The following is a 576,716-nucleotide window of genomic DNA, read 5'->3' as shown; positions in this document are numbered from 1 at the left end:
GTCTGTAGAGTCCACATCAGTCGTTTCAAAGTCCGTAGAAGAAAAATTGACACGAGTAGAATTATTGCGTCTTTTATGATTTTTCAATATGGATCTGGGACCAGCTTGGAAAAATCTCCTGGAATTATGCCAATTGTAGATTTTATTATCCTCATAGTCCCTTAAATCACGAACAAACTTTTTTTCTTTGACTGCAGTGATTGTATCCTCAAGGGCAATGATTTTAGTGTTGATCTGGTCTTTCGTGGTCTTATAAGCATCCAGACCTGAATATTGTGCAAGGGAAACTTCAATTTCTTTAATCTTATTCTCCAACACACCTATTTTATTTCGTTCTTGTTCTATAATTAATTGAATAAGTTTTTTGGAGCATTCAGATAAGATAGTGTCCCATTTTGCAACAAATTCTTGATTAAATTCAACTGTGGGTCTTTTGTTCAGCCGAAGTAGGCACTGTATGTATGGCCTCGCTCAATGAAAATGATTTGAGCGAGGCTGGATACGTCTAGTCAGAATGTGGCCAGAAATATAAAAATCTCATACTTGTGCTCCCATGACCGTCCACTCTCTCCATTTGCACTAGAGAATCCTAAAAGTGTGCAGTGCGAGCACTGAGAATTCAGAAGTGTGCCAGTCACATAGAGTCATTGCAGACTTTCATCTCAATCCTGGACAAGCCCTTTAATTATAAAATTAAGCCCTGTAGCCCAATTCTAAGTAAAGGGGTTGTGCAATTTTACAATTTATGAATTGTTAGTTGTGTACAGGATCAGAACTAATAAGAACACCAGAACCAGCAGAGGTATAGAAATACATAATTAGAACCACCATCAGTACAGAAACACAGCATCACAACCACCAGCCGTACAGAAATTAATCACCAGAACCACCAGCAGTACAGAAATTCATCATCAGAACCACCAGCAGTACAGAAATACATCCATATAAGCCCATCAGTCCAGAAACACAACATCAAAACCCTCATCAGTGCAGAAATACATAATTAGAACCACAAACAGTACATAGTACATCAATTGTAATGTCAGGTCAGTTTCCTATACAATTGTATTACATGAACCTACAACTTAGAGTATCCTTAAAGGGAACCAGTCACCAGGTTTTTAACACCCATCTGAGAGCAGCATAATGTAGGGGTAGAGACTCTGATTCCAGCTACGTGTCACTTACTGGGCTGCTAGTTGTAGTTTTGATAAAATCACTGATTAATCAGCAGGAGATTATCATTACAGACTACTTGGCATTCTGCCAGACAGTCCAGCATATTCATGAGCTCTGTATAATTTCTAGATCTGCAGTGGAGGCCACAACAGACAGCTTAGTAAGTGACACATCGCTGGAATCAGTGTCTCTGTCTCTACATTATGCTGCTCTCAGATGGCGCAGCAAAAACCTAGTGATAGATTCCCTTTAACAATGGTAAGGAGATACTTGGAAGTTATCAGTCGTCATTAGACTGTGTACCTTACAGGAATCCCAGTAAGGCCTCAGTTCACACAGCACTTGTGTTTTAAACGGACGAGTGCAATCCGATAAAACATTGGATTGCACTCTCACCAGTGAAAAACTGTGGAGCAATGTCCATCTGCGATTGAGTGATTGAGTTTCGGCTCACGTGCACCCATACAAGTCTTTTGGTGCATTTGAAACATCGCACTACACTTGGTTCTCATCAGAGCGCAGTGCGATGTACGCAGACAGTCAGTGAAGAAGAGGGAGCAAGTACTCCCTCCCTCTTGTCCGCTGCTGTGATCCGATCACAACATCGAATCACAGTTGGATGACACTCGGCTCACACTCACAGAAGAGCCTAAGCCGAAGGCCATGAGCATATTGCATCCGATGCTCATGACCCTCGGTGGGACTGAGGCCTAATGATGAGAATGTCAGTATCAAAGATAAACATTTATATCCAGGTACCTTATAGATGACGTTGTCTCTAATCAGAATCCTCTTTCTTTTCTTCATCTTTTTATGCCTTTTCACATCCACAGCTCGTCTCTGCAGACTTCCATCCTCTCTGGTCTCCTGCAAAATATCCTAGCACGAAACTCTTAAATATACTCCTATATAAAAATATCTGCCCAACGCCGTGCCCCTGAATAAATAATGGCCCCTCACTGTGTTCTCTGCACAAAACATTACGCACACACAGTCCCTCTTATGGTACATGCCCTCCACACTGCCCTCTCCCTTCCATACTGAGCCCCCTTTTCACACTGTCCTATCACACTGTGTCCCCTTCTCTATACTGTGCCTCCTCATCCCAACCCCCTCCTCTCTATGGCCTCACACTCTCCCGTTATGCTACTGCCTCTCCATACCGCCCCCCACTACCCAATCTCTATTCTGTGCAGCTTCACATTCTTCTCATCTCTCACTGTCTCCTTACTACCTCTGTACTCAGCCCCCCCTCACTCCCATTACTGTGTCAGTTTACATTTCCCCCTCACTCCCCATAATGTGTCCACACCCATCCTGTCCACTTGCTTCTCATATCGTGTCCTGAAATTTGCCTCCACAGTCTTTATTCTGTGTCTTCAAAATTTCTTTCCTGTTTGCTCCCCACACCCCTTACCCTCGCTCTCCATACTCTATCTATATACATCACCCCTCACCCTCTCTCCCAATATTAACTTTATACATCACTCCTCACCCTCTCTCCCCATAATGTCTATATATATTACCCCTCATCCTATCTCCACCTACATCACCCTTCACCCTCGCTCGCCATACTGTCTATATACATCACCTCTCACCATCTATCCCCATACTGTCTATATACATCACCCCTCACCATTTCTCCCCATAAATCACCCTTTCTCCCCATACATCACCCCTCACCTTCTCTCCCCATACTGTCTATATACATTACCCCTCACCCTCTCTTACCAAACTATATACATCACCCCTCACCCTCTCTTCCCAAACTATATACATCACCCCTCACCCTCTCTCCCATACTGTCTATATACATCACCCCTCACCCTCTCTCCCATGCTGTCTATATACATCACCTCTCACCCTCTCTCCCCACACTGTCTATATACATCACCCCTCAACCTCTCTCCCTGTACTGTCTATATAAATCACTCTTCACCCTCTCTCCCCATACATCACCCCTCACCCTCTCTCCCCATACTATCTATATACATCACCCCTCACCCTCTCTCCCCATATTGTCCATTGATAATTCCCCCTCCCCATCCTCTATATCACCATTCTATGGCCATAGTAACTTCCCACTCCCCATCCTCTATCCCTCCATACTGTGTTCACAGAAATTTCCTAGTCCTCACCCTCTCTATCCCCATACTGTGTACATGCTTCCCTCCTTACCCCATACTGTTTCTATTCAATGTCTTCAGCTCCACTGGAGCACTTATCACCAGCGATGTCTGTCACCTATGCGCTACAACGCTGAAGAATGACATCAGCAGTGTGATCAGCTAACCTGATCTCACTACAGCCGTCGCTCTGACCTGGAAGTGACACCGGTCACTGCTCCAATTGTCCACGCGTCAGAACGATATGAGGACAATTGATCAGTGGGAGCCACATGCTGCACTTCTTCTGAGTCTCGGCTGTCAGCTTGACAGCCGGGACTTAGGGGCACTTTGCACACTACAACATCGCAAGCCGATGCTTGCGATGCCGAGCGTGATAGTCCCCGCCCCCGTTGCAGCTGCGATCTCTTGTGATAGCTGCCGTAGCGAACATTATCGCTACGGCAGCTTCACATGGACTTACCTGCCCTGCAACGTCGCTCTGGCCGGCGACCCGCCTTCTTCCTAAGGGGGCGGGTCGTGCGGTGTCACAGCGACGTCACACGGCAGGCAGCCAATAGAAGCGGAGGGGTGGAGATAAGCGGGACGTAAACATCCCGCCCACCTCCGTCTTTCCGCATTGCAGCCGGGACGCAGGTAAGGAGATGTTCCTCGCTCCTGCGGCTTCACACACAGCGATGTGTGCTGCCGCAGGAACGAGGAACAACATCGTAACATCGGTCCTTCCGAAATTATGGAAATGACCGATGCTACACCGATGATATGATTTCGACGCTTTTGCGCTCGTTAATCGTATCAAGAACGATTTACACACTCCGATATTGACAGTGACGCCGGATGTGCGTCACTTTCGATTTGACCGCACCGACATCGCACCTGCGATGTCGTAGTGTGCAAAGTACCCCTTAGAATAAGACAAGACAGCCACTGAGGAGACTCAGACCAATACATCAGGCGGGCCGATAGCGCCCCCCTGTCAGCTGCGCCTGGGGGGCACATGCCCAGCCAGCCACCCCTAGATACGCCTATGCCACACCCATTTATCGTTTCTTTCTGCCTTGGCTGGTAGAGATATCAGAGGGGTGGTGGCAGTGAGGGACATTCAGCAGGCGCCTGAAATTGCAGGATGTAGATCCAAATCCAGGAATGTCCCATTGTAACCAGGATGGTTTAGACTAGAGATGAGCAAATCGATTCACGCCACTCCGGTCCAGGTCAGCAGTACACGGTGGCTGGACTGGAGGCCACGAATATCTTCAGCAGAACTTTCTCATCTTTATGTAGCTTCTCTATACGATATCTGGGTTTTTGGGGGGGTTTTTGTTTTTTTTTTTGCCTGTAAGGCCGTGTTCATATATTGCATAAATTCTGTGTTTTTTGTTTTCTGCAGGTGTCTGCACCAAACTATGTAACAACATTCTCTGATTATTGCATTTTTGATGCATTTTTTTTGCCTTTTCCCACTTATTTGATGTGTTTTTTGGTACAGATTTGAAGCTTCATAGTCCAGATAAGCTTTGATCCTAAGGCGGGCTTTGCACGTTGCGACATCGCAAGCTGATGCTGTGATGTCGCACGCGATAGTCCCCGCCTTCATCGCAGCAGCGATATCTTGTGTTTCCTGGCGTAGCGAACATTATCGCTATGCCAGCTTCACATGCACTCACCTGTCCTGCAACGTCGCTCTGGCCGGCGTCCCGCCTCCTTCCTAAGGGGGCGGGTCACACAACGTCAGAGCGACGTCACACGGCAGGCGGCCAATCAAAGCGGAGGGGCAAAGATGAATAGGATGTAAACATCCCGCCCACATTCTTCCTGCCGTATAGCCGCCGGCGGCAGGTAAGGTGATGTTCCTCGCTCCCACGCCTTCACACACAGCGATGTGTGCTGCTGCAGGAACGAGGAACAACAACGTACCTGTCGCTGCACCGGCATTATGGAAATGTCGGAGAATGCACCGATGATACGATAACGACGCTTTTGCGCTCGTTAATCGTATCATCTAGGATTTACACACTACGATGTCGAAAGTGACGCCGGATGTGCGTCACTTTCGATTTGACCCCACCGACATCGCACGTGCGATGTTGCAATGTGCAAAGCCGCCCTAAACTTAAAAAGAGCAATCTGGTAAGAAAAAAAAAAAAGCACCAAAACCGTACAGTTTGCAGCGTCTTTAGATGCACCGATGGCAGGAAATTTAATGAAAGCACATTCACTATGCTTGGACAGTTAAACAGAAAATTTTCTGCACAGAAAAGCCAGCAGAAAAAAAATGCAGCATTTATGCTACATGTGAACAGTAATTTCTCATTTTTCCATATAAATTTGCAAAACCATTTTTTTAGGGAGCACATCACATTTGAAGTGACTTTGACAGACTTAGGTGACAGAAAATACCCAAAAGTGACACCATTTTAAAAACTGCACCTTTCAAACTGTTCAAAATCACATTCAATAAGTTTATTAACCTCTCAGGTGCTCCACAGCAATGTGAAAGGATAAAAAAGAAAATGTTATTTTTTTCCCACAAAAATGTTACTTTAGCCCCAAATTTTGACAAGAGTAACAGGAGAAATTGCCCTGTATAATTTGTTGTGCAATTTGTTACGAGTATTCTGATACCCCATATGTAATGGAGAACTACTGTTTTGGCACACAGCAGATCTCGTAAGGGAAGGAGCACCATTTGACTTTTTAAACACAAAATTGGCTGGAATCTCTAGTGGACTCCATGTCTCATTTGGAGAGCCCCTGAATTACCTAAACAGTGGAAACCCTCCATAAGTGACCCCATTTTGCAAACTACACCTCTCAAGAAATGTATCTAGATGAGTGGTGAGGACTAGAGATTAGCGATTCCATCGAGGCTCGGTTCGCTGGCATCAAATGAGCCTAGCTCTACAGGCTCGAGCTTGATTGACAGTTTGAGTCTCCACCCACATACAGCCAGCCATAAACAGATTACTTCTGGAGAAGGGCAGGCTTTTTGAAACTTTTTTTGTCGCATACTACATGTGATCACAGCCATTGTTACCCCCAGTGTGCACTGTTCAAACACTGCAAGTGACTCGCATAGGGCTGAGCACCAACCGTACCTGAGCACAGCTTTCCTTGCGCGAGTTTTGTTCGCACATAAAGCATCCAAACCTTGATTTTTAAATTCGATGTTCGGTTTGAAAACCAAACCTTAGGTTCACTCATCTCTAGTGAGGACCTTGACCCTCAGTTGTGCCATGAAAATTAAAAGAAAAATATTTACCACGAAAATGTTGCTTTAACCCCAAATTTTTACAATGGTAACAATAGAAAATGCACCATAAAATTTGTTGTGTAATTTCTGCTGAGTACAGGGATACCCCATATGTGATGGAAAACTACTATTTGGGCACACAACAAGGCTCGGAAGGAAAGGAACGTTATTTTGGCTGGTACAAATTGCAAACGCCATGTCCCATTTGAAGACCCCTGACATGCCAAAACATCAAAAACCAACCCACAAGTGAGCACATTCTGAAAACTACACCTCTCGAGGTGTGTAGTGTGAAATTGTAACCGTCAGGTGATTCACGGAATTATATAAGATTGTGATATGAAAATAGAAAAAAATTATCCTTTTTTGTCCACTAAAGCCTGCTTTACATGTTACGATTCTGCATACGATATCGTATGCGATCGTAACCGCCCCCATCGTATGTGCGGCACGTTCAATTTTGTTGAATGTGCCGCACAAACGATTAACCCCCGTCACACGTACTTACCCGTCCATAGGAACTCGATGTGGCCGGCGAATGTCCACTTCCTGGAGTGGGAGGGACGTTCGGCGTCACATCGACGTCACGCGGCAGCCGGCCAATAGAAGCGGAGGGGCGGAGATGAGCGGGACATAAACATCCTGCCCACCTCCTTCCTTCCGCATTGCTGGCCGAGAGCCGCAGGACGCAGGTAAGATCTGTTCATTGTTCCCGGGGAGTCACACACTGCGATGTGTGCTACCCCGGGTACGATAAACAACCTGACGTTCAATTCATGAGGAATGAACGACGTGCGTGCGATGAACGTTTTACCGTTCATTCACAATCGCATGTAGCTGTTACACACTACAATGTACCTTACGATGCCGGATGTGCGTCACTTACGACGTGACCCCACCGACACATCGTATAATATATTGTTGTGTGTAAAGCGGGCTTAAAACGTTGTTTTGGCCCCAAAGTTTAAATTTCAAAAAGGGTGACAGGAGAAAATGGACAATACAATTTGTTACACAATTTCTCCTGAGTTTGCCAGACCCCATATGTATACCCCATATAACACATTTTGGAAATTACAGTCCTCTGAGAATTCATCTACGGATGTAGTAATAATTTTGTCTCTGGAAAACACCTGTGGGGTCAAACGCAGTTAATGCTGCAGAATTAAAAACTGCAAATAAACCCTTGTAGTGCCCAGTATATTGTAGTGCCTGTACAGTGTGCCCAGCTTATACTTTTGGAGGTATACACCCTATCAATAAGTAGGCTATCCTCCCTACAACAATGCCAAACATGTGAACATTAACTGTGGTTTAGACATGTGGTGCTCAGAAAGGATTTGGATTTGGGAGAGCAGATTTTGCTAGATTCCTTTTATTTTTTGGGGAGGGGGGGTCAGCCATAGGGCCCATATAGCCCTTATGCTGCCAGTAGCGTGGAAGCCCCTTATATTTCCATTCACAGATGACAGACCTGAGTCGTATTTTTGTGGGTAGCGTTGAATGCTATTGGTGGCAATTTGGGGTACAGAACATTTTGGATCAGCTCACATTCATCCTGTGCTCTATGCTAAGCATACATTAGAGTATCCATCTACATCTCCAAAATACATGATTCAGGTGAAATTCCTGACAGATCCATTCACTAGTGAGGCAGCAGAGTTTTGTCAAACTCCAGTTGGCCTCTGTTCAGCAGTGTACTTTTTTCAAAGGTGCACAAAACTGTTGCTGACCACACTTTTGAGAATGACTAAAATGACACATAAAAAGATGGACACTGTTGGACCACAGGCCAGACAGGTGTTCAAAATTACTCCCACTGCCTCATTACAGTGAATTTTCTGTTGGGAATTTTGTCTGACTCACATTTTCAGAGATCTACACCGAATCGCCAGTGTAAACCCCCAGTGTAGAGCGCAGGATAAATATGAGTTGCACCTTACTGTGATCTCTGGGAGGCAAAATAAACAAATAAACAGCAGTTGAAGAATTGGTTTTATTAATTTGTTTTTTACGCCGATCACTAGGGTGGCTTTATTCCTCAGGTCCATACAATAAAGTTTTTTTTGCGTCATTGAATTTGGAAGGTTATAGTTTTTTAATGTTTCTGCTGATAGTCATGTGAGGGCTTCTTTTTAGCGGGATGAGTTTTGAGTATTTATTGACACCACTTTGGGCCACATTATATTTTTTGGTAGCTTTCTATTCTGTTTTTGTGAGGCAGAATCAAGAAGAAACAGCAATTTAGGAATTGTTTTTGTTTTTTTTTGTGTCATTCACCTTGTCGTAAAAGGGATAAGTCAAATTTATTCTTGGGTCAATATGATTACAGTGATACCTCATTTATATTTTTTATATATTTTGTCACTTTTCACCATGAAAACAATTTGATATACTAAACTCTCCCCTCTGCAATCCATTCTGAATTGAGCAGCCAGCATCATTTTCCTCTGCAACTGCTTCACTGATGCCTCTGCTCTTTGCCAGTCATTGCACTGGTTGCCTTTCCGTTACAGAATCCAATATAAACTTATCACTCTCACTCACAAAGCTCTTCACAGTTATACACCACCCTACATCTCCTCCCTCATCTCTGTCTATCACCCCACCCGTGTCCTCTGCTCTGCTAATGACCTAAGACTGACATCCTCAACAATTTGAACCTCCCACTCCCGTCTTCAAGATTTCTCACGAGCTGCGCCTATGCTCTGGAACACACTACCAAGAGCAATCCGATTAATTCCCAACATCCACACCTTTAAGCGGGCCCTAAAAACGCATTTCTTTAGACTAGCCTATCACCTCACAGCCCTGATCTAATCTAGTCCCTTTCTGCCCTTCAAAAAATTTACTTCCAGTTCTCGTCCCCTGTACCTGTATACATTCTCACTGACAGGTTCATGCAGCTGCTTTTGAATACCCTATTAAATCGATGGTTGGACCATATATGACAAGCTTTTCTCCCCCCCATTCACCTTCTGTGCCTCCCCTATTTCCTCACAGAGTGTAAGCTTACGAGCAGGGCCCTCATTCCTCCTGGTATCTTAATTTTGTTTTTTTGTATTGTCTCATATTGTCTGTACATGTCCCCTCTTAATTGTAAAGCGCTGTGGAATATGTTGGCGCTATAGAAATAAAACTTATTATTATTATTATTATTATATAAAAAAAATGTTTTTTTTTATTGCTGTGTCACTAGTGTGACAGTTTTATAGATCGGATTGTTGTGGACATGGAGATATGAAGTATGTGTATTTTTTTGTATATATTTTTGTATTAACATAAATAAACACATTTATTGGTATAATTTTTTTTCATTTTTGTTGTTTATTTATTTTTTATACTTTACTTAGTTCCTTTATGGGATGCTAACTTTTAACTTTTATTAGTCTGATCATTGGTATAATGTATTGAATTGCACTAGCATTGCAATATATACCAGACACTGACTCAAGGCTCTCAGACCATGATTTTAGCTTGGTCTGACAGGCTTGCTGTAGGTAGCTGACCCGGATATTGTCATAACAACCTCAAGTTGCCATGGCAATGATCGGGCCCCCGTGATCATGTCACGGGGGTACCAATCCAGTGGGAGAGGGAGTGCACTCACTCTTCCAGCTCCCTAAATGCTGCAAACGCTATTGATCTCTGAATTTAGGGGGTAAACCGTCAGGGACGGTGCAGGGACCATCCCTGGCTATAACTAATGGAAATCTCCTATAACAGCAGTTGAAGAATTGGTTTTATTTGTTTGGGTTTTTTTTACCTGCAGAAAAAAAATAATAATGAAAAAATGCAGTATCTAAGCTACATGTCAACATGGCCTCATTTTTATTACATTTTTTATGGGTTTAATAGAGAAAAATAAGCAATCATGCCATGTTTTTACACCATTTGCCACTCACTGATAAATAATCTAATTGCTGCATTTTGTGAGTCGTTATGATTACAGGAAGAAGTATGTCTGTTATTTGCTGAATTGTGAGGTTTATTTATTTTTTTAGTGGATTAAAAATGTCATTATTGTAATTGTTTATGTAATTATTTTTTAGTTATTTTATTTATTTTTATTTTATTTTCACTCTAGAATACAGGGACATAGAAACACAGTGCTACATACAATGTATCTGTATGTACCAGTATAATCTGCCCCTGGAGTTAAAGGCTGCACTGCAGATCAAGTATACAAAATTCTCTCAGTGATCTCATTGGAGCCTTTGACTCATAGCTTTAGCTGTGGCTTGCAATGTTAGAGGCGGTGGGTCCAAGTCACAGGGAGCTCACAAAGAAAGAGAAAATATCTTTTTTGCAGTTGTATTTTATTATTTTTTTAGTAATTTCATAGGAAGAAAAAAAAATTAGAATTTGTCTTCACCTGTACAATACAGGGACATAGAAGTATACTGCTATGTACAGATGTATTTCTATGTACCAGTATAATCTGCTTCTGGGTTCACGAACTGCAATTCAAGATAGACTACCAAATTCTCCTAGCTATCTCAATGTGGGTTGTGGCTCATAGCTATTGTTGCTACTTGTGTCATGGAGGTCACGGGTTTGATCAGAGAAGAGAATTGTTTATTTAATTTAGGCAGGTGCAGAGAGATGCCGACCCTGCTCCCTGAGGAGAAGGAGCTACATAGCCAGCAGAAAGAGTAAAAGGATGTTGGAAAAACCCTGGAACAGAGGAAAAAAAGTGCCGGAACAGCAGGACTAAGCCCTCAAAAATTCTGGACAGTTCTGCTAATCTGGGATTGTTGGGAGTTATGGCTTCTCCCCATGTTTGGTCCCATTAAAATAATAACAGCTTATACTTATATCTGGTGTTGTCACCATTCCAGCAGTGTCACAAGTCACACGCGCTCCAAGCCTAATCACTGCCGGCTTCACTATCCCTGCCTTCAGAGGCATAAGTAATTAACATGAAGTGAGCGGCTCCCACATTAACATGGACTGAGCAGCTCTTACTTCCTGATGATTACTCATGCGTCAGAAGGCTCGGATAGTAAAGCCGACGATTATTGGGAGTGGGCTCGTGATATAAAAACTCACATGAGCCCTGGAAATGCAATTGCTGAAACAAATCCGGTACCAGAGGTGAGTATGTTTTTTTTATTTTAATGGGGCTAAACATGGGGAATAAGAAAGAGTTGTCTCGTAGTGGACAAACCCTTTGACTAATGCTGACCTGGTGCTTTACATCTGTTATGCCAAATGTGGCCTCATACAGGAGAGGCCAGTCAGCCCAGCAGGAAAATGCCAGGTAAGGCATCTTGCCAATCCGAGCCTGCTCACAGCACTCATACTCCTTCATTAGACCAGTAAAGAGTACAGTACAGTATGCTGTGTAGGTATAAAAACTCAAAAAAGGCAACATTTCTGAGCTAGGAGGGATTTATGGAAGTGCTGTGCAATTCATTGACCTGTGTCAATCAATTTTTCCAGATTTTCCAAAGTCTGAAGGTGGTTTAATCAGATGAAATAACTTTGCAGGATGTAAAGGGACTGGTTTGCAGAGGATTGGGGTAAAGTTATTTTCTCTGTCGAAGTCCCCATCAGACTATTTGGGACATCTGTAAGAATGATTGTCCAGAGAAGCTTGTCATGCTAGCACTAAAGCATCCTCAGACCATTCATGTTTGGGGTCTTCTCATCAATGCAGGGAGACCACTTACAACTTTACCTAAGAACATGGCCGTGAATAAAGAATGTGATCTAAACCTCCTCTAAAAGCAAGGTCTCCCAACAATACATAAGCAATCTGATGATGAAGAAAGATTTTTCCAGCATGATGGAAACTGTGTCGGAAGGCAAAAGTGTCTCAGTGAACAAAACCTTGAAATTATGGGTTCATGGACAGAAAACTCCTAAGATCTTAATCCTAGTGAGAACCTGTGGTCAGGTCAATCCTCAAAAAGTGGGCAGTCAAGCCAAAGAAAGAAATTGTGATAAACTCTAAGCACTGATTAGATGAAAATAGGTCAGTCAGGATTTGGCCCAGAAGTTGAAGTCCAGGTGCCAAAGATTTCATAATAAGGGACAAGACTAGAACTATTAAGTCCTTCTATAAGGGTACGCTCACACGAGCGTGAAAATCGGATGAGTGCAATACGAGAAAAATCTCGCATTGCACTCTGACCAATGTTAGACAATGAGGGCAAGCAGTTGGGCAGCTTTTATCGCATCCAGATTCTGTATGCAAAAAAAGCGGCAACATGCTGCGACTTTCTGCTACAGCCGTATCACTCGCACCCATTCAAGTGAAAGGAGGCAAGAGATACATCGGACTGCACTCGGATGGCATCCTAGTGCAGTGTGATATACGCACAGGCTGACAATGGAGGAGATGGGGGGGATTAACCCCTCCCTCTCCTCCGCAGCGCCCGTCCTCAGCTTCATAGCTGTGACCCGATCGCAAGATCGGGTTACAGTCGCATGATACTCTGCTCATGCTCGCAGCAGAGCCTGAGCCGGGGGTCATTAGCATATTGCATCCGATGCTCTCGCATCGAATGCCATACGCTCGTGTGAGTCCAGCCTAACCTTGATGAATGTGTCCATTAAAGTGTAAATTCCTATGAAATGCTGATAATTTCTTCAGTAGCCATAGAAATATCCAACTAAAAGATCTAAAAACACTACAGTAACAAACTATGTGCAATCCAAAATTTGTGTCTGTCTCAAAACATTTGGACCGGTACTGATTTGTGAGAAATGAAAGTGGATATGTAAAATTCTCTATAGATGTTAAAAGCCCATTAGTCTGCGGTGTCCTTCTCTGTCTCAGCTTTAATAAATGACCTACTAAGTGATCTTCCTTATAAGTCAGGGACCTTTGTGGGTGGATTGGGATTCCATCTGGTCCTCTTGATATTGATTGCTGATCAATAAATTGTTTTCGAACAACGAGAGTTCCTTATGTAGATAATTACCAGGTCTCCAGAGTCCTTCTGTCCAGTCCACTCCTTAAATAATAAGTGGTAAATGTGGAAGTTGGAAGTTGCATAGAAACAAGTATATCCCCAACTGCAAGCTTATGCAGTTTAAGTTTACTGAGAAAGTTATGTACACAGTGAGAGCAGAATAGTGAGTGCAGCTCTGAAGTATAATACAGGATGTAACTCAGGATCAGTATGGGATAAATAATCTAATGAATGTACACAGTAACTCCACCAGTAATAACAAGAAACATTTGTGTTTCGCTTTTCACACAGTGGACTTAAACCACAGTCGGGGAGAAAATTAAACAGTTTAGTATAATGTTCATAATTAGTGATGTATGAGCACTAAAATGGTGTTCATTAGAATTGTGAAATCTAGCTTTTGCTAATACTGTAAAAATTAGCTTTTCATTTGCATAAAACTCAGCAAAAAAAAACCCACAGCAAAAATGCAACTTGTGAACATAGCCTTGATAGTCGGGCCATCTCTCACCACATTTCACCATATTTATTTTAAGAAGGGATTGCAATACACACTGAAAGACACCTAAAGGAGGGCTTCAGAATAATTTTTCTTTTCAATTTTAAAAAGAGTGGGTCTGCTACAGTGGTAAAGCCTATGCACTATGCATGTGAAAGACCTTGCAAATATTTAAAGGTGGGATTGCAATACACAATCGAAGACATGTAGAGGAGGGTCTTTAAATAAATATTTTTTTACCATTTTAAAAATAGTGGGAATCCTACAGTGGTAAAGCCTTTGCACTAAGTGCAAGTGTTTAATGTTTTCGCCTGAGAGTGGTTGGCTGCCATGACATGGTTGCTGATGGTTCTTGCGAATGTGTAACGATAGGTGCAGGGCGGGAGGCATCTGTACCTGAGTCCTGGGCAATGGATGACACGCACATAACAAAGGGGAAAGTGAAGTCGTGTCACCAGTAGACACTGATTGTGGACCAAGGTGTTTGGCCCACTTAGTTGGGTGCTTTGATGATATGTGCCTGAGCATAATGATGGTGGTCAGGCTAGTAGTGGTTAGGCTCAGGGGAGGATCAGGGTCAGGATTATGTGGTCAAGACTCTTGGCTATTGAGACTGGACCATGTGGAAGACAGGGTGGTGCTTTGAAAAATGATTTGCCATCCAGTTCTTCACCTGTTTGCAATGGTATGGCTTCAACACTAGTGTCCCATGCTCCCATGAAAAGTGGGGCAGAAATCTAAGTCTCGTTGATGAGTGGATTTGTTGTGATCCCACAGCAGGCACAGTTTGCCATGGCCCACGTCCACAGCCGTCTGCATGCACCATCGGCAACGGGACATCCACTTTACTGTTCCTTACCACACACCTTGTGCAGTCTGAACTAGGTGTGCAGTTAAGAGCGGTATTAATAGGGACTAGAATAGACTAGATGTAGGCTTGAAAAGTACTTTCACTTTTATGCTGCAGCATCAAAGACTGTAAGGCTATGTGTGCACGTTGCGTTTTTTTCATGCGTTTCCGCAGCGTTTTGAGCTGCAGCGTTTTAATGCAAAAATGCATGCGTTTTGATTTCCAGGGAAAGTCTATGGAAAATAGACATATTGTGTGCGCACAATGCTTATAAAAATGCTGTGTTTTTGTTGACAAAAATTTGTCACAATCTCTGCGTTTGAAGAAGCAACATGTCAATTGTTTTTGCCATTTCGGCAGCGTTTTGCGAACATTGAAGTCAATGAGAATTATCAAAATGCATGCTAAAAGAAATTTATAGCGTTTTACATGCTTTTTTGATGCTAAACGCAGGCTTTTTTGTCAAAATCTGAGCATGCGTTTTTGGCATTATAGTGAGGTCAAGAGGTTTCCATTGCCCCTCACATCCATTCTGACTTTAAAAAATGAGTCAAACAATACTTTTACTTTATTTTGAACATAATTATTAAATCTCATTAATCATTTTCGGTAAATTATCATTATAGTGTATGATTTAAAGGTTATTATTTTTTCTTTTTTCATTTTTTTCCTACTGTTTGAATGATCAAATTTTATTTAGTTGTGTATTTGTAGTGAAAACGCATCTCAATTTAAGCACCGAAAATGCATATTAAACGCCGACAAAACGCGGCAAAAACGCAATAAAAACATTTGCGTATTTCCTGCGTTTATGTGGTCAAAACCAAATTTGACAATGACAAATTCTGCCAGACGATGCGTTCATTTCTGCAAGTTACTGAACGCAACGTGCGCACATGGCCTAAAGGGTGCTTTACTACACGCTGCGACATCGCTATCGCTAGCGATGTCGTGCGCGATAGCACCCGCCCCCGTTGTTCGTGCGACATTTGGTGATCGCTGCCGTAGCGAACATTATTGCTACGGCAGCGTCACATGCACATACCTTTTCAGCTACGTCGCTGTGACAGTCATAGCGACGTCACTGCGGCGTCACTAAGCGGCCGCCCAATAGCAGAGGAGGGGCAGAGATGAGCAGCCGGAACATTCCGCCCACCTCCTTCCTTCCTCATTGCCGGTGGACGCAGGTAAGGAGATGTTCGTCGTTCCTGCGGTGTTACACATAGCGATGTGACGCCGCAGGAACGACGAACAACTAGCGGCATGCACCACCAACGATATTATGAAAAGGAGCGACGTGTCATCGATCAACGATTTTTGACGTTTTTGCGATCATTGATCGTCGCTCCTTGGTGTCACACGCTGCGATGTTGCTAATGGCGCCGGATGTGCGTCACTAATGACGTGACCCCGACGATATATCGTTAGCGATGTCACAGCGTGTAAAGCACCCTTAAGACAATAACCCCTGCCTTGATACCTCTAATGCTAAACTATCTCTCCTCCAGCAACTCTTCCTACACTAAATGCAGTTAAAAGCAATATTATTAGTAAATAGAATAGATTTTTTACATTGCAGCAGTAAGGACTGTAAGGCATTAATCCCTGCCTATATGGATCTAATACACTTTCCCTTCTCCAGCAGCTCTCTATACACTAAATGCAGCTAACTGAGGTATTATTAGAGAATATAAAAGTTTAGACTTAGCTCTAAAAAGGCTTTTTGGTTTTACATTGCATCAGCAAGGACTGTAAGGGCCGCTTTACACGCTACGACATCGCTAAAGCGATCTCGTTGGGGTCACAGAATTTGTGACGCACATCTGGCCGCTTTAGCGATGTCGTTGCGTGTGACACCTATGAGCGATTTTTCATCATCGCAAAAACGTGCAAAATCGCTAATCGGTGACATGCCCCCCTATTCCCAATTATCGTTGCTGCTGCGTGTACGATGTAGTCCGTCGTTCCTGCGGCAGCACACATCGCTATGTGTAACACCGCAGGAATGAGGAACCTCACCTTACCTGCGGCTGCCGGCAATGCGGAAGGAAGGAGGTGGGCGGGATGTTACGTTCATCTCCGCCCCTTCGCTTCTATTGGGCGGCTGCTTAGTGACGTTTCTGTGACGCCAAACGAACCGCCCCCTTAGAAAGGAGACGGTTCGCAGGAATGTAGCCTAAGGCTATGTGCGCACTTTGCGTTTTTACCTGCGTTTCCAACTGCAGTGTTTTCATGCCAAAATGCATGCGTTTTGATTTTCCAGCAGAGTCAATTGCAAATAGGGATTTCTTGTGCACACCATGCTGTTTAAAAAGCTGCGTTTAATTTGCATATTTTTGGGCAAAAACTCAGCGTTCAATGAAGCAGCATGTCAATTGTTTTTGCCATTTTGGCTGCGTTTTGCTAACATTAGAGTCAATGAGAATTTTCAAAACGCAGTCTGAATCAAAATACCAGCGTTTTAAATGCTTTTTGGATGCAGAATACATGCGTTTTGGACAAAATAAAAGCATGCGTTTATGCCTTTATAATAAGGATATGATATGTCCCTTTATACACACACCTAGTCCAACAATTAAATTAATGAAAATCCATAATTTAACTTTATTTTATGCATAAATATAATAAAATATTTACAGTTTCAATTAAATTATCTATTTTGTGCATGATTTTAAATAAGATATTTGTTATAATTTTTTGGGTTTTTTTCATAGTGTTTGACTGTTTAAACTTTATTTAGCAGTGTCTTTATGTTCAAAACACAATTGTCTTTACGCAATGGAAACGCAGGTAAAAAGCGCTAAAAACAAAGCTAAAACGCGGTAACTACGCATGCGTATTTATCGCGTTTCTGTGGTCAAAAGCAACTTTGGCAAAAACCATTTCTGCCAGAGGATGCGTTTAGAACTGCAACTAGGACGACGCAAAGTGCGCACATAGCCTAAAACGTATAGAAAAAAGCAAATAACACTGTAAAAAACCACATGTGAACATAGCCTAATGGGGGCTTTACACGCTACAACATCGCTAATGCGAACTCGTTGGGGTCACGGAATTGGTGACGCACATCCGGCCGCATTAGCGATGCCGCTGCGTGTGACACCTATGAGCGATTTTGCATCGTTGCAAAAATGTGCAAAATCGCTCATCGGTGACATGGGGGTCCATTCTCAAAAATCGTTACTGCAGCAGTAACGAAGTTGTTCCTCGTTCCTGCGGCAGCCCACATTGCTCCGTGTGACACCGCAGGAATGAGGAACCTCTCCTACCTGCCTCCCGGCCGCTATGCGGAAGGAAGGAGGTGGGCGGGATGTTCGTCCCGCTCATCTCCGCCCCTCCGCTTCTATTTGGCGGCGGTTCAGTGACGCAGCTGTGACGTCGCTGTGACGCTGAACGAACCGCCCCCTTAGAAAGGAGGTGGTTCGCCAGTCACAGCGACGTCGCCGGGCAGGTAAGTAGTGTGACATGTCTGGGCGATGTTGTGCGGCATGGGCAGCGATTTGCCCGTGTCGCACAACAGATGGGGGCGGGTACCCACACTAGCGATATCTGTACCGATATCGCAGCGTGTAAAGCGGCCTTTAGGCTAAGTTCTTACGATGAATAATTGTTGATTTTTTGATGTTGTAGAATGTCTGTATCTATTACATAAATTACGTTGCTTACATTTTTCATTATGTCTTTATGTGTATTTTTATAGCATTTTTGACACTGCGTTTTTTTTTTGTCTAGTCTTGTTTTAAATAAAGCTGCTTAGTTTTTGATACTTCCTGGTATTTGACAAAACTTTATTGATACATTTATATGCGGCTTTCTGGCGTTTTTAAGGGCATTTCCATAAATCCCATCCACTTTGTAGTAACTGTAAGACACTGCGTTTTTAGCAGAGAGAAAATAGGCAGAGTTAAAAACTCACCGAAAAAACTCATCATGGGAACACAGCCTTAAACTGCTGAATGTTTTTTTCATCATTGCATTCAGAAATGTTTTTTTTCCTCCCTTTTTTTTATGTTTGGTTAGTAGAATCTATTTGTCATCTTGAAAAGACTTATGTGGAAGTGCAGACAATTAACAAGTCCGGGACTGAGCTGACATGTGACGAAAAGACATGTTTTATAAGCCGTCTTTTGTCACTTCAAGGAGGAAGCAGTAAATCCCATAATGCTTTGAGAACAGGGGTCACGGCAGAGGTCAAGTTGGTTCATAGACAGACAACCCCAATGATGAGAGCTTTTTATCGCTCTCCTAATGGCTGAGGCTTAAGAGTTTAATGATTGGCAAGTTATTGAAATGGAGATCGCCAAAACCAATGCTAACTTATGGGCGGCAGAGATGGACCCTAATAGATTTAATAATGCATCTTTTTATACAGCGAGTTTCCTCATTTATCCTTAATACAGGAATATTTATACTGAAAATTTACATTTATTCACCAGTTCAAAAAACAATCTTTAGGTCACATACCACATAGCATAAACGCTGTGGGTTTTTTTCGTGCAGAAAATTTGCTGCATTTACACACATGGTCAAAACTGGTAGTAATAATAAATAAAAAAAACTATGAAAATGACCAAATGAAAGTCAGACATTGCTTTTCTGCTTCCACAGAATTTTTAAAAAAATAAAACTCATGAAATAGACCTCTACAATAATGATGGCGCCCTCCTCCTCCTTTGCTTAATATTTTGTTGCGCAACCTTTTGAGGCAATCACTGCAATTAAACGATTCCTGTAACTGTCAATGAGACTTCTGCACCTCTCGACAGGTATTTTGGCCACTCCTCAAGAGCAAACTGCTCCAGTTGTCTCATGTTTGAAGGTTGCCTTTTCCAGATTGCAGGTTTCAGCTCTTTCTAAAGATACTCAATAAGATTTAGGTCAGGGCTCATAGAAGGCCACTTCAGAATAGTCCAATATTTTCCTCTTAGCCATTCTTGAGTCTTTTTAGCTGTGCGTTTTGAGTCTGTGGTGCCCCTGAATACATCAGGGTGCCACAGGGTACTGCATCCTTACTCAGGGTGCAGGGCCCACCCCCCATGGTTCCAGGTACCCAAGAAACTGATGTCACTCCCATCTGCACCACAAAACACAATCACCTCACATCAGTGACTGCCAGACACACCAGGGGAGTGGACAAGCTGGAAATGGGCCGGCCACTGGGGGACTGAGCAGACTGTGAGAGGGAGACAGGTAGTTGAGTAGTAGGCTCCAAAGAGAGAGGAGCTGGGAGAGTAAGCTCCTTGGGAGCTAGGGACACTGGTTGGGTCGCAAGCAGTGATCCGGGTCCAGAGGAGTCGGGGACCGGTAGCAGGGACATTTGACGAGGGTGCGATGGACATAGTCTTGGAGGACTGTCGGCACCAGAAGGCCCAAAAGAACTGACCAGTACCGAGCACAACGGAGTACAGGAACCTAGGTCAGGAGCCGATTCAACGTCGTGGCAATTCACCTGTAAGGGAGAGGACCTCCAAGGACTTCCCTATGAGCTCAGAGGTTGAGGGCATCATCAGGGGGACAAGGGTGTATCCACACACAGTAACCCACTAAAGTCCCGCGTGCCAGCCCTCAAGAGCACAGCTGCACTACAAATAGTGAGCAGGGCCCCCAACAGCTTTAAGCCATGGGGACCACCAACGGACCATAAATTGTGCATGGAGGCAGGCTCTGGATCACTAAGTGACATCGGTGGGACCGGGTACTTGGACGGGCTCCCGGCAGCAGCAGCTGTACACAGAGACTTTGGTTTACCTCAAGGGTGGGATTCAAATTTTTAACAACAGTTTATCTGTAAACCCCGCCCATTTCAAAACCACACCCATTCTGTAACCACACCCACTTTGTTAGCCACACCCATTTTCACACACTTTCCTCAACCAAAAATACATGTAATTTAAAGTATCATCTCTTTCCCCTTCTTCCCCCTCCTCCACCTTCACTCTCCTGTCCAGCACCAGATGTTCCCGTCACTGTCAGTCATATTGTATTAAATGGTTTTTCTACAGTTTTTAAAAATTATTACTAAAAATTATTGCTAAATTGTAACGGACGACCTTCCCCATACAGATCTCATCCCATGTGGTCTCTCCCCCCCTGCAGATCCCATCCCATTATGGGCTCTTTCCCCCTGTAGATCCCATCCCATTATGGCCTCTTTCCCCTGCAGATCCCATCCCATTATGGCCTCTTTCCCCCTGCAGATCCCATCCCATTATGGCCTCTTTCCCTTGCAGATCTCATCCCATCATGGCCTCTTTCCCCTGCAGATCCCATCCTATTATGGCCTCTTTCCCCCTGCAGATCCCATCCCATTATCGCCTCTTTCCCCCTGCAGATCCCATCCCATTATGGCCTCTTTCCCCCTGCAGATCCCATCCCATTATGGCCTCTTTCCCCCTGCAGATCCCATCCCATTATGGCCTCTTTCCCCTGCAGATCCCATCCCATTATGGCCTCTTTCCCCCTGCAGATCCCATCCCATTATGGCCTCTTTCCCCCTGCAGATCCCATCCCATTATGGCCCCTTTCCCCCTGCAGATCCCATCCCATTATGGCCTCTTTCCCCCTGCAGATCCCATCCCATTATGGCCTCTTTCCCCCTGCAGATCCCATCCCATTATGGCCTCTTTCCCCCTGCAGATCCCATCCCATTATGGCCTCTTTCCCCTGCAGATCCCATCCCATTATGGCCCCTTTCCCCTGCAGATCTCATCCCATCATGGCCTCTTTCCCCTGCAGATCCCATCCCATTATGGCCTCTTTCCCCCTGCAGATCCCATCCCATTATGGCCTCTTTCCCCCTGCAGATCCCATCCCATTATGGCCTCTTTCCCCCTGCAGATCCCATCCAATTATGGCCTCTTTCCCCCTGCAGATCCCATCCCATAATGGCCTCTTTCCCCTGCAGATCCCATCCCATTATGGCCTCTTTCCCCCTGCAGATCCCATCCCATTATGGCCTCTTTCCCCCTGCAGATCCCATCCCATTATGGCCTCTTTCCCCCTGCAGATCCCATCCCATTATGGCCTCTTTCCCCCGCAGGTCCCATCCCATTATGGCCCCTTTCCCCCTGCAGGTCCCATCCCATTATGGCCCCTTTCCCCCTGCAGATCCCATCCTATTATGGCCCCTTTCCCCCTGCAGATCCCATCCTATTATGGCCCCTTTCCCCCTGCAGATCCCATCCAATTATGGCCCCTTTCTCCCTGCAGATCCCATCCTATTATGGCCTCCTCTCCCCATATAGCCACATATAGTAACAGTTCCCATCTTATGCGGCCCCTCTCCCTGCATCTTCGGCTCACTGAGCGGCTTACCAGATCCAAGCAGCAGCGGCCTCTCCTGTGTCTCCTGTCCTCCTCCGCGGCTCTCTGCAGTCACAGTGACGCTGACAGACGGCAGGAGGAGGAGCTCCCTCCTCTCACTGCCGTGACCTGTGTCTGCAGCGTCATCGCGTCACTGCACGCCGGGTCAGGGAGCCGACAGGCTGCACAGAACCAGGAAGTGCGGCACGGAGGTATGCAGATTCATTTGTGCTAGAGTCTTAAAGAGACACTAACAAAAATGAATACAGCAGGGAACCGGATCTCCAGAGCTGTTTCTTGCCGGTTCTGGGAACCGGCTGCTATTTTAACAACCGGTTCTCCAGAACCGGACAGAACCGGCTGAATCCCACCCCTGGTTTACCTACAGTGTGTGTGTCTTCTTTCTAAACCTCATCCAGCACCACGACTACCCACAGTGAGTACCCTGGTCCCCTGCACCCTGTCCTCCCAAAGCACCAACACCCTGAGTCCGGGGCCTCCCCTACCTGCGGCGGAACTGACACCTTGCTGCCTAACACCATCTGCCCTGGTACTCCTTCCAGCAGCGGGGGTATTTCCATTACTGCAACCCGCAGGTGGCGTCACAAACTAATCCCCTGTAAATACCCCCTTTCACGGATCAAAGTGTCCGCTGAGCCAGGTCCGGGCCCCTTGAGCCACGATCTATCCCGGATCCGAGCAGATCAACCAACACTTGGGCGGTACAGGTCATTATCCTGTTGCAAGACCCATAACCTGCAACTGAGACCAAGCTTTCTGCCACTTTGCAGCACATTTCTCTCTAGATTCCCTTGATAGTCTTGAGATTTCATTGTACCCTGCACAGATTCAATACACCCTGTGCCAGATGCAGATCAGCAACCCCAGAACATAACAGAACCTCCTCCATATTTCACAGTAGAGATAGTGTTCTTTTCTTGATATGCTTCATTTTTCCATCTGTGAATACTGTATAGAGCTGATGTGCCTTGCCAAAAAGTTCAATTTTTGCCTGATCTGTCCATAGGACATTCTCCCAGAAGGTTTGTGTCTTGTCAACTTGTAGTGTGTCAAGTTCCAGCCAGGCTTTTTTATATATTTTTTTTCAACAATGGTGTCCTCCTTGGTTGTCTCCCATGAAGTCCACTTTGGCTCAAAAAACGATGGATGGTGCGATCTGACACTTATGTTCCTTGAGCTTGAAGTTTACCGTTAATCTCTTTAGAAGTTTTTCTTGGCTCTTTTGTTACTATTCGTATTATCAGTCTTTGATTTGTCATCAATTTTCCTCCTGTGGACACTTTCTGGGAGGTTGGCTACAGTCTCATGGATCTTAAATTTATGAATAATATGTGCAACTGTAGTCACAGGAACATCAAGCTGCTTGGAGATAGTCTTATAACCTTTACTTTAACATGCTTGTCTATGATTTTCTTTCTAATCTCCTGAGACAGCTCTTTCCTTTGCTTCCTCTGGTCCATGTTGAATGTGGTACACACCATGTCACCAAAAAGTTCAGTGAGTATCTGTAGCCCTATATATAGGTCCACTGACTGAATAAAAGATTGTAGACACCTGTGATGCTAATTAGTGGACACATCTTGATTTAACATGTCCCTTTTGTCCCATTATTTTCATATTTGAGGAATACCATAATTTCTGTCCAGGTCTATTTCATGAGTTTTATATTTTAAAAAATTCTGTGTCAGCTTGGTTAAAAAGCGATGTCTGACTTTTATTTGTTCATTTTCATAGATTTTTTTAAATTTATTACTGCTTTTGTCAGATTCAATTTATTTCTGTGACTGTGGCGCCCCAGGACCTGGTCGCCACAACAGCATTGCCCTCCCAAAAGGGTTAATGCTGAGCCTGGAGGTAATTGGGAGATCTATTGGCCAGTAAGTTAACACTCAACACAGTTCTCCCTCCGGCCAGCAGGGGGAGCTCTGAACCTGGAACTTCAGGGAGCATTCCTTAAGTCTGGCTGGAAGGAGGAAGAGTTAGTTAGTCTGGACACAGGAGTGAAGAGTGCAGACGCAGAGTAGTGCTGCCTTGTAAACTGGGGCCTAGAGCTTGGATAGCTTGGCCCAGTGAAGCAAGGGGAGCAGAGAGGCACAGCAGAGACTCGGACATCGGAGTCTGTAGTTGCCAGGGCATAAAATCCATCCCTGGTAGCTGAATCCGGAGGGCAGGAGAGCTGTAAGCCCCCTGCCCCAGAAGCAATCTGAAGGTACAACTGCATCCCAAGGGCCTGGTGTGGGCTCCAGCAGAGAAGCACCAGAGAGGGCCTGCGCAGTCTACCACACAGAAGAGGGGACGAACAACAAGTCCCAGCAGCAAGAGGGCAATTGCGAACCCAAAGTGCAGTGTCCTAAAACAGCAGAGAAAGATTAAGGAGTAGGCCTCATACTCAACTGGCCAAAGATCACCCCAGGCACTTCCAGGCCGGCCGGATCATCTATACCATCTGTGACGGTCTCCCTGGACTAAGTTTCTGCCGAGTAAAAGAGGAGAAGGTAAAGAGACTACTGTTTGTGCCTGTTTCTTTCATTGCTTGTCGGCCCTGCACCGTGTTAGTCACGCAGCACCATAGACTTCCACAAGCACCAACTGTGCCCCGGGCATTGCTCCACCTGTGGAGAGCAGTACCAACATTGCTGCCATAACATCACCCGGTGGCCTCACACAGCAGCGGCGGCTTAATAGCCGCATACCACAGGTGGCGTCACGAACACAAACATTAAAGTCATCAGCCACATATTCAACTGACACCCACCAGGGCCACGGAGCCGGGCCCAGCCACCACTGACTACCACCGGACTAGTCCGGCCCGGCACCGGGTGTCCCATAGCCCTGGGGTGGGCGAGTCAACTTTTGGCGCTGTGAACAGGATTTCGTGCCCGGTCACACCGGGTACTGTGCGCCTGAAGAACTATGTAAAAGACTGTGTACTGGTTGTAAATTGCCGCCGCCATTAGCCGCGCCGAGCGCAGGAAGAAGGGGGGCGTGCCTGACAAAGAGCGCGAAGGAAGCGCGCCATCAGAGCAGAGCGCTGTTAACCCCGCGCGACCCGGAAGAAAATTTGAAAAGTGAACGGAGCCTGGTAAGGTTCACTAAGGGGGAGGAAGATGTCCGACTCCGAGGGAGAGCAGGTGGCTGCCATCGCCCAGGGCGCCGCAGCACCGGCCGAAGTAGTCCCAGTCGCCGTCGCCCCAGCCCCCACTATAGCGCCGGTAATGCCGATCACCATGCCGTACATACCAGGAGCAGAATGGCTGCCGCAGTACTCCGGGGAGTCCCATACCTTGAGTGACTTCAGAGAAAGCCTGCACAGCTTGTTCCGGGTGTATCCTCTGACTGAGAGCCAGAAGGTGGGCATAGTAATGGGACAGCTAGCCGGCGCAGCCCAGCGTGAAGCGAAGTCCTGGCCTGATACAGATAAAGGGACAGCAGCCCAGATACTGGCCAAACTAAAGAGCACTTTTGACACCCGCACCGCAGCAGAGATAAAGATGAGATTCTTTGGGTGCAAGCAACGGGCCACAGACAGCATAAGGGACTATGCCTTAAACTTGCAGGAGGCCCTGAAAGCAGTTAAACAGGTGGACCCAGAGAGTGTACGTGAAGAAGACAAACTCCTAACTGAGCAGTTCATAGAGGGGCTCCTGTCAGACGCCCACAGGACACAGCTGCGTATAATGGTCCTGCAGAACCCTGCTCTGGACTTTGCAAAGTTTAAGGACCAGGCCATCAGGGTACTGAGAGAATCTACACCGAATGACCCAGTACCCCTCCGGCCTCTTGCTATCACGTACCCCGGGGTGGTGCCTGCAACACGAGCCACTGCAGGGGCTGAGGCGCAGTCCCTGGATAAGGATCCCACGGCAGAGCTCAGACAGCAGTTCCAGGAGCTGACCAAGACTGTGGCTGCCCTTGCCAAGACCGTGCAGTCTCTACAAATGACCCCCTCGCCTGCAAAAATCGAGTTGGCCTCCAGCCCAGAAGACGTCCCATGGATGCGACAGAGGAGGATTCCGCCGACCCGAGGCAGAGACACAGACCGGTATGATTCAACAGGACAACCGATCTGCCGCCACTGCAACCAGGCGGGCCACATTGCACGACGCTGTCCTTTAAACGGGCTGAGCCTGGGGCCAGGAGCCAACCCCCAGGTGTGAGGAAGCCCGGCTCAAACCCCAGCCGCAGCAAGTATGTGGGAGGACGACCGGTCCTTCCCATTGTGCTGGATGGGATCCCTTTGAATGCCCTCCTGGATACGGGGTCCCAGGTAACAACCATCCCCCACAAACTGTACAAAAGATATTGGGCTGATTCAGACATTGACCATGGCCCAGATGATGATTTAACGATTGTGGCCAGTAATGGTCAGCCCTTACCTCAAATTGGGTACAAAGAAGTAACCATTAAAGTGGGGCGGGTGGAATTGCCATGTCAGGGGATGATAATTGTAGATATTGATCGCAAAGAATCTGACCCACTGCTAACCCTTGGTACAAATGTGATAGAAAATTGTATTGCCGAAGTGATAATTTTGTTGCAACATGCGTCTGAAACTGCCAGCTCCGGGCAGCAGCGTGTCCTACAGAGGGAGATCAGAGCCCTGATGAGGAGGCAGCAAGTAGAGCTAGCCGGAGGAGAAATTGGCAGTGTGAGGGTAAGTGACCCCCTCCCCATTGTAATACCCCCAAGAAGTGAAATGTTGATATGGTGTCGGGCAGCAATAGGCCTCAAGGGTCAGGATTACCATGCCTTGGTAGAACCAGTGTATTCAGACAGTAGGCCTGGAGTCCTGATAGCCAGAGGGGTAGCGGACGTCCGCAAGGGGAGAGTGCCCGTCTGTGTCCTGAATTGTGGGGAGGAGGAGGCCAAATTGCCCCGGTACGCCACTGTAGCAAAACTGTACACTGTCAGTAACAATACCATTAAAGCAGTGGAACCCTTGATCCCGTCCGACCAGGCGGAAGACAATGGCTCCAAGGGGCAGCCGGAAGACTGGTGCCAAAAATTACATGTAGGCACCGACTCCACCCCCTCGCACCAAAAGCATGGGGTTTACCGGGTGGTACAGGAGTACGAGCGGGTCTTCAGCAAACACCCCCTAGATTTTGGGCAGGTGAAAGGGGTTAAACATCAAATCCCCACGGGTGATCATCATCCCATTAAAGAGAGATACCGCCCTGTACCCCCCGCACAGTATCAGTGTGCCAAGGAAATGTTACGGGAAATGAAGGAGGCTGGGGTTATCAGAGATAGTTGTAGCCCCTGGGCAGCTCCACTAGTGCTCGTAAAGAAAAAAGATGGTACAATGAGAATGTGTGTAGATTACAGGCAAATTAACCGCATTACACATAAAGATGCTTATCCACTGCCCAGAATAGAGGAGTCACTAACAGCCTTAAAGTCAGCTAACTATTTCTCCACCTTGGATCTCACCAGTGGGTATTGGCAGGTTCCCGTGGCAGAGGCGGACAAAGAGAAGACTGCATTCACGACACCAATGGGTCTCTGTGAGTTCAACTGTATGCCATTCGGGCTCTGCAACGCCCCAGGGACATTCCAAAGGTTGATGGAGTGCTGCTTGGGCCATCACAACTTTGAAACCGTGCTGTTGTACCTGGATGACGTAATAGTCTACTCCAAGACTTATGAGGACCACCTGAAGCACTTAGCAGAAGTGTTTGAATCCTTGTCGAAATATGGCCTGAAGATCAAGCCGTCAAAATGTCACCTCTTGAAGCCAAAGGTACAGTACCTGGGTCATGTGGTCAGCGCAGAAGGTGTGGCACCTGATCCGGAGAAAGTCACTGTAATCAAGGACTGGCCAAGACCCACCACAGTGAAGGAGGTGCGGCAGTTCCTTGGACTGGTGGGCTACTACCGAAGGTTCATTGATGGTTTCACCAAGATAGCAGCGCCCCTTCAAGATCTCCTGGTGGGCCAGCCAAAGCAGGCTAAGAAGCAGAGCCCTCCATTTGAATGGAGCAGCCAACTGGAAACATCCTTTGTCCGGCTGAAAGGGGCTCTCACGGGAGAAGAAATTCTGGCCTACCCTGACTACAGCCAACCGTTTGTACTGTATACAGACGCCAGCAACGTGGGACTGGGAGCAGTTCTGTCCCAGGTACAGGGAGGCAGAGAGAGGGTGATAGCGTACGCCAGTAGGAAGCTTCGGCCCACAGAAAGGAATCCAGAAAACTACAGTTCCTTCAAGCTGGAGTTCCTCGCTATTGTTTGGGCAGTGACTGAACGCTTCAAGCACTATCTGGCATCGGCCAAGTTCACCATCTTCACGGACAACAATCCGTTGACACACCTGGCAACAGCCAAGTTAGGTGCGATGGAACAGCGATGGATGGCCCGGCTGTCTAACTTTGACTTTACCATTAAGTATCGGGCTGGCAAGAAGAATAACAATGCTGATGCGCTGTCCAGAATGCCTCACTTGCCCGAGTCTGGAGAAGACATGGATGAACTCGAAGAAATAGAGTTACCGGCTTTCCATCACCAAGGTGTGTCCCAGTGTGAGCATGCTGTAGGAGTGAAGCGCTCAAGCCAGCACGGGGTCTCGGTCAACCCCTTACTCCACCATAATTGGGAAGAAACACAGAACGGTGACCCGGCCGTGCGATTGGTCAAAGAGAAGCTAGCGCAAGCTGAGACCCATCTTGGCCCAGACGCTCCAGAGGAAGCCCAGCAGCTGTGGAAGGAGAGGGGACGACTGTTCACCTACCAAGGCAAGCTCTGCAAGAGATATGTCAACTATCGAACAAATGAACTTGTCTGGCAGATAGTGGTTCCGCAGAGAGATGCTCCAATGGTCCTAGCAGCGTATCATGATAACGCAGGACACTTCGGGTGGAAGAAGTTGGAAGCCCTACTCCGTGATCGGTTCTATTGGGTGCACATGAGAAAGATGATCGAGAAGTGGTGCCGAGACTGTGGCCCGTGTAACCTGAGGCGGAAAGACGATGCCAGCCAAAGGTCTCCCCTACAGCCAATTGTCACAAAGCAGCCCCTGGAGTTGGTGGCCCTGGACCACGTGAAGTTAACACCAAGCCGGTCAGGCTATGTGTACGCCCTCACCATTGTGGACCATTACTCTCGTTTCCTGGTAGTAGTGCCTGTGAAGGACCAGACCGCCAGGACAGCAGCTAGAGCGTTCCAGGCATCCTTTTGTCGACCTCACGGCTATCCGGAAAGGGTACTGACTGATCAGGGTCCTGCATTCGAGGCTGAAGTGTTCCAAGAGTTCTGTAACATGTACGGTTGTAAGAAAATCCGAACCACACCGTACCACCCCCAAACCAATGGACTGTGCGAGAAAATGAACCATGTGGTTATTGATATGCTGAAGACCCTACCGCTGGAGGAAAGGAACCAATGGCCAGAAAAGTTGCCGGATCTGGTAGACCTGTACAACCACATCCCAGTGAATTCGACCAACTGCAGCCCCGCTTACCTGATGCGAGCCAGACCAGGCAAGTTGCCTGTAGACTTTGAGATGGGGACTGTGTCGCCTGAGGCGGTTCAAGAAATAGAGGATTGGGATACAGAACGGCAGCAGCGGTACCGTAAGGTCCAGGAGTGCGTAGAGAGGAGCCTGTCTCAAGCAAGAACGAGGCAAGAACAGCATTACAATCAAACAGCCCCAGCAACTCCCTTAGCACCTGGAGAACAAGTCCTCAAGAAGAAGCGGAAGACGCATAAATTGGATGATCAGTGGGAAAACGAGCCCTACACCATTATCCCCTCCAACTTTGACAATAGTAAGGTATGCCTCATAAGCAAAGATGAAGGCAAGACCTATCAAGCAATTTCCCGAGACCGCCTGAAAGCGTGCCCTGAACGGTGCAGAATCCAAAGAGAAATGGAAGGAGTACAAGGAAGTCCCCAAAGTCAAGAGAAAGGAGGGGAGATGATTCAAACCATCCTTGGAAAGTTCCCCAAAACTTGGACCCGAATAAACAATGCCATAGTGGTACCAGTTTTGACGTTTCCGCAGTTGGTCGAGCCAGAAACAGAAAAGGTTCCGGATCCACCTAAAGAATCGTCCGCTCCGGCACGAGATGACACGCCAGCAGTGGAGCAGGAGGATCAACCCCCTGTCAGTGGTGAACCTGTCATACCCTTGGCGACTCCTAGATCACAAAGGCAACCATCACGCTTACCTATGGGGGTTAGGCCCACCTGTAGTGCTGAGATAGAAGACGCACCACGTAGTCAGGGGCAAACACCAGAGCTACGTAGGTCCCAGCGCAGCACTCGGGGACAACCCCCTCTAAGGTATAGGGAGTCAACTGTATAAGGGAAAGAGTACTTATTAGGATGTAAATAGTTATGCAAAATGTCTGCCATGTTGTGTACAAAATGTTTTCTTTTTCTTTGATTGCGAAAATGGACAATTGGGCCACTGGACTATGGGTGGCCAACACCTAAATTGTTCATAGTTAGCACCAGTGTGCTCAACACCCCTGAAGAAAAACCCGTCCGGCGTGCATAGAGTGGGGTCATCAATGCTCTGACGCACGCCCAGAGCCTACGTTGGGGGTTTGAACGCGGCGGGTCCCCCATGGAGCAGTGTAATGGACACCCGGCAGGGAGCCACACTGGACTCTTATAGTAATGTTTAAGGTTGTAACGTTAAAGTAATTGCGCCTCCCATAATGGGATGAAATGTTCTAACATGTCATGTTTGTCTCTACAGTCCGGGAGTACTGAATTTAACTAAGGGGGAGTGTGGCGCCCCAGGACCTGGTCGCCACAACAGCATTGCCCTCCCAAAAGGGTTAATGCTGAGCCTGGAGGTAATTGGGAGATCTATTGGCCAGTAAGTTAACACTCAACACAGTTCTCCCTCCGGCCAGCAGGGGGAGCTCTGAACCTGGAACTTCAGGGAGCATTCCTTAAGTCTGGCTGGAAGGAGGAAGAGTTAGTTAGTCTGGACACAGGAGTGAAGAGTGCAGACGCAGAGTAGTGCTGCCTTGTAAACTGGGGCCTAGAGCTTGGATAGCTTGGCCCAGTGAAGCAAGGGGAGCAGAGAGGCACAGCAGAGACTCGGACATCGGAGTCTGTAGTTGCCAGGGCATAAAATCCATCCCTGGTAGCTGAATCCGGAGGGCAGGAGAGCTGTAAGCCCCCTGCCCCAGAAGCAATCTGAAGGTACAACTGCATCCCAAGGGCCTGGTGTGGGCTCCAGCAGAGAAGCACCAGAGAGGGCCTGCGCAGTCTACCACACAGAAGAGGGGACGAACAACAAGTCCCAGCAGCAAGAGGGCAATTGCGAACCCAAAGTGCAGTGTCCTAAAACAGCAGAGAAAGATTAAGGAGTAGGCCTCATACTCAACTGGCCAAAGATCACCCCAGGCACTTCCAGGCCGGCCGGATCATCTATACCATCTGTGACGGTCTCCCTGGACTAAGTTTCTGCCGAGTAAAAGAGGAGAAGGTAAAGAGACTACTGTTTGTGCCTGTTTCTTTCATTGCTTGTCGGCCCTGCACCGTGTTAGTCACGCAGCACCATAGACTTCCACAAGCACCAACTGTGCCCCGGGCATTGCTCCACCTGTGGAGAGCAGTACCAACATTGCTGCCATAACATCACCCGGTGGCCTCACACAGCAGCGGCGGCTTAATAGCCGCATACCACAGGTGGCGTCACGAACACAAACATTAAAGTCATCAGCCACATATTCAACTGACACCCACCAGGGCCACGGAGCCGGGCCCAGCCACCACTGACTACCACCGGACTAGTCCGGCCCGGCACCGGGTGTCCCATAGCCCTGGGGTGGGCGAGTCATGACCATTGTGGGTTTTTCTTTCATTAAACAAGGGGTACCAACATAAAGGAGAAATTAGCCATACCTGTATGCCTATTGGAGGATGGGTCGTTTAGCAAAAATCCTATTTTATATTTTCTATCTTCCGGGCTATGGGGTGTGCACTGTCCGGAAGATAAGCCTGTCTCTGGTCTTCATCATACAGGGATGTCTCTTCCCTGGTGTCCCTGTGATGTCAGATACGTGGCCGGAAATCTCACGCCTGCGCATTCTGCCTGCCGTCCCTACCTGCACTGTGCCACCCTTCTGTGGGCAGAGGCAAAATGCAGGGGCACAAGATTTCCAGCCGTGGACCTGATGTCACAGGGACATTGAAGAGAAGGGGAGGAGGAATCCTGTATAATGAAGACTGGAGGCAGGCTTATCTTCTGGGTCATACACACCCCATAGCCCGGTAGAGCGCTGGATTTCCAGACGTTGACCTGACGTCACAGGGACACTGAAAAGAAGGGGAGGAAGAATCGAGTATAATGAAGACTGGAAGCAGGCTTACCTTCCTGGTCGCACACACACTCCATAGCTCGGAAGAATGCAGGATTTCCGTCCGTGGACCTGATGTCACAGGGACACTGAAAAGAAGGGGAGGAGGAATCCTGTATAATGAAGAATGGAGGTAGGTTTATCTTTCAGGCTGCACACGCCCCATAGCCTGGAAGATAAAAAGTTATTACATTTTCTTATGAGTAAAAACAATTTTTTTTCGAGCTTCAACTATCCATTAACAGTATAAACATGATATCTGTTAGCTGCCATTTTTTTCTCCAAGCCATTGTTTTAAATGCAGATCAAAATAATTTGTGAACAGGCACAAGTTCTATTTGTGAATAACGCTGATAGAATATGTGCGTGAAACATGGTGGTCTGAATGATGTCTAAGGCTATGTGTCCACGTTGCTTTTCCCTACTTGCAGTTCTAAATGCACGTTTTGTCCTCAATTGAATTAGCCAAAGTTGCCTTATGCAGAACTTTAGCGCTGAAAACACATGCGTATTTGCCGCGTATTTGATGCGTTTTTAGCGCTTTTTGAATGCTTTTTCAAATGCTTTTTGACACATGCGTTTTGAACATCAAGACACTGATAAATAAAGTTACAACAGTCAAACCAAATGAAAAAAGAGAAAAAAAAGGGGCACATAAATATTTGTATGAAAAAAAAGAAAATAGCAAGATTTAATAGAATTATAGTGGTTATTTAATAAAAAACGGAAATATAGCAATAAATGATAATTTTCTTTAAATAAATTGTCGGACTATGTGTGTGTGTAAAGGGACATATGAAATAATTATTTTGATGTGCAAAAAGCATGCGTTTTAGTAGTCCAAAACGCATGTTTTCTGCACCTAAAAAGCAGGTAAAATGCTGGAATTTTGATGTTTCTTGGTTACTCCGTTTCTCATTGACTTCTATGTTATCTAAACGCACCTCAAATGGCAAAAACAATTGACATGCTGCTTTTTTAAATGCATGGTTTTTGTCAAAAAATCTGCAAATTTGACGCAGCGTTTTCAAATGCATGGTGGGCACAGGAAAACCCTATTTCCCATAGACTTTGCTGGGAAATCAAAACGCAGCCATTTGGGCACTAAAAAGGTGCAGTTGAAAACGCTGCAGAAAAGCATGAAAAAACGCACCGTGGGCACATAGCCTAAGACTGTGCGTATGTAGGGGTTATATGGGTGAAGGTGTAGCGCTACGAGTCCGGGCACAAGTGAAACGTGTTCCTCTGGGTGTGCGGGTATTGTTAGTGCATTCAAATTTTCTTCCTTCAGGCCGCAGACCTTCAGACGATGGAGGAACTCATGGTGTATTACGATCACAAGGAAGAAGCAGTCAATTTTATAAAAATAAAATAGTCTTTACTGATGAAAGAGGTGTATTGTATATACAAGAGATAGTAGACACAAAACTTAGTGTTCACATTCTTCATCTGTTTTACACAGAGGCTACATGTGGCTGCCCTTCACCTGTAAGCACAACATTTCAACAATATAGCCTGCTTGACCTGCATACTCCATTTCATTTATCGGTCCATCACTGAACACAGCCCTCTCCAATGATTCTTGGTCCAGGGTCCAGGATCTAGGGTCCAGGGTCCAGGATGCTCTGACCGTATTACTCTGCCTATAGATCCAGTTACAGAATCTTGCTATCTCTGTTCTTCTCTCCCCCACACACTCCTATATATGAGGCCTAATCTTCTCACTCCCTGTGACCGCTTCACTTCCTTACCAACTGCTGACTCCTGTAACCAGAAAGTAATGGGGCTTTACACACTGCGATATCGCTAATGATTTATCGTCGGGTACACGTCGTTAGTGACGCACATCCGGCATCCTTAGCGACATCGCAGCGTGTGACACATACAAGCGATCTTAAACGATCGCAAAACAGGCAAAAATCGTTGGTTTTGGAGAGGTCGTCCTAAAACCAAATATCGTTGCCTGTTTATTAGCGATGTTGTTCTTCGTTCCTGCGGCATCACACATCGCTGTGTGTGACACCGCAGGAGCGACGAACATCTCCTTACCTCTGTCCACCGGCAATGTGGAAGGAAGGAGGTGGGCGGCCTGTTACGGGTGCTCATCTCCGCCCCTCCTCTGCTATTGGACGGCTGCTGTGTGATGTCGCTGTGACGCCGCATGACACGCCCCCTTAGAAAGGAGGCGGATCGGCGGCCAGAGGGACGTCGCTGACAAGGTATGTGCATTTGACGCTGCCGTAGCGATAATGTTCGTTACGGCAGCGATCACACAATATCGCACGTACGACGGGGCAGGTGCTATCCCGCTCAACAATGCTAGCCGATGCTAGTGATGTTGCAGCGTGTAAAGCCCGCTTAACACTCCTTCCATCTGCAGGACCGACTAACTGTTATCTCTTTCCCAGCTGTATAATCAACTTCAGCTCTAATGGGAGATAATAATGCATTAAATTCACCATAAACAATGCTCAACAATAACACATCTAAGGCCATGTGCACACATTATGTGGTGAGTTTTTTTTACCTCATTATTTCTAAGCCAAACCAGGAGTGGAACCATGAAAGGAAAAGTATAAAAGAAATACAGAAGTGGTGCTTGTGTTTATTACCACTCCTGGTTCTTGCTTATTTCACACATCCGGCTTTTCACCGGTTTGCTGGATTCGACGCATGCCAGTACAGTGTATACAGTACAATGGCAGCGCCGCAACTTCCGGATCACATGCTCCGGTCACAGGACAGCATGTGACCGGCGCTTGTCACGCTGCCATTGTACTGTATACACTGTACTGGTGTGCGCCGAATCTGGCAAACCGGCGAAAAGCCAGATGTGTGAAACTAGCCTTACTCACCAAATACCCAACGTGTGAATGTTGAATGTAGACCTATGATATCACAGAAAGGTTTTCAGGGAAGGTGTCACACATCTTCTCGCTCTTTTACAAATGCAGAGTTTATTGAGGCTTGTTTTAAAAAAGACATTTTTCAAACAGAAACCATTTTACGAAACACTCATTTTTTGGATGAGCTTTTCTTTTCCTAAAAATGTTTTGAAGGTTTTCTAAGTGATATGGACTTTTTTTTTCCACCAGGAGTTTTTCAAAACCTCTTGAAAATATAGTTCAAACAGCTCCTCTTATGAGAAAGAAAGTGTATTTTCCATAGAAAATTTAAGTTTTTTAAGCATTTTTTTAATTTGTTTTTGAGGAGGATTTTGAAGCAGATTCGCTTAAAAAACCCTTTACCCAGGTCCAAACACTGTGGCTGCCGACTGTGTTATACATCCTGTATCTGTCTCTAACAGCAGCGACTGGAGCTAGCTCCATTATTTTGATGGTTGTGCATTGCACTGGGCAGAGTTTCGGTTGCACATGGACAGCCACTGCCTGTGGTCTCACTGTAGGGTAAAATGATAGTGTGCTATGCTGAGTGCAGGATCGGAGAAGAATTAAAGGAGATTAAAATGAGAAATCATGCTCTGCTCCCTCTGTTTTGCATGGATTAATTTTTTAAAGAGGGTGTCTACTGTAACGGGGTGCCAGGGGTGCCTCCGGGCTTGTAGTCGTGGCCCTTGCTGACAGGCTTACCCCTGGACCCGCCGTCACTACCGGGACGGGAGATGTCTTGGTGGGGCAGAGTGTGGTGGTGGTGTAGGTGTTATCCGGCGCACAAACACGCTTCAGGCAGGGTACAGTGCAAGAAACAAGCATTCTTTTATTCTTCACAGATAAAAGTCCCGACAAAGCAATCCGGTCAGCAATAAATCTGGCAGATGACAATTCCTGTGGAGCTGGGGAACACCCTGACCAAACGTCACCTCTGGTGGGGTTATGCCCTCCGTACTCTACTTCCTTCGGGTCACCCACTCTTCAGCCAAGCATACACCGGACCCACACCGGCAGAATAGGCTCTGAGGTTACGTCCACCTCCTTATCTCCGGTGTCCCTTGATGGTTCGCTCACACTCTGCCCGACGTGCACACACTGCTGTCCCGGATGCTACTTCTCACAGAGTCCCAAACAAAGCCATAAGGCGATGGTACACTTTCTTAGCTGGGGGAAGCCTGTCCTTGCGTCTCCTCCAGTGGTAATGTGCCTGACTACTCCACTTCGTCCGGCTCCCACTTCTGGCTACCCACAGCCCGGACCCACACCGGACTGCTTCACACTATGAGGTTACGCTCGCTCCTTTTCTCACCGGCTTCCCTGCTTTCCAGCTCCCTTCTTTCTTTCTTGCTTTCTGCCCACTCAGCTCCACACTCTGCCCCTGGCTGTTGCTTCTCTCCCGTCCCGGACACAACTGCTCTCTCTGGCCCCCACCTTTTCTAGCACCTTGTCTCCTCCCTCCCCTTTCTGCTCTGTTTCTGTGGTGACAGCCGTCCCACCCGGCCACTAGGGGAACCACCTGACACATCACATAAAAACATTAAAACACTTTTAATAATAACATTTCCGGGTTAACTGTGCTCCCTTTGTAGGGGGTCTGCCCACCCACTACATACCTCCCCTCTTAAAGCCTGAGCCTCCCGGCAAGGCTCTTAAACACATAAACACATAAAAACCTTTTGGGTCAGTCCTCAACAGCGGCACCAGTTCAGCGGCGCTCCCGGTCTTTAGGGACGCCTTATGGCGCAACAGCGCTCCCGGTCTCTGGATAGCGCCCGGAGGCTCAACAGCGCTCCCGGTCTTAGATGTGCGCCCGGAGGCTTCAATAGCGCTCCCGGTCTTTGCTGAAGGTGCCCGGAGGCTTCAATAGCGCTCCCGGTCTTTGCTGGAGGGCAACAGGCCCGTAAACCTTAAAGAAACTTCTGCCGGCTAAACGGCGCCGGACTTAAACAACAGATCAGCAGTGGTGACTTACTCTGGGGGCCAGGCCCGCTTCCATTCTTCCGCTTGAGCCTGGATGTATGCCCCCAGCGATTGTCCCGGCTGCCGACGGATCCTCTGGAAGGACACAGGGGCGTAGGGTGGCTCCACGGGCGCAGCTGCTGCAGCTCCTCTCGGTGGTGAAGGTGTCCCTGCCCCTGACAATCTTGCTGGTAACGGCGGCGGTGTCAATGCTGAGGCTGGAGGAAGTGGAGGCGGGTCTTCGTTTCCCGCTTTTAAACGGACTCCACCCCCAGCCCCACGCATCATCTTGACTCCTCCGCTGAGGTACTTCTTTTTCCTTTTCTTCGTCTTCAATGCCCTGGAGCTGGCGCCTCCCCTCTTTGGGCGGAGTACTCTGTCCTTTTTCTTCGGCGCCGGCCAGCCCCAGGCTCTTCTTTTGGCGCCAATTCTGCGCGCGCTTGCTGTATCCTCACAGACAACGGCCATCTTGCCGCCATCTTGTGCCCGGTCCTTCACCTCAGGCACTGTTTCTTCTTCCCACCATGGGACTGTAAATCTTCGCTGGGAATCCGGATCAGGGGCCCTTGGCACCACTTGGTCTCCATCTTCTTGGAGCGGGTCCCCTTGCATACGATCCGGATCCTGCCGACTACGCCACATGTAACGGGGTGCCAGGGGTGCCTCCGGGCTTGTAGTCGTGGCCCTTGCTGACAGGCTTACCCCTGGACCCGCCGTCACTACCGGGACGGGAGATGTCTTGGTGGGGCAGAGTGTGGTGGTGGTGTAGGTGTTATCCGGCGCACAAACACGCTTCAGGCAGGGTACAGTGCAAGAAACAAGCATTCTTTTATTCTTCACAGATAAAAGTCCCGACAAAGCAATCCGGTCAGCAATAAATCTGGCAGATGACAATTCCTGTGGAGCTGGGGAACACCCTGACCAAACGTCACCTCTGGTGGGGTTATGCCCTCCGTACTCTACTTCCTTCGGGTCACCCACTCTTCAGCCAAGCATACACCGGACCCACACCGGCAGAATAGGCTCTGAGGTTACGTCCACCTCCTTATCTCCGGTGTCCCTTGATGGTTCGCTCACACTCTGCCCGACGTGCACACACTGCTGTCCCGGATGCTACTTCTCACAGAGTCCCAAACAAAGCCATAAGGCGATGGTACACTTTCTTAGCTGGGGGAAGCCTGTCCTTGCGTCTCCTCCAGTGGTAATGTGCCTGACTACTCCACTTCGTCCGGCTCCCACTTCTGGCTACCCACAGCCCGGACCCACACCGGACTGCTTCACACTATGAGGTTACGCTCGCTCCTTTTCTCACCGGCTTCCCTGCTTTCCAGCTCCCTTCTTTCTTTCTTGCTTTCTGCCCACTCAGCTCCACACTCTGCCCCTGGCTGTTGCTTCTCTCCCGTCCCGGACACAACTGCTCTCTCTGGCCCCCACCTTTTCTAGCACCTTGTCTCCTCCCTCCCCTTTCTGCTCTGTTTCTGTGGTGACAGCCGTCCCACCCGGCCACTAGGGGAACCACCTGACACATCACATAAAAACATTAAAACACTTTTAATAATAACATTTCCGGGTTAACTGTGCTCCCTTTGTAGGGGGTCTGCCCACCCACTACACTACACAAAATGACTATTCAAACCAAGCAAAGTTGGCCAATTCACCTTCCCATCTACATGTCTTCCATCTATCGCCACCCTTCCCTAACTCCTGTAAAGACACAGCTGTGAATCAAAAAAGAGGGATATAGATACCAAACGACAGGGACAATTAAGTCTCTTTCACACATTCGTGTTTCAGGTACACGTGACATCAGTTTTTTCCATGGATGCCACACATATCCACGTTATTCTATGGGTTAACTCACATGTCTGTGTTTTCACATGGACCTTGTGGCCCCGTATGTACACATGGAGACATGTCCATATTTTCTCCGGCAGCACGGATGTCACACGACCTGCACACTGATGCGATCCATGTGGCATCAATGTAACATGAACCGGAGAAGACACGTGTCTTTGAAATAAAAAGATTATCTATACTGATCTGTCTCCAGAGCTGCTGCCTTCGGTGCTGCTGTCACTTGCTTCTGACCCCCTCTCATTATGTTCATGAATATTCACTGCACCATGGACCTGGAAGCAACAGCATCGCTGGGAGCAGCATCGCTGGAGACAGGTGAGTAGCCAGCAAGCAGTGTATGTGCAGTGATGTCAGGAGGTCATCGGAGTATCCAATGAACTCGGATGACCTCTTGACAACACCCCTGCACTACTGCGGGTTTCGTGACAGTAACTTCATGGGTTCATCAGAGTTCATTGGGAACTCCGATGAACCTGTGACATTACTGTCGCGACACCTACGGTAGCACGAATGTCACGGGGGTGTTGTCAGGAGGTCATCCAAGTTCATTGGAAACTCTGGTGAACCCATGACGTCACTGCGGCAGCCACACATACACTGCTGAGGGCACCCCTGCGGTGACCTGGGCTGACCTTATGAGGTCCAGGTCACTGCAGGAAAGCACACATAGCAGTGTGTGTGTGTGTGTGTGTGTGTGTGTGTGTGTGTGTGCCTGCAGGGGCTGCTCTCACAATCAATGAGGACCGTTCGGTTCTCCATTGAATGTGCAAGTGAGTATGGGATTGACGTGGGCCCCCCTAATTGAATTACGGCGGACCAGTATTAGAGCTTTGACAGGGAAATAAATTGGAAAAGTGGTGTCTTTTGTCTTTATTTATTTATTTAATATTTTTGTCTTTTTATGTCTTTTTAGGTTCACTTTTGGGGAACGTCGTGGATTCCAGTGGACCTTTTGTATTTTTAAAATATATGACGCAGTGGGTCCTGATTGTGGTAATGTACGTTGAATTGTTTGGCAAAACCAAGGGTGCACTGATCACCATTGCTTGGTTTGAGCAGTCATTTTGTCCTAATAGACTCCTTGAATATATATTTTTTATAGCTACTATGACGTTTTTGTAACCAGAAGCTGTGTTCAGCCCCCCAGCTCTATGAAGGGCTTGAATCTATGTAAAACACATGACAGGGTGAGAGAACATCAGCGCTGACATAAAGCCAGGGTCATATTTTATATTACGACCCGGCTATTTATCTTCCAACAGACATGGTGAAAATGTCGTGTAAATCTTCATCATTCTGAACCTAAAACACTATAAATTGTAACACATGTAGTGAACCACATCCAGCCAGTCGGGCCGGGGTCTGCTCAAGGGCATAGCCTTGCAGGAATTCTCCAAAGTACTTTATAATTTCCACATTAAAGGATTTGCTTGTAATCATTTTCTTGTCATGCCCTGAATTTTACATCTTGTACGAGACATAATGACGGTAATAAAAGCGAAGCGCCTTCTATTGTAGCTCCATTTTCATATCATTCATATTGGTAATTTAAAGGACGACTCGACAGTCAACATAAATTAACAACATTCCACAGCTAAAATGACACAAGTCATGTCTGCAGCCACCTTCAGAGCTGCATTCATAATTCTGAGAGAAGTGCATTGTGGGTGCTCAGATAACATAATGTTTTCTTAGTTTATTTTGGCCAGTTTGTATTAGGGTATGTGCATACACGCAGCAGAAAAATCAAATGGCAGGAAAAACGTGCATTAGGTTTTTTTCCTACTTATTTCAATTCCTAAAAATCAAGTTGCACTCTATCTGTAAGATAATCGTTGGGGTTCTGACTGCTGGGACCCACAGTAAACCCAAGCTTTTGCTACCCAAGAGAATGGGGTTATGCTAAACCAGTCTGTATGGAGCTTCATTCATTATTATTGGGGATGCCAGAAAAGACAGAGTGGAGTGGAGGTCAAGCACATGAGCTCCATTCGAGAGAGGGCTATAGCGCACCATTTTGAGGGTTCCAGAGCCCTGAAGCGTTCAGCAAGCTATCAACAATTCTATGTGTGGCGCCCCTGACCTGGTCAGGCACCACTGAGTACTGCACCCATGCTGGGGACAGTACAATACAGGTAATCCAGAAGGCTGACTGGGGTGTGGAACACAGGCGCATAGTGATCAGGTCTCACACATGTACCCATGAGAGGACCCCTGGGGATCCCAGGAGGGGGCAAGCCTTCACCTTCACTGGAATAGTGGAGGGGGTAGAGCCTCCATCTCCTCTCAAGGGGTGTGGTGGAGAGTCTGGTTGCTAGGTGGCGTAGGCAAGAACAGGAGAGGAGGAGCAGTGAGCCAGTTCAGTGTAGAGTCCAGGGAGCTCAAGTGAGGAGCAGATCCCTGGAGCTGTGCAATCTGACAGAGTCCGCGCAGTGGCTACAGACGGGGGAGAACGGTCAACTAGGAGTGCTGCCTGAAAGCCAGCTTCAGCTAGAGAGTGCAACGGAGTGGGAAGTAAGGAGACTGCTAGAGAGCACCAGGCCCAACCGGGCGGCAGATCCCGAAGCGAGGATAGATTCACCTTTCCCTGCTAAACCTGCCGGTGTGGGGCTCTTAAAGCCCACACCACAACACTACAAAAGCCGCAGCCACGTAACCACAAGTTAGGGCCCATAGGTCATAGGAGGCAAGAGGCTGGAGTGGCCTGGTCCGGGGAACAAGCACACGGCAAACAACAAGGGGAGAGAGGCTGCAGCATCTTCCCTGGGTGACCCCCATAGGGACTCAAAGTCGGGGTCACCCCAAACCACCGAGGGCTAAGGAAGGCGAGTCAGTAGTCACCCTCATAAAGTCAGCCTGAAGGATACCTGGTTCCTACCTGGTTTATCTCAGCTACGCCCGGGTTACTCACCCTGCCACCTGAAGTGAGTAAAAACCCTGAAAGACATCCTGCCTGTGTGGTCATTCTGCGACTTGTGGTACTACAAACCTACACAGGGCCCTGGGGCTTGCCTCACTCTCAGGAGGCTCCTACATCTAACTGCACACACCATCAGCCCCAGGCGTCCCCTAACCTGCAGTGGCGGTCCCCACTGACCGCAATACTGAGAGTGGCGTCACGATCAAACAAGAAGATTTCCTACCAGTGACGGAGATCCAGCAACGTGGAGTCCCTGAAGGTAATGCACCGACACCGATACAGCACCGGCGGGGCTTCACATCTGGCGTCACGAACAGGATAAGGACTAGACCTGTTCAGACAGGTGACCATGTGCCTGGGCGGTCCGCTTGAAAAATTGGAAGCGCCGCCATATTGCCACCATGAAAAGCGCGCTGAAAAACAACAGCAGCCCGCGCTGGAAGAAGTTACCGCCCACGAAGAGGTGTGGCTACCCAGAGATCCCCTGCAGAGTTCTGACCTTGCCAGCTATGAGAGTGGAAGCGTCCAGAGACGGCGGGAAGGAAAGAGAGCCACCAGCCTGCTGCTGGGAGAGGAGCTGCTGAAGGAGGCAGAGCAGAAACTGGACAGCTTGTTACAGGAGGCAGCGAAGAGTCCACTGCTGGGAGATCGTGCAGAAGACGGCGCAGAAGAAATGGCGTCTGACCGCAGGAACCCAGAACCAGGCTCCGCTGCCTGGTGGTATCGGGAGCTGGCCCAGTTCTGTGACCGACTGGAGACCCGGGTCATGGAGCAGATCAGGGAAGAACGCACGGAGCTCCTGGAGATGGCTGCGGCGGTACGGACCTACGAGGGGGGAGCCGCGCGACGCCTGCCAGACCGAGCGGCGACGACGCAGACCCCGATGCTGCTACCGGTGGGTGAGTCCAGAGATGCCCCGGCCAGCGCAAGTGCCCCGACCCCTGCTGCCACGCCCGCGGTCCCAGAAGAGGCGCCCGGCGCGGCGACGCTGGACCAGGCCGCAGCCACGCTTGAAGCGGCCCGCCAAATCCAGGCTGCTGCAGCCATGCCCCGCCTGTCCCGCAGGGCTCCGACCACCACGGCAGTGCTCATCCGTGCTGCAGGTGTGACGCTGACCCAGGCTGCCACCCTGCTGAACCCGGTCCGCCAAGACCCCAACGCAGCAGCGACGCTAGTCCGCGCCGCAAGTGATATGCTGAACCAGGCCGCAGCCCCGCCGGGTGCGGCCCGCCAAGCTCCGATCGATGCAGCGACGTCTAGCCCAGCCTGCACAGAGCCCCCTGCAACAGCGACACTGATCCAGGCCGCCGCCATGCCAGGCGCGGCCCGCCAAGACGAGGCCGCCGCCATACAGGGCGCGGCCCGCCAAGAAGAGAAGACTACCTTATCATTTTCCCCGGCCTGCAAGGCCAGAGCAGACACCGCTCCCCGGTCCACGGAGGTCCCTGATCGGCAGCCCACGGTGGGTGAAGACCCTGCATATTGGCAGATGAAGGCTGACCTGGAGGCCAAATTTCCACAATGGTTGGTGAGCCAATACATACCCCCTCCGCATACCCCAAAGAGTCTCCTGCTAACTCCTGCAGCAGCCACGCCAAAGAGTCCCTCACCTGGGCCGGCTGAAGAGCATCCATCCCCGGCACTGCCACAGCTGGAGTGCCAGGAAGAACTAAGGGGGAGAGGAGGCCAGGAAGCAGAAGGGTTGACTCCGACTCCAGTGCCACCCGCGGAAGATGTGTATTCGGAGCCAGAGATGCTGCCATACTCCCGCTGGGATGAGGAAGACCCGACACCGTCAGCAGATGAAGATCAACCCAAAGACCTCACCTGGGAGCCTGCAGGCATGAACCCAGCCCGCAAGACAAGGCGTAGCAGAACAAAGCATCCTCCAACACCACAGTCTCCAGAGCAGAGAGAGGTCACAGCCAGAGACCTGGAGGAGAAAAGGTGCCTAAGAAGGTCCAAAGCCCAGGCTAGAGGACCCCTTTACAGAGGAATAGTAGAGGACTTCAACTTGAAAAGCGGATACGGCTTTATTGTAGTAAAAGGAATAAAAGAGGGCATATTTGTAAATCGGAGAGATGTTCAAGCCCACCTGCCCAGAGGACATTCAGGCAGAAATTTGAAAATTGGGGACTTAGTACAGTTCACCTTGCATCAAGGAGAAAGGGGCTACTATGCCTTAGACGTAGCACCATGTCCCAGACAAGAAAGACAAGAAAGAAAAGACAGAGATAAAGAACCGGATGTAGAAACAGACGAAGACCAAGAAAGGAAAGATAAAGAACCTACAGATGAAACAACCACAGACAAAGATCCTACAGATGAAACAACCACGGACGACGACGGAGAGCAAGAAAGTCACAGGTGCCGGTGCCCTACATGCCCACGCCCTAGTGAAAAAGAGGAGTAGAGTAGAAAGAAAGTAAAGAAATCCAGCAAGTTACCAGTTGAAGTTTTGACAAGTTTTGTTTGCAACGTTTAAGAAATGCGCCCACAAAAACTATTGTGAGAAAACCATAAACCTTAAGGCTATGAACTTGCTATAGCCACAAACTCTCGCAGTGTAAATAGTTACACCAGTGGCACCACCACCAGGGCCAGCCTGTTTAGGGGCTTGGCTCGTCTGCAACCAGGGGGGGCCCGTCCGTAGAAAAGGGCCTTGGCTCACCTGCGACCAGAGAGCACGCCTGTTTATGGGGCCTTGGCTCACCACCACAAAGAGGGTACCTGGTCAGCACCAACTGTGGAGGCCGCCTCTGAATCCTGCCAGAAGAGGTTGACGGCGCGGATCCACTAGGCCAGGTATACCCTGAAACCACCAGCCCATGAAAGCCGCCTCTACATCCTGCCAGAAGTGGCTGAAGTCGCGGCCAACGGGAGAGGAAGATTGGAGGAAAGGTCTGGGGAAACGGATGGCCCAGACCTGGTTACCAAAAAGAAACCGGTGACCTGCCTCCTGAGAGGGTTTTGGGTGGGTTAACGGACTTGTGGGTGGAGGGTGGTGATGTACGATAACTGGTGCTTTTAAATGTTTTTACCATGTTTTAATGTTTTATGCATTTTAAAATGTTGTCTTGCAGCCCGAGGACGTGCTGGTGATAACTAAGGGGGAATGTGGCGCCCCTGACCTGGTCAGGCACCACTGAGTACTGCACCCATGCTGGGGACAGTACAATACAGGTAATCCAGAAGGCTGACTGGGGTGTGGAACACAGGCGCATAGTGATCAGGTCTCACACATGTACCCATGAGAGGACCCCTGGGGATCCCAGGAGGGGGCAAGCCTTCACCTTCACTGGAATAGTGGAGGGGGTAGAGCCTCCATCTCCTCTCAAGGGGTGTGGTGGAGAGTCTGGTTGCTAGGTGGCGTAGGCAAGAACAGGAGAGGAGGAGCAGTGAGCCAGTTCAGTGTAGAGTCCAGGGAGCTCAAGTGAGGAGCAGATCCCTGGAGCTGTGCAATCTGACAGAGTCCGCGCAGTGGCTACAGACGGGGGAGAACGGTCAACTAGGAGTGCTGCCTGAAAGCCAGCTTCAGCTAGAGAGTGCAACGGAGTGGGAAGTAAGGAGACTGCTAGAGAGCACCAGGCCCAACCGGGCGGCAGATCCCGAAGCGAGGATAGATTCACCTTTCCCTGCTAAACCTGCCGGTGTGGGGCTCTTAAAGCCCACACCACAACACTACAAAAGCCGCAGCCACGTAACCACAAGTTAGGGCCCATAGGTCATAGGAGGCAAGAGGCTGGAGTGGCCTGGTCCGGGGAACAAGCACACGGCAAACAACAAGGGGAGAGAGGCTGCAGCATCTTCCCTGGGTGACCCCCATAGGGACTCAAAGTCGGGGTCACCCCAAACCACCGAGGGCTAAGGAAGGCGAGTCAGTAGTCACCCTCATAAAGTCAGCCTGAAGGATACCTGGTTCCTACCTGGTTTATCTCAGCTACGCCCGGGTTACTCACCCTGCCACCTGAAGTGAGTAAAAACCCTGAAAGACATCCTGCCTGTGTGGTCATTCTGCGACTTGTGGTACTACAAACCTACACAGGGCCCTGGGGCTTGCCTCACTCTCAGGAGGCTCCTACATCTAACTGCACACACCATCAGCCCCAGGCGTCCCCTAACCTGCAGTGGCGGTCCCCACTGACCGCAATACTGAGAGTGGCGTCACGATCAAACAAGAAGATTTCCTACCAGTGACGGAGATCCAGCAACGTGGAGTCCCTGAAGGTAATGCACCGACACCGATACAGCACCGGCGGGGCTTCACATATGGATGAGGGATACTTTGATTTTTTGAGAATACCTCTTTAACCCTTTTCGATATTGGATGTACTGGTACGTACTATCTTGTGGTGCGTTCCCGCAAATAGATGTACTAGTACGTCTTGGCGATCATCCGAGCACAGGAGTTGTGCATGTGCGATCACTGCCAGGAGCCAGGGCTTAAGCCTCTGGCAGTATAACCCCCTAAATGCAACTGTCAATGGTGATAGCAGCATTCAGGATGCTGGGAAACAAAGTGCTCTCACCCGATCGAGAACCAACAACATGATCACGGGGTCCCAATCATTGCCACAGCAACCATAGGTCAAATGACAACCTCTGGTTTTCCTGGCTAAAGTGACCTTTTAGACCATGCCAGTAGCATGGACTAACAGGTGATCTATCAGTGGAAAGCTGACAGGTGTAATGCTTTGCCATCAGCAAGTCAATGAAAGGAGGAAGGGGTCAGAGGAAAACGGAATCCAGCACCAAAAATTATTTGATATAAAAAAATCAAACATTTTTTATTGAGGCATATAAGTTAAAAATATGAAAACCGCAAAAGGGGGGAAAGAGGGGTATCATGGTATCCTTACGCATTTCGGACAGGAGGTTAAAAACATGTCCTTATTCATAGGTAAACAAACAGCTCAATGCGGCAAACTTTAATAGCTGATATATATATATATATGTATATATATATGTATATGTGTGTGTGTGTGTGCAGTGTGTACAGCTCTGGCAAAAATGAAGAGACCACTGCAAGATTTTCAGTTTTTCTGATTTTTCTCTTTATGGATATATTTTTGAGTAAAATGTAATTTATTTTTTTTTATTCAATAAACTAATGACATGTCTACAAATTTCCAAGCAATAAATTTTGTATTTATTTTCTAAAAATGAGAAATGGTCAATATAACAAAACAAAAGCATTGCTTTGACACCTCAAATAATGCAAAGAAAACAAGTTGATAATCATTTAGAAACAACAATACTAACTCAGGAAGAGTTCAGAAATCAATATTTTGTGGAATAACCATGATTTTTAATCAAGGCTTTCATGTGTCTTGGCATGCTTTCCACCAGTCTGGATCCAGTGACAGCGGGTAACCTCAGTGACACCTCAGCTGATCGCGCTACTCACCTCAGTTGCTGCTTGGAGGTGACCGGAGCGGCGGTGTCTTCTGCAGCTCCTGTCACCTTCATGCTGGAAGCGACGCTGGAGGTCCATGGAGTACGCCGGATATGGAGGGCTTTTTGGGGCTTATTAAATTGGTAATGAGGGAATGTGTTTGTGTTTTTTATTTCTAATAAAGGATTTTTTCATGTGTGTGTGTTTATTTACTGTAACTTACAGATTAATCATGGAGGGTGTCTCATAGACGCCTGACATGATTAATCTAGGACTTATTGGCAGCTATGGGCTGCCAATAACTCCTTATTACCCCGATTTGCCAATGCACCAGGGTAAATCGGGAAGAGCCGGGTACAGTCCCAGAACTGTCGCATATAATGTATGCGGCAATTCTGGGCGGCTGTTGGCTGATATTGTTAGGGTGGGGGGCTCCCCATAACGTGGAGCTCCCCATCCTGAGAATACCAGCCTTCAGTCGTATGGCTTTATCTGGCTGGTATTAAAATTGGGGGGGGACCGCACGCCATTTTTTTAAATTATTTATTTATTTATTTCAATGCACAGTATAGACACGCCCACCGGCTGCTGTGATTGGGTGCAGTGTGACACCTGTCACTCAGCGTGGGGGCGTGTCTCACTGCAACCAATCATAGGCGCCTGTGGGCGGGGAAAGCAGGGAATACGAGATTGTTTAATAAGCGGCCGGCTTTTTCAAAATAGTAAAAGCCGCCGGAACAGTGTGAATGCCGTGCAGCGCCGGGGATCGGTGAGTATGAGAGAGGGCTGCTAACTTCAGTCACTCAGGGGATTAGCGGTCACCGGTGAGTCCTTCACTGGTGACCGCTAATCAGGACGCGGCACAGACAGACCCGCAGCATGACAATGAAATCGGGTTAAGTTCACCCGAGTTCATTATGACAGTGCGGCTCTGTCTGTGTCTGCTGTCATCTGCCATTCAGCTCTGCTACATGGCTGTCTGTGTCTGCTGTCAGCGGCCATGTAGCAGCGCTGAATGGCAGATGACATAGTAAAAAATACGCATTACACACGCATTACACACGCATTACACACGCTAGTAAAATCTCAGAAATAGCATCGCACTTGCGTTGCACTCGCACCTAACGTGAACTAAAATCAGCCGAGTTTTTTTCAGCCCAGTCGGACCGATTTTACTCGCATAGATGTGTTTCCACCCTTACAGAGGTTTTCAATGGGGTTTAGGTCTGGAGAGTGTGAAGCACCTAAAGGATTAATAAATTCTTGAATGTAGTTTTGAAGGGTGCAGTTTTTAGAATGTTGTCACTTTGGGTATTTTCTGTCACAGTCAGTCAAATGTGATATAGTCCCTAAAAAAATGGTTTTGTAAATTTTGTTGGCAAAATGAGAAATTGATAATCTTTTAACCCTGCTAACTTCCTAACAATTTTTTTTTTCAAAAATGATGCTGATGTAAAGTAGACATGTGGGAAATGTTATTTATTAACTATTTTGTGTGACATAACTCTTTGGTTTAATGGCACAAAAATAAAAAGTTTGAAAATTGCGAAATTTTCAAAATTTTCTCCAAAGTTGCATAAAACATTTCAACTTAAATTTGCCACTAACAAGTACAAAATGTCACAAAAATACATTCTTAGAATCTGTAATCAGTTGAAGCGTTCCAGAGTTATTACCGAATAAAGTGACATGGGTCAGAATTGCAAAATTATAAACTGGCTTCGGCGGTAAGGGGTTAAACTGCTTCAACATTTGGGAAGGTGTTCCGAAAACTGTAAGTACCAGTATGTCATAGTGATTGTGAAGGTGAAGGAGTTATGGTAGCTTGGTTTAACAGACTGCTGAGCTACAGCCATTGTCAGTGCCAGCACCTATCTTGTCTGTTTAAGGCTATGCTCACACAGGGCTCTTTTGGTAATTTTTTTCCTGACCAAAACCTGATCTTGTGGCAGGAAATCTCCTTTGAGTCATCTGCATTTTTGGTGCGTTTTTCATGTGTTTTTAGTGGCGTTTTTGCTGCAGATTTGGTGCTGATTTGCTGCTTTTTCTTCTACAAAATGGGTTGTATCAATGAAAAAAACACAGCAAATCTGCAGCAAAGAACTGACATGCTCATTCTTTAAAAACCTGACCAAAAACGCAGGTATTTGACAAAACAGTCAGGAAAAAAACCTGATGTGTTTTTGTGTGTGCGTGTGTGTGTGTGTGTGTGTGTGTGTGTGTGTGCGCATGAGATTTCAGAAATCTCATAGACTTTGCGGGGACTGTAAAAAGCAGCTTTTTATTAGCATGGATTTGCATAAAACAAAGGCATTTCCTTAGCTAAAAAAGGCAGCAAAAACTTACCAAAAAAGCCCTGTGTGAACATTGCTTAACACAGACAGGTGTTACACTATTGCAGTACATTAGACCAATGAACTAACTATTGAGGCTTAAGTCCTATAGTGAAATTAACTAAAGTAAAGCAGAAATCTCATAGACTTTGCTTTAATACGTTTTTCCTTGTAGCATTGATTAAAATCTACAAGAAAAAAACATGCAGAAATGCGAAAAAAAAAAACACAGCGTGGGCACACAGTCTAATAGTTCCCATTTCTGATCATTTCAAGCTGCCTATCTCAGTATGTAAACTTGTTCTTGTCCATTTTCACTAGTCTTCACTGACACATTTTAGGGATATGTTGGGGATAATCCAGGAGCCACAGCTGAAAATATAGTCAAATCTACGTATTAAAAATGTGTAAGCACATTAGTTTTACCGTTATCACCTTGCTCTTGGAATTGTTAAGGTCCTAGCAAAATCTCTCTAAATTGGATGAGATGTTCAACTTGCACATATTCTTGGCTTCTACGAGGCGAATCTAGGTTTTCCTGCGCCCAGGGCAAAAATTTAGTTTGGCGTTTCCTCTACTACATAGCTTAAGGCTGGTTTCACATCAGCGTTATTCTGCCGCACTGCCGGATCCGGCACAAATGCGGTACAGTTCACTGGCATCGCGGCAAGCTCCGGTCACAAGCTGTCACATGTTCCGATCACATGACCGCATGTGACCGGAGCTTTAAGTGATGCCTGTGAACTGTATTGAACTGTACCGCATTTGTGCCGGATCCGGCAGTGCGGCAGAATACCGCTGACGTGAGAGCAGCCTAAGCGGTTTGAATAGTCTTGATGTGACCACTCATATGTAATTTGCTCTTTCTAATTCTCTCATTGTTCAGTGAATTACTACAGCCCCTGATTCATTGAGAAAAGCAGGGGGAGAAGCTGGATGGTACGTGACTGTAAGGGTACTGTTCCACTTGCGATTTTCATGTGTGAGTGCAATCCAGTAAAACATCGGATTGCACTCACACCAGTGCAAGACTATGGGGCAGTGTCCATCTGCGATTGATTTCTCATGCTACAGCGGCATGTGGAATGAATCACAGCATGCTGCATTTTACAGCAAGTCTCATCTCACGCACCCCCATACAAGTGAATGGGAGCGTGTGAAACGTTGCACTGCACTCGCATGTTATGCAACTGCAGTGCGATATATATGCAGAGACAGGCCAGGGAGGAGATGGGGAGAAAGTGCTCCCTCCCTCTTCTCCACACCTGTGATGTGATCGCAACATTGCATCACGCTCGCATGACCCTCGGCAGACGCTCAAAGTAGAGGGTCATTGGCATATCACTTCCGATGCTCTCGCATCGGAAGCTATACGCTAGTGGAACTGGACCCTAAGTATGAAAATTGCATACGAGTGGTCATCTGATTATTTCGCTGGAACCAGCAAGCAGATTCTAATCATGCTACTAAGTATACAGTTGAAACCACAAGTTTCCCTCCGCTCTCTATAAAGGCACATCTGCATGTTTTTCTCACTATCTCACATGAAATCAGAATAAATCTTTCACGTTTTAGGTCAATTAGGAACCAAAATTATTTATATTTGCCAAATGACAGAATAATAAGAGAGAGAATGTTTTAAGGCATTTTTATTACTTTCTTCAAAACCAAAAGTTTGCATACACTAAAGGGGGCTTTAAATGCAGCGATATCGCTAGCGAAATCTCTAGCGAGTGTACCCGCCCCCGTCGTTTGTGCGTCACGAGCAAATCATTGCCCGTAGAGCACAATATCGTTAGGAGCCGTCACACGGACTTACCTGCCTAGCGACGTCGCTGTGGCCGGCGAACCACCTCCTTTCTAAGAGGGCGGTTCGTGCGGCGTCACAGCGGCGTCACTAAGCGGCCGCCCAATAGAAGTGGAGGGGCGGAGATGAGCGGCCGTAACATCCTGCCCACCTCCTTCCTTTCTCATTGCCAGCGGCCGCAGGTAAGGTCAGGTGTTGTTCATCGTTCCCGAGGTGTCACACGTAGCGATGTGTGCTGCCTCGGGAACGATGAACAACCTGCATCCTCAACAATCAACGATTTTTTGAAAATGAACGACGTGTCAACGATGGACGATTTTGTGAGTATTTTCCATTGTTAACGGCCGCTTGTTGGTGTAACACGCAATGACGTCATTAACGATGCTGGATGTGCGGCACGGAATCCGTGACCCCGGCGATATATCGTTAGATACGTCGTTGTAACGGGGCCTTAAGAGTACTATGCCTTTAAATAATATGGGACAGCACATATGATGATGTTATGTCTTTGGAAGCTTCTGAATTTTTATGTTTGGCTGCTATCATACACTAAAACAATGCTTTAAAAAAGGTTTTGCATCATCATATTTTGAGAGCTATCATTTTTTCCTTTTTCTGCAGTCATATGAGGGCTTGTTTTTTGTTGGATGAGTTGACGTTTTCCTAGTTACCATTTTTAGGCACATAACATTTTGTATCGCTTTTTGTTCCGATTCTTGGGAGGCAGAATGAACAAAAAACAGAAATATAGAAAGAGTTTTTTTTTAATGTCGTTCACTATTTGATAAAAGTAATAACACAGCTTTATTCCTCAGGCCAGTATGATTACAGCAATACCATATTTACTGCTAAAACCAGAAGTTTACATCCACTATCTAAATAGACACATCTGCATGTTTTTCTCACTATTTGATATGAAATCAGAATAAACCTTTCCTGTTTTAGGTCAATTAGGAACCAAAATTATTTGTCAAATGCCAGAATAATGAGAGAGAGAGAATGTTTTAAGACATTTTTATCACTTTCTGCAAAGTCAAAAGTTTACATACACTAAGAGTACTATGCCTTTAAACAATAGGATAATATATAAATAAAGTAATAACCGGTTTAAATGCCGCGCTAAAAACCACAGATGCTGTAGATAAAACGATTTCCTTTTATTTTACAGTTCTACGCGTTTCAGAGACATCTCCGTCTCCTTCCTCAGGAAAAAGAAATCATATGAATGATTATGATTTCTTTTTCCTGAGGAAGGAGACGGAGATGTCTCTGAAACGCGTAGAACTGTAAAATAAAAGGAAATCTTTTTATCTACTGCATCTGTGGTTTTTAGCGCGGCATTTAAACCAGTTCTTACTTTATTTATTTATATATTACAAACATTTCTCCGGGGCCGCTGCTAAACCACCACCACCAACCACCGCCACTGCTAGATCACAGCACTATAGAAGTGAATGGGGTTGTATTGTGATAAGCAAGAAAGCAAAAACCAAGTATAACAGACCTCATATTGATAAAGGTATATATGAACCCCATAGTATATATGTAATCAAAAATGAAAGAAGGTGTGTTGACATGTTTAGAAATTAAAAGCTGGTACCACAATTGTGAAAAAGTGTACACATTTTATTACAAAAATACAAGAATTTTAGTCAAACGTGGTATACCATAAGAATTGTACAGACATAGTTAAAAACCAGATCTATAGGAGACCAGAGGAGGAGAAAAAGGTCCCACGATAGGGAGACGAGCTACCCCGAACGACAATGGGGGAGTGTTGCTTAAATACCAGGAAAACACACTAAATATATCACATTAACCAAAGTATGGTATATATTCCCTGGATCAATAAAACACAAGTAGTGGTTAGGGCCAGTATAGGAACATTAGCACCACCGAGGGTGTATATATGTATAGTAACAGCAATACACATAATAAAACAGTGGTGGTAAAGTGGCACCTGCAGACATCAAAAACAGGGCCAGTATAGGAACATTAGCACCACCAAGAGTGTATATGTGTATAGTAACAGTGTGACGCCCTGGCCGGGCCAGGTAGTCACAAATAGGCCCCTGCACAACACCTTCCCTCACAGGTAACAGCAGCCGACCTTTAAATCCTAGTCACCCCCCTCAGGGCTAGCTTGACACACCAGGGGGCGGAACCAGGCGGTTGGAAGATGCCCACCGAGGAGTCTAGACAGCCCGGGGCGGGAAAGTAAACAGAAAACTGTTAGAGTTCAAGTTGGAGAGGAGTGAGGGCTGGAGCTGTGTCCAGCTCCAGCAGAGGCGAAGACCCCAAATTGAACGGCGCCAGGGTAGGAGACCTGTTGCCTTTGGCTAGGAGACAGATGGCGGTCTCCATCTGCAGGAGTCGGGAAGACGGCTCAGTGGAACCGAGGTGGACCGGGACAGGGTTGTAGCCTGCCGGTATCGACCCGGGGAACCAACTCGGAAACAGGAGCACACAGGGGGGTACTCGGACCCTGAAGCCGGGACCAGAAGCGACTGGAACCGGTTAATTAACCGATTGAGGCCAGGACTAGAGGTCCTGTCCCACCCAAAGTCCCTATTAGAAGACAACAGCCCACCGAGGGGGATAAAAGGCCACCGCCAAGGCTCAGAGATCCCACGGGCCAGCGTCTACGGGCAAGGGCTCCTTAGGCCACAGCCAGCCGGGAGCGGACTCCTGAAGTTGCAAGCGCAGGCAGTCACCAATTCTAAAAAGGTGCAGGAGAAAGACACAGACCACCAGCTGGGTGGGGGATCCCGAACGCAGCCAGCTGCGGGCACCGACCACCATCACCTTGGTTTACCAGAGACTCGTTTGTTTCCTTAATAGTGAGTACACCAGCACCCTGCAGTCACCCATCTCCCTGCATCAAACCCCAAAGGGTCCCGGGGCCACCATCCCTGCTCACGGAGGGGTTAACAACTTGCTGCATAACATCTCCCCCGGGCGCCCCGTAACTGCAGCGGTGGTGTCCAACCTCACCACACACCGTAGGTGGCGTCACGAACTTAATACGGCTCAGCCCGTACATATACGTCCTACATCCACCACCCCACACCCTTTTCATTCGGACTGTCCGTGGGACCCCCCGGGTCCGGAGACCCTCAAGCCACCCACCGGAAGGTCCGGATCCGAGTAGCGGCAGGCTGCTGGCATGGGGCGGCACAACAGCAACGCACATAATAAAACAGTGGTGGTAAAGTGGCACCTGCAGACATACCCGTGGTGAGTGTAACCCCCATATGGGGCAGTTTGTCAGCGTTACACGTGGGACCGATCCCGACATGTGTTTCGCGTGTGCTTCGACGGGAGACCGTGACCAGTGTGCCGGCGGTGGATAAATAGGGAAACTCAAGGGGCGGGGACTTGCTGTAATACTCACCGCTGTGTCCGGATTCAGCTGTGCGCACACATACTCCGGATGCCGGAACTCGATATGGCTTCCGGGTTCTGGGAGAGCCTCCCGGTGACGTCATACCCAGAAGCCATAGTGCCGAGGCCGGGCCAGAGTGCGCACGCTCAGGAATCCATGACAGCGCTGAACAGCGCCATATTTACTCCTGGCAAAGGTAAGGGCAAGAATATTAGTAAGTGTTAGCCTGGCCCTGATAGCCATTTACAATATATAATAACCATAGTGATAATAACAGAAGGGCAAGCGATTCACAATAGTGTGCAGCCCATTTCTTAGCAGACAAGGACACACTCCAGCAAAATTGATTGAGTGTTCAGTCCAACACATCCATCTCCTGCATAGATGATACACTATCCACCGCAAGCATTGACATGAAAAACTAGAAAAAATGAACAAAATACAAAAATACAGAGAATTACGGTAATATAGATCACTGCTAAAATAATATATATACAAGAAGACAGAGAAAAGCCGATGTAGAAACTCACAGCATGAAACACACATGGTTTAGCTAAAAAAGCAGCAACCACATAGCAAAAACATGGTGCAGTTAGCCCGGGGTATTGGAATTAATAGCATTAATGACCATAATTAGAAGGTTTTTTTAAAGAGGATATATGGATGTCCAAGATATTAAAGAAACGGCGCAAAAGAGAGCCTCTCATTTAGACCGTCTGGGGAGGCAGTCCCAAGGCGAAAAATCCATTGGGCGAAAAATCCCCCTGTGTTTCCCTATTTATCCACCGCCGGCACGCTGCTGGTCACAGTCTCCCGTCGAAGCACACGCGAAACACGTGTCTGGACCGGTCCCACGTGTAAGGCTGACAAACTGCCCCTAGGGGGGTTACACTCACCACGGGTATGTCTGCAGGTGCCACTTTACCACCACTGTTTTATTATGTGTGTTGCTGTTACTATACACTCTCGGTGGTGCTAATGTTCCTATACTGGCCCTGTTTTTGATCATACCTTTTGTGGGTTTTGCTAGTGTACCACTACTTGTGTTTTACTAATCCAGGCAATATATACTATACTTTGGTTAATGTGATATATTTAGTGTGTTTTCCTGGTATTTAAGCAACACTCCCCCATTGTCATTCAGGGTAGCTCGTCTCCCTATCGTGGGACCTTTTTCTCCTCCTCTGGTCTCCTATGGATCTGGTTTTTAACTATGTCTGTACAATTCTTATGGTATACCACGTGTGACTAAAATTCTTGTAGTTTTGTAATAACATTTGTACACTTTTTCATAATTGTGGTACCAGCTTTTCATTTCTAAACATGTCAACACACCTTCCTCCATTTTTTATTACATTGTGATAAGCAAGTTGCAACAATTTCACCCGCATCAGATTTTTCCTGATTTGCTTGTCGCAGTATCTTGGAGTTGCAATGTGACCCCATTCATTTTCATTGTGCAGTGACAACTAGTGAACTTTGGTTACGTGGCAGGTGTTGTAGCCAAATTTACCATCTATCTTCAGCCTAATCCATTTTGGATTATATTATAATCTTCACTGTTTTCAAGATTACTTGTAAATTAGCTTGTAAAAAATAGAACACAGTGGTAAATGGTTGCTTCTAAATTCAGCTCCATCTTTGGGGTCCTGATGTATTAGCGGCCCTCCCTGGAGGATCCTGGGGGCCCAGAGAACAGATATTGTAGTCATCCAGCTCCTTTTTGTTATTGGAATGACCTACACTTGGATCCGCCCTACTATTAAATTAGACCATGGTGAAAAACAAGAAATTCACATAAATCTTTACTTCTTTTGCTTCACACAACAAATGTTTTCAACAAACCATTTCAGCTTCATCAATCTTTGGGGGGAAACAACTAACATTTGCTAATAGTTTGAAGTGAAGAGAAATCAGGGAGGAGACCTTGTATTTAACCTCTTAGACACAAGGTCTGAGAGCTTCGGCTCAGCAGGATGTTAATTACCTGGACCATACTACTGTTATTGTAATTTTTAGTTTTATATTTACAAGCAGTATTGGGCGAACATTCTCTCTGCCTTGCAGTAACACAAACCATGGAAAAACAAAGGGTGCACTGTTGTGAAACAAAATTGTGCGTCCATTGGTTCACCATGTTGGAGCACACTTATTGTGTATTCCCATGTGATTCTCTAAAATATTTTTTAGACACCCCCATCCCCTGGCTACAGTTTGTTTTAAGAATACAATCCATGCAAAACACACACGCTTTGCACAGTCCGTGGTGTAGGTGCGTATGTGTGTGCGTGTGTCTATGTGTGTGCTCAGCGTGTGCTGTCAGTGTGACATCCACATAACACACGGACAGCATGAACTTCTAAACTTACCTGTCCATGATGCTGCTGTCTCCAGCACTGCTGTTGCTTCTGCTCCTCGATGCAGTGAATATGCAGGAGCATAATGAGCGGGCATTGGAAGCAAGTGACAGCAGTACTGGAGACAGGTGAGTATAGAAAAGTATTTTATTTCTAAAACACTGGTTTTCTCCGGTACATGTCACACGGAGCGCATCAGTGTGCGGTCCATGTGGTCTGTGTGAAATCCGTGCTGCTGCAGAAAAACGGACATGTCGATGTGTGGAGCATACTGACACACGGGAAAACACGCACGTGTGCGTAAACCCATTGATTTTAATGGGTCTACATGTGCCCGTGTCTCCCGTACATGTGAAAACAGACGTCATACGTACCAGAGACACGGATGTGTGAAGGGGGCCTTACTCACCCTCCCTGGGTCAAGCGCTGAGTCTCCGCAGCTGCTAGTGTGATGCCCTAGCAAAACCAGGTAGTCAAAGATGACTGTACCCTCTCCAGGGTGCAGGAATCACTTTCTCCTTGGAATTCCACCAACACCCCTACACATAGGTAACACCAGCCACAAAAGCCTAGTCACACCCCTGGGACAATAGGGACACACCACTGGACGGGACCAGGCAGATGGGAACGCCCACCTAGGGGTCCTAAGGTGTTCTGGGAGGGAACACGTCAGTAGAGTGGAGGATGCAGAACTGATTAGACAGTGAAAGTGAGAGGAGTGTGGAGTGGTGGTCAGGGGTCGGAGCCCCTGGACTACCGGACTACTGAAGCCGACTAGGTGGTAGAAGGCAGAGCAGGGCCACAGGCGACGGAGATCTGGTCGCAGGAGACCTGAAGTGAACCGGGGCAGGGTTGTAGCCCGCCGGTGCCGACAGCAGGAATCCGGTCCGGAGGCCGTGCACAGTTGGGGAACCTGGACCCCAGGGCAAGGACCGCTTCAAGCACCTTACCAATTAGCCAGCAGTGGACAAGGTTCCAGGTTTTGCTCCATGAGTAGCCCAGAGAGCGAAACGGAAGCCAAACGCGGGGGATAGGGTGTCCGCCAGAACCCACAGAGATCCCAAGGGTCAGATTTTGTGGGCAACGGCTGCCACTGAATACAAAACACAGGGGAGCGGATTTCTCCCGTTTTATACGGGTTAAGTTAACACACAAGAAACTACAATTGCAGGAGGAAGGGCCCCTGCCCTGTCAACCCGTGTGCGGGACCAGCACACTCCTCCAGAGGCTCCCGGCATCCGGTCTTGGTTTACTACATGGACTTTGTGTGATTTATTACCACAGTGAGTACACCGGTATCATCCGGTTTATTTCTAAGGACTGCTCCCTGCAAACCCGCACCATCCTCTGGGCCCCGGAACTACACCTCCCCTACCCGTGGAGGGGATTCCACCTTGCTGTCCAGCTCCATCAGCCCCGGACACCCCATACCAAGGCAGCGGTGGTGTCATCAACCCTCACCGCAATCCACGGGTGGCGTCACTGACAAACTCTTCCCTTGTAATTAACCCCTTTTCTTTATTTGTTGTCAGCGACGGGCCACTACTCGAGCCCCTGATTCGACTGCCACTCACGCCCCAGCCACGATCCCCAATCCGAGCCCTTCGGGCAGCCCTCCCTGACGTGGTCAGTCACTCCCTGCCTTCGACACTCACGTCGACAGCACTGCAACCAGTCACTGAGCTCAGCTGCTCTGAGTTTACAGCATGAGCTGCTCAGAGCTGCTGAGCTCACTGATTGACTGCAGCGCTATCAACTTGACCTTAGCACTAAAGACAATAATTGACACCAGAAGCAGCAGTGGAGATTCAAGGTGGGACTTGGGGAGGGACAGTGAGTTAAGCATAGTTTTAAAAAAATAAACTGCACCCGTGGCACGGGGATTTTCTGAACCAGAAAAACCCTTTAAAGGGCATTGGAATGGTCTGAAAAAAAGCATTCTCACCATATGATCGCCCACCATTTCTTTCCAGGTCTGTGCATCATCTTCTGTTTGTATGAATATACAGTATAACCACTGCAGCTAATCACTAGCCACAGCAGTCATGTGTTGGTCAACACTGTGGCCACTCTTTGGCTACACTAATCACCTTCTTGTGCCAGAGGAACAAATGTTTCTATAATATTTTTCTCTGTGTTGGGCTATGTTCACAGACTGGATTTTTGCTGCTTTTTTCTACAAAAAAAAACCCTGATTTCTTGACAGAAAAACCGCCTACAGTACATGCTTAAATAATGTTAGTTTCATTCACCAAAACTGCAGCAAAAACTAAGCAAAAAATGCAGCAGAAAACTAAGCAAAAAATGTACCAGAAAACTAAGCAAAAAACTAAGCGAAAATGCAGCAGAAAAGTAAGCAAAAAAAACTAAGCACAAAATGATGCAGAAAAACTAAGCAAAAAACTAAGCAAAAAAAAAAACTCAGCAGAAAGCTAAGCAAAAAAACTAAGCAAAAAATGATGCAGAAAAACTAAGCAAAAAACTAAGCAAAAAAAACTCAGCAGAAAACTAAGCAAGAAAACTAAGCAAAAAATGATGCAGAAAAACTAAGCAAAAAACTAAGCAAAAAAATCTGCAAAAAATTTAGCAGAAAACACAGTTGCGCTTTTTCACTCTCATTACTTTCAGTAGTAAAAAAGCACAAAAGCTCTTAAAGAACTGATATGCTGCTTCTTCTTTCAAAAACGCAGCAATTTTCCATTTCAGTCTGGAAAAAAACAGCAAGTGTGTGTGTGTATGAGATTTCTGGAATTTCACATATTTTGAAAAAAACATGCCAAAAAATGCTCCAAAACCATCCTGAGTGAACATAGTCTTACATTCCTCGTGTTAGCTTACAAATATTGATGCAAAAAAAACCCAACTACAAATATTGATACACAATATAAGTGTGAACAGATCCAACAAACCCAATGCTCAGTTTTGCAGTGACAGAGCATTGTTTCCCACTAAAGCCCATAGTGCCTGTTTCCACAGTCCTCCCTTGATGTCTCAATCATAGAGATGGATAGCTCTCCAGGTGACTGGCCCATTATATCGCTACATTTCATACCTCACTAAGTTTTTGTTTCTTTTTTTTACGTATGTTCACTTATAGACTGAAAAATGAAGATCAGGTCGAAAGAGCAAAGTGTTGTCCCTTAGGGGGTAAGGAATAGGCTGAAGGTATACTCAGCACAAACCTCATCTTTACAAGACGCTCACCTCTGACCTAGGACCTTCCACTCATCTTGGAGCTCATACTTCAAGGCTCAGTGCCCCCCCTCACAAAGAATAATATGTGCAAGAAGTTCAGCTCTGATTTATTTTCTAGTCTTTTATGACTAAATTACAAATTGCCCCAACTGTTGCCTCCAGTGCATTCCCAAGTCCTTTGTGGCTGACGCAGACATAAATCAGAGAGTAGTTTCTCTGCCATATAATGAATGATAGTTTAGAGTTGTCACTGCATTTACGTGAAGTTGTCTTTTCTATACACATAAGCAGGCTTTACCCGCTACGATATCGTTAATGAATTATCGTCGGGGTCACGGTGTTTGTGACGCACATCCGGCATCATTAACGATATCGCAGTGTGTGACACTTATGAGCGACCTTAAATGATCGCAAAAGTGGTCAAAATCGTTTGCCGCGGAGAGGTCATCCTGAAACAAAAAATTGTTTTCTGCCTATTAGCGATGTTGTTCCTCGTTCCTGCGGCAGCACACATCGCTATGTGTGACACCGCAGGAGCGACGAACATCTCCTTACCTTCATCCACCGGCAATGCGGAAGGAAGGAGGTGGGCGGGATGTTATGTCCCGCTCATCTCCATCCCTCCGCTTCTATTGGCCGCCTGCTGTGTGACATCGGTGTGACGCCGCACGACCCGCCCCCTTAGAAAGGAGGCGGATCGCCGGCCAGAGCGACGTCGCAGGGCAGGTGTGTGATGGGGTTAAGCGAGGTTGTGCGGCACGGGCAGCGATTTGCCCGTGTTGCACAACTGACGGGGGCGGGTACGATCGCTTGCGAGATCGTAGCGTGTAAAGCCCGCTTTAGACCTTGTGCCCACGTTGCTTTTTTTCATGCTTTTATCCTTGCTTCTTTTAATCATTAAAAGCAAGGGAAAGTGTCGCGGGCGGGGAGGAGGGTGTCGGCACACTATGCTCACCCCTTCTGCTCGGGTCCGGCAGCTGCTCAGTGGTGGCTCGAGCTGTGGGCCGGATCCCGGGGTTTCTCGAGCGACACTCCTCGCCCGTGAGTGAAAAGGGGGTTTGTTGGGTGTGGGGATTGTTATAGTTCGTGACGCCACCCACGGTTGTGGTGATTTCACCACCGCTGCTCTGTACGGGGGCTCCCGGGGATGGTGATGCAGAGCAGCCAGGTGTTGTGTTGCCCCTCCGTGGGTAGGGGTTGGTGATCCCGGGGCCTGGTGATGGAGATGTGTGGTGCAGGGCTTGGTGGGCGCAGGGACGCGGGGGCAGCGCTGTGCCTTGCGGCACTGTGGTACTCACTCAGCCTGAGACGTGGACACAGTTTGTACGGTAAACCAAACGGCTGGTAGGACGGTCCCACAGACGGCTGCACCTGCACTCCCGGTAGGTGACGGTGATGTCCCTCTTCCTTGCACCTATGTTTAACTTGTGGTAGCGGTGGATTCCCTCCGGTTACCCGCTCCCCGGCTGCAATCTGGGCCGGAGGAGCTCTACACTTTGCCCGCAGGCGCTGGCCCTGAGAAACTGGTGCCGTGGCGGTGGCGGTGTCTCTCTGCTTCAGGTTGGGCTGTTGCCTTCAATCGGGACTTGGTTGTTGGGGAATCTGCGTCCCCGTCACTGACGGATTCGGCAAATTTGGCGACTCCTAGCCTTGCCGGGGTCCGAGAGGCCCCTGCCCTGGTGCTGACTGTCCTTCGGAACACTGCTCCAGACCACCGGGCACACAGCCAACGGGGTCCTTCCAGGAACTTCCAAACGGTCCCCTTCCAGACAGTCACCGCCGTTGCTGACCTTGCTGATCTGGCCCTACACAAAGCTGGACCCTTCAGGCTTTCTTTCCTTCTGTCACTTCACTTGCTTTCCTCCTTTTTTTTCCACTTCTCTCCTCCTCAACTCAACTCTGTTGTTTACTCAAGCTCGTCCCTGAGCTGACTGCCTGGTTTCTCCCGCCTCCAGAGCTGTGACCTCCTAGGTGGGCGGAGCCAACCGCCTGGCCCACCCCCTGGTGTGCATCATCAGACTCCTGGAGGAAGGCAACAAGGATTTGTAGTTTAGCTGTGATGTGCCTACCTGGAGTGTGGGGTGTGGTGGTGTGTGACCTGTGTCCCCTGGCTTGCCCAGGGCGACACAAAAGCATCCCAGCAGTCTATGAGAATTGTGACTTGCTGTGCAAACACTGCTTTTTTTTTCCTTGCAGATTTTGTTACTGAAAAAAGAAGCAGCATGTCAATTGTTTCTGCGTTTTTTTTCAGCTTTTTTCATCAATTGACTTCAATGGAATCAGTGAAAAACGCAGGAAAAACTAGTGTAATGCACACGTTGCTTTTTATGTGTGTTTTTATGTGCTATTTCGACGTCACTAGGGTTCCCTGCAGCTTCATCTCGTGGATTTTACCGTGGGACCTTGAAGCAGGGAAGTCCAGTGACGTCACAAGGTGAATCAAGTTCATGCTGTCCGATCACCGGGTTTCCCTGCATCTAGGCCTCGGCGAAAATACATAGCATCAAAAACTCACCTAAAACTCATTATGGGCACACAGTCTTAGGCCTCTTTCACGTGTTTCACGGACGTGTCAGAGGTGCGTTTTGCCTTCCATGACCCGTGTTTATGGGCTACGTGTGTTCTCCGTGTGTTATCTGTGATAACACACGGAGAACAAGAACTTTCTACTCACTTGTGCCCGGCGTCGCTGTCCGTGGTGCTGATCTTCGGTCTCCGGTCCTGCCGACTCCCCGCTGCTGCTGCTTCCGGCCGCAGTGAAGTGAATATTCAATGAGCATAATGAGCGGCGGTCGGCAGCAAGCGACAGCAGCGGCAGAAACTGCAGTGAGTAAAGTTTCTTTTTTTTCTCACAGACACGTCTTCTCTCCGGTGTGTGTCACACGGAACACATCCGTGTGGTCCGTTTGCTTTACGTGTGACACGTTTGCGTTCCGTGTGACACCCGTGATGCCAGAGAGAAAACGGACATATTGGCATGAGAAACACACAGACACACGAAAGTACGGAATGGACACACGTTCCATGCGCAAATACTTACGTGTGTCCAAAACCATAGGAATACATAGGTCTATGTGTGTACGTGTCTCCGGTACGGGAGAAAACTGCCAAACACGTACCGGAGGCACGTGCGTGTGAAAGAGGCCTTAAGGGGTATTCCCATCTCCAAGATCTTATCCCAATATGTAATAATATGCAATTATATAATATTAACAAATACCTCCAATTAGAAAGTTAGAAATGTAGTATAGTTCTCCTGATTATCTATGTCGCTTACCTTATGTGCAGGGCAAATTATTAGCTTAGTTAGGCATGTTTACGATAATAAGCAACAACCAACTGCCACTATAGGAGTGGTCATAACCATAGATACTTAAGCTGCAATGCCCTGCAGATGACGTAAACAACACAGCTAATCAGGAGAACTATACTACATTTCTAATTGAAGGTGTTTGCTAATATTATTATTGTTACATCTACTACATATTGGGATAGGATCATGTAGATGGGAATATCCCTTTAATTTTCTGTTGATGAGCATACCCAATTAATGTATCACCGGTTAAGGTCATGCCTCGAAGATTCCCACCAATTAGCAAAACATAGGTTTCTGAGATCTCACGGATTTTGCTAATACTGTAAAAAGTAGCTTTTAATTTTCATATAAAGCAGCAGAAAAGCCTCACGCACATTTGTGAGAACACTAATAATAATCAGGAAATAAGTAGAAAACAAAAGAGCCTGTCCTGCTCTTCACCAGACGTTTCCATGGTATATACCTTTTCTTCTAGTTCTTCTTTACCTCTTGTACCTCCTCAGGAAAGAAATACTTGTCTACCTCTTTATGTCATGATCTGTAGCTTTCCATTACCAGTATTCCCCAAAGAGTATTGCGTATACGCACATATGTCAAGAAATACAAGGAATACCTCCAGAATAATGTGCAAGAGTGAAGAATAGACACGCCGGTCAGCGCAGAGATGAGACTCCTCCGCAGGAGCTAGATGCACACAATTAGACATCCTACAACAAATTGGCTGAGAAGATAACTGGACTATTACCAGTTAAGATCCATCACTCCTAAGACGAGGCTTTCATTGTGAGGAACATATTGCACTGATCTGTCAATCATCAATAGTGGGAGAAACTGGGAAGAAGGACATTAAGAACTTCATCTCATGAGCCTGGCTGATCGGTGCTGAGTGTATGTAAGGAACACAAACTGAATCTACAGGAAGCATCAGCAATAACGGAAGTAAGCATAAGACAAATAACAAATGTGTATGCTATTGTTACTGTACATACTGTTCCCCTGAAAATAAGGCAGGCTCCAAAAGATGCACTAGGGCTTATTTTCAGGGGATGTCTTATATTTTGTTTTGGCGTCAGTGATTGGAACACTCACTCCCGTCCCATGTCCACCCCTCAGAGCCAGCGTCAGTGATTGGAGCATTCACTACCTTCCCATATTTACCCCTCAGAGCTAGCGTCAGTGATTGGAGCATTCACTACCTTCCCATGTCCACCATTCAGAGCCGGCGTCAGTGATTGGAGCATTCACTCCCTTCATATGTCCACCCCTCAGAACTAGCGTCAGTGATTGGAGCATTCACTCCCTTCATATGTCCACCCCTCAGAACTAGCGTCAGTGATTGGAGCAGTCACTACCTTCCCATGTCCACCCCTCAGACCCGGCGTCAGTGATTAGAGCATTCACTCACTTCCCATGTCCACCACTCAGAGCCGGCGTCAGTGATTCGAGCATTCACTCCCTTCCCATGTCCACCCCTCAGAGCCAGCGTCAGTGATTCGAGCATTCACTCCCTTCCCATGTCCACCCCTCAGAGCCGGCATCAGTGATTGCAGCATTCACTCCCTTCCCATGTCCAACATTCAGAGCCGAAGTCAGTGATTGGAGCATTCACTCCCTTCCCATGTCTACCCCTCAGAGCTAGCGTCAGTGATTGGAGCATTCACTCCCTTCCCATGTCCACCACTCAGATCCGGCGTCAGTGATTGGAACATTCACTCCCTTCCCATGTCCACCACTCAGAACCAGCATCAGTGATTGGAACAGGTATTAATTGCAAATGAATATTCACCCCCTTTCACCACCCATATATTGTCACCCACCCCTCTGTGCCGGCATCAGTGATTGGAATGTGTGTTAATTGCAAATGGATATTCACCCCCTTCCCCCACTCACAATCCCACCCAACCCTCAGTGACTGCTGTTTTACTGCCCAAAGATCATGCAGTGCTTGGACTGACCAGTGGCTCTACTGACCTGAGCAGGTCAACATGTATTTCTATGCAGCTGCCATGATTAGGTGAGGAGAGCAGCCGACCAGTCCAAGCATTGCAACGGGATCCTCAGGCAGTCTGATTGAATCACCAAGGAGTGGGCGGGAATATGAGAGGGGAGGTGGTGAATATTCATTTTCCATTAACTAACCAGCATGTGACTATAATCTTACAGGGCTTACAGCAACACAACAGGGCAACGTACACCAATAAAAGTTCCATATCCAGAAAGGGCAGCTCGAGCCCTATTTCAGGACACCATTATAGTAGGGTACGCTGCCAGGGCTTTTTTTTGGAGTAGGACTTATATTACAATTCCTGCTACAGCTTATTTTAGAGGTAGGTCTTATTTTCAGGGAAACATGGAAGTTAGATATGTAACTATGTATGTTATATACTGAGATAACCAATGCATAATACATGTCAATAGGAACTTTACAGTAGTTGCCGTATTAATGAGTCTCAGCAGTAAAACTGCAAATAATAAGAAGTGAAGACATGAGACCAATTTACTAATACATATGCCCAACAGATTATCACCCCACAATCAGCATAGCATTAGCACCTATACCAGCGATTCCCACCAGGCTGACGAAATAGTGACGCCTTCTACTGGGTTCATTATTTGCTTCAGGCCTCATTAATCCACAGGGAAAGTGTCTGTTTATTTCCTCTAATCTAATCCTCTTACTCCTTGAGGGTTTTAGCACTAATTTGTTGAAATTCCTCTACTGATTAAGAATTTTAGGACAGGAATGCAGTTATTTTGAAAATCGTTACAACTAATTCTGGAAATGTTTTTAAATCATAATATTACTGATATGTAGAAATATTTACCACCAGTATTATCAGCATGAATGCTAATCAATACATATTGCTTGACAAAATCTTTAAAGCAATGTACATATATTAAAGAGAGTCATAGAATCATAGAATGGTAGACTTGGAAGGGACCTCAAGGGACATCGGGTCCAACCCCCTGCGAGTGCAGGTTTTCCTCAATCATCAAAGCTATATGTTTATTCAGCTTCCGCTTGAAGATTTCCATTGATGGAGAGCTCACTACCTCCCATGGCAGCCTGTACCACTCCCTGACTGACCTCACTGTCAGAAAGTTTTTCCTAATGTCTAATCTGAATCTCCTTCCTTTAAGTTTCATCCCATTGCTTCTTGTACTTCCTTGAGCTAATGAGAATAGGATAGTTCCCTCTGCACTGTGACTACCTTTCAGATATTTGTAGACCGCTATTAAGTCTCCTCTCAGCCTTCTCTTTTTCAAACTAAACATCCCAAGTTCTTTTAGCCATTCTTCATATGACATGGTTTGCAGGCTTTCTACCATTTTGGTGGCTCTTCTCTGAACTTGCTCCAATATATCGATGTCTTTCTTAAATTGGGGAGCCCAGAACTGTACAAAGTATTCCAGGTGGGGTCTGACCAGGGCAAAGTATAGGTGAATAATTACCTCTCTTGATTTAGATTCAATGCTTGTCTTGTGACATCCCAGAATTTTGTTGGCCTTTTTAGCTGCAGCTCCGCATTGTTAGCAATTATTGAATTTGGGATCCACTATTATGTCCATCACCACCAAAATGCATTTTAAATGTGCTCTACAGTGGGGTCTTAGCCCCATAACAACCATACTAGCACTGTACCTTTTAATTCGTATAGTGACTGAGCAAATAACTTTTAATTTGTGCAATTGATGTGGCCAAGGATTTGTTGCACCATTATTTATTATTATAGTGCCATTTATTCCATGGCACTTTACATATGAAAAGGGGTATACATAATAGAGACAAGTACAATAATCCTAAACAAAACAAGGCACAGACTGGTACAGGAGGAGAGAGGACCCTGCCCACGAGGGCTCGTAGTCTACAAGGGATGGGTGAGGATACAGTAGGTGAGAGTGGAGATGGTCATACGGCACTTTGGAGGACTGAGGGTCACGGCAGGTTGTAGGCTTGTCAGAAGAGGTGGGTCTTCAGGTTCCTTTTGAAGCTTTTCAAGGCAGGCGAGAGTCTGATATGTTGTGGCAGAGTGTTCTGGAGTATGGGGGATGCACGAGAGAAATCTTGAATGAAATTGTGGGAAGAGGAGATGCGAGGGGAGTAGAGAAGGAGATCTTGTGAGGATTGAAGGTTACATGCAGGTAAGTACCGGGAGACTAGTTCACAGATGTACAGAGGAGACCGTTTGTGGATGGCTTTGTATGTCATGGTTAGGGTTTTGAACTGGAGTTGTTGGGCAATGGGAAGCCAGTGAAGGGATTGACAGAGAGGAGAGGTCGGGGAGTAGCGGGAGGACAGGTGGATTAGCCGGGCAGCATAGTTTATAATAGTTTGTAGGAGTGCAAGACTGTTAGAGGGGAGGCCACAGAGCAGGGGGTTGCAATAGTCCAGGTGGGAGATAATAAAGGCATGCACTATGGTTTTTGCAGCTTCTAGGGAAAAGAATGTACGAATACAGAATATACTTTTGAGGTGAAAAGGGTTTGGATGTGTGGCTTGAAAGAGAGAGCAGAATCGAGAGTTATCCCCAGGCAGTGAGTATGTAGGACTGGGGATAGTGAGCTGCCATTGACTTTGATGGATAGGTCAGTTGAGGGGAGTTGAGTTAGGAGGAGGAAAGCTAATGAATTCTGTTTTGTCCATTATGCCTTCTTATTTGCATATTTCCTCAGCTTCTGATTGGCAGTGCTTGCTTCCCAGAGTGAGCACTGTGTGAATGCTGTCGGCATTCATGCGGTGGTCATGGGTGCTCTCCTCCGTCTCCTTTCTTCTGACACTGCTTGCTGCCTTTCCAGGTGTATTGGTCTAGTAAGTGGGATCAGACGAAAGGATACAGGGAGGATAAAATGCGCAGTCACTGTATTATGCACACTGTTTTCATTTTGAAATTTGACCACTTGAACAGGTTAGATGTGTCCAGTTTTTTTTTTATCTTATTTTATTCCCTCCCCTCTCCTGATTTTTTAATTTCTTTTTAAATCTGCCATGTTGGTTCCAGACAAATGGCCAATTTTAGTTAGTTTATGTAATTTTCCTTGCTAGCAGATCCTGGTTAGTTCACATCAGGTGCAGCTGATTTGTGACCATTCCAATATCTTTTAAATAGTCACATGATCCATCACGTGATGCTGGTAATAGAATTTATTCTATTTCTGACCACCTTGGAAGAAGGAAGTTCTCTAGTAGCTGCTGGTGATCCACTGCTGGAGATTTTGCAGTGCTATTCTTTGTAGCCGTGTTGTCTGCAGCCTTGTCTGGCTGCATGTCACGCTAGGTACAGGGAAGTACCCAGCATAGGAGGAAAGGGAAGGAAAACCCTGTGTCTAGGTAAGAGGGAGATTGTGACCCCTGATCAAACCTATCACTGGGTCCTGAGTTCCCTCAATGCCCTTGAGAGGTTCTGCAACTATGTGCCGAGAAGGATATGTGACCATATACTGACCCTGTATTTGGGCCCTTGGTAGGGAGAAGATAAGATGAGCTCTTCATCAACCCCACTGAGTGCTAAGGGGTACTTCTCACACAGCGAGATCGCTAGCGAGATCGCTGCTGAGTCACGGTTTTTGTGACGCACCAGTGACCTCATTAGTGATCTCGCTGTGTGTGACACTGAGCAGCGATCTGGCCCCTGCTGTGAAATCACTGCTCGTTACAGACAGTGCTGGTTCATTTTTTGGACGTTGCTCTCCCGCTGTGAAGCACACCGCTGTATTTGACAGCGAGAGAGCAATGATCTGAATGTGCAGGAAGCCGGCTTCTGGCATCCTGCAGTAAGCTGTAACCAAGGTAAATATCGGGTAACCAAGCGAAGGGCTTTGCTTGGTTACCCAATATTTACCTTGGTTACTAGCGTCCGCCGCTCTCAGGCTGCCAGTGCTGGTTCCCTGCTTCCTGCACACGTAGCCAGAGTACACATCGGGTAAATAAGCAAAGCGGTTTGCTTATTAACCCGATGTGTACTCTGGCTGGGAGTGCAGGGAGCCAGAGCAATGTGCACTGGTAAGCAAGGTAAATATTGGGTAACCAAGTGCTTGGTTACCCAATATTTACCTTAGTTACCAAGCGTAGCATCGCTTCCACGTGTCGCTGGGGGCTGGTCACTGATCGCTGGTGAGATCTGCCTGATTGACAGCTCACCAGCAACCATGTAGCGACGCACCAGCGATCCTGACCAGGTCAGATCGCTGGTGGGATCGCTGGAGCGTCGCTAAAGTGTGACGGTACCCTTAAGGACACACAGGGATAACAAACAAGGGAAGGAAACAACAACTTATCTCAAGATGCCTCAGGAAGAGGAACTGCAAACAACCAAGTTACACAAGAAGAATGCAAACCGACTGCTTGTGCTGAAGACTGGTAAAGGGTAAAGGACTTATCACCAGCACTGAGTATGGGAAAATGAGGGTATATATAGACACCATGGAAGTACTGGTGAAAAGCAGCTGAAATGGTGAGGAACTCCACAGGGTCCTAAAAGGAAAGGGATGAAAACAAAACAGAGGAGATACATACGATACTGAATACATCAAGCAGGAATGATAGACGGTCCAGGAACAGTTTGCGCAGCCAAATGCTGTGACCTTCTATTGTCAGACACCACATAACTGTCTGTCACCCATGACACTGCAGCTGTGAAGTTCGTTGGTATATCCTTTTGTTTATGTCCCCCTGTCTGCCCCCTTTTCCTGTGTGTTGTTACTGTAGAGGTGAATTCTAGTCTACTCACCGGCCTTGTCACTAGACAGGGTGAGTGGAGGGACAGTAAAGCGGGCTTTACACGCTGCGATCTCGCTAGCGAGATCGCAAGCGATCATACCTGCCCCCATTGGATGTGCGACACGTGCAAATCGCTGCCCGTCGCGCACAACATCGCTTACCCCCGTCACACGCACTTACCTGTCCTGCAACGTCGCTCTGGCCGGCCATCCGCCTCCTTTCTAAGGGGGTGGGTCGTGCGGCGTCACAGTGTCACACGGCAGCCGTCCACTACAAGCGGAGAGGCGGAGATGAGCGGGACGTAAACATCCCGCCCACCTTCTTCCTTCCGCATTGCCGTTGGAGGCAGGTAAGGAGATGTTCGTCGCTTCTGCGGTGTCACACACAGCGATGTGTTCTGCCGCAGGAACGAGGAACAACATCGCTAATTAGAAGAAAACGATTTTTTGTTTTAGGACAACCTCGTTTTAGGTCGCACATAAGTGTCACACGCTGCAATATCGTTAATGACGCCGGATGTGCGTCACAAACAACGTGACCCCGATCATAATTCATGAACGATATCGTAGCGTGTAAAGCCCGCTTAAAGAATTAGGCTCCCTACCGTCAGAGTCCTCCTCTCCTATACCATCCCTATAGAAACCCATGTATTTCACCGTGCGCCGGACAGTTGTTGGTCCTTGTGCATCTGTCACACTGTGTTTCAGACATATATATACAGTGCTTTGAAAAAGTATTCATACCCTGTGAACTTTTCCACATTTTTTCACATTATACCCACAAACTAAAATGTATTTTATTGCTATTTAATATATTAAACTAATAGTACTGAAAAATAAGACAGAATTATAGCTCCATGTCAAAGAATCAAGCCTGGACCAAAAATGTTCAAAATAAAACATAAACAGAAGTAAATAAAAAAGGAGCAGTAAACAAAGTGAGAAAGAGTGCACAAAGAAATTCATGTTTGTGAAGTATAAAGTAGTGACTTCACCATATTTATAATAAAATATTGTAAATAACATAAAAGCAAATGTATAAGATTATACAGGTATGCAAAATTTGGGTTTATAAAAATTGTTTTAAATACAATGACTAAGGGGTACTTTGCACACTACGATATCGCAGCTGCGATGTCGGTGGGGTCAAATCGAATGTGACGCACATCTGGCGTTGTTGTCGACATCGGAGTATGTGAATCCTTTTTACTACGATTAACAAGTGCAAAAGTGTCGAAATTGTATGATCGGTGTAGTGTCGGGCATTTCCATAATGTCGCTGCAGCGACAGGTACGATATTGTTCCTCGTTCCTGTGGCCGCACACATCGCTGTGTGTGAAGCCGCAGGAGCGAGGAACATCTCCTTACCTGCCTCCTGGCTGCAATGAGGAAGGAAGGAGGTGGGCGGGATGTTTACGTCCCGCTCATCTCCGCCCCTCTGCTCCTATTGGTCGCCTGCCGTGTGACGTCGCTGTGACGCCGCACGACCCGCCCCCTTAGGAAGGAGGCGGGTCGCTGGCCAGAGCGATGTCGCAGGGCAGGTAAGTGCATGTGAAGCTGCCGTAGAGATAATGTTCGCTACGGCAGCTATCACAAGATATCGCATGTGCGACGGGGGAGGGGAATATCGCGCTTGGCATCGCTACAATCGGCTTGCGATGTCGTAGTATGCAAAGTACCCCTAAAGGCCCCGTTACACACACAGATAAATCTGCGGCAGATCTGTGGTTGCAGTGAAATTGTGGACAATCAGTGCCAGGTTTATGGCTGTGTACAAATGGAACAATATGTCCATGATTTCACTGCAACCACAGATCTGCCAAAGATTTATCTCTGTGTGTGACAGGGCCTTAATTCTTATGCCCTGATTTAAACAAAAACAAAAAAAATTCTATTTTTAACCGTAATCTATGGATTTTGCACAAAACGACGTGTGTGATATTATGTACAAGTGAGATGAACAAGAAAAATCTTTATTGTAGCCAAAAATATGCACAATATTATATATAATAATTTATTGAACATTCATTTTTTGCTTTTCCTTTTCTCTTCTAAGCTTATTTTGATATCTTTTCTCTTATAGAAGTCCTGCGGAACCTCTCTGTGAAGCATCCAGCAGTCATCCCCCATCATATTCATGTGCTATCTACCTTGGTATCGTTGTTCCATCTCCTTGATATCCTGATGAAATCTTTCTCTTTGGTCTCCGACAACAGCACCGAAATTTTCAGGAAAGTAATCCAAATGGGAATGTAAAACATGTATCTTCAAATCCATCAAACAACCGAAGGTTTTGAATGTTTCATGTTTTCCACAATTTTGGATCTTTATTGTTACTTTGAAATTTCTTCACAACTTCTTTAAAAGAATCTCAAGCTCTTTTCTCAACAGACTTCATTTTTGTTTCGAACTTGTCCTTTATGAGTTTCCGAATATCTGGACCGACAGAAATGCCTTCCTTCAGTTTTGCTTCAGACAGACCCTGAAACTTCATACACAGGTACTTAGTCTCTCCTTCTTTCAGTAGAGCTTTCACAAACTTCTTCATCAGTCCAAGCTTAGTGTGGAGTGGTGGCTGGAAAACTTTAGAGGGACCAACTAAACTTTCCACAACTGTGTTCTTGAGTCCAGGTTGCAAAGATGTTTTTGTTGGCCAACTTTTTTGGCTTCAGTGATGAGTCCTATCCCAGCTGTCCTACCAGATCACCACATATTGACCATCCTTGATCCTCATAGTTAAATTTCTTGAGAATAAAGTCTAAATTTTCATAGCTTTCTTTCAAGTGTACAGGATGCCCTACAGGCTTACTCAATGTTAAATATTTTCTTCAGCCCCGGAACATCACTGAAATACGCGAAAGCGCTGTTTGGAGAAAAGTATGGAAGGAACTCCTTTTGGAATCCTATGGAATTCTATTTTTTTTAAGCCTATGGCTCCAGTGTTTATAAAAAAAAAAGTTGTGAACAATGGAATTTTTTCAATATTTTTTCTGAGTTAATCGATTGGAAGTATATAAAATCACCTCTTACTTTTCAAACAATTTTACCCCTGCAGAAATGTATTATTAATTTAGAAAAAAACACTGAAATTGACATTAATGTGAGTGCAGGTGAGAGAAATTACATTAAGTAAAAACATTATTATATAATAAATAATTTCATAGTAAATATAAAAATAAATGGGAAAGCAAATACCAAATGGGGTGAGACATGGAGATGGGGTGTGCAATTTCTTTGTGAATTCTTTGTTTTTCTTTGCTCCAAAAAATTGTAAATGATCTAATGTAAGAAAAGGTCTGCTGTATAACATATCCATAGGACCAGAATTGTATTGTTTAGTGATGATTACAGATGAGCAAACCCCTGGATATTTAAGTTCACCAAATCCGCATAGACTAAAAAAAAAGTTTGGTTCGGGAACCAAACTTGACCTGACATTAACCCCGGACAACGAACCACTAATAAGTCAATTGGGACGAGAAGTTATGTCCTGTAAAATGGTCATAGTAAGGCTAAGGGGGCTACAAAAGAAAGCTAAATGGGGTAAGAGCCTGACATTTATACATACCATGTTTCCTGGAAGATAACACTGCAGTCATTCTCTTTTCCGAGCCCGCTCATCAAGCTTCATGCATATTCACTGCTTCCCCCGCCCACCCTCTGTGCCAGCATCTGTGATTGGTTGCAAACTGATATACATGCCCCAAGCCTCTGTGTTGGTGTCTTTCATTGGTTGCAGTCAGTTTGCTGTATGGCAGTGTAAAAAAAAAGAAAATATCTTAAAAAATTGCGTGGGCTTCCGCCTTATTTTTAATAACCAGTGTAGGTAAAACAGATGGCTATGGGCTGAAACCCTCAGCTGTCAGCTTTACCATGGCTGATTACCAAAAATAGTAGGGATCCTACTCAGATTTTTCAGTCAGGCCCCCTCAATTTTTTATAACCAGCTATAATATAGCTTACCACTGGGGGTTGGTATTATCAGGGTGTTAAGCACCCCTCCTAAGTGCCCCTTCCAGCCTAAAAATACTGGCCCGCAACCGCCCAAGTATTGGCATACCCATAAGATGCGCCAATTCTGGCACTTTACCCAGCTCATCCTGATTTACCTGGTGCAGTGGCAATTGGGGTAATGTTGTCAGCCATGATTGGTCAAAAATCACAGCTGCCATGAAGCCCTAGGTTAGTAATTGGGAGGGAGTTTATGAAAAACCCCCATTACTAACCATGTAAGTCAAAAGAAATAAGCACAAACACAGAAAAATCCTTTATTTAAAACAAATATACACACACCCTCTTTTACCCCTTTATTAACCCCCAAAACACCCCTGCAGGTCCTATGTAATCCACACAATGATCTTGGCTCTGCTGCACCCGAGACTGCAGTGATGGAAAATGTAACTTCTCACTGCAGATCCTGGGACATGCTGACAGCCACTGGGTGCCCGGCTGTGAGAAACGGTGATGTCAGTGAGTTCACTGGAGGTCACAGTGACCATCGGTGAACCCATTGACGGATTCCGGGGCACGGTGGCACAGCAGTCTGTCAACCCAGCAATAAGGTCACCAGAGTTCACACTCGAGGTCTCCCCGTTGACCTCAGTGAACTCAGTTGAAACTGCTCCCAGATTTCTGGACTGCTGTGCAGTCGTGTTCCGGAATCAAGCAGTCCAGCAATCCAGCAGCGAGTTCAACTTTCACTGAGGGCAACGGGAAGCCCTTGATTGTGAAGTTCAGTGATCTGACCGCTGGAATGCCGGACTGCTGTGCCGCAATCTGGCAATCCAGCAGTCAGGTCACTGTAGATCACAATCGAAGAATCCCCATTGCCCTCAGTGAACCGGGGGGTAAGAATGTCTAGAACTCTAGGCAAGAATCTGCATAACTAATCACATGCTAAATAGTTGCAAGTCAATTTTATGTATAAGATAGCCAAGGTGATTGTCTATAAAATGAAGGTAGTCTCACATTCAAAACTGTACTGGATGTTGAGATATTGAGCCTGAAAGTCAAAAGTTCAAAACATTGTTACCCTTTTGCTCATCAGTGTATGTGGTTTCCATTCCCATCTCTAAATTCTTTCTGCTTTATTGCAGCTCTTTCTGGTGTACACATACATGGTGTAACTATTGGAGCATGTGTGTCGCCCTGGGCAAGCCAGGGGACACGGGTCACAACACCACCACACCCCACACTCCAGGTAGGCACATCAATGCTAACCAGAAATCCTTGTTGCCTTCCTCCAGGAGTTTGATGATGCACACCAGGGGGTGGGCCAGGCGGTTGGCTCCGCCCACCGAGGAGCTCACAACTCTGGAGGCAGGAAGAAACCAGGCAGTCTAGTCAGGGAGGAGGAAGTGGAAGGAGTGGAGGAGTAGTCTAGACAGGGCAAAAGTAAACAGCAAAGTGAGAGTGAAAGTAGAAAAGTGGAAGAAGGAAGGAAGCCCTGGAGGTCCAGCTTTGTGTAGGGCCAGATCAACAAGGTCAGCGACGGCGGTGACTGTCTGGAGGGGGACCGTTTGGAAGTTCCTGGAAGGACCCCGTTGGCTGTGTGCTCGGTGGTCTGGAGCAGTGTTCAGAAGGACAGTCAGCACCAGGGCAGGGGCCTCTCGGACCCCGGCAAGGCTAGGAGGCGCCAAATTTGCCGAATCCGTCAGTGACGGGGACGCAGATCCCCCAACAACCAAGTCCCGATTGAAGGCAACAGCCCAACCCGTATTGGAGAGACACCGCCACCGCCACGGCACCAGTTTCTCAGGGCCAGCGCCTGTGGGCAAAGTGTAGAGCTCCTCCGGCCCAGATTGCAGTCGGGGAGCGGGTAACCGGAGGGAATCCACCGCTACCACAAGTCAAACATAGGTGCAAGGAAGAGGGACATCACCGTCACCTACCGGGAGTGCAGGTGCAGCCGTCTGTGGGACCGTCCTACCAGCCGTTTGGTTTACCGTACAAACTGTGTCCGTGTCTCAGGCTGAGTGAGTACCACAGTGCCGCAAGGCACAGCGCTGCCCCCGCGTCCCTGCGCCCATCAGGCCCCGCACCTACTTCTCCATCACCGGGCCCCGGGATCACCAACCCCTACCCACGGAGGGGCAACACAACAACTGGCTGCTCCGCATCACCATCCCCGGGAGCCCCATATTGAGCAGCGGTGGTGAAATCACCACAACCGTGGGTGGCGTCACGAACTATAACAAACCCCACACCCAACCACCAAACCCCCCCTTTCACTCACGGGCGAGGAGTGTCGCTCGAGAAACCCCGGGATCCGGCCCACAGCTCGAGCCACCACTGAGCAGCTGCCGGACCCGAGCAGAAGGGGTGAGCGCGGTGTGCTGACACCCTCCTCCCCGCCCGCGACAACTTGGCGTCACGAACAGGATCTTACCGCTCTGCCGTCAGGTAGAGGTGCGCCTTGTTACCGCCGGAGGTATCCGGCAGAAAAATTTCAGAAGCCGCCATCTTTGGCGCGAAAAGTTCCCGCTCGAGCGTCTTCTCGAGCAGTAGAGGCGCGAAGGCCAAAACCCCGCCCCGAGAGAGGAGGGGCCGGAAAGAGCTAAGGGGGACGCGATGGCGGCTGGCTGCATGTAACAACGCAGCTAAAAAGACGGGGACCCGAATGGAGAAATGGCAGCGTCCTCGAATTGGAGTGCGGGAATACCCGCCACCGGAGTACCCAAGCTCTGGGGGAAACGAGGCGGAGTAGCTTTTGAGGACTGCGGCCCGGGTGAGCTCCCCGCCGGGACCGCTGCGTGGCTGGAGCGGGAGCTGGGCCGATTCTGCGTGAAGGTGAGGGCGCAGAGCCTGCAGCAGTTGATGGATTGGAAGGCAGAGATGCGAAGAATGGTTGCCGTAGTAGGGGCCCGTGAGCAAGGGGCCGCTGCGGCCGTGCCGCGTCGCGATCAGTCCACCCAAACCCCAGAACCGGCCCTGATTGAGTGGGAGGCAGACATCAGCACCGCGGCTGGAGGTCCGAAGGGGATGTCGTTGATGGAGGAAGAGGTCCCAAGTATGCCGCCTCCGCCGCCATTCCTAACGGCTGTCAGTGGTTCGGGGTTGAACTGCCAGTGGGAGGAAAATCCCATGTACCGCTCGGTCTCGGAGTGGGCCGACCCCCCGCGGTGGTAGCCGCCTCAAGGGCAGCGGATGCCCGCCGCAGCCGTCCCCGTTGGGACCACCACTGAAGTTGTTGTTTGTTTGAAAAGTTTAAAAAGTTTGAAAGAATGATAAAAGTGATGATAACCGAAGATTTACCTGATTTGTTTGTGATTGAACCGGCAGGAGCCGGCACCGTTGTCCCCGTGGGGACCGTTTAAAAGTTTTTGCATGGGAACTATCCATGGACAAGCCCGTGAACTTGCAGGGCACCACAAACGTTAAGTGGCTTGTAAATATGTTGGTTACCGTTACCGTTTCCGCAATACCGTCTCCGGAGAGGCAGGTTGGAGGGAGGGCCCTGAGCAGAGCAGGCTAGGGCCCAGCCACCAAAGGAACCGGTGGCCACCCTCTGGAGGGGAAGGACAGATCCCGCTCGGGTGACTTGTGCTGGACTGTGGGTCAAGGGGTGCTGCCTGGGTTTTAGGGGCAGCATCAGGGCCAGGTTGCTTGGGTGGGAGAGAGCGGAAACCGTGACCGTAAACCGTTGCAACGTTTAAGTAAATGTGCCTCCCGTCTTGGGAAGAGTTTTGATTAAAAATGTTATTTATGTTTGTTTAACCTTGTTACCCCTTTTTACAGAAAAATAAAACCGGTGTAGGACGGCAGCCCGCGGACGGTCTGCATTTTGCTAAGGGGGAATGTGTCGCCCTGGGCAAGCCAGGGGACACGGAGGGGCAACACAACAACTGGCTGCTCCGCATCACCATCCCCGGGAGCCCCATATTGAGCAGCGGTGGTGAAATCACCACAACCGTGGGTGGCGTCACGAACTATAACAAACCCCACACCCAACCACCAAACCCCCCCTTTCACTCACGGGCAAGGAGTGTCGCTCGAGAAACCCCGGGATACGGCCCACAGCTCGAGCCACCACTAAGCAGCTGCCGGACCCGAGCAGAAGGGGTGAGCGCGGTGTGCTGACACCCTCCTCCCCGCCCGCGACACATGTTTGGTGACCCTTAGATGCTGCACTAAGCAGAATACATTGTATAACGCCATATAAGTTTTGTGTTTGATAGAAATTGTTATTAAAAAAAACCCCAACAATTTCAATACATGCAACCATGTAATATATTCTATATAGCCGATAAAGCAACTTTTGTGGGGCCCAACAAGTAATAGCCCCACCTTCAAACATAGATTTGGATGGCTAATAATAGTAGTCTTGGGAAAACTATTCTCCTTTCGGAGACTGACAAACTAATCTGGCTGTCAGTGGTAAGGAGTCTTATAGCTGCAATGCTCCTCTGGGAAATATTCAAATTGTCTCTTCAGGGAGGAAAGAGACAAACTCTAGCGCCACCTATTGGAAGTAGCAATCCTAAAAGTCAAAAGTGACTCTCCAACGAATCTTGTCATATGAGCTAGGATTTATGCCAGATCAGAACCTCAATTTGCAGACATGAAATAATAATAGTAATACGCAGTTTTGTTATGGCACTTCAAGCTTATACAATAAAGTTGAAAGGAAACCTATCAGGTGCAATATGCACCCAGAACCACAAGCAGTTCTGGTTGCATATTGCTAATCCCTGCCTAACAGTCCCAGTGTCTAGTAGCATATGTAGGAGGGGGGCGAATAGCTCCCTCTCCTACTAAGATGGTGTTAGGCCTAGGACACACAACGAGAAAAATGGTGCGAGTGGAATGCGATAAAAAATCGCATTCCACTCTGACCAATAGTACTCTATGGGGCAGCTCCCATGAGCGATTATTTTCTCAGCCCTAATCGGAACCGAGAAAACAGTTGCAGCATGCTGCGGGTGGAATACGATCCTGTTCCACTCGCACCCATGCAAGTCTATGGGGTGAGAGAAACATCGCACTGCTCTCGCGTTACACCAGTGTAACGCGAGAGCAGTGCGATTCTCGCATCAGCCGTCAACAAAGGAGAGAGGGAGATAAACCCCTCCCACTCCTCCGTAGCACGACCCTCCCCCCTCAGCGCCGGCTTCCCCCTCTGCAGCTGTGGTCTGATCGCATGATTGGACCACAGTCGCATGACCCTCGCATAGCACTCGGCTCCCGCTGTGCTGTGAATGTGAGCCGAGTGTCATGCAAGGATCACACATAATCCCATGTGGCCTCAGCCTTAGTGTAAATTGCATGTACCTGAAAGTATATTGTCTATTTCAAGGTAGATATAAGGTATAGCAGAGCCCAGCGGGCATTTCGTTCGGCTTCACCCAGCGGTCACCTCTGGTATTTGCTATGTAGTAGGAAAATGTGTTTATGTACTGTAAATACTATGTAACATGTATAGAGAATACTGACCCCTCGTGCTGTGTTAGACAGGGGTTGTAGTACAGGGCAGGCGTATTATAGATACAGGTTTATGGAAAGGATGTAGGGTTAAGTTGTAACTAAGGAAACAAGCAGCAGGTGGAAGATGAGAGGAGTAGTTAGTTAGCTATAATTAAGGGCACCAGGAACACAGAAAGTATAGCAAGATGGTTACTAGGGAAATGGGGGTAGGAGGTGGAGTAGCAGAGGGTATTAGAATGTGTCTAGGAAGAGTGAGTTACTCAAGTGGCAGGAGCTGAAGCATATAGCAGGACCCAGTGCGAGGGCCTGTTTAGCAAGGTGGGTACCCCCCAGGTGTCAAGATCTCTCCCAGCGAACGGGTGGCAGGGCGACCTTGGAGCAGTGGGACGTTGGGACTTAAGAGACCCCGGCGGAGCCTCAAACTGGTCAGTAACCGCTGCATGCCCGGACGGGGGCACGAGTGAGATACGGTAGCCGCACAGAAGCTATTCCGGGGGAAATAAGACATATTGGGCTTAGCTGCTGGAGGACAGTGCCCAGACAAGTTGATCAGGAACAGTGACTTTTCCCCCCCGAGGTTAGTTGGAAACAGCACAAGTGGTCCTACAGACCTGAACTGAAGTATGGATATGGAGTGTGTCACAATAAAAGAGTTCCAGTTGCTTTTATTTGAGACTGTTGTGTGTTCATTGCCACCTCTACACCACCTACAACGAGGATCCCGCAAGAAGAAATAGGGACGACCCCGAAGGTAACTGTGACGCCCTGGGTAAGCCAGGGGTCACAGGTCATCACACCACCACACCCTACATCCCAGTTAGGAACACCAAAGCTACTAAAATCCTTGTTGCCTTCCTCCAGAGGCTGATGTTCACACCAGGGGGTGGGCCAGGTGGTTGGCTCCGCCCACCGAGGAGTTCACAGCCCTGGAGGCGGGAGAAACCAGGCAGATTAGCTCAGGGAGAGCTTGAGTAAACAGCTAAGATGAGTTAAGGAAGTGAAAGTAGAAGGAAGTGGTAGAGGAGCTAAGTGAAAGTGAAGTAGTAGTGGAGCAAAGAAGAAAAGAGTAAAAGTGAGAGCAGAAAGGCCTGCAGTTGGTCCGGCTAAGTGCAGGACAGGTTCAGCAAGGGCAGCAGCAGTGGTGATCGTCTGGAGGGGGACTGCTCGGAGGTTGCTGGAAGGACCGCGGACGGGTAGAGGCCCGGCGGTCTGGAGCAGTATATGAAGGACAGTCAGCACCAGGGCAGGGGCCTCTCGGACCCCGGCAAGGCTAGGAGTCGCCATAATTTGCCAAATCCGTCAGTGAAGGGAACGTCTGTCTCCAAACAACCAAGTCCCGACTGAAGGCAAAAGTCCAACCATTAAGGAGGAACACCGCCACCGCCAGGGCACCAGTTCCTCGGGGCCAGCGTCTGCGGGCAAAGCAGGGCTCCTCTGGCCCATATCCAAGCCGGGGAGCGGGTTACCGGTGGGAACCCATCGCTACCAACCCAGAAACACTAGGTGCAGGTCAAAGGGACATCACCGTTACCTACTGGGAGAGCAAGTGCAGCCGTCCGTGGGAACCGTCTTTCCAGCCGTGTGGTTTACCGAAAAACTGTGTCAACGTCTCAGGCTGAGTGAGTACCACAGTGCCGCAAGGCACAGCGCTGCCCCCGCGTCCCTGCGCCCACCAGGCCCTGCATCACCCACCTCATCACTGGGCCCCGGGATCACCAACCCCTACCCACGGAGGGGCAACACAACAACTGGCTGCTCCATACCATCCTTCCCGGGATCCCCATACAGAGCAGCGGTGGTGTCAACAAATCACCACAACCGTGGGTGGCGTCACGGACAATAAACAATCCCCACACCCAAAACCCCCTTTCACTCACGGGCGAGGAGCGCCGCTAGAGTCCCCGGGATCCGGCCCACCGCTCGAGCCACCGAGCAGCAGCAGGCCGCAGCAGCCGCGGCAGCCGGACCCGAGCAGCAGTAGGCAGAGCGCGGCGTCCCCTCCTCCGCCCGCGACATAACGACTGGTGCCTATGGTCTTGAAAGGAGCCGCACACAAACATTCATAGTTAAAGAAGTCAGGGGAAGCGCTGTTGGCCATCACCTGGCTCCCCTCTTCACATACATAAAGAGATCTAAAGATCTTTTATCATATGCTAATAAGGCCAGCAACTAGTCACAAGGGCATTAGTTTCCTTGGCTAATCACCCCCCTTAGCATGTTAGTATGCCCCTGTGGGCGTGCCAACATGCTAATGAATGCGCAGCGTCAGAGGATGGTCACGCTCACCTCTCTGCTGCTGATATTGTGTCCGAGTCCTGGATTTCGGCTCAATGCGCAAGATCCTGGACCTTCGGTCATGCGTACTACATGGGTTTTGGAACCAGGAGTCATACGTTTTTTTCTTCAAAACACAGCACAGTTTTGGTATGGAGTAGTCTGGTATATTTCCCATTGGTTTCGCTATAGGACTTGAAAAATAAACGTTACAAATGTAGGAAAACAATAAATGTCTCAAAAATTACATTAAAACTGTTAAAATTCTAAAAAAAATTTACCAAAAAAATACTTGAAGGAGGCCATAAAAATAGGTCTGATGACATTTATCCCTCTGAGCTTATCCCTCTCCTCACCTCCTTGGGTGTTTTTTTTTGTTGGTGATCACCAGTCCAGTCTCAGCTCTTGCAATGATTTACAATTCTCTATTAACCTTTTTTCTGTTTTCTCTCTGGTCCTTTTAATTACGACCTTGTGTGACACTTGACTTAGATCCGCTTGGTTTCACAAAGAACGAGGCTGCTGCTCCAGGAGGTTTTAACCTAAATAATCAAGAAGATTTTTCTTGTCCAAGTCCAGAGATCAAAAACAAAACTGTATAAGTGAAATAACTGACTACGGATGTAAATGGTCTATAAACAGGGCCCTTTAATATGCTGAGCTCCGTATATGTTTACATTGGGCATGATTTCTCTAAAATACTTAATAGCCAACATATTCCGCAGCGCTGTACAATTAAACGGGGACATTTACACATAATAATCACAAAGTAACACAGATTCTGATTAATATTTAGAAAGAAGGAACAGGAAAGAGTTAGATTAGAGAAGTGACGTAATAGTCTTGTCTAAGGATATGTGTTTTTAGAGCACGCATAAAAATGTGGGGGCTAGGTATTAATTGGATTGCCTTGGGTAGATTAATCCAGAAAAGTAGTGCAGCATGAGAGAAATCTTGGAGACAGAATAAGTAGGTTTGGATTATCAAGGATTTTAGTCTTAGATCAGTTGCAGAATAGAGAGTATGGGTAGGTCGATAGACAGTGATGAAGAAGGAGATGTACGGTGGTGCAAAACTGTGGACAGCTTTGTGAGAGAGAGACAAGTTTATATTGTACTCTGCAGCAGAAGGGTAACCAGTCCAATGACTGGCACAGAGGGGACAGAAATATTATCCTAGCTGTGAAGATAGATTGAGGAAGAAAAAGTTTAGTAAACGGAGACCCAGTGGGCCCCGATGCTAAATTTGGAGCTAAGCCCCCTATAGTATTATGTAGCCCCCATATAGTATCATGTAGCCCCCATATAGTATCATGCAGCCACCATATACCAATATGCAGCCCCCATATACCATTATGCAGCCCCCATATTCCTCCATATAGTGCATACAACTCCCATATCGTTTAATGCACCCCCTAGTTGTCGGGCCACCGTTTATAAATACATACTCAATTCCCCTCGCTCCCCTGCTGCTCCGGTCTCTTCAGCGTGTCCACTGTTCTGCACTCTACACATCTCTGCCCAGCGTGCAGTAGTGACGTCATCATGCTCCGCTGTGCTGGCACGTTCGAGTGCAGACACAGTGGGAGAATGATGAGAGAGGGAGCTCGACACTCCCTCAATCATTAATGCTTTCAATTGTATTGCGATCTGCGATGCTGATATAATTAAAAGTGCAGTCCTCATTGGTGGGGGCGGCCCGGTGCCAGCGCTGGCACCAGACTCCATAGAGGTTGCGTGGCCTGCCGCTATTGGATGAGGTCCTCGGCCCCCCTGAACCCCGGGCCCAGAAGTGATGGCAACTCCTGCGACCGCAATCAATCTGCCTCTGGGGAGACTGATGAGGAGAGAGTTGCAGTAGTCTAGACAAGAATGAATAAGAGCAGCAGTAAGAGTTTTTTCTTAGACGGCTTGTCCATCTGTCTGTTTATAAACTGTCATCCTTGCATAATTAAAGTTGTCTCTGCTTGTTTGAGGATGGGAATATTCATGTCTATATGCAGAGGCTGGACATCTACAGCTACCAAAGATTATGTTCACATTACTGCATGTTTGTGTTCGTCTGAAAAAAACAGATACTACCGGAACAGACCAAAGGCAAAGCATCAAAGTGACTGTCTGCCTCATAATGGTGAATAATAATAATAATTTTATTCTATAGCGTTAACATATTTCACAGCACTTTACAAATCAGAGGGCACACGTCCAAACTGTATAAGACATTACACAGAAGTGAGGGCCTTTCTCACAAGCTTGCAAAAATGAGGGGGGGGGGGGTAATATAGGGGGAAAACTTGCTTGTCGTGTATGGTCCAGCCATCATTATACAGTAATAAACAAATAGGGGTATTCAAATAACGGAAAAGGAACCCAGTCATCAATCACTATCTGTATAAGTACAGACACAAAGTGCTACTGAGTGCACAGAGGGAACACATGACAAAAAGTACAAGATTCTTGGGAAGATTTAGGAAGGAAGGACAGGGAATAGTTATATTAGTGAGATCATAAGCCAATCTAATGAACTGCATTTTTAGAGATTGATTAGAATTGTATACTGGGGATTAACTGGATTGTATGGGGAATATATTCCAGAGAACTAGCGCAGCACTACAGAAGTCTTGGAAATGGGAGTGAGAGGCTCGGATTATAGAGGATGTCAGTTTTAAAGGGAACCTCTTTCCCTCTCTTTCCCTGTCTGTCTCATTCCCTGTCTGTCTCTTTCCCTCTTTCCCTCTGTCTCTTTCCCTTTGTCTGTCTCTTTGTCTGTCTCTTTACCTGTCTCTTACCCTGCCTGTCTCTTTCCCTCTCTTTCCCTGTTTGTCTCTGTCTATTTTTCTGTGTCTGTCTCTTTACCTGTCTGTGTCTGTCTCTTAACCTGTCTCTCTCTTTCCCTCTCTTTCCCTGTCTGTCTCTTTCCCTGTCAGTCTGTCTCTTTGTCTGTGTCTGTCTCTTTGTGTATGTCTCTTACCTTGTCTATGTCTGTTTCTTACCCTGTCTGTGTCTGCCTCTTTCCCTGTCTGTGTCTGTCTCTTTCCCTGGCTGCATTGTGACACGCCAACATTCCATATAAGGGCGTGGCTGCGCATTCTTCTGAAGTTCTGGCTGCACTGTGGCTCCCAGCTCCATTCGCTTTAATGGAGGCAGGTTTTTTGGCGAATAACTGTAACGCACGGGGTTAAACTTTCCCCTCAAAACAGCCTATGACGCTCTCGGGGTCCAGATGTGTGAGTGTGCAAAATTTTGTGGCTGTAGCTGCGACGGTGCAGATACCAATCCCAGACATACACACACACACACACACACACACACACACACACACACACACACACACACACACACACACACATTCAGCTTTATATATTAGATTTGTCTTCAGATCCAAGCCCACACTTATCAATGTATTAGCACCTATTTTTGGGCACAATTTACTCCATAATAATGTTTAATCTACTATGTGACACATCTTTAAATAGATCAAAACTAAAGGCCCTGTCACACACAGAGATAAATCTGTGGCAGATCTGTGGTTGCAGTGAAATTGTGGACAATCAGTGCCAGGTTTGTGGATGTGTACAAATGGAACAATATGTCCATGATTTCACTGCAACCACAGATCTGCCATAGATTTATCTCTGTGTGTGTGACAGGGCCTTAAGTTGATTAATTTGTCACAAATTACAGCAAAACTGACTTTGAAAATCCCACACATTATACATTTTTTTCTTTTTATTAAAACGTGTAAAGCAACGTTCCCATTAGTTTCTCATAGGCGAACAAAACAGATGTCCCTTTGCCATGTGTGACCGGTTTCTCTTCAGATACTGATTTTAATTGGTACTGAATAAAACAATTTCTCTACTTTAATCAGTTCAGGACTGGGCCATTTATCCCTTTACCCCTTTATCCCAAGGCACATTTTTTTTCTTTTTTGTGCTCGTGCTTTTAACAGCTCATTCAGATTCTCAAATATATATATCCCTCTCCTGGGCACATTCTGGTATATACGTCCCCATCCTGGTTTGTGTCCCCTTCCTGGTATATTTGTCCTTCCTCTGTTATATATGTCCCCTTCCTGTGCTCCTCCTGGTATATATGTAGCCCTCTCTAGATGTATGCATGCCTTGAGCAGCCGTTCGAGGGTGAATATGTCTGCACTCGATGCAAGCATGTTGCGTATTTGGAAGCCAAGGTAACTGATCTAAATAAGCAGCTTGCAACACTCAGGGACATTGCAAACCTGGAGAGGAGTTTAGAGCTCACTGAGCTTTCTCTGGCTGGGGCCAGTGATATGGAGGAGGGTGGAGGTGGAGAAGATCAGGACCCAGAGGTAGGTAGTTGGGTAACAGTCAGAAGAAGAGGTGGTGGGAAAAGTGTCAGGGAGCCTAGTCCTGACCTGGCACAACCTAGTAAATATGCCTGTTTGGCTGATATTAGGAATGAAGGGCCAGGACTAGGGTCACTACAGCAGGACTTTGCTCCTAGCAACCAGGAAAAGAACTGCTGTAGGACGGTGGGAAATAGGAGTGCAGCAAAGCCCAGACAGATGTTAGTGGTAGGGGACTCTATAATTAGGCGGACAGACAAGGTCATCTGTCGCCAAAACCGTGAATGCCGAACAGTGTGTTGTCTGCCGGGTGCTCAGGTTCAGCATATTGCGGATCGGATAGACAGATTGCTGGGTGGGGCTGGGGAAAACCCAGCGGTCATGGTGCACATTGGTACTAATGACAAAGTTAGAGGCAGGTGGAAGGTCCTTAAAAATGATTACAGGGAACTAGGAGAGAAGCTGAAGTCCAGGACCTCCAAGGTGGTGTTTTCAGAAATACTACCGGTGCCACGAGCGTCACTAGAAAGACAGCGGGAGCTTAGGGAGATAAATACGTGGCTTAGAAATTGGTGCAGGAAGGAAGGGTTCGGGTTCATGGAGAACTGGGCTGACTTCTCAGTCGGCTATAGGCTCTACGGTAGGGACGGGCTGCACCTCAATGGGGAAGGTGCAGCTGTGCTGGGGGAGAAAATGGTCAGACGGATGGAGGAGCTTTTAAACTAGGATCTGGGGGGAGGGAGGGTAGTGGAGCAAAAAAGGGGATATATAGAGCAGATAGAGACAGTGAGATGGTAGGGGTCAATGAAGGATTAGGGGGGGATGGGACATGCAAGGAACGTAGGGAGGCTAGGAGTAATAAAGGTGTTAATAGGATTAAATGTCTACTGGCAAATGCAAGAAGTCTTGCAAACAAAATGAATGAATTGGAGACTCTTATGTTAACCATGGATTATGATGTGGTGGGCATTACGGAAACCTGGCTGGATGAAAGCCATGACTGGGTGACAAACATACAGGGTTATAGTACATTTAGGAGGGACAGGAAAGACAAAAAAGGTGGTGGGGTGTGTATATTTATCAAATCTAACCTAAAACCTGTGTTGAATGATGACATTGGGGGGAACTGCAACAATGTAGAGTCAGTATGGGTAAATGTACATGGGGAGGGGAATAATGGAAAAATGCTAATTGGAGTTTGCTATAAGCCTCCTAACATACATGAACAAATAGGGGGTGAAATGCTGGAACAAATTGAAAAGGCAGCTAATAATAATAATCGGGTTCTTATTATGGGGGATTTCAACTATCCAGACATACAGTGGGACATAGAATCTTCTGGTTGTGCTTAAAGCTGTAAATTCTTATCTACCATTCAAGACCATTTCCTCTCTCAGATGGTAAATGAACCGACGAGGGGAGATAATTTGCTAGATCTGGTCCTGTCAAATAGACCGGATACAATTTCAGATCTACAGGTCCGGGAGCACTTGGGCACCAGCGATCATAATATGGTAAGCTTCAACGTAATATTCAATAGAACATTTCAAAGGGGAAATGCTAAAACCTGGAATTTTAGGAAAGCTGATTTCAACAAATTAAGGGAAGAGCTTAAATGTGTAGATTGGGACAAAGTCATGGTAACTGGGGATACTGAACATAAATGGGGAAAGTTTAAGGATATACTGCTAGAGTCCTGTAAAAAACTTATACCCTCTGGTAATAAAATGTCCCGGAATAAAAAGAAACCACTATGGATAAATAAGACTGTACAAAGTATAATAAAACAAAAACAAAGGGCGTTTAAAATCTTGAAGGCTGAGAATACAGAAATAGCATTTTAGGAGTATAAAGATATCAATAGGCAATGCAAAAAAGAAATCAAACAAGCAAAACTAGCTACTGAAACAAAAATTGCCAATGACATTAAAATAAATCCCAAAATCTTTTATAAATACATTAATGCCAAAAGGAAAACAAAGGATAGTATTGGCCCCTTAAAATATAATAACAAGTTAGTTATAGAGGACAAACAAAAGACTGAGATATTAAATAGGCATTTCTCATCTGTGTTCACCAAGGAACTGACTGTACCATGCATCATTCAACAAGTGAAAAATCAAAGTTCACCACCCGATATAATTAATTTAACACAAGAAGAAGTACGCCTACGTCTGAGTAAATTAAACATTGACAAATCCCCAGGGCCAGATGGCATTCATCTACGAATATTGAGGGAATTGAGCTCCGTAATTGACAGACCGCTGTATCTCATCTTTTTAGACTCGCTTGTAACAGGGTTGGTGCCTCAGGATTAGAGGATTGCTGATGTGGTACCGATATTTAAGAAAGGTAAGAGGGTAGATCCAGGCAACTACCGTCCAGTAAGCCTGACATCAGTAGTATGCAAAGTTTTTGAGGGCATTTTAAGGGATGACATGCAAAAATATGTTGCATAAAATAATATAATAACTGACAGACAGCATGGATTCATGAAAGATAAATCGTGTCTAACCAACCTTTTGGGGTTCTATGAGGGGGTAAGTGCAAACCTGGATATTAGTAATGCAGCTGATGTGATTTATTTGGACTTTGCAAAGGTATTTGATACTGTGCCACATAATAGCCTTATACTAAAGCTCCAGAAGCAAGGACTAGGGGAAACTATATGCAACTGGGTAAGGAATTGGAGTAGTCATAAATGGAACATTCTCTAAATGGGCCATAGTCAGCAGTGGGGTGTCGCAGGGATCTGTGCTAGGACCAATTCTATTTAATCTCTTTATTAATGACCTTGTGGATGGGATTGATAGTAAAGTGTCAGTCTTTGCTGATGACACCAAACTATGTAGGATATTAAAAACTGACCTTGATAGTACAATATTACAAAAAGATCTGGATAAGATGTCAGAATGGGCAGATACTTGGCAAATGAGATTTAATCTTGATAAATGTAAAGTAATGCACCTAGGACGGAGTAATCCTATAGCTGCGTATACATTAAATGGAAGTAAACTCGGGACTACAGAACAGGAGAAGGACTTGGGTATTCTCATTACAAATAAGCTGAGCAGCAGCACTCAATCTCAAGCAGCAGCTGCAAAAGCAAACAAGATTCTAGGGTGTATAAAAAGAGAGATTAGATCCCGTGATCCCAACGTATTGTTACCCCTCTATAAATCACTTGTAAGGCCACATCTGGAATATGGGATTCAGTTTTGAGCTCCACATTTTAAAAAGGACATTCAGAAGTTAGAGTCAGTTCAAAGGCAGGCAACTAGACTACTACAAGGAATGGAAGGCCTCCCATATGATGACAGGTTGAAAAAAGTTAGATATGTTTAGCTTAGAAAAAAGACGTCTCAGAGGAGATCTCATTTATATGTATAAATACATGTGTGGTCAATATAAAGGACTGGCACATGACTTATTTCTTCCGAAGACAATACTAAGGACCAGGGGGCATTCACTGCGAGTGGAAGAAAAGCGATTCCGACAGCTAAATAGGAAAGGGTTCTTTACAGTTAGAGCAGTCAGACTGTGGAATGCCCTATCACAAGAGGTAGTAATGGCAGATACTATAACAGCTTTCAAAAAAGGGCTGGATGATTTCCTCAGTACACAAAACATTGTTGGTTATAAATGACTTTGTGACCAAATGTAGAACTGGTGGAGGAAGGTTGAACTAGATGGACCTAGGTCTTTTTTCAACCTTAGTAACTATGTAACTCTCCTGGGCACATTCTGATATATAGATCCCCATCCTGGTTTCTGTCCCCTTCCTGGTAATTATTTTCTCCTCCAGGTATATATAATGTCCCCATCCTGGGTTCTTCCTGGTATATTTGTATGTTGAAAAAAGAAAAACAAACAAAAACATTTTACTCACCCTCCCCAGCTCCTATGTCTCTGAGCCGCTATGCATTTCTGCTGGATGTGCGCCCTCCGACACACATCCAGCTGAAGCAAGGCAGGGACTGGGGTTGATGGGCCCCCACCACCCTCAGTGATCGTCCTGCCCCTGTCTTCAGCTCACCGAGCACTTACCTTTCATCACTGGCTGCCCCGTCCCCACCAGCTCTGCAGCTCTGTTACTTGCAGAAGTGTTGTGAGGTCCAAGAGTGATGACCTCATCACACTGCTGCACTCTGGGCTGCGGGATGACGCATAGGTGCTCTGCTCTGCCCCCACTGACCTTGCCTTAACCATATGGCAAATTTGCATGCGCTGCCACTAAAATGCTAGTTTGCATATAAATTAGCCAGTGTAGTGGACGAAGTAACATGGCTGGGCCCCTCTGCTGCGGCTGTGACTGGGGCCCAGAAAAGAGGGGTGCCCGGCTAGGCCCGGAAATTAATAAAGCTAAGTACTTAACCTAAGCCCGGCTGGGGCCCCCTCTACACTGGGCCCCATACACCAGTCATGGTTGTCATGCCCTGATGGTGGTCCTGTATGTGATGTCATGAACTAGTTAATTATAGAAGACACTGCTTTATGTTTCTTATTAATAATCTTGTTATTACTATTAGCTGAAGTAGTAGTAGTAATGTGTTGTTATTATTATTGTTTTTATTGTTTTTATTACATTATTCTATTATTCTATTATATACATGTGCTATTTAGGAAGCTAATGTAAATCTGATATATTGTACACAGTTCTTAAACGCACCTGTGCCAATGTGCTATTTCCTAAATTATACAGTCTCTCCCATTCTCAGATAGTTTTCCAACATCTTTGTGTTTTCCAACATTGTGTAAAATATGTAAAACATCTTGGATCGAGTCGTGATCTAGGAGCTTTAACCGGGTTTTTAGGTCTTTTTTTTCATTTCTTGAATAATCACCAAAAGATACAATTTTTGCAGAGGAGGGCCAAACATTAAATAAAACCATCTGCTGCACTCCAAGAGCAATCAGCCAGCGTGATTGCAGGGGAAATATTGTCAGTGCCACTACATATGCTATTAAAATCAAGAAAATTGTACAATCACTAAAGCAAAACACAAATCCTGTGCTTAAAGAAACACATGCCAAGCAAAAAGACCTCACAATGTAGCAGCGGCACACAACTCTGGGTGGGTGGCGGTAACTTTTAGATCTTTATGCAGTATTAGAAATAGCTTGAGAAACTTATTTTATTTGATTTTATAGTATTAGTATTGATACTTTACTATTATTACTATGTACAACTAATATTTTTATATTGTTGCACCACAGTGCAAAATAAAAGTAAAAAAATCACTACTATTCCAACAACGCTGTATAAGACTTCTGCCACACTCACGTGAAATTCACGCACGTGCCGAGAGACACGTATTTTCCCTGCGTGTTGCGTGCAGGTAAGTACGTGTCTCTGGTACGTGCGTGACACGTGTGTTCTACGTGCGCTATCCGCGATAGCACACGTAGAACCGGTAATTATTATACTCACCTGGTCCTTCCTGATGTCCGCGCTGCTGTCCGTGGTGCTGATCCTCGGTCTCCAGCCCTCCCGTCTCCCCGCTGCTGCCAGGCAGTGAAGTGAATATTCAATGAGAATAATGAGCGGCGGTCGGCAGCAAGAGGCAGCAGCGGCAGAGACAGGAGGGCTGGAGAAGGTGAGTTAATGTTTTGGGTTTTTTTTCACTGACATGTGTTTTTTCTCCGGCGCGTGTCACACGGGACCGCATCCACACTACACCCGTGTGGTACGGGTGCGGGCCGTGTGACACCCGTGCTGCCGGTGAAAAAACGGACATGTCAGCGCTTTGAAAATCGCACACACGTACAAACGCACACGGACACACGTTCCGTGTGGTTTTACGTGTGTGTGCCTGCTACCATAGGGTGGCATTGCTGTACGTGTCTCTGTGTCTCCGGTACGTGTAAAAAATGCCAAACACGTACCGGAGGCACGGATGTGTGGCGCTAGCCTAAAAGTGTATGTTTGGTATAGTATATATTTTTTATATTTTTAGGTATTTAGGTTATGGCCATACTAGGTGAGGTTTTTAAATAAAAACCTTTATAAAGCAAAACTGCTCTTTTGTTAAATAGACCCCTATTGGCTGCACAATTGTGTAAGTATGTAGGGAAGTCAGAGCACATTTAATTGGATATAACAATGTCCATGGGAGAACATCGCCATCTGCTGGTTTAAGAAGCCACCCGGAACTGATGAGCAGCACAACTGTTTTCTCTGGGGAATAGATTCAGAGAGGCCCCTGGGGCAAGTAGAACTTGTGGCGCAGCAAGCAATTATAAAAGCTCAGTACATCAGAGAAGGGGTGGAGTTAGTAGCAAAGCAAAGAAGGAAGCAGATGTGCGAGAAGAGGTGCAGAGTGCTCACTGCCCTGCAGAGAAAGCAACTGGGCCCATTGATACCCTAAGTAGGTCTGAAATGTGTTGCCCAAGATAAACATCTCTTGAGCCCAAGCTGAGAAGACCAAACATCACCGATCAAGATCTGAATGCCAAACTACGTGGTCAAGCCGAGAAGACCAGACTGTTGCCCGTCAAAATCCCCAGTTCCAGACTTCATGGTCATGTACCGATAAGAGAAGGGCAATTCCCATGGGCTAGCTGAATGAGCTGGGCCATTGCGATACTTAGTGGTGTGAGTTAACCCCATCACCACCTGACGATTTTCCGAATTTCCCTCCCCTTTGTTCAAGAGCCATAACTTTTTTTTCTCCTTCAATATAGCCGTATGGGGGCTTGTTTTTTACAGAACAAGTTGTACTTTTGAAATAAACCATTAATTTTACCATGTAGTGTACTGGAAAACAGGGAAAAAAAATCAAGTGCAGTAAAATTACAAAAGAAAGTGCGATTCTACAATTTTTTCATTTTTTTTATTTACCATGTTCACTATATGATAAAACTGACCTGGTATTAAGATCGTATATATCAAACATACAGTACAGACCAAACGTTTGGACACACCTTCTCATTCAAAGAGTTTTCTTTATTTTCATGACTCTGAAAATTGTAGATTCACATTCAAGGCATCAAAACTATGAATTAACACATGTGGAATAAAATACTTAACAAAAAAGTGTGAAACAACTGAAAATATGTCTTATATTCTAGGTTCTTCAAAGTAGCCACCTTTTGCTTTGATTACTGCTTTGCACACTCTTGGCTTTCTCTTGACGAGCTTCAAGAGGCAGTCACCGGACATGGTCTTCCAACAGTCTTGAAGGAGTTCCCAAAGATGCTTAGCACTTGTTGGCCCTTTTGCCTTCACTCTGCGGTCCAGCTCACCCCAAACCATCTCGATTAAGTTCAGGTCTGGTGACTGTGGAGGCCAGGTCATCTGGCCTAGCACCCCTTCACTCTCCTACTTAGTCAAATAGCCTTTACACAGCCTGGAGGTGTGTTTAGGGTCATTGTCCTGTTGAAAAATAAATGATGGTCCAACTAAACACAAACTGAATGGAATAGCATGCCGCTGCAAGATGCTGTGGTAGCCATGCCGGCTCAGAATGCCTTCAATTTTGAATAAATCCCCAACAGTGTCACCAGTAAAACACCCCCACACCATCACACCTCCTCCTCCATGCTTCACGGTGGGGACCAGCCATGTAGAGTCCATCCATTCACCTTTTCTGCGTCGCACAAAGACACGGTGGTTGGATCCAAAGATCTCAAATTTGGACTCATCAGACCAAAGCACAGATTTCCACTGGGCTAATGTCCATTCCTTGTGTTCTTTAGCCCAAACAAGTCTCTTCTGCTTGTTGCCTGTCCTTAGCAGTGGTTTCCTAGCAGCTATTTTACCATGAAGGCTTACTGCACAAAGTCTCCTCTTAACAGTTGTTCTAGAGATGTGTCTGCTGCTAGAAGTGTGTGTGGCATTGACCTAGTCTCTAATCTGAGCTGCTGTTAACCTGTGATTTCTGAGGCTGGTGACTCAGATAAACTTATCCTCCGCAGCAGAGGTGACTCTTGGTCTTCCTTTCCAGGGCCGGTCCTCATGTGAGCCAGTTTCTTTGTAGCGTTTGATGGTTTTTGCCACTGCACTTGGGGACACTTTCAAAGTTTTCTCAATTTTTCGGACTCACTGACCTTCATATTTTAAAGTAATGATGGACACTCATTTTTCTTTACTTAGCTGCTTTTTTATTGCCATAATACAAATTCTAATAGTCTATTCAGTAGGACTATCAGCTGTGTATCCACCAAACTTCTGCACAACACAACTGATGGTCCCAATCCCATTTATAAGGCAAGAAATCCCACTTGTTAAACCTGACAGGGCACACCTGTGAAGTGAAAACCATTTCCGGTGACTACCTCTTGAAGCTCATCAAGAGAATGCCAAGAGTGTGCAAAGCAGTAATCAAAGCAAAAGGTGGCTACTTTGAAAAACCCAGAATATAAGACATATTTTCAGTTGTTTCACACTTTTTTGTTAAGAATTTCATTCCACATGTGTTAATTCATAGTTTTGATGCCTTCAATGTGAATCTACCATTTTCAGAGTCATGTAAATAAAAAAAACTTTTTGAATGAGAAGGTGTGTCCAACCTTTTGATCTGTACTGTATATAGTTTTTTTATTATTTAATTGGTGAAAAAAATCAGAAATTCAGATCATCTGACATGAGCATGGAAAGATGTGGGCTCGGTGTGCGAGCCCGTATCAAAGGGAGAGACACGACCAGTACGTCATAGGTCGTGAAGGGGTTAATATAATCATTTGTACTCAATTCTTCTGGGTTATTCATTAGGTTCACTATAGCTAGCTTAACTAAAGTTGAATCGTATATTGAAACTGTCTGTGACTGACTCCGTATAGGTTAAAAAAGTTTGTTTAAAAGAACTGAGAGTCCTCAGTGGTTGATACCTTTTAATGGCTAACTGAAAAGATGGTAATAATATCAAGCTTTAGAGACTACTCAGGTCTCTTCATCATGCTCAGTATAACACAAAATCTGAAGAGTCACTTATTTATATGTGGCGCCCCTGAGGCTTCTGTCGCCACAGGACATTGCACCCCATCCAGCGGTGTGATGCCCCATTCTGGGTGAGGAAAGGAGTGAACACCGGTCCCCTGGTAAATCTACACAACACCCATTGTTAGGTACACACTGGGACCAGGGATAGTGGCAGCAACCCTCCCATGCTGCATGCTGGGAGGGGCCGTAAGACCCATCCCTGCTCCTATAGGGTACAGCTTAGCAACTGGGGAGGTGGGAGGAGCCATCAGAGAGCAGTCAGAGAAAGGAAGGTCAAGTTTGAGTAGTCTGAGAGAGAGTGGGGAAGGAGGAGGAGGTCTGCAGGAGGCAGACGAGAAGGAGAGAAGGAAAGACAGCTCTAGTCAGTCAGGAGCTAAGAAGAAGAAAGAGACGCTTCCTGGTGAAGATCCTGGGACTCAGAGGGTCCAGGTGACACCAAGCAGAGAGAAAAAGGGATTCCAGGGCCATGGATAGCTGTAGAGCTGTGGTGGCCTGTTCCACAGGAACAACGGTGGAGGGATCAAGCTGCAACAGGGGACGGTCCCTAGAAACCGGAGGAGTGCAAAATCATCTCCAAACAGTAAAAACCGAGGCCCAGGGAAAGTTGGAAACTCCCCGGGCCACAGCCCACCGCAGAACCTCTAGAAAGGGGACAATCATCCGACAGGTGACCCCCAGCCTGGAGGCTGTAGTGGAGGCCGAGCAGGTTCATCCTAAAAGAGCTAGGCTTAGGAATACAGCTGAAGACAGAGACACCTTAGAGAGAAGGGTACCGGTTTTCATTCCAGGAATCACCCAGAAACGGCGGAGGTCCCTGACAGTGAGTTCCAGTCGTCTGAGGGCACCAGTGAGCTCCTACCAGGATGTGTGAGTAAAGAACTTGAAACTGCACCCTTGGTGTGGCCTCTGTTATTCCGTCTGCCTAGACTTTCATCTGCATAGACACTCACAAGCACCAACTGTGCCCCGGGGTACCGCTCCACCTGTGGGGAGCAGTACCACCATTGCTGCCGTATCATCACCCCGGAGGCCTCACACAGCAGCGGCGGCTTAATAGCCGCAAACCACAGGTGGCGTCACGAACACAAACCCCAAGTCACCAGCCATATTTAACTGACACCTACCAGGGCCACGGAGTCGGGCCCCGCCACCACTGACTACCCCCGGACTAGTCTGGCCCGGCACCGGGTGTCCCATAGCCCTGGGGTGGGCGAGTCATATACACAACAGGACATAGAATGGAGCAGTAAAGAAGACAAGTTATGTGAAGCAGAACTATCAGTATGGCAAGGGGGCAAACTGTTTTTCTCCATAAATATTATAGCCACAACAGTTTTCCCCCTTGCCATGCTGATAGTTCTGCTTCATATAACGCGTCTTATTTACTGCTCCATTCTATCTCATGTTGTGTATAAATATGTGACTCTTCAGATTTTGTGTTATACTGAACCTGATGAAGAGACCTGAGTAGTCTCGAAAGCTTGATATTATTACCATCTTTTCAGTTAGCCATTAAAAGGTATCAACTACTGAGGACTCTCAGTTCTTTTAAACAAACTTTTTTTGATCTCTACTGGCTAACACGGTACAAAGATATATTTTACCTGTATCCGTATAGGTAGTGATGCATAACGGACATTAGGACTCTGACTATAGTTTAAAAGGTGGGTCCACTACAAAGCATAGTGGCCACATTGATGTAGAGCTGAAACAGAAGGCTTTTTCTAAATACCTTCTATTGTCAATTTTGCCTGTGAGCGGCGCTATCGCCGTACGCTCAGTTGCCATCAAGTGACTCTTGGAATTGGAAGTTGACCCGACATCACTGAGGTTGGACCCAGACTCTGTGAGTGACTTGGCTGTGGGCGGAATGATTGTTCAGTAAACATCTATCTAATATGTTTGAGGCCTTAGTAGAGATGAGTACAAGTAAAATATATCTTTGTACCGTGTTAGCCAGTAGAGATAAAAAAATTGTTTAAAAGAACAGAGAGTCCTCAGTGGTTGATACCTTTTAATGGCTAACTGAAAAGATGGTAATAATTGCAAGCTTTCGAGACTACTCAGGTCTCTTCATCAGGCATGGTATAACACAAAATCTGAAGAGTCACGTATAAGAAAAATATGTCGCTGTCCAGTTGTGCGCGTTTCTTCAGAAGTGTCTTTAGTTCCATTCAGGACAAGGATGAATTCTCACCGCCACACAATTAGAGAAAAAAGGATGGATGGACGCTTCCTGGTGAAGATCCTGGGACTCAGAGGGTCCAGGTGACACCAAGCAGAGAGAAAAAGGGATTCCAGGGCCATGGATAGCTGTAGAGCTGTGGTGGCCTGTTCCACAGGAACAACGGTGGAGGGATCAAGCTGCAACAGGGGACGGTCCCTAGAAACCGGAGGAGTGCAAAATCATCTCCAAACAGTAAAAACCGAGGCCCAGGGAAAGTTGGAAACTCCCCGGGCCACAGCCCACCGCAGAACCTCTAGAAAGGGGACAATCATCCGACAGGTGACCCCCAGCCTGGAGGCTGTAGTGGAGGCCGAGCAGGTTCATCCTAAAAGAGCTAGGCTTAGGAATACAGCTGAAGACAGAGACACCTTAGAGAGAAGGGTACCGGTTTTCATTCCAGGAATCACCCAGAAACGGCGGAGGTCCCTGACAGTGAGTTCCAGTCGTCTGAGGGCACCAGTGAGCTCCTACCAGGATGTGTGAGTAAAGAACTTGAAACTGCACCCTTGGTGTGGCCTCTGTTATTCCGTCTGCCTAGACTTTCATCTGCATAGACACTCACAAGCACCAACTGTGCCCCGGGGTACCGCTCCACCTGTGGGGAGCAGTACCACCATTGCTGCCGTATCATCACCCCGGAGGCCTCACACAGCAGCGGCGGCTTAATAGCCGCAAACCACAGGTGGCGTCACGAACACAAACCCCAAGTCACCAGCCATATTTAACTGACACCTACCAGGGCCACGGAGTCGGGCCCCGCCACCACTGACTACCCCCGGACTAGTCTGGCCCGGCACCGGGTGTCCCATAGCCCTGGGGTGGGCGAGTCATATACACAACAGGACATAGAATGGAGCAGTAAAGAAGACAAGTTATGTGAAGCAGAACTATCAGTATGGCAAGGGGGCAAACTGTTTTTCTCCATAAATATTATAGCCACAACAGTTTTCCCCCTTGCCATGCTGATAGTTCTGCTTCATATAACGCGTCTTATTTACTGCTCCATTCTATCTCATGTTGTGTATAAATATGTGACTCTTCAGATTTTGTGTTATACTGAACCTGATGAAGAGACCTGAGTAGTCTCGAAAGCTTGATATTATTACCATCTTTTCAGTTAGCCATTAAAAGGTATCAACTACTGAGGACTCTCAGTTCTTTTAAACAAACTTTTTTTGATCTCTACTGGCTAACACGGTACAAAGATATATTTTACCTGTATCCGTATAGGTAGTGATGCATAACGGACATTAGGACTCTGACTATAGTTTAAAAGGTGGGTCCACTACAAAGCATAGTGGCCACATTGATGTAGAGCTGAAACAGAAGGCTTTTTCTAAATACCTTCTATTGTCAATTTTGCCTGTGAGCGGCGCTATCGCCGTACGCTCAGTTGCCATCAAGTGACTCTTGGAATTGGAAGTTGACCCGACATCACTGAGGTTGGACCCAGACTCTGTGAGTGACTTGGCTGTGGGCGGAATGATTGTTCAGTAAACATCTATCTAATATGTTTGAGGCCTTAGTAGAGATGAGTACAAGTAAAATATATCTTTGTACCGTGTTAGCCAGTAGAGATAAAAAAATTGTTTAAAAGAACAGAGAGTCCTCAGTGGTTGATACCTTTTAATGGCTAACTGAAAAGATGGTAATAATTGCAAGCTTTCGAGACTACTCAGGTCTCTTCATCAGGCATGGTATAACACAAAATCTGAAGAGTCACGTATAAGAAAAATATGTCGCTGTCCAGTTGTGCGCGTTTCTTCAGAAGTGTCTTTAGTTCCATTCAGGACAAGGATGAATTCTCACCGCCACACAATTAGAGAAAAAAGGATGGATCTACCTGTGGCCAAACATTTTTGTAACCCAGACCACAGCATCATGGACATGAAATTGCTGGTATTGAAAGGAAACTTCAAGTCCCAGAGAGACAGGAGACTATGGGAGTACAAACTTATGATGACCTTTGACACATTCAGAGAAGGAATGAATGTGTCTCATGGATTCATGTCTTTTTACATCAGTTAAAAGATGTGCTCCTCTGACCATCCGAGCGTGTCACAGCCCTGGACCAGACCCTTATCAAAGGACAATAAAACTTTCACACTGAACTGCAGCAGTATTTATGGCTAGAACAGCTTGTCCCCCTGCCATAGAGATAGTTCTGTTTCATATAACTTGTTCTTTTTTTTTTTTTTTTTTTTTTTTACTGCACTATTCTAAGTCCTGTTGTGTATAAATACGTGACTCTTCAGATTTTGTGTTATACCATGCCTGATGAAGAGACCTGAGTAGTCTCGAAAGCTTGCAATTATTACCATCTTTTCAGTTAGCCATTAAAAGGTATCAACCACTGAGGACTCTCTGTTCTTTTAAACAATTTTTTTAGAGATGAGTAGACATTTTAAAGGGAAATTTGATTCAGAGCAACTTTATTGCCCACAAATTGAATGTTCCTTATTGTGCTCTGGAATCTAGATACACCCCAATACACCAATGCATAATAAAACTCCATATGAGGGAGAACACGCAACAGCGGTGGCTATTGAGGTGAGTGACACGCCTGCACCGGGGCCTGGGAGTTACTCGTTACTGAGCCGGCTCTGTTTCTCCTCAGAGGACGTCACGGCGTCAGGGCCCGATTCCGTGACCCTGGCGGTGTTGTTAATAAAGATGACATGGTGATGGGGATTATTTACAAGGGAAGATAGTTCGTGATGCCACCTGTGATATGTGGCAAGATGGGTGCCGCCACTGCTGTTCAGTTCCCCTGGGGTCGGTGGTGACGCAGCAGAGTTGGAATAGCTATCCACAGGTAGAGCTGGGCCCCAGGGCTTTTGGGAGTTGTACCGCCGCTTTTGAAGAAGCGAGGCGAAACGGCGTCAGGGGTGGTGGAGCACATGGCCAGGTGATCCCTCTATCTACAGGTAAAATACCTTTTGTATTTATTTATTGTCTCATAACTACAGCAATAATGGTGAGCTAGTGATTGCATCTCCTGCATAACTGTTATAATTGAATGGTCAAGTTGTGTAATCTAAGGTTATCTAGAGATAAAATTTGGCTCCATTCTTACTGCAGCTGTTTGCCTGCATGGGCGGTCTGTGCCACTGGCCGGTCAGTGGTATTTGTGATACATTTATCTATAATTTGGTTTATTGGTTTACCTGTATCGCTGACGGGCGGGTGGCGCGGCGAACCCTGGGGGCATTTATCTGCAGTTGGCCCTTTTAATATATAAAAATTAACATCTATAATCTGGATTTATTTGTATATTGTATGTTACTTGAGCCATCTTGAATAACAGTAAGACTTTGATATAGGAGGTTATTGCTGTCTGTCCTTCTGAGCATAAGCCTGTGGTATTTTGAACCAATCTATATGTATTAGAAATACAAGGTACAGTTAGGTCCAGAAATATTTGGACAGTGACACAATTTTCGCGAGTTGGGCTCTGCATGCCACCACATTGGATTTGAAATGAAACCTCTACAACAGAATTCAAGTGCAGATTGTAACGTTTAATTTGAAGGTTTGAACAAAAATATCTGATAGAAATTGGAGGAATTGTACACATTTCTTTACAAACACTCCACATTTTAGGAGGTCAAAAGTAATTGGACAAATAAACCAAACCCAAGCAACATATTTTTATTTTCAATATTTTGTTGCGAATCCTTTGGAGGCAATCACTGCCTTAAGTCTGGAACCCATGGACATCACCAAACGCTGGGTTTCCTCCTTCTTAATGCTTTGCCAGGCCTTTACAGCCGCAGCCTTCAGGTCTTGCTTGTTTGTGGGTCTTTCCGTTTTAAGTCTGGATTTGAGCAAGTGAAATGCATGCTCAATTGAGTTAAGATCTGGTGATTGACTTGGCCATTGCAGAATGTTCCACTTTTTTGCACTCATGAACTCCTGGGTAGCTTTGGCTGTATGCTTGGGGTCATTGTCCATCTGTACTATGAAGCGCCGTCCGATCAACTTTGCGGCATTTGGCTGAATCAGGGCTGAAAGTATATCCCGGTACACTTCAGAATTCATCTGGCCACTCTTGTCTGCTTGTATGTCATCAATAAACACAAGTGACCCAGTGCCATTGAAAGCCATGCATGCCCATGCCATCACGTTGCCTCCACCATGTTTTACAGAGGATGTGGTGTGCCTTGGATCATGTGCCGTTCCCTTTCTTCTCCAAACTTTTTTCTTCCCATCATTCTGGTACAGGTTGATCTTTGTCTCATCTGTCCATAGAATACTTTTCCAGAACTGAGCTGGCTTCATGAGGTGTTTTTCAGCAAATTTAACTCTGGCCTGTCTATTTTTGGAATTGATGAATGGTTTGCATCTAGATGTGAACCCTTTGTATTTACTTTCATGGAGTCTTCTCTTTACTGTTGACTTAGAGACAGATACACCTACTTCACTGAGAGTGTTCTGGACTTCAGTTGATGTTGTGAACAGGTTCTTCTTCACCAAAGAAAGTATGCGGCGATCATCCACCACTGTTGTCATCTGTGGACGCCCATGCCTTTTTGAGTTCCCAAGCTCACCAGTCAATTCCTTTTTTCTCAGAATGTACCTGACTGTTAATTTTGCTACTCCAAGCATGTCTGCTATCTCTCTGATGGATTTTTTCTTTTTTTTCAGCCTCAGGATGTTCTGCTTCACCTCAATTGAGAGTTCCTTAGACCGCATGTTGTCTGGTCACTGCAACAGCTTCCAAATGCAAAACCACACACCTGTAATCAACCCCAGACCTTTTAACTACTTCATTGATTACAGGTTAACGAGGGAGACGCCTTCAGAGTTAATTGCAGCCCTTAGAGTCCCTTGTCCAATTACTTTTGGTCCCTTGAAAAAGAGGAGGCTATGCATTACAGAGCTATGATTCCTAAACCCTTTCTCCGATTTGGATGTGAAAACTCTCATATTGCAGCTGGGAGTGTGCACTTTCAGCCCATATTATATATATAATTGTATTTCTGAACATGTTTTTGTAAACAGCTAAAATAACAAAACTTGTGTCACTGTCCAAATATTTCTGGCCCTGACTGTATATGGCTTGTGTTATCGGAGGGCGGGCGACAACTATAAGCTCCATAGGCAATTATATGATATTGGTCTGTTGTAGATGAGTATATGGTTGTGACTTATGCTTATTTTCTAACAAATTGATTGTAAACAACCTGTGACTATTATTGGATAATCACCTGGGATCATCCTGTTTTAGATACTTTTTTCTGAAATTACATTAATAAAGTTTCTAATTTTATAAAAAAACTTTTTGCACTTTCACTTCATACCCAATCATTATTTTGGTTGGGTTGTTGTTTTGGAGAAGTTTGAAGAAGTGTGTGTTTTTGATAAAGGACAATTGATATTTATCTGTTGGGAGTTGTAGTCTGTAATGGTGGGGTGCATGGTCGGAGGTGCAGGGAATAACCGGACAAAACAGGGATGCAGTCATAAGGTTTTACTCATAGTTAAGAGTTCCAGGTTAGAATATCTAGACAAATGCTGCCCTTGGAGTGCTGTGATGGGCTCCAGCCGATCCCGGATAGTTCGGAGACACAACCCAGTACACCCTTCTGTGTTCCTTTCCTGGTCGTCTTCCTGTGCTGACCTCTCCCGCCTGTCCCGCACTTGCACACACAGAGCCCCGAGCCAGTGTCCATGGATCCTGTTGGGTGGTCTTATGTGGTCACCTTTTCGATGGATGTGTGTGGATTTAGCTTCAGCACTTGAAGTAACCTCAGCCTCCAGTTAGCTATCTGAGTCTTAAAGTTCTCCACTAGTTGAGTCACTAGTCCCCTTCTGCGGCCAAGTCCCTCCACTCCGGTATTTAATCTGTGGAACAAGACCACGGGAGTATAGTACACTTCCCGTGGGTGAGCGTGATAGTACCCGCCCCCGTCGCACATGTGATATCTTGTGATAGCTGCCGTAGCCAACATTATCGCTACGGCAGCTTCACACACACTTACCTGCCCTGCGACGTCGCTCTGGCCGGTGACCCGCCTCCTTCCTAAGGGGGCGGTTCGTGCGGCGTCACACAGCAGGCGGCCAATAGAAGCAGAGGGGCGGAGATGAGCGGGACTTAAACATCCCGCCCACCTCCTTCCTTCCGCATTGCCGGTGGAGGCAGGTAAGGAGATGTTCCTCGCTCCTGCGGCTTCACACACAGCGATGTATGCTGCCGCAGGAACGACGAACAACATCGTATCTCCTATTGGTGCGACATTATGAAAATGACCGACGCTACACAGATCACCGATTTTCGGCGCTTTTGCGATCGTTTATCGGCGCATCTAGGCTTTACACGTTGCAACGTCGTTACTGACGCCGGATGTGTGTCACTTTCGATTTGACCCGGACGATATCGCAGTAGCGATATCGCAGCGTGCAAAGTACCCCTAAGGCTATGTTCCCATGATGAGTATGTTTTGGGTTTTTGATGTTGCAAATTTTCTGCTTTTTGCACCCATTAGCTATATTTGCATTATTTTATCACATTCTTGACTCTGCGGTATTTCTTTCTTTTTGTTTTGTCATGTTTTGAATAAAGCTCCGTTGTTTTTGATAGTTCATGTGATTTTTACCTGCAGATTTTCCGCATCTAATGCAATTCTATGGGGAAAATCAGCACCTAAAACTCAGCGTACCCCCGAGAGAAATGGACATAGTGCGATTGTTATAAATGCTCTGCAGGTCATTTTACGCTGCGTAAAACTGCAATGATAGGGTTAGGTAGGTTAGTAAATGACGACAAACCCCATATACAGTAAATTGTCTAGTGTACAGTGACTACAGCCGGTCTACCAATTCTGAGCTTATACAAAGATTCACTCAGCGCACAGGTGCTTGAACATTTCTTCAAGTAAGTGATGACCTCTGCATTTAACCTGAGAATGAGGATTTACATCTCTGGAACATTTAGCTGTCATCAATCAGATTACAAATATTCAATGTGCATTCCTAAAGCCATCCATTACTCCAGTAAAGTACATCAGGCCCTGAAGTGCTTTGATGATGGTTGATCCCGACAAGAAACAGCTTAGAACCTGCACAACTGGGTCGTCTGCGTGGTGGAGGCTTCATGGGAACAGTCATAATAAAAATATCTCTCATATTTTTATGTTTCTTCCAGACAAGCCCTGAATCTTTCATGCACCGCCTGTTATATGCAGTGACGTCTGCAAAGTGCGCTGGAACATTAAATCCATTTATTTCCCCCCCCCGGCAAGGAAGTCGTAGAAGATGACAGCTCATCCCTGGCCTAGAACACAGGCTTAAATTTATGAAGCGCTAAAACAAATTTTACTTCTGATCAGCACCTGATAAAAGGAGCGGCTTCCATCCCTGTCTTGTCGTCTTTAGATCCTGTCCATCAGCAAGAACGATTAGCAAAAGAAGCATCTTTGTCATCATTGTACACCTCAGCTGTATACAGGCCCCAATTTTGAAGGGAAAAAAATACCAAATTCTGGGGTTTAGTTTATAATGTCGCCATAAACATTACTGTGAGATATGACCAAATATTACTGCGAGGCACCTGAACATCAGGCAAAAAGGTGTTTTCTCACGAACAATGTTCATTTTGCAGTTGATTTTAATCAACAGATTTTAGAATAATAATAATTTATACAATTGGATGTATTAAAAAAAAAATGTACCTGTGCTGAGATAATCTTTTACAGTGGGTATGGAAAGTATTCAGACTCCTTTAAATTTTGTTTCATTACAGCTGTGACGCCCTGGGCAAGCCAGGGGTCACAGGTAAAGACACCACCACACCCTACACCCCGGATAGGTACACCAAAGCTACACCAAAAATCCTTGTTGCCTTCCTCCAGGGGCTGATGTCCACACCAGGGGGTGGGCCAGGCGGTTGGCTCCGCCCACCGAGGAGTTCACAGCCCTGGAGGCGGGAAAACCAGGCAGTGAGTTGAAGAGAGTTGAGGGAGAGTGAAGTGGTAGAGGAGCAAGTGAGAGGAGTTGAAGTGAAGGAGAAAGTGACAGTTTGGAAAGCCTGAAGTTAGTCCGGGTGTGTGCCCCGGACTGAGACAGCAAGGTTAGCAGACGGCGGTGACCGTCTGCAGTGGAGGCTGATCGGAGGTTGCCGAAAGGACCGTGGACGGGTGGTGGCCCGGCGGTACCGGACCGGTATACAAAGAGAAGCCAGCACCATTGGCAGGGGCCTTTCGGATCCCGGCAAGGCTAGGAGTCGCCGTGAATTTGCCAAATCCGTCAGTGAAGGGGACCTCCGGGTCTCCAAACAACTAAGTCTCGATTGAAGGCAACAGTCCAACCGTATGGGAGAGACACCGCCACCGCCAAGGCACCAGTTTCTCGGGGCAAGCGCCTGTGGGCAAAGAGGGGCTCCTCCGGCCCAAATCCAAGTCGGGGAGCGGGTAACCGGTGGGAATCCATCGCTACCAACACTGAACTTTGGTGCAGGAAAAGAGACAGTCACCTTTAACTACCGGGGAAAAGCAACAGCAGCCGTCCGTGGGAACCGTCTTTCCAGCCGTGTGTTTTACCGAGAACTGTGTCAACGTCTCAGGCTGAGTGAGTACCACCGTGCCGTGCGGCACAGCGCTGCCCCCGCGACCCTGCACCTCAGCAAGCCCCACACCCGGCCTGCCATCCATCCCTACCCCATCACCGGGCCCCGGGACAACCAACCCCCTACCCACGGAGGGGAGAAATAACAACAAAGCTTCTCCCTTTCACCGCTCCCGGGATCCCTATACAGAGCAGCGGTGGTGTCCACACAATCTCCACAACCGTGGGAGGCGTCACGGACAACAATAAATCCCCAAAACCAATCCCCTTTTCACTCACGGGCGAGGAGCGCCGCTCGAGTTCCTGGGATCCGGCCCATCGCTCGAGCCACCGAGCAGCAGAGGCCGCAGCAGCAGCGGCAGCCGGACCCGAGCAGAGGGAGAGCGCAGAGTCCCCTCCTCCGCCCGTGACAACTTGGCGTCATGAACAGGATCTTACCGCTCTGCCGTCTGGTAGAGGTGCGCCTTGTTACCGCCGGAGGTGTCCGGCCGGAAAATTTCAGAAGCCGCCATCTTTGGCGCAAAGAGTTCCCGCTCGAGCGTCTCCTCGAGTAGTGGAGGCGCGAAGGCCAAAACCCCGCCCCGGTAGAGGAGGGGCCGGAAAGAGGCTAAGGGGGACGGAAACAAGATGTCTGCGCCCGACGGAGCCGCTGGAGGAGCGGTGGTCGCAGCCGCAGTGGCACCCGTGGATGGGAATGGGCCTGCCCAGGTCCCGGCCGCGCTGGCGGGGGGTGCCGCGGTCCCAGCTCTCGCTCAGGTGATGCCGTTCTCCTTGCCCTATGTGCCTGGAGCTACCTGGCTACCGCAGTACGACGGGAGACCTGATGAGTTACAGGTCTTCCGGAAAAAGCTTAACCCGCTCCTGGAATTGAACCCCTTGACTGATAAGTAACGTGCAGCGGTAGTGCTGGGCTAGCTAACCAGCGCGGCTGAGCAGGAGGCGGAGACCTGGGCTGAGAGGGACCGGTTCTCTGTAGCCACCATCTTTGAGAAACTACAGACTGCCTTTGAGACCCGTACCGAGGCTGAGCTGAGGATGCAGTTTTACCAATGTCGGCAACGGTCTGTGTATAGCATTCGGGGCTACGCTTTACGTCTGCAAACCGCCCTCCGCACACTGAAGCGGGTGGACACCATCAATGAGGCGGACAGCAACAAAATGTTAGTAGAGCAATTTGTGCAGGGGATGAGGTCCTCTGAGGATCGCAAACAACTCCGGCTGTGGGCCCTACAACACCCTGATGTGGACTTTGCTGTATTAAAGGAACGGGCCATTAAAGCTCTGCAACCCCCAGCTTCGGAAGTCTTGGAACCAGCCCCGTGGCCAGTTGAGACGGCCCCCGTCGTGGTGGCCCCTGCCCTACCAACCTCTCCAGTACCTACAGTTCCAAGCAGCATGATGGAAGAACTTGCTGCCCAGGTCCGTCGCATGGATGGAGACCTCGCCAAGATTCTCGCCGCACTCCAACCTCTGACCAGATCCCAGCCTCCAACCGGGATACAGCTCGCCGATAGCCCTGAGGATGTTCCCTGGATGCAGCAGAGAAGTGCTAACAACTCGCGGAACAGACCTCCAACCTGCTACAGGTGCAGCAAGCCTGGCCATTACTTCCGACAGTGCCCGTTAAACGAGCAACCCCTGGGGTCACGGGCCAATCCTCAGGAGTAATACCCCGTGGCCCCCCAGACTGGCGGGACCGGTATATCGGGGCCCAGCCCATCATCTCCGTGGCTGTGGACGGCATACCGGTGATGGCTCTCTTGGACACTGGATCACAGGTAACCACCATACCATACACATTGTACCAACGGTATTGGGGGACAGACGAGCTGGCTCCCCCAGATACTAGTATAACACTGATTGCTGCTGATGGACTCCCACTGACCCAAGTGGGGTATAAACAAGTGGCCATGACGGTGGGGCGAGCTGAACTCCAACACCAGGGTATGATTGTGATCATGAATGAACCCAGTGATCATAACCCAAAGATAGTGCTGGGAACCAACGTGATGGAGCACTGTATGAGTGATGTGTTGGCCCTATTTTAGCAGCTGGCCGCCACGGCGGCCGGAAGCCGACAGAGAGCTGTGCAGCGTGAGATCCGAGCCTTGATGTACCGTCAGCATGTAAACTCAACAGGAGGAGAGATTGGTGGAGTGAGAGTGATGGATGCTGCTCCGTTGATTGTGCCCCCTAGGAGTGAGATGATGATTTGGTGTAGGGCAGCAGTAGGGCCTCAGGGGCGTGACTACCCTGCCATAATAGAGCCCATGCCCTCCGAGCACTGGCCCACAGTAATGGCCGCCCGAGGGGTGGTAGATGTAAAAAAGGGGAGAGTGGCCGTGAGGGTGCTGAACTGTGGGGAGGAAGAAGTCAGGCTTCCCCGGTATGCTACCCTTGCCAAGTTGCTCACCCTGGACCCCCACACCATCCACGGGGCAGCTCCTCCAGTTTCCCCACCTGCTACCAGCCCTCACCCGCCCCAAGGGGAGTTAGACGAGTGGCACCAACAGTTACACGTGGGCACTGACGATACCCCTACACATCACAAAGAAGGGGTATACAGGGTGGTCCGGGAGCATGAGCAAGTTTTTAGCAAACATCCACTAGATTTTGGGCATATCAAAGGGCTCCAACATCACATCCCCACCGGTGAGCACCCCCCAATCAAAGAAAGGTACAGGCCTATTCCCCTTGCACACTACCAATGTGCCAAGGATATGTTGAGGAACATGAAAGAGGCAGGGGTTATCAGGGACAGCTGTAGTCCCTGGGCCGCCCCGCTGGTAATGGTCAAGAAGAAGGATGGCAACATGCGGATGTGTGTGGATTACCGGAAGATTAACCAGATAACGCATAAAGATGCTTACCCACTGCCCCGTATTGAAGAGTCTTTGGTCGCACTGAGAACTGCGAATTACTTCTCTACCCTTGACCTCACCAGCGGGTACTGGCAAGTAGCGGTGGCACCGGAGGACCGGGAGAAAACTGCCTTCACCACCCCAATGGGGCTCTGTGAATTCAATAGTATGCCGTTCGGGCTGTGCAATGCCCCTGGAACCTTCCAACGGCTGATGGAGTGCTGTCTGGGGCATCTAAACTTCGAGACCGTCCTGTTATACCTGGATGATGTGATTGTGTACTCTCAGACGTATGAAGCCCATCTGGAGCACCTGGCCGAGGTGTTCGCGTCCCTTGCCAAATACGGGATGAAGTTGAAGCCCTCTAAGTGTCACCTGCTGAAACCCAGAGTGCAGTACCTGGGGCATGTAGTGAGTGTAGAAGGTGTCGCCCCCGACCCCGAGAAGATCACTGCCATCCAAGACTGGCCAAGACCAACCACAGTGAGGGAAGTAAGGCAGTTTCTGGGTCTGGTGGGGTACTACCGACGCTTCATCAAGGAGTACACGAAGATGGCTGCCCCCATGCAAGACCTCCTCGTGGGACAGACCAAAGGTGGTAGGCCCATCGGAGCCCCACTGGTGTGGGAAGAAAGGCATGAGGAATCCTTCCGCCAGCTGAAAGCGGCCTTGACCGGAGAGGAGGTCCTAGCGTACCCTGATTACAGCCACCCATTCATCCTCTACACTAATGCCAGCAATGTGGGTTTGGGGGCAGTCCTATCCCAGGTCCAGGAAGGGAAGGAAAAAGTGATTGCTTATGCTAGCCGAAAGCTCCGGCCGACTGAAAGGAACCCTGAGAACTACAGCTCCTTCAAGCTTGAACTCCTGGCGTTGGTATGGGCTATCACCGAGCGGTTCCGCCATTACTTGGCCGCAGCAAAATTCACCACTTTCACGGATAACAATCCGCTGACTCACCTGGACACGGCCAAGTTGGGTGCGTTGGAGCAGCGGTGGGTGGCCAGGCTAGCCAACTATGACTTTACAATCAAATACAGGGCCGGTCGTGTCAACGTTAATGCTAATGCACTCTCTCGGATGCCCCATTTGTCAGAAGAAGGGTGTGAAGATGACGACCTTGAAGAGATCGAGTTGCCTGCATTTCACCAGCCGCCAACTGAGAAGGTACATGTCCACCAACAACTGGTGAACCTGGACCCGCTGCCAAATCCGGAGTGGCAGGAAGCTCAAAACCAGGCGCCCGCTGTCCACCTAGTCAAGACCCTGGTGGAGCGAGGCGCTGCTGGGATAGACCCTGCCGCCCCAGCTGAAGCCCAACACTTATGGAAGGAATGGACCCGGCTGTATCTACACCAAGGGAAGTTGTACCGTGAGCTGATCAACCCGAAGACTCATGAGAAAATCCGCCAGTTGGTGATTCCCCAAGCTAATGTACCCACCGTTCTGCAAGCATACCATGATGGTGCCGGACACTTCGGATGGAAGAAGCTGGAGATGCTGTTGAGAGAGCGGTTCTATTGGAGTGGGATGCGGGAGTCTGTAGAGGCCTGGTGTTGAGAGTGCGGTCCTCGCACGCTGAGGAGGAAGGACGAGGCTAGCCAGAAGGCACCCCTACACCCGATCATTACACATCAGCCGCTGGAGCTGGTTGCCTTGGACCATGTAAAGCTCACCCCCAGCCGAAGTGGGTACACCTACGCTCTGACCATAGTGGATCATTACTCAAGGTTCATGGTATTGGCCCGGTCAAAGACCTAACCGGCCGTACCACCGCTAGAGCGTTCCAAGCTTACTTCTGCTGACCACATGGATAGCCTGAGAAGGTGCTTACTGACCAAGGCCCAGCCTTTGAAGCGGAGGTGTTCCATGAGTTCTGTCAGCTGTACGGCTGCAAGAAGATCCGGACCACGCCTTACCATGCCCAAACCAACGGTATGTGTGAGAAGATGAACCATTTGGTCCTTGGCCTCCTCAAGACGTTGCCGCTAGAAGAGCGGAACCTGTGGACGGAGAAGCTGCCTGACTTGGTCGATATGTACAACAATATCCCGTCCAGCTCAACGAAGTGCACCCCAGCATATCTGATGAGGGCTCGCCCCGGCCGACTGCCGTGGACCTGGAAATGGGACTGGAAGCCCCAGAAAAACTCCCCTCGACGGCTGAATGGGACACCCGGAGGAGGGTTCAGTACCGACAGATTCAGGAATATGTGGAGAAGAATTTAAGTCGGAGTCGGGAACAACAGGAGCGGCGCTTCAACCAGAAGGCGTCTGCTGGCCCTTTCCAGCCTGGAGATGTGGTGCTGAAGCGGAAAAGGAGAACCCACAAGCTGGATGATCAATGGGAACAAACCCCATACGTCATACAGCCCACTGGATGGGAAGATGGGAAGGCCTACCAGATCAGTCGTGACCAAGGGGGCACTTTGGCCACGGTTTCCCGGGACCATCTGAAAAGGTGCCCACCAGCATTGAGGGCAATGGCTGAAGTTCCGGTTCCTCCACCAGCGGAGAAGGCAAAAGAGGTAATCCACACCGTGATGGGTGACTTCCCAGTGGACTGGCCTACACAGAACGGCGCGGTGATTCTTCCAGTGATACTATTCCCACAACCCGTGGATGAAGAAATGATGGAGGTGGTCAACCGTGAGCCAGAGCCAGTGCCAGTGCCCAGGGATGAACCTGTGCCCAGCTCCCCTATGCCTCCGCCTACCCCACATGATAACAGGGAAGGGGGACTGATTGTTCCCTCTCCCCCGCTGCCTGTCACCACTGACACTGGACCCCGCAGGTCCACTCGCCCCAACCTAGGTAGACCCCCACTTAGGTACAGGGAAACTACTATTTAGAGGGGGGGGGTGAATATGTGTGTTGAAAGCACTGTTTTAAAGTTTTGAAAGTTATGAGAAAATGAAAATGATCACCGAAGTCTCATCTGATTGTCAGCAACCGTGATTGAACCGGCCGTTGCCGGCACCCTTGTCCCCATGGGGACCACTTAAAGTTGCGTAAGGGACACCTTACGGACAAGCCCGTGAACTTGCAGGGCAACCACAAACGTTAGTGGCATGTAAATATGTTTTGTTGCAGCTTACCGTTACCGCCTCCGGAGAGGCAGGTTGGAGGGAGGGCCCGCAGTGGAGCAGGCTGGGGCCCAGCCACCACCGGAATCGGTGGCTACCCTCTGGAGGGGAAGGACAGATCCTGCTCGGGTGACTTGGTTCAGGACTGGGGTCAAGGGGTGCTGCCTGTTTCTTAGGGGCAGCATCAGGGCCAGGTTACTTGGGTGGGAGAGAGCGGCAGCCGCAACCGTTACCGTAACGTTTAAGAAAAGTGCCTCCCGCTGTGGGATGATGTTATTCTATTTGTATTATGTTTTATCTTTTTCAGAAAAATAAAACCGGTGTTGGACGGGCAGCCCGCGGACGGTCTGCATTTTGCTAAGGGGGAATGTGACGCCCTGGGCAAGCCAGGGGTCACAGGTAAAGACACCACCACACCCTACATCCCAGATAGGTACACCAAAGCTACACCAAAAATCCTTGTTGCCTTCCTCCAGGGGCTGATGTCCACACCAGGGGGTGGGCCAGGCGGTTGGCTCCGCCCACCGAGGAGTTCACAGCCCTGGAGGCGGGAAAACCAGGCAGTGAGTTGAAGAGAGTTGAGGGAGAGTGAAGTGGTAGAGGAGCAAGTGAGAGGAGTTGAAGTGAAGGAGAAAGTGACAGTTTGGAAAGCCTGAAGTTAGTCCGGGTGTGTGCCCCGGACTGAGACAGCAAGGTTAGCAGACGGCGGTGACCGTCTGCAGTGGAGGCTGATCGGAGGTTGCCGAAAGGACCGTGGATGGGTGGTGGCCCGGCGGTACCGGACCGGTATACAAAGAGAAGCCAGCACCATTGGCAGGGGCCTTTCGGATCCCGGCAAGGCTAGGAGTCGCCGTGAATTTGCCAAATCCATCAGTGAAGGGGACCTCCGGGTCTCCAAACAACTAAGTCCCGATTGAAGGCAACAGTCCAACCGTATGGGAGAGACACCACCACCGCCAAGGCACCAGTTTCCCAGGGCCAGCGCCTGCGGGCAAAGAGGGGCTCCTCCGGCCCATATCCAAGTCGGGGAGCGGGTAACCGGTGGGAATCCATCGCTACCAACACTGAACTTAGGTGCAAGAAAAGAGACAGTCACCGTTAACTACCGGGGAAAAGCAACAGCAGCCGTCCGTGGGAACCGTCTTTCCAGCCGTGTGTTTTACCGAGAACTGTGTCAACGTCTCAGGCTGAGTGAGTACCACCGTGCCGTCAGGCACAGCGCTGCCCTCGCGACCCTGCACCTCAGCAAGCCCCGCACCCAGCCTGCCATCCATCCCTACCCCATCACCGGGCCCCGGGACAACCAACCCCCTACCCACGGAGGGGGGAAATAACAACAAAGCTGCTCCCTGTCACCGCTCCCGGGATCCCTATACAGAGCAGCGGTGGTGTCCACACAATCACCACAACCGTGGGTGGCGTTACGGACCACAATAAATCCCCAAAACCAATCCCCTTTTCACTCACGGGCGAGGAGCGCCGCTTGAATCCCCGGGATCCGGCCCATCGCTCGAGCCACCGAGCAGCAGAGGCCGCAGCAGCAGCGGCAGCCGGGCCCGAGCAGAGGGAGAGCGCAGCGTCCCCTCCTCCGCCCGCGACACAGCCATTTGGTAAATATAACAAGTCCCCCGCACAGGCTGACCCGTAGCCGGCAACCGACGCTCCGTACTGGGAGCAGCAGCAACGGCAGCTGCGCCACGAGATTGCTGTTTAAAGATGAAGAAAGTGAGGTAGCGGTTTCCGGCTACCATACTGCCCGCCCCGTTGGGACTTTGTTTGATTCCCCGTTACTGCCCGTTTAAATGAACATGGCTGAGAACTTGCAAGCCACCCAAAAACTTTTGGGCTTGTAAATAATCCCGGACCAACCTTTCAGGTCCCATAGTCCCCGTGGAGGCTGGTTGGAGGAAGGGCCTGCAGCAGAGGAGGCTGAGGTCCCGTCACCATTGGAACCGGTGACGACCCTCCAGGTTAGGGGTCCCCTGGACGTGGGGCCTCTGAGAGACTGCCGGGTAAGAAACTTATCTGGCCCGTATGGGCAATACCCAGACCTGAACCCGATTCCTGGACTGGGGAAAGGGGTGCTGACCTGTTTTTAGAGGCAGCATCAAGGTTTAGGTTTGCTTGGGTGGGCAAATGAAAGGACCCGGTCCCGTCCCGTTCCTGTTTAATAAAAATGTTTTTATATATTTGCAACGTTAAAGCATAGTGCTTCCCGTCTTGGGATGAACCAGAAGTAATCATACTTGTAAATATGTTAGTATGCTTGTTAACTGTTTTTTATCTTTTCCAGTTACAAAATAAACGGCGGTGGTTGGACAGCCCGCGGATGGTCTGTAGTTAACCAAGGGGGAGTGTGACGCCCTGGACTAGCCAGGTAGTCACAGATAGACCCCCGCACTACACCTGTCCCCCAATAAGGTGTCATCAGCCAAACATAAAACCCTAGTCACCGCCCTCAGTGCTTGATGGACACACCAGGGGGCGGCACCAGGTGGTTGGCCACACCCACAGAGGGCCTGAGGCAGGAAACACGAGAGAGGAGTTTTAGAGTTGAGGAGTGGAGGAGATCAGGCCTGTGGGACAGGCCTGTGACAGTCTAACAGGTGGCGGTGTTGGAGCCCGGGCACCCTTGACTAGGAGGCAAACCGTGGCCTTAGCCTGCAGGAGCCGGGAAGATGGCTCTGTGGAACCGTGGTGGACCGGGACAGGGTAGTGGCCTGCCGGTACCGACCCGGGGAACCGACTCGGAAACCGGAGCACACAGGGGGGTATTCAGACCCTGAAACGAGGTCCAGAATCCTCTGGATTGAGTTAATTAACTGATTGCGGTCTGGACTATAGGTCCTTTCCCACCCAAGTCCCGACTGAAGACAACAGCCCACCGAGGGGGATAGAAAGCCACCGCACAGGCAGAGAGATCCCACGGGCCAGCGTCTGCGGGGAAAAGGGCTCTCCCGACATTCACAAAGCTGGGGAGCGGACTCCCATCGCTGAAGTGCAGGCAGTCCACAGATACACAACACGGTGCAGGAGAAAGGCCAAGACCACCGAACCAGGTGGGGGACCAGACGCAGCCGGCTGCGGGCACCGACCACCATTAACTTTGTTTACCAGAGACTTGTGTGTATCAATAACTGTGAGTATAACAGTGCCATCCGGCCGCGCACCGCGCTGCACCGCCCAGCTATCCCCAATGGGTCCAGAGGCCATCATCCCTACCCACGGAGGGGTTAACATCTTGCTGCACCACCATCTCCCCCGGGTGCCCAGTAATCGCGGCGGTGGTGTCCAACCTCACCACGACCCGTGGGTGGCGTCACGAACTCAAGCGCGGCTCCGGCCGTGCACCTACCTAACCCCCACCAAAAGCACCAGCACCCCCCTTTCAGAGCGAAGTAACCTCAGGTCCGGAGGCGCTCGAGCCACCCACCAACAAGCCGTGATCCAAGCGGCTCGGCTGCAGCCGAGCGCGGGGCGGTACATGATGTACTGTAAGTAATGTTCTAATATTGCAATTGTAGTGATCATTGTATGGGCGATATACTGTGATGTGGGTGATAATAAATAATATTACCTTGGCTAGTACCCATCATGGAGCATTCATCTTTCTCCAGATCTGTAGATAAATGATGACGTTACAGTTCGGTGCTCCTTGATGTGTTTGGGGGATAAGACCCCTCCATTCACTCAGCAGTTAATACTTTGTAAATTGCATCATCACAGCTTGTTTTAAGGGCTGTGATGTGGAACATACTGTTCTCCAGGGCCCAATGCGACCACATGAGTGTGCACCATTAGCTTTTATTTATGTCGCAGGCCAAACCTTTTGACATCCATGTGTGTGTGAGATATCTAAACACAACTGGGATTTCCTGCTTAAAGGTGTTGATTCACGAGCAAATAGTGGTGTTGTTTCAACAATGCACTCAGCCATGACACAGCCCCCAGCTATCTGCATTCTTTCCTCAGTATACACCTCAATATACTCACTATTGGGAGCAAACAGCTGCTATTTGTGTCTCCTATACTTTATACCGTGTAATGAAAATCCTTCCCAGCAGCATTTTACAACATGCACAGGATGAGCGGCACAATCAGTCTGGTGTTGAGCTTCTTTTCTCAATCTACATAACTAACCTCACTATTCTGCTGGTAGAATCACTGTGTACATACATTACATTACTTATCCTGTATTGATCCTGAGTTACATTTGTAGCGCCCCTGAATACCTCAGGGTGCTAGAGGGAACTGCAGCCTGTCCCCCAGGGTGCAGGGCCTACCCCCCATGGTTCCAGGTTCCCAACAAGGGTGTCACCAACATCCCCACTACAAATCCCAACCACACCTCACACCATGACCTGTACAGACACACCAGTGGGTTGGTCAAGTTGGAGCACGGCCGCCCACCTAGGGGGTCAGGCAGACTGGTGGGAGGGGAGACAAGAGAGTTGAGCGTTAACCCTCAAAGAGAGAGGAGCTAGGGGGTTGTAGCTCCCAGGGAGGCAACAGGTTGGGTCGCAGACGGTGGTCTGGGACCACAGAAGTCGGAGACCGGTATCAGAAACACTGGACAGGGGTGTGACGGACGCAGTTTAGGAGAACTGCTGGCACCAGAAAGCCCAATTACCTTACCAGTACCGAGCACGGCGGGGTACAGGACCCTAGAACAGGGAAGAGCTTCAGGCGCCTTGAATTAACCTGTGGAGGATAGTCTCTTTATGAACTTTTCCCAAGGGCTCAGAGATTGAAGGCATCAGCACAACGCGGGGGATAGGGTTCTCCAAAGCACACAACCCACTAAAATCCCAAGTGCCAGCCATCAAGAGTACAGCTGCCATACACACGGGTAGCGGGCCCCGAAAGCTTCAAGCCGAGGGGCAACAACAGCTAATCAATTTGTGCACGGAGGCAGGGCTCCGGACTTACCAAGTGACACTGGTGGGAACGGGACCGCGGTACCTAGAGACTTTGGTTACCATCTGTGTGAGTGTCTGCTTATTCCACCTAATCCAGCACCAAGACTACCGCAGTGAGTAACCTGACCCCTGCACCCTGCTTTCCCAAGGCTGTGCCATCCGACCACCAACCCTGCTTTCCCACCACCATCCGGGGCCTTCCCTACCTGCGGAGGGACTGACACCTTGCTGCCCCCACACCATCTGCTCAGGTACTCCCTTTGGGAGCGGCGGTACTCCCCTTACCGCAACCCGCAGGTGGTGTCACGAACATTTATTCCCTGTAAATACCCCCTTTACATTTGAGTGGCCGCAAGCCCCCGGGTCCGGAGACCCTCGAGCCACAGCAACCCCGGATCCGAGCAGTTCGACTGCTGCAGGACGGCACCCATCCAGACAGGACGGAGCATTGCCCCCCCTCCCCCCCCCGGGGCATTTGCGGAGGCCTGCATGACCCCTGATTGGTGGGGAGGTCAGGGTGTCATGGGTGGGGGGAGGGGGTGCGAGCCCGTTTTGAAAGGATTGGAGGGGACAGGGGGAGGAGCGGCACTTTCCCGCTCCCCTGGCTGAAGGAAGAGTCGCAGGCATCTTACCTGCGGCAATGGAGTCCGTGGAAATCATCCTGGAGTGGCTGCGAGCGGCGGCTGGCGTCCATCCTCCAGGCTGGCTGCAGGCGTCTGTGCAGGGACTCATCGGAGGGAGTCAGGAGGCGGTGGGGGCTCCCCCCCCACGTGAGCGGCGCCTCCGGAGATCCAGACCGCCGGAGCGGTTATCACCTGAGGTGACTCCCCGGGCCCGGCGACGCATTAGAAGCCCCTCCGGGGACCCTCCAGGCCGGGCGCCAGGTGCTAAAAAGTCCAGCAGGCCCCGGTCTGGGAGGAATTCATCAGTGCGGCCGGGTCCAGCGGTGGTGAGCAGGCCTTGCCTGGAGTTGGGGGCGGGGCCTGCTCCCACTGTGGCAACGATGGATGTCGGGGCTGCGGCGGGGCGCTCTGGTGATGTGCCGGCCGAGCGCCCTGAGCCCTGTCTGCGATGGAGATCGGATGAGGGGGCGGGCCCTAGCGGAGGGGGCGGATCGCGACGGCTGGAATCAGTAGTGCACCGGGCCTGGCGTGCAGGGCCCTCATCAGCAGAGGCCCCGAATGCCGGGGGGGCCCCGTGGAGTGGGATGTGGGAGCTGCGTCGGCAGGATCCAGAGGACCGTAGACAGCCCCCCGTGGCAGCCGGCTGGGGGGGCGGACTTCAGCCACAGGATCAGCTCCGGGAGGGATCTTCCGGCCCTGCAGCAGCAGGGGCCAACGGCGGCGAAGCGGAGGTGCGGAGCCAGGAGTCTACTGAGCAGCCGGAGGGACGTCAGGAGTCTGGTAGTCCGGCTGACGGGGCCGCTACCCTCGTGCAGCCCGGTGAGTATGGTTCTATGTCTTGTTTGTCTGCCCAGTATTGTCCGGTACAGAACGCAAGGGGGGATGTAGGTCACCCAGGGGTTAGGCAGGGGATACCCACGGGGGGTGGAGGATATGTGTCAGGAAGGGGGGATGTGGTGGAGCTTATAGGTTGTGTGCGTACGTTGCTGGAGCGGATTGGGGGGGCACGGGAACACCTAGGGCCAGTGGGGGCTTGGATTAATCCGCCTCCCTTGGGCATCAGTGAAACGCCGGTGGCGGGTATTGCTTCCCCGGTGTCGGTGTCGGTTCAGACGGAAAAGAATAAGGAGGACAGGCTTCATTTGGATGATCGGGCGCGGGGCGAGGTTTTCGTCTGTTTTGAGGGTCCCTTGGGTTCCCATCTTAAGACAGAGGTGAAGGAGAAGATATGGAAGGATGAATACGTAGAGATCTTCTCCCTGCTGCCGTTGGCTAAATTTAATTTGGACAAAGGTAAAAAGGATGAGAGCAAGAAAGAGGAGGAGAAGAAGCGGCGATGGCGCTTGATCCCTCAGACGTTCACTAATTGGTTGCAGGCTTTTGCTATTTTGGCGAGTGTGATAGGCGAGAAGGCGCCGGAGAACTGTTCACATTTGTTTTGTTATATGGACGCTATTGGTGAGGCGTACAGGGTATATGGGGGGCAGACATGGCTTAGGTATGACGAACAGTTTCGTCAGCGGAAGGCCGTTCGACCTTCTATTAGATGGGACCATAAGGACATCGGTTTGTGGTTACGGGTTATGGCGCCGTCGAGATATGGCCAGCCCTTTCAGGGCGGGGCCGGGTCTGCCGGCCAGTCCGGAACGCAGGGTGCCGGTAGTCAGCAAGGTCAAGGGGGTTCGCAAAAGCCCGGCGTGTGTTGGCAATTTAATGAGGGGCAATGCAAGTTCGGGGCCACCTGCCGTTTTAAGCACCTCTGTACCCATTGTAATGGGACCTCACATGGAGCGGCAAAGTGCTTTAAGAAAGGCAAATCCAAGCCCGGCACCACTCATACCCAAGGGTCTGACGCCGGTGAGCTTAGCCGCGATGCTTCCGTACCTAAATAGGTACCCCGATAGGGAGAAAGCTGAAGTTTTGCGGTTGGGTTTTGGGGAGGGTTTCAGAATTCCGGCTCCCAATTTTAATGTGCCGGCGGCGACGAAGAACCTTTTGTCAGCATATCAGCATTCGGTGGTCGTGGCCGAAAAATTAGGCAAGGAAGTGGCTTTAGGGAGGATGGCGGGGCCGTTTCAGGCCCCTCCTTTTCCTGATCTGGTGGTCTCGCCGCTGGGGGTGGTGCCAAAAAAGGAGCCGGGGAAATTCCGGCTGATTCACCATCTGTCTTACCCAAGGGGTAGGTCGGTAAATGACGGGATACCGGCTGAACTGTGTTCGGTGGTATATACGTCATTTGATGAGGCCACAAGGTGGGTGAAAAAATGTGGAAAGGGGGCACTTATGGCTAAGACGGATATTGAATCAGCTTTTCGGCTTTTGCCAGTGCATGCAGATTGTGTCCGGTTGTTGGGTTGCTTCTGGGAGGGGGCGTATTTTGTAGATCGCTGTTTGCCCATGGGGTGCTCAATCTCATGCGCATTTTTCGAAACGTTTAGTTGTTTTTTGGAGTGGGTTGTTCGGGACGTTTCGGGCTTGTCAGCATTGGTACATTACCTCGATGATTTTTTGTGTGTAGGTCCGGCCGATTCGACGCAGTGTGCCGGGATCTTGGCAACTATGGAGTGGGTTGCGGACCGATTTGGGGTCCCTTTGGCGCCTGACAAAACGGTGGGACCGACTACTAGTTTAAGTTTTCTGGGCATTGTAATCGATTCCGTGGCCTGGGAAGTTCGACTTCCTGAGGACAAGGTTGCGGCCATGAGGGACGAGGTGGCAAGGGCACGGCGGGTGAAGAAACTACAATTGAGGGAAGTGCAGTCTCTTCTGGGAAAACTTAACTTTGCTTGTCGGGTGATGCCAATGGGCCGGATTTTTTCGCGTCAACTTGCCAGGGCAACGGCGGGCGTGGTTGCTCCGCACCATTATGTTCGGTTATCAGCTGAACACAAAGCGGACTTAGCAGTGTGGGGACAGTTTTTGGACCACTATAACGGTCGTTCCCTGATCATGGAGGATGCAGTGGACAATTTTGACTTGGAGTTGTTTACGGATGCGGCGGGCAGTTCAGGTTTCGGAGCTTTCTTCCAGGGTCAGTGGTGTGTGGGTCGGTGGCCGGACAACTGGACGGCTGCAGGCTTGACAAAGAATGTGGCGCTATTGGAAATTTTTCCAATAATGGTGGCACTTCACCTTTGGAGAGGCCGGTTGGCAAACAAGAAGATTCGTTTTAACTGTGACAACATGGGGGTTGTGGTGGCGATTAATCAGTTTTCGGCGACCTCTCCTCCGGTCGTTCGGGTGTTACGGGAATTGGTATTGGTTTGTCTGCAAATTAATGCATGTATTACGGCGGCTCATGTGCCAGGTGTTCAGAACCTAATAGCTGATTCCCTCTCTCGTTTTCAGTGGGATCGGTTCCGGGTTTGCGCACCAGAGGCAGAGTCCAGCGGGTTGGAGTGCCCAGCACACCTTTGGAACGTGGTCTTCGGGCAGCGGGACCGCTAATTAGGGCGTCCTTATCGGGTAACACGTGGACAGCATATCAGGCAGCATGGGGGCTTTGGGAGCAATGGTTGCAGGGTGGGGATTTTTCTGAAGAGGATCAGTTGGGAATATTGTTGGAAAAGTTGGGGGAAGCGGCGGTAGCAGGGTGGTCGGTTGCAAAGGCAAATCGTTTCATGGCAGGGTTAGCATTTGGTTTCCGGTTACGGGGGTTACGAGATTTAACTAAGTGTTTTTTGGTTGTTCAGGCGTTGAAGGGTTTTCGCAGAGGACGAAAGCCACTAGATGGTAGACGACCAGTGTCATTTGGATTATTGGAACGGCTGGGTGGGGTGTTGGGGGAGGTTTGTACATCCCCGTTTGAGGGACATTTGTTTAGGTTGGCGTTTTCATTGGCGTTTTTTGGAGCCTTGCGGGTGGGGGAGTTGGTATCTCCCAGTAAGTTGTCCCCTGGGGGTTTGAGTCGTGGTGACGTTATGGCGGTGGACAGGGGAATTGAATTGTGGATAAGTAAATCTAAAACTGATCAACGGGGGGCAGGAAAGCGAGTGTGTTTGGGAGCAGTTAGGGGATCGGATATGTGCCCGTTGAGGTGTTTCAAGAATTTTGCACAGATTCGTAAAAAGGTGGACGGCCCGCTGTTGTGTCATGATGACGGGTCTTTCTTGTCACGATATCAGTTTGTGAGTGTTTTCAGGGCGTGTTTGAAGTTGTTGGGGTTAGATCCTAAGTCTTTTGGATCGCATTCTTTTCGGATAGGGGCGGCGACAGAGGCTTCCATGTGCGGTTTGTCTGAAGACGCGGTTAAACAGATTGGTAGGTGGAAGTCGGGGCGTTTTAAGTTATACGTCCGCCCCCAGGCGGTGGTCGATAACTGAGTGGGGGATTTTTACGGTGAATGGGGGGGGGGGGGCGGCCGGGGTGTGGGTGTTTCGGTTGAGGGTATCAGGCACTAAAATGGTGTTTGTTTGTGCTTTTGTATTGCAGAAACACCCCTTCCCTCCCCCCCGCTGGTCTGGATTTTGGGCCATTCCTACGTGTATTGGGGAGCCCGGCGAGCGGATGCGAGAAGGAACGGGAGACAGTTAGGCTTCGCCAGGGACGTGGCTCTCATAAGGTGGCTCGGGGTTCGGGGGTTAGGGTGGAGCAGGGTGTTAACAGAGGTGAATAAATATGCCCGATTAGACAGGCCTCCTGATGTGTTGGTCTTACACGTTGGGGGGAACGATCTAGGGAAAAGGCCTTTCAGAATCCTAATAAAAGACATCAAGCACGACTTGTTGCGGCTATGGGTGTCTTTTCCAGGGATTACGGTAGTGTGGTCAGAGATGGTGGCGAGAAGGAGTTGGCGGAAAGCACGGTCTGTTGAGAGGCTGAACAAGGCGCGGGCGAAGGTTAATAGGGCGATTTCAAAGTTTGTTAGTCGGAATGGGGGTGTTTGTATCCGGCATGTGGAGTTGGAAAGGACGGAAGAGGAATTTTGGTTGGCGGACGGGGTACACTTGAATGCGGTAGGGATCGATTTGTGGACCCTCGGCCTGCAGGGAGGTATTGAAAGGGCTCTGAGGTTGAGGGGGGTCTCAGGCACTTGAAGGTTATCAAGGTGCCTTCGTTGTGGCGTGTTATTGGTGGGTCCTTGAAGTTGGTTAAAATTGTTCGGGGAATCCATACGGGTGTGGATCCCCTCATTGGCATAATTGCTGGTCACCTGGTGATTTGGAGGGGAATCCCGACGGGGATGTCGGGGCCCCTGTGGGTGTGTTGGGGTTAATGAAGGATTAACCCTTACAGTTGGTGCGCCTGAGCCAGTGTGGGTAACGGCTGGGAGCAAGTTGGTTTTATGGTTCGGTTTATGGGGATCACCAGGGTTGTAGCTTCAAGGACCTTACCATATTGCAATTTTATTGGTTATGTATTTATGTTAATAAAATGGCTGCTATGGCCAGAATTATCCAAAGATATTCGGTGTCTGCGTAGTCATTTTAGATAAGAATGGGAATGGTGGAAGGAGACGGGAGGAAGACCGGAGTCAGCAATTCCAGGGTCAAGACAGGACGGAGCATTGCCCCCCCTCCCCCCCCCGGGGCATTTGCGGAGGCCTGCATGACCCCTGATTGGTGGGGAGGTCAGGGTGTCATGGGTGGGGGGAGGGGGTGCGAGCCCGTTTTGAAAGGATTGGAGGGGACAGGGGGAGGAGCGGCACTTTCCCGCTCCCCTGGCTGAAGGAAGAGTCCCGCCCGCCCTCCCTGATAGTTATGATATGTCTGGGGTGCATTATATGATAGACGGGGGGGGGGGGGGGGTTTATCGGGTCGTAGTGGCTGATTGGCGTGTTATTGGTGGGTCCTTGAAGTTGGTTAAAATTGTTCGGGGAATCCATACGGGTGTGGATCCCCTCATTGGCATAATTGCTGGTCACCTGGTGATTTGGAGGGGAATCCCGACGGGGATGTCGGGGCCCCTGTGGGTGTGTTGGGGTTAATGAAGGATTAACCCTTACAGTTGGTGCGCCTGAGCCAGTGTGGGTAACGGCTGGGAGCAAGTTGGTTTTATGGTTCGGTTTATGGGGATCACCAGGGTTGTAGCTTCAAGGACCTTACCATATTGCAATTTTATTGGTTATGTATTTATGTTAATAAAATGGCTGCTATGGCCAGAATTATCCAAAGATATTCGGTGTCTGCGTAGTCATTTTAGATAAGAATGGGAATGGTGGAAGGAGACGGGAGGAAGACCGGAGTCAGCAATTCCAGGGTCATGTATTATAGCTGCACTCACTATTCTGCTGGTGCAGTCACTGTGTACATATATTACATCTCTTATCCTGTAGTGATCCTGAGCTATATCCTGTATTATACTCCAGAGCTGCACTCATTATTCTGCTGGTGCAGTCATTGTGTACATACATTACATTACATATCCTGAGTTACATCCTGTATTATACTCCAGAGCTGCCCTCACTATTCTGCTGGTGGAGTCACTGTGTACACATATATTACATTAGTTATCCTGTAATGGTCCTGAGTTACATCCTGTATTATACTCCAGAGCTGCCCTCACTATTCTGCTGGTGGAGTCACTGTGTACACATATATTACATTAGTTATCCTGTAATGGTCCTGAGTTACATCCTGTATTATACTCCAGAGCTGCCCTCACTATTCTGCTGGTGGAGTCACTGTGTACACATATATTACATTAGTTATCCTGTAATGGTCCTGAGTTACATCCTGTATTATACTCCAGAGCTGCCCTCACTATTCTGCTGGTGGAGTCACTGTGTACACATATATTACATTAGTTATCCTGTAATGGTCCTGAGTTACATCCTGTATTATACTCCAGAGCTGCACTCATTATTCTGCTGGTGGAGTCACTGTGTACATACATTACATTACTTATACTGTACTGATCCTGAGTTACATCCTGTATTATACTCCAGAGCTGCCCTCACTATTCTGCTGGTGGAGTCACTGTGTACACATATATTACATTAGTTATCCTGTAATGGTCCTGAGTTACATCCTGCATTATACTCCAGAGCTGCACTCATTATTCTGCTGGTGCAGTCACTGTGTACATACATTACATTACTTATCCTGTACGGATATCATCCTCTCTTATACTCTTATAAGTTTAAAGGAGCCCATTCACATTGGACTTCAGTTGATGAAAATTAATTAGATCAATCAGAATAATACATGACAATGTTGAATTATTGAAATTACAAATATGGATTAAAAACTCTATTCCTGCAACTGGTTAGTGATCGTTCACATGACCATCATTTGTTTAATGGTTATTCAACCATAAACCTTCTTCTATTTAATGTTTGGGGCCTCCAATTTCTGTCACAATTCAGCAGACCTAAGATCTGTAAAGCTGGTTTCACATTAGCGGTATTCTGCCGCACTGCTGGGACCGGCACAAGTGCGGTACAGTTCAATACAGTTCACTGGCAAGCTCCGGTCACATGCGGTCATGTGACCGGAGCATGTCACAGCATGTGACCGGAGCATGCCGCGATGCCTGTGAACTGTATTGAACCGTTCTGCACTTGTGCCGGATCCGGCAGTGCAAAATAACTGAAGAATGTATGTCTGGAACACCAATGGTGTGAACAGGGTGCAAGACTCAAAAATATACAGCTAAACAATAGGATAAAGAGTTGCACTCCAGTCACAATGTATAGGGGAAAAATGAAAAGCTACTGCTATAGGAATACTAGACTGAAAAATACAATGGACTAGCTGAAATAAGTGAAAAACATGAAAATGGTATATGCATAACTGCTATGAATAATAGGAATGAGAGATGTTTAGCCATTGTATTGATCAATGCAAAGGAGCCCCAAAACCAAACGCCAAGGTAATCTCTATTTTTGGGGTCCCTAACCTATGTGTAACCTCACCTGCAGTTAAAAAACTTGCTCTGTATGGGAAGCAAGGGACCAAGCTATATATGTGAAATAAGAGACATGGCTATGGGTGGAGCAGTGTTCTCAGACAAAAAGTGCATACTAACTGAAGAATGTATGTCTGGAACACCAATGGTGTGAACAGGGTGCAAGACTCAAAAATATACAACTTTGCATTGATCAATACAATGGCTAAATATCTCATTTCTATTTTTCATAGCAGTTATGCAGATACCATTTGCATGTTTTTCACTTATTTCAGATAGTCCATTGTATTTTTCAGTCTAGTATTCCTATAGCAGTAGCTTTTCATTATTCCCCTATACATTGTGACTGGTGTGCAACTCTTTATCCTATTGTTTGGATCCGGCAGTGCGGCAGAAAAACGCTAATGTGAAACCAGCGTAATATTGATTGTTCGGTGACCGCACACAGCTTGTTCTGGGGATTTGCAGTTTTGAAAGTGTCATGATAACAATTGGCGCTGTACAAGCATTAGAGGTAGGAAAGATGTACTCTCCACCCGGGGGTGATAATGGCTGAGCCAAGCCAGCAAAGTTGTATTGACCTGTCAGCTAAATTTTCAGAATAAGCTGTCAGGTGTGTACTTTAATTTTACTCACTAATAGAGCACTATTAATTTAACAGCGCTTTACAGACATCATCTCTGTCCCCATTGGGGCTCAGAATCTACATTGCTTATTAGTACGGTCTTTGGAGTTTCGGAAGAAACTGGAGAACCCGAAGGAAACCCACACAAACACAGGGAGAACATACAAACTTGGGTTTTGAAACCAGGACTGCAAGATTGCCATGCTAACCACTGAGCCACCAAGCTGCTCATGAAGAAAACACGATTTATGGCCATTATAACTTGTATCCTGCATTTTATACCAGTTTTTCTCTCATTTTCATTTGTTTTTCTTTTAAGCTATTGGATGGAGACTAGCTGCTACAATGTCTCCCATACACCGCACACAGACATGAGGGATTTCTGCTCTTCATTCACTTTGTAGCACACAGACAGAAGATGCAGCACTATAGATAATAATAATAATAATAATAATAATTTTATTCATTTATATAGCACTATTAATTCCACAGTGCTTTACATACATTGGCAACACTGTCCCCATTGGGGCTCACAATCTAGAATCCCTATCTGTATGTCTTTGGAGTGTGGGAGGAAACCGGAGTACCCGGAGGAAGCCCACACAAACACGGGGAGAACATACAAACTCCTTGCAGATGGTGTCCTTGGTGGGATTTGAACCCAGGATAACTTTATACTAAGAGATGAATAGATCTTTTGAAATTAAAATTCTCCAGCTTTTCCAAATTTTTCCAAAAGATTAGATTTGTGGCAAATACATTCAAGCCAATTTCAAAATTGGAAAGCTTGAAAATGCACTGAAAATACCTGGGGGCAAGTGGAGAGCGATAGGGGAGCCTGCTGACCATAAGAGGTTACATAGGAGACCATAAAAGGTCCGTAGGAGAGAGTAAATGCCGCTGTCAAAGTACAGAAGTAAATGCCGCTGTCAAAGTAAAGGAGTAAATGCCGCTGTCCATAAGAGCTTAGACTCTACAATCGATAGAAAGTGAACCCCTATGACCATAAGAGCTTACACTCTACAGGAGAGAGAGGACCCGTGACCATAAGAGCTTACACTCTACAAGCGAGAGATAGTGACTCTCACTGATCAAAAGAGCTTACACTCTACAAGCAAGACAGACAGGACCCCACTGACCATTAGCACTTATACTCTACAAAAGAGGGGGCAAGAGTGAGAGAGTGGTGGGAACCTGCAGGCCATACCAGATTTTACTCTACTGATGAAGACCCCCACTTACCATAGGGATTAACACTCTACTGGAGAGAGAGACTAAGGGCCGCTTTACACGCTACGACATCGCTAGCAATTGCGATAGCACCTGCTCCCGTCGTACGGCCGATATGTGGTGATCGCTGCCGTAGCGAACATTATCGCTACGGCAGCTTCACATGCACATACCTGTTCAGCGATGTCGCTGTGACTGCCGAACAATCCCTCCCTCAAGGGGGAGCTGCATTCGGCGTCACCGCGACGTCACAGCCACGTCAATAAGCGGCCGGCCAATAGAAGCGGAGGGCCGGAGATGAGCGGGACGTAACATCCCGCCCACCTCCTTCTTTCCTCATTGCGGGCGGCCGCAGGTAAGGAGAGGTTCCTCATTTCTGCGGTGTCACACATAGCGATGTATGCTGCCGCAGGAACGACGAACAACATCGTACCTGCACCTGCATCAATAATTGGGAATGGACCCCCATGTCACCGATGAGCGATTTTGAACGTTTTTGCAACGATTCAAAATCGCTCATAGGTGTCACACGCAACGACATCAATAACGTGGCCGGATGTGCATCACAAATTCCGTGACTTCAACGACATCGCTTTAGCTATGTTATAGCGTGTAAAGCGGCCTTTAGGCCTAAGCCACACAGCATGAAAATCGGTGCGATAAAAAAATGCATTCCACCAATATTAGCCTGTGTGTCAGCGCACATGAGCGATAATTTTCTCAGCCCTAATCGGACCGAGAAAACAATCGCAGCATGTTGGGGGTATAATGCGAGACTCTTCCTTTCACGCCCATTCAAGTGTATGGGGGGAGAGAAAAATCGCACTGCACTCGCGGTACACCGGTGTACCGCGAGTGCAGTGTGTGAGTGGCAATAGCTGGCTACGGAGGAGAGAGGTAGATAAATCCCTCCGGCCCCTTCTCAGTGCCGGCCCACCCCTCCTCAGTGCCGGCCCTCCCCTCCTCAGCACTGGCCCGCCCCTCTGCAGCTGAGGTCCGTTTGCACGGTCGGACCTCAGTCGCAGGGACACACGCATGACACTCGGCTCTGCTGTACTGCCAGCGTCAGCCGTGTGTCATGCGAGGGGATCGCAGTAATCCCCATTTGGCCCCAGCCTTACCGAGTGACTCTGAAGATAGAAAATAACGAAAAGAGTGTGCTTAGCTGATCTGTGATGGGGCAAGTACTAACCACCACTGTACAAGGTGTGATAATCTGCTACATGTCATAACTGCATGGCGTTATGGAGTGGACAATGTGGCCATGTAAAATGACCCACTTATTACTGCTTCAGCAGTGTTGGAAATGGTGCTGAGCAAGTTTACTTTTTGTGAACCACGAATTAAATCTCAAAGTGTTCCAATTAGCGTAAAACACAAATTTTTGGAAATCTGACGAGAACTAACTCCATCCACCACGGATCGATCCACTCTTCTCTATTATGGAAAGATACCATAATGAGAATAGTATATCATGTAGTCTCATCTATTCTTAAAATGTGTTCATTTATCACATTGTATGATGCTGCCCAACAGCTTTCCAAAAACAAAGCTTGACTAATGTGGCAGAATTTAGAAGTCGGTCCCATCATTTAAAAGGCCATTTTTTGTAATCGATAACCCTGCTCTACATATTTTCAGAAGTTGTCAGGTTCAGTTATGAAATCAGCCATTTCTTAATGCTTTTGACCTCCTGAATTCAAATCTGACAATGAAAATGTTTAGTTGTCTCTTGTTTCTATGATATCAAAGAGTTTTCCTTTTACTGCTACAGATAATGATGCATAAAAGTTTCAGTACTTTGATACATTATTATTTTGCAAATATAAAGATTCAGCATATTTTCTGATATTTAATTACAGGAAATGTTGCAACAATTCAATTAACTAAAACTTGTCTAAATACTATTGCAAATTATAAACAGTTACAGAAATTGCACTACATAATGTGATCCTCATTCAGTGACAACTCTTTTTTTGCTTGTCTCTTGTCCTCCTGCATCATATCATCTCTAAGGCCTCTGCCACACATCCGTGCCTCCGGCACGTGTTTGGCATTTTTTACACGTACCGGCGGCACGGAGACATGTACAGCAATGCTACCCTATTGTAGCAGGCACACACACGTAAAACCACACGGAACGTGTGTCCGTGTGCGTTTGTACGTGTGTGCGATTTTCAAAGCGCTGACATGTCAGTGTTTTCTCCGGCAGCACGGGTGTTACACGGCCCGCACCCGTACCACACGGGTGTAGTGTGGATGCGGTCCCGTGTGACACGCGCCGGAGTAAACACACATGTCAGGGAAAAAAATAAAAAACATTAACTCACCTTCTCCAGCCCTCCTGTCTCTGCCGCTGCTGCCTCTTGCTGCCGACCGCCGCTCATTAATCTCATAGAATATTCACTTCACTGCCTGGCAGCAGCAGCAGCGGGGAGACGGGAGGGCTGGAGACCGAGGATCAGCACCACGGACAGCAGCGCGGACAGCAGGAAGGACCAGGTGAGTATAATAATTACTGATTCTACGTGTGCTATCGCGGATAGCACACGTAGAACACACGTGTCACGCACGTACCAGAGACACGTACTTACCTGCACGCAACACGCAGGGAAAATACGTGTCTCTCGGCACGTGCGTGAAATTCACGTGAGTGTGGCAGAGGCCTTAGGCTGTGTGCGCACTTTGCGTCAAGGTAGTTGCTTTTCTAACTGCATCCTCTGGCAGAAATTGTCTTTGTCAAATTTGGTGTTGACCACAAAAACGCTATAAGGCTACATGCGCACGCTGCTTTTTTTCCTGCTTTTTTGCTGCTTTTTTGGCTGCAGTTTTGTCAGCAGAACTTTCTGACATCTGACTTCCCAGCAAAGTCTATGAGAAGTCAGATTTGTCATGCGCACACTGCAGTTTATTTGTCAGCGTTTTTTTTGTCAAAAGTTTGTGACAAAAAAAATGCAGCATGTTCATTCTTCCTGCGTTTTTGTCAACATTTGTCACCCATTGAAATCAATGAGGGCATCAAAAACGCAGGAAAAATGCATGCTAATCAAAAGTGGTGCATTTTACCTGCCTTTTACCTGCGTTTTTGCTAGCAAAAACGCAGGTGATTTGTCAGGAAGTGAGGTCAGGCAAGTGGTCCCGTCCCGTCCTCCATGTGTTCCCCGAAGTACCGCTGTCCCCAGTGGAGATGATGTGGAGGACGGGACTATCAGCAGCGGCAGCGAGAGGGGGATGGACATTGGCAGCTGAAAACATTGATTTTTCCCTCTCGCTGCTGCCGCCGCTGATAGTCCCGTCCTCCACGTGTTCCCCGAAGTACCACTGTCCCCAGCGTACACGCACAGGGGAGATGATGTGGAGGACGGGACAATCAGCAGCGGCGGCAGCGAGAGGGAAAAATCAATGTTTTCAGCTGCCAACGTCCATCCCCCTCTCGCTGCGGCCGCCGCTGATAGTCCCGTCCTCCACGTGTTCCCCGAAGTACCGCGGTCCCTAGCGTGCACGCACAGGGGAGATGATGGACCCCTCTCACTGCCACCGCCGCCGCCGCTGAAAGTCCCGGGCTCCACGCTCCTGCCGGCTCCACGCTCCTGCCGGCTCCACGCTCCTGCCGGCTCCACGCTCCTGCCGGCTCCACGCTGTAGCGCGATCAGCTGAGCTGTCACTGAGGTTACTCGCGGCCACCGCTGGATTCAGCGGTGGCCGCGGGTAACCTCGGTGACAGCTCAGCTGATCGCGCGGCTGTCTTCATTAGCTGCGTGGAGGTGACCGGAGCGGCGGTGTCTGCTGCTTCTCCGGTCACCTCCATGCAGCAGAGCTGGATGCGACGCTGGAGCATGCTGGATTACGCCGGACATGGAGGGCTTTGTCAGGGTTAATAAATTGGTAATGAGGGAATGTGTTTGTGTTTTTTATTTCTAATAAAGGATTTTTCGGGTTTGTGTTTATTTACTGTAATTTACAGATTAATCATGGAGGGTGTCTCATAGACGCCTGACATGATTAATCTAGGATTTAGTGGCAGCTATGGGCTGCCAATAACTCCTTATTACCCCGATATGCCAACGCACCAGGGCAAATCGGGAAGAGCCGGGTACAGTCCCAGAACTGTCGCATATAATGTATGCGGCAATTCTGGGCGGCTGCTGACTGATATTGTTAGGCTGGGGGGCTCCCCATAACGTGGGGCTCCCCATCCTGAGAATACCAGCCTTCAGCCGTATGGCTTTATCTGGCTGGCATTAAAATTGGGGGGGACCGCACGCCAGTTTTTTTTAATTATTTATTTATTTCTAATTTTTTTTTTCCAATTCAACAAGCTTTATGGGCTTGTTTGAACTGAAAAATACATGAAACAATTGTTGACAAAACTGCAGCCAAAAACGCACCAAAAAAGCAGCAAAAATGCACCAAAAAAGCACCTACATTTTTTGTGACATTTCCAGGCTCTCTCTGACAAGGTGCAGTTTTGGCTGCAGTTTGTGAACACGAAAAAGAAGCAGCGTGCGCATGTAGCCTAAATACGCTTGCGTTTTTACCGCGTTTTAACCGCGATTTACATGCTTTTTCACTGCTTGAAATCAGATGTATTTTGACTACAAATACACTGCTGAATAAAGTTTAAACATACAAACACTATTAAAAAAAAAGGAAAAAATGATAACAAATATCAATATTAAAATCATATAACAAATGGCTTATTTTATTAAAATTATAACTGTGTGCTAATATTTATGCATAAAATTACATTTATTTAATGATTTTCATACATTTAATTGTTGGACTATGTGTGTGTGTGTGTGTGTGTGTAAAGGGACATATCATGCCATTAATATTTTGTCAAAAACGCATGCATTTAATTGGTCCAAAAAGCATGTTTTCTGCATCAAAAAAGCATGTTAAACGCTAGAATTTTGAAGTAGATTGCGTTTTGCAAATTCTCATTGACTTCAATGTTAGCAAAACGCTGCTGTGGCGCCCTGTACTAGCCAGGTCATCACAGGGACTACAACACAACACCCCCCACCCCGAGATAGGCACATCAGTCACACAAATCCTTGTTGCCTCCCTCCAGGGGCTGATGTCCACATCAGGTGGGGTGGAGCCAGGCGGTTGTCCCCACCCACTGAGGAGTTCACAGTCCTGGAGGCGGGAGAAGGAAATCAGTTAAGCTCGGGCAGAGCTTGAGTGAAGTTGGAGTTGAGTTAGGGAAGTGGTAGTAGAGGAGCAAAACTAACCGTGTCTGGGTACGTAGCCCGGGCACCGAGAGCAAGGTTGGCAGACGGTGGAGGCCGTCTGCAGGAGAGGCAGATCGACGCGGAACCGTAGGACCCGGGACGGGCGGTGGCCCGCCGGTACCGAATCGGGGAGTGAAGTGAAGCCAGCACAAACCGGCAGGGCCTGCGGACCCCGACCAGGCTTGGAATCGCCGTTAAACAGGTCAAATCCGTTAGTGACCAGAACCCCAGGGGTTTCCAAACAGCTAAGACCCGATTGAAGGCAACCGTTCAAACAGCAAAAGGGAAATACAGCTACCGCCACAGCTAGAGTTCCCAGGGCCAGAGCCTGCCGGCAGAAGGGCTCCTCCGGCATATATCCACGCTGGGGAGCGGGTTACCGGTGGGAAGCCATCGGGACCGAACACACACAAAAGGTGCAGGGAAAGGCAGCCACCACCAACCGTCCGGGAGAAGCCACAGCAGCCAGCTGCGGGACCCGTCCATCCAGCCGTTTGTTTTACCAGAGACTGTGCCTCCATTTGTGGCTGAGTGAGTACTACCGTGCCGACTGGCACCGCGCTGCGCAGTCCAAGCGACCCTGCACCTTGCCAGCCCTGCTTCCCCGTCACCTCAACCGGGCCCCGGGACCACCAACCCCCTACCCACGGAGGGGGAAAACATCTCAGCTGCTCCCTAACAACGCTCCCGGGATCCCCGTCACCAGCAGCGGTGGTGCCCACCTTCACCACAAACCGTGGGTGGCGTCATGGACCAAATCTCCAAACCAAACCACCCCTTTCACTCACGGGCGAGGAGCGCCGCTCGAGTACCCGGGTCCGGCCCACCGCTCGAGCCACCGAGCAGCAGCAGCACCGGACCCGAGCACCAGCGAGAGCGCAGCAGCGACGGCTGCCTCCCCGCCCGCGACACTGCCAAAATGGGAAAAACAATTGACATGCTGCTTCTTTAAACGCTGAGTTTTTGCCAAAATTTCTGCAACTAAAACGCTGCGTTTTTAACAGCAAAGTGTGCACACAAAATCCCAAAATCCCATAGACTTTGCATGAAAATCAAAACGCATGCCTGTTGGCATTAAAACGCTACAGTTCAAAACGCTGCGGAAACGCATGAAAAAAATGCTAAGGGCACACATAGCCTTACAATTGTCCAGCAGTAATCTGCGAGCATTGATGGGTTCCATTTTCCTTGCTATCTTTTCTCTTTAGTTACCATTAATGTAAAGGCTACCCTGTTTCCCCGAAAATAATACATTGTCTTATATTTTTTTTGCCCCAAAAAAAGCACTAGGTCTTATTTTCAGGGGGTGTCCTATTTTCAAGGAGACATGGTTTGGGGTAAGTTTACCCCCCACAAAAAGCAGACCCCCCCCCCCTTCCCAGGATCATCATACTGACCAGCCCCGGGCGACTGTATGGCTCCCAGATCTCCCAGCACGTCGCCCTCCCCTGCATCTGGCCGACACACATCCATCATGACCACTGAGGAAGGATTCTCCGGTCGTGATGGTTAGTATACCCAACTTAACCTAATAAATAACACACCGACTGCATGTGACTTGGTTAAACAAATTGGCCACAGCAGCCTTTATTACCTATTATTAACATTCTAACACAAGGGGGCGCCGTCCAACGGGCGACCCCAAACAAATAATAGGTAACACATAAATAATAACAGTACATGTAACCCCATGTAGGCCCGGTCCAGAAACCACTTCCTCCACCAATATCCCTGGCCGCAACACTCCGACCCAGAGATGAGGTATTAATCACCCCGTGGATTAATACCCCCCAAACCTTGCAGAACCCCGTGCCTGCAATTTACCGGAACCCGGAGACACCATACCAAGACAGTGCCTCTCGGTCCAGCCACCAATCCCTTACAACCGCCTCTGGACCAGACCTACCCCCGCTGCTGCGACAGAACATACGACTCTTTTTAACCTGTATTCCCTTTTTTTTTTTTTTTTTTTTAAAAAACTGCATCATTCCATTTTCTCATTTTGTTTTCACTTTTTTTTTTTTTTAAAAAAACAAAACATAGCCAAAACGAACTCGCAAAACACAAGGGCGGGTGGGCGGGAATCCTTTGCTGTCCGGAGTCACAAGGAAGGTAAGACCCCTCCCCTATAGTTTATATACTAGCCCCCTCCCCACCCTACAGTGACCCTATTCCACCAATCCCCTATAAGGGCCCATAATGCCCTTTAATTCACTTTATTAACCCCTCACTCCCTCCCTTCCCACTGGTCATGTCGCCCCTCCCCCCTATGGGGTCCATGGCTTTCTTGACCACTGAGGAAGGATTCTCCGGTCGTGATGGTTAGTATACCCAACTTAACCTAATAAATAACACACCGACTGCATGTGACTTGGTTAAACAAATTGGCCACAGCAGCCTTTATTACCTATTATTAACATTCTAACACAAGGGGGCGCCGTCCAACGGGCGACCCCAAACAAATAATAGGTAACACATAAATAATAACAGTACATGTAACCCCATGTAGGCCCGGTCCAGAAACCACTTCCTCCACCAATATCCCTGGCCGCAACACTCCGACCCAGAGATGAGGTATTAATCACCCCGTGGATTAATACCCCCCAAACCTTGCAGAACCCCGTGCCTGCAATTTACCGGAACCCGGAGACACCATACCAAGACAGTGCCTCTCAGTCCAGCCACCAATCCCTTACAACCGCCTCTGGAGCAGACCTACCCCCGCCACAGGACAGGACACGTGACACCTTACGTGGCCTGGACCCGCCACACACCCAAGGCTTGCTCCACCATCACGCAAACCCAAGGCCCATAGGTCAGAACCAATCACAGTAAGGTGAACCCCATCACCCTTTCGAAACTGCTACTTTGGCGACTCCAGATCCGCACGTCACACTACAATACCGCCGTTTCTCCGCACGAAACACGCAACCACCCTGTTCACATGAGCCCGGGCGCAATTCAGCTTCTCAACGGACCGTGCCCCCCTCCACACCAATGTGGCCACAATCCGACCATACCACTATCAAACCCGGATACCTGGTCCATAAACGCAATAGATCCATCTTGATGTCCCGGATCAAATCACGTGATGCCTGCGCTCCCAAGTCATTTCCCCCCCCACGTGCAAAACCAACACGTTCGGAGGTCTATCCACCCTGCCATAGCATTCAAACTCCGTCACGACCCTGCTCCATTCCATGCCCCGCACACCGAACCACTTGACCAACGCAAGCGATCTGTCCCCACCAAACTGACCATTCAGGCGAGCGTCGGCCCGACGGGCCCCCCAGAACACGAAGGAGTACCCCAGAATCCATATCAGGCAAATTCCTACAACCACAGAAACTTTAACAAACACACCCCACCAACACCAATTTGCAGCAAGGAACCCCGACAAAGCCACAACCAACTACTCCATAAAGCCCTCACTGGGACAACAACTGTGGGCGTACATAACCCCGAAAACGATAAGACTCCCACCAACCGATTCGTCTCACCATGTCATCACCCAGGCCACAACGCGAAGCCTCCGCAGCCGCCCCGATCCTGAAGGAATGAGGCCCGTAAGCTCCCGGGCATTCCCCCGCACAGCGCAAACAACTCCTCAGTACGGCCACAAACTGGTAACGAGACAACCAAGACCCATCCACGTGTCGTAACAGCGGGCCCAGAAGACCGCCTTCCTCACCATCTGCACAGGGCACAACGCATCCATCACAACCAACCTGCCTCGACCCATCTGGTCTGTTTTTGGACCGCTTAAGCCGACACTCTACTCTCCGTCCCACCACTGCCACAACCTCGGACATCAGACCACCCCCCCTGAACCTGGAAGGGCTCACCAACGCCCCAAAAAAAAAGGCTAACACAAAAGCCGTTTCAAAAGCACCCTCTCATAAACTGAGACACAAATTTCCCGCAAACCATCCACCAATCGCCATAACAAAACCAAAGAAACGGGCCGCCTAGTGTCCCGCTCCTTCGCCCCTTTACGAAAACCCTTCAAGGCCTGCCGCACCCAAAATTCCGCGGCACGCCCCACTCACCCCTGACCTTCAACCAAAAAAGGCCACAGCCGCCACCCTAAGTATCACTGCTGATGCTGACTTCCCAGCCCTGAAATCCCCGCTCACCAGTGCCAGTAGCGCCAACAAGTAATTTGCTCGCCCGTCACCAAACATAACTCCCAGCAGCTCCTGCCACTCACCGAATTCCTAATTAAACCCGCAATCAATGCCTCACCAGGCTCCACAAGTCCTCTGGACACGCTGCTCCGATCTCGTCTGCCCCCCGGCATTAACTCCCACAACCTGCGGACTGAAAATGAGATAAAGCGTCCGCCACCCCGTTATCACCCCCACCACATGTTTCGCAACTACATGAACGTTCCACAGTAAACACTTGAGCACCAAATGCCGCAGATAAGCCACTACCGGTCCGGACTTCTGCTGACAAGCTGTTTATCGTATGCACCATCGCCCGATTATCGCAGTGATAGCACACTTTACGTCCTGAAAAATTGCGACCCCCCCACAATTCCACCGTCACCACGATCGGAAATAACCAAAGCAAGGCCAGATTCCTTACCAGACCAACCTGCCGCCATTCCTCAGGCCACCTCCCAACGTACCAATGTCCCTGAAAAAGGGGGTGATGAAACCCGCCGACCCGGCCGCGTCCCTGTACAGTTCGAGCACACCATTGGGCACCACCGTCTTCAACCACAAGGCTCGGCCGTTAAAACATTGCAAGAAAAACATCCCAAACCAGAAAATCCTCCTTGATCTCCCGCGTGACCCGCACAAAGTGCGCCGGGGGGCCGTACGCCTGCCATAGCTGCCGCCAAAATCCTGGCGAACACCCGCCCCATTGGCATAAGCCTGCACGTTAAGTTCAACTTCCCGAGCAAAGACTGCACCACCTTCAGCCGCCCTTTCCGTGCTGCCAGCAGTGCTGCTACCACTCACCACAAGTCCACCATCTTCCCCTCCGGCAGCCTGCATTCCATAGCCAAAGAGGCAATCTCAATCCCCAAAAAACCGCATAACCATCGCCGGCCCCTCCGATTTATCCTGTGCCAAAAGGAATCCCAAAGCTATCCGCCACTCTCTGTAAGGCGAACAACGAGCCAGCGCAAACCCTGGATCCCGCCGGACCGACACCAAGAAAATCATCTAGATAGTGGATAATGGAGGACAAGCCAGACACGTCCCGCACCACCCACTCAGCCAAGGAACTAAACGCCACAAAATACAACAAGAAATTGAAACAGCCCATAGGCAAACAACGATCAACATAAACTCATCACCCCACCAGCAACCCAGAAGGTGCTGGCTCTCCGGATGCACCGGCAGCAAACGAAACGCCGATTCTACATCCACCTTTGCCATCAATGCACCGCGTCCCGCCGCCCGCACCAAGTCCAGCGCCTTGTCAAACGAGACGTAGTACACTGCCGACAATTCTGGAGCGATGCCATCATTCACTGACGACCCCCCCGGAAATGAAAGATGATGGATGAGCCAAAATTTATCCGGCTCCGTCTTTGGCACCACCCCCAACAGGGACACCACCAGATTACTGCACGGCGGGCTCTCAAATGGACCCCCCATCCTGCCCAACTCAACCTCTGTCCCCAACTTCCCACCCACAACCATAGGGTGGTCCCTCGCCGACCGTAAAGTACGACAAAACCGGAGGCAATGCCTCAACCGCTGACGGAATCTGAAAACCGTATAAAACCAAACCGCAAAATTGACGCCGCTGCCCCGTCCGGATACCTATGTAAATGGCGCCATTGCCCCTATGTTCACTGGCGTCCTCCCTTTTACCAAACCCGTCCCCCCGCAGCCGAAGCACTCATGCTCGAACCTGCATGCTGCCCCAAATTTGCACCGGCCGTCGTTAACTTGCCAGCACACTCCCTTTTTCTGGGTACCCGAGGGCCCGGCTCCCGTTCCCCCCGGCGCCGCCATGAAAGGGCTGGCTCGGGGCCGCCATTAAACGCATCCATAAGGAAATGTCCTCATGGTCCCACCGCATGCCGGGCCGCAACGCCTTCCGCTGCCTAAACTGCTCATCATACCGCAGCCATGGCAAGCCCCTGTCCGTGCGATACGCCTCCCCCATTGCATCCAGATAGCCAAACAGAGCCGAGCAGTGCTCCGGCTCCTTTTCCCCTATTACACTTGCCAAAATTGCGAACGCCTGCAGCCAATTGGAAAAGGAACGAGGAATGAGCCTATAACGGCGTTTTTCTTCCTCTTCCCTTTCCTTCTTGGAGTCGTTCGGCTTCACCTTGTCCAGATTAAATTTTTTTTTTTTGTTTTTTTTTGTTTTTTTTAGGGTAGCAGGGAAAATATCTTCACATACTCCCCCCTTCCAAATCTTGTCCCTCACCTCCCTCTTGAGGTGAGCCCCTAACGGTCCCTCAAAGCACACGTAAACTTGGCCCTATCATCCAAACGCACCACCTCATCCCCATTTACCTTTTCTACCGCTGTTTACCCCGCGGGCTCCACTACTCCACCAACCGCACCCGTCCCTATCGGCGCCGCCTCGCTGCTGACCGACGCTGCGCCATCCACCGCCGACCCGTCCATGCCGCTGCTGCCGCCGGCGCGCGCGCGCGCTAAACCCCGCAACCAGCCCAGCAACTGACTAAACAATGCTGACCCCCCCCTCTGGCGCTGCCGTGCCCGCAGCCACCTCCCCAAAACTAGCAACCCGCGCCGCAAGCAATGCCGAATCCACGGCTAGCTCACCCGACCGTGGCGCAGAAATGGAAATTGGTACCGCGACGTCCTCCGCCATCTACTCGTCAGATTCGTCCCCCGACCTGAGGGCTCCCTCTTCTTCCTCGCTGTAGGCATCCTCCACCATTCCAGCTCCAGAGGACGCAGCCGATGCGTCCCCTCCACCACGGCCGCCCTCCTGGGCCGCCGCGTGGGCACTGGTGGTCAACATCCGTCGCTTGCTGTGCGGCGACAGCCCACGAGACCGTCCTGTCCCCTGGGCCGCCGCTGACCGAGGCCTCTTCCTGGAGGAGCCGCTCCCCGGACTCAGGGGGCTCCCCACCGTCGTCCCTCGCCCTCCAGGGCCTCCGACCAGAACCTTCCACTGGTCCTCCCCCGCCCGGGGGAGACCGCGGCCGCCGGGCGCAGTGCAGCTGATATGAGGGACCTGGCAGTCACCGCCGGGCTCCCGCCGTCCCCCCTACTCTCCCCAGCCTTGCAGGTATCCGGGTGGCGCCTGCCCACACCGGTCCCCCTGCTGGCTGCCTGCGCTCGGCTCCCCCACGGTCCTTGGAGGGTACTGCCGGCCTCATTCCTCTGCCGGGCACGCTCCTGTGTGGTAGCTGCCGCCAGGACGTGCCCCACCGCCGGGGGCCTGGCGTCCAGAGCGGGCCCCAGGCTGGACACGCAACCTCCCCGGGCCTCCGTCCCGCGCCGGGCACGCCCCCGATCCCGGGCTGCCGCCGGCCTGGAAAATTGAGCCCGAGGCCTGGGACCGGAAGTAGGCCCCAGGCCGGGCCCGCCCCCATCCAGGCCACCGCTGGCCTCACATCATCGCCGGGCTCGCTCCCGGCCGGGAGACGCCGCAGGGGTTCGGACTCCAGCCCGAGGCCGGAGACCGGAAGAAGGCCCCCGGACTGGCCACGCCCCCTTCTCGGCCACCGCGGCCTCGCCGGAGATTCCTCCCGGCGGCCGGGGCAGACGCAGGGAGCTGCCGCTGCCCGCCCCGCCGCGGAGGGTCCCGAGGGGGGCTCTCGCTGTGCCTCCTTGCCCCTCCTGCGCCTGGGGAATATCGGATGGGGGGGGGGGGCCTGGAACGCCGCCCGCATCTATGGGGGGTGCAAGGGGCAGGTGCCGACGGGGAAGCCCAGGCAGCCCTGACGTGGGACTGCACTGCCTGGGCCCCGTGCACCGCCATCGCCGATCTGAGGAGCCTATCGAGCTCCTGGAGGTCCGCCATGCTGGGTCCGTGGTCCTGGGTCTGAATCCTTTGCTGTCCGGAGTCACAAGGAAGGTAAGACCCCTCCCCTATAGTTTATATACTAGCCCCCTCCCCACCCTACAGTGACCCTATTCCACCAATCCCCTATAAGGGCCCATAATGCCCTTTAATTCACTTTATTAACCCCTCACTCCCTCCCTTCCCACTGGTCATGTCGCCCCTCCCCCTATGGGGTCCATGGCTTTCTGATCACACACTCACACATCAGATAGCATATACTCTTATACACTCACACACACACACACTCACATATCAGATAGCATACATTCATTTACACACACACACACACACAAACACACACACACACTCACACATCAGATAGCATACACTCATACTGTATAGACACACACATCAGATTCCATATCATTCCTCCCTGTGATACAGTCATATGAAAAAGTTTGGGCACCCCTATTAATGTTAACCTTTTTTCTTTATAACAAATTGGGTTTTTGCAACAGCTATTTCAGTTTCATATATCTAATAACTGATGGACTGAGTAATATTTTTGGATTGAAATGAGGTTTATTGTACTAACAGAAAATGTGCAATCCGCATTTAAACAAAATTTGACCGGTGCAAAAGTATGGGCACCTCAACATAAAAGTGACATTAATATTTTGCAGATCCTCCTTTTGCAAAAATAGCAGCCTCTAGTCGCTTCCTGTAGCTTTTAATGAGTTCCTGGATCCTGGATGAAGGTATATTTGACCATTCCTGTTTACAAAACAATTCCAGTTCAGTTAAGTTTGATGGTCGCCGAGCATGGACAGCCGCTTCAAATCATCCCACAGATGTTCAATGATATTCAGGTCTAGGGACTGGGATGGCCATTCCTGAACATTGTAATTGTTCCTCTGCATGAATGCCTGAGTAAATTTGGAGCGGTGTTTTGGATCATTGTCTTGCTGAAATATCCATCCCCTGCGTAACTTCAACTTCGTCACTGATTCTTGCACATTATTGTCAAGAATCTGGTGATACTGAGTTGAATGCATGCGACCCTCAGCTTTAACAAGATTCCCGGTGTCGGCATTGGCCACACAGCCCCAAAGCATGATGGAACCTCCACCAAATTTTACTGTGGGTAGCAAGTGCTTTTCTTGGAATGCCGTGTTTTTTTGCCTCCATGCATAACGCCTTTTTGTATGACCAAACAACTCAATCTTTGTTTCATCAGTCCACAAGACCTTCTTCCAAAAAGTAACTGGCTTGTCCAAATGTGCTTTTGCATACCTCAGATGACTCTGTTTGTGGCGTGCTTGCAGAAACAGCTTCTTTTGCATCACTCTCCCATACAGCTTCTCCTTGTGCAATGTGCGCTGTATTGTTGACCGATGCACATTGACACCATCTGCAGCAAGATGATGCTGCAGGACTTTGGAGGTGGTCTGTGGATTTCCTTCACTGTTCTCACCATTCTTCTTCTCTGCCTTTCTGATATTTTTCTTGGCATGCCACTTCTGGGCTTAACAAGAACTGTACCTGTGTTCTTCCATTTCCTTACTATGTTCCTCACAGTGGAAACTGACAGTTTAAATCTCTGAGACAACTTTTTGTGTCCTTCCCCTGAACAACTATGTTAAATAATCTTTGTTTTCAGATCATTTGAGAGTTGTTTTGAGCAGCCCATGAAGTCACTCTTCATAGGAGATTCAAATAGAACAACTTGCAAGTGGCCACCTTAAATACCTTTTCTCATGATTGGATACATCTGCCTATGAAGTTCAAAGCTCAATGAGGTTACAAAACCAATTTAGTGCTTTAGTAAGTCAGTAAAAAGTAGTTAGGAGTGTTCAAATCAAGAAATTGATAAGGGTGGCCATAGTTTTGTACCGGTCAAATTTTGATTAAATGCGGATTGCACATTTTCTGTTAGTACAATACACCTCATTTCAATTCAGAAATATTACTCAGTCCATCAGTTATTAGCTATATGAAACTGAAAGAGCTGTTGCAAAAACCCAAATTGTTATAAAGAAAAAAGGTTAACATTAATAGGGGTGCCCAAACTTTTTCATATAACTGTATCTGTGCTGCATGCCTCCCCTGCATCTGGCTGACACACATACATCAGATCACACTCACACATCAGATAACATACATACACACACACACACACGCACACACACATCAGATTCCACATCATTCCTCTCTGTGATCTCCGGTGGGCGCTCCAGGCAGATGTGCTGCACGCCGTCCTCCCCTGCGTCTGGCCGACACTCACACATCTGATCGCATACACTCACAAATCAGACAGCATACACTCACACATCCAATCGCATACACTCACACACACACACACACACACACACGATATCGCACATACGGGTACAATCGTGAGCGCACACTCCTCACAACATCCGGAGATACCACATGCTTCTGTGGCACCCCAGGGTTGCCACAGTAACAACACAAAGGGTTAACTCCCCACACACAACACCAAGACCTCCTGGCCAGAAGGGGGAGACCAAGCTGCTTCCCTGTACATTCTGCTGGGAGGGAGGAAATGGTCAGGAGTAGTTTCAGTTTGGAAGTTCAGTGCAGAGCACTGAGGAGAAAGGATCTGCAGGTTGGAGCTGGCTTGAGCTCACCTCAGGATCCACTGACCAATTCCAGGCCTAGCTGAGGGTCTGAGGAAAGGAGAAAGCGTACACAGAGGAACATTCCTGGGAGGCAGAGCATTGCTGAGTTCATCCCAGTGGAGCACACAGAACGGATGCTGGATCCGAGACTGCAGGTTACATACTGCATAGTTACCACCAGAGAAGTGAAGATTCCAGATCTTTCACCTGTACCACAGACACAAGCAACATAGGAGAGTTCAGGAACATACAAGTAAGGACTCGAGTTGCCTGTCAGGTCGGTACCTAGGAGCAGAGCAGAAGCAGAGCCGGCTGCATAGTTCACACATCAGCAGGGCCACAAACACACAGTGCAGGCAAGGAAGCCAAAACGGCCCGGCTGGGTGGGAGAAACCCTGAACCCCTCACAGACTCCGTGGACAGTACTTTGCTGAATACCATCACCAGTAAAAGACAAAGAAACTGCAAAACCGTGAGTCTGCCTGTTTATTGTGCTCGTGTCCTGCACTCCCCCCATAGACTAACATACTGCCCCGGGGAAAAGGCTCTACCCGTGGGGAGCCGTCCCATCTCAAGCTGCCTTCCATCACCCCGGAGGTTCTGCAGCAGCGGTGGTCATCTCTGATCACATTCCACGGGTGGCGTCACGAACATAACCCCCCTTTTTATTGTGGAACCAGGGAGCACAGACCGGGTCACGACACCGTGATCCCCTTTCCAGAAGCGACCCCTTGGCCCGGTTCTGGGTATCCCCTTAACCCCTGGCGACACAACTTTGGCGTCACGAACAGGATGCGGACTGGACCCGGCTGCAACCCGGGTGACGTGCGCCTGTAAAGACTTATTGCATCGCATAAAAGACTTGCACTGTGAATTGTTGCAACAAAGAACGGACTTTAAACTTTGCAAAGATACCTGGAAAAATCCAAAAACATCATTGGTAACATTTTCCAGGCGCCATCTTTAATCACGCCATTACCTGCTACGCGCGGGAAAACATCGCGCCTAAACTAAGACTCCGCCTACCGCTTGCAGAGGAGGTGCGCTCGGTGCTGCGACCCGAACGAAAACGCAGAAAAGTGCCCCAGGCTTGCTGTCAAGAAGACTGGTGAAATTAACTAAGGGGGCGCAAAGATGTCGCAGCAGGGAGACGCTGTTGTACCCGGAGGTGCAGCGGCACCTATCATGCCGTTCCTGATGCCGTACACCCCGGGTGCAGTGTGGCTGCCGCAGTACTCAGGTGAGCCCAACACACTTAATGACTTTATCGGAAAGCTAAAAATCTACTACAGCATGTACCCCCTGACAGAAGCTCAGCGTGTTGGTATGCTTATGGGACAGTTAACTGGCAATGCCCAGCGGGAGGTTACATCCTGGCCGGACGATGCAAAAGACACTGTAGAGCATATAATAGCTGGACTAAAAGCAGCTTTTGAATCCACTGCTGGCAGCCGGGCTAAAATGAGGTTCTTTGGATGCAAGCAAAAACCTAGAGAGAGCGCAAGAGACTTTGCCTTAAACTTGCAGGAGGCGCTCAGAGCACTTAAATTAGCAGAACCTGCCTTAGCCCCTGGAGCAGATAAGCTGCTGATAGACCAATTCCTGGATGGACTCTCATCCCCTTCCCACCGGGGACAACTGAGCATGATGGTGATCCAGGATCCAGGACTAACATTTGCCCAGCTAAAGGATAGAGCCATCCGCCTCCAGCAGGTGGAGGAGCCGCAGGATATAGACTCTGTTCAACACCTTACAGCGGCACCCCAGCAGCCAGTAGTGCCGGTGACATCGGCCATGTCAGCGGCTGCTGCTAACCACCTGGAGCCCATCACTAATGAGGCTCTCCATCAAAAGCTTGAAGCCCTTACAGACACTGTTGCTTCCATGGCTAGAATCGTCCAGGAGCTGCGTGGATCCAAGTCTGCACCCAAGATTGAGCTGGCGACCAGCAAGTAGGATGTCCCATGGATGAGGCCTAGGAGATACCAAGCGACGAGAGGACGACCCAGTGACCGCTACCAGCCGGATGGACAGCCCATTTGCCGCCGTTGCAAAGAGCCAGGTCACTTTGCCCGTGAATGTGCTTTAAATGGGGATCCCCTGGGGAGGCGGGCCGCTCCTCAGGAATGAACTCTCAAGGCCCTTCACCCTGGCACGACAAGTATGTGGGGGGACGTCCAGTCATCCCCATCGTGCTGGATGGCATTCCGCTCAACGCCTTGCTGGACACTGGTTCCCAAATATCATCAATTCCGCATGTCCTTTATAAGAGGTACTGGGCTGATTCAGACTTTAGCAGTGGTCCATCTAATGTTGCATTGAATATATGGGCTAGCAATGGTGAATTAGTACCACAGGTTGGTTTCAGAGAAATGACCATTAAGATTGGGAGAGTAGAATTGCAGAATCAGGGTATTATCATTGTTGATGTTGACCGACGAGAACGTGAACCAACTATGCTGCTAGGAATGAATGTAATTGAAAATTGTTTTGCAGAGGTAATTACTGTCTTGCAGCAGATCGTCGAGACTGCCAAACCTGGGCAACAGAGACTCCTGCAGAAGGAAATTAAAGCCTTGATGCTGAAGCAGCAGGTAGAAATGTCAGGAGGTGAAATTGGCAGTGCAAGGGTAAGTGACCCAATACCTATTGTAATTCCTCCCAAAACAGAAATGCTGGTCTGGTGTAGAGCCGCAATAGGCATCAGAGGGCGAGACTATCAGGCCCTGGTAGAACCTGTGTACTCAGACAGTAGGCCCACTGTATTGACGGCCAGAGGAATAGTTGAGGTACACAGGGGAAGAGTGCCAATACGCCTTCTAAATTGTGGGGAAGATGAGGTCACCCTACCTAAGTATGCTACCATGGCTAAGCTATATACGGTTGATAACAACGCCATCACCATAGTTGAGCCCTTGAAGCCATCAGATCAGGCGGAAGACAATGGCTCAGAGGGAAAGCTGGAGGATTGGTGCCAAAAGCTACATGTAGGCACCGATTCTACACCCTCCCATCAAAAGCATGGAGTATACAGGGTAGTGAAAGAATATGAACAAATATTCAGCAAACACCCATTAGACTTTGGGCAGATCAAAGGGGTAGAGCACACTATACCCACAGGTAACCATCCACCCATAAAGGAGAGGTATAGACCAGTACCACCGGCTCACTACCAATGCGCCAAAGACATGCTCAAAGAAATGAAAGAAGCAGGGGTAATAAGAGACAGTTGTAGCCCCTGGGCAGCCCCACTAGTGCTAGTTAAGAAAAAAGATGGGACCATGAGGATGTGTGTAGACTACAGACGGATCAACCGCATTACACACAAGGATGCATACCCATTACCTAGGATAGAAGAGTCATTGGCTGCATTAAAATCCGCTACTTACTTTTCCACCCTAGATCTGACTAGTGGGTATTGGCAAGTTCCTGTGGCAGAGGCTGACAAGGAGAAGACAGCGTTCACCACGCCGATGGGCCTCTGTGAGTTCAATTGTATGCCGTTTGGACTCTGCAACGCGCCTGGAACCTTCCAGCGACTGATGGAGTGCTGCCTAGGACATAAGAACTTTGAAACTGTCCTCCTGTACCTGGATGACGTCATAGTCTACTCCAAGACCTATGAACAGCATCTACAAGACCTGGCAGAAGTGTTTGAAGCCTTATCCGGATACGGCATGAAAATCAAGCCATCCAAGTGTCACCTTCTAAAGCCAAGGGTACAGTACCTGGGACATGTCGTGAGCTCAGAAGGGGTAGCACCAGATCCTGAAAAAGTTACCGTGATCAGAGATTGGTCAAGACCCACCAGCGTGAAAGAGGTGAGGCAATTCCTGGGACTGGTGGGCTACTATAGAAGATTTATAAAAGGGTTCACGAAGCTAGCAGCTCCCCTCCAAGACATCCTGGTAGGACAGTCAAAGAAGTCTGCAGCCCGAAATCCTCCTTTCCAGTGGAGTGATGAGAGAGAAGAGTCCTTTAAGAAGTTGAAGTGGGCACTGACAGGAGAAGAGATCCTGGCATATCCAGATTACCATCAACCCTTCATTTTGTACACGGATGCCAGCAACGTAGGACTGGGAGCAGTATTGTCTCAAAAGCAGGAAGGCAAGGAGAAAGTTATTGCCTTTGCAAGCAGGAAGCTCCGGCCTACAGAAAGAAACCCAGAGAATTACAGCTCCTTCAAGTTAGAACTACTGGCAGTAGTTTGGGCTGTAACAGAGCGTTTCAAACACTACCTGGCAGCTGCAGAATTTACCATCTTTACTGACAACAATCCGTTGACCCACCTGGACTCTGCAAAACTAGGTGCGCTGGAACAGCGATGGATAGCCCGACTGTCAAACTACAACTTTGTCATCAAGTACAGGGCAGGCCACAAGAATGGGAATGCAGATGCCTTATCCCGGATGCCACACTCGGGGAACGTGGAAGAGGAACCGGAGGGACTGGAAGAAATTGAGCTGCCGGCCTTTCACCGTCCTAAGGTGGGACAGTATCAACCGAGTGTCTACCAAAAACAACAGCAGGCAACTCTCAACCCATTAGCGCACCACGGATGGGCTGACACACAAGACAGCGATCCAGCTGTGAAGCTAGTGAAAGAACTGCTTACACAACAAGGTGCATACCCTAATCAGAATGCCCCAGCTGAGACACAACATCTCTGGAAAGAGAGAGGTAAATTGTTCCTCTACCAAGGGAAGCTCTGTAGAAGGCACACCAATCCAAAAACACATGAGTTGGTCTGGCAGATCATTGTGCCCAAGAGAGACGTCAAGATGGTTCTGGAAGCTTACCACAACGGTGCTGGTCATTTTGGTTGGAAAAAGTTGGAAGTGCTCTTAAGAGAAAGATTCTACTGGGTTGGCATGAGAAAATCAATTGAAGATTGGTGTAGAAAATGCGGACCATGCAACCTCAGAAGAAAGGATCAACAGAACCAGAGAGCTCCACTCCAGTCCATAGTAACCAAGCAACCACTCGAGCTAGTCGCATTAGACCACGTCAAGTTGTCACCAAGCCGGTCCGGCTATGTCTATGCCTTAACCATCGTGGACCATTACTCACGCTTCTTAGTGGTGGTACCCGTGAAAGACCTTACAGCTAGAACAGCAGCTAAAGCATTCCAGACATACTTTTGCAGACCCCATGGTTACCCAGAACAAGTCCTTGCAGATCAAGGTCCAGCTTTTGAATCACAGATTTTCCAAGAATTCTGCAACATGTATGGCTGTAAAAAGATCCGCACAACAGCATACCATCCCCAAACAAATGGCTTATGTGAGAAGATGAACCATATTGTGATTGACCTGTTGAAGACCTTACCAGAGTCAGAAAGAAATCAATGGCCAGAGAAGTTGCCAGACCTAGTGGACTTGTACAATCATGTCCCGGTGAGTTCTACAAACTGCACCCCTGCTTACCTTATGCGTGCAAGGCCCGGTAAACTGCCAATTGATTTAGATATGGGAATTCTGAAGCCAGATGCGGAACTTCAAGAATCCAATTGGGATACCCTACGTCAGCAGCAGTATCGCCAAGTACAAGAGTGCGTAGAGAAAAGTCTCCAACAAGCTAGGGGAAGACAGGAGAGAACCTTCAACCAGCATGCTCTAGCAACCCCATTGCAACCTGGTGACCAAGTTCTCAAGAGGAAACGGCGCACAAACAAATTGGATAATCAGTGGGAAACCACCCCATATACAGTCTTACCATCAAGTATGGATAATCCCAAAGTGTGTCTCATCAGTAAGGATGAAGGAAGGACATCAGCTGTCGTGTCAAGAGATCAACTCAAACCGTGTCCTGAAACCCTGAAGACACCAGAAGTCACCTTACCCATACAGGTACAACCTGTCAAGAAGGAAGAAGATGTATTCCATACAGTCTTAGGAGATTTCCCAAAAACATGGCCAAATTACTATGGAGCAGTAGTAGTCCCAATGATCGCCTTCCCTCAAGTGGTGGAACCAGCATCAGAACTTGTACCACAAGAAGTCCCAAGACATGAAGAACTGGAAGTTGAAACCGTAGAGGAAGAACAGATTCCTGGTCCCAGTGAGCTTGCCAGTCCTACAGTCAGTACACCATCCTCACAAGTACCAGAAACACCAAATAGGTACACTTCCACCCACACCATTATGCTAAGTACACCCAGTACACCAGCAGTACGCAGATCACAGTGTAGTACTCAGGGTCAGATACCAGCAAGATATAAAGACTAATGTGGAATTGCATATAAAATGTACATATGTTATAATGTTTATATGAAAAACCGTAACAGTTTATTGTACAGAAAAGGTGAGAGAAGAGTGGTGTAAGGTGGCAGCACGGAGAGTTACAACTTGATCACATTGTTGGTGGCCCGAGGGCCGTGAGGCCTACTGCACTTATGACCAGAGTAGAGACACCTTTAAGAAGTGTTTGTTGATTGAAATGTTTATTTAATTGCAACGTTAAGACCAAAAGCCCAGTACCTACAGAGACTATACTGTATGAACACTTATATATTTTTGAACATTTTGGACTCTTTTTGAGCTTTAAGGTTTTTGTATTTTTTCCTTTTGAGACTCTGTATATATATAATTGTTGTGATAACTTGTTTGTTTGTTTCACAGTCCCGGAGTACTGTTCTTCACTAAGGGGGAATGTGGCACCCCAGGGTTGCCACAGTAACAACACAAAGGGTTAACTCCCCACACACAACACCAAGACCTCCTGGCCAGAAGGGGGAGACCAAGCTGCTTCCCTGTACATTCTGCTGGGAGGGAGGAAATGGTCAGGAGTAGTTTCAGTTTTGAAGTTCAGTGCAGAGCACTGAGGAGAAAGGATCTGCAGGTTGGAGCTGGCTTGAGCTCACCTCAGGATCCACTGACCAATTCCAGGCCTAGCTGAGGGTCTGAGGAAAGGAGAAAGCGTACACAGAGGAACATTCCTGGGAGGCAGAGCATTGCTGAGTTCATCCCAGTGGAGCACACAGAACGGATGCTGGATCCGAGACTGCAGGTTACATACTGCATAGTTACCACCAGAGAAGTGAAGATTCCAGATCTTTCACCTGTACCACAGACACAAGCAACATAGGAGAGTTCAGGAACATACAAGTAAGGACTCGAGTTGCCTGTCAGGTCGGTACCTAGGAGCAGAGCAGAAGCAGAGCCGGCTGCATAGTTCACACATCAGCAGGGCCACAAACACACAGTGCAGGCAAGGCAGCCAAAACGGCCCGGCTGGGTGGGAGAAACCCTGAACCCCTCACAGACTCCGTGGACAGTACTTTGCTGAATACCATCACCAGTAAAAGACAAAGAAACTGCAAAACCGTGAGTCTGCCTGTTTATTGTGCTCGTGTCCTGCACTCCCCCCATAGACTAACATACTGCCCCGGGGAAAAGGCTCTACCCGTGGGGAGCCGTCCCATCTCAAGCTGCCTTCCATCACCCCGGAGGTTCTGCAGCAGCGGTGGTCATCTCTGATCACATTCCACGGGTGGCGTCACGAACATAACCCCCCTTTTTATTGTGGAACCAGGGAGCACAGACCGGGTCACGACACCGTGATCCCCTTTCCAGAAGCGACCCCTTGGCCCGGTTCTGGGTATCCCCTTAACCCCTGGCGACACACTTCCAGCCATGTGGTCCTCCCGCAGGTCCTGGAAGATCCACTGCACAGCTTCGCAAGTCTTTACACGCCCTGAGAAGCAAGCAATATCGCTGGATGTGGTGAGTGTGTGTGCACACTTTCTCATGTGTGTGTGTATATGTGATCTGATGTGTGTGTTCCGCTGCAGAACCTTGTTACGCTCACCTGCTCCCGATCGGCATCTGGTGAGTATGACTGCTGGGTCTTTTGTCTTCTTTCTTCTGTCTTCTCTCTTCTGGGGGTGTCTGCTGTCTATAATGAAGTATCCTGCAGTAGCTTTTTTACCGCTGCATGGACACTTCATTATTGATCGCGGCTAGGTCTTATTTTCGGGGGATATCTTATATTTAAACCTCCCTGAAAAATTCTGCTAGGTTTTTTTTTCGGGGGAGGTCTTATTTTCGGGGAAACACGGTACTCATGCAGCCTTTTCCTTGCCCTGCAACATACAGAGAACCTCATCTTGATGAAGCTTACGAATCTGAAGTCCTATAAAAACTCCTTCCATTATCTTTGGTTCACTCAACTCTGGAAATTTATCAGTGAGATACTTGAATGATTTTTAACTCATTGCCTGTACAATGTTCTCCATTATGCCCAATTTCATATGCAATGGTGGTAACAAAATCTTATGAGGGTTAACCAGTGCGGGATGCAGGACATTGTTACTCCCTGGCTGAAGTGAATGTTGGAAAGTCCAGTCTCTTTTATTGTCCAATTTATATGAATCAGCTCACCGTGTAAGGCTCAATCCCGATTCCGTCCTGGAGCACGGACAGGCACTGCCACAGCCCAATGAAATGCAGAAAAAAGAGGATGTCCAGCTCTTCAGGCAAAGAATCACGTCTTTATTTCATCATGCAGACACAGAGAATGACATGACCAGCACTATGCGTTTCAGGTGAAAACACTCACCCTTAATCATGATGATGATCATGATTAAGGGTGAGTGTTTTCACCTGAAACGCGTAGTGCTGGTCATGTCATTCTCTGTGTCTGCATGATGAAATAAAGACGTGATTCTTTGCCTGAAGAGCTGGACATCCTCTTTTTTCTGCTCTTTTATTGTAGTGATATTCTCCTGCACAACTATTCCACTCATACAGAAAGCAGCAGTACTTTGTGTATCCACCCTGGAGACCAAGTAAGAGGGGAATCACCTTTAAGTCACCACAAATGTTGGTCATAGTTCAGGTACCTCAACAGCTGTTTTATATTGTCACTAGCTGTACTACCCGGCTTCGCCCGGGTTAATAACTGCTGTTAACAAAATAGAATGTATTAACAAAAATGTATTCTGCACACAAAAACCACAAAACAAATAGATAGAAATGTAATTATTAAAAGGCAAAAACTAAGCTAATAGAAGCATTTCACAACATATATTTCAACACCACAGATATTCCACACAGATTTAACTAAAATGGCCAAGTAATGTGCCCCGTCTGTCTCTTTCCCCATCTGTCTCTGTCTGTCTCTTTCCAGGTCTGCCTCTTTCCAGGTCTGTCTCTTTCCTCGTCTGCCTGTCTCTGTCTCTTTCTTTGTCTGTCTCTATCTCTCTTTTTCTTTCCCCATCTGTCTCTTTCCAGGTCTGTCTCTTTCCCAGGTCTGTCTCTTTCCCTGTCTGCCTGTCTTTGTCTGTCTCTATTTCTTTGTCTCTTTCCCCGTCTGTCTCTATCAAGGTCTGTGTCTTTCCCCATCTATCTTTGTCTGTCTCTCTGGCTGTCTCCTCCTTCCCTGTCTGCCTGTCTCTGTCTGCATGTGTCTGTCTCTTTCCCCATCTGTCTCTTTCCAGGTCTGTCTCTGTCTGTCTCTTTCACCATTTGTCTCTGTCTGTCTCTTTCCCTGTCTGTCTCTATCTCTCTGTCTCTTTCCCTGTCTGTCTCTGTCTGTCTATCTCTGTCTCTCTCTATCCGTCTCCCCACCGAAATCTTATTACCTCACATATAAGCTTCTTATACTATGAATGTCTTTTGTTCCTATAGCAACCACTCACAGCTCCTACTAATAACCTGTAGTTACAGGCTCCATTTACTTTAATGAAGGCATGTTTTTTGGAGAGTAACTGTAAAGCGCAGGGTTAAATTTTCCTGTCAAAACATAGTCTACGACGTTCACTGGATCACATGAGGTGTCTGTGCAAAATGTTGTAATTGTAAATGCGACGGTGCGGGTACACTTTTCGTTTCACTTTTTCCCCATTATGTAGATAGGGGAAACATTGATTGGTAAATTGGAATGCGCAAGGTTAAAATTTTGCCTCACAACATAGCCTATGATGCTCTCGGGGTCCAGACGTGTGAGTGTGCAAAATTTTGTGATTGTACATGCGACGGTGCGGATACACTTTTCGTTTCACTTTTTCCCCATTATGTAGATAGGGGCAAAATTGATTGGTAAATTGGAACGCACGGGGTTAAAATTTCGCCTCACAACATAGCCTATGACACTCTCGGGGTCCAGACATGTGAGTGTGCAAAATTTTGTGGCTGTAGCTGCGACGGTGCAGATGCCAATCCTGGACATACATACACACATTCAGCTTTATATATTAGATTGGGTTTCTTTCATGTAGATGCCATAACCAACTAGAATTGAAGGTAGCGCATTGCCATTATGCCACGATAGTTGTTATGAGTGAATAGATGAAGAGCCTCCATTCCTCTGGATTATTTATTGCTAAACTGTTGATGCTGTTGCACCCTCTATGAAAAAGTATTGGACATGACCATTATTAAGGTTGCGGAAACGAAATCTGAACATTAGGAACTAGGAGATTCCACTGCTGTAGTGTGGCACCTAAGAGCTCAGCCTAAAGGCCGCTTTACACTCTGCGACATCGCTAGCGATCGCACCCACCCCTGTCGTTTGTACGTCACGGGCAAATCGCTGCCCGTGGCGAACAATATCGCAGGTACGCGTCACATGAACTAACCTTCCTAACGACGTCGCTGTGGCCAGCAAACAAGCTCTTTTTTAAGGAGGCGGTTCGTGCGTCGTCACAGCGTCGTCACACAGCAGGCCACCAATAGAAGCGGAGGGGCGGAGAGCAGCCGCATGAACGTCACTCCCACCTCATTGCCGGAGGACGTGGGAACGCTGTTGTTCGTCATTCCCGGGGTGTTACACGTAGCGATGTGTGCGGCCTCAGGAACGACAAACAACCTGCATCCCAAATGAGCAACGCTATTTTTTTTAAATGAACGATGTGTCAACAATCAACGATTTGGTGAGTATTTGGGATCGTTAGCGGTCGCTCGTAAGTGTCACACGTAACAACGTCGCTAACGAGACCAGATGTGCGTCACGAATTCCGTGATCCCAGCGACATCTCGTTAGCGATGTTGTTGCGTATAACGGGGCCTTTAGGCTCTGTCTGCACGTTGCAGTTTTGTTTTCACCAAAACTGCACCCTGTGACCCAAAAACGAATCCAAAAACACATGCGTTTTTGTTGTGTTTTTGACAATGCATTTTTTTTAACTGAACTGTAAAGTCTGACCCGCGTGGGTTCAAAGGTACCCGAGTGCTGGGCCCAGAATTCTCATGAAATTCCAGGTATTGATCCGCATCTGGCACGTGTGTAAGAATAAAATAAAGAATAAATAAAGAAAAAAATAAAAAAATAATAAATCGAGTGCGCTATACTTACCGAGTCACCGACACAGCTGTAAAATATCATTTTCATTATCATTCTGTTTCCTGGGCCGCTTATTAGCCTCATACATATTCACTGCTTTCCCCCACCCACAGGAGTCTGTGATTGGTTGCAGTCAGATGCGCCCCCACGCTCAATGACAGCATGTCTGACACTTGCAATCACATATGCGGTCTGCTGGTCTATATCGTACAGTAAAAATATATTAAACAAAAATTTGATGTAGGGTATTATGGTACCCAGCACAGATAAAACCCATGGCTATAGGCTGCAGCCCCAAGCCATGCACTTATCTTGGCTTGGCTGTGTATCAAAGAGGAACCGCATGAGGCTTTTTTTTTAAAAATTATTTAAATAAACAATTTGAAAAAAAAGGTTGATTTTTTCAAATAAAGGATGATTTGGGTGTTTGTGTTTATTTCTTTTCACTAACAGATTAGTAATGGGGGGGGTCTCATAGGCACCTCCACCTCCCATTACTAATCTAGTTTTGTGGCATCTGTGAGCTGTCATTAACTCCTTAGTATCCCAAATTCCCAATTGCCCTGGTGTTGTGGCAGAGCCGAGTAAAGTGCTGGGATTGTTGCATGAAATGGATGTGGCAATCCTGGATGGCTGCAGGCTGCTATTTTTAGGCTGGGGGGGGGGGCCAATAAGCATGGTTCTCTCCAGCCTGAGAATCACCCAACTGTTGGGCTTTATCATGGCTGGGTATCTGTTACGGTTGCTGCGAGCACTGGAGACTATGTCCAGATTTCTTGCTACTGCACATGTGCGAGCGCTGGAGACTAAGTCCAGATTTCTTGCTACTGCACATGTGCGAGCGCTGGAGACTAAGTCCAGATTTCTTGCTACTGCACATGTGCGAGCGCCGGAGACTAAGTCCAATCTTGGAGCCATTGCACATGTGCGGGTGACATCATCGCTGACACGAGGTCACATGTCTCTGACACCTTCTATGCCGATTGGTCGCTGGTCATGTGCTTGTGACGTCTTGCTCGGTGATAGGCCAGCATGACGTCACTCCTGTTGTTCTGGAAGCGGATTGGCTCTGGTGTCCTCCATCTTGGATGAGGCACAGAGTCTATATAAGACCCTGACACACGCCGCATGGTGCTCAGTCCTCTTGGTTCATGCATATGAGTAGACGCTCTGTGCGCGTTCCTCTAGGCATTCCTCTGTCTATGCTAGGTGAGCGCTACCGGCAGGGTAGCGTTCTTATACCTTACAGCTTCGGCTGCTGTCCGTATCCTTACCTCTTAGGGGAGCGGACATAGGCAGGTGCCTGAGGCACATGGTCTGGCTGGGCCTTGTGATTGTACTCGTAGGTGGACGTTGCCGCTAGGGTAACGTTCCTTATACTGCGTCTGGCAGTTGTTCGTATCCTCGCACACTAGGGGAGCGAACAGAGGTAGGAGCTTTGTGCGGCTTACGCTGCTGTTCGTCTCTTTTGCACCACTAGAAGAGCGGACCTAGGCAGGTGCCATATCTAGTGGTTCGTGTCCTCGCACACTAGTGGAGCGAACGCAGGTAGGAGCTTTGTGCGGCTTACGCTGCTGTTCGTCTCTTTTGCACCACTAGAAGAGCGGACCTAGGTAGGTGCCATTTCGCACACATTGCCTTTGTCTCTGTGATTATTAACAGAGATCATTCCACACACCCTCCAAGTAAGGGAGGAATTGCTTTACTTTCTTATTATATCCTTCTGTGAGTTAACAGAGGTATCGCACTCTGCCATAGTCTGCAGCAAAGTCTTTGCACGGTGGACCCTAACTGTCTGATACTCCTTTCGGTTATTATCAGACAGCCCCCCGTAACATTAGGACTGAGCCAAGGGTCTGGCAGTTATGGCAGAATATCAGCAGTTACACCGTTACATACAAGTACTTGAGTCACGGCTCAAGAGTATAGAGGATAAACCTCAGACCATGGTGACATCTGCACATGATCCTCGACTTGCTCTACCAAACAGATATTCTGGCGATGCCAGATCATGTCGTGGTTTCATTAGTCAGTGTCAGATACACCTAGAGGTTAACTCTTCTCGCTTCTCTACGGAGAGGTCCAGAGTAGGCTTTATCATCTCCTTACTTCAGGACAAAGCCTTAGAATGGGCGACTCCCCTATGGGAGCGCTCTGATGTGGTTACTCTGAGACATCAAGACTTTCTTGATGCTCTTAAGGCGGTATTCATGGGTCCGCAGGTTACCCATGATGCGGCCCTGAGACTGTTAGATCTATCTCAGGGTTCGTTATCCACTAGTTCTTATGCCATTGCTTTTAGAACTCTGGTGGCAGAACTAGATTGGCCAGAGAAGGTGTTGATTCCTATCTTCTGGAGAGGGTTGGCTGGCTATGTCAAGGATGCCCTTGCTACTCGTGAAGTCCCTGCTTCTCTGGAGGACTTGATCACAGTAGCAACGAGGATCGATGTACGCCATAAGGAACGTAGACTCGAGGTCTCTTCCTCACGCCCTAAGCATCGGGCTATTCCAGTTGTTGAGGGTCCACTACCATCTTCCTCAGCATCTGAAACATCTCCCACTCCTATGGAGTTAGGTCATACGTTCTCCAGACTACGCAAGTCTGGTCTTCCTATATGTTACGTATGTCGTCAGGCTGGGCACTATGCCAACAAGTGTCCTAGTCGTCAGGGAAACTCCCTGGCCTAGTAACCATTAGAGGGGGGTTACTAGAGACATCTTCTGCACCCTCTAAGTGTTGTATCCCAGGTCAGCTCTCGTTATCTGAGAATACATGGCCTATTATGGCTTTTGTGGATTCCGGAGCTGACGGGATTTTTGTGTCCTCAGGATTTGTAAAGGGACACAATATTCCCTCTATCATGTTAGAGGCGCCTATTCCTGTCCGTGTTGTTAATGGAACTATGTTGTCTGACTCCATTACATTGAGGACAGTTCCCTTGCGCCTTTCCCTGTCTCAGGGTCACATAGAGGAGATTTCTTTTCTTGTTTTGCCTGAGGGTATAGACGACGTCCTTCTGGGTCTTCCATGGCTTCGGACTCATGCTCCTCACATTGACTGGGAGTCTGACAGCATTATTAGTTGGGGTTCGAAATGTCAGTCCCGATGTCTTCCCTTACCACCTAAGGTCGTTGCAGTTGCATCAACTGATCTCTCTCCCATACCTACACCCTATTTGGATTTCGCTGACGTGTTCTCCAAACAGGGTGCTGAGGTTCTTCCACCCCATAGGCCGTATGACTGTGCCATAGACCTTATCCCAGGTTCGGTTCCACCTAAAGGCAGGGTTTACCCCCTGTCGATACCTGAGTCGGAGGCCATGTCGACCTATATAAGAGAGAGCTTAGAGAAGGGGTTCATTCGTAAGTCTGTCTCTCCCGCGGGAGCTGGGTTTTTCTTTGTTCGGAAGAAAGAGGGTGATTTGCGTCCCTGCATAGATTACAGGGGTCTCAACGCAATCACAATAAAGAACAAATACCCATTACCTTTAATTTCGGAGCTCTTTGACAGACTGAGAGGAGCTCAAGTTTTTACGAAGTTGGATCTGCGGGGTGCGTATAACTTGGTACGAATTCGAGAGGGTGACGAATGGAAGACCGCTTTTAACACCCGAGACGGTCACTATGAATACCTCGTCATGCCTTTTGGGTTATGTAATGCACCCGCAGTATTTCAGGACTTCGTAAATGATGTGTTCAGGGATTTACTGTTATCCTCAGTAGTGGTGTATCTGGACGACATCCTGATTTTTTCTCCTGATCTGGAGACTCATCGTCAGGATGTCGTTCGTGTCCTTTCCCGTTTAAGGGAGCACTCATTGTTTGCTAAACTCGAGAAATGTGTATTCGAGCAGTCCTCATTGCCTTTTTTGGGTTACATTATCTCACAAGAGGGTCTGGCTATGGATCCTGCGAAGCTCTCTGCTGTCCTGCAATGGTCCGAACCTCATTCCTTGAAGGCGGTGCAACGCTTCTTAGGATTTATAAATTATTACAGGCAGTTCATACCCCATTTTTCTACTTTGGTGGCCCCTTTGGTGGCCTTGACTAAGAAAGGTGCTAATCCCAAAGCCTGGTCTACTGAGACATCTCAGGCTTTTGAGGCAGTAAAAAGACACTTTTCAACTGCTCCCGTTCTTCAAAGACCCGATGAGAGTAAGCCCTTCCTCTTAGAGGTTGATGCCTCTTCAGTGGGTGCTGGTGCGGTCTTGTATCAAAAGAACGGTGCAGGTAGAAAAAGGCCGTGTTTCTTCTTTGCTAAAACCTTTTCACCGGCAGAGAGAAACTATACCATTGGGGATAGGGAACTGCTCGCCTTGAGATTAGCCTTGGAGGAGTGGCGTCACTTGCTGGAAGGAGCGAAACATCCTTTCCAGGTCTATACCGACCATAAGAATCTGACGTACTTACAAACTGCTCAGCGTCTGAATCCTCGCCAAGCCCGCTGGTCCTTGTTTTTCTCCCGCTTTCACTTCTCCATCAACTATTTGTCTGGGAGTAAGAATAACAAGGCAGACGCCCTGTCTCGCTCTATGCTTTCTACCCAGGAAGAGATTGACGAACCTCGTCTTATCCTTCCCTCCAGGGTTTTTCATACGCTCTCCCCTGTGACGTTAGACCAAATCCCACCGGGCAAGACATTTGTTCCGCCTGATCGACAGAATGATATACTGTCATGGGCCCACACCTCAAAGGTGGGTGGGCATTTTGGTATTAGGCGGACACGAGAGTTACTGGAGAGGTGGTATTGGTGGCCACACTTAGCCAGACACGTCAAGAGATATGTCGGTTCCTGCTACTCGTGTGCTCGCAACCGTCCATTACGGCAGAGACCGGCTGGGCTCTTGCATCCTTTACCAGTGCCAGATAGACCATGGGAGGTGGTAGGCATGGACTTTGTGGGTGATCTTCCATGTTCACAGGGACATAGATTTGTGTGGGTCATTACGGACCATTTCTCCCGGATGGTTCATCTCGTACCGTTATCGAGAATCCCATCTTCCAGGGTACTAGCCAAACTATTCCTCAAGCATGTCTTTAGGCTTCACGGGATGCCAGATCGTATCATTTGTGATAGAGGCCTGCAATTTACTTCCCGTTTTTGGCGAGATCTTTGTAGCCTTCTGCAAATTGAGTTGAATCTCTCTTCGGCATACCATCCGGAGACCAATGGTTTGGTTGAGCGTACCAATCAATCTATGATTATATACCTTCGACACTTTGTTGCTGAGAACCACGATAACTGGTCCTCCCTCCTACCCTGGGCAGAATTTGCCCTTAACAATTCGCTGGCTGAGGCCACTGGGCAGACACCGTTCGTACTCAATAATGGGCAACACCCTAGGGTACCGGTACCGTTTCCCGCTGCTGTACCTCCTCCTCTTGTGGCCGACTGGGCAACTAATGCCAGAGAGGTTTGGGATCGGACTCAAGAGTCGATCCAAGCAGCTAAGGACCGTATGAAGACGGTGTCCGATCGGTTTCGTCGCCCGGCTCCTGTCTTTTCTCCAGGGGACTTTGTGTGGCTCTCTGCAAAACACGTGAGACTTAGAGTGAGCTCTGTCAAATTTGCTCCTCGCTTCCTGGGTCCTTATGAGGTTCTTCGACAGGTAAATCCTGTAGTCTATCAATTGAAGTTACCTGTCCATCTTAGGATTCATGACAAATTCCATGTCTCACTGCTAAAGCCGGCTATTTTACCTCACGCTCGTGAAGTGCACTCTCCTGCCTCTGATTCCTCTCGCTCTAGCTATGAGGTACGAGCCATAGTTGGTTCTAAGATGGTTAGAGGGCGCAGGTTCTTCTTGATAGATTGGGAGGGCTATGGCCCGGAACATCGCTCTTGGGAGCCTGAGGAGGCTGTCCATGCTCCCGACTTAGTTGCTGATTATCTGCGTCGCCGGGAGGGGGGCCCTTGAGGGGGAGGTACTGTTACGGTTGCTGCGAGCACTGGAGACTATGTCCAGATTTCTTGCTACTGCACATGTGCGAGCGCTGGAGACTAAGTCCAGATTTCTTGCTACTGCACATGTGCGAGCGCTGGAGACTAAGTCCAGATTTCTTGCTACTGCACATGTGCGAGCGCCGGAGACTAAGTCCAATCTTGGAGCCATTGCACATGTGCGGGTGACATCATCGCTGACACGAGGTCACATGTCTCTGACACCTTCTATGCCGATTGGTCGCTGGTCATGTGCTTGTGACGTCTTGCTCGGTGATAGGCCAGCATGACGTCACTCCTGTTGTTCTGGAAGCGGATTGGCTCTGGTGTCCTCCATCTTGGATGAGGCACAGAGTCTATATAAGACCCTGACACACGCCGCATGGTGCTCAGTCCTCTTGGTTCATGCATATGAGTAGACGCTCTGTGCGCGTTCCTCTAGGCATTCCTCTGTCTATGCTAGGTGAGCGCTACCGGCAGGGTAGCGTTCTTATACCTTACAGCTTCGGCTGCTGTCCGTATCCTTACCTCTTAGGGGAGCGGACATAGGCAGGTGCCTGAGGCACATGGTCTGGCTGGGCCTTGTGATTGTACTCGTAGGTGGACGTTGCCGCTAGGGTAACGTTCCTTATACTGCGTCTGGCAGTTGTTCGTATCCTCGCACACTAGGGGAGCGAACAGAGGTAGGAGCTTTGTGCGGCTTACGCTGCTGTTCGTCTCTTTTGCACCACTAGAAGAGCGGACCTAGGCAGGTGCCATATCTAGTGGTTCGTGTCCTCGCACACTAGTGGAGCGAACGCAGGTAGGAGCTTTGTGCGGCTTACGCTGCTGTTCGTCTCTTTTGCACCACTAGAAGAGCGGACCTAGGTAGGTGCCATTTCGCACACATTGCCTTTGTCTCTGTGATTATTAACAGAGATCATTCCACACACCCTCCAAGTAAGGGAGGAATTGCTTTACTTTCTTATTATATCCTTCTGTGAGTTAACAGAGGTATCGCACTCTGCCATAGTCTGCAGCAAAGTCTTTGCACGGTGGACCCTGACTGTCTGATACTCCTTTCAGTTATTATCAGACAGCCCCCCGTAACAGTATCAAAATAGGGGGGGACCACAGGCTCTGTGCAGAAAGTTTTTAAAAATATGAAAAAATAAAATCCCCTTAAAGTTCAAATCACCCCCTATTCGCCCCCTTGAAAATAAAAAACAGTTAAAAAAATAAAATATATACACATATTTGGTATCGCCACGTTCAGAAATGCCCGATGTATCAAAATATAAAATTAATTAACCTGATCGGTGTGGTGAGAAAAAAGTTCCAAATGGCAAAATTAATTTTTTTGATTGACACAACATTTTTTTAAAATGCAATAACAGGCGATCAAAACGTAACATCTGCAAAAAAATGGTATAATTAAAAATGTCAGCTCAAGACACTGAGGCCCAGATCCCAAAAAATGATTACACTACGTGTCTCAGAAGATGGCAATTGCTTTTTGGACAAACTTCTGATTTTTTTTAACCCCTTAGATAAAAGTAAAAGTATACATGTTGGTGTCTACAAACTCGTACCGACCTCAGGCATCATATGGAGATATCAAGTTTACCATATAGTGAAAACGTTGAATAAAATATCCCAAAAACAATCATACAATTGCACTTTTTTTTGCAATTTCACTGCATTTAGAATTTTTTCCCAATTTTCCAGTACACTAAATGGGAAAACTAATGGTTTCATTTAAGTACAATTTGTCCCGCAAAAAAACAATCCCTGATATGGCAATATTGACAGAAAAATAAAAAAGTTACAGCTCTCGGAAGAAAAGCAAACAACGAAAACTAAAAACGGAAAATCGCCTTGGGGTAAAGGGGTTATGCAGGATCGATGGTGGTCTCAATGCTGATCTATATGTGAGTATTTTACAAAACGAGTTACTTTATACACTCGAGCACTATGGGTATGAAAAGGACGACATAGTGTTCCATCAGGACAACGACCTGAAGCATATGTGAGATTGGAGAAGAAATGGTTCAATGACGATGAAGTAGAGATGTTGACTTAATCTTACAGTCCCCAGACCTCAAACCAATTGAACACTTTTAGGTAGAGTTGAAGAAAAAGCTGTATACATACCCAAGTGAGGCGACTAGTATGCACCACCATTGGGAACCTGTAGAAGAGACCTGTGATCAGATTTTGGTAGAAACATGCTTGAATCTGATCGAGAACATGCCCAGAAGGATTCAGGCAGTGCTGAAAGTCAAAGGTGGATTTACATACTACTAACAAAATAATACAAAATTTAATTTAGATTTTTAGGAGCAAAACAGTAACAATGCAGTGACATGACAAGAATCTGCATAACTAATCATATGCTAAATAGCTGCAAGTCAAATTTATGTATGAGATAGCTAAGATGATTGTCTATAAAATGATAGTAGTCTCACGCCCTAAGCTGTAGTGGATGGTGAGATATGGAGCCTGACAGCTAGAAGTTCAGAACATTGTTACCCTTTGGCTTGTCACTGTACCACCACATAGCCTTTTTTTCAAGAGTACTCCCAATATTTGGCATGGTTGTGATGACCGAAGAAGCACCAACAGATGAAAAGCCTGTTGATTGGCTGCGGTGCAGCCTTTCAACAAACTTTATTCAGCATCAAACTGCAAACTCGACCAAAGACTTCTGTGAAAAGTTCAGATTTCAGCACAGGATACTAGGTGTCCGGTACAAACTCCGAACTTTACCGTTTGAGTTTGGTCATCCCTACTTGTATGGTCAGCAGGTTCCTCACCTTCCTGTAAAGTGTAAGCTGTTATGATCTCTCTTTCTCTCCTCTCTCTTTCCCATAGAGTGTAAGCTCCTATGATCAGCGGGGTCCTGTTTCTCTCTATTGCCCATAGACTGTAAGCTCTTATGATCAGCGGGGTCCTCTCTCTCTTCTGTGTAGAGTGTTAGGTCTTATGGTCAGTGGGGTCCTCTCTCCTGTAGAGAAAAAGCTCTTATGGTCAGTGTGGTCCTGTCTCTCTCTTTCCTGTAAAATGTAAGTTCTCATGTTCATCGGGATCTCTCTCTCTCTTTCCAGTACAGTGTAAGCTCTTAAGATCAGCGGTATCCTCTCTCTTTCCCATAGAGAGTAAGCTCCTGTGATCAGCAGAGTCCTCTCTTGTAGAGTATAAGCTCTTATGGTCAGCAGAGTCCTCTCTCTCTCCTGTAGAGTGTAAGTTCTAATGATCAGCGGGATCCTCTCTCTCTCTTTCCCTTACAGTGTAAGCTCCTATGATCAGCAGGGTCCTCTCTCTCCTGAAGAGTGTAAGACCTTATGGTCAGCTGTGTCCTCTCTATCTCCCTTTTCCATAGAGTGTAAGCTCCTATGATCAGAAGGGTCCTCTCTCTCCTGTAGAGTTCAAGACCTTATGGTCAGCGGGGTCGTCTCTCTCATGTAGAGTTTAAGACCTTATGATCAGCAGTGTCCTCTCTCTCCTATAGAGTTTAAGACCTTATGGTCAGCATGGTCTTCTCTCTCCTGTAGAGTTTAAGATCTTATGGTCAGTGGGGTCCTCTCTCTCCTGTAGAGTTTAAGACCTTAAGGTCAGCGGGATCCTGTCTCTTCTATAGAGTTTAAGACCTTAAGGTCATCGGGATCCTGTCTCTTCTATAGAGTTTAAGACCTTATGGTCAGCGGGATCCTATCTCTTCTATAGAGTTTAAGACCTTATGGTCAGCAGGGCTCTTTCTCTCTCCTCTCCTCCGAATTTCTTTTCTGAGTAATTTCAAGCTTTTGCTCACATTTATTAGTCACAAATCAAATTTTTGGGGAAAATTCAATAAGGCCGGCTTTCAAACAATCCGCTCATCTCTAGTCCTTTCAATATTCTATTTACTACCCCTGTATTATTTACATTACTTCCCATTCATGCAGCATCTGTATCCAGTTACTTTTCGCTGTGTGGTGGACGGTCCTGTGCAGAAACACACGGCTTCAGAGCAGTTTAATCAAAACAATTTGCCAGCTCATTATGGCTCCTACTCCCAGATGATCTTTTCCATGAGCCAAAGAGTCTACAACATGCCTGAGGCTAATCAAATGCTATTTCTATAAATCGGCGTGACTCTGGATGCACATCATAACCCGCTCAATGCTAATCCTCGTCTAGTAAATCCCAAGGGGGTAAAACTACACAAGTTGGAATAAACATTTGTAAACAAAATCCGTTTTTTTAGGGGGAGTAAAGAATCAGTGGATTCATTTCAATCATTGTGAACATTTCTGTGAACTGCAGAAAGGGCGGATTTTTGGAAACAGCCAATATGAATGTTTGTGTGTTTTCTGATGAGCATTGGATACAATTTTAATTTTTTGTATACAAAATCTTAAAATAATACAAAATAACTTTCAAAACAAAAAAACTTCCTTTTTGGGTCAGATAGGGTTAGTGCAAAAATGTAAAAAAAACCAAAAAACTTTAGGTCTTTATGTCCATTGCATACCGGAGGGGTTTTTCATTGCTGTTCTTCTCCACATTGACATCCCCCATACCTGTCTGGACACGTACACAATAGGCAGGTATAGTGCACCTGTCTTACAATTTCTTTGGTCTTCATACACACAACCCAATTATTGAGAGAGTATGGAGTCATAAGGCTATATGCTCATGGAACAACGTACCCGCGGATTTTGCGACGGAAAACCTGCTGATTTATCTGGATTTTCTAGATAGATCCGCAGGTTTTAGCAAGTACAGACATTCCTCATGTTATCCTATGGGATTTGGGGAGTGCTGTATCAATGGTGCGGTATGTGCGGCTGCAGAATATGCTGCGGATGTCCCGCAGCCGCACATAACTGCATGTCAATGATTCATGTGGAAATATCTGCAGAATTCACGCTCCTCCACTATGGAGATAGAGGGCGTGAATTCCGGAGGTATTTCCGCACTTGTCCCGCAGGTTTACCGCAACAAAAATGCTCGGAACCCGCAGCAATGGATAGTTGCGGATTCCAGGAAGCTGTTGCGGGAAACCTGCGGATATACCTGCGGATATAACTGCAGGTGCGTTGTCCTGTGGGCACATAGCCTAACACTGCACCCATAAGGGTGTGGTGTCCATGATAAGGACATAAGGAATAGCATAGTTTTGGACACAGTGTGTTTTCTATGAAATCAGTCAAAAACGCTATAAAAATGCAGTTGAAAAACACATGCAAAACCACATAGAAAACCCAGCAAAAATGCACTGATTTTTTCCGGCCAACAGATGCAGAAGTGGTGAAGAAATTTCTACAACCAAATACTCAATGTTTCCACATACCATTACAGTCCTTCTATAGGTAGATTGCTGCTGCAACCTAAAAACAAAAGTACTTTTCAGGGCTACATATTTTATTTTCCCTATTAATATCGGAAAATTTGCAGTCATATATTATCTACCTAATTTAAAATGCACAAACAAACAAAGTGTACGGTTAAAGCCCCGTTACACGCACGATATATCGCTCACTCACATCTGGCATCGTTAGCGACGTCGTTGCGTGTGACACCAACGAACGACCGTTAACGATGGAAAATACTCACCAAATCGTCCATCGTTGACACGTCGTTCATTTTTAAAAAATCGTTGATTGTTGAGGTCGCAGGTTGTTCGTTGTTCCCGAGGCAGCACACATCGCTACGTGTGACACTGCGGGAACGACGAACTACAGCTTACCTGCGTCCGCCGGCAATGAGGAAGGAAGGAGGTGGGCAGGATGTTACGGTCGCTCATCTCCTCCCCTCCGCTTCTATTGGGCGGCTGCTTAGTGATGCCACTGTGACGCCGCATGAACCACCCCCTTAGAAAGGAGGCAGTTCGCCGGCCACAGCGACGTCGCTAGGCAGGTAAGTCCGTGTGACAGCTCCGAACGATTTTGTGCGCCACGTGCAGCGATTTGCCCGTGACGCACAAACGACGATATCGCTGCGTATGACGGGCCTTAAGGAATGGGGAAGTGGATGTGCTTCTAATGCTGCACGCAGAGGCCATGAGCCAGGTGGCACTGTGCCTACTGCAGGAGCACAACCAAGACGCTCAGCAACAAAACCTAGCTTCCTGCCCTACTTTGAAGGTGGGTGCGGGACGCCACTCCTGAAGACAAAACAGTGCAAATAAGTGGTTGGTTGGATGGCAGACAATGCTTCCAGTATGTTTTAAAACACCACCATATCTTCATAGAGGACAAAAAAAAGGTCTGTCTCATGGAGCGCTAATGAAAGAAAAAGTTTGGAAGGCTTTTTTGAACAACAAACCTTTTATTAGTGGTCCCTTATAACCACAACACGTTTCGACAACTCATACGGTGTCTTCCTCAAGTGATATCATGTGGATTAGAACTATTTTTTACCAGGTGCTTACACGGCATATGGGACCCGCTGTGGCGGTGAGCAGCTGCAGTGTGTGGATTCACGTGACACCCGGACCAAGTCTATTCCAGACCCAGTGCTGGAGAGAGGACGGCTGGAATCTCTCCTTGGAATTTAATAGAACCTACTACTGGGGTTGTGCGGGGGCGCACAACCCTGCAAGGTAAGCAGTATTTAGGATCCTTTTAGTTTTTAAAACCACAGGTGCTCCTCATTGCGTCCCCCTTTCCTTTTTTTCTCTTTTCACACGGTCCAGTCTCACTAGCCAAGAGTCTGGACCACATATTCCTCACCCTGATCCTTCCTCCTACCATGGTGAGTCCCAGCAAACAAGTGATCCCACATTCTGAGGAACTCTTTACATTCCAATTTATTGATTCTGACCTCTCACACTGCACGTTTCAAGAAGGTCAGTAGGAGATCAAGTGTATTGATGCCCAAATATTTGAGCATCCATGATCAGAAGAAGACGACTCTGGGGAATGGCAACTATTGTCTGAATAGGTAGATGATGCTTAGACACAGTTGCCAACAAGTGATATTGTTAAGTCAACAAGTCTGGTGGATCGGAGTTGTGGAAGACAAGGTGGTAGACGATGAAGTCACTGATCCAACCTGGTAAGGTGCCATACACAGCAAGGGCAGCAGGGCAGAGGGTGAGGGAACCACAGCAATGTAACAGGCACAAAGAGAATCTACATGGCTATGGCATTACCATGTATGGTAGCTATGAAACATGCGGGGTGAAGATTCAAGCATTGCACTCGAGCACCAGCAATACTAGGCCAAGTAATGAGCGTGCCCAAGGACCCTGATGCTCTATCGATTATCGAATAGGGACGAGCATGCTTGCTCATCACTAAATGCAAGGTTACAATTCTTAAGAAATCGAGTGGGCAGGACACAATAGGTAGAACATTCTTGTCATAATGGTCCAGCCATCTTTATTAGTGATGAGCGAGTACTAAAAAGCTCGGGTGCTCGAAGCTCGGGCCGAGCCTCCCAAGATACTCGTGTACTCGGGCCGAGCAACGAGCCCAATGTTATCCTATGGGAGACCCGAGTATTTTTGTGAAATGACCCCCCGGCAGCATGGAGAAACCCTAAAAATGGCACAAAAGTCTCAGAAGAGTGCTCAAATGACATGGCAACAGCATGGGGAAGACCCCTTGAAGCATTTATCACTGAAAAGTCACAGCTGTGAACAATTTTGTCCGCGTTTTACGCCATTTTTACGGACTCACCAGAAAACCTTCCAAAATGACCCCAAAATGATTTTTCATGGCAGAAATGTTAAGGGCACATACCCAATAGTGAGATAGAGCTGGTGTATGTTACTTTTTGAGATTAATACATGAAAGATTTTACGTGAAAACATTGTGTGGCACTCCGATGTCCCTGAGAAGAGACGTACATGAAGGCCTCTTGAGTCTAATGTGCCCATTTTGAGGAAGTGAGTCTTTGTAGTATTTTCCTTTGCCAGGGCAGCCAAAAATTGGGAGGCTCCACATTGTCCCTGGATAGAGACGTGCATGATGGCCTGTATACCTGAAGTGCCCATTGTAAGGAAGTGGGTCTATTTCAGTATAGCCCTTTGCCAGGGCAGCCAAAAATTGGGAGGCTCCACATTGTCCCTGGATAGAGACGTGCATGGTGGCCTGTAAACCTGAAGTGCCCATTGTAAGGAAGTGGGTCTATTTCAGTATAGCCCTTTGCCAGGGCAGCCAAAAATTGGGAGGCTCCACATTGTCCCTGGATAGAGACGTGCATGATGGCCTGTAAACCTGAAGTGCCCATTGTAAGGAAGTGGGTCTATTTCAGTATAGCCCTTTACCAGGGCAGCCAAAAATTGGGAGGCTCCACATTGTCCCTGGATAGAGACGTGCATGATGGCCTGTAAACCTGAAGTGCCCATTGTAAGGAAGTGGGTCTATTTCAGTATAGCCCTTTGCCAGGGCAGCCAAAAATTGGGAGGCTCCACATTGTCCCTGGATAGAGACGTGCATGATGGCCTGTAAACCTGAAGTGCCCATTGTAAGGAAGTGGGTCTATTTCAGTATAGCCCTTTGCCAGGGCAGCCAAAAATTGGGAGGCTCCACATTGTCCCTGGATAGAGACGTGCATGATGGCCTGTAAACCTGAAGTGCCCATTGTAAGGAAGTGGGTCTATTTCAGTATAGCCCTTTGCCAGGGCAGCCAAAAATTGGGAGGCTCCACATTGTCCCTGGATAGAGACGTGCATGATGGCCTGTAAACCTGAAGTGCCCATTGTAAGGAAGTGGGTCTATTTCAGTATAGCCCTTTGCCAGGGCAGCCAAAAATTGGGAGGCTCCACATTGTCCCTGGATAGAGACGTGCATGATGGCCTGTAAACCTGAAGTGCCCATTGTAAGGAAGTGGGTCTATTTCAGTATAGCCCTTTGCCAGGGCAGCCAAAAATTGGGAGGCTCCACATTGTCCCTGGATAGAGACGTGCATGATGGCCTGTAAACCTGAAGTGCCCATTGTAAGGAAGTGGGTCTATTTCAGTATAGCCCTTTGCCAGGGCAGCCAAAAATTGGGAGGCTCCACATTGTCCCTGGATAGAGACGTGCATGATGGCCTGTAAACCTGAAGTGCCCATTGTAAGGAAGTGGGTGTATTATAGTATAGCCCTTAGGCAGGGCAGCCAAAAATTGGGAGGCTCCACGTTGTCCCTGGGTAGAGACGTGCATGAGGGCCTCAAAACATTAAGTGTCCATTTTAAGGAAGTGGGTGTATTATAGTATAGCCCTTAGGCAGGGCAGCCAAAAATTGGGAGTCTCCACGTTGTCCCTGGGTAGAGACGTACATGAGGGCCTCAAAACATTAAGTGTCCATTTTAAGGAAGTGGGTGTATTATAGTATAGCCCTTAGGCAGGGCAGCCAAAAATTGGGAGGCTCCACGTTGTCCCTGGGTAGAGACGTGCATGAGGGCCTCAAAACATTAAGTGTCCATTTTAAGGAAGTGGGTGTATTATAGTATAGCCCTTAGGCAGGGCAGCCAAAAATTGGGAGGCTCCATGTTGTCCCTGGGTAGAGACGTGCATGAGGGCCTCAAAACATTGTTCCCATTGCAAAGGAGCGGGTCTCCTGTCGTTGTAATGTCCATTCTGCAAAGAATGGGCGAAAAAATTTACCACTGGGGGTATACCTGAAACAAAGGCCTAAGTATTGCAATTTGTAACGGTCATCATCATGGTGGCGCATGAGGAGAAGGAGGAGCAGTCCAGCGATTATCCAAAGTCCAGAAGTGTGTACCCATGGGTGAGTGGAGGTACATGGCAAACTTTAAATTCCGCTCTCATTTGCTGGTGGTGTGGTGAAGTCTGGCCCAATCCAACCCTTGTTTATCTTGATCAGAGTCAGCCTGTCAGCATTTTCAGTTGACAGGCGGGTGCGTTTATCTGTAATGATTCCACCTGCGGCACTAAAAACACGCTCTGACAAAACGCTAGCAGCAGGGCAGGCCAGGACTTCCAAGGCGTAGAGAGCCAATTCATGCCACGTGTCCAGCTTGGATACCCAATAATTGTAAGGCACTGAGGAATGTCGGAGTACAGTTGTTCGATCTGCAAGGTACTCCTTCAGCATCTGGGCAAACTTAGGATTTCTTGTGGCACTACCCCGCACCTCAGGGGCTGTGGTACGTGAGGGGCTGAGAAAACTGTCCCACATCTTAAAGACTGTTCCCCTACCTCTGGCGGATTGGACTTGTGCCTCTCTCGACTGTACGCCTCGGTTGTCCACTGATTCCTGACCTATGCCGCTAGCGTTTTGTGAGGGGAATGCTTTGCCTACTTCCGTGAGTATGGCCTTCCGGAACTGCTGCATTTTGGTTGACCTCTCCTCCACGGGAATAAGAGACAAAAAGTTCTCCTTGTAGCGTGGGTCTAACAGTGTTACCAACCAGTAATGATTGTCGGCCAAGATGTTCTTAACGCGAGGGTCACGAGACAGGCAGCTTACCATAAAGTCAGCCATGTGCGCCAGACTCTTAACAGCCAGGACTTCAGTAGCCTGACCAACAAGATGACTGAACATGCTGTCCTCCTCCTCCTCCTCCTCCTCCTCATCTACCCTGTCCTCTGGCCAGCCACGCTGAACCGAGGATATGACTGGTGTGCATGTCATATCCTCAATTTGGCCGGAGAGTTGCTCCATGTCTTCATCCTCCTCCTCGTCATAGTCCTCCACTGCACGTTGTGATGAGACGAGGCTGGGCTGTGTGTTATCACCCACACCCACTACTGTTTCTTGCTGCAACTCATCGCGCTCCGCCTGCAATGCATCATGTTTGTTTTTCAGCAGAGACCGTTTTAGAAGGCAGAGTAGCGGTATGGTGACGCTAATAATGGCGTCATCACCACTCACCATCTTGGTGGAGTCCTCAAAGTTTTGGAGGATGGTACATAGGTCTGACATCCATCTCCACTCCTCAGGTGTTATGTGTGGAGTTTGACCCATTTCCCGACGGCTTAGGTGATGCAGGTACTCAACAACTGCCCTCTTCTGCTCACATATCCTGACCAACATGTGCAGAGTTGAATTCCAACGCGTGGGGACATCACACACCAGTCTGTGAGCCGGAAGATGCAAACGGCGCTGAAAGCCGGCAAGGCCGGCTGAAGCAGTAGGTGACTTTCGAAAATGTGCAGACAGGCGGCGAACTTTTACCAGCAGATCAGACAGCTCTGGGTATGACTTTATAAACCGCTGAACCACGAGGTTGAGCACATGGGCCACGCATGGAACATGTGTCAGCTGGCCTCGCCTCAAAGCCGCCACCAGGTTCCGGCTATTGTCACACACGACCTTTCCTGGCTTTAGGTTCAGAGGTGTGAGCAAGTGATCTGCCTGCTGTTTCAGAGCTGTCCACAGCTCTTCTGCATTGTGGGGTTTGTCACCTATGCAGATTAGCTTCAGCACAGTCTGTTGCCGCTTCGCCGAGGCAGTGCTGCAGTGCTTCCAGCTTGTGACTGGTGTGGAGGGCACAGTGGATGAGGATGCGCAGGAGGAGGAGGAGGCTGAAGAGCATGACATTCCGGAGCTGTAGAGTGTGGGTGAAACACTGACTGAGGTAGGGGCTGCAAACCTTGGTGTGGGAAGGACGTGTTCCGTCCCTCGCTCAGACTGGGTCCCAGCTTCCACAATATTAACCCAGTGTGCCGTCAACGAGATGTAGCGGCCTTGCCCACAAGCACTTGTCCACGTGTCTGTGGTTAGGTGGACCTTGGGTGAAACAGCGTTGTTCAGGGCACGTGTGATGTTTTGTGACACGTGGTTATGCAACGCGGGGACGGCACACCGGGAGAAATAGTGGCGGCTGGGGACCGAGTAACGTGGGACAGCTGCCGCCATCAGGTCACGGAATGCTTCTGTCTCCACCAGCCTAAAAGGCAACATTTCCAGCGCAAGCAGTCGCGAAATGTTAGCATTTAGAACTGTGGCATGTGGGGTGTTGGCAGTGTATTTGCGCCTGCGTTCAAAGGTTTGCTGAATGGATAACTGAACGCTGCGCTGGGACAAGGACGTGCTTGATGATGGTGTTCTTTCTGCGTAGGCAACTGCAGGTGCAGGAGTGGATGAGGCTTGTTCGCAGGCAGCATGGACAGAGGATTGGCTCGCATGCACAACCAGCGAAGACGTAGCAGTGACATCAGCAAGCACTGCTCCTCGACTCTGTTGTACTTCCCACAAAGTCGGGTGCTTGGCTGACATGTGCCTGATCATGCTGGTGGTGGTCAGGCTGCTAGTTTTGGTACCCCTGCTGATGCTGGCACGGCAGGTGTTTCAAATGGCCTTTTTTGAATCATCTGGATCCAACTTAAAAAACTGCCAGACTCGGGAAGACCTAACATTTGTAGAGGCACCTTGTGTCGTCGTGTTGTTCCGGGGAACGGTTGCCTGACTTCTGCCTGGGGCCACCACCCTGCTTCTTACTGCCTGTTGTGATGCTACGCCTCCCTCCCCCTGTGCACTGCTGTCCTCGCTCTGCATATCCTCCTGCCAGGTTGGGTCAGTTACTGGATCATCCACCACGTCGTCTTCCTCTTCCGCACCCTGCTCCTCCTCCTGACTTCCTGACAATTGTGTCTCATCATCGTCCACCACTTGTTGAGACACGTTGCCAACTTCGTGAGAACGTGGCTGCTCAAATATTTGGCCATCTGTACAGACGATCTCCTCATGACCCACTTCAATATGAGCTGGCGAGAGGCCAGAATGTGTGAATGGAAACGTGAACAGCTCTTCCGAGTGTCCAAGTGTGGGATCATTAATGTCCGAGGAGGACGTGTACTCAGCCTGGTGGTAGGAAGGAGGATCAGGTTCAGAAATGTGCGGTGCAGTATCACGGCTACTGACACTTGACCGTGTGGAAGACAGAGTGTTTGTGGTGGTGCCAATCTGACTGGAAGCATTATCTGCTATCCAACTAACAACCTGTTGACACTGGTCTTGGTTCAAGAGCGGTGTACTGCTGCGGTCCCCAAGAATTTGGGACAGGACGTGCGAGCGACTAGATGTGGCCCTTTGTTGTGGCGAAATTAGAGCTTGCCCACGACCTCGGCCTCTGCCTGCACCACCATCACGTCCACTTCCTTGTTCCTTGCCAATGCCCTTGCGCATTTTGCAATGCTGTGCACTGCTGACGTGTATATTCACTACTTGTGCGTTATATCAAAGTTTGTGGAAATTGCACACAAGTGCACCTGTACGCTGCCACCAACAGGCACACACGTGCGGTTTTAAAAACCAAGCACGGACGCAATAAGAACCTAACAGGTTTTTTTGGGGAGCGACAATTACAGACAAGTCAGACACTATCTGGACTGTTTTACACTGTGTACACCAGCCCCAGATATGATGAAGGCTGGTATACGGTCACCACTACCCTGCCTGCCTGCCTGCCTGTATACTGGTACAATAGTCCTGACAAGGACTCTTTTGGTCACTAGCCTGTATTCAGACCTGGCTATACCCTGCCTGTATATAGCAACAATAGTCCTGAGAAGGACTCTGCTACTGTACTCCGACCTGGCTATACCCTGCCTGCCTGTATACAACTAGAATAGTCCTGAGAAGGACTTTTGGTCACACTGTTTGCAGCCCTGCAACTGAAAAAGCTATAAAGGGCCGCAAAGCTTTCCCTGAATCAGCGACACTCTCCCTGCACTGACAGTCTGGATAGCTGTGAGCACAGCACAGCGCGCCAGCCGATATAAAGGCTCGGTCACGCAGTGCATGGCCGGCCAATCACTGCAATTCCACAACTAACAGGGCTGTGGCATTGCAGTGGTCTGCCAGCCAATCCCTGCATGAGGGCTGGCTCTCAAAAGAGCGCCAACATGCAGAAATGAAGACCACGAGTACAGCACGAGTATCGCGAGATTACTCGGTCCCCGCCGAGCAGCCCGAGTACAGCGATACTCGTGCGAGTACCGAGTAGTGACAAGCATGCTCGCTCATCACTAATCTTTATAATAAATAGGGCCTTTCAAATAAGCTGCATGATTTACCACATGCTTTTGTGTCCCTGGAGAATGTGGAGATAGATGAATAACGAATGAATGAAGGTTCAGGTTCTGAGGGAAAATTACAAGAGGGGACAGGCAAGAGTTCGATTAGTGAAGTGAGGCGATAAGCCTGTCTAAAGATATGTGTTTTTAAACCATGCTTAAAAATATGGGGGCTATGTACACCAGAAAACTGACGCAGCACAAGAGACGTCTTGGAGAAGGAAGTGTGAGGTTCAGATTAGGGAGGATTTAAGTCTTAGATCAGTTTCAGAATGGAGAGCACAGGTAGGGTGAAAAACAGAGGTGAAGGTCGAGATATAGAGTGGTGCAGAAATTTAGAGAGCTTTGTTGGTGAGAGTGATAAGTTTATATTGTACTCTGAAGCCAATGGGTAACCAGTGCAATGACTGGCACATGTTGGAAGCATCAGTGTAGCAGCTGGACAGAAATACGATAGTGGCTGCCACATTCAAGACGAATTGGAGAGGAGAATAATTGGTTAAAGGGAGACCAATCAGTAGAGAGTTGCAGTAGTCCAGTCAAAGATAAATAAGAGCGACAGTAAATGTTTGCCGTTTCAAAGGCAAGAAATGGTTGGATTCTGTAGATTATTATTAGACGCAGATAACATAAGCGAGTGAGGGACTGGATATAGGGAATAAAGTTCTGTGTCAAATATGACCCCAATACAGCGAGCATGCTGCATGGGCGTTATGGTTGAATCATCCACAGAAATTGCAATTTCAGGAATATGTAGGTTCAGGGGCGTAACGATCGCGGTCGCAGAGGTCGCCACTGCGACCGGGCCCGCAGGGTTATAGGGGCCCGGCAGCCGCTCTGCAGAGCCGGCTGCCGGGCCCCTATGTGTAGTTACACTATGTAGTGGCCGACTGCGCGACCGTTAGGGGGCCGGCCTGTGAGTCAGGGGGGCCCAGTGTCTGCAGGGGGGCAGAGGGGCCCCTGACATGGAGAGGCCACCAGGCGTTCCTGATCTGCTGCAGAGGAGATGTGCTCCTGCACGGCAGACGGAATCCATCCCTACCAGGACCTGCGATGATGTCACGCCCATGTGACTGTGTGGGAGGAGACACAGGATGCCGGGGAGAAAGCAGGAGAAGATACTTCGAACACATGAGTGGTAATGAGAAAAGAGGGGACATGAGGGGAGGGGCTGCAGGGTGAGTGGGATATGAGGGCTGCAGACTGTGACAGAAGCATGTGAAGGGTGCAGAGTGTTTGAGAGGGGTAAGTTGGGGTACGGGCAGGGTGAGATATGTGGGTCAGGGTGTGTGTGTGATATGGGGGTGCAGGCTGTATAGGGAGCAGGGTGTGTGACATATGGGGGCAGGGGCATAACTACCGCAGTCGCAGGGGTCAGAAGGAGCTGAGCTGCATGACACATATAGGCCCAGGGAAGCTGCCTGCATGATACATGGAGGCCCTGGTGGGGCTGGCTGGCAGACTGCATTACACATAGAAGCCCTGGGGGCTGGCTGCATGACACATGGAGGCCCTGGAGGGGCTGGCTGCATGACACATGGAGGCCCTGGGGGGGCTGGCTGCATGACACCTGGGGGAGGGCTGGCTGCATGACACATGGAGGCCCTGGGGGGGCTGGCTGTATGACACATGGAGGCCCTGGGGGGGCTGGCTGCATGACACATGGAGGTCCTGGGGGCTGGCTGCATGACACATGGAGGCCCTGGGGGGGGCTGGCTGCATGACACATGGAGGCCCTGGGGGGGCTGGCTGCATGACACGTGGAGGCCCTGGGGGGGGCTGGCTGCATGACACATGGAGGCCCTGAGGGGGCTGGTTGCATGACACATGGAGGCCCTGGGGGGGCTGGCTGCATGACACCTGGGGGGGCTGGCTGCATGACACATGGAGGCCCTGGGGGGGCTGGCTGCATGACACATGGAGGCCCTGGGGGGGCCGGCTGCATGACACATGGAGGTCCTGGGGAAGCTGGCTGCATGACACATGGAGGCCCTGGGGGGGCTGGCTGCATGACACATGGAGACCCTGGGGGGGCTGGCTGCATGACACATAGAGGCCCTGGGGGGGCTGGCTGCATGACGAATAGAGGCCCTGTGGGGGGCTGGCTGCATGACACATAGAGGCCCTGGGGGGGCTGGCTGCATGACACATAGAGGCCCGGGGGAAGCTGGCTGCATTACACATGGAGGCCCTGGTGGGGCTGGCTGCATGACACCTGGTGGGGCTGGCTGCATGACACATGGAGGCCCTGGTGGGACTGGCTGCATAATACATGGAGGCCTGGGGGTGCTGGCTGCATGATACATGGAGATCTATGGGACTGCATAATAAACATGAAGGACACCTTTTACATAGACTATAGCAGCGCATTATACATGGAGGTCTATGGGGCTGCATTATAATACATATAGGACTATGGGGGCTACATTATAATATATGGAGGACTATGGAGGCTACCTTACACATGGTCTGTGGGGGTGCATTATAAAGCATGGGGGACTGTGGTGCAGTATAAAATATGGAGAACTATGGGAAATGCATTATAATACATGGAGGACTATGGGGGTGCATTCTAATATATTAAGGGTTATGAGGGACCCTTTATACTATATGGAAGGCTATGTGGGGGCCATTATAGTATTTGGAGAACTATATATGAGGGAGGAAAAAGATACAAGTATGGGATGGGAATGTTTTGTGCTGAGGGAAAGGGCTCTTTCCCATGCTCTGCTATACATCTCTCAGCACCCAGCTTTCCCATGCTCTGCTATACATCTCTCAGCACCCAGCTTTCCCATGCTCTGCTATACATCTCTCAGCACCCAGCTTTCCCATGCTCTGCTATACATCTCTCAGCACCCAGCTTTCCCATGCTCTGCTATACATCTCTCAGCACCCAGCTTTCCTATGCTCTGCTATACATCTCTCAGCACCCAGCTTTCCCATGCTCTGCTTTACATCTCTCAGCACCCAGCTTTCCCATGCTCTGCTATACATCTCTCAGCACCCAGCTTTCCCATGCTCTGCTATACATCTCTCAGCAGCCAGCTTTCCCATGCTCTGCTATACATCTCTCAGCACCCAGCTTTCCCATGCTCTGCTATACATCTCTCAGCACCCAGCTTTCCCATGCTCTGCTATACATCTCTCAGCACCCAGCTTTCCCATGCTCTGCTATACATCTCTCAGCACCCAGCTTTCCTATGCTCTGCTATACATCTCTCAGCACCCAGCTTTCCCATGCTCTGCTATACATCTCTCAGCACCCAGCTTTCCTATGCTCTGCTATACATCTCTCAGCACCCAGCTTTCCCATGCTCTGCTATACATCTCTCAGCACCCAGCTTTCCCATGCTCTGCTATACATCTCTCAGCACCCAGCTTTCCCATGCTCTGCTATACATCTCTCAGCACCCAGCTTTCCCATGCTCTGCTATACATCTCTCAGCACCCAGCTTTCCTATGCTCTGCTATACATCTCTCAGCACCCAGCTTTCCCATGCTCTGCTTTACATCTCTCAGCACCCAGCTTTCCCATGCTCTGCTATACATCTCTCAGCACCCAGCTTTCCCATGCTCTGCTATACATCTCTCAGCACCCAGCTTTCCCATGCTCTGCTATACATCTCTCAGCACCCAGCTTTCCCATGCTCTGCTATACATCTCTCAGCACCCAGCTTTCCCATGATCTGCTATACATCTCTCAGCACCCAGCTTTCCCATGCTCTGATATGGGAAAGCTGGATGCTGAGGGAAAGATGTATGACAGAGCATGGGAAAGCAGGGTGCTGATAGAGGGATTTTAGATCATGGGAAACCTGGGTGCTGTGGGTAAAAGCCAAGTGTCAGCATCATTATCCCGTACCCTAAGTGTTGTGTACATGGAGGGGGGCCCCGGTCCAAAGTTTGCACCAGGGCCCATCAAACTCTAGTTACGCCACTGTGTAGGTTAGTAGAGGGGGAAACACAAGAAGTTTAGTTTTAGAGAGATTCCATTTCAGATAGAGGGAGGACATGATGTTAGAGAAAATGGACAGGCAATCTCGGATAATCTGTATTAAGGTGAGAGGATGATGTCAGGAGAAGAGGTGTATAATTGAGTGTCATCAGCATATAGGCAATACTGGAAACCAAATCTACTAATAGTTAGCCAATAGGGACAGTATTTAAAGAGCAGAGGAAAGGGCCTAGGACTGAGTCTTGAGAAAGTCTGATAATTTGGGGGAAAAGGGGAGGAGTAATCGCTGGCAAAAGATTCAGTGAACGTGTGGTCAGAAATGTAGGAGGAGAACCAAGAGAGTGGTGTCCTTGAAGTCTATACAGCAGAGCATAGTGAGAAGGAGCTGATGGTCCATAGTGTCAAATGCTTCTTTTATCCATTTGGCCTTTTTAGATATGTGTCGCCCTGGGCAAGCCAGGGGACACAGATAACAACACCACTACACCCCACACTCCAGGTAGGCACACCTGCTAACCAGAAATCCTTGTTGCCTCCCTCCAGGAGTCTGTGATGCACACCAGGGGGTGGGCCAGGCGGTTGGCTCCGCCCACCAAGGAGCTCACAACTCTGGAGGCAGGAAGTAACCAGGCAGAAAGCTCAGGGACATGAAGGAGTGAGGAGCAGATTAGCCCAGGCAGGGCTTGAGTGAACAGCAGAGTAGCCCAGGCAGGGGCTAGAGGAAACAACCAGAAGTGAAAGTGAAAGAAAGGAAAGTGGAGAAGGAGGAAAGCAAGAAGTGGTGACAGAGCAGAGAGAAGGAGAAGCCTGAGAGCCCAGCTGTGTGTAGGGCTAGAACAGCAAGGTCAGCGACGGCGGTGACTGTCCGGAGTGGGACAGTTCGGAAGTTCCTGGAAGGACCCCGTTGGCTGTGTGCCCGGTGGTCTGGAGCAGTGTTCCGAAGGACAGTCAGCACCAGGGCAGGGGCCTCTCGGACCCCGGCAAGGCTAGGAGTCGCCCAATTTGCCGAATCCGTCAGTGAAGGGGACGCAGATCCCCCAGCAACAAAGTCCCGATTGACGGCAACAGCCCGACCATTAACGGGGAGACACCGCCACCGCCAAGGCACCAGTTTCCCCAGGGCCAGCGCCTGCGGGCAAAGTGTAGAGCTCCTCCGGCCCAGATTGCAGTCGGGGAGCGGGTAACCGGAGGGAATCCACCGCTACCATCAGTCAAACAGGTGCAAGGAAGAGAGACGTCACCGTCACCTACCGGGAGTGCAGGTGCAACCGTCTGTGGGACCGTCCTACCAGCCGTTGGTTTACCGTACAAACTGTGTCCGTGTCTCAGGCTGAGTGAGTACCACAGTGCCGCAAGGCATAGCGCTGCCCCCGCGTCCCTGCGCCCTCCAGGCCCTACCCTTCACATCTCTTCACCGGGCCCCGGGAACACCAACCCCTACCCACGGAGGGGCAACACAACACCTGGCTGCTCCCATCACCATCCCCGGGACCCTCATACTGAGCAGCGGTGGTGCCATCACCACAACCGTGGGTGGCGTCACGAACTATAATCCCAACAAACACCCCCTTTTCACTCACGGGCGAGGAGTGTCGCTCGAGACACCCCGGGATCCGGCCCGCAGCTCGAGCCACCAGGAGCAACTGCCGGACCCGAGCAGAAGGGGTGAGCGCGGTGTGCTGACACCCTCCTCCCCGCCCGCGACAGATACCTAAAGTGGTTAAAAGACTTCAAAAGCCTGAAGATATGCATAGCAAGTTGTTTTTACATGGAATTGTCTATGTTCATTCTGTTGAAGTTCTTTTATAAGTTTTTCAGGTGCCCGGAAACCACCTAAAAAAGACATCGTGTGCACATAGCCCAATGAGAGACTGCAATAACAACTATATACAATTTGGAAAATAGTTTGTCCTAGGACCCAGTTTGCATTTTTGGTGCCATTACCATTAAGAAGGACTTTATGAAAAAATTGCCAAACTCGGTAGTCCTGCTCACTAGCGGTCTTCTTCCTCCTGCTTTCTCAATATAGCCAGAGAAAATGTAAAAAAGTGATGGATTTGCAGGAAATGATATAAATTTATCAAATTTGTTTTCCTTTTCCCGTTTGACCACCTTAGCAAAGATAAATAGTGCATTTAATGGAATCTGAGAAGCAAGAAACAATGTGAAGGTGCTGGCACATTATAACCAAAATATCATCATTTTAATATGTCAGAAGGGCTTATAAATTGTATAGGATATATGAAGAAAAATGAGTGATAGACCTGGCTGCAGATCTGAAGGGAGCCATGGTACCTTCCAACCTAAAGTGTACGCTTAGTGGCCCAGTCCATTCATGTTGCCCATAAACTCTGCACAGAAAGAATATAAAAGCGCCTGTGTGGACCCTAAGTTTTATTACTTAAGGGATAAGTCTGATTCATTCTCTGTAGCTGCCGTTTAAGTGAAGACTATTATTTTCTTGGACTTTGGTTTCAGACTCCGTATATGCCACACAGGTCCTAATGTGTGGCCAAAACCAACAATCAAGTTGAGTTGAAACCACAAGTTAAACCAATGCTTGAATCTTTCCCTGAGGCTGAATCAAAACCACAGGTGTTATACACAGTTTTAGTAAAACCAGATGCTTTTATAGGAGGACCATGGTCTATGTAGGAATGTAAATCAAGCCGGGTATAGATGAACTCTACATAGGTCTCAGGTGTGTTTTTGGGGAAAAAAAATGGTAGGTTTGAAGTAAACCATTTATTCAACCCTACTATTTGTCACTTTTAACTATTTCAGGGGGATAGAGACATCCTGTTTGGATCCCGAGGTTGTGCCCCCAAGAATAGTCATCTACTGGTGGTGGTTCATGGACCACTGTGTGGACCCCAGTATAAAGATGACACTTCACAGTTTGCAGATTATAATCTAATTACCAGGGAAAGTTCTGTGCGCTTAAAGTGAACCTGTCAGGTGCAATATGCACCCAGGACCACGAGCAGTTCTGGGTGCATATTGCTAATCCCTGCCTAACTGTCCCTGTATATACTAGCATAGATAAAGAGAACTTTAGAAAAAGTATTTCTGAAGATCCTTTATGATATGCTAATGAGTGCAGGGAGTAGTCGCAAGGGCATTAGTTCCTGCCCTCTTAGCATGTTAGCACACCTACAAGTTGTCATCAGCGGTGACGCGCGTACCTGTGTCCCCTATCACCGCTGATCTGGTCACTTCTGGTCATGCATACTAAGAAGCCGGGTGTACGCGTCCCGGCTTCAGAGATGTCTAGTGCACATAACCGGAATTGCCGTGAAATGCGCACTGAGCCTAAAGCCGAAGTCATCAGCAGTGACAACGGACACAGGTATGTGCGTCACAGCTGATGATGATGCATTGAATAGCATGTTATCATGCCCCTGTGGATGTGTTAACATGCTAAGCGGGCGGCATGAGTGCAGGAACTAACACCCTTGCGACTAGTCCCTGCCCTCATTAGCATATCATAAAGGATCTTTAGTAATACTTTCTCTAAAGATCTCTTTATATATGCTACTAGATACAGGAACAGTTAAGCAGGGATTGGCTCATGGTCGTGGGTGCATATTGAACCTGACAGGTTCACTTTAAAAGGGAATCTGACAGTCCCCCCATCTCCCGTGCTCTCCAAACCACCAGCATTTGTATATTTATTACTAAATACCCTGCCTAACCAGACCTTTATTGTATTTTGCACCTAATCACATGTTAAAAAGAAGTCTTTATGAACAGTTTTAATATGTTAATTAGCCTTTGACTAGTTTATGGTTCATTTGTTACCCCAGACTAGTTGGCCCTCTCAACATATTATCACACTCATAGGGCATGATAACATGTTTGTAAGAGCTGGCACTCTGCAAATCTTGCGCATCCATGCAGACTTCTTCACTAACACCATTGTGCCTCTGGAGCCGGGTGTACACATTCTGGCTTCAGAGAGGCGCACTGCGCATGTCCGGAAGTGAAGAAGAAGGCTCCTTCACATCTATACATGAGCAGTGAAAATGGGTCGCGTACACCCGGCTCCAGAGGCACAATGAGATTGGTGAAGAAGCCGCGCACATGTCTGAGATTTGCAGAGAGTTGGATGCTGACTCTTGTAAATTATGTTATCATGTCCATAGGGGCGTGTTTACTTGCTGGGAGGGCTGATTAGATTGGGGAGAATAACGCACCATAAACTAGTCAAAGGATAATTAGCATATTAAAAACAGAGTTTATAAAGACTTTTAAACATGTGATTAGGTGTAAAACACAATAAAGGGCTGGTTAGGCAGGGTATTTAGTAATAAATATACAAATGGTGGGGGGTTGGAGGCCATGGGGGGCCCTTTTAACCTTTCAGGTTCCCTTTAAGCTGCAGGAAATGCTGGGAGACTTCAGTTCAGTAGTATAAGGGTATGTGCACACAACATCTTTTAGACTAGGTTTTCCTAGATGTCTTTTGGAGCATTTGGCCATCATTTGTGTCTAAAAAAAAAGAAAACACATGCGGTTTCTTCATAGGTCAATGGAGTAAAAAAAATCAAAAATGTAAAATAAGACACCACAACAGAACAACGCAGTATGCCCACAGCATTTTGGATTTTCCATACATTTTGCTGGGGAAGGACTGAAGAAATATTATGAACAGAAACCACACCTTCTCTGCAGCAAAAACATGGCAAATCCGCGGCGAAAAAAAGCAGTGTGCGCACAGGGCCTTAAACTCCAGTTTCCTGATGCATGAAAAACTTGTCGGGTTTTAAAGATGATGAGTGCAGATTGTCACAATATTGAGGAGATGGCTACGTGCACACAACATCGTTTAGACGCTAGCGCAGCCGCAGGTGTTACCCCTCAAAATGCAGTTTTTGAAAAAAGCTGGCAGCTTTAATAGGGGTCCAATTATTGTGACCCCCACCGGTCCCGAGAACCGGGGCTTTGAAGAGCCCTGGCTGAATGGAGCGGCGGTCAATCACACTCACTGTTCCATTCATTCTAATAAAGGGGGCTTTACACGCTACGATATCGTTAATGTTTTATCGTCGGGGTCACGTCATTAGTGACGCACATCCGGCGTCATTAACGGTATCGCAGCGTGTAACACCAGCAACCTTAAACGTCCTCCAAAGTGGTGAAAATCGTTCACCATGGAGAGGTCGTCCTAAAACCAAAAATTGTTAATGGTTGTTTAAAGATGTTGTTCCTCGTTCCTGCGGCAGCACACATCGCTGTGTGTCACACCGCAGGAGCGAGGAACCTCACCTTACCTGCGTCCCGCCCGCAATGCGGAAGGAAGGAGGTGGGCGGGATGTTCGTCCCGCTTATCTCCGCCCCTCGGCTTTGATTGGCCGGCCGCTTAGTGACATCGCGGTGACGCCGATTGCACCTCCCCCTTGAGGGAGGGATTGTTCGGCAGTCACAGCGACGACGACGACCAGGTAAGTGCGTGTGACGCTGCCGTAGTGATAATGTTCGCTGCGGCAGCAATCACATGATATCGCATGCACGACGGGGGCGGGTGCTTTTGCGTACGATATCGCTAGCAATTGCTAGAAATATCGTAGCGTGTAAAGCCCGCTTAAGAGTGCAGAAGAGCAGTTGAGTGCTGCACTTGGCAATCTCCAGCGCTCGCTCTAGGAATTAATGGAGCGGTAGTATGCATGAGTGAACTTCACTTCCTTCAGCCGGGGCTCTTCAAAGCAACGGCTCTCGTGATTGGGGGGGTCATTGCTGTTGGACACCCAGTGATTGGAAAGTTATTTCCTATCCAGTGGATAGGGGAAACGTTTTAAACTTGAGAACACTCTTAACAGAAAAGGGGCATATGCTCCAAAATTGTGGCTCATATTTGTGCCAAAACCCCCCTCAAATAGTGGTGTAAACGTAGACTAGACAGTGTAAAGTGACACCAGATCTCTCAACCACTGTGATGAATCTGGTGCAGTTTTAGACCGTCTACTATTTTTGCAGTTTGGGCCTGTAGTCAGGGCTTTGACTTTGTGGCGGAAGCTTTCATGGATTTACTTAATTTTTGTAATTTTTAACTTTGCAGGGTTTTTTTCTCCATTGTTTCACCAATTTGTGACCAGTCTCAACCAAATCTCCTGATTTTCAGCATTTACATTCAATACATCATGGAGCCAGGTCAATGTATTGCTGCAATTTGCCTGTTGCCTGGATCATGTTTGTAGATGAGATAATTTATTCATGCGTAACATTTGCAAATAAGCAAGTTCTGCGGCCAACAGTTAGCCGTGAAGTGATGTCACCCAGAGCTCCTGGTGCCAAGCGGTGATCAGTATTCTCGTGTTTAATACAAAGCCCTAAGTCCGTGGGTTTGGACGTCTGTCTGCATTGCTATGAGGTCATATTTGGAGCTGAGCATTGTATCTCCAGAACAGTATCTTCTTTCTTATGGAGACGGCTTCAGCGTCTTGTGCTAGAAAGTATTTGCTGTGAGGTAACTAGAAGAAAGTCGTAGATTGTGTACATGGTAAAATATAAAGCACAGAATATTTATGTGACCAATCAGGAGCTTGTGGGCGCCCTGAAATATTCCATGTATGGCTCAGCATAGTAAATACTTTCAGAAAGGAAGATAAGGTGCAGGAAATGCTCCTCTCTTACCAAACTATCGTTATATCGTTATACGTGTCTGGGTAGAATATTATATCAGCATAAAGCTATGAAGTGTGTCTAGCCACCATTATAAATTAAACCCAACTCTAAAGTACAAGTAAACAACAATATATATTCTGCCCAACTATAGAGTGTACCTACCCAACATTATACATTACCCAGATACAGAGGATTTCAAAGCAACGTTATTCCATCCGACATTGGCATTAGGCTGAGTTCACATGTCCTGTAGTCATCCGTTAGAATGGATCCGTTGGGAAACTACTTTCTGACTAATCCGTTTTTTTAACATGAGAGTCTATGGCAACGGGTCCGTTAAGCACGTAGTAGGATAAGTCTGTATGCACCGCGTGACACATGCGTTCATACCAACGGGCATCTGATGCACTACAAAAAAAACCCACAAAGGGGGGGACACCAAGGACACTTTAACAACGGTAGGCTCTACGGCTAGGGAGAGGGGTAAACATACCTCAAGCTGTTACATGAGATCCCTAGCGTCCCTATACGGGGTGTTTCAACCTGTCGCTGAGCCAGATACCTAATCCCTCCCTTCCTAGCCCTACCAACACCCCTAGCTAAAGAAATCACCGGCAGGAGACACTAGTCCCACCGCTGCACTAATAAATACAGAGGAGAAAGGAAAGACAAACAGGGGGATAAACAGAAAGCTACAAACACCAAAATCCACAGCTGCAGACAGACTCCAAAGTAGAAGTTGGATGGGCACAGGACAAATCTTCAGCAGCTCCTTCCACCAGGATGGCCAGAATAGAATGAATTCTATCAACAGCAAGGACTGCTGGGAAAACACTACTAATTAAACCTAAAGGGGCGTGGGCTCAAAGCAGCTCTAGCTGACCTGCACTGCTATGAGCTGCTGGCAACAAAATTGAAATTAACTCATGAAATACTAAAAGAAAGGAAGCTCCGTTTAAATGAGGAGTCAAGATGGTAAAGAGAGGCTCCAGTCCAAAACCTGTGACTAGTATTCCTGATATAGCCAACTCCTAACAGAGTAATATTTCCTATGGTAGTCTCCTCTGCAGATTGAACCTATATTTCTCCAGATAGACAGAGTGCCCCCTGTTGTCTTGAGTTTTGCTTGTTTTTACATGATTTGACATGTACTTCTACAAGTTAATGTATTTCAAATGTAATTCTTTTCATCTTTCTTAATAAATAAGATACTCTATGTCCCATTTATACGAAGAATGGAAAAAGATAGAGGTTGCAATATGATGCCAACTTGTTCATTCCAGGCCTAGAAGACTTGGTGTTGAGCTTACAAATCATGGAGGCCATACAAAAATTCAAGACGTAGTAGTTTTTGATTTGGGGTGTATTCATTTTTGCATCAACTAGTTGGAACATAGCCGATTAAAAAAAAAAAAAAAAAAAAAAGCCTAAAACGAAATACAATAATCCAAATTATCAAAAAATGACAAAACTTTAAAGTATAAATAGAAATTAAAAAAGAAATTATTCCAGCTGTACAAAATACAATTTTGTAACTTGTATTCAGTGAGATATTGATTAAAATATTACTTTTCAATGGGGTGTACTCATTTGTGCTGAGCATTCTCTCTCTCTCTCTCCTTTTACATACAGTGGGGATTTTTACGAGTTTTCCCACCTATAAAGAGTGGAGAGGTCTGTAATTTTTATCATAGGTACACTTCAACTGTGACAGACAGAATAAAAAAAATCCAGAAATTGACATGGTATGATTTTTAAATAATTAATTTGCATTTTATTGCATTAAGTAAGGATTTAATCACTTACCAAGTAGCAAGAATTCTAGTTCTCAAAGACCTGTTATATTTTCCTTAAGAAGCTCTCCTACTCTGCACTCATTACCTGTATTAATAGAACCTGTTTGCACTCGTTACCCATTTAAAAGACAAGACACTTGTCCACACAATCAATCATGCTACATTCTTTCCACCATGGTCAAGACCAAAAAGATGTCTAAGGAAACCAGGGCCAAAATTGTAGCCCTGCACAAGGCTAGGATAGGCTACAGGACAAGAGGCAAGCAGCTTGGTGAGAAGGCAACAATTGTTGGCTCATTCATTAGAAAACGGAAGAAACAGATGACTGTCAATCTTCCTCGGTCTGGGGCTCCATACAAGATCTTGCTTCGTGGGGTAAGGATGATAATGAGAACGGTCAGGAATCAGCCCAGAAGTACACAGAAGGATCTTGTCAATTATCTGAAGAGAGTCGGGACCACAGTCTCAAAGATTACTGTTAGTAACACACTATGCCGTCATAGATTACAATTCATGCCAAGGCCCATTGGCGTTCACCAGTAACCTTCTGATTTATCCAGAGGTGGCATGAGAGAAGGTTATGTGTTAAGATGAGACCAAAATAGAACTTTTTGGTATCAACTCCACTCACCGTGTTTGGAAGAAGAAGAAGGATGAGTAAAACCTCAAGAACACCAACCGTGAAGCATGGGGGTAAAAACATCATACTTTGGGAGTGCTTTTCTGTAAAGGTGACAGGACAACTGCAGCATATTGAAGGGAGGATGGATGGGGTCATGTATCGTGAGATTTTTGCCAACAACCTCCGTCCTTCAGTAAGAGCATTGAAGATGGATCATGGCTGAGTCTTCCAGCATGACAATTAACTGAAACACATAGCCAGGGCAACAAAGGAGTGGCTCTGTGACAAGCATTTCATAGTCCTGGAGTGGCCTAGCCAGTCTCCAGACCTGAACCCAATAGTTGGAGGAAGCTGAAACTCAACGTTGCCCAGCGACAGGACCGAAACCTGAAAGATCTGGAGAAGATCTGTGTGGAGGAGTGAGCCAAAATCACTGCTGCAGTGTGTGTACAAACTGGTCAAGAACTACAGGAAACATCTGACCTCTGTAATTGCAAACAAGGATTTCTGTTTTACTATTGCATCAAATGCTTATTTCATGCAATTAAATGCAAATTAATTGTTTCAAAATCATAAAATGTGATTTTCTGTCTGCCACAGTTGAAGTGTACCTGCGATAAAAATTACAGACCTCTCCATTCTTTGAAAGTAGGAAAACTTGTAAAATCCCTACTGTATATAAAGGGAGAGAAAGAATGCTTAGCATAAATGAGTACACCCCCTTTGAAAAGTAATATTTTAATCAATAAAAATTACAGACCTCTCCATTCTTTGTAGGAGGGAAAATTTGAAAAATCAGCAGTGTATCAAATACTTATTTTCCCCACTGTATATAGATAGTCATGGCCAAAGGTGTTGGCACCCTTAAAATTGTTCCAGAACATGAAGTATTTCTCCCAGAAAATGATTGCAATTACACATGTTTTGTTATACACATTTATTTCCTTTGTGTGTGGGTATAGGAACAATATAAGAAAAACAACAGAAAAAGGCAAATTGGATATAATTTCACACAAAACTCCAAAACTGGTCCGGACAAAATTTTTGGCACCTTCAAGTTAATATTTGGTTGCACACCCTTTGGAATAAATAACTGCAATCAATCGCTTGCTATAACCATCAACAAGCTTCTTGCGCCTCTTAATTGTAATTTTGGATCACTCTTCTTTTGGAAACTGCTCCAGGTCTCTCATATTAGAAGGCGCCTTCTCTCAACAGAAATTGTAAGATCTCTCCACAGGTGTTCAATGGGATTTATATCCAGTCTCATTGCTGTCATTTCAGAACTCTCCAGCGCTTTGTTTCCATACATTTTTGGGGGCTTCTTGAAGTATATTTTAGGTCATTGTCCTGCTAGAAGAGTCACAACCTATTACGCAAACTTAGCTTTCTGGCACTAGGCACTACATTTCAGCCTAAAATCCTTTAGTACTCTTCAGATTTCATGATGCCTTGCGCACAGTCAAGACACCCAGTGCTAGAGGTAACAAAACAACCCTAAAACAACTTTGACCCTCCCCCATGTGTGACTGTAGGTACTGTGTTCTTGTGTTTGTAGGCATCATTACGTTTTCAGTAAACAATACAATGATGTGTTTTACCAAAAAGCTCTATCTTGGTCTCATCTGTCCATAAGATGCTTTCCTAGAAATTTTATGCTAATGTCAACAGACAGTTGATGCTGACACTGATGTACCCTGAGCCTGCAGGACAGCTTTAATTACTTTTCTTGATTGCAGCTGCATATCCACTATCCGGTCTGTCCTGCTTTGCAACCGTTCATCAATTTTTCTCTGCCATCCAGGTACAAGGAGATTAGCTACAGTGCCATGGGTTGTAAACTTCTTGATCATGTTGTGCACTGTGGGCAAAGGAACCTAAAGATCTCTAGAGATGGACTTCTAACTTTGAGATTGTTGATATTGTCAACAATTTTGGTTCTCCAGTCCTCAGACAGTTCTCTTCTCTTTCTGTTCTCCATTCTTAGGCGGGCTTTGCACACTACGACATCGCAGGTGCGATGTCGGTGGGGTCAAATAGAAAATGACGCACTTCCGGCATCGCATGCGACATCGTAGTGTGTAAAGCCTATATGATACGATTAACGAGCGCAAAAGCATCGTAATCGTATCATCGGTGCAGCGTCGGCGTAATCCATGATTATACTGACGCGATGGTCCGATGTTGTTCCTCGCTCCTGCGGCAGCACACATCGCTGTGTCTGAAGCCGCAGGAGCGAGGAACATCTCCTACCGGCGTCACTGCGGCTTCCGTAGGATATGCGGAAGGAGATGGGCGGGATGTTTACATCCCACTCATCTCCGCCCCTCCGCTCCGATTAGCCGCCTGGCGTGTGACGTCGCTATGACGCCGCACGACCCGCCCCCCTTAACATGGAGGCGGGTTGCCGGCCAGAACGACGGTCGCAGGACAGGTGAGTCCATGTGAAGCTGCCGTAGCGATACGCAGCTATCACAAGGAAATCGCTGCTGCGACGGGGGCGGGTACTATCGCGCTCGGCATCGCAGCATCGGCCTGCGATGTCGCAGCGTGCAAAGTACCCCTTAGTGTGGCACACACACAATGCAAAGATTGAGTCAACTTCTCCCCTTTTTATCTGGTTTCAGGTGTGATATTCATATTGCCCACACCTATAACTTGCCACAGGTGAGTTTAAACCAACATGACATTTGAAACAAAGTTGTTTTCCCATAATTTTGGAAAGGTGCCAATAATTTAGTCTAGCATATATTTTTGTGTGAAATTATTTCCAATTTGCCTTTTTCTCTCTCTTTTTTTTTTCTTTGCAGTGTTCCAATATGCACCATGGAAATAAACGTGTATGACAAAAATGTATAATTGCAGAAATGTTCTGGGCGAAATACTTCATTTCATTTTCTTGGGCAATTTCAATGGTGCCAATACTCTTGGCCATGACTGTGTGAGTGTGTGTGTGTGTATCTATCTATCTATCTATCTATCTATCTATATATATATATATATATATATATATATATATATATTTACATATATATATATATATATATATATATATATATATATACATATATATATATTCGTTAACACACATTGCATCCAAATTATAGGGTACGTCTAATTATCATAATACATTTTACTCAACTGTAGGTTGTATAGTATCTAAACAACATTATTTATTACACTCAACTATGGAGTGGATCTAACCAACATTATACTGCAAAACAACCAACTGTAACTTGTATCTAGTGGACATTACTGTTAAACCCAAGTAAATAGAGTTTCCAAGTGACATTAGAACATTTGACTGCCCATCATTGTCCATGTAGACCCTGTTATCTTCTAAGAGAGGCAGAGCTCCAGTTCGCTGCCTACATACATCGTTTGACCACTGGAAAGTTGCAGCGGTACAGCTAGCTCCTGGTCGGGAGCTTTCTGTAACTGAGGTGGCAAGCAATCGGTGCAGGCTCCAGCATGTGTAGTTCTGAGAGGTGTCTTTAATGGGCCTGGATTTTGGGTCCAGGTTTTAGGAAAAGCAATTAGAACTGGTGGGTCTGGCCATAGAGGGAGAAGAGGTGAAAACACCTCTGTTAATGGTGCCTGTGAGCGAGTGCTGGAAGACCTTTTGGAGTTCACTACTTGCCAGGAGTTATGAGAGTAGCTGGACATTTAGGCCTCTTTCACATGTCCGTAAAAATCACGCACGTTTTTCACGGACGTGTGAAAGGTGTGTATTGTCCTCCGTGTGCCATGTTTATGGAGAACAGGAACTTTCTGCTCACCTGTCCCTGGCGTTGCTGTCCACGGTGCTGATCTTCGGTCTCCGATCCTGCCGACTCCCCTCTGCTGCTGCTTCCGGCCCGCAGTGGAGTGAATATGCAATGAGCATAATGAGTGGGGATCGGAAGCAAGTGACAGCAGCGGCAGAGACAGCAGTGCTGGAGAAGGTGAGTATAGAAATTCTTTTTACTTCACAGACACGTGTGTTTTCTCCGGTGTGTGTCACATGGATCACATCCGTACGGTCCATGTGCGGTCCATTTGAACCCCGGGATGCCGCAGAAAAACTGACATGTCTATGCGTGGAGCACACGGGACACGTATGTTCCACACGGACACATGGTCCATGGCAAAACACGCATGTGTGCGCAGACCCATTGATTTTAATGTGTCTACGTGTGCCCGCGTCTCCGGCACGTGAGGAAACGGACCAAACATGTACCGGAGACACGGACGTGTGAAGGAGGCCTTAAGTTGTTTTTTTGTTTTCCCTTATCGTGAGTTGCATGTCAGAGAAAGGACTTTTTTTTTTCTTTTAATGGAGATTTATGGACTATAATAAATCTACCTGTTATTCACCAAGCACTTCATGCCTGTGCCTACATCCACCACTGCCAGAATGAGTGATCCCTTCCACTACGAATGGGGCAGATTTCCTCTGGTATAATGAGGTTGCTGGGTCCTTCCCAGCAGCAGGGTGAAGATGACTCCATTCATCACCCTTGGATTTCTTTGTTTCTCTTTCTGAGTTCTCAGGAGAATATTCAGTTGCAAACTAAATTGTAGAACTTTATTAAGTAGCATAAATTTTCCATAAAAGTTGACATTGTTTTTACATAAATCCTCTACAGACATTGATGAGAGGTCATGTGGATAAATGGTAATGAATAAATAACAGTGTCCAGGGGAAGACACTTTTATGGTGCTGAATAGTGATGGAATTGTCTTGTTTGTTCCTTCAATTTATTGTATAAGAAACTTTTTACGCAGCCAGATAAACTGCCAGTAACAAGCGCTGGACGATGATATAGGAAGTTAGTTGTTAAAGATGAGTTGTCACTTGCCATAAATATGTAATTAATTTTACCTGGTGGAAATACTGATGTTATACTGAACTGGTGGTGTTTTTTTCCTGTTCCTGCACCTCTCTATTCCTGAGTAGAGATGAGTGAACCCTGAACTGTAAAGTTCAGGGTTCATACCGGACACCAGATGTCCAGGGCTCGGACTCACTTTTAAAAAAAGTCAGTGTCTGAATTTGGTCTTCTGTTACCGTTGGTAAGGTAATATAATGTGTTAAAAGGCCCAATGCATCCAACCAACAAGTTTTATTGCATGCGGAAGATAACTGTACGCTGCTGTAAACAATAAAGATAAAAAAATTACCTAGGCTCCCGCCTAATTTTGATAATCAGCGCAGGTAAAACAGACAGCTGGGGGCTGCAACCCTCAGTTGTCATCTTTGCCTTAGCTGGTTATCAAAAATAGAAGTGGTGAAAAACGACTGTTTGGCCACACGACTGGGCTCAGAAGGGAAGGAACACCATTTCACATTTAGAGCGTAAAATTGGCTGTAATCATTGTTTGATAACATGTTGCGTTTGGAGAGCCCCTGACACTAGTGACCCCATTTTAGAACTACACCCCTCAAGGAATTTATCTAGACGTGTGGTGAGCATTTCAAGCTCTCAGGTACTTCACAGAATTTTAGAAAATTGAGCTGTGAGAATAAAAAAAAACACTTTTTCCCACAAAAATTTAGTTTTAGCTCCACATTTTTTATTTTCACAAGTCCAGTTCCAGTGTCAGTAGCAGGACATTGCAGAATGAGGCGATTTGTACAGACAACATACATCTCTGAATCAGTGTGGCTCCTTGGGAGCAACATTTCTGCGCAGAAAAAACGCCTGGCAATCTACTTGTGTATTATGCCAAGAAAACTTGATGGATAGTATAACTAAAAAGCTTCGATATAGTGCTAGAAGATGCACCCATATGTTGGATTGCACTCAACAAGCTACAGGGGAAGAGCTGATGGACGATTTTGGTGCTGAAATCATTTGGTTGAAAGGAAAGCTGTAAAAATATTATAATGTTCAGAATTTGAAATGTACGAACCATGAACCAAGGCAAGCACAACATTGTTAAAATCGAAATGAACCGAACAGTACTCCACTTACATGGAATTAGTGAACTAAGATGGACGCAATCTGTATATTTCCAGTCAAACGAAAATTGAGTCTACTATTCTGGCAATGATAACTAAGGAAGAAACTGTAACTTTTATTCTCAACCAAAAATTTGCCATCACTAACCTGAAAAACAATGCAGTTAGTGATAGTCATTTAAATACTACAAGAAGCACCAATTCATGTCACTGTTCTACAAGTCTACACACCAACAACAGATGTCGAGGTGGAGGGTGTTGAACTATTCTACAATCAAGTTTAAGAAGAAATCAATAAGACACCAAATCAAGACTTACTCATTATCATGGGACACCTGAATGCCAAAGTGGGTCATGGCAAGCATGGAACCGTTCTTGGACATTTTGGATTTAGTAAATGAAACAAGGCTGGAGGAAGATTCCTTGACTTTTGCACTACAAATGACTTGTTCATCATCAACGCCTTCGTCCACAATCACAAATGGAGACATGGGCACAATAGGGCCTATAAGATTCAGATTGACTACATATGCGTTCGACAAAGATGGAGGTTGTTGATCATTACAGCGAAAACAAGGCCAGGAGCCTGACTGTAGAACGGATCATGAACTTTTGACAGCAAATATTAGTTAAGCTGCACAAAAAGGACTAGACAACAGATCGTTTCCAACTTCAATTTGACCAACATATCTTATGTTTTTTGCAACGGTCCGCCCAACCAATTTATATCTCTGGACATGGATGAAAGAAATCCTGAGGAATTATGGACACATATAAAGACTATCATTACTTTGATTACAGAAACAAGACAGAAGAAGACTCAACCTATTCAGATGTTCTCAATACCATGGATGGCAAACAAATCAATTTTGGAACAAGTCAAGCCAGACATGTCACTTGAAGAAAGGATCACCAAGCTATGACTTGCCTCTCATGTGCCTAAACAGTAGAAACACCCCACAAGTGACCGTATATTGGAAATGTCCTAGTATTTTTCTGGTATATGAATTTTATAATGTAGTGGCATATGTCAATTGGGTAGAGTATATCAGATTGGCATATGTGAGTTGTTAACAGTGCATCAGGTTGGTATATAGTATGTGAGTGTTAGGGCCAGGTGGACGGGCAGACCCAGGAGGTGGATCCACTGGGCCGAACTCCTTGATGATGGTAAGGGGTCCGGTAGCTGGAGCACTACAGGTAGCAGGACAGTCCGAGCACACGAGTATAATGGTGAAGTCCCTGGGACCACGGAGTCACTGATGGTAGTCCGGGTGACGGAGCTCAGGTTCGGAAGCCGAGATGATGTCAGGCGGAGTCCGGAACCGTTGGAGCGAGATGACGGGTCACCGCAGGGATCAGAGATGGTACGGACTGTCAGGAGGGTAGATGGACAGCGTTCGGGGTTCGGGATTCGGCAGGACCGGATGGCAAGACAGGATCGGCTCTAGAAGAGAGAGAGGTGAGTATATCACAGGAACACAAGGAGACCTGACTCCTAGCTTGGGAAACACGAAGAACAGGCCCCGCCCACTTGGACACTAAACCCCTTTATACCCTGTACCTGTGTGCTTCATTTCCTGTCAGTGGACGCTGGCCCTTTAAGAAAGGGTCAATGACCGCGCGTGCGCCCTAATGCGCATGCGCGCGGCCCGGGTGCCAGAAGCCAGAGCAGGAAGCTGAGAGGAGGAAGCAGCAGAGCCGGGCTGGGGCTGGGAAACCGACGGGCGCCGGGAGCGGGGACCAGGAGGCCTGGGAAGTGCAGGAAATGGAGGCTGGAGAGCGGGGAGCGTGGCAGGTGAGCCGGGGATCAGAGCAGGGGACCCGGGGAGCGTGACAGTACCCCCCCACACGCCCCCCTCCCCGCAACCGGGACAGGAAGGCACGGATCAGAGGAGTGCCCACATTCTCCCGGGGCTCCCAGGACCTATCCTCAGGACCATAGCCCGCCCAGTCCACCAGAAAGAACTGTCGACCCCGTACGGTCTTCATGGCCACGATATCCCTTACCGCATAGATGTCGTCATCGGCAATAGGAGGAGGAGCCGAACTGGCAGCAGCGGAGAAGGGACCAAGGACAACCGGCTTGAGCAGGGAGACGTGGAAGGAATTGGGTATCCTCATCGTGGCCGGGAGCTGTAGCTTGTAGGAGACCTCATTTATCTTGCTGAGGACTTTAAACGGCCCGATGTAGCGAGGACCCAGCTTGTAGGATGATAGCTTCAATCGGACGTACTTGGAAGCAAGCCAGACGAGATCTCCAGGAGAGAAACACGGAGGGTCCAGACGTCTCTTGTCTGCGTGTCTCTTCATCCGCAGGGAGGCACGTGCAAGGGACGCCTTAACAGAGTCCCAAATGGTTGTAAAGTTACGGACTACAGCATCAGCAGCAGGGACATCCGAGGAAGAGGATACAGGCAATGGGACGGTAGGCTGAAGTCCGTAAACGACATGGAAGGGAGAGCTGGAGGAGGACTCACTGACGTGGTGGTTATGGGAGAATTCAGCCCAGGGAAGAAGCGTGGACCAGTCGTCATGATGGGCGTTGACGTAGTGACGTAAGAAGGAGGTCAAGATCTGATTGACCCGTTCCACTTGGCCATTCGACTGAGGATGGTAGGCTGAGGAAAAGTCCAGAGTCACTCCCAGATGTTTGCAGAGAGCCCTCCAGAAGCTGGAGGTGAACTGAGTTCCTCTGTCGGACACAATGTGTGATGGAAAGCCATGCAAGCGGAAGATGTGATGTATATAGGCGTCCGCGAGTTCCTGGGCAGAGGGAAGTCCAGCCATAGGGACGAAATGAGCCATTTTAGAGAACCGATCCACCACGACCCATATGACTGTGTGTCCGGAGGACAATGGCAAGTCCGTAATAAAGTCCATCGCAATGTGTTGCCACGGAACTGAGGGTATAGGCAGAGGCAGAAGACGGCCATATGGCAGGTGTTTGGTCGTCTTGTTCCTGGCACAAGAGGAGCAGGCAGAGACAAAAAAGGCGACGTCCGTGCGAAGAGATGGCCACCAGTAATGACGTACAATCGCACTCCAAGTTCTCTTCTGACCAGCATGACCGGCTGTTTTCGAGGCATGGCCCCAGTGTAACACTTTTTGCCTGTCAGTCTCAGAGACATAGGTCTTCCCGGGCGGTATCTGGGCCAGGGTGACAGGGGCCACCGGAATGATTTTACTAGGACAGATGATGGGTTGGGATGTCTCCTCCTCCTGCTCCATGGGCATGAAAGACCTGGACAAGGCATCTGCTCGTACATTCTTGTCCGTGGGTCGGAAATGGAGCTGGAAATCGAATCTGGCAAATAACAAGGACCACCTGGCTTGCCGTGGGTTCAGTCGCTGAGCAGACCGCAGGTATTCCAGGTTCTTGTGGTCCGTGTAAATAATAACGGGGTACACTGCTCCTTCCAGAAGGTAGCGCCATTCCTCCAGAGCCAGTTTGACTGCCAATAGCTCTCGGTCACCGATGGTGTAGTTGCGTTCAGGCGCTGAGAAGCTCTTGGAGAAAAAAACGCAAGTCACCATCTTCCCGGAGGAGGACTGCTGCATAAGCACTGCTCCAGCTCCCGAGGAGGAGGCATCCACCTCCAAGGTGAACTGGCGGTTTAACTCCGGACGGTGGAGTACAGGAGAGGAGGCAAATGCCCGCTTCAGAGAGCCAAACGCGGCGTCGGCCGCAGGTGACCAGTCCTTTGGATTAGCCCCCTTCTTGGTCAAGGCGGAGAGAGGAGCAGTCAGAGCAGAGAAGTGAGGGATGAACTGGCGGTAATAGTTGGCGAATCCCAGAAAGCGTTGGATTGCCTTCAGTCCAGAAGGAGGAGGCCAGTTGAGAATGGAGGAGACCTTCTTTGGATCCATCTGCAGTCCGGTATCGGAGATGAGATAACCCAGGAAGGGGAGAGTAGACTGCTCAAAGACACACTTCTCATACTTGGCGTACAGACGATTCTCTCTCAGTCTTTGTAGAACCAGCTGCACGTTCTCTCTGTGGGTCTGGAGGTCCGGAGAGAAGACAAGGATATCATCCAGATACACCACCACACAGACGTAGAGAAGATCCCGGAAAACGTCGTTCACCAATTCTTGAAAGACTGCTGGTGCGTTACACAGGCCGAAGGGCATCACGCAGTATTCATAGTGCCCATCGCGTGTATTGAACGCGGTCTTCCATTCGTCCCCAGAGCGGATGCGGACCAGGTTATAGGCACCCCGAAGATCCAACTTGGTGAACACACGAGCTCCTCTAAGCCGATCAAACAATTCGGGGATGAGCGGCAGGGGGTACTTGTTTTTCACGGTGATTTGGTTCAATCCCCGGTAGTCTATGCATGGGCGTAAGTCGCCTTCTTTCTTCTTGACGAAGAAGAAGCCTGCTCCAGCAGGAGAGGAGGACCTCCGAATGAATCCCCTTGCCAGGCTCTCTGTGATGTAAGTAGACATGGCCCTTGTTTCGGCTGGAGACAGTGGATATATCCGTCCTCGAGGTGGTGTAGTTCCCGGGAGCAGGTCGATGGCACAATCGTAAGGACGATGTGGCGGAAGTACCTCTGACTCCTTTTTATCAAAGACGTCCGCGAAGGACCAATAGGCCGAGGGCAGTCCCGGTAGGGACTCTGGAACCGGAGGTCGCCGGATGGGTTGTATGGTCTTCAGACAGTTCTCATGGCAGGAAGAGCCCCATCGGGTGATTTCACCAGTGCCCCAGCTGACGGATGGTTCGTGTGTCCGTAACCAGGGAAGTCCCAGCAGGATTTGATGGGACATGTGTGGGAGGACATAGAGAGCGATGTTCTCGGTGTGCAGGGCACCGATACGCAGTTCGACCGGCCTGGTGATCCAGGAGATGGTGTCAGAGAGGGGTCTCCCATCCACAGAGGCTATCACGAGGGGTTTGTCGAGTGGAGTAACAGGCACCTGGTACTTGTCCACAGTGGCCTGCTGGATGAAATTGCCTGCTGCCCCAGAATCGAGGTACGCCTCAGCCGTAAACCGCGTCTCTCCCGTTGTCACTTGCACAGTCCATGTAACCGGGTCTGAGAGAGTCCCAGCACCTAGGGTGGCCTCTCCTACCAACCCTAGGCTTTGGAGTTTCCCGGCCTCTCTGGACAGGAGTGTAGCAGGTGTGTGCCCTCTCCGCAGTAGAAGCAGAGGCCCTTGGCGAGCCGCTCTGCTCGACGTGGTTCAGACTGCCGCACAGGGTCGATCTGCATGGGCTCGTGGACGGAGACACCAGATGCCGTTGACTGGTGTACAGCGGGCTTCTGCGGAGGAGAGGAATGCCGTACCGGACGTCTCTCACGGGACACCTCTTTGGATCGCTCCTGAAAGCGAATGTCCACTCGAGTCGCTAGGGTAATCAGGGCATCCAGGGTGGACGGTACGTCACGACCAGCCAGCTCATCTTTAATTCGACCCGAGAGTCCTTCCCAGAAGGCGGCGGTTAGGGCCTCGTTGTTCCACCCGAGTTCCGAAGCCAAGGTGCGAAAACGGATGGCGTATTGACCCACCGTCAGAGTCCCCTGACGTAACCGGAGAAGAGATGAGGCAGACGCGGAGGCGCGTCCAGGCTCGTCAAAGGTGCCACGAAAAGCCTGCAGGAACTCCTGGATGTTCTTGGTCACAGGATCCTCCTTTTCCCACAAGGGGTTCATCCACGCCAGTGCCTCACCCTCTAGATGGGACATGATGAAGGCGACCTTGGCTTGGTCGGAGGCAAACAAATGCGGCAGCTGCGTGAAATGGAGGGAGCATTGGTTTATGAATCCCCTGCAGGTCTTGGGATCTCCGGCGTACCGGGGTGGTGAGGCCAAACGAAGTCTGGAAGCATTCGAAGAGGCTGCCACGGGAGCTGGAGCCGTGGATTGACTAGTGGAAGCCCGAGATGCTGAAGATGTAACTGACGCTTGTAGCGTGTTCAGGCGGGCGTCCACAGAAGACATGAATTGCAGCATGCGGGTCTGAGTCTCACGCTGGCGTGAGAGTTCCTCCTGTAAGGCTGCTAGTGCTGCAGCGGGATCCATGGCCTGTTCTTACTGTTAGGGCCAGGTGGACGGGCAGACCCAGGAGGTGGATCCACTGGGCCGAACTCCTTGATGATGGTAAGGGGTCCGGTAGCTGGAGCACTACAGGTAGCAGGACAGTCCGAGCACACGAGTATAATGGTGAGGTCCCTGGGACCACGGAGTCACTGATGGTAGTCCGGGTGACGGAGCTCAGGTTCGGAAGCCGAGATGATGTCAGGCGGAGTCCGGAACCGTTGGAGCGAGATGACGGGTCACCGCAGGGATCAGAGATGGTACGGACTGTCAGGAGGGTAGATGGACAGCGTTCGGGGTTCGGGATTCGGCAGGACCGGATGGCAAGACAGGATCGGCTCTAGAAGAGAGAGAGGTGAGTATATCACAGGAACACAAGAAGACCTGACTCCTAGCTTGGGAAACACGAAGAACAGGCCCCGCCCACTTGGACACTAAACCCCTTTATACCCTGTACCTGTGTGCTTCATTTCCTGTCAGTGGACGCTGGCCCTTTAAGAAAGGGTCAATGACCGCGCGTGCACCCTAATGCGCATGCGCGCGGCCCGGGTGCCAGAAGCCAGAGCAGGAAGCTGAGAGGAGGAAGCAGCAGAGCCGGGCTGGGGCTGGGAAACCGACGGGCGCCGGGAGTGGGGACCAGGAGGCCTGGGAAGTGCAGGAAATGGAGGCTGGAGAGCGGGGAGCGTGGCAGGTGAGCCGGGGATCAGAGCAGGGGACCCGGGGAGCGTGACAGTGAGTTGTAAAGAGGGAATCAGGTTGGCATAAATTAGAGTTAATAAGAAAGATATTTAGTGGTCTATGGATGACTGGTAGACTTTGAAGCATTATTTTATGCACAGGCCAGGTTTGTCGGACCAGATATCACTCTGAAAAATGGTGTTCCATCTTCTGTAACACACTTTGCAACTATTTTGTGACTTACCTTTCTTTCTAGATTGGAAAACCTTACTGGAAAAATGTTACCCTGGTACATGAGCACTCTCTTTCCTGACTTCCAAATGTTAGAGCTTTGATCACATCACTACCTTCTGAAACTGAAGGAATATAGTGGTCTGGCTGACACTTTATGATAGCACATAAGCATTATACAGTGCCATCTGTACGATGTGCACAGCCACCTTCTTGTACCACACCTTAGATTTCTGCATGGCAAGTAGGGCTAAAGAACTTGATTTTCCCCCATGTTTTTATTGTACTCCAGGACACAGTTTGGTTTGTAAACGTGTTGGGCTGAACCTCGTACAGTGGTGAGGGTGCTGTTATCACCATGTATTTTGGTAAAGAAAAGGACATCCCTCTTGTCCTTATACATGACCACAAGCATTACAAACAAGAGGACAAATGAGTTTTTATAGTGCAAAATAGTGTACAGGATTTTATTTAAAGACAGCAAGTGAACATCCATTAAAATCAAGTAAAAAATGCGTAAAAAGTATGCAAGACCAAGCTCCACAGTTTATGCATCAATGGCAGGGTTTAACAGTACATTTCAAATAGCCACTTATATCCGTACTTCAACACCTGAAGAGGGACATATATATTAACAGTAATTCCCTCTGGGAATATACCCATAAAAGATATAGCACTATCAGGGTTAACAATACAGAACAACGACCTTTTTATCAATGCATCATTACATGACAGCAGGGGGGCATGTTATGTTACAGATATTCCCCCTGGGACTGTGCCCATAGAAAGTGTAACCCATCCAAAGTCTATTCACACTACAATTAGTGTGAATAGTGATGACATATCTACCAGTAGTAGCAGCATATGGGTGGTAGCTTGGTGACAGGACCTCCAGAAGCGACATACGTTTCGATTATGTTGTTTTCTCCATCAGGGCAGAGGTATTCTGCTTCTGCCCTGATGAAGAAAACAACATAATCGAAATGTACGTCGCTTCTGGAGGTCCTGTCACCAAGCTGTTGTCGCGGGCGGAGGAGGGGACGCCGCGCTCTCCCACTGCTCGGGTCCGGCCGCCGCCGCTCTGCGGCTACTGCTGCTTGGTGGCTCGAGCGATAGGCCGGATCCCGGGGACCCGAGCGGCGCTCCTCGCCCGTGAGTGAAAGGGGTTTGGGTGTGGGGATTGTTTATTGTCCGTGACGCCACCCACGGTTGTGGTGATTTGTTGCCACCACCGCTGCTCTGTATGGGGATCTCGGGGACTGATGACAGGGAGCAGCAAAGTTGTTGGTTCTCCCCTCCATGGGTAGGGGGTTGTTCTCCCGGGGCCCGGTGATGAGGTGGGTGATGCAGGGCTCGGTGGGGTGCAGGGACACGGGGGCAGCTCTGTGCCTTGCGGCACTGTGGTACTCACTCAGCCTGAGACGATGACACAGTTCTCGGTAAAACACACGGCTGGAAAGACGGTTCCCACGGACGGCTGCACTTGCTTTCCCCAGTAGGTGACGGTGACGGTCCCTTTTTCCTGCACCTAAGATGATGATGGTTGCGATGGGTTCCCACCGGTAACCCACTCCCCGGCTTGGATATGGGCCAGAGGAGCCCTACTTTGCCCGCATGCGCTGGCCCTGAGAAACTGGTGCCCTGGAAGTGGCGGTGTCTCTCCGTTACGGTTGGACTGTTGCCTTCAATCGGGACTTGGTTGTTAGGAGACAGACGTCCCCTTCACTGACGGACTTGGCAAATTATGGTGACTCCTAGCCTTGCCGGGATCCGAAAGGCCCCTGCCCTGGTGCTGACTGTTCTTCGTATACTGCTCCAGACCGCCGGGTCACTACCCGTCCGCGGTCCTTCCAGCAACCTCCGAGCAGTCCCCCTGCAGACTATCACCGCCGTCTGCTGACCTTGCTGTCTCTCAGTCCGGGGCACACACCCGGACCAGCTTCAGGCTTTCTTACTGACACTTTTACTCTCTTCTCCAGCTCCTCTACCACTTCACTTCCTTCCACTTTCACTTCCCTCACTTAACTGCTTACTCCTTCACTTCCGTTGCTTAACTGCCTGGTTTCTCCCGCCTCCAGAGCTGTGAACTCATCGGTGGGCGGAGCCAACCGCCTGGCCCACCCCATGGTGTGGACACCAGCCCCTGGAGGAAGGCAACAAGGATTTTTGGTTAGCCTAGGTGTTCCTAACTGGGGTGTAGGGTGTGGTGGTGCCATGACCTGTGACCCCTGGCTTGCCCAGAGCGTCACATTCCCCCTTAGCAAAATGCAGACCGTCCGCGGGCTGCCCGTCCAACACCGGTTTTATTTTCTGGAAATATAAAAGGTAAAACGGTAAACATAATACAAATTATAACATCATCCCACATCGGGAGGTTCGGTACTTAAACGTTGCAAACGGTTTATGGTTACGGTCTCCGCTCTCTCCCACCCAAGTAACCTGGCCCTGATGCTGCCCCTAAAGCCCAGGCAGCACCCCTTGACCCCAGTCCTGCACCAAGTTACCCGAGCGGGATCTGTCCTTCCCCTCCAGAGGGTAGCCACCGGTTCCTGTGGTGGCTGGGCCCCAGCCTGCTCTGCTGAGGGCCCTCCCTCCAACCTGCCTCTCCGGAGGCGACAACTGCGGAAACGGTAACGGTAAAACAACTTATTTATATGCCACTAATGTTTGTGGTTGCCCTGCAAGTTCACGGGCTTGTCCATGGAAAGTTCTCCATGCAAAACTTTTTAAACGGTCCCCACGGGGACAACGGTGCCGGCAACGGCCGGTTTTCTCAATCACGGTTAATCAGATGAAGCTTCGGTTCCATTTTTGCTTATCATTTTCATTTTCAACTTTCAAACACAACTCAGACAAACTCAGTGGTGGTCCCAACGGGGACTGGACAACGGTGCTCCGCTGCCCTACTCCAAGTCGTCAGCTTCATCTGAGGGAGGGGGCGCGACGCTCACACGGGACTCCTGGCTGCCCCTTAGCTTAGCGTCCAGCGCGAACCACCCCCTCTCCCCACAGTGACGGGTATACTGCACGATGTCGCCCGGCATCAGGTTACGGCCGGGATGCTCCTCAGGCAGGTGGGCATTCACATCCTGCCGGGCTATAAACACTTCGGCCTCCAGGCCCGGTTCATATATAAACCCATAGCCCCGGCGGACTTCAAACCACCTCACCTGCCCTTCGTACAGCGGTCCCCGGACACGGAACGTTGCCTGACGGAGACTCTCTTTTTCCCGGATTGCACGGGCCACCAGCTCCGCTTTCTTCCTCTCCCTCTCACCGATCTCCAGGTCCAACGGTACCGGCTCCCTGTCCCAGTACGGCGCTGCTGCGAGCTCCGGCGCACGGGTCGGGCCCCGCAAGACCTGTTGGATATTGCCCACTGCTGGTACTCTGGGAGACAGGTCCCGCGGTGACGTGGCCTTAGACGCTGCCTTGCATCGGCAACCCGGCGCAACCTCAGCCGAGGTGTGGGGGATGGGCACAGGGGCTTTCCGCAGTTGGGCCTTCGGCACAGAGCGGGTCATCGGCTCCGGCTCGGGGACTTTCTCGGAAGACACCTCCGGTTCGGTTTTCGGAGCCTTCCAGGGCAACACCTCCGGTCGACTACGGGCTCCGGCTACAGGTCGGCCCGCCTGGGCGGGGATGCTGGGTATTGCTACCGGTTGCGGTAGTAGCGGGCCTAGTGGCGGGGTCACGGCCTCCGAGACGGGTGGCGAGGGAGGCAGTGGGGGGAGAGGGCTTGGACCGGGTCCCGCAGCCGCGATGACCGGCCCTTCAAGGGCATCGGGGCGTGGGTCACTCACCCTCCCTTCCTCCGCTTCCTCCTCGCCTCTCCGCACGGTTGCTATAACGTCCGCCATGTCGGTCTCCCACTCCTCCATGAGGAGCTGCATCTTATCCTGCAGCCGTTGGTAGAGCTGCGCGGTCCGGGTCTCCACCCACGCCGCGGTTCCAGGCGCGGGGGCTACGGTGTTGTGGGACGGCATCCACATGCTGCTGGCGGCTTCTCCCAGGAACAAGATGTCCGCAGAGTCCTGGCGTCCCTGCTTTTATAGCTGCGTTCACATGCAGCCAGCCGCCATCGCGTCCCCCTTAGCTTCTTTCCGGCCCCTCCTCTATTGGGGCGGGGTTTTGGCCTTCGCGCCTCTGGTACTCGAGAAGATGCTCGAGCGGGAACTTTTCACGCCAAAGATGGCGACTTCCGAAATTTTTCAGCCGGATACCTCCGGCGGTCACAAGGCGCACCTCTACCCAACGGCAGAGCGGTAAGGTCCTGTTCGTGACGCCAAGTTGTCGCGGGCGGAGTAGGGGACGCCGCGCTCTCCCACTGCTCGGGTCCGGCCGCCGCCGCTCTCCGGCTACTGCTGCTCGGTGGCTCGAGCGATAGGCCGGATCCCGGGGACCCGAGCGGCGCTCCTCGCCCGTGAGTGAAAGGGGTTTGGGTGTGGGGATTGTTTATTGTCCGTGACGCCACCCACGGTTGTGGTGATTTGTTGCCACCACCGCTGCTCTGTATGGGGATCCCGGGGACTGATGACAGGGAGCAGCAAAGTTGTTGGTTCTCCCCTCCGTGGGTAGGGGGTTGTTGTCCCGGGGCCCGGTGATGAGGTGGGTGATGCAGGGCTCGGTGGGGTGCAGGGACACGGGGGCAGCTCTGTGCCTTGCGGCACTGTGGTACTCACTCAGCCTGAGACGATGACACAGTTCTCGGTAAAACACACGGCTGGAAAGACGGTTCCCACAGACGGCTGCACTTGCTTTCCCCAGTAGGTGACGGTGACGGTCCCTTTTTCCTGCACCTAAGATGATGATGGTTGCGATGGGTTCCCACCGGTAACCCGCTCCCCGGCTTGGATATGGGCCGGAGGAGCCCTACTTTGCTCGCAGGCGCTGGCCCTGAGAAACTGGTGCCCTGGCAGTGGCGGTGTCTCTCCGTTACGGTTGGACTGTTGCCTTCAATCGGGACTTGGTTGTTAGGAGACAGACGTCCCCTTCACTGACGGATTTGGCAAATTATGGCGACTCCTAGCCTTGCCGGGATCCGAAAGGCCCCTGCCCTGATGCTGACTGTTCTTCGTATACTGCTCCAGACCGCCGGGTCACTACCCGTCCGCGGTCCTTCCAGCAACCTCCGAGCAGTCCCCCTGTAGACTATCACCGCCGTCTGCTGACCTTGCTGTCTCTCAGTCCGGGGCACACACCCGGACCAGCTTCAGGCTTTCTTACTGACACTTTTACTCTCTTCTCCAGCTCCTCTACCACTTCACTTCCTTCCACTTTCACTTCCCTCACTTAACTGCTTACTCCTTCACTTCCCTTGCTTAAGTGCCTGGTTTCTCCCGCCTCCAGAGCTGTGAACTCCTCGGTGGGCGGAGCCAACCGCCTGGCCCACCCCCTGGTGTGGACACCAGCCACTGGAGGAAGGCAACAAGGATTTTTGGTTAGCCTAGGTGTTCCTAACTGGGGTGTAGGGTGTGGTGGTGCCATGACCTGTGACCCCTGGCTTGCCCAGGGCGTCACACTACCACCCATATGCTGCTACCACTGGTAGATATGTCATCACTATTCACACTAATTGTAGTGTGAATAGACTTTGGATGGGTTACACTTTCTATGGGCACAGTCCCAGGGGGAATATCTGTAACATAACATGCCCCCCTGCTGTCATGTAATGATGCATTGATAAAAAGGTCGTTGTTCTGTATTGTTAACCCTGATAGTGCTATATCTTTTATGGGTATATTCCCAGAGGGAATTACTGTTAATATATATGTCCCTCTTCAGGTATTGAAGTACGGATATAAGAGGCTATTTGAAATGTACTGTTAAACCCTGCCATTGATGCATAAACTGTGGAGCTTGGTCTTGCATACTTTTTACGCATTTTTTACTTGATTTTAATGGATGTTCACTTGCTGTCTTTAAATAAAATCCTGTACACTTTTTTGCACTATAAAAACTAATTTGTCCTCTTGTTTGTAATATAATGTGGAGTTGGTGCTCATTGTGGGGATCCATGAGATTCATTACCCACAAAAAATTGTGTTTGGGGGTACGGAACTATTTGTTAATCTATGACCACAAGCATGTTGTTGCTACATTTAGATCTGCTCTCACCCTTTCTGAGCAGCTGCCCAATTAGCGTCCCAAGAAGGCCTCTCTGATTTTTGCACACAGTACTGCAGTAGCTCTGGCATAGAGGGATTTGAGGATTGAGATGCTGGTGTAAAAGTTAGGCTGCTTTCACACTACGTTTATTTAACATGCGTCCTGAACGTTTATTTAACGCGAAAACGGATCCAGTGCAAATGCGTTTTCATTTCAATGCATTTGCAATGGACTCGCGTTAACATGCGTTCACCTGCGTTTGCGTGCGTTATAGTGAGGATCCAGCGACTTGCAGTTTTTTAACATCTTTCAAAAACGCTACATGTAGCGTTTTTGAGCTGCGTCCAAATACTGCAAATCGCTGGATCCTGACTAAACAGCACGCAAACGCATGTGAACGCTGGCATGCTGATAGACCGGATCCTGCTTGCTCTACTGAGCATGCCCAGAACCAGTCTCGCGTGATCAGTCCCTCTCTCTCCTACCTCTCTGTCTCTCCCCCTCCCTCTCCCCCACCTGAGAGCTGCGGACACTCGTAACCAACGTAAATATCGGGTAACCACTTATCTTAGTTACCCGATGTTTACGTTGGTTACATGTGCAGGGAGCCCGGCTCCTAGCAGCTGCAGACGCTCGGAACCAAAGGAAATATCGGGTATCCAAGCAAGTATACCCGATGTTTACCTTGGTTACGAACCTCCGCAGTTGTAAGAAGCCGACTCCCAGTCTGGCACGTTTAGTTCCCCTCACTCCCGATCACATGACTTCAATGCCCGCCCCTAAACATCCAGTAACAGGATCCTTTGCATGCGTTTTTTGCTGTAAAAGCAGGATCCGCTTTTGCAGCAAAAAAACGTTCAGGACGCATGTTAAAAAGACGTAGTGTGAAAGCAGCCTTAACTACGTAGAGGTGCTAACCCTTATCCAGCAGTGGATGTGTAAGAGGTGGTCATGTACCCTTACACTGATTTATGCTATATGTCATCTACTTGCAATGTGAAAGGTGTGTTTATACTAAACATATCGTATATGAGGCTGTTTGTATAAGTGTGTGTTAACATATAAATGCGGCCTTAGAAAGTCGTGCAGCTAGAGAACCATCAGGGCACAGGAGAGGATGAAGGTGTAAGAAAGAGGGGGAACGAAGACAAAGCCCCAGCAGCTAGAGGATGAGTTCCAAGATAGTGGGCGACTGGTAGTGTCGCGGGCTGAGGAGGGGACGCCGCGCTCTCCCACTGCTGCTCGGGTCCGGCTACCGCGGCTGCTGCGGCCTGCTGCTGCTCGGTGGCTCGAGCGATGGGCCGGATCCCGGGGACTCTAGCGGCGCTCCTCGCCCGTGAGTGAAAGGGGATTTGGGTGTGGGGATTGGTTATTGTCCGTGACGCCACCCACGGTTGTGGTGATTTGTTGACACCACCGCTGCTCTGTATGGGGATCCCGGGAAGGATGGTATGGAGCAGCCAGTTGTTGTGTTGCCCCTCCGTGGGTAGGGGTTGGTGATCCCGGGGCCCAGTGATTAGGTGGGTGATGCAGGGCTTGGTGGGGTGCAGGGACGCGGGGGCAGCGCTGTGCCTTGCGGCACTGTGGTACTCACTCAGCCTGAGACGTTGACACAGTTTTCCGTAAAACACACGGCTGGAAAGACGGTTCCCACGGACGGCTGCACTTGCTTTCCCCAGTAGGTGACGGTGATGTCCCTTTTCCTGCACCTAATGTTTCTGTATTGGTAGCGATGGGTTCCCACCGGTAACCCGCTCCCCGGCTTGGATATGGGCCGGAGGAGCCCTACTTTGCCCGCAGGCGCTGGCCCTGAGAAACTGGTGCCCTGGCGGTGGCGGTGTCTCTCTGTAATGGTCGGACTGTTGCCTTCAATCGGGACTTGGTTGTTTGGAGACAGACGTCCCCTTCACTGACGGATTTGGCAAATTATGGCGACTCCTAGCCTTGCCGGGATCCGAGAGGCCCCTGCCCTGGTGCTGACTGTTCTTCGTATACTGCTCCAGACCGCCGGGCCACTACCCGTCCGCGGTCCTTCCAGCAACCTCCAAGCAGTCCCCCTCCAAACTATCACCGCCGTCTGCTGACCTTGCTGTCACTGTCCTGGCACACAGCCGGACCAACTTCAGGCTTTACTACTGTCCTTCAGCTTCTCTCTTCAGCTCCACTACTACTTCACTTCTACTTTCAACTCTAACTTGAACTTCACTCCTCCACTTCCCTCACTTGACTCTACTGTTTACTCCTTCACTTCCCTAACTGAACTCTGTTCCTCACTCAAGCTCTGCCTGAGCTAAACTCTAACACTCATCTGCCTGGTTCCTCCCGCCTCCAGGGCTGTGTACTCCTCGGTGGGCGGAGCCAACCGCCTGGCCCACCCCCTGGTGTGAACATCAGCCCCTGGAGGAAGGCAACAAGGATTTTGGTAGCTTGGTTGTTCCTAACAGGGGTGTAGGGTGTGGTGGTGTGATGACCTGTGACCCCTGGCTTGCCCAGGGCGTCACATTCCCCCTTAGCAAAATGCAGACCGTCCGCGGGCTGCCCGTCCAACACCGGTTTTATTTTCTGTAAAAGTATAAAAAGGTAAACGGTAACATTTAAATCATAACATCATCCCACAACGGGAGGCACATTTCTTAAATGTTGCAAAACGGTTTACGGTTACGGTTTCTGCTCTCTCCCACCCAAGCAACCTGGCCCTGATGCTGCCCCTAAAACCCAGGCAGCACCCCTTGACCCAAGTCCAGCACAAGTTACCCGAGCGGGATCTGTCCTTCCCCTCCAGAGGGTAGCCACCGGTTCCTGTGGTGGCTGGGCCCTGCCTGCTCTGCTGAGGGCCCTCCCTCTAACCTGCCTCTCCGGAGGCGGCAATGCGGAAACGGTAATGGTAAAACAACTTATTTACAAGCCACTAACGTTTGTGGTTGCCCTGCAAGTTCACGGGCTTGTCCATGAGCAGTTCCTCATGCAAAACTTTTTAAACGGTCCCCACGGGGACAACGGTGCCGGCAACGGCCAGTTTCCTCAATCACGGTAAATCAGGTTACTCCATCAGTTGATCAATTTCAATTGCAAATTTTTTTCAAACACTGCAAACAAACACACAGGTGGTCCCAACGGGGACTGGACAACGGTGCTCCGCTGCCCTTACTCCTGATATCCGGCTTCATCCTCCTACGACACGGGCTCGGTGTCAGGCCCGGAATCACTATCGTCGGCCTCTGCACCAGACGGGCGGCCACCAGCTGCCGCAGCCTCTAGGCTTGCTACTCTCTTGGCCACGGTCACGGAGGGGTGGATGCCCGACGGGCCAGGCGCAGTACGGTGCACGGGCAAGGAGGACGGAGGCGGCGTGGTGGCCAGGGGAAGACCGGGTCCCTCAGCCACAGCGGCCGGTCCCTCGGGGACACAGGGGCGTGGGTCACTCACCAGCTCTTCCATCATGGCCTCCATTCCATACACTCGTGCAACCGCAACTACATTCTCCACCTCCGCGGTCCACTGTTCCATCAGCCGGCAGATCTGGCTCCGGTAGTGTCGGCAGATCCCTGCCGTTCGGGCTCTCAGCCATGCCGCTGTCCCGGGCACCGGCTCGGTAGCCTCTGCGTAGCTAGGGGGAGCGGACATTCCTTGCAGGGGCCAGCGTCCTTATCTGTATAGCCGCGCTCACATGCAGCTTGCCGCCATTCCGTCTCCCTTAGCTTCTTTCCGGCCCCTCCTCTATCGGGGCGGGGTTTTGGCCTTCGCGCCTCTGCTACTCGAGAAGACGCTCGAGCGGGAACTTTTCGCGCCAAAGATGGCGACTTCTGAAATTTTTCAGCCGGATACCTCCGGCGGTCACAAGGCGCACCTCTACCGAACGGCAGAGCGGTAAGATCCTGTTCGTGACGCCAAGTTGTCGCGGGCGGAGGAGGGGATGCTGCGCTCTCCCACTGCTGCTCGGGTCCGGCTGCCGTGGCTGCTACGGCCTGCTGCTGCTCGGTGGCTCGAGCAATGGGCCGGATCCCGGGGACTCTAGCGGCGCTCCTCGCCCGTGAGTGAAAGGGGATTTGGGTGTGGGGATTGGTTATTGTCCGTGACGCCACCCACGGTTGTGGTGATTTGTTGACACCACGCTGCTCTGTATGGGGATCCCGGGAAGGATGGTATGGAGCAGCCAGTTGTTGTGTTGCCCCTCCGTGGGTAGGGGTTGGTGATCCCGGGGCCCAGTGATTAGGTGGGTGATGCAGGGCTTGGTGGGGTGCAGGGACGCGGGGGCAGCGCTGTGCCTTGCGGCACTGTGGTACTCACTCAGCCTGAGACGTTGACACAGTTTTCGGTAAAACACACGGCTGGAAAGACGGTTCCCACGGACGGCTGCACTTGCTTTCCCCAGTAGGTGACAGTGATGTCCCTTTTCCTGCACCTAATGTTTCTGTATTGGTAGCGATGGGTTCCCACCGGTAACCCGCTCCCCGGCTTGGATATGGGCCGGAGGAGCCCTACTTTGCCCGCAGGCGCTGGCCCTGAGAAACTGGTGCCCTGGCGGTGGCAGTGTCTCTCTGTAATGGTCGGACTGTTGCCTTCAATCGGGACTTGGTTGTTTGGAGACAGACGTCCCCTTCACGGACGGATTTGGCAAATTATGGCGACTCCTAGCCTTGCCGGGATCCGAGAGGCCCCTGCCCTGGTGCTGACTGTTCTTCGTATACTGCTCCAGACCGCCGGGCCACTACCCGTCCGCGGTCCTTCCAGCAACCTCCAAGCAGTCCCCCTCCAGACTATCACCGCCGTCTGCTGACCTTGCTGTCACTGTCCTGGCACACAGCCGGACCAACTTCAGGCTTTACTACTGTCCTTCAGCTTCTCTCTTCAGCTCCACTACTACTTCACTTCTACTTTCAACTCTAACTTGAACTTCACTCCTCCACTTCCCTCACTTGACTCTACTGTTTACTCCTTCACTTCCCTAACTGAACTCTGTTCCTCACTCAAGCTCTGCCTGAGCTAAACTCTAACACTCATCTGCCTGGTTCCTCCCGCCTCCAGGGCTGTGTACTCCTCGGTGGGCGGAGCCAACCGCCTGGCCCACCCCCTGGTGTGAACATCAGCCCCTGGAGGAAGGCAACAAGGATTTTGGTAGCTTGGTTGTTCCTAACTGGGGTGTAGGGTGTGGTGGTGTGATGACCTGTGACCCCTTGCTTGCCCAGGGCGTCACATTCCCCCTTAGCAAAATGCAGACCGTCCGCGGGCTGCCCGTCCAACACCGGTTTTATTTTATGTAAAAGTATAAAAAGGTAAACGGTAACATTTAAAGCATAACATCATCCCACAACGGGAGGCACATTTCTTAAACGTTGCAAAACGGTTTACGGTTACGGTTTCCGCTCTCTCCCACCCAAGCAACCTGGCTCTGATGCTGCCCCTAAAACCCAGGCAGCACCCCTTGACCCAAGTCCAGCACAAGTTACCCGAGCGGGATCTGTCCTTCCCCTCCAGAGGGTAGCCACCGGTTCCTGTGGTGGCTGGGCCCTGCCTGCTCTGCTGAGGGCCCTCCCTCTAACCTGCCTCTCCGGAGGCGGCAATGCGGAAACGGTAATGGTAAAACAACTTATTTACAAGCCACTAACGTTTGTGGTTGCCCTGCAAGTTCACGGGCTTGTCCATGAGCAGTTCCTCATGCAAAACTTTTTAAACGGTCCCCACGGGGACAACGGTGCCGGCAACGGCCGGTTTCCTCAATCACGGTAAATCAGGTTACTCCATCAGTTGATCAATTTCAATTGCAAATTTTTTTCAAACACTGCAAACAAACACACAGGTGGTCCCAACGGGGACTGGACAACGGTGCTCCGCTGCCCTTACTCCTGATATCCGGCTTCATCCTCCTACGACACGGGCTCGGTGTCAGGCCCGGAATCACTATCGTCGGCCTCTGCACCAGACGGGCGGCCACCAGCTGCCGCAGCCTCTAGGCTTGCTACTCTCTTGGCCACGGTCACGGAGGGGTGGATGCCCGACGGGCCAGGCGCAGTACGGTGCACGGGCAAGGAGGACGGAGGCGGCATGGTGGCCAGGGGAAGACCGGGTCCCTCAGCCACAGCGGCCGGTCCCTCGGGGACACAGGGGCGTGGGTCACTCACCAGCTCTTCCATCATGGCCTCCATTCCATACACTCGTGCAACCGCAACTACATTCTCCACCTCCGCGGTCCACTGTTCCATCAGCCGGCAGATCTGGCTCCGGTAGTGTCGGCAGATCCCTGCCGTTCGGGCTCTCAGCCATGCCGCTGTCCCGGGCACCGGCTCGGTAGCCTCTGCGTAGCTAGGGGGAGCGGACATTCCTTGCAGGGGCCAGCGTCCTTATCTGTATAGCCGCGCTCACATGCAGCTTGCCGCCATTCCGTCTCCCTTAGCTTCTTTCCGGCCCCTCCTCTATCGGTGCGGGGTTTTGGCCTTCGCGCCTCTGCTACTCGAGAAGACGCTCGAGCGGGAACTTTTCGCGCCAAAGATGGCGACTTCTGAAATTTTTCAGCCGGATACCTCCGGCGGTCACAAGGCGCACCTCTACCGAACGGCAGAGCGGTAAGATCCTGTTCGTGACGCCAAGTTGTCGCGGGCGGAGGAGGGGACGCTGCGCTCTCCCACTGCTGCTCGGGTCCGGCTGCCGTGGCTGCTACGGCCTGCTGCTGCTCGGTGGCTCGAGCGATGGGCCGAATCCCGGGGACTCTAGCGGCGCTCCTCGCCCGTGAGTGAAAGGGGATTTGGGTGTGGGGATTGGTTATTGTCCGTGACGCCACCCACGGTTGTGGTGATTTGTTGACACCACGCTGCTCTGTATGGGGATCCCGGGAAGGATGGTATGGAGCAGCCAGTTGTTGTGTTGCCCCTCCGTGGGTAGGGGTTGGTGATCCCGGGGCCCAGTGATTAGGTGGGTGATGCAGGGCTTGGTGGGGTGCAGGGACGCGGGGGCAGCGCTGTGCCTTGCGGCACTGTGGTACTCACTCAGCCTGAGACGTTGACACAGTTTTCGGTAAAACACACGGCTGGAAAGACGGTTCCCACGGACGGCTGCACTTGCTTTCCCCAGTAGGTGACAGTGATGTCCCTTTTCCTGCACCTAATGTTTCTGTATTGGTAGCGATGGGTTCCCACCGGTAACCCGCTCCCCGGCTTGGATATGGGCCGGAGGAGCCCTACTTTGCCCGCAGGCGCTGGCCCTGAGAAACTGGTGCCCTGGCGGTGGCAGTGTCTCTCTGTAATGGTCGGACTGTTGCCTTCAATCGGGACTTGGTTGTTTGGAGACAGACGTCCCCTTCACGGACGGATTTGGCAAATTATGGCGACTCCTAGCCTTGCCGGGATCCGAGAGGCCCCTGCCTTGGTGCTAACTGTTCTTCGTATACTGCTCCAGACCGCCGGGCCACTACCCATCCGCGGTCCTTCCAGCAACCTCCAAGCAGTCCCCCTCCAGACTATCACCGCCGTCTGCTGACCTTGCTGTCACTGTCCTGGCACACAGCCGGACCAACTTCAGGCTTTACTACTGTCCTTCAGCTTCTCTCTTCAGCTCCACTACTACTTCACTTCTACTTTCAACTCTAACTTGAACTTCACTCCTCCACTTCCCTCACTTGACTCTACTGTTTACTCCTTCACTTCCCTAACTGAACTCTGTTCCTCACTCAAGCTCTGCCTGAGCTAAACTCTAACACTCATCTGCCTGGTTCCTCCCGCCTCCAGGGCTGTGTACTCCTCGGTGGGCGGAGCCAACCGCCTGGCCCACCCCCTGGTGTGAACATCAGCCCCTGGAGGAAGGCAACAAGGATTTTGGTAGCTTGGTTGTTCCTAACTGGGGTGTAGGGTGTGGTGGTGTGATGACCTGTGACCCCTGGCTTGCCCAGGGCGTCACATTCCCCCTTAGCAAAATGCAGACCGTCCGCGGGCTGCCCGTCCAACACCGGTTTTATTTTCTGTAAAAGTATAAAAAGGTAAACGGTAACATTTAAAGCATAACATCATCCCACAACGGGAGGCACATTTCTTAAACGTTGCAAAACGGTTTACGGTTACGGTTTCCGCTCTCTCCCACCCAAGCAACCTGGCTCTGATGCTGCCCCTAAAACCCAGGCAGCACCCCTTGACCCAAGTCCAGCACAAGTTACCCGAGCGGGATCTGTCCTTCCCCTCCAGAGGGTAGCCACCGGTTCCTGTGGTGGCTGGGCCCTGCCTGCTCTGCTGAGGGCCCTCCCTCTAACCTGCCTCTCCGGAGGCGGCAATGCGGAAACGGTAATGGTAAAACAACTTATTTACAAGCCACTAACGTTTGTGGTTGCCCTGCAAGTTCACGGGCTTGTCCATGAGCAGTTCCTCATGCAAAACTTTTTAAACGGTCCCCACGGGGACAACGGTGCCGGCAACGGCCGGTTTCCTCAATCACGGTAAATCAGGTTACTCCATCAGTTGATCAATTTCAATTGCAAATGTTTTTCAAACACTGCAAACAAACATACAGGTGGTCCCAACGGGGACTGGACAACGGTGCTCCGCTGCCCTTACTCCTGATATCCGGCTTCATCCTCCTATGACACGGGCTCGGTGTCAGGCCCGGAATCACTATCGTCGGCCTCTGCACCAGACGGGCGGCCACCAGCTGCCGCAGCCTCTAGGCTTGCTACTCTCTTGGCCACGGTCACGGAGGGGTGGATGCCCGACGGGCCAGGCGCAGTACGGTGCACGGGCAAGGAGGACGGAGGCGGCGTGGTGGCCAGGGGCAGACCGGGTCCTTCAGCCACAGCGGCCGGTCCCTCGGGGACACAGGGGCGTGGGTCACTCACCAGCTCTTCCATCATGGCCTCCATTCCATACACTCGTGCAACCGCAACTACATTCTCCACCTCCGCGGTCCACTGTTCCATCAGCCGGCAGATCTGGCTCCGGTAGTGTCGGCAGATCCCTGCCGTTCGGGCTCTCAGCCATGCCACTGTCCCGGGCACCGGCTCGGTAGCCTCTGCGTAGCTAGGGGGAGCGGACATTCCTTGCAGGGGCCAGCGTCCTTATCTGTATAGCCGCGCTCACATGCAGCTTGCCGCCATTCCGTCTCCCTTAGCTTCTTTCCGGCCCCTCCTCTATCGGGGCGGGGTTTTGGCCTTCGCGCCTCTGCTACTCGAGAAGACGCTCGAGCGGGAACTTTTCGCGCCAAAGATGGCGACTTCTGAAATTTTTTAGCCGGATACCTCCGACGGTCACAAGGTGCACCTCTACCGAACGGCAGAGCGGTAAGATCCTGTTCGTGACGCCAAGTTGTTGCAGGCGGAGGAGAGGACGCCGCGCTCTCCCACTGCTGCTCGGGTCCGGCTGCCGTGGCTGCTACGGCCTGCTGCTGCTCGGTGGCTCGAGCGATTGACCGGATCCCCGGGACTCTAGCGGCGCTCCTCGCCCGTGAGTGAAAGGGGATTTGGGTGTGGGGATTGGTTATTGTCCGTGACGCCACCCACGGTTGTGGTGATTTGTTGACACCACCGCTGCTCTGTATGGGGATCCCGGGAAGGATGGTATGGAGCAGCCAGTTGTTGTGTTGCCCCTCCGTGGGTAGGGGTTGGTGATCCCGGGGCCCAGTGATTAGGTGGGTGATGCAGGGCTTGGTGGGGTGCAGGGACGCGGGGGCAGCGCTGTGCCTTGCGGCACTGTGGTACTCACTCAGCCTGAGACGTTGACACAGTTTTCGGTAAAACACACGGCTGGAAAGACGGTTCCCACGGACGGCTGCACTTGCTTTCCCCAGTAGGTGACGGTGATGTCCCTTTTCCTGCACCTAATGTTTCTGTATTGGTAGCGATGGGTTCCCACCGGTAACCCGCTCCCCGGCTTGGATATGGGCCGGAGGAGCCCTACTTTGCCCGCAGGCGCTGGCCCTGAGAAACTGGTGCCCTGGCGGTGGCGGTGTCTCTCTGTAATGGTCGGACTGTTGCCTTCAATCGGGACTTGGTTGGTTGGAGACAGACGTCCCCTTCACTGACGGATTGGCAAATTATGGCGACTCCTAGCCTTGCCGGGATCCGAGAGGCCCCTGCCCTGGTGCTGACTGTTCTTCGTATACTGCTCCAGACCGCCGGGCCACTACCCGTCCGCGGTCCTTCCAGCAACCTCCAAGCAGTCCCCCTCCAAACTATCACCGCCGTCTGCTGACCTTGCTGTCACTGTCCTGGCACACAGCCGGACCAACTTCAGGCTTTACTACTGTCCTTCAGCTTCTCTCTTCAGCTCCACTACTACTTCACTTCTACTTTCAACTCTAACTTGAACTTCACTCCTCCACTTCCCTCACTTGACTCTACTGTTTACTCCTTCACTTCCCTAACTGAACTCTGTTCCTCACTCAAGCTCTGCCTGAGCTAAACTCTAAGGGGTGCTTCACACACAGCGAGCTCGCTGCCGAGATCGCTGCTGAGTCACGCTTTTTGTGACGCAGAAGTGACCTCATTAGCGATCTCGCTGTGTGTGACACTGAGCAGCAATCTGGCCCCTGCTGCGAGATCGCTGCTCGTTACACACAGCCCTGGTTCGTTTTCTTCAAAGGCGCTCTCCCACTGTGACACACAGATCGCTGTGTGTGACAGCGAGAGAGCGACAAATGAAGCGAGCAGGGAGCAGGAGCCGGCGTCTGGCAGCTGCGGTAAGCTGTAACCAAGATAAACATCGGGTAACCAAGGTGGTTACCCGATATTTACCTTAGTTACCAGCCTCCGCCGCTCTCACGCTGCCTGTGCTGCCGGCTCCGGCTCTCTGCACATGTAGCTGCTGTACACATCGGGTTAATTAACCCGATGTGTACTGTAGCTAGGAGAGCAAGGAGCCAGCGCTAAGCAGTGTGCGCGGCTCCCTGCTCTCTGCACATGTAGCTGCATTACACATCGGGTTAATTAACCCGATGTGTACTGTAGCTAGGAGAGCAAGGAGCCAGCGCTCAGTGTGCGGCTCCCTGCTCCCTGCACACACAGCTAAGCGGTGTGCGCTGGTAACTAATGTAAACATCGGGTAACCATACCCGATGTTTACCTTAGTTACCAGTGTCCGCAGCTTCCAGACGCCGGCTCCGTGCAAGCGCAGCGTCGCTTGCACGTCGCTGCTGGCTGGGGGCTGGTCACTGGTCGCTGGTGAGATCTGCCTGTTTGACAGCTCACCAGCGACCATGTAGCGATGCAGCAGCGATCCTGACCAGGTCAGATCGCTGGTCGGATCGCTGCTGCATCGCTAAAGTGTGAAGGTACCCTTACACTCATCTACCTGGTTCCTCCCGCCTCCAGGGCTGTGTACTCCTCGGTGGGCGGAGACAACCGCCTGGCCCACCCCCTGGTGTGAACATCAGCCCCTGGAGGAAGGCAACAAGGATTTTGGTAGCTTGGTTGTTCCTAACTGGGGTGTAGGGTGTGGTGGTGTGATGACCTGTGACCCCTGGCTTGCCCAGGGCGTCACAGTAGTCTGTTAGAGAAAGCGTACCCCAGAAACAGTAGAATCAGAACCGTGAGGCCATGTCTGTCATAAAGGTGTGAAGAATAAAATATACAAATTCTGTTGCCATGTGAGCACTGGTGTCGCTTGTGTTACTATTTTTTCTATGTCAAGGACCAGCAGAGGGGTGATGGACACAGCCTGAAGAAACCAGTAAGTGTCATGCATCCCACCCGAAGTCACAGCTTCCTTGGCGAAGAAGTGCGGCGCCGGTGCAGACTGGCATCTGTGCCTTCCTTCGGGTGCACCAAATCCCACACAATTTTCCCACTCACTCCCAGGACAGGCGGGCATTCAAGGGTTGGATCTAAGTGTCCTTCCCTTCATAAGCTCTAAATCTGTCGGTGTACCCTGAAGTACTCTTACTGGGCAGGTTTTGTCGGAATTTAAGTCTCTCCTTGAAATGCATTAGGGACTCATCCACGCAGATGTCCCTTTGGGGAGTGTACACCTCAGCAAACTTGCTGCTGATGTTATCAATGAGCGGCTGAATTTTGAAAAGTCATTCAAAGTTGGGGTCACTTCGGAATGGACACTGCGCATTATCCTTGAAATGCAAAAAATTGTTTATGGTCTCAAAGCGTTTCCAGGTCATAGCCATGCAGAACACTGAAGTGTTATATAAATCAACACTTCAATATTGCTGAACCTCCGGCTTCTTCGCTATCCCTATGTCAAGAACAAGGCCCCAAAAATTAATAATTTCTACTGTGTCTATGGGAGTCCAGTTAGAAAATGAAGAAGCAAGGTTTTGGGCCAAAAATTGTTGGGCATATACATTTCTCTGAACCACCATGAGAATTACAAAATTCTCAGAGAAAAACACTTTGAAAAACTAAATTTCTGTGAGGCTGGCACTGTTAAATTGGATACCTGATTGGGTCACAAAATCAAGAATGTGGGGCTTATAATTTTCAAGGGATGATGTCAACAGGGGGTAACTAACGATGGATGATAGGAGTCTCACTAACAGTGGGTGCTGGTCCATTTAGTGTCCTCAGGCGTCTGCATGAGGGTTTGGTATCACTGGTGGAGGAGGACGAAAAATAAAGGAAGGTGGGATCCTCTCCCTCACTATCAGCGTCGAAGACAAGGACAATTTATGCCTACTCACCTGAATACCGTCTTTGGGTGTGTGTGTGTGTGTGTGTGTGTGTGTGTGTGTGTGTGTGTGTGTGTGTGTGTGTGAAATAATCATATTTTATTCAGATGTGTGTTTGTGTTTGGTGTAAGGGTATGTGCACACGTTGCTTTTTTTTCCGCGCGGAAAAAAACGCACCCTCTGGCAGAGGGGAGAATTGTAAACAATGCTTTTTGAGAAACAACGCATCGAAAACGCATGCGTTTTTCATGCGTTTTTCATGCGTTTTTCATGCGTTTTTCATGCGTTTTTTTAGGTGCGTTTTTTAAGACTTGTCAGTGATAATAAAGTTGGTTGAACACAGACCTTTGGAAAAAAAAACCTGTGATGTCATTTCCTTCTCCACATTCTGTTTGGATAAATGGGAGGGCTTGGAATGGAAGGAGCACCATTTGAATTTTGGAAAAGTTGAAATAAACTTCGCGCACCAAGCCCCTTAGGTACCTATACGTCAGAAAACCCCCACAAGTGACCCCATTTTGGAATCTGCACCCATCAAGGATTTTATTCAGGAGTATATTAAGCATTTTGAATCCACAGCTACTTCACCCAAAATGTTGCTGTAGCAACAATATTCTCACTTTTAGGCCCGTTTCACACGTCAGTGAAAACACTGACGTTTTTCACTGGCGTGTAAAACACGCACATGTCCCTCCGTGTGCCGTGAATCACGGCACACGTGGGTTGTCTAAGTGCAATCCGGGCTCCGTTCTCCGTGGCCCGTGATTGCACTTAGAGATTAACTCACCTGCGCCCGCTCCCGCTCTCCATGGTGCTGATCGCTCCCGCGGTGCAGCATCCGGCCGGCGCTGACCCCCGCAGCAGCTGGTTCCGGGTTGGCTGTGTCGTGCATCATGAATATGCGCGACAATAATGAGCCGGCACAGAAGGAACAGGGAGGACGGGCTGCAGAGGACATCGCTGGAGCCGGGTGAGTTAAAATGTTTTTTATTTTAAAAGCACGTTTTTTTCTGGCACGTGTTTCACGGATCACACCACTGCGTGGTCCGTGGGACATCAGTGATGCCAGAAAAAAATGGACATGTCTCCGTGCGGCAATCACGCACACGCGGGTACGCCGCATGGAGACACGTGCAGTGAAAAATCACTGATGTGTGAGCAGACCCATTCATTATAATGGGTCTGCGTATGTCAGTGATTCTGGTACGTTTAAAAAAAAGCACAAACGTCCCAGAATCACTGACGTGTGAAAGGGGCCTAAGGCTATGTGGCCATGATCCAGCGACACGGCGTCTAGTACACAGTGTCAGCCTTCCTGCAGCTGCCCATGCCCACGATTTGGGTTCAGGCTGCTGTGGAGCTCTATACTACCTGCAGAGAACACTCGTCTCCGCAGCATAAATTGACATGCTGAGGCTCGGGAAGCCACGCTACCGGTCAGTTTATGCTGCGGAGAAAAGAAGCACAGTGGGCATGGGATCTCCAAAAATCCTTCCACTGTGCTTCTACTGCACAACGCAGCGTTATGGACGCAGGGAAAACACTCAGCGCCCATAACGCTGCAAACCCTGATTGTGGACACACAGCCTAAAAAGCGTCAATGGATGAAGGGATGTCAAATATATAGAACGTCCTACCCCCGCCAGCATATTCTAAGCTGGCACCTTTAGTACCTTTCATGTGGCACTAAAGGGTGCCTAGCTTAGTATTTATCCAATAAAAAAAAAAAAAAAAAAAATGAAAAAAATGGCGTGGGGTCCCCCCTATTTTTGATAGCCAGTCAGGGTAAAGCAGACAGCTGTAGCCTGCAAACCACAGCTGGCAGCTTCATCTTGGCTGGTGATCAATTTGGAGGGCTCCCCATGTTTTTTTTTTTATTTATAAGTAAAGAATAAAAAAAAAAATAACATGGGGTCCCCCCAAATTAGATCACCAGCCAAGGTGAAGCTGACAGCTGGGGTCTGGTATTCTCAGGGTGGGAAGAGCCATGGTTATTGGACTCTTCCCAGCCTAAAAATAGCAGGCCGCAGCCGCCCCAGAAGTGGCGCATCCATTAGATGCGCCAATCCTGGCGCTTCGCCCCAACTCATCCCGCGCCCTGGTGCGTTGGCTAACGGGGTAATAAATGGGGTTGATACCAGATGTGTAATGTCACCTGGCATCAAGCCCAGCAATTAGTGATGTCACGGCGTCTATCAGACACCCGACATAACTAATTGACAGTAAACAAAAGCAAAAAAAGACAACAAAAAATGTTTTATTAGAAAAAACACTCCCCAAATCATTCCCTTGTTCTCCAATTTAATAAAAAAAAATGGGTCCGCAGAAATCCATATGGATGTCCCACGTCGCCTCTGGACCTTCTAGAATATGGGGGCACGTTCAGGAAACGTATCCCCCATTTTCTAGGAGGGCAGACCCTCCATTTGAGGAGAGTGGGTGCAAAAATCTGCACCCACTCTCCCCGGGTCACAGCTGCAGAGTGCGAGCAGCCAGCACAGCTCACACTGAACACTGTGCTGGCTGTCAGCTGCTCTGCTCATGTGACCGGCCGGCGCCTGCTGTGAAGGAGGAGGAGGGGGCCGCGGGGGATCAGCGCTGCGACCGGACAGGTATGTATGACACCGGGGGGAATAGGGGGTGAACGGGCAGGGCCTGGGGAACAGTTTTCTGTCGCATGTGTTATTGCACATGCGACAGAAATCATAGGAGCAGGGCGGCCGGTGCGCTACTGTGCGCGCGGCCATGTTGGATTTTCGGGAGGGGGGTCGGGGGTCGGGGCGGGCACTTTGGCGACACCGGGGGCTTTGCCAGGAAGTGAGGTCAACAGGAAGCCTCTTGACCTCACTTCCAGGTAAATGCCTGCGTTCTGGCGTGCCGACAAAGGCCGCGGACCGCAACAAAAAAGCAGGTCCATGCGTTGTGGCTGCGTTCTGACCCCACATCATTGATTTCAATGGGGGAGAGAACGCAGCCACAACGCACAAAAGAAGTGACATGCTGCTTTTCTTTCCGCACCGATTTTTGGCATCCAAAACGCTGCGGAAAGAAACGCAGCATGTGCACTGATTTTTCAGCTTTCCCATACACTTTGCTGGGAAAGCTGAACGCATGCAATTTGCCACTGAAACGCTGCGGTTCAAAACGCAGCGTTTCCGCGGTAAAAAACGCATCGTGTGCACACAGCCTTTATGTTTTTTATTTTTTTATTAGGGAAGAAGAAAGAGGAAAAAAATAGAAAACATATCTAGAAAGGAAAAGATAAAAGTAAAATAAAAAGGAGAATATAAAAGTTTGGTAAAATAAAAAAACTAACTAAACGGAAGAGTAATAACAATTACTTAGTGACCACAACTAAATTATGCTAACTGAAATTCTATGTAGTAGAAATAGTATAAGTACTACAAGTTTTTCCACTACAATTTGGAAAGTCCAATTACTAAACGGACGTCAGTAAAAAAAAAAAATTACTGAGCTGTAACTATCTGAGTCTAATTCTGACTACATTCAGTAAAAAATAATGTGGTAGATGCCGGTTTCTACAATATGTTTAATCTAGCCCTTTCAACTAATCTAAATTATTATTTTTTATTCTTTTTTTTACGCTTTACTACCTGACACTAACCCTGACTTTAGTCAATAAATAATATTGTAGAAGTCGCTGATTACCAGCATATTTTTACTGTCCTTAATCTAGCCCTATAAACTAATCCAAATAAATATTTACATTTTAATCTTATTTTTATAAAAATAAACCCAACAATGAGTATTGAACAGCCATTCACAGCGAAACCCCCTGGAGATGAGCACAGGTACCATGCTGTTAGAAACAGCAGGCACATTCCATCGATCACCGAGGGTAAAAAAACGGTGACCAGAGATTCCCATTACGTAAGTTTACGTCATAGGTTCTGAACTCCTATTCAACCATGATGTAAACTAATGTCAAAGGTTGTGAAGTGGTAAAACAATACATTTTTTACCTTCACAATCTATTTGCACTAGCGGGTTGCTTATGTGGAGCAGTTAAGTGGAAATACACTTCACCGACAGTTAACTTTAGTAATGATCTATTCTCTTTCAGTACCGTAAGTCATGATGGACAAATGTCTGTTTCTCAGTCTCTAATTCTCAACTTCCAAACTTTGATGTTTGATCATGTAGTCTGAACTTCTTCTGGTACCAAGGTTTAGTTTTCTGGTTTCTCTCAGAATGGCATTCAGTCTTCAGGTTCCTCTGTCAATGATATTTTGTCTTTGGTTTCCTCTGACAATGGTATTCAGTCTTCGGATTCCTCTGTGAATCGTATTTGGTCTTTGAGTTCTTCTGGCGATGGTGTTCAGGTTTTGGGTTCCTGTGTCGATCATATTTGGTGTTCGGGTTCCTCTGGCTATGGTAATCGGTCTTCAGGTTCCTCTGACAACGGAATTCAGTCTTCGGGTTCCTCTGACAATGGTATTCAGTCTTCGGGTCTTCTGTGAATGGTATTCGGTCTTTAAGTTCTTCTGGCGATGGTGTTCAGGTTTTTGGTTCCTGTGTCGATTATATTTGGTCTTTGGGTTCCTCTGGCTATGGTAATTTTGTCTTCAGGTTCCTCTGTCAATGATATTTTGGCTTTGGGTCCCTCTGACAATGGTATTTCGGTCTTCGGGTTCCTCTAACAATGGTATTCGGTCTTCAGGTTCCTCTGTCAATGGTATTCAGTCTTTGAATTCTTCTGGTGATGATGTTCAGGTTTTCAGTTCCTGTGTCGATTATATTTGGTCTTCGGGTTCCTCTGGCAATGGTATTTCGGTCTTCGGGTTCCTCTAACAATGGTATTCAGTTTTCGGGTTCCTCTGACAATGGTATTCGGTCTTCAGGTTCCTCTGTTAATGGTATTCAGTCTTTGAATTCTTCTGGCGATGGTGTTCAGGTTTTCAGTTCCTGTATTGATTATATTTGGTGTTCGGGTTCCTCTGGCTATGGTAATCGGTCTTCAGGTTCCTCTGGTGATGGTATGTAGTCTCCATGTTTCTCTGGTCTTAGCACACTTACAGATAACACCTCAGGCGACATGGGCCTGATCTGCTGCACACATGTCTGATCCCTTGATAATCTTGGTGTCAACTCTGCCTTCTCACTGCTGGCCCAGCCTGTTATATTTTGTAGCTGTGCCACAGCCTTCAACTGATTTGGAGTCTATCTCAAAATCTTGACTTCAAGTAATACAATCCTTGCAGATCAGTTCCTATTGGCCCTGGTCCTCAAGTAGATGGCAATGTTGATATTGTTATGGCCAGGGATAGAAGCTATACTGGCCATATAAGACAACACAAAGGGAAGGGGAAAGGAATGCCCTATCGCTAGTGAAAGGGGGAAGTGGTGACCTCTGACATTAATTTGCAGCTCGCCCTCACTGCCCTCACCAGCCCTATATAGGTTCCACACCTGTGGCCGAGCAGGAATACCTCAGCCCTAGGCGAACCCTGATGTGGGTCCTAAATAAAGATGGAGGGGATGAGCTCTTCATCAACATCACTATCACTAAAGAAAGACACGAGGGAGCAATACAGGGGAAACACAACAGATATCACATGAGCCCTGGTAGATAGCAAAACACAAGACTTATTTGGGCTGCAGCAATCACAGAAGTCTGGAGAAACAGAAGATGACCTTTCTAGAGCTCAACAAGGAACAAACTATAAACAGCACCTAAATCCCCCCAGGGTGAGGTTTATAAAGGAAGTCAGAAGCTGGCAACTAACAGGAAAAACTGACAGTTTCCCAGAGTCCTAGAGTCTGCTGCTGCAGTAACAGGGAACTGTCAGATAACAACACGTGCTGCCTAGCTCTGGGATTTTCTAACACTTGCTGCCACTGGATTGTCAGATGGCTTTGACACATCCGTGACAGGTAAGCAGATGTCATACAGCAATGAACAGAAGTATCTTTCTCTGTCCACCCTCTTACATGGGAGCAGCAATTATCTGTTCTCTTAGACTTCTTGAGGACTATGACCAGTTGTCTATAAATAATAGCTTTATGTACATTAAAGAAAGGGTTATTTCTCAAGAATGGAGAAAATCCCTGTTTCCAAGGTTACAGTTTGTTTGAAAACAAAGAAACAAAATAACCCCTGGGCTTACTTTATTCACCCTCACCAGTTGGAGCGCTGAGTTTGGCATCTCCCGGTAACTGGTATTGTCTGCAGCGCTGATGAAATATCAACAGCACTGCGGTCAATTAGTGTGCCCAGCGGATCTGAGTGGCTATTACTGTCTGCTCTGCACACAATAAAAAACACTGGAAACAGCGGCAGAGACTCAGGGAGGGTGAGCAAAGCCCTGTTTGTTTTTGTGAACTCTGCACCTGATCCTGCAGTCATGTAACACTACAAGTAACTGTATACCTGTCTTTTAAAGTAGAAAAAAAAGTCTTTAAGTCATGGGAACCTATATTTTATATATATATAGATATATATATATATATATATATATACTGTGTGTGTATATATATATATATATATATATATATATATATATATATATATATATATATATATATATGTCTTGCAGCTATACATGGTGCCAGGCTCCACGCTGACTTCACAGCTCCCTTTCTCTGTCTAGTGGTTGCGGGCACTGATGACCTGCAATGTCCTTAGCCTTGGCTATTCCTGCAGTGATGGCAGGCCGTGTCTGGACACACAGGCTCCTGACCTTAGAGTCCTATATGAGTCAGTTCTGAGTAACACAACTATAATTAGCTTTGGTCAGCCAGCATAGGAATGCACAAAGAGAACAGAGACCAGCCTGCAAATACCACATCTACTGATGACAAAACCAGAAGAGCAGCGCAGATTTGGCGGATGATGCCGGTATGTTTTACTTGAGGAGGATGTAAAGAAAAAACTGGCTATTTCATAGCCAGGTGCAGGATAAAGAAGGATCCATGTCTATCTGGCAGCTTCACACAATCAGGACGTTGTGCAAATGTACTAAGTACATTCTATTATATTGTCACACTGACTCCATCTATATTCAAAAATCCCATATACAGGCTTTGTCAATGCAGATGAAAGCAATAGATCCATACAAGGTCATTGTGTAGCTTAGGCTTCATAAATCTCAGTGTTATGGGCCCAGCTTGTGAGGTGAATTCTCTGAAGATTAGGTCTAGGTGAGCAACACTGACCAAAGGTATGGTAGGTATGAGCTTGCCGGATAGCAGTGAGGTCCGGACAGCAGCATATGCAGGACGACAGGCAAAGAGCAGGAAAGACCAGAAGACAAAAAGACAGAAGTGTTAATGTGTCGCCCCCGTTCCAGCAGTCGCCGCTGCTCGGATCCGGTCCTTCTAAGGGGGGTGGCTCGAGGGTCTCCGGACCCAGGGGTCTTGCGAACATGCCGAATAAAAAGGGGGGACGTAGATGTACAGGCTAGGCCGTATTAAGTTTGTGACACCACCCACAGTGTGTGGTGAGGTGGGACACCACCAGGCCCGGACTGACCATAGGGCAAGTCTGGCAAATGCCAGATGGGCCGGCCCCTGTAATGGGCCAGTGCCTGTAGTGGGCCGCGCTCCTCTGCACTGTGTGCACGGGTACACTAGCTGCAGCAGGACGAGGAGGCAGCGCGCTGTGCTGTGCCGCCGGCCCTGCTGTGTGATAGTGTGCTCGAGCACACAGTGCAGAAGAGTGTGGCGGTGGTGGTGCCGGTGACCGCAACTTCCTCCTTGCAGTTCCTATTGAAATGTATTTGCGTCTTTCGGACGTAAATACATTTGAATAGTGCGCCGGGACTGGGCCCCGCCCCCGCAACGTGCAACGTGATGAGATCAGCACCTTGCTGACATCAGCACAGTGCTGCGGGCGCCAGGCTGGACGCATCAGGCAGCGGTAAGCGCTCCATGGAGGAGCCGAAGAGAAAGTTTTAATTAATGGGGATGAGTGGGGAGGGGCTGAGGACACATAACAGGGAGCATTTGTGAAGGAACACAGCTTTGTGGCACGCAGAGGGGGAGTACTGTATCCCAAGGGGGGGCAGGAGGGTGTAGTGATGGGGTAGTGTAATTTGTGTGTGTAGGGGGTGATGGGGGGGTGCATTGTATTATGTCTGGGGAGAGGGTAATGGAGGGTGCATTGTATTGTGTGTGGGGGAGGGGTGATGGAGGGTGCATTGTATTGTGTGTGGGGGGAGGGTTAATGGGGGGTGTATTGTAGTGTGTGTGTGTGTGTGTGAGGCTAATGGGGGTGCATTATATTGTGTATGTATGTGTGTAGTGGGTGATCGGTGGGTGTATTGTATTGTGTGTGGGGCGGAGGGGTAATGGGGGGTGCATTGTATTGTGTGGGGAGAGGGGTAATGGGGGGTGCATTGTATTGTGTGTTTGTTTGTGTGTGTGTGTGTAGGGGTAATGGGGGGTGCATTGTATTGTGTGGGGGGAGGGGTAATGGGGGGTGCATTGTATTATATGTGTGGGGGAGGGGTAATGGGGGGTGTATTGTATTATGTGTGGGGGAGGGGTAATGGGGGGTGCATTGTAGTGTGTGTATGTGTGTGTGTGTGTGTGTGTGTGTCTGTCTGTGTAGGGGTAATAGGGGTGCATTATATTGTGTGTGGGGGGAGGGGTAATGGAGGATGCATTGTATTGTGTGTGTGTATAGGGGTAATGGAGGGTGCATTGTATCGTGTGTGTGTGTGTGTGTGTGTGTGTGTGTGTGAAGGGTAATGGAGGGTGCATTGTATTGTGTGTGTGTGTGTGTGTGTATGTGTGTGTGTGTGTAGGGGTAATGGGGTGTATTGTATTGAGTGTATATGTGTGTGTGGGGGGGAAGGATACTGGAGGGTGCATTGTATTGTGTGTGTGTGTGTGTGTGTTTGTAGGAGTAATGAGGGTGCATTGTATTGTGTGTGTGTGTATGTGTGTAGGGGTAATGGGGGTGCATTGTATTGTGTGTGTGTGTGTGTGTGTGTGTGTGTGTGTGTGTGTAGGGGTAATGGGGGTGCACTGTATTAAGTGTGTGTGTGTGTGTGTGTGGAAGGGGGAAGGGTAATGGAGGGTGCATTGTATTGTGTGTGTGTGTAGGGGTAATGGGGTTGCATTGTATTGTATTGTGCTTGTGTGGGGGGGATTACAAAAGGGCAGTTTGGGGGTAATATATAAATAAATAATAATAATAAAGGGGCAATATGGGGGTATATTATAAAGAGAGCAGTGTGGAGAAGCTGCAAATGGGGACATTATGGAAAGAGGCAGTGTGGGGGTATATTAACCCCTTCACGACCATGGACGGATCTTTCCGTCATGGATCGTGTCCCGGTAATCCCCGCCCCCTGCCGCGGGCAGGCGGCGTGGATCGGCACACATATCAGCTGTTTTCAACAGCTGACATGTGTGCCTACATGTTCCGAGTGGAATCGCATTCCACCCGGAACATTAACCCCTTAGATCTCGCTGCCAAAGTCTGGCAGCGAGATCTATATGCGCGCGGCCATCTTTTTTTCTTACCTCCGCCCCCTCCGGACGTCACGTGAGTGATCACGTGACGTTCGGTGGTTGCCATCGTAGCACAGGGTCATGTGATGACGCCTGGTGCTAAGAAGTTTCACTTTCATTCTTCCTCGGCACGGAGCAGAGGAAGAAAGAAAGTGACTATTTCTGCTGTTTACAGCGGAATAGCTGTGATCAGCAGATAGCGATCAGCAATCGGATTGCTGATCGCTATAGCCCCCTAGGGGGACTAGTAAAATAAAATAAAAAAAGTAAAAAAAAAGTTTTAAAAAATTAAAAAAAAATAAAAAAACCTAAAAGTTCAAATCACCCCCCTTTCCCCCCATTGAAAATTAAAGGGTTAAAAAATAAATAAATATACACATATTTGGTATCGCCGCGTTCAGAAATGCCCGATCTATCAAAATATAAAATCAATTAATCGGATTGGTAAACGGCGTAGTGGCAATAAAATTCCAAACGCCAAAATTACGTTTTTTGGTCGCCGCAAGTTTTACGCAAAATGCAATAACAGGCGATCAAAACGTAGCATCTGCGCAAAAATGCTACCATTAGAAACATCAGCTCGAGACGCAAAAAATAAGCCGTCACTGAGCCACAGATCCCAAAAAATAAAAACGCTACGTGTTTCGGAAAATGGCGCAAAACGTGCGCCACTTTTATTGGACAAACTTGTGAATTTTTTTTAACCCCTTAGATACAAGTAAACCTATACATGTTTGGTGTCTACAAACTCGCACCGACCTCAGGTATCATACCCACACATCAGTTTTACCATATAGTGAACACCGTGAATAAAACATCCCAAAAACTATTGTGCCATCACACTTTTTTTGCAATTTTTCCACACTTGGAATTTTTTTGCTGCTTTCCAGTACACCATATGGTAAAACTTATGGTTTCATTTAAAAGTATAACTTGTCCCGCAAAAAACAAGCCCTCATATGGCAAGATTGACGGAAAAATAAAAAAGTTACGGCTCTCGGAAGAAGGGGAGCAAAAAACAAAAACGCAAAAACGGAAAGTGCCCCGGGGCTGAAGGGGTTAAGGAGAGAGGCAGTATGGGAGGTATTTTGTATAAGGGCAGTGTGGGGGGATATTTTGTGAAGGAAGCACAGCAATTATTTATTCAGGGGCACAGCATGGGAGATATTTATATTCATGGGGCAGTGTAATGATACTTTTATTTGTAAAGGTGCTGTGTGGGGAAGTGCTGCTGAAGAATAAAGAAGGAGACCTTCAGAGATGAGCGGTGGGCACGAAACCTCATCATGGCGTCAGTACTGCGTGGAGACAAAAAGGATCGACTCAGAAGATGTCACCTATAAAGGTACCTGGATGTAAATGATTATTTGTGATATTGCCTGCGTCTTATGAGTATTGTGGTTTCTGTATGTTCCGGAGCCTGATAACAACAACTCCCAGCATCTCGTCACCATTGTTAAGGACAAGCTGGGAGTTGTAGATTCCGGCATCTTCTGAGCCTTCCCATTGATCTTCATTGTAAAATACAGAACATTTTCCGAGTGGAAAACACCAGAAGAATGGAGCGGTCATTTCTTTTAATCACTTGGTGGTTTTAGAATCCTGAAGTGGGTAAAAGATGCTAAAAATTCTGAACCTGTGCACAGCGAGGAGATGCATATGGTGATTTGAGGATTTTTCATAGTTTACATGATGGGATCTGCCCCCAAAAAATGTCATTGCACATTCCTTAAGTGGGATGTGTCCAAAATTATCACCAGTGACAACCACAGCTTCTCTGATCACCTATCTGTAGAATAGGGCATCAGTATTAGTTCAGGAAGATGTGATTTTGTATCCCTCCCATCAGCTATGTGTCCACAGCATTATGTGGAGAGCAGCATCCTCTTCATTATCTGCGAGGCCCAGCTCTGTAGGGAAAATAGCGGCTTCACCAGGTCCTGCAACTACAAGCAATAAATAGGCCTGAGCTGTAATACAGTATGCAGCCGTAACTGCATGTTATATGGTCGTGTTACACAATCTGCAAGTGCACAAAGATATCACACATTCACCATGCAAAAAGTGGGCCTCTGTACCCCCAAATGCCAGGGCTGAATTTTAGTCCCAGTCCGGCCCTGGACACCACCGCTGCTGTTGTGGGGCACCCGGGGGAGATGTAGTGGCAGCTGGATGTTAACCCCTCCGTGGGTAGGGATGGTTGCCCCGGGACTCAGTGTCTTTGTGCAGGGTATGGCGATGGCAAGGGCAAGCAGGGGGATGTTTGGTTACTCACAGTAAATGAATCACACGAGTCTTTTGGTAAACTAAAGGTTCTGGTGGCCAGCCACCGTGGCCTGTTGCATTCAGGTCCCCAACTCAGGCTGGTGGTCATTGTCCTTTTCCTCTGCACTAGTTTTGTGAGTGGTGGACTGCCTGGTCTGGAACTCAGGAGTCTGCTCCCAGCTGATGTGGCCTAAGGAGCCGTGCCCGCAGACGCTGGCCCGTAGGATCTATGGGCCCTGGCGGTGGCCTTCTATCCCTATTGGTGGGATGTTGTCTTCTATTAGGGACTTTGGGTAGGACAGGACCTATAATCCTGGCCTCAAACGGTTAATTAGCTAGGCCGCTGGTTTCGTTCCTGGCTTCAGAGTCCGAGTACCGCCTCTGTGCTACGGTTTCCGGGTCAGTTCTCCGTGTTGGTACCGGTGGGCTCCAACCCTGTCCCGGTCAACCTCAGATCTGCCGAGCCGTCTTCCCATCTCCTAGTGACGGAGACCACCGTCTGCCACCTAGCCAAAGGCACCAGGGCTCCGACCCTGGCACCATTCAACTTGAACTTCCTCTGCTGGAGCTACACCTAGCTCCAGCCCACTCTCCTCTCAACTTGAACTACAAAGCTAACCTGCTTGATTTCCTGCCCCGGGCTGTCTAGACCCCTGGGTGGATGTGTCCAACCACCTGGTCCCGCCCACTGGTGTGTCTATCTTTCCTCTAGAACCACAAATAGATATAGAACCGAGGTATGGTATCAACATAAGACCACATAAGAAGCAATACCTCTAAAAATATATTTAATTTTATTTATAAAAATATGACAAACAGTGTCTCTTTAAAAAATACAATACATGTATTTTTTAGAGAGACACTGTTTGTCATATTTTTATATTTTTCTAAATAAAATTAAATATATTTTTAGAGGTATTGCTTCTTATGTGGTCTTGTGTCTATCTTTCCCTAAGGGGGGTGACTAGGGTTTCAGGTCGGCTGTGTGTTTCCTAAGTGAGGGAAGGTGTTATGTGGGGGCCTAACTGTGACTACCTGGCTTTGCCAGGGTGTCACATTAACATAAACAGGAAGTGTAGATATACAGATAGTCCAGAAAGGTGGCCCTTGACTTGGAGGTAGGCAGCAGTGATGAACAGGAACACTGAATAATTGCTTGTAGAGATGTGCACTATTCCAGTAGTGTTTGTAGTGTGAACAGCCAGGGCCGCCATCAGGGTATTACTACTGTGCCTGGTGTACTGGGCCCGGCTGAGCCAGGGACAATTACTTAGTTTTATTAAGCCCCGGGCCAGACCCCCCCCCCCTCTTTACTGGGCCCCAGTCACAGCCGCAGAAGAGGGGCCCGGCAGTGCTGCTTTTGCCACTATACACGTGGCTAATTTGCAAATTAGCCATGTGTGCTGGAGATATCGCTACAGCTGCACTAGGCCACGAGGTTCAGGGGGATTCTTCCTGGCCTGTCAGGGAATGAGGGCAATCTGACCTGTAGCTGCTCAAGGCTCTGGGGGCTCCTGGCCTGATGCCCTCATCGCATGCAGCGTGCCGGGCAGCGAGCAATCCACAGCTCTGTACAGTGTAGACAGCGGAACTTAGGAGTTTGGCCTCTGTTCCCTGCCCTGCACTTTTCTGTGTGACACAGGCGCGCACTCCTTTATGACGTCATCACGCTGCGCGCGCCTGTGTCATTTGACAGGTAGGTACCCTGGAGCTGGGAGGTGAAGAAACGGCGCAGCGCAGGTCCGTACAGCTGGTACAGGAGAGGTAAGGGTTAATTTCGTTTTGTTTTGGGTTTTTTTTGTTTGTTTTTTTAAATAGACTCAGGAGGGGATAATAAGGAGGGGATTCAGCGACTTATGGTGATTGCGGGGGAGGGGAACATCATATCTGAATTTACAGGCATCCTGTCAGGTCCTCTGTGTCCTCCAGCAGCATTCACACACATTTTATTATATATATATATATATATATATATATATATATATATATATATATATATATATATATATATATACATATATATATATATATATATATATATATACAGTACAGACCAAAAGTTTGGACACACCTTCTCATTAAAAGAGTTTTCTTTATTTTCATGACTCTAAAAATTGTAGATTCACATTGAAAAACTATGAATTGAAACATGTGCAATGAAATACTTAAAAAAGTTTGAAACAACTGACAATATGTCTTATATTCTAGGTTCTTCAAAGTAGCCACCTTTTGCTTTGATTACTGCTTTCCACACTCTTGGCATTCTCTTGATGAACTTCAAGAAGTAGTCACCGGAAATAGTCTTCCAACAGTCTTGAAGGAGTTCCCAGAGATGCTTAGCACTTGTTGGCCCTTTTGCCTTCACTCTGCGGTCCAGCTCACCCCAAACCATCTCGATTGGGTTTAGGTCTGGTGACTGTGGAGGCCAGGTCATCTAGCATAGCACCCCATCACTCTCCTTCTTAGTCAAATAGCCCTTACACAGCCTGGTGGTGTGTTTTGGGTCATTGTCCTGTTAAAAAATAAATGATGGTCCAACTAAACGCAAACCGGATGGAATAGCATGCCGCTGCAAGTTTCTGTGGTATCCATGCTGGTTTAGTATGCCTTCAATTTTGAATAAATATCCAACAGTGTCACCAGCAAAGCACCCCCACACCATCACACCTCCTCCTCCATGCTTCATGGTGGGAACTAGGCATGTAGAGTCCATCTGTTCACCTTTTCTACAAAGACACGGTGGTTGGATCCAAACATTTCAAATTTGGACTCATGAGACCAAAACACAGATTTCCACTGGTCTAATGGCCATTCCTTGTGTTCTTTAGCCCAAACAAGTCTCTTCTGCTTGTTTCCTGTCCTTAGCAGTGGTTTCCTAGCAGCTATTTTACCATGAAGGCCTGCTGCACAAAGTCTCCTCTTAATAGTTGTTCTAGAGATGAGAAGGTGTGTCCAAACTTTTGGTCTGTACTATATATATCATATATACATATATACATATTATATATACACAATATTTAATATATATATATATATATATATATATATATAATATATAAATATGTATATAATATATAATATATATATATACATATGTACACAGTATATATATATAATATATAAAGCTCAGTGTATGTATGTATTTATGTATGTATGTGTGTATGTATGTGTGTGTGTATGTCCGCTAAAGGAATTTGCACCGTCGCATTTACAATCATGAAATTTTGCACAGACGCCCCATGTGACCCAGGGAACGTCATAGACTATGTTTTGACGGGAAAAATTAACCCCACGCTTAACAGTTACTCTCAAAAACTGTCAGTGGTTGCTATAGGAACAAAATAAACTGTTAGTATAAGAAGCTTATGTGTGAGGTAATATGATGTCGGTGGTGAGACGAATAAAGAGACAGACAGAAAAAGACAGACAGAGACAGCCGGGCAAAGAGACAGACATAGACAGACCTGGAAAGAGACAGATGGGCAAAGAGACAGATGGGCAAAGAGACAGACCTGGAAAGAGACAGACGTGGAAAGAGAGAGACAGACAGACACACACATAGAGACAGAGAGATAGAGAGAGACAGACAGACACAGAGATGGCGACAGATAGACTGATACAAATACAGACAGAGAGATAAAAACAGACAGACAGAGACAGACAGAGAAAAAAAGGCACAGACAGAGAGACAGACAGCGACACACAGACAGAGACTGGGAGAGAGACAGAGAGATAGTTACTATCCCGGGCAATGCTACAGCTAGTACATAATATATATATAATATACAGTGCCTACAAGTAGTATTCAACCCCCTGCAGATTTAGCAGGTTTGATAAGATGCAAATAAGTTAGAGCCTGCAAACTTTAAACAAGAGCAGGATTTATTAACATATGCGTAAATCTTACAAACCAACAAGTTATGTTGCTCAGTTAAATTTTAATAAATTTTCAACATAAAAGTGTGGGTCAATTATTATTCAACCCCTAGGTTTAATATTTTGTGGAATAACCCTTGTTTGCAATTACAGCTAATAATCGTCTTTTATAAGACCTGATCAGGCCGGCACAGGTCTCTGGAGTTATCTTGGCCCACTGCTCCATGCAGATCTTCTCCAAGTTATCTAGGTTCTTTGGGTGTCTCATGTGGACTTTAATCTTGAGCTCCTTCCACAAGTTTTCAATTGGGTTAAGGTCAGGAGACTGACTAGGCCACTGCAACACCTTGATTTTTTCCCTCTTGAACCAGGCCTTGGTTTTCTTGGCTGTGTGCTTTGGGTCGTTGTCTTGTTGGAAGATGAAATGACGACCCATCTTAAGATCATTGATGGAGGAGCGGAGGTTCTTGGCCAAAATCTCCAGGTAGGCCGTGCTATCCATCTTCCCATGGATGCGGACCAGATGGCCAGGCCCCTTGGCTGAGAAACAGCCCCACAGCATGATTCTGCCTCCACCATGCTTGACTGTAGGGATGGTATTCTTGGGGTCGTATGCAGTGCCATCCAGTCTCCAAACGTCACGTGTGTGGTTGGCACCAAAGATCTCGATCTTGGTCTCATCAGACCAGAGAACCTTGAACCAGTCTATCTCAGAGTCCTCCAAGTGATCATGAGCAAACTGTAGACGAGCCTTTACATGACGCTTTGAAAGTAAAGGTACCTTACGGGCTCGTCTGGAACGGAGACCATTGCGGTGGAGTACGTTACTTATGGTATTGACTGAAACCAATGTCCCCACTGCCATGAGATCTTCCCGGAGCTCCTTCCTTGTTGTCCTTGGGTTAGCCTTGACTCTTCGGACAAGCCTGGCCTCGGCACGGGTGGAAACTTTCAAAGGCTGTCCAGGCCGTGGAAGGCTAACAGTAGTTCCATAAGCCTTCCACTTCCGGATGATGCTTCCAACAGTGGAGACAGGTAGGTCCAACTCCTTGGAAAGGGTTTTGTACCCCTTGCCAACCTTGTGACCCTCCACGATCTTGTCTCTGATGGCCTTGGAATGCTCCTTTGTCTTTCCCATGTTGACCAAGTATGAGTGCTGTTCACAAGTTTGGGGAGGGTCTTAATTAGTCAGAAAAGGCTGGAAAAAGAGATAATTAATCCAAACATGTGAAGCTCATTGTTCTTTGTGCCTGAAATACTTCTTAATACTTTAGGGGAACCAAACAGAATTCTTGTGGTTTGAGGGGTTTAATAATAAATGACCCTCTGAATAAACTTTTGCATCAAATCCTGCTCTTGTTTGAAGTTTGCAGGCTCTAACTTATTTGCATCTTATCAAACCTGCTAAATCTGCAGGGGGTTGAATACTACTTGTAGGCACTGTATATATAATATATATACATATAATATATAATTTATGTATATATATATATATATATATATAAAATATCTAATTTGATATATATATATATATATATATATATATATATATGAGAAAAATTCCCAATAAATGAGCCATCAGGTGGACACGCTGCCAGCATAAATGTACTGACAGCGTGTCAGCACTACTCAAATTCAATCAGAAAAAAGGAGAAATACAAGTATATATGCAAGGAATAAGGATCACCACCAACGCGCGTTTCGCGGAGGTATTGTTGCTTTCTCAAGGTCTTTCTCCTTGATGGACTGAGTAATATTTCTGGATTGAAATGAGGTTTATTGTACTAACAGAAAATGTGCAATCCGCATTTAAACAAAAATTGACCGGTGCAAAAGTATGGGCACCTCAACATAAAAGGGACATTAATATTTTGTAGATCCTCCTTTTGCAAAAATAACAGCCTCTAGTCGCTTCCTGTAGCTTTAATGAGTTCCTGGATCCTGGATGAAGGTATATTTGACCATTCCTGTTTACAAAACAATTCCAGTTCACTTAAGTTTGATGGTCGCCGAGCATGGACAGCACGCTTCAAATCATCCCACAGATGTTCAATGATATTCAGGTCTGGGGACTGGGATGGCCATTCCAGAACATTGTAATTGTTCCTCTGCATGAATGCCTGAGTAGATTTGGAGCGGTGTTTTGGATCATTGTCTTGCTGAAATATCCATCCCCTGCGTAACTTCAACTTCGTCACTGATTCTTGCACATTATTGTCAAGAATCGGCTGATACTGAGTTGAATCCATGCGACCCTCAACTTTAACAAGATTCCCGGTGACGGCATTGGCCACACAGCCCCAAAGCATGATGGAACCTCCACCAAATTTTACTGTGGGTAGCAAGTGCTTTTCTTGGAATGCCGTGTTTTTTTGCCTCCATGCATAACGCCTTTTTGTATGACCAAACAACTCAATCTTTGTTTCATCAGTCCACAGGACCTTCTTCCAAAATGTAACTGGCTTGTCCAAATGTGCTTTTGCATACCTCAGGCGACTCTGTTTGTGGCGTGCTTGCAGAAACGGCTTCTTTCGCATCACTCATACAGCTTCTCCTTGTGCAACGTGCGCTGTATTGTTGACCGATGCACATTGACACCATCTGCAGCAAGATGAAGCTGCAGGTCTTTGGAGGTGGTCTGTGGATTGTCCTTGACTGTTCTCACCATTCTTCTTCTTTGCCTTTCTGATATTTTTCTTGGCCTGCCACTTCTGGGCTTAACAAGAACTGTACCTGTGTTCTTCCATTTCCTTACTATGTTTCTCACAGTGGAAACTGACAGTTTAAATCTCTGAGACAATTTTTTGTATCCTTCCCCTGAACAACTATGTTGAATAATCTTTGTTTTCAGATCATTTGAGAGTTGTTTTGAGAAGCCCATTATGCCACTCTTCATAGGAGATTCAAATAGGAGAACAACTTGCAAGTGGCCATCTTAAATACCTTTTCTCATGATTGGATACACCTGCCTATGAAGTTCAAAGCTCAATGAGATTACAAAACCAATTTAGTGCTTTAGTAAGTCAGTAAAAAGTAGTTAGGAGTGTTCAAATCAAGAAATTGATAAGGGTGCCCATACTTTTGCACCGGTCAAATTTTCAATCCAGAAATATTACTCAGTCCATCAGTTATTAGATATATGAAACTGAAATAGCTGTTGCAAAAACCCAAATCGTTATAAATAAAAAAGGGTTAACATTAATAGGGGTGCCCAAACTTTTTCATATGACATCTATATATATATATATATATATATATATATATATATATATATATATATATATATAATTTTTTATATATACTAGAAGGTGGCCCGATTCTAACGCATCAGGTATTCTAGAATTTATTGTGTAGTTAATGTTTAATTTTTGTTATATATATAGATGTTGTTGTGTGTAGTTGCCACGTATTTTTGTAGGGCGATGTAAATGTTCTGGGTGTTGTCTGGGCATGGGGGTGTGTGAGAACGGTTGTTTGTGTGTTGCATTGTGTGTGTTGCGTTGTTTGTGGAGCGCTGTGTGTCTGCAGCATTGTGTGTGTGTTGTGCTGTGTGTTTTGCGCGGTTTGTGTGGGTTTGTGTGTATTTTGGGGGAGGTGTGTTTTGTGCAGTGTGTGTGTCTTGGAGGAGTAGTCCTGGGGAGAGAGGAGTATAATAGGAGGAGTAGTCCTGGGGAGAGAGGAGTATAATAGGAGGAGTAGTCCTGGGGGGAGAGGGGTATAATAGGAGTAGTCCTGGGGGGAGAGAAGTATAATAGAAGGAGTAATCCTGGGAAGAGAGGAGTATAATAGGAGGAGTAGTCCTGGGGGAGAGGAGGATAATAGGGGGAGTAGTCCAAGGGGGAGAGGAGTATAATAAAAGGAATAGTCCTGGGGAGAGAGGAGTATAATGGGAGGAGTAGTCCTGGGGGGGAGAGGAGGATAATAGGGGGAGTAGTCCTGAGAAGAGAGGAGGATAATAGGAGGAGTAGTCCTGGGGAGAGAGGAGTATAATAGGAGGAGTAGTCCTGGGGAGAGAGGAGGATAATAGGAGGAGTAGTCCTCGGGAGAGAGGAGGATAATAGGAGGAGTAGTCCTGGGGGTGAGGAGTATAATAGGAGGAGTAGTCCTGGGGGGAGAGGAGTCCAATAGGAGTAGTCATGGGGGGGAGAGGAGTCTAATAGGAGGAGTAAACCTGGGAGGAGATGAGTCTAATAGGAGTAGTAGTCCTGGGGGAGGAGTCTAATAGAAGGAGTAGTCCTGGGGAGAGGAGTATAATAGGAGGAGTAGTCCTGAGGGGAGAGGAGGATAATAGGGGGAGTAGTCCTGGGGAGAGAAGAGTATAATAGGAGGAGTAGTCCTGGGGAGAGAGGAGGATAATAGGAGGAGTAGTCTTGGGGGGAGAGGAGTATAATAGGAGGAGTAGTCCTGGGGGAGAGGAGTCTAATAGGATGAGTAGTCCTGGGGGGAGGAGTCTAATAATAGGAGTAGTCCTGGGGGGAGTAGTCTAATAGGAGGAGTAGTCCTGGGGGGAGGTGTCTAATAGGAGGAGTAGTCCTGTGTGAGGAGTCTAATATGAGGAGTAGTCCTGGGGGAGAGAAGTCTAATAGGAGGAGTAGTCCTGGGGGGAGAGGAGTCTAATAGGAGGAGTATTCCTGGAGGTGAGGTGTCTAATAGGTGGAGTAGTCCTTGGGGGGAGGTGTATAGGTGCCCAATGTGTGTGGGGGGCGTGGCCGAGCGGGCAAAGTGTTTAGGGGCGTGGCCGAGTGGGCACAGTTTGTGTGGGCGTGGTCGAGCGGGCACAGTGAGCGGGGGGCGTGGCCGAGCAGAGCGGCCAATGCATGTGGGGGGCAGGGCCGGGCTGAGCCGAGCAGCCAATGAGACTGTTGTCACTGTAATGACGTCATTTTGGAGCAAGACAGACAGACAGACAGAATAAGGCAATTATATATATAGCAGGCCTGCTGCACAAAGTCTCCTCTTAACAGTGGTTCTAGAGATGAGAAGGTGTGTCCAAACTTTTGGTCTGTACTGTATATACATAATATATAAAGCTCAGTGTATGTATGTGTGTATGTGTGTACGTCCGCTAAAGGAATCCGCACCGTCGCATTTACAATCACGAAATTTTGCAGACACCTCATGTGACCCAGGGAACGTCATAGACTATGTTTTGACGGGAAAATGTAACCCCGTACTTTACAGTTAATCTCCAAAATCCTGCTTCCATTAAATTGAATGGAGGTGGGAGCTATAGGCAATTAATAGCAACTGTCAGTGATTGCTAAAGGAACAAAATAAACTGTTAGTATAAGAAGCTTATGTGTGAGGTAATTTGATGTTGGTGGGGAGATGGGTAGAGAGAGACAGAAAAAGACAGACAGACAGAGACTGACAGAGACAGTCGTAGAAAGAGACAAACAGAGAGAGACGGGCAAAGAGACAGCCGGGCAAAGAGACAGCCCTGGAAAGAGACAGCCCTGGAAAGAGATAGCCCTGGAAAGAGACAGCCCTGGAAAGAGAAAGACGGGCAAAGAGACAGACGGGCAAAGAGACAGATGGGCAAAGAGACAGATGGGCAAAGAGACAGACGGGCAAAGAGACAGACGGACAAAGGGACAGCCCTGGAAAGAGACAGATGAGCAAAGAGACAGATGGGCAAAGAGATAGACCTGGAAAGAGATAGCCCTGGAAAGAGACAGACGGGCAAAGAGACAGATGTGTTAAGAGGCAGACGAGCAAAGAGACAGACGGGTAAAGAGACAGACGGGCAAAGAGACAGCCCTGAAAAGAGACAGATGGGCAAAGAGAAAGCCCTGGAAAGATACAGCCCTGGAAAGAGACAGCTCTGGAAAGAGACAGACGGGCAAAGAGACAGACTGGGAAAGAGACAGACGGGGAAAGAAACAGACAAAGACACATAGGGAAAAAGACAGACGGGTAAAGAGAGAGCGACAGACAGACACATATAGAAACAGACAGAGATAGAGAGAGACAGACAGACACAGACGGAGACTGATACAAATACAGACAGAGAGATAGAAACAGACAGAGACATAGACACAGACAGACAAAGAAAGACACAGACAGAGAGACAGACAGCAACACACAGACAGAGACTGGGAGAGAGACAGAGAGACAGTTACTATCCCGGGCAACGCCCAGGTACTACAGCTAGTATATATATATATATATATATGATGAGATATATAATATATATTGTATTTTATATATATATATATATATATATAAACATATACAGTAATGTGTATATATATATATATATATATATATATAAAAATATATATATTTTATCTATATCTATCGCAGAATTCCCTGCCTCACCAGCTTTGATAGCAGCTGTTTCTGCGCTAATTAGGCCTGTGACTAGTTGCATTGGCCGTTGTTTCCCCAGACTAGTCGACCATCTTTCCATGCTATCCCACCCCTGTGGGCATAATAACATGATTTCCACAAGCCGGCGTCACCGCTAGCTCCTGGAAATTTTGCGCATGCGCGCCGCTGTGCTCACTCACCCACATGTCCCGGCTACAGAGAGGCGCACTGAGCATGGTCAGAGGTGCAGAAGCTGTTCCTCCGATCATGTACAGTGCGCCTCTCTGAAGCCGGGACCTGTACACCCAACTTCAGATGAGGCTCAATGTGAGAGAACACATTGGCGCGAATGCACAAAATTTCCAGGGACTGACGATGACACTGGCTTGTGCAAATCATGTTATTATGTCCACAGGGGTGTGATAGCTTGGAAAGAGGGCCAATTAGTCTAAGGAAACAATGCCCCTGCGACTAGTTATAGACCTAATTAGCATAGAAACAGCTCCTCCGCTTCTATTGGCCGCCTGCCGTGTGACGTCTCTATGACGCCGCACGACCCGCCCCCTTAATAAGGAGGCGGTTCGCCGGCCAGAGCGACGTCGCAGGGCAGGTGAGTGCATGTGAAGCTGCCGTAGCGATAATGTTCGCTACGACAGCTATCACCATGATATCGCAGCTGCGACGGGGGCGGGGACTATCGCGCATGGCATCGCAGCATCGGCTTGCGATGTCGTAGTGTGCAAAGTGTCCCTTAGGCTTTGTGCACACATTCAGTATTTGCAGCATATAATTGTGCTGCAAATCCTGATGTGTTGTCAGGATGAACACTGCATGAAATATGCGTTTTGCTTGCAACTGTAAAACGCTGCGTATTTTTCGCTACAAAATCGTAATGTGTGCACATAGCCTTATAATTAATTGGGGGAGTTTCACAGAGACTGATTAGTTTATATTTATTAGGGGACAGATTATAGATAATGGGGGCACAGTGCGGCTTCTTTATCACCTTATATTCTGAATGGTGTGTGGCTCATTGAATAATGTATAGTCTGGTGTATATTTATATTCAGGGGCACAATGTGGGGGATTTTTTATTCAGGAGGTAAATGTATATACACAATATATGTGACCTTGTTATTTTCAGGGCTGCGGTCATCAATCTGACAAGAAGAGTACTGGCTATAAGATGGCGACATGAAGGTCTGACCAGATGGAGAAGAGACAACAGAAAATAACTTACCAGATGAGACGTCAGCAGTAAGTAACTTTCTGAAAATATTTATTCTGTACTGTATGACTTGGAGTATTGCTGTTATTTGTTAAATCCATTAGGTCAGATTATCACATTTGTGTGACATTTCCATGTGTTGCCAGACTTTTTTTATCAGACGGCACACGGACCCCTAGAGTTTCATAGATCCATTCACATATCTGTGAAAATCACAGCTCTGAGAATGAGATCTGCAAGACTCGGAGCATGTGCTGTTCTGATCTGATTATGAGGAATAGGACAAACTCCATAGGTCTGCGCGCTGTCGGAGAAAAAAAAGGCAGGCAGCACACTGACACTGCATACAGATGCAGGATGCAACCTCATTATTTAGTGTACTCACTATGTAAAGCGCCGTCCTTAAGTATAGTGTTTCTCCTTTTATTATGTTTAACACTGTCCCTTATTAGCATCCTCTCTAGTTATGTATGGTGCTGTCCTTTATTATATAGTGTCCTCTCTTTTTCTGTATAGCACCGTCTCCTATATAGCATATTTCGTTATTTTTGTTATTCACAGCTCCCTCTCTTTATTATATAATCCTCTCTTGTTAGATATAAAATGACTGCTGATGGAGCAGCATCTGACCAGAAGACCAGTCCATCAGAAAAGAAGCTTTACCATTTTCCATCAACATGTCATTTTATATCTAACAAGAGAGGACGCTATGAAATAAAGACAGAGCTCTATAACAAAAATGACAAGAGAATCCAATATGTAAGGAATGGTGCTGTACATAACAAAAGAGGGCACTATGTAATATATATGTATATACATATAAATCTGCAGCTTTGTCACCATAAAAAAAGGGAGGCCCAGGCACAATTTCTTGAACAGCTTTCAGTGTCCGCTCCTGTGCTGCAGTCAGGGGCAGAGCAGGGCTTAGCGTGCAGCAGTGTGATGAGGTCATCACATTGCTGCAGGAAAGCAGAGTCATGGAGGTGGCGAGGACTCGGCAACCGGCGGAAACAGATATTCGCTCTGTGAGCCGAAGACAGGTGTAAGACGATCGCTGGGGGTGTTGGAGGAGCCCGCCGACCCCGCTCCCCACCTTGCTTCAGCTGGATGTGCGTTGGAGGGCGCATATCCAGCTGAAATGCATCGTGGCTCAGAGAGGACGCCGCGCGACGTGGGAGCCGGGTAGGGTGAGTAAAATATATGTTTTCCAAGAGTAGTAACGGACTGTAGAAAGTTTGCGGGGTGGAGGCGAAGCGGGAATGGAGCCTGGGCGGAGTCTCAAGGGGGCCCCCTTAATTTTGCCAGTATGGGGCCCTGAAATTCCTAGTGGCGGCCCTGTGAACAGCACCAGACAAGAGCTTGTTATGCTTACAGCAGATGAAGGGCTAATCAGCAGATCTGTGCCAGGAAGTAAATGCAGATAGCATAAAAACAAAAAAAGTATTATCCAGATGGTTAGATTGCTGAGAGCAGGGTTGCCAACCTACTATTCAGTTTTTCCTGGACAACTTGACCAAAATTCACAGACAAGCCAAATCTTATACAGACATTTGCCTCGCTCCTTAATAAAGCCACACTGCCTGGTAAAACCCCACCCACTTCTACAAGTCAGGAGAAGTGGTACTATGCAGTGTATAAATACAGAATAATACAAGTACTGAGAATAACTCCCAATATACAGGACAGGAGAAGTGGTAATGTGCAGTGTATAAATACAGAATAATACAAGTACTGAGAATAACTCCCAATATACAGGACAGGAGAAGTGGTACTGTGCAGTATATATACTGTATGCATAATAATACAGATATTGAAAATTACATCCTTTCCAGGACAGGAAATGTCGTACTTCACAGTGTATTATTGCACCCAGCTCCCCACTATATACTGTAATATAACCCACACTCTAGAATACTGTATACATAGTGCCATACAATATAATATAATGTACTATACTGTATAGCAGGGGTGGGCAACCTTTTTACTGCCAAGGGCCATTTGGCATTTTCTACCAACCTTCGGGGGCCGCACCAAATTATCAACTTGAAAACTACCCTTCTATATTTGGTCAAACAATTAATTAACTCACCCCTAATTTGGTGGCTGGAGCTGCTTCTCTTTCTTGTGGCTGTGATGTTCAGGGATATTGATCATGTAGTTTCTCACAACTGCTTTTCCAGGTTTGTCTCAGTCTGGAGAGGCTGGAGGCATACACATCACAGGAAACGCTGGGGCATGTACCTCAAAGGAGGGGCTGGGGCATATACATCACAGGAGAGGCTGGGGCATATACATCACAGGAGACACTGGGGGTACATATCACAGGAGGGGCTGGGGCATATACATCCCTGGAGAGACTGGGGCATATACATCTCAGGAGAGGCTGGAGCATATACAGTACCGACAAAAAGTTTGGACACACCTCCTCATTCAAAGAGTTTTCTTTATTTTCATGACTCTAAAAATTGTAGATTCACATTGAAGGCATCAAAACTATGAATTAAAACATGTGGAATGAAATACTTAACAAAAAAGTGTGAAACAACTGAAAATGTCTTATATTCTAGGTTCTTCCAAGTAGCCACCTTTTGCTTTCATTACTGCTTTGCACACTCTTTGGCATTCTCTTGATGAGCTTCAAGAGGTAGTCACCGGAAATGGTTTTCCAACAGTCTTGAAGGAGTTCCCAGAGATGCTTAGCACTTGTTGGCCCTTTTGCCTTCACTCTGCGGTCCAGCTCACCCCAAACTATCTTGATTGGGTTCAGGTTTGGTGACTGTGGAGGCCAGGTCATCTGGCGTAGCATCCCATCACTCTCCTTCTTAGTCAAATAGCCCTTACACAGCCTGGAGGTGTGTTTGGGGTCAATGTCCTGTTGAAAAATAAATGATGGTCCAACTAAACGCAAACCAGATGTAATAGCACACCGCTGCAAGATACTGTGGTAGGCATGCTGGTTCTGTATGCCTTCAATTTTGAATAAATCCCTAACAGTGTCAGCAGCAAAGCACCCCCACAAAATCACACCTCCTCCTCCATTCTTCACGGTGGGAACCATCCATGTAGAGTCCATCCGTTCACCTTTTCTACAAAGACACGGTGGTTGGATCCAAAGATCTCAAATTTGGACTCATCAGACCAAAGCACAGATTTCCACTGGTCTAATGTCCATTCCTTGTGTTCTTTAGCCCAAACAAGTCTATTCTGTTTGTTGCCTGTCCTTAGTAGTGGTTTCCTAGCAGCTATTTTACCATGAAGGCCTGCTCCACAAAGTCTCCTCTTAATAGTTGTTCTAGAGATGAGAAGGTGTGTCCAAAGTTTTGGTCTGTACTGTACATCTCAGGAGAGGCTGGGGCATATTCATCCCTGGAGAGGCTGGGGCATATACATCCCGGGAGAGGCTGGGGCATATACATCCCAGGAGAGGCTGAGGCATATACATCACAGGAGAGGCTGGGGGTATACATCACAGGAGGGTCTGGGGGATATACATCTCAGGAGAGGCTGGGGCATATACATCCCAGGAGAGGCTGGGGCATATATGTAGCGCCCCTGAGACTGGTCGCTACAGGGTATTTCATTATATCCTCCACGGGCAGGAAGATGTTAATCTGGTAAGTTTACACACACCTCACACCACAATACAGCAGGGAGAAGCAGTTACTAGGAAAGGGTTAACAATGTTTCTACACACACACAGTTCCTGGCGGCCAGGTGGCCTCCACTAATTAGGTCAAGAGTGGTTGCCATAGCACCTTGCAAAAGTGGGGGCATGAGCAGTTAGGAGTAGAGAACATTGCAGTTTCACTTTTAGCCAGGCAGAACAAGCTTGGACACGAGACAGAGCAGACGCACGCTGCGTAGCTCCCTGAAGGGAGGCTGTCAGGCCTTCAGGGAGGCAGAACAGAGCTGTCTGTATGTAACACCGAACATACAGCACAACCAAGCTGGGGCCAGTAACACATAGAGAGAGAGGACCCAGCACTTGTAATCGTGGACTAAAAGGGGAGCAATCGCCAGAGCACGGGACTGAGCACAGGAGAGGTATAGAGCCCTAGTTTGGGTGGCCGCGGCGTGGCAGCAGAGAGAGAGCCTGGGGAGATGGGACAGAGGTCTGACCCACGAGAGGCCCAGGCAGCTGGCCTGTACGGTCCAGGACGGGGGGAGTTAACAGAGTTGTGCATGGAGGAGAAAGACCACAGATTACCAAACCGGATCCAGCCTCTGACCTGCCCGGGAAGCAACCGGAGACTACGATGGCGAGGACCAGCACCCGGGGTGCGATACCGCCTGAGCCAGTAAATAAAGTGACTGGAACCCGCACCTGGTGACTCTGTGAGTAACTGCCGCCACCATGCGCTCCGGCGCTCCTGTGGACTGCCGCCCCCGTTCTCACCAACCTCCCGGGGTACCCCGTTATGCCCGTGGGGAGCGATACCATCCCGGCTGCACATAACACCTGCCCCGGAGAGAGACTGTGCAGCAGCGGCTAATTCCTGGCCGCATACCGCGGGTGGCTCTGCGAAGCATCCCCACTCCGCGTCCAGTACTGGCCTTGGAAGAGGACTAGTCGCAGGAAGGGTCGGCGGCGGAGGAGGCTGAGACCCCAGTCACCACTGCAACCGGTGACACGCTTCCCAGGGGCCCGTCACCCTCATTCCATCCCCATCTGTACTATTTGTTTGCTGTTCTTGTTTAACATGTAGCCGACGAGGTCAAGGAGCCGGCTCAGGCCAGTCACAGCTACCCCAAGGAACCACTGGCCCGGTGACGAGTACCCTAAGGCCTTGTGGACGCTTCATATACATTCCAGAAGAAGCTGGGGCATATACATCCCAGGAGAGGACTAGGCCACTAGTCTAGACAAGGTGGCAGCACGGAGAGCACTAGCTGGCAACACAGACAGCACTAGGTGGCACAACGGACAGCACTAGGAGGCAGCAGGGAGAGCACTAGGAGGCAGCAGGGAGAGCACTAGGTGGCAGCACGGAGAGCATTAGGAGGCAGCACGAAAAGCACTAGGAGGCAGCACGGAAAGTACTAGGAGGCAGCAGGGAGAGCACTACTGTAAGAGGCAGCACGGAGAGCACTAGGTGGCACCACGGACAGCACTAGGAAGCAGTACAGACAGCACTAGGAGTCAGCAGGGAGAGGACTATGTGGCAGCACGGACAGCACTAGGAGGCACCACTGACAGCACTAGGAGGCAGCATGGGTTACACAGCACTGAGGGGGTATACAGCACTTGGGAGTACACACAGTTAAGGGGGTTACACACAGTGCTAGAGGGTACACAGCACGGGGGGGCAGCGATGGGTTGCGTACTCACAGTACTGGGGGGAGGAGGAGCCACACAGCACAGGTCCGGGAGGCATGTACAGCAGGGAGGCCGGTAATCTGCTGCACCTCTTCTGTGACAGGAGAGCAGCGCGCTGCTTACCCCGTCCACAAGTTAAGCCCTGAGCATGCTAGCACAGGCCAGGGTTGAGGCTAGAATGTACAGAATACAGTCAGGTCCCAAAAGGAGGACGTACATTCTAGTGTCTTCAGTTGTATGTTACAATGCACGGGCTGCAATCAGTATCTGCAAGAAGCCTGTACATTCTAGCATCTACCCAGAGTGCGTGCGCTTCCTCGTGTCACGCACTGGGATTTAAAGGGCCGGCAGCCGGCAAAAGTGCGGTTGCCGCTCGAGCACTACTGTCCCCGGGAATGTGCCAGTATGAAGCTGTGCCTATGTATATAATTTATGGTTTGGAGTTCACACTATGCAATATATACACAGCTCTGCACTTTACCACCAGGAGTTAGTTTCAGGGCCCCCATGACACTACGACCAGACTCTATCCCAGCTTCGCCTCCACTTCTCAAACCTTTGACAGTCCCACTACCACTATAATATAGAGGCTGCAGACTGTATATATATATATATATATATATATATATATATATATATATATATATATATATAAATTACCTTCTCACCCCCTGTGGGTGGTTATTTGTCCTTCCTCATTCTCGGGTCCTCTACCAGAGGCCTGGGAGTTTGAGGGTTCTGCGCAGGATCTTAGTTGTTCCCAACACTGCGCTTTTCTGGACAGAGAGCTCAGATGTTGCTCCTGGAATCTGTTGTAGCCATTTTTCCAACTTAGGGGTCACTGCTCCAAGTGCTCCTATCACCACTGGAATCATTGTTACCTTCACCTTCCACATCTTCTCCAGTTGTTCTTTAAGGCCCTGGTATTTCTCCAGCTTCTCATATTCCTTCTTTCTGATGTTATTGTCATTAGGCACTGCCCACAGGATTTTAGGGACTTCAAGATCCAGACAGATAAGCAAGTGGTAGCTAACCAACCAGATATGGTGATAGTAGACAAGGGTCAGAAGACAGCAATGATAATAGATGTGGCAGTGCCTAATGACAGTAACATCAGAAAGAAGGAATATGAGAAGAGTAAGGTAATCTTCCCTGATGAGTCTAATTTTCAGCTTTGCCCAACACCTGGTCATCTAATGGTTAGACGGAGACCTGAAGAGGCGTACAAGCCACAGTGTCTAGCACCCACTGTGAAATTTGGTGGAGGATCGGTGATGATCTGGGGATGCTTCAGCGAGGCTGGAATTGGGCAGATTAGACTTTGTGAAGGACGTATGAATCAAGTCGCATTCAAGGTTAACCTGGAAAAACAGTTACTTCCTTCTGCTCAGGCAATGTTCCCAAACTCTGAGGACTGGTTTTTCCAGCAGGACAATGTGCCATGCCACACAGCTAGGTCAATCAATGTGTGGATGAAGGACTACCACATCAAAACCCTGTCATGGCCAGGCCAAACTCCAGACCTGAACCCCATTGAAAACCTCTGGAATGTAATCAAGAGGAAGATGGATAGTCACAAGCCATCAAAGAAAGAAGAACTGCTTACATTTTTGCGCCAAGAGTGGCATAAGGTCTCCCAAAAGCAGGGTGAAAGACTGGTGGAAAGCATGCCAAGACGCATGAAAGCGTCTAATTAACTCAGATGTTGCCAATAAATCTATCCAAAGCTTCCAAAGACATGACCTCATTATATGGGCTGTCCCATATTGTTTAAAGGCATAGTTCTCTTAGTGTATGTAAACTTTTGACTTTGCAGAAAGTAATAAAAATGCCTTAAAACATTCTCTCTCTTTCTCTAATAATTCTGGCATTTGGTAAATACTGAGAAAAATATGCAGATGTGTCTTTTTAGATGGTGTATGTAAACTTCTGATTTCAACTGTATATATGCACTGTAATGACCGAAAGTGTTGTCACCCATGAAATTGTTCCAAAAAATGAAGTATTTCCCACAGAAAATTAATAATACTAACAATACACCCTCTACGACACCCCTCTCTATAATACACCCTTTACACCACCTCTGTTCATAATATCACTCCCACACTGCCTCTCTGCATAATACACCCCACACTGCCCCTCTCCATAATATCTCACACACACACTGCCCTTCTGTATAGTATCCCCCCACACACTGCCCCTCTGTATAATATCTTCCCCACACTGCCCCTCTGTGTAATATCCCTCACACACTGCCCCTGTGTATAATATCCCCCACATACTGCCCCTGTGTATAATATCCCCACACACGGCCCTTTTGTATAATATTCCCACATACTGCCCTTCCTTATTATAACCCCCACACATTGACCATCTGTATATTATACCCACATACTGACTCTCTGTTTAATATCCCCCACACACTGCACCTGTGTATATATATATATATATATATATATATATATATCCCCCACACACTGCCCCTGTGTATAATATATCCCACACACACTGCCCCAATGTATAATATCTACCACACACTGCCCCTCTATAAAATATCCCCCACACTCTGCCATTCTGTATAATATGTGCCACACACTGCCCCTCTGTATAATATGCCGTACACACTGACCCTGTGTATAATATCCCCCTGACACACTCCTTGCAATACTGTTGCCGCCCTTCACAATTTTTCCTATTGCTCTATAATGTGCCCTTGTAGTAACACTTTGCCCCAGTAAGTTTTAGGACATATAATCTTCAGCTCCTCTAAGTAGTGCTTACTATTCCTAACCACGTCCTTGCCACCTCTGCGGCTCTGCATTGCCTGCAGCAGTGTGATGAGGTTGTAGCATCATCACGCTGCTGCTCATTAGGTCGAGGATGACGCCCACTGCTCTGTCTAACTGCCACTGGCACCACCACATGGCTAATTTGCATGAAATGCTCTTGAAGCTGAACTGTTGGCCTCTTTGTGACTATAAGTTGCCATCAGGTCCTGGCCAGCCGACGTCAGCAGCAGTATGCGGCCTGCAGGAGTTTCCGGCCTGCACGGCACAAGTCTACACAATGAGCCAGGACCAGTCATTCCATGTAGCGTGCCGTGGCATCCGCTGTCAATCTCTGGCTCACAACTACTGCCCCTCGACACCCTACATACATATGAGTACATGAACTTTGTTTTATGACTTTTTAGGGAAATTTTGATTTATTCCTGTGGATTTCCTCATCTGTAGACAATAAAAATTATTTAATGTAAAGCAAAAATATAGCAGAGTGATAGAACGGCAACATCTTTGTGACACTCATGCTGTAAGAGAGAAGGAGGAGATGTAATTAGTCATTGTTATAGCTGATCCTCGCTTGGAGTGTACTCTAAGCAACTGATTAATTGCAGTGCTCACGTGCCATAACAATGTAACGTGAGCATTGGGAGACCCATCTGTAACATCATTGGAAGGGCATCTGTGTGGCAAGTAAGTGGTAAGTGGTTTTTATTTTATACGGGAAATAAAACATAAAAAGGGGTTGTTAAATTAGTGAATGACACCTTTTTAAACTCATGGTGCTTTCAGACTATATCTAATGTAGAAAATCCTCTGTGAACTAAATACAGTATATCAGCAATGTCCTGAGAGTGGTAAAAAGAGGAAGAGAAAAGGCTAACTTGGCTAGCTAAACATAACGTGCCCAGAGCACCATTGTATTAAAATATGACACAAATTGATTGACACAAGGGGTTAACATTGCAGCATGCAACCTAATGTTTTATTGGTGTTCAGCATGAAAATCCAAAATGCTTCTTCACTTCATTTCCAAAATGTTTCTTCATTCAGTACCAGTCTGGCACATGGGATGTGGGAATAGCAGACACCGACACATAGAATTTGTGTAGGGCATGTTGTGATATGAGAGCGAAGAAAAGAAGGATTGGTACATCTAATTAAAAAATCTTCAAACTTTATTTCAGAAGATTAAAAAATATCCATAATAGTGGTCAATGCGTACACATCTAATGCATTTCTGGTGCTACCGCCCTTTTTCATAGAATATATGACTAAGGGTGGCAGAGCCAGAAACGCGTCAGGGTGTCAGTGTGATTCTGCATCTACCACTATCATGGATATTTTTTAATTTTATGAATTACAGTTTAAAAATGTTATATTTGGATGTACCAATCCCTTCTTTTCTTCGTTTATGCATTACTATTAATCATTTGTCAGCGGTGGTTGATTGACATCCTTGAAGATATGAACAGTGTTCCATAACTCAATAACACAGTTGAGGTTTTTTTTCTTCTGAACCTTTCTTGTGGTACAAGAGATTTGTGTAGGGTGGACTTTTATAGATGGTATTTGTGTAGGATTGACTTGGATTTGTATGCAGTCGTCTCTGGTACATGGTTTTTATGGTGGGTAAACCTTCATGTATGAAATTTCTGTAGGATGGACGTGGATTTGGATAAGGTGGACTATGGTACATGGGATTTCTGTAGGATGGACTTGGATTTTGGTATGGTTGACTATGGCACATGTGATTTCTGTTGGATGGTCTTGGATTTGTGTGTGGTAGTCTTCAGTACATGGTACTTGTGTAGGGTACACTTTCATCTATGGAATTTCTGTAGGATGGACTTGGATTTGGGTAGGGTGGACTACGGTACATGGGATTTCTGTAGAATGGACTTGAATTTGTGTGCAGTGATCTCCAGTACATGATATTTGTGTGGGGTGAACTTTTATATATGGAATTTATGTAGGGTGGATTTGGATTTGGGTATGGTGGACTATGGTATATGGGACTTGAGTAGGGAGGACTTGGATTTGTGTGCGGTAGATTTCGGTCAACAGGATTTGTGTCTTGTAGACTTTGGTACATGTGATTTAGGCACCGCCGACTTTGCTGATTTTGATATTTGGAATTTGTGTATGGTAGACTGGTACATTGAATTTGTGTAGAGCAGACTCCAAGTTGTTGGATTTTTGTGCATGCATTTTATGTAGATCTCTCTCTAGTTAATGGGATTTTTGTATTGTAATCTCTGGTACATCTGATCTTTATAGCGCAGAATCCTGCACAAATGATTTGTGTGATTATGGAGTTATGGGGTTTATGTAGCCTAAACTCTAGTACACGTGGATTGTGTCGGGGAGACGCAGGCACACAGGTTTTGTGTCGGCAGACTCTTACTCACTCAGCTGGGATAATGATTTGCTTGGCCTCATTTGATGATCTAGCTGACTGAGGCGGTTTACTGGTCGCTCAAGCCGACAGGCAGAGGAGAACACAGGGACCTCAGTTCAGTTTACCCTGGCACAGGCTCTGACTTTTACTACTGCTTTTCCTGTTTAGCTTTGCAGAGGTCAACTTCAAGAGCAATGAGGGTGCACATCAAGGCGGCCACAATATCTGGGGTGGGCAAAGCTTTCAACTCTCCCATAAACACTTCCAGACTTCCTATTCAGCATGGTTTCTGATCAGAAAAGGAGCATTGTGCATCCTGAGGAAAACACTACAAGTTGAATGTTATCAGCGCTAATTGGAAGCACTTGGTGTCAATCCAGCTTGTTCCACTCTTGTCAGCAAGTCCTGTATTTTTTTAGATGTCATGCCTTCCCCGGAGCATGCGGTATTGGCATTGATTATCTCAATTCTCAATGATTGATTCATGCAATAGTTCATACAGACACCTGTAAACGTGATAAGATGTATTCATTGCTTGGAAGCACTGACTGGAGCCGAAGAGGGAGTCCTTGGTGACCACTTCTGTAGTATCGGCTAGATATATTAGTTACACATGTTCTGTCTGGGAAACAAAATAGAAAATACACAAGGTAATATTTTTACTTTCATTGCTTTTATCCTTAAAGACGATATAACAAGAGTACAGGAGCCTAAAAGGGGTGCAGAGTCTACCCAAACAATTGGACCAAGTCTACAGAAGAAAGTGTAGTTTTATGATCAGCCCTACATATATAAAAAGTTAAGTAACTTAAAGGAAACCTGTCACCAGATTTGTCCCCTATAAGCTGCGGCCACCACTAGTAAGCTCTTATATACAGCATTCTACAATACTGTGTCGCCCAGGGATATGGGATACTCAGTTCCGGGCAGTGTCTCTCTTGAGAATGTCATGGTAGTGGCCGTAACCGGTTCCGTGCCCTGGGCCCTTTTTGTAATGGGGATATTTATAGGGGAGAATAAGATAATGTTTACATGTGACTCCACCTGTGGTGTGCGGCCAGGTAAGGGGGCCGCTGCTGCAGGGTTCTTCTCACTGGGGGTGGCTGTTGATTGCAGCCAAGATGGACTCACTCCCCACAGCGGAGTGGTTGCCCCGGGAGGGTGGCCGGCTGGCTAACAGAGGGCTGTAGGCACCTGAGCACGGGACGGCGTCGCTGGTAAATAAGGGAGACGAGGCAAGAGTTCCGGTTTGGGTGTTTACTCACTGGTTAGGAGATTGCCTAAGAGTGTCCTGGTTCACTGATGGTAAGTCTCTGGTTATCCAGTGCAAGTTCCAGGCGGTTACCGGTGTCAGTGTAAATGTCCTGTTCGTCCTTGCTATCAAGCGACTGGCAGAAGGAACCTGGGCTGAGCTCCTGCTCACAAGCCCCAGGTTCCACAGCAGAAAGGTAAGCTTTGTCTCGTCCTTCCAGCACTGGTGCTTTCCTGCACCCAGTCTGATCTCAGGGGACGTCCTTCTCGAAAGCTCTCTATGTGTCATGGCTACCCCCTCTTATACCCCATGTGGCACCCGCCCCCCTGTGGTTGTCCTGGTGACCGGGAAGTCCCATGCTACTGGATGGCTGACTCTCCCTGCCCACCCCAGTCCACTGTCCCCTGTGGTGAAGGCACCTAACTGCATGTGAAATGTGTGTCTGTGATGTGAGCACCGGCAAACCTCCTGTCACTTACCCCAGATAGATACTGCTCCTTAACTCAGTTGCAGTACTCTGTAGCGACCAGAGCTTCACAGCCGCTACACTGTATATAAGAGCCCAAGCCGCTCTGTATAACATAAAAAACATCTTTTATTATACTCACCTGCAGCGCGGTTCGGTCTGATGGGCATCGCTGGCCTCGGTCCGAAGCCTCCTATCTTCTTGTGATCCCCGTCCTCCTATCCTGCGTTAGATGCTACGTTATCCACACAGAGGTCTACATTGTGTTCCTGCACATGCGCACTTCACTCTGCCCTGCTGCGGTTAAAGAAAAATACTATAATGTGCAGGTGCGGAGAAAGGTCACAGAACACCCGCGCATGCGCACAACCATACTATGTGATAAATCTGGTGTCAGGTTCTCTTTAAGGAGACAGTATTGACTCCAAACATGTATAATTTAGAGGACCCTGATCCAGTTCTGGCTTGATTTGTTGTATTTTTTATGTTTTATTTTTTATATATGTTCTTTTTTATATGTGTCACTGTTTATAAATTATTTAGCATTCTATTAGCGAATGCAAATACCAGGCGAGCGGAGATGTTCGTGAACCCACTGGGCTGCAACACACAGATAACCCAGAAGGGATTGACTACAGACTGGTCTTCTCCAGAGCTCCTAATGGTGGAGGTGTTGCACTGCAGGTATTGGTCCAGGTGCTACTTGGGAAGACTGGTGTTGCGTCGGCTGGCCCCAGGGGTATGGAAGCGACTGTCTCTGGTATAAAGTTGCGGCAGCAGCTGGTGTAGGGTTTCCGTCCGGGATGGATGGATGGACAGCAGCAACTGGTGACGATACTTCAAGGTAGCAGGTATCGTGATAAGCGGCCGGTGTGGTGGCTTGCAGCAACAGCAGGTAGGGATACGTCAGAAGCACGCTGTAATGCAAACAGATATCAGCAACTGAACTAGCAGCAATTGAACAAGTATAAATCTCAGCAGTACTGTGCTAGTGCACCTGACTATAGCAATAAGTCCAAGTCTAACTCGTTGCCTTAAACTCCTACAGCCTCCCAGCTAACCTGGGAGGCACTTCCGGGTTAGGAGGACGCTGGCCCTTTAAAAGAGAGGGTGGGCCACGGGCGCGCCCTACGGGCAGAGGCCTGGAGCCTGTCAGGAGTAGAGATGCTCCGTGAAGCTGCAGCATGGGACGAGGACGAAACCACTGCTGCAGAACGCCTGGACAGGTGAGGGAACCGACAACCTCACTGGGAAGGGGAGCAGGAGAGTGCAAGGATGCCGGCATGGGTGTTACATCTATTCATTGTTCACTTTCTGGAAAGTGGGCCCCAAACTCTGTAGAATACCTAATATAATAAACTCACCCTCCTTAGATCCAGCACTTGCTCCCCACCGGTGTTCTGGTGTCTTGGCTGCAGCAGTGACAACACGTCTGCACGAGTCAACGCTGTAGCCAATCACTGAGCTCAGCAGCTCGTGTACTAAGCTCTGCAGCACATGCTGTCAACTTCATCACAGCTTCTGAGCTCAGTGATTGGCTAGAGTGGTAATTCGTGCTGTTGACGTGATGTCACCATAGCAGCCAAAAAAACAAGACTGGAGTAGAGGTGTGGAGTCATCATTTATTTACCTGTAGATATCGTACATTCATTAGAGATAGTCTATTTGCTATTCATATTCTCCATATAAAAGCAAAACAAATCAAAGCTGGGGAAATGGGAATTACTTAAGCATCTGCTCCTCTTCCCAGACAACTTCTATTATCCGCCTTCCCTGCAACAGCCTCATAAAACATATACAGAATGAACTGGATTGAGTTGTCTCTCAGTAGGAAAGGAAATGTTTTCTCCTCAGGTTTAGGAATGTCTCGTGTTTGACATATTTTTTCCTCGTATTCCATCCTTCAATAGACTCTATGATTCACATGGAGAACTTTATACGCGGCCCTTGGTGACTCTTGAAAAATGGCCTACTTCAGATCAAACCGTTCAGAAATAATGGAGGAAAGGGGGGAGGAGAGTTTTAAGGTCTGACCATTCCCTGGAAAGGAATCCTGTCTTCATATATTATAAAATTCCGATTATTCCCCGTGCAATCCAGAACGAGCCAACCTTCCTGTCTGCGGTATATATTAGGCTCTGGGACCTCTTTTCACCATATGCTTACACATTTTAGCTAAAATTAACAAAATCAAAACACAACACTCGGTGCAGCAATATCTGAACCTTCAAATCACATGTCACCAATAAAACGCGCTCTGGCAGCCAATATTCATGGAAGTTTTACGTTTGCCGTCCTGCTAGAACAGAACATGAAGGAACATTTATAACGTGGGTGGAAGAGATCTGCTCTGTAGACCAGATGACTTGTGCTGGAGCCTTTCTGGAAAAGTTCAGGGGAACAATGAAGTCCTATATAATACACCCGGGGAGCTGGGACACTAAAAGTTCATTAGCTAAACAGGCTGTGGCGGTAGCAGTCTCACTAAAAAGCCCAACTGCTACCAGTGTTAGAAATGGCTCATAGTAGGAGAAGGCCCTGTTCCAGATTTATATTTGAGGTCCAGAAGCTTCAAGTTACTCCTCTGTTTACACTGGTAAATTAATTGTGATCATGTCACTGTAAACATCATCACTAACAACAGCACATTGTGGACACATTACTGATAGAGCAAATGATTCTAGAGTATTTTTTTGCATTTTCTTCGGGCATTTTTAGCTGCTTTTTATCTAATGTGATTTTAAACTTGCAGTTTTTCCATTCTTTTTCAAGCCCTCGAGAAAAGCCATAGTTAACCCCTATGATTACTATTACGTCATAGGCAGGTGGGATTTAATGGAAATTGCCATACCACGATAGCAGTCGTGTTGTGCAGGCTCAGCTGCTGAACCCACACTCGAAGGGATGAGTGTCACCTGTAACGTACAACTGATAATCAAGGTGCAACTGTTGGCACAGAGCCTGGCAGCTAAACCCTTTAGGTGCCATCGCTGCTAGAAACCGCTGCATCTAGATGGTTGACATAGGGAAAGGGCTACCTCTGCACCTCCACTGGTCCCTCTGTGATGTGATCACAGGGTGATGTTGGTTACAATGCCAACCTGAGGACTAACAATGGCCACTAGGTCTGGCAGCTACAGAATCAACTTAGGGTGAGTGTGACAGATAAAATGCAATACAGAAGTATTTGTCATGCTCACAGGGCGAGTACGGAGTTAGTGGGCCACTGGACCGAAGGTACTGATCACTGGCCTGGAAGAGTGAACCGGATCGGCCACCGAGTCTTCACTAAAACCACTGGAGGTGGTGATGGGCACACACGCTGGTAGGCAGCCAACAGAGGGCAGCCTCAGGGGATCAACAATACCTAGGTAGGACCATGGATACAAACTGTCTCTGATAGAACAGTAGCAGCCAAAATGCATGGATGGATGGCTACAGCTGCGGCAGCAGATATCTTGGTAGGCAGCCAGCATGGATACTTGTGGCAACAGATAACGTAGTAGACGGCTGGTGTGGATAGTTGCAGCAGCAACAGCAGTGGATTTGTAATGTACTGAAACACAAACATGAATCAGCAGCAGCACAATGACAGCAGCACAATGGCCCTGAGAACTAGCAAGGCATAGAACTCGTTGCCCAGGCACCTTCCTTTAGGGGAGGGTGTCTTAAATACCTGATGCCTACCAGCCGAGCTGAGAGGCACTTCCAGGTCAGGGTGTACAAGACCATTAAGAAAAGGGGCGTGTTCGCGCGCACCCTACGGGCATTCCCATGAGGCCTGTGCAATGTGCACAGTTTCTGGGAGACAAAAGCATGGACTATGGACGAGACATATGTGAGAGTTACGGCATCCCTGCCGAGGCAAGGGGGCAAGACAGCCCAGGGACGCCAGTATGGGCGTTAAAGTATTGCAGTGTATTATATCAATGATGAAACTAATAAATGTTCAAATCCGATTGTGGAAAGTACAACTAAGTAGAGAGGTAAAATAAAAAAATAATGCTTTAGTAAACATTTAAAAAATAAGTTATAAATTAAATTGTCTTACCTTTTTAGTTCCTTTATTTCTGGAAAAATTACTAAAAAATATATATAATACAGATGGGGTATTTCCACATTTGGTAGCAACCTAAACTAGACTGATAAACTGTGTAAAAAAAAATAAAAATTTGAAAGCAATAACAAAATTGATGTGTTTCTGTCATCTTGCCTCAAAATAATTGAATAAACAGTGATAAAAAATTTACATGGACACAAGAATTTAAAAAATTAAAACAGCAAATTATCCCAAAACTAACAAGCCCACACAGCTACATCAACAAAAAAATAAAATTAACCATATGGGGACAAATAAAACCTTTTTTTAATGAGATTTTCTTATAGAAAAAGTTAAATAAATAAATAAATTATAGATATTTGATACTGTCCTTGGAATGACTCAAAAGATAAAATAAACACGCTATTTATGCTGCACAGTAAACACCATAAAAAATAGAAATAAGAATGAAAATTAAGCCAAAATTGCTGTTTTGCTCATATGATGCTGCAAAATAATAGAAAAATGTTGTTAATTCTGCCTCATGAACGTTGAAGAATATAAAAAATTAAAAAACGCTGATAGAATAACTTGTTTTTTGTTCATCTTACCTTCAAAACATTTATAAAAATTGATCAAAACGGCAAAATGTTCCCCAAAATGATACAATATATCTTACACAGCTTCATCTACAAAATAAATAAATAAAAAGTTACAGCTTTTAGAATATGGGAAAAATCAGATTTTTAAAAGAAATAAAATAAAAATAAATACAATAAAATAATAAAATAAAATACAAATAAATAAAATAAAATATATAGAGATGATTTATATCTGTATTGCCGAATCGGGAAAACAAAATCTATAAAATCATGCTATTTACCCAGCTAAACACTACAATAAAATTTTACATTTCTAAACAGAATTGCAATTGTTGTTTTTTCTCACCTCACCTAAAAAAATTAAATAAAAAGTCACACAAGCCTCCAAACCATAAGAGTAAAATCCATAACTGGTCATGTCAAAGAAATAATGGAAAAATAAAAAGATGTGGCTTTTACAATATGGGCAACAAATAAACATTTTTAGTTTTAGTTTTTAAATTGGAATTAACTAAACAAAAAAAATATATATATATATCTACATGCCATATATGTATATATAAATATATATTATACTTTTCCTTTATATTATTATTTCTAAAAGTGACAAATTTGGGTCTAAAATAAAATATTAATGGAAAAAAAAATGGAAGTTTGCCTAACTTCTTGGGAAGCACCTTAAGCATTAATATGCTTCCTAAATACTATTTTAAATATGTTAAGAGGTGTATATTTAGAAATGGGTTGATTTGTGGGGGCTTTAATATACAGTTTCTTCAAAGGCATTTGAACACTGAATTGGCCCCTAAAAAAATAGGTTTTTGAATATTTCTTGAAAATGTGAAAAATTGCTGTTTAACTCATGTCATCTAATGTCCCATACAAATAAGTGAATGTGTAAGATACTGTGCCACATAAAGTAGTCCTATGGGAAATGGTAATTCTTAACTTTTTTTTAAGGTATCTATTTTCAAAGGGTGTTCCTATCTGTTTAGCACCATAATCTAATCTATTTTTTATATACTTGAATTAAAAATTCCATATCCTTCTCTAACTACACTATCTAACTGCTTTTCTATTTTCTTTTTCACCTACTATTTGATGATGCTTTGTTTGAGAATTTCAATGAATGCTGGGATACTCAAACAAAGCATCATCAGGGAGGAGAGGCTGCGGTCATTATCACAGCCTCTTCACCCTCCCGGAAATGAAGTGTCATCATGGGGCAAAAGCTGAGGTCACTATCACAGCATGTGCCCCCTCCCTGAAATGAAATGTCATCAGGGGGCAACAGCTGAGGTCACTGTCACAGCATGTGTCCCCTCACTGAAATGAAGCGTCATCAGTGACACTTTTTTCAGGGGCTGGGCTAGTCTCTGTGTTATGTGCACTGTGCAATGTGCCCAATGATAGTGCACTCTCTGTTGCTCAGGTCAGCAGTAACATGACGGCAGGAGAGCGCATTTTCAGAATACCCAGTGTGCAGATACTAGTGCCGCCACTGAAATGACTCCACTGGTTTCTGCACACAGAGTATTCTGACAATGCATACTCCTATTGGCTCATTTTATCATTTTACAGGACTATGTGTCTCCTGCCTCCTAGTCAAACCACTGCTTAGCAGCTTTCTGACAGTATACAGTGTACACAAAAAGCTGCCAATTAGTGGTGTGGGAGGGGTTATACAGAGTTCAGCATTCTGAGCTCTGCTAGATCTGCCGCAGACAAACCAGAGATTGTATCAAAATGACAACATGCAGATTAGTAAGTGATACATCACTGGAATCAGAGTCTCTGCCTCTACATCTTGCTGCTCTCAGATTACATAGTAAAACCTGGTAATGGATTCCCTTTAATGACTGTCCACGAGGTCCAAGCACATAGTGGTTATTTCAAGTTGAGCTTGTTATGCTACATGAATGTCTAATTCTACTGCGTTAAGGACTGGTGACCTTTAGCTTTTTCCATATATTACTAACATGGGAACTGCCGCTCTCTAACAATGTTAAACTCTCTGTAGGAGAGAAAACACTTGGCGCAATTATACTGCCATATAAATCATGACCTCTCTGCCATCGCTTGGACTTGAGTATTTCTCGGCCTTTCTTTTTTGGCATTGCATCCATTTCCTACGGTATTACGCTTGCCCACGTCAGGAATCAGAAGATAATCTTTTTAGCAGCAGCGGCAAAGGACTTATGGGTAACTTCACTACAAAGAAGATAAAATGCAGAAAAATATACAAAGCCAAATTTATACATAAAACAATCACAAACAAAGCCAAAAGCAGCTGGAAAACAACTAAAAAAGCCGACCTCCTCGCGCTTATATTTCCCGTAGGGAACAACGTTTTTTAATCTTGTGTTTTTTTTCCTGTTAAATAAACTCTGCCGGGAAGATTGTGACCGTGATAAGGTTAAATCCCCAAAGTGTGAATATTTACAAAGCTCAGGAGAAAAATGTGAGCTCAACTCTGTGGTTTTTAAAAGCAAGAACGTCTACGAGATTTGTTTCCTCTCTCTGTCCCTTGGATTTGTGCCTGTGACGCAAAACCTTAGCGGCCGCACAATTTATTAGTAATAGTATTTTTACCCTCCGCCTCCCATTGTGCAGAGGTCAGGCGAGAAGAATAATGCTAAGTAGGAACTGGCAGATATAAATGTCTTTACCAAATTCAGGAATCATCTTTTAAATTTGTCTGGATTATATTACTCATTGCTACAATGTATCAGCTCTGGCATATCTGCCATATTCAGCAATGCAGCTCAAGTAAATGCAGAGATGCTATTCAAAGGCATAACGATCGCAGTCGCAGAGGTTATGAGTGCACCTGGGCCCGTTCTTCAGGGGGCCCACTTAACCAAGTGCCTACTTCAGCCGGATATGCTTCCGAGCACATGCAAGTACATTCAGCTGAAGTGTATAGTGATGCAGAGACCCTTCGACTCCCAGTGCTGCAATACACGCAACCAACCAATCAGAGGCCTGCAGCTGACGCCAGCATGTCCATGACTGTGTTTGTATGGCAGTGACTTAATTTGCTATTGTATGCATGCCGATGTCAGATGCTGCCTCCTGCACCAGCTCTAGAAGAGGATGCCGAGCGGCAGGGGAGCGGAGTAAGGCATGTAGAATGTTTTTTTTTAATGCAGAACAGCATACCAGGATGGAGGACATATATACCAGGATGGGCCCAGAATGGGGGACATGTATATCAGGAAGGGAGACAAATATTCTAGAATGGGGACATATACACTAGCTTGGGCCCAGGATTGAAGACATACAGTACAGACTAAAAGTTTGGACATACCTTCTCATTCAAAGAGTTTACTTTATTTTCATAACTCTGAAAATTGTAGATCCACATTGAAGGTATCAAAACTATGAATTAACACATGTGGAATGAAATACTTAACAAAAAAGTGTGAAACAACTGAAAATATGTCTTTTATATTCTAGGTTCTTCAAAGTAGCCACCTTTTGCTTTGATTACTGCTTTGCACACTCTTGGCTTTCTCTTGATGAGCTTCAAGAGGTCGTCACCGGAAATTGTCTTCCAACAGTCTTGAAGGAGTTCCCAGAAATGCTTAGCACTTGTTGGCCCTTTTGCCTTCACTCTGCGGTCCAACTCACCCCAAACCATCTCGATTGGGTTCAGGTCTGGTGACTGTGGAGGCCAGGTCATCTGGCGTAGCACCCCATCACGCTCCTTCTTAGTCAAATAGCCCTTACACAGCATGGAGGTGTGTTTGGGGTCATTGTCCTGTTGAAAAATAAATGATGGGACAACTAAACGCAAGCCAGCTGAAATAGCATGCCGCTGCAAGATACTGTGGTAGCCATGCTGGTTCAGTATGCCTTAAGTTTTGAATAAATCCCCAACAGTGTCACCAGCAAAACACCCCCACACCATCACACCTCCTCCTCCATGCTTCACGGTGGGAACCAGGCATGTAGAATCCATCCGTTCACCTTTTCTGCGTCGCACAAAGACACGGTGGTTGGATCTAAAGATCTCAAATTTGGACTCATCAGACCAAAGCACAGATTTCCACTGGTCAAATGTCCATTCCTTGTGTTCTTTAGCCCAAACAAGTCTCTTCTGCTTGTTGCCTGTCCTTTGCAGTGATTTCCTAGCAGCTATTTTACCACGAAGGCCTGCTGCACAAAGTCTCCTCTTAACAGTTGTTCTAGAGATGTGTCTGCTGCTAGAACTCTGTGTGGCATTGACCTGGTCTCTAATCTGAGCTTCTGTTAACATGCGATTTCTGAGGCTGGTTAATCGGATAAACGTTTCCTCCGCAGCAGAGGTGACTCTTGGTCTTCCTTTCCTGGGGCAGTCCTCATGTGAGCCAGTTTCTTTGTAGCGTTTGATGGTTTTTGCCACTGCACTTGGGGACACTTTCAAAGTTTTCCCAATTTTTCGGACCGATTGACCTTAATTTCTTAAAGTAATGATGGCCACTTGTTTTTCTTTACTTACCTGCTTTTTTCTTGCCATAATACAAATTCAAACAGTCTATTCACTAGGACTATCAGCCGTGTATCCACCAGACTTCTGCACAATACAACTGATGGTCCCAACCCCATTTATAAAGCAAGAAATCCCACTTATTAAACCTGACAGGGCACACCTGTGAAGTGAAAACCATTTCCGGTGACTACCTCTTGAACCTCATCAAGAGAATGCCAAGAGTGTGCAAAGCAGTAATCAAGGCAAAAGGTGGCTACTTTGAAGAAGCTAGAATATAAGGCATATTTTCAGTTGTTTCACACTTTTTTGCGAGGTATTTCATTCCACATGTGCTAATTCATAGTTTTGATGCCTTCAATGTGAATCTACAATTTTCAGAGTCATGAAAATAAAGAAAACTCTTTGAATGAGATGTGTCCAAACATTTGGTCTGTACTGTATATACCAGGATGGAGGACATATATACCAGGATGGGCACAGGATGGGAGACATACATTCCAGGTTGGGGACATATATGGATGGAGACATATATACCAGGATGGGGAACATATATACAATGGAACCTTGGTTAACGAGAACAATCCGGGACTGTGCTTGTTAACCAAGTTACTCGTTCAGCAAAGCAAGATTTCCCATAGGAAATCATTGCAATGCAGACAATTCGTTCCACAACTTGTTAAATGTCCCATTCGGGTCCCCTATTGTGTCATTCAACACATGCAAAAACACATACAAACTCACACAAACACACACAAACACACAAGCACGCACGCACACGCACACGCACATATTATGCTCACCATACCTTCCGTTCCATCGCCGGTCTCCTGGGACTTGCTGTTCTCCGTTACGGGCTGTGTATCGGGTTACCATAATGACGAGGGAGGAACTTTCGCTGCCAGAGCGCTGACGTCAAAGGCAGGAGCCGCTTGCCTCTGATTGGCCAGCGCGCTGCCTTTCAGTAGCGGTGACAGAGGAAGTTCCTGCTTCGTCGCTATGGTTGCCAATGCACAGCCTGGAGTGGAGCGGCGAACTACAGGACCCAGGAGGCCGGCAATTGAACTGAAGGTACACATATTATGCTCACCTTACCTTCCGTTCCATCGCCGGCCTCCTGGGTCTTGTAGTTTGCCGTGAGGACGTCTCGAGGATGTCGCAATGAGCTGGCGGACTCCAAGAACCATGAGGCCGGCGGTGGAATGGAAGGTAAGGTGAGCATAATACTGTATGTGTGTGCGTGCGTGTGTGTTTGTGTGTATTTGTGCGTGCGTGTGTGTGTTTGTGTGGACTGCAAGTGCGGGTCAGAGTGCGGTGGATGTACGGAACCGGAAGTGTGTGCGGTGAGGATTTTGCTCGTACAGCAAAGATTTCTCATAAACCGGGTTACAAATTTACAGAAAGCTTTGCTCGTTAAGTGGGTTATTCGTTAAGCGACGTTCCACTGTACTAGGATGCTTAGGATGGGGGACATACTATATATACCAGTATGGGAGATACATATACCAGGATGGTGGACATATATACCAGGATGGTAGACATGGGCCAGGATAGGGGACATATATACCAGGATGAGAGATATATTCTAAGATGAGGGATACAGTATATATACCAGAATGGTGGACATATACCTGACAGGGGCCCAGGATAAGGCACATTAGTACAGGATGGGCAGGGAGTTAAACTTGTATGTCTTCATGTAATTTAGAAAGCTATAAGAGCCCATACATCTGACTAACAGGTGGGCGGGATGTGTATGGGGACCCAGATCCAAATCTTGCACCAGGGCCTATCTGACTCTTGTTATGCCACTGTGAAAGGCTCAATATTTGTACAGCTGTGATCTTTTAATCCTCATAAATTTAATTTAATTGATTCATGGTTTTAAATTGAGTTATAGATTACAAATTGTGATATTTTACAATAAAGTGTTTTATATTATTAGGTTGTTTTTTTGTTGTTTTTTTTTTTTTTTAAACTAGAGGTCTATTCTATGGAGTGATTATTTACTGTGACTGTGTAACCTAGGCATTTGGGTGAAACAGCAGCAAATACTGATAACTCAAGAGTTCTGTATATGACACTGGTGTGTCCAGAGACCTTACCTACCCACAGGGCCGGCGTCAGCACTTGGCACACCCGGACAAGTGCCGGAGCTCTGGACCGCCGGGTGGGTCCAGACGCTGTTGGCAGGAGCTGTTATGTATTCTGCAGACCCCGAGCCAATTTCATGGGACCACAGTGCTCGGGTTGGCAGCCACACTTTGCTGGCCACTGGCCCGTTAAATCCATACTTGCATGTGTGACGCCCTGGACTAGCCAGGTAGTCACAGACATTACACCTCACACACCCCCTTCCCTAGACAGTCACACCAGTCAGACAAAAACCCTTATTGCCTCCCTCCAGGGTCTGATGTCCACACCAGGTGGGGCGGAGCCAGGTGGTTGGCCCCTCCCACCGAGGAGTTCACAGGCCTGGAGATGGGAAAAAGCAGTCAGTTCAGTTTGGAGGTGAAAGTGTGAGGAGTAGAAACTGCAAGTGTCTGGGTCGGAGCCCAGACACAAACAGCAAGGTTGGCAGACGGTGGTGGCCATCTGCATGAGTTAGTGGATCTCTGTGGAACCGTAGGACCGGGGTCGGGCGGTGGCCCGCTGGTACCGAGCCGGGGAGCGGAGTGAAGCTAAGCACACAGGCAGGGCCATCGGACCCTGACCAGGCTTGGAGCCGCCGACTATAGTCAAATCCGAGTGTGACCGGAACCCCAGGGGTTTCCTAACAACAAAGACCCGACAGAAGGCAACAGTCCACACCGTGAGGATATACAGCCACCGCCATAGGCTAGAGATCCAAGGGCCAGCGCTTGCGGGCAAAACGGGCTCCTACAGCACTTATACACCGGGGAGCGGACTACCGGTGGGCAACCACAGGAGTCAGAACATTCTAACAGGTGCAGGGAAAGACAGCCACCATCAGCCGTCCGGGGAGAGCACAACACTGCAGCCGGCTGCGGGACCCGTCCATCCAGCCGTTTGGTTTACCAGAGACTCTGTCATTGACTGTCTGAGTGAGTACACCAGTGCCATCCGGCACCGTGCCGCGCTGTCCCTGCAACCCTGCACCCCCAGCCATCCAGCCTCCCCGTATCACCACCGGGCCCCGGGATCACCAACCCCTACCCACGGAGGGGACAACATCCTAGCTGCTCCCTACCATCCTTCCCAGGATCCCCGTCACCAGCAGCGGTGGTGCTAATAATCACCACGACCCGTGGGTGGCGTCACGAACTATCTCCCTAAACAAACCATCCCCTTTTCACTCGTCGACGAGGAGCGCTGCTCGAGTCCCCGGGTCCGGCCCACTGCTCAAGCCACCGAGCAGCAGCAGAAGCCCCGGACCCGAGCGTGGCGAGCGCGTCCCCTCCGCCCGCGACACATGCAGCATTCCCCGCTGAACGCTGCATCCAGAGCATCAAAGTTCATCTGTGGGTGGAGCTAGTGTGCAATGTGCTCCCGTCCCACAGATGAACAGAGAGAGGAGCTGCATCGTTGCCAGTGTACCGACCAACCCCAGTGCTGTATACCTCCCCACCCCAGTGCTGTATATCCCCCATAGCTGTATATCCCCCCACCCCAGTGCTGTATACCCCCCATAGCTGTATGTCCCCCCACCCCAGTGCTGTATACCCCCCAAGAGCTGTATGTCCCCCAACCGCAGTGCTGTTCCCCACCCCAGACTTGCATATCTCCCCACTTTAGTCACAGTGCACATACATTACATTACTTATCCTGTAATGGTCCTGAGTTATATTCTGTATTATACTTCAAAGCTGCACTCACTACTTTGCTGATGCAGTCACTGTGCACATACATCACAATACTGATCCGTTGCTGATCCTGACTAACTTCCTGTATTATACTCCAGAGCTGCACTCACTAGTGACTGTGCACATACATTACATTACTTATCTGTTACTGATCCTGAGTAACCTCCTTTATTATACTCCAGAGCTGCACTGGCTATTCTTCTGGTGGAGTCACTGTGTACATACATTAGATTGTTTATTCTGTACTAATATTGAGTTACATCCTGTATTATACTCCAGAGCTGCACTCACTATTCTGCTGGTGGAGTCACTGTGTACATACATTAGATTACTTATTCTGTACTAATATTGAGTTACATCCTGTATTATACTCCAGAGCTGCACTCACTATTCTGCTGGCGGAGTCACTGTGTACATACATTACATTACGTATCTTGTACTTGTAATGAGTTACAGCTGTATTATCTTTTACTGATAATGTGTGAGCTGTGCTCACTATTCTGCAGGCTGTTATTGGAAACAGTCAGTGAGCTCATAGGCGAACACACCCCAAAACGCTTGTCTGAACTTCAATGATGCATAAGAAGAGATAGCTTACTTTTCATCAGAAGTATATTACGCCAGAATGCACCTCACCAGGGTGAGCTCGTTATACTTACAAGGTAGAGAATACTGGGAGGTATCAGGAGCTGCAGAACAGTGAGCGCAGCTGTGGAGTATGGATCCATATAGGACGAGTGATACACTGTAGCCGGCCTGTTCCTTCTTCCTTCAGGTCTTGGGTTGTTGCCCATTGGCTTTTTGCCTTCATGAACTGTACAGGATTTGATTAACCTGATTCAGACTGTAGACAGCGGAGGGAGCTCCCTGAGATCACTCTGTGTGATTTATGTATGATATATACCAGCACCTGTGCACACTGCCGCATCACTCCAGGTAGCACCACATCCCCTGGTATGAGCCACAGACAGGGGACATTTCCCATCACTGGACACAAAGCCTCGGCCACAGGTTAGGTCAGCGCATGTGCGTGCCAGGTCAGCGTGGATCAGTCACCTATACTCCCCTGACCTTGTGGGTAAAGTTCCTTCCAGTATCGTAAACTTTGAGGTTGTAAAATTCATATTGTAACTTTAACAACCACATCTGTTTTAAACATTTTTTGTTTTAAGAACTCAATGTGAATTTAACGACTGAGTAATAAAAGTGAGAGTTGAAGGAAATTATCACAGATGTGTAAAGCCATAAGATAGGTTCCTGCCCTCCTGCGAGCAGTCGAATTACAAAGACCCCCGAGTCCCCCCACTGCTTTTATTACAGTTAAAATATCCTGTTTAAGCATCACTAGATTTAATCTCCAAGCTAAACACACACATTTATGGAATGAGCGTCATTAAGGCGTCTGTACATCAGGGATTGGGAATGGGGATGGTCTCCGAGGTTTTCTTCTTCAGGTTCTGGGATGTTAATCCAAAGGATCTGCCATCATTGTCCTCACCAGGACTATATGGTGCGCCATAGCACAGACTCCAAGAATCAAGGAAACCTGTCTTTCTGCTCATTACATTGCTACAAAGTGTGTGAATGGCGCAGTCAGAGGTTCCTTGGACTCCAATTACATGGGTCTGTACGTGTTTGTTTGGTTTGGTTAGTGTCTGACACATCGTGAGAAGTAATAGACTCGCCCATGTTTGAAGGGCAGTAATAGACTGTAATTGCAGGACTCGTCCATGTTTGAGGGCAGTAATACACTCTAAGGGTACGCTCACACGAGCGTATAACTCGCATGAGTATCGGACCGCATCACCCGGCGCGCCTAGCTTCTCTGCTGACAGGAGCGGCTCAGCTGCATGTATGTCTATGCGGCTGACATGCTCCTGTCCGGAGAGTGTGCGGCCGCACCGAGTGATGCGGTCCGATACTCATGCGAGTTATACGCTCGTGTGAGCGTACCCTAATACCAGGACTCGTCCATGTTTGAGGCTCAGTAATACACTCTAATACCAGGACTCGTCCATGTTTGAGGGGCAGTAATGGACTCTAATACTAGGACTCGTCCATGTTTGAGGGGCAGTAATACACTCTAATACCAGGACTCGTCCATGTTTGAGGGGCAGTAATACACTCTAATACCAGGACTCGTCCATGTTTGAGGGCAGTAATACACTCTAATACCAGGACTCGTCCATGTTTGAGGGCAGTAATACACTCTAATACCAGGACTCGTCCATGTTTGAGGGGCAGTAATGGACTGCAATACCAGGACTCGTCCATGTTTGAGGGGCAGTAATGGACTGTAATACTACCGTAGGACCCGTCCATGTTTGAGGGGCAGTAATACACTCTAATACCAGGACTCATCCATGTTTGAGGGCAGTAAAACACTCTAATACCAGGACTCGTCCATGTTTGAGGGGCAGTAATGAACTGCAATACCAGGACTCGTCCATGTTTGAGGGGCAGTAATGGACTCTAATACTAGGACTCGTCCATGTTTGAGGGGCAGTAATGGACTGTAATACTAGGACTCGTCCATGTTTGAGGGCAGTAATACACTCTAATACCAGGACTCGTCCATGTTTGAGGGCAGTAATGGACTGCAATACCAGGACTCGTCCATGTTTGAGGGGCAGTAATGGACTGCAATACCAGGACTCGTCCATGTTTGAGGGCAGTAATACACTCTAATTCCAGAACTCATCCATGTTTGAGGGCAGTAATACACTCTAATACCAGGACTCGTCCATGTTTGAGGGCAGTAATGGACTGTAATACTAGGACTCGTCCATGTTTGTGGGGCAGTAATGGACTGCAATACCAGGACTCATTGTCACGGTACAATGATGGTGGGAAGAGAGGGACGTGGACCCATTGTTCCCAGAACTAGGTTTTCCCTGAGAGGAGCATGACTAAATACCTACTTAAGGCCACTTTACACACTGCGATATTGCTAGTGTGGGTACCCGCCCCCATCTGTTGTGCGACACAGGCAAATCGCTGCCCGTGGCGCACAACATCGCCCAGAGCAGTCACACATACTTACCTGCCTAGCGACGTCGCTGTGACCGGCGAACCGCCTCGTTTCTAAGGGGGCGGTCCGTGCGGCGTCACAGTAGCGTCACTGAACCGCCGCCCAATAGCAGCGGAGGGGCGGAGATGAGCGGGACGTAACATCCCGCCCACTTCCTTCCTTCCGCATTGTGGCCGGGAGGCAGGTAGGGAGATTCCTCGTTCCTGCGGCATCACACGTACCGATGTGTGCTGCCGCAGGAACGAGGAACAACTTTGTTACTGCTGCAGTAACGATAATCGAGAATGGACCCCCATGTCACCGATGAGCGATTTTGCACGTTTTTGCAACGATGCAAAATCGCTCATAGGTGTCACACGCAACGGCATTGCTAAAGCGACCGGATGTGCGTCACGAATTCCGTGACCCCAACGAGATCGCATTAGCGATGTCGTAGTGTGTAAAGCCCCCTTTAGTCTTCATTAGAGCCTCTAATGGTGAGGTTGGATTTGTCTGATGACAGGCACCAGGTACCATTCCAGGGCAAGCTCCTGGTTGTTCCGCTCCACCAAGGGGATGGTTAGTTCAAGGCAAGACAGGAGAAGGGATACACTGCTACTAGGGAAGGAAAGGGAGGGACAACTCCTGACACTTAACCTAAGCAACCCTGAGCTCCCTGACGTCCCTATGTGGGTTATTTCACCCCATGCGGCGATCATGTTCCTATCCCTGTCTTACAATGAACATAATCATGTCTAGTGCACAGGGCAGCGGGAACACTAGTCCCCTTCTAGGTTAAAGACTAAAGGCCCCGTCACACTAAGCAACATCGCTAGCAACATCGCTGCTAACGAACAACTTTTGTGACGTTGCTAGCGATGTTGCTGTGTGTGACATCCAGCAACAACCTGGCCCCTGCTGTGAGGTCGTTGGTTGTTGCTGAATGTCCTGGGCCATTTTTTAGTTGTTGCTGTCCCGCTGTGAAGCACAGATCGCTGTGTGTGACAGCGAGACAGCAACAACTAAATGTGCAGGCAGCAGGAGCCGGCTTCTGCGGAGGCTGGTAACCAATGTAAACATCGGGTAACCAAGAAGCCCTGTCCTTGGTTACCCGATATTTACCTTTGATACCAGCCTCCTCCGCTCTCACTGTCAGTGCCGGCTCCTGCTCTGTGCACATGTAGCTGCAGCACACATCGGGTTAATTAACCCGATGTGTGCTGTAACTAGGAGAGCAAGGAGCCAGCGCTAAGCATTGTGCGCAGCTCCCTGCTCTCTGCACATTTAGCTGCAGCACACATCGGGTTAATTAACCCGATGTGTGCTGTAACTAGGAGAGCAAGGAGCCAGCGCTAAGCATTGTGCGCTGCTCCCTGCTCTGTGCACATTTAGCTGCAGCACACATCGGGTAATTAACCCGATGTGTGCTGTAACTAGGAGAGCAAGGAGCCAGCGCTCAGTGTGCGCTGCTCCCTGCTCTCTGCACGTGTAGCTCCGTGCAGTGGTAACCAAGGTAAATATCGGGTTGGTTACCCGATATTTACCTTAGTTACCAAGCGCAGCATCTTCCACGCGACGCTGGGGGCTTGTCACTGGTTGCTGGTGAGCTCACCAGCAACTTGTGTAGCGACGCTCCAGCGATCCCTGCCAGGTCAGGTTGCTGGTGGGATCGCTGGAGCGTCGCAGTGTGACATCTCACCAGCAACCTCCTAGCAACTTACCAGCGATCCCTATCGTTGTTGGGATCGCTGGTAAGTTGCTTAGTGTGACTGGACCTTTAGAGGGGATGTGACAGATAGGGATAAAAGAAACAGCAATCATACAAGTCACACCAAGCTACAGGAAGGAGTTAAGGGAGCGGATAAATGAGGCACACTTAAATGGGATTAAAAGGAAGGGAAAATGTGGCGCCCCTGAGGCTTCCGTCGCCACAGGTCATTGCACCCCATCAGCGGTGTGATGCCCCATTCTGGGAGAGGAAGAGAGTGAACTCCGGTCCCCTGGTAAATCCACACTACACCCATTGTTAGGTACATACTGGGACCAGGGAAAGTGGCAGGCAACCCTCCCATGCTGCATGCTGAGAGGGGCTGTAAGACCCATCCCTGCTCCCATAGGGTGGTAGCTTAGCAACTGGGGAGGTGGGAGGAGCCACCAGAGAGCAGATAGAGAAAGGAAGGTCAAGTTAGTTTCAGTTTACCTCAGGGAGTGAAAGAGTGAGGAGCCAGCATGTAGTTGGAGAAGAAGAACGAGACGAAGGAGGGAGGAGGAGGCCTGCTGGAGGCAGGCAAGGAGAAAGAAAGAAAGAAAGAAGGAAAGAAAGGCTCCAAGTCAGTCAGGAGCAGAGAACCAGAAGGAGACGCTTCCTGGTGAAGAACCTGGGACCCAGAGGTCCAGGTGACACCACGCAGAGACAGAAGGAAGGAGTCGCAGGGCCACGGGTAGTCCTGGAGGTACCACGAGCAGTCCTTGTTAGGTACCGAAGAGAGGGCCTAGAGGCGCCACGGGTAGTTGCAGGCTGCGGTGGCCTGTTCCACATTAACATCGGTGGAGTGATTAAGCTGCGACAGGGGACGGTCCCTAGAGACTGGAGGAGTGCAAAGACAATCTCCAAACAGTAAAAACCGAGGCCCAGGGAACGTTGTAAACTCCCAGGGCCAGAACCCATAGCAGACCTTCAGAAAAGGGGTAATCAGCCGACAGGTGACCCCCCAGCCTGGAGGCTGTAGTGGAGGCCAAGCCAGGTCCACCCTAACAAAGGCAAGGCTAAGGGAGACAGCAGAAGAAAGAGACACCAAGAGAAGGGCACCGGATTTCACGCCCTGAATCACCCAGAAGGCGGAGGTCCCTGACAGAGATTCCAGCAGTCCAAGGGTCCTGCTGCCCCGACATGAACTGTGAGTAAAGAGCTTGAACTGCACCCTTGAAGTGGTCTCTGTTATTTCAGCTGCATAGACACTCACAAGCACCAACTGTGCCCCGGGCATTGCTCCACCTGTGGGGAGCAGTATCACCATTGCTGCCATAACACCATCCCGGAGGCATCACACAGCAGTGGCGGCTTAATAGCCGCATACCACAGGTGGCGTCACGAACACAACCATTAACAAGCAAGCCACATATTCTACTGACACCCACCAGGGCCACGGAGCCGGGCCCAGCCACCACTGACTACCACCAGACTAGTCCGGCCCGGCACCGGGTGTCCCATAGCCCTGGGGTGGGCGAGTCAAAAACACCACACAACTTTCAAGCAGTGATCACCGGCTATGGCTATGGTTATGGGATGCAGAGTGTACATTAATGAGAAAAAAAAATTAACTTTTTTCAGTTTACCAAATGGCTGCAATGAAAACAAAGAGTGAAAAATTTAAAGGGGTCTGAATACTTTCTGCACGCACTGCATATACAGATTGACTCCACCAGCAGGACAGCAGAACAGTGAGTGCAGCTCTGGAGTATAATACTGCCTGTAACTCACAATCAGTACAGGATAAGTAATGTAATGTATGTATACAGTGACTGCACCAGAATAATTGTGAATGCAGCTCTGCAGTATAATACAGGATGTAACTCAGGACCAATACCATATAAGTAATGTAATGTATATACACAGTGACTGCAGCAGTAGAATATTGAATGCAGCTCTTGAGTATAATACAGGATGTAACTCAGGATCAGTACAGGATAAGTAATGTAATGTATGTACACAGTGACTTCACCAGCAGAATAGTGAGTGCAGCTCTGGAGTATAATATAGCATGTAACTCAGAACCAATACAGAATAAGTAATGTAATGTATACACACAGTGACTCCACCAGCAGAATAGTGAGTGCAGCTCTGGAGTATAGTACAGGATATAACTCAGGATCAGTACAGGATAAGTAATGTAATGTATACATACAGTGACTCTACCAGCAGAATAGTGAGTGCAGCTGAGAAGTCAGTGTAATTCAGGATGTAACTCAGATAAGTAATGTAATTTGTGTACACAGTGATGTCAAAGAAATTCTCTGGATTGAATACAATTGTATTGAACTTTTAGGCATGAGGAGTATTAGGGAACTTACTCATTAGGCTAGTGTGAAGCCCCACAGGTGTAGTGTAGCATTACCTTCAGGGACTCCACGTGGGATGGTATGGTCACCGGTAAGTTATCTTCTTTGGATTTTCGTGTCACCACTCTCAGTATTGCGGTCAGAGGACCGCCGCTGCAGGTTAGGGGACGCCTGGGGCTGGTGTTGTGTGCAGCTGGGTGTCGTGGCCTCCCGAGAGTGAGGCAGGCCCCAGGGTCCGGTTGGAGTGTGTGTGGAACCACAAGTAGCAGAATGACACAGGCACAGTCCAGACATTCTTTCAGGGTTTTTACTCACAATTGATGGCAGGGTGAGTACCCGGGCGTAGCTGGGATGAACCAGAAGAAACCAGGCACTCTGTCAGGCTGACTTTTGAGGGTGACTACCGACTCGTCCTCCTAGCCCTGGCGTTTTTGGGGTGACCCCGACTTGTAGTCCTACTGGGGTCACCAAGGGAAGTTGCTGCTGCCTATTCTCCCCTTGTGTCGGCCCGTTTGCTTGTAGCCTGGACCAGGTCACTCCGGCTGCTTGACTCCTGTGAGCTATGGGCCCTCTCTTTGCTACGTGGCTGCGGACTCTGGTGTTATGGTGAGGGTCTGAAATGCCCCCTCTGGCAGGTTTGGCAGGGAAAACTGAATGAATCTCTGCACTGGGACCTGTTACCCTTGCGGGCCTGGTAACTCCCTGGCAGTCCCCGTACTCAGCCACCCCTCTGCTCTTTCTAGCCTTGGGTGGCTTTCGGGTGGCACTACCAGGTGATCGATCTCCCCCGTCGGTAGCCACTGCATATGCGTTGTCAGATTGTGCCAGGCTCCAGGGTCTACTTCCTGCGTCTGCTCTCCCTAAGCTGCACTCACTGGCTCACTACTTCCTCCCCACTGTGTCTGCCTACGCAACTTAGCAACCAGACTCTCTACCACACCCCTTGAGTGGACATGGAGGCCACGCCCCTTCCTGGATTCCCCAGGGGTCCCTATCAAAGGTAGATGTGGGAGACCTGATTACTATGCGCCTGTGTAATCACACCTCGGTCAGCCTTCTGGATTACCTGTGTTGTACTGCCCCAGCGGATCCGTCTTTACACAATTGCGCATGCTCAGTTGTGTATATCGCTGAAAAATAAGCTACAACGGATTCCGTTGTTTTGCAGGATCCGTCGCATCAGTTGTGCCACTATATGCAACGCATCCGTTACATCCGTCACACAACTCAATGCAACGGATGCCACACAACGCAAGTGTGAAACTAGCCTTACCTAACTTAAATTTCTACTGCCCCTTTCCCAGTCCGCTGGCAAAAGCTCCTTTGTTTACAGTCATTGCTTCTGTCCAGCAGCTCACCATCCTATCATCCATTCCTAGGTTGCCTTTTGACGGCCGGTAAGCCAACAGTGATGGAGACTGGGTGATGGCACAGCAAGAACTGGATAAGATGGAAACTCACAGGTAATAAAAGCCAAATATACAGATACTTGTCTGCAGCGTTCAGGGCCAGAGATGGATGTAGAGTTGTGAATAATCCCTTTAAGTTTGTACAAACCAGAACACATAACACATATGACGTACAAGTCGTAGCCCAGCACCTCACGTCACCTTATGTACAGTCCTATCGTTGGGAGTCTAAAAATAAATTGCCATTACATTTATGAGCCAATAGATACATTCTTCATTGTCAACATAAAGCCAGTCGGCGTTCATCCAACACTTAAAGATAAATCTGAGAGTATATAAAACTAAATGGTCTTCTGAGCTTTTACCCTGTATGTACATTATATACGTTATACAAACACTGGGGCCTGGCAGGGTCTTTGCGCCTCGGTGAAGCCATTTACGACCACACGGCTGTTTAGTCTTCCCTGTTTTACTGTATTGCACAGGAGGAATGTATTCAGGTGACCACTTTTATTATAACAATATTCCGCGTCTGAAGTTATTGGCAGTCCATCAGTAATGTGTGTTCTTTAACCAGAGAGTGGTGTGGGAGAGAAAAAACCTCCATGTTAAATGTAGCCGAACCGTTCACTGATCCCACACAGGATGTTATGTTTTCTGAATACAAATTAGCTGTTTATAAATTCATACATAATAATGTGTAAAATGTAAGGCTGACCCGGCGCTGAGCACACAGCCGCCGTAATGGCGCTGGGAAAACCGTAAAACAGGGCTGCACGACCTTTTCTGGAGAAAATCATGGACGACGCACAGATGGCATCAGTGTACAATGCAATCTGTGTGCTGTCTGAGATTATGTTCTTATAAGAAAGAAAAGGACTGCACAATCCTCAAAGCCAGTGATTCTTCTTTATTTCACACAGTGTAGCATAAAAGGCAGGGAAGGAGCTGGGTGCAGGCTCCTTGCAGGGACGACGGCCGTTTTGCGTCTGTGACCGTCTTGGACCAGTCGAAGCGTACACAGACGCGAAACGGCCGTCGTCCCTGCGAGGAGCATGCAGCCAGCTCCTTTCTTGGCTTTTATGCTACACCGTGTGAAATAAAGAAGAATCACTGGCTTTGAGGATTGTACGGTCCTTTTTGTTTCTTATAAGAACATTCTCTGAACACTCAATATCTGTTGGACAAGCACTCCCTGGCCGTGAATGTATGGTGCCCAAGCTATATTCCACCTGATTGTGTGACCCCCGCAAGGTAAAACCCAGTGGTGCAGGGCTACACCCTTATTTTATTATTGCTGTCTGAGATTATCATAAAGGATGAGAAAAGTTTTGTCCTTTATTTATGTATACGAGAAAATATGATGAAACGCTGATGGTAAAAATCGACATATGGACCAAGCAAAAATGACACTTGCACCATTTTTTGCACACATGTGAAAAACATTTATGTCTAAATGAGGCCTTGAAGGGCGTCTGTGGCGCCCTGGACAAGCCAGGACATCACAGGTACTACAACAACACACCCCACACCCCGGTTAGCCACACCAGTCACACACACAAATCCTTGTTGCCTCCCTCCAGGGGCTGATGTCCACACCAGGTGGGGTGGAGCCAGACGGTTGGCACCACCCACTGAGGAGTTCACAGTCCTGGAGGCGGGAAAAGGAAGGCAGTTGTTTTGAGAGAGCAGTTGGAGAGTGAGGGAAGTGGTAGCGGAGCAGACTGGCCGTGTCCGGGTACGTGGCCCGGGCACAAACAGCAAGGTTGGCAGATGGTGGTGACCGTCTGCAGGCGAGGCCGATTGATGCACAACCGTAAGGACCGGGGACAAGCGGTGGCCCGCCGGTACCGGACTGGGGAGCGAAGAGAAGCCAGCACCATTCGGCAGGGCCTACGGACCTCGGCCAGGCTTGGAGTCGCCGTTAAACCGGTCAAATCCGTCAGCGACGGGAACCTTTGGGGTTTCCCAGCAGCAAAGACCCGACTGAAGGCAACCACTCAACCGTGAAGGGAAATACAGTTACCGCCACAGCTAGAGTTCCCAGGGCCAGAGCCTGCAGGCAAAAAGGGGCTCCTCTGGCAAATACACCGCTGGGGAGCGGGCTACCAGTGGGAAGCCATCGGAGCCGACAACACAACATAGGTGCAAGGAGAGACAGTCACCGCCAACCTACCGGGAGTGACAATCGCAGCCGGCTGCGGGACCCGTCCATCCAGCCATTTGTTTTACCAGAGACTCCATCTACATCATTGGCTGAGTGAGAACCATCGTGCCGTCTGGCACTGCGCTGCCCTCCCGCGACCCTGCACCTCACCAAACCCCACCATCCACCTTCCAGTCACCATCATCGGGCCCCGGGACCACCAAACCCCCCTACCCACAGAGGGAAAAGAAAAACATCTCGGCTGCTCCCTGTCATCGCTCCCGGGATCCCCGTCTAGAGCAGCGGTGGTGTCCCAACCTCACCACAACCGTGGGTGGCGTCACGGACAACATCAACACCAAACCAAACCATCCCCCTTTTCACTCACGGGCGAGGAGCGCCAGTCGAGTCCACGGATCCGGCCCACCGCTCGAGCCATCGAGCAGCAGTAGCAGCAGCGCCAGACCCGAGCGTGGTGAGCACAGCGTCCCCTCCCCGCCCGCGACACGTCTGTCACCTGCAAAGTGCATATGAGACTACTTAAAGGGAACCACCACCGGCTCTTAAATATAGTGATGGGCAGATCCAGACTGTAAAAGTCCGTATCTACGCAGTTTCGAACATACCTGAGTGTCGGGCCCAGAATTCTCAGGGAATTCCAACTAATGATCCAGATTCAGCACTCGTGTAATACTAAAAAATAAAGGAAATATAAAGTAAAAATAATAAAGCAGACGCTTCATACTTACCAAGGCTCCGACATGGCTGTAACTGCTTAAGCGGCCGGCCGCTCATTAACTTCCAGGGCCGCTCATTACCTTCATTGCATATGCACTGCTTTCCCCGCCCATCGGCGTCTGTGATTTGTTGCAATCAAACGCGCCACCATGCTGAATGGCCAGGAAGGAGTCACAGCTGCCCCGGAGACTCGGTAAATATAGCCTTGCTTCCATTCCCCTATCCCTTCTACCACCATTTTTAATCACCAGATTCTGGTCCCCATAGACTTAAATGGGGATTGGCATTCAGCTAGATATCCGGGATCAATTCCGGGCCACAGCCAGATTTTTTTTAATCCGATTAGGTCTGACAGTAACAGTTATCTACGAGTCCCCCATCATTATATATAGAATTCTGGAATACTGTATATAAAAGCCCAGGCCGCGCTGTGTAACATAAAAAGCAGCTTTTATTATACTCACCTTCAATGAAAAAGTAGTGGACAATCTCTAAATGAAATTATATTGTTCTTTAAACATAGTATTAAAATGTATATGTCTAGTATAGGGGCAAAGTTCCCTATATTATTTTTTAAGCAGTTTAATTTGCACTTTGGGGTGGCAGACTTCCTTAAAATATCCATAATTCTCTATAATCGTTGGGGCAGAGAAGTGCCGTCCGAGCTCACGATACTGCCGCTCCTGTGACCCTGAGCCGTTCAATAATAAGAATACGGAATATTGTTTCAAAATGTTTCTGAATTTTTATTTGCTGGGAAAATACGCCGTCACAGGTCTAAATCCTGCGGGTGACAAATTCTCGGCACAGTCAGAGCTGACAATTGGTGTCTCCTGGCACCAGGTATAAAGTTGACACCTCACCTTTATTGCTTCAGACATAATTTACAAGTAGCCATGCAGAGACATAAACAGCTGCGCACTGGAAAACAAAGTAAGGCGGCGGAGGCCTTCACACGCCTGAGCCCCAGCTAAGCCCGGTCGTCTTGTTTCTCCCCTGAGCAGCGCAGGTTTTATGCAGTGTCACTACTCATTTTAAAGGCATCAGGCAAACTAATAAAACACCTCGCACTGATACCTGCAAACAAAAACCCCTAAACCTCTTTATTTAATTTCTGTCCTTTGTCTCCACCTGGAGAATCCTCCAGGGTGAAGTATCGCAGCTGACGACTTGTTCTCAGCCTAAGAATATTGCCCTTATGCCAGTGTAACATTGCGCACACATTGGAGTTTATATCATCTAACTCCTGGGGATAATATTGATGATTGAGAGTCACGATTTCTACTACCGGTGTGTCTGGACACAGTGAGTGACAGCTCAGCTGTCCAATCTTGGGCAGTGGTCTGGTGAGCTGTCAGTATAGTGATAGCCTGCTCAGCCACCTAGTCAGGGCTGGGCTGTCCAAAGTTTCTTCCGTGTGTCTCCTGTTTAGAGTGATTACGTTGCTATTTAGCTGCTTCTCTGCCTTCAATTACTGCCAGTTGTAGCTTTAGCTCAGTGGTGTCTGCAATACATGTTGTTCCTATGCTCATGTCGCGGGCGGGGAGGGGACGCAGCGCTCACCACGCTCGGGTCCGGCGCTGTTGCTGCTGCTGCTCGGTGGCTCAAGCGGTGGGCCAGATCCGGGGACTCGAGCGGCGCTCCTCGCCCGTGAGTGAAAGGGGAATAGTTTTTGAGGTTTGGGAAGTCGGTTTGTGACGCCACCCATGGTTGTGGTGAGGTTGGGGCACCACCGCTGCTCTGAACGGGGATCCCGGGAGCGATGACAGGGAGCAGCCGAGATGTTTCTCTCCCCTCCGTGGGTAGGGGGTTTTGGTGGTCCCGGGGCCCGGTGATGGTGACTGGAAGGTGGATGGCGGGGTTTGGTGAGGTGCAGGGTCGCGGGGGCAGCGCAGTGCCAGCCGGCACGGTGGTACTCACTCAGCCAATAATGTAGACGGAGTCTCTGGTAAAACAAACAGCTGGATGGACGGGTCCCGCAGCCGGCTGCGGTGGTCACTCCCGGTAGGTTGGCGGTGACTGTCTCTCCCTGCACCTGTGATGTGTTTTCAGCTCCGATGGCTTCCCACCGGTAGCCCGCTCCCCAGCGGTGTGTTTGCCAGAGGAGCCCCTTTTTGCCCGCAGGCTCTGGCCCTGGGACCTCTAGCTGTGGCGGTAGCTGTATTTCCCTTCACGGTTGAGCGGTTGCCTTCAGTCGGGTCTTTGCTGCTGGGAAACCCCGGAGGTTCCCGTCGCTGACAGATTTGACCGGTTTAACGGCAACTCCAAGCCTGGTCGGGGTCCGTAGGCCCTGCCGAATGTTGCTGGCTTCTCTTCGCTCCCCGGTTCGGTACCGGCGGGCCACAGCCCGTCCCCGGTCCTTACGGTTATGCATCAATCGGCCTCTCCTGCAGACGGTCTCCACCGTCTGCCAACCTTGCTCTTAGGTGCCCGGGCCACGTACCCGGGCACGGTCAGTCTGCTCTTGCTCCTCAACTACCACTTCACTCCACTCTCTTCCTACTCCTCCACTACACTCCAAACTACTTTCTCTTCCTTTCCCGCCTCCAGGACTGTGAACTCCTCAGTGGGTGGGGCCAACCACCTGGCTTCACCCCACCTGGTGTGAACATCAGTCCCTGGAGGGAGGCAACATGGATTTATGTGTGTGACTGATGTGCCTAACCGTGGTGTGGGGTGTGTTGTTGCAGTACCTGTGACGTCCTGGCTTGTCCAGGGCGCCACACTCAGTTTGATCTATTATTTACCCGACCTTGGACCTTGCTTCTGACAATCCATTTGCTCAATCTTTTTGCCTTGATCTGCTATCTTCCTGGAATTGTTACCTTAGACCGTGAACTGACTGAATACGCTTTTGTCTCACCCCATGGTTTATTGCTAGCCTTCCTGGTATCAGACCCAGGACCTCTTGACTACCCAGCCTTAAAGCTAGCCCGTGAGTAGTGACTACCATGACATTGAGACTGGAGTCACACTTGGGTGTGAGTCGTGTGAGGATCACATCTCACTGCTTGGACCGGTCGTGGCTCTCCTGACAGGAGCGGGTCAGCTGCAATACATGAAACTGACCTGCTCCTGTCAGGAGAGGAGGCGGCTGATTGGGCTGATACGATGTGATCCTTGCACGAGTCACATGCAAGTGTGACTCCAGACTCAATATGATGCTAAAATTAAACAAAAGGGTAAGACAAAAGAGTTATCAGGTAAAAATTCCAGGAAGGTAGCCGATCAAGACAAAAGGGCTTCTCCCCTGACAGGATCAGGTCAGTTTCATGTATTTCAATGCTGCAGGCTTATGCTAGGAATAGTGTGTACCGAAGATGTGAGGGATAGAAGCAATGCGGCTTTGTGAAAGAAGCTGCGGTCACTTGTCCAACACTGCTGCTGAACAAAACATTATGAGGGGACGGCGGTGAAAGAAGCTGTGGTAAATTATACCAGAAACACTCCCTCTTTTTTTCAGGGAGGAAAAAGAAGCCGTAGGAGTGACAGCAGCCCCAGCAAATAAGAAAAAACCACAAACAGGAGGTTAGATTGAATAGGGAACAGTAGGGAATGTTTAATTAAAGTACATTAGATCACAGACTGATAATCAGGAACTGGAGAAGTGAAGTGAGGGGCCAGGGGCGCCTCAGGCTGTGTAGTCGTGGCCTCAGTGTATTCAAGGCACACCCCTGGCTCCATCACTCCTTCAATGTTGGGGACTGACTTGGTGTGACAATGTGCGTCAGTGTCTTCGTCGGAAGGTGCACAAACAGTCCTCAGGCAAAAGTTGATGCTAACAAAAGATGACATTTATTTTGCACAGATACAATCCGGTCAGCAGAATTCGGCAATTTCTGTGGAGCTGGGGACAACCTGCCCAAACGCGCCCTCTGGTGGGGATATGCCCTGGGTACTCCACTTCTCCGGGCTCCCACTCCTAAGTCAAGCACACACTGGACCCACACCAGCGGAATCAGACCTTGAGGTTGCGTACTCCTCCGTTGCTCCGGCGTCCCCTGATGTTCCGCTCATACACACTGCCACCGATGGTCACACACTGCTGTCCCGGATCCGACTACCCTTCCACACACACAGACCTTCCCTAGACATCCAGCCGACTCCTCCTTCCCCGGTGGCAACAGCCGTCCCACCCGGCCACTAGGGGGTGCCCTAACACTAGAATACAATACAATATTAAAAATACACTTTTATTAAAACAACTTTAACATTTCCGGATGATGTTTCTTTTGTAGGGGTTATGAGCAGCACCCACTACATGCCTCCCCTCTTAAAACCCGAGCCTCCCGGCACGGCTCTTCTCTAAAAACACACATAACATAAAAAACCTTTTAGGTCAGTTCACAACAACAGCGGCACCAGTTCAGCGGCGCTCCCGGTCTTTAGGGACGCCCGGAGGCACAACAGCGCTCCCGGTCCTGCAATGGCGCCCGGAGGCTCAACAGCGCTCCCGGTCTTAGATGGCGCCCGGAGGCTCAACAGCGCTCCCGGTCTGAGATGGCGCCCGGAGGCTCAACAGCGCTCCCGGTCTTAGGTGGCGGGCAACAGGCCCGTAGAACTTTTAACAAAAACTTCTGCCGGTCTAAGAACAATACCGGTCTTTAAGCAAGGAATCTGCAGAGCTCTATTCCGGAGGCCAGGACCGCTTCCACTCCTCCGCCTGTGCCTGTATATAGGCTCCCAGAGACTGCCCCGGCTGGCGGCGTATCCTCCGGAAGGACACGGGGGCAAAGGGTGGCTCCGCTGACGCAGCTGCTTCAGCTTCTGGCGGGGGTGATGGCACCGCTACCCGGGGTGTGGCGCGGGTTGCGGCACGTCAAGGACGATGACCGGCTTGTTGGTCACGCTCTGGGTCACCGCTACCACCGGGGGAACCTTCTCCGGGTCAGCGGTCGGGCCAGATGATGCTTCCGGGGCAGCGGACAAGGTGCGCCGGGAATGAGAGGGCGCGGACGGGACCGGTCTTGGATGGCTCCGGCGCCGCTCCTGTTGCTCCTCCCACTCCAGCTCCTGCTGCCACTGGGCCGCTTCCCGGGCGGTCGGCATCCGAGAGACGCCAACGGCAAACAGGCCGCGACTTCCTGCGTCCGGCAAGAATTGGACCTTCTCGCCCGGGTAAAGCGTATGGAGACGTTTGGGCAGCCCCTCCACATCCAGATGGACTCTATTATAAAAGTAGTCGTCCCCGGTGTCTACTTCTCGGATGAACCCGTATCCCTCCTGCTGATTAAACTTCACCACCACTCCGGTGGTGAACTGAAGGGCCAGCTCCTCGCCGCCGGGACCGGACAACATTTCCCGGACGACGGTTTCAGCCATCAGGCGTTCTCGGACAGGGTCGGGTACCGGGGATGGAGCTCTGGGGTGCTGCACAGGGGAAGGGACGATGACCGGATCCCACACGAAGCCCAGGTGGTCTTCCTCCAGCCGCTCAGCTAGCTCTTCGGCCGGCGCTCCATATGAGGCAGTTGGTGTGGCAGCGAGGGCGCCCGGCTGTGGGGTCTCCCAAAGGGAATGCGTGATCCCCGGAATCCGGTCTCTTACTGGGGGCTGTGTGGCATACGTTGCCCGGACCTCCGTGATCGTGCCTCCGGTCTTTGCATCCCACGTGGTCTTCCAGGACACCTTCTCGGGCCGCGTGGAACCTCCTGGTCCGATCGGCAAGTCCACAAGGGATGCCTCACTTGCAACAGCAAACTTAGGCCGCCCCCGGCCTAGGCTGACCAGAGCCATGGTGGTGGCAAGCTCTTCCGGTTGTCCCGACATCTCCATATCTGTCTCCGTTTGCTGTACGACCAATGGCGACGGTGTCAAAGCGGCGACTGAGGAAAGAGGAGGCGGGCCTTTGTTTCCCGCTCTTAAACAGAATCCTCCCCCAGCCTCATGCATCATCTTGACTCCTCCGCGGCGGTACTTCTTTTTCTTACGAACACCGCCCACTTTGTATGCCTTCTTCAATGCCCTGGGACTGGCGCCTCCCCTTTTTGGGCGGAGTACTCTGTACCTCTTCCTCGGCACCGGCCAGCCCCAGGCTCTTCTTTCGGCGCCAACTTTTCGCGCCTTTTCTTCCTCAGCTTCACAGATAACGGCCCTCTTGCCGCCATCTTGTGCCCGGTCCAACGCCTTGGGCACTTCTTCCTCCCACCATGGGACTGGAAATCTTCTCTCATAGCCCGGATACGGTGCACTCGGCACCACTTGATCTCCGGCTTCTTGGGTTCCTGGCAGGGGAATCGCATCCTGCCGACTACGCCACATGAAGTGAGGGGCCAGGGGCGCCTCAGGCTGTGTAGTCGTGGCCTCAGTGTATTCAAGGCACACCCCTGGCTCCATCACTCCTTCAATGTTGGGGACTGACTTGGTGTGACAATGTGCGTCAGTGTCTTCGTCGGAAGGTGCACAAACAGTCCTCAGGCAAAAGTTGATGCTAACAAAAGATGACATTTATTTTGCACAGATACAATCCGGTCAGCAGAATTCGGCAATTTCTGTGGAGCTGGGGACAACCTGCCCAAACGCGCCCTCTGGTGGGGATATGCCCTGGGTACTCCACTTCTCCGGGCTCCCACTCCTAAGTCAAGCACACACTGGACCCACACCAGCGGAATCAGACCTTGAGGTTGCGTACTCCTCCGTTGCTCCGGCGTCCCCTGATGTTCCGCTCATACACACTGCCACCGATGGTCACACACTGCTGTCCCGGATCCGACTACCCTTCCACACACACAGACCTTCCCTAGACATCCAGCCGACTCCTCCTTCCCCGGTGGCAACAGCCGTCCCACCCGGCCACTAGGGGGTGCCCTAACACTAGAATACAATACAATATTAAAAATACACTTTTATTAAAACAACTTTAACATTTCTGGATGATGTTTCTTTTGTAGGGGTTATGAGCAGCACCCACTACAGAAGAAAGTCAGGCAATAGCCATTTTAAGCTTTTTAGTAGAGCGCAGGGGCGTAACGATCGCTGTCGCAGGGGTCACAACCGCCACTGGGCCTGGGGATACAGGGGTCCGCCGACGCTTGCGCGTCCTTCAGCTGGATGTGCGTCCGAGGGCGCACATCCAGCTGAAATGCATTGCAACCAGTAGCATAGTTACCGGGGAGGCAGAGGGTGTGATTGTCTCGGGCCCCATGCTCAAAGGGGGCCCACCCCGAGCTACTGTTACTGTTAGCTGTATCGGAGGGCACACACCATCTCCATGCACTGCATCTGATGAGATGACAGCATACGCGCAGGATATCAGAGTCCCAGTGTGGTGACGTAATCAGAAAGTGCCGCGACTCTGATGTCTTGTGTGTGCTGATGACAGTAGGTGAGTATATGATGTTTTTTTAATGCAGTATTGGACCCAGGCTGGGGAACATATATATATATATATATGCCAGGATTTTCTTCAAGAACAGTCCTGTATTTGGCTACATCCATCTTCCCATCAATTTTAACCATCTTCCCTTTCCCTGATCTCTGCTGAAGAAAAGCAGGCCCAAGCCATGATGCTACCACCACTATGTTTGACAGTGGGGATGGTGTGTTCAAGGTGATGAGCTGTGTTGCTTTTACGCCAAACATATCATTTGGCATTGTTCCCAAAACGTTCTATTTTGGTTTCATCTGACAAGAACACCTTCTTCCACGTTTGCTGTGTCTCCCAGGTGGCTGGTGGCAAACTGTAAATGACCCTTTTTATGGATATCTTTGAGAAATGGCTTTCTTCTTGCCACTCTTCCATAAAGGCCAGATTTATGCAGTGTACGACTGATTGTTGTCCTATGGAAAGGCTCTACCACCTCAGCTGTAGAGCTTTGCAGTTCATCCAGAGTGATCATGGGCCTTGGCTGCATCTCTGATCAGCCTTCTCCTTGTTTGAGATGAAAGTTTGGATGGACGACCGGGTCTTGGTAGATTTGCAGTGGTATGATACTCCTTCCATTTCAATTTGATCGCTTGTGCAGTGCTCCTTGGGATGTTTAAAGTTTTGGAAATCTTTTTGTAACCAAATCCGGCTTTAAACTTCTCCACAACAGTATCATGGACCTGCCTGTTGTGTTCCTTGGTCTTCATCATGCTCTCTGCACTTTAAACAGACCACTGAGACTTTCACAGAGCAGGTGCATTTATACGGAGACTTGATTACACACAGGTGGCTTTTATTTATCATCATCAGTCACTTAGGACAACAATGGATCATTCAGAGATCTTCAATGAACTTCTGGAGTGAGTTTGATGCACTGAAAGTAAAGGGGATGAATAATATTGCATGCCCCACTTTTCAGTTTTTTATTTTTAAAAAAGGCTTAAAATAAGCAAAATAATTTCGTTCGACGTCACAATTGTGTCCCATTTGTTGTTGATTCTTCACCACTAATTTAATTTTTTTATCTTTATGTTTGACGCCTGAAATGTGGGTAAAGGTTGACAAATTCAAGGGGGCCGAATACTTTTGCAAGGCACTATAAATATACCAGGATGGGGGCCCAGGCTCAGGATGGGGGACATATATACCAGGATGGGGCACAGGTTTGGGGACATACAGTTAGGTCCAGAAATATTTGGACAGTGACACAAGTTTTGTTATTTTAGCTGTTTACAAAAACATGTTCAGAAATACAATTATATATATAATATGGGCTGAAAGTGCACACTCCCAGCTGCAATATGAGAGTTTTCACATCCAAATCGGAGAAAGGGTTTAGGAATCATAGCTCTGTAATGCATAGCCTCCTCTTTTTCAAGGGACCAAAAGTAATTGGACAAGGGACTCTAAGGGCTGCAATTAACTCTGAAGGTGTCTCCCTCGTTAACCTGTAATCAATGAAGTAGTTAAAAGGTCTGGGGTTGATTACAGGTGTGTGGTTTTGCATTTGGAAGCTGTTGCTGTGACCAGACAACATGCGGTCTAAGGAACTCTCAATTGAGGTGAAGCAGAACATCCTGAGGCTGAAAAAAAAGAAAAAATCCATCAGAGAGATAGCAGACATGCTTGGAGTAGCAAAATCAACAGTCGGGTACATTCTGAGAAAAAAGGAATTGACTGGTGAGCTTGGGAACTCAAAAAGGCCTGGGCGTCCACGGATGACAACAGTGGTGGATGATCGCCGCATACTTTCTTTGGTGAAGAAGAACCCGTTCACAACATCAACTGAAGTCCAGAACACTCTCAGTGAAGTAGGTGTATTTGTCTCTAAGTCAACAGTAAAGAGAAGACTCCATGAAAGTAAATACAAAGGGTTCACATCTAGATGCAAACCATTCATCAATTCCAAAAATAGACAGGCCAGAGTTAAATTTGCTGAAAAACACCTCATGAAGCCAGCTCAGTTCTGGAAAAGTATTCTATGGACAGATGAGACAAAGATCAACCTGTACCAGAATGATGGGAAGAAAAACGTTTGGAGAAGAAAGGGAACGGCACATGATCCAAGGCACACCACATCCTCTGTAAAACATGGTGGAGGCAACGTGATGGCATGGGCATGCATGGCTTTCAATGGCACTGGGTCACTTGTGTTTATTGATGACATAACAGCAGACAAGAGTAGCCGGATGAATTCTGAAGTGTACCGGGATATACTTTCAGCCCAGATTCAGCCAAATGCCGCAAAGTTGATCGGACGGCGCTTCATAGTACAGATGGACAATGATCCCAAGCATACAGCCAAAGCTACCCAGGAGTTCATGAGTGCAAAAAAGTGGAACATTCTGCAATGGCCAAGTCAATCACCAGATCTTAACCCAATTGAGCATGCATTTCACTTGCTCAAATCCAGACTTAAGACGGAAAGACCCACAAACAAGCAAGACCTGAAGGCTGCGGCTGTAAAGGCCTGGCAAAGCATTAAGAAGGAGGAAACCCAGCGTTTGGTGATGTCCATGGGTTCCAGACTTAAGGCAGTGATTGCCTCCAAAGGATTCGCAACAAAATATTGAAAATAAAAATATTTTGTTTGGGTTTGGTTTATTTGTCCAATTACTTTTGACCTCCTAAAATGTGGAGTGTTTGTAAAGAAATGTGTACAATTCCTACAATTTCTATCAGATATTTTTGTTCAAACCTTCAAATTAAACGTTACAATCTGCACTTGAATTCTGTTGTAGAGGTTTCATTTCAAATCCAATGTGGTGGCATGCAGAGCCCAACTCGCGAAAATTGTGTCACTGTCCAAATATTTCTGGACCTAACTGTATATACTAAGATGCGGCTCAGGATGGGGACATATATACCAGGATGGGAGACATACAGTTAGGTCCAGAAATATTTGGACAGTGACACAATTTTCGCGAGTTGGGCTCTGCATGGCACCACATTGGATTTGAAATGAAACCTCTACAACAGAATTCAAGTGCAGATTGTAACGTTTAATTTGAAGGTTTGAACAAAAATATCTGATAGAAATTGTAGGAATTGTACACATTTCTTTACAAACACTCCACATTTTAGGAGGTCAAAAGTAATTGGACAAATAAACCAAACCCAAACAAAATATTTTTATTTTCAATATTTTGTTGCGAATCCTTTGGAGGCAATCACTGCCTTAAGTCTGGAACCCATGGACATCACCAAACGCTTGGTTTCCTCCTTCTTAATGCTTTGCCAGGCCTTTACAGCCGCAGCCTTCAGGTCTTGCTTGTTTGTGGGTCTTTCCGTCTTAAGTCTGGATTTGAGCAAGTGAAATGCATGCTCAATTGGGTTAAGATCTGGTGATTGACTTGGCCATTGCAGAATGTTCCACTTTTTTGCAGTCATGAACTCCTGGGTAGCTTTGGCTGTATGCTTGGGGTCATTGTCCATCTGTACTATGAAGCGCCGTCCGATCAACTTTGCGGCATTTGGCTGAATCTGGGCTGAAAGTATATCCCGGTACACTTCAGAATTCATCCGGCTACTCTTGTCTGCTGTTATGTCATCAATAAACACAAGTGACCCAGTGCAATTGAAAGCCATGCATGCCCATGCCATCACGTTGCCTCCACCATGTTTTACAGAGGATGTGGTGTGCCTTGGATCATGTGCCGTTCCTTTTCTTCTCCAAACTTTTTTCTTCCCATCATTCTGGTACAGGTTGATCTTTGTCTCATATGTCCATAGAATACTTTTCCAGAACTGAGCTGGCTTCATGAGGTGTTTTTCAGCAAATTTAACTCTGGCCTGTCTATTTTTGGAATTGATGAATGGTTTGCATCTAGATGTGAACCCTTTGTATTTACTTTCATGGAGTCTTCTCTTTACTGTTGACTTAGAGACAGATACACCTACTACACTGAGAGTGTTCTGGACTTCAGTTGATGTTGTGAATGGGTTCTTCTTCACCAAAGAAAGTATACGGCGATCATCCACCACTGTTGTCATCCGTGGACGCCCAAGCCTTTTTGAGTTCCCAAGCTCACCAGTCAATTCCTTTTTTCTCAGAATGTACCCGACTGTTGATTTTGCTACTCCAAGCATGTCTGCTATCTCTCTGATGGATTTTTTCTTTTTTTTCAGCCTCAGGATGTTCTGCTTCACCTCAATTGAGAGTTCCTTAGACCGCATGTTGTCTGGTCACAGCAACAGCTTCCAAATGCAAAACCACACACCTGTAATCAACCCCAGACCTTTTAACTACTTCATTGATTACAGGTTAACGAGGGAGACGCCTTCAGAGTTAATTGCAGCCCTTGGAGTCCCTTGTCCAATTACTTTTGGTCCCTTGAAAAAGAGGAGGCTATGCATTACAGAGCTATGATTCCTAAACCCTTTCTCCGATTTGGATGTGAAAACTCTCATATTGCAGCTGGGAGTGTGCACTTTCAGCCCATATTATATATATAATTGTATTTCTGAACATGTTTTTGTAAACAGCTAAAATAACAAAACTTGTGTCACTGTCCAAATATTTCTGGACCTAACTGTATTTACCAGGATGAGGACATATATGCCAGGATTTGGAACGTATATACTAGGATGGGGGCCATATATACCAGGACGGAGGCCATATATACCAGGATAGGTCCAGGGTGAGGACATGTATACCAGGATTTGGGACATAATGTATATACAAGAATAGGGACATATTATTATTATTATTATTATATTTATAGCACTGTTGAATCCATGGTGCTCCACATGAGGATATATCAGGATGGATCTGTACCGCCCCGCGGGCTCGGCTGCGACCGCCGAGCTGCTCGGATCCGTGCTCTTACGGTGGGTGGTGGCTCGAGCTCCTCGAGTATGGTCCCAACAGGGACTGTTCAACCTTGGCAACCAGGATCCACTGCCTTTAACCTTGATCCTCTTCCTCATACTCCTCCTCAACGGCAACCTCAGGGCTGTACGGTGAGGGAGGGGACTGGGAGCTCTCAGGGACATCCTGGCGCACCCTCCTTTTAACGCTGAGGGCAAATCAGCCCCTCTCCCTGCAATGCCGGGTGTAGGTCACGAGATTACCTGGAACCAGATCCCGATCCAGATGACCCAACGGGAGGTGTGAGTTGTCATCCCGTCAGGAAACGAATACTTCGGCCTCCAGGCCCGACTCAAAAATGAACCCCCATGCATGCTGGGGTCAAACGTCGGACTTGGCCTTGGAAGGTCGGGCCCCGCACCCGGTAGGTGGCACTCCTCAGATTGTCCTTTTCCCCGATTGTGCGGGCAAGGATTTTTGCTTTCCTCCTCTCACAGGCCTCGATCTCCCGGCCCAGCTGCTTTGGCCGCCGCTCCCAATACGGGGTGTCTGCGTGCCCGGGGTCTCTGTGGGTGGGGGTCTGGCACAGCTGGAGCTCCCCGGAGGCGGCCACGACCGTCACCCTCTGGGGGGAACCCCGGTGCGTCGCGGCCGGCTCTGCTGCCTTGCAGCGGCCTTCCCGCGGGACCTCAGCTGAGGCTCGAGACCCGGGAACGGCCTACCTCACCTTCTGGGCTGCCCATTGCTCCATAAGGTAGCGTACCTGGGCCTGGAGTTGGCAGCAAATCATGGCCGTCCGGGCTTCCACCCACGCTGCTGTTCCAGGCGCGGGCTCCGGGAATTCGGGCCTTTCAGACGGGGTGGACATGTTGCAACTTGTTTGTCCAGGAACCAGACGGGTGGCAGAGTCCTGGAGTCCCTGCCTTTTATCTCCTCAGTCACATGAGGCTGGATCTTCACCCGCCCCCCCTTTTCTTTTCCGGGCTCTTCACTTGCTTTTTGCACCGCTCTGCTCTCGGGGGGCGGGGCTTTACTCTTCGCGCCCTTTCTGCTCGGGGAAGACGGCTCGGGCGGGAACCTTTCGCGCCCAAGATGGCAGATTCTACAATTTTTTGGCGGGACGTCGCTAACAACAATTTCAAGGCACACTTCCATAGGTAAGTAGATGGTTCTATCCTGTTCGCAGATGCCAGAAGCGTCGATGTGTACCGCCCCGCGGGCTCGGCTGCGACCGCCGAGCCGCTTGTACGGTGGGTGGTGGCTCGAGCTCCTCACGGACCCGGGGGTCACGTCACTCTGCAAGGGGATTGGCGCTACACGCAGGGATTTTGGTGAGGGAAAGTTCCACGGCCGGGGCCGCGGTGGTTTGGTAGGGGTGTAAGTTCGTGACGCCACCCACGGGTTGTGGTGAATAGATGGACACCACCGCTGCCGTTAACTAGGCCTCCCAGGGACAGTGTTGCGCAGCTTAGTGTTGACCCCTCTGTGGGTAGGGGAGTGATGGTCCCGGGGGCCCGAGGGAGGTGCTGAGGTGTGGGAGCGGGTGCGGGCTGGATGCTGGCGTGGTGCAGCGCAGTGCGCGGCCCGAAGGCACTGGTGTACTCACTATGACACAATACACTGGAGTCTCTAGTAAACCAAACGGGATGATGAACGGGGTCCGCAGCTGGCTGCAGCTTCTCCCTGAATGGGTTGGTGGTTTCCGCTTTTCTCCTGCACCTTTTTATATGAATGTTTGACTCCTATGCCTAAGCAACGGTAGTCCGCTCCCCGGCTTGCTGGTTGTCGGAAGAGCCCTATGCCTTGGCGGTGGCTTTACCCTGTATGGTTGGGCTGTTGTCTTTTAACGGGTCTTGTGTGGGATAGGTCCTTAAGTCCAGTCCTCAATCAGTTGATTTGACTCAGCCCTGTTGGTTACTGGGTCTGAGTACCCCTCCTGGTGCTCCGGTTTCCAATCGGTACCCCGGTTCGGTACCGGCAGGCCACCGCCCGACCCCGGTCCCTTTGGTTCCACTGGCTGTAATCCCAGGTCCTGCAGGCGGCCACCACCATCTGCCTCCTTGCCAGAGGTGACTTAGCTCCGACCCAGCCACCTGCGTAGACTATTGGCAGGCCTGGTCACAGGTCTGCCCTTGAACTTGACTTCTCTCCTCCACTGTCAAGACTACTCTCTACTCTGCACTAGAACTTGTGCTAGTCTCTCTTTCTTTCCCGCCTCCAGGCCTGTGAACTCCTCGGTGGGTGGAGCCAACCGATTGGCTCCGCCCCCCTGGTGTGGACATCAAACCTGGAGGGTGGTGACAAGGTTTTTAAGTTTGGCTGCTGTCACCTTTTCAGGGAGGGGGTGTGTGTGCATGGGACTACCTGAGACAACCTGACTAGTCCAGGGCGTCACAGATCCAGAAATGGGGGGTCATATATACTGGGATGGGGGAGATATATACCAGGATGAACCCAGTATGGCACCATTAGTGCAAGATGGGAGTATTACTACATAATGGGAGGGGGGATAAAATATAAAAATATATATCTTTAAAGAATTTTGAATGCTACAAAGTCCTATACATCTGACCAACATGCAGGGGGGGTTCAGGCTCAAATCTTGCACCGGGGCCCACCAGACTCTAGTTAAGCCACTGAGTGGAGGCTAACCAAATTTTCCATATTAGACATGAGAAACTGCTAAACGCATGTGGGATGTGTGAAGCCCCACAGGTGTTGTGTCGGTGCATTACCTTCAGGGACTCCACTCAGCTGGATCTTGTCACAGGTAGGAGATCTTCTTCTTGTCGTGATGCCACTCTCAGTATTGCGGCCAGTAGGGACCGCCACTGCAGGTTGAGGGACGCCTGGGGCTGATGGTGAGTGCAGTTAGTTGGAATAGCCTCCTGAGAGTGAGGCAAGCCCCAGGGCCCTGTGTAGGTGCGTAGAACCACAAGGCGCAGAATAACTCCACACAGGCAGAATGTCTTTCAGGGTTTTTACTCACTTCAGGTGGCAGGGTGAGTAACCCGGGCGTAGCTGGGATGAACCAAGTGGGAACCAGGTGTCCTTCAGGCTGACTTGTGAGGGTGACTACTAACTCGCCTTCCTTAGCCCTTGGTGGTTTGGGGTGACCCCGACTTTGAGTCCTTATGGGGGTCACCCAGGGAAGATGCTGAAGCCTCTCTCCCCTTCGTTTGCCGTGTGCTTGTCGCCTGGGCCAGATCACTCCAGCTTCTTGCCTCCTGTGACCTATGGGCCCTAACTGTGGCTACGTGGCTGCGGCTTTTAGGTGTTGTGGTGTGGGCTGTGAGGGCCCCACACCGGCAGGTTTAGCGAGGAAAGGTGGATCTATCCCCGCTCCGGGATCTGCCGCCCGTTTGGGCCTGGTTCTCCCTAGCAGTCTCCTTACTTCCCACTCTGTGCTCTCTCTCTAGCTGGAGATGGGTTTCGGGTAGCACTCCTAGTTGACCGTTCTCCCCCGTCGGTAGCCACTGCGCGGACGCTGTCAGACTACAGCAGCCCAGGGGAAGGGGTCAGCTCTCCTCGGAGCTCCCTGGACTCTGCTCTGAACCGGCTCACATCTGGGACCTTCACTGCTGCTCCTGTCAGAGCTTCACTTTCCTGCTCCTCACTCCTCCACACTCTGCTGCAGACTCTAGACTGTTTACTCCTCCTTCTCTTTTCCCTTTTGTGCCTGCCTACGCCACCTAGCAACCAGACTCTCTTACCACACCCCTTGAGAGGAGATGGAGGCTTTTGGCCCCCTCCACTATTCCAGTGAAGGTGAAGGCTTTTCCCCCTCCTGGGATCCCCAGGGGTCCTCTCATAGGTACATGTGTGAGACCTGATCACTATGCGCCTGTGTTCCACACCCCGGTCAGCCTTCTGGATTACCTGTGTTGTACTGTCCCCATCATGGGTGCAGTACTCAGTGGTGCCTGACCAGGTCAGGGGCGCCACAGATGCATTGACTGACAGGAGGCTCTAATGCTGAGCCAGCTGTTTTTCAGTGTGGAGGAGTGGTTATAGCCGCCACTCACTGTATACTGAGTGGTGACTGAAGCTGGAACCACCCCATAACTGAAAACCGAACGCTGCCGGGAGGAATAAAGTTTATTTCTTCCTGACAGCAGAGCCCTAAGTGCGGGAATGGAGCTGGTTCAGAACGCTATTAACCCTACATCTGCAGATTAATATTGTTTCCCTTTAAATAACAAGAGAGCAATCTATTTTGCTGATGGAAAAAATGAGCAGAATTTACACATACTAGTAAAAGACATGCTGTATATTGCCAGGCTAGAAGGATGAATGTCATCTGTAAAGTGTGTAACAGCTAAAGGGCTCATTGTAAAACTGCAAAGTGACAAGTGTACTATCCTGAATGGAAAGCAGGTGATAACCATTGCTAAAGGAGATAAACATTTATATCAGTGCAATAGAGTAAAGAAACAGGTGCACATGATGACATAACTGAAAATCATGGCACCTAATTATGCTAATCGCACTCTGATTAGACTTTGATCAGTGTGATCAGAGTGTGATCCAATTTTCTCAGATGTGGAGAATATGGAAAAAAAATCTCTATCTTTGTAGGGTGTCATGGATCGGTAGCTTGTAGGGTGTCATGGTGGGCGAGGGATTGACTCTGAACCCCGTTACATGCTACATACAAGACATGGTCCCGGCTGGGTGTGTGGTCTTGTGTAGTGCGGGCCATTCGCCTTGTGTTAGCTGCATGTTGCCGCTGACGTCACGGCCGGCCACGACCGAGTAACAAATCATTTCCACAAGGAGACCACCAGTTAGTTTCAAACAACAGTAGTTTACTCAACAGTTCATCTTCAAGTTTCTCCTTCCTTTTACTTGAGTGCAACTGCTATTTTGGATATTGTATGTTATGGTAAGTATGCACCAGTTCAGACAGAGATTAGGAAGTGCCGGGAATTTTTCTAGTTTGTATTATGGAGTCTTGTTCTGTATCTGCACATTCCTCCCACTTATTTCAGGTGCTTTAATTTTCCTTTTGAAGGTTCTATTCTAGCCCATATAAAAGTTCAGTTTGGACACGAGAGGCATATCAATTAGAGTTGGACCCAGATGAGAGTTACACCTTGACGTGGTATCTGGGCACAAGTAAATATGGCCACCTTTGCTAAGTAACTGATATTTTTTTTAAAAAAGTTAATGTTTTCTTGGCAGTAATGCGTGTTCACATTCCAATGTTCACCATCTACATTCTTGTTTTTTTCTCCTTCCCTTTACTTGAGTGCAACTGCTATTTTGGATATTGTATGTTATGTTCAGTATGCACCAGTTCAGACTATGAGATTAGCAAGTACTGGCAATTTTTCTAGTTTGTCCCTATTAGGCTTAGGCCTAGTTGCTAAAGTCCCATTCTCCAAACTTTCTATCAGAGATCACTCTGTATGGAGGTCGGTCTCTAGTCTCAGTGTTCTCTAGCGTTCTGTGTCTCAATCGGTAATTAAGGATTATGCTATCTCAATTCAGTCTCCTTTCTTCTTTCTCCATCACAAGTCACCCACTGTATGCGACTTTCCTGACCTACAGACTATCCGTTCTTATCCATAGCACACTAGGTCTTCACTAACACTTTTCAAGGAACCATCTCTATCCCTATCAGCTATCCCCTCCCATTATGGGCTAGTCCCAACACTTAACTGTCTCTAATCCTTCTCATTGTCTGTTGCTGGGCAGAACTCACCCCCTAACAGGACAGTGCACAATATCATACATTAAATTATTAATATACTGTCCATTATATATTATACAGGAACACATTACATCACATTATCATCACATTATTTACAAAAGATGCAGGACACAATGCAGATGACAATTGCATATGATGATTGATGTTATAGTTAGTCTAAGGACCCCTTCACACGTCCGTGCAAAAAGCGAACATTTTGCACGGTCTTTGTGTAGTTCTGTGGGCCATCCGTCTGTCAGGGTGTGTGGAATCTGTGTGCTATCTGTGTGATATCTAGATAGCACAGGGACGGCATGAACTTGTATACTTACCTGTCTCCGGCGCTGCTGTCTCTGGCGCTACTGTCTGTGGCGCTGCTGTCATCCTTGCTTGGTCCGCAGTCAGTGCAGTGAATATTCATATTCAATATTCGGAAACAATAGCAGCGCCAGGGACAGCAGTGTCAGAGATAGGTAAGTATAAAAAGCCATTTAATGTCAGTGAGGTTTCCTGCGGTACATGTCACACTGATGTCACACGGATCACATCAGTGTGCGGTCCGTGTGAAATCCGTGCTGCTGGCCAAAAACGTTTATGTCGCCGTATGAAACATACGGACGGACACATGGTCCATGTCAACACACAAACGTGTGAACAAACCCATTGAATTAAATGGGTCTATATGTCTCCGGTATAGAAACTCAGGCACTATTTCTGTATTTACTACCCACTCCTAGTTTTGTCTGAGGTAAAAAACTCACCAAATACTCAACATGTGCACGCGGCCTAACGAGATGCTTATGCTTGCTGTCCTATATGCACTATAGTCTATGTGTAGTGCCCCACGGGGCAGGTGGTTAGTCTACTTGTTGCCGGGCCGTTTCGGGTCAGGTCAGGCGTTGTCACGGGTGGCCTTGCCCGGTTCCGTTGCCCCGAGGCGTACAGCAGATGAAGGGAAAGCGGGGGATTTGGGAGAATTTGTCGTAACGCCACCTGTGGTATGCGGACAAGGATTAGCCGCCACTGCAGAGTTCCTTTCTGGGGCTGACAGTAGTGCAGCTCAGGTGTGATCACTCCCCTCAGGCGGAGTGGGCTCCAGGAGGATGGCGAGGGTTGTAGTGATGCAATGGGGTGCAGGGCTGGGACGCCGACAGAAACTGGACGACACAAGGTGGTAGTTTCCTCTTTACCTTTACTGGTCGGGTGTTATGTTCCAGGTTTACAGTGGTCCGGTCAGCCCAGAAGCAGCGTGGATCTCTCCTTTCCTTGGCGGGTTGGAGGCCTTCCTTAACACGCTTTTAGTGGGAGCCGCTGCAGCCTGGAGCAGCACAGCGTCCCCTTCTCTCTCTCTCTCTCTCTCTCTACTTGAAGATGATTGTACCCTGTAACGGGCAACATTAACTGATTATGGGACCCACTTGTATTACTGTGATCTCGTGTTCTATATGCTGTGTCTTGGAACTATGGTGGGCCAGGGATGGAGAATCTCTTGCCCTCCGGGTTTTGCTAATGTGCCGTTAGCACCCAGTAACCGAGGACCCCGGTGTCCCGTCCTAGCGCTAAGTCCTGGAAAGCTCACACAGAAGCTCTCAAACAGCGATGCTCTTTCTCCTCACCAACACTGTTCTGCCTGACGTCCTTCCTGTTCACTATAACCCTTCCCCCAGGTCAGCATGTACAGAGAGGCTCCCTTCAAAACAGGTTATGAGCTCCCCCTGCTGACCTGGAGTAGGAGATGTTGCATGTGATGGACCTGACAAGGAGAGGTCCCCACGCTGCCTCCAAGCATAGCATTGATCCCGGTGAGGAGAACAACGCCACTGTGGCTCCCATGACCACTGGGGTGCACATATGCAATCCTCTCAGCTTCACTGATACATTGTAACAGACCCTCATCTGTGCGAACTATCAGGTCTAGCTAATATATTAAGCTGAGTGTATGTATGTACTATATGTGTGTGTGTGTGTGTGTGTGTGTGTATGTGTGTGTCTGTGTGTGTGTGTCTATGTTCGTTAAAGGAATCCGGACCGTCACATTTACAATCACAAAATTTTGCACAGAACACCATTTGACTCAGGGATCGTCATAGACTATGTTTGGAGGAAAAATATTTAACCCCGTGGTTTACAGTTATTCTTCAAAAAACATGCACACATTAAAATCAATGAAGCTGGAAGCCACAGGTCATTAATAGGAGCTCTGATTGGTTGCTATAAGAATGAAGGACATTCTAAGTATAGAAAGCTTACGTGTCAGGTAATATGCTGTCAGTGGAGAGACGGCTAGAGAGCGACACAGAGAGAGACAGACAGACATAGAGAGACAAAGACAGACACAGACCGAGAGACAGATAGACAGACAGACAGACAGACACAGACAGACAGAAACAGACAGAGAGAGTCAAAGACAGACAGATACAGAGAAATAAGAACAGAGACAGACAGACACAGAAAGACTCAGAGAGACACACAGACAGAGACATACAGAAACACAGAGGCAGACAGATACACACAGACAGAGACAGACAGACAGACACAGACAGACCAAGGCAGACACACAGACAGAGACACACAGAGACAAACAGACCTAGAGACATACAGAGACAGACAGAGACACACAGGCATTGAGAGACACAGACACACAGACAGAGACAGACATAGAGACAAACAGACAGATAAACAGACAGACCAAGACACACAGACAGACACAGAGACACACAAAGATACACAGGCAGAGACAGACAGAGAGGGACAGACAGAGAGAGACAGACACAGACAGAGAGATAGATTGAGAGAGAGATAGAGAGAGAGAGACAGACAGCCAGAGAGGGAGATGTGGCGCCCTAGGACCTGGTCGCCACAGCAGCATTGCCCTCCCAAAGGGTTAATGCTGAGCCTGGAGGTAATTGGGAGATCCATTGGCCAGCAGGTTTAACACCCAACACAGTTCTCCCTCCGGCCAGCAGGGGGAGCTCTGAACCTGGAATTCCAGGGAGCCTTCCTCTACCTGACCAGAGGGAGGAAGTGCAGCCAGTCTGTAGGGAGTAGTGGAAGTGAACAGACGCAGAGTGAGCTGTCCTGTGAATCTGGGGCCTAGAGCTGGAGCAGCTTGGCCCAGAGAAGCAGGAATAGCTGAGAGGCAGCAGAGAGAGACTCAGACATCGGAGTCTGTGGTTGCCAGGGTATAAAATCCGCCCCTGGTAGCCGAGTCCGAAGGGCAGGAGAGCTGCAAGCCCCTGGCCCAGAAACATCCAAGGTACAGCTGCAGCATCAGGGCCCGGTGTGGACTCCAGCGGAGAAGCACCAGAGAGAGGGTCTGCGCAGCCACCTACAGAAAGAAGGGACGTGCCATCGGTCCCAGCAGCAAAGAGGGCCATTGCTGGATTCAGAGAAGCAGGGTCCTATCATCACAAAGCAAAGTACAGGAGTAGGCCTCATACTCAGCTGGCCAGAAAGATCATCCCAAGTACTTCCAGGCCGACCGGATCCCCATCACCACCTGTAACGGTCTCCCAGGACTGGACTGTTCCCAGAGTAAAAGAGGAGAAGGTAAAGAGACTGTTGTTTGTGCCTGGTTCTTTCCTCGCCTGTCGGCCCTGCACCGTGTTAGCCACACAACACCATAGACTTTCACGGGCACCAACTGTATCCCGGGGCATCGCTCCACCTGTGGGGAGCAGTAACATCATAGCTGCCATAACATCACCCCGGAGTTCTCCCATAACAGCGGCGGCTTAATAGCCGCATACCACAGGTGGCGTCACGAACATTAACTTCAACTCATCAGCCACATATTCAACTGACACCCACCAGGGCCACGGAGCCGGGCCCAGCCACCACTGACTACCACCGGACTAGTCCGGCCCGGCACCGGGTGTCCCCTAGCCCTGGGGTGGGCGAGTCAACTTTTGGCGTCACGAACAGGATTTCGTGCCCGGTTCCACCGGGTACTGTGCGCCTGAATAATTGCGCTTTAAAGACTGTATTACTGCGTGTTTCACTGTTTGAAAACTGCCGCCGCCATTATCCTCACTGAGCGCAGGAAGAAGGGGGGCGTGCCTGACAAAGAGCGCGAAGGGAGCGCGCCATCAGAGCAGAGCGCTGTTAACCCCGCGCGACCCGGAAGGAAATTTGAAAAGTGAACGGAGCCTGGTAAGGTTCACTAAGGGGGAGGAAGATGTCCGACGCAGAGGGAGGGCAGGTGGCTGCCATAGCCCGAGACGCCGCAGCGCCCGCCGAAGCGATCCCTGTCGCCGTCGCCCCATCCCCCGCTGTAGCGCCGGTAATGCCGATCACCATGCCGTACATACCGGGCGCAGAATGGCTGCCGCAGTATTCCGGGGAGTCCCATACCTTGAGCGACTTCAGAGAAAGCCTGCACAGCTTATTCCGGGTGTATCCGCTGACTGAGAGCCAGAAGGTGGGCATATTAATGGGACAGCTAGCCGGCGCAGCCCAGCGTGAAGTGAAGTCCTGGCCTGATACAGATAAAGGGACAGTAACCCAGATACTGGCCAAGCTAAAGAGTACTTTTGACACCCGCACCGCAGCAGAGATAAAGATGAGATTCTTTGGGTGCAAGCAGCGGCCCACAGACAGCATAAGGGACTATGCCTTAAACCTGCAGGAGGCCCTGAAAGCGGTTAAACAAGTGGACCCAGAGAGTGTACGTGAAGAACACAAACTCCTAACTGAGCAGTTCATAGAGGGGCTCCTGTCAGATGCCCACAGGACCCAGCTGCGTATCATGGTCCTGCAGAACCCTGCTCTGGACTTTGCAAAGTTTAAGGACCAGGCCATCCGGGTACTGAGAGAATCTACACCGAATGACCCAGTGCCCCTCCGGCCTCTTGCTATCACGTACCCCGGGGTGGTGCCTGCAACACGAGCCACTGCAGGGGCTGAGGCGCAGTCCCTGGATAAGGATCCCACTGCAGAGCTCAGACAGCAGTTCCAGGAGCTGACCAAGACTGTAGCTGCCCTTGCCAAGATCGTGCAGTCCCTACAAGTGACCCCATCGCCTGCAAAAATCGAGTTGGCCTCCAGCCCAGATGACGTCCCATGGATGCGACAGAGGAGGGTTCCGCCGACCCGAGGCAGAGACACAGACCGGTATGATTCAACGGGACAACCGATCTGCCGCCGCTGCAGCCAGGCGGGCCACATTGCACGATACTGTCCTTTAAATGGGCCGAGCCTGGGGCCAGGAGCCGACCCCCAGGTGTAAGGAAGCCCGGCTCAACCCCCAGCCGCAGCAAGTATGTGGGAGGACGACCGGTCCTTCCTATTGTGCTGGATGGGATCCCTTTGAATGCCCTCCTGGATACTGGGTCCCAGGTAACGACCATCCCCTATAAACTGTACAAAAGATATTGGGCTGATTCAGACATTGACCATGGCCCAGATGATGATTTAACAATTGTGGCCAGTAATGGTCAGCCCTTACCTCAAATTGGGTATAAAGAAGTAACCATTAAAGTGGGGCGGGTGGAATTGCCATGTCAGGGGATGATAATTGTAGATATTGATCGCAAAGAATCTGACCCGCTGGTAACCATTGGTACAAATGTGATAGAAAATTGTATTGCCGAAGTGATAATTTTGTTGCAGCAGGCGTCTGAAACTGCCAGCTCCGGGCAGCAGCGTGCCCTACAGAGGGAGATCAGAGCCCTGATGAGGAGGCAGCAGGTGGAGCTGGCCGGAGGAGAAATTGGCAGTGTGAGGGTAAGTGACCCCCTACCCATTGCAATACCCCCAAGAAGTGAAATGTTGATATGGTGTCGGGCAGCAATAGGCCTCAAGGGTCAGGATTACCATGCCTTGGTAGAACCGGTGTATTCAGACAGTAGGCCTGGAGTCCTGATAGCCAGAGGGGTAGCAGACGTCCGCAAGGGGAGAGTGCCCATCCGTGTCCTGAATTGTGGGGAGGAGGAAGCCAAATTGCCCCGGTACGCCACTGTAGCAAAACTGTACACTGTCAGCAACAACACCATCAAAGCAGTGGAACCCTTGATCCCGTCCGACCAGGCGGAAGACAAGGGCTCCAAGGGGCAGCTGGAAGACTGGTGCCAAAACTTACATGTGGGCACCGACTCCACCCCCTCACACCAAAAGAATGGGGTTTACCGGGTGGTACAGGAGTACGAGCGGGTCTTCAGCAAACACCCCCTAGATTTTGGGCAGGTGAAAGGGGTTAAACATCAAATCCCCACGGGTGATCATCCCCCCGTTAAAGAGAGATACCGCCCTGTACCCCCCGCACAGTATCAGCGTGCCAAAGAAATGTTACGGGAAATGAAGGAGGCTGGGGTTATCAGAGATAGTTGTAGCCCCTGGGCAGCTCCACTAGTGCTCGTAAAGAAAAAGGATGGTACAATGAGAATGTGTGTAGATTACAGGCAAATTAACCGCATTACACATAAAGATGCTTATCCCCTACCCAGAATAGAGGAGTCACTAACAGCCTTAAAGTCAGCTAACTATTTCTCCACCTTGGATCTCACCAGTGGGTATTGGCAGGTTCCCGTGGCAGAGGCGGACAAGGAGAAGACTGCATTCACGACGCCGATGGGCCTCTGCGAGTTCAACTGCATGCCATTCGGGCTCTGCAACGCCCCAGGGACATTCCAACGGTTGATGGAGTGCTGCTTGGGCCACCACAACTTCGAAACCGTGCTGTTGTACCTGGATGACGTCATAGTCTACTCCAAGACTTATGAAGACCACCTGAAGCACTTAGCAGAAGTGTTCGAGTCTTTGTCAAAATATGGCCTGAAGATCAAGCCGTCCAAATGTCACCTCTTGAAGCCAAAGGTACAGTACCTGGGTCATGTGGTCAGCGCAGAAGGTGTGGCACCTGATCCGGAGAAAGTCACCGTAATCAAGGACTGGCCAAGACCCACCACGGTAAAGGAGGTGCGGCAGTTCCTTGGGCTGGTGGGCTACTACCGAAGGTTCATTGATGGTTTCACCAAGATAGCAGCGCCCCTTCAAGATCTCCTGGTGGGCCAACCAAAGCAGGCTAAGAAGCAGAGCCCTCCATTTGAATGGAGCAGCCAACTAGAAACCTCCTTTGTCCAGCTGAAAGGGGCTCTCACGGGAGAAGAAATTCTGGCCTACCCTGACTACAGCCAGCCGTTTGTACTGTATACAGACGCCAGCAACGTGGGCCTGGGAGCCGTTTTGTCCCAGGTGCAGGGAGGCAGGGAGAAGGTGATAGCGTACGCCAGTAGGAAGCTTCGGCCCACAGAAAGGAATCCAGAAAATTACAGTTCCTTCAAGCTGGAGTTCCTCGCTATTGTTTGGGCAGTGACTGAACGCTTCAAACACTATCTGGCGTCGGCCAAGTTCACCATCTTCACGGACAACAATCCGTTGACACACCTGGCAACAGCCAAGTTAGGGGCGTTGGAACAGCGATGGATGGCCCGGCTGTCTAACTTTGACTTTACCATCAAGTACCGGGCTGGCAAGAAGAATAACAATGCTGATGCGCTGTCCAGAATGCCTCACTTACCCGAATCTGGAGAAGACCTGGATGAACTCGAAGAGATAGAGTTACCGGCTTTCCATCATCAGGGCGTTTCCCAGTGTGAGCATGCTGTGGGAGTGAAGCGCTCGAGCCAACACGAGGTCCCGGTTAACCCATTACTCCACCATAATTGGGAAGAGACACAGAACGGTGACCCGGCGGTGCGATTGGTCAAAGAAAAGCTAGCACAAGCTGAGACTCATCTTGGTCCAGATGCTCCAGAAGAAGCCCAGCAGTTGTGGAAAGAGAGGGGACGACTGTTCACCTACCAAGGCAAGCTCTGCAAGAGACACGTCAACTGGCGAACAAATGAACTTGTCTGGCAGATCGTGGTTCCGCAGAGGGATGCTCCAATGGTCCTAGCGGCTTATCATGATAACGCAGGCCACTTTGGGTGGAAGAAGTTGGAGGCCCTACTCCGTGATCGGTTCTATTGGGTGCACATGAGAAAGGTGATCGAGAAGTGGTGCCGAGACTGTGGCCCGTGTAACCTGAGGCGGAAGGATGATGCCAGCCAAAGGTCTCCCCTACAGCCAATTGTTACGAAGCAGCCCCTGGAGTTGGTGGCCCTGGACCACGTGAAGTTAACACCAAGCCGGTCAGGCTATGTGTACGCCCTCACAATTGTGGACCATTACTCTCGTTTCCTGGTAGTAGTGCCTGTGAAGGACCAGACAGCCAGAACAGCAGCTAAAGCGTTCCAGGCATCCTTTTGCCGGCCTCACGGTTATCCGGAAAGGGTACTGACCGATCAAGGCCCTGCGTTCGAGGCGGAGGTGTTCCAAGAGTTTTGTAACATGTACGGTTGTAAGAAAATCAGAACAACACCGTACCACCCCCAAACCAATGGACTGTGCGAGAAAATGAACCATGTGGTTATTGATATGCTGAAGACTCTACCTCTGGAAGAAAGGAACCAATGGCCGGAGAAGCTGCCAGATCTGGTCGACCTGTACAACCATATCCCAGTAAATTCGACCAACTGCAGCCCCGCTTACCTGATGCGAGCCAGACCTGGCAGGTTGCCTGTAGACTTTGAGATGGGGACTGTGTCGCCTGAGGCGGTTCAAGAAATAGAGGATTGGGATACAGAACGGCAGCAGCAGTACCGTAAGGTCCAGGAATGCGTAGAGAGGAGCCTGTCTCAAGCCAGAACAAGACAAGAGCAGCAGTACAATCAAACGGCCCCAGCAACTCCCTTAGTACCTGGAGAACAAGTCCTCAAGAAGAAGCGGAGGACGCATAAATTGGATGATCAGTGGGAGAACGAGCCCTACACCATTATCCCCTCCAACTTTGACAACAGTAAGGTGTGCCTCATAAGCAAGGACGAAGGCAAGACTTGTCAAGCAATATCCAGAGACCGCCTGAAGACGTGCCCTGAGCGGTGCAAAGTTCAAAGGGAAGTGGAGGAAGTTCGAGAAGAAGGGGAAGAGATGATACAAACGATCCTCGGCAAATTCCCCAAGACTTGGAACCGCATAAATGGTGCCGTAGTGGTACCGGTCCTGACGTTCCCACAGTTGGTCGAGCCAGAAACAGAACAGGTTCCGGATCCACCCAAAGAACCGTCCGCCCCGACACGCGGTGACACGCCAGCAGTGGAACAGGAGGATCAACCCCCTGTCAGTGGTGAACCTGTCATACCCTTGGCGACTCCTAGACCACATAGGCAATCATCATGCATACCTATTGGGGTTAGGCCTACCGGTAGTGCTGAGATAGGAGACACACTAAGTAGTCAGGGACAAACACCAGAGCTACGCAGGTCTCAACGCAGCACTCGGGGACAACCCCCTCTAAGGTATAGGGAATCAACTATATAAAGAAAGAGTATTTATTAGAATGTAAATAGTTATGTGAAAAGTCTGTAATGTCGTGTACAAAATGTTTTTTTTTGTGATTGCGAAATTGGACAATTGGGCCACTGGACTATGGGTGGCCAACACCTAAATTGTTTATAGTTAGCACCAGTGTGCTCAACACCCCTGAAGAAAAACCCGTCCGGCGTGCATAGAGTGGGGTCATCAATGCTCTGACGCACGCCCAGAGCCTACGTTGGGGGTTTGATCGCGGCGGGTCCCCCATGGAGCAGTGTAATGGACACCCGGCAGGGAGCCACACTGGACTCTTATAGTACTGTCTGAAGTTGTAACGTTAAAAATAATGTGCCTCCCATATTGGGATGAAATGTATGACATGTTATGTTTTGTTTCCACAGTCCGGGAGTACTGAATTTAACTAAGGGGGAGTGTGGCGCCCTAGGACCTGGTCGCCACAGCAGCATTGCCCTCCCAAAGGGTTAATGCTGAGCCTGGAGGTAATTGGGAGATCCATTGGCCAGCAGGTTTAACACCCAACACAGTTCTCCCTCCGGCCAGCAGGGGGAGCTCTGAACCTGGAATTCCAGGGAGCCTTCCTCTACCTGACCAGAGGGAGGAAGTGCAGCCAGTCTGTAGGGAGTAGTGGAAGTGAACAGACGCAGAGTGAGCTGTCCTGTGAATCTGGGGCCTAGAGCTGGAGCAGCTTGGCCCAGAGAAGCAGGAATAGCTGAGAGGCAGCAGAGAGAGACTCAGACATCGGAGTCTGTGGTTGCCAGGGTATAAAATCCGCCCCTGGTAGCCGAGTCCGAAGGGCAGGAGAGCTGCAAGCCCCTGGCCCAGAAACATCCAAGGTACAGCTGCAGCATCAGGGCCCGGTGTGGACTCCAGCGGAGAAGCACCAGAGAGAGGGTCTGCGCAGCCACCTACAGAAAGAAGGGACGTGCCATCGGTCCCAGCAGCAAAGAGGGCCATTGCTGGATTCAGAGAAGCAGGGTCCTATCATCACAAAGCAAAGTACAGGAGTAGGCCTCATACTCAGCTGGCCAGAAAGATCATCCCAAGTACTTCCAGGCCGACCGGATCCCCATCACCACCTGTAACGGTCTCCCAGGACTGGACTGTTCCCAGAGTAAAAGAGGAGAAGGTAAAGAGACTGTTGTTTGTGCCTGGTTCTTTCCTCGCCTGTCGGCCCTGCACCGTGTTAGCCACACAACACCATAGACTTTCACGGGCACCAACTGTATCCCGGGGCATCGCTCCACCTGTGGGGAGCAGTAACATCATAGCTGCCATAACATCACCCCGGAGTTCTCCCATAACAGCGGCGGCTTAATAGCCGCATACCACAGGTGGCGTCACGAACATTAACTTCAACTCATCAGCCACATATTCAACTGACACCCACCAGGGCCACGGAGCCGGGCCCAGCCACCACTGACTACCACCGGACTAGTCCGGCCCGGCACCGGGTGTCCCCTAGCCCTGGGGTGGGCGAGTCAGAGACAGATTGACAGAGACGGAGAGAGACACAGAGACACTTAGTTACTATCCCAGGCAATGCCGGGTACTACAGCTAGTATAATATAAATGTGTATGTTTCCGTTCAATGACACTTAGCTGAGACGATAAAATTAAATGGGTGAATCGATCCGCAAAGTTTATTAGAAAGCTGTAGATTACATTGCCTCTTTGGTCAGTATTACAAATGCTGCTCTGTATGATAAAATGTACAACTGTAATATTATGAAGCCGGTGGGACAAAACAGGGATAATAACATGGGATGCACGTGGAAGGACATTGCATAGTAGCACCATTTTGGGATTTTTTTTCTTTTGAAGGGGGTGAGGAATAAGAAGTGTGAAAAAGGTTCATTATTTGGTTTGGGGGAAGGCATTTGATGTGTCTTGTGTATGTCCAAAAATCCAGAAAGTTAGTTTACATTAGCCTAATGCACATAGAGAGGTCAGCGGCAGCCCTCACTAACATTTAATTAAAGATGGAGGCTCAGTGACAGAGCTGTATGGATGACTCTGTGACTCCGCGATGACTGACAGCCGCTGCTCTCCCAAAACCTCTTGCCCCAAAATTCCAAACTTACTGCACCATGGGACTGCGAGAGACAGAACTAATAAACCCTCCTTCCTGCAGAACCATGTGGGCCCCTTCAAGGTCGAGGGCACCCTGGTGCTTCTCACTGTGGAGAGATGGTGCTGCTACTAATGGAAGGAAGAAGAAAGGGGGAAATGGAGTCTGACGGGTTTCATTTCAGAGCCGGAAGAACAGAGAAGTAGATTCTGGAATGTTCTGTGGAGTTCGTACACCAAGGCGACACTTTCATCTTCACTGTAAAAACATCTGAGGTGTTTCTAAATCATTGGCCTCTAATAATGATATTTCATCTCAGCTGAAAAGTGATTTTTTTTAGGAGTCCACATTTTTACAGAAAATTTAACAACACATTCAAGTGGGGAAGCAAAAAAAATAAGCTCAAGCACCCCCATACACAGAAAACTCTAAGGATGGTATAAATGGGGCTTTACACGCTGCGTTTGCACCCGCCCCCGTCGTTTGTGCGTCACAGGCAAATCGCTGCCCGTAGCGCACAACATCGCTGGGACTCGTCACACTATGCTTACCTTCCTAGTGACGTCGCTGTGGCCAGCGAACCGCCTCCTTTCTAAGGGGGCGGTTTGTGCGGCGTCACAGTGACGTCACACGGCAGCCGTCCAATAGAAGCGGAGGGGCGTAGAGCAGCTGAAAGAAAGTGACGCCCACCTTGTTGCCGGAGGACGCAGGTAAGGTGTTGTTCCTCGTTCCTGGGGTGTCACACGCAGCGATGTGTGTTGCCTCAGGAACGACGAACAATCTGCGTCCTGCAACAGTAACAATATTTGGGATTAGAACGATGTGTCAACGATCAACGATTAGGTGAGTATTTTTGATCGTTAGCGGTCGTTCATACGTTTCACGTGCAACGACGTCACTAACGAGGCCGGATGTGCGTCACGAATTCCGTGACCCCAACGACATCTCGTTAGCGATGTCATTGTGTGTAAAGACCCCTTAATAGTCCAGTTTGGGAAATCCGTCTGTGTGTCCCGTTTTAGGAAAAAATGGAATTCCTGTTCTAAACGCATTAGTTGCATAACTGATATAAACCGATACAGAGGGACCATATTGATTATTTTGGGGTTTGCCCGGGTTCTGTTCTGTGTCACGTTAAAAGAACGCCTTATGCAGAACTTTTTTTTTTAATATGTTCCAAAAATTACACATGACAGAACCCAATCAGACTCCATAATAGTCAATGGGACCCATGTGTTTCAGTTATGTACCGTGTTTTCCCAAAAATAAGACTGGGTCTTATATCATGTTTTCCTCCGAAAAATGTGGTAGGGCTTACTTTCGCGGAAGGTCTTATTTTTTTGGAAACACAGCTGTTCCCTATGTACTGCTACATTTACCCACTATGTACAGCTAAGTTTACCCCCCAAAAAAGGCAGACACCTGCCACTTACCACATCTTGGACATGTAGAGTTGGCAAGTGAATGGGCTCTCACATACAGATCTGTGTCGCTGTCAGGTTCCCCTGCGTTTCATAACATTACTCCCCCTGCGTTCCATATCGGTTGCTCCCCCTGTGTTCCACACCAGTTGCTCCCCCTGTTCTGCTGGCCAGAAGCAATATGACTCACGCAGAGTTAGTGAGAGCGGAGTGTTACTGCAACCCAGTGTCAGTCTGCCGTGTCGGGGTAGCGGGGAAACCCCCGGTAGGCCCCAACCTTGTCTTTAAATTAAGCTGTCCCCGGCACCCTGCAGGGGCCCCCGCCGGGTGTATTAAAATGACCTGCGACCGCAGCTCCTTAGACCGCCGGGACGCCGCCGCAGGTGATAATACTGCATGCAGGCAGTGCAACCCAATGTGTGTGTGAAAGTGGGGTGATACTGGGAACCCATATGTGTGTGTGAGAGCGGAGTAATACTGGAACTCGATGTGTGTGAGTAGAACGGCAAGGGACCTGATAGCAATGCAGATCTCTGTGGGAAAGCCCATCCACCATCGGCTCGTGCCAGTTGTAGTTGTTCGGGGTCTAGTGAGTGTGATTTTTTTGGGAGGGCTGACTGCTTTCTTTTGAGGCTGTATTTTCTCTGTTGGGGCTGTGTGACGCCCTGGGCAAGCCAGGGGTCACAGGTCATTGCACCACCACACCCTACACCCCAGTTAGGAACATCAAGGCTACCAAAATCCTTGTTGCCTTCCTCCAGGGGCTGATGTTCACACCAGGGGGTGGGCCAGGCGGTTGGCTCCGCCCACCGAGGAGTTCACAGCCCTGGAGGCGGGAGAAACCAGGCAGATAGAGTTTGGAGGAGGAAGTGAGAGGAGTTGAAGTCTAGCTGAGGGCTAGAGTGGAGTTCAAGTTAGGGGAGTGAAGTAGAAGGAAGTAGTAGTGGAGCCAAAGAGAAAAGCTGAAGTGACAGAAAAAGTGAGAGTAGTAAAGCCTGAAGTTGGTCCGGCTGTGTGCCCCGGACAGTGACAGCAAGGTCAGCAGACGGCGGTGAGAGTCCGCAGGGGTGACTGCTCGGAGGTTGCTGGAAGGACCGCGGACGGGTAGTGGCCCGGCGGTCTGGAGCAGTATACGAAGAACAGTCAGCACAAGGGCAGGGGCCTTTCGGATCCCGGCAAGGCTAGGAGTCTCCATAATTTGCCAAATCCGTCAGTGAAGGGGACGTCTGTCTCCAAACAATCAAGTCCCGATTGAAGGCAACAGTCCGACCGTTACGGAGAGACACCGCCACCGCCAGGGCACCAGTTTCTCAGGGCCAGCGCCTGCGGGCAAAGTAGGGCTCCTCCAGCCCATATCCAAGCCGGGGAGCGGGTTACCGGTGGGAACCCATCACAACCATTATCAACATAGGTGCAGGACAGAGGGACCGTCACCGTCACCTACTGGGGAAAGCAAGTGCAGCCGTCCGTGGGAACCATCTTTCCAGCCGTGTGTTTTACCGAGAACTGTGTCATCGTCTCAGGCTGAGTGAGTACCACAGTGCCGCAAGGCACAGCGCTGCCCCCACGTCCATGCGCCCACCAAGCCCTGCATCTCCCACCTCATCACTGGGCCCCGGGATCACCAACCCCTACCCACAGAGGGGCAACACAACAACTGGCTGCTCCATACCATCCCTCCCGGGATCCCCATACAGAGCAGCGGTGGTGTCAACAAATCACCACAACTGTGGGTGGCGTCACGGACAATAAACAATTCCCACACCCAAAAACCCCCTTTCACTCACGGGCGAGGAGCGCCGCTCGAGTCCCCGGGATCCGGCCCATCGCTCGAGCCACCGAGCAGCGGCAGGCCGCAGCAGCCGCGGCAGCTGGACCCGAGCAGTGGGAGAGCGCAGCGTCCCCTCCTCCGCCCGCGACAACTTGGCGTTGTCGCGGGCCGTTGGGTAGAGGTGCGCCTTGTAACCGCCGGAGGTATCCGGCTGAAAAATTTCAGAAGTCGCCATCTTTGGCGCGAAAAGTTCCCGCTCGAGCGTCTTCTCGAGTAGCAGAGGCGCGAAAGCCAAAACCCCGCCCCGATAGAGGAGGGGCTGGAAAGAAGCTAAGGGGGACGCGATGGCGGCTGACTGCATGTGAGAGCAGCTATAAAAGCAGGGACGCCAGGACTCTGCAGACATCTTGTTCCTGGGAAAAGCCGCCAGCAGCATGAGGATGCCGTCCCGCGACACCGTAGCCCCCGCGCCTGGAACCGCGGCGTGAGTGGAGATCCGGACCGCGCAGCTCTACCAACGGCTGCAGGTCAGGATGCAGCTCCTCATGGAGGAGTGGGAGACCGACATGGCGGACGTTATAGCAGCCGTGCGGCGACGCGAGGAGGAGGCGGAGGAAGGGAGGGTGAGTGACCCACGCCCCGATGCCCTGGAAGGGCCGGTCATCGCGGCTGCAGGACCCGGTCCAAGCCCTCTCCCCCCGCTGCCTCCCTCGCCACCCGTCTCGAAAGCCGTGACCCCGCCACTAGACCTGCTACCACCGCAACCGGTAGCACTACCCAGCATGCCCGCCCAGGCGGGCCGACCTGCAGCCGGAGCCCGTAGTCGACCGGAGGTTCTGCCTTGGAAGGCTCCGAAAACCGCACCGGAGGCGTCTTCCGAGAAAGTCCCCGAGCCGGAGCTGATGAACCGTTCCGAGCCGGAGGCCCAGCTGCGGAAAGCCCCTGTGCCCATCCCCCACACCTCGGCTGAGGTAGCGCCGGGTTGTCGCTGCAAGGCGGCGCCTAAGGCCAAGACGCTGCGGGACTTGCCGCCCAGATCTCTGACAGTGGGCAACGTCCAGAATGTCCCGCGGGGCCCGACCCGTGCGCCGGAGCTCGCAGCAGCGCCGTATTGGGACAGGGAGCCGGTACCGCTGGGCCTGGAGATCGGTGAGAGAGAGAGGAAGAAGGCGGAGCTGGTGGCCCGAGCAATTAGAGAGAAAGAGAGCCTCCGTCAAGCAAAGTTCCGGGTCCGGGGCCCGCTGTACGAAGGGCAGGTGAGGCAGTTTGATGTCCGCCGGGGCTATGGGTTTATATATGAACCGGGCCTGGAGGCCGAAGTGTTTGTAGCCCGGCGGGATGTGAATGCCCACCTGCCTGAGGAGCATCCCGGCCGTAACCTAATGCCGGGCGACATTGTGCAGTACACCCGGCACTGTGGGGAGAGGGGGTGGTTTGCGCTGGACGCTAAGCTAAGGGGCAGCCAGGAGTCCCGAATGAGCGCCGCGCCCCCTCCCTCAGGTGATGTTGAGGACTCGGAGTAAGGGCAGCGGATGCCCGCTGCAGCCGTCCCCGTAGGGACCACCTCTGTGTTTGAGTTTGAAAGTTAAAAGTTTGCAATGAAGTAATCAACTGATGGAGTAACCTGATTAACCGTGATTGAGAAAACCGGCCGTTGCCGCCACCGTTGTCCCCGTGGGGACCGTTTAAAAAGTTTGCATGGAGGACTTTCCATGGACAAGCCTGTGAACTTGCAGGGCAACCACAAACGTTAGTGGCTTGTAAATAAGTTGTTTTACCGTTACCGTTTCCGCATTTACTGCCTCCGGAGAGGCAGGTTGGAGGGAGGGCCCACAGCAGAGCAGGCTGGGGCCCAGCCACCACAGGAACCGGTGGCTACCCTCTGGAGGGGAAGGACAGATCTTGCTCGGGTAACTTATGCTGGACTTGGGTCAAGGGGTGCTGCCTGGGTTTTAGGGGCAGCATCAGGGCCAGGTTGCTTGGGTGGGAGAGAGCGGAGACCGTAACCGTAAACCGTTAGCAACGTTTAAGAAATGTGCCTCCTGTTGTGGGATGTTGTCATGAGTTGTAATGTTACCATTTATCTTTTTACCTTTTTAGAAAATAAAACCGGTGTTGGACGGGCAGCCCGCGGACGGTCTGCATTTTGCTAAGGGGGAATGTGACGCCCTGGGCAAGCCAGGGGTCACAGGTCATTGCACCACCACACCCTACACCCCAGTTAGGAACATCAAGGCTACCAAAATCATTGTTGCCTTCCTCCAGGGGTTGATGTTCACACCAGGGGGTGGGCCAGGCGGTTGGCTCCGCCCACCGAGGAGTTCACAGCCCTGGAGGCAGGAGAAACCAGGCAGATAGAGTTTGGAGGAGGAAGTGAGAGGAATTGAAGTCTAGCTGAGGGCTAGAGTGGAGTTCAAGTTAGGGGAGTGAAGTAGAAGGAAGTAGTAGTGGAGCCAAAGAGAAAAGCTGAAGTGACAGAAAAAGTGAGAGTAGTAAAGCCTGAAGTTGGTCCGGCTGTGTGCCCCGGACAGTGACAGCAAGGTCAGCAGACGGCGGTGAGAGTCCGTAGGGGTGACTGCTCGGAGGTTGCTGGAAGGACCGCGGACGGGTAGTGGCCCAGCGGTCTGGAGCAGTATACGAAGAACAGTCAGCACCAGGGCAGGGGCCTTTCGGATCCCGGCAAGGCTAGGAGTCGCTATAATTTGCCAAATCCGTCAGTGAAGGGGACGTCTGTCTCCAAACAACCAAGTCCCGATTGAAGGCAACAGTCCGACCGTTACGGAGAGACACCGCCACCGCCAGGGCACCAGTTTCCCAGGGCCAGCGCCTGCGGGCAAAGTAGGGCTCCTCCAGCCCATATCCAAGCCGGGGAGCGGGTTACCGGTGGGAACCCATCGCAACCATTATCAACATAGGTGCAGGACAGAGGGACCGTCACCGTCACCTACTGGGGAAAGCAAGTGCAGCCGTCTGTGGGAACCGTCTTTCCAGCCGTGTGTTTTACCGAGAACTGTGTCATCGTCTCAGGCTGAGTGAGTACCACAGTGCCGCAAGGCACAGTGCTGCCCCCGCGTCCCTGCGCCCACCAAGCCCTGCATCTCCCACCTCATCACTGGGCCCCGGGATCACCAACCCCTACCCACGGAGGGCAACACAACAACTGGCTGCTCCATACCATCCCTCCCGGGATCCCCATACAGAGCAGCGGTGGTGTCAACAAATCACCACAACCGTGGGTGGCGTCACGGACAATAAACAATTCCCACACCCAACAACCGCCTTTCACTCACGGGCGAGGAGCGCCGCTCGAGTCCCCGGGATCCGGCCCATCGCTCGAGCCACTGAGCAGCGGCAGCAGCAGGCCGCAGCAGCCGCAGCGGCAGCCGGACCCGAGCAGTGGGAGAGCGCGGCGTCCCCTCCTCCGCCCGCGACAGCTGTCTTCTCTCTTTTGGGGTTGTCGTCTCTCTTTTGGGGGTGTCTTCTCTCTTTTGGGGGTGTCTTCTCTCTTTTGAAGCTGTCTGATTTCTTTAGTGAAGTGCACTTAACTTTTTTAGCTGCCTGTACACTTCCTTATTTAAACCACAACTAGGGCTTATTTTTGGAGCTGGGCTTATATTTTAAGCATACACCAAAAAAAGCCAAAAAATTCTTTTAGGGCTTATTTTCAGGTATTTGTCTTGTAATGTGTTTCAAGATCTGGATCAACTTTTCTGTCCTTACAATTTTTCCCCCCCAAAAATAGGAAAAAACAGCCTGGGGGCTTCACATGTCAGTATTCTGGTGAAAGTTTAAAATGCTATAATTTATATTTCTGCTCATTTTACTGTTGCAGATTTTTTTTTTTTTTAAGATTTTTTGGCACCTTTAATTCTAGCCATCTTGGCCTAGTTTGTGAAAACTGGTCAGAGTTCAGGCAGGACGGAGAATGGCCAAGTGACAAATTCAGAGATGCACAGTATGCCAGGAATGAATGCGTTGCATGTTACTCCAGCACACACTTTTGTATTCCAGCTTTGTTGAATCTGAGCCATATTACTTAGTCACCATTAATAAATATCTATGTGTCTTTGTTTCATCCACCTTAGTTACTTCTGTACATTTCCCCTTTTAAGTTGGATCAAGTGATCTCCAGTCTTCAGTGACTTTAATTTTGTATTCTGCTTTGGTAAATGAAACGTTGCGCTGTGATTGGTTGCAATGGGCAAAGCCAATTTTACTTTTGGAAAATGTCATAAATCTGTTGACATAATTTCTACTCTACATACAAGAGCGGTTATATTATAGGTTACACAGATGGAGGCTGTGACACTTATTATACACTGACACTGCTGTAATCAAGATCCCGTATTGTAATCACTTAAACCTCTGCTCTTTCTGGATGGTCCAGTGGGTCGTCCTATAAGTGATTGACAGACATCTCTCTATGCACACTTATACACAGAAAGCTGCCAGTCACAGATAGGACCGCCCACTGGACCAAAATCACAGAAAGAGCAGAGGATGACATGAGAAAATCACAGGTTACAATGAACCTCTTCTCACAAATTATATATCAATCTTCTCAGCATCGACTTCATTTTCATGTTGATAGGTTCCTGCTTAATACCATATAATGCACTATCCATGAATATATATATATATATATATATACACATATATATATATATATATATATATATATACTGCCCAAAAAAATAAAGGGAACACTTAAACAACACAACGGTATTTTAGTGTTCCCTTTATTTTGTTGAGCAGTATATATATATATATTTATACTAGATGGTGGCCCAATTCTAACGCATCGGGTATTCTAGAATTTACTGTGTAGTTAATGTATTATTATTATTACTATTTATTATTACTATTTATTATTATAGCGCCATTTATCCCATGGCGCTTTACAAGTGAAAGAGGGTATACGTACAACAATCATTAACAATACAAAACAGATTGGTATAGGAGGAGAGAGGACCCTGCCCGCGAGGGCTCACAGTCTACAGGGAATGGGTGATGGTACAATAGGTGAGGACAGAGCTGGTTGCGCAGTGGTGTACTGGACTGAGGGCTATTGTAGGTTGTAGGCTTGGTGGAAGAGGTGGGTCTTGAGGTTCCTCTTGAAGCTTTCCACGGTAGGTGAGAGTCTGATGTGCTGAGGTAGAGCATTCCAGAGTGTGAGGGATGCACGGGAGAAATCTTGTACGCGATTGTGGGAAGAGGAGATAAGAGAGGAGCAGAGAAGGAGATCTTGTGAGGATCTGAGGTTGTGTGCAGGTAGATACTGGGAGACTAGGTCACAGATGTAGGGGGGAGACAGGTTGTGCATGGCTTTGTATGTCATTGTTAATCTTTTGAACTGGAGTCGTTGGGTGATGGGAAGCCAGTGAAGGGATTGGCAGAGTGGCGAGGCTGGGGAGTAGCGAGGGGAGAGGTGGATTAGGCGAGCCGCAGAGTTTAGGATAGATTGGAGGGGTGCAAGAGTGTTGGAAGGGAGGCCAGAGAGCAGGAGGTTGCAGTAGTCGAGGCGGGAGATGATGAGGGCATGCACTAATGTTTTTGCTGATTCTTGGTTAAGGAAAGCACGGATCCGGGAGATATTTTTGAGTTGTAATCGGCATGAGTTGAAGAGGGCTTGGATGTGTGGCTTGAAGGATAGAGCAGAGTCGAGGGTTACTCCAAGACAATGTGCTTGTGAGACTGGGGAGAGTGAGCAACCATCAAGTTTGATGGAAAGGCTTGTTGGAGGAGATGAGTGAGGAGGGGGAAAGTCAATGAACTCTGTTTTGTCCATGTTAAGTTTTAGAAATCGCGCAGAGAAGAAGGATGAAATAGCAGACAGACATTGTGGGATTTTGGTTAGTAGTGAGGTAATGTCAGGTCCAGAGAGGTAGATCTGTGTGTCATCGGCATAGAGATGATACTGGAAGCCGTGGGACTCTATGAGCTGTCCCAGGCCAAAGGTATAGATGGAGAACAGCAGGGGTCCAAGAACTGAGCCTTGGGGGACACCGACAGATAGGGGGCGAGATGAGGAAGTGGTGTGAGAATGGGAGACGCTGAAAGTTCGGTCGGTTAGGTATGAAGAAATCCAAGATAGGGCCAAGTCTGTGATGCCCAAAGATGAGAGAATCTGTAGTAGGAGGGAATGGTCTACTGTGTCGAAGGCAGAGGACATGTATGATTTTTGTTATATATTTATATATATAGATGTTGTTGTGTGTAGTTGCCAAGTGTTTGTGTAGGGCGCTGTAAATGTTCTGGGTGTTGTCTGGGTGTGGGGGTGTGTGAGAGCAGTGTCTGTGTGTTGCATTGTGTCTGTTCCGTTGTTTGTGGAGCGCTGTGTGTGTGTGGTGCTGTGTGTGTTGCGCGGTCTGTGTGTTTTGGGGGATGTATGTTTTGTGCAGTGTGTGTGTGTGTTGTGCGGTGTGTGCGTATATTTGTGTGTGCCGCGGTGTTTGTGTGTTGGGTGTTGTGTGTGTGCGGCGTTGTCTGTGTGTGTGGGTGTCTGTGTAGGGCAGTGTTTGTGGTTCCCAGTGTGTGCGTGGTGTGTTGTGCGGTGCGTGTTTGGCAGTGTGTGTGTGTGTGTGTGTGTTTTGGGGGGAGGTGTGCACCCCCATCGTGCTCCATCCCCCATGCTGCACACCCCCCATTGTGTGCCATCCCTCATGCTGCGCACCCCCATCGTGCTCCATCCCCCATGCTGCGCACCCCCATCGTGCTCCATCCCCCATGCTGCACACCACCATCATGCTCCATCCTCCAGGCTGCGCACCCCCATCATGCTGCATCCCCCATGCTGCACACCCCTATCGTGCTTCATCCCCCCATGCTGCGCACCCCCCATCGTGCTTCATCCTCCCATGCTGCGCACCCCCCATCGTGCTTAATTCACCCCATGCTGTGCACCCCCCATCGTGCTCCATCCCTCATGCTGCGCACCCCTCAGAGAGGAGTATAATAGGAGGACTATAATAGGAGTAGTCCTGGGGAGAGAGGAGTATAATAGGAGGAGTAGTCCTGGGGGAAAGGAGTATAATAGGAGGAGTAGTCCTGGGGGAATAGGAGTATAATAGGAGGAGTAGTCCTGGAGGTGAGGAGTATAATAGGAGTAGTCCTGGGGAGAGAGGAGTATAATAGGAGGAGTAGTACTGGGGGGAGAGGAGTATAATAGGAGGAGTAGTCCTGGAGGTGAGAAGTATAATAGGAGTAGTCCTGGGGAGAGAGGAGTATAATAGGAGGAGTAGTCCAGGGGGAGAGGAGTATAATAGGAGGAGTAGTCCTGGGGGGAGAGAGTATAATAGGAGTAGTAGTCCTGGGGGGAGGTGTCTAATAGGTGGAGTAGTCCACAGACAGACAGAATAGGGCAATTATATATATACATAGATACTGCCTTCCAATAACAGAAATAATTTGATGGGAATCTAATATAACTTCTTCATTTTTATATGTATTTTATGACATTTTTGCAGAAATTTTTTTGACACCTCTTTTTGACCTTTTTCTCCGCATCTAATAAAAACGGTCCCATTACTCTGATCAGAGTGGCATCAGTGAGATCTGATGTTTTTTCACCGACCCATAGATTTGCTTAACCGATTATGATCCAACCCTTTGGATAAAAATCAGACATGTCTTGGATTTTTTCCAAGAACCACTCAGTGCACAGCCCCATACACTATCATGGGTACGAGTGCCATGCGTAAAGGCTATGTGTAGCATTCATCTGAGAAGATCGGTCACGTGCACAAGCCCTAAGGGGCACTTTGCACACTACGACATCGCAGGTGTGATGTCGGTGGGGTCAAATTGAAAGTGTCGCACATCCGGCGTCGCAGGCGATATCGTAGTGTGTAAAGCCTTTTTGATACGATTAACGAGCGCAAAATCGTCGTAATCATATCATCGGTGTAGCGTCGGTCATTTCCATAATTTGGAAATGACCGATGTTACAATGTTGTTCCTCGTTCCTGCGTAGCACACATCGCTGTGTGAAGCCGCAGGAGCGAGGAACATCTCCTACCTGCGTCCTGCGGCTCACGCCAGCTATGCGGAAGGAAGGAGGTGGGTGGGATGTTTACTTCCCACTCATCTCCGCCCCTCTGCTTCTATTGGCCGCCTGCCGTGTGACGTCGCTATGACGCCTCACGACTCGCCCCCTTAATAAGGAGGCAGGTCGCCGGCCAGAGCGACGTCGCAGGGCAGGTGAGTGCATGTGAAGCTGGCGTAGCGATAATGTTCGCTACGCCAGCTATCACCATGATATCGCAGCTGCGACGGGGGCGGGGACTATCGCACTCGGCATCGCAAGCAAACTTGCGATATCGTAGTGTGCAAAGTGCCCCTAAGACCCTAAGACAAAGTCCAGCCCAAAATTTTTTTTTAGGATCTTGTTTACATTATAAACTTTAGGGGTCTCAGATAAGATCTGTAAATTCATAATTAATAGATTTTTTTTTGTGTGTTGCACAAGGTTTCTCAGAGGATCACTATGGAAGACTAAAGTGGGCTTTACACGCTGCGATCTCGCTAGCGAGATCGCAAGCGATCGTACCCGCCCCGTCAGTTGTGCGACACGGGCAAATCGCTGCCTGTGCCGCAGAACCTCGCTTACACCCGTCACACGGACTCACTTGCCCTGCAACGTCATTCTGGCCGGCGACCCGCCTCCTTCCTAAGGGGGTGGGTCGTGCGGCGTCACAGCGACATCACACGGCAGGTGGCCAATAGAAGCTGAGGGGCGGAGATGAGCGGGACGTAACATCCCGCCCACTTTCTTCCTTCCTCATTGCCGGTGGACGCAGGTAAGGAGATGTTCGTCACTCCTGCGGTGTCACACACAGCGATGTGTGCTGCCGCAGCAACGACGAACAACATCGCTAATAAGCAGAAAACAATTTTTTGTTTTAGGACGACCTCTCCGCGGCAAACGATTTTGGCCTCTTTTGCGATCGTTTAAGGTCGCACATAAGTGTTACACGCTTCGATATCGTTAATGACGCCGGATGTGCGTTACAAACAACGTGACCCCAACGATAAATCATTAACGATATCATAGGGTGTAAAGCCCGCTTAATAGTAATGGATCACCGTTTACTAAATCTACAGAAGACTTTTATTATTCTAAGATTATAAAAATTAGGGATTATCAAATGATTATCTTACTTTATGGTATTGCTGAACTAAAGGCCACGTCTCACTAAGCAACATCGCTAGCAACATCGCTGCTGAGGCACGACTCTTGTGACGTAGCAGCGATGTTGCTAGCAATGTTGTTGTGTGTGACATCCAGCAACAACCCGCCCCCTGCTGTGAGGTCGCCGGTTGTTGCTGAATGTCCTGGACCATTTTTTAGTTGTTGCTCTCCCGCTGTGAAGCACACATCGCTGTGTGTGACAGCGAGAGAGCAACAACTGAATGTGCAGGCAGCAGGGAGCCGGCTTCTGCGGACACTGGTAACCAATGTAAATATCGGGTAACCAAGAAGCCCTTTCCTTGGTTACCCGATATTTACCTTCGTTACCAGCGTCCGCCGCTCTCACACTGTCAGTGCTGGCTCCCTGCTCCCTGCACACATAGCCAGACTACACATCGGGTAATTAACCCGATGTGTACTCTGGCTAGGAGTGCAGGGAGCCAGCGCTAAGCGGTGTGCGCTGGTAACCAAGGTAAATATCGGGTTGGTTACCCGATATTTACCTTAGTTACCAAGCGCAGCATCGCTTCCATGCGTCGCTGCTGGCTGGGGGCTGGTCACTGGTTGCTGGTGAGATCTGCATGTGTGACAGCTCACCAGCAACCCGTGTAGCGACGCTCCAGCGATCCCTGCCAGGTCAGGTTGCTGGTGGGATCGCTGGAGCGTCGCTTAGTGTGACGGTACCTTAAATGAGTCTCTGCAGCCAATCACTGTTCTTGGTAGTATATGGTGGGATTCGACTGAAGTCAGTTATTGGCTGCAGTCAGTTATCATGCGGTAATCAGTTGTATTAAATACACTTTATATCCAAGGGAATGTAAAAAGAGAATTCGTTGTATGTCTGCCCAAGATAACCCTACGTGCCCTACACGTATACATTGTAAGTATTTGTGTAACACCCACGGGGCAAGGGGTTGTTACTCGTCACCGGGTCGGCGACGTCGGGTCAGGGGGATGTCACGGGGTGGCCCTTTTGCCCGGTTTCGTGGCCCCGAGGTGTACAATAAAGGAGGGGGTGGATGATGGTGGATGTTGATTTTGTGACACCACCTGCGGTATGAGGCCAGAAAATTAGGCTGCTTTCACACATCCGGTTTTTGCTGAGCGGCACAATACTGCGCTTTGCAGGAAAAACGTAACCGTTTTTTGCCGGCGGTTGCTTTTTTTCCGTATAGACTTGCATTAGCGCCGTATTGTGCCGCATGGCCTTGCGTTGCGTCCGGTTTTTGCCGGATGCGGCATATTTAGCCCATGCGGCGGCCAGATGTAACGTTGCCTGGCACGTTTTTTTGTGCGGCGAAAAAAACACATCGCGCCGGATCCGGCGTCCTGCGGCAAAAAACGCATCCGGCTGCCAGATGCGTTTTTTTGAACTGCGCATGCTCAGTATCAAGCCGCATCCGTCAAAAACCAGACGGAAAAACTTATGCAACGGATCCGTTTTTTTCGCCGCATCCGTTGCATAGGTTTTTGAGCCGGATTGAGCCGCAGTGCAAAAACCGGATGTGTGAAAGCAGCCTTAGCCGCCGCTGCCCTCCGGGGCAGATGGTAATAGCAGCCAAGGTGTTTCTGCTCCCCACAAGTGGAGCGGGCCCCGGGGACGATGATGGGGGTAGTAGTGGTGCGTTGGGTTGCAGGACTGAGGGCGCAGACAGTAACCAGACGACACAGATTGGTAGTTTCCTTTTACCTTTACTGGTAACAGGTTATAGTCCCGAGGTTACCGTGGTCCGGTCAGCCTGCTAGCAGGGAGGAATGTCTCTATGCCAGGTATGTTGGAGGCCTTTCTTTATGCGCTTTGGATGTCGGATACCAGTGGCTTGAAGCTACTTGGGGACCCCGGTTCTTGTTTGCTTAGTGCTATGTCCCTCTCTGACGGGCAGCGCAAGCCGGATATGGGGCCCACGTGTTCCTCCGCAGCCCCGGGCTCTATGTTGCTACTTCGCCTTAGGGCTTTGTTGGTGGGCCAGGAAACATGGAATCTCCTGCCTTTCGGGTTTTACTACTGAGCCTTTAGTACCCAGTAATCTAGGACTCTGGTGTCCTGTACAATGTGCTCGGTCCTGGAAAGCTTGTAGACAGCTCTCTTACAGCGACTGGTCTCCTTCCTCTCATCTAGGGTTCTGAGGTTTCTCTTCCTGTTTCTCTGACTAACCCCTTCCCATGCCAGAATGCATAGGGGAGGCTCGTCCCAACCAGGACTTGAGCTCCCCCTTCTAGTCTGAGTCAGGAAGAGTTGTGTGCAATGGTACTTGACATTGAGACTCTCCCAGGCATAGCACTATCCTCTGGGTGAAGAAAACAATACCACTGTGGCTCCCATGACCACTGGGGTGCCACATTTGCTGTGGTGTGAACAGAGGCTTATGCCTGGAGATTGCTTCAGGACTGTAATAAAGAATTTTCTGCAGGGGAACAATTACCTGGAAATATCTTAAATGTAACATAATCATATGAAACGTCGCAACCTCATCTAAAGTTGTGTAAAGGTGTCAGACTGCGTCTGCTGGACACCGGGGCAATGACATCTGGAGTTGTGTGACTTAATATTACCTCTCCGCATAGGAGAAATTACGGCCGACGTTGCCCGTCTGTGATAAAATTACATACGGTGGGATTATCACCTGGCGGGCGTTGAGGTTGCTCTGTTTTTTTACTCTTTGTCTTTACTTTTTTGGGAGACATTTGTAATGATTTTATTTTTCCCTTTATGTTTCCTACTAATATTCTTATTTCCTTTGGATTATGCTGGCGGCTTCCTGCAATCCCTTATATATGTAAATATGCATTAAGCTTCAAAGCGACCAATCACAGAGCAGCTTTCATTTTCTCAACAGCAGATTAAAGGTTATCATCAGAAAATGACCTATTGACAATTTTTTTTTTCAGACTTTTATAAGATTTATGAAAAAAAACAAAATTAGTAAGCTCACTATTTATACACTTGCCTATGGGACATATTTAGACTCGCACTTCCTGTCCTTTCAGGAAGAGTTTTCATCAGACGCAGGATAACAATAACAGGTAAAACCTCTATATATAGCTGGTATCACAAGATCCACCAATCACAATAGATGATGTCATAGCTAACCCTTCTCCTCCTTCCACAATTATGTGTAAAAAATGACCCAGTCGCAAGTGTTAATATTGCAAGATTTCTATTTTTTTAATGTGGGAAATTAAAATAAACATTGCCAAAAATATGTTTAATACAACAAAGTTGTTTAAACAATAATTTCCTGATCATAAATTGAGTTACATGCTGTATCATACTCCAGAGCTGCACTCACTATTCTGCTGGTGCAGTCACTGTGTACATATATTACATTACTTATCCTGTACTGATCCTGAGTTACATGCTTTATTATACTCCAGAGCTGCACTCACTATTCTGCTGGTGGAGTCACTGTGTACATACATTACATTACTTATCCTGTACTGATCCTGAGTTACATGCTTTATTATACTCCAGAGCTGCACTCACTATTCTGCTGGTGCAGTCACTGTGTACATACATTACATTACTTATCCTGTACTGATCCTGAGTTACATGCTTTATTATACTCCAGAGCTGCACTCACTATTCTGCTGGTGCAGTCACTGTGTACATACATTACATTACTTATCCTGTACTGATCCTGAGTTACATGCTGTATCATAGTCCAGAGCTGCACTCACTATTCTGCTGGTGGTGTCACAGGGTAATACATTACATTACTTATCCTGTACTGATCCTGAGTTACATGCTGTATTATACTTCAGAGCTGCACTCACTATTCTGCTGGTGGTATCACAGTGTAATACATTACATTACTTATCCTGTACTGATCCTGAGTTACATGCTGTATTATACTTCAGAGCTGCACTCAGTATTCTGCTGGTGGTATCACAGTGTAATACATTACATTACTTATCCTGTACTGATCCTGAGTTACATGCTGTATTATACTTCAGAGCTGCACTCATTATTTGATGATGAACATTAAAGTACGTCCTAGTTTAAGGTTCCATGTGACCAAAATGTTACATAAGGGATGCACAGATATCTCCGCGGAGACAGGACAGAATGGATGAATATTTTCACCAGAAATCAAAGCTGTCAAATAATAAATAATGTCAGAAAGGTGTTAATGCAGTTTCTACATAACACTTGTGATGGCTGCATCTACATAAGGGGCTATAACACAATGGATCAATAGTAGCCAGGTGCCGTTCTCCCCCCATTATATTTTTCCCCATTCCCCTATCAGAACACTGCGCCTATTGTTCTGCACCGCTCCACCACTGCAGGCGACAGCTGCTCATAAGTTGGCCATCTGTATAATCACAGCAGCCCAGTGGGGGAGGGTCTCATTGGGCACCGTACACTTAGGACTTGACGTAATGACAAAGGACAGGTTTCAGCAGGTGCTGCCTCATTAGGACCCAGGTAATAAAATCTCTTCCCATTGAGATTCCATCACTGACGTCACTAAGTTGGGGGTCACGTGAATGTTAATGCAATCAGCAGATTAATCAGCCGAATTACTGATGAGGCAGCTGGCGCGTTACAGGGGCAGAGCATCAGGCAGGATGGTATGTGCTGTGTAGCGCTGGAAGCCTTATATATGATCAGCAAGAAAAGTTTTCTATACACACTACAACCTCTCTTTTTCTGTTATATTGACGCTATACAGTACCACTAGTCTTACTATGTCACTTCATAGTCCTGTATTTGTGACGCCCTGGACCAGCCAGGTAGTCACAGGTAAAGCCCCGCGCAACACCAGTCCCCTAACAAGGTGACAGCAGCCAACCCTTAAAACCCTAGTCATCCCCCTCAGGGCTTGTTGGACACACAAGGGGGCGGAGCCAGGCAGTTGGCCACACCCACCGAGGAGTTCACAGGGCCTGAGGCGGGAAACACAGCAGATTAGTTTGAGAGTTCAGTGGAGAAGGTCAGGCCTGTAGCAGACCGACAGGTGCCAGGGTTGGAGCCCGGGCACCTTTGGCTAGGAGGCATACGGAGGCCTTTGCCTGCAGGAGCCAGGAAGACGGCTCGGTGGAACCGTGGTGGCCCGGGACAGGATAGTGGTGGTAGAGGGGGGTACTCAGACCCTGAAGCTAGGTTCAGAAGCTACTGGGGGCTAGCTAATTAACTGATTACGGCCAGGACTATAGGTCCTTTCCCACCCAAAGTCCCGACTGAAGACAAGAGCTCAACGAGGGGGATAGAAAGCCACCGCCACGGCAGAGAGATCCCACGGGCCAGCGTCTGCGGGCAAAGGGCTCCTCCGACAATCACAAGCCGGGGAGCGGACTCCTGTATTGCAAGTTCAGGTAGTCCATCATCACACAAACAGGTGCAGGAGAAAGGCAGAGACCACCAACCGGGTGGGGGACCAGACTGCAGCCGGCTGCGGGCACCGACCACTATCACCTTGGTTTACCAGAGACTTGTGTGTGTTACTCCCCCGGGTGCCCCGTAACCGCAGCGGTGGTGTCCACCTTCACCACAACCCATGGGTGTCGTCACAAAATTAAACACGGCTCCGTCCGTACACCATAGTCCCCTAAACCGCCAGCAACCCCTTTTAGATCGGAGTGACCATGGACCCCTGGGTCCTGAGACCTCGAGCCACCCACTGAAGGTCCGGACCCGAGCGGCTTGGTTGCAGCCGAGCATGGGGCGGCACATATTTAGTAACCATGTGACGCACCCACGGGGTTGGGGGGGGTTACTCATCACCGGGCTGGTGTATGGAGTGGGATCTCACAGTGACCAGGCCCGATTCCGTGACCCCGGCGTTGTCAATAAATAGGGAGGGGATGATGATGGGGATTGTAGTTCTTTGTGACGCCACCTGTGGTGTGCGGCTGTAATATGGGAGCAGCTGCTGCAGGGGGTTTCCTCTGAGGGCCGGTGGTAGTGCAGCTAGGTTGGTACAGCTCTCCACAGGCAGAGCTCGGGCCCACAGGGAAGTTGGGAGTAGTAGTCCACTCTAATAAAGGAACGCGGGGCGTGGGAAGGATTGGACGACACAGCGGTTGAAGTTTAAGTTCTTTACTCACTGAGATGTCACCGCCTTTGGACTGCCGAACTCCGCTGTGATGGTCCCCAGCCGATCCCGGATAGTTCGGAGGTCAGAACCGGTGTTACTTCCTGTGAGTCCTTCCCTCCTGCGCTGTGTTGTGCGAGTCCCTGCGGCCTGAAGCCACTCGGGGACCCGAGTCCTGGAATGGACCCCGTTCCTGTGCCGTATAGCAGGCAGCGCCAGTATGTTACTGGTGCCACTCTCTTGTCACGACTCCTGGCTCTACTGTGCCCCCTGCGCTTTGTGAGGCCCAGAAGACTTAAAATCCTCTGCCTGGCGGATTCTGCTGTTGGGAAGTGAAGTGCCCACCAGCCTAGGGCTCCGCACCCTGTAGTTTGCGCTCAGTCCTGAGGGAGATATGACGCACCTCTCCGCTCAGTGACCGTGTTCTCCCCACACCTCACTTGTTCCATGTCTGACACCGTTCAGTGCCAACGTCTAACTCCAACTATCTGAGTGTGTGTGTGTGTGTGTGTGTCGCCTTTGCTCCCCTGTGTCAAGCTCCTCCACCTCGGGTTCCTGAACTAGTGAGCAGAGGGTCCACTACATTAGTGATGGCCACCACCCAAGTCTCTACCCTAGCCAAGTCCCGGTGAGAGGGCATCTGTGTGTTGTGGTGTATTGTGGTGGTTTACCGGCAATGACCTCTTCCGTACCCGGGATGAATACTGCACCTCTGGTGCCTGAAGCCTCAAGGGCGCCACAGATGCGCAGTACCACATCTCCTGTCTTGTATACAGAAACCCCAGACAGCAGTATATATCGACCCACAGTTGAAACCAGAAGTTTCCCTTCGCTCTCTATAAAGACACATCTGCATGTTTTTCTCACTATCTGATATGAAAACTTTCCCGTTTTAGGTCAATTAGGAACCAAAATTATTTATATTTGCGAAATGACAGAATAATGAGAGACGGAATGTTTTAAGGCATTTTTATTAGTTTCTGCAAAGTCAATAGTTTACATACATTTCATTAGTATTTGGTACCAATGCCCTTAAACTGTATGACTTGGGTCAAACATTTTGGATATCCTTCCTCAAGTTTCTCACAATAGTTGGTAGGAATTTGGGCCCATTCCTCCTGACAGAACTGGTGTAACTGAGCTGTTTGTAGGTCGCCTTGCTCACACCGGCCTTTTCAGCTTTGCCCATAAATTTTCAATAGGATTGAGATCAGAGTTTTGTGATGGCCACTCGAAAACATTGACTTTGTTAACCTTAAGCCACTTTGTAACCAGTTTGGTAATATGCTTCGGCTCATTGTCCATTAGGAAAACCCATTTCCGCCCAAGCTTTAAGTTCCTGGCTGATGTCTTGAGATGTTGCTTCAGTATTGCCACATGATCTTCTTTTCTCATAATGCCATCTATTTTGTGAAGTGCACCAGTCCCTCCTGCAGCAAATCAACCCCACATTATGATGCTGCCACCCCCGTGCCACCCCCGTGTTTCACAGTTGGCATGGTGTTCTTCAAAGCTTCAAAGCTTCTCCTTTTTTTCTCCAAATATAACGATGGTCATTATGGCCAAACAGTTAAATTTTAGTTTCGTCAGACCATAAGACATCTCCAAAAATTAAGGTCTTTGTCCCTCTGTGCATTTGCAAACATTAATCTGGCTTTGTTTATGTTTCTTTTAGAGTAATGGCTTCTTCCTGGCAGAGTGGCCTTTCAGACTGTTACGAACCGGCGCCGCCATAGCCGAAAGCAGCCTGCTGCGTTTCTTGTTGCGCCCAGGCGCCGGCTGCCGTTCTTGGCCGTGCCTCGGGTCGTCCAGTTGGCTGTTCCTTCCACCACGTCTAAGTGTGGAGAGGCGGCTAGTGCGCATGCGTGCGCCGATTTACCCCAGCCAGAGTTTAAGCCCGGTGTTTTGCCTAGTGAGCATGCTCAGCCTGATTGTGTTATGTCTGAGACTAAGTCCTCAGTTCAGGCTACTGAGCATGCTCCCACAATTAACCCTAACAGCCTCTTTGCACAGGTACTTGGACTTCGTGCTGTGTCTAAGTGCTGGGATGTGCCTACTGAGCATGCTCAAACTGATAGTCTGCTTTCTGAGCCTGTTGCTCAGGCTACTGGGCATGCTCAGGCACTTAGTGCACCAGAGGCTAGGTCCGGTAAGGACCTCACTGAGCATATCCGTGAGGTGGCAGGCCCTGATAGGGCAGAGGGTGTCAGGTGTCCTGATGACGTGGCAACTCCGGACTGGCTCGCAGAGGCCCGCCCCTATAATCTGGCACCTCAGTATTGGTCGTCAGACGATGACTGGTGAAGTGTTTGGGGCGTGGCTGCCATGAGGTCATCAATGACGTGGCGGTTCCGGATAGGTCGCATGTGATGTCACTGATGACATGGCACTCTGCTATTGCACCTTGGTGGTTCCACCCTGGGTTTGGGGCGGACCCAGGTTATAAAAGGGGCTGGAGACAACATGGAGGTGCGTAGTCTTCACTTTTGCTCAGTCAGAGCACACCTCCATGTTAGAGCCTCATTGCGGCATAAGCCTATGTTGGGAAGCAGTAGGTAGGGTTAGGCGAACGGTGCCTGTCACGCCAAGATTCGTGGCTCGGCACATCAGGGTCAGGCGCCGTGCTTCCCTCCTGCCGTTCCAGTCTTGCTATAGCAGCCCAGTGGCGTTAACTGGGCTGCGGCTGCTGTGCTTCCTGTCCGATTGTGCCCCCTACGCACACGGACAACGCACCTGCTGCGCCACCTGTCCGATTGTGCCTCCTACGCACACGGACAACGCACCTGCTGCGCCACCTGTCCGATTGTGCCCCCTACGCACACGGACAACGCACCTGCTGCGCCACCTGTCCGGTTGTGTCCCCTACGCGCACGGACAGCGTACCCCAGGACCCCTGTGGAGTTAACAGGGTGTTCCTTATCCTCCTCGTCTTCCCGGTCAACGCTACTGGTGTACCCATCTGGCCTGACGTGTCCTACACACACGTGGCCAGTCGAGAGGTGGCCAGAAACGCTAATCGGAGGACCGCTCGGCCTGACGTGTCCTACACACGTGGCCGACAGGGCGCTTTCGTGGCGGTCTTCCGGTCAATGCTACCTGGTTACCACCCGGCCTGACGTGTTTCCTGCACACGTGGTTGGTGTAGCGCAAGGTGCACCAAAACGCTAATCGGGTTGTCGTCCGGTCTGACGTGTCCCAACACACGTGACCGGTTCCCAGAGTTCCTGGGTTATCTCAGAGCCATCCAGCTCTATAGTCTCTGCCTAACCCTCAGGTGCCAGCAGCTCCTTTGTCATCTGGAGCACGGTGGGCCCCGACTGGCGATTAGGATATATACCCCCTGGTCCTAATCTGCCGGTCCCCCCGTAACACAGACCATGTTGATACAGTAATCTTTTCACTGTGGATAATGACACAATCTTACCAGCTTCCGCCAGCGTCTTCACAAGGCATTTTGCTTTTGTTCTTGGGTTGCTATGCACATGTCTGACGAAAGCATGTTCATCGCTGGTACACAGAACCTGTATCCTTCCTGAGCAGTATGATGGCTGGACATTCCCATTTTGTTTGTACTTGCGTATAATTGTTTGTACATATAAACGAGGCACCTTCAGATATCTGGAAATTGCACCCAAGGATGAACCAGACTTGTGCAAGTTCAGCATTCTCTTTCCGAGATCTTGGATGATTTCTTTTGCCTTTCCCATGATGCTACACAAAAAAGCAGTATGTTTTAGGTGTGCATTAAAATAAATCCACAAGTGTGTCTCTAACTAACTCAGATGTTGCCAATAAACCTATCAGAAGCTTCCAAAGACATGACATCATTATATGGGCTGTCCCATATTGTTTTGTATTTAAACTTTTGACTTTGCAGAAGGTAATAAAAATGCTTTTAAACATTCTCTCTCTCTCGTTATTCTGGCATTTGGCAAACATAAATAATTTTGGTTCCTAATTGACCTAAAACGGGAAAGCTTTATTCTGATTTCATGTCAGATAGTGAGAAAAACCTGCATATGTGTCTTAGATAGTGGATGGAAACTTCTTGTTTCAACTGTATACACTCCACAGTACCACTTTTCATGATCTGTATATGGGACTCTTGCAGTGCCAATTTTTGCCATGTACTTGTGGACAGTGCACTGTATTACTACTCTTTTATATATATATTATATATATATATAAAATATATGGCATTGCACAGTACTAAATCTACTATTTTTTATGTGTAGTCCATGCAGAATACCATTATTTCTATTTTTGTCTCTATTGACACTGCACAGTACTACTTCTCCCGTCCAGTAAATGTACACGCTGCACAGTACCACTTTCCTTGTTTTGTATATAGGAATCCTATGGGGTGCCATTTCTCTTTTTGCAGGCTGTAGAATGCCATTTTGTTTGTTCTGTTTGTGTCCATCCTGCACAGTATCACTTGTCTTGCTCTTTAGATAAGGACTCTGTACATTACCATGTCTTGTTCTGTATTTATAGATTGGTTTATATGTGTGGATCTTGCTTATTACCATTTCTTATCCTATATATAGAAACCTTTCATAGTATATTTTTTTTTGTTCTGTATGTGTGAACCCTACCTAATACCATTTACTAGTTTCATAAATATTGACATAGCACAGTAGCATTATTATTGTTCTATTTCTATGCGCACTACACAATTTCTTATGTTCTGTATGCGTGACTACTACAAAGTACCACTTGTCTTGTTCGGTATATATGGACATTGTACAGTACCACTTCACTTGTCATATGTACAGTGCCTTGCGAAGGTATTCGGCTCCCTTGAATTTTTCAACCTTTTCCCACATTTCAGGCTTCAACCATAAAGATAAAAATGATAATGTTATGGTGAAGAATCAACAACAAGTGGGGCACAATTGTGAGGTTGAACGAAATTTATTGCTTATTTTAAACTTTTTTAAAAAATAATAAACTGAAAATTGTGGCGTGCAATATTATTCGTTCACTTTAAGTTAATACTTTGTAGCGCCACCTTTTGCTGCGATTACAGCTGCAAGTCACTTGGGGTATGTCTCTATGAGTTTTGCACATCCAGAGACTAAAATTCTTGCCCATTCTAACTTTGCAAATAGTGCGAGCTGAGTGAGGTTGGATGGAGAGCGTTTGTGAACAGCAGTTTTCAGCTCTTTCCACAGATTCTCAATTGGATTCAGGTCTGGACTTTGACTTGGCCATCCTAACACCTGGATACGTTTATTTGTGAACCATTTCATTGTACATTTTGCTTTATGTTTGGGATCATTGTCTTGTTGGAAGATAAATCTCCGTCACAGTCTCAGGTCTTTTGCAGACTCCAACAGGTTTTCTTCAAGAATGGTCCTGTATTTGGCTCCATCCATCTTCCCATCTATTTTAACCATATTCCCTGCCCCTGCTGAAGAAAAGCAGGCCCAAACCATGATGCTGCCACCACCATGTTTGACAGTGGGGATGGTGTGTTCAGAGTGATGAGCTGTGTTGCTTTTACGCCAAACATATTGTTTAGCATTGTTCCCAAAAAGTTCGATTTTGGTGTCATCTGACCAGAGCACCTTTTTCCACATGTTTGGTGTGTCTCCCACATGTTTGGTGTGTTTCTATGGTAACAAATGTTATATTACATAAAAGCCTTATGTGTCTAATATATGTTTTCAAAATTTTATGTTTGTTGCTTATGGCAACAGTGTTCTACACACCTGGGAAAACAAAATGGCAGAGTCTAATGTGATATTCACAGCAACTGAGAGCAGAGGAGTGATAAAATTCTTGTTTCTGCAAGGAAAGTCCTCAAAGGATATCCCCCAATGTCGCAGACATCTGGGCATCAATGCCCTTCATATTCCACAGTTAAGAACAGGGTTGCAAAATTTAAAACGGGACGCTTCAGCACCAATGATGAGGAACCGTCCTGTATGACCGAGAGTGGTTGTTGTTGCGAAGATCGTCAATGCTGTGCACAACCTCATACTGGAGAATCCACGAATTTCAGCTATAGAAATAGCAGACATCATGGGGATTTCCTGTGAACGTGTTTGTGTCATTATCCATGAACATTTGGACATGAGGAACCTATCAGCAAAGTGGGTCCTCAAATGTTTGATAACAGATCAGAGAAGAATGCGAGTGAAAACATCCCGAGCCGTTTGTCAGCATTTCCGAACTGATAAGAACTATCTGGATCGACTGGTCACTATGGGTGAGACCTGGATTTATTTGTATGACCCTGAAAACAAGGATCAGCCAAAAGAGTAGCAGCACAGTGGTTTTCCTTGTCCAAAGACGTTCAGGGTGCAAAAATCAGCCACTAAAGTGATGGCGTCTGTGTTCTGGGATAAGGAGGGTGTGCTGCTATTGGACTACCTTCACAGGGGTTCCACCATCAATGCAAGGTATTACATTGAACTTTTGGACTAATTGAAGGAAGCTCTGAAGGCCAAAAGGCACGGCAAGCTGACCAAAGGAATCTTGTTCCTGCAAGACAACGCCTCCGTTCACACTGCACAAGTGACCACAGCAAAACTGGCACAGCTGGGCTTCCAGCTGGTTGACCACCCACCTTATTCACCACATCTAGCTCCCTCCAACTATCATCTGTTTCCAAACCTGAAGTAACACTTCAAGGGTACCAAATTTCACACCATTTCTGATGCCATGGCTGCTACGGATGCCTGGTTTGAGGCACAACCAAAATCCTTCTTTTTGCTAGGCTTACAGAACTTGGAATACCGATTTAAGAAGTGTGTTGACATCAGTATGTGGAATAAATGTAAAGTTTCATCATCCTATCTCGTTTCTTTCTGGGTAAAGCCAAAGACTTATCAGCAGCCCCTCGTATAAAGTAAAGTAATCAGTGTACAGCTTGAATAACAGTGTAAATTATGTGTGCCCTTTAAATAACACACAGCCCATAATGTCTAAACCGTTGGCAACAAAAGTAAGTACACCTCTAAGTGAAAATGGCCAAATTGTGCCCAAAGTGTCAATATACTGTTTGGCCTCCATTATTTTTAACCATTATCTTAACTCTGTTGGGTATGGAGTTCAGTAGAGCTTCACAGGAACCACTTGATAATCTTCCATCTTCCATAACATCACGGAGCTGTTGGATGTTAGAAACCTTGCACTTCTCCACATTATATTTGAGAAGGCCCCACAGATGCTCAATAGGGTTTAGGTTTGGATACATACTTGGCCAGCCAGCACCTTTACCCTCAGTTCCTTTAGAAAGACCATCCTTGGGGTCGGTATCATATTGGAAATCTGCCCTGTGACACAGTTTCCAAAGTAAGGGGATTATGCTCTCCTTTAGTATATCACAGTACATGTTGGCCTTCATGGTTCCCTCAATGACCTGTAGCTCCCCACTGTCGGCAGCACTCATGCAGCCCCAAACCATGACACTCCCACCCACATGCTTGACTGTAGGCAAGATACACTTGTCTTTGTACTCCTCACATGGTTGCCCCCACACACATTTTACATCATCTAAATCAGATACGTTTATCTTGGTTTCATCAGACCACAGGACATAGATCCAGTAATCCATGTCCTTTGTCTACTTTTCTTCAACAAATTGCTTGCAGGCATCTTGTGCACCAGCTTTAGAATTGGCTTCCTTCTGGGATGACAGCCATGCAGATCAATTTCATGTAGTATGCAGTGTATGGTCTGAGCACTGACAGGTGGATCCCCCACCCCTGGGTAACCTCTGCAGCAATTCTGGCAGCACTCATACGTCTATTTTGAAAAGACAACCTCTGGATATGATGCTGAGCATCTGCACTCAACTTCTTTGGTCGACCATGACAAGGCCTGTGTTACGGGGGAACCGGCAGATTAGGACCAGGGGGTATATATCCCAATCGCCAGTCGGGGCCCACCGTGCTCCAGATGGTAATGGAGCTGCTGGCACCCTGTGGGTTAGGCGTAGACTATAGAGCTGGATGGCTCTGAGATAATCCAGGGAACCGGTCACGTGTGTAGTGACACGTCAGACCGGACAACAACCCAGTTAGCGTTTCGGTAGAATTGGCGCAACCCCGACCACGTGTGCAGGGAACACGTCAGGCCGAATGGTGACCAGGTAGCGTTGACCGAGAAGACCGCTGCAACAGCGTCCTGTCGGCCACGTATGTCAGACACGACAGGCCGAGCGGTCCTTCGATTAGCGTTTCTGGTCACTACTCGAATGGCCACGTGTGTAGAGGACACGTCAGGCCAAGGGATCACACCAGTAGCGTTGACTGGGAAGCCAAGGAGGATAATAGGTTCACACACCGAATCCTGGAACACCCTGTTACCGCCACAGGGGTCCTGAGGTATGCTGTCCGTGCGCGTAGGAGGCACAATCGAACAGGTGGCACTAAGTGCCTGAGCATGCTCAGTAGGCACATCCCAGAACTTAGACACAGCACGAAGTCCAAGTACCTGTGCAAAGAGGCTGTTAGGATTAATTGTGGGAGCATGTTCAGTAGCCTGAACTGAGGACTTAGGGGTACTTTGCACACTACGACATCGCAAGCCGATGCTGCGATGCCGAGTGCGATAGTCCCCACCCCTGTCGCAGTTGCGATATGTAGTGATAGCTGGCGTAGCGAAAATTATCGCTACGCCAGCTTCACATGCACTCACCTTGCCCTGCGACGTCGCTCTGGCCGGCGACCCGCCTCCTTATTAAGGGGGCGGGCCGTGCGGCGTCATAGCGATGTCACACGGCAGGCGGCCAATAGAAGCGGAGGGGCAGAGATGAACGGGACGTTAACATCCCGCCCACCTCCTTCCTTCTGCATAGCCGACAGGAGCCGCGGTGAAGGAGGTAGGAGATGTTCCTCGCTCCTGCGACTTCACACACAGCGATGGAACGAGGAACAACATCGGACCGTCGCAGCAAGGTAATTATGGTTTTCGCCGACGCTACACCGATGATACGATTACGACGCTTTTGCGCTCGTTAATCGTATCTAGGCTTTACACACTATGATGTCGAGAGCGACGCCTGAAGTGCGTCACTTTCAATTTAACCCCACCGACATCGCACCTGCGATGTCGTAGTGTGCAAACTACCCCTTAGTCTCAGAAATGACACAATCAGGTTGAGCATGCTCACTAGGCAAAACACCGGGCTTAGACTCTCGCTGGGGTAAATCAGCGCGCGCATGCGCACTAGCCGCCTCTCCACACTTAGACGTGGTGGAAGGAGCAGCCAACTGGACGACCCGAGGCACGGCCAAGAACGGCAGCCGGCGCCTGGGTGCAACAGGAACTGCAACAGGCTGCTTGCGGCTATGACGGCACCGGTTCATAACAGCCTGCTCTGAGTGCAATCTGTCTTGTTAAACTGCTGTATGGTCTTGGCCACCATGCTGCAGCTCAGTATCAGGGTGTTGGCAATCTTCTCATAGCCTAGGCCATCTTTATGTAAAGCAACAATTTCTCTTACCAGATCTTCAGACAATTCTTTGCTATGAGTAACCATGATGAGCTTCCAGTGACCAGTATGAGAGAGTGTGTGAGTGATAACACCAAATATCTTAAATAGACCTTGTAACACTAATAAGCCACATGACACCTGGAAGGCAAAGTAGCTAATTTGGCCATTTTCACTTAGGGGTGTACTCACTTTTGCTGCCAGCAGTTTAGACATTAAGGACTGGGTATTGAGTTATTTAGAGGACACACCAAAGTTACACTTGTGAAGATGTAATTTACCCTCTCACTGTATATGCTGTGATACTATGTCATGATATGTATATTTCCCTGGTTGTATTAGTTGTAATTCATGTATTTTCTTGGGGGAGCTACTGGTCTCAATGTGTCTCTCTCATACAATTGTAGTCTTGGCATCTAATGTGATTATGTAAATAGCCTGTCCTCTTCTTTCCAGAGTTGTGTATCTAATCTGTAATTGCATTGGCCAGTGAAGGAATAGTCATTGTTCTTTACAGCAGGGGATCCCTTCATCTACTGTGGCTGGCAGACATATTGGAGCCCTGTGATGGACCAAACCATTGATGATAGGATGTGTGACCCCTACCCCCTGAACAAACATGGTGGGCTGGTCAAGCAGCCCAGACAATGCATTTCCCTTTTTGTAACTTCAGAGTGAGCAAAAACTTGAAGAGAGCAGGAGCCCCAGCCTGGGTGGCTGTGGACACGGACGGAGCTAGGCCTGTGTGGCGGCCCGTGGGATTGTGTGGAACTCTTTGGACTACTGTAAGGACGATTGCTTTGTTATCCGGTCCGAGGATTGTCGGGAAGGGCCCCCGAATCTGTTTTATGTGGACTAATCGTGTGCTGTTCCTGTATTCCTGTTAATAAACCTGTTGGATCGTTCCTCGGCCTCGTCCATCCTTTGCTCTCTTGTACACCCCCGTCACAAACTGGTTGGCAGCGCTGGGATCAGAGCAGAAGGAATGGAGGACAATGGCTCAACATCAGGAACCAGCACTGCAGAGTACAAGACCTGGACTTTGGGGAGCCTGCAATCAAAGGCCCGTGAAGTAGGAGTTCGTTTCAAAGGACTCTCCAAGGAGCAGCTGATTGAGGCGCTAGAAGGAGTCTGTTCGCAAAATGACGTGGAGGAAGGATCCTCACAGCAAACGGAAGAAAGACGGCAGCCGGAGGTGAATACCCAAAAAAGTCAATGGGTTGTGTGGTACAAGGAGGAGATGGCACTGCTTGGAGATGAGGCCACCATAGAAGATAAGAGGGAGGCCATGCGTGGAGCTAAAGAGAAGGAGCGCAGGATGGAGGAGATGGCACTGCTGGATAAGGAGCTCGCTGTGGAAGCCGCGAGAGGTTCCAGACAGACTGTAACCCCAGCACCCATCATGAGGGAACTTCCCAGGGTGTCCCGCAAAGACTTTAAGCCGTTTAATGAGGCTGCAGGTGACATTGAGGGCTTCTTCCAGGACTTTGAGCATCAGTGTCGATTAATGGAAGTCCCGGACAGGGAGCGTGTCCGGCATCTGGTTGGGCTCCTAGAGGGGGGAGCTGCTGAAGCCTATAGAGCTATGGACCCTCGGTGGAACTGTGAGTATGCGGATATTAAACAGACTATTCTAGAACATTATGCTGTGACCCCAGACACTTACAGGACTCAGTTCCGTGCTTTAGCCTGTGATGGGGAAGTGTCTTTTAAGATATATGCTCATAGACTCAAACAAATATGTAATCGCTGGCTGGAGGCAGAGGAGGCCTTATCTTGGGAGACCTTCCTGCAGGTCATCCTAAAAGAACAATTCTTTGCCCAGTGCCCCGCTGAGATCCGGGAATGGGTGCGTGAGAGAAAACCAGCGACAGTGGAGGAAGCTGCTGCTCTCGCTGATGAGGCTCTCACCATCAAGCCTCAGTGGAGGGTTCTGTTGGAGGATGGAGAGACGCCTAACAGCTCCACAACACCGGATGCCCCCAGTTATTCTGTCCCCATTGTTCCCCGTTCCTCTAAGCCACCACATGTTGATACCCGTGTTAATGTGCCTCCAGTTGCTTCTACTGCACTTTCTGGAATACGCCGGGGAGAGGAAGTAACAGAGCGCAGGTGTTATGTTTGTAGGCATCCCGGGCATTTGCAGGCCTCATGCCCAGCCAGGCCATGGAGGAATCATCCTCAAACCCCTACAGCACCTTCAGGTGGGAGCCGGCCTCCAAGTTCCCCTACCCCTTACCCAAGAGGACGCCTTGGATGGAGGGAGACCCAGCTCAGATGCTATCAATGTGGACAGCCAGGGCATCGGCAAGTCTCCTGCCCAGCTGTTCAAATGAGGACTGATCCTGCACCCAATCGGATTGTTAATTATTTACAGCCCAGTGCCATGGAGGAAGATGTGGCACCGTTATGTGAGGACTGGCCTAGTGACTCAGCCCCCCATGTTGCACCACCAGGAGTTTATGGGGTGCGACCCGCAGTTATGACGACTTCTGCTCATCGAGGTAAGCACTTGCAGGAGGTTGTGCTGGATGGACAGAGACTTGTTGGATTTTGTGACTCGGGTGCTTTCCTCACACTGGCTGATCCCCGAGTGGTTCGGCCTGAGGCAATCCATAGAGGACCTGGGATTGTTATTGAACTGGCTGGTGGACAATGGAGGACTATTCCCACAGCCACTGTGGATCTGAACTTTGGTTTTGGGGTCAGGCGATGTGTGGTTGGGGTGATGGGTGGTCTGCCTGCAGCTGTTCTCCTGGGCAATGATGTGGGAGAGCTACGATGCCAATTCGTGGCTGCATGAAGCCACATGTAAGTAACGCTCTGCCTGTGTGTACTTAACCAGTGACCTGTAGAGGTCCCTAGTACGTACACAAGTTGGGAGGGGGAGGGATTGTGAAGATGTAATTTACCCTCTCACTGTATATGCTGTGATACTATGTCATGATATGTATATTTCCCTGGTTGTATTAGTTGTAATTCATGTATTTTCTTGGGGGAGCTACTGGTCTCAATGTGTCTCTCTCATACAATTGTAGTCTTGGCATCTAATGTGATTATGTAAATAGCCTGTCCTCTTCTTTCCAGAGTTGTGTATCTAATCTGTAATTGCATTGGCCAGTGAAGGAATAGTCATTGTTCTTTACAGCAGGGGATCCCTTCATCTACTGTGGCTGGCAGACATATTGGAGCCCTGTGATGGACCAAACCATTGATGATAGGATGTGTGACCCCTACCCCCTGAACAAACATGGTGGGCTGGTCAAGCAGCCCAGACAATGCATTTCCCTTTTTGTAACTTCAGAGTGAGCAAAAACTTGAAGAGAGCAGGAGCCCCAGCCTGGGTGGCTGTGGACACGGACGGAGCTAGGCCTGTGTGGCGGCCCGTGGGATTGTGTGGAACTCTTTGGACTACTGTAAGGACGATTGCTTTGTTATCCGGTCCGAGGATTGTCGGGAAGGGCCCCCAAATCTGTTTTATGTGGACTAATCGTGTGCTGTTCCTGTATTCCTGTTAATAAACCTGTTGGATCGTTCCTCGGCCTCGTCCATCCTTTGCTCTCTTGTACACCCCCGTCACAACACTGTTATACAAGCTGTACACAGCCTTCTTTACATTATATCAAAGTGTCAGATCTTCAGTGTTGTCCCATGAAAAGATAAGAAAATATTTACAAAAATGTGAGAGGTGTACTCACTTATGTGATATACTGTGTAAATATAGACCCTGCACAGTATCTTTTGTCTTGTAATGCATATATGGACATTACACTGTATCACATGTCCTGTATAAATATACACAGTATATTATATATATATATATATATATATATATATATATACACACTAGAAGGTGGCCCGATTCTACTCATCGGGTATTCTAGAATTTACGTATTGTGTAGTTCATGTATGATTTTTGTTATATATATAGATGTTGTTGTGTGTAGTTACCAAGTGTTTGTGTAGGGCGCTGTACATGTTCTGGGTGTTGTCTGGGTGTGACGGGGGGTGAGAGCGGTGTTGTATGTGTGTTGCGTTGTTTGTGGAGCGCTGTGTGTCTGTAGCGTTGTGTGTTTGTGTGTTGCGCGGTTTGTGTGTGTGTGGTGTGTTTTGGGGGAGGTATGTTTTGTGCAACGTGTGTGTTGTGCGGTATGTGCGTATATTTGTGTGTGCCGCGGTGTTTGTGTGTTGGGTGTTGTGTGTGTGCAGCGTTGTCTGTGTGTGTGGGTGTCTGTGTAGGGCAGTTGTTTGTGGTTCCCAGTGTGTGTGTGTGGTGTGTTGTGCAGTGCGCGCGTGTGTGTGTGTGTGTTGGGGGGAGGTGTGCACTTCCCATCGTGCTCCATCCCCCATGCAGCGCACTCCCCATCGTGCTCCATCCCCCATGCAGCGCACTCCCCATCGTGCTCCATCCCCTATGCTGCGCACCCCCCATCGTACTCCATCTCCCTTGCTGTGCACTCCCAAACGTGCTCCATCCGCCATGCTGCGCACTCCCAAACGTGCTCCATCCACTATGCTGCGCACTCCCAAACGTGCTCCATCCGCCATGCTGCGCACTCCCAAACGTGCTCCATCCGCCATACTCCGCACTCCCCATCGTGCTCCATCCCCCATGCAGCGCACTGCCCATCGTGCTCCATCCCCTATGCTGCGCACCCCCCATCGTGCTCCATCTCCCATGCTGCGCACTCCCAAACGTGCTCCATCCGCCATGCTGCGCACTCCCAAACGTGGTCCATCCGCCATGCTGCGCACTCCCAAACGTGCTCCATCCGCCATGCTGCGCACTCCCAAACGTGCTCCATCCGCCATGCTGCGCACTCCCAAACGTGCTCCATCCGCCATGCTGCGCACTCCCAAACGTGCTCCATCCGCCATGCTGCGCACTCCCAAACGTGGTCCATCCGCCATGCTGCGCACTCCCAAACGTGATCCATCCGCCATGCTGCGCACTCCCAAACGTGCTCCATCCGCCATGCTGCGCACTCCCAAACGTGCTCCATCCCCCATGCTGCGCACCCCCCATCGTGCTCCATCCCCCATGCTGCACCAGCATCAGCCTCTCTACCCGCAGCATCAGCCTCTCTGCCTGCAGCATCAGCCTCTCTCCTCCCAGCATTAGCCTCTCTACCCGCAGCATCAGCCTCTCTCCTCCCAGCATCAGCCTCTCTGTCCCCAGCATCAGCCTCTCTGTCCCCAGCATCAGCCTCTCTGTCCCCAGCATCAGCCTCTCTCATCCCAGCATCAGCCTCTCTCCTCCCAGCATCAGCCTTTTCTGTCCCCAGCATCAGCCTCTCTCCTCCCAGCATCAGCCTCTCTCCTCCCAGCCTACCCCAGCCTCAGCCTCCCCCAGCATCAGCCTCTCTCCTCCCAGCATCAGCCTCTCTCCTCCCAGCATCAGCCTCTCTCCTCCCAGCATCAGCCTTTTCTGTCACCAGCATCAGCCTCTCTCCTCCCAGCCTACCCCAGCCTCAGCCTCCCCCAGCATCAGCCTTTTCTGTCCCCAGCATCAGCCTCTCTCCTCCCAGCATCAGCCTTTTCTGTCCCTAGCATCAGCCTCTCTCCTCCCAGCATCAGCGTCTCTCCTCCCAGCATCAGCCTCTCTCCCTCTCCTCCCAGCCTACCCCAGCCTCAGCCTCCCCCAGCATCAGCCTCTCTCCTCCCAGCATCAGCCTCTCTCCTCCCAGCATCAGCCTCTCTCCTCCCAGCATCAGCCTTTTCTGTCCCCAGCATCAGCCTCTCTCCTCCCAGCCTACCCCAGCCTCAGCCTCCCCCAGCATCAGCCTCTCTCCTCCCAGCATCAGCCTTTTCTGTCCCTAGCATCAGCCTCCCAGGAGTTCATGAGTGCAAAAAAGTGGAACATTCTGCAATGGCCAAGTCAATCACCAGATCTTAACCCAATTGAGCATGCATTTCACTTGCTCAAATCCAGACTTAAGACGGAAAGACCCACAAACAAGCAAGACCTGAAGGCTGCGGCTGTAAAGGCCTGGCAAAGCATTAAGAAGGAGGAAACCCAGCGTTTGGTGATGTCCATGGGTTCCAGACTTAAGGCAGTGATTGCCTCCAAAGGATTCGCAACAAAATATTGAAAATAAAAATATTTTGTTTGGGTTTGGTTTATTTGTCCAATTACTTTTGACCTCCTAAAATGTGGAGTGTTTGTAAAGAAATGTGTCCAATTCCTACAATTTCTATCAGATATTTTTGTTCAAACCTTCAAATTAAACGTTACAATCTGCACTTGAATTCTGTTGTAGAGGTTTCATTTCAAATCCAATGTGGTGGCATGCAGAGCCCAACTCGCGAAAATTGTGTCACTGTCCAAATATTTCTGGACCTAACTGTATATATATATGTGTGTATATATACAGTGCCTACAAGTAGTATTCAACCCCCTGCAGATTTAGCAGGTTTGATAAGATGCAAATAAGTTAGAGCCTGCAAACTTCAAACAAGAGCAGGATTTATTAACAGATGCATAAATCTTACAAACCAACAAGTTATGTTGCTCAGTTAAATTTTAATAAATTTTCAACATAAAAGTGTGGGTCAATTATTATTCAACCCCTAGGTTTAATATTTTGTGGAATAACCCTTGTTTGCAATTACAGCTAATAATCGTCTTTTATAAGACCTGATCAGGCCAGCACAGGTCTCTGGAGTTATCTTGGCCCACTCCTCCATGCAGATCTTCTCCAAGTTATCTAGGTTCTTTGGGTGTCTCATGTGGACTTTAATCTTGAGCTCCTTCCACAAGTTTTCAATTGGGTTAAGGTCAGGAGACTGACTAGGCCACTGCAACACCTTGATTTTTTCCCTCTTGAACCAGGCCTTGGTTTTCTTGGCTGTGTGCTTTGGGTCGTTGTCTTGTTGGAAGATGAAATGACGACCCATCTTAAGATCCTTGATGGAGGAGCGGAGGTTCTTGGCCAAAATCTCCAGGTAGGCTGTGCTATCCATCTTCCCATGGATGCGGACCAGATGGCCAGGCCCCTTGGCTGAGAAACAGCCCCACAGCATGATGCTGCCACCACCATGCTTGACTGTAGGGATGGTATTCTTGGGGTTGTATGCAGTGCCATCCAGTCTCCAAACGTCACGTGTGTGGTTGGCACCAAAGATCTCGATCTTGGTCTCATCAGACCAGAGAACCTTGAACCAGTCTGTCTCAGAGTCCTCCAAGTGATCATGAGCAAACTGTAGACGAGCCTTGACATGACACTTTGAAAGTAAAGGTACCTTACGGGCTCGTCTGGAACGGAGACCATTGCGGTGGAGTACGCTACTTATGGTATTGACTGAAACCAATGTCCCCACTGCCATGAGATCTTCCCGGAGCTCCTTCCTTGTTGTTCTTGGGTTAGCCTTGACTCTTCGGACAAGCCTGGCCTCGGCACGGGTGGAAACTTTCAAAGGCTGTCTAGGCCGTGGAAGGCTAACAGTAGTTCCATAAGCCTTCCACTTCCGGATGATGCTCCCAACAGTGGAGACAGGTAGGCCCAACTCCTTGGAAAGGGTTTTTTCCCCCTTGCCAGCCTTGTGACCCTCCACGATCTTGTCTCTGATGGCCTTGGAATGCTCCTTTTGTCTTTCCCATGTTGACCAAGTATGAGTGCTGTTGACAAGTTTGGGGAGGGTCTTAATTAGTCAGAAAAGGCTGGAAAAGGAGATAATTAATCCAAACATGTGAAGCTCATTGTTCTTTGTGCCTGAAATACTTCTTAATACTTTAGGGGAACCAAACAGAATTCTGGTGGTTTGAGGGGTTGAATAATAAATGACCCTCTGAATAAACTTTTCACAATTTAAAAAAAAAAAAGAAATAACCTTCTTTTTTGCTGCAGTGCATTTCACACTTCCAGGCTGATCTACAGTCCAAATGTCACAATGCCAAGTTAATTCCGAATGTGTAAACCTGCTAAATCTGTAGGGGGTTGAATACTACTTGTAGGCACTGTATCTTACACACTATCTCCTGTCTTGCCCTCTATATACTGCCCCTCCACAGTATCTCTTGCTTTGTCCAAAGGTTTTGCTTTTTTTTTTTTTCTGAATGTAGGTATGGTGATTTAATTAAAGAAAACTGACTGCCAAAAGTTTTGCATATACTATTTATTGATAACAACATAGAGAGTAATTTACAATGCCATAACTTAGTATTTTGTAGCATAACCTCTTGCTTTAATTACTGAACCAAACCTAAAGGGCATTGAAGCCACTAGGGTGTTCAAGACATCTTGAGGTATCGTCTTTATTGCTATGGGTACTACCCCAACTTGTCACTCTAATTCATCCCAAAGGCACTCTATAAGTAAATCGGGTGATTGGCTCGGCCATTGTAACAGGTGAACATTTTTCTTTGCTAACCAAATTTTGACTAAATTGGATGTGTGCTGAGGATCATTGTCTTGCTAGAATTTTTGCCTCTGCCTACTTTGATTTTACCATGTGGCAGCATTACATTCTCCAGTATATCCTTGTACATGGTATCAATCATATTTCCATCAAATCTATGCAGAAGGCCAATTGCAGATGCAGAAAAGCATCACCAAACCATGACATTGCCGCCACAATGTTTCACTGTAGGTATGTGGTTCCTTTCATCATTACGTTTTCCATATACAGTCTATAGTGCTTGCCTTCACTATTAAACAGATTAAACTTGAATTCATCTGACCACAACACCTGACCAATCTGTCTCTTTCCATTGGCTGTGTTCTTTGGCAAACTCGTTGGACCTTCCGGTTCTTTGCAGAGATGAAAGGCTTCTTGGATGGAACTCGTGAATTCAAGCCTACTGCTCTTACCGTCACACCACAGTTTGGCGACTCACTATCACCGCATAAGCATTGTCTATTTTGTGTGAAATCTGTACAGCACTTTTAAGGACATCAGATACAGACTTTAGAGTACGTTTGCAGTGGTCGTCCACTTCTAGGTTTGTCAGCTGCTCCATAACCTTCTCTTTCTCTCTTTATTCTATGTGACACTTAACTCTGAGAACAGTTGAATTCCATAGTTATCTCCTTTTGTCTTTTGCCTGACTTCACTCTCAGAATAATAAGCTTCCTGATATCTGGTGATAAATTTGGTTTTGTCTTTGCCATGCTTTATCCAAAAAACACCCCCACAAAATCATGTAGGCAAAATTAGACTATGCATGTCAATTTGTATATATATATATATATATATATATATATATATATATATATTTACATATACATGTATGCTATAGTTCCACACAGGCCTGAACTCTCCTCAGCTTTCTGCTCTGCAGCTTACAAAACATGGCACATGAAATACATAATATAGGTTAGGACCCCCTATTGAGATTTGCCGTGACGTTGGCAGGGGTGGCTCAAAAAATTAATCAATTATTTGCTAAAAATCTCATTTTTTTTATTATAGTACAGTTGGAATAAATCTGTGAATTTGCACTTTTTATATGATGCATGCCAATTTCAGATCGTGCTGGCTCCTTTTTCTCTGTTATGACTGTAGTTATGCTACAATTTCTGGTGACTGACCATCACCATACCATGCACGCCTGATTTTGGTTTGCAATATATTCCTCCTGTTGGTAGCTGTTCAGATTCAGTTACCTCACCCCTTTCCACAGGCAATGCTAATTAAGCACCATTCTTGGATCTAGTCCGCCTTTATCAATGGTTGCAGTCTGGCACTGGGAGGGTCAGTTCTGATATAGTCCTGGTATGTGCAGAGCTTGCTCCACATACTGGGACCTGGGCTGGCCTCTATCCATAATTGCCTCTTTTGCAACATGGAAGCGGCTATATACAGGTTACAGGTATGTGTGGTCCATTATGGTTCTGCTTTTAACTTTATCTAGGAGGCCGCATGGCACATGAAATACAGAATATAGAGTAGGACCCCCCTATTGAGATTTGCTGTGACGTTGGCAGGGGTGGCTCAAAAAATTGATCAATTATTTGCTAAAAATCTCATTTTTTTTATTATAGTACAGTTGGAATAAATCTGTGAATTTTTCACTTTTTATATGATGCATGCCAATTTCAGATCGTGCTGGCTCCTTTTTCTATGTGACACTTAACTCTGAGAACAGTTGAATTCCATAGTTATCTCCTTTTGTCTTTTGCCTGACTTCACTCTCAGAATAATAAGCTTCCTGATATCTGGTGATAAATTTGGCTTCGTCTTTGCCATGCTTTATCCAAAAAACACCCCCACAAAAACATGTAGGCAAAATTAGACTATGCATGTCAATTTGTATATATATATATATATATATATATATATATATATATATATATACTAGAAGGTGGCCCGATTCTACGCATCGGGTATTCTAGAATTTACGTATTGTGTAGTTCATGTATGATTTTTGTTATATATATAGATGTTGTTGTGTGTAGTTACCAAGTGTTTGTGTAGGGCGCTGTACATGTTCTGAGTGTCGCGGGGGGTGAGAGCGGTGTTGTATGTGTGTTGCGTGTGTTGCGTTGTTTGTGGAGCGCTGTGTGTCTGTAGCGTTGTGTGTGTGTGTGTGTTGTGCGGTTTGTGTGGGTGTGGTGTGTTTTGGGGGGAGGTATGTTTTGAGCAATGTGTGTGTTGTGCAGTATGTGCGTATATTTGTGTGTGCAGCGTTGTCTGTGTGTGTGGGTGTCTGTGTAGGGCGTTGTTTGTGATTCCTAGTGTGTGTGTGTTGTGCAGTGCGCATGTGTGTGTGTGTTGGGGGGAGGTGTGCACCTCCCATCGTGCTCCATCCCCCATGCTGCGCACCCCCCATCGTGCTGCATCCCCCATGCTGCGCACTCCCAAACGTGCTCCATCCGCCATGCTGCGCACTCCCAAACGTGGTCCATCCGCCATGCTGCGCACTCCCAAACGTGCTCCATCCGCCATACTGCGCACTCCCCATCGTGCTGCATCCCCCATGCTGCGCACTCCCAAACGTGCTCCATCCGCCATGCTCCGCACTCCTCATCGTGCTCTATCCGCCATGCTGCACACTCCCAAACGTGCTCCATCCGCCATGCTGCGCACTCCCAAACGTGCTCCATCCGCCATGCTGCGCACCCCCTATCATGCTCCATCCGCCATGCTGCGCACTCCCAAACGTGCTCCACCCGCCATGCTGCGCACTCCCAAACGTGCTCCATCCGCCATGCTGCGCACTCCCAAACGTGCTCCATCCGCCATGCTGCGCACTCCCAAACGTGGTCCATCCGCCATGCTGCGCACTCCCAAACGTGCTCCATCCGCCATGCTGCGCACTCCCAAACGTGCTCCATCCGCCATACTGCGCACTCCCCATCGTGCACCATCCGGCATGCTGCGCACTCCCAAACGTGCTCCATCCGCCATGCTGCGCACTCCCAAACGTGCTCCATCCGCCATGCTGCGCACTTCCAAACGTGCTCCATCCGCCATGCTGCGCACTCCCAAACGTGCTCCATCCGCCATGCTGCGCGCTCCCAAACGTGGTCCATCCGCCATGCTGCGCACTCCCAAACGTGCTCCATCCGCCATGCTGCGCACTCCGAAACGTGCTCCATCCGCCATACTGCGCACTCCCAAACGTGCTCCATCCACCATACTGTGCACTCCCCATCGTGCTCTATCCGCCATGCTGCACACTCCCAAACGTGCTCCATCCGCCATGCTGCGCACTCCCAAACGTGCTCCATCCGCCATGCTGCGCACCCCCTATCATGCTCCATCCGCCATGCTGCGCACTTCCAAACGTGCTCCATCCGCCATGCTGCGCACTCCCAAACGTGCTCCATCCGCCATGCTGCGCGCTGCCAAACGTGGTCCATCCGCCATGCTGCGCACTCCCGAACGTGCTCCATCCGCCATGCTGCGCACTCCGAAACGTGCTCCAACCGCCATACTGCGCACTCCGAAACGTGCTCCAACCGCCATACTGCGCACTCCCAAACGTGCTCCATCCGCCATACTGCGCACTCCCCATCGTGCACCATCCGGCATGCTGCGCACTCCCAAACATGCTCCATCCGTCATGCTGCGCACTCCCAAACGTGCTCCATCCGTCATGCTGCGCACTCCCAAACGTGCTCCATCCACGTTTGGGAGTGCGCAGCATGGCGGATGGACCACGTTTGGGAGTGCGCAGCATGGCGGATGGACCACGTTTGGGAGTGCGCAGCATGGCGGATGGACCACGTTTGGGAGTGCGCAGCATGGGGGATGCAGCACGATGGGGAGTGCGCAGTATGGCGGATGGAGCACGTTTGCTCAGCCTCTCTCCTTCCAGCCTCCCTCAGCATCAGCCCCCCCCTCCCAGCCTTCCCCAAGATCAGCCTCTCTGCTCCCAGCCTCCTCCAGCACGCCGTGCTCCTCTGCCGACACTCACCCACACCCGATCGCATCCACTCACCCACACAACCGATCGCATCCACTCACCCACACAACCGATCGCATCCACTCACACACACAACCGATCGCATCCACTCACACACACAACCGATCGCATCCACTCACACACACAACCGATCGCATCCACTCACACACACACCCGATCGCATACACTCACACACACACCCGATCGCATACACTCACACACACACCCGATCGCATACACTCACACACACACCCGATCGCATACACTCACACACACCCGATCGCATACACTCACACACACCCGATCGCATCCACTCACACACACAGACACTGACGATATTGCACATACGCGCTGATACTCACAACATCCGGGGATATCACATGCTTCTGGCCATGTGATCCTCCGTCAGGTCCTGGAAGCTCACAGCACAATATCGCCGCCGAGAAGCAAGCGATATCCCAGGATGTTGTGAGTATGTGGATGCGATGTGATGTGTGTATGTGAGTGAGTGTGATCTGATTTGTGTGTGTGTGTGTGTGCTGTTATGTTATGTATGTTCTGCAGCTGCAGGACCTTGATGTGTGGATGCGATGTGATGTGTGTGTGAGTGGGAGCCGGTGTACACTGGTAACTATGATACACATCGGGTAACTAAGGGACCTTAGTTACCCGATGTGTATAATGGTTACCAGCTTTCACGGCCTCCGTTAAGATCCCAGCATCGCAAGGTTATGTCTGGCGCTGCCGGGATCCTGACGGAGCCGGTGTAGAAGCAAGCGATATCCCAGCATGTTGTGAGTGTGTGGATGTGATGTGTGAGGTGTGTGTGATCTGATGTGTGTGTACTCACCTGGGAATCGGAGCCCCGTGTCAGTTGGGCCACAGCGAGCGTGCATTGCGTGAGGGGGCGGGGCCTGCAGAGAGCCGGGGCGAGAGGCCAATCCGTGTGGGGGGGCGGGGCCATGGCGAGCCCAGCGGCCAATCAGCTTTGTGTCACCGTAAGGACACAATTTCGGAGCATGACAGACAGACAGACAGATAGACAGACAGACAGACAGACAGACAGACAGAATAAGGCAATTATATATATAGATATGTTATAGTTCCATACAGGCCTGAACTCTCCTCAGCTTTCTGCTCTGCAGCTTACAAAACAGGCTCTGCCCCACTCAGGCCTTTACAAAGAGCTTTTAAATGAGAACTGTGGCCATGAGCCACCTGCATAACCCGGCCTGGAGGTTAGTGGACTGACTACTATGTAGGGCTCTAATATGTTTCTGTACGCATTTGTCACGCTCCCCGGGTCCTCTGCTCCGTTCCCCGGGTCCTCTGCTCCGCTCCCCGGCTCACCTGCCACGCTCCCCGCTCTCCAGCCTCCGGTGCCCGTACTTCCCAGGCCCCCTGGTATCCGCTCCCGGCGCCCGACGGCTTCCCAGTCCCTGGCTGGCTCCCCTGCGTCCTCCTCTCAGCTTCCTGCCCTGGCTTCTGGCACCCGGGCCGCGCGCATGCGCATTAGGGCGCGCGCGCGGTCACTGACCCTTTCTTAAAGGGCCAGTGTCAACTAACAGGAAATGATGCACACAGGTACAGGGTATATAGGGGGTTAATGTCCAAGGGAGCGGGGCCTGTTCTTCGTGTTTTCCCAAGCTAGGAGTCAGGTCTCCTTGTGTTCTGTGAGATACTTACCTCTCTGTCTTCTAGAGCCGATCCTGCATCACCATCCGGTCCTGCGGTACCTCGAACCCCGAACGCTGCCCATCTGCCATCCTGACAGTCCGTACCATCTCGGATCCCTGCGGTGACCCGTCATCTCGCTCCAACGGTTCCGGACCCCGCCTGACACCATCACGGCTTCCGAACCTGAGCTCCGTCACCCGGACCACCATCAGTGACCTCGTGGTCCCAGGGACTTCTCCATTTTCTCCCAGTGCACGGACTGTCCTGCTACCTACAGTGCTCCGGCTACCGGACTCCTTTCCTCATCCGGGAGTTCGGCCCAGTGGATCCACCTCCAGGGTCTACCCGTCCATCTGGCCCTAACAGCATTCTGGGAGATACATTCCGTCCATCACATATGAATGGCCCCACTATCTCACATACCCCCCCTCCCCCCTCCGTTCAAACCCGAGGGGGATGAACCGGCCCGATGTTCCACCATAAAACTGAAATTCTGAAGGGACAGAAACCAGCGGGTGACCCGGGCATTCCGTTCCTTTGGATTTCTCATCCAGACGAGGGGCGCGTGGTCCGTCACCAACCGAAACTGTTGCCCGAGCAAATAATAGCGCAGGGACTCCAAGGCCCATTTAATAGCCAAGCATTCCTTCTCCACTACGCTATAATTCTTCTCCGCCGGGGTAAGTTTCCGCCTCAAGTAGGTAACCGGATGCTCAGTTCCATTCACCTCTTGCGAGTGTACGGCACCCAGACCCACCTCGGAGGCATCTGTTTGCACAAGGAAGGGGTTACCGAAATCGGGGCCAATGAGGACCGGTTGACCACACAAGGCAGTCTTCATGGACTGAAATGCTTCTTCAGCCTGAGGGGTCCAGTGTACTATAGCCGCCTTCTTACCCTTCAACAGATCGGTCAAAGCCGCTGTTCTCCCGGCAAAGTCCGGTATAAACCGCCGGTAATACCCGACAATGCCGAGGAACGCTCTCACCTGTTTAGTGGACACTGGTCTGGGCCACTTTTGGATGGCCTCTATTTTATTTACTTGAGGTTTGATCACCCCGCGGCCAATCACGTACCCCAAATAGTGGGCTTCCTCCTGACCGATTGCACATTTTTTTTGGGTTTGCGGTCAATCCTGATGCCCGCAGGAAGTTAACGACGGCCTGGACAAGTGGGTCTGCCAATCGGTACTGAAGATGATGATGTCATCTAGATAGGCGGATGCGTACTTCTGATGGGGTTCCAACACTATGTCCATCAGTCTTTGGAAAGTAGCCGGGGCTCCATGTAAACCAAAAGGCAAGACAACATAGTGGTAGAGCCCCTCTGGTGTAATAAAGGCCGTTTTTTCCTTGGCTGACTCTGTCAGTGGCACCTGCCAATAGCCTTTGGTAAGGTCAAGCGTCGTGAAATATTGAGCCTTTCCCAACCGTTCAATAAGTTCGTCCACCCGGGGCATAGGGTAAAGGTCGAACTTGGAAACCTCATTCAATCTCCTGAAATCATTGCAGAAACGTAGCGACCCGTCGGGTTTCGGAATCAGCACAATGGGACTAGCCCAGTCACTCTTTGATTCCTCGATCACCCCTAGCGTAAGCATCTGTTTCACCTCTGCTGCAATGGCTTGTCTCCGGGCCTCGGGCACCCGGTATGGTTTCATACGCACCTTTACCCGAGGCTCGGTGACAATGTCATGTTGGATAACCGAAGTACGGCCGGGTAACTCGGAAAACACATCCGAGTTCTGCTGTACTAACTTCCAAACTTCACGACGCTGCGGTTTAGTGAGCGTGTCGCCTAGGTGTACCCCCCCTTCGGTTCCCAGGATGGGCGGCACTACAGGATCCCCACAGGGCCCCACCGGTGTTACTCCCGTAACCATACAGTCACGGTCTTTCCAGGCTTTAAGCAAGTTAACATGATACAATTGTTCCGGCTTCCTCCTCCCCGGCTGGTATATTCAGTAGTTCACCTCCCCCACCTTTTCCCGAACCTCATACGGCCCCTGCCATTTGGCCAACAGTTTACTCTCGGCAGTGGGCACCAAGACCAAGACCTGATCCCCTACATTAAAAGATCTGATGGTGGCTCGTGTGTTATAAGTGCGCCTTTGTGCCCCTTGTGCTCTTGTTAAATGTTCTTTTACAATAGGCAAAACCGCTGTGATGCGGTCCTGCATTAGAGCCACATGTTCAATCACACTTTTATATGAGGTGGGCTCCTGTTCCCATGTTTCCTTGGCTACGTCCAACAAGCCCCTAGGGTGTCTGCCATAAAGCAACCCGAATGGTGAAAAACCCGTAGATGCCTGCGGCACCTCTCGGAGCGCAAACATAAGATAGGGCAACAGCATGTCCCAGTCCCTCCCGTCCTTGGCAACCACTTTTTAAGCATGGACTTAAGGGTTTTGTTGCACCGCTCGACCAGCCCATCGGTTTGCGGATGATACACCGATGTGCGCAGGTGCTTTATTTTCAACAGTGTACATAGTTCTTTTGTCACCTTGGACATAAACGGGGTCCCCTGGTCAGTAAGGATCTCCTTTGGTAGCCCAAGACGACAAAACATGGCAAATAATTCCCGAGCAATAAGCTTAGCGGAGGTATGGCGCAGCGGAATGGCCTCTGGATAGCGTGTGGCGTAATCTACAACCACCAAAATGTGTTGGTGACCGCGTGTGGATTTTACCAGGGGCCCTACCAGATCCATTGCAATCCGTTCAAAAGGTTCCTCTATAATTGGAAGAGGCACCAATAGACTCCGGAAATTTGCAATGGGCGAGGTCAGCTGGCAGTCCGGGCAGGATTCACAGAATTTCTGTACATCTGCGTACACTCCCGGCCAAAAGAACCTCCGTAAAATACGCTCTTGTGTCTTGGTAACCCCTAAGTGCCCCCCCAGGGAGTGTTTGTGAGCCATGTTAAGCACTGCCTGACGATGGGATTGTGGCATGACCAGTTGTTCTACTATCTCTTCCCTTATTTTGTCTATTCGGTAGAGTAAATCATTATAAACCGCCATGTGGGGAAAAACAACTTCTGCCCCTGTTTGTTGGGCCACCCCATTCACCTCTTTTACATTCCCCCACGCCTGGGAGAGGGTAGGATCCCTTAGCTGTGCCATCCCGAAGACCTCCCGGGACGTTTCCAGCTCCGTGTCGCTACGGTCTCTTCACTTTCTCCTGCCAACACCTCTAGGGGACCCCTGTCAGGTTCTCCCCCTGTCCCAAGGTCGGCAATCCCTACAGCAGGTATCCCCGACTCGGGATCATCGGGTTCTGCACCCAGACCCATTTTTGCCTGGGAACAAGTACCATTTCTCTCCCACAGGTACCAAAACAACGGAAAATCCCTTCCCATCACTACCCAGTATGGTAGAGTTTTCACCACTCCTACCACATGCGTCACGTCTCTGCACGGAGTGGAGAGGCATACCTCTGCTGTTGGATATTTGCGGCGCTCACCATGTATACACACAATCCCAACCTCCCTCTCCGTGGACTCTGACCCTGAGATCAGCGACCCATGAACGAGGGTCACTATACTGCCCGAGTCCAAAAGGGCCTCTGCCCGATGTCCATTTACATACACATGACAGAGAGGAGGTTCAAGAATAGGGCGTGCAGCATATACCATATTAGCATACATAGACATTCGGCGTGTGTACCCACAATCCATGGACTCCGTAATCAAAGGGCAATAAGCGGCGATATGGCCTGGCCCTTGACATCTCCATCACTTCATAGCGGTGGCCCCACCAATTTTTGTTACCATTCTTGGGGGGACTAGTCTTTTGCCACTCTCAGTGCAGGTTGCCCCCTTGGTATGGGCTTGGTTTTTGTTGTTCACCAGCGCCGTACGTGTCTCTCGGCCAGGGTCCTGTGGCCGCCGAGCCTAACGCAGTGGGGCAGAGTCTCGTATAAAGTCTTGTGTGGCGGTATATCGCTCAACTAGACTCACCACTTGATCCAGGTTACTCGGGTCTCCTTGCCCCACCCAACGTTGTATAGCGACTGGCAGAGTCCGCACCAACCGGTCGACCACCACCCTTTCTACTATCTGGGCTGGAGACAACACCTCTGGCTGTAACCACTTTTTAACCAATTGTAGTAAGTCATATGCCTGAGACCTGTCTGGACATGTCTCCACATAGGCCCATGAAAACACTCGCTGAGCCCTCACGTAGGTATTGACCCCCAGACATGCAAGGATCTCACCTTTCAATTTCTTGTAGTCCAGGGCATCCTCCCGGCTGAGGTCAAAGTAGGCTTTCTGGGCGTCCCCTATCAGGAACGGAGCCACCACCTCCGCCCACTGGTCTGCCGGCAGTTTTTCCTGCTCCGCTGTGCGCTCAAAAACCGTAAGGAAAACCTCCACGTCATCCTCCGGGCTTAGTTTCCGCAGGGCAGAGCGAACCCTGTCCCGGGGTACCCGTTGGTCTGAGGCAGTTGCTGGCGGTGTCTCACGCAGGGCCGCAATCTTCTGCCGTAGCAATGCATTCGCCTCTTGTTGTTGTCGCTGGGTCTCCTGATGCTGCCGCTGGGATTCCTGATGCTGCCGCTGGGATTCCTGGTGCTGCTGCTGGAACAGACCCAATTGCTCCTGTTGCTTCTGCAAGTTAGCACCAACTGCCGCAAAAGCTCCTCCATGTTGTCAGCGGGTTTATACAGTAGCGTAGTAGGCTTGATTATTGACATGCAGCGGTCGGGTATGCCTCAATTCTCCTTGCGTGCATTCTCCACCATAATGTAGCGGGGTGGGGGTCCCCCAGGACGACAAAGAGGCAGTGACCCAAAAAAGTCCGATCCAAACAGCTTTATTGTCATCGCTGAACAGGTAAATGTCCTCCGGGACACAGCCGGGTTACTCACAGTCCATACGGTTCTTCGTCACACAGGCACTGCTTGCCATAGGAGACGGTCTTACTATACCCCGTTTTGCTATTCCCGTGGGTCCACAGACCTGTTATAGTTCCACACAGGCCTGAACTCTCCTCAGCTTCCTGCTCTGCAGCTTACAAAGCAACTCTGCCCCACCCAGGCCTTTACAAAGACCTTTTAAATGAGAACTGTGGCCATGAGCCACCTGCATAACCCGGCCTGGAGGTTAGTGGACTGACCACTATGTAGGGCTCTAATATGTTTCTGTACGCATTCTGGGAGATACATACCGTCCGTCACATATGAATGGCCCCACTATCTCACTATATATATATATATATATATATATATATATATATATATATATATATATATATATATATATATTATTCTTGTTGTGTATGGACACTGCACAGTACCATTTAGGCTGCCCTGTATGCATAGATATTGCACAGTACCTCTTGTTGTAGATTGATGGACACTGCACAGTACCACTTAGGATGCCCTATATACATAGATATTGCACAGTACATCTTGTTGTGTATGTATGGACAGGGAAATGCAGTGCGCAGTTTTGTTTCGGATTCTATGACAGATATTATCATCAAATATTGGTGGTACAAGGTTTGTTTAGTCTGCGCTCACAGTCACAGTGTCTTCTTAATCTAATTCTTCATTGTATGTCCCACTATCGGGTTTGCACCGTCCACTTAGGATGTGACAATGACTTATCATTACGGTGATGTTATCGACCCGATGTGCAATGGAAGAGGTCCTGTCATGTCCATATGTGCTGGCCACTTAATACAGTGAAGAGCAATGTGTAAAATAACAAGGCCGCTCATGTCAGGGGCTCAAATAGCCGGCGCTGATGAATATTTTATGACTTATTGATACAAGTGACATATTGATGGGCGACATACGTTTCCAGTATCACCAGTATGGTTGCAGACTGGGGCCGTTGCCTTGCCAGAAGATGGCGATTGATTAGTGAGCAGCTAAAAAGCAAGAAGTTGGGTAAAAACAAGGACGTGTCAGCTTTCCGAGGACCCTGCAGATATTAGTAACTTCCCTCTCAGGAAACAGGAGAAAAATGATGATTGTGCGAGCAGAGTAAGGCGGATGAATATTTGATGAGTTAAGTAAAGAAAATACAGAAATATGGAACTCATTTATTAAGCTACATTAAAAGGTTTAACCAGCCAGCTCCATGCACAAAGGAGCACAGATGTGCGGTAATGGGTCCTGCCCGGGGAGTGCTGTACACAGCCGCCCCTGCTCGTCCTGCGCCAGATATTCTACTTTAGAAAGTGCATGATATGGGTGATTTTAGCATATAGGTTTTTAATATTTGAACAAATATATCTAAAATAGAAAAAGAACCCCACGTGTCTTTATTGTCATTGCAATTCATTGTGTGTCATTGACGCACTGAAACCTGGGGTACAGGATAATGATACACTGACACTTGGGGTACAGGACAATGATACACTGACATTTGGGGTACAGGTGTATATACCTGGAAGGAGACCAGGATGGAGGACATTACTACAAAATGGAGGGAGGGGCAACATGTAAATCTTTATAAGAGTTACCATTCTGCAAGGGCTCATACATCTGACTAACGTGCGGGATGGGGGGGGCGATAGTTCTCCAAAGTGTACTGGCGCCTAACAAAAATCACCAGGAGATGACCCTTCCTAGATGAGTCGTGTCGCCCACCTTGGCTCCACCAATATAAGAAGTACATATGAATATTCCTATTTTAAGTACAATAACAATCCTTCTGGTGAGGGAGATCTGGGGACCTCTTCCCACGTAACCCCCACACTCCTAGGATTTGTAAGAAGCCTATTGAGCTGTTGTTTATTTTGAGAAACGTTTCTGCTCCATAGTGTGCAAAGTGCATGAAGGAAGCTCGCCGGGTCCTTTGTACAGAGGCCAAGGGTGTAAAGAAAAACAAATCCATAGATTAGGAGGTTGTTTATTTTGTTCTTGAGGAATAACAACAAAGAAAATATGTTGAGTTTAATAAGTGCTGAAAAGTAGAAAAAAATAGTAAAATCGCCGCAGATCTGAGCAGATAGTAACTTCCCTGCAGATTTGTATTTATTAGCCTAGAACCAAGGATCATATAGAACTGCTACTATTTAACCCCTAGATAAGAGGGTACAACAGGATCATCCAGAGACGGGTCCTAGAAAACAGAGATGAGATGTCAAAGATTCCAATATTAAAGGGAACAAGCATCAGGATTTTCATATATAACCCAAAGCCAGTGCTATACTGGCAATCAGGCTGATTCTATACATACCTGTAGTGGTCAGATCGGATGTTTAAGTTTTGAAATCCAAGAAAGTAAAGTTTATAAAATTGTTGAGTGACAGCAGCTGAGGAGCAGATAATATCTGGGGGGGTTATTCATAGTTATCCCCTCCTCCTGTATTAGCATAAGTATTATACGATCGATTTAAGTTTTAACTTGCAGGACTTGTACTAAGGTCATACCCATGTGACAAGAAGGGGCAGAGCATCAGCCAAAAAAGTTGATACCAGGAAGGAACATTTTCTGTTGACTGAGGCCCCGCCCCTTCTGGTCACATGGGTATGACCTCAGCACAGGTCTTGCAAGTCAAAACTTAAACCGATTGTGTAATACTTATGCTAATTCTAACAGGGAGAGAGGATAAGTATGAATACCCGCCCCCCCCCCAGATATTACCTGATCCTCAGCTACTGTCACTCAAGAAGCTGATAATTTTATAAACTTTACTTTCTTGGATTTCAAAACCTATACATCCGAGCTGACCACTATAGGTATGTAGAGAATCAGCCTGATAGTGCCAGTATAGCACTGGCTTTAGGTTATATACGAAAATCCTGACGATTGGATTATTATCATTAATAAAGGGAACCATAGTCCAAAACATGTAGAGTTGTCCAATACTGGAAAACTCCTTATTAATGACCCCAGGAAACTGCATCAATTATAAATAACCTATATTTACATCCTGCACTAATAGCACTCCTCTGCTCTAAGCTATGTGCCCCCCCCCCTGATAGTCTCCTGAATAGAGATGGGCGGACTCGCAGATAACTGGGTTCAGCGGATTTAACCAGATTTAAAAAAAACATCCAGTTCTAGCCCGGAATTGATCCTGGATATCTGGCCAGACGCTGTCCCCATTAAAGTCTGTGGGGACTAGAATCCTGAGATTAAAAATGGTGGTAGAAGGGATATTGGATTGGAGCAAGCGGAATGTACTTACTGAGGCTCCGGCATGGCTGTAACTGCTTCCTGGCTGCTCATTGACTTCCAGGGCCACTTACTACTTTCATTACATATGCACTGCTTTACCCGCCCACCGGCGTCTGTGATTAGTTGCAGACAGACACGCCCCCATGCTGAGTGTTACCGTGTCAGCTGACTGCTTACAATTACAGATGTGATGCATGTCTATACTGGTATAAAAATAAATAACTAAAATATTTTGCAGAAGGTTACTCCATATTATGATACTTAGCACAGATAAAGCATACGGCTACAGACTGCTGCTCCAGCTGTGTGCTTATCTTGGCTATGTTTAAAAATAAGAGGAACTGCATGCTGCTTTTTATTTTTTTGTTATTTAAATAAATAATGAGAAAAAAGGCATGTGGTCCCCCCCAATTTTGATTCCCAGCCCTGATAAAGCCCGACAGCTGATGGCTGGTATTCTCAGGCTGGGGAGACCCATGGTTATTGGGCCCCCCAGCCTAAAAATAGCCTACTGCCATCCAGAATTGTTGCATCCATTAGATGCAACAATCCCAGCACTTTACCTGACTCTTCCCGATTTCCCTGGTGCTAATTGCAGCTCACAGCTACCAAAAAAACCCTGGGTTAGTAATGGGGAGGGTCTTTGAGACCCCCATTACTAATCTGTATGGGAAAATAAATAAAACACAAACATTGAAAAAATCCTATATTTGAAATAAAATACAAAAAAACCCTCTTTCACCACTGTATTAACCCACTGCAGGTCTGATCTGATGGACAAGAGGTCCCACGATGATTCCAGCTCTGCTACATCTGATGTCAGAGCGTGCAATTAGGGAACATAACCGCCTGCCGTGGTCTTCAGTCAGAGACTGAGCTTCAGCGATCAGCGATGTCACTCAGGTAAGTTGCAAGCACAGCTGTAGGTTCCCATGGCCCTCCACCTGTGATCGCAGGTAACTAGACCCACCTGATGTGAGGTGACTGACTTTATTGAGATCACCAGAGGTAAGGTTAGCTGCAGTCACAGGTGGAGGGCCATGGGAATCACTAGCTATGACCACAAATAACCTTAATTTTATTCCAAAGAATGGATTTTTTTGTTGTTTGTGTTTATTTCTTTTCATTTACAGATTAGTAATGAGGGGGTCTTGCCTCCTATTACTAATCGAGGGCTTAGTGGCAGCTGTGAGCTGTGATTAACCCCTTATTACCCCAATCGCCCCCGCACGAGGACAATCGGGAAGAGTCAGGTAAAGTGCCAGGATTGTCACATCTAATGGATGTGACAATCCTGGGCAGTTGCAGGCTGCTATTTTTAGGCTGGGGCCTAATAACCATGGGTCTCTCCAGCCTGAGAATACCAGCCCCCAGCTGTCGGGCTTTATTATGACTGGGTATCAAAATTTGGTGTTTAGAATTTTTTTGCCACTACGCCGTTTACCAATCAGATTAATTGATTTCATATTTTGATAGATCGGGTATTTCTGAATGCAGTGATACCAAATGTGTATATTTTTTTTTTAACCCTTTAATTTCAATGGGGCGAATGGGGAGTGATTTTTAGGTTTTTGTTTTTTTAAAATTTTTTAAAACTCTTTTTTAACTTTCTTTAAAATTTTATTAGTCCCCCTAGGGGACTATAATAATCAGCAGTCTGATCGCTCTTTCTTTCCTGTAGATCAGAGCAGCATTGCTCTGATCTGCACAAAAGCAGCTCTCCTCTAACACATGGCCCTCTGCCGGCTGTAAGATGAACTGACTCATGATAGCTACAGGAGTCATCACATGACCCTGTGCTACCATGGCAACCATCGGATCCACTTGATCAGAACACGTGACTTCCGATGGAGCCGGGTAAGTGAATGTTTACCGCGGCTCGCTGTTACATCACGCTGTGACATTTTCACAGCGCGCTGTAAGGGGTTAACAGGCACGAGTGGGTAGTGAATCCACTCATGCTTGATAGCCGCACATGTCAGCTGTTCAAATCAGCTGACATGTGCAGTGATCGCTGCCGGGGCAGTAGACAGGGATTAACCTGACACAATCCATGACATACCCAATACGTCATGTGTCGTGAAGAGGTTGATAGATATCAATAAAAATTGGGACATACCTATAACAGATGCTGCTGTAGTAGCCTTGTAGGAGGTGGTCAGATTACCCACTGCTTCGATGTGTGTATCTAAGGCTGGTTTCACACTACGTCTTTTTAACATCCGTTGAAAACGTTATTTTAGCGGAAGTACGGATCCAGTGCAAATGCGTTTTCATTTCAATGCATTTGCAATGGACTCGCGTCCACCTGCGTTCACCTGCGTTTGCGTGCGTTATAGTGCGGATCCGGTGACTTGCAGTTTTTTAACATGTTTCAAAAACGCTACTTGTAGCGTTTTTGAGCTGCGTCAAAATACTGCAAGTCACCGGATCCGCACTATAACGCACGCGAACGCAGGTGAACGCTGGCGTGCTGATAGACAGGATCCTGCTTTTGTACTGAGCATGCCCAGAAAGTACTGAGCATGCCCAGAACCAGTCTCGCGTGATCTGTCTCTCTCTCCTCCTCCCTCCCTCACCCTCTCTCTCTCTATCTGTCTTTCCCCCTTCCTCCCTCCCTCCCTCTCCCCCACCTGAGAGCTGCGGACATTCGTAACCAAGGTAAATATCGCGTAACCACTTCTCTTAGTTACCCGATGTTTACGTTGGTTACGCGTGCAGGCAGCCCTGCTCCTAGCAGCTGCAGACACTCGTAACCAAGATAAATATCGGGTATCCAAGGCCGATGTTTACCTTGGTTACCAGCGTCTGCAGCTGTCAGAAGCCGGCTCCCAGTCTAGCTCCCCTCACTCCCGATCACATGACTCCAATGCCCGCCCCTAAACATCCAGTGCAGGATCCTGCAAAATAACATATGCGTTTGCATACGTTATTTGCTGTAAAAGCAGGATCCGTACTTCCGCTAAAAAAACGTTTTCAACGGATGTTAAAAAGACGTAGTGTGAAACCAGCCTTCATAGTCATGTTTAATAATCTATATATATAATTGCCTTATTCTGTCTGTCTGTCTTGCTCCAAAATTGTGTCACGTGACAGTGTCATAAAAGTGACAACTGTCAGATTGGCCGCTGGGCTCAGCCTGGGCCCGCCCCCCACACGGATTGGCCGCTCGCCTCGGCCTGGCTCCTCCCTCCGCATGGATTAGCCGCTCTGGGCTCGGCCTGGCTCCGCCCCCCCACGGATTGGCCGCTCGCCTCGGCCTGGCCCCGCCCTCCACATGGATTAGCCACTCGCCCGGCATACGCTGCGGTCAATAATGAAGTGTCATGCAGCGGTGAAAGAGTTAAGGACACTGCAAGACACTTCATTATAGGCAGCGAGCACCCCCAGAAGAGAGAAGACAGAAGAAAGTAGACCCCGCAGTCATACTCACCAGACGCCGACCGGGAGCAGGTGAGCACATCAAGGTCCTGCAGCGGCGGAACACACACACACACGCACACACACACATAAGAACAGACACACACACATCAGATCACACTCACTCACTCTCACACACACCTGACACACACATCAGATCGCATCCACACACAACAACATCCAGTGATATCACTTACTTCTCGGTGGCGATACTGTGCGTGCAGTGACCTTCCAGGACCTGCCGGAGGATCACATGGCCGGAAGCATGTGGTATCTCCGGATGTTGTGAGTGTGTGAGCGCGTATGTGCGATATCGTCAGTGTGTGTGTGCGTGTATGCGATCGGGTGTGTGCGTGTTGCAGGGCACTGCGGCCGCTGCCCCTGACTGCTGGGCCCCTCGCTACGTCCCCCCCATGGTCACCTCTCCCTCCTCCCCACTGTGCAATGCCCCCCGCTGCCCCCCTTCCCTGCTGGGACCTCCTACAGGGCATATAAACAGCTGCCGGAGTCCCTCCTTTCTCTTACCACATCTGCCCTCAGGGTGAGCATCGCCGATGGACCCCCTGGAAGCAGCGGTAAGAGAAAGGATCGGACGGGAGGGAGCCGAATGGCTTGCCTCCCTTGTGGGCACCAGCTCCCTCCTGCCGGTTCCCAGCAGCTGTGGGCGCAGGTCTTCCAGACCCTCCCGTCCACCGCAGCGTCTAAGCCCCACAACAGACCCCAGGCGCAGGGCGGCCCGGTCCAGAAGGTCCGGTCCGCTCTCACCCCCGGCCACCTATCCCCTGCCCCATCGGGCATCGCATACAATAATATCGCGCAGCGCTGCTCCTCCGACACCCAGGCATGCTGCCCCCCACCTGGCATCGCGTTCGTCCACGCCAGGCAGCGATGCTCCCCCTCCCCTCAGGAATGCTGCCCCCACCCTGGCATCACGTTCGCCACCACAATGCAGAGCGCCTCCCCCCAGGCACTCTGCACCGCCCAGGATGACGCGCCCCTCATGTTGCTTACCGCTCCATGCTGAGGCTGCGTCACATCCGGTATCCATGGCAGCCGAGTCACTTCCTGTGACTCGGCAACCATGTGACTATACTGTACTTCCGGTTTTCGGCCCCCAGACCGGAAGTGATGTCATTAAAAGTAAAAGCGGCAAATTTAAAGGGAAATGCAGTCATAAACAAACATGCTTTATAACTGCATTTCCTGCCCAGCGTTCGCATTCATTACAAAGCGAACGTGGTGGTCTGCAGCAGTCAAGCACCCACCCTCCAGCCAGCAATCTCCACTGCCCTATTATCTCGCATCAGCAGCCAGGCCACATTATGGGAGCATCAGAAAGCAGAAGCTCTTCAGCCGAGGGATCAGCACACTCTGACTCACACCAGGAATGCAGGGACCATCATGGGCACCTTTCCCAATCTGACCCTAGCAAGAACACTGAGTTTCATGGTGAAGAGGATCCATCTTTACCCCTGACACCCCCATGCTCCAACCTACAGCTACAACCGCAGGAAATCCAAGGTACTCCTCCTTTAGATTTACCCCCCCTGCACCCCCTGCCAACCCCTGCAATCCATCCATCGCCCATCCTGCCAGTAAGCCAACCGCAGGTAGAAGCAAGGCACTCATCACGCGTGGGGTCAGCCGAGCCAGGATCATCAGCTCTCCATCGTAGACCCCCTAGGGGTCATAACCACAGAAGATCACCGTCCACTTCCCGCAGCAGAAGCCGAGATAGCCACGGGCGTCACTCCCGGCGCTCACGGCACAATCACCATTTCCGTTCGTCTAACCGCAGCAAGAGATCATCCCGCAGGAGACACCACACTGCGTCATCCGACACTGCGTCATCCGACTCTCGCCGCAGCCGCTCACTAAGCGGCCCTCCAGGCGAAAGGTTTGCTAATCACCACCACGGCAGCGAACCACTACCCGAAGAACTACCCCAGATGGCGGCGCAAGAGGACCAACCTACCACATCGGCCGGTGAGTACAGCTTTACCAGCGCTTGGGCAGGGGGGACCCATCCAGGAGTAATGAGGGAAGCGGTTCGTTCCCCGTCGGGACTAGTTCTGGTTAACCCCGCGTTCGTAAAAGCCAAGACAGAGCGCATCAGCGCCCTGACCTACACAGGGACATGTTCTATTGTGGTGTTTCACCGCTAGGAACCCACCTAACCCCGGAAACAGTCCAAAAAATTTGGGCTAATGATTATGTGGATATCTGGTCCCTAATATCTGCGGATCAAAACACCGTCGACAAGGAAAGACGAGGCAACGACCGCCAATTCGCTAAAAAATCCACCGTAGCCAAGACCATAAATAATTGGTTGCAGGCTTTCTGCGTTCTGGGGTGCGTGATGGGTCAGAAGCACCCCGAACGATGCTCAGAACTCTTCACTTACTGCGACACCATTTACAACTCCTATAAAACCCATGGGGGTTCAGCGTGGTGGAAGTATGATGAAGAATTTAGGAGACGCCTGGCACTCCAACCACAATTGGGTTGGGGTGTTAAGGCAACTGATTCGTGGCTCAGACTCATGATGGCGCAAAAGTCCTTTCAGTCCTTTCCAGGCCAATTTTCCCCAAACCACGGCACACCGGGAGCCGCAAATGTTCGCAGACCAGGTTGCTGCTGGCTCTTCAACGAAGGCCATTGCAGGTATCAAGGTCTCTGCAAATACAAGCATGAGTGTTCATCCTGCGGGGGCAATCACACCTCCACCAAATGCGATAAGCAAACAACAAGGCATCACGCAAAAAATGCATCACCAGGTCCCAAGGACCCCAGTGAACGTGCACGAGATGGAGCCATGGCTCGAACGTTACCCCAATAAGGCAGCGGCTGACACCATCAGAGACGGTTTCACCCACGGTTTCTTTATCCCCTTTAATTTCTCCTCAGAACCAACCTTCGCCCCCAACCTAAAATCTGCCCGGGACCTCCCACAGGTCCTGGAAAACAAATTACTCAAGGAAGTGGCACTAGGCCGCGTAGCAGGCCCATTCACTAACTTACCATTCCCAAACCTTCGCGTTTCACCACTAGGGGTAGAGCCTAAAAAAGAAAAGGGTGAATTTCGCCTCATACACCACTTATCCTTCCCGGCCGGGAGGTCAGTAAATGACGGCATCCCCACAGAGGACTCAGCAGTGTCCTACGCGTCTTTTGACAAAGCAGTCGGACTTGTACGCAAAGCAGGGCAAGGAGCATTAATGGCTAAATCGGACATAGCGTCCGCCTTTCGCCTGCTACCAGTGCACCCTGATTGTCACCACCTGCTAGGGTGCTATTTCAACAAAAAATTCTTTTATGACATGTGTCTTCCCATGGGTTGCTCCATATCCTGCTCTCACTTCAAGCTCTTCAGCACCTTCCTAGAATGGGTGGTTAAGGACGTGGTAAAGATCAAATCGGTCACCCATTATCTAGATGATTTCCTGTTCGTTGGCCCCGCCAACTCGGAAACATGTGCTATTGCGCTAAATTCATTCCAGGCACTAGCGGACAAATTCGGGGTTCCGCTGTCGGACGAAAAAACAGTTGGCCCTGTGACATGCCTTTCCTTTTTGGGAATCGAAATAGACTCAATTACCTTGATGTTTCGGTTACCACTGGAAAAGGTCCAAAAAACAACATCGCTCATCGACGGGTTCTGTGCGGTTCGTAAGGTAACCCTGGCGCAAATGCAATCTTTATTAGGCTTGCTCGCCTTCGCCTGTAGAGTCATGCCTATGGGAAGGATCTTTTCCCGTAGGCTTTGCCTGGCCACTAGGGGCATAGCTGCCTCCCACCACAGGATTCGCATCACCAGCGCCCTACGGGAGGACCTACGTGTATGGAGGTCTTTTCTAGCTACTTACAATGGACGCACGTGTTTCCAGGAACAGGAGGTTTCCAGCTCTGACATATCTCTATTTTCGGATGCTGCCGGGTCCACCGGATTCGGAGTTTTCCTTGGTCCCAAGTGGTGCGCTAGTCGCTGGCCCCAAAAATGGCACTTGTTAGGTTGGACAAAAAACCTCACTTTACTTGAGCTGTTCCCTATAATTGTAGCTACGGATCTTTGGGCAGATCAGCTGGCGAATAAACGAATCTGCTTCTGGACCGACAACATAAGTGTCGTCCACGCCATTAACCACCTGGCATCTTCTTCCCCGCCAGTGATCAGCTTACTGCGCTATTTAGTCCTCAAGTGCCTCGAGCATAACATCTGGTTCAGGGCCCGTCACGTGCCAGGGATCGATAACACTATTGCTGATGCCTTATCACGTTTTGAATTTCAGAAGTTTCGTGTATTACATCCGGAAGCGGACAGCATTGGCCAGAACTGTCCACAGTTCCTTTGGACGGTCCCCGAGGACAGCTGATGCCTTTGGTCCAGGCATCTCTAGCTCCATCTACGTGGCGTTCGTACGGTAAGGCTTGGAACGAATGGTTAAATATAGCACAACCGCTGCCTAGCCAGGTGTCTGCTTATTTTCTCAGCAACTCCGTTGCTCGGTATATAGCGCATTTGCATAGTAATGGCGTGTCGGGTATAGTAGCGCAGCAGCGACTCGCAGGCATAGCCTTTCACTTCCGGGTTCGTGGATGGCCTGATGTCACCAAGGCCTTCCTGTTTACGCAGGCCGTTAAAGGCTGGAAGCGGAAGCGTCAGTGCACTGAAAGCAGAAGGCCCATTTCATTTGCCATCCTCTCAGGCATAATAAACCAGCTAGGCGTCGTATGCGCCAATGACAGCGAGGTCCGCTTGTTCTCGGCTGCCTTCTCGCTTGCATTCTTTGGGGCTTTGCGAATCAGTGAATTAGTCAGCAGATCATCAGCCCGTCCCGGGGGTCTGCTCCGCGACGACATTATAATTTGCAATGGTGGAGTACGAGTTCGCATAAGGCGCTCTAAAACAGATCAGCTCGGTAGAGGAGTTTGGTTCCCCATTTTCCCGTTTCCCGGCCCCCTCTGTCCCATCCTTATCTTGCAGTGTTACTTAGAGTCTCGGGTTCCCAACAAATTCTTTTTAGAGCACGCGGATGGATCCCCGCTCACGGCAACGCAGTTTTCAGCCTTGCTAAAAACGTCACTTTCCAACCTGGGCTTACAGCCAGGGGAATATAGCACACACTCCTTCCGCATAGGCGCAGCAACCGAGGCAGGAAGGGCCGGCTTCTCGAACGAGGAGATACAGCGGATAGGGCGTTGGAAATCAGACTGTTTCTTCCGCTATATTAGGCCAGATCTAATTTAACCCCCCGATCCCTGCCAACCACCAAATTTTACCACAAGTTTTAACCTCGAACCAGCCTCGGCAGTCACCACATCTTTCCACATCCCTCAGATAACTAATCATTGCTAACCTTTCAGTCCCGTAGTTCCGCCACCAAAAGCTATGACAACACTAATACAATGATGGACGCTGACACTATGATAAATATGCTGAGTACAGTTGCTAACAGCTTTTCTTCCTAGATCCGGCGAGACCTAGCATTTGGATTCTAGGTCACTCACACATATTCTGGGCAGCACGGCGGGCCGAGTCGAGACCAGGTGGAAGCGAGCTGGGATTTCGTCACCTCAAGTTCCATTGGAGAGGAGATCGGGGCATGGCCTGGACACAGGTCCTGCCCGAGGTAGTGAACATAGCAAGGATAGCCACGGGCCCAGTAGTGCTAGTCATCCACGCGGGTGGGAACGACCTGGTAAATGTGAGGATCCAGGAACTGCTCGCGGTCATGCAAGCAGACCTGGATAGGTTTAGCGGCTTCTTCAGCAACGTAGTGGTGGTATGGTCCAGTATATTACCAAGATTAAGCTGGATAGGGGCAAGGAACATAGCGGCTGTGGAGAGGTCAAGGCGGCATGTCAATATGCGGATCGCCAAATTTATAGCGTCCGGAAGAGGGATAGTGCTGGGACATGAGTTGCTGGAATCAGAGATCAGCAGATTGGTGCTAGAGGATGGTTTTAGCCTCAATGACATAGGTCTGGATATTTTCCTGTCAGACATCCAGGACGGGGTTGAGCGGGCCATGAGGGCCCTGTGTGGGGGTCGCAGCTCAGGCGTGGGCCTTCGCCACTCCGTGGCCGGTGGAAGAAGGATTTGGTGAGAGCCAACCTGCCACGGACGGCCGTAGGCATCGAGCCTCCTCCCTCAGGTTTAAGGCGGATTTGTGCCTGTGGTAAAAGCTGTGGCCAAAATATCAAGCAACCCCTTTTTTATATCAAAATTGAATGGTGTTACGTGGATACCTTCAATAAAAACAAGAGAAAGATATTCCATGTGTGGTCTCCTTCATTGCGCGGTGGGGAGGGGGAACCGGTTGGTGGGTCTCGGCAGTCTGCAGGGCACTGCGGCCGCTGCCGCTGCCCCTGACTGCTGAGCCCCTCGCTACGTCCCCCCCATGGTCACCTCTCCCTCCTCCCCACTGTGCAATGCCCCCCGCTGCCCCCCTTCCCTGCTGGGCCCTCCTACAGGGCATATAAACAGCTGCTGGAGTCCCTCCTTTCTCTTACCTTAAAGAACAAAAGAAAGATATTCCATGTGTGGTCTCCTTCATTGCGCGGTGGGGAGGGGGAACCGGTTGGTGGGTCTCGGCAGTCATGCGATCGGGTGTGTGCTTGTATGCGATCGGGTGTGTGCGTGTGTTCTGATGTGTGAGTGTATGCGATCGTGTATGCGATCGGATCTGTGAGTGTCGGCAGAGGAGCACGGCGTGCAGCACAGCTGCTGGGACCGCCCACCGGAGGGCACAGGGAGAAGTGGGGTGTGAGTGTATGCGATCAGATGTGTGCGTGTATACTGTCTGATGTGTGACTGTGGAGCACGATGGGGAGTGCGCAGCATGGGGGATGGAGCACGATGGGGGGTGCGCAGCATGGGGGATGGAGCACGATGGGGGGTGCGCAGCATGAGATGGAGCACGATGGGGGGTGTGCAGCATGGGGGATGGAGCACGATGGGGAGTGCGCAGCATGGGGGATGGAGCACGATGGGGAGTGCGCAGCATGGGGGATGGAGCACGATGGGAGTGCGCAGCATGGGGGATGGAGCACGATGGGGGGTGCGCAGCATGGGGGATGGAGCACGATGGGGGATGGAGCACGATGGGGGGGTGCGCAGCATGGGGGATGGAGCACGATGGGGGGTGCGCAGCATGGGGATGGAGCACGATGGGGGTGCGCAGCATGTGGGATGGAGCACGATGGGGGGTGCGCAGCATGGGGGATGGAGCACGATGGGGGTGCACACATCCCCCCAAAACACACACACAGTGCCACACGCGCACAACACACCACACACACACTGGGAACCACAAACACCGCCCTACACAGACAACGCCGCACACACACAACACCCAACACACAAACACCGCGGCATACACAAATATACGCACATACCGCGCAACACACACACTGCACAAAACATACCTTCCCCAAAACACACACACGCACTCCACACCCACACAAACCGCGCAACACACACAGCACCACACACACAGAACGCTGTAGACACACAGCGCTCCACAAACAACGCAACACACACAACGCAACACACATACAACACCGCTCTCACACACACCCCCACCCAGACAACACCCAGAACATGTACAGCGCCCTACACAAACACTGGCAACTACACACAACAACATCGATATATATAACAAAAAACATACATTAACTACACAATAAATTCTAGAATACCCGATGCGTTAGAATCGGGCCACCTTCTAGTATTGTATAAGTGCTGCTGCTGGAGAATACGGGCTGCCTGTGTAGCAGAGCTGGAGCAGTGCAACGATCGGCACCATCTAGAGACTGAGAGTTTAATGTGATTTACTGAAGATTGCATTTTACTATAAATGTTTGTTTTATAGTAAATAAATTAACAGTATAATGAAAAGCATAATACTGTTAAGTAGAAATGTCAGCTAGATAGGTATTACTGTAGGCAAAGGTTTTAGTATGTACAGTGTAACAGAAACTTCCTGGTTGCCAAGGGAACTGAGCGCCAGGATGAGAGGAGTGACAGAGAGCCAGAGGGTTGGCAGGTGAGACAGGCATGAGGGAAGTTAACTTGGTAACTTGGGGCTCCTCAGGGAACCTGGAGGTATACTCTGTATCTCCAGAGCCTATAGCTCACCTCGGGACGGGCTTAGTGTAGTCGTCCAAGGAAGTGATTAGACAAAGGTAGTCACGGAGACAAGAACAGGGACAAGTAGAGGCTTATGCAGGCATCACACGAGACGATCTATCGTGCGATATGTCGTCGGGGTCACGGTTTTCGTGACGCACATCCGGCATCGTTTATGACGTCGTCCCGTGTGACACCTACGAGCGACGCAGAACGTTCGCAAAAGTGTATCATTGACACATCGTTGACAAGTCGTTTATTTTTCTTTGCGCCGGTTGTTCATCGTACCCGGGGCAGCACACATCGCTCCATGTGACACCCTGGGAACAATGGACACAGCTTACCTGCGTCCCGCGGCTATGCGGAAGGAAGGAGGTGGGCGGGATGTTTACGTCCCTCTCATCTCCGCCCCTTCGCTTCTATTGTGTGACGTCGCTGTGACGCCGAACGTCCCACCCCCTTCAGGAAGCGGATGTTCGCCGCCCACAGCGACGTCGCTCAGCAGGTAAGTACGTGCGACGGCGGTTTAACGACTTTGTGCGCCACGGGCAACTAATTGCCCGTGACGCACAAACGCTCATGTGATCGGACGATAGATCGTATCGTGTGATGCCCGCATTAGACTCGGCCACTGGAGAGGTAATACCCAGGGCGAGGACTAGGCAAGAGAAGTACCCCAGGGAACAGTGGCAGCAGAACAGGATAGTTATGGTCATGTGTGTCAAGAAGGTTGAAGAAAAAATAAACCAGTTGATGTTGTTTTGTAATAAGACTCTCTATGTGATGTGTTGATCTGCCACATCTACACTGGTGACTGGCTGCGGGGAGGTGGACACTTTCCTGAAGACCGAAGTAAGTATCGCACTCTCCCGCCAGGACGGATCACAAACACAGGTTTGGTCTGATAAAATACAGCAGAGCTCCGTCGGCCTGGCGTTTGCTCCCCTATATACCCCAATAACACAAGATGTTACAGTTACAAAAATAATAATGATAAAGTGCAAGTGCAAACTTATTCAGATAATAAAATGTGTCAGACACCGCCGCTCCTGTCAGCTCCACGCAGCTAATAAGATGAGTAGCCCGGTGGGAATACGAGATTGATTAATGGGCGGCCGGCTTTTTCAAAATAGTAAAAGCCGCCGAAGTTTTTATAACAGCCATGCAGCGCCGCGCCGGAGATCGGGGAACGGTAAGTATGAGAGAGGGGGGGGAACTGACGGACAGACAGCGAGAGGGACAGATAAGACAGAGAGACCGACCGACAGACTGAGGGAGAGAACGAAACAGAAAAAGAAAAAAGACCGACATCACATGAAAAAAGCACAAAACGTACAGGGAGCAAACAGAGATGCGTCCGTGTCACTCGGACGTGCGCACAGACCCATTGACTTTCATTGGGTCCGTGTTGCGTGCAGAAAACGGACATGCTGCCGTGCAAAACGCACACGGGTACGGATCACGGACACGGACAAACGGACATGCATCAAAAACGCACGTGGAGCTTTTATCATACAATAACATTGCTGCACGTTTGGCCGTGTCTCCAGTATACACGGAAACGGACCAAACACGCACGTGTTTCACGGATGTGTGTTTCAGGCCTTAGGGTGAGCGTTACACTCAATTTTTTATTTTAATTTAAATTTTTTATACTATACCTTTTAAATCAGGGGTCTCAAACTCGGCTGGGTGTATGGGCCGCACAGAGGAAAAATATAATTTGGGGGGCCGCATTCTTTGCAGGACAAAGTGACATTTTTATTGGTACCATATATATTTTTTTACACACCTTTGGATGACTGACTTTCAACATTTTTCACTTGTTTATTATAACAAATGTGCACATTCTTTGGTTAAATCTAAAAAAAAATAAATTTGATGTTAAAAAAAAGTCATGCCTTATTTTGTTGTGTTTTTTTTTTTTTTACATTTTATCCCTTTCTTGTAACTAATAGTGTTACAATTATCACTATATAGAAATTTTGGCCAACATCTTTTAGTAATGTTCCCCATCTTATAATAATGTGCCCACCTTGTCCTCATCCTATAGACATGTGCCCACCTTGTCCCCATCCTATAGACATGTGCCCACCTTGTCCCCATCCTATAGTAATGACCCCAGCCTTGTCCCTATTCTATAGTAATGTCCCCATCCAATAGTATTATGCCCATCCTTGTAATGTCCCCATCTTTTAGTAATGTCCCCATCCTTTAGACATGTGCCCACCTTGTCCCCATCCTATAGACATGTGCCCACCTTGTCCCCATCCTATAGACATGTGCCCACCTTGTCCCCATCCTATAGTAATGTGCCCACCTTGTCCCCATGCTATAGTCATGTGCCCACCTTGTCCCCATGCTATAGTCATGTGCCCACCTTGTCCCCATGCTATAGTCATGTGCCCACCTTGTCCCCATCCTATAGACATGTGCCCACCTTGTCCCCATCCTATAGACATGTGCCCACCTTGTCCCCATCCTATAGTAATGTGCCCACCTTGTCCCCATGATATAGACATGTGCCCACCTTGTCCCTATTCCATAGTCATGTGCCCACCTTGTCCCTATTCTATAGTCATGTGCCCACCTTGTCCCTATTTTATAGTCATGTGCCCACCTTGTCCCCATCCTATAGACATGTGCCCACCTTGTCCCTATTCTATAGTACGGTGCCCACCTTGTCCCTATTCTATAGACATGTGCCCACCTTTTCCCCATGATTTAGACATGTGCCCACCTTGTCCCCCATCCTATAGACATGTGCCCACCTTGTCCCTATTCTATAGTAATGTCCCCATCCTGTAGTAATGGGTGGTGGGGGCAGTGGCGGCGGCGGGTGAAAGGTGATAATTTACCGATCGCTCTCGGCATCCACCCACAGATTCCTGAGTGAAGCTGAGGGAGCGGTCTCTGGCCCCAGATCCACAGTGATTGGACAGATCGGTCACAAGGCCGATCTCTCCAATCAGAGCTGGGGGTGGGTGAAACTGAGGTCACCCAGCTCCAGCCAATGATCGGTGCTACAGCTGCACTGATCAGGGCTGGATTTCAATGTTACAGCCATTTTCAATGGCTGGAACATTACAGTGGCTGTGATTGGCTGACGAACGCCGCACAGCCAATCACAGCCTCCGTAGGTCCGGGGAGGAGACACCACCCCTCCTGAGGTCCCCTCCTCCCCGAATATTTGCTATTTGCAATGCAAACAGCAATCGCAGCCACCGGGGCTGCGATTTCGCCATGACGTGCTGGGTATGTCATGGATCCTTAAGTACCAGGGAGCCATAACATACCCAGTACGTCATAGGTCGCTAAGGGGTTAATGTGCCGTCCTTCACGTACACAACAAATAAAAAAACACCATTCTTCTCACCTGTCCCGCGTTCCCTCGGCTCCTCACCTCTGCTTCTTGCTGTCTGCAGGCCGTGCCCCGGTGACTATCGCAGGAGCCGCAGCCACTGGCAGCGATTTATGTCAGATCAGATGGTTGTTTTGCCGGTGTGATGCCCTGGGCAAGCCAGGGGTCACAGGTCATCACACCACCACACCCTACACCCCAGTTAGGAACACCAAGGCTACCAAAATACTTGTTGCCTTCCTCCAGGGGCTGATGTTCACACCAGGGGGTGGGCCAGGCGGTTGGCTCCGCCCACCGAGGAGTACACAGCCCTGCAGGCAGGAGGAACCAGGCAGTCAGCTCAGGGGGAGCTTGAGTGAGGAGCTAAGTGAAGGAGTAAACAGTGGAGTTCAAGTTTAGGAAAGTGAAGTAAAGTAGAAGTGAAGTTGTAGTACAGCTAAAGAAAGAAGCTGAAGTGACAGTAGTAAAGCCTGAAGTTGGTCCGGCTGTGTGCCAGGACAGTGTCAGCAAGGTCAGCAGACGGCGGTGACAGTCTGCAGGGGAGACTGCTCGGAGGTTGCTGGAAGGACCGCGGACGGGTAGTGGCCCGGCGGTCTGGAGCAGTTTACGAAGAACAGTCAGCACCAGGGCAGGGGCCTCTCGGATCCCGGCAAGGCTAGGAGTCGCCGTAAATTTGCCAAATCCGTCAGTGAAGGGGACGTCTGTCTCCAAACAACCAAGTCCCGATTGAAGGCAACAGTCCAACCATTGAGGAGAGACACCGCCACCGCCAGGGCACCAGTTTCTCAGGGCCAGCGCCTGCGGGCAAAGTAGGGCTCCTCCGGCCCATACCCAAGCCGGGGGAGCGGGTTACCGGTGGGAACCCATCGCTACCAACACAGGAACACTAGGTGTAGGAAAAGGGACATCACCGTCACCTACTGGGGAAAGCAAGTGCAGCCGTCCGTGGGAACCGTCTTTCCAGCCGTGTGTTTTACCGAGAACTGTGTCAACGTCTCAGGCTGAGTGAGTACCACAGTGCCGCAAGGCACAGCGCTGCCCCCGCGTCCCTGCACCCCACCAAGCCCTGCATCTCCCACCTCATCACTGGGCCCCGGGATCACCAACCCCTACCCACGGAGGGGCAACACAACAACTGGCTGCTCCATACCATCCTTCCCGGGATCCCCATACAGAGCAGCGGTGGTGTCAACCAAATCACCACAACCGTGGGTGGCGTCACGGATAATAAACAATCCCCACACCCAAAAACCCCCCTTTCACTCACGGGCGAGGAGCGCCGCTAGAGTCCGCGGGATCCGGCCCATCGCTCGAGCCACCGAGCAGCGGCAGGCCGCAGGAGCCGCGGCGGCCGGACCCGAGCAGCAGTGGGAGAGCGCGGCGTCCCCTCCTCCGCCCGCGACACCGGCGCTGCGCGCGCACAGTCCTTGCCTCTGAGAACGCAGCGCCGGCAAAACACTCATCTAACAAAGTGCAGACAGTGGTTGCGGCTCCTGCACCGGCCGCGATAGTGACCAGGGGCACGGGCCTGGGGGCCACACGAAGCAGCCTGACAGGCCGCATGCGGCCCGCGGGCCGCGTGTTTGAGACCCCTGTTTTAAATGTTATATTAAAGGTTATGTTTTAAGGGAATTTTTCTTTCTTGGTCTTACACAACTTTGTTCTCTCCTATATTGGCTGCTGCCTGTTTTTTTCTTGATCTCTTATTATTGAAAGGGAAATGTTTCATGGGTGATTTTTTTTTTTCATCTTTTAGGGACATCAAGTCTAGTCCCCCGGATTTTTTGGTTCGATGAGGTCCATGAAGGTGTCTAGCATTCAGGTATTTGACAAACAGTCTGAAACTTGCGCTTAACCAAGGGACCTGTGCCCCGTTCGTGCTCCGGCCCCAGCGGTATCTCATTACCCGTCCTGGCGACCTCTTTCCTGTGTCCCCGGGGTCACCGTTACACGGATCCAGCTCAGGCACGTCCGCACACCTCTCCTGTGTGCTCCCGACTACCTCTAACTGACTACTGACCCCTCCCACCAGCCTGGCTATACCCAGGGACTTGTTCCCATGGCGACCATCCCCTTACATGGATAATTCTCTATGCACAGTGTGGAGAGGAGAACTAGGGTTTTAGATGTGTGTTGGTGGAATCGGCACTGGTACTCCAGGTCCCAGGGGGTTGGTCCTGCATCCCCAAGAGGATGCAGTTCCCTGTAGTGCCCTGAGGGTCTTAAGGGTGTGTTGCGAACAGGGCCGGGCTGCTGCAGGTGCTGCTCGTATCCGGGTTCCTTACTGTGGCTCGAGTGGTAGCCGGACCCGGGCTCGTACAGCCGTCCGTCCTCACAACCGTAGGAAAGGGGGTATTTAAAGGGGATTTGGTTTGTCAGTGACGCCCCCCGTGGGTTTCGGTGAGTGTTGGTAGCACCGCCACTGCCTGGTGATTGGACGCCTGGGGCTGATGGAACGGGGCAGCAGGATGGAATCCCCTCCACGGGTAGGGGAGGTGTAGTCCCGCAGCCCAGGTGAACGGGAGTGGTGACTGCGGAGAGTGTCATGCAGGGTTGGACCGGGGATGGATGGTGTACTCACAGTTCCAAAGAATTGCACACAGAGTCCAGTGGTAAACCAAATTGCCAGTGACCAGTTGCCTCCGGCGGGTGTACTCAGGTCCCACACCCTGGTGTAGCAAACAGGGGTCCCTTCCTCCTGCACTCAGTGTTTGTGTCTTCAATGGGACAACTCCGCTTGGAATGGGGAAGTCCACTCCCGGTACTACGAAATCTGACCCTTGGGATCTCTGTGGGTTCGTTGGGCTTCCGTTTTGCTCTCTGGGCATACTGTGGAACAAGGCCTGAAACCTTGTCCCCGGCTGGTCAATTGACAAGGGGCTTGAAACCTTCATCGCACTAGGGTCCAGGCACCCCGACTGTGTACGGCCTCCTGACCGGATTCCCGCTGTAGTCACCGGTGGGCTACAACTCTGCCCCGGTCCATTAAAGTTTCCAGCGACCGGATCTCCGTCGCCTGTGGCCCTGCTTCCCATTTGCCACCTAGTCCAGTAGTCCAGTGGCCCCAACCCCTGACTCCGCTGTCACTTCACACTCCTCCACTTCAACCGTGAGAACTGTTCTGTTGCCTAGACTCATCTGTTGTGCTCCCGCCCCTGACACCTCAGGACAATTCTGCCTGGTCCTGCCCACTGGTGTGTCCCTATTGTCATGGGCAGGGCTGTGGAGTTGGTAAGCCAAACCTTCGACTCTGACTCTGACTCCTCAATTTCGCTTGCACCAACTCCGACTCCGACTCCATGACTCCAGCTCACACATATATTGCTTATAGTTAAGTGAAAAATGTATTGTAGCACAATGTGAACATCAAACATTTAATCATTTTTATGATACAATAATCAAGATATTTGGATAGAACATAAAATATATTTCTTGGAATACAACTTTAGAACACAAAAAACTGTAATAAATTGTAAATATGTTATACAATATGTAATATACAGTAGATTACATATATATCTTCTGTGTGCATATATATATATATATATATATATATATATATATATATAAAAATTACATATTGTATTACATATTTACAATTTATTACAGTTTTTTGTGTTCTAAAGTTGTATTCCAAGAAATATATTGTATCATAAAAATGATTAAATGTCTGATGTTCACATTGTACTACAATACATTTTTCATGTAAATATAAGCAATATACTAAATATTATTATTTAGTATGTTTTTGTTGAAAACTGTTTTTTGCCACTTACATGGTGTATTACATAGTGTTATACTGTATATAACACTATATAATACACTATGTAAGTGGCAAAAAACAGTTTTCAACAAAAACATACTAAATAACATTTGTGCAGTCTATGAATTTGTTGTAAGAAATAGAATTGCTTCCATCAGATCCTCCTTCATAGATGACCTCAAATCTAACCTAATAATTTTAAGGCTAGAGAACAACCTCTCTACAGTAACTTGGGTTGGAGGCAAAGCCATAACCACATGGGCAACATCTATAACAATTTCTGGGAATAAAGGAATTGCCTCATACACAGTCAGTTTTGATGAACGGTTGAATTCTTTTATTTCTTTGAGAGCAAGTGAAAAATTTTACTGAAATCTGGTCAATCTGCTGCTATAGGAGACGGAGTGAAATCGTTTTCCTTGCGGCAACACTTTGCTGCTCCATGTCATCCAAATACTTGTCAGAGTTAAACTCCTTATCTGATGAGGATGAAGATATGGCAGCAGTAGCACTGTCAGGCCCCAAGTCCTCTTGCGCCTGGCAGTCCTGTAGCTGCTCATCCTAACTGCTACCTCACTCAAAGCTTCTTTTCCTTTAGTAAGCTGTTGATCATAAAGGAGTATACGATGACTTGGGTCCACATAAACAGCTGCCAGAAGAATTTTATTTTCCAATAGCTGTGTCTCTCTCCATTTCATTGAAGCAGAAATGCCATCTGCGATTAAACCTCCTCTTTGGGACAGGGAAAATAGCAAGTTCTTCCACTCCCTTATGAAAATGCAAGGAGTTAAATCCTTAGCTTATAATTTTTTAGTCACGGTAAATGGGTGATTAAGCAGTTCCTTCAATTCAGCCACCTGTGTCCATTGACCTGCATTTAAGGTTACTTGAGGGTTCACCATATCTATAAGAAATTATTTTAGTTCAAGCAATCGCTCAGTCATTAAATAAGTGCTGCCTCACCGAGTGGCTTGATCAACAATTGCCCCTTTCCCAGTATGTCTCTTCAAGATGGAATAAATTTTAGGGGTTCTGGCGGCAATAACCAACTTCCTCACTTTTCCAATCAGATTTCCAGCATGTCCGCCCAGTTTCACACATCCGGTATTCCGCCGATTCAGTGGATGTGGCGCACGCCAGTACAGTACGATACAGTACAGTAGCAACGCCACAACTTACGGGTCACATGCTGCGGTCCCTTGAAAGCATGTGACCGTCGTTTGTCGCGCTGCCACTGTACTGTATACACTGTACTGGAGTGCGCTGCATCCACCAAACCGGCGAAAAGACGGATGTGTGAAACCGGAGTCCCTCTTGCATACTCTCTCTTATTGCCAGCTGCAGTGTGTGCACAACACAGAGCATGTTATAAATATGAAAGTGTTTTGAAGCAGCTTCAACAAGATCATCTAATCCTAAAGTATCATTTTGCTGTTCTTCTGTTGTAATATCTGTTTTTTCCTCAGTTACATGAATAGCACTGTGGCCTTCCATCTCACACACACTAAATCCTAAATTTTCTTCTTGCTGTTGTTCATTACTCTCATTCATCAGTTTAATTGTACTTATGTTTGAAGCATTGTTCGTTACAATGGCAAAACCTGTTCCTTTTTGCGTTCCCAATCTTGCAGAACTTTTTCCACTAAGGCCTGGAGAAACTGGCTGATGTGATGAGCTTTAGTATCTTTTACTGCCAGTGTTTTGCTAACAATTTCTTTCTTGTCACAAACCTATCGAACATTGATAGCAAAATAATTCAGTGAAATGCAGTGACTCTGGCATCCCAGCAAAGGCAATGGGTGAAAAGATAGGACATTCAGACACAGCATTTTATGAGGATCCTCACAAAGAATGAGCATGTCAGTTTGTGTGGTGTTTTTCTAATCTGCTTTTGCTATTGAAAGCATTATTTATGAGCTCAAAAACCTTTCAGGTGATGCGTTTTTTTAAAAAGCTGATCTGCTTTTGCAGCTGAAAAACATATCCTCAAATAACGCAGCAAAACCACTGTGTGTGAATGTAGCCTTAGATTAGGAATAGAACAGCCATTTATAGGACATTTCATAACTTTCCCAAATTCCTATGAAAAAAAATTCATCACACTCTGCATTGAACTACTGTCCCCAATTTATTATGTATTTTAGGAGTCGGAGTTGGTGCATTTTATACAGACTCTGACTCCACCTAAATGAGCTCCGACTCCGACTCCACGACTCCGACTCCACAGCCCTGGTCATGGGGGGGGAGGGGTGACTAGGCTGTACTGGTTGGTGTTGTGCACCTGGGTGTGGGTTTTGTGTTGGTATGCCAAGGAGGATGGAGTTTTGTACCTGAGAGATTTGTACAACCTTTGTGACTACATGGTTTTGCCAGGCGTCACAGGTGCTAGAGGCACAATTTGTTATCTGCACAGGTTTGCACTTGCACTTTATTATCATTATTTTTGTTAGTGTGACATCTTGCTTCATTGGGGGACTACAGCCGAAACTGTTCAAAGCATATCTTGATTTTGATTTATATCTATTAAAGGTATGTTTTACTGGTACTGTTCTGCTGTATACACTATTTATCCTGAGAGAATCATTCTCTTTACTTACCTTTTGGGCTGTTGGAAATTTAAATATAGAATTAATCTTAACGATCAGTCACGGTAACGTAATCGAGTGCAACTCTGGAAGATAATTCAGGTTATAACTCAGAATCAGAGCTGGATATGTAATCCAATGCGTATATGTACACAATGACACCACCAGCAGAAGAGTGAGTGCAGCTCTGAAGTATAATACAGGATGTAACTCAGGGTCAGTACAGGATAAGTAATGCCATGTATGTATGTGACGCCCCTGGACTATCAGGTTGTCACAGGGTACTGCACAAGCTGCCCTTCCGTGCAATATTCCGCCTCCCTCTTGGTTCTGGCTCCCTATTTAAGTGGTGTTGCCTCCAACAGCAAATTAAATACTGGAGACACCCTGCATCACACCCACCTGACATACCAGTGGACGGCTTGAGTGGAATAGAGTCGCCCACCTGGGGTTCAGGGAGGGGAGGGGAGGAGTGTAATGAGTCTAGTCTGTCTGTGAGTGGAGAGGGAGTTGGAAGTAGCCCTCGAGCTGAGAGGAGCTCAGAGGAAGTGGTGACTCCTGAAGTAACTGCCTAGGTTGCAGACGGTGGTCTGGGCCTAGAGGAGTTGGACTTCCGGTCGCAGGGAATTGTGGAGAGGTGCTCGGACCTGTCGAGCATGATGGTCGGCAGCCTATCCCTATCACCGGTCTGGGATCTAAGGCACGGCGGGGTAATGGACCCTAGGTCGGGGAGTAGCTTCAGGCAACCCGACAATTCACCTGAGGAGAATGGAGCCTTTACGATCTGTTCCCACCCACTCCAGAATCGGGGCATTAGCGCAACAAGGGGGATAGGACTTTCCAACCAAAACGGTCCAGAAAATCCCAAGCGTGAGCCCTGAGAGCAAGCTCCCATACTTAGTCATAGTAGGGAGCGGTGCCCGGCTAGTTCGAAGCTACCGGGCCATCAAGTTGAAATCAAACTAAGTGCCAGGAGGCAGGTCACGGATCACCAGGCAGCACCACTTGGGGACGGGACCCGGACGAGCTCCCCTCAGCAGCAGCGGTACCCAGAGACTTGGTTTACTACACTATGATTAATGAATACATTAACTCCAATATTGCTATAAACATGCTAACCGTAAGGTACTTAGTTAGCGATTTTTGATCAAAAAATACAAAATCCATCCAACCTCATCAAGTTCTACCTTTAACACCCAACGTTTTTAATGTTTATAGCAATATCGGAGTTAATGTTTGCATTAATTGCAGTGTGCTGCAGCGCTGTGTATGTATATGCCTGTATATTGGCCGCACAGCGGATTTGTGCGCCTGAAAATTAATTCAATACCAAAGATGTGCAGGTCCTATATTTTTTTTTTTCTTGAAGGGTCATTAGGTCCATCTGAGGATGCTAGTTTGTAATAGTGTATCCAGTGCCCTACCGCCCCCGAATGTGTATGGTGGTTCAGTTTATCATAATGTACTGTATTTGTGCCGCCCCTGCAGCAGATCTAACCGCTCGGATCCGGGGGGTGATTGCTCGTGGCTCGATGGTCTCCGGACCCGGGGGCCAGGGGCCCCTCTCAAACGAAGGAGATATTTACAGGGGAGATATAGTTCGTGATGCCACCCGTGGTGTATGATAATTGGGAGTACCCCGCTGCCACTGGGAGTACCCGGGCTGATGGAGTGGGGCAGCAAGATGATGTTACCCCCTACGGGTAGGAAAGGCCCCGAGACTCTAGATGGAGTTACGGGGTGCAGTGCAGGTGGAGCGCAGGCTCGCTGGTTGCAGGGGTTAATCAGGTACTCACTCAGCAATAAAGCGGACGCTGACAACAGGGTAAACCAAGTCTCTGGGTGTCGATGCCCTCCTGGGGGAGCTCGTCCGGGTCCCGTCTCCTACAGCACTGCCTGGTGGTCTGTGGCCTGCCTCCTGGCACAGTAATTTAGAGTGTCCAAAGTGGCCCGTAAACTTGGAGCTTACTGGGCCCCGCTCCCCACTGTGGCGAAGTAGAAGAGCTTGCTCTCAGGAGCTCTCGCTTGGGATTTCAGTGGTCTGCTTGTTTGGAAAGCCCTATCCATCTTGTTGCGCTAGTGCTCCCGATCTCCGAGCTTTGTGGGAACAGTCCATAAAGGCCCTGTCCGCAGGTTAATTGCCGGGTTGCCTGAAGCTTCTCCCTGACCTAGGGTCCGTGTACCCTGTCGTGCCTTCGGTCCCAGACCGGTGATTAGGCCCAGCTGCTGACCGTCCTCCAAGACAGGTCTCAGGCACCTAGCCTCAATCCCCTGTGACAGGGGGTCCGACTCCTCTAGGTCCAGACCACCGTCTGTGACCTAGTCTGCTTCTCCCCTGGGAGCTACAACTCCCAGCTTCCTCAGAGCTCCTCACAGCTCGAGGGCTCCCACTGAACTGAACTGAACTGACACCTCCCACCTCCTTGCCTGACCCCTAGGTGGGCGGCCCTATTCCAGCTTATGCAGCCCACTGGTGTGCCTGACAGGGTGTGGTGCAAGTTGTATCTGTCGCGGGCGGGGAAGACGCCGCTGCGCTCGCTAACGCTCGGGTCCGGCGCTGCTGCGATGGCTACTTGGTGGCTCGAGCGGTGGGCCGGATCCGGGGACTCGAGCGGCGCTCCTCGCCCGTGAGTGAAAGGGGTGGTTGGTTTGGGGGATTTAGTCCGTGACGCCACCCACGGGTCGTGGTGAAGATAGGCACCACCGCTGCTGAGGACGGGGATCCCGGGAGTGATGGTAAGAAGCAGCTGGGATGTTGTTTTCCCCTCCGTGGGTAGGGGTTGGTGGTCCCGGGGCACGATGATGTGACGGGGAGGCAGGGTCGGTGAGGTGCAGGGTTGCAGAGACAGCGCGGCGCGGTGCCGGATGGCACGGGTGTACTCACTCAGCAAGAAAGGTACAAAGTCCTCGGTAAACCAAACGGCTGGATGGACGGGTCCCGCAGCCGGCTGCTGTGTCTCTCCCCGGACAGGTGATGGAGGCTGTCTTTCCCTGCACCTTGATGTTCTCCTTCTGACTACTATGGATTCCCAACGGTAGTCCGCTCCCTGGTGTATGGGTACCGGAGGAGCCCGTTTGCCCGCAGGCGCTGACCCTTGGGTCTCTAGCCTTAGGCGATAGCTATATACCCTCACGGTGTGGGCGGTTGCCTTCAATCGGGACTTTAGCTGTTAGGAAACCCCTGGGGTTCCGGTCACATTCGGATCTGACTATTGTCGGCGGCTCCAAGCCTGGTCGGGGTCCGATGGCCCTGCCTGGGTGTGCTGGCTTCACTTCGCTCCCCGGTCGGTACCGGCGGGCCATCGTCCGACCCCGGTCCTACGGTTCTGCGTTGCTTCACCACTCCTGCACACGGCCACCACCGTCTGCCAACCTTGCTGTCAGTGCCTGGGCCACAAACCCAGACACCCAAGTGCGTGCTCCTCTCACTTCAAACTCCAAACTCTATCTGTCACTTTTCCCGCCTCCAGGCCTGTGAACTCCTCGGTGGGTGGGGCCAACCGCTTGGCTCCGCCAGACCTGGTGTGGACATCAGACACTGGAGGGAGGCAACAAGGGTTTTTGTTTGGCTGGTGTCCCTCTCTAATGGGGGTGTGGGGTGTTTGTATGTTATCTGTGATCACATTCCCCCTTGGTGAAATGCAGACCGTCCGCGGGCTGCCCGTCCATCACCGGTTTTATTTTTTTTTTTCAAAAGCTGTAAAAATATAAATAACATGTAAACATTTTCAAACATAAGTATCTTTGTTAGGACACTTGAACGTTGCACGTATAAAACAAAACATTTTTAATAATAACAGACAGACGGACGGATGTCTTCCGCTCTCCCATCCAAGCAACCTAGCCCTGATGCTGCCCCTAAGAAGTGGGCAGCACCCCTTGACCCCAGTCCAGGTTCAGGCTGCCCGAGCGGGAACGGGTACGGTTACTCGAACCCGGCTGTCACTTAAGGGGACCCAACGTACTTGGGGGACCCCTGACCCCCGGAGGATGGCCACCGGTCCTGGTGGTGGCCGGGCCCCAGCCTGCTCTGCTGCGGGCCCTTCCTCCAATCTGCCTCTCCGGAGGCGGCTCCGACGGAAAATCACCCCTCAACTTATTTACAAGCCCACAAGTTCGTGGGTGGCCTGCCAGTTCTCGGCCATGTCCATGAGTAGTCTCTCATGCAGGGGGGGGGAGGGTAAAAGCACACAGGGTCCCTCCGGGGACAACTTGCCGGCAACGGCCGGAATAATCACATGGACAATCAGATGAAGGTTCACGGTTCATTAAAGTCATTCAATCACATATTTACACACTTAACATATGACACCCCTAAATGGTAGTTTCCCTGTACTTAAGCGGGGGTTGGCCTAGGTTGAGGCGTGTGGACCTTCTGGGCCCAATGCTATCAGTGGAGGGCAAGGGGACAGAGGAGACAGCCAGCTCCTCTTCCCGTCTACTGTGTGGGGCCGGCGGGGACTGGGTACAGGTGCAGCCCTGGGCACTGGTTCACTGTCGGGTACTTCCTTCTCCTTTTCCTCCACGGGTTGTGGGAACATTATCACCGGAATAAGCACCGCGCCGTTCTGTGTAGGCCAGTCCGCTGGGAAATCACCCATTACTGTGTGGATCACCTCTTTCTCCTTCTCCCCGGTTGGTCTGGGGGTTGGAACTTCAGCTGCTACCTTCAACGGCGATCGGCACCTCTTCAGGTGGTCCCTGGACACCGTGGCCGAAGTCTTCCCCTGGTCACGACTGATCTGGTAGGCCTTCTCATTCTCCCATTCAGTGGGATGTATGACATACGGGGTCTTTTCCCACTGGTCATTGAGCTTATGGGTTCTTCTTTTTCGGTTCAGCACTACATCTCCAGGTTTAAAGGGGCCAGCTGGAGCCCGCCTGTTGAAATACTGTTCCTGCTGTTCCCGGCTCCGACACAGGTTCCTTTCCACGTACTCCTGAACCTGTCGGTACTGCGCTCTCCGGCGAGTGTCCCATCCAGCAGTCGAAGGGAGGGCTTCTGGAGCTTCCAAGCCCATTTCTAGGTCTACTGGCAACCGGCCTGGCCGAGCTCTCATCAGATATGCTGGTGTACATTTGGTAGAGCTGGAAGGGATGTTATTGTACATATCAACCAAGTCAGGCAGCTTTTCTGGCTACAGGTTCCGCTCTTCTAGCGGTAACGTCTTGAGGAGACCCAGGACCAGATGGTTCATCTTTTCACACATGCCATTGGTCTGGGCATGGTAAGGCGTGGTCCAAATTTTCTTGCAGCCGTACAACTGGCAGAATTCTTCAAACACCTCCGCTTCAAAAGCCGGGCCCCGGTCGGTAAGCACCCTCTCCGGGTACCCGTGTGGTCGGCAGAAATAGGCCTGGAATGCTCTAGCGGCGGTACGGCCGGTCAGGTCCTTGACTGGGACAACCACCATGAATCTTGAATAGTGGTCTACAATGGTCAGGGCGTAGGTGTACCCACTTTGGCTAGGGGTGAGCTTCACGTGGTCGAGGGTGACCAGCTCCAGCGGCTGATGAGTAATGATTGGGCGCAAAGCGGCCTTCTGGCTGGCCTCGTCCCTTCTCAGTGCACAGGGACCACACTGTTGGCACCAGGCCTCCACAGACTCCCGCATCCCACTCCAATAGAATTGCTCCCTCAACAGCATCTCCAGCTTCTTCCACCCAAAGTGCCCGGCACCGTCATGGTAAGCCTGTAAAACTGTGGGCACACTAGCTTGGGGAACCACCAGCTGACGAACCTTCTCATGGGTCTTTGGATTGATCAGTTCCCGATACAGTGTCCCCTGGTCCAGATACAGCCGGACTCGTTCTTTCCACAGCCGTTGGGCCTCAGGCAGAGCAGCGGGGTCCAGTCTAGTGGAACCTTGTTCAATCATGGTCTTGACCACTTGGACGGCAGGCGCTTGGTCTTGGGCTTCTTGCCATCCCTAACTTGGCAGCGGGTCCAGGCTCGCCTGTTGCTGCTGGACATGCAGCTTCTCGACTGGTGGCCGGTGGAATGCGGGCAGCTCAATTTCTTCGAAGATCATCGCCTTCCGGTCCCTCATCCGATAGGTGGGGCATCCGGGATAGTGCATCCGCGTTGGTGTTCTTGCAGCCAGCTCGGTACTTGATCGTGAAGTCATAATTAGACAGTCGGGCTACCCACCGCTGCTCCAACGCGCCTAGTTTGGCTGTGTCCAGATGGGTTAATGGATTATTGTCCGTATAGGCGGTGAACTTAGCGGCTGCGAGGTAATGGCGGAATCGCTCAGTAATGGCCCACACCAGGGCTAGGAATTCGAGCTTGAAGGAGCTGTAAATCTCAGGGTTCCTTTCTGTGGGCCGGAGTTTTCTGCTGGCATAGGCAATCACTTTTTCCCTTCCGTTCTGGACCTGGGACAGGACGGCTCCCAAGCCTACATTACTGGCATCGGTGTAGAGCAGGGGTCAGGAACCTTTTTGGCTAAGAGAGCCGTAAACGCCACATATTTTGAAATATAATTCCGCAAGAGCCGTACAATATGTTTAAAGGGCCATTGACAGATCAATCGCTCCAATGTTCACTTAGTACAGCAAGGAATGCTCCTCCCTGCTGTATAAAGCCACAACTGGACTGAAACAATGGTAATTGGCAGTAAAAAAATCAAATAAATAACTTACATTGTGAACTTGCGATGCATGACATCAGTCCAGCAGTCTGGCTTCTTCTTTTTCCTGCGCATGACTGGAAGCTGGCATTCTTCCCACCTGATGTTGAGAGAATGCCAGCTTTGAGGCATTCGCAGAAGAAAGAAGCTGGAATATTGGACATGTCACACAACGCATTGTCAGTTATGTCAATTATCTATTTTATTATTTTACAGCGAATTATTGTTTAGGTCCAGCGGTGGCTTAGTGCAGCAGAGAGGAACACTCCTTTGTGTACTAAGTGACCGCTGGAGCAATTGTATCTGTCAGTGACCCAGACACCCTGCTTCCCATACAGCCTGCACCCCCCATATCACACACACACACTGCTCCACATACAGCCTGCACCCCCCATATCACACACACACACTGCTCCACATACAGCCTGCACCCCCCATATCACACACACACACTGCTCCCCATACAGCCTGCACCCCCCATATCCCACACACACACTGCTCCCCATACAGCCTGCACCCCCCATATCACACACACACACACTGCTTCCCATACCGCTGCACCCCCCATATCACACACACACACTGCTCCCCATACAGCCTGCACCCCCCATATCCCACACACACACACTGCTTCCCATACAGCCTGCACCCCCCAGATCTCACACACTACACCCCCATATGTCACATACCCTGCTTCCCATACAGCCTGCACCCCCCCATATCACACACACACACTGCTCCCCATACAGCCTGCACCCCCCATATCACACACACACACTGCTCCCCATACAGCCTGCACCCCCCATATCCCACACACTACACCCCCATATGTCGCATACCCTGCTCCCCATACAGCCTGCAACCCCATTACACACAAACAACACCCCCATATCTCACACACCCTGCTTCCCATACAGCCTACACCCCCATATCTCTCACACCCTGCTTCCCATACAGCCTGCACCCCCCATATCACACACACACACACTGCTCCCCATACGGCCTGCACCCCCCATATCACACACACACACTGCTCCCCATACAGCCTGCACCCCCCAGATCTCACACACTACACCCCCATATGTCACATACCCTGCTTCCCATACAGCCTGCACCCCCCCATATCACACACTGCTCCCCATACAGCCTGCACCCACCATATCACACACACACACACTGCTCCCCATACAGCCTGCACCCCCCATATCACACACACACACTGCTCCCCATACAGCCTGCACCCCCCATATCCCACACACTACACCCCCATATGTCAAACACCCTGCACCCCCATATCACACACACTACACCCCCATATCTCACACACCCTGCTTCCCATACAGCCTACACCCCCATATCTTTCACACCCTGCTTCCCATACAGCCTGCACCCCCCATATCACACACACACACTGCTACCCATACAGCCTGCACCCCCATATCACACACACTACACCCCCATATCTCACACACCCTGCTTCCCATACAGCCTACACCCCCATATCTTTCACACCCTGCTTCCCATACAGCCTGCACCCCCCATATCCCACACACACACATACCCTGCTTCCCATACAGCCTGCACCCCCCAGATCTCACACACTACACCCCCATATGTCACATACCCTGCTTCCCATACAGCCTGCACCCCCCATATCACACACAATACACCCCCATATGTCACACACCCTGCTCACATATCTCACCCTGCCTGTACCCCAACTTACCCCTCTCAAACACTCTGCACCCCTTCACATGCTTCTGTCACAGTCTGCAGCCCTCATATGTCACTCACCCTGCAGCCCCCCTCATGTCCCCTCTTTTCTCATTACCAGTCATGTGTCCATTATCTCCTTCAGGATTCAGCATCTCTTGCTTTCTGCCGGCCTCCTGTGTCTCCTCCCACACAGTCACATGGGCGTGACATCATCGCAGGTCCTGCAGGATGGAGATTCCGTCTGCTGTGCAGGTCAGGAGCACTCCTGCAGCTCAGACACGGCTGGTGGCCTCTCCAGGTCAGGGGCCCCTCTACTGACACTGGGCTCCCCTGACTCACAGGCCGGCCACTACACAGCGGCACTACACATAGACGCAGAGCGGCTGGCGGGCCCCTATGTGTACTAGTGCCGCTGTGTAGTGGCCGGCCTGTGAGTCAGGGGAGCCCAGTGTCAGTAGAGGGGCGGCTCACTCCTCGTTCCCCCGCTGATCCGGTCTCCTCGGCGCATCGTCCATTGCTGTCGCTCTGACCTCTCAGCAGGCGCGCAGTGATGACGTCACCGCGGTCCTCTGCAGAGCTGTCAGAAGAACGCCGACAGTCACAGCGGGGAGAATGATAAGAGAGGGAGCGCGCCGCTCACTCTCTCATCATTGCTCTCAATTGTATCGGCACCTGCGTAGCCGATGCAATTGAAAGCTCGATCCTCGGCGGGGGGGCGGTGACAGCGCGGCCACCGGGCCCCCCTGAGTAGCCGGGTGCTGGCGCCGGCCCTGATCCTTCCCATAGACAGGTAGGAGCCCTGTCTGCGAGCCAGATACGGCCATCAAAAGAGCCATATCTGGCTCGCGAGCCATAGGTTCCCGACCCCTGGTGTAGAGGATGAATGGGAGATTATAGTCGGGATACGCCAGGATTTCTTCCCCTGTCAAGGCCGTCTTCAGCTGGTGGAAAGACTCTTCGTGTTTCGCTTCCCATGCCAACGGGGTTCCAGAGGGCCTGCCACCCTTGGTCTGTCCCACGAGGAGGTGTTGCATGGGGGCGGCCATCTTCGTATACCCCTTAATGAAGCGACGATAGTAGCCCACCAGGCCCAGGAACTGTCTCACCTCTCTCACCGTGGTCTGTCTCGGCCAGTCCTGAATGGCAGTGATCTTCTCAGGATCTGGGATGACGCCTTCCGCGCTCACCACGTGTCCGAGGTACTGTACCCTGGGTTTCAGTAGGTGGCACTTAGAGGGCTTCAATTTCATCCCATATTTGGCTAGGGTCGCGAACACTTCAGCCAAATGTTCCAGATGAGCCTCGTACGTCTGGAAGTACACGATCACATCGTCCAGGTACAGTAGGACCGTTTCGAAGTTGAGATGTCCCAGGCAGAACTCCATGAGCCATTGGAAGGTTCCAGGGGCATTGCACAGCCCACATGGCTTGCTGTTGAACTCGCAGAGTCCCATGGGAGTGGCGAATGCCGTCTTCTCACGTTCCTCTGCCGCAACCGCTACCTGCCAGTACCCGCTAGTAAGGTCAAGGGTAGAGAAGAAGTTAGCAGTTCTCAGTGCAGCTAGTGACTCTTCGATATGGGGGAGAGGGTAGGCATCTTTATGCGTGATCTGGTTGATCTTCCGGTAATCCACACACATTCTCATGGTGCCGTCCTTCTTCTTGACCAGCACCAGTGGGGCTGCCCAGGGACTGCAACTATCCCGAATGACCCCTGCCTCCTTCATGTTCCTCAACATGTCTTTAGCGCATTGATAGTGTGCTGGCGGAATGGGCCTGTACCTCTCTTTGATAGGTGGGTGTAGGCCTGTAGGGATATGGTGTTGAATCCCCTTAATCCTCCCGAAATCTAATGGGTGCTTGCTGAAAACCTGCTCATACTCTTGCACTACCCTGTATACCCCCTCTTTGTGATGCGTAGGTGTGGTTTCAGTACCTACGTGTAGTTCCTGGCACCACCCCTCTAACTGTGCAGAGGGTGTATGGTTACTGACAGGGGATGCCGAGGCAGGAGGGACAGCTTCGTGAATGGTGTGGGGGTCTAAGGTGAGCAACTTGGCGAGGGTAGCATAACAGGGGAGCCTGACTTCCTCCTCTCCACAATTCAGCACTCTTACAGGCACTCTCCCCTTTTTAACGTCAACCACCCCTCTGGCCGCCATCACCGTGGGCCAGTGTTCAGAAGGCGTGGGTTCCACCATCGCCGGGTAGTCGCGCCCTTGGGGGCCTACTGCTGCCCCGCACCAGATCATCATTTAACTCCGGAGTGGCACTACTAAGGGGGTCACATCCATCACCCTCACTCCACCAATCTCTCCGCCAGTCAAGCTAACTTGTTGCTGATACAGCAGGGCCCGGATCTCACGCTGCACAGCCCTCTGTCGGCCTCCTCCTGCGGTGGCGGCCAACTGCTGCAACAGATTCAGCACCTCACTCATACAATGCTCCATTACGCTGGTCCCCAAGATTACTTTCGGGGTGTGATCACTGGGTTCATTCATTACCACAATCATCCCTTGATTCTTTAACTCCGCACGTCACACAGTCAGGGTCACTTGCTTATAGCCAACCTGGGTTAGCGGGAGTCCATTGGCTGCAATCAGGGTCAGGCTATCATCAGAGGGGGCAAGTTCGTCAGTACCCCAATACTGCTGGTACAGTGTATATGGCATAGTGGTTACCTGTGATCCTGTGTCCAAGAGGGCCATGAGTGGGACGCCGTCCACTGCCAGGGGGATGATGGGGCGAGCTCCAACGTACCGGTCTCGCCAATCAGGGGGGCCGTTGGTGTCTACTCCTGAGGATTGGCCCTTGGCCCCAGGGGTTGCTCATTTAACGGGCACCGCCTAGAGTAGTGGCCAAGCTTGCTGCACCTGTAACAGATAGGAGGCCCATACCGTGAGTCATTGGTCCTTCTCCGCTGCATCCAGGGGAAGTCCTCCGGGCTGTCGGCGAGCTGGATCCCTCCTGGGGGCTTGACTCTCGTCGGAAGCTGAGGTGCGGCGAGGATCTTGGCTAGGTCTCCATCCATGCGGCGGACCTGGGCTGCTAGTTCCTCCATCATCCCAATGGGTGCTGCAGGAGCCGGTAGAGCCGGGGGTGGAGGCGCCACCGTGATAGGGGCGGTCTCAGCCGGCCACAGGGCCGCCTCAGGAGCGTCGGGCGCTGGGGCCTGCAGGGCCTTGATGGCCCGCTCTTTCAGTACTGCAAAGTCCAGATTGGGGTGTTCCAAGGCCCACAGCCGCAGCTGCTTGCGGTCTTCCACGGACCCCAGCCCCTACAGGAAATGCTCTACTAGCATCTTATTACTGTCCACATCATTGATAGTGTCCACCCGCTTCAGCGTACGGAGGGCCGTTTGCAGGCGCAGGGCATAGTCTCTCACATTGTCCGCAGGCCGTTGCCGGCACTGATAAAACTGCATCCGCAGCTCCGCTTCGGTGCGTGTCTCAAAAGCGATTTGGAGTTTTTCGAAAATGGTAGTCACCGATGCCTGGTCCGCGTCAGTCCAGGTCTCCGGCCTCCTGCTCAGCCGCGCCGGTTAGCTGCCCTAGCACTACCACTGCCCGCTGTCTATCAGCCAAGGGATATAAATCGAGGACCGGGCTGATCTTTTTCTGGAACACCTGCAAAGCATCAGGCTTCCCGTCGTACTGCGGTAGCCAGGTAGCACTGGGCACATAGGGCAAGGAGAACGGCATCACCTGGGCGAACGCTGGGCCCGCGGCCTCCCCCGCTCCTGCGACCAGAGCAGGGGCTATCCCGTTTCCAACAGCTCTGTCGGGCACAGACATCTTTTTCCCGTCCCCCCTTGGTACTCTTCAGCACTTCCGTTTGTTGGGGGCGGGGCCTCGCTTTCGCGCCTTCCCTGCTCGGAGAAGACGCTCGAGCGGGAGGTTTTCGCACCAAGATGGCGGCGCTTCAAAATTTTCGGCCAGACACCGCCGGCGGAGATCGCAAGGCGCACTTCTACTGGTAAGTAGATGGGTTCAATCCTGTTCGTGACGCCAAGTTGTTGCGGGCGGGGAGGACGCCGCTGCGCTGCGCTCGCTAACGCTCGGGTCCGGCTGCTCGGTGGCTCGAGCGGTAGCCGGATCTGGGGACTCGAGCAGTGCTCCTCGCCCGTGAGTGAAAGGGGTGGTTGGTTTGGGGGATTTAGTCCGTGACGCCACCCACGGGTCGTGGTGAAGATAGGCTCCACCGCTGCTGAGGACGGGGATCCCGGGAGCGATGGTAAGAAGCTGCTGGGATGTTGTTTTCCCCCTCCGTGGGTAGAAGTTGGTGGTCCCGGGGCCCGATGATCTGACGGGGAGGCAGGGTCGGTGAGGTGCAGGGTTGCAGGGACAGCGCGGCGCGGTGCCGGATGGCACTGGTGTACTCACTCAGCAAGAAAGGTATAAAATCCTCGGTAAACCAAACGGCTGGATGGACGGGTCCCGCAGCCGGCTGCAGTGTCTCTCCCCGTACAGGTGATGGCGGCTGTCTTTCCCTGCACCTTGATGTTCTCCTTCTGACTACTATGGATTCCCAACGGTAGTCTGCTCCCCGGTGTATGGGTATCGGAGGAGCGCGTTTGCCCGCAGGCGCTGGCCCTTGGGTCTCTAGCCTTAGGCGGTAGCTGTATACCCTCACGGTGTGGGTGGTTGCTTTCAATCGGGACTTTAGCTGTTAAGAAACCCCTGGGGTTCCGGTCACATTCGGATCTGACTATTGTCAGTGGCTCCAAGCCTGGTCGGGGTCCGATGGCCCTGCCTGGGTGTGCTGGCTTCACTTCGCTCCCCGGTCAGTACTGGCGGGCCGTCGCCCGACCCCGGTCCTACGGTTCCGCTTTGCTTCACCACTCCTGCAGACGGCCACCACCGTCTGCCAACCTTGCTGTCAGTGCCTGGGCCACAAACCCAGACACCCAAGTGCGTGCTCCTCTCACTTCAAACTCCAAACTCTATCTGTCACTTTTCCCGCCTCCAGGCCTGTGAACTCCTCGGTGGGTGGGGCCAACCGCTTGGCTGCGCCCCACCTGGTGTGGACATCAGACACTGGAGGGAGGCAACAAGGGTTTTTGTTTGGCTGGTGTCCCTGTCTAATGGGGGTGGGGGGTGTTTGTATGTTATCTGTGACGACCTGGCTAGGCCAGGGCGCCACATATCTAGGATTTGTGAATGCTGGTGGAGGCAGTACTGCAGGTTGGGTTCCCAGAACCATGGAGGGTTGAGCCCTGCACGGGGAGAGAAAGATTGAGCAGGATAAGTCACAGCCACAGTGCAAGGGATGTTGAGGTGCACTTGCAGGTTTCCACACCATATGTCCAGAGAATTAGAAACAAGGCACTCTCAAATGGTGATACATAGGAAGAATTTATTCCATAAGTCTTAAAGCAACATGTGACGTTTCGGCCAGGTGGCCTTCATCAGACTTTTTATTAAGACTGTCAGGGTATTGGTAAAGGCAGTGTTATCCACCACTATGCTGCATCGTGGTGGATACCACTGCCTTTACCAGTACCCTGACAGTCTTAATAACAAGTTGTCTGATGAAGGCCACCTGGCCGAAACATCACATGTTGCTTTAAGACTTATGGAATAAATTCTTTGTTTGTATCACCATTTGAGAGTGCCTTGTTTCTAATTCTCAGAACCCTGTGACGACCTGACTAGTCCAGGGTGTCACATATTTACACTGTATATGCTTGTGTTTACTGTATAGTATTTTGCACGTGTTCTCCTGTGTAATATGGCCGGCTGTCACTAGGTGTCACTGGTGTGAGGGCGTGCATAGGGAGAGACAGGACGGCAGGGGTTAAGTGGGGGAAGACGGTCCCCAGCACAAGAGTAGATATAGGGCAGAGGTTTACCGGGTACAGGCAGATAGGGAAAGAGTGAGACAGTGAGTAGAACAAGACAAAGGACCTACAGGGTCGGATGAAGCAGACTGGAGTGGGTGGTGTGGAGGAGACAGACAGAAGACGGAGAAGAAAAGGAAAAGCAGAGGAGGATACAGTGGAGGGTGAGCTCTTCCACAGCGAGGTGTAATTCCAGTAAGAAGGAGTTAAGGAGGAGGGTGCCCCTTTCTTAGGCCAGCAGCTGTAAGTACCTGTGGAAACACTAGCACAGCAGGAGCACAATCAGAAGGAGTCTTCCCCTTGCTAATGGGCCGAGCCATCAGACCAGCCATCATGCTTAATGATTGGGTAGGAGAGGAGAGGATAAATCACCTCTTGGTGGCTGTAGCTGCAGAGCCGAGCTCGGGACGGGAATGTATGTAACTGACAATCATGAAAAACCTGCCTTGAAGAAATGGAAACTGTCTGTCTGCAAATCAACTATTTAGTAAAGTTATTGAAGTTTTATCTGGTGGTGTACTCGTCTCTGACATTGCGGTGAGCAGGGCCAATTGTACTGAAGGGGATGCTGAGAAGCCAGTTGGACACCCAGACGTGCAGCTGGAGACTGGTAACACTGCCACACTCACCCCACACACCACTCTGTCCCCCGTGTCTGTACTGCGCCGTGGTGGGTTGAGGACTGCAACCCTCGCCCACTACTGCCCCTCCCTAGCACTTTATAAGATCATCAGACCTAATGGAAGACAGGTTCAGTAGCATTGGAAAATAAAGAGAGCCCTGGGTGGGCAGACATCATTAAGGAAGGGGGGGGGGCGATAGCTAAAAATCTGTGCAGATTTAACAATACTTTGTATTGGGATACGATTTATTCTGCATGTACAGAAAAGTGAGACCACATTCTGATTTTGAGAATAACCTTTATAGCACTACTCTAGCAGGTTTTCTTTTTCAGCAGTGGTGCTTCTAATCTATGGTCTTATACTTACCTGTCTCCATCTTTACCTGTTTGCAGCGCTGCCCCAGTCTTGCGGAATCATCTTGTACCGTTAACTTCTGAATGCTGGACGTCAAGTGTAACGCTCGTCAGCTCACAATGCAAGGCTATGAGAGCAAGAACAAGTCTCTCATAGACGTGCATTGAAAAGTGACCTCTGGGGCGTTCCAGCAAACACTGGAGAGATCCAGCAGGGTGCAAACTGTCAAAGACCAATGGGAGCGGCAGCAATAGAATATGGAGATGACGGCTGGTGAATTTGAGACTGAGTATAGGGAACTTAGATAAAATAAAAAAGTGTCGCTTTAAGGACTGAGTACTGTTTATGTTCAAAATGGAAGAAATACACATTGGCAAACACAAAGCTGTGACCCTCCATCGGTAATTAGCTAATGCATGGAGTGTAATGCATCCCTTAAACTAAGGTCTCCTCCTCATGTCAGGTCAAATAACATCTGTTCATCCCTTAATTACCTGCGTAATACACAAGTTGAGCGACACATCAGCAGCTTCAGTGTATGGTCAGTGAGGCTCATACACTGGATGAGAAAGACCAGTAGATGCCAACCTTTTTACCAAGGGAGAACCACTACAACTACACTACTATAAAAGTGACGTTTGCCATCCAAGGAACCCCAAAGAAATACTAATAAAGTTTTCCTAGATAATTAAATGGCATCCCCAATCAGACACCCCTCTCTTAGGCCCCCTTCACACGTCCGTGAAAAACACGCACGTGTGTTACGGGCCGTTTTTCGGGTCCGTATCCCGTTTTTGTGTCCGTGTTTATGGTCCGTGTGGCATCTGTGTGAATTGCGTATGCTAGACGTGTTTGTGTATAGAACGTCCGTGTGTGCGTGTGGAATTAACGTGTATGTGTACGTGGAATGTCCGTGTGGAATGTCCGTGTGTGTGATGCACAATGTCGTTTATAAATGTCAGCTGACAGAGTTGCGCAATGAGAATGAACTCGGGTGAACTTCACCCGACTTCATCCTCATACCGCGGCTCTGTCTGTGTCGAGTACTGATTAGCGGTCACCTGTGAAGGATTCACCGGTGACCGCTAATCCCCCGAGTGACTGAACTTTCCCCCCTCTCTCATACTCACCGATCACCGGCGCGGCGCTGCACGGCATTCACACTGCTGCGGCGGCTTTTACTATTTTGAAAAAGCCGGCCGCTCATTAAACAATCTTGTATTCCCTGCTTTCCCCGCCCACCGGTGCCTATGATTGGTTGCAGTGAGACACGCCCCCACGCTGAGTGACAGGTGTCTCACTGCACCCAATCACAGCAGCCGGTGGGTGTGTCTATACTGTGCAGTGAAATAAATAATTAAATAATTTAAAAAAACGGCGTGCGGTTCCCCCCCAATTTTAAAACCAGCCAGATAAAGCCATACGGCTGAAGGCTGGTATTCTCAGGATGGGGAGCTCCACGTTATGGGGAGCCCCCCACCCTAACAATATCAGTCAGCAGCCGCCCAGAATTGCCGCATACATTAGATGCGCAGCTAATGAAGAGTGCCGCGCGATCAGCTGAGCTGTCACTGAAGTTACCCGCTGTCACTGGATCCAGCGTTGACAGCGGGTAACCTCAGTGACAGCTCAGCTGATCGCGCGGAACTCTTCATTTGCCGCGTGGAGCTGACAGGAGCGGTGGTGTCTTCTGCAGCTCCTGTCACCTCCATGTAGCACAGCTGGAAGCGACGCTGGACCATCCTGGATTACGCCGGACATGGAGGGCTTTTTCGGGCTGATTAAATTGTTGAACCAGGGTATATGTTTGTGTTTTTTATTTCTAATAAAGGATTTTTTCGGGTGTGTGTGTTTATTTACTGTAACGTACAGATTAATCATGGAAGGTATCTCGGGGAGACACCTGACATGATTAATCTAGGATTTAGTGGCAGCTATGGGCTGCCATTAACTCCTTATTACCCCGATTTGCCAAAGCACCAGGGCAAATCGGGAAGAGCCGGGTACAGTCCCAGAACTGTCGCATCTAATGTATGCGGCAATTCTGGGCGGCTGCTGACTGATATTGTTAGGGTGGGGGGCTCCCCATAACGTGGAGCTCCCCATCCTGAGAATACCAGCCTTCAGCCGTATGGCTTTATCTGGCTGGTATTAATATTGGGGGGAACGCACGCCGTTTTATTTAATTATTTATTTTACTGCACTGTATAGACACGCCCACCGGCTGCTGTGATTGGGTGCAGTGAGACACCTGTCACTCAGCGTGGGGGCGTGTCTCACTGCAACCAATCATAGGCGCCGGTGGGCGGGGAAAGCAGGGAATACGAGATTGTTTAATCAGTGGCCGGCTTTTTCAAAATAGTAAAAGCCGCCGCAGCAGTGTGAATGCCGTGCAGCGCCGCGTCGGTGATCGGGGAACGGTAAGTATGAGAGAGGGGGAAACTGACCGACAGACTGTGAGAGAGGGACAGACAGACAGAGAGACCGACAGAGAGACTGACCAACGGACTCAGGGAGATTGACCGACATACACAGAAATAGAAAGAATGGCCGACATCACTAGAAATAAAAACACCAAACGGACACGGACTATAGGTAGATGCATACGTGTTTACTAACGTGTGTGCACATACCCATAGACTTTCATTGTGTCCACGTGCGTGTGCTCCGTGCAGATAACGGACATGCATCCGTGCAAAATGCAAACACATACGGATCACGGACACGCACACACGGACATAATGAAATAATGCACGTGTGACCACAATCATAGATTAACATTGGTGCATGTTTGTCCGTGTCTCCGGTATATACGGAAACGGAACAAACACGCACGTGTTTCACGGACATGTGAAGGGGGCCTTAGACAGTGAGATCAACTACCCCAAATGGATGCGTGGATTTTCATGGGTTGGGTTAGGACATGTGCCACCTAAAACTATAGCTGATCTTTGGGTGGATCAGGAGTTGGGGGTCCCCCACAATTCACATAATTGCTGCTTAATAAAGGAAGGTTAAGTAATCCTATAGCTAATGAGAGTTTAGCCCTTTTACCGGGGGCAGTTTTCCATTATTCTTTTTTCCCCCCTTCTTCCAAAAGACAACTGTGCCGCCCCCGTGCCAGCAGCCACCGCTGCTCGGATCCGGACCTTCAGGGGTGGTGGCTCGAGGGTCTCCGGACCCGGGGGTTTCACGGACACGCCGAATAAAATGGGGGACATAGATGTACGGGCTAGGCCATAATAGGTTCGTGACGCCACCCACGGTGTGTGGTGAGGTGGGACACCACCGCTGCTGTTGTGGGGCACCCGGGGGAGATGTTGTGCAGCAAGATGTTAACCCCTCCGTGGGCAGGGATGGTGGCCTCGGGACCCGATGGCTCTGGTGCAGGGGGAATGATGACCGCAGAGGGTGCTGGTGTACTCACAGTTAGAAACGCACACAAGTCTCTGGTAAACCAAGATGGCGGTGGCCGGTGCCACGGCCGGTTGTGTCGCGGGCGGGGAGGGGACGCTGCGCTCACCACGCTCGGGTCCGGCGCTGCTGCTGCTCGGTGGCTCGAGCGGTGGGCCGGATCCGGGGACTCGAGCGGCGCTCCTCGCCCGTGAGTGAAAAGGGGAATGGTTTTGGGGATTTATTGTCCGTGACGCCACTCACGGTTGTGGTGAGGTTGTGACACCACCGCTGCTCTGGACGGGGATCCCGGGAGCGATGACAGGGAGCAGCTTGGATGTGGTTCTTCCCCTCCATGGGTAGGGGGATTGGTTGTCCCGGGGCCCGGTGAGGGAGGGAAGGCAGGCGGGTTACAGGGCCTGCTGAGGTGCAGGGTCGCGGGGGCAGCGCGGTGCCGCACGGCATGGTGGTACTCACTCAGCCAATAAAGAATGCAAAGTCTCCGGTAAAACAAACGGCTGGATGGACGGGTCCCACAGACGGCTGCGGTGGTTCTTCTCCCGGTAGGTTGATGGTGACTGCCTTTCCCTGCACCTGTGTTATGTTCTCGGTTCTGGTGGCTTCCCACCGGTAACCCGCTCCCCAGCTTGGATGGAGGCTGAGGGAGCCCCTTTTGCCCGCAGACTCTGGCCCTGGGAACTGTAGCCTTGGCGGTGACTGTATTTCCCTTCACGGTTTGAGCGGTTGCCTTCAATCGGGTCTTGACTGCTGGGAAACCCCGGAGGTTCCCTTCGCTAACGGATTTGACCGGTTTTACGGCGACTCCTAGCCTGGTCGGGGTCCGTAAGCCGTGTCGAATGGTGCTGGCTTCTCTTCGCTCCCCGATCCGGTACCGGCGGGCCACCGCCCGTCCCTGGTCCTTACGGTTCACGTCAATCAGCCCCTCCTGCAGACGGTTACCACCGTCTGCCAACCTTGCTGTATGTGCCCGGGCCATGCCCCCGGACACCGTCAGTCTGCTCCGCTACCACTTCACTCCTCAACTCCTCAAACTGTTCTCTTCCTTTTCCCGCCTCCAGGACTGTGTACTCCTCGGTGGGTGGGGCCAACCGCCTGGCTCCACCCCCTGGTGTGGACATCAGCCCCTGGAGGGAGGTAACAAGGATTTTTGTTTGACCTAGATATGCCTATCCGGGGTGTGGGGTGTGTTGTTGTAGTACCTGTGACGTCCTGGCTTGTCCAGGGCGCCACAGTTGCGTTCGGGATCCCCCACCCGGCTGGTGGTCTCTATCCTTGTCCTGCACCTTTTTAGTAGAAAAGACCTCCTTGTATGAAACGTAGGAGTCCGCTCCCAGCTGGATGTGGCCTAAGGAGCCGTGCCCGCAGACGCTGGCTTGTGGGATCTATGGGCCTTGGCGGTGACCTCTTATCCCTAATCGGTGGGCTGTTGTCTTCTATGAGGGACTTTGGGTGGGACAGGACCTCTAGTCCTGGCGTCAATCGGTTAATTAACCAGTTCCAGTAGGTTCTGGTTCCTGGCTTCAGGGTCCGAGTACCAGCCTTTCTGCTACGGTTTCCAGGTCGGTTCCCCATGTCGGTACCGGTGGGCTACAACCCTGGCCCGGTCCACCTCGGTTCCACCGAGCCGTCTTCCCGTCTCCTGTCGACGGAGACCACCGTCTGCCTCCTAGCCAGTGGCACCAGGGCTCCTACCCTTGCACCTGTCAGTTTACTTCAGGCCTGACACACAGGCCTGACCTCCACTACTGAACTGTCAAACTGATCTGACGCTTCTCCCGCCCTGGGCAGACTAAACCCCTGGGACGCTTCTCCCGCACTGGGCAGACTAAACACCCCTGGGTGGGCGTGCACCAACCGCCATGCCCACTGGTGTGTCTATCTGTCCCTAAGGGGGGTGACTAGGGTTTAATGGTTGGCTGTGTGTTTCCTAGTGTGGGAGAGGTGTAATGCGGGGGCCTAGCTGTGACTACCTGGTTTTGCCAGGGTGTCGCACAACTTTTTTATTTTTCCGCCAATCTAGCCATGTGAGGGCTTGTCTTTTGCGGGATGAGTTGTACTTTTGAATAACACCATTTTTTCTGCCCCATATTGTACTGTAAAATGGGATGAAATTCCGAGTGAGGTTAAATTGCAAAAAAAGTGCAAGTTCACTATAGTTTTTTGGGGGCTTTATTTAGCATGTTCCCTATTTTGAAAAAATCAGGTCGGTACGTGTTCATAGACACCAAACATGTATAGTTTTACTTTTATGTAAGTGGTGAAAAAAAAATTCAGAAGTTTGTAAAAAAAAACAAACAAAAAAACAAACCCATAGCGTTCTCATTTTTTGGAATCTGGGGCTCATTGATGGTTTATTTATTGCGTCTTGAGCTGACATTTTTAATTATACTATTTTTGGGTAGATGAGATGTTTTGATTGCCTGTTATTGCATTTCAATGCAACGTTGCAGCTACAAAAAAAATGTAATTTTGGCATTTGACATTATTTTCTAGCAACGCCATGTACCGATCAGATTAATTGATTTTACATTTTGATAGATCAGGCATTTCTGAACTCGGCAATACCAAATATGTGTATTTTTTATTGCTTTATTTTCAATGGGGCAAATTGGGGGTGTGATATAAGCTTTTATTTATTTTTTTTTACTTTTTTTAACTTTTCTTATTGACTTTGCTAATCCCCCTAGTGGACTTTACGGTTAAGGTCCAGTCACACTAAGCAACTTACCAGCGATCCCAACAACGATAGGGATCGCTGGTAAGTTGCTAGGAGGTTGCTGGTGAGATGTCACACTGCGACGCTCCAGCGATCCCACCAGCAACCTGACCTGGCAGGGATCGCTGGAGCGTCGCTACACGAGTTGCTGGTGAGCTCATCAGCAACCAGTGACCAGCCACACGTGCAGAGAGCAGGGAGCAGCGCACACTGAGCGCTTGCTCCCTGCTCTCCTAGTTACAGCACACATCGGGTTAATTAACCCGATGTGTCCTGCAGCTACATGTGCACAGAGCAGGAGCCGGCACTGACAGTGAGAGCGGCGGAGGCTGGTAACAAAGGTAAATATCGGGTAACCAAGGACAGGGCTTCTTGGTTACCCGATGTTTACATTGGTTACCAGCCTCCGCAGAAGCCGGCTCCTGCTGCCTGCACATTTAGTTGTTGCTGTTTCGCTGTCACACACAGCGATCTGTGCTTCACAGCGGGACAGCAACAACTAACAAATGGCCCAGTACATTCAGCAACAACCAACGACCTCACAGCAGGGGCCAGGTTGTTGCTGGATGTCACACACAGCGACATCACTAGCAACATCGCTGCTACGTCACAAAAGTTGTTCTTTAGCAGCGATGTTGCTAGCAATGTTGCTTAGTGTGACGGGGCCTTTACACTATCTGATTGCTTCTGCTCATCAGAGTGGTGCTTTAACATTGCTCTGATCAGGAGAAATGCAGTGTTCCTGTGAGTAGCGGCACTCTGCCAGCATTCACAGGAAGTGAGTTATGGCAGCAACAGGGGTAATCATCTGACCCCACGCTGTCATGGAAACACATTGGCGCCCCGTAACCACATCCCGGAGCCGTCGAGGGTGGTGAGGAATGGCGTGATCTAAGGGGTTAAGAAGCGTGGGTGGATCTCTGATCCACCCGTGCCTGTGAGTCTCACATGTCTGCTGATCAAACACGGCCAAGGATGTACTAGTATGTCCTTGGTTGTGAAGGGGTTAATAATTTAAGGGAATTGCTACTTGAGCACTGTCCTAATATACTCTTTAAAGATTATGTGATAAATTCTAGGTCCGTGGGGTCCATCTTCATTGACAGTTTTTGGCTGTTGTGTCAGTATAGTTGGCTTTAGATGGAGTAGAGGGGTGCCTTCCCTGCCATCATTGCAATATTATAATTATTCCTAGCCGCTTTCTTGTAGCCTAATGCGGGCGTCACACGATGCGATCTATCGTGCGATCGCATGTGCGATCATACCCGCCCCCGTCGTTTTTGCGTCACGAGGCAAATCGCTGCCCGTGTCGCACAAAGTCGTTTAACCCCCGTCACACGTACTTACGTGCTGAGCGATGCCGCTGTGGGCGGCGAACATCCGCTTCCTGAAGGGGGTGGGACGTTCGGCGTCACAGCGAGGTCACACAGCGGCCGGCCAGTAGAAGCGGAGGGGCGGAGATGAGCGGGACGTAAACATCCCGCCCACCTCCTTCCATCTGCATAGCTGGCGGGAGCTGCGGGATGCAGGTAAGCTGTGTTCATCGTTCCCAGGGTGTCACACAGTGCGAAGTGGGCTACCCCGGATACGATGAACAACCGGTGCAAAGTAAAATAAACGATTTTTTAAAAATAAACGACGAGTACATGATACATGATTTGTCACCGATTTGCGATCGCTCGTAGGTGTCACATGGGACGACGTCGGCAACGAAGCCGGATGTGCGTCACGAAAACCGTGACCCCGACGACATATCGCACGATAGATCGCCTCGTGTGACGCCCGCATAAGACCATAGCTCTTCCATTGTGGCAAATAGTGGGGGTTCCATGTATATTGATAAATGCTTAAGCTGGAATGCCATCCATAATCTATAACTAGATGTGACTGCTACATCCACTGACATCTTATCCTTTCAGGACTTGTTGATCTGCCGGTTCTTATGACATCATTGAGGCTTCTTTAACCACTTTGGCTACTTAAGAGCAGAAATGACTGAAGGTTGGAGGAGACTAGTGGGACCCCTGACCACAGGGCTCGGAGGAAGGCTCAGCTCTTATGGCCACCCATGTGACCTCTACACCAGGTCCTCCCCCCCCCCTCTTAATGAAATCCGTGGGAAATGAAAAAGCCTAAATTGAAATAGTTTAGTAGCGTTAATACATAATAGATGAGACTCGGAGCAGCCACCGGCCTCATTAATTATTCAGCAGCAGATTCATTAGGGAGAGATTTCATTATGGGATAATTTAATTAAATGAGAGGGCAAGGAGAGGCGGCGGCAGGAATCCCCCATCCAGCTCCATTATTAATTAGCTGGAGAGAGGAAATAATTTATTTATGGCCGGTTAAGTGCTAATGACCACTCTCATTAGTGGCGCCCTCAGCGGTGCCAGGTGAAGGGTACAAATATACCTCCACCTGCTCAACTGGAGCGACCCTTCATTTACAATTACTGTAATTGGTCAATGTGAGTCCACGGTGCGTGAAATGTACATTATTTACCCTGTATATCTGCAGATGACCACTAATGGGGGTTCATTAGAAATCCCTGAGGAGGACCATTTATAACTAAGCGTTCACTACTAATACATAAGGAGCAGTCTCTGTTGTGTGGGGCACTATGCTTACTACAGTCATAGGGACAACCGGGAATGTCACTGTTATGGGAGTTCTAGGGATGCCCCTTTTCTGAGGTCACTTTTTGCTGACATGGTACCTTTCATTATTACGGGGCACTGCCTGTCGCTGGTATCTTGACTGACATGGGGGCACTGGGCTGTCATTGTTATGAGCATGGTACCTTTCATTGTTATGGGGCACTGCCAGTCACTGGTATATAGACTGTTATGATAGCACTTTTTGCTGACATGGTACCTTTAATTGTTATGGAGGACTGCCTGTTGCTGGTATCTGGACTGTCATGGGGGCACTGGGCTGTCATTGTTATTAGTATGGTACCTTTGATTGTTATGGGGCACTACAAGTCACTGGTATCTGGACTGTTATGATGGCACTTTTTGCTGACGTGGTACCTTTCATGGTTATGGCGAACCGCCTGTCGCTGGTATCTGGACTGTCATGGGGCACTGGGCTGTCATTTTTATGAAGACAGCACCGAATCAAGGGATTATATTAAAACTGTAATGTTTATTGAAACATATTAAAAAGTCCAGATAGGGTTCAGAGCGAAAAACGGAGAGGACGCGTTTCGAACTGTATAGTTCTTAGTCTGTCTCTGACTAATAGGTGAAATGGACTGATTAAAATAAGCTGAGAACCGGACATGGACAACAATTGTTGTCCATGTCCGGTTCTCAGCTTATTTTAATCAGTCCATTTCACCTATTAGTCAGAGACAGACTAAGAACTATACAGTTCGAAACGCGTCCTCTCCGTTTTTCGCTCTGAACCCTATCTGGACTTTTTAATATGTTTCAATAAACATTACAGTTTTAATATAATCCCTTGATTCGGTGCTGGATTTTTTAAAAACTCTCTACTCAAGACTGCCAGCTGGTTTATCCCTTGCACGTGTCTGGGAAGCATTGGTCTCCTTCAAACTACAGGTGAGCGGATACAAACACTTCTTTTGGATTTTTATGAAGACACCATGGGGTGGGCTGATGTGTAATATGTCCCATTGCCCACTGGAGATTTGGAGACTTTTTGTCATGTCCCTCAGACCATTCCTAAGCAGTTTTCATAGCATGGTAGGTTCAATATCCCAATAGGGAATACCACTGCCATGAAGAAGTATACTTGGTCTGTGCAATGTTTACGTAACAGGTACATGCAGGGCCAGATTAAGGTTGGTGGGGGCCCCTGGGCAGAAAATCTGGTGGGGGCCCCATAACGTTAACATTTTTAGCCATAACAGTAGAGCACGAACCGTAGCATTTAGATATAAATCCAATGAACATTTATCTTATCCTGTTCTGCCACATTCAGATTTACAGAACTACAATACACACACAGTCCAGGATAAATCACAGCTGTCCACTTACACACAGAAAGTAGAGTTAAGGCTGCTTTACACATTTCGATCTCGTATGCGATCGCACACGCCCCCATCGTATGTGCGGAACAGGCAATTTGTTGCCCGTGTCGCACAAACGATTAACCCCCGTCACACGTACTTACCTTCCAAATGACCTCGCTGTGGGCGGCGAACATCCACTTCCTGAAGTGAAAGGGACGTCACACAGCGGCCGGCCAATAGAAGCGGAGGGGCGGAGATGAGCGGGACGTAAACATCCCGCCCACCTCCTTCCTTCCGCATTGCCGGCAGTACGCAGGTAAGCTGCAGTTCATTGTTCCCGGGGTATCACACGGAGCGATGTGTGCTGCCTCAAGAACGATGAACAAAGAGACGTTCAATTTTTAGAAAATGAACGACGTGTATGCAATCAACGTTTTAACGCACAATCAGGGTCGCACGTAGCTGTCACACACTACAATATCACTAACGATGCCGGATGTGCGTCACTTACGACGTGACCCCGCCGACACATCGTTAGATATATTGTAGCGTGTAAAGCCCGCTTTTGTCACATATTGTTTATTGATCCCAATGTTAAGGCAGCCAGGGCCAGCTCCAGGGTTTTGTGGCCTCCGGGTGAAAGAGTCTCAGTGGACCCCATCCACACACAGACACTCACACACACATACAGGCATACATATACATATTTGAAGACAAATTCAGAAAAATACATATAAACAAATATATGCACAGTCATATACACTGACATACATGCAGACACAGACGCATTAGGGCTCGTGCGCACGTTGCGTAATTACATGCATTTACGCTGCGTATAGCACTGCAGTGTAAATGCATGCGTCCTGCGTCCCCTATACAATCTATGTAGATTGTGCATGATACGTGCACCCATTGCTTTTATGAACGCAGCGATTTGGGTGCTAAAATGTTGACCCAAATCTGTGCGTTCATAAAATGAGCATGTCAATTATTCCGTGCGCTATGGATGCAGCTCCCACTCTGTCTATGGTGGGGGCAGCAGCCAGAGCGCATGAAATCGGCTTTTTTTGTACAGAAAAACTGCATCCATTATGCAGTGATTCTGCAGCGATTTGACGCGCACATGTGCTGTCAAATCGCTGCAGAATATTCAGCAGTTACGTGCGCATGAGCCCTTACAGGTATTAATATGGGAAAGTCGCCAGCAGCCTCACTCACCTCTCCCGCTTGTTTCCGTCCAGCTCCTTCAGGACATGTGGCTGTTTCACGATGGCTGTCACTAACACACATGACTGCACACTGACAGCACTGCTGTATATACATCACAGGAGGGGCTGGGGGCTACGATATATACATTACAGGAGGGGCAGGGGGCATAGACGTTACTGGAGTGGCAAACAGCTCTGGTGGTGTACTCATCACTGCGATGGGTGACATAGCGCTCTGGGGAACCCATATAGTTCGGGGGGGGGGCGCACAGACTGCTCTAATTCATATATACACACACAGTACTGCTTCTTACACACACATCTCTGACACACACACACACACACACACACTACAATGCACCCCCCATCACCCCCTACACACACACACACAATACAATGCACCCCCCATTACCCCTACACGCACACACAATACAATGCACCCCCCATTACCCCTACACACACACGCACACACAATACAATGCACCCCCCATTACCCCTACACACACACGCACACACTACAATGCACCCCCCATTACCCCTACACACACACGCACACACACAGACACAATACAACCCCCATTACCCCTACACACACACGCATACACACACAATACACCCCCCATTACCCCTACACACACACACACACACACACAATACACCCCCCATTACCACTACACACACACACACACAATACAATGCACCCCCCATTACCCCTACACACACACAATACAACCCCCATTACCCCTACACACACACATATAATACAATGCACCCCCCATTACCCCCACACAATACAATGCACCCCCCATTACCCCTACACACACACACACACAATACAATGCACCCCCCATTACCCCTACACACAATACAATGCACCCCCCATTACCCCTCCCCACACACAATACAATACACCCCCCATTACCCCTCCCCCTACACACACACACACACACAATATACCCCCCATTACCCCTCCCCCTACACACACACACACACACACAATACAATGCACCCCCATTACCCCTCCCCCCACACACAATACAATGCACCCCCATTACCCCTCCCCCCACACACATTACCCCTCCCCCCACACACACACACACAATACAATGCACCCCCCATTACCCCTCTCCCCACACACAATACAATGCACCCCCCATTACCCCTCTCCCCACACACAATACAATGCACCCCCCATTACCCCTCTCCCCACACACAATACAATGCACCCCCCATTACCCCTCTCCCCACACACAATACAATGCACCCCCCATTACCCCTCTCCCCACACACAATACAATGCACCCCCATTACCCCTCTCCCCACACACAATACAATGCACCCCCCATTACCCCTCTCCCCACACACAATACAATGCACCCCCCATTACCTCTCTCCCCACACACACACACAATACAATGCACCCCTCATGACCTCTCCCCCCACACACAATACACCCTCCATTACCCCTCCCCCCCACACACAATACAGTGCACCCTCCATTACCCCTCCCTCCACACACAATACAATGCACCCTCTATTACCCCTCCCCCCACACACAATACAGCCCTCATCACCCCCTGCACACACAAATTACACTGCTCCATCCCTACACACTCCTGCCTCCCCCCCTCCCTCCCTCGGAATACAGTACTCCTCCTCTGCCTCTCACAGAGCTGTGTTCCTTCACAAATGTTCCCCGTTATGTGTCCTCTGCCCCTCCTCACTCATCCCCATTAATTACACCTGTCTCTTCAGCTCCTTCATGGAGCGCTCGCTTCCTCATGTCCCCAGTGTGGCGCCGGCAGCACTGTGATGATGTCAGCAAGGTGCTGATCTCATCACGTTGCTGCACGTCGGGGGCGGGGCCCAGTCCCGGCGCGCTGTTCAAATGTATTTACGTCTGAAAGACGCAAATACATTTGAATAGGAACGGAAACAGGAAGCTGCGGTAATCGGCTCTGCTGCGCTCCTCTGCAGTGTACATGCCGGCACACAGCAGAGCCGGCACGCAGCAGAGCCGGCACACAGCAGAGCCGGCACACAGCAGAGCCGGCACACAGCAGAGCCGGCACAGCTCGCTGCCTCCTGCTCCTGCTAGTGTGCCTGGCATGTAAGGAGCGCAGCGGGGACAGCAGACCGCGGCCCACCACACCGTGCCCCTGCTTCTAGGTACGGCCGCAGCACATAGCAGGGAGCATTAGCACACCTCTGACCCCGGAAGTTCAAGCGGCCGCTGGTACTTCCGAGGTCAATCAGCGTCCTGTGCCCGCAGTTTGTTTTTGCGTCTTAAAGACGCAGATGCAAATAAATAGCGGTGCCCCCCCCCCCCCCGAAAACACAGCTGATTTATTAGACTGTCTTTACGGAGGGGGAGAGGGTGTGAAAAAAAAATGCTGACAGGTGCCTAGTGCCAAGTATGGTGGGGGCCCCCTTAGAAGCTCTTTTGGTGGGGGCCCCTGGGCTCCAGCCCCGCCTGCCCCGCCTATAATCCGGCCCTGGGTACATGTGACGACTATACCCGCCACAGAAACTATAGCGTAAGGCCTAAGCCATACAGCGAGAAAATCAGTGCGAGTGGAGTGCGATAAAACATCGCATTCCACTCGGACCAATATTAGCCTGTGTGTCAGCGCACATGATCAATTATTTTCTCAGCCCTAATCGGACCGAAAAAACAATCGCAGCATGCTGGGGGCATAATGCGAGACTCTTTTCTCTCGCACCCATTCAAGATTTTGGGGCGAGAGAGAAATCACACTGCACTCGTGGTACACCGGTGTACCGTGCGTGAAGAGCGAGAATGGCAATAGCCAGCTCCGGAGGAGAGAGGGAGAGAAATCCTTCCCTCCCCTCCTCGGTGCCGGCCCGTCCCTACTCAGTGCCAGCCCGCCCCTCCTCAGTGCCAGCCCTCCCCTCCTCAGAGCCGGCCCGTCCCTCCTCAGAGCCGGCCACCCCTTCTCAGAGCCGGCCTGTCCCTCCTCAGAGCCGGCCCGCCCCTACTCAGATCGGCCTGCCCCTCGCAGCTGAGGTCCGCTCACACAGTCGGACCTCAGACGCAGGGATACTAGCATGACACTCGGCTCTGCTGTGCTGCCAGCGTGAGCCGAGTGTCATGCAAGCATCACACTAGTGCCCTGTGTGGCCCCGGCCTAACATGAAGCGCATGGGCTTCAATGCAAAAGCTTCAACTGAGCCCCCAATTACTGCAATTCTTTTATAGTGTGACGCCCTGGCAAAACCAGGTAGTCACACAGTTTTAGGCCCCCGCACAACACTGCTCCCACACAGAGTTAAATCAGCTGACAAAATCCTAGTCACCCCCTCAGGGAAGGACAGACACACCAGTGGGCGGGACCAGGTGGAAAGGAAACGCCCACCTAGCGGTCTGGAGAGCCTGGGGCGGGAAAACAGTGAGATAAGGTTTGAGTTGAGTGAAGGTTGGAGTTGAAGTGAGGAGGAGAAGCTGACAGATGTCAGGGTCAGAGCCCTGACACATTGGCTAGGTGGCAGACAGTGGTCAGCGCCATCAGGAGACGGGAAGACGGCTCGGCAGATCCGAGGTGGACCGGGGCAGGGTTGTAGCCCGCCGGTACCGACACCGGAGAACCGTCCCGGAAACCGTGCACACTAGGGGGTACTCGGACCCTGAAGCCAGGACCGGCACCGACGGCCTAGCTAATTAACCGATTGAGGACAGGATTCCAGGTCCTGTCCCAACCTAAGTCCCGAAAAGTAGACAAGCACCCACAGAGAGGGATAGGGCATCCGCCAGGGCGCGGTAGATCCGACGGGTTAGTGTCTGACGGGCACGGCTCCCAACCAAAGGACCGGGAGCGGACTCCTGCGTTACACACCGGGAAGTCTACAAAAGAAAACACAAAGTGCAGAGGAAAGGGGCATTGACCACCGGCTCGGGTGTGGGACCAGATATACCCGTCTGCGGCAGCCGGCCACCATCACCTTGGTTTACCAAAGGACTTGTGTGATTTATTCAACTATGAGTAACATCTCCGGCCCGACCGGGTGCGCCGGCCCCTGCCGTTATCATCCCTTGCACAGAGACATTGGGCCCCGGGGCATCCATCCCTGCCCACGGAGGGGTTAACATCCAGTTGCCAGCCCATCGCCCCTGGGAGCTCCACAGCAGCAGCGGTGGTGTTACATCTCACCACACACCGTGGGTGGCGTCACAGACAGTTTTCAACAACACCCGTACAAATACGTCCCCCTTTTATTCGAAGTGTCTGCATGACCCCCGGGTCCGGTAGAGTCCCTCGAGCCATACCACAGATCCAGATCCGAGCAGCATGGCTGCTGGCATGGGGGTGTCAAACCTCGAAACTTGGCGTCACGAACAGGATTCTTACCCATTCACTTACTTGGTGAAAGTGCGCCTTGTTATGGACAGTCAGCTAGCCTGAAGATTTGTCTTTCCCTGTATCCCTGAGCAAGACTTCTGCAGAGAAGTTCTCCGTTTTTTCCTTGCTTCCTGGTTTACACCTTAGGGCGTTGTTTTTCCTTGTTTTGCCTTGTATCTGTTTTCTTGCAGGTGAAGTTTTTTTTCAATTGTGTTGTGAGCATGGGGGTTCCCCCTTTGCTAGCTCTCCTGCAGGAAAAGGCATTTTATCCCTGTCTAATTTAAGTATTTGCTCTTCCGTATTTTGTGTTCTTTTGGTATTTTGTTCTCTCATTATTTACAGGAGTACCTGATATAGTGTGGGTGAGGTCGTATGAACTCCAGGGCTATATTTACTCTCAGGAGTTTGGTATTTTTCTATAGGGATTTTCTACTGACCACAATCAGTTCCTTTCCTGTTCTTTGTATCAAGTTAGTTGGGCCTCGCCTTTGCTAATTCTATTTTTCCTATCTGAGTATTGTGTTTTCCTATATCACCGTAATCTTTGTATGTGGGGGGCTGTCTACTCCTTTGGGTACTACTCTGAGGCAAGATAGATTTCCTCATTTCATTCTGTGAGGCGTAGCTAGTTTCTCAGGCTGTGACGTGGCCTCTTGGTTTTTAGGAACGCTCCATGGCTACTTCTAGTGTGGTCTGATAGTCAGGGGATTGCGGTAAGCCCAGGTTACAACTACTCCTGTTTCTTGGTGTTTTTTCACCAATGGAAGTTTTTTGTAATCTTCCACGGTTACCGGATCATAACAGACATGCCCATTGTAGGTGCTATGGGAAGTGGACTGGTCTGTGCTACATAGTACCATGGACAGTAACACACGATTCTCTGTGTGTATTGACACCTTTGTATCCTGCCGCCTTGAGCATCCATGATCCTGTCGCTCGGTCACAAGTTGTCCCTCCTCAGACGATTTTATCTAGCTACTAATCACTGTGTACCAGGAGCTCACCTGACAACCTGTCATTTTGGAAGTGCTCTGACCTACCGGTCTCTAGAAATCACAAATTAGTCCTCACCAGAGTCTTTAGATCCTCACACCTGCTCATCTTTCCTGTCTCCGAGACATCACCTTCCAGAGCTGACTGAGCATTTCTTCACCTTTTGCCACTTGCTCACGCGTTGACAGGTACTATGATCACCAAATATTCTATTTACTCCACACGGCTTCTTATGTTATGGCTTATTGATGTTTATGCAATAGAAAAGAAATAGTAAAGAAATTTGAAGAGAATCTGTCTGCAGGTTTTTGCTATGTAATATAATAACATCATGATGTAGGCGCTGAGACACTTATTCCAGAGATGTGGCACTTGCTGGTCTCCATGCTGTCATATTCATACAATAAATGTTTTATCTGTTGCAGAGCTAGGAGAGCTGGGAATGCTGAGCTGTGTATAACCCCTCCCACAACACTGATTGGCTGCTATATGGGTACATTGTAAATTGATCATAAGCTGCCAATCAGTGGTGGGGGCAAGCTCATACACACAGCAGGCCAGGAGGTACCAGATACTAGTCCTGTAGTAATAATCTCCTGCTCATAAAAAACACTGATTTTACTGAAGCAACAACACAGCGTAGTAATAATAATAATAAGTGACACATCACTGAAATCAGGGTCTCAACCCCTACATCATGCTGCTTTGAGGTTACATATTACTTACAGCAAGATGGGCTGCAGTGTGTATATCGCCCTGGCCAAAAACTAGTACTCTAGCAGGATACAGCTAAACCCCCACTAAAGTGGAAGCGTCACAGGTGCAGGAGGAGCAAATCACACACACACACCTCCATGGAATGGAGGGGAGGCGAATGCTAGATGATAAAACTGCACACTAGTGGCTTGCATAGAGCGCTGTTCACATATGCAGATAACACAGTCACAAACCCGCAGCCTATTAGGTGACGCCCATACTATTAGATCAGGCGGGCTGCCAAGCCGTACCCCACCTGTGTATCATGCACGGACATACACTCTACAGTGCAAGGCCCAACAGAAAGGGGCCTGGCTGTATCCTGTCCAAAAAAAATATGAGGTTTTTGTTGGTATTTATGTCCATAAAAACGTAAGCCTACAACCCGCGTCACGGAACCTCATGCTTGTAGGTCCCTACACTAAATATAAACATAGCAACAAAAAGCGGAAAATATCCTCTTTTTGTTGCTATGTTTATATCTGAGGTTACATAGCAAAAACCTGATGACAGATTCCTTTCAAAAAGAAACCATCACTGTAATTTCTATTTAATAAATCAATAGTATACATGAAAATAAGAAACTTTGTAATATATCTGTTGAGAACAATTTGATTCTTTGTCCTAATAGACTGATCTTTCATTCTCAGCGTTTTCAATTCACAGATAAAATCTGCCTTCAGTGATACAGACTTTCCCATTGCTGAGATAGGAGATGGCAGTTGGTGCTTAAAATGTTCTATGGAGAAATGTAATTGTCTCTTCAGGAGAGCTTGCAGCAGAATGTCTGTGTCGGCCTCCAACTCCTCCTCCTCCACATAATCTCATCAGCACCAACTGCCATCTCCTATCTCAGTAAAGGAAAAATCTATTTTTACCGAATACAGATGCTGCCTGTAAATTGGAAGTGAAAGATCAGTCCAGGAGGAGAAAGAAGCAGATTTATCTGATTAGATAAATTACACAGTTTCTTATTTTCATTTTGATTTATGAAATAATAATGTGGCGCCCTGGACAAGCCAGGACGTCACAGGTACTAGAACAACACACCCCACACCCCGGCTAGGCACATCTAGGTCAAACACAAATCCTTGTTGCCTTCCTCCAGGGGCTGATGTCCACACCAGGGGGTGGGCCAGGCGGTTGGCCCCGCCCACCGAGGAGTTCACAGTCCTGGAGGCGGGAAAAAGGAAGTCAGTTCAGAGTTCAGTTTTGGAGTTTGAGGAGTGAAGTGGCAGAAGAGGAGACTGACCGTGTCCGGGTGCGTGGCCCGGGCACATACAGCAAGGTTGGCAGACGGTGGTGACCGTCTGTAGGAGAGGCTGATTGACGTGAACCGTAAGGACCGGGGACGGGCGGTGGCCCGCCGGTACCGGATCGGGGAGCGAAGAGAAGCCAGCAACATTCGGCAGGGCCTACGGACACCGATCAGGCTAGGAGTCGCCGTAAAACCGGTCAAATCCGTTAGCGAAGGGAACCTCCGGGGATTCCCAGCAGTCAAGACCCGATTGAAGGCAACAGCTCACACCGTGAAGGGAAACACAGTCACCGCCAAGGCTACAGTTCCCAGGGCCAGAGCCTGCGGGCAAAAGGGGCTCCCTCGGCATCCATCCAAGCTGGGGAGCGGGTTACCGGTGGGAAGCCATTGGAACTGTGAACACAACACAGGTGCAGGGAAAGGCAGTCACCATCAACCTACCGGGGGGAGCTACCGCAGCCGTCAGTGGGACCCGTCCATCCAGCCGTTTGTTTTACCGGAGACTTTACATTGATCATTGGCTGAGTGAGTACCACCGTGCCGTGCGGCACAGCGCTGCCCCCACGACCCTGCACCTCACCAGGCCCCGTAACCCGCCTGCCATCCCTAACCCCTCACCGGGCCCCGGGACCACCAACCCCCCTACCCATGGAGGGGAGGAAACAACATCCAAGCTGCTCCCTGTCATCGCTCCCGGGATCCCCGTCCAGAGCAGCGGTGGTGTCACAACCTCGCCACAACCGTGGGTGGCGTCACGGACAATATCCCTACACCAAACCACCCCCCTTTCACTCACGGGCGAGGAGCGCCGCTCGAGTCCCCGGGATCTGGCCCACCGCTCGAGCCACCGACCGAGCGAGCAGCTGCAGCAGCCGGACCCGAGCAGTGGGTGAGCGCAGCGTCCCCTCCTCCGCCCGCGACAACTTGGCGTCACGAACAGGATCTTACCGCTCTGCCGTCTGGTAGAGGTGCGCCTTGTGACCGCCGGAGGTGTCTGGCCGAAAATTTTGAGAAGCCGCCATTTTGGGCGCGAAAAGTCCCCGCTCAAGCGTCTCCTCGAGCAGTGGAGGCGCGAAAACCGAAACCCCGCCCCTGTAGAGGAGGTACAAGAAACAGACTAATGGGGACGGATGGCGTCTGGCCGCATGTAGCCCGCGGGTACAGGAGCAGGGACGCCAAGACCCTACGGCCATCTTGTGGTTCCTGGCAGAGGCCGCCGCTGCGATGTACCAACCGTCCCGCAGCACTGTAGCCCCCGCGCCTGGAACCGCGGCGTGGGTGGAGGTCCGGACCGCCCAGCTCCAACAGCGGCTGCAGATCAGGATGCAACTCCTCTTGGAGGAGTGGGAGGCCGACATGGCAGAGGTGGTGGCGGCCATACGGAGACGCGAGGTGGAGGGAGTTTTGGAAGGGAGGGTGAGTGACCCACGCCCCTGTACCCCTAGTGGGTCGGTCATCGCGGTCGAGGGACCCGGTCTACACCCGCTCTCCCTGCTACCTCCCCCGCTACCCGTGTTGGCTGCTGCTGCCCCGCCACTAGGCCCGCTACCACCACCACCGGTAGCGGTACCCCGCCAATCCGCCCAGGCGGACCGACCTGCAGCCGGGGCCCGTGACCGCCCGGAGCCGCTCCCGTGGAAGGTGCCGAAGTCCGAGGCCGTCGAAAGAGAGATACCGGAGGCACCTGTGGAGACTTCCCCCGAACCGGTGTCGACAGACCGCTCCGTGCAGGAGGTTCAGCGGGAGACGACTCCTGTGCCCATCCCCCACGCCTCGGCTGAGGCCGCGCCGGGTTGCCGCTGCAGGGCAGCACCCCAGGCCATGACACCGCGGGACCTTCCCCCCAGAATGCCAGTCCTGGGCAGCATGAAGGAGGTCTCGCGGGGCCCGACCCGTGCGCTGGGGCCCGCAGTAGCCCCTTACTGGGACAGAGGACAGATAAAGGAAAAAGAAAGCCTCCGCCAGGCCACCTTCCGGGTACGGGGCCCGCTCTATGAAGGACAAGTGAGGAGGTTTGACGTCCGTCGGGGGTACGGGTTCATATACGAGCCGGGCCTGGAGGCCGAAATCTTTGTGGCCCGTCGGGACGTCAATGCCCACCTACCCGAGGACCATCCAGGCTGCAACCTGATGCCGGGGGACTTGGTCCAATACACCAGGCACTGCGGGGAGAGGGGTTGGTTTGCGCTGGATGTTAAGGTGAGGGGCATCAAGAGGCCCGAGTTTCCGCCCCGCCCCCTCCCCTGGCCAACACCGTGGATCTAGAGTAAGTCAGCGGTCCACCGTTGTTAGAAGTTGCCCCCGTTGGGACCACCAGTTTAAAAGTTTTTGAATCATAAGTAAACACCTGAAGAAGTAACCAGATTAGCACGCTGATTGAACCGGCCGTTGCCGGCAACTGTTTTCCCCGTAGGGACTGTCTGTAATCCTTGCGTAAGGAACTGCTTACGGACAAGCCCGAGAACTGGCAGGGCAACCACAAACTTATTGGAATGTAAATAAAAATGTTTTGGCTTGATACCGTCACCGCCTCCGGAGAGGCTGATTTGGGAGGATGGGCCTGGAGGAAAGAGATGGCCCAGGCCCGCCACTACCGTAACCGGTGGCGATCCTCCGGGGGTTCAGGGTTCCCCATGGACATGGGTCCCCTGAAAGAGACCGTAACCGCTCGGGCAGCCTGGTGATGGACTGGGGCAAGGGGTGCTGCCCACTTCTTAGGGGCAGCATCAGGGCCAGGTTGTTTGGGTGGGAAAAGAGCGGAAGCCCTACCGTTTGCAACGTTTAAGTACCGTACCTCCCGTTATGGGAAGATTGATGCAAATGCTTATGTTTTAATGTTTTTATATGTTTCACCCTTTTCTACAGTTAAACAAAAATAAAACCGGTGATGGACGGGCAGCCCGCGGACGGTCTGCATTTTACTAAGGGGGAATGTGGTGCCCTGGACAAGCCAGGACGTCACAGGTACTACAACAACACACCCCACACCCCGGCTAGGCACATCTAGGTCAAACACAAATCCTTGTTGCCTTCCTCCAGGGGCTGATGTCCACACCAGGGGGTGGGCCAGGCGGTTGGCCCTGCCCACCGAGGAGTTCACAGTCCTGGAGGCGGGAAAAGGGAAGTCAGTTCAGAGTTCAGTTTTGGAGTTTGAGGAGTGAAGTGGCAGAAGAGGAGACTGACCGTGTCCGGGTGCGTGGCCCGGGCACATACAGCAAGGTTGGTCTGCAGGAGAGGCTGATTGACGTGAACCGTAAGGACCGGGGACAGGCGGTGGCCCACCGGTACCGGATCGGGGAGCGAAGAGAAGCCAGCACCATTCGGCAGGGCCTACGGACACCGACCAGGCTAGGAGTCGCCATAAAACCGGTCAAATCCGTTAGCAAAGGGAACCTCCGGGGTTTCCCAGCAGTCAAGACCCGATTGAAGGCAACAGCTCACACCGTGAAGGGAAACACAGTCACCGCCAAGGCTACAGTTCCCAGGGCCAGGGCCTGCGGGCAAAAGGGGCTCCCTCGGCATCCATCCAAGCTGGGGAGCGGGTTGCCGGTAGGGAGCCATTGGAACCGTGAACACAACACAGGTGCAGGGAAAGGCAGTCACCATCAACCTACCGGGAGAGCTACCGCAGCCGTCTGTGGGACCCGTCCATCCAGCCGTTTGTTTTACCGGAGACTTTACATTGATCATTGGCTGAGTGAGTACCACCGTGCCGTGCGGCACAGCGCTGCCCCCGCGACCCTGCACCTCACCAGGCCCCGTAACCCGCCTGCCATCCCTAACCCCTCACCGGGCCCCGGAACCACCAACCCCCCTACCCACGGAGGGGAGGAAACAACATCCAAGCTGCTCCCTGTCATCGCTCCCGGGATCCCCGTCCAGAGCAGCGGTGGTGTCACAACCTCACCACAACCGTGGGTGGCGTCACGGACAATATCCCTACACCAAACCACCCCCCTTTCACTCACGGGCGAGGAGCGCCGCTCGAGTCCCCGGGATCCGGCCCACCGCTCGAGCCACCGAGCGAGCAGCAGCAGCAGCCGGACCCGAGCAGTGGGTGAGCTCAGCGTCCCCCCTCCTCCGCCCGCGACAATAACATTTATGGTTACTCTTTAAAATGCTTGTCCAGGCTTGGGGTGCCTTCTGTAGTCACTGTTTGTAAGTTGTGAGTCCTCACAGAGTGCAGTGTGCACGCTGTCAGGATTCTCCGGTGTTGGCTTCGAGAGAGGGTGGTCATGTGACTGCAAGTATGCAATATGAATACTTCCGGCCACATTCTGACTGTGTTCAGCTTCGTTCAGTTCACATGTATTGAGTGAGGTCACACATGTCTAGTTGGCAGGTGACTGCATGTATACAATTCACATAATTGCAGTCACACACCCACCTGCACCCGATGTTGGCACTCGAGGATCCTGACAGTGTGCACACTAAGCGCTCTGAGGACTCACAGATCTGCAGTCACATGGAGTGTATACAGACTTGCCCCCCAAGCCTGGAAACCCCTTTTAATATTAGTGGTGCTTTGGTGGGCAAATATCAATATAATCTCCAGATAGTGCCCTCAAAGTTTACAGATGACGGCAGCCACCCCGAGGTGAAAAGCTGCAGAAAATATTTCAGAAATAGATTATAAATGAGTATCAAACACTGACAAAGCATCTGCAAGAATACGACACAAATCCTATACAGTATAATGCCATCTCTAACTGAACAGAGCAAACATTGCACAGCTCAGATCTTCGTACAGGTGTGTGCGCCACCTGCTGGGCATCTGTATAACACAGGACATATTTACCATTCATTTTACTTGTATAGAGCCATCCTATTCCGCAGCGCTTATAGACATTACAATCACTTTCTTCATTAGGTCTCACAATCTAAATTCCCCATTCTCTATTCTGGAGAAAGCCCCCGTAACAAGGATGAAGAACTTACAGGACCCCAATGCTGCAAATCAACAGTGACCCCCCAGATGGTATCATTATGTACTATTACCATTATTAGTTCGAGTATACAAGTCACTACTAATAAACGTGGGCCTGTGGTAATGCTGGAGCCTGTGCACGGCGGATATTGGGGTGATGACTCTCATGGTGGGGTTATGGGGTGGGTGGATATCGGGCTGCGTTCTGATAATTCCACCTTGTTCTTGCTTTTCACCTCTGTCTTGTAGAAGATTAATAACTGTTTGGTTTACTATTCTCCTAACATTCCAGGACATCACAAATCAAGCTTGTAGATAATTCTGTGGCCACGCTCTGTGACCAGGGGAATGCTGCCAAGTCCCCCACCAGGAAGTCACTGTGGAGATGTGCCCTCCATCATGCCCCTCAGCCCTGAAGTCATTCTTCATGGACTCTCTGTAGACCCCTTCTGAGAGCTGCTCCTCGCTTTACCCTCCAAACTCCTCATGGTAATGTAATTCTGCACACTGAAACCCTTAATATCTTATTAAGGCCTCCGACACACATCCGTGCCGCCGGTGCGTGTTTGGTACGTTTTTGCACGTACCGGTGGCACGGAGACACGTAGACCAATGCTACCCTTTGGTAGCAGGCACACACACGTAAAAACACACGGAACGTGTGTCCGTGTCGTTTGTACGTGTGTGCGTTTTCCAACACGCTCGACATGTCCGTTTTTCTCCGGGATCACGCAGGCACGGACCCGCTAAAGTCAATGGGTCCATGCCTGCACGGACGGCACACATAGCATGTCCATGTGCTGTGCTACACGTACCGTCCGTGTGCCTTTTTAAGTGAGCGATGTCGGTCAATCTATTTTTTATTTGGTTATAAGTCAATTTAACTTTTTTCTGTGGTTGTAAGTCAATATCCCTCGGTCTGTATCTCCCCCTGTCTCATACTTACCGATACCCGATCACCAACGCGGCGAAGAACAGCTGTGCAAAAGATACGGCGGCTTTAACTATTTTGAAAAAGCTGGCCGCTCATTATTCAATCTATTATTCCCTGCTTCCCCCGCCCACAGGCGCCTATGATTGGTTGCAGTCAGACACGCCCCCACGCTGAGTGACAGCTGTCTCACTGCAACCAATCACAGCAGCCGGTGGGCGTGTCTATATTGTGTAGTAAAATAAATAAATAATTTAAAAGAATGGCGTGCGGTCCCCCCCAATTTTGATACCAGTCATGGTAAAGTCACACGGCTGAAGGCTGGTATTCTCAGGATGGTGAGCCCCACATTATGGGGAGCCCACCACCCTAACAATATCAGACAGCAGCCGCCTAGAAAAGCCGCATCCATTAGATGCGACAGTCCCGGGACTCTACCCGACTGTTCCCAAATTGCCCTGGTGCGGTGGCAATTTGGGTAATAAGGAGTTAATGGCAGCAGCCCATAGCTGCCACTAAGTCCTAGGTTAAACATGGCAGCCGTCTCCCCAAGATAACTTCCATGTTTAACCTGTTATTCAAAGTAAATAAACATACACATTCAAAAAATCCTTTATTTAGAATAATTAAAACAAACACCCTCGTTCACCAATTTAATAAAACCAAAAAACCCATCCAGGTCCGCCGTAATGCATGGATGTACCACGACGCTCTCAGCTCTGCTACATGAAGGTGACAGGAGCGGTCACACACAATGACCGCTCTCTATCACCTCCAAGCAGCAATTGAAGTGAGCCACGCAATCACCGATGACGTCAGTCAGGTTACTCGCGGCCACCGCTGGATCCTCCAACTGTGACAGTGAGTCGCCCAAGTGACTGAAGTGAGATGCACGATCAGCGAAGAAGTCACAGGTGAGTTGCAGTCTCGGGTGGGTGACTCCAGCTAGCCGCGGGTAACCTGAGTGACGGCAGCGATAATGTCGCCGCTAACTTCAGTTACTCAGGGGATTAGCGGTCACCGGTGATTCCATCACGGATGTCCACTAATCAGGACACGACACACAGACAGAGCCATGGTATGACAATGAAGTCGGGTGAGGTTCACCCGAGTTCATTCTCATCACTCGTCTCTGTTTGTGTCGGCTGTCAGCAGGTATGTAGCAACGACATTTTACAACACACACAGATAATAATAATAATAATAATATTTATTCATTTATATAGCGCTATTAATTCCACAGCGCTTTACATACATTGGCAACACTGTCCCCATTGGGGCTCACAATCTAAGGTGATCAACACATACGGACACCACACGGACATTACACATACGCATACATGGACATTCCACACGCACACACGGCAAGCATACGCCATCACACGGATGTCACATGTACCGGAGAAACGCCAAAAAAAACAGAACACGTACCCGAAAAACGGAATGTGAGACACGTACGTTTTTTTTATGCGGAAGTGTGTTTCAGGCCTAAAGGGGACCTGTCACCAGATTTGTCCCTTTTGAACTGCGGTCACCACCAGTGAGCCCCTATATAGGCATTCCAGAATACTGTATATAAGAACCCAGGGTGCTCTGTATAAGGTAAAACATAAGAATATAATTATACTCACCTGCAGGGCAGTCAGGTCCTATGGGTGTCGCTGGTCTTGGGCCCAGCGTTTCCTCTATCCTGTGCAGTCGCCGTCCTCCTTCCCAGCTCCACATGGATGATGCGCCCTACGTCATCCACACTGAGACCTCCATTGTGCTCTTGCGCATGCGCACTTCTCTGTGCCCTTCTGAGGGCAGAGCAAAGTACTGTAATGCACAGGCACAGAGTGATGTCAAAGACCGCCCGGACATGCGCACTACAATACTTTGGTCTACCCTCACAGGGCACAGAGAAGTGCGCATGCGCAGGAGTTCAATGGAGGATTCTGTGTGGATGATGTAGGATGCATCATTAAAGAATAGAAATGCTGGTGGGTTGCGGAGCTTGGGGACCTGTCAGGGTTCCTTTAAGGAATATTCTTATGACCATATTATAGACTGATTAATGTGCAGGAAAGATCTTACAGTCACCACGATGAGCGTCACAATGGCTTTTATGAGTCAATACACAAACTTATTGTTTGGTTTGTCTGCAAATGTTTGTCCTGACATCCACCTTCTTCTCTTCTGAGTTTCCATATTGTAATTTAAATAGTAAAGAATAGCAAAACAACTCATCTCTTTATGTCTCAAAATCTTCCATTTTATTTTATTTCCTTTTTAGCGCTCTACTTAAATGGAATCTGGCACCAGGTTTTTGCTCCCTTATCTAAAACCACCATAATGTAGAGACAGAGATCCTGATTCCAGCGGTGTGTCACTTACTGATCTGTTTGCTGCAGTTTTGTTATAATCTCTATGTTACTTGCTGCATATCTAGCAGTTCACTGAATGCTGAGCCCTGTATAACCCAGTACATATCACTGTGTATACCGTGCATAGGCAGAAAGCTGCCAATCAGTGGAGGTGGTGGGGGGGATAATACAGCACTCATGAATATGGAGGACTACATGGCAGCAGGTTTTCTAGTCATCTAGTGATAATCTCCTAGTGGTAAAACAATTATTTTATCAAAACTACAGCAAGCAGCCCAGTCAGTAACACATCACTGAAATCAAAAGCAAACATCCAGCGATAGAGAAGAACATTCCATGATGAGACGCCGTGTAAAATAGTAAAACTTCACATTAAAAAAGTTTTTAACAAGCAATCAGGCAAGTGAAAAAATACACTAAAAAAACCCATGAATAAGGTGTAGCCGAAACGCGTCGGTTATTTTTTTTGTCTGTTTCACCATTCCTTCTCAAAAACACCAGATATGAAAAATTTCTGCTGGGAGGCAGCTTGCTGCAGCAGAAACCTCCCCCCAAATTTGTTGTAATGATAGAATAGCTTTTATCTAAGCTCTGTCTCTCTGATAGACTCTTGCTGAAATGCAGGATCTCAGACTACTTTTGTCTGCAGGAATTTTTGGAAAATGATTCTGGATATTGGAAAGATTTGAGATTATGTATGAACAGCTTTGCGTATGTGTCACTTTAAGATGGAATCTTTAGTTTCCAGTGACTCAGTTAATAGTCTTGTAAAACACTTCAAGATCTGTCTGAATGGGAAATACTTCCGCGGTTTATCAGTATCAGCGATACTCGGCGCGGATGTGATCCGGAATATTGTGTTGTGTTTGTGGTATCGCTATGTCATTCTGGACTTTATCCGGTTCCATCTCGCCATCCTCGTTTCCGTTCTCTAATTACTTCACATTTTATCCATTTTGGGGTTGACGCATTTGACTGACATGGAATAACAGAACGCTGCCTGATCGCAGATCCCATCTGAAGAATAATGTTTTTGTGGTTAATGTTATTACATGTAGTTAGGTTCTCCGCCTGAGTCAGCAGTCACCATGTCAGATACATGTGCGGGCGCTGGGCAGCGGCTTGTTAAGTACAACTTTCCACTTATTGGTTTTGAGGTTATAGTTTGTTTGACCTTATTATTTTTCTAGGTTAATTTGTAGCTCAGCATCACAGCATAAGGCAACATTCACATGTAGTGGAAATAACGGAGAATCCACAGTGGAATAGAGAAGCCGCAATGTGCATGAGGCTTGTACAAATCTTGTTTACGTGGTGTTTTACATTTGCGATAGAGAAGATAAAGGGGTGGTCATGGTCCCCATTCAGAAAAAAAATTCCTATAAGTTCTCTTAGTAGCAAAAAAACTAATTGTGCTTTACTTACCATCCCAGGGTCCAGTGCTGAGTCTCTGCTGGTGCTCCCAGTATCAGTTATTGCATTGATATGATATCAACAACGCTGCAGCCAATCAGTGAGGTCAATGGCTCTACCTGTGCATAGCCTACGGAAGCCACTCGAACTGTTGAGCTTACTGATTGGATGGCACGAAAAAACAAAAAAAAAATGAAAAAAATGGTATACTTACCTCCCCTATCATTCAAATGTTAACAACATAGCTTGGTTCGCTATCATCCTCTTTACCCAGCCTCAATTTATGTATTCTTGTCACATCCAACAAGCTTGCTATATTCTCCTTTCCCCCACTCTAACTGCCATTGGATGATATCTGAAAGTGTTTGTAATCACTCTCAGCTCTACTATTTTCTCCCTCCCCCAACACTAACTACTGTGAGAAAAAATCTGAAAGTGTTTGCATTCACACTCAGCTCTGCTATATTCTTCCTCCCCCACACAGACTGCCCTGAGAGATCTGAAAGTGTTTCCGTTCACACTCAGCTATGTTATATTTTTCCTCCTCCACACTGACTGCCCTGAGAGATATGAAAGTGTTTGCATTCACACTCAGCTCTGCTATATTCTTGCTCCCCCACACTGACTGCCCTGAGAGATATGAAAGTGTTTGCATTCTCACTCAGCTATGCTATATTCTTGCTCCTCCACACTGACTGCCCTGAGAGATATGAAAGTGTTTGCATTCTCACTCAGCTATGCTATATTTTTCCTCCTCCACACTGACTGCCCTGAGAGATATGAAAGTGTTTGCATTCACACTCAGCTCTGCTATATTTTTCCTCCTCCACACGGACTGCCCTGAGAGATCTGAAAGTGTTTGCATTCTCACTCAGCTATGCTATATTTTTCCTCCTCCACACTGACTGCCCTGAGAGATATGAAAGTGTTTGCATTCACACTCAGCTCTGCTATATTCTTGCTCCCCCACACTGACTGCCCTGAGAGATCTGAAAGTGTTTGCATTCACACTCAGCTCTGCTATATTCTTCCTCCCCCACACTGACTGCCCTGAGAGATCTGAAAGTGTTTGCATTCACGCTTATCTCTGCTATATTCTTCCTCCCCCACACTGACTGCTCTGAGAGATCTGAAAGTGTTTGCATTCACACTCAGTTCTGCTATATTCTTCCTCCCCCACACTGACTGCCCTGAAAGATCTAAAAGTGTTTGCATTCACACTCAGTTCTGCTATAGTCTTCCTCCCCCACACTGACTGCCCTGAGAGATATGAAAGTGTTTGCATTCACACTCAGCTCTGCTATATTCCTCCCCCACACTGACTGCCCTGAGAGATCTGAAAGTGTTTGCATTCACACTCATCTCTGCTATATTCTCCCCCCCCCCACATTCACTGACCAGATTGGAGATTTGAAAGTGATTGCATTCACAATCAACTCTGCTATATTCTTCCTCCCCCACACTGCCATGAGAGGAGATCTGAAAGTGTTTGTATTCACACTCAGCTGTTATATTCTTCCTCCCCCACACTGACTGTCATGAGAGGTGATCTAAAGTTGTTTGTAATTACACTCAACTCTGCTCCATACTACGCTGTAGCGGCAGAGATCAGGGCTCAGAGCAGAACTTTTTGTTTTCTCCCCTGCATGATTCCTCATGCTTATGATTAGTCAGTGTCATGCAAGGGACAAAGTACATGCTCCCAGAGAAGAATCTCTGTTAACACCCGCATATGGCTTATCCTAAGTTATAACCTAAAATTTACAAGCTAATATATTTGCAATGGAAATAAGAAATGGAAACATATAAAGATGTTTTATTCAGCTCTGCAGCCATTATTCCATGATGTGGTCAGTTTAACATGCTCAAACTGGTGAAAGATCCTCTTGAATACTTACTTTAATTTCTCACTGCAGAATCTAACTCACTGTTGGATTGCGACGGGTTAATCTAGTCTGTTTCCCTAATCTTCAGGAGTTGCATAATAGCAATTACCTTTATGATATCTGTGCAGTTGCTTAAAGCCTCACTCTAGCATATTTTTTTTCAGTGCTCGAATGGTGCTGCTAATCTAAGGTCCTTGACCTTCGTTTTATACTCACCCTCCCGCGTCTTCACCTTTTTCGGCATCACTCCAAGCCTGCTGTGCCATCTTGTAACCCCCAACTTCTGACTGGCCGTAAGTCAGAAGTTACATCACAAGCTCTCAATGTAAGTCTATGAGAGCCAGAATGAGGTTGTCATAGACTTGTATTAAAAATTGATCTTCGGCGCACTCCATGAAACACTGCAAGGACACGAACTGTCGTCTCATGGGTGGAATCACAGCACAGACTTGTAGATTTTCAGAAATTCCCGAATTAAGAATAGTGCAACAATCAGAAACCTTATGCATTCACGGAGTATACAATCTACTGAACATTGTAAGTATGCTGCAATTTATAAAACCACTGAATGCTTTGCTTGTCGCAGAAATGCCACGAATATCATTCATTGCAAAATAACGAGAAAATCTGTGGCTAAATTTTGCACCAAAATCCACAACAAGATCCATATCCACACTGTGGAATGCTTTTGCAGCGTATCCACATGAATTCTGCCAAAACATATGGCTCAAAATCCAGAACAAATCTGCATGGATTTGTGGCAGATTTTGATACACGTTAGCAACTTCCGCAGCGGAAAATTTGTATATGTCAACGTGCCTTAGGCCCCCTTAACACGCACGTGCCTCCGAAACGTGTTAGGTCCGTTTCCTCACATACCGGAGACACGGGCACACGTGGACCCATTAAAATCAATGGCCATGGACCGTGTGTACGTGTGGAGCATACGTGTGTCCGTATGCTCCACACGTCAACATGTCCATTTTTCTCCAGCATCACGGGTGTCACACGGAACGCAAACGAACCACACGGAGGTGTTCCATGTGACACGCGCTGGAGAACACACGTGTTTGAGAAAAAAAAAATCTTTACTCACCTTCTCCAGCCCTCCTGTCTCTGCCGCTGCTGTCACTTGCTTCCGACCGCCGTTCATTATGCTCATTGCATATTCACTTCACTGCGTCCGGAAGCGGCAGCAGCGGGGAGTCGGCAGGACCGGAGACCAAAGATCAGCACCATGGACAGCGACGCCAGGTACAGGTGAGCAGAAAGTTCCCGTTCTCCGTGTGTTATCACAGATAACACACGGAGAACACACGTGTGCCATAAACACGGCTCACGGAGGGAAACACGCACCTCTGACACGTCCGTGAAAAACGTGCATGATTTTCCACCGAAGTGTGAAGGGGGCTTTAAAGGGATTTTCCCACAAACAAAGTTAATTTTAAAGTTGATTTTAATCAATCGATCTTAGAATAATAAAAAGTTCCACGATTGGATGTGTTTAAAAAAAATGTTCCTGTGCTGAGATAATCTTATGTATGTTTCTCTGCTATGTACTGTGTAATGGCCATGTCTGACCGTACAGGGACATGGTCTGATCATACCACATCTCCCGGGCGGGGAGGATGCATAAGAGTATATACTGTGTGTATATATATATATATATATATATATATATATCCAAAGGAGAAAGAAAGTCGCACTCCAGATGATCGCCATATCACTTCGTCTTTTTATTGCAGGGGAAACATGAAGGTACAAGCGGTGGGGAGGGTGAGACAAGCCATACAACGCCGGACGACGGTGTGCCGTTTCGCTAGAACTTAGCTTCCACGGGACCCGTAGACATTTTTGCAAATTTGTTATTAAACATTATAAAACTGAAATATCACATGGTCATAAGTATTCACACCTTTTGCTCAGTATTGAGAAAAAGAAACCTTTTGAGCTAGTACAGCCATGAGTCTTCTTGGGAATGATGCAACAAGTTTTTCACAATTGATTTGGGGATCCTCTGCCATTCTTCCTTGTAGATCCTCTCCAGTTCCATCAGGTTGAATGATGAACGTTGGTAGACAGCCATTTTCAGGTCTCTCCAGAGATGCTCAATTGGGTTTAGGTCAGGGCTCTGGCTGGGCCAGTCAAGAATGGTCGTAGAGTTCTTCTGAAGACACTCCTTTGTTATTTTAGTTGTGTGCTTAGGGTCATTGTCTTGTTGGAAGGTAAATCTTCGGCCAATTGTGAGGTCTAGACCACTCTGGAAGACGTTTTTGTTCCAGGATATCTCTGTACTTGGCCGCATTCATCTTTTCTTCACTTGCAACCAGTAATCATGTCCCTGCAGCTGAAAAACACCCCCATAGCGTGATGCTGCCACCGCCATGTTTCACTGTTGGGATTGTATTGGGCAGGTGATGAGCAGTGTCTAGTTTTCTCCACACATACTGCTTAGAATTATCACCAAAAAGTTCTATCTTCATCTCATCAGACCAGAAAATCTTATTTCTCATAGTCTGGGAGTCCTTCATGTGCTTTTTTGCAAACTCTATGCAGGCTTGCATATGTCTTGCACTGAGGAGAGGCTTCCATCGGGTCACTCTGCCATTAAGGCCCTACTGGTGGAGGGCTGCAGTGATAGTTGACTTTGTGGAACTTTCTCCCATCTCCCTACTGCATCTCTGGAGCTCAGGCACAGTGATCTTGGGGTTCTTCTTTACCTCTCTCACCAAGGCTCTTCTCCCCTGATTGCTCCGTTTGGCTAGACAGCCAGGTCTAGGAAGAGTTTTGGTGGTTCCAAGCTTCTTCCATTTAAGAATTATGGAGGCCACTGTGCTCTTAGGAACTTTCAGTACTGCAGAAATTCTTTTGTAACCTTGGCCAGATCTGTGGCTTGCCACAATTCTGTCTCTGAGCTCCTTGGGCAGTTCCTTTTGACCTGATGATTCTCATTTGGTCTGACATGCATTGTGAGCTGTGAGGTCTTATATAGACAGGTGTGTGCCTTTCCAAATCAAGTCCTATCATTTTAATTAAACACAGCTGGACTCCAATGAAGGAGTAGAACCATCTCAAGGAGGATCACAAGGAAATGGACAGCATGTGACTTAATTCTGAGTGTCTGAGCAAAGGGTGTGAATACTTCTGACCATGTGATATTTCAGTTTTTCTTGTTTAATAAATTTGCAAAAAATTCTACATTTCTTTTCTGACAAGATGGGGTGCAGACTATACATTAATGAGAAAAAAAAATGAACTTGTTTGAATTTACTAAATGGCTGCAATGAAACAAAGAGTGAAAAATTTAAAGGGGTCTGAATACTTTCCGTACCTACTGTATGTTTAAAGCATATCAATTTGTTTTGTGGATTCATCTCAACATTTTCCCGTTCAGTTCAATGGGCTAGTCACTATCCCAAACAAATTCCATTTAGTGCGGATAGTGCTGTAAATGTGCGGTAAAATATGGGTGTTCTAGAAATCAAAAAAACTCTTTTGCAAAGTTTATATTGAGGATTTAGGATCAAATCTGTAGCATATATTGTAGCAAAATAAATCAGATTTTTTTTCTGCACTGTTTGGAAAAGTTTCCGTCATGGATGGCGCATAGCACTATAGATACTATGTAACGTGTCTGGATGTGGCCCCTGGGACTCGGAGTCGGGGCCTTTTGTCTTCAGTCACTTGTATTCGTCTTCTGCTTTCATAGTCACTCCTGTCACAGTCGCTGCCGGATAATGACCTGACATGTCTGCTCCTTCATCTTCCTCCATCTGCAGCTGTTCCCTATACAGCACGGATGAAACAGACAAGGTCAGGTGTTGGGCGACTAACTAAACATGGCGCCTGCTGCGCCCCGCAGAATGACAGGCAGAACTGGGGCAGAAAATGTGGATTTCTTAGCAGATACATTGAGGATCATCTATCGTGTATGTCGTCACTGTCTGGTCAATCAGTTAGAAAGTAACAAACTTTCAATTTTATTTATTATCATTTTGTCCACCATGGAAAGTTTGCAAATAACTTTATTATAGGATTTATCTTCATTCATGTGAAAAACAAATGTGTGTAAGTGGCTTCCAAACCCCGGCTTTTCACTTATTTGTCTGCTTTCAGATGCATTGATATAAGAAAATGGAGTACAGATGATGGCAGTGATGGGTCAGATCAGCTCCTGGGTCTCATGTTATGAAAATTTGCAATGAAAACTTTTCATTATAGAACAGTTATGGCAAAACACTGGGTTATGCCTAGTGAAGGCAAATATTGTGGAAATAAACTTTTCGGTCCCACTACATTGTTTGCTCAAAATAATGGGAAATGTATTGTATGTGTAATGGGTAGTTTATATGCGCTGAGATGTTGGGTATAAGCCTATAGAGGGCTGTGAATCCTTATTCCCCCAAATGCTTCTCTCAAGGAGTCAGGTGCAGCCCCAAATCTGTCTGCATAGCATGGTACGCCAACAGCAAGTGTAGGCTGGGTTATGGATGGACCAGTAGGTTGCTTTGATAGGTTTTCTGCGTTAAGAGCCTGCAGGTTAGAGAAATGAGTCTCCATGTATGATAGTGGGAGAAGCCTGAGAGAGAGTAAGATATGCCAGAAAACGGAACCAAAGACAATGCAAGAGAAGCCACCAGTCACAGCACAAGTATATATGTTGATCAAGTTTTGTGCCTATGTGTGTGAGTACGTAACCTTTATGCTGTGTGCCTCAATTTATCACATACGTTTATCACTGTGTTGTGCGCCTATATAACAATTATGCTGTGTACCTCAATTAATTTATAAACATTTTGCTGTGCGCCTCTATGATGGGTAACCATTATGCTGTAGGCCTCTATGGATGTATAACCCTTATGCTGTGCGCCTCTTTGATGGGAAACCATTATGCTGTGTGCCTTGATAGATGTGTAACCATTATGCTGTGTACCTCTATGGATGTGTAACCATTATGCTGTGTACCTCTACGGATGTGTAACCATTATGCTGTGTGTCTCTATGGATAAGTAACCATTATGTTGTATGCCTCTATGGATGTGTAACCATTATGCTGTGTATTTCTATGGATCTGTAACCATTATGCTATGTGCCTCTACGGATATATAACCATTAAGCTGTGTGCCTCTATGGATGTGTAACCATTGTGCTGTATGCCTCTATGGATGTGTAATCATTATGCTGTATGCCTCTATGGATGTGTAATCATTATGCTGTGTACCTCTATGGATGTGTAATCATTAAGCTGTGTGTCTCTATGGATGTGTAATCCTTATGCCGTATACCTCTATGGATATGTAACCATTATGCTGTGTGCCTCTATGGATGTGTAACCATTATGCTGTGTGCCTCTATGGATGTGTAACCATTATGCTTTGTGCCTCAGTGGATGTGTAACTATTATGCTGTTTGCCTCTATAGTGTATTAAATAGGAGGTGAAAAAATCCAGCACCAGCAAATAAAATATAAAAAATTATTTAAGCATTAAAAATGTATTAAGCATAATTAAAAAGCCCATAAGAACAATTGTTAGGGCAGTTACAGAGCAAAGAAACGTCAAAGCGTTTCAAGCAAAAAAGGCTCTTAGTCATGATTAAGAGCCTTTTTTTGCTTGAAATGCGTTGACATTTCTTTGCTCTATACCCGCCCTAACAATTTTTCTTATGGGTTTTTTAATTATTTGCTGGTGCTGGATTTGTTCACCTCCTATTTTGTTCTTCACCTGCCAGCCAAAGCATGTTGTCCATGCACCACCACTCTTAATTTTCTCCAGTGAGCTGTGCAATTCTCCTTTTTCTCTATAGTGTATAACCATTATGCTGTTTACCTCTATGAACATGTAACCATTATGCTGTGTGCCTCTATGGCTGTGTAACCATTATCTGTGCCTCTTTGTGCCTCTATGTATGTGTAACCATTATGTTGTATACCTCTATGGATGTGTAACCATTATACTGTGTGCTTCAATGGACATGTAACCACTATGCTGTGTGCCTCTATCAATGTGTAACCATTATGCTGTATGCCTCTATGGATGTGTAACCTTTATGCTGTGTGCCTCTAAAGATGTGTAACCATTATGCTGTGTGCCTCTATAGATGTGTAACCTTTATGCTGTGTGCCTCTATAGATGTGTAACCATTATGCTGTGTGCCTCTTTGGATGTGTAACCATTATGCTGTGTACCACTATGGATGTGTAAACATTATGCTGTATGCCTCAGTGGATGTGTAACTATTATGCTGTTTGCCTCTATAGTGTATAAAATAGGAGGTGAAAAAATCCAGCACCAGCAAATAAAATGTAAAAATGTATTTAAGCATAATTAAAAAGCCCATAAGAACAATTGTTAGGGCGGGTACAGAGCAAAAAAAGTCAACAGGTTTCAAGCAAAAAAAGGCTCTTAGTCATGATTAAGAGTATTTTTTTGCTTGAAATGCGTTGACTTTTTTTGCTCTGTACCCGCCCTAACAATTTTTGCTATGGGCTTTTTAATTAAGCTTAAATACATTTTTACATTTTATTTGCTGGTGCTGGATTTTTTCACTTCCTATTTTGTTCTTCACCTGCCAGCCAAAGCAGGTTGTCCGTGCACCACCACTCTCAATTTTCTCCAGTGAGCTGTGCATTTCTCCTTTTTCTCTATAGTGTATAACCATTATGCTGTGTGCCTCTATGGACGTGTAACCATTATGCTGTGTGCCTCTGAGTGCCTCTATGTATGTGTAACCATTATGTTGTGTACCTCTATAAATGTGTAACCATTATACTGTGTGCTTCAATGGATGTGTAACCACTATGCTGTGTGCCTCTATCAATGTGTAACCATTATACCTCTAAGGATGTGTAAACATTATGCTGTATGCCTCTATGGATGTGTACCCGTTATGCTGTGTGCCTCTTTGGATGAGTAACCATTATGCTGTATGCCTCTATAGATGTGTAACCATTATGTTGTATACCTATATGGATGTGTAACCATTATGCTGTGTGCCTCTATAGATGTGTAACCATTATGTTGTATACCTATATGGATGTGTAACCATTATGTTGTATGCCTTTATAAATGTGTAACCATTATGATGTGATCCTCTATGGATGTGTAACCATTATGCTGTGTACCTCTATGGATGTGTAACCATTATGATGTGATCCTCTATGGATGTGTAACCATTATGCTGTGTGCCTCTATGGATGTGTAACCATTATGCTGTATGCCTCTATGGATGTGTAACCATTATGCTGTGTGCCTCTTTGGATGTGTAACCATTATGCTGTGTACCTCTATGGATGTGTAAACATTATGTTGTATACCTCTATGGATGAGTAACCATTATGCTGTATGCCTCTATAGATGTATAACCATTATGTTGTATGCCTCTATAGATGTGTAACCATTATGCTGTGGTCCTCTATGGATGTGTAACCATTATGATGTGATCCTCTATGGATGTGTAACCATTATACTATGTGCCTCTATGGATGTGTAATGATGACAACGCTGCAGCTAAGTGGCCCATCGGTAAGCTCAGTTATTGGCTGCAGCGCTGTGAAAGTGACACCATCGCTGCAGACAACAACAAATAGAAGCAGTTGCAGAAATTGTTTCCTTAAAACAAATTAGGAAAGCGGTTTTCTGAAACCTGAAATTCCTTTTAGTGTGAGATAAGGAAATCAGATTGTGAACTTCTTCGACCTGAACTAATGGGACTGATACCTTGTGTGTATTATGGGCAGATTAGGATGTAGGTTCTTGGGATCAAGGATGATGTGAGTCTTAATTCACCCATTCACACTAGATGAAGGCAGGGGTCCCCAACCTGTGGTTCGGGAGCCACATGTGGCTCGTGGTCCCATGATATGTGGCTCGCGGCTGTATAACAGCTTTGTGCATAAGCACCAGGTCTAGCAACCAGATATGAAGATCAGGACTCTAGATGGTGACTTTTGTGACTAAGCCAACATAGATGAGCAGGTCTGAATGGGGGTGAAGTAGGGACCCCTGGATCTGGGTATACTGCCTCGTTGGGATATTTGTGGAAATGCTTTGGCTGTCATTATACCGGTAATGGGGTCTCTGGATGTCACTACTGGATGTGGCTCGTGACCCTCTCCCAGAGCTGCAGGTGGCTCTCATGGTCAGAAAGGGAGACGTTTGGATTAATGTATGTGAGCAGTGAATATGAGGTGTTTCCCTTAATTCTATAGGGCCATCATCCACAATTCCTGGTTACAGCTCCATGAAACATTACAAACTCTAATCTCAGATCCAATCTTGGGCGTTTCTTTTTCTAAATCTCTTGTTTTGTGATTTTTTTCTTTTTTTCTCCTTTATTTTCGTCAAGGAAAAGTCTACATAGAGTCTGGAAATGTCCTAATTCCCGGAGCGTTCACCATATGCTGCTCGACCTGGGCGAGTGTGCGCCGCTCTTGAAAGGTCGCCTTTAAAATATACTTTGCTAGTCAAAATAATGTAGATATCACCTAATATTAAACTATTCACTCCGCTCCGTAGCGCTGCACTGACTCAAATTTGGCAAGCAGATTATTGCAATCAGCGTCAGTGCTTGGTTAAATGAGAGGTCTCCACCCAGCCGTCACCTCATCTAATATTTACACAAACCTCATTATTACCGTCCTCGGCTGCATGAGCCGCGCTCTCAGATAAATACCGACGCGTTCCAAGTCATTTCTTCGCTTGTGGCTGATTGTTGAGAAGGAGAACGCTGCCCTCATTCTAACAGACCCTCATTAAACCTTATAACAGTTTACACTTCGGGACACAAGTGCTGAAAAAGACACAAAAAAAAGCCGAATCTGGAGCCAAGATGTGGAGGTGTTCACTGTCTGTGACTCCGCTCAACATTTCTCCGCACAGCGGAGACTTGTGACTTCTGGCAGTCACAGGATGACTTTTAAAGGGGCATTCCAAACAAACTTTAATTAACTGTTTAATGAAGTTGAGGATTTGTTACATTTGTATAAGATGCTATAGGAAATCCTAGAGGCTTACACTGCAGTCTGATAAATACAGGTACATCTCAATAAATTAGAGGTTAATTTATTTCAGTAATTTAATACAAAAAGGGAAATATATTATATAGAGTCATTACACACCGAGTGATCTATTTCAAGTGTTTATTTCTGTTAATATGGGTGATTATAGCCAATGGAAATCCAAAAGTCATGTCAGAAAATTAGAATAGTTACCACAAAACACCTGCAAAGGCTTCCTAAGCGTTTAAAATGGTCCCTTAGTCTGGTTCAGTAGGCTACACAATCATAGGGAAGACTGATAACTTGACAAATGTCCAGTAGGCAGTCATTGACACACTGCACAAGGAGGGTAAGCCACAAAAGGTCATTGCTAAAGAAGCTGGCTGTTCACAGAGTGCTGTATCCAAGCATATTAATGAGAAGTTGAGTGGAAGGAAAAAGTGTGTTAAAAAAAAGGTGCACAAGTAACTGGGAGAACTGAAACTTTAATAGGATTGTTAAGAAAGGATCATTCAAAAAGTTGGGGCAGATTCACATGGAGTGGACTGCTGCTGGAGTCAGTGCTTGAAGAGCCACCACACACAGACGTATCCAGGACATGGGCTACAACTGTCGCATTCCTTGTGTAAAGCCACTCATGACCTATAGACAACTCCAGAAGCGTCTTACCTGGGCCAAGGAGAAAAAGAACTGGACTGTTGCTCAGTGGTCCAAGGTGTTGTTTTCAGATGAAAGTAAATTTTTCATTTCATTTGGAAATCAAGGTCCCAGAGTCTGGAGAAAGAGTGGAGAGGCCACAATCCAAGCTGCTTGAGGTCTAGTGTGAAGCTTCCACAATCAGTGATGGTTTGGGGAGCCATGTCATCTGCTGGTGTAGGTCCACTGTGTTTTATCAAGACCAAAGTCACTGCAGCCGTCTACCAGGAAATTTTAGAGCACTTCATGCTTCCCCCTGCCGACAAGATTTTTGGAGATGGAAATGTAATTTTCCAGCAGGACTTGGCACCTGTCCACACTGCAAAAAGTACCAATACCTGGTTTAATAACCACAGTATCACTGTGCTTGATTGGCCAGCAAACTCGCCTGACCTAAACCCCATAGAGAATCTATGGGGTATTGTCAAGAGGAAAATGAGAGACACCAGACCAATAATGCAGATGAGCTGAAGGCTGCTATCAAAGCAACCTGGGCTTCCATAACACCTCAGCAGTGCCACAGGCTGATTGCCTCCATGCCACGCTGCATTGATGCAGTAATTCACGTAAAAAAGAGCCCCGACCAAGTATTGAGTGCATTTACTTTACAGACTTTTCAGTAGGCACCAACATTTCTGAGTTTAAAATCATGTTTCCAGTTGGACTTATATAATATTCTAATTTTCTGAGATAATGACTTTTGGGTTTTCATTGGCTGTAAGCCATAATCATCAACATTAACAGAAATAAACACTTGAAATAGATCACTCTTTGTGTAATGACTCTATATAATATATGCGTTTCCCTTTTTGTATTGAATTAATGAAATAAATTAACTTTTTGATGATATTCTAATTTATTGAGATGCACTGATACTACCTTCACTGATACATTGTAACAAACTATCAGGACAGGTGGGAGATTTTTACTGATGTGTTTACCAAACAAATACAATTGTAGCAACATCTCATTAGAAAAGAGAAGAAGAAAAGTCGGAGCATGTTCACACATTGCATTTTTGCAGCATCCACTTTTTTTATATTGATGGCATTGGGACTTTGAAACTGAGCATTTCCTCCCAGCTGCCGCCACCATGGGGGTCTCATGTCTTGGATCCTCATTTATCTGCAAAAACAAGTTAGAATAAAGATGTTCAGAAGATTATACTGTATAGTCTTTAAAAGCCTGCTGGAGACAGAGGTGGCAATATAAGAGGCGCACACCTGTTAAATCTGGTGTATCTTTGGGTGTCCTTGCGTCACTAAATCAAATTGGCATGGATTTCCTATAATTTATAATAATTTCGGTGCTTTCAGACCCTTAAGCCTGCTTTACACGGTACGATCTATCGTGCAATTTCACGATCGATCGTACCCGCCCCTGTCGTTTGTGCGTCACAGGCAATTAGTGTGCCCGTGGCGCACAAAGTTGTTAACCCCGGTCACACGCACTTACCTGCTGTGCGACGTTGCTGTGGGCGGCGAACATCCTCTTCCTGAAGGGGGAGGGACGTTCGGCGTCACAGCGACGTCACACAGCGGCCGGCCAATAGAAGGGGAGGGGCGGAGATTAGTGGAACGTAAACATCCCGCCCACCTCCTTCCTTCCGCATAGCCGGCGGGTGCTGCGGGACGGAGGTAAGCTGCTGTTCATCGTTCCTGGGGTGTCACACGGAGCGGCGTGTGCTACCCCGGGAACGATGAGCAACCGGCTCCATTTTAATTAAACGAGATTATGAAACCAAGTGACGAGTACATGACTCACGATTTGTGAGCGATACTGCGTCGCTTGGAGGTGTCACGCAGCCCGACGTCGTAAGCGATGCCGGATGTGCGTCACAAAAACCGTGACCCCGATGATCTATCGCACGAAAGCTCGTCTCGTGTAAAGCAACCTTTACTGGCTCCTTCCCTCCTCTTATGCCCAGGCCACTTTTTAACAAGCTGCTAAGGTCGATGCAAAATAAAAAAAGCGGCTTGTACAAACATGATCCAATTGTTTTATACCAGAAAAAGCAGTGCTAAATCCCCCAACATGTAGGAATGAAAGCTCGGTGTATAGCAGTAAGGGGCACTTTGCACACTACGATATCGCAAGCCAATGCTTGCGATGCCGAGCGCGATAGTCCCTGCACCCGTCGCAGCTGCGATATCATGGTGATAGCTGGCGCAGCGAACATTATCGCTACGCCAGCTTCACATGCAATCACCTGCCCCTGTCACAGATGCGATATCTTGTGATAGCTGCCGTAGCGAACATTATCGCTACGGCAGCTTCACACGCACTTACCTGCCCTGCAACATCGCTCTGGCCGGCGACCCGCCTCCTTATTAAGGGGCCGGATCGTGTGGTGTCACACGGCAGGCGGGCAATAGAAGCGGAGGGCGGAGATGAGCGGGACGTAAACATCCCGCCCACCTCCTTCCTTCCGCATAGCTGGCGTGAGCAGCAGGACGCAGGTAGGAGATGTACCTCGCTCCTGCAGCTTCATACACAGCGATGTGTGCTGCCGCAGGAACGAGGAACAACATTGTAACATCGGTCATTTCCAAATTATGGAAATGACCGACGCTACACCGATGATACGATTACGACGATTTTGCGCTCATTAATCGTATCAAAAAGGCTTTACACACTATGATATCGCCTGCAACGCCGGATGTGCGTCACTTTCAATTTGACCCCACTGACATCGCAACTGCGATGTCGTAGTGTGCAAAGTGCCCCTAAGTGTGATCTACCTAGAAGGCAGTGCTAGTTTGTCCCACATAGAGAAATATGTCTTCAGTCCTCTTTTCCAGTGGTCATACATTTAAAGGGTCTTCCTATGTTACACATTTATGGCCAATTTATCCATAGGTGTGTCATAAATGTGAGCAATTTTTTAAGATCATATACAGATAAATAGAGTGATTGGCCACCTCTTCACTGACAATGGCACAAAAATGGGACCTACATCTATCATACATTTATGGTGTGTCCTATGAGTATGCCATATATGTAAAAGATGAGATATTGCCCTTTAAAGAGGCCCTTTCACTGGATTTTTTTAATTTAATCTCAGTACCTCTTCCGATTGCCGTTGTTCTATTGATTCTAGAACAGTTTTTCTTCTTCTCCACCCCTCCATTCCCAAGTTATGCCCTCTCCTCCCCCCCAGTAATAAATGACCATTCAACTAACTGGGCGTATACCACAGAACATTTTCTTTTTCTCCTGTGATGCTGAGCCAATCAGAACATGGCCACGCCTACAGAAAAATTCTGCACCTTTATTACTGGGGGCCATAACTTGGGAACTGAGGGGCGCAAAAGAAAAAGAAAAACTGTTCCAAAATCAGTGGAGTAGAGTCAATTGGAAGAGTTACTTAGCTTTCATTGCAATATACAGTAAAAAAAAAAAAATCCCCTTTAATACCATTCATGTGGACAGGGGATAAATGTTGCTGGTAGGATACTTTCTTCAAATATGTAATGAGTAAAGAAGAGGAGTGTGAGGAAGAGAAAAGTTAACCTTGACCCACTTGTGAGTGACTTGCATGTGATTTTTCACAGTTTCGGATGCTGCTTATCCAGATGTTGTCATAGAACACGAGAGAGTCACAGATATCATGCAGATGTGTGCAAACCGCAGAGCAGTCATGGACCTGGCAGTGAGCGCGGCACAGACGGCACAATAAAGGGACAGTTTTATCCTTCCACAACTATGTGCTAAAACCATCTCAGGCCAGCCAAGGAAGCTGGCGGGGAGAGCGGAGGCCAGCGATGACGAGGAAGGATTAGAAGCTTTTCCAATTGGATTTAATGATTTCTGAGTTAGCTCAGAGGTGGGATGGAAGGAGAGCAAACACTGACTCTGCCCTGAGGACACAACACATGTAAGACTAGCAGTGAGCACAAGACTTTCTTACTGCCTGTGCTGGGACTTGTAGTTCCAAAAATGTTTGCACCTTACTGGTTGCCTTCCTTTACTGTGGATAAAGTAAACATAGAATAGTTCTAATATTTTGTAGGATGCACTGATGCAGACGTAATTCTATAAGGCTATGTGCACATGCTGCAGATTTGATGCAGAACGTTTCTGCATGTTTTGGTGTGGGTGACAGAGAGAGCGAGAGAGAGAGAGAGACAAAGAGAGGGTGACAGAGAGACAGAGAGAGAGGGAGAGAGATAGAGAGGGAAAGAGACAGAGAGGGAGAGTGAGAGGGGGAGAGAGAGAGGGACAGAGAGAGAGAGGGAGAGAGAGAGAGGGAGAGAGAGATAGAGAGGGAAAGAGACAGAGAGAGAGAGGGAGAGTGAGAGGGGGAGAGAGAGAGGGGGACAGAGAGACAGAGAGAGAGGGAGAGAGATAGAGAGGGAAAGAGACAGAGGGGGAGAGTGAGAGGGGGAGAGAGAGAGGGACAGAGAGAGAGAGGGAGAGAGAGAGAGGGAGAGAGAGATAGAGAGGGAAAGAGACAGAGAGAGAGAGGGAGAGTGAGAGGGGGAGAGAGAGAGAGAGGGACAGAGAGAGAGAGGGAGAGAGAGAGAGGGGGACAGAGAGGGAGAGAGAGGGAGGTAGAGAGAGAGCAAAGAAGAGTGCGAGAGAGAGAAATAATTGACATGCAGCAGATTTATTCTGCAGCAAAATCTGCACCAAAACCGCACAGAAAAAAAAGCACCATGTGCACAGCAAATCAGAACACACATAGACTTTGCTGGCTTCAGGAGAGGCATGCAGATTTTGATGCAGATTTTAAAAATAAAGTGCATCAAAAACAGCAGAGTGTGCACGGGGCCTAAAGGTAGATGAGAATTCCAATTCACCCTCTTAGGCCATGTTCACATGTAGCGTGAATGCTGCGTTTTTCCTACTATTGTGCAGAAAATCCGCATTTAATTATTCAAGCAAAGTGAATGTGATTTCCTAAAAACCCGCGCCCAGTGTGGATTTTTAAACATTACGGATTTGTGCGTTTTTTCAGGCATTTTCTTCCCTTTAGGCCCGTTTCACACGTCAGTGAAAAACACTGACGTTTTTCACTGGCGTGTAAAACACGCACATGTCCCTGCGTGTGCCGTGAATCACGGCACACGTGGGTTGTCTAAGTGCAATCCGGGCTCCGTTCTCCGTGGCCCGTGATTGCACTTAGAGATTAACTCAACTGCACCCGCTCCCGCTCTCCATGGTGCTGATCGCTCCCGCGGTGCAGCATCCGGCCGGCGCTGACCCCTGCAGGAGCTGCTTCCGGGTCGGCTGTGTCGTGCATAATGAATATGCGCGACAGTAATGAGCCGGCTCAGAAGCAGCAGGGAGAACGGGCTGCAGAGAGCGTCGCTGGAGCCGGGTGAGTAAAGATGATTTTTATTTTAAAAGCACGTTTTTTTCTGGCACGTGTCTCACGGATCACACCACTGCGTGGTCCGTGGGACATCAGTGATGCCAGAAAAAAATGGACATGTCTCCGTGCGGCAATCACGCACACGCGGGTACGCCGCACGGAGACACGTGCAGTGAAAAATCACTGACGTGTGAGCAGACCCATTCATTATAATGGGTCTGCGTATGTCAGTGATTCTGGTACGTAGAAAAAAAAGCACAAACGTCCCAGAATCACTGACGTGTGAAAGGGGCCTTAGGCTTATATCAGAAGCCTGGAAAAAATATACATAAAAATGTATAAAGAAAAAGATAGGATAATGCATAATTAATGTTAATTCATTAATCAGAGCAGATTGCTATTTGGGATTTTGGTGCAGGGACAAATACGGTGGAACAGATTAAAAGTGGGGAAATGGCCTTATAGCTAACCTCGGTAATCAAGAATGCCGTGTAGAGATTTCTGACTCCCTACCGACATGAACAGGAGGTAGAGCTGCATTTATAATTCTGCTCAATGCTATTGGAAACAGTCAGCAAGCTTATTGTCCGTCATACAATGAAAACCATCAGAATAACCTTTGAAACAAGCAGGGAATTCATTCAGCCTTTTGATTGGACAGTACCTAGTTTGGAGACATTTCAAAGAAGTGACAAGCGCTTTCTGTTTTCCTACCAGACGTTTTGCCCAAAAACCTGAAGTAGAATCGGGCTGTTAAACACTGGATCTGTCTTGTGATGGAGGACGAGGTACCACGCAGCCTTCACTGCGTACATGTAACTGATACCTCCACCCAATTCTGATGAGTCAGCCGCACATGATTAAAAGCGGTGGCATCCAGATAATCAATAAGACGCGGCACACGGCTTTTCCATCATGACAATAAGCAATAAATTAAATACCTTCTCCCCATATACTTTTTTCTCAGGAAGCAATCATAGCAGATTTGTTAATTATCAAAACTAATATTATATTAATCTATGCCTCCACGTGGTCTGAAGCATATTATAAAAACAGCACCAATGGTATGTGCTGTATATACATTTAAAGGTTCGATGAGCATTCGTAAGAGCAATTGTTCACGCTCAGTGGCCCCTATAAACAGATTACTATAGAAATCAGGCGATGAGCAAGCAAAGCATTTGTTTATCTGCTGCTTGGATCTTTTATGTGGGCAATACATCACATTATGTAAATTAGGCTTACAAGTGCACTGTTGGGCAAATCCGTGCACTTGCAGTCTTATGCGCCTCCTCTTTCCTTTTGGCCACCGCTTCATGATCGACAGTGGAGAACAGAGCCTCTGTCTCCACTGTCAATCAAGAAGCAGGGGCGGCACTGACGGGGAGATTCGAAGAGAAGCAATAGACTGCAAGTGCATTGTTGGGTGTATCTGTGAACTTGCAGTCCTATTTTCCTCCTACCTTCTGCCCACTGGTGCCGCCATTGCTTCATGATCAACAGTGCAGAACACAGATGACATTATGCAGCAGAGCCTCTGTCTCCACTGTCATTCAAGAAGCAGGTGCTGCACCGACAGGAAGATTCGAAGAGAAGCAATGGACTGCAAGTGCACTGTTGGGTGTATCTGTGAACTTGCAGTCCTAATTTCCTCCTACCTTCTGCACGCTGGTGCCGCTATTGCTTCATGATCGACAGTACAGAACACAGATGTCAGCCTCTGTCTCCACTGTCAATCAAGAAGCAGGATCGGCACCGACGGGGAGATTAGAATAGGAACAATAGACTGCAAGTGCACAGATGCACCCACAAGTGCACTTGTGAGCCTCATTTACATAAGGTTAAAATGTGAATTTCGGCACATAGGACAGACTGACCACTGGGGTTACCCTATGAGTTTGGAGGTAACTCTCAATTCTGGAAATACAGCTTTAATTACTACAAGTATAAGTGATTTGGCTGGATGAGAAGTCTCAGAAGAAGAGGAAACATCTCTATTTGAGCATGCTAAGCCAGCATAAGGAGACTTCTAAGCCATGCAATACTCCTTGGGGAAATGAAATATATGAATTGCTTCTTCAGAAAGGAAAAAGACTTGTGGCAAGTATTAAGGCCCCGTCACACTAAGCAACATCGCTAGCAATATCGCTGCTGATGGACAACTTTTGTGACGTAGCAGCGATGTTGCTAGTGATGTTGCTTAGTGTGACATCCAGCAACAACCTGGCCCCTGCTGTGAGGTCGTTGGTTGTTGCTGAATGTCCTGGGCCATTTTTTAGTTGTTGCTGTCCCGCTGTGAAGCACAGATCGCTGTGTGTGACAGCGACAGAGCAACAACTAAATGTGCAGGCAGCAGGAGCCGGCTTCTGTTGACACTGGTAACCACGGTAAACATCGGGTAACCAAGAAGCCCTGTCCTTGGTTACCCGATATTTACCTTCGTTACCAGCCTCCGCCGCTTTCACTGTCAGTGCCGGCTCCCACTCCTTGCACGTGTAGCAGAGTACACATCGGGTAATTAACCCGATGTGTGCTGTAACTAGGAGAGCAGGGAGCCAGCGCTAAGCGGTGTGCGCTGCTCCCTGATCTCTGCACGTGTAGCTGCGTGCGCTGGTAACCAAGGTAAATATCGGGTTGGTTACCCGATATTTACCTTGGTTACCAAGCGCAGCATCGCTTCAGTGCGTCGCTGCTGGCTGGGGGCTGGTCACTGGTTGCTGGTGAGCTCACCAGCAACCCGTGTAGCGATGCTCCAGCGATCCCTGCCAGGTCAGGTTGCTGGTGGGATCGCTGGAGCGTCTGACTGTGTGACCTCTCACCAGCAACCTCCTAGCAACTTACCAGCGATCCCTATCAGATTGTATCGTTGTTGGGATCACTGGTAAGTTGTTTAGTGTGACGGTACCTTTAGAAGTATCAATCCTAAAAGTCAATATTGACACATTACTTAGGATAAAAGTCAAATCAGACACTCTATTTGTAGACATGTGTTTCGGGGTGTTTGTCCCTCATCAGTGCAAAGCAAGAGATCTGATTTTCCTAGATGAGAGGTTTCCTTCTGACAGGGGTCAGAGAGCTAATCTTTCTCCTTGTGGAGTTTGCCAAGCTGATGTAACCAGTGAAAGGAGGCTAATAATATTAATAATAATAATAAGCCATGCAATACTCCTCTGGGAAATTAAATATATAAATTGCCTCTTCAGAAAGGAAGAGGTTTTGTGCCAAGTAATGGAAGTAGCAATTCTAAAAGTCAATATCAACACATTACTTAGGATAAAAGCCAAATCAGACACTCTATTTGTAGACATCTGTTTCGGGGTGTTTGTCACTCATCAGTGCAAAGCAAGATATCTGATTTGGCTGGATGAGAGGTTTCCTTTTGACAGGGGTCAGAAACCTAAAGTTTCTCCTTGTGGAATGTGCCAAGTTGGTGTAGTTAGTGAAAGGAGACTTATAAGCCATGCAATGCTCCTCTGGGAAATGAAGTATATACATTGCCTTTTCAGAAAGGAAGTAGACTTGTGCCAAGAATTGGACTCAGCAATCCTAAAAGTCAATATCGACACATTATTTAGGATAAAAGCCAAATCAGACAATCTATTTGTAGACATGTGTTTCGGGATGTTTGTCCCTCATCAGTGCAAAGCAAAACATCTGATTTGCCTGCATGAGATGCTTCCGACAGGGGTCAGAGAGCTAAAGTTTGTCCTTGTATAGTGTGCCAAGTTGATGTAGTTAGTCAAAGGAGACTTATAAGCCATGCAATGCTCCTCCGGCTATCTAAAAAGAGGCCATTTGCATACAAGTATCTGGTCAGGTGTTCATATATTGCCTTCTCCTCTGGTTTCTAAAGTCTTTTCCGTCATCAATATTCAAACACCGGAAACGACCGAAGCCGTAACACAATGCCGGAGAGGGGGCTTTGACAGGAGCAGGGATTGAGGAAGTGTCAGGAAGTTGCAGATATTATGTGACGTCCCCTGTAGACAGCGCTGACCCGGTCCATTCACACCGTTATCTGTCACATCCATCACACATTACTGAGCGTTTACGGCTTTTTTGTGGCGTTTTCCACCAGGCCAAGAACAACACAGTTCAGGTCTCGAGTAACGGAGCGGCGGCAGCAGCCTGCAAAGGCCTCATAACAGTTACGTAGCTCATTAGTCCTGATTGTTCATGAAAATCTAGCAACAAGGACTGAAGTCAAACATCACAGAGCCGGTAACTCATAATTCTGCGCGGCCGATGTGCCAAGAGTCCTGAAAATAACGACGCGTGAGATTTGTGTGGAGCTCATAGATTGGATTGATATACGGTCAGGGCTTGTTCCGTCCTAAGACTGGCAGAGCTACAATTGCTCCAGGCTCCATGAGTCAGTGTCCACCGCCCTGCGCTCTGTAGCCTCGTCTTTTCCTTCTGTGCTCCATATCCCCGGTGGTTTGTGTCTCTCATTGTTCGATGCCGCACACTTTCACTCTTCCTGTCTAGCTTTTCAGCCTAAAAAAACAGTAAGTAACTTAACATTCAGTAAAAGCAAGAAGAGATCTTGAAAGCACCATGAAATTAGTCTAGAAACAGCGGCTGCGTCTCATCCTGCTCAGCCCCAGAGATCATGACTTTTTCCTACAGATGGCTTGGGTTGGCCGGTCCGGGCTTGGAGGGGTTAATGATGTCGCTTTAATGGCGCTGGTCCATCATTGGGCGCTTTCCTTCCTCTATAGATAAAGTCGTTGGTTCAGGAATGTGGTGCGGATGGTAATTGCAGCCTCACTTTTTCCTGGCATAATGATGACGGCACCGGATTACCAGCCTGTGCGGATTTGGCACACGGCTCATCTGATTATCCAATTATTGTGAGTCGTTGGAATGTGTTGCTGGGGGGAGGGGGACCACCTCACTGTGTGGAAAGACCCCCTAACACTCCAAGAGCTGCTTTATAAAATACATGGGTTTATCAGAGACTTGTCCAGCAGTCCTCCAGCTGCTGTAATATATATATGTGAGTGAGTGTATGTGTACCGCCCTGAGAGGGGCACAGCCGCTTGCTCGGGCCGAGCCGCTCGAGGTCCGGGCTCGGGTTCTCGGTGGAACGAGCGCCTCCGGACCGGGGGCCATGTCGCTCTTGTTAAGGGAAGGCGGTGGGGGGTGGTAGTTGTGTAACGGGTCGTGACGACGGGGGATGCACCACCGCTGCGGCTGAAGTGATGGCGGGCTCGTCCGGGATCGGTGTTGCGGCCGTAGCTGAGATGTTAGCCCCTCCATGGGTAGGGGCGGTGTGTCCCGGGGCCCCAGTGGGGGACTGCAAGGGGTGATGTTGTCATCGGGGTGCAGGGCGCCGTGCCGCGGTGTAGCGTCATGCCCGGATGGCACTGGTGTACTCACGATTGATTCACACTCAGAGTCACTGGTAAACCAAAGTTCGGAAGTGGTCGGTCCCTGCGGCCGGCTGCTGATGTCCCCTGTGGGGTTGATGGTGGCCCCTTTTCACGTGCACCTCTGGATGTTTGTGTTTCGGCCCCCCCTGCCTAAGCAGTGGTAGCCCACTCCCCAGCGTTGAGCTGCCGGAGGAGCCCTCGGTTGCTCGCAGGCGCTGGCCCGTCGGGTGTTTGGCCCTTTGCGGTGGCCCTCACCTGGTCTCGGTGGGCTTTTGCCTTCTTTCGGGACTTTGGGTGTGGATGAACCCGTGAGGTCCGGCCAGCAATCAGTCAATTTTGCCTATACTCAGTGGCTTCTAAGCTAGGGCGGGGTCTGAGTACCCTCCTGTTGGTGCTCCGGTACACGGTTGACTCCCCGGTTCGGGACCGGCGGGCTCCAACCCAGACCCGGTCCGTACGGTTCCGCCGGTTGCTGTACCGGTACTCCTGCAGACGGCCACCACCGTCTGCCTGCCTGACGTTCTCTAAGGGGCCCAGGCTCCTACCCGGGTCCCTGACAGCTGCTCCTCTACCACTCACTGTCAACTCCAAAACTAAACTGTTTGAACTTCCTGCCCCAGGACAGTAGTCTCCTCGGTGGGTGGGTCTTTCCACCTGACTCCGCCCACCTGGTGTGCTCTAGTCGCCCTGAGGGAGTCATCAGTTCTCCCATTCGGGTGACATGTAAGTGACCTCACAGGTGATGGGGGTGTGTGTGTATGTGGTAGATGTTATTACCTGTGACCCCTGGGGTCCAGGGCGTCACATATGTGTTTGTATGTGTGTATGTGTGTCCGCTAAAGGAATCCGCACTATAGCATTTACAATTTTGAAATTTGGAGCTGGGAGCTACAGATCATTAATAGGAGCTGTGATTGGTTGCTATAGGAATAAAGGACATTCTTAGTATAAGCTTATGTGTGAAGTAATATGATATTGGTAGAGACAGACACACACAGAGACAGACAGAGACAGAGACAAAGACACACACAGACACACAGAGACACAGAGACACAGACACATACAGAGACACACAGAGCGAGAGAGAGGCAGACAGAGAGGGAGACAGACAGACAGAAAGGAAGATAGACAGACAGAAAGGGAGACAGACAGAGAGACAGTTACTGTCCCGGGCAACGTCGGGAACTGCAGCTACTACAACTATATATATATATATATATATATATATATATATATATATACACTCGTATATATCACCTGCACATTACTTCAATAGGGGGCTTTACACGCTGCAATGTATCTTACGATGTGTCGGCGGGGTCACGTCGTAAGTGACGCACATCTGGCATCGTAAGTTATATTGTAGCGTGTGACAGCTACGTGCGATTGCGATTGAATGTTAAAACGTTCATCACATGCACGTCGTTCAATTGCTAAAAATTGAACGTGAGGTTGTTCATTGTTCCCGAGGTAGCACACATCGCAGTGTGTGACACCCCGGGAACGATGAACAGATCTTACCTGCGTCCCGCGGCTCCCGCCGGCAATGCGGAAGGAAGGAGGTGGGCGGGATGTTTATGTCCCGCTCATCTCCGCCCCTCCACTTCTATTGGCCGGCTGCCGTGTGACGTCGCTGTGACGCCGAACATCCCTCCCACTCCAGGAAGAGGATGTTCACCGCCCACATCGAGGTCGTATGGAAGGGTAAGTACGTGTGACAGCAAATAATCGTTTGTGCAACACGTTCAACAAATTGAACGTGCCACACATGGAGGCGTGTCACATCGCATACGATATCATATGCTTAATCGTAACGTGTAAAGCAGGCTAATGCCAGTGGACAAAAACTAAAAATGTTTCAAAGAGTCTGCACATTGTAGAGCGAAGCACCACGACTCTGGAGACCTATCTCCGCATAAGTGAGACTAGTAAGGATGAATGTTTAATAAGTACATTATGTCCAGAGAAAACTATTGTTACTACTTTGGCTTTGATTCTTTACTGAAAGAGCAGTCATACCACAAAGCTGTCTGCTGTAAGACTGGTCACACTGTGGAGTTTTCTACTGTAAGAGCAATCACACTGTAGAGCTCTCTGCTGTAAGTGCGGTCACACTGTGGAATTCTCTACTGTAAGAGCAGTAACACTGTGGTGTTCTCTACTGTAAGAGCGGTCACACTCCGAAGCTCTCTACTGTAAAAGCGGTAACACTGCGGAGCTCTCCAATGTAAGAGCAGTAACACTTTGGAGCTCTCTGCTGTAAGAGCTGTCACACTGTGGAATTCTCTACTGTAAGAGCTGTCACACTGCAGAGTTCTCTACTGTAAGAGCGGTGACACTGCAGAGCTCTCTACTGTAAGAGCGGTCACACCGCAGAGTTTTCTACTGTAAGAGTGGTCACACTGCGGAGCTCTCTACTGTAAGAGCAGCCACACTGGAGCTCTCTGCTGTAAGAGCGGTCACACTGGAGCTCTCTACTGTAAGAGCGGTCACACTGGAGCTCTCTACTGTAAGAGCTGTCACACTGCGGCGTTTTCTACTGTAAGAGTGGTCACACTGCGGAGCTCTCTGCTGTAAGAGCAGCCACACTGGAGCTCTCTGCTGTAAGAGCGGTCACACTGGAGCTCTCTGCTGTAGGAGGTGTCACACTGCGGAGTTCTCTACTGTAAGAGCTGTCCCACTGCAGAGTTTTCTACTGTAAGAGTGGTCACACTGCGGAGCTCTCTGCTGTAAGAGCAGTCACACTGGAGCTCTCTGCTGTAGGAGTTGTCACACTGCGGAGTTCTCTACTGTAAGAGCTGTCACACTGCAGAGTTTTCTACTGTAAGAGTGGTCACACTGCGGAGCTCTCTGTTGTAAGAGCAGCCACACTGGAGCTCTCTGCTGTAAGAGCGGTCACACTGGAGCTCTCTACTGTAAGAGCGGTCACACTGGAGCTCTCTACTGTAAGAGCTGTCACACTGCGGAGTTTTCTACTGTAAGAGTGGTCACACTGCGGAGCTCTCTGGTGTAAGAGCAGCCACACTGGAGCTCTCTGCTGTAAGAGCGGTCACACTGGACCTCTCTGCTGTAGGAGGTGCCACACTGCGGAGTTCTCTACTGTAAGAGCTGTCCCACTGCAGAGTTTTCTACTGTAAGAGTGGTCACACTGCGGAGCTCTCTGCTGTAAGAGCGGTCACACTGGAGCTCTCTGCTGTAGGAGGTGTCACACTGTGGAGTTCTCTACTGTAAGAGCTGTCACACTGCAGAGTTTTCTACTGTAAGAGTGGTCACACTGCGGAGCTCTCTGCTGTAAGAGCAGCCACACTGGAGCTCTCTACTGTAAGAGCGGTCACACTGCAGCTCTCTGCTGTAAGAGGTGTCACACTGCGGAGTTCTCTACTGTAAGAGCTGTCACACTGCAGAGTTTTCTACTGTAAGAGTGGTCACACTGCGGAGCTCTCTGCTCTAAGAGCAGCCACACTGGAGCTCTCTGCTGTAAGAGCGGTCACACTGGAGCTCTCTGCTGTAATAGGTGCCACACTGCGAAGTTCTCTACTGTAAGAGCGGTCACACTGTGGAGCTCTCTGCTGTAAGAGCTGTCACACTTCAAAGTTCTCTACTGTCAGAGCTGTCACACTGCAGAGCTCTCTACTGTAAGAGCGGTCACCAATGAGCTCTCTATTGTAAGAGCGTCACACTGTGGGGTTCGCTACTGTAGGAACGGTCACACTGTGGAGCTCTCTATTGTAAGAGCGGTCACACTACAGAGTTCTCTACTGTAGGAGCGGTCACACTGTGGTGATCTCTATTGTAAAAACTGTCACACTGCAGAGTTCTCTACTGTAAGAGCTGTCACATTGGGAAACTTTTTTTTAAGATAAAATTCTCTGAAATTCCCAAGGAATTTATTGTCATTTTTGGAAATCTGTGTTCTTCTAATGTCTCCTGACACCTCCTATGGGTAGGTTTCCCCTTTATGTGATTGTATTACTAATATTAGATAATGACTCTTATTCTCCACCCAGACAATTAACATTTTATTCTAACATTTTATTCTTTTCTTACGAGTGATAATGACAATCAGGGTAATCATTGCTCCAGTTTCGCAGCCAGACACAATGTAATTTTCCCAGAATCTGTTTTTTTAATTGTGATTTTACAATTTACACGCTATAAAAAGCGAATTAGCAGTCGGGTTTCCAGCTCCGGGATGCTGAGCTCTTGGCGCCACGTCGGGTTATTTCTCAGCCATAAACACTGGCTTTAATGTGTGTTCTGGAAGATGGATGAGTGACTGCGCTGGAATCACCATAGGACACTTTAGGAGACCTGGAGAATGGGAAAGAAAACATGGAGCATAGGGTGAAACATAAACAAGGGCCTGGAAGGGCCACAAATCTCATGTCATGGAGATCAGAGGGTCCGGGGACTGATCCCCATCACTCGTACGTCAGGCCTGCTGAGATCCCACGGATAAGAGCGTCACTGCTTCATGGTGGATTTGGAGGAAAATCACTGATTGGTCATGGTAAGACCTTCCAGAAATGACCAACATGTGTTCAAGCGCGTTCTGAATGCAGCCGGGGGTCTTGGGATGAATATTTAGGAATTATAAATGTGGGCAGAATTTATAAAACCTGGAGGACTTCAGGTAAAGAATATTTCCACCGTAGGCTGTATTCACACTAGTGCTGCTTGTGGAAAAAATTGACCTCATACTGATACTGACAGCACTCTGAACCATGTTCGTTAGTAGCATTTTTTAGATGAGGCAAAAAACGAATGTCCACGCACATCATATTTCGCATGAGACATAGACCGAATATCCACGCACCTCATGTTTCAGATGAGACATAGACTGAACATCGCTCATCAAATTTCAGATGAGACAGACCGAACATTCACACACATCATATTTCAGATGGACATAGACCAAACGTTCATGCACATCATATTTCAGATGAGACATAGACTGAACGTTCATGCACATCATATTTCAGATGAGACATAGACTGAACGTTCATGCACATCATATTTCAGATGAGACATAGACTGAACGTTCATGCACATCATATTTCAGATGAGACATAGACTGAACGTTCATGCACATCATATTTCAGATGAGACATAGACTGAACGTTCATGCACATCATATTTCAGATGAGACATAGACCGAACATCCACGCACATCATATTTCACATGAAACATAGACTGAACATCCACGCACATCATATTTCAGATGAGACATAGACCGAACATTCACACACATATTTTAGATGAGACACAGACCGAACATCTATACATATCATATTTCAGATGAGACATAGACCGAACATCCATGCACATATTTCAGATCAGACATACACTGAACGTCCACATACATCATATTTCAGATGACACATAGACTGAATGTCCACACACATCATATTTCAGATGAGACATAGACTGAACATCGCTCATCAAATTTCAGATGAGACAGACCGAACGTTCACACACATCATATTACAGATGAGACATAGACCAAACATTCATGCACATCATATTTCAGATGAGACATAGACTGAACGTTCATGCACATCATATTTCAGATGAGACATAGACCGAACATCCACGCACATCATATTTCACATGAAACATAGACTGAACATCCACGCACATCATATTTCAGATGAGACATAGACCGAACATTCACACACATATTTTAGATGAGACACAGACCGAACATCTATACATATCATATTTCAGATGAGACATAGACCGAACATCCATGCACATATTTCAGATCAGACATACACTGAACGTCCACATACATCATATTTCAGATGACACATAGACCAAATGTCCACACACATCATATTTCAGATGAGACATAGACTGAACATCGCTCATCAAATTTCAGATGAGACAGACCGAACGTTCACACACATCATATTACAGATGAGACATAGACCGAACGTTCACGCACATCATATCTCAGATGAGACATAGACCGAACGTCTACACACATCATATTTCAGATGAGACATAGACTGAACATCGCTCATCAAATTTCAGATGAGACAGACCGAACGTTCACACACATCATATTACAGATGAGACATAGACCGAACGTTCACGCACATCATATCTCAGATGAGACATAGACCGAACGTCTACACACATCATATTTCAGATGAGACATACAGTAAACTAATATCTTCACACTTCATATTTCACATGGGACATAGACTGGACGGCCACGCACATCGCAGCATGTATTTTGTATTTTAGGTAACACTCGCCTATTGAAGTCTGTGGGTGCTGAAAAATCTGAACCCATACAGATCAACCATATTATATACGGTACTATTTTTACAGGTAGATTGCAATTCTTTAGGAAACTATATTATTTCTTGTAAATGTTAATAATTGCTAATGTGTAAAACCGGATGCAATACAGATGACAACTGAGATGAAATATTGTGCATTTTTTCTGGATGAAAAATATGGTTGACTCTTCACCCGCCTGTGTGAACGTAGCTTAAAATTTACATCCTGACATATTCGACCCAAGAAGTTCTCAGACTTTATACAAATCATCTGCTTATTCATTATACAAAAGAAAAGTTCTACAGCTTTATGATAGATTTTTCTTTTTAATTCCTCAACATGCTTGCTGTCAGTCTTGTTTTGTTGTTTATACCCAGAAGCCTATATCATGTCTTGTAGAGATCATTGTAAACGAAAGGGGGTTTTACCAGTATGAGACATGTAATGACTGACAGTCTGCTCTCCTGATCTACATGTCTCACATCTCAGAGATCTTGAAATATCAGGCAAAACTAAAAAGGAGGACAAATCCTGGTGTTTGAAACAGCAATGCGCTGGAGTATCAGCTCAAGATTTATTAATAGGGCCTATACCTGTTAATAGATTTAGTTTCAATCAGCAGGAGAAAAGCAGGTTTAGAATACCGCGCCAAACCACAAGAGTCCAGGTGAAGATAGTAAAACTCTTTTCTTTATTTTCACAGGTCTACGCGTTTCAAGGACATATCCGTCCTCTTCCTCAGGACAAATGTGCAGAGAATACTATAGACTATCTTCACCTGGACTCCTTGCTGCGGGACCGCTGCCGTCCACGTTATCTACATGCTTTCAAAGGGGTTGTGACTGACACAACCTCACCAGGTGAGTGTTCCTTTTGACATTCACCACCCTTTGTCATACCGGGTAAGACCCTATTGCGCCTTATCTCTCCACAGCTTTGCCGTGCTTGTTAATAGATTTGACACACCTTTACATGTCAGAAAGTTAAATCCATTCCAACTATGGGCTGATGCAGATTTGCACTATAATTTACTCCTGCATCTGGCATAATTACTTTATAGTATGTTGTGGATAACAATCAGTGTGACGATAGCTGAGGGCAAATTAAAAGATTATTATTAATATTATTATTACAACTAAGTGACATAACAAAATGCACTTACATGTAAATGAGTGGGCGCCACACCAACAATCAGTCAAAAAGATCAAACGTATATCGTGTAAAGGCCGCTTTACACGCTGCAATATCGGTACCGATATCGCTAGCGTGGGTACCCGCCCCATCTGTTGTGCGACACGGGCAAATCGCTGCCCGTGCCGCACAACATCGCCCAGACCCGTCACACTACTTACCTACCCGGCGACGTCGCTGTGACCGGCGAACCGCCTCCTTTCTAAGGGGGCGGTTCGTTCAGCGTCACAGTGACATCACAGCTGCGTCACTGAACCGCCGCCCAATAGAAGCGGAGGGGCGGAGATGAGCGGGACATAACATCCCGCCCACCTCCTTCCTTCCCCATTGTCGCCGGGAGGCAGGTAAGGAGAGGTTCCTCGTTCCTGCGGTGTCACACGGAGCGATATGTGCTGCCGCAGGAGTGAGGAACAACTTCATTACTGCTGCAGTAACGATTTTTGAGAATGGACCCCCATGTCACCGATGAGCGATTTTGCACATTTTTCCAACGATGCAAAATCGCTCATAGGTGTCACACGCAACGGCATCGCTAATGCGTCCGGATGTGCGTCACCAATTCCGTGACCCCAACGAGTTTGCATTAGCGATGTCGTAGCGTGTAAAGCCCCCTTAAGACCTCTGGAAATAACTGCTGCCCCTCTTTGAGGCAGTTGTCAAAGATGTCCATGGAATTATGCGAAAAGCTTCTTTATCACTCGTCTTATCTGGGTACAATCCTTCTTTGGAATTATTCTTCAGCTATTTTTGTAAACATAACACCTTATCTCGAAAAAATCTAATCATATAAATGCATCAATACAATGAAAAACTGGTAATATAATTGAGGTAAAACAGTGCCATCAGCCGTTTCTGCAAAACAACAAGTAGGAAATTTGAGCAAAAATTAAAGATAAGCCCAAGTTTGATTGGAGTTTTTCTTTTTCTTTTAATGGCCTTCAGCTCGATCTTCAGCCATGGCGACTTGATGGATGAACACTATGTAGGAAGATCGATATTGTGCAGCCTAGATAGGTCGACCAGGGTCTTCTATATCGTTATCTTAATAGTATCGAGCTGGTCTTCCTCTTTGACTTGTTCCTTCTATTCTTCCGACCATGATGTCCTTCTCCAGTCATTGCTCACCTTCTCCTAGATAGGTCCACCATAGTCTTCACCGTTATCTTGATAGTATCAAGCCATGGGGTTGCTGGTCTTCCTCTTTGACTTGTTCCTTCTATTCTTCCAACCATGATGTCCTTCTGCAGTCATTGCTCTCCTTCTCTTAGATAGGTCCACCAGAGTCTTCACCGTTATCTTGATAGTATCAAGCCATGGGGTTGCTGGTATTCCTCTTGACTTGTTCTTTCTATTCTTCCGACAATGATGTCCTTCTTCAGTTATGCTCTCTTCATATAATACGTCCAAAGTAGGCAAGTCATAGCTGGGTGATCCTTGCTTCTAGTGACATTGTCTGGTTTGATTTGTTCCAAAATTGATTTGTATGTTTTTCTTGCCATTCATGGTATTGTTAACATCCTTCTCCAGCACCACATTTCAAAGGCGCTGAATCTTCTTTTGTCTTGTTCCTTTATCGACCAGTTTTCACATCCATATGCTACCAAAGAGAAGACCAAGCTATCTACAACCTGGTGAAATCTTCCTCGATTTGAGGACCTTGTCCAATGACTTCATTATTCATGTAGTTCCGGTGTTCCTTGCTTCCAGTTCATCGTTGTCCATCTCATATGTGTACCGGTCTTACCTGGCAGTAATCAATACCTTTGTCTTCTTTACATTGAATAGGAGTCCAATGTTCGAGGTTGCCATCTTGACACTCTGTAAGTTCTTCATTCCATCAACGCTTGTTGTTATCAATGTTGTATCATCTGTGTATTAGATTGTTGATGATTTGTACAGCAATTTTGATTCCTTCTTCTTTTTCGGCAAGTCTAGCCTTCCTGAAAATAGCTTCTGATGCCTCGCTCTTCTTTGAACTATGCCAAACCACCGTATTCTGTCCGGACTGTTGCTTTTGACTGGAGAACAGGTCTTGATGAAATGTTACAATGTGATCCTGGACACAGATTTCTAGCTCCTTCCCAAAGTATATGCGCACACAACGTCTTTTAAACTAAGAAGAACATGCCGAGTTTTTCAAACAGAAGACACTTCAGGAAACTCTAGGGTTTTTTTTCTGCAGTATTGTTTTGTATTGTTTTTTTGGTAGATTACTGAGTACTTTTTTCAATGGTTTTATCCACCGACAGATTTTTGGTTGTTTTTGTTGTGTTTTCTACTATTTTCACTCCACTGAATAAGGAAAAAATCACTAGTGGTTTATTTAAGCAAAAACTATGGCAAAATGCTCCAGGACACATCCAGTCTATTTTGAGCTTTCCCGTTGACTTTGTATTGTAAAATACAACGTGTCTTCTGAGCGGAAAACACAACAAGAATGGACCAGACCGGTCACTTCTTTTAACTACGTGACCTGTTTAGTGACCTGAAGTGGTTAAAACACATTCATAGCTTGAACATATGAACAGCAAGATGATTTTAGGTAGAAATGCTTATCTTGATTCTTTTGAACTTCTTTTTTTTATAGGTTTTTCAGGCAGTTTCAGCAGCAGAATCCCCCTGAAAAAGACATTGCTTGTATATACCCATAGACTGACCACAGGTACAAGGTAACAGAACATCACGCCCGGCATTAAAATAAATCTGGGCTCCCCTCTTTCTGACCTTGAGTGTCATAAGCTATGAAGATCACAGGGATATAGGAAAGCCGCTCTGACAGGTGATGTGATGAATAATTTCTCTTTGGAAACGTTATACTCCGGGTGTAATGCACTGCCGGTAAAGTCACTTCCGTGGAGGTGCACTGAAAATAATAATTATCACTGCAAGGCAAGAGTAATAAAAAATTCATGATAAATATTCTGGTATAGTAGGAAATCCATAGGATGTGACAGGTTAAGACCCGGAGCAAAACCTATATGAAGAGTCGGAGATATCCCCTGTGGCAAATCTAGGACTCTTTTACACAAGATGTGGAAAACCTTCACAAGGATATCAGTTATCAGTGACTTGCAAAACACTATGAAAGCATTCACTGCCCCCCAGCCCCCACACCACCCAAAAGAAGATATTCAGTCATAACCTGGTGATACTCTATCTGCTTTTCAGAAAGCTGCATGATAATCATTATGACTACCATTATTGGTTTCACAGGAGTCACCTAACAGACCATAGTTCTACCAATATACCGTATTTTCTGGTTTCTAAAGCCCGCTACACACGCTTCAATATATCTCACAATCCGTCGTTGGGGTCAAGTTGTAAGTGACGCACATCCGGCATCGTTTGTGAGGTGTCTGCGTGTGACATCTACGTGCGATCAGGATTGAACGCAAAACCGTTGATCGCAAACACATCGTATCTTTGTCTAGAATTGAGCGTTTTGTTGCTCGAACCTAGTCAATTGTAACGTGTGACATCCCTCATACGATTTTGGTGTCTGATGCTATGTGCGCAGGTGTGCGCTCTGCACCGCAGCTTAAAAAAGGTCCGCTTCAGAGCGCAGCTGAAAAGCTGCGTTCTGAAGCGCCTCACAATGTCTGTCATTCACTAATCTCTGTCAGTCGGTCACTATCTCTGTCCCTCACTCACGCTGCACGGCATTCACACTGCTCCGGCGGCTTTTACTGTTTTGAAAAAGCCGGCCGCCCATTAAACAATCTCGTATTCCCTGCTATCCCCGCCCACCGGTGCCTATGATTGGTTACAGTGAGACACGCCCCCACGCTGAGTGACAGGTGTTACACTGCACCCAATCACAGCAGCCGGTGGGCGTGTCTATACTGTGTAGTGAAATAAATAATTAAATAATTAAAAAAAACGGCGTGCGGTCCCCCCCAATTTTAAAACCAGCCAGATAAAGCCATACGGCTGAAGGCTGGTATTGTCAGGATGGGGAGCTCCACGTTATGGGGAGCCCCCCACCCTAACAATATCAGCCAGCAGCCGCCTAGAATTGCCGCATACATTCGATGCGACAGTTTCCGGGACTGTACCCGGCTCTTCCCGATTTGCCCTGGTGCGTTGGCAAATTGGGGTAATAAGGAGTTATTGGCAGCCCATAGCTGCCAATAAGTCCTAGATTAATCATGTCAGGCGTCTATGAGACACCCTCCATGATTAATCTGTAAATTACAGTAAATAAACACACACACCCGAAAAAATCCTTTATTAGAAATAAAAAAAACAAACATATACCCTGGTTAACCACTTTAATCAGCCACAAAAAAGCCCTCCATGTCCGTCGGAATCCAGGATGCTCCAGCGTCGCTTCCAGCGCTGCTGCATGGAGGTGACCGGAGCTGCAGAATACACCGCCGCTCCTGTCACCTCCACGCAGCTAATGAAGACAGCCGCGCGATCAGCTGAGCTGTCACTGAGGTTACCCGCTGTCGCTGGATCCAGCGGTTGCCGCGGGTAACCTCAGTGACAGCTCAGCTGATCGCGCTACTCACCTCAGTTGCTGCGTGGAGGTGAGAGGAGCGGCGGTGAGTAGCATATAATGTATGCGGCAATTCTGGGCGGCTGTTGGCTGATATTGTTAGGCTGGGGGGCTCCCCATAACGTGGAGCTTCCCATCCTGAGAATACCAGCCTTCAGCCGTATGGCTTTATCTGGCTGGTTTTAAAATTGGGGGGAACCGCACGCCGTTTTTTTTAATTATTTAATTATTTATTTCACTACAGAGTATAGACACGCCCACCGGCTGCTGTGATTGCGTGCAGTGTGACACCTGTCACTCAGCGTGGGGGCGTGTCTCTCTGCAACCAATCATAGGCGCCTGTGGGCGGGGAAAGCAGGGAATACGAGATTGTTTAATGGGCGGCCGGCTTTTTCAAAATAGTAAAAGCCGCCGGAGCAGTGTGAATGCCGTGCAGCGCCGGACATCGGGGATTGGTGAGTATATGAGAGAAGGCTGCTCAATTCAGTTACTCAGGAGTTTAGCGGTCACCGGTGAGTCCTTCACAGGTGACCGCTAATCAGGGCGCGACACAGACAGAGCCGCAGCATGACCATGAAGTCGGGTGAAGTTCACCCGAGTTCATTCTGACAGTGCGGCTCTGTCTGTGTCTGCTGTCATCTGCCATTCAGCTCTGCTACATGGCTGTCTGTGTCTGCTGTCATCTGCCATATAGCAGAGCTGAATGGCAGATGGCATAGTAAAAACGCATCCCTACACATTACACACGCTTGTCAAGTCAATAAATAAAAAAAAAAAAAAAAAAAGGTGCCCAATGCATACGTCACAGAAGACATGATCTAAAGGATCGCACACAAAATTGACCAATTTAACATAGACTACTAACGCACGTGTGACAGCAAATGAACGACCTACGTGCAATCTCATAAGATCCCGTATGCAACCTGGGCGTGTCACATCGCAAATGCGATTGTACAACTAATTGCAACGTGTAAAGCAGGCTTAAGATGCACCTTTTTCCCCCAAAACTGGCGAAAAAATGGGGGTGCGTCTAACAAACCGTATATGGCTTACCGGGGTGTCAGTAGTGGTGCAGGGTCGGCGATACAGAGGGCTCAAACAGGGTGTCACTGCAGTGGAGCAGCGCAGGAGGATCAGTGTGCCGCAGCGGAGGGTCGGCGATACTGCAGGCTCGTGGGGTGTCACAGTGGCAAGCGTCATTGATCTGAGGGCTGCAATGGACTTCAAGAAAATGGCTGCGAAGGCTAATCTGTGCATGCGGTGCCTGTGCGGCCATTTTCTTGAAGTCCATCATGCCAAACGATCAGCGATTCAATGGAGCCGGCAGATCTATGGCAAATGCCGCTGCGAAATCCCACGAGCCCGCAGTATCACCGACCTTCCACTGTCGCACACTGACCCTCTTGAGCCGTGACATGCCCTCCTCCGAGCCCGCCAGCAGATCAATTGTGCCTGCCGCTGTGACACCACACGAGTCCGCAGTATCGCTGACCCTCCGCACACTGACACTCTTGAGCCGCGACACTCCCTTCTCTGAGCCCGCAGCATCACCTACCCTGTCTGCTGTGACCTTTCTGAGCGGTATAACAATTACATCTCTCACAGGATTGTCCCTCAACTTCACTAGATTCCTGAATATCTATTCCACAACTGTACTATACCAGAATATGGAAGAACAACTCAACTAATGGAAACCACATTCCACTATTAGCTTAAAACCATGCAGGTCAGTCAATGTTGAAAATTGCTAGAACCTTGAAGGTTTTCGTAAATGCAGCCATGAAAACAATCAATTGCTATGTTGAAACGGTCATGAAAGCTGCACCCAGAAAGGAAAACCAAAAAGTACCATTGCTGCAGAGGATAAGTTCTTCAGAGTTACCAGCATCAGAAACTGAAAATTGCTAGCACCTCAGATAAATGATGCACAGATATCAAGTAGCAGACACATCTGAATATCTTAACGTAAGAAATAGATCTTTATGGTCAATTTGCAGCAAACAAGACACAACTGAGGACAGCTAACAAGGAAAGACTTTTTTCAGAGAATCAAAGCAAAAACTGAACATTAGATCAGTGAAAATCTGTGTTCTGAGTAGTCAAAATGTGAGATTTTTTTGTATCATCCACCATGTTTTTGTGAGATGTTGAAAAAGTGAGATGGGTTGTACATGTGTAGTGCCCAACATAAAGCATGGAAGAGGTGGAGTGGTGTAGGTGGTGCTGTGGACACTTATTTAATCCAAATCCAAAGCACATTACCAGGCATGGCTACCACAGTGTTCTGCAGCGACTGCCATCACATCTGGTTTGCACTTAGTGGGACCATTATTTGTATTTAACGGGACAATGACCAAAATGCCACCAGGCAATGTAAGGACTGACTGACCAAGAAGGAGAGGGATAGAGGCTGTGTCAGATGACATGACTCCACGATCAGCCGATCTCAATCTATTGGAGCTGGATTGCGATGAGTTGGACGCAGAGTGAAGGCAAAGCAGCAATAAGTTCTCAGCTCCTCAGGGAACTGTAAATGGGGTGTAAAGTTGTCATATTCTGGTATATTTGAGTGTAGGAGAAATAGGTGGCACTCATCGATCAATAAAAGTCCTTTATTTTGTTTGCCTAAAAATCATGATGCAGGATCATTCAGGCAGTGCTGTGTACAACAGCCATTTTCCGCATCACTGTGCTTCAACGGGTTCTACACAGATCTTCCATATAGGACAGTGTTGCGCAAAATGGCTGTCGACCACGGCGCTGCTCGGTGCCCTTCTGCATCCATGGTTTTTAGGTAAATGAAATAAAGGACTTTTATGGATCGGTGAGTGCCACCTACTTCTTCTACACTCGGCTCTGCTATACCGTCTATTTGAAAGTTGAGCATCACTCTTTCTAGGTGGCTGGTCAATGCACACTGTACTCCTGTTTTTTGTCCCATGAAGAGTATGCTGGATTCATGGTGCCAAATCTGTTTTATTGTTTATTTGTGGTCATAGACTGGTTTAGGTCACACTCATTTCTTTACTCCTTGTTGACATATATGTTCTCTCGTGGTTTTGCTGCCCTCTGTCTGAATCTATAATATGCACATTCCAATAATAGCAAGAAGAAGCACTGCATGAACAAGTGTGTCAAAACTTTTGACCGATACTGTACTTAATTTATATATGTAATTGTTAGGGCCAGGTGGACGGGCAGACCCAGGAGGTGGATCCACTGGGCCGAACTCCTTGATGATGGTAAGGGGTCCGGTAGCTGGAGCACTACAGGTAGCAGGGCAGTCCGTGCACAAGAGTATAATGGAGAAGTCCCTGGGACCACGGAGTCACTGATGGTAGTCCGGGTGACGGAGCTCAGGTTCGGAAGCCGAGATGATGTCAGGCGGAGTCCGGAACCGTTGGAGCGAGATGACGGGTCACCACAGGGATCCGAGATGGTACGGACTGTCAGGATGGCAGATAAGCAGCGTTCGGGGTGCGGGATGCGGCAGGACCGGATGGCGAGGCAGGATCGGCTCTAGAAGAGAGATACGTAAGTATGGCAGAGAGACACAAGGAGACCTGACTCCTAGCTTGGGAAACACGAAGATCAGGCCCCGCCCTCTTGGACATTAAACCCCTTTATACCCTGTACCTGTGTGCTTCATTTCCTGTCAATGGACGCTGGCCCTTTAAGAAAGGGTCAATGACCGCGCGCGCGCCCTAATGCAAATGCGCGCGGCCCGGGTGCCAGAAGCCAGAGCAGGAAGCTGAGAGGAGGAAGCAGCAGAGCCGGGCTGGAGCTGAGACGCCGACGGGCGCCGGGAGCGGGGACCAGGACGCCTGGGAAGCGCCGGCAATGGATGCTGGAGCGCGGGGAGCGGTGGAGACTGGACTGAGGAACCGGGGAGCGAGGCAGGGGAGCCGGGGAGCGTGACAGGTGAGCCGGGGAGCAGCGCAGGGGACCCGGGGAGCGTGACAGTACCCCCCCCCACACCCCCCTCCCCGCAACCGGGACAGGAAGGCACGGATAAGCAGAGTACCCACATTCTCCCGGGGCTCCCAGGACCTATCCTCAGGACCATACCCTGCCCAGTCCACCAGGAAGAACTGTCGACCCCGTACGGACTTCATGGCCACGATATCCCTTACCGCATAGATGTCGTCATCGGCTATAGGAGGAGGAGCCGAACTGGCAGAAGCGGAGAAGGGACCAAGGGCAACCGGCTTGAGCAGGGAGACGTGGAAGGAGTTGGGTATCCTCATCGTGGCCGGGAGCTGGAGCTTGTAGGAGACCTCATTGATTTTGCTGAGGACTTTAAACGGCCCGATGTAGCGAGGACCCAGCTTGTAGGATGGTATCTTCAATCGGACGTACTTGGAAGCAAGCCAGACTAGATCACCAGGAGAGAAACACGGAGGGTCCAGACGTCTCTTGTCTGCATGTCTCTTCATCCGCAGGGTAGCACGCCCAAGGTACGCCTTGACAGAGTCCCAAATGGTTGCAAAGTCACGGGCTACAGCATCAGCAGCAGGGACATCCGAAGAAGGAGATACAGGCAATGGAACGGAGGGCTGAAGTCCGTAAACGACATGAAAGGGAGAGCTGGAGGAGGACTCACTGATGTGGTGGTTATGGGAGAACTCAGCCCAAGGAAGAAGCGTGGACCAGTCGTCGTGATGGGCGTTGACGTAGTGTCGTAAGAAGGAGGTCAAGATTTGATTGACCCTTTCCACTTGGCCATTAGACTGAGGATGGTAGGCAGAAGAAAAGTCCAGAGTCACTCCCAGATGTTTGCAGAGAGCCCTCCAGAAGCGGGAGGTGAACTGAGTTCCTCTGTCGGACACGATGTGTGATGGAAAGCCATGCAAGCGGAAGATGTGATGTATATAGGCGTCCGCGAGTTCCTGAGCAGAGGGCAGTCCAGCCATAGGGACGAAATGAGCCATTTTAGAGAACCGGTCCACCACGACCCATATGACTGTGTGTCCGGAGGACAATGGCAAGTCCGTAATAAAGTCCATTGCAATGTGTTGCCACGGAACTGAGGGTATAGGCAGAGGCAGAAGACGGCCATATGGCAGGTGTTTGGGCGTCTTGTTCCTGGCACAAGAGGAGCAGGCAGAGACAAAAGCAGCGACGTCCGTGCGAAGGGATGGCCACCAGTAATGACGTACAATCGCACTCCATGTTCTCTTTTGACCAGCATGACCGGCTGTTTTCGAGGCATGGCCCCAGTGTAACACTTTTTGCCTATCAGTCTCAGAGACAAAGGTCTTCCCGGGCGGTATCTAGGCCAGGGTGACTGGAGCCACCGGAATGATTTTACTAGGACAAATGATGGGTTGGGATGTCTCCTCCTCCTTCTCCATGGGCATGAAAGACCTGGACAAGGCATCAGCGCGTACATTCTTGTCCGCGGGTCGGAAATGGAGCTGGAAATCGAACCTGGCAAAGAACAAGGACCACCTGGCTTGCCGTGGGTTCAGTCGCTGAGCGGACCGCAGGTATTCCAGGTTCTTGTGGTCCGTGTAAATGATTACGGGGTACACTGCTCCTTCCAGAAGGTAGCGCCATTCCTCCAGAGCCAGTTTTACTGCCAATAGCTCTCGGTCACCGATGGTGTAGTTGCGTTCAGGTGCTGAGAAGCTCTTGGAGAAGAAACCGCAAGTCACCATCTTCCCGGAGGAGGACTTCTGCATGAGCACTGCTCCGGCTCCCGAGGAGGAGGCATCCACCTCCAAGGTGAACTGGCGGTTTAACTCCGGACGGTGGAGCACAGGGGAGGAGGCAAATGCCCGCTTCAGAGAGCCAAACGCGGCGTCGGCCGCAGGTGACCAGTCCTTTGGATTAGCCTCCTTCTTGGTCAAGGCAGAGAGAGGAGCGGTCAGAGCAGAGAAGTGAGGGATGAACTGGCGGTAGTAGTTGGCGAATCCCAGAAAGCGTTGGATTGCCTTCAGTCCAGAAGGAGGAGGCCAGTTGAGAATGGAGGAGACCTTCTTTGGATCCATCTGCAGTCCGGTATCGGAGATGATGTAACCCAGGAAGGGGAGAGAAGACTGCTCAAAGACACACTTCTCGTACTTGGCGTACAGACGATTCTCTCTCAGTCTTTGTAGAACCAGCTGCACGTTCTCTCTGTGGGTCTGGAGATCCGGAGAGAAGACAAGGATATCATCCAGATACACCACCACACAGACGTAAAGAAGGTCCCGGAAAACGTCGTTCACCAATTCTTGAAAGACTGCTGGTGCGTTACACAGACCGAAGGGCATCACGCAGTATTCATAGTGCCCATCGCGAGTATTGAACGCGGTCTTCCATTCGTCCCCAGAGCGGATGCGGACCAGGTTGTAGGCACCCCGAAGGTCCAATTTGGTGAACACACGAGCTCCTCTAAGCCGGTCAAACAATTCGGGGATGAGCGGCAGAGGGTACTTGTTTTTCACGGTGATTTGGTTCAATCCCCGGTAGTCTATACATGGGCGTAAGTCGCCCTCTTTCTTCTTCACGAAGAAGAAGCCTGCTCCAGCAGGAGAGGAGGATCTCCGAATGAATCCCCTTGCCAGGCTCTCTGTGATGTAAGTAGACATGGCCCTTGTTTCGGCTGGAGACAATGGATATATCCGTCCTCGAGGTGGTGTTGTTCCCGGGAGCAGGTCGATGGCACAATCGTACGGACGATGTGGCGGAAGTACCTCAGATTCCTTTTTATCAAAGACGTCCGCGAAGGACCAATAGGCCGAGGGCAGTCCTGGTAGGTTCTCTGGAACCGGAGGTCGTCGGATGGGTTGTATGGTCTTCAGACAGTTCTCATGGCACGAAGAGCCCCATCGGGTGATTTCACCAGTGCCCCAGCTGACTGATGGTTCGTGTGTCCGTAACCAGGGAAGTGCCAGCAGGATTTGATGGGACATGTGTGGGAGGACGTAGAGAGCGATGTTCTCGGTGTGCAGGGCACCGATACGCAGTTCGACCGGCCTGGTGATCCAGGAGATGGTGTCAGATAGGGGTCTCCCATCCACAGAGGCAATCACGAGGGGTTTGTCAAGTGGAGTAACAGGCACCTGGTACTTGTCCACCGTGGCCTGCTGGATGAAATTGCCTGCTGCCCCGGAATCGAGGTACGCCTCAGCCGTGAACCGCGTCTCTCCCGTTGTCACTTGCACAGTCCACGTAACCGGGTCTGAGAGAGTCCCAGCACCTAGGGTGGCCTCTCCTACCAACCCTAGGCTTTGGAGTTTCCCGGCCTCTCTGGACAGGAGCGTAGAAGGTGTGTGCCCTCTCCGCAGTAGAAGCAGAGGCCCTTGGCGAGCCGCTCTGCTCGACGTTGTTCAGACTGCCGCACACGGTCTATCTGCATGGGCTCGTGGACAGAGACACCAGATGCCGTTGACTGTAGTACGGCGGGCTTCTGCGGAGGAGAGGAATGCCGTACCGGACGTCTCTCACGGGACACCTCTTTGGATCGCTCCTGAAAGCGAATGTCCACTCGAGTCGCTAGGGTAATCAGGGCATCCAGGGTGGACGGTACGTCACGACCAGCCAGCTCATCTTTAATTCGACCCGAGAGTCCTTCCCAGAAGGCGGCGGTTAGGGCCTCGTTGTTCCAGCCGAGTTCCGAAGCCAAGGTGCGAAAACGGATTGCGTATTGACCCACCGTCAGAGTCCCCTGACGTAACCGGAGAAGAGATGAAGCAGACGCGGAGGCGCGTCCGGGCTCGTCAAAGGTGCCACGAAATGCCTGCAGGAACTCCTGGATGTTCGTGGTCACAGGATCCTCCTTTTCCCACAAGGGGTTCATCCACGCCAGTGCCTCACCCTCTAGATGGGACATGATGAAGGCGACCTTGGCTTGGTCGGAGGCAAACAAATGCGGCAGCTGCGTGAAATGGAGGGAGCATTGGTTTATGAAACCCCTGCAGGTCTTGGGATCTCCGGCGTACCGGGGTGGTGAGGCCAAACGAAGTCTGGAAGCATCCGAAGAGGCTGCCACGGGGGCTGGAGCCGTGGATTGGCTAGTGGAAGCCCGAGACGCTGAAGATGTAATTGACGCTTGTAGCGTGTTCAGGCGGGCGTCCACCGAAGTCATGAAGTTCAGCATGCGGGTCTGGGTCTCACGCTGGCTTTGGAGTTCCTCCTGCAAGGCCGCTAGTGCTTCAGCGGGATCCATGGCCTGATCTTACTGTTAGGGCCAGGTGGATGGGCAGACCCAGGAGGTGGATCCACTGGGCCGAACTCCTTGATGATGGTAAGGGGTCCGGTAGCTGGAGCACTACAGGTAGCAGGGCAGTCCGTGCACAAGAGTATAATGGAGAAGTCCCTGGGACCACGGAGTCACTGATGGTAGTCCGGGTGACGGAGCTCAGGTTCGGAAGCCGAGATGATGTCAGGCGGAGTCCGGAACCATTGGAGCGAGATGACGGGTCACCACAGGGATCCGAGATGGTACGGACTGTCAGGATGGCAGATAAGCAGCGTTCGGGGTGCGGGATGCGGCAGGACCGGATGGCGAGGCAGGATCGGCTCTAGAAGAGAGATACGTAAGTATGGCAGAGAGACACAAGGAGACCTGACTCCTAGCTTGGGAAACACGAAGATCAGGCCCCGCCCTCTTGGACATTAAACCCCTTTATACCCTGTACCTGTGTGCTTCATTTCCTGTCAATGGACGCTGGCCCTTTAAGAAAGGGTCAATGACCGCGCGCGCGCCCTAATGCGCATGCGCGCGGCCCGGGTGCCAGAAGCCAGAGCAGGAAGCTGAGAGGAGGAAGCAGCAGAGCCGGGCTGGAGCTGAGACGCCGACGGGCGCCTGGAGCGGGGACCAGGACGCCTGGGAAGCGCCGGCAATGGATGCTGGAGCGCGGGGAGCGGTGGAGACCGGACTGAGGAACCGGGGAGCGAGGCAGGGGAGCCGGGGAGCGTGACAGGTGAGCCGGGGAGCAGCGCAGGGGACCCGGGGAGCGTGACAGTAATGTTAATTTAGGCTGTCGTTTTTTTTCTGGTAAGTGATAGACTCCAGAATGTGTCCAGCTTTGCCAAATACAATTACGTGGGTTGGAATTATTGCCCTTGGTCAAATTTTTTAGGTAAAGTTATTGCTTGGGTTGGATTATTGCCCTGCGTTAGGTTTTTGTGATAGGAATAGATTTTTGCTCAGGGTTAGGCTTTAGGATTGTGTATGTTGCCCAGGGTTAGATTTTAAGGCTTAGAGTTACTGCCCTGGGATATGTTCCTTTGTTTAGGGTTATTGCCTTAAGGCTACTTTACACACTGCGATATCGGTCCCGATATCGCTAGTATGGGTACCCGCCCCCATCTGTTGCGCGACACGGGCAAATCGCTGCCCGTGCCGCACAACATCGCCCAGAGCCGTCACACATACTTACCTGTCCGGCGACGTCGCTGTGACCGGCGAACCGCCTCCTTTCTAAGGGGGGCGGTCCGTGCTGCGTCACAGCTACGTCACTGAAGCGTCACTGAACCGCCGCCCAATAGCAGCGGAGGGGCGGAGATGAGCGGGACGTAACATCCCGCCCACCTCCTTCCTTCTGCATAGCAGCCGGGAGGCAGGTAAGGGGAACTTCCTCGTTCCTGCGGCGTCACACGCAGCGATGTATGCTGCCGCAGGAACGAGGAACAACTTCGTTACTGCTGCAGTAACGATTTTTAAAAATTGATTCCCATGTCGCCGATTAGCGATTTTGCACGTTTTTGCAACGATGCAAAATCGCTTATCGGTGTCACACGCAACGGCATCGCTAATGCGGCCGGATGTGCGTCACAAATTCCGTGACCCCAACGACTCCGCATTAGCGATGTCGCAGCGTGTAAAGCCCCCTTTAGGCTAGACTTTTGGGTTGGATAGTTACCCTGGGTTAGGTGTTTGAGTTCCGGGTTTTTGCCCTTGGCTCGGTTTTTGGGTAAGGACTATTGCTTTGTGTTAGATATTTGTTTTGGAATGGCTTCCATTTTGGGTAGAATTATTACTTCTGGGTTAGCTTTTGGTTTTAGAGTTATTACTTGTGAAGTTTATAGCATTTTTATTAAAGAAACTTGTAAGATGTTAGGCTCCTAATTAGTAACCTGATCCCGTATTAGGAAGTGTGAAGCAGCAGCGGACTTTTACATGTGTTTACATTGTATGGAAGATGGCGGCTCCTGCCTCATGACACATTCCTGACATGTCTGCACCACTTTAGGATGAGAGAAGTTAATCCACCATTAATGTTGTTTTAATAGAAGTGCTCAGTTTATGAAATGACAGAATGACAGGCGGCTCTGGGAGGTGATTAAGGCATTGCACCAGGATGTACCCAGCAGTGACTTACGGATCAGGGCAAATAAGTCCGGTTCTTTCTAAATCGCCACATGTATATATGTATTTGCCTGTTTTCTGGTGCATTTTTCTCCACAACACTTATCTGACAAGTGAAATACTTAAACTGTTTGTACGTATGTCCATTTGAGACATATAGGGACAAAATAAGAGGGAACATGCTGGCATTTGCCTCAGGTGCCCCCTGCAGGGGACGCCATCGAGCCACCTAATGCAGCTGTCCAAGGTGTCTATCAAGGGGCGCAGTACAGATGAAGGAATGAGCAGGCCCCGGGCAGCACAGTTGCCGTTTTCCTTTGAAAAGGAGACTCTGTGTGCGAAAGTGACTTTGGGTGGAGTGCTCGGCACTTCCTTGTTGCATCACGCTGGTCTCTGTCACCCCGGCTGCCGTTCCTCGATGTAGTAAGAGACGCCACATCAGAGTTCACTTAGCCAACCAGTTTTGTTTACTTGTATTCTTCACATCATTATAACAGACATGACCTTCCTTCCTCTCCCTGTGGGGTATGTGCTGTCCCCCGCTATCTTAGACCGCATCCTCAATACACCAGGGCCCATGCCTCCTTCCCCTAATACTGCACACCAATGTCATCTTCTGGGCCCCGACGACTCTCTAGCCATGCGACTCGCTAAGCTCACAGGGGTGAGCCGTAGGCTCCGAATCTCTCAACGTTACCTCAGGATTCCTTGACTGGCCCTAGTACCAGGCCACGTCTTTTCACACTTGAACCCAATTCATCAATGACTCCTCTCGAGTCTTCCCCCTGTCCTACTTTGCCCTCCAACTGTGACTCCTCCTTCCACTATCTTAACCAGGCTCCTCGCATCTTCTCACCCTACTACGTGCAGCAGTGACCGTATTCCCTCATATCTCCTTAAATTTGTCACCCCAGCTGCCACCACTCACCTAACTAAAATATTCAATCTCTCTCTCTCCTCTGGTGTTTTTCCCTCCTCCTTCAAACATGCCAGCATACACCCATTACTTAAAAAACCATCCCTGGACCAAAATTGTGCCGCTAAATACAGACCTGTCTCTAATCTCCCATTTATCTCCAAACTCCTGGAACGCCTGGTCCACTCCTGTTTAATCCGCTATCTGTCAGATAACTCTCTCCTTGACCCTCTACAATCCGGTTTCCGCTTGTTACATTCTACTGAAACTGCTCTTACTAAAGTCCCTAATGATCTACTTACAGCTAAATCTAATGGTCACTACTCCCTGCTGATCCTCCTGGATCTCTCTGCTGCATTTGATACTCTGGATCACCAGCTCCTCCTCACTATGCTCCGCTCTATCAGGCTCAAGGACAACGTTCTTTCTTGGTTCTCATCTTACCTCTCTAACCGCTCATTCACTGTATCCTTTGCAGACTCCTCTTCCTCTCCTCTTCCCCTTACGGTCGGGGTTCCTCAGGGTTCAGTCCTAGGCCCCCTCCTTTTCTCTCTATACACAGCCCCTATTGGACAAACAATCAGCAGATTTGGTTTCCAGTACCATCTCTATGCTGATGACACCCAACTGTACACATCTTCTCCTGACATCACCCCTGCACTATTACAAAATACTACCGATTGTCTGTCCGTTGTCTCCAACATCATGTCCTCCCTCTATCTAAGGCCTCTTTCACACGTCTGTGTCTCCGGTACGTGTTTGGTCCGTTTCCTCACGTACCGGAGACACGGGCACACGTAGACCCATTAAAATCAATGGGTCTGCGCTCACGTGCGTTTTCTGCCATGCACCGTGTGTACGTGTGGAGCATACGTGTGCTCCACACGTAGACATGTCCGTTTTTCTCCGGCATCACGTGTGTCACACGGAACTCAAACGGGTCACATGGAATGCAAACGGACCACACGGATGTGTTCCGTGTGACACGTGCCAGAGAAAACACGTGTCTGCGAGAAAAAAAAGAAAAACTTTACTCACCTTCTCCAGCCCTGCTGTCTCTGCCGTTGCTGTCACTTGCTTCCGACTGCCGCTTATTATGCCCATTGCATATTGAGTAAATTAAACATTGACAAATCCGCAGGGCCAGATGGCATTCATCCACGAATATTGAGGGAATTGAGCTCCGTAATTGACAGACCGCTGTATCTCATCTTTTTAGACTCGCTTATAACAGGGTTGGTGACTCAGGATTGGAGGATTGCTGATGTGGTACCAATATTTAAGAAAGGTAAGAGGGTAGATCCAGGTAACTACCGTCCAGTAAGCCTGACATCAGTAGTATGCAAAGTTTTTGAGAGCATTTTAAGGGATGGCATGCAAAAATATATTGCAGAAAATAATATAATAACTGACAGACAGCATGGATTCATGAAAGATAAATCGTGTCTAACCAACCTGTTGGGGTTCTATGAGGGGGTAAGTGCAAACCTGGATATTGGTAATGCAGCTGATGTGATTTATTTGGACTTTGCAAAGGCATTTGATACTGTACCACATAATAGCCTTATACTAAAGCTCCAGAAGCAAGGACTAGGGGAAACTATATGCAACTGGGTAAGGAATTGGCTAAAAGATAGGAAACAAAGAGTAGTCATAAATGGAACATTCTCTAAATGGGCTATAGTCAGCAGTGGGGTGCCGCAGGGATCTGTGCTAGGACCAATTCTTTTTAATTTCTTTATTAATGACCTTGTGGATAGGATTGATAGTAAAGTGTCAGTCTTTGCTGATGACACCAAACTATGTAGGATATTAAAAACTGACCTTGATAGTACAATATTACAAAAAGATCTGGATAAGATGTCAGAATGGGCAGATACTTGGCAAATGAGATTTAATGTTGATAAATGTAAAGTAATGCACCTAGGACGGAGTAATCCTATAACTGCGTATACATTAAATGGAAGTAAACTCGGGACTACAGAACAGGAGAAGGACTTGGGTATTTTCATTACAAATAAGCTGAGCAGCAGCACTCAATGTCAAGCAGCAGCTGCAAAAGCAAACAAGATTCTAGGGTGTATAAAAAGAGAGATTAGATCCTGTGATTCCAACGTATTGTTACCCCTCTATAAATCACTTGTAAGGCCACATCTGGAATATGGGATTCAGTTTTGGGCTCCACATTTTAAAAAGGACATTCAGAAGTTAGAGTCAGTTCAAAGGAAGGCAACTAGACTACTACAAGGAATGGAAGGCCTCCCATATGATGACAGGTTGAAAAAGTTAGATATGTTTAGCTTAGAAAAAAGACGTCTCAGAGAAGATCTCATTTATATGTATAAATACATGTGTGATCAATACAAAGGACTGGCACATGACTTTTTTCTTCCGAAGACAATACTAAGGACCAGGGGGCAGTCACTGCGAGTAGAAGAAAAGCGATTCCGACAGCTAAATAGGAAAGGGTTCTTTACAGTTAGAGCAGTTAGACTGTGGAATGCCCTACCACAAGCGGTAGTAATGGCAGATACTATAACAGCTTTTAAAAAAGGGCTGGATGATTTCCTCAGTACACAAAACATTGTTGGTTATAAATGACTTTGTGACCAAATGTAGAACTGGTGGAGGAAGGTTGAACTAGATGGATCTAGGTCTTTTTTCAACCTTAGTAACTATGTAACTATGTAACTATGTATATTCACCTCACTGTGGCCGGAAGCAGCAGCAGCAGCGGGGAGTCGGCAGGACCGGAGACCGAAGATCAGCACCACGGACAGCGAAGCCAGGGACAGGTGAGTAGAAAGTTCCCGTTCTCTGTGTGTTATCACGGATAACACATGGAGAACACACGTGTGCCATAAACACGGCTCACGGAGGGTAATACGCACCTTTGACACGTCCGTGAAAAACGTGCGTGATTTTCACGGACGTGTGAAAGAGGCCTAAAACTTAACCTATCAAAAACTGAACTTCTCCTGTTTCCGCCCTCTCCTAACCTTCCGAAACCCAATATTACCATTTCTGTGTGAGGCTCTACCATTACGCCCCAGCATCACGCCCACTGTCTTGGAGTTATATTTGACTCCGATCTCTACTTCACTCCCCACATTCGTTCACTTGCTCGTTCTTGTCAATTCCACCTCAAAAACATCTCTACAATTCGACCTTTTCTTACCGTTGACTCTGCAAAAACTCTTACTGTCGCTCTCATTCATTCTCACCTGGATTATTGTAATTCTTTACTAATTGGTCTCCCTGTTACTAAACTCTCCCCTCTCCAATCCATTCTGAACGCCACAGCCAGGATGATTTTCCTCTGCAACCGCTTCACTGATGCCTTTGCTCTTTGCCAGTCATTGCACTGGTTGCCTATCCACTACACAATCCAACAGAAACTTATCACACTCACTCACAAAGCTCTCCACGGTTCCGCATCACTCTACATCTCCTGATCTGTCTATCACCCCACCCGTGTCCTCCGTTCTGCTAATGACTTAAGACTGACATCCTCAACAATTCAAACCTCCCACTCCCGTCTTCAAGATTTCTCACGAGCTGCGCCAATGCTCTGGAACACACTACCAAGAGAAATCCAATTAATTCCCAACATCCACACCATTAAGCGGGCCCTAAAACGCATTTCTTTAGACTAGCCTATCACCTCACTGCCCTGATCTAATCAAGTCTCTTTCTGCCCTTCATAAAATTTACTTCCAATTCTTGTCCCCTGTACCTGCATAAATTCTCACCGACGGGTTCATGCAGCTGGTTTTAAAGGGAACCTGTCATCAGAAATTTCGCCCAAAAGCTAAAAGCTTCCCCCTCTGCAGCTCCTGGGCTGCATTCTAGGAAGGTCCCTGTTATTATTGTGCCCCATGTGAGACCAAAAGAAAGCCTTTATAAAGTTCTACCTTTTTGTATGCAGCTTCTGTAAATCCGTCACGGGGGCGGGCTCTCTGCCGTCCGTTATTCTGCCCCCTGGTCCTGTATGCCGCCCCCATCGCTCCTTTCCATATCTGATGCACCGCCCACTGCTCCAGCCATCCCCGCGCATGCCCAGTGCCAGTCTCACAGGTCTGAGCAGTGTGACCGCTGGTGACGTGTGCGCAGGCAAGTGATTATGGACGGGACTGTGACTGTTATCAGCAAGTACCCGGCCATAATCTCTTGAGCGCGCAAACCTCTCCAGCATTCACACTGAGCTCAGTGTAGATGCTAGACTGTATGGGCTGCTTCCAGGAATGACGTCCCTTTGTCACGTGATAGTATTTCGAACACGCCCCTATCACATGACAAAGGGACGTCATCCCTGGAAGCAGCCCATACAGTCTAGCATCTACACTGAGCTCAGTGTGAATGCTGGAGAGGTTTGCGCGCTCAAGAGATTATGGCCGGGTACTTGCTGATAACAGTCACAGTCCCGTCCATAATCACTTGCCTGCGAACACGTCACCAGCGGTCACACTGCTCAGTCCCGTGAGACTGGCACTGGGCATGCGCGGGGATGGCTGGAGCAGTGGGCGGTGCATCAGATATGGAAAGGAGCGATGGGGGCGGCATACAGGACCAGGAGGCAGAATAACGGACGGCAGAGAGCCCGCCCCCGTGTCCCATTTACAGAAGCTGCATACAAAAAGGTAGAACTTTATAAAGGCTTTATTTTGGTCTCACATGGGGCACAATAATAACAGGGACCTTCCTAGAATGCAGCCCAGGAGCTGCAGAGGGGGAATCTTTTAGCTTTTGGGCGAAATTTCTGATGACAGGTTCCCTTTAAATGCCCTATTAAATTGATGGCTGGACCATACATGACAAGCTCCCCCCCCCATTCACCTTCTGTGCCTCCCCTATTTCCTCATAGACTGTAAGCTTACGAGCAGGGCCCTCACTCCTCCTGGTATCTTAAGTTTGTTATTTTGTATTGTCTCATATTGTCTGTACATGTCCCCTCTGAATTGTAAAGCGCTGCGGAATATGTTGGCGCTATAGAAATAAAACTTATTATTATCTTAACGTGTAATCTTGAATTGACCGCCACTGTCTTAACTCTGCTACACGTGGAACTGGTTCCATGTTATAACTCATCTAGACACTGGTACACACATATACATCTGTTATATAAAGCATAACATTAGTGGGGAAAAGCCCCCCTTGTTATATAGAAACTGGCCAGTACTTGGGAGATAGTTGTAGTTATAGTTAATAAGGATGGACAGTGTGGACAGTGTCATCAGAAGGATGAACTGTGGTGGCTATAGTTCATAATGGCCATGATGCCTTATCATAAGTTCGAGCAGTGTGGAGGCAACATTTTATAGGAAAGGATTATGTGGAGGCCATGTATCATAAGAGGGGTGAGGGAATCATGTTTTGTGCAGCGAGCACTGTCATGAACAGCCGGGTTGGGGTCTCGCAAGATCCACCCACTGTTCACCAATTTGTCACGATCAGACTGCTTTCTAGTGCCCCCTTTTCGGCAGGTGAATTTCGGTACTGCCGGACAATAAGTAGATGAGGCTGCTGAGCTACTAATGCCAAATATTGAAGGTCTCCCAGCACGGGTAATGTATATATCACCGATTCCCGCTAATGTAATTAATATATATATATATATATATATACCCCAATACGCTTACTGGTAGCACCCAAATAATTCTACACAACAATAATTTCACTGACACCACCGAACTTTTTTTACAGGTAGTTTGGACACCCGTAGCAAAAGGCTCTTCGGGTTTGGGGTCTTAAGGTACCGTCACACTAAGCAACTTACCAGCGATCCCAACAACGATAGGGATCGCTGGTAAGTTGCTAGGAGGTTGCTGGTGATATGTCACACTGCGACGCTCCAGCGATCCCACCAGCAACCTGACCTGGCAGGGATCGCTGGAGCGTCGCTACACAAGTTGCTGGTGAGCTCACCAGCAACCAGTGTTCCAGCCCCCAGCGCCGCGTGGAAGATGCTGCGCTTGGTAACTAAGGTAAATATCGGGTAACCAACCCGATATTTACCTTGGTTACCACCGCACGTGCAGAGAGCAGGGAGCAGCGCACACTGAGCGCTGGCTCCTTGCTCTCCTAGTTACAGCACACATCGGGTTAATTACCCGATGTGTGCTGCAGCTACATGTGCACAGAGCAGGGAGCAGCGCACAATGCTTAGCGCTGGCTCCCTGCTCTCCTAGTTACAGCACACATCGGGTTAATTAACCCGATGTGTCCTGCAGCTACACGTGCAGAGAGCAGGAGCCGGCACTGACAGTGAGAGCAGAGGAGGCTGGTAACAAAGGTAAATATCGGGTAACCAAGGACAGGGCTTCTTGGTTACCCGATGTTTACTGTGGTTACCAGCCTCCGCAGAAGCCGGCTCCTGCTGCCTGCACATTTAGTTGTTGCTGTCTCGCTGTCACACACAGCGATCTGTGCTTCACAGCAGGACAGCAACAACTAAAAAATGGCCCAGGACATTCAGCAACAACCAACGACCTCACAGCAGGGGCCAGGTTGTTGCTGGATGTCACACACAGCAACATCGCTAGCAACTTCACAAAAGTTGTTCGTTAGCAGCGATGTTGCTAGCGATGTTGCTTAGTGTGACGGGGCCTTTATATAGAGCAGGAGGAATGAAGCTATTACATTTTATATATTTAATCCGAAAATAGGCAGTGTTTATAAAAAATATACAAGATGTTACAAAGGGAAACAATACAAATACAGTATAGACAATTACATAAAAATAAAAGGAATAAACATGAAAGTTACTAAACTCGTGTCATAGATATGACATCCGAATTTATGGGAGGGTCTCCAGTATAAGATGGTACACAAACGGGCAGCACCACCGCTTTGGTATGCCCTCCAGTGCTGACCAAGTCCAAAAATGGGCATCTGACTTCTATGACCTCAGCTCACACTCCCATCTGTGACCTTATATTATGATATCTTGTGGGCTGTGCCAAGAGCTTCAGAAAAATTAGATAATTCTAGTTTTTTTCATATCTTTACCCCTGGGCCACACAGGTGAGAGATATTAGCGTCATATTTGATATTTCGATTTTTGATTCGCATAGATACCAAACACAACACATCTACCATGATTTTTTTGGCCAATACCAATTTGTTGGGACTTCCGGTATCAGCAGGTGAATAAATGTTTACCGCCGATGCCGTTATAATGGCGCTGTCACATATTGACAGCGCCATTTAAGGGGTTAAACGGCACAGGCAGATAACGATTCTGCTCGTGCCTGGAAGCCACACATCTCAGCTGTAAAAATCAGCTGATATGTGCGCCGATCACTGCAAGCTGCCGGCAGCAGACTGCGGGCAGTAACACTATGACCGCTAGGACGTAATATTACTGCCCGTGGTCGTTAAGGAGTTAAAAGCAGATACAGACAGACTGTGGTGAGGACATGATGCTGACGCATGGTGTCAACCTCCAGAGCATACCGGACGTCTTCCTCCACAACACGTACTCCTTCCCTGAGCATTCCCTCCTGCATGTTGCATTATTCACTCCCTGCTCTGTGTCCTGTACAGAATAATGCAGTTAGAGAGTCTCTTGTTTTATGTTTTGCGGACATTCATTTTTATGCTGACTACACATAAATCTAGTGCTGAAACAAACCCAGAAAATAAAAGTATTTAGGCGCTCAAAACCAGGATAACTTGTTGATGTATATCGTATAGGCTATGGACTGCTTTGACATGTAAAAAAATATTTTTACATACAGCGAGTGAAATAAGTATTGAACACATCACCAGTTTTCTAAGTAAATATATTTCTAAAGGTGCCATTGACATAAATTTCTCACTATATGTCGGTAACAACTCATTCAACCCACACAGGCAAAGAATTCAAACCATAGTAAATTTAGTGAAAAATACATAGGGATAATGAATTGAACACGCTTACTGAAATGTATTTAATACTTTGTAAAAAAAAAAAAAAAGCCTTTGTTGGTGATGGCAGCTTCAAAGCGCCTCCTATATGGAGAAATAGTTGAATGCATTGCTTACGTGTGATGTTGGCCCATTCCTCCGTACAGTTTTCAGTCCTAAAGCTCCAGTGGGCTCCTTATATGAACTTTGAGCCTTAAGCGGGGTTTACACGCTGCGACATCGCTAGTGTACCACCCCGGGCTCGGCTGCAACCGAGCCGCTCGGATCCGGGCTCGCTGGTGGGTGGCTCGAGCGTCTCCCGACCCGGGGGCCCCGTGGTCCACTTCGATCTGAAAGGGTGGGGGCTGGTGCTTTTTAGGGGGATGTAGGTGTACGGCCGGAGCCGTGTTTGAGTTCGTGACGCCACCCACGGGATGTGGTGAAGGTAGGCACCACCACTGCAGTTACGGGGCACCTGGGGGAGATGGTATGCAGCAAGTTGTTAACCCCTCCGTGGGCAGGGATGGTGGCCTCGGGACCCGTTGGGGGAGCTTTGGCGGTGCAGGGAGAAGGGCGGCCGGACGGCACTGGTGTACTCACTATTTGAATGAAACACTCGAGTCTCTGGTAAACCAAGATGATGGTGGTCAGTGCCCGCAGCCGGCTGCAGTCTGGTCCCCCAACCAGTTGGTGGTCTCTGCCTTTTTCCTGCACCGTGTTGTGTATCTGTGGACTGCCTGCGCTTCAGCGACGGGAGTCCGCTCCCTGGCTTCGTGGATGTCGGGAAAGCCCTTTTGCCCGCAGACGTTGGCTTGTGGGATCTCTCTGCCTGTGCGGTGGCTTTCTATCCCCCTCGTTAGGCTGTTGTCTTCAGTCGGGACTTTGGGTGGGAAAGAACCTATAGTCCAGACCGCAATCAGTTAATTAACTCGGTCCAGTGGCTTCTGGACCTCGTTTCAGGGTCTGAGTACCCCCCTTTGTGCTCCGGTTTCCGAGTCAGTTCCCCGGGTCGGTACCGGCGGGCCACTACCCTGTCCCGGTCCACCACGGTTCCACCGAGCCGTCTTCCCGGCTCCTGCTGGCTGAGGCCACCGCTTACCTCCTAGCCAAAGGTGCCCGGGCTCCAACCCCGGCACCTGTCAGTCTGTCACAGGCCTGTCACACAGGCCTGACCTCCTCTACTGCACTCTCAAAACTGAACTCGAACTGTTTCCTGCCTCAGGCTCTCTGAACTCCTCGGTGGGCATGCCAAGCGCCTGGCTACGCCCCCCTGGTGTGTCCATCAAGCACTGACAGAGGTGACTAGGGTTTAATGGTTGGCTGATGACACCTTATTAGGGGACTGGTGTTGTGCGGGGCGCTATCTGTGACTACCTGGCTAGTCCAGGGCATCACACTAGCATCCGCTAGCGATGTCGAGCACGATAGCACCCGTCCCCGTCGTACATGCGATATTGTGTGATCGCTGCCGTAGCGAACATTATCGCTACGGCAGCATCACACGCACATACCTGGTCAGCGACGTCGCTCTGGCCGCCGACCCGACTCCTTTCTAAGGGGCGGGACGGGCGGCATCACAGCGATGTCACACGGCATCCGTCCAATAGCAGAGTAGGGGCGGAGATGAGCAGCCGAAACATGCCGCCCACCTCCTTCCTTCCGCATTGCTGGTGGATGGAGGTAAGGAGATGTTTGTCGCTCCTGCGGTGTCACACACAGCGATGTGTGATGCCGCAGGAACGAGGAACAATATCGCTAATAAACAGGCAACGATATTTGGTTTTAGGACGACCTCTCCAAAACCAATGATTTTTGCCTGTTTTGCGATCGTTTAAGATCGCTCGTACGTGTCACACGCTGCGATGTCGCTAAGGACGCCGGATGTGCGTCACTAACGACGTGACCCCGACAATAAATCATTAGCGATATCGCAGCGTGTAAAGCCCCCTTTAGTTCCTCCCATAAATTTTCTATTAAATTTAGGTCAGGTGTTTGGCTGGGCCATTCTAGCAAATTTATTTTCTTACTCTGAAACTACTGAGAATTTCACTGTCTGTATGTTTAGAAGGTATCAACCACTGAGGACTCTCAGTTCTTTTAATCAATTTTTTGTATGTTTAGAATAATTGTCTTGCTGAAATGTCCACCCTCATTTCATTTTCATCATCATGGTAAATAGCAGCAGATTTTTATCAAGAATTTCTAGGGACATTTGTCCTTCCTTCCATTATATTATGTTAGCCAGTGCAGTATGCTCAAAAACAACCACACACTATGATGTTCCCACCTCTAAACTTCACTGTTGGTATGGTGTTTTTGGGGTGATATGCAGTGCATTTTGGCATCATCACAGCTCATGGAAATCTCGTGCAAGCTCACGGCTCATGTCAGCAGCGTCCGTGCACCTCAGAAGCTGGGTGTACACGTCCTGGACTCAGAGAGACTCAGTGCACATGATTGGAAGTGGAAAAGCTGTTTTTCCGATCATGCACTGTGAGCCTCTCTGAAGTCTTCTGAGGCGCACGGACACTGCCGACATGAGCCAAGATTTCCGGGAGCTGCGATGATGATGGCTTCTGGAAATCATGTTATCATGGCCACAGAGGCATAACATGGAAGGAAGGCCGACTAGTCTGGAGAAACAACACCCCATAGACTAGTCAAAACCTTAATTAGCATTAAAAAATTGAGGTAATAAATACTTTTTTTAATGTTTGATTTTAGAGAATTATGTTACAAAGGGCTGGTTAAAAAGGGAATTTTGACAAGCAAATATAAATGTTGCTAACTTGGATGGCATAAGGGACCTGACAGGTTCTCTTTAATAGTAATAATAGATGTGAATATGATGATTATGATGATGGTGGTAGTGACAATGATAATGATGGTAGCAATAATGATAATAGAAGTATGATGATGATGCTAGTGATATCATGATGGTAGTGGTAATAGTGGTGAATATGATGTGGATAATAATAATGATCTTAATTTTTATATAGCACCAACATATCCACATCACTTTACATACATCATCATCACTTTCCCCAATGGGGCTCACACACTAAATTCCCTATCAGTACGATCTTTAGAGTGTGGGACGAAACTGGGGAACCTGGAGGAAACCCACACAAACACAGGGAGAACATATAAACTCCTTGCAGATGTTGTCCTTGGTGCAGTGCTAATCACTGAGCCACCGTGCCGCCTTATGATGATTATGGTGGTGATAGTGGTAGCGATGATCATGGTAGTGAAGGAAGGTGCGGGACGTGAGGGCTCCGCACTCCTTCGACAAAGAGGGTCAGTGTTTGTAGACCGCTTCGGGCAGGGTGTGCGACACTTACTGTACTCTTCAGGCCAGCGTCCATCAATCCACAGCAGTTACCATCATAGATGTAATAGATAGACACAGGACACTGGAGAACTCTTAGCAAAATAACTGTAAACGGTTTATTATATTCTCTACCTGCCACAGTTATACGGTTCTGCTACCGCTGTTTTCCGGGTTACTCCATCTGGCCTATCCCGATGACTGGAACCTAGTCCTCCAGCTGCTGGGTCTATGCCTCCACTTCCATCCTGTTCTTCTCTCCGCGGCTATCCGTGGTCCTCTCATTGCCTCTGACGGCTTCTAGTCACTCACCTTCCTTAGGCCCGTCCCGAGGTACTCTCGCTCTTGACGTCCGTCTAGTCCCTGGACTCTTCTAAGCCAGTCCCGAGGTGAGCCGTTGGCTCCGGACCCTTAGAGGATACCTCCGAGTTCGCTGATGAACCCAAGTTGCAAGGTAATTTCTTTACTCCAGGAACCCCACTGCAGAACTGAGTCTCCGCTCTCTCTGTTAGCGGGAAGTCACTCTGTGCTCAACACTAGTTCCACCCCCCAGTGAGCTGAACCTGACATTAACTGTTTCTATTACTAACCAAATCTATCTACATAACATTCCGATGCTTTATATAACTTCCTATAAATGACATCCTAAACCTTTACCTCACACTACATTCGACTTCACATTCTCCAATCTGCTATATCTGACTAATGCACATGGTTAATACATTTACAGCACATAACACATTACACTTTACATAACCATACACTTTACATTGTAGGGGGCTCGACCACCTCTACAGTAGAGATAATAGTGGTGACGATGATGGTGGTGAGGGTGGTGATTATGGCACTAATAATAGTGGTGACGATGATGGTGGAGGGGATAATCATGATTATCATAGTGATGGTGATTCGGATGATGGTGGTAGTAGTAGTGAGGATGCACTCGGGACGGATTTGCATCTTGTGAGGGTTTTTAGAGCTCTCCTGATATTGCACAGATGCATTCAGCGACACGAGGCTTTGTCAGGAGCTGATTGACAGGTCTGCTATGGCCGAGGGCTTTATGGGGATCAGATGGGATTATCTGCTAGAGGTTCATTTACCCTCCAGTTTACTTTACATTTCTTCATTAAACTGTTGCCAAAATGAAAAGTGACCTTTAAGGAATCCATAATATCCGTCCTTCCTGCTGGGATGTTGTAACCCCTTCCGGGACGGCTGTGGGTGCAGGGCAGAGACTGAAAAGACAGTAAATGCTCCTTCCGCCTCCCTGCAATAATGTCAGTAATGGGAAGGTTTGGCTCTGCCACCCTTATAACAATGCCACATCTTTCCTCTCTTCAAGACCAATCTACCTGCTGCTCTCAGTGTGCCTCGTGGTTGTCATGAAGAATAAGCCATAATGCTGGACTTATGTGACGCCCTGGACTAGTCAGGTCATCCCAGGTAGTCCCCTCCCCTTAGAAAGGTGACAGCAGCCAACCTACAAAACCTTGTCACCACCCTCCAGGTTTGATGTCCACACCAGGGGGCGGAGCCAGGTGGTTGGCTCCGCCCACCGATGAGTTCACAGGCCTGGAGGCGGGAAACAGCAGTAGTTCTAGAGAGTAGTTTGACAGTGGAGGAGTGATGTCAAGTTCAAGGGCAGACCTGTGACCAGGCCTGCCAAAAGTCTACTCAGGTGTCTGGGTTGGAGCCCAGTCACCTCTGGCTAGGAGGCAGATGGTGGTTGCCGCCTGCAGGAGCTGGGATTACAGCCGGTGGAACCGTAGAGACCGGGGTCGGGCGGTGGCCCGCCAGTACCGAACCGGGGAACCGATTGGAAACCGGAGCACCAGGAGGGGTACTCAGACCCAGTACAAAGCCCAGAATCCACAGGGCTGAGTCAAATCAACTGATTGAGGACTGGACTTAAGGACCTTTCCTGCACAAAACCCGACTGATGACAACAGCCCAACCATTAGGGTAAAGCCACCGCCAAGGCATAGAAACCCAAGGGGCCAGCGTCTGCAGGAAAACAGGTCTTTCCTGACACCCAGCAAGTCGGGGAGCGGACTACCGTTGCTTAGGCATAGGAGTCAAAACATTCACATAAAGAGGTGCAGGAGAAAGGCGGAAACCACCAACCTGTTAAGGGAGAAGCTGCAGCCGGCTGCGGGTACTGGTCATCACCCCGTTTGGTTTACCAGAGACTCTAGTGTGTTGTATCATAGTGAGTACACCAGTGCCTTCGGGCCGCGCTCCGTACCGCACCGACACGCCAGCACCATCCATTCCCCCGCCTCAGCACCTCCCTCGGGCCCCCAGGACCATCACTCCCCTACCCACGGAGGGGTCAATACAAAGCTGCGCAACACCGTCCCCGGGAGGCCTAGTCAATGGCAGCAGTGGTGTCCATCCATTCACCACAACCCGTGGGTGGCGTCACGAACTTATATCCCTTACAAACCACCGCGGCCCTGGCCGTGGAACTCCCCACCGAAGTCCCTGCGTGTAGCGCCAACCCCCTTGCAAAGCGACGTGACCCCCGGGTCCGTGAGGAGCTCGAGCCACCCACCGTACGAGCACAGATCCGAGCGGCTCGGCAGCCGGCTGAGCCCGCGGGGCGGTACACTTACATGCCACGTTCATGGCCATTAAATAACGTCTAATCAGCTACTATATATGCAAGCGCAACTTTTGTGCCCAAAAGGATGATTAAAACAGACACTCTGTGCTGATAGAATATCGTTTTATCAGCAGCACATGCTCTGTTTGCACTATTTGTGTGACGCCCCTGGTCTATCAGGTCTTCATAGGGTACTGCACAAACTGCCCTTCTGTGCAGTATTCCAAACCCCCATGGTTCTGGGTCCCTATCTTACAGTGCTGCCTCCAACAGCAAATCAAATCCTAGATACACACTGCACCACACCCACCAGGCGCACCAGTGGACGGCTTGAGTGGAATAGAGTCGCCCACCCGGGGGGGTCAGGGAGGGGAGGTCAGTAGTGTAGAGAAGTCTGTAGTAAGGAGAGGAAGTGAGAGGAGCTTGGGAGTGGTGGCTCCCAAGAGAAGCTATCTAGGTTGCAGACGGTGGTCTGGACCTAGAGGAGTCGGACCCCCGGTCGCAGGGGATTGAGGCTAGGTGCCTGGACCTGTCAAGGAGGACGGTCAGCAGCCTGGTACTGTCACCGGTCCGGGACCGAAGGCACGACGGGGTACACGGACCGTAGGTTGGGGAGAAGCTTCACGCACCCCAACAATTCACCTGAGGAGAACAGAGCTTTTATGATCTGTTCCCACCCGCTCCAGAATCGGGGCATTAGCGCAACGAAGGGGATAGGGCCTTCCAACAAAACAGTCCAGAAAATCCCAAGCGTGAGCCCTGAGAGCAGGCTCCCACACTTAGCCACAGTGGGGAGCGGGGGCCCGGCATATTTCAGACTACTGGGCCACCACGTTGAAGTTAAACTTGGTGCCATGAGGCAGGTAACGGATCACCAGGCAACACCATAGGGGACGGGACCCGGAAGTGCTCCCCTCAAATGTCAGCGATAATCCGAGATTTGGTTTACCCGGTTGTCAGCATCTGCTTATTAACTGAGTGAGTACCTAAGTGACCCCTGCATCCCACGGCATCCCACCGAGTCCCAGGGCCTTCCCCTACCCTTGGAGGGTGACGACACCTTAGCTGCCCCACTCCATCACCCCGGGTACTCGCAACGGCAGCGGCGGTACTCCCAATTACCGTACACCATGGGTGGCATCACAAACTATATCTCCCCTGTAAATACCCCCTTAATTCGAGTGTGGCCCCTAGCCCCCGGGTCCGGAGACCCTCGAGCCACAAATAATCATCCCCCGGATTCGAGCGGTCGACCGCTGCAGGGGCGGCACATTTGCACAGCACAATGTGCTGCTGATGAAGATGATTTTTCAACCTACTTAAAATTCATTGTAGTCGATCAACTGTTTTTCTCGTTCACCAGTTTGCCGGCCTTGTATTGACTGGCCAATTTGTAAAGCACATTCCTACCTTCTGCTCTTTCCACAATTTTTGGCCCACCTACATGACCGCGGGATCAGAAAACACAGCCTTTGTTTATGCTTTTCAAGTGTGGAGACATTTAAGAGGGATCTTTGAGCGTGTAAAGCTGGCTACATCATGGAATATGGCTTTGGAGCTCAATAAAACATCATTTTTAATTTTTAATTTCTTAGTTGTGTAGATATTCGCTTGTAAAATTTAGGTAATAATTAATGTTAAGCCCAACTGGTTGTTAGCAGAGATTTGTCTCTGGGGACAAGTATTTCTTCCCCTGCATGACCTATCCAATCATAAGTAGGAGGCGTCATGCAGGGGAAAAATCAACAGGGGTGTTCCTTGACCTCTGTTCTAAAGGTTCTATCATTTTACGCTCATGGCTGAAAGTGTTGGCACCCATGAAATTGTTCCTGAAAATTAAGTATTTCTCCCAGAAAATGATCGCAGTTACACAAGTTTTGTTATACACGTTTATTTCCTTTGTGGGCATTAGAACAATACAAAAAAACACAGAAAAAAAAAACAAATTGGACATAATTTTACACAAAACTCCAATAATAAGACAAACAAAATTGTTGTCTCCTTCAACTTATTTGTTTTTTCGTTGCACACCCTTTGGGATAAATAACTGAAATGAATTGCATCCTATTATTATCAGCAAGCTTCTTACTGCTCTCAGCTGGAATTTTGGACTCTTCTTATGAAAACAGCTCCAGGTCTCTCATATTAGAAGGCGCCTTCTCCCAACAGCAATTATAAGATCTCTCCACAGGTGTTCAATGGTATTTAGATTCGGTCTCATGGCTGCACTTCAGAACTCTCCAACACTTTGTTTCCATCCATTTCTGGGGGATTCTTAAAGTACTGTATGATTGGAGTCACTGTCCTGCTGGACAAGCAATGAACTAGACGGAAACACAGCTTTCAGACACTGGGCTCTACATTGCGACCCCCAAAATACTTTGGTAATCTTTCGATTCCATGATGTCTTGCACACAGTTAAGGCAACTAAAGTCTGCAACACAAGCACAAAACATCTTTGAACCTCCACCATATATGACTGTAGGTACTGTGTTCTTTTCTTTGCAGGCCTTGTTCCGTTTTCAGTAAACAGTAGGATGATGTGCTTTACTAAAAAGCTCTATCTTGGTCTCATCTGTCCACAAATTGCTTTCCCAACAGGATTTTGTCTTACTAATGTACATTTTGGCAAACTGCAGTCTAGCTTTTTTATGTCTCTGTGTTAGCAGTAGGGTTCTCCTGGGTCTCCTGACATAGCATTTAATTTAATTTAAATGCTGACAGATAGTTGGTGCTGTCACTGATGCACCCCAAACCTGCAGAACAGCCTGAATTTCTTTGGTACTTGATTGGGGCTGCTTATCCACCATCCGGACTCTCCTGCATTGCAGCCTTTCATCAATTTTTCTCTGCCGTCCACATTCAGGGAGATTAGCTACAGTGTTATGAGTTGTAAACTTCTTGATTATGTTGTGCACCGTGGACAAAGGAACATCAAGATCTCAGTAGATGTAACTTTGAGATTGTTGATATTTTTCAACAAATTTGGTTCTCAAGTCCTCAGACAGGTATCTTCTCCTCTTTCCGTTCTCGACACAGTGTGGCACACAGATACACACAATGCAAAGATTGTCAACTTCTTTTTTTATCTGGTTTCAGGTGTGATTTTCATATTGCTCACACCTGTTACTTCCCACAGGTGAATTTGAATGACACTTGGAACAAAGTTGTTTATCCACAATTTTGGAAAGTTGCCAACAATTTTGTCCAGACCATTTGTAGGGTTTAGGAGAAATTATGTTCAATTTGCCTTTTTAGCTCTGTATTTTTTTGTGTTGTTCCAATACACACAAAGGAAATAAGCATAATATGTATGACAAAACATTTGTAGTTGCAATACTTTTCTGGGAGAAATACTTCATTTTCTGGAACAACTTCAAGGGTGCTAACACTTTTGGCCAAGATTGTATCTACTTTTTGCATTACAGCATTTACTCAGTATGTGGCAATTATTTTGCTTCTTTGGGGAAATTCGAAAAACCATATTTCATTAACTATATCAGGGTGCAAATTTGCACATATTTATGTGATGTGATGTATTTGATTTGTCTCTCTTGATACAGTTTCTTTAGCTTCCTGGGTACACTCTCTCCCTCCCCCTTTACTTGATGTCTTTTTCTCTTGATTCTCAACTATGGCTCATTGTGGGCCTTTTTGGTATTGAATTGTGAAACCACATTTTGCCTACATTTTTTCTTCTCTGGGGGTATTTATTTTATATATAGAGGTATACTCTGTAAATGTCACATAATGATTGATGGAAGCTCCTTTTTGGACAAGTTTTCTGTCTGACCTTACTCTTTTTTAATTGTTCTTTAATTTTTCAATAAAGATTTGTTTTTATATCACTCTGTTCACTCTCCACATTCATAGGTTTTTTTTGTGCATAAATACAGCAGAGTTGAGTGTGATTACAAACACCTATGGTAAGTTTTCACCTCAAGGCAGTCATGGCTCCATTACACCCATCCTCAAAAAGCCCTCCCTTGATTCATCCTCTGTGTCAAACTATCGCCCCATATCCCTTCTCCCCTATGCCTCAAAACTACTGGAACAGCACATCTATCTTGAATTGTCCTCATACCTCTCCTCCTGCTCCCTCTTTGACCGGCTACAATCTGGCTTCCGACCACATCACTCTACTGAAACTGCCATAATCAAAGTCACCAATGATCTACTAACTGCCAAAGCCAAGCGACACTACTCTATCCTCCTCCTCCTGGACCTGTCCTCTGTCTTCGACACAGTAGACCATTCCCTCCTACTACAGATTCTCTCATCTCTGGGCATCACAGACTTGGCCCTATCTTGGATCTCCTCATACCTAACCGACCGAACTTTCAGCATCTCCCATTGTCACACCACTTCCTCATCTCGCCCCCTATCTGTCGGTGTCCCCCAAGGCTCAGTTCTTGGACCCCTGCTGTTCTCCATCTACACCTTCGGCCTGGGACAGCTCATAGAGTCCCATGGCTTTCAGTATCATCTTTATGCCGATGACACACAGATCTACCTCTCTGGACCTGACATTACCTCTCTACTAACCAAAATTCCACAATGTCTGTCTGCTATTTCATCCTTCTTCTCTGCGCAATTCCTAAAACTTAACATAGATAAAACAGAGTTCATTGTCTTTCCTCCTCCTCACTCATCTCCTCCAACAAGCCTTTCCATCAAACTTGATGGTTGCTCACTCTCCCCAGTCTCACAAGCTTGTTGCCTTGGAGTAACCCTCGACTCTGCTCTATTCCTTCAAGCCACACATCCAAGCCCTCTTCACCTCATGCAGACTACAACTCAAAAATATCTCCCGGATCTGTGCTTTCCTTAACCAAGAATCAGCAAAAACATTAGTGCATGCCCTCATCATCTCCCTCCTCGACTACTGCAACCTCCTGCTCTCTGGCCTCCCTTCTAACACTCTTGCACCCCTCCAATCTATCCTAAACTGTGCGGCCCGCTTAATCCACCTCTCCCCTCGCTATTCCCCAGCCTCGCAACTCTGCCAATCCCTTCACTGGCTTCCCATCGCCCAACGACTCCAGTTCAAAACATTAACCATGACATACAAAGCCCTCTACAACCTATCTCTTCCTTACATCTGTAACCTAGTCTCCCGGTACCTACCTGCACGCAACCTCAGATCCTCACAAGATCTCCTTCTCTACTCCTCTCTTATCTCCTCTTCCCACAATCGCGTACAAGATTTCTCCCGTGCCAACTCCATACTCTGGAATGCTCTACCTCAGTATATCAGACTCTCCCCTACCATGGAAAGCTTCAAGAGGAACCTCAAGACCCATCTCTTCCAACAAGCCTGCAACCTACAATAACCCTCAGTCCAGTACACCACTGCGCAACCAGTTCTGTCCTCACCTATTGTACCATCACCCATTCCCTGTAGACTGTGAGCCCTCGCCGGCAGGGTCCTCTATCCTCCTATACCGGTCTGTTTTGTACTGTTAATGATTGTTGTACGTATACCCTCTTTCATTTGTAAAGCGCCATGGAATAAATGGCGCTATAATAATAAATAATAATAATAATAATAGAGGGAGATGGAGTTCATAGAGCTGAGTGTCATTACAAACACTTTCAGATCTTCTCTCACTTCAGGCAGGGGGGTGGGGCTGAGTGTGATTACAAACACCTCTGCAGCTGAAGCTCTCATCTCACAGTGCTCTCAGCTCTCCCCCCACACTGACTGCAATGAGATTAAGTGTTTTTGTAATCATACTCAAATCGATTGCATTCCCTCTCTCCTGACATTAGTTGCAGAGATCAGTGCTCAGAGCAGGGTTGTGTGTTATTACATCTCACAGGTGAAAGCATGTATTTCTGACCTCCTGGAGGTATGTTCCTTTTTCCCCTGCTTGAGGCATCCTGTTTATGATTGGTGAATATCATGCAGGGTAAGATGTACACGCCCCCAGAAACAATTATCTGGTAATGCCCTGTTGGGTTTATCATAAACTATAACCTAAGCTTATAAGCTAATATCTCCGCAACAGAGTGAAGAAATTAAAAACTAAAAGGACATTTTCTTCAGCTCTGCATACTATTGTTTAACATGGTAAAATTTGTTACTAGTCCTCTTTAAGTGAACTAAAACACTAGTTGCAAAAGATTTCAAAACTCTCTAATATTGACAGCAGGTCTGCAGCTATGTGCAAAACAGTGGGTCCCCCCAATTTCAGAGGACCTTGTCATGCACTGGCGGACACAGACAGAAAAGGGCCCCTGTGCAAAAACAATATATGGGCCTTTTGCAGCCGAATAGTTTATCATAATTCACAATTCTACCTGCTTTGGAGGTGGAAAAGAGCTCCCTTAACCCTTTACCGCAGCATAGGTTGCGTAATAATATGTCTGCCCCTGCCGCCATATACCCAATTTTTCTTGTGTTGCTTCTGCCCTACATGCAATCAGGTAAAATGGGGTAAGCAGGATGTGAGGTAGACTGATGGAGCAGTATGTAGTGAACTCTGTATAACGCCGTCCACTGGAAGGAGTGAGGGCTGTTCTGGGTTCTTTGTGCAAATTGACCATTAAACGGCCCCGGAGACTCCCGTCTGTTAACATGACGTATCTGGAGGTCGGCCAACACGTCCGCTCTATATACATTTGTTTTCATTCACAGCATGTCAAAACAATCTCCTCTGTAATAATTCACCCAGAAAGTCAGAGAAAAAAAAAAGAACAGAAGTTATTATTATGGGAGAGATCTTACATGGAAACCCTTGTGAACCCTCCAAATCCACCTTCTAATCCCCACATTGCAAATCTCCAGTCTCTAATCAAAGCCGCATGTATCCTCTATTCCTAGGAATCCATCATCCCGGCGCAGAGACCGAGCCGAGGCCATAAAGCAGCGCGGGGCATGGCGGTCCACGGCTGAACGCTCCCACTTTATTACAATTGTGTAAATCTCAGGCAATGGAGCCGCACATCCAAGTCACAGCTCATGATCTAAGTCATTAGCCACAGGCCAGTCAATCACATGTGCTCCCTATTAGACCCAGCTCAGCCCCACTCTCTGGGATGTTATGACTGGACCCTTCAGTGGGAATTATTTAGTTTTACAGTTGACTTTCCATAAGCTGGCAGCCTCTAAATCACAAGGTCTGAAGTAGAAGAGGGGCCTGACCCCACAAGGCTCTCCAAAATAGACATACATGAGCCTTGGTGGACTGGAGTTTAGTCAGATGTCAACTCCTACAGACCAAACTCCATGGGAATATACAACTTGTCCAGATAAAATAATAAATCCACCCATGTCCCGGAAAACAATGATGGGGGATGACTGCAGTCTTTATTATGAGCCTGCTCCGCCCCACCTGAACACTGGGTGACTGACTGATATAGGAATCTGCTCATGATGTCATACAGTGATGTCATATTGCACTGGACACATGCCCTTCATACAATGTAAAATTCCTGAGGATGACTGTTTTCTTCCATGTACTGTGTAGTCACATCTCACGGAGATCCTGTCAGATCCAATTGAGGCTCCTTTCTTGACCTCCTCCCCTAAACGTCTCTTCCATTTCGTTTCTTGTTCTGTTGCACAATGACTGACACTTTCTATCATGTGCCTTCTCCAAGCCAAACACACAGCAATCCCCCCATCCGTTCCAAGATGTCGGGGGTCATGGACACAGAACGCTCTCGCCAGAGTTTACAGCCTATGTTCTCACACAGGATGAACGTTTTATCATTCTGCATAAAAAGAAAAACGTTTTGTTAAAGAGAATGTGCACTCAAAATTCCCACCTGCTAAAAAGGGCAGATGTGATTCATACAGAATCAAAATGTGATATAAAAATGACATCCCCTCACAGGTACCCCATGATGTTAAAAGTGGTTGTTTTGTTTCCTTGTTTCACCTTCTAAAGTGGTCAAAGTGGGATCCAGTAAAGTTGAGGTTGCCCCTCGATCTATCATAGTGCCCAGCGGTAAAGTGACTCCACTGGTGGACACAGACAACAAAAGCCCCTGTGCAAGAACAGTGTATGGAACCTTTTTTCAGTCCAATAACTCATCAAAATTCTCAATTCCGCCATCTTTAGATTTAGAAATGGGCCACCTTAAGTCTTGGGCCCTTGTGCGCCCCTGAATGACTATTCTTGATTGTTTACCTTTTAGCATTGCGGCGGTGGGGCACATCTATAGTTTCCGCTTCATGCTGGAAGCAATCAAGTAAAAAGGGAGGCATGTCAGTGCTGACATCTTATCGGCAGGACTGTGCTTTGGAGGCACTGTACCATGTGACCTGTTGTCTACACTGTACCATGTGAGGCACCGTACCATGTGACCTATTGATGTGACGTCAACAGAGCGATTCAGAAAAAGCGCTGACACAGTCACACCCAGCTTGGGATTGGGAGGATAAAAATAATGGAGTCCAATCACAAAGTTTACTAGCCTGCCGATTGGGACAAAATACCAGGTATAAAAAAACTAAACAGAACAACCCCTTTAAGAGGGCAAATTACAGGGTTCTGGGGTGCTGGACAAAATTGTTATTTCCTCAATCAGAGGAGAACTAGGAGGCCCCAAACTTCTTTAAGTCTACACTTCTAGCTCCGTTTCAGCCCCAGACTCTGATGCTCTGACTCCTGGCATTGGGTGGCGTACAATGTCCCGAGGCTGCACAGTCAGGACCTATGCGTTTCCACCAAGACTTGAAGGAGAGCGAGGAGTGTAAAATCCCTTCCACCCATAATTGGCAGATGAGAGTTTTATAACAATGTTCCTTTCCTGATCATCAGCCCTTCTAAAAATGCTGCTGGTCACCCAATACAAGAGTGTTTGTCGGGAAACCAGATGGAATAAGTCGTTGGCGGCAGGGGACGATGCAAACAAAAAGCTAAAAAAGACAATTCAGGGGGGAAAAACCCTTCTTTCCTGAGGCGTCACTCTTTTGAAAAGCTCGTCAGGTTCACCCGCCTGCTCGTGGGCACATACCCATATGGGGAAGACACATGCAGTAATTCTGTCCCTGGGTTCTCCTTCATATACAAGTATTCTGGATGGTTATCAGGACCTCCCAACTTCTAATAAGAAGGCGCAGGATGACGGCTCCAGGCCAATGTCCCTGTAAATCTCACAATCTACGACTAACAACAACATTTTAGCCAAACGTTGGAAAGAAAAAAAACCTGATATGTTGTCATAACCTTTGAAATTTATTGTTTTTCTTATTAAAAAGAGGGGGAGACGAGTGTAGGAGGGTGGAGACTCTTATAAAGTAATTGAGGGTCTCTCTGGGACTTTCACAGAATTCTCAGCTTCAAATGTTGGACTCTAAAAGTGGAAAAAAAAAAAAATCTTCCTGGAACGAGACACTTTCTAAAACTCATTTTCTGTAGCCTGGTCCTGGCGAATGTTGGTGGTGACCCCCAGCGTTATTCATCTACCGCCCTCAGCGCTAATTATCCGATGATTAATATTTCCAATATACACAAACGTTAGACAGTTGACCGCAGGCCTCGCCGCACATGGACTAATGACAGGATACAGATATAAACATATTTCAGCAATATGTTACTAATGATTTACGTCGTAGCCCTGATCCCGACCAATTAAACACGGTGTAGCCGACACCGCTCACACATGTCACACCGGGATCAGCGCCTTCATTTTGGGAGGATTTGCTGGGACTTAAATATAATATATTAGATGAATATGAGAAAATGTATCAATACCAAGATATAAAACTACAGACAGGCGCCGATCTAAGTATACAACCTCCCCAAGAGTCAACATTTCTGTGATGACTAAGTATCCCACAGCAATGTCCCATAATCGGCGACTCAACAAATTTACAATCTTCTACCGTGTTTTTTCAAAAATAAGCCCTCCCCCAAAAATAAGCCCTAGCAGGAATGTTCAGCCTTTTTGACGTAAGGCTTAAATATAAGCCCTCCCCCAAAAATAACCCCTTTGCCCGGTTCAGTAATCAAGTGTCCATGGAGCTAAAAAAGTTAAAGAATACTGCAGGACACTTCATTATAGAAAGCAGACACTTCCAAAAGAGAGAAGACATAAGACAGAAGACTTCGCAATCATACTCACCAGACGCTGAATGGGAGGACCTGCGGTGAAACGCACACTCACACACATCAGAGCGTGCGCACACACACACACATCAGATCGCACACACAAACATCAGATTGCACACACACACACAAACTCACACATCAGATCGCACACACACATCAGATCGCACACACAAATCAGATCGTACACACAAATCAGATCGCACACAGACATCAGATCGCACACACACATCAGATCGCACACACACATCAGATCGCACACACACATCAGATCGCACACACACATCAGATCGCACACACACATCAGATCGCACACACACATCAGATCGTACACACAAATCAGATCGCACACAGACATCAGATCGCACACACACATCAGATCGCACACACACATCAGATCGCACACACACATCAGATCGCACACACACATCAGATCGCACACACACATCAGATCCTGCGCACATAATCACACATCAGATTGCACATACAGTTAGGTCCAGAAATATTTGGACAGTGACACAAGTTTTGTTATTTTAGCTGTTTACAAAAACATGTTCAGAAATACAATTATATATATAATATGGGCTGAAAGTGCACACTCCCAGCTGCAATATGAGAGTTTTCACATCCAAATTGGAGAAAGGGTTTAGGAATCATAGCTCTGTAATGCATAGCCTCCTCTTTTTCAAGGGACCAAAAGTAATTGGACAAGGGACTCTAAGGGCTGCAATTAACTCTGAAGGCGTCTCCCTCGTTAACCTGTAATCAATGAAGTAGTTAAAAGGTCTGGGGTTGATTACAGGTGTGTGGTTTAGCATTTGGAAGCTGTTGCTGTGACCAGACAACATGCGTTCTAAGGAACTCTCAATTGAGGTGAAGCAGAACATCCTGAGGCTGAAAAAAAAGAAAAAATCCATCAGAGAGATAGCAGACATGCTTGGAGTAGCAAAATCAACAGTCGGGTACATTCTGAGAAAAAGGGAATTGACTGGTGAGCTTGGGAACTCAAAAAGGCCTGGGCGTCCACGGATGACAACAGTGGTGGATGATCGCCGCATACTTTCTTTGGTGAAGAACAACCCGTTCACAACATCAACTGAAGTCCAGAACACTCTCAGTGAAGTAGGTGTATCTGTCTCTAAGTCAACAGTAAAGAGAAGACTCCATGAAAGTAAATACAAAGGGTTCACATCTAGATGCAAACCATTCATCAATTCCAAAAATAGACAGGCCAGAGTTAAATTTGCTGAAAAACACCTCATGAAGCAAGCTCAGTTCTGGAAAAGTATTCTATGGACAGATGAGACAAAGATCAACCTGTACCAGAATGATGGGAAGAAAAAAGTTTGGAGAAGAAAGGGAACGGCCCATGATCCAAGGCACACCACATCCTCTGTAAAACATGGTGGAGGCAACGTGATGGCATGGGCATGCATGGCTTTCAATGGCACTGGGTCACTTGTGTTTATTGATGACATAACAGCAGACAAGAGTAGCCGGATGAATTCTGAAGTGTACCGGGATATACTTTCAGCCCAGATTCAGCCAAATGCCGCAAAGTTGATCGGACGGCGCTTCATAGTACAGATGGACAATGACCCCAAGCATACAGCCAAAGCTACCCAGGAGTTCATGAGTGCAAAAAAGTGGAACATTCTGCAATGGCCAAGTCAATCACCAGATCTTAACCCAATTGAGCATGTATTTCACTTGCTCAAATCCAGACTTAAGACGGAAAGACCCACAAACAAGCAAGACCTGAAGGCTGTGGCTGTGAAGGCCTGGCAAAGCATTAAGAAGGAGGAAACCCAACGTTTGGTGATGTCCATGGGTTCCAGACTTAAGGCAGTGATTGCCTCCAAAGGATTTGCAACAAAATATTGAAAATAAAACTATTTTGTTTGGGTTTGGTTTATTTGTCCAATTACTTTTGACCTCCTAAAATGTGGAATGTTTGTAAAGAAATGTGTACAATTCCTACAATTTCTATCAGATATTTTTGTTCAAACCTTCAAATTAAACGTTACAATCTGCACTTGAATTCTGTTGTAGAGGTTTCATTTCAAATCCAATGTGGTGGCATGCAGAGCCCAACTCGCGAAAATTGTGTCACTGTCCAAATATTTCTGGACCTAACTGTACATACTCACCACATCCAGCGATACTAATTACTTCTGGCTAGCAGGGGAACCTGGGACTCAATGCAGAGGAATGCATAGAGGACTTGCGGGTGGAAAGCATCGATGTGTTCCACTGCAGGAACCCACACTGCATTGCACTGCGTCCAATCTTCTCCTGCTGACGATCCGTTGTGAGTTTGTGTGTGCGATCTGATGTTTGTGTGTGCAATCTGATGTATGTGAGTGTGTCGGCAAATAGAAAGGGAAGACCGCTGTGAAGCATACATGCTGGGATCTCCTCCCGAAGATCGCAAGAGGACCTGGGAGCCATGCAGACATCCGTGGTCTGGTAAGTATAATTCTCCTGGGAAGAGTGTTTGCTTTTCTAGTGGGATAAACTTCCCCCCAATCATGTTTCCCCATGAATAAGAACTACAAGAAAATAAGACCAAAAGCTTTTTTGTGGCAAAAAAAAGTATAAGACAGTGTATTATTTTTGGAATAACACGGTAATACACAAAAAACGCCCCAAATATTTCTGATTCCAGAAAGTCACAATGTGGGTGGGCTTTGCACGTTGCGACATCGCAAGCCGATGCTGCGATGTCGCACGCGATAGTCCCCGCCCCCGTCGCAGGTATGATATCGTGTGATAGCTGGCGTAGCGAAAATTATCGCTACGCCAGCTTCACACGCACTCACCCGCCCTGCGACCATCGCTCTGGCCGGCGACCCGCCTCATTCCTAAGGGGGCGGGTCGTGTGGCGTCATAGCGACGTCACACGGCAGGCGGCCAATAGCGGCGGAGGGGCGGAGATGAGTAGGATGTAAACATCCCGCCCACCTCCTTCCTTCCGCATAGCCTACGGAAGCCGCGGTGACGCCGGTAGGAGATGTTCCTCGCTCCTGCGGCTTCACACACAGTGATGTGTGCTGCCGCAGGAACGAGGAACAACATCGGACCGTCGCGTCAGCGTAATTATGGATTACGCGGACGCTGCACCGATGATACGATTACGACGATTTTGCGCTCGTTAATCGTATCATCTAGGCTTTACACACTACGATGTCGCATGCGATGCCGGATGTGCGTCACTTTCAATTTGACCCCACCGACATCGCACCTGCGATGTCGTAGTGTGCAAAGCCGCCCGTAATCTCTATATATGATAGAATGTATCACTCCCATCATCCCTGACCTCAGGAGCTCACAATCTAATAATAATCATTATGGCTAAACTCACAGGGGTGTATAAACAAAAATCGCTTGATTTTCACTCTAACGGGGATCCCGGGAGAGATGGTAGGGTGCAACTGAGATGTTGTCCCCTCCGTGGGTGATCCCAGGGCCCGATGGTGTAACGGGGAGGCAGGGTTGGTGAGGTGCAGGGTTGCAGGGACAGCGCGGCGCGGTGCCGGACGGCACTGGTGTACTCACTCAGACAATCACTGACAGAGTCGTAGGTAAACCAAAACGGCCGGATGGACGGGTCCCCCAGCCGGCTGCAGTGTTGTGGTTGTGCTCTCCCCGGACGGCTGATGGTGGCTGTCTTTCCCTGCACCTTTGAGTCTGTTCTTGACTCCTGTGGTTGCCCACCGGTAGTCCGCTCCCCGGCGTATAGGTACCGTAGGAGCCCGTTTTGCCCGCAGGCGCTGGCCCTTGGATCTCTTGCCTGTGGCGGTGGCTGTATATCCTCTCTGGGTGGACGGTTGCCTTCAATCGGGACTTTAGTAGTTGAGAAACCCCTGGGGTTCCTGTCACACTCGGATTTGACTATTGACGGCGGCTCCAAGCCTGGTCGGGGTCCGATTGCCCTGCCTGTGTGCTTAGCTACACTCCGTTCCCCAGTCCGGTACCGGCAGGCTGACGCCCGACCCCGGTTCCACCAACCCCTGCAGACGGCCACCACAGTCTGCCAACCTTGCTGTCAGTGTCTGGGCTCCTACCCAGACACCTCAAGTGTTTACTCCTCTCACTTCCACCTCCACGACTGAACTGTCACTTTTCTCGCCTCCAGGCCTGTGAACTCCTCGGTGGGTGGGGCCAACCGCCTGGCTCCGCCCCACTTGGTGTGGACATCAGACTCTGGAGGGAGGCATCAAGGGTTTTTGGTTTGGCTGGTGTAACTGTCTAGGGTGGGGGTGTGTGTGTTGTTATGTATGTGACTACCTGGCTAGTCCAGGGCGTCACACTCCCCCTTGGTAAAATGCAGACCGTCCGCGGGCTGCCCGTCCATCACCGGTTTTATTTTTCAAAACTGTAAAAAGATAAATAACATGGTAAAATGGTAAAGCATAAAACATAAGCATACTTTCAAGTCTTCCCTTACGGGAGGTGCATTACTTTTAAGGTTTGAAACATTTTTATTAAACGGACTGGTTCATGGTCATCTGCTCTCCCACCCAAATAACCTGATCCTTGATGCTGCCCCTAAGAGACGGGCAGCACCCCTCTTCCCCAGTCCTGGTCCAGGTTACCCGAGCGGGAACGGGTACGGTGTCTCGCACCCGGCTGTCACTTCAGGGGACCCCACGTCCAGGGGGACCCCTGACCCCCGGAGGATGGCCACCAGTCCTGGTGATGGCCGGGCCCCAGCCTGCTCTGCTGCGGGCCCTTCCTCCAATCTGCCTCTCCGGAGGCGGCACGGACGGAAACCAGACCACAATTTATTTACAGGCCCACAAGTTCGTGGGTGGCCTGCCAGTTCTCGACCATGTCCATGAGCAGTTTCTCATGTGGGTGGTAAACAAAGAGAGTCCCTCCGGGGACAACTTGCCGGCAACGGCCGGGTAATCACTGTCGACAATCAGGTGAAAAGTTCGGTTGATTCGGATTCATTCATTCAGCTGAGGGTCCCAACGGGGACAACTTGGTTGCAACGGAGGACTGCGGCCACTATTTGAGGTCACACTCATCAAGGACCTCCTCCAGCTCGATATCCGGACGGCACGGTGGAGGAGGGGGCTGGGGCCGCATCTGCACACTGCGGCTTTCCCTCTGTTTAACGTTCAGGGCAAACCAGCCCCTCTCCCCGCAGTGTCGGGTATAGGTTACCAGGTCGCCTGGCAACAGATCGCGACCTGGGTGGCCCGTTGGGAGGTGCGAGGGCACGTCGCGGCGAGCCACAAACACTTCGGCCTCCAGGCCCGATTCATAAATAAAGCTGAACCCCCTTCGCGGGTCAAACTGCCGGACTTGGCCTTCATACACCGGGCCCCGCACCCGAAAGGTGGCATTGCAGAGAGCGTCTTCCTCCTTGATAACTCGCGCTATCACTTCGGCCCTCTGCTGCTCCCTGGCGGCAATTTCTCGGCCCAACTGGCTTGGCTCTCTGTCCCAGTAAGGGGTGTTGGCATACCCCGGCGCTCGGGTCAGGCCCCGCTGGACCGCGCCCACACCGTCCACAACCGGTACTCTCTTGTGGAGGTCCTGCGGTGACGTGGCCTGGACTGCTGCTTTGCAGTGGTGGCCCGGCGCAGCCTCAGCCGAGGCGTGGGATTCAGGGACAGCTGGCCTCACCGGTTGGGCCTTGGGGCCCGCAGCGGCCGGTTCTTTCACGGCCAGACGGACTGCCGGGGCCGGGACGGTCTCGGGTGCGGTCACGTCCGGGGCCGATGGCTTCTTGTCGCGGACGGGCACCTCCCGCGGGATCTTCCATGGCAGCGGGAGGGATGCAGCCGTTCACAGACAACGCCCCCAGGTCGGTCCTCTAGGACGGATGGGTTTGATTCCGCTACTGGTGTTGGGGGTAGCGGACCGAGCAGAGGGGCAACAGCAACCAGTACGGATGACGGGGAAGGTAAGAGGGTGAGCGGATGCAGGCCGGGCCCCTCAGCCGCAGCGGCCGGTCCTTCTCGGACACAGGAACGTGGGTCGCTTACCCGCTCCTCCAACACTGCCTCCACCTCGCGTCTTCACACGGCCGCCGCCACTTCCTCCATCTCAGCCACCCAGTGCTCCATCAAGAACCGGACCTGGGTTTAAAGGCGGCAGCACATTTGTGCGGTCCGGGCTTCCACCCACGCCGCCGTTCCTGGCGTGGGCTCGGGAATTTAGGCATCACCGGACGGGACAGACATGCTTGCTGGCAGACTTCCAGGAACCGGATATGTTGCAGAGTCCTGGCGTCCCCGCTTTTTATTCCCTCGGCTACATTAGGCAGGGTTTCACCCGCCCCCCCTTGGTTCTTTCTAGCACTTCCGCTTGTTGGGGGCGAGGCTTCACTTTCGCGCCTTCCCTGCTCGAGGAAGACGCTCGAGCGGGAAATCTTCGCGCCAAAGATGGCGGCGCTTTCAATTTTTCGACCGGACACCGCCAGCGGAGACTGCAAGGCGCACTTCTACTGGTAAGTAGATCAGTTCGATCCTGTTCGTGACGCCAAGTTGGCGCGGGCGGAGGGGACGCGCTCGCCACGCTCGGGTCCGGGGCTTCTGCTGCTTGGTGGCTCTAGCGGTGGACCGGACCTGGGGACTCGAGCAGCGCTCCTCACCCGTGAGTGAAATGGGGATGGTATGGTTAGGGAGATTGTTCGTGACGCCACCCACGGGTTGTGGTGATAATGGCACCACCGCTGCTGGTAACGGGGATCCTGGGAGAGATGGTAGGGTGCAGCTGAGATGTTGTCCCCTCCGTGGGCAAGGGTTGGTGATCCCAGGGCCCGATGGTGTAACGGGGAGGCAGGGTTGGTGAGGTGCAGGGTTGCAGGCACAGCGTGGCGCGGTGCCGGACGGCACTGGTGTACTCACTCAGACAATCACTGACAGAGTCGTTGTAATACTATTGTATGTACTGAGGATTTCGATTGCGTTAGGGCAATGACAATCAGAGACGAGTTCTTGGTGCAGAAATGTTTATAACAGGTAACCAACGATAAGTACATAAACGGAACAAAACACAGTAGAACAATAAACACCGGAAATACCTTCCAGGATCGGAGCGAAGGGAATTCCCGGGGCCACGCACCGGACTCCCCCAGGGAGACCACCAAGAGCGAACCCCTATACAGGGACTGTCTGGCAATCACCCCAGAAGGCCTAAATGCGCAGCAGCCGGGACACAAAGGGCCAGAGGTATAGTCCAAAAATGTCCGCACGAGATGAGAGTCCAGAGTGGTTACGAACCGGGAGGAACCGGGCAGAAGTGCTGACCAAAGACGGCAGACAGAGTCCGGGCACAGCTTGATGAGTCCGAGTGAAGTCCAAAGTCGGTGTCGGTTGTTTTTCGGGAGGATCCAAAATGTCAATCAGGAACCAAGAGCAGCAAAGCAGGAGTACACAGCAAGCAGTATACTCAGGCACTGGACTAAGCTTAGAGGCGGCCTTTTAAACAGCTGGACAGGAAGTAGGGCAACAGAACAGCAAACTCCATGTTAACCGAGGGCAAGCTCTTTCAAAAGAGAACTGGAAATCCCGGAAGTCTGACAGTCGTAGGTAAACCAAAATGGCCGGATGGACGGGTCCCCCAGCCGGCTGCAGTGTTGTGGTTGTGCTCTCCCCGGACGGCTGATGGTGGCTGTCTTTCCCTGCACCTTTGAGACTGTTCTTGACTCCTGTGGTTGCCCACCAGTTGTCCGCTCCCCGGCGTATAGGTGCCGTAGGAGCCCGTTTTGCCCGCAGGCGCTGGCCCTTGGATCTCTAACCTGTGGCGGTGGCTGTATATCCTCTCTGGGTGGACGGTTGCCTTCAATCGGGACTTTAGTAGTTGAGAAACCCCTGGGGTTCCTGTCACACTCGGATTTGACTATTGACGGCGGCTCCAAGCCTGGTCAGGGTCCGATGGCCCTGCCTGGGTGCTTAGCTTCACTCCATTCCCCGGTCCGGTACCGGCAGCCCGACGCCCGACCCCAGTCCTTACGGCTCTGCGGAGTTCCACCAACTCCTGCAGACGGCCACCACCATCTGCCAACCTTGATGTCAGTGTTTGGGCTCCTACCCAGACACCTCAAGTGTTTACTCCTCTCACTTCCACCTCCAAGACTGAACTGTCACTTTTCCCGCCTCCAGGCCTGTGAACTCCTCGGTGGGTGGGGCCAACCGCCTGGCTCCGCCCCACCTGGTGTGGACATCAGACTCTGGAGGGAGGCAACAAGGGTTTTTGGTTTGGCTGGTGTAACTGCCTAGGGTGGGGGTGTGTGTGTTGTTATGTATGTGACTACCTGGCTAGTCCAGGGCGGTGCAGTGCTCATCCCGGGTAAGGAGAGGTTAATCGCTGGTGTTTCCCACATTCACAAACTACACACAGTTAGGTGCTTTCCCGCCGGGGGATGGCCTGGGGTAGATAGGGGGGTGGCCATGACGAAGCATGGGACTTTCCCGGTCACTAGGACAACCATCTGGGGGGCGAGCACCACTTGGGGAAAAGGGAAGGAGCAAACACATAGTCAGTTAGCCCCGGGCACAGCTTGGGATGAGGAGCACAGTCGGGACTTCGGTCCAGACATATTCTCTCTCTACCTTCACACTTCCTGGAGCGCCATAGGACCTGCAGCTTGGAGCATGTAGCTCAGCCCGGGTTCCTCACAGCCACCGGGGATTCCAGGGTCTGTGGAGAGTGCAGAAAACACCCGCAGCCCGTTACATATTCCACATACACCGGGATTGGAGGGACCCCGACCAGAAAGGACTCACAGTAGGAACACCGGGCAGGGCCACTTGTGACATCCCCAGATCTGACATCACCAGGCCCGGCGACGAGTAAATTTAACCCCTTGCCCCGTGGGTGCTACACATACATATATTTTGCTTTTTGTTGCTGGTTCAGGATGGAGCAGTAAAATGATATAAATGTGAATTTGTTCAGTACAAGATGCAGATACGTGATAGACAGACCCTGCTGCGGGGCTGCACACGTGGTAATAATCTCCATCCCCACGGTGAAGGCCTCTCATCATCTTCTGGAATAACAGAGTGGAGACTATTTAAAGGCAGTAATTTCCCTGCGATCTGCCATTCCTGTTATTGACTTAGAAGCGCTTCCAATCTTCTCTTCCGTGTGTATGAGACGTGATCCCAGAATTCCTCCCTCTAATCCGGACATAATGTCCTCTTATTCCTGCGCAGATTGCACAGAGCTGCGGCAGATCAGCTGTGATGAAAGCTGTAATGGTGATTACATGGGGGGGTCCCTGCTCCCACTACTTCATGGCCTTGGCATGTAAGCTGGTTAACCCCTCCACTGCTAGGAGCGGGTCCAGACACCATTGATTCTACTCCAGCCTGCACACATGGAGTGTTTCCCATTAAATGTGGAGCTCTGAGTGTAATTCATTGTGAGCTCCTCATGATTTCAATATGTGTCTGAAGAGCTTCTGGGTGAAACTCCCAACCTCACAACCTGTCACTTCTAATGTGCGCAACAGCAAATACAGTCCCCCATTTACTGGGAGCGTCTAGTGCTGAATGAAAACCTCATGCTTTGCATCATATAGATTAGAGGTGCATTCAGTGTATACAGGGGGGTCCTGATAAACGACACTGCACACTCATATATAGAAGACCTCGCAATGGGGGTGAGGATGGGGGAACGACAAGATACGATCATGACTGTGTGACGCCCTGGCGCCGGCAGGTGGTCACACACAAAATAGGCCCCCACATAACACCTTCCCTCACAAGGTTACACCGACTCGACAAAACCCTAGTCACCCCCCCAGGGTAGGAAAGGCACACCAGTGGTCGGGACCAGGCGGAAGGAAAACGCCCACCTAGGGGTCTAGAGAACCCGGGGCAGGAAAAAGAGTAGTGTTTGAGTAGTAGTGGAAGTGGCAGTGGAGTTTGGAAGTGGAGTGGAGTGGAGTTGAGGGGAGCTCGCAGTAGCTGCCTTGGGGTTGTAGCCCCGGCGTACTGGCTAGGTGGCAGACGGTGGTCCGTGTCTGTCAGGAGACGGGAAGACGGCTGCCGGAGATCCGAGGTGGACCGGGACAGGGTAGGAGCCCGCCAGTATCGACACCGGAGAACCGTCCCGGAAACCGTGCACAGAGCGGGTACCTAGACCCTGAAACAAAGATCGGAACCACCGGCTTTGTTAATTAACCAGTTGAGGACAGGATTAGAGGTCTTGTCCCACCCAAAGTCCCAAAAGCAGACAGCAGCCCACCGCGGGGTATAGGGCAACTGCCAGGGCCCCTTTAGATCTCACGGGTCAGCGTCTGCGGGCAAGGCTCCCACTAGTAGTTCTGGGAGCGGACTCCTGTGTTCCATACCGAGAAGTCCGGAGAGAACTAAAATAGTGCAGAGGAAAGAGACACAGACCATCACCCCAGGTGAGGGACCAGAATACACCTGGCCGCGGCGGCCGGCCACTGGCACTTTGGTTTACCGTTGGACTTGTGCGATTCATTTGACTGTGAGTACACCAGCATTTCCCGGTCTGACCGGGCGTGCCGGCCTCTGCACCATCCTCAGCACAGAGACACTGGGCCCCGGGGCATCCATCCCTACCCACGGAGGGGTTCATATCCAGCTGCTATCCCATTTCCCCCGGGTGCTCCCCAACAGCAGCGGTGGTGCTACATCTCACCACACACCGTGGGTGGCGTCACAAAGTGCTCCCGGCAATTCCCGTTCATATACGTCCCCTTTTATTTGAAGTGTCCGCGCGACCCCCGGGTCCGGAAGATCCCTCGAGCCACACTGCGGATCCATATCCGAGCAGCCCGGCTGCTGGCGTGGGGGTGGCACAACTGCAGAAATGTCTCCCAGCCAAGTTTCTGTAAATCTAGAAATAAGGAGCGTTGATAGTGTATAACAGATGGACAAGATATGTGAGGTAGCGTGGTCGGCTGCGCAGCAGAAGACACGGGATCCAGGCACCAAGGGTCACAGCACACGGTTTAATATCCAAACAAAAGTCCACAACAGTACACATGTGCCTCTCCGGCAGAGAACTCAGGGAGTTGTGTTCACTCCCTCACACCCGGCACACCCGCCCTTGTTCCTGTTTCCTTTTAACCCTTCCTTCAGCCTGTAGGGAAACGGCATTAACCCTGGAGTGGAGTTGCTTTCTATCATGGAGTGAGCACAACCGGGGCGAGACATACCGGCCGTCATAGACAACCCCGGTCACAGTCTCACATACCCCCCCCCCCCTCAGTTCAAGCGTGTGGGGTTGAACTCCCGCCATCAAACACAGGCCGCGGGACAAGGCATCGGCGTTGCCCTGCAACCTACCGGCCCGGTGTTCAACCGTAAACCGGAAGTTCTGCAGAGAAAGGAACCACCGGGTAACCCGGGCATTCCGTTCCTTGGCGGACCTCATCCAGACCAGCGGAGAGTGATCCGTCACCAAGCGAAACTGCCGTCCCAGCAGGTAATAGCGTAGGGACTCCAAGGCCCACTTGATCGCCAGGCACTCCTTCTCCACTACGCTATAATTCCGCTCGGGAGGGGTGAGCTTCCTACTTAAGAAGGTGACGGGGTGTTCCTCCCCCTGAACTACCTGAGACAGCACTGCACCCAGGCCGACCTCCGAGGCGTCAGTCTGTACTATGAACTCCTTCCGGAAATCAGGGTTGACAAGAACGGGCTGTCCGCACAGGACCCCCTTCAAGGCCCGGAAGGAGTCCTCGGCCTGCGGAGTCCAGCGCACCATGACGGACTTCTTGCCTTTGAGAAGGTCCGTCAAGGGGGCTGATAGTGCCGCAAAATCTTTTACAAACCTCCTGTAATACCCCACGATACCCAGGAAGGCCCTAACCTGCTTCGTGGTCAGGGGTCTAGGCCACTTCTGGATCGCCTCAACTTTGTTAATTTGAGGCTTAATCACTCCTTGGCCTATTACGTAGCCCAAGTAGCGGGCTTCCGTGAGCCCCAACGCACATTTCTTGGGATTGGCTGTCAATCCGGCTGTTCGGAGCGCGTTCACCACCGCTTGTACCTGTTCCAAGTGGGTCTGCCACTCAGAGCTGTAAATAATGATGTCATCAAGGTACGCTGATGCATACGCCTGGTGGGGTTCCAGCACCAAGTCCATCAACCTCTGGAACGTGGCCGGAGCGCCATGTAACCCAAAAGGCAAGACAACATAGTGGAAGAGACCCTCCGGCGTAACAAAAGCGGTTTTCTCCTTGGCGGACTCCGTCAGTGGCACCTGCCAGTACCCCTTGGTCAGGTCGAGCGTGGTGAAATATCGCGCCTGTCCCAGCCTATCAATCAGCTCATCCACCCGGGGCATGGGGTAGAGATCGAACTTGGATATTTCGTTCAATCTCCTGAAGTCATTGCAGAACCTTAAGGAGCCATCGGGTTTTGGTATTAGGACAATAGGACTAGCCCATTCACTCCGGGATTTTTCGATGACCTCCAGGCGTAGCATTGTCTTCACTTCCTCTGATATGGCTTGTCTTCGAGCCTCCGGCACCCGGTATGACTTCAGGCGTACCTTCAGGTGAGGCTCGGTGACAATGTCATGTCGTATCAGACTGGTCCTACCAGGCAGCTCAGAGAAGACATCGGGGTTCTGCTGAACCAGCCGTCTGGCCTCTCGCCTCTGTGTCTTGGTAAGGGCTTCTCCAATCCTTACTTCCGGTTCGTCCTCTCCGGAGGTCGTTGGAGCCGGATGTGAACGACCCGAAGAGGAGGGAGATGGGGAGAAAACAACCATCAGGCTTTCCCGTTCCTGCCAAGGTTTTAATAGGTTGATATGGTATATTTGTTCGGGTTTCCGCCTACCGGGCTGCAATACTTTATAGTTGACCACCGCGACTCTTTCCTTTATCTCGTAGGGGTCTTGCCACTGAGCCAGGAATTTACTCTCCGCCGTGGGGATTAAAACCAACACCCGATCCCCGGGTTTAAAGGTCCGCACGGTGGCGTGTCTATTGTAGCGGCCGCTTTGCGCGGCCTGAGCCTCCTGTAAATGCTCCTTCACAATTGGCATGACCGCGCTTATGCGGTTCTGCATTCCTAAAATGTGTTCAATCACACTTTTATGGGGGGTGGGCTCTTGCTCCCATGTTTCCTTTGCCAGGTCCAACAATCCCCGGGGATGTCGCCCGTATAACAATTCAAAAGGCGAAAACCCCGTGGATGCCTGTGGCACCTCTCGTATGGCAAACATCAAATAGGGAGGCATCATATCCCAGTCTTTCCCGTCTTTGGAGATCACCCTTTTGAGCATGGTTTTCAGGGTTTTATTGAATCGTTCTACTAACCCATCCATCTGAAGATGATACACAGACGTACGCAACTGCTTGATCTGGAGTAGCCGGCATAGCTCTTTGGTTACTTTAGACATGAATGGGGTCCCCTGATCCGTAAGGATCTCCTTGGGCAACCCCACCCGGCAGAACACAGCAAACAACTCCCGAGCTATAAGCTTCGACGCAGTATGTCTGAGAGGTATCGCCTCTGGATACCGGGTGGCATAGTCAACGATCACTAGGATGTGTTGGTGCCCTCGAGCGGACTTTACGAGGGGCCCCACCAGATCCATCCCTATCCGTTCAAAAGGGACTTCTATAATGGGTAACTGTACCAACGGACTGCGAAAGTGGGTCAGGGGTGCGGTAAGCTGACACTCCGGGCAGGTTTCGCAGAACCGTTTTACCTCCCCAAAGACCCCGGGCCAATAGAACCTTTGTAATATTCGCTCCTGCGTTTTCTTGACCCCTAGATGGCCACTCATCAGGTGTTTATGAGCCAAGTCGAGGACCCGCCAGCGATACGGCTGGGGCACCACCAACTGCTCTACCCCCACGCCCCGTATTTCGTCTACCCGGTAGAGTAAATCCTGCTTAAGAGCGAAATGGGGGTACCTTACCTGGGCACCGGGCAGCTGTGCTACCCCGTCAACTACTGTCACCCGACTCCTGGCATGTATTAATGAAGGGTCCTGGAGTTGGGCTGTCCCAAACGTATCCGGGGACGCCTCCAACTCCAGGATGGGCTCGACCGTCTCAGCCTCTCCTGCCAATACCTCTAGGGGCGACCTATCGGGTTCACATTCTGTCCCTATCATGGGGACCCCTACGGCAGGCGTCCCGGATTCAGGATTGTAGGGCTCAGGTCCCGGACTGACCAATATCTGAGGGGACTTAGGAGGTCCCTTCCATAAAGTCCAAAAATAGGGCAGATCCCTTCCTAGGCTCACGTCATAGGGAAGAGTGTTAATAAGTGCCACCTCATGTTGCACCTGACCGCAAGGTGCTGTGATGGTGACAATCCCCGTGGGATAGTCTCGGTGGTCCCCATGTATGCAAACCACCCCCATGGTACGTCCTGTGGCCTTTACTTTAGCCCTCAAGGTTGATCGCACAAGGGTCACTAGGCTTCCGGAATCCAACAAGCCTGTAACCGGACATCCATTCACCTGTATTTGGCACAAGTGGGGCTCAGTCTCTGGGGAGACCAGGTCAGCGGTACACACCACCTGAGCATACATAGATCCCCGCCGGGTAACCCCACAATCCATGGGCTCCGTGGTGAGTGGACACTGGGCTTCCATATGTCCCACCCGCTGGCACCGCCAACATCTAAGAGGGAAGGAAACCCCCTTTGCGAGTTGTCGTTTAGGGTATATAGCCTTCCGGACCTCAGGGACGGAGGGCGCGGCCTCAGACGGGATGGTAGCGGACTCCTGCCCCGGTGTCAGCGGTGGGTCCTTGGCCCTAGGCTTGGAGGGGCCGGACCGACGAGCGGTACGCAAAGTCTCAGTGTCCCGTATCAAGTCCTGCGTAGCCACATGCCGCTCCACCAGGCACACTAATTGGTCCAGGGTACTTGGGTCGCCCTGTCCTACCCACCGTTGAATGGTGACGGGTAAAGTGCGCACAAAACGATCAACTACTACCCTTTCCACCATTTGCGCCGGGCTCAGAGTGTCAGGCTGCAACCACTTCTTTACGAGATGTAACAAGTCATAGGCCTGGGAGCGTACGGGTTTGGCTTCCTCATAGAACCACTGATTTACCCGCTGAGCCCGTACATAGGTATTCACCCCCATCCGAGCAAGTATTTCGGCTTTCAGGGTCGCATATTCTAAGGCGTCCTCGGTACAGAGGTCCAGGTACGCTTTTTGGGGCTCCCCCGTCAGATAGGGTGACAATACCTCAGCCCACTGGGGGGTCGGCAGCTTTTCCCGCTCGGCCACCCGCTCAAACACCGCCAGGAACGCTTCCACATCATCCCCCGGGGTCATCTTTTGCAACGCTTGTCTCACCGCTTTCCGGACGCTGCCGTCGTCACCCGGTTCCGGGGTTGTTGCTGCCGGTCTGGCACGGATCGACTTGGCCAGGAGAACCATCTGTTCTTAGTGCCTTTGTTCCTGCAATTTCAAAGAGTGCTGCTGATGATCCAACGACCGGAGCAGGTGTGCATTGATCTGTTGCTGCTGCTTTAGTATTTCCTCCATGGCGTCGCCGGGTTTGGGCTGTAGTATAGCCGCTTGAATCCAGGACATGTGCTACCGGGTCACCAGAAAAGGAAGCTACACCTCACCGGGCTGGCATGCCCGCCGAATCTCCACCATATGTGAGGTAGCGTGGTCGGCTGCGCAGCAGAAGACACGGGATCCAGGCACCAAGGGTCACAGCACACGGTTTAATATCCAAACAAAAGTCCACAACAGTACACATGTGCCTCTCCGGCAGAGAACTCAGGGAGTTGTGTTCACTCCCTCACACCCGGCACACCCGCCCTTGTTCCTGTTTCCTTTTAACCCTTCCTTCAGCCTGTAGGGAAACAGCATTAACCCTGGAGTGGAGTTGCTTTCTATCATGGAGTGAGCACAACCGGGGCGAGACATACCGGCCGTCATAGACAACCCCGGTCACAGTCTCACAGATACCAGAAATATACACTCACCTGAAAAGGTTGTGAAAGTCACAACCACTAGTGCGCATAAGATAATGGCATCTGCTGCAGCCCCACGTGGATGAGCATTCAAAATGGAGTAGAGAAGGTGTTAACGCCTCGCATCAGCCAAATGAAGATCTAGAAATGTTGATGATGATTAACTATCTTTTTATTCCATAGGTCTATGCGTTTCGAGGTGAAAACCTCTTCCTCAGAACCAGTACATCAACAAAAAGCCAGGCCCGGGGAGGCAGTCACAGGTAAGGCACGGTTCTCCTTTGTCCCAGCACCCCACAGGTGGCTTGTGGTCCTGATGTGACGCCCTGGACTACTCAGGTCTTCACAGGGTTCTGCACAATCTTTCTCTCCCCGTGCAGGGCCCAACCTCCCATGGTTCTGGGATCCTAACCTGCAGTACTGCCTCCACCAGCATTCACAAATCCTAGATACACCTTGCGCCACACCCTGTCAGGCATACCAGTGGGCTGTTTAAGCTGGAATAGGGCTGCCCACCTAGGGGTCAGGCAGGGAGGTGGGAGGTGTCAAGCCAGTTGAGTGGTAGCCCTCGAGCTGTGAGGAGCTCTGAGGAAGCTGGGAGCGGGGCCCGGAAAGCTCCAAGCTGACAGGCCACAAAGAACACTCTAAAAATTCGGTGCCAGGAGGCAGGTCACGAACCACCAGGCAGTGCTGCAGGGGATGGGACCCGGACGAGCTCCCCTCAGGAGACAGCGGCAGTCAGAGACTTGGTTTACCCTGTTGTCAGCGTCTGCTTTGTTGCTGAGTAAGTACCTGATTAACCCCCTGCAACCAGCGAGCCTGCGCTCCCCCTGCACCCCATACCACCATCCAGAGTCCCAGGGCCTTCCCCTACCCGTGGAGGGTAACGTCATCTTGCTGTCTCACTCCATCACCTTGGGTACTCCCAACAGCAGCGGCGATACTCCCAATTACCGTACACCACGGGTGGCATCACAAACTGTACATATCTCCCCTATAAATACCCCCGTTCTTCATTCGGGTGTGACCCTTAGCCCCCGGGTCCGGAGACCCTCGATCCGGATCCGAGCGGTTCGATCGCTGCTGGGGCGTTACACTGGTTGGTGCATGGACTTGTTTGGTGCACGTCATACCTTTTTGCAGACCACTTGCCACCATTGCTTTGGGCGACCCAGGACTAATCCACTGAGAAGACAGTAACAGAGGCCAACAGTTCTTAAACAACTGTCTTTTACTGAACAGCTTCCACAGTTCTTCCAGCACAAGTTTACACGTGAGACAGTGGACAGTTTTCGAAGTACCAGGCACCATTGGACACAATTATTTCTCCCTCTCCTCAACTTGTACTTTCTCTATTTCCAGTCCTTCTCCCAGTCTAGCACCATAGTACCGTGCAAAAAAGTCATTTTAGTCCACCCGTGGTTCTGTGTCATACCATCAACTGGGACTAATGACACTTTTGAATCTGCCACCCAGGACTCTTTGATTCACGTATGTTCCCTTTCCCATTTGGTCCATTCTCACTAAGTTGTAAGCTACAATGGGCCTTGTGCTAAACATCCTTCTGAGGACCCTCACTAGAGGAGTAAGTCCGTTCTTGGCCAGAGAAAGATTCTGACGCTGAAATTTCGCGTGTCCGTTCAATTTCTGAAATCTTTCTGTCTCATTAGGGGCTTAGTTCTTGTAGTTGGCACGAAGCGGTCTTGGTTTACTATATGAATTGCACGTCCATACTAGTCACAAGTCAAACCCTAACTTCTCATAGGAAACAGTTACTTACCTTCTGAACTAACTCCACCCATTGTGGACTAGTCCCAAGCTTATCTATTGCTTGCCCTACAGTCAGTTGCTGGGCAATTTCCTATCTTACCAACATCCTACATGAATATTACATTACCTATTGTGGAGGCATCTCCAACTGTCATGGCGGACAAATTCTTGCATTCTGCCTGCTAACTTCTCTAATGTCTGTGATCTGCGCAGGGAGACATGGGCGTTGACCCACAGACTTAGGCAGGCTAGCAAGAGTTAATCTCTGCTGGTCTGCTTGTTAGTATCTTTGATCACATACTGTGGGGAGCCCGTCAAGTTCGCTCCCCTCCTATATATGCTGGCTGGACTATTCCAGTAATGCCAGCTATAGCTTCTCTATACTGGTACTGATCTGGTGAGATGTTATGATTCTGACCTACTGGTGGTTGTTGTGCATTATTGCTGTGAGCGTTTGTGGTGTTAATCCTTGTTGTCTTTTTGTTGCTTCCTTCCTGCTCTTGCTTTTCTCCTTAGTCTCTCACTGTTTTTCCCTGTAAGTTTGCAGTGTGTTTTATATATAGATACAGTACCAATTATAGTCCTCAGTTTAATTCTATTGTCAAAATCATCAGAAAATACCTCCCTTTGTTGTCCCAGAATGATATTCTGAAAAATATTGTGTAAAATAATGATATTGCGTTTGTGGTAAGAAGAGCCCCGACTTTAGCTACATTATTATCACTTAGCATGTTTAAAGATCCTGATAAAATTTCCCCTAATAACTGGTTAAAAACGATAGGATTTTTTAACCCCTTCACCCCCGGCCACTAAAACACCCTAATGACCGGGCCATTTTTTGCAATTCTGACCAGTGTCACTTTGACAGGTTATAACTCTGGAACGCTTCAACGGATCCTGGCGATTCTGAGATTGTTTTTTCGTGACATATTGTACTTCATGTCAGTGGTAAGTTTAGGCCGATATTTTTTGCGTTTATTTGTGAAAATTTAGGGAATTGTGCGAAAATTTTGAAAATTTCGCAATTTTCAAACTTTGAAAATGTATGCCCATAAATCTGAGAGATGTGTCACACAAAATAGTTACGAAATAACATTTCCCACTTGTCTACTTTACATCAGCGCAATTTTCGAAAGAAATTTTTTTTTCGTTAGGAAGTTAGAAGGGGTCAAAGTTCATCAGCAATTTCTAATTTTTCCAACAAAATTTACAAAATAATTTTTTAAGGGACCACATCACATTTGAAGTGACTTTGAGAGGCCGAGGTGACAGAAAATACCCAAAAGTGACCCTATTCTAAAAACTGCACCCCTCACACTGCTCAAAACCACATCCAAGAAGTTTATTAACCCTTTAGGTGCTTCACAGGAACCAAAGCAATGTGGAAGGAAAAAATGAAAATTTTACTTTTTAACACAAAAATGTTACTTTAGCCATAAAATTTTCATTTTTACAAGGGAGAAAAGAGAAAGTGCACCCTACAATTTATTGTGCATTTTCTCCTGAGTACGCTGATACCCCATATGGGGTAAAAATCAATTGTTTGGGTGCACGGCAGAGGTCGAAAGGCAAGGAGCGCCATTTGAATTTTTGAACGCAAAATTAGCTGCACTCATTAGCGGATGCCATGTCGGGTTTGAAGACCCCCTGAGGTGCCTAAACAATGGAGCTCCCCCACAAGTGACCCCATTTTGGAAACTAGAGCCCTCAAATAATTTTTCTAGATGTTTGGTGAGCACTTTGAACACCTGGGGGCTTCACAGAAGTTTATAACGTTGAGCCGTGAAAAGAAAAAAAAATTTTTTACCACAAAACTGTTGCTTCAACTAGGTAGCTTTTTTTTCACAAGGGTATCTGGAAAAAATGCAACATAAAATGTATTGTCCATTTTCTCCTGAGTACGCAGATACCTCATATGTGGTGGAAATCAAATGTTTGGGCACACGGCAGAGCTCGAAAGGGAAGGAGCGCCATTTGAATTTTTGAACGCAAAATTAGCTGCACTCATTAGCGGACGCCATGTCAGGTTTGAAGACCCCTGAGGTGCCTAAACAATGGAGCTTCCCCACAAGTGACCCCATTTTGGAAACTAGAGCCCTCAAATATTTTTTCTAGATGTTTGGTGAGCACTTTGAACACCTGGGGGCTTCACAGAAGTTTATAACGTTGAGCCGTGAAAAGAAAAAAAAATTTTTTACCACAAAACTGTTGCTTCAACTAGGTAGCTTTTTTTTTCACAAGGGTATCGGGAAAAAATGCAACATAATATGTATTGTCCATTTTCTCCTGAGTACGCAGATACCTCATATGTGGTGGAAATCAAATGTTTGGGTACACGGCAGAGCTCGAAAGGGAAGGAGCGCCATTTGAATTTTTGAACGCAAAATTAGCTGCACTCATTAGCGGACGCCATGTCAGGTTTGAAGACCCCCTGAGGCGCCTAAACAATGGAGCTCCCCCACAAGTGACCCCATTTTGGAAACTAGAGCCCTCAAATAATTTTTCTAGATGTTTGGTGAGCACTTTGAACACCTGGGGGCTTCACAAAAGTTTATAAAGTTGAGCTGTGAAAATATTTTTTTTTTTTTTTACCACAAAACTGTTGCTTCAACTAGGTAGCTTTTTTTTTCCACAAGGGTATCAGGAAAAAATACACCATGAAATTTATAGTGCATTTTTTCCTGAGTACGACGATACCTCATATGTGGTGGAAAGTAATTGTTTGGGCGCATGGCGGGGCTCAGAAGAGAAGGAGCACCATTTGACAGCAAAATTTGTTTGAATCATTAGCGGATACCATGTCACGTTTGGAGACCCCCTGAGGTGCCTAAACAGTGGAGCTCCCCCACAAGTGACCCCATTTTGGAGACTAGACCCCTCAAGGAGTTTATCTAGATGTTTGGTGAGCCCCAAGGGGCTCCACAGAAGTTGATAATGTTGAGCCATGAATACAATTTTCTTTTGTTTTACCACAGAACTGTTACTTGAACCAGGTAGCTTTTTTTTCACAAGGGTATCAGGAAAAAATGCACCATAAAACGTATTGCGCAATTTCTCCTGAGTACGCAGATACCTCACATGTGGTGGAAAGTAATTGTTGGGCGCATGGCGTGGCTCAGAAGAGAAGGGCACCATTTGACAGCAAAATTGGTTGGAATCATTAGCGGACGCCATGTCACGTTTTTAGACCCCCCCTATGGTGCCTAAACAGTGGAGCTCCCCCACAAATTACCCCATTTTGGAACTAGACCCCTCAAGGAATTTATCTAGATGTTTAGTGAGCCCCTTGTACCCCCAGGGGCTCCACTGAAAGTTGATAACGTTGAACCGTGAAAATTATTTATTTATTTTTTAATTTTTGCAGCAACAAGGTAGCTTTTTTTTTTTCTTTTTACAACGGTATCAGGAAAAAATGCACCATAAAACGTATTGTGCAATTTTTCCCGAGTACGCAGATATCTCATATGTGGTGGAAATCAATTGTTTGGGAGCATGGCGGGGCTCAGAAGACAAGGAACGCCATTTGACTTTTCAAACGCACAGACGCAGTGCACTGATCGGCCGCTGCAGGAGGCACGGTCGGATGAGATACAAAAAGCGCTGGGGATACGGAAAAAAAAAAAAAAGTCACGCCAAAAATTGAGCAGGGATGCTGATCCGCACTCAGCGGGACGCACGGACAGATGCGATACTTTTTTTTCCGTATCCCCGACGCTTTTTGTATCGCATCAGTCCATGCGTCCCGCCGAGCGCTGATCAGGGATGCACATAACGGATCGGCATCCCTGCTCAATTTTTGGCGTGACAAAAAGCATCGGGGATACGGAAAAAAAAAGTCACGCCAAAAATTGAGCAGGGATGCCGATCCGTTATGTGCATCCCTGATCAGCGCTCGGCAGGACGCACGAACTGATACGATACAAAAAACGTCGGGGATACGGAAAAAGAAGCATCGCATCAGTACGTGCGTCCCGCCGAGCGCTGATCAGGGATGCACATAACGGATCGGCATCCCTGCTCAATTTTTGGCGTGACTTTTTTTTCGGTATCCCCGATGTACTGTACTGTGTACTGTACTGTACACAGTGTATGACTGCTTTCAGACGTCCGTGTTTAATCAGGTACCAGTCACACACATGGTTATGGTCATACGTGTGACATCTGTGTTTGCATGCGTGTGACAGGTGCCGGAGAAAACACGGGTCTGTGAAATAAAAATATTTTTCATATTTACCTGCTTTCTCCGGCTCTGCTGCCTCCCGCTCCTGACCGCTTATCAACACACACACACTGAGCACATATACACACATAGCAGACACACATGGTACACCGAGTGCATACACACATAGCGCACATGCATGTATACACACATAGCGCACATGCATGTACACACACACACTGAGCACACACACACACACACACACACACACTGAGCACACACACACTGAGCACACACACACACACTGAGCACACACACATAGCAGACAGACACACACATACACAGCAGACACACATGGATACACCGTGCGCATAAACACATAGCGCACATGCATGTATACACACACACTCACACTAAACACATATACACACATAGACACACATGGATACACCGAGCACATACACACATAGCGCTTATGCATGTATACACACACACACACACACACACACTGAGCACATATACACACATAGCAGACACACATGGATACATCGAGCGCATACACACATAGCGCACATGCATGTACACACACACACACTCTGCTGAATACTCACCCAGCGATGCGGTCCCCGGCACTGAAGTCCCCAGCGCTGTTCCCACTTCCAGCTCCACAGGGCACTGAATATTCAGTGAGTATAATGAGTGGCGATAAGGAGCAGGAGGCAGCAGAGCCGGATACAGCATTACTGGAGAGAGGTAAATATAGAAAATATTTTTCTAAAAAAATTTTCTCCGGTATGTTTTACACTGATGTTACACGGATCACATCAGTGTGCGATCCGTGTGATATCCATGCTTCCGGAGATGCCTGCGTGTGTGCGTGCGAGGTCATGAAAAGTCACACGGTCCGTGTGCAAACACGGACGTGTCAGGCACATCATAGAATAACATGGGTACGTGTGACATCCGTGTTAAAAATGGATGTCACACGTACCTAAAACACGGACGTCTGAAACCAGCCTACGGCAGCGCGCCGAATCCGTCAAAGTGGAGAAAAGCCGGATGTGTGACACCACTAGCTTACCCCGGCTCCCGGCACATGTGTGCCGGAGCCGGCGTAGGCTGGTAACCATGGTACATATCGGGTAACTATAGAAACTGCTTTGCTTAGTTACCCAATGTGTAACATGGTTACTAGCTTACCCCGGCTCTCGGCACACGTGTGCCGGAGCCGGCGTATGCTGTTATCCAGTGTACACATCGGGTAACTATGGAAACCGCTTTACATAGTTACCTGATGTGTACCATGGTTACTAGCTTACCCCGGCTCCCTGCCCATTCAGATCGTTGTTCTCCCACTGTCAAACACGCCGATGCATGCTGCACAGCAGGAGACCAATGAGCAAAAGATCAACCATCATAATTCAAGACTTAAGCCTGCTTTACACGGTACGACCGATTGTGCAATTTCACAATCGATCGTACCCGCCCCCGTCCTTTTTGCGTCACGGGCAAATCGCTGCCCGTGTCGTACAAAGTTAGTAATCCCCGTCACACATACTTACCTCTCGTGCGACCTCGCTGTGGGCGGCGAACGTCCACTTCCTGGAGTGGGAGGGACGTTCGGCGTCACACGGCCGCCGGCCAATAGAAGCGGAGGGGCGGAGATGAGCGGGACGTAAACATCCCGCCCACCTCCTTCCTTCCACATAGAGCCGGCGGCCGCCGCGGGAGGCAGGTGAGCTGCTCATCGTTCCCGTGGTGTCACACGGAGCGGCGTGTGCTACCACGGAAACGATGGTCAACTAAATTAAACGATATTATGGAACCTAGCGAGCAGTACCCGACTCACGATTTGTGAGCGATACTGCGTCGCTAGGAGGTGTCACACAGGCCGGCATCGCCAGCGATGCCGGATGTGCGTCACAAAATCCGTGACCCCGACGATCTATCGCACGATAGATTGTCTGGTGTAAAGCAGCCTTTACTGATTATATTATTATTCAATCTGCCAACCTACATACACATTCTAGACTACCCGATATGTTAGAATCGGGCCACCTTCTAGTATGTCTATAATTACCCTGATGGGAGTGAGATGTATATACAGTGCCTACAAGTAGTATTCAACCCCCTGCAGATTTAGCAGGTTTACACATTCGGAATTAACTTGGCATTGTGACATTTGGACTGTAGATCAACCTGGAAGTGTGAAATGCACTGCAGCAAAAAAGAATGTTATTTCTTTTTTTATTTTATTTTTTTTAAATTGTGAAAAGTTTATTCAGAGGGTCATTTATTATTCAACCCCTCAAACCACCAGAATTCTGTTTGGTTCACCTAAAGTATTAAGAAGTATTTCAGGCACAAAGAACAATGAGCTTCACATGTTTGGATTAATTATCTCTTTTTCCAGCCTTTTCTGACTAATTAAGACCCTCCCCAAACTTGTGAACAGCACTCATACTTGGTCAACATGGGAAAGACAAAGGAGCATTCCAAGGCCATCAGAGACAAGATCGTTGAGGGTCACAAGGCTGGCAAGGGGTACAAAACCCTTTCCAAGGAATTGGGCCTACCTGTCTCCACTGTTGGGAGCATCATGTGGAAGTGGAAGGCTTATGGAACTATTGTTAGCCTTCCACGGCCTGGACAGCCTTTGAAAGTTTCCACCCGTGCCGAGGCCAGGCTTGTCCGAAGAGTCAAGGCTAACCCAAGGACAACAAGGAAGGAGCTCCGGGAAGATCTCATGGCAGTGGGGACATTGGTTTCAGTCAATACCATTAGTAACGTACTCCACCGCAATGGTCTCCGTTCTAGACGAGCCCGTAAGGTACCTTTACTTTCAAAGCGTCATGTCAAGGCTCGTCTACAGTTTGCTCATGATCACTTGGAGGACTCTGAGACAGACCGGTTCAGGGTTCTCTGGTCTGATGAGACCAAGATCGAGATCTTTGGTGCCAACCACACACGTGACGTTTGGAGACTGGATGGCACTGCATACGACTCCAAGAATACCATCCCTACAGTCAAGCATGGTGGTGGCAGCATCATGCTGTGGGGCTGTTTCTCAGCCAAGGGGCCTGGCCATCTGGTCCGCATCCATGGGAAGGTGGATAGCACGGCCTACCTGGAGATTTTGGCCAAGAACCTCCGCTCCTCCATCAAGGATCTTAAGATGGGTCGTCATTTCATCTTCCAACAAGACAACAACCCAAAGCACACAGCCAAGAAAACCAAGGCCTGGTTCAAGAGGGAAAAAATCAAGGTGTTGCAGTGGCCTAGTCAGTCTCCTGACCTTAACCCAATTGAAAACTTGTGGAAGGAGCTCAAGATTAAAGTCCACATGAGACACCCAAAGAACCTAGATAACTTGGAGAAGATCTGCATGGAGGAGTGGGCCAAGATAACTCCAGAGACCTGTGCCGGCCTGATCAGGTCTTATAAAAGACGATTATTAGCTGTAATTGCAAACAAGGGTTATTCCACAAAATATTAAACCTAGGGGTTGAATAATAATTGACCCACACTTTTATGTTGAAAATTTATTAAAATTTAACTGAGCAACATAACTTGTTGGTTTGTAAGATTTATGCATCTGTTAATAAATCCTGCTCTTGTTTGAAGTTTGCAGGCTCTAACTTATTTGCATCTTATCAAACCTGCAAAATCTGCAGGGGGTTGAATACTACTTGTAGGCACTGTACATACATGAAGACACATGACACAATTCACATGTTTGATGTCTTTAGGCGCAGCAATACATAACAACCTCAGCCACCCTCTTACTGTAAAACACATGCAAAGTCTGACATTTAACATGTCCTGATGCAGCGGGTGAGCAGTCCAGATCCCCACTCCAGACATAAGTCATCCAAGTAGAGAATAATTCTCTAAAATCTTCAGAAAAGTGGAAATCCATCATGCAACACCTACGTGGCCCAATATGTGGTGTGTCCCATAAATAATAATAATCATAAAATTTTGCAATATTACAGACGGAAATGTCAGCCGCACTTTAGCCCCCTATACACTTTAGAGAAAACTCGGCCAAATCTATTTTCAGCAGCAGCAGCCGACCACAGAATTGTTGTGGATCGATTCTTAGGATCCGATCCATCAGCCACCTCAGTAATTTGTGGCTGCTGGACGGCAGCCCTAAGAACTGCTTCCTATCCCTCATTATCCACAACTCTTCTTTTCATTAGCCGGCTTGGCACTATGTCATTGTTGTGGTGTGACGAACATGTGACATCGCGCCAGGTCAGCTAATCGAAAGAGCCACAGATGCCATCAGGTAAGAGGCGATTCTCAGGGCTCCGATCCAGTGACCAAAGATTACTGACGTGGCCAATGGACCGGGTTGTGGAAATTGATTTGCATCAACTCTACCCGGCCATCTGATGTGTATAGGGACCAAATCACTTGTGTGTCCTGACTACAGTCAAGCATGGTGGTGGGAGTTTAATGGTTTGGGGCTGTTTGAGTGCTGCTAGCTGTGGGGAGCTACAGTTCATGGAGGGAACCATGAATGCCAACATGTACTGTGCCATTCTGAAGCAGAGGATTATACCCTCCCTTCGGAGACTGGGTCGCAAGGCAGTATTCCAACATGATAACGACCCTAAACACACCTCCAAGATGACCACTACCTTGTGAAAGAACCTGAGGGTAAAGTTGCTGGACTGGCCAAGCATCTCCAGACCTAAACCTTATTGAGCATCTGTGGAACCTCCTCAAATGGAAAGTGGAGGAGCGCATGGTCTCTAACATCCACCAGCTCTGTGATGTCATCATGGAGGAAAAGCATCCAGAGGCTCCTGTGAAGCTCTAGCTCAAGTTATTTAGAGGGCACCAAATTTACACTGTTATACAAGCTGCACACTGGCTACTTTACACTGTATCAACATAGTGTCATATCTGCAATGTTGACCCATGAAAAGTATAATAAAGTATTTACAAAAATGTGAGGGGTGTACATATATATATATATATATATATATATATATATATATATATATATAAAAAAATATAAATATTTATATATATATATATATATATATATATATATACACCGTATATATATATATATATATATACATATATATACTGTTGAAAAAAATAAGGGGAACACAAACAACAAATTGGTATTTTAGTGTTCTCTTTATTTTTTTGAACAGTATATATATATATATATATATATATATATGTTGCCTATGTATAATATATAACATATAATATTGTAATATTATAATATATATATATATTATTGTAATATTGTAATATAATATAATAATATAATATTATGTATAATGTTGCTGTGTGTCTTTTCTGTATTGTTTAGTTAAGCAGTATCATTAATTTGAGCTATCAATTACTATGTACTATTTAAGCCTAATTTAAATGATGTTATAAGGATTATGGCAGACTATCATCCACTGTCAGGCAGAATCAAAGAGAATAATTCCAGTTGAGCATGAAGACGTTATTTTCCGTATTAACCCCAGCTTGCTTGCAGTTTTGTTATGCCCAGGAGGATCTCATGTCTAGACTACATCCCCGTATACCAGCAGATACCATGTGCACCTCCCCCGCTCACAAATTGTTACTGTTTCACTTGCACCATTTTTTTCTGTCAGCCTCCAGAAACATTAAATTGCTCTAAATGCCGGTATATGATCCACCCGTATCCCCGACACGTTCTGCATTGTAGTGCTGTCATCTGCTGCAGTGCTGGACAATCACGGTCCAGGTGGGGAGGAGACCATCAGCCCGGTTGTGTCATTATAGTGAGATGAAGAATTCTTATTTTACATGAAGATCTCTGTTTGCTGCCAATAAATAGAAACTTTTTTTCACATCCAAAGGCCAGAAAACTAAGGGTTACATATGAGGATTTGTTACTTTTGCACTACAAAGTGGTATGTTTTACCTCACAGTAAACTCTGACATTGCTCCTTCTGAGACATGTTTCAGATGTCAGGGTTTTTTTACATATGAGAAACACGGACCGAGTTTCATCAGCGATTTTTATCCGAATTTCATCAGTTGTTTTGCTGATGAGATGAAAAAAAAGTTTTTCCAACTTTTTCTACCAGTAAGTGAAAAACGGACCACACACGGATGTCATCCAAGTCTGTTTTTTTTATTCATGGACCCAAAGAATTTCTGGGCTGCGTTTGATTCAACACTCCGATCAATATCAGACAAATTTCTGTGATTATTTTTGGACCTCTTGGTCTGAGGAAAAACTCGGCAATGTGAACAGCTCCATAGACTGTCAGAAATATGAGTCAATCCGTGAAAAATGCATAATTTTTTTATTTTTCCATCTTTGCTTATCCAGATGTTCAATGAACTCTATACAACTTTAACCGATTGTCTCATTTTTTGCCTGATCTCACTCCAGTAACTTTCAGCAGAAGTTTTAAATTTTGGCGCATTTTTGGGACATTTTAAAGGATTTCTAACTTTTGGTGCTAAAACTGGTTAAAGACCATAAAAATCAACTTTTTTATATTTTTCACCAAATTCCTAAACCGCGTGCAAATTTTGAAGGATTTAAGCACAAAAAATGTCAATGAATACCACAAGACAAAAAAGTACACTATATGGGAGAGAAAAGGCGCAATAGGGTCTTACCCGATATATTGGGAAAAATCATAAAGAAGTAATGCACTCACCTGATCGGGTTGTGCCAGTCACAACTCTATTGACAGCAAAAATGAGCGCCCAAGCGGTCCAGCAGCAGCCCTGTTACACAAGTGGAACATCAAAGGAAAAAACTGGAGAAAACAGGTTTTATGCCGCGCTTGAAGACCACAGACATTGATGTCAGAACAGATGATTCTTTTATTATTTCATTCCTACGCGTTTCGGAGACCCCAACTGTCTCCTTCTTCAGGGAAAAGAACTTACAAGTTCTTTCCCCTGAAGAAGGAGACAGTTGGGGTCTCCGAAACGCGTAGGAATGAAATAATAAAAGAATCATCTGTTCTGACATCAATGTCTGTGGTCTTCAAGCGCGGCATAAAACCTGTTTTCTCCAGTTTTTTCCTTTGATATACAAGACAAAAAAGAAGAGTGACTTCAAGAAATCGCAAATGACAAATCAAGACCAGAGGATTTGTTCATATTGCATTTTTTAAGGCTTTTTTTTTAGCAGATCCGCTACAAAAGACCCCTGAAAAATCCCTAAAAAAATACATGAAAGGCTCTTGCTATTCCTTTCCATTGTAGAATGACTACTTGTGTCTTTTATTGCGGTTCTGGTCTCTTTTTGCTGTCATGTTATGGTCTATAATTTTTTCGGAAACTTACACAAGTATTTGGCTTTGGCAAAAAGTTATTGATATAGTCATGTGCGCACTGCTTGAGTTTTTAGGGCTCATGCGCACGTTGTGTAATTACATGCATTTACGCTGCGTATTGCACTGCAGTGTAAATGCATGCGTTCTGTGTCCCCTGCACAGTCTATGTAGATTGTGTTTGAGACGTGCGGACGTTGCTTTTATGAACGCAGCGATTTGGGTGCTAAAATTTTGACCCAAATCCGTGCGTTCATAAAATGAGCATGTCACTTATTCCGTGCGCTATGGATGCAGCCCCCGCTCTGTCTATGGTGGGGGCAGCAGCCAGAGCGCATTAAATCGGCTTTTTTTAACAAAAAAACTGCATCCATTATGCAGTGTTTCTGCAGCGATTTGAAGCGCACATGTGCTGTCAAATCGCTGCAGAATAATCAGCAGTTACGTGCGCATGAGCCCTTAATGTGTTTCCACAACATGTCACGAGTGTGGCACAACCTGATGTGATCTTGGGGGAATGTGGGATCAGAAGGTCATAATGTATTGTTAATCAAAGGTGCAAATTTAATGCCCACTCGTGGTTTACCTTGAGTTGGATTGTATTTATTTCCATCCGGTGCTGAAGGGGTTAAGGTACATTTCTATCCTGCAGTGATCTAACAGGTATTTGTAACCTCAGCTGCAGCCACTTCCTTCTACTATAAATATCCTCTCCTCGCTCCTCTCTATGGCCAGTTTCACACATCCGGCATTTCGCCGGATCATGCAGTACAGTCAGGGCCGGATTATAGGCGGGGCAGACGGGGCTCCAGCCCAGGGGCCCCCACCAAAAGAGCTTCTAAGGGGGCCCCCACCATACTTGGCACCTGTCAGCATTTTTTTTTTCTTCACACCCTCTCCCCCTCCGTAAAGACAGTCTAATAAATCAGCTGTGTTTTCGGGGGGGGGGAGGCGCGGGGTGTTGAAGCACCGCTATTTATTTGTATCTGCGTCTTTAAGACGCAAAAACAAACTGCGGGCACAGGACGCTGATTGACACCGGAAGTACCAGCGGCCGCTTGTACTTCCGGGGTCAGGTGTGCTAATGCTCCCTGCTATGTGCTGCGGCCGTACCCAGCGAGGGGCGGGCAGCTTCCCCCCTCCCCCTCCCTAGAAGCAGGGGCACGGTGTAGTGCGCCGCTGTATCTGCTGTCCCCGCTGCGCTCCTCTACACTGTGTGCATGCCAGGCACACTAGCAGGAGGCAGCGCGCTGTGCTCTGTCGGCTCTGTTGTGTGCTGTGCTCGGCATGCACCCAGTGTAGAGGAGCGCAGCAGAGCCGGTGCTCGCAGCTTCCTCTTTCCGTTCCTATTCAAATGTATTTGCATCTTTCAGATGAAAATACATTTGAACAGCGCGCCGGGACCCGGCCCCGCCCCCGACGTGCAGCAACGTGATGAGATCAGCACCTTGCTGACGTCATCACAGTGCTGCCGGCGCCACACTGGGGACATGAGGAAGCGAGCGCTCCATGAAGGAGCTGAAGAGACAGGTGCAATTAATGGGGATGAGTGAGGAGGGGCTGAGGACACAACGGTGAACATTTGTGAAGGAACACAGCTCTGTGACAGGCAGAGGAGGAGTACTGTATTCCGAGGGAGGGAGGAGTGTGTAGTGATGGGGCAGTGTAATTTGTGTGTGTAGGGGGTGATGAGGGTTGTATTGTGTGTGGGGGGAGGGGTAATGGAGGGTGCATTGTATCGTGTGTGTGGGGAAGGGTAATGGAGGGTGCATTGTATTCTGTGTGGGGAAGGGTAATGAGGGGTGCATTGTATTCTGTGTGGGGAAGGGTAATGAGGGGTGCATTGTATTGTGTGTGGGGGAGGGTTAATGGGGGGGTGCATTGTATTGTATGTGGGGGGAGGGGTAATGGGGGGGTGCATTGTATTCTGTGTGTGTGTGTGTGAGGTGATGTGGGGTGCATTGTGTGTGTTTGTGAGGTGATGTGGGGTGTATTGTGTGTGTGTGTGAGGTGATGTGGGGTGCATTGTGTGTGTGTGTGTGTGTGTGTAGGAGGTGATGTGGGGTGCATTGTGTGTGTGTGTGAGGTGATGTGGGGTGCATTGTGTGTGTGTGTGTGTGTGTGTGTGTGTGTGTGTGTAGGAGGTGATGTGGGGTGCATTGTGTGTGAGGTGATGTGGGGTGCATTGTGTGTGTGTGTGTAGGAGGTGATGTGGGGTGCAGTGTGTGTGTGTGTGGGGGGGGTGCATTGTAGTGTGTGGTGATGTGGGGTGCATTGTGTGTGTGTAGAGGGTGCATTGTAGTGTGTGTGTGTGTGTGTGTGTGTAGAGGGTGCATTGTAGTGTGAGTGTGTGTGTCAGAGCTGTGTGTGTAAGAAGCAGTACTGTGTGTGTGTATATATGAATTAGAGCAGTCTGTGCGGCCCCCCCCAGAACTATATGGGTCCCCCAGAGCGCTATGTCACCCATCGCAGTAATGAGTACACCACCAGAGCTGTTTGCCACTCCAGTAACGTCTATGCCCCCTGCCCCTCCTGTGATGTATATACAGCAGTGCTGTCAGTGTGCAGTCATGTCTGTTAGTGACAGCCATCGTGAAACACAGCCACATGTCCTGAAGGAGCTGGACGGAAACAAGCGGGAGAGGTGAGTGAGGCTGCTGGCGATTTCCCCATATTAATACCTGTAAAGGCTCATGCACACGTAACTGCTGAATATTCTGCAGCGATTTGACAGCACATGTGCGCGTCAAATCGCTGCAGAAACACTGCATAATGGATGCAGTTTTTCAGTACAGAAAATCCGATTTCATGCGCTATGGCTGCTTCCCCCGCCATAGACAGAGAGGGAGCTGCATCCATAGCGCACGGAATAATTGACATGCTCATTTTATGAACGCACAGATTTGGGTCAACATTTTAGCACCCAAATCACTGCGTTCATAAAAGCTACGTGCGCACGTGGCATGCACAATCTAAATAGATTGTATAGGGGACGCAGGACGCATGCATTTACACTGCAGTGCTATACGCAGTGTAAATGCATGGAATTACACAACGTGCGCACGACCCCTAATGCGTCTGTGTCTGCATGTATGTCAGTGTATATGACTGTGCATATATTTGTCTGTTTATATGTATTTTTCTGAATTTGTCTTCAAATATGTATATGTATGCCTGTATGTGTATGTGCGTGTCTGTGTGTGGATGGGGTCCACTGAGACTCTTTCACCCGGAGGCCACAAAAACCTGAAGCCGGCCCTGGCTGCCTTAACATTGGGATCAGTAAAAAATGTGAGTAAAGCTTTACACGCTATAATATATCTAACGATGTGTCACGTCGTAAGTGACGCACATCCGGCATCGTTAGTGATATTGTAGTGTGTGACAGCTACATGCGACCCTGATTGTGCGTTAAAACGTTGATCGCTGACACGTCGTTCATTTTCTAAAAATTGAACGTCTGGTTGTTCATCTTTCTTGAGGCAGCACACATCGCTCCGTGTGATACCCCGGGAACAATGAACTGCAGCTTACCTGCGTACTGCCGGCAATGCGGAAGGAAGGAGGTGGGCGGGATGTTTACGCCCCGCTCATCTCCGCCCCTCCGCTTCTATTGGCCGGCCGCTGTGTGACGTTGCTGTGACGCCGAATGTCCCTCCCACTCCAGGAAGTGGATGTTCGCTGCCCACAGCGAGGTTGTTTGGAAGGTACGTGTGATGGGGGTAATCGTTTGTGCGACACAGGCAACAAATTGCCTGTTCCGCACATACGATGGGGGCGTGTGTGATCGCATACGAGATCGAAATGTGTAAAGCAGCCTTAACTCTACTTTCCGTGTATAAGTGACGGCTGTGAGTGATCCTGGACTGTGTCTGTATTGTAGTACTGTAAATCTGAATGTGGCAGAACAGGATAAATGTTCATTGGATTTCTATCTAAATGCTACAGTTCGTGCTCTACTGTTATGGCTAAAAATGTTAACGTTATGGGGCCCCCACCAGATTTTCTGCCCAGGGGCCCCCACCAACCTTAATCCGGCCCTGAGTACAGTACATTCATTTACAGTGGACGTGCGACACTATGCGGACAAATGCGGTTGTGCATGAAGCACACAACCGCATGGTGTCGCGCTTCCACTATAAATGAATGTACAATACTGCATGCGTGCCGGATCCGGGATCGAAATGCCGGATGTGTGAAACGGGCCTGTCAGCTATAGTCAGTAGCGTAACTAGAGTTCGATGGGCCCTGATGCAAAATTTGGACCTGGGCTCCCCCACCGTACATTGACACTCTGGGTACGGGATAATGGCCCTTACAATCAGTGTATTTGTACACATACAAAGTATATGCATGGCAAATATATATGCACACACAGAGTTTGTCTACATGCATTCATATAACTGAGAATCACACGCTGTATACTGTACATACACAATATTACATTTACTGTATACCATATACACACTTATATAATAGTTTGTAGTGTATATACATTATATTTCTACTTCTATACATACACAGTAATGTACCCTATTTACTGCATACACACTATTAGATGTAAGTACCTATGCTGAAGTTAGTCGGCAGGCTCAGCGGGGCCCTCACATCCCTGCACCATCCCAGGACAGCAGCCATGACTAGCCCAGGAAATAGAGGACACAGCCCAGAGCAGGACTGAGAGCTGAGCTGTCCCTGTCACTGGCTCAGCTGCTAAAACAGCCACTATGTCCGCCTCTCTTCTCCCTCTGCTCTCAGTCCCGACTGCTTCTAGTGAGAAGGGGGAGGAAGGGGTAGCAGGGACCATTCACTGCCAGCTCAGAATGGCAGCAGTACAGCTCCCTCCACCGCAGCAGCCATACAGGCTGGTGTCCAGGGTGACAGAGCCTTCCCCACCTCACCTCAGGCCCTGCACACTGTATGGGTGACTCCCACAGTGAGTGCAGACCTCTACTGCACAGACCCTGCAGCAGCTCCAGAAGTAACAGAAGAGGCAGGGCCCGTAACAGCATCATCTGCAGAGTGTGGCAGAGTGGCCCCTATATGACACCGGAAGGGCCCCTGCTTCACCTGTCTGCAGTCACTGATAGACTGAGTTTTCAACAGTTGTTTGGCCCTTCCCACCCCTCCTTAGGGGCCTCTGTGCAAATGCACTGACGGTATGTCCGCCAGTGGTTTTCTTTAATTGCAGAACAAATGAACACCCAGCAACAGGAAGCCAGCTATCACTTGTGCTGCTAATAAAGAGAATGCATATTCACTTCTCCCCACGCCCATCCCTCTCACCTGTCGCATCAGCTTCAGTGCAAAGAGATAGGCGGGATTATGGGTGTGGAGAGCAGTGAATATGCATTTTCTTAAGCAGTCGGCATACTCTTAGCCCTAGAGCTGGCTGCTGCCTCCTTTGACCCCATGGCGCCACAATTTGCAGTGCAGAGACCCAACCAAGTCTCTGTGCTGCAATTCAACTGGATGTGCACCCTCAGATGCACATCCAGCTGAAGCAGGAGCTGAGGTCAGCGGGCCCCTCCAACCCCAGGCCTGGTCTCATTCACAACCCCTACTAACGCGATCGTTCTGCCCCTGGTTATAGCTCATATCTATGCTAACCATATTGTAGGAGCTCGACGCTGCATAGTTGTGGTGGCGTTTCTATTGCAGCTGCAAAGTTCCTTATTGAAGAAACCTTGGAGTTCTTCTTGTTGTGTTTTTCCTAACCCGTTTGTCTTACATACTTCGTGTTGTATTATTGCAGTGGCGAGAATAGCATCTTACTGGACCTCAGTAGCCAGGGTGAGTTTAGGGTCAGCGACGGCCTAGGCAGCTGATCAGCGCATGGGGGAAGAACTCGACTAGGGACAATAGGGAGTGCATGGTTCAGCCTCAGCTGAGTGCTAGGAGGTGACACAGCTCCCCTCTCCCTAGCACAAGGGCCCACTGTTGTATTGTTTTCTTGATGTACCCTGTGTGTTGTCACTTGCTGGGGGTCCTCCCCTCCCCCGGTGTGACTCTACTCTGGTATTCCTGCTGTGTTGCACCGCACGCTGCGAGTCCTCCCATGACCAGGCGTGACACCTGCAGTCACATCGAGACACAGCATGTGCGTTTTTTACTCTCTTACTTTTTTACTTTTTTTTCCACATCTAATACAAGTCTAATGGAAAATTCTGCACATAAAGCTCAGTGTCCCCGCAAGAGACATTGACATATTACAGATTTAAAACACAAAGCGCAGCTCAGTTTATGCTGAGTAAAATAAAAGCACTGTGGGCAGCAAATTTCTATAAATCCCATCAAATATGTAGGAACTCTCCCAAAAACATCAGGTGTTAAAAAAAAAACAAAAAAAAACCATGAGATTTTGGAGCTGAAACTCAGCAGAATCTTCAAGTTTTTGAGGAGGATTTGAAGAGTTTCCGCTCCAAAACTTTCCCGAAAACTCAGTCTTTGGCCTGTGACACACATCCGTGCCGCCGGTACGTGTTTGTCATTTTTTACACGTACCAGCGGCACGGAGACACGATAACCAATGCTAGCCTATTGTAGCAGGCACACACACGTAAAACCACACGGAACGTGTGTCCGTGTGCGTTTGTACGTGTGTGCGTTTTTCAAAGCGCTGACATGTCAGTGTTTTCTCCCGCAGCACGGGTGTCACACGGCCCGCACCCGTACCACACGGGTGTAGTGTGGATGCGGTCCCGTGTGACACGCGCCGGCGAAAACACACATGTCAGTGAAAATAAAAAAAAAACATTTACTCACCTTCTCCAGCCCTCCTGTCTCTGCCGCTGCTGCCTCTTGCTGCCGACCGCCGCTCATTATTCTCATTGAATATTCACTTCACTGCCTGGCAGCAGCAGCAGCAGCGGGGAGACGGGAGGGCTGGAGACTGAGGATCAGCACCATGGACAGCAGCGCGGACAGCAGGAAGGACCAGGTGAGAATGTTAATTACCGGTTCTACGTGTGCTATCGCGGATAGCACACGTAGAACACACGTGGCCCGCACGTACCAGAGACACGTACTTACCTGCACGCAACACGCAGGGGAAATACGTGTCTCTCGGCACGTGCATGATTTTCACGTGAATGTGGCAGAGGCCTTTGAGAGTTTCTGCTCTGAAAAAAACTCATTGTGAACACACCCCAAGGATACATTCACACATTGCTTTTTCCAACATTTTTTTTAATCATGAAAAAAACAGTGTTGGGAACCTTAGATGCAGTTTGATACATTTTTTTTATGCTTTCATTTGAATGGATAAAAAAAGAAGGAAAAACACAATTTTTTTTGTTTTTTTAATAAAATGCACCCATTCAAACTTAAAAAAAAAACACCAAGGAACAAAAAAGCACACCATGTAAATTAGATTTTAAAATCTAATTTATTTTTCTACAACTGTAATATGCAGCTTTTTTCTGCATGAAAAACACCACTAAAATACTATTTGTGAACAAGCCCTAAAAGAGAGGTCTCACACCCGTGGGCTGCATTCGGCCCTTCTGGCTTCTTCTTGTGGCCCGCAGCACCGTGGACCCAGTGACGATCTGTGCCGGTGCCCGCAGTAGTTAGAGCTTTATTGCATTTGAATGAACTGCTGGCGCCGCGCTGAGCATTCTGGAGCTAAACCGCCGGCCAATCACAGCAGGCCTGCAGTTGACTTAGGGATATGACGTCAAGTGCTGGACTCTGGCCAGCAGCTGCTGTTGGATTGGGGCTGCAGAGATGTCAGCGTGGCGCCAACAGTTAATTCAAATTAAATAAAACACTGACTATGTCGGCGGACACTGGCTGTGATCGTAACTGGGTCCACAGGTCTGTGGGCTGGAAGAAGAAGCAGGGAAGAGGACACCGAGGGAACAGAGGATAGGTGACAATATTATTTTTTTTTTAATGTGTATATGAGGAACGGCATACAAGTAGAAATTACTACAGGATGGGATATTACTACAAGGAGACCAGGATGGGCACAGTACTACAGGATGGCACATGACTACAAGGAGACCAGGATGGCCACAATACTACTGGATGGGATATGACTACAAGGAGACCAGGATGGGCAAAATACTACAGGATGGCACATGACTACAAGGAGACCAGGAAAGCCACAATACTACAAGATGGGACATGCCTACAAGGAGACCAGGATGGGCACAATGCTACAGGATGGCACATGACTACAAGGAGACCAGGATGGGCACAATACTACAGGATGGGATATTACAACAAAGAGATTAGGAAAGGATACAATACTACAGGATGGGACATTACTACAAAAAGACCAGGATGGGCACAATACTACAGGTTGGAACATTACTACAAGGAGACCAGGATGGGCACAATACTACAGGATGGCACATGACTACAAGGAGACCAGGATGGGCACAATACTACAGGATGGCACATGACTACAAGGAGACCAGGATTGGCACAATACTACAGGATGGAACATGACTACAAAGAGATTAGGATGGAAACAATACTACAGGATGGGACATTACTACAAAGAGACCAGGATGGGCACAATACTACAGGTTGGGACATTACTACAAGGAGACCAGGATGGACACAATGCTACAGGATGGGGACATTACTACCAGGAGGCCAGGATGGGCACAATACTACAGGATGCAACATTACTACAAAGAGACCAGAAAGGGCACAATACTACAGGATGGGACATTACTACAAGGAGACCAGGATGGGCACAATGCTACAGGATGGGACATTACTACAAGGAGACCAGGATAGGCACAAGGCTACAGGATTGGACATTACTACAAGGAGGCTAGGATGGGTACAATACTACAGGATGCGACATTACTATAAGGAGACCAGGATGGGCACAATACTACAGGATGGGGACATTATTACAAGGAGACCAGGATGGGCACAATACTACAGGATGGCACATGACTACAAGGAGACCAGGATGGGCACAATGCTACAGGATGGGGCATGCGACATTACTATAAGGAGACCAGGATGGGCACAATACTACAGGATGGGGACATTATTACAAGGAGACAGGATGGGCCAATACTACAGGATGGGGACATTACAACAAGGAGACCGGAATGAGCACAATACTACAGGATGGGACATTATTACAAGGAGGCCAGGATGGGCACAATACTACAGGATGCAACATTACTACAAAGAGACCAGGATGGGCACAATACTACAGGATGGGACATTACTACAAAGAGATTAGGATGGGAACAATACTACAGGATGGGACATTACTACAAAGAGACCAGGATGGGCACAATACTACAGGATGCAACATTACTACAAAGAGACCAGGATGGGCACAATACTACAGGATGGGACATTACTACAAGGAGACCAGGATGGGCACAATGCTACAGGATGGGACATGCGACATTACTATAAGGAGACCAGGATGGGCACAATACTACAGGATGGGGACATTACTACAAGGAGACCAAGATGGGCACAATGCTACAGGATGGGACATGCAACATTACTATAAGGAGACCAGTATGGGCACAATACTACAGGATGGGGACATTATTACAAGGAGACAGGATGGGCCAATACTACAGGATGGGGACATTACAACAAGGAGACCGGAATGAGCACAATACTACAGGATGGGACATTATTACAAGAAGGCCAGGATGGGCACAATAATACAGGATGGGACATTATTACAAGGAGACCAGGATGGGCACAATACTACAGGATGGGTACATTACTACAAGAAGGGGACCAGAATGGGCATATTACTACAGGAGGGGGACAAGGATGGACATATTACTACAGGATGAGGACCCCATGGGGAAATTACCACAAGATGTTGACTAACATTCCTATATGGTGCCAATTGTAAAACAATATTACTTACAAAAAGGGGATAAAATGTAAAAAAATAAAAAAAATCAATTCTAAATAAAGCATAGAAAAAATGTTTACCTTTAAAAATGCTTTTTTATATAGCAACTAAAATAAACAAAAAAGTGCATGTTATCACCACATCCTTAATGATTCAAACTATAAAACTGTACCATAACCCATACGATGAATGCCATTTAAAAAAATTAAAACATTAAAAAAATGAGCGGAAAATAAAAAAAAGTAATCCTATGGTGTATAGAAAAAATTATATGGTATTACAAAAATGTCACTTTGTCCTGAAAAGAATGCAGCTCCCCAAATACATTTTTTTTCTATGTGCGGCCCTTATACCCAGCTGAGCTAGAGACCTCTGCCCTAAAATGACATCCACACGCTGTCATTTTGTGCTGATACAATCCTCAGCAAAATGGAGATACATATGGATTACAAATGGGATTTCATTAAAAATGTGCCCCATTTGTCTTCTACAGCCTCTGAGCTGTACTGTCTATTGCTGGCTGCAAAATGAGTTAACTGAGAATCTGACAGTAAGCTCCCCACGATAGTTTGTAATTCTTTTATCTGTCGTTTTCTGAGCTAAGAGTAAAATCCACGCTAAAAATCTGCAGCATAAAGCGACGTTATCTGAAATTAAAATATGCAGATTTTTTACGCAATGCGAGGATTTGGTAAGGTCTCATGCGCTGTGCTATACTATAGATTTTCCTCCTGGATGAAAAATTGGCAGTGTATGTGCCTCATGTGAACATACTCCAAGATATTATAAAAGAGCAGAATTGTGAATGCAGCTCTGGGTGTGACTGGAGTATAGGACATTAGGATTGGATAAGTAGAACTGGGATTTTAATGTTCACAGGGGTATGTGTGGATTGAACAATAAAGGAGCAATAATTGTATGTTCTATATTAATAATGTTAGTTCTGATATTATTCCTCTGAGGTTTCCCTTATTTTTATAAGGACACAGTATAAAGCCGCGCTCAGTATAGCTATGTCACATCACAGACCATGAATCATCCTCATCCTTGTAATTCCTCCATGATTTCAGCAGCTCAGAGGCCGGACTACAGATAATAAGAAAGAGCAGGAAGCCGCGCTCAGGGCCCGCAGCATTAAGTCAGCACTTCAAATTTATTAATGTCTTGAGCAAATATTCCTTAGGCCACTTCCTGCGCTTATAGGCACAAAGCCAGAAATCCCGGCACTGCGCTCACTTGTCAAGAAAACGATTCGAGAGAAGGGGTCTGACAAGAATCTGTCTTTTTAAGGTCCCCTGACTGCATTTATTGGGTTGCATTCATCATGTGGACAATCTACAGCAATTAAAGGGGTTGTCCACCTTTGGGAACAATGTTGTTTAATTTAATCAAATTGACGTATTTGGAACTTAAAATCTTTGCAATTGGATTTTATTAAAAATGTTGACCCGTTTGGCTTTTATAGACTTTGTCACAATATGCGATCATAAATTAGCTGAGAGGAGCTCAGAAAAAGACAGATAAAAGAATTACAAACTATTGTGTTGAGCTTACTGTCGGATTCTCAGTTAACTCGTTTTTCAGCTAGCGATAGAGAGGCGGTAGAAGGCAAATGGTGCAACATTTTTATTGAAAAAATGATTTTTAGCCACAAGTACATGCATTTACAAACTATCGTGGTGAGCTTACTGTTGGAATTTCAGTTAACTCCTTTTCAGGCAGCAATACAGAGGCTGTAAAAGGCAAAAGGTGGAATTTTTTGTTTAAAAAAATGTTTTTTAGTCACAAATACATGCGTTTAAGTAAAAATAAAATTGGCCTCAAAGATGGACAACCCCTTTCTGAAAAGTATCCAGCATGATCCAGCTGTCAATATGGGAGAGATCATTCAGCTGAGGGTTTGGCACAATGTGTGAAAGCTGGTAGCATCACTGTAGCTGTCCTGTGCTCCACAATGATAATGATGTTTCGATAATTTCACTGGTTGCTCTCTTGCAGACGATCAATCTTGTAGGGTGGCACAGTGGCTCAGTGGTTAGCATTGCAACGCTGGGGTCCTGAGTTCAAATCCCACCAATAACAACATCTGCAAGGAGTTTTTATGCTCTCCCCATGTTTGTGTGGGGGTACTCTGGTTTCCTTCCAAAGAGAAGGTAGGGAACTTAGATTGTGATCCCCAATGGGGACAGAGTTGCTGATGTATATAAACCTCCGTGGAATCAGTATATAAGTGAATAAACTATATTATTGTCCATCCTTGAGAACAATTTTATCTTTTCTTAAATGCATGTGCTCTTGGCTAAAATAATTTTGCAATTGGATTTCTTTCACATTTTGACACCATTTTCTCTCTGTAGCATCTATGGCTGGTTGCAGAATGAGCTAACTGAGAATCCATCATTGAGCTCATTCTTAAGGTGTAAGGGAAGAGATTTGTAACTCATCTCTTTTTCTGATCTCCTTTTATGATCTCTTCAAAACTGAATGAGCAGGAAAACAAAAAAAACCTGTGAAAATAAAGCGGGTGATAAGCGGCATATTTACATGGGTCAATATTCGGAAACAAGCATTGATATGATTGCTTGTTCACTCTATCTATTAAAGACGGATTTCCCTATTACTGAAATAGGACATGACATTGGTGCTTATAAGACTCTATGTAGAGGGACGCTGGAGGAGCAAGAGGCCGACACAGACATTCAGCTATAAATTCTCCTGAAAATTACACCTTAAATTGATGCTAGAAAAAAAAAATTAAAGTGTAACTGTCGTTTTAGGAGAACTTGCAGCAGAATGTCTGTCATCATGTAGCTCCCCCCCTCCATAGAACCTCATCAGTACCAACTGTCATCTACTATCTTAGTAATGGGAAAATCAGACTTTACTGAATACAGATTTCACCCATAACTAAAGCGGGCTTTACACACTGCGATATCGGTCCCGATATCGCTAGTGTGGGTACCCGCCCCCATCTGTTGCGCGACATGGGCAAATCGCTGCCCGTGCCGCACAACATAGCCCCGACCCGTCACACATACTTACCTGCCCGGCGACGTCGCTGTGACCGGCGAACCGCCTCCTTTCTAAGGGGGCGGTCCGTGCGGCGTCACAGCGACGTCACTGAACCGCCGCCCAATAGAAGCGGAGGTGCAGAGATGAGCGGGACGTAACATCCCGCCCACCTCCTTCCTTCGCGTTACGGCCGGGAGGCAGGTAAGGTGAGGTTCCTCGTTCCTGCGGTGTCACGCAGCGATGTGTGCTGCCGCAGGAACGAGGAACAATCTCGTTACTGCTGCAGTAACGATTTTTGAGAATGGACCCCCATGTCACCGATGAGCGATTTTGCAAGTTTTTGCAACGATGCAAAATCGCTCATCGGTGTCACACGCAACGGCATCGCTAATGCGGCTGGATGTGCGTCACCAATTTCGTGACCCCAACGAGTTCGCATTAGCGATGTCGTAGCGTGTAAAGCCCCCTTTAGAGTGAAAAATCAGCCCAGAAGGAGAAAGAAGGAAATCTCTCTGATAAGACATATTATAAAACTAGCCATAGTACCCGGCGTTGCCCGGGATAGTGACTGTCTCTCTTTCTGTCTATCTCTTTCCATGTGTGTCTCTCTCTCTCTCTCTCTCTGTCAGTTTCTATCTCTATCTCTTTGTCTGTCTGTCTCTCTCTCTCTTTCCCTGTCTATTTCTCTTTTTCCCCGTCTGTGTGTCTCACTAACTCTTTCCCTGTCGGTCTCTTTCTTTGTCAGTCTCTTTCCTTTTCTGTCTCCTTTTCTGTCTCCTTGTCTGTCTCATTGTGTCTATCTGTGTCTGTCTGTCTCTTTGTCTTTCTCTTTGTCTGTCTCTGCCTGTCTCTGTCTGTCTGTATCTTTCCTTGTCTGTCTCTTTCCCTGTGTGTCTCTGTCTCTCTTTCCCTGACTATTTCTGTCTGTCTCTTTCCTTGTCTCTCTCTGTCTGTCTCTTTCCCTGTCTGTCTCTTTCCTTGTCTCTCTCTGTCTGTCTCTTTCCCTGTCTGTCTCTTTCCTTGTCTGTCTCTGTCTGTCTCTTTCCCTGTCTATCTCTTTCCTTGTCTGTCTCTTTCCCTGGCTGCATTGTAACACGCCAACATCCTTCTGAAGTTCTGGCTGCATTGTGGCTTCCAGCTCCTTTGACTTTAATGAAGCAGGTTTTTTGGCAAATAACTGTAAAGCGCGGGGTTAAATTTTCCTCTCAAAACATGATGTATGATGTTCCCTGAGTCAAATGAGGCATCTGTGCAAAATTTTGTGATTGTAAATGTGACAGTGCGGATTCCCTTAGTGGACACACACACACACACACACACACACACATATACATACATACATACATACACTCAGCTTTATATATTAGATTACTTATTTTTGCACATTTTATTTATGAAACTAAATTTAAAATGACAGTCACTCTTTAACCCCTCCGCAAGATATGATGTACAGTAGTCTTGTCTCTGACTTTGATGCAGACCCGCATCTTTCCTGGCAGATGATGGCTAATTTATTCAGCCATCATCTGTCTCTAACGTCATATTCCACTGTCAATCTCTTACAGCGGCATTTAATGTGGGGCGGCATGGGGGCGCGTCAATCCACATGCTCTTGACGTAATCACAGAGCGCCGATGGGTTGCCATGACAGCAGGGAGTTTGCTGAAGACCCCTGTGCTTGTAATGACAGTTTTCTTGTATAAGCCAGTGTTTACTTGGTGTCCATAGAAGACCATGATTTTCACTATACATATCATATAGATATTGGATGATCGCAAGTTTAAGGGGTACTTTGCACGCTGCGACATCGCTAGCCGATGCTAGCGATGCCGAGCGTGATAGTCCCCACCCCCGTCGCAGATGCGATCTCTTGTGATAGCTGCCGTAGCGAACATTATCGCTACGGCAGCTTCACACGCACTTACCTGCCCTGAGACGTCGCTGTGGCCGGCGACCCGCCTCCTTCCTAAGGGGCCGGGTTGTGCGGCGTCACAGCAACGTCACACGGCAGGCGGCCAATAGAAGCGGAGGCGCGGAGATGAGAGGGATGTAAACATCCCGCCCACCTCCTTCCTTCCTCATTGCAGGCGGGACGCAGGTAAGAAGATGTTCCTCGCTCCTGCGACTTCATACACAGCGATGTGTGCTGCCGCAGGAGCGACGAACAACATCGTACCTGTCGCTGCAGCGAAATTATGGAAATGAACGACGTGACACAGATCACCAATTTTTGACTGTTTCTTGCTCGATCATCTTCTCTCCTAGGCTTTACACGTTGCGACGTCGTTACCGGCGCCAGATGTGCGTCACTTTTGATTTGACCCCGACAATATCACAGTAGCGATGTCGCAACGTGCAAAGTACCCCTAAGTCTCCTAACAAGACTAACAAATACGTAAAAAATGGAAAAAGTTTGTACAAATATAAAAAAAAATTAAAAAAAGAAATAAAATAAAAAAATAACAAAAAAATTAAAAGTTCAAATCACCCCCTTTTTCCCCATTAAAAATAAAGCAATAAAAAAAACCAAAACAGTCTGATCAAAATCTAAAATAAATTAAATGCATTAATCTGATCGGTAAATGGTGTAAGGAGAAAAAAAAATCTAAATTAGTTTTTTTTTTATTTTTGCCGCCATAAGATTGCAATAAAATGCAATCAGAGGCGATCAAAATATCGTATCTACCCCCAAATGGTATCAGTAAAAATATCAGCTCAGGGCGCAAGAAATAATCCTCAAACAGACCCAGATCCCGAAAAATGAAAACGTTATGGGTCTTGGAAAATGTCGACACAAGCAAAAAAAAATATTGGAGGTACTAATTTTCAAAAATGTTTGGGTCACTTCAATAAAAAATAAATCTATACATGTTTGGTATCTATGAACTCGAACTGACTTGGAGAATCATAATGCCAGGTCAGTTTTGCTATATCGTGAACAAGGTAAATAAAAAAACCCTCAAAACCAATCGTGAAGTTGCACTTTTGTTTTGCACTTGGAATTTTTTTCCTGCTTGATAATATAAATGGTGTCATTCAAAAGTACAACCCGTCTTGCAAAAAAAAAAAACAAAATACCCTCATATGGCTATATTGATGGAAAAATAAAAAAACATTATGGCTCTTGGAATCTTGGAAGAAGGGGAGGAAAAAATGAAAACAAAAAACGGAAAATAGCCATGGTGTGAAGGGGTTAAAAATTCACAGGTTTTCTTATCCAGGCCGTTGTTTTTTCCGTCCGTGCAACTGTTTGTCTGTGGGACGCACATTTGTAGTAGGAATTACTGACCTCATCAATGGTTCCTACAATCTCTGCTCCATTCATGTAAAAATGTCTATTCCGGATAGAACACAATTTCCATCTGTGCCATTTCTTCGTATATTCTCGTTATTTTACCCAATTTTCGGCATTGATGAGCACATTGTTCCTTCCGGTTTAATTTGCCTTCATTGTACTTTTCGTTTATTAGGGGCTGTAAATCTGCTTTGTGTTTGCGTGATTCAATCAGCGGCTGCACCCTCATCAGTAATGCCCGGGCCTGTCAGCGTAAATATGGCAATTCTCATATACAGGGCAGAATAATTTACTTACGCGCACAGTCATTGGAGACGCGGCTCACAATTAGAGAAAGCAGCGTGATTCGAAAATGAGTTACAATTGATTGTGTTTCAGTGGAAATGAAGTTTGGAACGTGTTAATTAGATTGGGTCTAAACATCTGAGCCACAATAAGGCGAGCGACGGGCTGGAAGCCACTTCTGCAGGAGACGCAGCGATGTTTACCAAAAAAAACGGATAATGTAATATTTAAAAGGGAATTAAAGTAATGCGCTAATGACACTATTATTTCTCAGAGGTGATAAGCAATATCTTCCCCATTAAGGTGAAATTATTGGCTGGGAGCTAGGAGCAGGGCTCGTATTCTGCTCTTCTTCCTGGGAAGGTGGAACGTTGCGTTCCTGGAGACAGAACAATACAAGGACCCTTACACCCCAGGCAGATGATGACTGACACTGGTGGTCACCAAATGTGGTACAGTTGGGTGCAACAGAAAAAAATCTGAGGAAAAAGTCAATTCAAGAGCAGTTCAAATTGTATATCTGTGGCAAAAATCCAATTGCTAGCCTTTCTGTGTCACGAGTGAGCTGACACACCCTAGGGCCTGTGGGATACTTGGTTCCGGGTGTTGTATCACGGAGACGTGTCACGGATGGCCGGTGCCGTGGTGGTCACTTGAAAATGATAAAAGAAAATAAAAGAAAAAAATGTCTTTCGTGACGCCACTTGCGGTATGTGGCTATACGAGGGATCCGCCACTGCAAAGTCTCTTACTGCTGGGGCTGTTAGTATTGTGCAGCTTGGATTTTATGGCTCTCCGCAAGTAAAGCTAGGCCCCAGGGAAGAATGATGATGGTTGTAGTATAATGAAAGTTGGTGATGCAGAGGTGCGGGAAGAATTCAGACGACACAGGGACTGCGGTTCATCTTGTTCATTACTCACTGGTTCTGTGGTACAGCCACCCACCTGGTGCTGGTCTCTGCTAATGTGGGTCTCAGGTGATCCTCTGTGTTTCTTTTATCCCGGTGCCGGTGTTATGACCTAGTGAGCTCTTCCTCAATACACCCTTCTGTAATTGGTGGGTCCCCGTGGCCTGAAGCGTTTTAGGGTCCCCTCCTGGTCTCACAGTCCTGGCCCGTAGGGAAGGCAGCTTGAACCTCTGTCCCAGTTCCCAGGTTACCTCTTTACTGCTGTGTCCTGGACTCTAAAGTCAATGAGGAACCTTGATGATCCCCTCACCTGGCAGATTTAACAGGTGAGCCTAAAGCATCCTGCTTAACTAGGGCTCTGCACCCCGCCTGTGCTCGCTCCCGTGAGGACTGACACTGTACTCTCCCCGGCGACTGTACTCCTTTTGCCTACCGATGTCACTCCTTGTGTTTCTCACTGGACCTGAGTCTCCTCACACCCTCCCTGACTCAATGTCAACTCCTGACTGACTTTCAAATGTCCCTGTCAACTGTCCAGACTAGCCCCTCCCCCTCCCGGGTTTCTGACAAGCGGGATTGGATAAGTCCCGACCAATAGGTGACCATCCATCAGATCCGTCTCCAGCCTGTTACCCAGTCTGGAAAAAGGGAAAAGAACTGTGTGTGTTTTGAATGGTGTTGTTTGGTGTTTCCGGCACTGGTCTCCAAGGAACCCTGGATAAGTACTGCACCTGTAACTGGATACAGTACCCTGTGGCACCTGACGCCTCAGGGGTGCCACAAGTGTGTCACGGCCTGATGGCGATCTGGGATCAGAAGGTCACCATATATTGTGGATCGCAGATCTGACTTTGTGCCCACATGTCATTTACCTTGAGTTGGAGCGTATATAATTTTATCCAGTACTGAAGGGGTTAAGGTTACTTTCTATCCTGCAGTGATCTAACAACTCCTTGTAACCTCAGCTGCATACACTCCCTTCTGCTATAAATATCCACTTCTCACTCTTCATTATGCCGACTATAGCTCATACCTATGCTGTCCACTTGGAAGGAACCAGTCTCTTGAGGAAGCTACGGTGTCGCTTGAGTTGCAGCTGAGATGTTCCCGCCAGAGTTTTATTTGTTGTGTCTTTTCCCCTGTTTGTCTTTTCTACCAGTTGTTGTCTTATGTCAGTAACGAGTCTAGCATCTTGCTGGCCTACTCTAGTCATGGCGAACTTCAGGGCCAATGAGGGTCTAGGTATGTGATTGGTGTAGGGGCGGAAGAACCCATCTATGGACGTTAGGGAGTGCAGGTGAGTGTTAGGAGGTGACCTCTCACCCATCTCCTTATTGCCATGGCCCACTGTTGTATCGTTTCCCCAATGTACCCTGTGTGTCACAGTGCTCAACTATAGTCCCCTTATACCTGGCGGGGCCCCAGTAGCCACTGGTTGAACATTGTGTTGGCGAGTCCCCTAGAACAATTGTACATACCCCTACAGAAAGCTCCTGGGATAGAACCACAGTAATAATCTGGCTGCCTATTCACAGAATTGCATATGACTTTATAGCAAGAGAAGAACTTGGGTATATTAGATCGAAATAGTAGCAATCAATGCCAAGCAGCTGCCGCATAAGCAAATCCTAATTTATGGTGGAAAAAGATAGAGATAAAACCTAATGTAATTATAACAAAATCATCTGGTAGTTCTCGTACAAGACCTTTTCTTAAATATTAAGAAGAGTTTGGAAGAAGTGATCTAGATGAGCTGGAGAGAGTCATAAAGTGGCAACCAAATTAATACAATTGGAGATCTTTGTTATCATGAAAATTAAAATCACTTGCCATGTCACTTGCTAGGTTAAAAAACAAAAAGCTATATTCATTCATCAAAATAATTTAGTAATACAATAACTTTTCATTCTAAGAACTGTACAGGGAACGTCATGTATATGTTAAGGACATGTGGCTCCATCAAAATAGGAAGGTGTTCTTTACTGTTAGGGCAGTAAAAATATTGAATATCTGAACACATGTAGTTGTAATAGTGAATATACCTTCATTTTTCACATGATGTTTGAGAGCTACAAATACTTATCAATAAATTAGAATATTATATAGATAATATTATAGAAAGCAAAAGAGAAGGAGTATTAAATGGCCAACCATATAATCAGAAAAAATCATCAGGACCATTGTCATTATAATATAAAAACTAAGAAAGTTTATTAGATACAAATTCAGACAATGGTAAAATCACATTAATAGAAAAAAGCATGATAAATAGGAGAACAGTCCCAGACAAATAATCCCAAAACAGGAGGACATCAACCCAATGTAGTAAAGGCATATACAAAGAATGGGCAAGCAGCATCCAGAAGATGTAGTAGAGGAAATTCCTCTGACTGCAAATACAAAGAATTGTCCCTAGAGCAAGGCTGCTTACCCATTACAAAGTGCAAAAGTGCTTAAATAGTGCCAGGGCAGAAGTCCAGATATCAGTGGGAGAAGCCCCAACGCGTTTCGCTTTGCGTTGCTTCTTCGGGGGGCAGTGCATGCATCCTATGTGGCCAAACACCCCTAAATACCCCTGTACATTACCATAGATCACCGCCATCTGTGCCGCATGTATCGCGTCAGCGTTCCCCATCCACCCATCACTTCCGGGTCTCCCCGGCGGAAGTGACGCCACATCAGCGTCACCTCCCACCGCATCCGAGATCCTCAGCGTGGGCGGAAGTGGGGAACGGCAGGATACATGCGCCGCGGCCATCTTAAGTGTGGGCAAGAGAAAGGGCGTCCCCGAACTCAATGCCGCACGGAACATAGCATCCCATAATGTTATTAGGGGTCCGTTCCACACTGAATCGCCTCAAAGAAAGAGGGGAAAACACTAAGATGCCATCACTGGAGAGACCCACTGTGATGGCACCAAATATAGGCTGGTACATGTGTATAGGACCGACAGGGGTATCCCTGGAGCAACAGGAGAGCAGGGGAAACCAAAAGGTGATAATAATCACTACATAAATGGAAGAAAAATACAAATATAATTATAAAGGACACATCATGAAGCATTTACATAAATCAAATGCATGTATGCAACATATTCTTGAAGGCTTCATTTCTGTGTCACACAAAGTCCATCATATTGGCCACAAAAAGACATAAAGGCACTAAGATAAATAGAAAAGAAGGGATGAGAGGTAGTTAAAAATCAATTTAAAAAAACACAACATACATAAACACATATGAAATGCCCCTAGAGAGACAGAAAAATCCACAATAACATTATTATAAAAATGGAGAGAAGCTGAGTTTCTCGTTGAGACCCTTAGGTGTCATGGTTCCAAGGCGGACAATCCATGCACATTCTCTCTGTGCCAAAATCTTGCCATAGTCACCACCCCTCGCCCCGAGATGGACCACATCTATGCCCCTTACCCTAAATTGGGTTGGGTCACATCCGTGTACCACCTTGTGGTGACGGGGTAGCGTAGTAAGGCCAGGGTCATCCATATCCAAATCTGATGCCGCAGAAATACTTCTAACGTGTTCTCGTGTACGTAGGCGCAATTCACGTGTCGTAAGTCCTATATAGACTAAATCGCACCCACAGGTGGCATAATAGACTACATTGCTTGTACGACAAGTGATATGATGGCGTATCTCAAATTCACGACTGCCATCAGCAGAAGAGAATGTAGTTGCTCTTGTCATATTACGACAGGCAATGCAATTGCCACAAGGAAAAAAGCCACGTCGTGGCTCGCCGGCACCAAAAAGGCGAGGCACCTTAGCCACGTAATGGCTATTGACCAATGAATCACGTAAGTTAGATGAGCTGGAGAGAGTCATAAAGTGGCAACCAAATTAATACAATTGGAGATCTTTGTTATCATGAAAATTAAAATCACTTGCCATGTCACTTGCTAGGTTAAAAAACAAAAAGCTATATTCATTCATCAAAATAATTTAGTAATACAATAACTTTTCATTCTAAGAACTGTACAGGGAACGTCATGTATATGTTAAGGACATGTGGCTCCATCAAAATAGGAAGGTGTTCTTTACTGTTAGGGCAGTAAAAATATTGAATATCTGAACACATGTAGTTGTAATAGTGAATATACCTTCATTTTTCACATGATGTTTGAGAGCTACAAATACTTATCAATAAATTAGAATATTATATAGATAATATTATATAGTCATTACACATAGAGTGATCTATTTCAAGTGTTTATTTCTGTTAATGTTGATGATTATGATTACAGCCAATGAAAACCCAAAAGTCATTATCTCTGAAAGTTAGAATATTATATAAGACCAACTAAAAACATGATTTTAAACTCAGAAATGTTGGCCTACTGAAAAGTCTGTACAGTAAATGCCTCAATACTTGGTCGGGCTCCTTTTGCATGAATTACTGCATCAATGCGGCGTGGCATGGAGGCGATCAGCCTGTGGCACTGCTGAGGTGTTATGGAAGCCCAGGTTGCTTTGATAGCAGCCTTCAGCTCGTCTGCATTGTTGGGTCTGGTGTCTCTCATCTGTCTCTTGCCAATACCCCATAGATTCTCTATCGAGTTTAGGTCAGGTGAGTTTGCTGGCCAATCAAGCACAGTAATACTGTGGTTATTAAACCAGGTATTGGTACTTTTGGCAGTGTGCACAGGTGCCAAGTCCTGCTGGAAAATAACATTTATATCTCCAAAAAGCTTGTTGGCAAAAGGAAGAATGAAGTGCTGTAAAATGTCCTGGTAGACGGCTGCACTGACTTTGGACCTACACCAGCAGATGACATGGCTCCCCACACCATCATTGATTGTGGAAACTTCACACTAGACCTCAAGCAGCTTGGATTGTGGTCTCTCCACCCTTCCTCCAGACTCTGGAACTGTGATTTCCAAATGAAATGCAAAATTTTCTTTCATCTAAAAACAACACCTTGGACCACCAAGCAATAGTCCAGTTATTTTTCTCCTTGGCCCAGGTAAGATGTTTGTGGCCTTGTTTATTGGTCATGAGTGGCTTGACACAAGGAATGCAACATTTGTAGCCCATGTCCTGGATACGTTCTATGTGTGGTGGCTCTTGAAGCACTGACTCCAGCAGCAGTCCTCTCCTTGTGAATCTCCCCCAATTTTTGAATGGCCTTTTCTTAATCCTATCAAGGCTGTGGTTATCCTGGTTGCTTGTGCACCTTTTTTCTACCACACTTTTCCTTCCACTCACCTTTCCATTAATATGCTTGGATACAGCATTCTGTGAACGGTGAGCTTCTTGAGCTTCTTTTGTGGCTTACCCTCCTTGTGGAGTGTGTCAATGACTGCATTCTGGACATCTGTCAAGTGAGCAGTTTTCCCCATGATTGTGTAGCCTACTGAACCAGACTAAGGGACCATTTTAAACCCTTAGGAAGCCTTTGCGGGTCTTTTTTTTGGTGGTAATTATTCTTATTTTCGGAGATAATGACTTTTGGGTTTCCATTAGCTGTAAGCCATAATCATCAACATTAACAGAAATAAACACTTGAAATAGATCCCTCTGCTTATAATGACTCTATAATATATGTTTCCCTTTTTGTATTGAATTACTAAAATAAATTAACTTTTTGATGATATTCTAATTTATTGAGATGCACTTGCATAATTGATGAAGTACATGATGAGACATTGCCCATTGATATTATTTGACTTACTCTGCATCTTTTGATTTTCTTGAATTTTTTTTTTTATTTTGGATCATACAGTAGTACTTGCTAGAATAAAAAACTTTCATCCCCCATTGCAAGTTTGGTTAATTAACAAGATATCCAAACTTTCTGCTGTTTGCAATAAACCAAACAATTAAAAAATCTCAAAAGAACTGTTACTAATATGCCAGTCTGGATGGCTTTTTCAACTCATGCTGTAAATGATTCATACCTGGGGCAAAGTATGATAAGATGACTTTGTTGATACTGCAACATAAACTGATGTATAAATAGGAAATAAATAAGAAATACAGTTTATCAGTAGATGAACGATTCTGCTAATGATTAACTTAATACTAAGTATATTGCAATATGCCCTTAGTATAAAATACACTTCAAAGGATGGAGGGGGGGAATTTATAAACCTTTGGGAAGAAGCGTGTGTGAGCAGGTGTCATGGAATAGGACTTTAGAGCTATTGTGTGGATTTATAATCCCCCCCCATCCTGATGCCTATCCATGACCTCTTTGGGACATAGATGGACGACACCAAAGACTATGGTGAGATTGTTCCAGTAACTATGTCCCATTAGAATCGATGATGGTTTCTCCAGTGATTCTGTTTTAACCCTATGAGCACTGGACCATCACCTATGCACTTGCACCTTACTGTAATTTATTGTGCAATATAATATTGTATTTAGCACGAGTTGTGAGAGCTCACTGCACCCACTTGTGTATATTTTTCATTTATAGCACATTTGCACTTTTTTGGGTATTATATGTCACGCTCCCCGGGTCCCCTGCCTTGCTTCCCGGCTCCCCTGTCTCGCTCCCCGGCTTCCCTGCCTCGCTCCCCGGCTCCTCTGTCAGGCGTCCCCCGCTCCACAGCCTCCAACCCCCATCACCTGCGGTCACCAGGCGGCCCGGTCCCCGCTCCCGGCGCCCGTCGGCAGCTCTGCTCCAGGCCGGCTCCCCTGCCTCCTGTTCACCGTCCACCTGGCCCTAACAGTAAGAACAGGCCATGGATCCCGCCGAAGCACTAGCGGCCTTGCAGCAGGAACTCACACGCCAGCGCGAGACCCAGACCCGCATGCCGAACTTCATGTCTTCTGTGGATACCCGCCTGAACACGCTACAAGCGACGGCCACATCCTTGGCATCTCAGGTTTCCACTGTACAATCCACGGCCACAGCTCCCGTGGCAGCCTCCTCGGATGCTTCCAGACTTCGTTTGGCCTCACCACCCCGGTACGCCGGAGATCCCAAGACCTGCAGGGGATTCCTAAACCAGTGCTCCCTTCATTTCAAGCTGCTTCCGCACTTGTTTGCCTCCGACCAAGCCAAGGTGGCGTTTGTGATGTCCCATCTAGAGGGTGAGGCACTGGCCTGGATGAACCCCTTGTGGGAGAAGGAGGACCCTGTGACTACCAACATCCAGGACTTCCTGCAGGCATTCAGAAACACCTTTGACGAACCTGGACGTGCCGCTGCATCCGCCTCATCACTCCTCAGGCTACGTCAGGGGACTACGACGGTAGGGCAGTATGCCATCCGCTTCCGCACTTTGGCCTCAGAATTGGGGTGGAACAATGAAGCCCTCACCGCCGCCTTCTGGGAAGGACTCTCCAGCCGTATTAAGGACGAGCTGGCAGGCCGCGATGTTCCTTTCACCCTGGATGCCCTGATCGCACTAGCCACCCGCGTGGACCTCAGATTCCAGGAATGATCCAAAGAGGTGTCCCGTGAGAGACGTCCGATACGGCATTCCTCTCCTCCGCAGAAGCCCGCCGTACTTTAGTCAGCGTCGTCTGGTGTCTCTGTCCACGAGCCCATGCAGATTTACCGTTTGCGGCAGTCCGAACAACGCCAAGCAGAACGGCTCGCCAAGGGCCTCTGCTTCTACTGCGGAGAGGGCACACACCTTCTACGCTCCTGTCCAGAGAGGCCAGGAAACTCCAAAGCCTAGGGTTGGTAGGAGAGGCCACCCTAGGTGCTGGGACTCTCTCAGACCCGGTTACGTGGACTGTTCAAGTGACAACGGGAGAGACGCGGTTCACGGCCGAGACGTACCTCGATTCCGGGGCAGCAGGCAATTTCATCCAGCAGGCCACGGTGGACAAGTACCAGGTGCCTGTTACTCCACTCGACAAACCCCTCGTGATTGCCTCGGTAGATGGGAGACCCCTCTCTGACACCATCTCGTGGATCACCAAGCCAGTGGAACTACGTATCGGTGCCCTGCACACCGAGAACATCGCTCTCTACATCCTTCCACACATGTCCCATCAAATCCTGCTGGGACTCCCCTGGTTACGGACACACGAACTGTCAGTCAGCTGGGGTACTGGTGAAATCACCCGATGGGGCTCCTCTTGCCACGAGAACTGTCTGAAGACTATACAGCCCATCCGACGACCTCCGGTTCCGGAGTCCCTACCGGGACTGCCCTCGGCCTATTGGTCCTTCGCGGACGTCTTTGATAAAAAGGAATCAGAGGTACTTCCGCCACATCGTCCTTTTGACTGTGCCATCGACCTACTCCCGGGAACTACACCACCTCGAGGACGGATATATCCGCTGTCTCCTGCTGAAACAAGGGCCATGTCTGCCTACATCACGGAGAACCTGGCAAGGGGATTCATTCGGAGGTCCTCCTCTCCTGCGGGAGCAGGCTTCTTCTTCGTTAAGAAGAAAGAGGGCGATCTACGCCCATGCATTGACTACCGGGGATTGAACCAAATCACCGTGAAAAATAAATACCCCCTGCCGCTCATCCCCGAATTGTTTGATCGGCTTAGAGGAGCTTGTGTGTTTACCAAGTTGGATCTTCGGGGTGCCTACAACCTGGTCCGCATCCGCTCTGGGAACGAATGGAAGACCGCATTCAATACTCGCGATGGGCACTATAAATACTGTGTGATGCCCTTCGGCCTCTGTAACGCACCAGCAGTGTTTCAGGAATTGGTGAACGACGTGTTCCGGGACCTTCTCTACGTCTGTGTGGTGGTGTATCTTGACGATATCCTGGTCTTCTCTCCGGACCTCCAGACCCACAGAGAGAACGTGCAGATGGTACTACAAAGACTGAGAGAGAATCGTCTGTACGCCAAGTACGAGAAGTGTGTATTCGAGCAGTCTTCTCTTCTCTTCTTGGGTTACGTAATCTCCGATACCGGTCTGCAGATGGACCCGGAGAAGGTCTCTTCCATTCTCAACTGGCCCCCTCCTTCCGGACTGAAGGCAATCCAACGCTTTCTGGGATTCGCAAAATATTACCGTCAGTTCATCCCTCACTTCTCTGCTCTGACTGCACCTCTCTCCGCCTTGACCAAGAAGGGGGCTAATCCAAAGGACTGGTCACCTGCGGCCGACGCCGCGTTTGGCTCCCTGAAACAGGCATTTGCTTCTTCCCCTGTGCTCCACCGTCCTGAGTTAAACCGACAGTTTACCTTGGAGGTGGATGCCTCCTCCTCGGGAGCCGGAGCAGTGCTCATGCAGAAGTCCTCCTCCGGGAAGATGGTTACTTGCGGTTTCTTCTCCAAGAGCTTCTCAGCGCCTGAACGCAACTACACCATTGGTGACCGAGAGCTATTGGCAGTCAAACTGGCTCTGGAGGAATGGCGCTACCTTCTGGAGGGAGCAGTGTACCCCGTGATCATTTACACGGACCACAAGAACCTGGAATACCTGCGGTCCGGTCAGCGACTGAACCCACGGCAGGCCAGGTGGTCCTTGTTCTTTGCCAGGTTCGATTTTCAGCTCCATTTTCGACCCGCGGACAAGAATGTACGAGCAGATGCTTTGTCCAGGTCATTCATGCCCATGGAGCAGGAGGAGGAGACATCCCAGCCCATCATCTGTCCTAGTAAGATCATTCTGGTGGCTCCTGTCACCCTGGCCCAGATACCGCCTGGGAAGACCTATGTCTCTGAGACTGACAGGCAAAAAGTGTTGCACTGGGGCCATGCCTCGAAAATAGCCGGCCATGCTGGTCAGAAGAAAACATGGAGTACAATTGTACGTCACTACTGGTGGCCATCCCTTCGCACGGACGTCGCTTCTTTTGTCTCAGCCTGCTCCTCTTGTGCCAGGAACAAGACGCCCAAACACCTGCCATATGGTCGTCTTCTGCCTCTGCCTATACCCTCCGTTCCGTGGCAACACATTGCGATGGACTTTATTACGGACTTGCCCCTGTCCTCCGGACACACAGTCATATGGGTCGTGGTGGATCGGTTCTCCAAAATGGCTCATTTCGTCCCTATGGCTGGACTGCCCTCTGCCCAGGAACTCGCTGACGCTTACATACAGCACATCTTCCGGTTGCATGGCTTTCCATCACACATTGTGTCCAACAGAGGAACTCAGTTTACCTCCCGCTTCTGGAGGGCTCTCTGCAAACATCTGGGAGTGACTCTGGACTTTTCTTCAGCCTACCATCCTCAGTCGAACGGCCAAGTGGAACGAGTCAATCAGATCTTGACCTCCTTCTTACGTCACTACGTTAACGCCCATCACGACGACTGGTCCACGCTTCTTCCTTGGGCAGAATTCTCCCATAACCACCACGTCAGTGAGTCCTCCTCCAGCTCTCCCTTCCATGTCGTTTACGGTCTTCAGCCTTCCGTCCCATTACCTGTATCCTCTTCCTCGGATGTCCCTGCTGCTGATGCTGTAGTCCGTGACTTTTCTACAATTTGGGACTCTGTCAAGACGTCCCTTGGACGTGCTTCCCTGCGGATGAAGAGACATCCAGACAAGAGGCGTCTGGATCCCCCGTGTTTCTCTCCAGGAGATCTGGTCTGGCTTGCTTCCAAGTACGTCCGATTGAAGCTACCATCATACAAGCTGGGTCCTCGCTACATCGGGCCGTTTAAAGTCCTCAGCAAAATAAATGAGGTCTCCTACAAGCTGCAGCTCCCGCCCACGATGAGGATACCCAACTCCTTCCACGTCTCCCTGCTCAAGCCGGTTGTCCTTGGTCCCTTCTCCGCTGCTGCCAGTTCTGCTCCTCCTCCTATTGCTGATGATGACATCTATGCGGTAAGGGATATCGTGGCCATGAAAACCGTACGGGGCCGACAGTTCTTCCTGGTGGACTGGGCAGGGTATGGTCCTGAGGATAGGTCCTGGGAACCCCGGGAGAATGTGGGTACTCCTCTGATACGTGCCTTCCTGTCCCGGTTGCGGGGAGGGGGGCGTGGGGGGGGTACTGTCACGCTCCCCGGGTCCCCTGCCTTGCTTCCCGGCTCCCCTGCCTCGCTCCCCGGCTTCCCTGCCTCGCTCCCCGGCTCCTCTGTCAGGCGTCCCCCGCTCCACAGCCTCCAGCCCCCATCACCTGCGGTCCCCAGGCAGCCCGGTCCCCGCTCCCGGCGCCCGTCGGCAGCTCTGCTCCAGGCCGGCTCCCCTGCCTCCTGTTCACCGCTCCCTGCCCTGGCTTCTGGCACCCGGGCCTCGCGCATGCGCATTAGGGCGCGCGCGCGGTCATTGACCCTTTCTTAAAGGGCCAGTGTCCTCCAACAGGATATTGAAGGATCAGGTACTGGGTATATAGGGGGATCCTTTCCAAGTGGGCGGGGCCTGTTCTTCGTGTTTTCTAAGCTAGGAGTCAGGTCTCCTTGTGTCTGTGATATACTCACCTATCTCTCTCGTAGAGCCGCTCCTGCCTCGCCAACCGGTCCTGACGATACCCGAACCCCGAACGGTGACGGCCTGCCATCCCGTCAGTTCCTGCCATCTCCGATCCCTGTGGTGACCCGCCTTCTCGCTCCATTGGTTCCGGACTCTGCCTGACGACATCTCGGCCTCCGAACCTGAGCTCCGTCACCCGGACTACCATCAGAGACCCCGTGGTCCCAGGGACTTCTTTACTCCACTCTTCTAAACGGACTGTCCTGCTAGTGCTCCGGCTACCGGGCACCTTGCCCTCGGTGAGGTGTTCAGCCCAGTGGATCCACCTCCTGGGTATGCCCGTCCACCTGGCCCTAACATTATACCTGTGGGCTGGTGTAATATTGCCATTTTGTACAACCTATAGGTTTTTTCTCTACCAGCGGGGTGGTGCAATATTGTGTTATTGCACAGCCTTGCAGGTTTAGGTGTCACATTGCACCCTATTGAGTATGATTGTGCCCCTGATTTTAACCTATCTAAGATTAAAGGTATCTAGGATTAAAGATTATGTTTTATTCTTTCTACCTTTGCTGTTAACCAGATGAAGGAAAGAAAAATTCTTCAGCTCACCTGTTGGCCGGACTGCTGGACCTTGCGGGTGCCTAGGATCTGTCGGTGAGTCCCAACCGGTTAGTGGATGAAGGAAATAGGAAAAATGATCCGGCACTGATTCTCCTTTTAAGATAAAATCTCCAAAGTCTTTATTAGAAATATTAAAAACATCGTGAAGGCCGAGTATGAATCTTTACATGGAAACTTTACGCGTTTCGGACTACACCATAAAAACAACTAGAGTCCTTAATCATAAGTCAAGACTTTTTCCTATTTCTTTGCTGTTAACCCCCTGTCTTATGAAATGACAGCCATGCAGACCAATGTGATGCAGTGTGCGGCGTATGGTCTCAGCATTGACAGGTGGACCCCCCACCCCTGTAACCTCTGCAGCAATGCTGACAACACTCATACTTCTATTTTGAAGAAAAAACCTCTGAATATGACACTGAACACATACACTCAACTTTGGTCGACCATGGCGAGGCCTGTTCCGAGTGGACCCTCTCTTGTTAAACCGCTGTATGGTCTTGGCCATCGTGCTGAGCTCAGTGTCAGGATATTGACAATCATCTTATAGCCTAGGCCATCTTTATGTAGAGCAACAATTCTTTTTTTTTTTCAGATCCTCAGAGAATTCTTTGCCATGAGGAGCCATGTAAAGCTTCCAGTGACCGGTATGAAAGAGTGTGTGAGAGATAACACCAAATGTAACACACCTGCTCCTCATTTACACCTGAGACCTTGTAAAATTAATGAGCCACAAAACACAGAGGAGGGGTAAATGTCTAATTGGGCAAAATTTGGCTATTTTCACTTAGGTGTGTACTCACTTTTGTTGCCAGCTGTTTAGACATTAATGGCTGTGTGGTGAGTTATTTAGAGGGCACCAAATTTACACTGTTACACAAGCTGTACACTGACTATTATACATTGTATTAAAGTGTCAGATCTTCAGTGTTGTCCAATGAAAGATATAATAAAATACAAAAATGTGAGGGGTGTACTCACTTTTGTGATATACTGTACAACTGGGCACTCAAAATTCTGTAATAGATGCAATTTATTAAGTGCAAGCAATCCAAAATATAAATGTAGCACGAAATTTGTAAATTTGCCAATAAACCTAACTTGCAATGAGAACTGAATAGTTTTGATTGCACCTGCAGGTACAGTTAGGTCCAGAAATATTTGGACAGTGACACAATTTTCACGAGTTGGGCTCTGTATGCCACCACATTGGATTTGAAATGAAATCTCTACAACAGAATTCAAGTGCAGATTGTAACGTTTAATTTGAAGGTTTGAACAAAAATATCTGATACAAAATTGTAGGAATTGTGCACATTTCTTTACAAACACTCCACATTTTAGGAGGTCAAAAGTAATTGGACAAATAAACCAAACCCAAACAAAATATTTTTATTTTCAATATTTTGTTGCGAATCCTTTGGAGGCAATCACTGCCTTAAGTCTGGAACCCATGGACATCACCAAATGCTTGGTTTCCTCCTTCTTAATGCTTTGCCAGGCCTTGACAGCCGCAACCTTCAGGTCTTGCATGTTTGTGGGTCTTTCCGTATTAAGTCTGGATTTGAGCAAGTGAAATGCATGCTCAATTGGGTTAAGATCTGGTGATTGACTTGGCCATTGCAGAATGTTCCACTTTTTTGCACTCATGAACTCCTGGGTAGCTTTGGCTGTATGCTTGGGGTCATTGTCCATCTGTACTATGAAGCGCCGTCCGATCAACTTTGCGGCATTTGGCTGAATCTGGGCTGAAAGTATATCCCGGTACACTTCAGAATTCATCCGGCTACTCTTGTCTGCTGTTATGTCATCAATAAACACAAGTGACCCAGTGCCATTGAAAGCCATGCATGCCCATGCCATCACGTTACCTCCAACATGTTTTACAGAGGATGTGGTGTGCCTTGGATCATGTGCCGTTCCCTTTCTTCTCCAAACTTTTTTCTTCCCATCATTCTGGTACAGGTTGATCTTTGTCTCATCTGTCCATAGAATACTTTTCCAGAACTGAGCTGGCTTCATGAGGTGTTTATCAGCAAATTTAACTGTGGCCTGTCTGTTTTTGGAATTGATGAATGGTTTGCATCTAGATGTGAACCCTTTGTATTTACTTTCATGGAGTCTTCTCTTTACTGTTGACTTAGAGACAGATACACCTACTTCACTGAGAGTGTTCTGGACTTCAGTTGATGTTGTGAACGGGTTCTTCTTCACCAAAGAAAGTATGCGGCGATCATCCACCACTGTTGTCATCCGTGGACGCCCAGGCCTTTTTGAGTTCCCAAGCTCACCAGTCAATTCCTTTTTTCTCAGAATGTACCCGACTGTTGATTTTGCTACTCCAAGCATGTCTGCTATCTCTCAGATGGATTTTTTCTTTTTTTTCAGCCTCAGGATGTTCTGCTTCACCTCAATTGAGAGTTCCTTAGACCGCATGTTGTCTGGTCACAGCAACAGCTTCCAAATGCAAAACCACACACCTGTAATCAACCCCAGACCTTTTAACTACTTCATTGATTACAGGTTAACGAGGGAGACGCCTTCAGAGTTAATTGCAGCCCTTAGAGTCCCTTGTCCAATTACTTTTGGTCCCTTGAAAAAGAGGAGGCTATGCATTACAGAGCTATGATTCCTAAACCCTTTCTCCGATTTGGATGTGAAAACTCTCATATTGCAGCTGGGAGTGTGCACTTTCAGCCCATATTATATATATAATTGTATTTCTGAACATGTTTTTGTAAACAGCTAAGGCTAAGTTCACACATCCTGTGTTTTGCATCAGTCACAATCCGTAGCCTTGAGGAATTACGGAATCCTGCAAAATATTTTGCAGGAATCCTGTATTTCCCCATAGACTTCTATTAGTGACGGATTGCGACTGATGACCCTGCGTTGCATCCGCTGCGTCGCGGTCCGTCGTTTTTGACTGACCGCCGAGCGGGGAGCAACGCAGAATGTAACGTTTTTCGGGCCGTCAAAATTAACGCGCCGCGCAGGAATCCGTCGCCATCCGTCAAGCTTGTAATGCATGTCTATGGTGCTGGATTCCGTCGTAATCCGTCTTACAACGGAATCCAGCGCAGGATTCCGTCATGCTCTACTGAGCATGCCCAGCATGCTTGGCACGCCCACTGGGCTGTCCCAAACACAGACGGATCATGACTGATCCGTCAAAAAACGGACGCACAGCGGATGTAACGGACGCAACTGATCCGTTTTTTCACAGGATTCCTGTGAAAGGAATCCTGTGAAAAACACATCAGTTGCATCAGTTGACATCTTGAAAATGACTGATCCGTTGCTGACGGACCTGACGGATTGAAAACACAGGATGTGTGAACTTAGCCATAAATAACAAAACTTGTGTCACTGTCCAAATATTTCTGGACCTAACTGTATGTGCATTTAGTATATCTGCATTTCCACCATTGCTCCCTGCTCAGTCTGCACTAGGAATACGCAATGATGATTTGCAGGGTCTTTTTTTCCCCAAGTCTTAGCACATTCCCTGGATCCCACCCTCCATCCCTGTAATCGAATGCAATGATCAGGATTGTCCCTTGCACTCTGGGGTGGTCTGCAGTAATTGCAACAGTCACTTGAGCGTTTTCAGAGTATGACGCACAGTGTCTGAGCCGGGGGTTACAGTAACCTAATGGTCTCTTTGGTGGTCCGCAACTTCTTATCTATTGTTATGTTTCTGTGGCAACAAGTAAACTGTAACTGAGAGTAAAACTCATTAGTTTATGGGTTCAACCCAAAACTCATGAAACTGTGCATTATTCCCAGCCACCTAATGAGGAGATTTCTCATCCTGTCCTGTACATAATGGAGTGAGCAAGCAGCTGTGCTTCATACAGTCATGGCCGAAGGTGTTGGCACCCTTGAAATTGCTCTAGAACATGAAGTATTTTTCCTAGTCTAGAAAATTTTTGTTATACACATGTTTATTTCCTTTCTGTATATTGGAACAACACAAAAAAAATCAGAGAAACAAAGCCAAATTGAATATAAGTTCACACAAAACACCAAAAATGTTCCAGACAAAATTGTGGGCACCTTTCCATGATTGTAGGTAAACAACTTTCTTTCAAGGATGTGATGCTCGTTCAAATTCACCTGTGGTAAGTAACAGGTGTGGGCAATATGAAAATCACACCTGAAGCCAGATAAATAGGGGAGAAGTTGACTTAATCTTTGCATTGTATGTCTGTATGTACCACACTAAGCAGGGAGAGCAGAAAGAGAAGAGACCTGTCTGAAGACTTGGGGACCAAAATTGTTGAAAACTATCAACAATCTCAAGGTTACAATTCCACCTCCAGAGATCTTTATGTTTCTTTGTCCACAGTGCGCAACATAATCAAGAAGTTTACAACCCATAGCTCTGTAGCTAATCTCCCTGAATGTGGACGGCATAGAAAAATTAAATTGATGAAAGGTTGCAATGCAGGATAGTCTGGATGGTGGATAAGCAGACCCAATCAAGTTCCAAAGAAATTCAAGCTGACCTGCAGGTTCAGGGTGCATCAGTGTCAATGGAAACTATTTGTTGACATTTGAATTAAATAAAACGCTATGGCAGGAGACCCAGGAGGACCCCACTGCTGACACAGACACATAAGCTAGACTGTAGTTTGCCAAAATGTATGTAAGCCAAAATCCTTCTGTTAAAGTGTCTTGTGGACAGATAGAGCTTTTTGGTAAAACGTGTCATTCTATTGGCTACTGAAAACAGAATGATGGCTATAAAGAAAAAAACACAGAGCCTACAGTCACATATGGTAGAGGTTCATGGGATAAGAGGGGGAAGGGTGGTGCCACCGACACCAAGTCCCCTCAACTCCCAAGCCTAATTTTGGCCATGTGGTTTGTCGCCATTGGCGGTACATCACTGGAGAGAACACTTTTGGCCATGACTGTATGTGCTATCACCATTCATCTCCATGAGCAGTGTCATGCAGGGTCCTTTGCATTTCCAGTTACCCTTCTTATATTCTGAAGGATGCATTTTGTTTACTGTACACCAGAGGTGTGACCAAGGGCACCTGGGCCCCAATACAAAATCTGTATGAAGATTTCATGTACCATGTATAATACTGGTGTCCTCTGATGTCACAGAACGTTCTTGTTGCACCAGGCCCTGGGCTGGAATGTTACCGCTTCACCTCCTATTGTTGTGCCCTGTACTGTACAGAAAGTCCTTAGATTGTATAGAGGTCTCACCATGTATCAGTGTAGTAGACAATGCTCCATAAACTCGTCACAGCCGCTGTAGTAATCTCTATTCTCTCCTGGTTTCCAGGCTCATAGCTATTCCTGATACATTGCAGCAAGCACTCAGCTGTGGAAAATATTAAATCAGGGCACATTTTCAGCCTCTACATCTGAACAAGAATTATTCCAGTCACTGGCAGCAAGCAGAGCTCATAAAGAGAACATAATAAAAGGACAGAAGTGCCCAGTTTTACGCTTAGATTTTATTCCCGCTGCTCTCCTGAGGGTTCCATTTTTTTCCTTTTTAAAATCCGCCATACGGTTCCAGATATATGGGCGTTTATGGTCTTTATAAGAGGGCGGGGCTCATAGGGTAATAAAGCAGAGCAGCCTAAAGACACGCCCCAGAGGATCCTGTGAGACACACCCATTTGGAAAATAAAAAAAACTAGCGCTAAATCTCTGGAACCATGTGCCTTTTTTTAAAAAAAAATTGCAAGCTTGGGAGCAGCAGGAATAAGATAAGAGCAAAAATTGGACACTTCAGATCTGGTGACACGTTCTTTTTCAAGATGGTGAAGAATTGAAAATATACTAAACAGCTGATTATTTTTCATTTACATAGTACTGGGCTGTGGCTGAGAAATTATATTCACACAAAGTGAATAGGTTTTGCATGTGATTTATTAGTTATTTTCTTGCTATAAAGTTGTGATTATTAAGCAAAGTGAAGTAACAGACTTTACCTTATATAAACCATGAGCTGCCCGGTATCTGAACCCCTGTGTAAAGCTCCACGGGACCGGACGTTCCAAAATATAAAATATGTTATCATTTTCTGTAATGAAAAACAAGCGAGGCTGTGAAGGCCCCAATGTACAATCTGTCACAGGACACTAACCTACTGTATGATTCCCGTGTGCTATTTTGTGACAAATAGGCCTGTGGCTCCCAGGGTCTGGGTGTGACTGCTACACCTGCACCCTTGTAGCCACACTCCAGGACTCCATGACAAGCTTGTCTACTGAATCCAACAGCAGCTCTGGAGTATCATATGGAATAAGTAATGGATTATATGTGCACAGAGGTGTAGCTAAAGCGGGCTTTACATGCTACGATATATCTAACGAGATGTCGGCGGGGTCACGTCGTAAGTGACGCACATCCGGCATCGTTAGTGATATGGTAGCGTGTCACAGCTACGTGCGACGGTGAACGAGCTGAAATACTCATCTTCTCGTTGATTGTTGACACGTCGCTCATTTTCAAAAAATCGAACGCCCGGATGTTCATCGTTCCCGAGGCAGCACACATCGCTCCGTGTGACACCCCGGGAACGATGAACTGCAGCTTACCTGCGTCCCGCCGGCAATGCGGAAGGAAGGAAGTGGGCGGGATGTTTACGTCCCGCTCATCTCCACTCCTCCGCTTCTATTGGCCAGCCGCTGTGTGACGTCGCTGTGACGCCGAACATCCCTCCCCCTTTAGGAAGTGGATGTTTGCCGCCCACGGGGAGGTCATTTGGAAGGTAAGTACGTGTGACGGGGGGTTACAGCATTGTGCGACACGGGCAAGAAATTGCCCGTGCCGTACAAACGATGGGGGCGGGTGCGATCGCAAATGCGATTGCACGATTAATTGCAGCATGTAAAGCAGCCTTTAGGGTTCAGCTTGAGGATGGGGGGGGCAAAACACCTGAGAGGACCCCTAACCAGGTGGCCATGTGTTAAACTATAGTGGTGGATCCTAAGCCTAATCATAGATACACGTGCATCTCAATGAATTAGAATATCATCAAAAAATGTATTTCAGTAATTAAATAGAAAAGGGGGAAAGCATATATTTTATAGAGTCATTACATACAGAGGGATCTGTTCCAAGTGTTTATATCTGGTAATGTTGATTATGGCTTACAACCACTGGAAATGCAGTCGTGAATTTGGTGCATCTGTATCGGGGCGGCGGAGGGTGCGGGCGCACTGTCATAGTAGTCACGGGGGAGGGGCTTTTCTGCTTCTATTCACCAGGCCTCCTTCGATGGATCACACCCCGTCCCTCTCCACAGAGCAAGGGGAAAGGGATTGGTGACGGGGTTCCTGGTGGAAGGTGTGGACTTTGTGTGTGCCAACCATACCTGTGCTTAGGCCCTCGTGCACACCAGGATTCTTCCAGCAGGGATTTACCAACACAGATTCTTGCTTCTTTTTCAACAGTCTTTTACTAAGGCCTAAGACACACAGCATGAAAATCGGACCGAGTGGAGTGCGATAAAACATCGCTTTCCACTCGGATCAATATTAGCCTATGTGTCAGCACACGAGTGATTAGTTTCTCGGCACCAATCGGACCGATAAAACAATTGCAGCATTCTGCGACTGTAATGCGAGACTCTTTCTCTCGCACTCATTCAAGTCTATGGGGCGAGAGAAAAATCGCACTGCACTCGCGGTACACCGGTGTACTGCGAGTGCAGGGCGAGAATGACAATAGCCGGCAACGGAGGAGAGAGGGAGATAAATCCCTCCCTCCCCTCCTCAGCTCCAGCCCGCCCCCTGCAGCTGTGGTCCGTTCGCATGATCGGACCTCAGTCGCAATAACACTCGGCTCCTGCTGTGCTGCCAGCGCGAGCCGAGTATCATGCGAGGATCGCATTAGTCCCCGTGTGGCCCCTGCCTTACAGTTACACACAGAATCTCAGTAACATTATTACTGTGGGGAGCAACGAACTTTGTAGGAATAATATTAGAACACTTAGCCAAGTTAAAGGAAACCAAGTCCCCAGGTCCAGACGATTTACACCCTAGAGACCTGGAAGAGATAGCTGAGGAAATAATATATTTATTCATTTATATAGCGCTATTAATTCCACAGCACTTTACATACATTGGCAACACTGTCCCCATTGGGGCTCACAATCTAAGGTCCCTATCTGTATGTTTTTTTAGTGTGGGAGGAAATCAGAGTACCCAGAGGAAACCCACGCAAACATGGAAGAACATACAAACTCTTTGCAGATAGTGTCCTTGGTGGGAACTGAACCCAGGACCCCAGTGCTGCAAGACTGCAGTGCTAACCACTGAGCCATCGTGTACCACTTGTCATAATCTTCAATAAGTCATGGGAAACAGGAGTGGTCCATCTAGATTGGAAAAGGGCAAATGTGATTCCTATCTACAAAAAGGGGAAAAATGAGATTCCAGGGAGTTACAGGCCAGTAAACCTGACCTCCATAGCAGGAAAAATCTTCCAGCAAATTGTCAAGCTACTTAGGTACCTGGATGGGAGGGCATTAATTAACCAAAGCCAGCAGGGTTTATGACCAATAAATCTTGTCAGACTTAACCTTATTTCCTTCTATAACAAGGTCACTGACTGATTGGACCGACCAGGGAAATGCTGTGGATAAAGTATACCTTGACTTCAGTAAGGCATTCGATAAAGTATCACATAACATCCAAATTGAAAAAATGATCAAGTACGGAATTGACAAAAATCAGTATGGATTCACAACTGGCTTAATGATCTGGCACCACGAGTAATGCTAAATGGATACACATCAACCTGGAGGGAAATCAAAAGCAGGGGCCACAAAGCTCTGTTCGGGGGCCCGTGCTGTTTAATATCTTTATTAATGATCTGGACAACAACATTTTTGGGGAACTCATAAAATTTGCAGATAATACGAAGATAAGAGGAATAGCCAACACTAGAGAGGAAAGAGAGCGTATTCAAAAGGATCTAGACACACTCGCAGAATAGGCCGAGGAAAACAGAATGGTGTTTAACAGGGACAAATGCAAAGTTCTATATCTATTAAAAGAAATGTAAAAAGCATATATAGTATGGGAGGAATAGAACTAGGTGATAGCACCGGGGAAAAGACTTGGGCATAATAATAGATCCCAGATTCAACATGAGCCAACACCGCGGAGCTGCAGCTAAAAAGGCCAACAAAATTCTGGGATGTATCAAGACAAGCATTGAATCTAGATCAAGAGAGGTAATTATTCTTCTATACTCTGCCTGGTCAGACCCCACGTGGAATACTGTGTACAGTACATGGCGTCCCAATTCAGGAAAGGCATGGAAATATTGGAGCAAGTCCAGAGAAGAGCAACCAAGATGGTAGAAGGTCTGCAAACCATGTCATGTGAAGAATGGCTAAAAGAACTAGGGATGTTTAGTTTGCAAATGAGAAAGGTGAGAGAAGACTTAATAGCGGTCTACAAATATCTGAAAACTGGAAAAGGAAAAGGGTAGCGCATATGAGAAGCACCCGTGGGCTGGAGTTATTGATAAAAATTGTATTTGCTCACCTGATGAGGTTGTGCGCCCCCGCACAACCCCGGTGGTAGGTGGATGGATAATCCCTCCGGAGTGGGGGCTGTCTCCGCTGGCGTTGCCGTTGATGCACTGAATGGATCCGGATTAGGAATCGCTGCTGGCTCCTAGGATTCCCCGGCACCTTAGATCCTGGAGCTCCTGTGCGATCCTCTGTCCTTCAGGTTGGAGTGGTTCAAATTTTGCCTGGCAGGTCTTGTTCCTCAAAGCAGCTCTGGCCGAATTCCCTTAGTGGGAGTGTGGATATAATGAATTAAAATTTCGGTCTGGTTGAGCGCTAATGAATGGGCTGCCAGCTTTGTGGATGATTTGTTTTATTATTAATAGTAATAAAAAGGATAAACTCCTATTTTATACAACGCGTTTCAGCAAAGTCTCTGTTGCTTTCCTCAGGTATAACAGGAGTGATTTACATGCATTAAATTTATAGGTGAAATAAAAGATCCCACAGGAGGAACTTGTGGGTGTTGCGTAAATTTAGATCATTGGGTCCTTTTAACCCTATGAGTGAAAGAGTCTTATAAAAATCTAATATATATATATATATATATATATATATATAAAAACCATATTTAAACACATATTATAACACATAATAAAAACAGTATTAGCTAGGAAATTATGATATACAGAAAAAAATTGAATAAAAATTGAATAAGAATTGAATAAAAAATTATTAAATCGATATTATAACCGCATTTACTAAAATCTTTATGGTGTAGGGTAATTATTATGTCTTTAATTATGATAAAAAAGGAGATTTCTTTTGGAAAATCATAATGAATTATGATAACTTAAGGAGCCCTATTTAGATTATTGTTATATTTGGGCCTTTTTACCATCCCTTTGTTATATCTATTGTTATTGTATCAATGTTGATATAATTTATTTTTTGTTGTTTGGGGGAGATGGATTCAAATAGTCTTTTTGTATGCTCACCTACAATAAATACTTTTTTGGAAAGGATTCTATTGGAGGGGTTTTCTTTAAATAAAAACATATATGTATATATATATATATATATATATATATATATATATACATATGTATATTGTGTGTATTTGTTGTAGGTGAGCATACAAAAAGACTATTTGAATCCATCTCCCCCAAACAACAAAAAATAAATTATATCAACGCATGTGACTGATGCAAAACAACGGAAATGTGAACCTAGCCTTAGACATTAGAAAAAAACTTTCTGACAGTGAAGGCAGTCAGAGAGTGGAACAGGCTACCGTGGGAGGTAGTGAGCTCTCCATCCATGGAAATCTTCAAGTGGAAGCTGAATAAACACATAGATGGGTTGATTTAGGAAAACCTGCACTTGCAGGGGGTTGGATCCGATGGCCCTTGAGGTCCATTCCAACTCTACCATTCTTTGATTCTATGGTAAACTTTACTTCAAAGCACACTTTTACTTTTACTCCATGGTTCCTGATGTTTTGTGTAACACACCAGTGTTGGGGCGAGCAATAGTAGTAGTGGAACCACTGGACCACAGGGGGGAAATGGGCTTACCCTGACTTCGGAAGGACTTGACTAAGTGACCACCGAGGTGGATGCCAGGTGCTACTCCCAAGGCTGTGTCCGAGACTGTGGCAGTTGGCCCGCAGGACAGGGAGCACAGGGATGGATACAGGTGCAGGCAGGTGCAGTCTCTAGTGCAGGCGGGTGCTGCCGGGAAAGCAAAGCAGACAGAATGGCTGGAGCAGACAGGTACAGGGGGCATGACAGTCAGACAAGTATGGGAAGGCAGGCACAGGAATAGGTAACGGGACAGGAGCACAGGACCTGAAAACTAGCTAGCAGAAGGGTAGACTGACTAACTAAAGGCGTTGCGCAGGCACCTCTCCTTAAGTTACTACTTCCAGGAAATGGTGTGCCAGCCCATTAAGAGCAGGGCAGGTGCGCGTGTACCCTAAGCGCATTCCCAGGGGACCTATGCAGCATGCAGAGGCCTTGGGAGGAGGAGGCAGCAGAGGAGCACATGGATGGCCGTAGTATTGTGGGAGAGGAGGACACAGTCCAACCAAGGTGGTAAGTCAGTCAGCGACCCTGTTGAGGAAAGGCAAGGTATTGCAGGGATGCCAGTGCTACATTTTGTATATCCTCTTCCTCACTATCTGACACCACGGTTCCACTCAGTAAAGTCATAGAGTCTCGCACAGCCATGGTCACACCCCACCAAAGGGACTCAATACTATCAACGGTTTCGACCACCATTGGACAAAGGTCATCTAATGGGGTTCCATGTTGACCTGTTCGCCCAAGTCTATGCCACACCTCCGCCCTAGGACTGGTACTGCTGTAGTCATTTGCAACCCAGGATACTCGGGTTTAGGCCTGGTAAACACTAAGGCAAAATAGGGGTGATCCATTATCCCATCTTATGAGGGAGTCCCTCCTACGTGATACTGTTGACTTTGTTATAGCCACCCATATTCTTGGCCTCAGGTATCTAGCTGGCTTGCACTCCTCTTTTTTCACTTGTGCTCATTTCACTTCATTAACTGAAGCTAGGATCGGGCCTGGCTGTACTCTGCAGCTGGCCCCTCCCACTGTGGGCTTCCCACAGCACACTATTTGCTGGCTCACTGTCCCTGTTGCTAGGAAACACCTGAACACCTACCAGGAAGCAGTTGCTAGGCAGCATCTGAATACCTACCAGGAAGCAGTTGCTAGGCAGCATCTGAATACCTACCAGGAAGCAGTACTTAAAATCCGGCCATAAGATGGTTACATTCATAATGTAAACATAACCATATTATAAGTATAAACACAATGCACGTTATTATTGTGTAACAATCATCGGTGTCTTCAGGGTGGGGCTCACGGGCCTAGCACCTGTCACGCTCCCCGGGTCCCCCGTCTCGCTTCCCGGTTCCTTGGTCCGGTCACCGCCGCTCCCCGCTCTCCAGCACCCCTTGCCAGTGCGTCCCCAGCATCCTGGTCCCCGCACCCGGCGTCCGTCGGCTTCACAGCCCCATCCTGGCCCTGCTGCTTCCTCCTCGCAGCTTCCTGCTCTGGCTTCTGGCACTCGGGCCGCGCGCATGCGCATTAGGGCGCGCGCGCGGTCATTGACCCTTTCTTAAAGGGCCAGCGTCCATTAACAGGAAATGATGCAAAACAGGTACAGGGTATAAAGGGGGTTTATGTCCAAGGGGGCGGGGCCTGATCTTCGTGTTTCTTAAGCTAGGAGTCAGGTCTCCTGGTGTATATGTGTATATACTCACCTATCTCTCTTGTAGAGCCGTGCCTGCCTCGCCATCCGGTCCAGACCGAATCCCGAACCCCGAACGCAGTCCATCTGCCATCCTGACAGTCCGTACCATCTCGGATCCCTGCGGTGACCTGTCATCTCGCTCCAAAGGTTCCGGACCCCGCCTGACATCTTCTCGGCTTCCGAACCTGAGCTGCGTCACCCGGACTACCACCAGTGACTCCGTAGTCCCAGGGACTTCTCCGTTATACTCCTGTGCACGGACTGTTCTGCTGCCTATAGTGCTCCAGCTACCGGACCCCTTACCACCATCTAGGAGTTCGGCCCAGTGGATCCACCTCCTGGGTCTGCCCGTCCACCTGGCCCTGACAGCACCCTCTTACACATCTTTAAGCTGCTTTGTGACCATGTGAGAAGAGTACAGATGTACACTTCTGTCTCAATTGATGGCACTTTTTTGGTTAAAATCATGTTGAATTTGTTTTTGCTGTGCCTGAACACACCCCTCCTGCTATACTCCCCCCACTTTTCATAACGTCGGAGGGGTTGGAATATAACTGTTAGAATTCGCAACATTACTCAATTATTGTGCGTTACTTCAAGCAGAAATTCAAGGAGTTTTCTGGTGCAAACTGTTTAATGAATCGGCATCATATTATCATTCAGTCACCTGTCATATGAAGGTCAACATAGCCTGTAAATACATGGTGTTTCTCAGCGTCTGTCTTTTAGTTCCTTATTGGCACCTTATTATTTCCTGTTGTGAGGTGGGGAACGTAGGATGTAATGCCATGATGTCATCTACCACTTATTCACTTGGATTCTGTTGTCAATCACTAGGAGTTTTTTCTTGTTTTCTTGCCTCTGTCTTTCGACATGTGATTGGCGGTTTGGCTACTGTAAGGGCTGATATTAATAATTCTCACTTATTGCTTCACAACAGGGAAAAATCTGAAAATTCTCCATCTGTTTCTGATCATCACGGCAGATCAGCCATAAATGTAGAAGAGAGGCTCAGTGTATGAGTGCAGTCTAAACCTGGGGTCTGATGCTGTCATCTGTGCCCCTGATGTTGTCTTCTGTGGCCCCTGACGCTGTCTTCTGTGGCCCCTAATGCTGTCATCTGTGGACCTTGACTCTGTCATCTGTGGCCCCTGATGCTGTCATCTGTGGACCTTGACTCTGTCATCTGTGGCCCCTGATGCTGACATCTGTGGCCCCTGATGCTGACATCTGTGGCCCCTGATGCTGACATCTGTGGCCCCTGAGGCTGCCATCTGTGGTTCCTGACGCTGTTTTCTGTAGCCCCTGATGATGTCATCTGTGGTGCCTGACAAAGTCATCTGTGGGCCCTGATGCTGTCATCTGTGGGCCCTGATGCTGTCATCTGTGGCCCCTGATGCTGTCATCTGTGGCGCCTGAGGCGGCCATCTGTGATGCAACATGAAGTCATCTGTGGTGACTGACGAAGTCATCTGTGGCTCTTGAGGCTGTCATCTGTGGTCATAGAGGCTGTCATCTGTGGCCATAGAGGCTGTCATCTGTGGTCTTCTGGAGATCCTTGGCACGGCTAGTAGTAGGTAGAAAGAGGAGCACACTCCTTAATGACAGAACAGTGTGCCAAAACATAGTATGTCAGAGTGGATGTGTCTCTTCTCGCGCTGCTGGGTCACTGGTGGCAGGGCTGCCACCAGGAATTTCAGGCCCCCATACTGGCAAAATTTTTGGCCTCCTTGAAACTCCACCTAGGCTTTATCCCAGCTCCGCCTCCACCTCGCCAAACTTCCACAGTCCCACCCCCTCTATTGGAAAAACTCTTCTGCAAAACCAATCACACATTAGTAGCTGTTCAGCTCTGATCATTTTGACAGCCCGAAAATAGCTGCATGCACCACTTTTCGGGCTGTCAAGATGACAAACCCCGGACGGAATCGTCAGCCAGATGCATATATATATATATATATATATACTGTGTATATATATATATATATATATATATATATAGTATATATATACTGTGTATGTATATATATATATATATATATATATATATATATACACACTAAAAGGTGGCCCGATTCTACGCATCGGGTATTCTAGAATTTACGTATTGTGTAGTTAATGTATGATTTTTGTTATATATATATATATATATATATATATATATATATAGATGTTGTTGTGTGTAGTCACCAAGTGTTTGTGTAGGGGCTGTACATGTTCTGGGTGTTGTCTGGGTGTGGCGGGGGGTGAGAGCGGTGTTGTTTGTGTGTTGCGTGTGTTGCGTGGTTTGTGGAGCACTGTGTGTCTGTAGCGTTGTGTGTGTGTGTGTGTTGCGCGGTTTGTGTGGGTGTGGGGTGTGTGTGTGTGTTTTGGGGAGGTATGTTTTGTGCAATGTGTGTGTTGTGCGGTATGTGCGTCTATTTGTGTGTGCCGCGGTGTTTGTGTGTTGGGTGTTGTGTGTGCGGCGTTGTCTGTGTAGGGCAGTGTTTGTGGTTCCCAGTGTGTGTGTGGTGTATTGTGCAGTGCGTGTGTGGCAGTGTGTGTGTCTGTGTGTGTGTTTTGGGGGGAGGTGTGCACCCCCCATCGTGCTCCATCCCCCCATGCTGCACACCCCCCATCGTGCTCCATCCCCCATGCTGCGCACCCCCCATCGTGCTCCATCCCCCATGCTGCGCATTCCCCATCGTGCTCCATCCCCCATGCTGCGCACTCCCAAACGTGCTCCATCCCCCATGCTGCGCACTCCCCATCGTGCTCCATCCCCCATGCTGCGCACCCCCCATCGTGCTCCATCCCCCATGCTGCGCACCCCCCATTGTGCTCCATTCCCCATGCTGCGCACGCCCCATCGTGCTCCATCCCCCATGCTGCGCATTCCCGATCGTGCTCCATCCCCCATGCTGCGCACTCCCCATTGTGCTCTATCCCCCATGCTGCGCACTCCCCATCATTCTCTATCCCCCATGCTGCGCACCCCCCATCGTGCTCCATCCCCCATGCTGCGCACCCCCCATCGTGCTCCATCCCCCATGCTGCGCATTCCCCATCGTGCTCTATCCCCCATGCTGCGCACTCCCCATCGTGCTCTATCCCCCATGCTGCGCACTCCCAAATGTGATCCATCCCCCATGCTGCGCACCCCCCATCGTGCTCCATCCCCCATGCTGCGCACCCCCCATCGTGCTCCATCCCCCATGCTGTGCACCCGACATCGTGCTCCATCCCCCATGCTGCGCACCCCCCATCATGCTCCATCCCCCATGCTGCGCACTCCCCATCATGCTCCATCCCCCATGCTGCCACTCCCCATCGTGCTCCATCCCCCATGCTGTGCACTCCCCATCGTGCTCCATCCCCCTGGCATCCGATCGGCTCCATCCCCATGCTGCGCACTCCCCATCGTGCTCTATCCCCTATCCCCCATGCTGCGCACTCCCCATCATTCTCTATCCCCCATACTGCGCACCCCCCATCGTGCTCCATCCCCCATGCTGCGCACCCCCATTCGTGCTCCATCCCCCATGCTGCGCATTCCCCATCGTGCTCCATCCCCCATGCTTCGCACTCCCAAACGTGCTCCATCCCCCATGCTGCGCATTCCCGATCGTGCTCCATCCCCCATGCTGCGCACTCTCCATCGTGCTCTATCCCCCATGCTGCGCACTCCCCATCATTCTCTATCCCCCATGCTGCGCACCCCCCATCGTGCTCCATCCCCCATGCTGCGCACCCCCCATCGTGCTCCATCCCCCATGCTGCGCATTCCCCATCGTGCTCTATCCCCCATGCTGCGCACTCCCCATCGTGCTCTATCCCCCATGCTGCGCACTCCCAAATGTGCTCCATCCCCCATGCTGCGCACCCCCCATCGTGCTCCATCCCCCATGCTGCGCACCCCCCATCGTGCTCCATCCCCCATGCTGTGCACCCCCCATCGTGCTCCATCCCCCATGCTGCGCACCCCCCATCATGCTCCATCCCCCATGCTGCATACTCCCCATCGTGCTCCATCCCCCATGCTGCGCACGCCCCATCGTGCTCCATCCCCCATGCTGTGCATTCCCGATCGTGCTCCATCCCCCATGCTGCGCACTCCCCATCGTGCTCTATCCCCCATGCTGCGCACTCCCCATCATTCTCTATCCCCCATGCTGCGCACCCCCCATCGTGCTCCATCCCCCATGCTGCGCACCCCCCATCATGCTCCATCCCCCATGCTGCGCATTCCCCATCGTGCTCCATCCCCCATGCTTCGCACTCCCAAACGTGCTCCATCCCCCATGCTGCGCACTACCCATCGTGCTCCATCCCCCATGCTGCGCACTCCCCATTGTGCTCCATCCCCCATGCTGCGCACGCCCCATCGTGCTCCATCCCCCATGCTGCGCATTCCCGATCGTGCTCCATCCCCCATGCTGCGCACTCCCCATCGTGCTCCATCCCCCCATGCTGCGCACCCCCCTTCGTGCTCCATCCCCCATGCTGCGCATTCCCAAACGTGCTCCATCCCCCATGCTGCGCACTCCCCATCGTGCTCCATCCCCCATGCTGCGCACTCCCCATCGTGCTCTATCCCCCATGCTGCGCACTCCCCAACGTGCTCCATCCCCCATGCTGCGCACCCCCCATCGTGCTCCATCCCCCATGCTGCGCACCCCCTCATCGTGCTCCATCCCCCATGCTGCGCACTCCCCATTGTGCTCCATCCCCCAGGCGGGGCGGGGCCATGGCGAGCTCAGTGGCCAATCCGCTGTTTGTCACCGTAAGGACACAATTTTGGAGCAAGACAGACAGACAGACAGACAGATAGACAGAATAAGGCAATTATATATATAGATATATAGGCTACAGGCTGATGGTTGTATAGATATAATATAGAGGATACCGGCTGCTGACTGTGTATATAGATGTATATATATAATACTAGAAGGTGGCCCGATTCTACGCATCGGGTATTCTAGAATTTACGTATTGTGTAGTTAATGTATGATTTTTGTTTATATATATATATATATATATATATATATAGATGTTGTGTGTAGTTACCAAGTGTTTGTGTAGGGCGCTGTACATGTTCTGGGTGTTGTCTGGGTGTGGCGGGGGGTGAGAGCGGTGTTGTATGTGTGTTGCGTTGTTTGTGGAGCGCTGTGTGTCTGTAGCGTTGTGTGTGTGTGTGTTGCGCGGTTTGTGTGGGTGTGGTGTGTTTTGGGGGGAGGTATGTTTTGTGCAATGTGTGTGTGTTGCGTGGTATGTGCGTATATTTATGTATGCCGCGGTGTTTGTGTGTTGGGTATTGTGTGTGTGCAGCGTTGTCTGTGTGTGTGGGTGTCTGTGTAGGGCGGTGTTTGTGGTTCCCAGTGTGTGTGTGGTGTGTTGTGTGTGTGTTGGGGGGAGGTGTGCACCTCCCATCGTGCTCCATCCCCCATGCTGCGCACCCCCCATCGTGCTCCATCCGCCATGCTGCGCACTCCCAAACGTACTCCATCTGCCATGCTGCGCACTCCCAAACGTGCTCCATCCGCCATGCTGCGCACTCCCAAACGTGCTCTATCCGCCATGCTGCGCACTCCCAAACGTGCTCCATCCGCCATGCTGCGCACTCCCAAACGTGCTCCATCCCCCATGCTGAGCACTCCCCATCGTGCTCCATCCCCCATGCTGCACCAGCATCAGCCTCTCTGCCCCCAGCATCAGCCTCTCTCCTCCCAGCATCAGCCTCTCTCCTCCCAGCATCAGCCTCTCTCCTCCCAGCATCAGCCTCTCTCCTCCCAGCATCAGCCTCTCTGTCCCCAGCATCAGCCTCTCTGTCCCCAGCATCAGCCTCTCTCCTCCCAGCCTCAGCCTCCCCCAGCATCAGCCTCTCTTCTCTCAGCCTCCCCCCTCCCAGCCTCCCTCCTCTCAGCCTCCCCCAGCATCAGCCTCTCTCCTCCCAGCCTCCCCCTCCCAGCCTCCCCCAGCATCAGCCTCCCCCAGCATCAGCCTCTCTCCTTCCAGCCTCCCCCAGCATCAGCTCCCCCAGCATCAGCCTCTCTCCTCCCAGCCTCCCTCCTCCCAGCCTTCCCCAGGATCAGCCTCTTTCCTCCCAGCCTCCCTCTTCCCAGCCTTCCCCAGCATCAGCCTCCACCTCCCAGCCTCCCTCAGCATCAGCCTCCCCCAGCATCAGCCTCTCTCCTTCCAGCCTCCCCCAGCATCAGCCTCCAACAGCATCAGCCTCTCTCCTTCCAGCCTCCCCCAGCATCAGCCTCCCCCAGCATCAGCCTCTCTCCTCCCAGCCTCCCTCCTCCCAGCCTCCCCCAGCATCAGCCTCCCCCTCCCAGCCTCCCCCAGCATCAGCCTCCCCCAGCATCAGTCTCTCTCCTTCCAGCCTCCCCCAGCATCAGCCTCCCCCAGCATCAGCCTCCACCTCCCAGCCTCCCCCAGCATCAGCCTCCGCCTCCCAGCCTCCCCCAGCATCAGCCTCTCTCCTCCCAGCCTCCCCCAGCATCAGCCTCTCTCCTCCCAGCCTCCTCCAGCATCAGCCTCTCTCCTCCCAGCCTCCCCTAGCATCAGCCTCCCCCTCCCAGCCTCCCCCAGCATCAGCCTCCCCCAGCATCAGCCTCTCTCCTTCCAGCCTCCCCCAGCATCAGCCTCCCCCAGCATCAGCCTCTCTCCTCCCAACCTCCCCCAGCATCAGCCTCCCCCAGCATCAGCCTCCCCCAGCATCAGCCTCTTTCCTTCCAGCCTCCCCCAGCATCAGCCTCTCTCATCCCAGCCACCCCCAGCATCATCCTCCCCCAGCATCAGCCTCTCTCCTCCCAGCCTCCCCCAACATCAGCCTCCCCCAGCATCAGCCTCTCTCCTTCCAGCCTCCCCCAGCATCAGCCTCCCCCAGCATCAGCCTCTCTCATCCCAGCCACCCCCAGCATCAGCCTCCCCCAGCATCAGCCTCTCTCCTCCCAGCCTCCCCCAGCATCAGCCTCCCCCAGCATCAGCCTACACCCTCCCAGCCTCCCCCAACATCAGCCTCCCCCTCCCAGCCTTCCCCAGGATCAGGCTCTCTCCTCCCAGCCTCCTCCAGCACGCCGTGCTCCTCTGCCGACACTCACAGATCCGATCGCATACACTCACACACACACCCACCCGATCGCATACACTCACACCCACCCGATCGCATACACTCACACCCACCCGATCGCATACACTCACACACACCCGATCGCATACACTCACACACACCCGATCGCATACACTCACACACACCCGATCGCATACACTCACACACACCCGATCGCATACACTCACACACACCCGATCGCATACACTCACACACACCTGATCGCATACACTCACACACCCGATCGCATACACTCACACACACCCGATCGCATACACTCACACACACACACATTGACGATATTGCACATACGCGCTCATACTCACAACATCCGGAGATACCACATCCTTCTGGCCATGTGATCCTCCGGCAGGTCCTGGAAGCTCACAGCACAGTATCGCGGCCGAGAAGCAAGCGATATCTCCGGATGCTGTGAGTGTGTGGATGCGATCTGATGTGTGTGTGAGGTGTGTGTGAGAGTGAGTGTGATCTGATGTGTGTGTGTGTGTGTCTGTTATGTGTGTGCGTGTGGATGTTCCGCCGCTGCAGGACCTTGATGCGCTGGTAACTATGCTACCATGGTTACCAGCGCATCCCGTCCCCCACTCGCACGGGAGTCCACACCAGCATACGGCGGCAAACCCCAGCAATGCGAGGGTTTGTGTCGGCTGGGTTGGCGGCGTATGCTGGTGGGGGCTCCCGGGGGTACAGTACTCACCTGGGAGTCGTGTCTCCGTGTCAGTTCGGGGGACGCGTGCGGGGGGCGGGGCCAGAGCGAGCGTGCATTGCGTGAGGGGGGCGGGGCGTGGCCGAGTTGCCAATACGTGCAGGGTGCCGGGGCGAGAGGCCAATCCGTGTGGGGGGTGGAGCCTGTGCGAGCGGCCGGCCAATCCGTGTGGGGGGGAGCCAGGGCGAGCGACCAATCCGTGCGGGGGGGCGGGGCCATGGCGAGGCCAGCGGCCAATCCGCTTTGTGTCACCGTAAGGACACAATTTTGGAGCAAGACAGACAGACAGACAGACAGATAGACAGACAGACAGACAGACAGAATAAGGCAATTATATATATAGATAGAGAACAATGGCTGCTGGCTGTCTATATATGACAGGCTGCTGATAAGTCTTTGGCTTTGTGATCCTTTTTTGTTTCTATGATAACGAATGCTACATCACATGAAAGCCTTATGTGTCTAATATATGTTTTCAAAATTTTGTGCTTGTTGCTTATGGCAACAGTGTTCTACGCACATGGGAAAACAAAATGGCGAAGTCTAATGTGATAGTCACAGCAAATGAGAGCAGTTGAGTGATAAAGTGCTTTCTGCAAGGAAAGTCTGGAAAGGATATTCATGGTGATATGTCGCAGACATTGAGGGATCAATGCACTTCATATTCCACAGTTAAGAACTGGGCTGTCAAATTTAAAACGGGCCACTTCAGCATCAATGATAAGGAACGTCCTAGACATCCGAGAGTGGTTGTTGTTCCGGAGATCGTCGATGCTGTGCACAACCTCATACTGGAGAATCAACAAATTTCAGCTAAAGCAATAGCAGACACCATGGGAATTTCCTGTGAACGTGTTTGTGTCATTATCCATGAATATTTGGACATGAGGAAGCTATCTGCAAAGTAGGTCCCCAAATGTCTGACAACAGATCAGAGAAGCATGCAAGTGAAAACTTCCCGATCCATTTGTTAGTATTTCCGGACTGATAACTTCCTGGATCGACTGGTCACTATGGCTGAGACCTGGATTTATTTGTATGACCCTGAAAACAAGGAGCAGTCAAAAGAGTGGAGGCACAGTGGTTCTTCTGGTCCAAAGAAGTTCAGGGTGCAAAAATCAGCCACTAAGGTGATGGCATCTGTGTTCAGGGATAAGGAGGGCATACTGCTAGTGTACTACCTTTAAAAGGGTTCCACCATCAATGCAAGGTATTACATTTAACTTTTGGACCAATTGAAGGCAGCTCTGAAGGCCAAAAGGCGCAGCAAGCTGTCCAAATGAATCTTGTTCCTGTAAGACAACGCCTCCGCTCACACTGCACAAGCGATCACAGTAAAACTGACAGAACTGGGCTTCCAGCTGGTTGACCACCTACCTTATTCACCAGATCTAGCTCCCTCCAACTATCATCTGTTTCCAAAACTGAAGAAACACCTCAAGGGTACCAAATTTCACACCATTTCTGATGCCATGGCTGCTATGGATGCCTGGTTTGAGGCAAAACTAAAAACATTCTTCTTGCTAGGCTTACAGAACTTGCAATATCGATGTAAGAAGTGTGTTGACATCAGTGGAAAGTATGTGGAATAAATCCAAAGTTTCATCATCTTATCTCGTTTCTTTCTAGGTAAAGCCAAACACTTCTCAGCAGCCCCTCGTATATAATAGAGAGAACACAGGCTGCTAGGATAAAGGCTGCTGGCTGCATATATATAATATAGAGGATTGGAGCTGCTGGCTGTGTATTTATATTATATAAAGCTTGCAGGCTGTATATTTTATATATATATATATATATATATATTGTGAGACAGGGAAATAATGCTCATCTGGGATCTTTGCTTTGGTCCAAGCGAGTGGCTATGGATTCACAGATGACAGCGGCAGACTGGCAGGTTCCAAACAGATACGGCCACTGCCGTGTTTATTGTGTACACTTATCCCTCAGTGTTACACATGCAAAAACAGGATAATAAACGTCTAAGGCCGTCTGGCCACTAAGTAACAACAGAATGCTAACTACAAAATAAACCTATGTAACAAACAAAACAGTATTCTCTTACTGTGTGGGTTCCTCAGCACAGCCAGTGGAGGTATGGAGTCTCAGCCCCAGCAGCCATGAGCCTGTACCTCTCCTCAGCAGCCTCTCTGTTCTGAATGCCTCCTGATTATTTCAGCTGATCCAGTGAGGAATCAAAACCCTGGATTGAATGTGGAGAAGGGAGCAACCAGTCCCACTGCCATTCCTACTGATTGCTCCAGGAAAAACCGAGCCCAAAATTACAATGAAATAAACAGGCTTCAGTGACTAACTTATTGCTGAGCCAGACATAACTTTCCCAACTTTTCCCAGCCCATTTGCATGGGCCAACCGCTCCACAATCAATACATGGAGACATATGAAATGAACCGACAGGAAACATACCTGTTCTCTAGTACGTCTCCACGAAACATAAAAGAGCACAGCAGTACTCTGAAAGCGCTAAGATACTGTATATGCAACATAGAGTATATGAAATTTAAACTGCATCAATGTTATATGGAATATACAGTACTTAGAAAAATTAAGGTACTTGGTCCATAAATTGACCAATTCATATGAGCCCATCACCCGCAACAAAGTGAATAGTTGATGTTGGCTGAAAATATTTATAATATAGAGGCTGTGGGCTGCATATACATAATATAGAGGCTGCGGGCTGCATATAATCTATATAGTGCACTATATTGTAAACACATACACACTATATCCATACAGTATACACATACCGTACATACTGTAATACAGGATATAGTGTGGATCTGTATATACAGTATGCTGCTATGTATGAGCCAGAAGAGTGAGACACACAGATTATACTCACCAGCCTCGGGCAATAGATAGAAGGATCCTGGCACGCTCGGCGGTGATTGGAGAATCTTGCAGCAGCATCATTCTTCTTTTGGTAAATTCATGTTTGCACTGCGCATGGCAGCCTGTTCAGAGCATGCACAGCACAAAGTTCACAGGAATCATGGAATGTTATACTTGACCACCCCCCTGTTTCCATACTTGTGCAGTGCTTAATAATGCTAAGTAATTACCTTGTCCCCGGGCCCTCTCCTTGCTTAATCTCCCCGGGCCCCATACACTGGTGGTAGGTGAATTGGAAGAGGAGTATTTTTTTTTACTTCTTCCCTATGATCCAAGAGGCAGGAGTTATTCAAAGTGGTTTATGGTCTACGCGTTTCGAAGTCTAACTGACTTCTTCAGGACAACCAGACATCAGTTTAAAACCGATTGATCTAATATGCAGTACAAAATTATGATCAGAGATCAAGCAAGTAAATGTTCAAAAGGCTAAGTAAAAAAAAATGTAAAAAAATACAAAAAAAATGCAAAATAAAGCATAAAAAATAATGGAAAATATGCTTTATGTAAAAGAAAACAAAAGACGTATACATATGGTATTGCCACATTTTAAATGACCCAAGCTATAAAACTCTACCATAACCAATAAGATGAATACCATAAAATAAAAAATACACAATACAATGATGCTTTTTAATTATGATGACACAAAAAAAATGGGGTAATGAGTGATCAAAAAGTCATAAATAATTATATCACTCAGCACGTCATCTCAGGCGTAGTTTCATATTTTTTCTATATGTGGTATAAACCTGTATAAATGGTTTCTGTACCTTTGAAATACATATATATGTACAGTATGTATGTATTACAAGGTATAGAAACCATTCATGGAGGCTTATGGTTTACACCGAGGCTCTCAATCTGAGAGTGTAACTTTCATGTGCCATATAAATAACTCAGCATACGGCCATTAATGTCTAAACCACTAGCACCAAAAGTGAGTGCAGCCCTAAGTGAAAATGGCCAATTGTGCCCAAAGTATCAATGATTTGTGTGGCTTCCATTATTTTCAAGCAATGTCCCAAATCTCTTGGGCATGGGGTTCACTAGAGCTTCACAGGAGCCACTGGATCTTCTTCCATCCTCCATGATGACATCACGCAGCTGGTGGATGTTAGAGACCCTGCGCACCTCCACCTGCCGTTTAAGGAGGCCCCACAGATGCTCAGTAGGGTTTAGATCTGGAGATGCTTGGCTTGTCCAGCAACTTTACCCCCAGTTTCTTTAGCAAGGCAGTGGTCGTCTTGGAGGTTTATTGGATGTCGTTATCATGTAGGAATATGAAGGGACGTGATCATTCTCCGCTTCAGTATGTCACAGTATGTGTTGGCATTCATGGTTCCCCCAATGGCTTGTAGCTCCCCACAACCAGCAGCATTCATGCAGCCCAAAACCATGACACTCCCACCACCATGCCTGACTGTAGGCAGGAAACACTTGTCTTTGTACTCCTCACTTGGTTGCCGCCACACACGCTTGACACCAGCAAGCATGTCTTCATCATATTTGCTTGTCTTCAGCAAATTGTTTTGGGGCTTTTTTGTGCATCATCATTAGAAAATACTTCCTTCTGGGATGACAGGCATGCAGACCAATTTAATGCAGTGTATGGTGTATGGTCTGAGCACTGACAAGCTGACCCCCACCCCTTTAACCTTTGCAGCAATGCTGGCAGCACACATATGTCTATTTTGAAAAGGCATCTTCTGAATATTACATTGCATTTGTGCACTCAACTTATTTGGTCAACCATGAAGAAGCCTGTTCTGAGTGGAATCTGACTTGTGAAACTGCTGTATGGTCTTGGCCACCGTGCTGCAGCTCAGTGTCAGGGTGTTGGCAATCTTCTTTTAGCCTAAACCATCTTTATGTAGAGCAACAATTATTGTTTTTTTCATATCCTCAGAGAATTCTTTGCCATGAGGGGCCAAGTTGAGCTTCCAGTGACCAGTATGAGAGAATGTGTGAGCGATAACACCAAATGTAAGACACCTGCTCACCATTTACACCTGAGACCTTGTAACACTAATGAGTCACATGACACCGAGGAGGTAAAATGGCTACTTAGACACAATTTGGCCATTTTCACTTAGGGGTGTACTCACTTTTGATGCCAGCAATTTCAACATTAATGGCTGTATGTTGAGTTATTTAAAGGGCACCAAATTTACACTGTTATACAAGCTGTACACTGACTACTATACATTGTATCAAAGTGCCAGATCTTCAGTTTTGTCTCATGAAAATGTATAATAAAATATTTAAAAAAATGTGAGGGGTGTACTCATTTTTGTGATATAGCATATATATATATATATATATATATATATATATATATATATATATATATATATATATATATATATATAGTCCCTTATTGTCCCAATTAATAACAGAAAAAAGAGGAGAACCAGCACTGCCTGAAAATGGCATGCATCAAATAAAAAGTGTAAATTCACAACATCATTCCAACTGTACTA

The sequence above is a fragment of the Anomaloglossus baeobatrachus genome, chromosome 5, assembly GCF_048569485.1.
Source record: "Anomaloglossus baeobatrachus isolate aAnoBae1 chromosome 5, aAnoBae1.hap1, whole genome shotgun sequence".
Lineage (NCBI taxonomy): Eukaryota > Metazoa > Chordata > Amphibia > Anura > Aromobatidae > Anomaloglossus > Anomaloglossus baeobatrachus.
The sequence above is the reverse complement of the archived record's forward strand: the minus strand, read 5'-3'. Positions refer to the sequence as shown.